This window comes from Lissotriton helveticus, chromosome 2_1 (genome assembly GCF_964261635.1).
Source record: "Lissotriton helveticus chromosome 2_1, aLisHel1.1, whole genome shotgun sequence".
Lineage (NCBI taxonomy): Eukaryota > Metazoa > Chordata > Amphibia > Caudata > Salamandridae > Lissotriton > Lissotriton helveticus.
Genome location: NC_136059.1, coordinates 655,779,801 through 656,356,516, shown reverse-complemented (window position 1 = coordinate 656,356,516; position 576,716 = coordinate 655,779,801).

Below are 576,716 nucleotides of genomic sequence, written 5' to 3'. Positions count from 1 at the left end.
TACTGGTACGAACTCTTCACAAATCCTTCGACAATATTCAGTTTTACTTAGCTCAATTGCCGCTATGATCTCTGCTCAAGGAACTCAAGGCGTTGATCTCCTCACTCGGACTACGGTGACTTAGTACTTCAAACTCTTCAGCTTCCTCAAGCGTTTCGCCGTAACTCGCACAGAAGATTGAAAAACTCAGCGAGGACGTTGGAAATAGCACCCAATAACTCTCCGGTACTCTTGTCTAGGGAATTAGTGCACTACGAAAGGGAATTGGGAACTCTGAAGGACTGCGCTGAAACTACGACTTAACTGTTCAAGAAACTCGGTGAAGTGCGTCGGCGGAGAGGCGCTGGCGCCGCTCACCTACTTCCCTGCAGCTGCGGCCTTGCAGACTAGACCGCTAACCTCTGGTTCCATCTGGGCGGCCATATTGGGTGCCATCTTATGTCGTCTGGAGCGGTCCCGTTCTGCCCATGTAGTTAGGTTCGAGAACTCCTGTTCCCTGGTTGAAGAGTACAGTCCACAAATACGTGCACCAAGTTTAGCGGTTCTGACAGTACCCCCCCAACAAGGTAGCTCCTTTCCTTCTTGGCTTTGTGTGGTACCGTTGATGGAAAGATTTAATTAATCTAGGAGCATGGATGTTCTTCTAGCTCACATGATCGCTCCTCTGGACCATAACCTTTCCAGTCGATCAAATAATACAGTTTCCCTTTAGACCTCTTGGAGGCTAGGATTTCTTTTACCTCAAACTCAACTCCTGTCTCTAACTGAATTGGTTTCGGAGGGGTCTTGGCTCTAAGATCTTTGGAGACTTTCTTCAGTAGGGATATGTGAAAAACTGGATGAACCTTTAGTTTAGATGGCAATTTAATTTGGTAGGTGACCTGATTAATCTTTTCTTCCACCATATAGGGGCCAATGAACCTAGGCTGCAACTTCCGATTACCCTTTAGTCTCAAGTTTTTTGTACTTAACCAGACTAAATCCCCTATTTTCAGAATTGGCCCTTCTCTCCTCCTTCTATCCGCCTAGTCCTTATATTTCTCTTTGGCTCTTGTAAGATTGTCTATTGCCCTTAACTGTGTTTGGTGCAAATGTGCTACAGCTTCCCTAACTGCTGGTCCTGAGATATCAGTTTGCCTAATCGTTGCATGTGGGTGCCTGCCATAATTTAGAAAGAAGGGGGAATAACCTGTCGAGCAGTTTTTTGCATTATTGTGGGCAAATTCTGCCGTCCACAAATAATCCGACCCATCTCCTTCCTCTTTTAAAAGGTATAGTCGCAGATACTGTTCTAATTCCTGATTGACCCTGTCGGTCTGCCCATCAGTCTCTAGGTGATAACTAGTGGAGAATCTAATCTCAGTTCCCAACCCTTCCATAAAGGCTCTCCAGAAATGAGACACAAACTGAGGGCCCCTGTCTGAGATCACTACCTTTGGTATTCCATGCATCTTCACAATCTGTGAGCTGAAATGGGCGGCTAGCTGTTTGGCAGAAGGTAACCCCTTTAGAGCAGTGAAACGGGCCATCTTGGAAAAGGCATCTACCACCACTAAGATTGTGTCAAACCCTTGACTCTTGGGTAAGTCAGTAATCAGATCTAACGTGACGGTGTGCCATGGGTACGGAGGGGTGGGTAAAGGCTGTAAAAGGCCCTTTGGGGCCTGCCGTTCAGACTTTCCTTTAGTGCAGATCTCACAGGACTTAACATATTTCTCAATATCTGAGGCCATCCTGGGCCACCAATAGTGTCTCTTTATTAACTCTTCGGTTTTAGCTTCTCCTTTGTGATCAGCTAATTTATCATCGTGGCATTCTCGCATAATTTGTTGTTGCAACTCGGCTGTGGGGATGTACAGGGCCTTTCGATAGTAGGGTAATTGCCGGATAATTTCTCTTTCTGGATCTTCTTTTGCCCAATCCAACATCATCTCTGGACTCATGACCTTCGCGACATCTTCTTCTAGACCGATAGAGGTGATCGTTCCAAGGATCCTTGCCCTTGGTATAATTGGTTGATTCTCAGTAAGGGTTTTCTGTGTCTCCGTACCAATTCTGGACAGGGCGTCTGCTTTTCCATTCTGGGCTCCAGGACGATATGTGATCACGAAATCGTAGTTAGCAAAATACAAAGACCACCTCAACTGTCTTGGGGTAATGGTTCTGTCAGACTTTAAGAAATTTAGATTACGATGATCTGTGAACACTGTCACTTGGTGCTGAGCCCCCATCAAGTAATGCCGCCACTCTTTAAAGGCATATTTAATGGCCAGTAACTCCTTCTCTGTGATGGTGTAGTTGATTTCAGCTGAAGTTAATTTCCTAGAGCGGTAAGCAACTGGGTGTAACTGCCCTGTGGTTTTGTGTCGTTGAGACAGTACTCCACCCACTGCTTGATCCGACGCATCTGTCTCCACGTAGAAAGGTTCAGCTGGATCAGCATGCAACAGGACTGGAGCTGTGGTGAAATCCGTCTTTAACGATTGAAAGGCTTCCTCAGCTTCTTGAGTCCATTCGAATTTGATTCCTTTTCTCAGTAATTTGGTAAGCGGAAGAATTTTCCTGGAGAATTCTCCAATAAATCTTCGGTAGAAATTAGCAAATCCAATAAAACTTTGGACTTCTTTGACACTCGCAGGAGACTCCCAATTCTTCACTGCTTCCACCTTTTTCTGGTCCATCAATATTCCAGAAGGCGAAAGGACAAACCCTAAGAACTCAACTTGTGACACATCAAAGGCGCACTTTTCCAATTTCACGAATAACTTATGTTCTTGTAATCTTCTCAAGACTCCTTTCACTTGCTCATGGTGTCTTGACACATCAGATGAATAAATCAAGATGTCATCTATGTACACAATTGCACATTGGTCTATAAATTCCTTCAGGATGTCATTGATGAAGTGCTGGAAGGCAGCCGGGGCATTGCACAATCCATAGGGCATCACTTGGTATTCAAAAAGCCCAAATCTTGTCCGGAATGCCGTTTTCCACTCATCACCTTCGCGCATTCGGACTAAGTGATAGGCGCCCCTCAGGTCTAATTTTGTGTAAATTTGGGCTCCTTTAACTTGATCTAAAAGTACGGAGATCAATGGCAAGGGGTAGCGATTTTTCTTAGTAATTTTATTGATGGCTCTGTAATCGATACACATCTTCAAGTCTCCCTCCTTCTTCGGAACGAAAAATAATGGAGACGAGACTGGCGACTGGGAGGGTCGGATAAACCCATTTGCTAAGTACTTATCCAAGTACCCCTTCAGGTGATGGTTTTCCTTTTCCGTCAGCGCGTAGACATGACTGCATGGCAAGTTTGAACCCGGTTCCAGGTCTATCTTGCATAGACTCGATGTGGTGATAACTGCTATGCCTCCGCTTCACTAAACACCTCTTGGAACTCTCTATATTCCTCTGGAACATCTGTAGTATTTATTACGCACATGGAATGTCCGATGGCACAGAGAGATAGGGCTGGGTTACCTTCAAAAGATCTTTCCTCGGCACCAAAACAATTCTCATGGCAATACTTTGAGTTCATCACAATCGTCCTTGAACTCCAGTCGATTGTTGGGTTGTGTTCAGTAAGCCACGGAAGACCAAGAATCAATTGAAATTGTGGCGCATCTATTAAATTAAACTGGATTCTTTCCCGATGTCCATCACCTGAAATCAACTGAATTGTCTCCGTGTGACTCACAATTGGTCCTGACGAAAGATTGGTTCCGTCCACCGCTCGAACAGGCTCACTTCTATCCTTCTTAATTGCTTGAATGCCCACTTTGGCTGCAAATCTCAAGTCGCAAAAATTTCCTGTGGCTCCGGAGTCGATCATCACCGACACTTCTGTTAAAATGGTTTCTCGGAATCTTACTTCCATGGACTGGTTCAAATGTGGGGCCGCTGATTGTAGTGTGTTTGCCACCCGATGTTCTTTTGGAGTTTTCTCTTGATTTGCATCCACCTGTTCAACTCCTCCCACAGGTGGTGCCGCTAGTTTTCCTTCGGCTTGTAGAAGCTCTTGGGCTTTTTAGGACAATTTCTAACGAAATGCCCCCCGGATCCACAGTACATACACAAGTTTCCTACTCTTCTCTTGTCCTTCTCTTCTTTAGTTAAGGGGCCTCTGATTGTTCCAATCTGCATTGGTTCAGCTCCTTGTTGGTTCTCGGTGCTTCTGGTGCTCTCTGATCGAGCTCTGTCAAATCTTGGGGTAATTGTTCTGATATCTTTCTTCTTTTCTCCTCTCCTTTCTCCTTGACGAAAATCGATTTCCAAGATTAATCTATTAGTGCGAAATCTCAGTGGGGCGATTTGGAATCTGAGCCAGCGTATCTTTTAAGTCATCTTTCAACCCACGATAAAACACCGCGGCTCTCTTGCTCTCAGGCCAATCCGTCTCGACCACCAGCTTGATGATTTGAGCCAGGTACGCAATCAGGTCTCGATTCCCCTGTCGTAAGTCGAGTAGTTCGTTATCCACCACCTGGGATATCCGTCGTCTGTCAAAAATCCGAAGGAATTCTTTTTTGAATTCTTCAAAGTTTCTAAGTAGAGGGTCCTCCCGGGAGACCAGAGGCATAGACCACGAAGCTGCATCTCCACTCAGATATGAGAGTTTGAAAGCTACCTTGGACTGCGCATCAGGGAATATCGAAGGGCGACACATAAAATGCAAAGAGCATTGTGACAGAAATATTTGTGCCTTCTGGGGATCCCCATTAAATCTTTCGGGAGCCGCCAATGGAATGACTGGGGATAGGGAATGAATTACTTGGGTGGTTGATCTATTAGTGGCTTCTAATACTGGGTTCATTGCTTCTCTCTCCAAACTACTGGATGACCTAAGCCTTTGTGCTAATTCCGCAGTATCTCTCCTGGCACTGACTACTTCTTGCCTAAGATTCCGATTTTCCTCCCTTACCGCTCCTAGCTCTTTCTGTATTGCATCCAGGATTGTTCCTAGGGATTGTACGTCTATTCCCTCCGCCATCTCTGTTCAGGTGCGAAGGCAACGTGGGCAATTCACTCTGTCAGAACTTACTTTGCTCAATACGGCTTCCAAGGTCTTGCACGGGAACAGAGATGCTGAACTCCCAAATCCCACCTGGCAATGCCAGTAGGTCTTGTTCAGAACCTTCTGACCATTACCTTGAGGGAAGGGGGAAATTGGATAAATTAACAAACAAAGAAGAGACTGGTCCGGAATGGTTCCTTCAGTCAGCTATCCGCAGACATCGTCTTAGCTTTCAGTGGAACCTGAAAATTAATATATCATTACTACCATACTACCTATACTTCCTATCTACTTGGTAATTTTTCTACTAGAGTATCTCACCCTTTATCTCCGGGACCTCGCTTCTCTCCTATTAATATTGTAATTCGGTCTTCCTCAACAGTTAGTTGTCACTATTGAAAGAAACAAACATTAGTTTCGTCTGCCTATTTATCCTTGTGACCCTTATTAAAGATTAGTAAGTGCACTTACTTCACTATCTGTAGAGTAGCCTTTTAAATTGGGGTTCTGTATTTCTCTCTGTCTTCTAACACTGTTGACCTTCTTCCTACGTGTCCCTTCAATGAAATCTGTTTTCTTTTTTCTCACAGGGTTTCCTGACTATGGAGTATTGTTCAGGTAAGTGTTCATCTTACATTCAAAATTGTATAGCATATAAGTCACTCTAGAAATAACTATTTTCTTTTCTTTCTTTTGTAGGTTTCCTATTCTTGGTTTGACTTCTCTCCTGTCTCTCTTGTCAGGTATTTACAATATTTACATGTAACGTAAAAGTTCATTCAGACTCTCTTGGCTCTCATAGAACAAATATTCTGACTTGTCTTTTCAGTCTTTTAAAACAAACTCGAGCTGTACTGGTACGAACTCTTCACAAATCCTTCGACAATATTCTGTTTTACTTAGCTCAATTGCCGCTATGATCTCTGCTCAAGGAACTCAAGGCGTTGATCTCCTCACTCGGACTACGGTGACTTAGTACTTCAAACTCTTCAGCTTCCTCAAGCGTTTCGCCGTAACTCGCACAGAAGATTGAAAAACTCAGCCAGGACGTTGGAAATAGCACCCAATAACTCTCCGGTACTCTTGTCTAGGGAGTTAGTGCACTACGAAAGGGAATTGGGAACTCTGAAGGACTGCGCTGAAACTACGACTTAACTGTTCAAGAAACTCGGTGAAGTGCGTTGACGGAGAGGCGCTCGCGCCGCTCACCTACTTCCCTGCAGCTGCGGCCTTGCAGACTAGACCGCTAACCTCTGGTTCCATCTGGGCGGCCATATCGGGTGCCATCTTATGTCGTCTGGAGCGGACCCGTTCTGCCCATGTAGTTAGGTTCGAGAACTCCTGTTCCCTGGTTGAAGAGTACAGTCCACAAATACGTGCACCAAGCTTAGCGGTTCTGACACGGTGGCACGACCTCAAGGCAAGGGTGAAAGGCATCAGGTCCAAGAACCACCTGTGGGCACACGACTCTGACGGTGGAGGTCCCGCGGAGCAAATACCATATGCCGAATGGGAGGAGAAGGTGCTAGGCATACTGCACCTTGAGAGTCTTGAAGGAGTAGAAGAGGGAGTTGAGGCTAGTAAGTACAAACCAATGACCACTATCACACTGTCATGTTCTGCCTTGCACAACTGCTAAGACACATCTCCCAGGCTCCAATCCATGCATGTGGACCACACAGTCACCCAAATGTGAAGGCCAGGGCTCAAATGCACCCACCATGATCAACCACAAATGTAGCCTCCTACGTTCCCAGGCTTGCATGTGGTCAAGCAGCTATGTTATGTTATGTTATGTTAATGGTTTTTATACCGCGCACAGCTGCCCCAGCAAAGGGGCGTCCTGGCGCCAAGAAAGGTAAACACAACATCACAAAATGCGGCAGAGTCAGTTAGTTTTATAGAAAAGAAAAGTTTTGATGACACGTCTGAACCTGGTTAAATCTTCCAAAGCACGGATATCATTAGGGAGAGCGTTCCAAAGCTTAGCGGCTACTACTCGGAAGGAGCGGCCTCCAATCCTGCTCAGCAAAAAGCGAGGAACAACAGCCAAATTCTGGCCCATCGATCTCAAAGAGCGAGAGGGGACATATGGGGTCAGAAGGTTCATGAGAATAGGTGGAGCCATGCCTTTCAAAATTTTAAAGGCCAGGCAGAGCACCTTAAACTCAATCCGCCGAGCAACAGGCAACCAATGTAGTGTTTGCAATGCTCTGGACACTGAGCAACGTTTGGGCAGCCCAAATATCGCTCTTGCGGCGGCATTCTGCACTCGTTGTAGTGTGGTAAATAAATAAATAATACCTCTATTTTTGACTGGATATATAATAACAGATAGCTCAATAAATAAGAGTCAAGATTCGAGGTAGCTGGAGTTGGCAGGTTTAATACAGCATAAAGGACAGGAACAGGACAACCTGCACGGGAATAGGATGGCAGCGCTGCACGGGGCAGGGACAAAGGAATGGTAACTTTTAATAACAGGACACAAGTATATATATACTTAAACAAAATACATGAGGTTCAATACAATAGGCGTAACAGTGGGCAGGGCCTGTAGCAGTCGCGAAAGATAAGGCAGAAAGTAGGTGTAACAAGAGGCGTGAACAGGGCGTATACATAGACATGTGATGTAAACGTAACAGAATATGTCATAAACGGGGCGGAAACATGGAGGGGGCTACCTAAGGAGCCGGGACCTCTAACCTAGTGGTGCGCGCAGGCTGGCAATGACGTGTTACTAGGGAGAAGCTGGGGGCTATGACTTCTGAGCTAGAAGGAGAGACTAAAGTCTGGAGAGTCAGAGCGACATGTACCTAAACACTATCTGGTATCTGATGTTTAGAGAACATGTTGATAGAATCCAAAAGTTATCAGGGCAAAAGCTAACAGACACTAAGACTGGTGCATGCATTATTCTACATGTAGTGTGTGTTGAGGAATATTAAATGACCATAAATACAGTATTTCTCTTACATGGAGACGTAAAGGCTAGACGATGACTGAAACTATTGATGCGATTCAGTAGCTTAGGAATGCAGAGAAGGAGAGCTGGACTGATAACTAGAATCATAACATACTCTTGGCAGACTGGCAGGCAGAGCCAGGCCGAGCCGGGCACTGTGAGGCAGGAAGTAAGTGAAGGGTCAGGGATACAGGTGGGGGCTGTATCGCTCCTCAGCGAGGGTTCAGGAGACAGGAGCTGAATCTAAGTCCGGGCCCATTTGAGGCCTAGAAACGGGGACTTTTACTGAATTAACGTGCACACTGTGAAACGTGGCAACATAGCTTTACATAGGCCTAATACTCGTAGCTTTCACGAGAACTGGAAACTGGCATACTAGAGTTGGACATAACTATAATTGCGTCTTTAATCGATCATAAGGGATATATATGCATATTAATCATGCACATATAACATAGGATGGGGAACACGTAGGGACACAGAACATGGCAAAATTTACTTTTCCACATTCCCTCCTTGTCACTACGTTTCCATCAGGAAACATCAATATTCATGATACCATCTATCATTTCATACAGTATCATTTGTTCGTCTCGAATTGTCTTGGAACGAGACTTAGAACGGGACTTGGGACTAGGAATACAAGAGGTAGCACAAATGCCGCAAATCGCAGGGCCACATTGTATACAGAGGCAGCAACTGAATAGGATCGCTACTGCAATACCTAGAAATGACAATACTTTCCATCCCCAGGCAGAAATTATACTCCAAAACCAACCGGACCATGTCCAGGTGCCTGGATTCTGGTGTAACTGATGGGCAATTTTATGAAGTCTGGTTATAGCTGAATAAACAGACGGCGCGTTATTAGGAATGAAAATGCAGCAACTAGATCCGATGACTCTACATGCTCCTCCTCTATCGGCCAGTATGACGTCAAGAAAGAGACAATTTTGGAGCACGACAAATCTCATAGCAGATTGCTCTTCGGTTAAGTTACCTAGGGCAGAGGCAGTCTCATTCACTACTGCTTCAAGGGTTCTGGTCAATCTACGTATTAACTTACTATTCTGGATAGGTCCTATAAAGAAGAAGAAACCTTTATTGAAATCTGTATACTGTTCTAGAGTAGTTTCAGTTTGATCGACAATTGGGGACTCAATCTCCCTTCTATGTCTGGCGTGTACTAGATGTGTGTTTCTATGATAATCAGATGGGGCTAGGAAAACTGGTGGCAGTAGGAAGGCAATGTAACAGGTTCCATCCCAATCGAGGGGCAGACGGACATATGCGGTCTGACCACAAACAAAATAAGAATGACGTGAGGCTTTGAAAATAGATTTCCCACTGTCACTATACTTGACAATAGTAGTACAATCACTATGTCCTACATGTGCGGAACCATTATTTCTGACACATAATTCGCCTTTGACTGGTAGTACTGAAATAGTAGGTAAATCTGGAGTAGTATCAGACTGAACATTCAGGACCATAAAATTCGAAGAATAATTACCTAAATTATAAACTTCATTTTCTAGGTCTAACCCGGTTCTATGGGTGAGACCTTGCTTGTCTGGAAAACATGTACTATTCAGAAGGGACATATCAGTTGAGGATGACGTTAACATGGACCATGCTCCACACGAACCATTATGTGAAAACGGATAAGGAAACAGTGGCAGAACTCCCTTCGGTGTCTGGAAAGGGGGGAGTCGACCACACACCCAACAATTAGTGGCATTGCTGGTCTGGTGTGAATAGTGTAACATACGGATAAAGGTATTGTTGCGCATAGCAAGACGATAGGATAGTTCGTGAGGAGGCAGATCACTAAACGTGTGCTCTACTGTAGCATTAGAAAACTTATTTACATGAGAAATTGGAAAACATAAATGAAATGCATAACTCGTGCAGGTAATCATCAGGCTGAGAAACAATATAAAACTTAGAAAAACGATACATCGGATTGAGTTTTGAATAACTCTCTCACTATGGGGGTCTATTTCATACATGTCAGATACCTGTCTAACCGTTTCACCTAGGGGAGGACTTAGACAATTAAACTGGCTGACTTATTTTACTAGACCGTAGCTTACTTTTATACTCCTGCTGCGGAGTTTCCTCTAACAGGGGAGGCTTGGTATCAATGTCATTTGCGGGACAGTCCTTAAGAATAGTATTTTGGCAGTCTTTAGGTAAAATGCAATCCTTGGCAAAGTTCTTGGAAACAGTTTGTAGTCGGGATCCGTGAAATTTCTTAACATGAGACAAATGGACCCACCCCTTCCTGCCTTCCAACTTGACGGCAGTACGGGTGGTTAGAAGGACCAACTTCGGCTCCTTCCAGCGAGGCTCCAGCGGACTTGAACGATCAAAATTCCGGACAAACACTAGACTTCCTGGAACGATTTCATGCGGTTTCACCTCGGTATTGTCTGGAAATGCGGCGGCAACCTGTGAACGACAAGAGTGTAGGGCAGACATCAAGGAAGCTAGGTAATCTGTCAGCATATTACTGGAAACATCTGTAATACTTCGGGGTCTGGGTGTACCCCATACATTCGGGGGGCGGCCGAATACGACCTCATAAGGGGACAGACCTGATCTGGAATGTGCGACCATGCGCATATAGAACAGAGCGACTGGCAAGGCAACTAACCAGTCTACACCTTTTTCTTGACAGATTTTGGCAATACGGATTTTCAAGGTTTGATTATGTCTCTCTACGAGACCGGCTGCTTCTGGATGGCGTACACAATGGAACTTCCACTGGTACCCTAACAACAGGGAAACGTGCTTCATTAATTCAGATGAGAAGGGCTGGCCGTTATCAGAATATACGACCCTAGGGAGTCCATAACGGGGGAAATATTCACGAACCAGCTGCTTGGCAGTGGTCGCGGCTGTGTAATCTGGGACTGGATATGCTTCTGTCCACCTGGACAAAGCGCATACAACTACAAGGACATACTTGAAACCTCGACATCGCTCCATCTGAATATAATCCATCTGGAGGACTTCAAAAGGGTGGTCAGGGGGTTGGAACCCACCTTGTTCCACCGGGACACTTTTACCTGGATTGAACTGGCAACATATCATACAGGTACGGACTTTCTGCTTGGCTGCAGCTCGTAAATGCTTGTTAAACCAAATGTTCTGGATACTGTCTAACATGGCTTTTTCTCCTAAGTGTGCTGGACTATGTGCGGTATTGATAATGACTTGAACCATTGAGTCGGGGAGAAACCATGTGGCTTTTCCCTTCGTCAACCATCCCTGATCTGTCTGGGCCCCTCCTTGTTCGGACCATTTCTTGATTTCTTCGGGAGTAGCATGTAACTGGATATCTATGACATCTTGTGTAGGGTCCTTAACTGTCATACAAGTAGTCTGTTCTAGAGTGGATGTCGGTGTCTTGTTAACTGGTATGTCTGGTTTCTGTGCTGTAAGCTTGGCTGTTCGATCAGCTAGATCATTACCTTGGGAAATAATGTCAGTAACTTTCGTATGTGCTTTGCACTTCATGATAGCGATAGATGTCGGTAAATGTATGGCATCTAACAGAGCTTGAATAAGGAAACCATGCTGAATCTTGGTTCCATGAGAAGTCATGAAACCTCTCTCCTGCCAGAGCACTCCAAAGTCGTGTACAACTCCGAATGCGTAGCGTGAATCTGTGTAAATATTAACTTTCAGGTTCTTAGCGTGTATGCAGGCTTGTGTAAGAGCAACTAGCTCTGCTGCTTGAGCAGACAGGGTGTCAATACGATGTGTTTCAATAACTTCAGTGTCAGTAGTCACTGCATACGCGGCTACTAGTTCTCCTGTACTCGTTCTCATACATGAACCATCCACATAAAGTGTCAGGTCGGGGTCTGGTAATGGAATATCTGTCAGGTCTTGTCTTGGTTTAGTCATAGTGTTAACAACTTCCACACAGTCATGTGTGGCAGGATTTGAAGTAACTGACGGTAACAGTGTAGCAGGATTTAGAACGTTGCAGCGTCTGATTTCTATGTGTGGCTGGAACAGTGTCAGTTCATAACCTGTCAAACGTGCAATTGTCAAGTGCTGGGTCTGTGTTCGGTTTAAAAGAACTTCCACGGAGTGTGGAACTTGTACTGTCAAGGAATGTCCTAATACTATGGAATCACTTTGTCGGATAGCTAGTGCTGTGGCTGCAACTGACTTGAGGCACGCAGGCAGAGCCTGGGCTACTGGATCTAGTGTGCTCGAAAAATAAGCACAGGGCTTGTATTGTCCGGCTTGATCTTGTGTGAGAACAGATAATGCTGTACCACCACGTTCTGTGACAAAAAGTGTAAAAGGCTTACTGTAGTTCGGTGTAGCTAGAACAGGAGCTTGGCATAACGCTTTCTTTAATTCATTGAAACTAAGTGTATGTTCAGATGTCCAAGGGAGGACAGATGATACGGCTGCCTCCTGTGTCGTTAACTGTATCAGTGGCTTGGCTAGAAATGCATACTGAGGAATCCATTGTCTGCAATAAGAAGTAAGGCAGATAAAAGCTCGTACCTCCTTCTGTGTCTTGGGCTGAGGAAGACTCGCTATTAACTGGATACGATCGGGTGTCAACTGCCTACCCCACTTGGACAGTAAGTGGCCTAAGTAGATCACTTGCTGGACACAGAATTGAAGCTTTGAAGGAGACACCTTGTGCCCCATCTCGGCTAGGAAATACAGAACTGTAAGTGATGCTCGCTCGCAAGCACGTTCAGAACGGGCTGTGATCAGTAGATCATCGACATACTGGAGCAGGGCAGCGTCAGTTGGCATGTGAATGTTGTCTAGTTGTCTCTTAAGTGCTTGACTGTAAATACTAGGACTTTCTGAGAAACCTTGAGGAGCTCGTGTGAATTTATAGCTCCTTCCATTTAAACAGAAACCGAAAAGGTACTGGCTGTCTGGATGAATGGGGACACTGAAAAATGCGTTTTTGAGGTCTATGACTGTGAAAAATGTAGCCTCAGAATCAATGGCTGTCAATAGGGATGAGATATCTGGAACAACTGGATACTGGGGAATGATACATTTATTAAGTTCTCGAAGGTCAATCACTAATCGATATACTGGGGGTGCATTTGGATCAGTACGTTTCATGACTGGAATGATAGGAGAATTACATACATTGGAGTCAGTTTCTACAACTACTCCTTGAGCAATGAGCTCGTCAATAATTTTGGATAAGGCTGCTACAGCCTCAGGTGGCAATCTGTACTGTCTGATTCGTGGTAGCACTACACCTTGCTTGAGAGTCACACGATGGGGTGTGATTTGCATAAAACCAACATCAGTTGGACCTTGCGCCCATAGATGCTGCGGAACATTAGACAATCTTGGATCAAAATCTCGTAGAACATAGTGACCCTTAAAGTCACGTAAAAACAAACGTATCCCCTCTGGGGAACAGCAAATAACTGCACCTAATTCTTTCAGTGTCTTAATACCTAACACATTTTCTGGACATGACTTCGTAAGCAATAGATCAGTAGTTCGGGACAATGGACCTACTTCTAGAGTAACTGGTTTGGAAATCTCGTTAACAATTGGCTTTCCTGAAAATCCAAGGGAAACATTTCTAGAGCCTGAGAGCGGAGCCCCTGGAACCTCGTCGTGACTAATGGTAGTCCTACTTGCCCCTGTATCAATCAGAAACTTTCTGTCTTTCCCTAATACTTGACTGTGAACATAGGGACCTTCTTGATCTACAGGAATCTCGATGAGAGGCAAGCCTACCTCCCTCTCTAGGCTGTTTCATGAATACGCTTGATACTCTGGATACTCTGCCTGTGCATACTGGTACATCTGCTGTGTAACATGCTGTGTTGCAGCGATAGGCTGCGGTGCTGGAACTGTCTGTTGTGCATTCTGTGGCTGAGAAGTCTGTGAAACTTGTTCTTGTCTAGGCGGACGTGGTCTTTCTTTAGTCTTACCAGTGGCTATATTGTGTTTCAGAACTGCACACTCGTTTATAAAATGACCTGGCTGTTTACAATAATTGCATGTCCCTTTAACGGGAGCTGCAGGATGACTGGCTTGATTCGGACCCCTCTTCTGACTGTCTTGAGGAACAGATTGTGCAATTAGTACTTTCATTTTCGTGTCTTTCATACGTCTTCTCTCGTGTTCTTGCTCTTCTCTGATTCTATTCTGGTGATACTGGAGCATCTGTAACATCTGGGACGGAGTACTAGCTTGCCAAGTACTTTCGACTTTCAAAACTCGATTTTTAACTTGTGGACTTGAATTCTCGACTAATTTAGTAACAAAAAGATGAGGGTATGACTCGCTACTCGTCTTCAAACCACTGTTTATGATAAAACATTTCTCAAATCTAGAATAAAAATCACTAGTATCTTCGTCTTGTTTCTGTTTACAGGCTGAGATTGCATCCCAGTCTTCCTTTTTAGTGGCTAATAATCTAGGTAAAACTTGTATTAATAATTCTGGTAATTCTTTACATTTGTCTCCAAGACCGGTACCTGGTACTCGTATCTTATCTTCAGCTTCTAGAGCTGTCCAATCGATCTTTTTCTCTCCCACCTCCCAATCTTTTTCCTTGAGTTTTTCGTATACCCCTGCGGGCAACAGGACTTTTAACATTTTAATAATATCTGGATACGTGTATTCTCCCATACGGAGCATGTCTTTTAATTCTCGGTGGAACCCTGCTGGATCTTTGTCGTGACAGGGAATTAATTTCTTCATCTCTAAGAGTTCCATCTTTGTAACTGGGGTGTAAACAAATACTCGTTGCATTTCACCATCTGGTGTCCTAACTGGGTGTACTTCTCGTAATGGATGCTGCCTGTCTATGTAAAACGGTTTACTTTCTGGAGGTGAGACATGAACAAAATGCGGGTTCAAAAACGTTCTATATTTGTGGCGCTGTTCTAGAATGACACTAATTAAATCGGTACCTAAACCTTTCCATCTATACTGGAGTAACTCGTTCAGGACATCATGTAACGGACCTGGATCAGAATGTTGATCCTCATACAGTGTAATGAGGTGTTGGATCATATACATACCCACCAGTCGTTGCTCGGCTGGGGGCAGTTTCAGAAACATTTGTGCCACTATTTCGTCTGGAAAAGTGGTAGAATCAGTAATCCATCGGACTGCTGATCGGGCTAGTTCTTGTTCATGCATAGTACTTAATTCACTATAACCGATTCGTGATTTCAGAATTTGATCGGTAGCTTGAAATACTTGTTCTAGAGAACCTTGTTCTGGTGCTGGAAGATGAAAGACTTTCTTGTGTTCTAGGCGTAAATGTCGGTCTGGAAATCTAGATTTACCCACATACGCTATTCTGGCGGGATTCTCGTCGTCTACCTCTTCAGTAGAAGAGTCATTTTCTTTCTCGCTTACTTGTGCTTCTTTGCGTTGTTCGTGTAACCTTATTATTTCTTTACGAATTTTCTTGTACATATGCTCTATACTATTGAGTGTCTTGTGCTTACCCTCGGCTATATTATCACTCCACTTTGTCAGAATTCTCATTTCGGTCGGATCTTTAGTCGGGGAATCTTGTTCCCTAATTAAACAATTGATCAGAAACTTTAATAGCATGAACTGGATCTCAGATTTCCTGAGAGACATGACTTCAGCAATACTTTCTGGATCTTGTCCTGTATGAATGAAACGATACATTCTGTCTAGATCTTCTTTCATATTCGGTAGGGTGACCAAATACTCGGACACCTGCCTTATACGTACGGAATATATAACCATACTATCCTCGCCTGGGACTGGATCATAACAGCATTCAGTAAGAAGTCGCCTGATTTCTGCAATGGACTTATATTTAGGCGTACGCTGTAACGCACGTTCATGTAACTCGACTGCTCCTAAACGTCTACTTGGCGGCGGGGTACCAGGAGGACCTCCTCCCGCAGCCCCTATACTGGAATCGTCGACTGATACTCTTCGTGCTGGCAGAGTGACTGACGTGGCGGGAATTTGTACTATGGGCTGGACCGGGGGTACCGTAACAGGTGTTGTAACAGGTGCCCCGGTGGCTGGAGGACCATGAATTACATTATTTACAGGAGCTGGTGGAACAGGATTTGCATATTCTGGGACTGTGTCGTCCAAATAGGACGAGAGAAAAATCTCAGCTGCGGTCGGTTTGTGACGCAGATTGGTCGGAACTAAAGGTGGTGGAAAATTACTGGATGCTTCCGGGGTTGCTTTTGGCAAGCCCTCGGCAAGAAGAGGATACATACCCTTAATGAGGGCATTCCTCTGTCTGTCTGACTGTTCGGTTTTAACTCGTTCACCTATTTCGATTAGTTCCCTTTCTTGGGCTCTTTCTAAGGATTCTCTACTTAATTCTGACTTTCTGATTTCTTTTTCGGTTCTTCTATGAGATTCTTTGCGCCATAACTCGATGGCATCTTTCTGTGACTGTCGGGCTTTCTTTTTCCATAATACTTCTTCTACTCGCATGATGCACTCGGCATCCCATGTACCCGATACGGGCCATCTATACTTTTCTTCTAACTGTTTGGTGTACTCCACCCACAAATCTAGATACAATATGGCACTTATGCCATGCTTTTGATACATAAAATGACCTGGACTGTCCCTAGGCGGGACAGGAACTGCTTCTTCTAACAGACCTTTTCTAGTTTTTAACTGACGTAACTTGGAAAACAATGGCATGACTGGGCTGGAGTCTAGACACAATACAATACACAATGAACACGATGATTACTAAACAACACATTCATACCACGACATTGAAATACATGAATGACATTTAGGATAACAGTTCAGACAAAACACTACCTGGAATACTGAAAACAGAATACATGAATTTCTCGAGAACAGAACGGACTAGAACAGAAACTAGATGCACTGCTAAAACAGTACGAAACTTACCGGTCTCATAAAGAGACACGTCAGGACCCGCATCCACCTAAGTGGACACTTCGTGTTGGATCTGCGTACCCAAACCCACGGACCAGAGACAATGCAATTGACCCTGTCTAGATACTACCCCAGCAACGGTACTCACCGGGCAGCAAGAACGGAAGGCCTCGGACTGGACTGGACTGCAACGACGACGGACGGACGAACTTCGGACTTCTGTTACGGGTGGGCCTCCGGATACCTCGGACCTTGGACTCTCGGCTTGGGCTCTGGTCGGGACTCGCCGCGTTCCTCCACCGCCTCGTCTGGATGCTGGACCGCAACCTCCGTCTCCTCCGTGGGCCTGAGGGATACTTGAAGCAGAAATATCTGCACGTGCACGGTATGGTTCCGTCACGGCTGCAGAGGATCAGGGGGCTTGCGTGGCTTCACCGGCGCGTGGGGAAAGGGCAAGTCCCTATTCGGGCGCCATTATGTGGTAAATAAATAAATAATACCTCTATTTTTGACTGGATATATAATAACAGATAGCTCAATAAATAAGAGTCAAGATTCGAGGTAGCTGGAGTTGGCAGGTTTAATACAGCATAAAGGACAGGAACAGGACAACCTGCACGGGAATAGGATGGCAGCGCTGCACGGGGCAGGGACAAAGGAATGGTAACTTTTAATAACAGGACACAAGTATATATATACTTAAACAAAATACATGAGGTTCAATACAATAGGCGTAGCAGTGGGCAGGGCCTGTAGCAGTCACGAAAGATAAGGCAGAAAGTAGGTGTAACAAGAGGCGTGAACAGGGCGTATACATAGACATGTGATGTAAACGTAACAGAATATGTCATAAACGGGGCGGAAACATGGAGGGGGCTACCTAAGGAGCCGGGACCTCTAACCTAGTGGTGCGCGCAGGCTGGCAATGACGTGTTACTAGGGAGAAGCTGGGGGCTATGACTTCTGAGCTAGAAGGAGAGACTAAAGTCTGGAGAGTCAGAGCGACATGTACCTAAACACTATCTGGTATCTGATGTTTAGAGAACATGTTGATAGAATCCAAAAGTTATCAGGGCAAAGGCTAACAGACACTAAGACTGGTGCATGCATTATTCTACATGTAGTGTGTGTTGAGGAATATTAAATGACCATAAATACAGTATTTCTCTTACATGGAGACGTAAAGGCTAGACGATGACTGAAACTATTGATGCGATTCAGTAGCTTAGGAATGCAGAGAAGGAGAGCTGGACTGATAACTAGAATCATAACATACTCTTGGCAGACTGGCAGGCAGAGCCAGGCCGAGCCGGGCACTGTGAGGCAGGAAGTAAGTGAAGGGTCAGGGATACAGGTGGGGGCTGTATCGCTCCTCAGCGAGGGTTCAGGAGACAGGAGCTGAATCTAAGTCCGGGCCCATTTGAGGCCTAGAAACGGGGACTTTTACTGAATTAACGTGCACACTGTGAAACGTGGCAACATAGCTTTACATAGGCCTAATACTCGTAGCTTTCACGAGAACTGGAAACTGGCATACTAGAGTTGGACATAACTATAATTGCGTCTTTAATCGATCATAAGGGATATATATGCATATTAATCATGCACATATAACATAGGATGGGGAACACGTAGGGACACAGAACATGGCAAAATTTACTTTTCCACATTAGCCGCAGAAGTTCAGCCTTGTTCGTGCCTGCTAGCAGAGCACTGGCATAATCTATCCTGGATAGTACCGAGGCCTGGACCACAAGCTGTCTAGTGGGGGCATCGAAGAATTTAAGCACCGGCCTGATGCCCCTAATAATGCCAAAACAAGAGGCAGCCACCCTCTTAGTCTGGCAAGTGAAGCTAAGTGAAGGATCCAGCCAGACCCCGAGGTTTTTTAACTCCATAGCAGGAGAGGGGATCATTCCTAACTCGGGGGGCCACCAGTTGTCATTCCAGCATCCAGGTTGCTTCCCAAACACCATCACCTCTGTCTTCTTTGTGTTCAATTGGAGACAATTCTGGTTCATCCAATTGGCCACCGAACGTAGCCCCTCACAGAAGTTGAGGGCGTCCATGGCTGAGTCCCCACTTAGTGTGACCGCCAGCTGCGTATCATCCGCATAGGACACCGCAGCCAGCGGCCTCACATAAAGATTGAAGAGAGTGGGGCTCAGAGATGATCCCTGTGGGACCCCCAAGGTGAGTGGGTGAGAGGTGGATTTACCGGGTGGTATCGCAACCTGAAAAGATCTATTGGAAAGGAAGGAGCGGAACCAGCCTAGTGCCAGCCCCCTAACCCCAGCTTCCTCTAACCGCCGCAACAGGATTTCGTGGGACACCGTATCAAAAGCGGCACTCAGATCTAACAACAGGAGTGCCGCTGTTTGTCCGGTGTCCAGCACGGAGCGCATATGTTCAACCATGTATAACAAGGCAGTCTCCGTGCTGTGGCCTGTACGAAAGCCATTTTGCGTGGGATCCAAGATGTTAGCTTTGGCAAGATGGTCGGCCAGGATCCCATTCACGTGGGCTTCGGTGACTTTAGCAGCCCACGGCAGCAGAGAGATGGGGCGATAGTTCTCAGGTTTTATAGGATCTAGGGTAGGCTTTTTTAGGATGGGGGTGACTACCGCTTGCTTCCACTTGGTGGGTACAATCCCTGAACCCAGTGACATATTAATAAGGGCAAGCAAGGGTGCGCGACATGTGGCCTGCATGTTTTTAAATAGGGCCGGTTTGAGGGGGTCTGCAGGGGAGCCAGATTTAATTTTTTGGCTCAATAAATCAAAACCCTCCTCAGATAGGGGGGCCAAAAAATCCAGAATCCTATCATTGATCTTAGGACAATCAGATGAATCCGAGCGGTGCACAATAGTTGGAAAGGTGTGGTAGATTACTTGCACCTTTTGAACAAAGAACAAGGCCAGACTCTCGCAGTGAGAATCAGTGCAGATTTCTGCCGCGGAGGCCCTCTTAGTTGTAAGGTCCTTTAGGACCTTGAAGATTAGTTTGGAGGGATTAGGGCTGTTCCGGAACTCCTGCGCATAAAATGCGGCACGTGTTCGACAAACCGCTCTGTGATATGCCTTGGATAGAGTAAGGTAGCAGGTTTTGAGCGCGGGGTCATAGGCTTTCCTCCATCGCCTTTCTGCTTGCCTACACTCTCTCTTGAGAGACGACAAGGTCTCATCATACCACGGGCTATGGGCCTTGGTCCGGCACTTGGAACGTACAAGGGGAATAAGAGAGTCCAAGGCCGTGCCAATCCAAGTACAGAATGAATCATACCCACAATCAGCATCGGAGAGAAGAGGTAGGGGTGTTTTTCCTAATAAAAGGTAGAAGTCTTCAAGTTTTAATTTACTCCACTGGCGGGAGAGAGAGGTTTTATTCTGTGCCACAAAAAGAGAATCTACCACAGGGATAACTGCCTTCACCAGCATATGGTCTGTCCATAACAACTGGACAGGTTGGCATAAAGTAATGTCCTCTAAGGAGGTGAAGAACGGGTCCAGTATGTGCCCACCAGAGTGGGTGGGGGACAGCACTCTCTGTAGGAGCTGCAAGGCTTCTAGATCTGCTAAGCAGCTCTTAATGGAGGGTTGGGATGGACAGTCAAAGTGCAGGTTGAGGTCACCTACCACATTGAAATTCGCACAACCAAGAGCTTCTATGCTAATGACGTCCGGGAGAGCGGCCCTAAATGCAGCATCGCAGCCCGGAGGCCGATAAATTAGAAGACCTGAAAAGCTATAGCAATGGGACAGAGAGATTCTAAAGCGAGCACATTCGCAACCTGGAAGTTTTAGTTCTTTCCATTCACAAGGAAAGCGGCGTTTCACCGCCATTGCAATTCCACCACCTCTCGAACCGCGGTTGAGAGTTGCCACGGTGTAGTCAGGGGGGAAGGCAAGGTTTAAAATCGCAGTGTCAGCATCTTGTAGCCATGTCTCGGTCATAAAAAACACATCAGGGGAGTCATTGGTGACAATATCAAAGATCTCCGCCTGGTGTTTGACCAGAGATCTGACATTTAGGCTATATATACTGGCAGTATTCACCCCCGACACGTTAATCTGCCGGGATGAAATATGCAAGGAGCGGACGCGAGAAGGGGGAGGCAGGCGCCAACAGCAACAGGTGCACCGATAAGGGCCCCTTAGCGGTGCTACAGACGGAAGTGGACAAATAGTAAATTGTTCACGTAAGGCCAATAAGTCTGCTCTACCATACCTGAGGATGTTATGTTATGTTATATATGGGTCTTGTATAGCGCAACGGCTACTCCAAAGGAGTGTCCCGGCGCTTTTATGCTCCAGACCCAGAAAAAAAAGCTAAAAAACGTAACAACAGACAAGAAGCACAGAGGAAGGAGACAGAAGAAATCTAGTTCGAGAATAACCAAGTCTTAAGATCCTTCCTAAAGGCCAACAGATTGGACGTGGACCGCAACGACAAGGGAAGGGAGTTCCACAACTGAGGGGCCAAGTATCTAAAAGATCGCCCTCCCAGGCGTGCCCTCTTTATACGCGGGATCGCCGCCAGGGCCAAAGACTCCGATCTTAAAGATCGCGTCGGCCGGTAAAACGCCAACCTTTTCTGTAGGTATTTAGCACCCGTGGCATGCAGTGCCTTGTGAGCTAATGTCAGGGCCTTGAACTTTATCCTCTTCCGTATGGGAAGCCAATGGAGGGATTGCAGCAGGTTTGAGGCACTAGCTCGACGATGCAATCCAAAAATTGCTCGTGCTGCCGCGTTCTGGGTCACCTGTAGGCGCTGTAGAAGGTATTCTGGGAGGCCCAAATACAGAATGTTGGCGTAATCCAATCTGGATCCGATGAGGGCCTGTACAATTATTCTCCGGTGTTCCTGGGACAAAAGAGGAAAAAACTTTCGAAGCATCCAGAGGATGCCGAAACAGGTTCCAGTCAGGGTGGCCACCTGGGAATTAAGCGTTAGCCCATTGTCAATTTTAATTCCCAGGTTCTTAGCCCAAATGGACGCCTGAGCCGGAGGGAACATGTCAACAGGCCACCAGTCATGCCAGTTCGGTTCCAGAGGACATCCAAAGAAAAGTATCTCACATTTATCCGAGTTACACTTGAGGCTGTTCAGATGGAACCAGTTAAAAACAGCCCCAAGGCACTCACGGATACTTTCCCCATCGAAATCGAAAAATGGAAGCAGCCATAATGATGATGAAAAGGTCTGCCGCACCCCGCACTTCCTTAGCGCTGACGGGCGCAGACGGGCAGACTCTGGCTTGACTCAGGCGAGAGTCAGGTGCTACCGCTGCGCGTCACCGCTGCGCGGCCCGAGTGAGCATTAAATACCGTCTCACCTGGAGTCCTGGCAAGCGCTAGAGCGCTCGAGCAGATGGCACAGTTCACAAAACACCACCCCCAAGATGGCGGCCAAGCGCCTCGCGAAGGAGCACAAGGGCTTCCAGCAAGGACAACAGACTCCGCAAAATGCGGTGAGGGCACAATTTATAGTGCAAGAATGTGGGCGATATTATTAAAATATTAAGACCAAAAAACGATTTACAGCATAGAGATGAAAAACGCTATCTAAAAATAGGAATTGTAAGCGCTCCACGCTTAACTAGCTAGCAGCACATAGCGCAAGCATGCACCTTTCTTCAAGAACGAGCAAACAGAGTGCTCGTCTTAAATACCGGCTCACCTGGAGTCCTGGCAAGCGCTAGAGCGCTCGAGCAGATGGCACAGTTAACAAAACACCACCCCCAAGATGGCGGCCAAGCGCCACGCGAAGGAGCACAAGGGCTTCCAGCAAGGACAACAGACTCCGCAAAATGCGGTGAGGGCACAATTTATAGTGCAAGAATGTGGGCGATATTATTAAAATATTAAGACCAAAAAAACGATTTACAGCATAGAGATGAAAAACGCTATCTAAAAATAGGAATTGTAAGCGCTCCACGCTTAACTAGCTAGCAGCACATAGCGCAAGCATGCACCTTTCTTCAAGAACGAGCAAACAGAGTGCTCGTCTTAAATACCGGCTCACCTGGAGTCCTGGCAAGCGCTAGAGCGCTCGAGCAGATGGCACAGTTAACAAAACACCACCCCCAAGATGGCGGCCAAGCGCCACGCAAAGGAGCACAAGGGCTTCCAGCAAGGACAACAGACTCCGCAAAATGCGGTGAGGGCACAATTTATAGTGCAAGAATGTGGGCGATATTATTAAAATATTAAGACCAAAAAAACGATTTACAGCATAGAGATGAAAAACGCTATCTAAAAATAGGAATTGTAAGCGCTCCACGCTTAACTAGCTAGCAGCACATAGCTCAAGCATGCACCTTTCTTCAAGAACGAGCACACAGAGTGCTCGTCTTAAATACCGGCTCACCTGGAGTCCTGGCAAGCGCTAGAGCGCTCGAGCAGATGGCACAGTTAACAAAACACCACCCCCAAGATGGCGGCCAAGCGCCACGCGAAGGAGCACAAGGGCTTCCAGCAAGGACAACAGACTCCGCAAAATGCGGTGAGGGCACAATTTATAGTGCAAGAATGTGGGCGATATTATTAAAATATTAAGACCAAAAAAACGATTTACAGCATAGAGATGAAAAACGCTATCTAAAAATAGGAATTGTAAGCGCTCCACGCTTAACTAGCTAGCAGCACATAGCGCAAGCATGCACCTTTCTTCAAGCTAACACCACAACTCCCAACAGGCCCCCATGTCTACAGAGAGGGTGGGGGTGGTTCCAGCACTACTACTCCCAACAGGCCCCCATGTCTACAGGGAGGGTGGGGGTGGGTCCAGCACCACAACTCCCAACAGGCCCCCATGTCTACAGGGAGGGTGGGAGTGGGGGTGGGTCCAGCACTACAACTCCCAACAGGCCCCCATGTCTACAGGGAGGGTGGGGGTGGGTCCAGCACCACAACTCCTAACAGGCCCCCATGTCTATAGGGAGGGTGGGGGTGAGGGTGGGTCCAGCACTACAACTCCCAACAGGCCCCCATGTCTACAGTGTGGGTGGGGGTGGGGGTGGGTCCAGCACTACAACTCCCAACAGGCCCCCATGTCTACAGGGAGGATGAGGGTGGGTCCATCACCACAACTCCTAACAGGCCCCCATGTCTACAGGGAGGGTGAGGGTGGGGTCCATCACCACAACTCCCAACAGGCCCCCATGTCTACAGGGAGGGTGGGGGTGGGTCCAGCACCACAACTCCCAACAGGCCCCCATGTCTACCGGGAGGGTGGGGTGGGGGTGGGTCCAGCACTACAACTCCCAACAGGCCCCCATGTCTACAGGGAGGGTAAGGGTGGGGGTGGGGGTGGGTGAATCACCACAACTCCCAACAGGCTCCCATGTCTACAGGGAGGGTGGGGGTGGGGGTGGGTCCAGCACTACAACTCCCAACAGGCCCTCATGTCTACAGGGAGGGTGGGGGTGGGTCCAGCACTAAAACTCCCAACAGGCCCCCATGTTTACAGGGAGAGTTGGGTGGGAGTGGGGGTGGGTCCATCACCACAACTCCCAACTGGCCCCCATGTGTATAGGGAGGGTGGGGGTGGGGTGGGTCCAGCACCACAACTCCCAACAGGCCCCCATGTCCCATCCCAGAGCAAGATGGACTCCGCCTACCATGTGCTGACCACTGCATCTCCCTCTTCAAAGTTACATGTAGGTAGCCATCTTCACAGTGGCACCATCCAATAGCAGGACAGGACCACACATATCCAAGTATTGTCTCCCTACCTCCACACCACCATAATGCCCAGTACTGTGTACCACACCAATTTGATGACACCAGCAACCATGTCCGGATTCCCTAGAAAATTGAAATGTAACAACAACAAACCTCTCATGTCCACAGCATTGATTCTTAAATTCTTGTCCTTCAGGTGACCGAGACTTGACAGGAGAAAACACCAGCCGCCAGCACCAGTCCACCCCCTCACAGCCGGGACTCTCCGATGATGATTCCCAGGACAACTCGGATGCGGAGGACGATGCCGGTCCAACTACACTCCCAGGGCCATCAGGCTCCCCGGACATCCCTACCTCCACCACCTTGGCCAGTGGAACAACAGCAACTACTGCCATTGTGACCTGTGCAGCTACCACCACCACCACCACCACCACCACCCCCACTCCTGCCAGTGCCATCCTGCCTGACCCGTCGGACGATGATGGAACACCAACATCACAGGCTAGCAGGGAGAGTGGACGGGGGAGGACACAGGTGAGGCCACAGCTCACGAACACGAGGGCAGGTGCAAGGCAAGGTCGGGGACAAGACCCACACAATCCTGGGACCGAGACCCTGGATGCCATTGCAAGAGTGCAAGCGTCGTTCGAGCAGTCGCAGGCACAGGCGGATCGGGCGTGCCAAGACTCACATGACACCTGCCAGCTGTTGCGGTCCATGGACAACTGTATGGGCCAATGGTGGACCTCATGGGGCAGCAAACAACTCTTTGGAGGGAGTGGTTATCCCGCGCCACTCCACCTCCCCCTCCCCCAAGTGGCCAGCGGGACAGGACACCACCACCACCGCCAACATCACCTGAGGCCACTGACAGGGAGGTGTCCACCGAACAACCTGCCCCCACAGCTGGCTCCACTCAGGCTCCAGGACGGAGGGGCCGTCCGAGGCTGGATCCAGGACAGAAAACAGTAATTTAATCCATATAGTTGATAGGCAAAATAAGGTGAGCAAATATACAGTGGGATACAATCCTGTATCAAGTACATATAACACATAAAGAAAAAACCAAAAGGTGTTTGGACATACAGGGGGAATTGAGCAGGCAATTCTAGGGTTGGGTGGGTGCTGGTATTTAAATAAAGGTTGGTTCAAGCTGACCACATGTAGCAAACACTGTTGGGTAACACAATGGAAAACTACATAAATGTCGACGGCGTTTCGATCCTACATACAATAAAGGATCATCATCAGGACTAAAATCCCATTGCCTGATTATAAAACATAACCCTGTTAGGATATCAAGGGGAGACAAAAAACAACAACAATAGTCAGACTACGAACCTGCAACGTATATATACATAGTAGCAGTCTGAGTCAAGCTTTATTGTGGCGACCTTCCATCCATGCGTGAATGTCGTAACGTGTCACTCAATCAACTACCCAATTAACCAAGGTGAAGCGAGAGTGACAGTTGATCCGGGTGCTAGGGCTAAGTGAGGTGATTTGGCCAAGTGATAATTGTGAAGTGATAGGCACGTAAGGGAGTGATGGAAGGGAGAGATATCTCACCTTCATGTGGCGAGTCGAGGGAGGGGTAGAACAGCGCACCGGTCGATGGTCCGGGGGTGTTTGGGGTTGATCCTATAATGAAGGAATAGGGTTAGTAATTGCAGAGTCGAGGAACAGTGGTTAACCATGGTGTTAGCCGGAGCTGTATTACCTGTGGGGAACAGTTATGGTAGTAGCGCCATGATAGAGGGGTGCCAGCGTCTTGCTCGATCCTCGAGAGAGACCGAGGTATCGTTCTAATGGGATTCTTCCATCCGGCGATTCCCGGAAGTAGAGCGGAGGAACCCAGGACCTAATTAGTCTGGTTAAAAGAGGGAGAATGGTCAGGAACAGGGAGAGAGCCCGGAGGTCAGATGCCATGCCCAATTACGAGTTGCTTACCGGGGTATTGCCTCGCGGTGGGTCCGATTTCGGGTTAACCACTTGCAGCGCTGATGCAGCTGGGCAATGGTGTGAGGGGATCCTAAGGAAGGGAAACCTATTAGGCTTGCAACCAAAAGGATTTGGAAGCCAACACAGGGCAGGGAAAAAACACACATGCGCTTACCTTGAAGGAGTTCCCCAGGATTGTTTGATTCCGCTACCGCGATCGGGCACAATGGCTCGTATCCACGAAGTGAGCCTGGGCGTGCATTCAGTTAAGTGCGATTACGGGGAGAGGCCATATTGGTTGGGGAGTGCGTGAACGTGGTGGACCATTACGGCGGCCATCTTAGTTTACCCCGAGGACATAGTAACTTGATAGGCTCGCGACAGGGCGGTGATCCTTCTAGGGTGTCAATAACTTAGAGGCATGTGATAACGTTGGAGGATTATAGGTGCGCGGAGTGCCATGCATTAAAAATTAGGGATATACAATTTAAAACATCCCTAATTTTAAATGTCCTCCCTTGCCCAGCTGCATCAGCGCTGCAAGTGGTTAACCCGAAATCGGACCCACCGTGAGGAAATACCCCGGTAAGCAACTCGTAATTGGGCATGGCATCTGACCTCCGGGCTCTCTCCCCGTTCCTGACCATTCTCCCTCTTTTAACCAGACTAATTAGGCCCTGGGTTCCTCCGCTCCACTTCCGGGAATCGCCGGATGGAAGAATCCCATTAGAACGATACCTCGGTCTCTCGCGAGTATTGAGCAAGACGCTGGCGCCCCTCTATCATGGCGCTACTACCATAACTGTTCCCCACAGGTAATACAGCTCCGGCTAACACCGTGGTTAACCACTGTTCCTCGACTCTGCAATTACTAACCCTATTCCTTCATTATAGGATCAACCCCAAACACCCCCGGACCATCGACCACTGCACTGTTCTACCCCTCCCTCGACTCGCCACACGAAGTTGAGATATCTCTCCCTTCCATCACTCCCTTACGTGCCTATCACTTCACAATAATCACTTGGCCAAATCACCTCACTTAGCCCTAGCACCCGGATCAACTGTCACTCTCGCTTCACCTTGGTCAATTGGGTAGTTGATTGAGTTACACGTTATGACATTCACGCACGGATGGAAGGTCGCCACAATTAAGCTTGACTCAGACTGCTACTATGTATACGTTGCAGGTTCGTACTCTGACTATTATTGTTGTTTTTTGTCTCCCCTTGTCTCCCCTTGAATTCCTAACAGGGTTATGTTTTATAATCAGGCAATGGGATTTTAGTCCTGATGATGATCCTTTATTGTATGTAGGATCGAAACGCCGTCGACATTTATGTAGTTTCACACTAAGTTTTCCATTGTGTTACCCAACAGTGTTTGCTACATGTGGTCAGCTTGAACCAACCTTTATTTAAATACTAGCGCCCACCCAACCCTAGCATTGCCTGCTCAATTCCCCCTGTATGTCCAAACAACTTTTGGTTTTTTCTTTATGTGTTATATGTACTTGATACAGGATTGTATCCCACTGTATATTTGCTCACCTTATTTTGCCTATCAACTATATGGATTAAATTACCTTACGGCTGGACACGTTTTCTCATAACACATTGTTGTCTATAAAGTCATTTATTGCCCTGAATGTAATTTTTTTTAGTTAAGGACCTTTGCTGTTTAGTATAACTGTTACCCCAGGCCCTTGATTACCTAGTGGGTCCCCTTGTTGATTTAAAAAGGATCCAGGACAGAGCAGTGGCAAAGCACCATACTGTGGTAAATAAATAAATAATACCCTATTTTTGACTAGACATATATCATAACAGATAGCTCAATAAATAAGAGTCAAGATTCGAGGTAGTGGGAGTTTTGCAGGTTTAATACAGCATAAGGACAGGAACAGGACAACCTGCATAGGAATAGGATGACAGGGCCCAGCAGCTGCTGGGGCTGGGTCTGGGATGAGCGCGCTAACTTTTAATAACAATACACGAGCATATATACATAGCGCAAACACATAGCATTACATTGCAGTAGGCGTAGCAGTGGGTGGAGCAGAAGGCGTGACGCGTAGCAGTCGCGAAAGATAAGAGTAAAAAGAGGTGTAACTGGGCGTATACATAGACATGTGGTGCAGACGTAACAGGATATGTCATGAATGGGCGGAAACATAGGAGGGGGCTACCTAAGGAGCCGGGACCTCTAACCTGGTGGTGCCCGCAAACTGGTAATGACGTGTTACGAGGAGAAGCTGGGGGCTATGAACTCTGTGCTAGGAGCAGAGACTAAAGTCTGGAGGGTCGGAGCGACATGTACCTAAACCCTATCTAGTATCTGATGTTTAGGGAACATGTTGATATAAACTAGAAGTCATGAGGGGAAAAGCTAATTGACTCTAAGACTAGAGCATGCATTTATTCTACATGTAGTGCGTGATGAAGAATATTAAATGACCATTAAATACAGTATTTCTCTTACATGGAGCCGAATAGGCTAGACAATGACGGAAACTATTGATGCAGTTCAGTAGCTTAGGAATGCAGAGAAGGAGGACTAAACTGATAGCTGGAATCATAACATATTCTTGGCAGACTCAGAGGCAGAGCCAGGCTGCACCGGGCACTGCGAGGCAGGAAGTAAGTGAAAGGTCGAGGATACAGGTGGGGGCTGGATCGCTCCTCAGCGAGGCTCAGGAGACAGGAGCTGAATCTGATGTCCGGGCCCTGTTGAGGCCTGGAAACGGGGACTTTATAATGAAATAACGTGCACACTGAGAAACGTGGCAACGTAGTTTTACATAGGCCTGATATTCGTAGTATTCACGAGGACTGGAAACTGGCATACTAGAGGAGGACACAACTATAATTGCGTCATTAATCGGACATGGGGAATAACATATGCATATTGGTCATGCACACATAACATATGATGGATGACACGTAGGGACACAGAACATGACAAAATTTACTTTTCCACATTCCCTCCTTGTCACTACGTTTCCATCAGGAAACATCAATATTCATGATACCATCTATCATTTCATATAGTACCATTTGTTCATCTCGAATTGTCTTGGAACGGGATTTAGAACGGGGCTTGGGACTAGGAATACAAGAGGTAGCACACAGGCCGCAAATCGCAGGGCCACATTGTATACAGAGACAGCAGCTGAATGTGATCGCTACTGCGATACCTAGAAAGGACAGGACTTTCCATCCCCAGGCGGAAATTATATTCCAGAACCAACCGGACCATGTCCAGGTGCCTGGATCCTGGTGTAATAGATGGGCTATTTTATGGAGTCTGGTTATAGCTGAATAAACAGACGGCGCGTTATTTGGAATGAAAATGCAGCAACTGGATCCGAGGACTCTACAGGCCCCGCCCCTATCGGCCAGTATGACGTCAAGGACGAGACGATTCTGGAGCACAACAATTCTCATAAAGGATTGCTCTTCGGTTAAGTTACCTAGAGCGGAGGCAGTCTCATCTACTACTGCTTCAAGGGTTCTTGTTAACCTACGGATTAGCTTACTGTTTACAACTGTACCTAAATAAGGGAAAACACCTTTATCAATATCAATGAATTGCTCTGCAGCAGTCTCAGTATAATCGACAATCGGGAGGTTTCTCTTGTGTCTAGTATGTACTAGGAAGGAATTCCTATGGTAGTCAGGTAGGGCTAGGAAAACAGGTGGCAGTAGGAAGGCAATGTAACAGGTTCCCTCCCAATCGAGGGGCAGACGAACATATGCGGTCTGACCACAAACAAAATAAGAATGACGTGAAGCTTTGAAAATAGATTTCCCACCGTCACTATACTTGATAATAGTGGTACAATCACTATGTCCTACGTGTACAGAACCATAATTTCGGACACATAATTCGCCTTTGACTGGTAACACTGAAATAGCAGGTGAGTCTGGAGCAGTATCAGACTGAACATTCAGGACCATGAAATTCGAAGAATAATTACCTAAATTATACACTTCATTTTCTAGATCTAAACCTGTTCTGTGGGGGAAACCTTGCTTGTCTGGGAAACATGTGCTGTTAAGAAAGGACATATCTGTCGAGGATGACGTTAACGTGGACCATGCTCCACACGAACCGTTATGTGAAAAAGGATAAGGAAACAGTGGCAGAACTCCCTTCGACGTCTGGAAAGGGGGGAGTCGACCACACACCCAACAATTAGTGGCATTGCTGGTCTGGTGTGAATAATGTAACATGCGGATAAATGAGTTATTACGCATAGCGAGGCGGTAGGACAGTTCATGAGGGGCCAGATCACTAAACGTGTGCTCTACTGTAACATTAGAAGGCTTATTTACATGAGGAACTGGAAAACACAGGAAAAATGCGTAACTAGTGCAGGAAATCATTATGCTGATGAATAATATGAAACTCAGAAAAACGATACATCGGTTTGAGTTTTGACTAACTCTCTCACTATGGGGGTCTATTTTATACATGTCAGAAACAGTCTAACCGTTTCACCTAGGGGAGGACTTATACAATCAAACTGACTGACTTATTTTACTAGACCGGAGCTTTTGCTTATGCTCCTGCTGCGGAGTTTTCTCTACCAAGGGAGGGGTTGTATCAATGTCATTTGCGGGACAGTCCTTGAGAGCAATATTCCGGCAATCCTTCGAATCCTGGGAAATGTTCTTAAAGACGGGTTTCAGTCCTTTAAAAAGTTTAACATGAGAAAGGTGCACCCAGCCCTTGCGTCCTTCCAACTTCACGGCTGTACGGGTGGTGAGGAGGACCTGTCGGGGCTCTTTCCAACGAGGCTCCAGCGGACTTGATCTGTCGAAGTTCCGGACGAGCACCATCGAACCTGGAACGATTTCATGCGGTGCCACCTCGGTATTGTCTGGAAATGCGGCGGCAACCTGTGAACGACATGAGTTGAGGGCAGACATCAAGGAAGCTAGGTAATCTGTCAGCATATTACATGAAACATCAGTAATACTTCGGGGTCTAGGAGTACCCCACATGTTAGGGGGGCGGCCGAAAACGACCTCATACGGGGACAGACCTGATCTGGAATGTGCGACCATGCGCATATAAAACAAAGCAACTGGCAGAGCTACTAACCAGTCCACACCCTTGTCTTTACATATTTTGGCAATTCGAATTTTCAGAGTCTGATTATGTCTCTCGACTAGACCGGCTGCTTCAGGATGGCGTACACAATGAAACTTCCACTGGTACCCTAACAACAGGGAAACGTGCTTCATCAACTCAGATGAGAATGGCTGACCGTTATCAGAATATACGACTCTAGGGAGTCCATAACGAGGGAAGAATTCACGAACCAACTGCTTGGCAGTGGTCGCGGCTGTGTAATCTGGGACTGGATATGCTTCTGTCCATCTGGACAAAGCGCATACAACTACAAGGACATACTTGAAACCTCGACATCGCTCCATCTGAATATAATCCATCTGGAGGACCTCAAAAGGGTGGTCAGGAGGCTGGAAACCACCTTGTTCCACCGGGACACTTTTACCTGGATTAAACTGACAACATATCATACAGGTACGGACTTTCTGCTTGGCTGCAGCTCGTAAATGCTTGTTGAACCAAATGTTCTGGATACTGTCTAACATTGCTTTTTCTCCTAAATGTGCTGGACTATGTGCGGTATTAATAATGACTTGAACCATAGAGTCGGGGAGAAACCATGCGGCTCTACCCTTTGTTAACCATCCTTGATCTGTCTGGACCCCTCCTTGTTCGGACCATTTCTTGATTTCATCGGGAGTAGCATGTAACTGGATATCTATGACATCTTGAGTAGGGTCCTTAACTGTCATACATGTAGTCAGATCTGGAGTATGTGTCTGTGTCGGATTAACTTGAATGGCTGGAGTCTGTGCTGTAAGCTTGGCTGTGCGATCTGCTAGATCATTACCTTGAGAAATAATGTCAGTAACTTTCGTATGTGCTTTGCATTTCATGATAGCGATAGATGTCGGTAAGTGTATGGCATCTAACAGAGCTTGAATAAGGAAACCATGCTGAATCTTGGTTCCATGAGAAGTCATGAAACCTCTCTCCTGCCAGAGCACTCCAAAGTCGTGTACAACTCCAAATGCGTAACGTGAATCTGTGTAAACATTAACTTTCAGGTTCTTGGCGTGTATACAGGCTTGTGTCAGAGCAACTAGCTCTGCTGCTTGAGCGGACAGGGTATCAATACGGTGTGTTTCAATAACTTCGGTGTCAGTAGTCACTGCATACGCGGCGACTAGTTCTCCTGTACTAGTTCTCATACATGAACCATCCACATAAAGTGTCAGGTCAGGGTCTGGTAACGGAATATCTGTCAGATCTTGTCTTGGCTTTGTCGTAATGTTAACTACTTCCACGCAATCATGTGTGGCTGGATTTGAATTAACTGATGGTAACAGTGTAGCAGGATTCAGGATGTTGCAGCGTCTAATTTCTATGTGTGGCTGAAACAGTGTCAATTCATAACCTGTTAAACGTGCAATTGTCAAGTGCTGAGTTTGTGTTCGGTTTAAAAGAACTTCCACGGAGTGTGGGACTTGTACTGTCAAGGTATGTCCTAAAACTATGGAATCACTTTGTCTGATAGCTAGTGCTGTGGCTGCAACTGACTTGAGGCACGCAGGCAACGCCTGGGCAACTGGATCTAGTGTGCTAGAAAAATAAGCACAGGGCTTGTATTGTCCTGCTTGATCTTGTGTGAGAACAGATAATGCTGTACCTTCACGTTCTGTGACGAAAAGTGTAAAAGGCTTACTGTAGTTCGGTGTAGCTAGAACTGGAGCTTGGCATAAAGCTTTCTTTAACTCGTTGAAACTAAGTGTATGTTCAGATGTCCAAGGGAGAACAGTCGATACGGCTGCCTCCTGTGTCGTTAACTGTATCAGTGGCTTGGCTAGAAATGCATACTGAGGAATCCATTGTCTGCAATAAGAAGTAAGGCCGATAAAAGCACGTACCTCCTTCTGGGTTTTGGGCTGAGGAAGACTCGCTATTAGCTGTATACGGTCTGGTGTCAACTGCCTACCCCTCTTGGACAGCAAGTGTCCTAAGTAGACCACTTGCTGGACACAGAATTGAAGCTTCGAAGGTGACACCTTGTGTCCCATCTCGGCTAGGAAATACAGAACCGTCAGTGACGCTCGCTCGCAAGCACGTTCAGAACGGGCTGTGATCAGTAGATCATCGACATATTGGAGCAGGGCAGTGTCAGTTGGCATGTGAATATTGTCTAGTTGTCTCTTGAGTGCTTGACTGTAAATACTAGGGCTTTCTGTGAAACCTTGAGGAGCGCGTGTGAACATATAGCTCCTTCCTTTTAAACAAAATCCGAAAAGAAACTGGCTGTCTGGATGGATGGGAACACTAAAAAATGCGTTCTTGAGGTCTATGACAGTGAAGAACGTGGCTTCGGAATCAATGGCTGTCAATAGGGAAGAGATATCTGGGACAACTGGGTACTGAGGAATAATACATTTGTTAAGTTCCCGTAAATCAATCACTAATCGATATACTGGGGGTGCATTTGGATCAGTACGTTTCATGACTGGAATGATCGGAGAGTTACATACGTTGGAGTCAGTTTCTACAACTACTCCTTGAGCCATGAGCTCGTCAATAATTTTGGATAAGGCTGCTACAGCCTCAGGTGGCAATCTATACTGCCTGATTCGTGGTAACACTACACCTGGTTTCAGGGTCACACGATGGGGTGTGATTTGCATGTAACCTACATCAGTTGGACCTTGCGCCCATAAATGCTGCGGAACATTGGACAGTCTGGAATCAAAATCTCGTAATACATAGTGACCCTTAAAGTCACGTAGGAACAGACGTATTCCCTCTGGGGAACAGCATATAACGGCACCTAACTCTTTCAGTGTCTTAATGCCTAATAGGTTTTCCGGACATGACTTAGTAAGTAACAGATCAGTAGTGCGGGACAATGGACCTACTTCTAGAGTGACTGGCTTTGAAATCTCATTAACGATAGGCTTTCCTGAAAATCCAAGGGAAACATTTCTTGAGCCTGAGAGCGGAGCCCCTGGAACTTCGGCATGACTAATTGTGGTCCTACTTGCCCCTGTATCAATCAAAAACTTTCTGTCTTTCCCTAATACTTGACTGTGAACATAGGGACCTTCTTGATCTACAGGTATCTCGATGAGAGGCAAGCCTACCTCCCTCTCTAGGCTGTTTCATGAATATGGCTGGTACTCTGGATACTCAGACTGTGCATACTGGTACATCTGCGATGTAACATGCTGTGTTGCAGCGATAGGCTGCGGTGCTGTAACTGTCTGTGGTGCATTCTGTGACTGAGGAGTCTGTGAAACTTGTTCTTGTCTAGGCGGACGTGGTCTTTCTTTAGTCTTACCAGTAGCTATGTTATGTTTCAGAACTGCACACTCATTTATAAAATGACCTGGCTGTTTACAATAATTGCAGTTCCCTTTAACGGGAGCTGCAGGATGACTGGCTTGATTCGGACCCCTCTTCTGACTGTCTTGAGGAACAGATTGTGCAACTAGTACTTTCATTTTCGTGTCTTTCATACGTTTTCTCTCGTGTTCTTGCTCTTCCCTGATTCTATTCTGGTGGTACTGGAGCATCTGGAGCATCTGGGACGGAGTATTTGCTTGCCAGGTGCTTTCGACTTTCAAAACTCGGTTTTTAACTTGTGGGCTTGAATTCTCGACTAATTTAGTAACGAAAAGGTGAGGGTATGACTCACTACTTGTCTTGAGGCCACTGTTGATACTAAAGCACTTTTCAAACCTAGAATAAAAATCACTAATATCTTCATCTTGTTTCTGTTTACAGGCTGAGATTGCATCCCAGTCTTCTTTTCTCGTTGTTAATAATCTGGGTAAAACTTGAATCAATAATTCTGGTAATTCTTTACATTTCTCTCCAAGACCAGTACCTGGTACACGTATCTTATCTTCTGCTTCTAGGACTGCCCAATCGATCTTTTTCTCTCCCACCTCCCATTCTTTTTCCTTTAGCTTTTCATACACCCCTGCGGGTAGCAGAACCTTTAACATTTTAATGATATCTGGGTAAGTGTATTCTCCCATACGGAGCATGTCTTTTAATTCTCTATGGAACCCTGCTGGATCTTTATCATGACAGGGAATTAATTTCTTCATTTCGAGGAGTTCCATCTTTGTGATCGGAGTGTATACAAACACTCGTTGCATTTCGCCACCCGTTCCTCTGACTGGGTGGACTTCTCGTAACGGATTCTGTCTGTCTATGTAGAATGATTTACTTTCTGGGGGTGAGACATGGACAAAATGCGGGTTCAAGAATGTTCTATATTTGTGACGCTGTTCTAGAATGACACTAATTAAATCGGTACCTAGACCTCTCCATCTGTACTGGAGTAACTCGTTCAGGATATCATGTAACGGGCCTGGATCAGAATGTTGACCCTCATACAGAGTAATGAGGTGCTGAATCATATACATACCCACCAGTCGCTGCTCGGCTGGGGGCATTTTCAGGAACATTTGTGCCACTATTTCGTCTGGAAAAATGGTAGAATCAGTAATCCATCTGACTGCTGATCGGACTAGTTCCTGTTCATGCATAGTACTTAACTCACTGTAACCGATTCGTGATTTCAGAATGTGATCGGTAGCTTGAAATACTTGTTCTAGGGAACCTTGTTCTGGTGCTGGATGATGGAAAGTAGACTTGGGTTCTAGACGTAAATGGCGATCTGGAAATCTAGGTTTTCCTACATACGCTATTCTGGCAGTATTCTCGTCGTCTTCCTCTTCAGGATCAGAGGTACTTTCTTTCTCGCTTACTTGTGCTGCTTTACGCTGTTCGTGTATCTTTATTATTTCTCTACGGATTTTCTTGCACATACTTTCCATGGCACCAATGGTATTGTGCTTTCCTTCGGCTATATTATCACTCCACTTTGTTAGAGTTTTCATTTCTTCCGGGTCTTTAGACGGATAATCCTGTTCCCTTATTAGACAATTAATTAAGAACTTTAATATCATGCGCTGAATCTCGGCTTTCCTTTGAGACATGGCATCACTAATACTTTGTGGGTCATCCCCTGTACGGATGAAACGATATATCCTGTCTAGATCTTCTTTCATATTCGGCAGGGTGACTAGATACTCGGTCACTCTCCTTACGCGTACGGAATATAAAACCATATTAAACTCGCCTGGAACTGGGTCATAGACACATTCGCCAAGGGTTTGCCTGATTTCTGCAACAGACTTATTACTCCTGGGAGTACGCTGTGATGCTTGAGCATGTAATTCGAGTGCTGATAAACGTTTGTATGGCGGCGGAGTTTGAGGAAGACCTCCTCCTGCGGCCCCTAAACTAGAATCATCAACTGATGCTTTTCGTCCTGGCAGGGTCGGTAATTGTAACGTGGGCTGGACTTGTATGGCGGGCTGACCCAGGGGGGCTGTTAAGGGCACCCCGGTATCTGGAGGAGCAGGAATTACCTGATTTACAGGGACTGGCGGAGTGCGGACAGGATTTGCATATTCTGGGACTGTGTCGTCCAGATAGGACGAAATAAAAATATCAGCTGCGGTCGGTTTGTGACGTAGCTTGGTCGGAACTAACGGTGGCGGGAAATTACTGGATGCCTCCGGGGTCGCTTTTGGCAAGCCTTTGGCAAGAAGAGGATACATACCCTTAATGAGGGCATTCCTCTGTCTGTCTGATTGCTCAGTTCTAACTCGTTCACCTATCTCGATTAATTCTCTTTCTTGGGCTCGTTCTTGGGATTCTCTACTTAGTTCTGACTTTCTGATTTCTTTTTCGGTTCTTTTATGAGCTTCTTTGCGCCATAACTCGATGGCATCTTTCTGCGACTGTCTGGCTTTCTTTTTCCATAATGCCTCCTCTACTCGCATGATGCATTCAGCATCCCATGTACCCGATACGGGCCATCTATACTTTTCTTCTAACTGTTTGGTATATTCTACCCATAAATCTAGATACAATATGGCGCTTATGCCATGTTTCTGATACATAAAGTGACCTGGACTGTCCCTGGGCGGGACGGGAACTGCTGCTTCCAGCAGACCCTTTCTAGTTTTTAACTGACGTAATTTTGAGAAGAGCGGCATGACTGGACTATAATCTGGACATAATACAATACACAATAAACACGAAATCACGTCGCACTCATACCACAACATTAAAATACATGACGGACATTTAAAATAACATTTCGAACAGAATACTACCTGGAAATACTGAGAACAGAACACATGAATTTTCTCGAGAACAGAACTGACTAGAACAGAAACGAGATGCACTGCTGAAACAGTACGAAACTTACCGGTCTCTTTAAAGAGACACGTCAGGACCCGCATCCACCGAAGTGGACACTTCGTTTGTGGGACTGTGTACCACCAACCCACAGACCAGAGTCAATTAAATTGACCCTGTCTAGATACCACCCCAGTAACGGTACTCACCGGGCAGCAAGAACGGAAGGCCTCGGACTGGACTGGACTGCTACGACGACGAACTTCGGACTTCAGTTACAGGTGGACCTCCGGATACCTCGGACCTTGAACTCTTGGCTTGGGCTCTGGTCGGGACTCGCCGCGTTCCTCCACCGTCTCGTCTGGATGCTGGACCGCCTCCTCCGTCTCCTCCGTGGGCCTGAGGGATACTTGAGCAGAAATATCTGCCACTGCGCAGAAGAGTTCCGTCACGACTGCAGAGGGTCAGGGGGTCGGCGTGGCTTCACCGACGCGTGGGGAAAGGGCAAGTCCCTATTCGGGCGCCATTATGTGGTAAATAAATAAATAATACCCTATTTTTGACTAGACATATATCATAACAGATAGCTCAATAAATAAGAGTCAAGATTCGAGGTAGTGGGAGTTTTGCAGGTTTAATACAGCATAAGGACAGGAACAGGACAACCTGCATAGGAATAGGATGACAGGGCCCAGCAGCTGCTGGGGCTGGGTCTGGGATGAGCGCGCTAACTTTTAATAACAATACACGAGCATATATACATAGCGCAAACACATAGCATTACATTGCAGTAGGCGTAGCAGTGGGTGGAGCAGAAGGCGTGACGCGTAGCAGTCGCGAAAGATAAGAGTAAAAAGAGGTGTAACTGGGCGTATACATAGACATGTGGTGCAGACGTAACAGGATATGTCATGAATGGGCGGAAACATAGGAGGGGGCTACCTAAGGAGCCGGGACCTCTAACCTGGTGGTGCGCGCAAACTGGTAATGACGTGTTACGAGGAGAAGCTGGGGGCTATGAACTCTGTGCTAGGAGCAGAGACTAAAGTCTGGAGGGTCGGAGCGACATGTACCTAAACCCTATCTAGTATCTGATGTTTAGGGAACATGTTGATATAAACTAGAAGTCATGAGGGGAAAAGCTAATTGACTCTAAGACTAGAGCATGCATTTATTCTACATGTAGTGCGTGATGAAGAATATTAAATGACCATTAAATACAGTATTTCTCTTACATGGAGCCGAATAGGCTAGACAATGACGGAAACTATTGATGCAGTTCAGTAGCTTAGGAATGCAGAGAAGGAGGACTAAACTGATAGCTGGAATCATAACATATTCTTGGCAGACTCAGAGGCAGAGCCAGGCTGCACCGGGCACTGCGAGGCAGGAAGTAAGTGAAAGGTCGAGGATACAGGTGGGGGCTGGATCGCTCCTCAGCGAGGCTCAGGAGACAGGAGCTGAATCTGATGTCCGGGCCCTGTTGAGGCCTGGAAACGGGGACTTTATAATGAAATAACGTGCACACTGAGAAACGTGGCAACGTAGTTTTACATAGGCCTGATATTCGTAGTATTCACGAGGACTGGAAACTGGCATACTAGAGGAGGACACAACTATAATTGCGTCATTAATCGGACATGGGGAATAACATATGCATATTGGTCATGCACACATAACATATGATGGATGACACGTAGGGACACAGAACATGACAAAATTTACTTTTCCACAAGACACCCGCACGAAGAGGGGCCGGCACTGACTATACCCTTCCTTGAGCCTGGCATTGACTCTGTGCACTATCTTGCCCCACATTGCAAAGCATTGGCACACGTCTGTTGGACTAGGTGTACATCACACAATGTGGTGTCCCCACGGTGGTGTCATCTGACATGACCTTCAACACTTTCCCTCCACCACACATTTGTAAATATCTACTAACACAAATCCACACCCTGTAAATAAAACTCATGGAAACACTCAAGGCTGTGTGATCTCCATTTTTAAACACAGGTTTGTCTTAGTTTTTGTCATCAGCAGGTGCAGGGATCAATGTTGTTTGGAATCATGGCTCTGTGTGAGTGACCTAGGGACAATCAGAGAACAGCAAGCACTGGTCAGGAAACTGAATCACACCCATCACACAACAACGTACTGCAACATCCCACAAACCACAATTATCACAAAGGATGCGGATCACAGGACACACATCAGGGAGAATTGCTCGTACACCATGTCCCACACACATGTGCAAACAGAACATAACAGAACAGGCAGCATTCACACACCACATCAACTCTTCACCAGCAGGCATACATCACGCATTGAACAGCAGCACAAAAGATAGTTACTCACAATCAAGGAAAGTACCGATCAATGAGCTGACGCCTCTGGTCCACACCTTCTTCCTCCCCACTTTCCTCATCACTGGACATGGTTGCGATGGGAGGTGGAGCAACCTGTTGGTCATCAGGGTCCATGATCAGTTCAATATCCTTGCGCAAGGCCAGGTTGTGGAGCATGCAGCAGGCAACCACGATTTTGCATACTTTGCCGGTTGAGTATGGCAGGGCCCCTCCGGTTTTATCCAGGCAGCGAACCCTGAACTTCAGCACTCTAAAAGTACGTTCCACCACCCTACGTGTCTTCCCATGGGCCTCATTATAGCGCATTTCACCTGGTGTAGTAGGATTCCGTAGGGGGCTTAGCAGCCACAGGCGGTTTGGGTACGCAGAGTCACCTAGGTGGGGGGATGACAGACACACACATCATTACCAGGACTGGTGTGAACAGCATGGCACACATACAACACAGTAGTCATCACAGCACACTCACCTACAAGCCACGCACATTCTTGACGCAGATTGGCCATCAGTTGGGGGATAATGCTGCTCCGCAGGATGTGTGAGTCATGTGCGGACCCGGGAAATCTGGAACACACATGTGAGATGATGTTGTGAGCCAGGCACACCACTTGCACATTGATTGAATGGTAGTGCTTCCGATTGCGATAGATGGGTTCACATGCCTGTGGTGGAACCAGACCAATATGTGTGCCATCGATGGAACCCACTACGTGTGGAATCTGGCCCAGGGCATAGAAGGCCCCTTTCACTGCAGCCAACTCTGCCGGATGTGGGAAATGGATGTAATCATCCTTGTAACGTATCATGGCTTCCAGCACATCCCGCAGTACCATGCTGAACATGGGTTGGGACATCCCCCCGGCATGACCAACTGTGTACTGGAATGTGCCTGTCGCAAAGAAGTGAAGTGCCACCATCACCTTAGCTGTGGGTATAATTGCTCCAGGATATGGCCTGCGTGGCTGCAGATGAGGTGCCAATTTAGCTACAAGCTCCTGCAATGTCGGTCGATCAAGCCGGAATTTGCGGATCACCTCCTCTTCAACCATGTCCTCCAGCACAGTGTTTGGTCGATGCACATTTGGAGCCCTCCTGTGTGGGAGTAGATGGTAGCAGATGTCAATCGTCCAACACCGCACAGCTGTGCCACACTATCACATCTTGACCAACACAATTTAAATATTACATGTTGCAGACACTGATTGTATGTGTGAGGTGACAGAAATATAAGGCACTACAGATAACTACACACACACTGTTCACTCACAAACAACATCCTGTGTGCAAACATGTCCAATGCTACGTGCACACATGTTGAAAGAACAGCCAACACCACATGACTGAGGGCCCATGTGTGGACAAGCATCCCCACAGACACACATGGATGTGCACTCACAACACGACCATGGAACACACCCTCCTTGTCTTCATGCACGCATGACCCCTCCATCCTCACATAACAGGCATGGACATACAACAAACGACACCCAGACGCATACACAGAAAGCATGTATACCTCCATCATTGCTACTTGCACACACAAAACACACACTCACGACTGCTTCAAAATGTTGGTACACAGCCTTAATGGACTGTGTAGATGTGTACAATTACAAACGTGTAACCTCAATAACAATATGTAACCACATTGCCATGCACATCTGACACAACTTGGGCTCACATTACTGTGCTTTGTAAAGCACTGGCAAGGTCATTATCATGATCACACATGCAACAAATGGACATTAATGTGACAGGTGGACAGGGGCCATTTACATGACATAACGGGTATTGTAGTTTTCCGGACATGGCCTGACACAATTGTACACCTACAATCATTACATGTGTGCGGATACATGCAGTGTGTATACACACGGCATCCGGGTACGCCTTCCGCCATCACAGAACATGATCCTTGATACTGCAAATCTGCATACCATTGTCAGCATGGTCAAGGTCCATCATGGTCACACACTGCCAACCGAATGTGTGCGCTACCGCGATGGTGCATCATTTGAAATTCATCACTCACTGGCGTCGCAATGGCGGAGCAAACATTCCGCGGGGGCAGGGCAGGCTAACACATACATTTGAATGAGCAAGTGGAAATGGCAGTTGGTACCCCACCTTTCAGTCACATTGCAGCACCCACCGCAGACCGCCGGGAGTGGTCGGTCACCCACCGCCGGGTGTGGGCGGTCGCGATAAAGGACTGGATGAGTACCAACAAACTCCAACTGAATTGTAGCAAGACTGAAATAATGCTGTTTGGTAAGGCCAAGCAGATATGGACACAAGACTGGTGGCCGCAAAATATGGGACCTTGTCCAGAGCCCAAAGAAGTGGTACGTGACCTGGGAATCATGATTGAACCCACTCTTTCTATGAAGTCCCACGTCAATCTGGTGTCTCGGACCTGTTTTGGTATTTTGCGTCTCCATCTGTCATCCTTATCCAACCACCTGGCTTTTCAGAGAGGTCTCCAGGCTCAGCAAGAATGTGGCGGAGATGACACTGGGGCTGATTCCAAGATCATCCCGGCTTGCACAACGTACCATGACACCTCTAATGCTCCGTATCATAGCTGTGACACATCCTGACCTGTCTGCCCGGTTGAGAGGGGAGCAGCAGCAAACTAGCAGTAAGCACACTGAATGGGTTTATGACTTGTGAGTGCATGCATGTATTGCTGCTCGGACACAGTAGTGACATCCGTGGTGTATCTGTTATGCTGCAATTGCATGTTGGTGCCATTAGCAGAGTGAGCGTTGGCATCCATGTCAGCCAGGTGGACATACCAGTTGCATTGTAGTGCAGGGTCCACGGACATGCGATTGAGGTCTGGGGTCCCATGGCATCACATGTGTGGTGGTCTGCATGCACTTGCCCTGTTTGTTTGATGTACATGTTTCACAGGCACCCCCGGTTCTTTGACATGAGGATGTCTGGTAAGAGTGGTTTGTGTGCAGGATGGGTGCTACATGTTGGTCAGCAGTCAAGGAAGTTTGGCTTTTTGAATTTGCAGTTCGTGAGTGTGGCACTTGGGTATACCTCTTTTCTCTCTTTTTCAGCTTTGGATGAGGGCACAGACCCACAAATGATGGAGCTTAGTGGTGGCAATGCATCCGGATCTGAGATCACACACACGCAGACTGAGACTGAAGAGAGCAGCCCCGGAGAGGGCGATAGAACAGTCCCTGAGGACCCACATGTGGAGATCCCATCGTCCTCATCTTCAGACAGTGGTGGTGAGTCTGCACTGTTGGTGGAGACAGGGAGTGTACAATCTACACCTTCAGTAGGTACACAGCACACTGGGCCCACACTGCCACCAACTGCAATAAGTACTGCTCGTGCTCGCCAGAGTAGGGGGAGCAGAGTGGCCTTCGGTGCGGCCACCGCTGCTCCTGCCCATGTGACACAAACTGCCCTTAGTGCTGAGGCGGTTGATCTGCTGCGACAGCTGTGTGTAGGGCAGACAAACATGATTAATGCCTTCCTGGACCACGATAGGAAGTTGGGTCAGGTGGTGGCATTCATGGAGGGGATGCATGGCGATGTTGCAGGTCTCTACAAAACAGTACAGTCATTATCCAACACAGTGTCTGCAGCCATTCAACAGTCGCATAGACAAGGTTCTACTTCAGTTCCCCCATCCACACCACTTAATGTCTCAGGGGAGAGTGACATTTCAGAACAGGCCTAATTTTCTGGGTATTGCACTAGAAGTAGGCACAGGCAGCAAGGCAGGGCACGGAGGCCACAGACACCATCCCCTGGAACAGGGAAATATTTCACAGAACACAACACCAGCTACCCTGGAGTTGACACAGGGCACCTCCCAAGGACAGGGCACCTCCCAAGGACAGGGACACTCCCAAGAACAGGGCACCTCCCAAGGACAGGGCACCTCCCAAGGAAAGGGACACTCCCAAGGACAGGGCACCTCCCAAGGACAGGGCACCTCCCAAGGACAGTGACACTCCCAAGGACAGGGCACCTCCCAAGGACAGGGACACTCCCAAGGACAGGGCACCTCCCAAGGACAGGGTCACTCCCAAGGACAGGGCACCTCCCAAGGACAGGGACACTCCCAAGGATAGGGCACCTCCCAAGGACAGGGACACTCCCAAGGACAGGGCACCTCCCAAGGACAGGGCACCTCCCAAGGACAGGGACACTCCCAAGGACAGGGACACTCCCAAGGACAGGGCACCTCCCCAGGACAGGGACACTCCCAAGGACAGGGACACTCCCAAGGACAGGGCACCTCCCAAGGACAGGGACACTCCCAGGGACAGAGCACCGCCCACGGATAAGGCACATTCCAGAGACAGGACACCTCCTATGGCCAAGGCGTCTCCCACGGCCAAGGCACCTCCCAGGGAGCAGGCACCTCCCAGGGCCAAGGATTCTCCCATGGACACGACCTCCACCAAGGACAGGCATACATCACCCCTGCATCCCCTGAGGCTGTGTTGGTGATGGAACATAAAACACATGTGTCAGCGGTGGAGTCCCCCCATTCCTCTACTCCCATCCACACCCCGCTGAAGCAGAGGAAGGAGTACACTGTTGTTGCACTTAGCCCCTCTCATATGCTGCCTCAGATGTACCTGTTCTGTGCCATGGACTGTTGATGCACTTAGCCCCTCTCATGTGCTGCCTCAGATGTACCTGTTCTGTACCATGGACTGTTGATGCTCGTTGCCCTACTCATGTGCTGCCTCAGATGTACCTGTTCTGTACCACCTAGTCACACCTACCTTTCTGTGTGGCTCTCTAGAGGCATTCCTCAAAGTCCAGGTGTTACCTACGCAGATGTGTATTGGAGACAGGCTGCAAGAAAGCAGGATTAAGAGCAGAAAATGACATCTTTATAAAAGTGCCATTTTTAAAAGGGTAATGAGAAATTTGACTTTACCAATAAAGAGGATTTATCATTACCATTCTTTTGAAATGGGCAACAACTTTAACCCCCAACCCATATCGCTCAGTGTCGGCAACCTCATCCAGCCAGAGAACCCCTGTTCAGCAATAACAAGCTGGTCTTCACTGGACATCCAGACCACCATGACCATCAGGGCCACCATCCACTCGAGGGCATCCACTGACCCCTGACCCCACCGATCCCACCGACCCCTGTCACCACCATCTCGTCAACTTCAGACCGAACGTAATCAGCTCTGAACTGACCAACCTCCTCAACGCTTCCATCTCTGCAGAATCCTTCCCAGACCTATGGAAGCACACAGAAATCGGACCCCTGCTAAGGAAGCCCTCAGCCGACCCAAGGGACCTCAAGAACTACCCCAAATATCCTAAATGTAATACTGCTGTAGTGCAGTTTTAAACTGCCATGTTGACCTGGGAAAATAAACCTTTTGCCAGGCCTAAACATCCCTGTTTAATACAAAAAGTCACCCCAAAGATAGGCCCTAAAGGCTCATAGTGCATGGTGCCTTTCATTTAAAAGTAGAACATGTCAGTTTAAGTTTTACATGACCCGGTAGGTAAAAACTCCTAAAGTTCTTTTTCAAATTTGCAAGGCCTATCTCTAATGTAGGATAACATTGGGCTACCTATTACTGCTAATAAGTGATAATTTAAGTTTGGGAGCAAATAGGATAATGATGTTAAAACTAAAATTAATTGTAAATCAAAATCCTCAATAATGGTAAAGTCAGATGTTAAGTCAAAATTCTGATTATGAGACTTTTAGAAGTTGGTATTTTCTTGCCTCTATTTGTTGCCTGATGCATGTGTCATAAGTTACATGACCATGAATCGTTGGCAGTTGGCCATAGTGAATTCCTCCCAGACAGAGGTGTTGACTGGATAAACCAACCTGCGAAGATGGCTGGGGCAGAGCTGTTCCCTGCCCTACTTGCATTTCAAATGGCTGCCTTCAGCACACACACAAAGGAACTTGGCAGCAGCCTTTTGTCAGTACAGTCTACATGGATATTTCACAGGGGAAGGGAGAAACTTTCCAGAACCAAATGTGGTCGTAGGGTATTGAATCCCCTACTTCAAAAGCTTGTACCAGGGAAAAATATGGGACCGCTTGAACCACTCATCAGATTACTTACGGACCAGTGGAAGTTTCAGAAGGACTGTCCTGCTGTTGGAAGGAGGGCTGTTCTGATGCCTGCTGTCAGAAAAGGGAAGCCCGAACCTGCTCCTTTAACCCAGGACCACCAAAGTGACTCTAAAGGCTAGTTGGCTGGCCTCATGGACTGAGATACAGGGAAACAACAAGCTACAGGGTCCTCCCTGCAATTGCCCAGCAGAGCTGTTGCAACTGGATCTGCCTGGACCTGCAACTGGAACTGCCTGATACCTGCTGGCATCTACTAGAGTGAGTCCCCAATCCCCAAATGGTGCCTCTCTATCCTGAACCCTTGGCTGGCATCAGAGTGCACTCCTATGCCAAGAAAGGTGCAATTCTGAAGTTTTGGATTCTTTGCAACTGCAAACAGCCCATTCAAAAAGACAATCTGCCACCTGTGACGACCACCAATGTGAAGCTCTGGTGAACCAGACTTTACATTACAGCAAGAACTAGCATGGACTAGCAAAGTGAGATCTGGACAGCAGCAACAGTTTGCATTGACTACCAATGTGAAACTCCAGCAATAACCGTTTGCGACACCTGACTGGATCATCATACTACAGCAGTGACTCGCCAGGCATGCTCTTTGCACTACAGTGACAACCATGCGTGATGCTCTCCTTGTGGTCTCCACCACCATGAATAGAACTCTTCATGCCGGACTGCAAGAAGGCAATTTTTCATCTGGAATAACCTGGTCCATGTATCCAGCCCTTGCTCCATCGAAGTCAGCCTGAACTTGTGACTGTCTCACAGTCTGGCACAACCTGACAACAGCCAGTGGTGCTTTGTGATTTTAGACGTTATACTTACTAAAAACTTTGAAATTGCATATATACCATTCTACTGATTGGATTTCTGTAATTCTGATATCATTTATTTATTAAAATTTGCTCTATTTTTCAAAATTGGTTTGGGATATTTCTTGCTTTGTGTTTGCACTTTATTACTGTGTGTGGGCTGCATAAATACTTTATACAGTCCTCTGGCAGCACAGCCATCCTTCTTCTGTAGTATTAACAAGTCCAGGAGTGTACTAAAGAACTGGTCTCAGGTGCCAATATTTATACCTGGTGCCTGCATTGAAGTGGAGGAAACTTCTAGTCTTCCCCCCACATCTGCTTCTGATATTTTCTCCATCTCTGCCATGGTCCCAGGATGTCTGGAATCACAAAAGTTTTGTTTGAAGTTCTTTGTGTGTGCTGAGGCAACTCCTTTGAAGTGCAAGTGTGATAGGTGATAGCTCTTCGCCTCCCATCAGGCCAGGATAGGACATCCTGCTAAAACTGCTAAAACTCAGTCCCTCTTTGTGATATGATCTCGGCGGAAAATGTCAACTTTCTAATAGTATCTGCAAAGAAAATAGAAGAGGGACTCTGCCCATTTCCCCCCACGTAACCTGGGCAATACCACTGAAACACTTGGGCTGTGACAACCGTAGGGACAAATTTGTATACGGTAAAATGGATCAACAAGAAAACAAATAATTTTCACTGGGTAATGAATTTAATTCAGCCAAAATCAATTTGTTAACATCCTGCATCTGTCTATACAAACATTTACATTCTGTGTTGTTATTTTTAAGTCTCCTATACTGAAACAGCAATGTAAAAATATAAATACCAACATTTATATGCACACGATTACTTACAGGAACATTATAAAATGTACACATATATTACTCAATTGAATGTATAGTCCCTTTATTCCTCATTACTTTATGAATGCTTTCATACCACCTCACTTTCTTATTATTCTGAAAGTGGTGGTTACATAGAAAACTCCACGTTATTCCTCCAAGATGTAGCTGCAGAGTCTATGAAGTCCTGGGGCATAAGCACCTTGTCTTAACTCCTTGTGATTGTGCTAGTGATCTAATAATATCTTTTTTGGGGCTCCTCCTAAGGAAATGTTTCGGTCTTTTTTTAACAGAAATTTGCTTATATCAGGACAATGGTCAGGAATGGTTGGCTGTTCAAGTATCGTCCACGTGAAATCATTGGGGCCATGTCCCACTTCAAGGAAGTGGGCTGTAAGGCGCGTCGCTTGTTTGCGGCAACGAACTGTACTTATGTGTTCACAAATGCGAGTTCGTGTTTTCCTAGTGGTCATGCCCATGTTATGGGAGGCTAAGATCAAACTTAGTAATTCACTACGTCAGTCTCTTATGATCAACTTTGAGGGTCAGTATCACTGTCTGAATATTATTACTACATTTTTACTTAAAGGACTGCAAAAACCGTTTTATATAACTTAGGCAAAAACGGTTTTATATAACTTAGGCACACTCATCCAGGTGCACACTTATATTCCAACATAGCCTAGGTCTAAAAGAGAGTCTTTTCGTTAAGATCTACGCTTCATGTACTACAATATCCATCAGCCCTTGCGCTATCACGTGAGCGCATGGAGGACATGAGTCATCAAATAGCCGCCGCCTCTTCCGTTCGGTGCCTCCCCGAGTCCAGCGCAGAGGAACGCCTGGAGACACCGACGGAGAGGTGAGGGTTTCTTGCTTTGCACTCTCACGCGTGCGGGTTAACACTAAGATTCGCCATACTGGAATGAAGGCAGAGTGCCTCATTTTTGAACATATGTGGGTGACTCCCAGCATATCACCGAGTTCAGTAGCGTTATTTCCTCTGAGCCACTTTGTTTAGCGGAGTTACGTACACTGAGTCCCGCACTGGCGACAATCTGGTGGGCGTGTACTATTCATCTAACGACCCACAAATGCGGTTTTCGCAAAATCATTGGCTCTGCCGTGGGGTCTAGGGGCCAGATGTAGGTAGAAAAGATTTACCTATTCTTAATTACAGAATTTTACCGATTCGGTAATTAAGAATCGGTAAATCTGAGGGGTGGATATGTAGGTATTCCAGATGTGCAGTAATATCGAATCGGAGGAATTCGGTATTTACCGATTCTGTAAATACCGAATCGGTAATGCCCATTCATTCCTATGGGCTTTGAAGCCCATAGGAATGAATGGGCATTACCGATTCGGTATTTACCAAATCGGTAAATACCGAATTTCACAAGGGTGCAGGAGGTGTCACTTTGACACCCTCTGGCCCCCCCAAAACAGGCTCGGTGCCATGTGTCAGGCATACATGCCCCAAGGGCAGGTCTGCCTGTCATATGGCAGAGGTGTGCATTCACACATGTGCATGCACACCGGAATCGGTATTTTACCATCAAATTGGATTTGATGGTAAAATACCGATTCAGTAAGGCTTGTGGGACTCAGAAGAGTCCCACCTACATCTCAAATTTACCGAATCGGTAAAAATACCGATTCGGTATTTTACAGAATCGGTAAATTTACCGATCGGTAAATTTACAAATTCTGTAAAAATATGCCCCCTACATCTCAAAATCCATTTACCGGTCGGTAACGGCCGAATTCGGCCGTTACCGACCGGTAAAAGCCTACCTACATCTGGCCCCAGATGTAAAGATCGTGTGTAACATGAAGCTGGGTACTTTGTATAGTGTTACTACCGATACAAACATGCGGCACAACTACTGATTACCATCAATGTGCGCATGTAATACAGATATTATTTTTAAATTGAAACAAGGGTCAGTGAATGGTGTGTCCTGAGTCGTTTATACTATCATACGGCATAAGAGGATACTCTGTATTTTCATAGCGTTTATAATACTGGCCAGTGTTGTCATTTTCGGCACTTTACGGGATTACCAGTGAATTCATATGTGTATATGTGTTTTTTCTAAACAGAGCGGTGCTCCTCATTTACCTGAGCTGCAGCCAGGTGAGGTGAGGCGCGATCCCCACACTAATTGGGTGAGTGCGAATATGTCAGGAAAAGATGTTTTGACAAGTCTCTTCAATAACAATACCTATGAGTGTATTGTTTAATAATGTGTATAAAACTATGTGTTTCTCTTCACTCCCCCCCTCCTGTTGATGTGATTTTATTTTGTAGATGGTGGAGCATCTGTACCTGACAATCAGGTGATATGATTCCTTTTATTTTTTGTCACTAATTTTACAGCAGTAGCACAAACTAGGTCCTGATGAATGCATGGGCACTACCCTGTATGCAGAAACATGTTGACCACTCGCTGAGCAGATATTCTGTTAAATCTGTTTTTCACACTTTTTTAGACTTAGGGAGCTGAGAGAAAACATTAAAAATCTTCCTTCTACTCAGTCTCACCTAATTTTATATTCTCACTTAAACACTCACTTGCACTGCTTTTTCAGTTGTCCTATTACACTGTTTCCGCTCACCAGACAAGAACGGTGGGTCTTCTCACTCTCACAGTCTTCTTTTTCGTGTTGTGTGACTGTGACTGCATTGACTCCTGGGTAAGGAGAACCCAAATGATGCAAATGTGGCGGTACAGTTAGACAACTGATGGGAAAATTCTCACCTTGAGTATGTGCTTCACGTGAATGTGGTGTCCTTATATCACGTGGTGCAATTGGTTAACATAGCTGCCACCCCTCTCTTAGTTGTCACATCAACAGTTGTTTGTTTGTGATTAGATTTCACTTTTAGACTCCTAGATATTCCTTTGTGTAGAATCAGTTAGTTAGGAGCATGTATCTAGTATGAGTCGGTAAACTAGCCCTTAGACCCCCTTCTATGTAGTTTGTGTATTCAGTTTAAAACTGTATACAGGCTGCAATGACAGGCCTGAGACATGTTTCAAGGGGCTACTTAAGTGGCTGGCACAATAACTCCTGCACACCCACGAGTACAATTTGAATTACAGGCCTGTGGAAACAGATAGTACCAGTTTTAGTAGTTTTACAGGAGAGACGTCAAGCACTTTGGAACTAGTTAGCAGTGGTAAAGTGCACTGAGTCCTAAATATGCAGAAACAGGAGGGAAAAAAGCAAAACTTTTGGGGGTGGCCCTGCGAAGAGGGCCAAGTCAAACTTAACACCACAGATTGATGATGCAGAGTAAAGGACTTAAGCAATCAGGTATTAATTACATAAAGCAGTTTGAAAGCAATATATCACTATTTTTTTTTAATTTGTATTCTCAATTTTGCTGGTTCTAGATTACACCAATCAACAATTCCATTCTCCAAAAAGATATGGCCAAATTACATAAAAATCCTGTTTTTATCAAGTGGCTTTCCAGCTATGATGGATACCAAGTTAGCTAGTCTATCACGGGTTTAGGGTATTCATTCCCACTTTGTATGTGAATACCTAAAAAGTTATATTTAAGGCCAAATGTAAAATGCTCAGGGTCAAGACGGCCTCTCAGGCTTGATTTTTTTTAAAAGTCGGGTCTATGGGGAAAGTGTTGGTTCCATTACTTTAAAGTTGCTATCAATCAGGTTGCAAAGTTAGGACCTGGAACGGTGGAATAGTCCTACCTCGTTTTAAAAAGAGCTGCTATGTATGTCCGCGAAATGACAAATATCGTTGCTAGACGCTGTTATTTACTGACTCCCTGTTAAAAGTCTTCGGAGTCACGCAGCAGAAAATAGTACCTCTGGAGCCAGAGGGATGTCTAGCCTATTATATGGCTTGGATACCGTTGCTGTTATTCAAATAATATGTTTTAAGAAAAAGGCAGCCAGTTTATCAGGGGCGGCTCTAGGCTCATGGCGGCTCTGGGTAGGGGGCCCCCAGAGGAACGCAGGAGCGGAGGCCAGTGAAGAGGGGGGGTCAGGGTGTTTGGAAGTGGAACAGAGCCGGGGGCCACCAAATCCCTGCCAGGGGCCGCCATGCAAATATTTATCCATCCTCAGAGGATTATTATATTAAGGATATATATTGACGTAGCGGCCCCTGGGGTTTTGCGGCCCTGTGCAGGTGCACAGCTTGCACATGCCTAAGGCCGCCCCTGAGTTTATGCTACCTTTATCAGCTTTTCTACTGGGTTCGATCAGATTGACAGGACATTATTATGGAGTAGACTAGTTGCCTAATATAATCATGAGAGATTATTAAAGACTCTAATTGCCCTCTGTAGAAAAACCAGGGTTAAACCACTCCTGGGCCCAGTTAATGGGTTATCACTTGAAATAAAACCAATAAATGGACTGAGGTCAGGATCCATTTTGTCGTGAATGCTCTTCTGGGTTTAAATGTGCGGTAAGGCTGGCAGTGGCAGTGTCGGCCGACCCCGCTTGACGCAAGGTAAAGCGGAATGTACTGCTGATGTGGTGATTGAAACGCTAAGCCAGAATCTACATTTTTAAACATTATTGAATTTTGATGATTTTAAACTGACTGAAAGTTTAATTCTATTTTACTTGTGCTATAGTTGATGTACTAATTATAATACATTTTACCTGGGCTCAGACGCTTTCCCTAGGCGTTAGGCGCTGTCAGGGGCTCAAAAATCTTAAACAAACACACATTGCTCTGTGATATCGCCTGCCCGCCCCGGTCCGACTCGGTATCCAATACCGTAGAGCGGAGGGCGGGACAGGTACGAGCCTGTGTAGTACACTTCCTGTTCCCGCTGTAGTAGCGAGCGGTTAGCGCTCTAGCCTTGCAGCACCTGGGGCTATTAAGCCACTCGTCGGGTCTAAGCGCGCAGCGATTGCGCGCAGGGGGCGCCTCAGACACGCCAAAGACCAGCCAAAGACATGCCCGTCTGCGCCCGTCCGCGCCAGAACGGGCCAGGGGCCATGGCTGATCCTGGTTTATTATTACATAATCTTCCAAGACATATAACATACTCCCCCAAGACGCTGCGCTGCCTAAAGAACCTACGACCATTAGGCGCTGCCTGCATGTGTCAGATACAGGTAGAAGGTCCATTTTCATGTCGGATTTGTCAATCCCAATTTACTACTGAAGGGACTAGGCCTATCAATATGTATAACCCTTGTATCAGGGCAACTATGCCCATGCCAGTTATTAATACCCCTTCGCCAGGGAGGAAAAATATCCTGTGTAATGTCAGATCCCTTTCTAAGCATACCACTGAAGTTTGGGATATGATATCTTCTTACCAACCGGAAGTGTGTTATCTGACAGAAACGTGGCTTAAACCACATTGCACCCCGGATATAACTCTCGCTATCCCTTGCAGCTATAAAATACTGAGACTGGACCGCCCGATCAAAATTGGTGGTGGAATCGCGGTGGTTTACAAAGAAGATCTGAGAGTCACTATCTTAGAGGAACTTAGTTCCGCGGAAATCGAAATAATGATTTTTAAAATTCAGGTATCTCCTAAAGGACACTATAGAGGCGCCTTAGTTTATAGGCCCCCAGGTCCTTACAGGAATTTTACTAATATTTTACTCGAACTATTGGCTCCTTACATCATTAATGACGGAGAGTTCATTTTAGTTGGTGATTTTAACGTTCACGCTGAAATTCCAGATTGTAATGAGGCGCAAACACTTTTAACAGATCTATCCTCTCTGGGTCTAATATTGAGAAATAGTGGACCTACTCATCGAGCAGGCCACACTTTGGATTTAGTGTTCGCTAATGTCCAGCTTGCATCATGCCCATCCGCTACTCAGGTGACTTGGACTGACCACTTCATCGTGGAATTTACCACTCCTCTTCAGGCACCCAATCTGTCCCACTCTAACACCCTGCCCGGTACCCGGAGACAGTGGCATAAAGTCACCCCTTCTACTTTTAGAGAGAAATTCATCCCTCCTAGTTTTCTACCTTCGGACAATATTGATACTGCCCTTGCTAAATTCGAAGGAGAAACTAGGAAAGTTATCGACAAAATTGCTCCTGTAAAGACTTTTAAATCTAGGCCTGGGAAAAAACATGAAGTTTGGTTTTCCGATCACTTGAGAACCTTGAAACAAGGGGCTAGAAAATTGGAAAAGAGATGGAGAACCTCGCATCTTGTGGAGGATAAGGAAAAATATTGGTGTGCTCTATCTTCATATCACAAAGAAATCCGTGGTGCTAGGAAATCTTACATTGCATCCCAAATACAAGAGGCCGGAAACTCTCCAAGAGTTCTCTTTCAGATCTTACAGACTTTTGTCAAGCCTCAAGCTTGTGAAGCCCCTGATATGACTTCTCAACAACTGTGTGAAGACACTTCATGTTTCTTCACTAATAAGATCAACACAATTTATGAAAAAATTATCTTGACCAACCAAGCCTCATTGACCACTACAGAATCTTCCCTTGATCCTGTAGAATGCATACCTGCTACACATTCCCTGGATGTCTTTCCCCCGATATCCTTGAAAGGAACATCGGATCTTTTAAAACAAATTAAAAGCGGCAGTCCTGAGGATACTATACCTGCCAAACTAATGCCCACACTTAATGAACTTCTATGTCCAACGATCTGTGAACTGGTAAATATTTCACTCATCTCAGGTGCTGTCCCCAAAAATTGGAAAAGGGCGCTTGTCAGACCCATAAGGAAGAATACTGCCCTATTGTGGTCTGACCTGGCTAATCTTAGGCCCATTTCCCTGCTACCTTTTGTCGGAAAAATTATAGAGAAACATGTTAACCACCACCTATCAGCACATGTGGAACTGGTAAAAGCCCTGGATGAATCCCAATCGGGTTTCCGCCCCAAGTACAGTACAGAATCCACTCTCTTGTCTGTTACTGATGATCTCCATGCCTACCAGGACAAGGGCCTTTCAGTCATCCTGGTGCTACTAGACCTATCAGCAGCGTTCGACACCGTGTCTCATACCATCCTGACGCAACGGTTGTCGAACGCTGGCATCCAGAACAAGGCTCTTGACTGGCTAAAGAGTTTTCTGACTGGCCGCACCCAGAGAGTCACCATGGGTGCATACCGCTCAGTGGAAACAGAGATATCTAAAGGGGTGCCACAGGGCTCATGCTTGAGCCCTACTCTCTTTAATATCTATGTGGCACCCCTGGCAGGAGTTTTGCGTAGATATGGCTTTATTCCCATATCTTACGCTGATGACACACAGCTCCTGTTCCCCTTTAAAACTCTTACCACTGAGGTCAGAAACTCCTTTTTGACAGGCATGAAAGAGGTGGCAAAATGGATGGCTACCAACTACCTCCAATGCAATGTCACCAAGACTGAGATCATGTTATTTGGAGACGCGAAAATACTCTGGACTCCCGAATGGTGGCCGTCGGAGCTTGGAGCAGTCCCTGAACCTAAACAGGTTGTGAAGAATCTGGGAGTCAGACTCGATCATGACCTGTCATTTAAACAGCACACCAATTACATATCAGGGATCTGCTTCCACACCATTGGACTTCTCCGTAAGGTCTTCCCGCTTTTACCCGACGCAGTAAGGAAAACGCTTGTTCAAGCGCTGATCCTCAGCCGGATTGACTACTGTAACGGTTTACTATTATCAGCCAATGAGGGTGTGTTGGATAAGCTGCAGGTGATCCAGAACACGGCGGCTCGCCTAGTTCTGAATGCCCCTCCGAGGACTGCTTCTAAACCTCTCCTGAACCGCCTACACTGGCTTCCAATACGACAGAGGGTCAAATTTAAAATATGTTGTTTGATCCACAAATGTCTAAACTCAGAGGGACCTATCTATCTGGAACGGAAATTTATTCCTTATGCTCCAGTACGGTCTCTTAGATCTAGTAGTAATCTCCTTCTGGTGGTCCCCCACATAAAAAAAGTAAGACATGGAGGCAGAGCCTTGTCTGTTACTGGCCCTAAGTTGTGGAACAAGTTACCTTTGGCCTTAAGACAATGTAAAGAACATCTGACTTTCCGCAAACTTTTAAAAACAGTTCTTTTTAAAAATGAAGTCTAACTCATCCCCTCACTGTTAATATGCTGCTGATCCCTGGTCAAAAGCGCAGAGATACTCCTGTAGGAGTGATTCTAGCGCTATACAAACCTATAAATAAATAAATAAATAAAATGTATGATTCCCCTAAAATTTTGTATTTAACCCAGACGTTTTCTTCAAATCAGCCCTGATGATTTAATAATGACCCTGATAGCCTTGGTTTAACATATGGTTTAATCGTTGGACATAACTATGCCAATTAACAATTTTGGGAGGTAAATAGTTTAGTAGGTATCAAATGGAATCCAATCATGTCTGGCGCTTTTGGAATGCGATATATGAGAAAAATCAAACAGTACAGATATTTGGGAGGTGTTTTATCTAAAAATGCGAGTCTGTTAAGCATAATGTGCAGTTAAAGATTAAAGGCTGTCTCAAGCCCCTAGCAATGAACCAGCATCTGCTTCTGCTTCTGGTGTATAATGAGAGGGCTTCCTCGCGCCATTCCTTTAAATATCATTATCACATCTAGTTAAATGGATATAACTAAAGGCATTTTTGGGTGCAAGGACGATTTTACAGTTGTAGGGCCCCAGCCCTACAACTGAATTAGTTTAAGACATATAATATATAAAGTAATTATTATTATTATTATTATTATTATGCGTTCTTATATAGCGCTCGATTACCCATAGGCATCTCGGCGCTTGCCTTGGGAACCCGTCCTGGCTTTTTCCCTGTGAGATACCCGTACTGGGCATCCCCAAGGTGAAAGCCAGGCATCACGCCGCGGGGGGGCCGTAGTGGAGATTAAGCAAGCTAATGCCCAGAGCTGCAGAGTGTGAACCCGTGATTCGAGTAGGCACCGAAACGAGAATTATCGAGTCCGTGGATATTTGGGCTCAAGACCCTGCCGCGTCGGGAATTGAACCCTGGTCCCGGGTCTGACCTCTGCTTCAGGGTCTGCCTCCTCTAACCAGTGAGCCACACTAATGGGTGCCATATTAAATTGAGATCATAAAAATTATTCTGCACAGGAACGTACACTCATTGCTGTAACGAGTAGCAGTAATTTAGCACAGATTAAGGAGCAGGTTTATTATTTAGATGTGTCGCTATGAGGCGCAATGGTGACGCAACAACTAAACCAGATTTATCAAGCCATTTGAGCTCTGCATGCTTTGATAAGTCTAGAGTAACACAACACAGTGCAAATCTCTCTGTTGCGTTACTCTGCCCCAAGGAGGCGTTCCATGGGTGGAGCATGGGTGTTCCCATGTATCCACTCACGAATATTGACCCATTCCCATATTTACTATTACAGGTAGACCTGGGAATGCGTCAAATTACTGCACTTCCCCAGGTGAGACGTAACAAGGAGAAATATCTTTATTTCTCCTTGTTTTTGTCCTCTTTCTACATGTGCTGCATTCAGAGGCATACATAGAAAGAGGAAAATGTCTCACAGGATTGCTGTTGTGTAGGAAGGTGTTCCTTCCTGCACAAAAATAAATCCTGTTTGCAACACAGGCGCCAGGGTGCCTATATTGGCCCTAGGCAACACATTGTGTGGCATGTAAAGTATGGTGCATTCCTACTCACACAGCAAGAAGGCTTGCTGAGCTGCATGAAGTATTGATAAATCTGGCTCTAAAGGATTATTCAAACAGAAATAGCAATCAGTAATTAGAATGATGACATGAATTATTGTTATAACACAGTCCAGGAAGATGTTGTGTCCATTTGAAACAGTCTTATATGTTGTTGTTAAGGAACCAAAATAGCTTTCAGTGGTGTAGCTAGCCACTTTGATGCCCGTGGTGGTCCCTGCTATTGCCACCATGCGGCAAGTGCATGTAAGAGCTGGGGTAGGCCACCGCCCCCAAAACTCATGCCACTTGGGTCGGACCACCCCCCTTGCTACTCCACTGCTATCTGTATGTTCTTTTTTAATCTAACAATCTCAATCTTTCCTTATGATGGCAATGTGTTTGTCAAGAATACAAGATTTAATACATGTTTGTAAGAAATTAGGCTACTGGTTGGGGGGTGAAACCATACTCAGGAGGAACTACAATCCTTGTCAGGGTGAAGTCACAAGCAAACCATAAATTAACCTGTGCTCAACCCTTGGGTAGCATGGTACAGAGCAGTCAGGTTAAACTTAGGGGCAATGTGTAAAGTATTTGTGCAATACAATAAAGAATAACACAGAGAAGACACACCACCAAATGATCCCACACCAATTTAGAACAGTAGAATAATTTGTAATACATAAAACAAGACCAAAGCACAAAACATTTAATCCGTGGAACCGGAGATATGCAGGTTTAAAGATTTCAGTGAAAAGAGTGGCAAAAACGCTCAAAGCGTCAAATGTGGATATCTGATCATACCGGCCCAGGACCAAGTCTCAAGTTCAGGCTGACTACGATGGAGCATGAGACAGCCACAGTGACCTACTTAGGTCTGCTGCTCAAAGAATCTTAAATCCTGGTTTGCAGAGCGTTGTGAGGATCCACATCAAAGATGTGTCATATAGCCGAGGCAATGCGCCGGTTCTGAGGTGCGGCAAGGCTGCGACGTGAGGACTTGCGTTGTTGTGGAGGATCCTGTCAGTAAGGGCTTTCGATATAAAGTCTGGCGTCAAGGATGTGTTGCGCCATCAAGGAGATGTGTCAGTACTACTGGGTGCACAGAGGCTGGCAGAGCGCCTTAGCCTCACTTCCATGCATTCAAGACTGGGGCGGCACGAATTAGCAGGGTAGACTCACATATGGCAGAATCCAGGTGCTGGGTTTCCAGTTTTTGGAGCCTTCTGTCCCTGAGTCTCATACCTTGAGACCTGCCAACTAGCCCATTGTGGGGTCCTGGGTTCAACAGATGAAGGTCCAGTCTTTCTTATCCAGGCAAGAGGGCAGCAGGCAGCAGGTCAGAACAGAAAGGCAGTAGTCCAGTAGTCCAGGCAGAGTGGCAGTCTATTCCGCAGCACATCAACCCTTCTTCCTGGCAGAGTTTCCACAGGTCCAGAAGTGTACTGAATAGGTGGTGTCTAAGGTCCAATAGTCATACTTTCATCTGGAAGGTGGAGAGAAGTTTATAGAGGTTTCCTTTTGAAGTCCCCATGTATCCTGCCTTCCCTATCTTGGCCTCAGACTCACTACAGGGAGTATGCAGCCCTTTGTGTGGTGTTATGACATAGCCTATTCAAGTATAAGTAGTGCTGGGTCCAGCTCCACTCACCGTCCTACCAGTGCTGGCCCATCCGGCACACCTAAGCTTTATATTGTGTGTGGCTGTCTAGGAGGAGTACACAAAGCCCAGTTGTCAGCAACACCCAGTCATGTGACCAAGGGACATGTTGCAGGCACTACATGGCAAATGCAGGGAAATGATAACTTTCTAAAAGTTACATTTTCAAAATTGCAATTTAAAATTTGACTTTACTATGAAGGAGGATTTTTCATTACAATTCTAAAGATAACAAACATGAACTGGTTACCTACTCCCATATGGAAATTATAGCTTATTAACAGTAACAAGAGAACTCCAATGTTATCCTACAGGTAAGATAAGCCTTGCAGTAGCGAAAAACAAACTAAAGGGATTTTCACAACCAGGACATGTCCAACTTTTTAAATGCAATGCACCCTACCCTCTGGGCTGCCCAGACTATACCCTAGGGGTGACATATGTATTAAAAAGGAAGGTCTGGGTCTGGTTTTGCCAGGTAGAAATGGCAGTTTAAACCTGCCCTCATAGCCCTCATAGGCTGCAATGGCAGGCCTGAGACATGTCTAAAGGGGCTACTTAAGTGGGTGGCACAATCAGTGCTGCATGCCCACTAGTAGCATTTAAATAATAGGTCCTGGGCACATGTGGTGCCACGATACTAGGGACTTATTAGTAAATTTATTATGCCAATTGCAGATAAGCCAATGTTACAATGTTTTAAAGAGTGAGCACATGCACTTTAGCCTTAGTTAGCAGTGGTAAAGTGTGCAGAGTATAGGGCCAGAATAAATTAGATTAGCAAAAAAAGTGGAGGGTAAATTCATAGCTTTTGGGGGACAACTACCCTAAAGCTAACAGGTCTAACAGTGTACTATTTATTTGTCTCATATTGCAATTAGTTTTTTGTTGGTTTCGTCCTAATAATTTTATAAAAAAAGAACTGTAAAGCAATTTGTGGCATTCCTTTATAATTTCTTGCTGTAACTGATATGCAGGGAATTTTTATGTTTTTAAATGTTTGATAGAATTTTAGAATGTGTTCCTTACTTCTGTTCAACTTTAAATGAGGCCCATATCTAAGATCAATTGGAGTCATAGGACCCCCTTTCCAGTGTTTGCCAAACAACACCCAGCCAGGGCCGGACTGGCCGTAGCGGGCACCGGGCATTTCCCCATTCCAGCCCTGGCCAAGGAATTCTGCATGGGTCAAGGAAGGATATTACAGTGCTTCCATGCATTCTGAAGAAAGTTCACGATGAAAGAAATAACATTTGCTGCTCATCATAAATATCTGTGAAGGACAATGTGAGAGGTGGTGGCAGTATCTGGGTGGTACAGTAGAGAATAGATAGGGAGATAGAGCGAGATCAAGAACAGAGCTTTGAAGAAATCCATTCCGAAGTGGGAAGAAGACTGTCGAGCCCAGGATATAGACTATGAGTGATCTGAAGAGAGTGATGGGTATAGTAAGAGAAGTTTGCATAGAAAGGTAATTTGGCCGATTGGCTGAGTTGAACGATGTCAATAGATTGCGGATATGTATACAAGAGGAAAGGTTAGATTGATGAATGGAGAGTGAGAATGACAGAACCCAAATTGAAGGTAAGGATGTTATCCCAGATGATCTGAATGTTCTATTAGACAGCGGTGTGAAAAACACTAGCATGATATAATCGGCCAATTGAAACATACAGCATGTAATTGCATGTTTAAAAGAGTTATGCAAAGCTCCTTAAGAGGGGATGTGATGTGGCATTAGGGAGAGAGCTGCCGACTTTGGAACTGGCGAACCAGGTTTGTGACTCTGCATTGCCCAACATCCTGTGATGCTCGGCAAATCACTTAATCTCCCCTCACCTAAAAAAAATAATATGACCTTGTGTAATGTAACTGGTGCTCATGTAAAGGACTTCAATACCTTCCTGTAAAGTTTCTGCTATATAACACTGCAAAAAAGAGGATATAGGAAATGTACAGAACTCAGAAACAGGAAGCAAAAACTGACTAACTTAAGTAAAAAGGGAGGCATAAATTTAGTGGAGGGCAGGAGTGGGATTAGAGCTCACAAAATTGCGGAGTACTGCAGGTTCAAGGAGTAGACAGAATGCATGCAATGCTGAGCATTTCCCCTAAATATCAACACTGAAATATTGCCAGATCATGATATCGTAGTCAGAACATAATGGCTATATAAATATCATGGACAAAATATTAAAGCTAAGTATATATTTTTTAACTGATTTACTATAAAATTTAAGTTTAAACTATAATTTAGTATTATATTGCTTTCATTGTGTTATTTTAATGTATTGCATTATTTTAATTTAATCGTTTCTGTTTTTTTAGGACTCGCGCCTAGAGTTGCAGTGCGCAGCACAGCCCCCGCAGCGCAAGATATTTAGTAGCTGAAAAACGGTGTTTCAACACTGACCTAGGAATCGCACACGCTTGTGCGTGTGCTTTTCCTTTTGTGCGACGAGATTGGCATTTGCGTACATCTTTTTATAAAAGACTGCACGCAATAGGTCAAAGGCGGGCGGACTGCTCTGCCACGGGCCTATTGGTGTCTATTACGCACACCAAGAGCCATGTGATGTTAATTATCGTGCCCAGACACAGGCGCGATAATTGAAAGCACATGTCTCGCTGTGGCGCACGCGCGCGCACCACTCGCGGGATTTTTCATTATTGGATCCATTTCTCAGCGAAGCAACTAATTGAAAGAACCGCTGACATCTTGTTTGAGAGGTGACTGCTTCTATCTATGTTCCGGTACAAAAGGGGGTGGTGGTGGACCGAGCATCTGAACCAATCAAACACTCACACCCAGTCAAAAGATCTGGGTTTGATCCATCACCATTCTTTAGCCCACTCTGCCAACCCAGTTCAGACATGGCTATATGCAAATCAGTCTGACCCTGTGCCTCATGGGAACAGTCCAGCCCGAACTGCCAAGCCATGCCTTCCCTGGACCGGAAACGAGGACTAGTTTCTGGCATTACAGCCGTCTTCAGCCCGGCTTGCTTGAATCCAGTGGCAGAGTGAGCAAGGGACTCACGTCTGAGCATACCCTGCCACACTTATGGCGGCCAAAGTGGTACAAAAGGGGGTGGTGATGGACGGAGCATCTGAACCAATCAAACACTCACACCCAGTCAAAAGATCTGGGTTTGATCCATCACCATTCTTTAGCCCACTCTGCCAACCCAGTTCAGACATGGCTATATGCAAATCAGTCTGACCCTGTGCCTCATGGGAACAGTCCAGCCCGAACTGCCAAGCCATTGCCTTCCCTGGACCAGAAGCTTCTGAGGACTGGTTTCTGGCATTACAGCCGTCTTCAGCCCGGCTTGCTTGAATCCAGTGGCAAAGTGAGCAAGGGACTCACGTCTGAGCATACCCTGCCACACTTATGGAGGCCAAAGCGGTACAAAAGGGGGTGGTGATGGACGGAGCATCTGAACCAATCAAACACTCACACCCAGTCAAAAGATCTGGGTTTGATCCATCGCCATTCTTTAGCCCACTCTGCCAACCCAGTTCAGACATGGCTTTATGCAAATCAGTCTGGCCCTGTGCCTCATGGGAACAGTCCAGCCCGAACTGCCAAGCCATGCCTTCCCTGGACCGGAAACAAGCTTCCGGGGACCTTTGGTTTTTCTCTATCTATGTTCAAGCTTTCTGGCGCTTATGTCTGTTTGAAGCAGCAGCTGTAATTCTGCTAAGCCATAGGACCTGTAATCTATCTGGTGGCCACTGCACTTCACAACTGAAATCTAATACTGCATTAGAATAGCATGCAGTGAGTGATTCAGGTATTGTAAGGAGCAGTAAGTGAGGTCAGAAGCCGAAGCCTCACGATTGAGGTATAGGTGTGGAAATTGTCTGACACCAGATGATGCTGTAGCACAGAGTGAGAAAGAGGCGGATATTTGAAAAAAAATGTTTCACGGAGAACGATGGAAACTGTGAAAACTGTTTGCTTCATTATGGCAGACGCGTTTGAATCAGCTTCCAAGGCACGTAACATTGCAATGTCACTGGAAGGCACATTAGAGGGGACAGAGACTTAGTTATAAGTAAGTCCCCTGTCATTACCAAATCAAGCACTGGCAACATAGGGCTTTATTTACGAAGATATGATATTTGTGAGATATGTGACTGCAACCTCTGACTGGCTGCTTAAACAAATTCTCTCTGAAAGTCGAGCAAGACAGAGAACTGTTGATGAGGACATTCTTAGCCTAACATCCAAGAAGAGCATTTTAAATAAGTTTCCGAATCGCAGTCAACACTACGGGGTGGAGCTGCGGGGTGCTTGTGGCAGGCACTCTGGTTCAAGTCAGTGGCTGAGGGAGCCAACCCCTCTCTCGGTTTGGCTGCCGGAGGCTGGCATGGGTGGCAACCCCTCGCCCGGTTTGCCCGTGCCCTTCTGTCCCCGCAAGCTTGAAGGATGGAAGCTGCCGGTGCCTGACTGCATGCTGCTCGCCTCTCCGGCTGAGTAATGAGTGATGCTGCTGCGAGGCTGGGGGGGGGGGGGTGTGTGCAGGCAGGAGAGTGTATGACAGGGGCTGAAGTACACTTTCTGTTCTGCCCCCTCCTTCCGCAGCTCCACCCGGACATGGTCTGTCAGAGCTCCAGTGCCTACTGGGCAGGAGGCTGCCAGACCTGCTGCTTTTCTTCCTGGTAACCCAGAAGCTGCCGGAGAGCCCTCCCTGGAAACATGCCTGGCCGCCCGACCTGGGCAGGATGACCCACAGCGCCTGAGGGTCAGGGCCGGACTGGCTACCGGGCGTTTTTGTGTGCTACACAGCTGGGGGCTATTTTCTCTGCTGTGGGGGCTGATTTCGTTGATGGGGACCTGCTTGCCCTTTGAAATAAAAAAAGCAAAACAAACTTTGTTCAGCACACTCAGGTCCCGATCAACGAAGTAAGCGCCCAGCTCTGCAGCACACCAAAATGCCCGGTAGCCAGTCAGGCCCTGCTGAGGGTCTGCGGGAAGCCTCCCATCACCGCGACCTCAGAGCAATATGTCCACCAAGGGCAGCGGTCGGAGCTGGGGCTGGGAGCCAGCGCTGACAGCAGGAGCTGGGCGGCCAGGAACGGGGGACTGCGGACCTCGCCGGCGTCGGCCAGAGACGGGGTGCTGATTCATGGGGAGCCCTGCAGCCTCTATTTGCCATGAGTCCCCTGGGGTGAAGGGGCACTCCGGTCTGGGGATACCCTTGAGTGTCTGGATGTGGGATAGGATGGGGACAGGTGAGGAGGAGGCACTGATCAGCACACTGACGTGTCTGAGGATGGGGGCACATGGATATATTCTCCAGGCACTTGGTGGCAAGGGCGTGGGTTAGGTAGAGAGGGGACTTGGGGTACATCCTGTCAGTATCTGCTGATGAAGAACTAGAATGCTCTTTCAGTGGCTGCTGATTGGTACTGGACGTCTGTCTCACTGGGTCTGGAGTTATGGTACTAAAATGCCTCCCTGCCGTTAACTCTTTATGAAGCACAAGCATGCCCCCTGCGGGGATGTGGTCAGTTTCTGATGACGGGACGCTGGGCTTCCGTCGGTCTGTATCTGGCGATGGTGCACTAGAGTTCTGTCGGCCTGTGTCTCCTAGTGAGGCTCCAGCCTTCTGACGGTCTGTATCTAGGGGTGGGACAGTTGCGTTCTGTCAGCCGGTGTCTCCAAGTGGGGCACTAGTATTTTCTTTGGTCTGTATCTAGTATTCTGTCACCACAAGCTCTCTGTTGGTCTGTATCTGGAAGTGGGACACTAGCATTTCGCTGGTCTGTATCTACTAGCATTCTATTTGTCTGTATCTGTTGGTGGCGCACTAGCAACCTGTTGGTCTGTATCTGGCGGCAGGGCACTAGCATTTTGTTGGTATGTATCTGGTGTTGGGGCACTAGTATTCTGTTGGTCTGTATCTGGTGGTGGGACACTAGCATTCTATTTGTCTGTATCTGGTGGTGGTACACTAGCATTCCGTTGGTCTGTATCTGGTGGTGGGACGCTAGCATTCTATTGGTCTGTATCTGGTGGTGGGGCACTAGCATTCTATTTGTCTGTATCTGGTGGTGGGACACTAGCATTCTGTTGGTCTGTATCTGGTCGTGGGGCACTAGTATTCTATTGGTCTGTATCTGGTGGTGGGACACTAGCATTCTGTTTTACTGTATCTGGTGTTGAAGCACCAGCATTCTGTTGGTCTGTATCTAGTGGTGGGGCACTATTATTCGATTGGTATGTATCTGGTAGTGGGACACTAGCATTCTGTTGGTCTGTAGCTGGTGGTGGGGCACTAGCATTCAATTGGTCTGTATCTGGTGGTGGGACACTAGCACTCTACTCAACACCACTGCACTCTTCGCCTCTGTATTCTACACCACTCCAGTCTAGTCCACTTCAATCCACTCTGCTCAACTCCTCACCACGCCACTGCACTCTATGCCAATAAACTCTATGCCAGTGCACTTTTACTCTGTAACCTTCAACTATAGGCCAATCCGCTGTATGCCACTCTAATCTACTCTTTGGCACTGCACTCTACACCACTTTACGCCATTATACTCTATGCCACTCTACTCTGCACCACTCCACTCTATGCCACTTCACTCTACTCTGAAATAATCTACTCTACACCACTGCACTCTACTCAACTGCACTCCATGCCACTCTACTATATGCCACTCTATTCTATGCCACTGCATTCCACCACGATGCACTGTATGCTGCTGGATTCTATGCAGCTGTGCTCTGTCACTTTTCTCTGCAACACTCTGTGCCACTCTACGCTACGTCAATGCGATCTTTCCTCCTTCAAACAAGGTTTAAAAACTTATCTTTTCCCTAGGACAGTGTAATTGCCACGACAGCATAACATCACGGTGTTCTAAGTGTCAAGCGCCAGGATACCCTTTGGGTGACAGCACGCGCGGTACAAATAGGCGATACATACATACATACATACATCTACCCTGCAGCACTGCACGCCCCTACACTGCACTACTGCATTCTATGGCAATTTACTGTATACCACTCCAAACCACTCTAACCTGCATCTCCGCCCTTACTGTGCAACACTCTAATTTATGCCACTACATTCTAGGATGCTGCATTGTAAGATGCTTAATTCCATGCTGTTGCACTCTTCGCCACTGCACTCTACACAAATCCACTCCACTGCATGCCACTGCAATACATGGCACTAGATGAAACAACATCTAATCATATGAAAAGGATCACTTGTCCAGCATAACATCGGGTATGCAGTATTTGTTCTTTCTAGTCCCAATAAAAAACCCTCATGCACGTGTTTTTTGGTGGTAATGTCAAGCGGTATATCTTGGTTCTCCGCTAGCCCTCGCACGTGTCTGCATAATCATAGGGTTTAGTTTTTATGCAGCCTCCACCAGGAGGTAATACCCTTTGTTAGGATCAGTAGTGATCAGAAATAGTGATTGTGATAGGGTGTAGTGAAGGTGATTAAAAGTCTCTCTTTGCCAGAAATGTGTTTTAATAGTTCTGGTTCTAGGAGGCAATAAAAACAAAGTAGGTACCTAAGTTTTGCTCAGCGAAGGAAACCATACGGAAGCTTCACTGGCTCCCAATGGCCCAAAGGATACAGTTCAAGACATTGTGCCTATCCTTTAAAATCATTAAACAGTCCACTCCCAAAATCCTGGAGAATCTACTGATCCCTTATGCCCCTTCACGCTCCTTGAGGTCCAAAGGTCAAGGTCTGGTCACGGTCCCACGCTTTAAACGCTGCAGAGCCGGAGGGCGCTCCCTCCGCTACTTGGCGGCGAAGCTCTGGAACTCTTTACCAGTCCATATCCGCGCTATTGACGACCTTCTTCTGTTCAGAAGGGCGCTTAAGACGCACCTTTTTCCACCTAGGATTTAATATTTGCCCTAAATCTCTGCTCTGTACCTGCCACTACTACCCTCCACTCCATCTGGTAGCTGGCTTATTGGTGTCTTAGCGCCGGGATGCCCCTTTGCTGGGGCAGCTGCGCGCGGTATAAATTATATTAACATAACATAACATAACTGCCTTGGGTTTCCAGACCAGCCTTGGTCAGCCCTGTTACAATATCTTTCTTATTCAGCAGGAGGAAAGATCAAACAAGAAGCAGAGTCCAACTCTGATAGGTGCTTAATAAATGGGGAGAACCGTGCATTAGATAATTTTTTTCCGTGTAGTGCTTGTTCCAATAATTGACAGAATGTTGAAAGGGGTTGTAAGCGGTGGCCCACTCTTTTAAAAGTGAGTTTATTAAGGCACCCATTTCAGCTATTTCATATACCAGCATTAGGACTTGGTCCACTCTGGCCGGCGGGTCTAGACAATTGTGATATTGAAGAGTCCAATGGAAGGAGTGAGTGAAAAATCTGGGGTGAAAGATGCCTTTCTGTGAGGGGATGAAAAAACAACAATTGATGGACAGAATGAAGAATAATGTCTTACATTCACCGCAGTACAGAGATCTGGGCCTAAATCCATTGTTTTTTTGCTCACCATGCCATTCCAGTTTGGAACAAGACATATGCAAATCAGTCTTGACCCTGCGCCCAATGGGAACAGTCCAGCCAGAACTGCTAGGCCAGGTCCTCCCTGGACTGGGAACAAGCATCCTAGGACCGGTTTTGGGGTTTCGCCCCTCTTCAGCCAGGATAGCTTGAGTCCAGTGGCATGGAGAGCACGGGACCCAAGTCTGGGCATACCCGTCCCACTTGGGGTGACAAATGCCAATACGATTGGTGGACAGAATGCAGAACAATGTCATACATTCACCCCAGTAGAGAGATGTGGACCTAAATCCATTGTGTTTTTGCTCACTATGCCATTCCAGTTTCAAACCAGCCATATGCAAATCAGTCTTGACCCTGCACCCAATGGCAACTGGACTGTAAACAAGCATCCTAGGACCGGTTTGGGGGTTTTACCCCCCTTCAGCCAGGATAGCTTGAGTCCAGTGGCATGGAGAGCACGGGACCCACGTCTGGGCATACCCGTCCCACTTGGGGTGACAAATGTAAAAACGATTGATGGACAGAATGTAGAACAATGTCATACATTCTCGCAGTACAGAGATCTTGGCCTAAATCCATTGTTTTTTTGCTCACCATGCCATTCCAGTTTGGAACCAGCCATGTGCAAATCAGTCTTGACCCTGTGGCCAATGGGAACAGTCCAGCCAGAACTGTCAGGCCAGGTCCTCCCTGGACTGGAAACAAGCATCCTAGGACCAGTTTCGGGGTTTCACCCCTCTTCAGCCAGGATAGTTTGAGTCCAGTGGTATGGAGAGCACAGGACCCACGTCTGGGCATACCCGTCCCACTTGGGGTGACAAATGCAAAAACGATTGATGGACAGAATGCAGAACAATGTCATACATTCACCCCAGTACAGAGATCTGGGCCTAAATCCATCGTTTTTTGCTCACCATGCCATTCCAGTTTGGAACCTGCCATATGGAAATCAGTCTTGACCCTGCACCCCATTGGGAACAGTCCAGCCAGAACTGCCAGGCCAGGTCCTCCCTGGAGTGGAAAAAAGAATCCTAGGACCTGTTTTGGGGTTTCACCCCTCTTCGGCCAGGCTAGCTTGAGTCCAGTGGCATGGAGAGCACAGGACCCACGTCTGGGCATACCCGTCCCACTTGGGGTGACAAGTGCAAAAACGATTGATGGACAGAATGCAGAACAATGTCATACATTCACCCCAGTACAGAGATCTGGGCCTAAATCCATGGTTTTTTGCTCACCATGCCATTCCAGTTTGGAAACTGCCATATGGAAATCAGTCTTGACCCTGCACCCCATTGGGAACAGTCCAGCCCAAACTGCCAGTCCAGGTCCTACCCGGACTGAAAACAAGCATCCTAGGACCGGTTTCGGGGTTTCACCCATCTTCAGCCAGGATAGTTTGAGTCCAGTGGTATGGAGAGCACAGGACCCACGTCTGGGCATACCCGTCCCACTTGGGGTGACAAATGCAAAAACGATTGATGGACAGAATGCAGAACAATGTCATACATTCACCCCAGTACAGAGATCTGGGCCTAAATCCATCGTTTTTTGCTCACCATGCCATTCCAGTTTGGAACCTGCCATATGGAAATCAGTCTTGACCCTGCACCCCATTGGGAACAGTCCAGCCAGAACTGCCAGGCCAGGTCCTCCCTGGAGTGGAAAAAAGAATCCTAGGACCTGTTTTGGGGTTTCACCCCTCTTCGGCCAGGCTAGCTTGAGTCCAGTGGCATGGAGAGCACAGGACCCACGTCTGGGCATACCCGTCCCACTTGGGGTGACAAGTGCAAAAACGATTGATGGACAGAATGCAGAACAATGTCATACATTCACCCCAGTACAGAGATCTGGGCCTAAATCCATGGTTTTTTGCTCACCATGCCATTCCAGTTTGGAAACTGCCATATGGAAATCAGTCTTGACCCTGCACCCCATTGGGAACAGTCCAGCCCAAACTGCCAGTCCAGGTCCTACCCGGACTGAAAACAAGCATCCTAGGACCGGTTTCGGGGTTTCACCCATCTTCAGCCAGGATAGCTTGAGTCCAGTGACATGGAGAGCACGAGACCAACATCTGGGCATACCCATCCCACTTGGGGTGACAAATTCAAAAACAAAAATTGATAGACAGAATGCAGAACAATGTCATACATTCACCCCAGTCGAGAGATGTGGGCCAAAATACATCGTTTTTTTGCTCACCATACCGTTCCAGTTTGGAACCAGCCATATGCAAATCAGTCTTGACTCTGCGCCCAATGGGAACAGTCCAGCCCTTACTGTCAGGTGGCTAGTCTCAAACTTTCACCATGGCTGCACTGAAGCACTGACTTCCAGGTGTTAAGGCCAGGAGCAAAGCTGCAGTGACAGTTTGGCAGTACATTCCTGAGCAAGACATAAATCTCTTGTTCAAAGACTGGTTCTCTCCAAAATCGACTACTGCGGCCCTCTTTCAACAGGGCTACCCAAGACCCACCTCACTCTTCTGAAATCAGTCTTACATTCAGCTGTACACTTTTTTGGGGGGCAAAAAGAAATTTCCATTATTTCACCAATACTTGGCACTGTTCGCTGGTTCCTCACAGAAGCCAGGTCGATATATAAGACAGCCTGAATCACTCAGAAGGCCTTGCATACTGTCACTCAGGGATTCAACTAGACTCAGAGTTAGCCTCCTTAGCATTAGGACACACTCCGCCACTTCTGAAACGCAAGGCTGCACCATATTTACAAGAATGTGGTGAAGCCTTGCGTTTCCCCCTGCAATAGCGCTACGTTTAGCAACTTAGAGCCAACACAGGCACCCTTGAACCAGACTTTCAAGGGTGTCTGTGTGCAGGGGAGGATTATTTATGCATAGGAAGGTGTCCCTTCCTGCACATAAACAATCCTAAAATGGCATTCTATCACTTTCATGTGTGCTGCTTCATACAGCACACATGAAAGTGACTAAATGGCATTTTTTTAAAGGTTTGTTTATGTACAGGAAGGGACACCTTCCTATACATAAACAAACCATAAACAAACCATGGCATTTTGCTTTTTCCATGTGTGCTGCACAAGGCAGCACACATGGAAAAAGCAAAAACGAGGAGAAATAATTTCTTCTCATTTAGCCAATTTAAGACCAGGGGTTTCCGTGCCTTAATTTTGGTGCTGCCTCCTATGTATGCCACCCTTAAACATAGGGGTGTTGAGGTGGAACACCCACCACAACACCCACTGCACGCCCCTTTCATGCTAACCATAGCGTGAAAGGGAGCCTTATGTACAAGGCAGGGTTAAGCCACATTAAGTGCCGTAATGCTACCTTGTAAATTAGGTGCAGCACCTATCGCCATCACAATGTCGTTAAAAGTGACGTTGTGGTGACGATATGGGCTTGTACATATGCCCCAGGCTTCGCAGGTGGCTACCACTTTGATCAATGGCAGCATAGCCATTTTCAGAATCTGGGTCACGACAAGTTGAGGCTCCCATTGCTGTTATGGTATACTACATAATCTGGACAGTTCTATAGCACAGAATGTTGAAGCTGCAGTCAATGGTACTACAAGGTAACCCTGAGTACCAGCTTTCATCGTGCATTCATGCTTTTGATATGCTTGGCAAGTACCATAGCCTGAAAGCAACTCATATTTGTAAAGATCTTGGTGCTAACAGCACAGGAAATGAATATAAAGTATGATTATCCATGTTGTATCTTTTTTTTTTTTATTTAAAATTTATTTTTATTGCAAACAAGTCAGATTAACAACATAAAAAGTACATACAAGTTACCTTTTTTTTTTTTGCTATGAGGCATTTGTGATGCCCAAAATTTACCATATAGGTCAGAACCATTTGTAACATAATTCCAGAGTCAAACAAAAAGAAAAAAAAAAAAGAGAAAAACAGAGAACAAAACCAAAGTAGGACCACTTTTACATTAGAAGAAATAACATTTGCATAAAACAAAAAGAATAGTGTCTTAACTTTATCCATTTGTTTCTCCTTGGGTCCATTGTTGAATAAGCGCCCAAATTTTAATCCCCATTTGGTTTTTTTTCCGTCCTTTTGTTGCATAGATAGCAAGTTCAAAATTGAATTTAGCCAACAAGCGAGATCTCCACATAGAAAAGGAAGGTGGGTCTGCACTGATCCATTCTTGTGTAATACATGCCCGAAATACAGACATCATGATAAAGATCAACGACTGATGTTCTTTTCCTATAGTATCTGATGAGAGTCCAAACAATAACAGTTCCGGAGTTAGATTTAATGTATAACCTAAAGTAATCTGGATAAATTTCTGCATTTCTGAAAGTAAAATAGTGAGTTTGGGGCAAAGAGCAAACATATGTATATTGTCTGCTCCAATCAAGGTACACCGATTACAGCAGATACCGGCTGTGGCACCCCATTTCATTACCTTAGCTGGGGTGTAGTACAAATCGAACAATATCATATAATGTTATGTGCGTGATCTACCGGTAAATAAAATAGAATTAGCTAACTCAATTTATTCTTCTAGCAACACATTGTTCCCCAACTTCACTAGCCATTTTTGTTGAGTCATGGATAAATCATCCGGAAGGAACTTCATGAATACTTCATAAAAATAACCTATCTTTCTTTTAGAAAAGAGACTCTCAATCAGAGGGATCTTTTGGAGATCTTGTCGATCTCTATATAATGTTGACTTCAAGAAACTATAAATCTGAATAAATGTAAAAATTTTATATCTATTAGAACAGTGCCACTTGAATTTCCGCTAGACTTTTTTAAACAAGCAGAAAAAATGATAGGGAGATTTTTATGGGGCTATAAGGGTAATCGAAGAGCCTACAAAAAATGATCTTACCAAAGATAAGAGGAGGATGGGCCACCCCACATCTTTTGTTTTATTACTTGGCGGCTGCACTACATTACATATCCCCATTAATTATTGGTAATAAAGCCCCGATATCATTCGCACACACCCCATCGATCTATGAATTTGCACTAGGAATTAAAGCTTGAGGGCATCTTCTAAAAATAATAGAACCTAGTTACTATAAAAAGACAAAATTTAAGATTGTATCTGCAGCATATAAAATATGGAAAATCATCAGAAAACTTGCTGGGATCCCAAAAGTATTGAGGTATACTCCCTTAAGTTCATCACAATGTTTTCCTCCCATATTTAGAGATTCTACCATGAATAGATGGTGCAATTATGGTATTATTTATCTGGGTGATTTATGGACAGAGAATCGCATATCTTCATTCTCTGAACTTCAAACTAAATTTAATCCATGTTGTATCTAATGCACGAAAATTAGGGTTATCCAGCTGTATCAGCTGCTACGGCTGTCAGGACATTTGCTAACTATGGCAGTGTCTCTGGTATTTCTGCTTTTGAGGTTCATCAAGGAAGTTGCTGGATGAGAAACTAAACATAGCTCTAAAGGTCCTACACTGAGCAATCAAGAGGAGGGCTGAGAGGCTCAGGGTGGGTCAAATGATGAACCATGTATTGCCATTCATGGTCAAAGGGTATTTAACGTCCGGTCAATTTTGGTACTTTCGTTGTTTGAAGTCCATGTTTGCACAGACCCAACACCCAAGCATGCATCCCATATCTGAACATTAGTAGCAGGAGTGTAATAAATATGAATCCTTTCTAAAGATAGTAACAGGGAAGAAAAGGAAATTTTACAACCTTAAATCTGTGGAATTCCTACACAATGTTTTTAAATTTGTGTGGTGTCTATATTAAATTGAAAACCCAGTGTAGGAGAAAAAGTATTTTGAAATATTATTTATTTATTTATTTATTTATTTGTATTCTTGTATAGCGCTGGACGTCAAACCTCGGAAGGGTATCTCCGCGCTTACGCTTTACCAAGAAGCTAAGACCTGGTACTAGATGGTAGAGTGGAGGGGGAGAATCCTAACTGGAGACGAATAAGAAAGTTTTCAAAGACCTCTTGAAGGATTAAAAATTGGCAGTATTTTTGAGAGCCGGGGGCAATGAGTTCCATAGGATAGGGCCTTTGTAAGACAGGGCCCGCCCTCCCTGCCTAGCTTTTTTTATCCTTGGAACCTGAAGTTGTTGCAGACTGCTGGAGCGCAAGGAACGACTGGGTTTGTAGGGCTTAAATATTTCTTTTACATATCTAGGTCCATTGGCAAACAGACATCTGTGAATAGTGCAGCAGATTTTAAATTTTACACGCTGTCTAATTGCCAGCCAGTGGAGTTTTGTCAAAAGGGGGAGTGAGGCAGACCTTGGCTGGGCGTTGAGAACTAGTCTTGCAGCAGTGTTCTGGACCACCTGTAGTCTCTGCAGTTGTTCCTCATTGGCAGAGATCAGCAGGCCATTACAGTAATCCAGTCTACTTATGACCAAGGCCTGGACGAGAGTCTTCCTATAGGAATCTGATAGGAATGGGAAGACACGTCGCAGCAGTCCAATGGCCCGGAAGCAGGAACCTGCTACTTGATTTGTGTTCTCTTTGAACAGAAGTGTTTTGTCTAGACGCACACCAAGATTTTTAACAGTTTGTTTGGGGCTTGGTGTTGGTCCTAAATCCGGGGGCCACCAATCCGGGGACCATAAAAGTGTGGCTTCCCCAAACAGCATTACTTCAGTCTTGCCTACATTACACTGGAGGCGATTAGTGGCCATCCAGTTCGATATTGCTCTCATTCCGTCCGCAAAAGATTTTTGTATTGCGGGCGTTAGGGCTTTAAAAGGGAACAAAAGCTGAGTGTCGTCAGCGTACGACACAGGGGTGAACCCATGAGATCTTACTATATCCGCCACGGGGGCCACATACACGTTGAAAAGTGTGGGGCTTAGGCATGAGCCCTGTGGCACTCCCTTGGTGAGCTCCCTTGAGATAGAATGATGGCAGCCCAATCTGACCTCTTGCTGACGATCCGAAAGAAAGCTTTCCAACCAGGAGAAAGCCACACCCTCTATTCCCCTCTCCCTCAGACGACCGAGAAGTATCTCATGAGACACAGTGTCGAAGACAGCGGATAGATCTAACAGCACTAGAATCATTGAATCTCCTCCATCCAGTGACATCTTGATGTTATCTGTCACTGAGAGGAGGGCAGATTCTGTGCTGTGATTGGGCCTAAATCCAGATTGAGAAAAATCTAGGCCCCCCGTTGCCTCGATATATTTGGACAAGTGAGTGTTAACGTGTCTCTCGGTCAACTTGCTGAGGAAGGGTAAGAGGGAAATAGGTCGGAGGTTGGAGAGGTCGGTCCATGGAATTGCTGCGTTCTTTCGGATTGGGTTCACTACTGCTTTTTTCCATTCTGTAGGCACAGATCCTTCCCTAAGTGAATGGTTGATCAGTGTTTGAATATGGGGCCTAAGCAGAATTTGTAGGGACGCAGTAATTTTAGCTGATAGAAAATCATCTGGGGAACCAGATTTTATATGGCTCATGAGGGAAGTGAGGTCTTAGGCATTTACTGCTGGGAATATCGCAATTGTAGTTTTACTCCAGGTAGACAGGATGGGAGGAGGGGGAGAATTATTACTGTTTTGGTTGGAAACCTGTAAAATGTTGTCGTAAATCAAGTTGATTTTATTTTCGAAGAACAAGGAGATTTCGTCGCATAATTGTTGGGAAAAGTCATCAGGGCTTACACATGCGGTAGGTTTTACAAACTCTTAAAGAATTTTAAATAATTCCTTGGATCGATTACCCGCTTCAGAAAAGTTGACGAGAGAGGCTATTCTTCCGGGCATGTTTGATGTTTTTATAATATTTAGTCTGGGCCTCATGATGTGCTTTCTTGTTCCCTTCGGTTCGCGTTTTTCTCCACTTCTTTTCTATCCTCCTACATTTTTGTTTTTCTGTTCTAAGCTCCTCAGTATACCATATTTCCTGTTTGGTGGCAGGATATTGTTTGTGAAGCTTTAGAGGTGCTATTTTGTCAATTGCTTCTTTCAGAGAGTTGTTAAGTTTGGTCAAAGCGGTCTCTATACTATCTGTCTCTGTGGGAATGGGCTGCTTCCATTCCTTTTGCAATTCCTCTACTGTGACTTTATGCCACTGTCGACGCCAGACAGGTGGAAGGGAATTCTTATGAGAGGGCTTATCCACTTTAGATATTGAAAATTCCATGATGAAGTGGTCGGACCAGATTATTTGCACCGGAGAAAAACATTGTACTCCGGGGAAATTGGTGAATAACAGGTCAAGAAGATGATTTCCTATATGGGTGGGTTCATGGTTTTGCAGAGACAGACCGAGGGAGGATAATTCAGAAACCAGGGAGATTGGTTCCGGGAGTGCGGGATTATCGACGTGAACATTAAAATCGCCAAGAAGGAGAAAATCTTCCTTTGCTTTAAAATGTGGGGCCAAGAGTTCCAGTAGTGCAAGGGAGAAGCCTGTAGAGGGCCCTGGGGGGCGATAGACTAAGGCTCCTTTCCAGAATCTATTTGTAGCATAATGCATTTTAAAAATTATTATCTCACGAGAGGACTGTGCTTCTGTTCTAATATTGTGATCTTCAGATGGTCTTTATGCATGATGGCTAGGCCACCACCTGTTTTCTCTGGGCGGTCAAAATGGACAAACTTATAGCCAAGAGGAACCCCCACGGCAATAGCAGGGACCGTATGAGGTTTCAACCAAATTTCCGTTAGGAAACATAGGTCAGGTTGTGTGGTATGTATTAGGTCCCATACTTCTAACTGATGTCTAGGTAGGGAGCGAACATTTAAGAGAAGGCACTTTATCGCCTTTGTCCCTTCAGATGGAGTTAGTTTCCTTTTATTGAGCATCTCGGTGTTGGGTTTTGTATAAGAGGCTTGAAACTTGCAATAAATGCAAGAGAAAGGGCCCTCGGGACACGGCCAAGAATCTCTGGAGCATTCTGTGAGAAGAGTTGGTCTAAGGTGTAATAGAGTTTGCGCCGAGTACCTGATGTGGGGGGCCTTTGCAGAAGTGATGGGCATGAATATCGGGCCCATAGCCCCTGGTCCTGTCCTGTCGCGGACGGGCGCCGACGGGCAGGACTCTGGCACGACTCCGGTGCAGGTCCGGCGCGTCCGCAGTGCGCGTCCGCTACGCGGAGTCATGGCCGTTCTTTTTAAAGCGCTGCTAGAGCGCGTCACCTGCCTGGCCCACACCCAATATGGCCGCCACAAACCGGGAGCCCAGCCCTCGGCGTCGATACTCGGCCGAGGGCGGTCCGGTGAGAGGGGAGGGGGGAAGGAATTACTTTTTGCAGTATTGCTAAGTGAAAGCATAGACATGTACTTCTAGAAACAAGGGTAGTCTGGCTTCTTACAACAGTGATGTGGTTAAATCAAAAATATTGGGAAAAAGTTTTCAGATAAACAGGAGAAATATGCACGGTCCCTCTTGTGAACCTAACCTGCTTACTCCTATCTTTTAAACAGCTATTAAAGACATAGAACTCCAAAACTAATGGTCTCTGTCCTCCCAGGGCAGATCTTCTTCCAACACTTATTCAACAGTGGGAACACGGTGAACTGTAACTAATAGTAGGAGTCTCATGAGAGGTTGGTCTGTACATATTATTATGCAGCTGGACAGTTCCTGCCACAGTGGGACTCTATCAGACCTACCTTAGTATCTCTGTAAGATTTACAAATCCCTGTCAGCATCTGATTCTTCGTACTGTCACCCCATAAATATCCTTCACTGATCCCTAATGCCACTCATTGTTTCTAATTTTGTGTACTGCATAGATGTTGGTCAGATCCTTGATGTGGGTTACCCAAAAAGCACTGCTTCATGTCTGGTGAGAGACCTATGTCTTAGAGGACACCCACTCCATATACTAGGCTCATTGCTCTCTCACCTTATTTTCTCTCAATCATTCCCTCTGTGCTTCGAGGAGATTACATAATAGTTCGAAAAGCTATACAGAAAAGCAACATATCATCTTAAGGCAATCAGAGGCAAATAAGCAAAATAACATCTTGCAGCAACCAGAGTCAAAAAATAAAGTCCCTTTGTGTTAACATTCTAAGTTAACATGTTTGGTTTACTTTTGAAGCACCTTTCCCTCTCTCTCTCTCTCTCTCTCTCTCTGGGTATCTTTCCTGTTGTCTTAACACTATCTCTAGGGTTGTGCCGCTCTCCTTGGATCTCTGTCTCTAGGATTTTTTCAGTCTCTCTCTCCCTCATCCTTCTCCTCTGAGTTCCTCCCCTAATCCTGCATCCTGCAACCATGTAACACTTCATTTTCCTCTCCCTTTTTCCATATCCCCTTATACTTTGTCCTACTAAGTCTTCCTTCATTAGATCCACCAAGGAGTCTTTCCTCCTCCACCTCTTAATAGCCATTCTCATCCCATAACGAATTGCACCCTTACCAAAGTCATCACTTTTCCTTCCTCCTTCTCAGTTCCGTGTACCCATCTCCCCTTTTACTTTTCTGCACTCTTCTTCCCCACATCCAAATAATTTTGCTCTCTTCAACGATTTCTCCCTTAGACCTCCACCACGGCCTACTTACCTGTTTCAAAATAACCTGGGAATAGGTTTCTCTCAGGTGAGCTGCAAGTGCTGTTTGCATTGAACATACATCCCACAAAGGCAGAATTTTAGACAACCCAGCTCAAGTGGATATATTGTTGTGTAGGAATCTAGGACCCTAGTGTAATTTTCCAGATTCAATCCCATCTATAGGTATAAATTACCCAATCATTATATAGGCATAGAAATCATTGCCATATTTAGACTGAGCCTATGCAGCCCAAATACGGCATGGCTACTTCCACTAAGTTCCGAGAATCAACAACGATTTCTTAGAAAAACCCGCCTTCGGCAGCTAGGGACTTCCCCTTGCCTGAATAGTAGTTTATCTAGGAAATCATGGAGTTTTCAAAGAACTGAGTCTTTGATGACGTTAATATGTCCAATCATACGTCAAACTCGGCACCTTCAAGGTATAAATATGCCTACATTTGCCCAGACAAACACACAGTGGTTTGGAGCAGATCGACTAACTACTTGCCCGACGCCCTGCAGCAGAAACTGCCGAAGGAAGCTGACCCTCCAGCTGATGCACTGAGAGAAGCTGTCTTTTCTCCTGCCGAAAAATTCAGCTCCAGTGTTTCCAGGCTACCCTCGCGGATTGCTGGGAAATCGAGTCCTGAGAGAGAGATACAAGACCTCCTTCATTCTAAAACCAAGGTACAGAGCTGATTAGACCCTTAAAGAGAATTCTTGGAATAGATTCTTGGCAAAGAATACTAAACTTAAGCTACACCTCACTTACTTCTTCCCTTGTACTAGACTTCGGTTAGTTACATCGGGGTAGGCGTATTTTAGAAGCACCAGTTGAGTACATTTAGTCATTATTTTATCACTGTATGTATTTTATGCATTTTAGGTATTTTATGGCTTAGAAATCATATCATGCTTTTACAGTACTACTTTATAATACTTATCGTATTATATGCCTTGTACTTTATAACCAGTATTACTATTGTAGCAGTACATTTCTTATGCTTGAGAAAGAAGACTGTTCAATAAATACATTTTATTGAAAACGCCCGTCTCTCTATTTTCTCAGCATTGCTGGTGAAACGAAGCATGCACGATTGACTGAGTGAAATAGCTGTCTATTGTTTCCGCAACTCTAGAGATTGATTTCTTATTCTTGGGAAACAAAGTTGTCATGTTTATGCGGTTGTCAGAAAATAATCCCTTCTTGTGAATTCGAGAATGTTTCTAGTGACCTCTGAACTAGCTGGCACTCACAATTAAGTCTAATAGATTCGGTAGAGACCTAGTCGACCTCAGTCCTACGTCTAAACTACAGGATATAGTATTCCAATGCGCAGAGCCTATTGGGAATATAGGAACTACACTACAATATGTCACCAGGTGGTCATCATACCCCCAGCCACAAAAATGATCTGAAACAAAACGTAGTAGCACAACCGTTATTGCATGTGGTATGTTACCCATTCTACCCTCTAAACATGGAATGCTACTTCAAAGTTAGTGACAGCATTGCAGCTTCCAAAAACACACGAAAGCGGCACAGCAAAGCAAGTACCGTTCATGCATGTTTTTCTTCCACACAAAACATGTACATCATTGGCAACAGCAATAGATACTTATCTCACAAACAGAACAGGTACAGCATGAGCAGCAGAACGATGAGCCAAGGAGCTCCTGACACCAATATTGTGGGAAGGCTATTTAGAGGGCAGGGTTTTGCTATTGGAATCATCCCTGAATAAAAGTCTGTGTTTGAAGATAGAGTAAGTACAGAAGCCTACTTTGAGCTCCCCAGCAATATGTGCAGAAGGGGAGCAGAGGTAGATGACGGCTCAAAGTGTTGGGCCAGTGGACTCCTGCTGACATCTCTGCCATCCCCCAGATCTCCCCTGTCTTCCCTCAATGCTTATCTTCAAACCATTCAAACTTTTAGACTTTTTTATTCTGGTCCCCAGGACACCATCAGCTATCTGGGAGGGGAGGTGTGGTTGTAAATCCCATCACATGAAAAGAGAGGAAGAATGTCAGATGGCAAATAGTCAAGGTGGTAAAGCAGTCAGAGTGTGAAGGTTACGAGGCCCAGAGAAAGCAACAGGGTAAGAGCTAAAACTCACAGCCCATATCAGGTGGTAAATACTCAACAATTATCAGACATTTGGAGTGGAACAGAGGCAAGAACATGTAAAAGGCCAGAATGTCGCACTAGTCCCACATGCACCAGGAAGGCCAGGATACAAACTCCAGTATAATTCATTGAACCTTTGTATGTCATTTAACAATTATATAATCTTGTTTTCTACATAGTGATTGCTACAGCAGATTTTAGAAAGGTATGTGTGGAATCTTTGAATTAATCTCAACCAGTGGTTACTACTCAGGACCACATTTCGGGTGCATGAGTCTTAGCCCACCTTACCACCCCCGGACAGAAAAAGAGCAGATCAGCCTTGCCTCTTTTCCAACAGGAATAATTCAGCTCAGATTGAAAGGCCAGGACCCCTTTAAAGAAAAGCACAAGCAACACTAAACCGGTATTGGCCTGGCCAATCGGGTACCTGAATCCTATAATATAGTGAGCACAAGACCCAGGTCTGGGCTCTTAGAGCTTGGTGTCAGTGGTGTGGTATTGCACTTGTGTTTCTACAAGTTTCTCTATGTTTCACAATTTTTTATATTTGTCGTTGGTGCAAAGGTCGGTACCCTACTGAGCAATTAGGGTATATATGATCAAATGTAGCATGTGTGCTCTGCATGCCCAGGACCCACTCCTTCCTTGCACGCCTTTCACTTTCATTCAATATTTACTCCATATGTTTAAATGCTTGTTTGTAAATTTTATTTTCATTTCCAAACGTCATTCTGTAGCGAGTTTTTCAATTCATATAATTCATTTCAATTCATATAGTTCATATTTCATTATAATTTTTGCGTGATTGTATTTATTCCCAATGCATTTCAAGCATTACGCTCTTCATCAGGGGATTGGTAATCTGAAAGTATAATACATGAAGTTGAGTACTAAGGTCTGTTCTAATACAGCATTCTACCTTAAGTTAGAACTTTTGTATTCTCATAAATGCATATTATATTCACAATACGGTGTCACAACACATGCATAATCTCCAATAGTCAATGAATCGTGCACTTATTGCACCTTATAACCCCAGGTCACCTATTGACATGATTTACACTGACCTTGACTTTTTTCACGTAAGGTTTCAACACTGTAAACCAAAAGGGGAGAAAAACAGGGTTTCTTAGTTCTTCTTATACTGTGCATTACGCGCTAGGATGCTCCATGTTACAGAGCCGTACTCTTACCCGGTATCCGATCATACTCGTCTTCCCTCGCTATCTTGTCGTGCGTCGCTCTATCCCTGCATTGGATTACGACTCTATATTCTTCTTCCGATCACGTGACTATTCTAATCTTTTGGAAACCAAAGTGTGTCTATACAAATTCTTAAGATCTTTGAGACTAAGGCATTTTTTCGACAATGTGATTGAACCCACCACTACTCCTATTAAAGAAAACACATTATTAGGTTTGAGAAGCAAAAGCAGATACATGGCTCCAGTGAGCCATAAAGTGCTAGATGCATTTGAAAAGGTTGTAAGTAAAGAAATTGAAGAAACGTTCAAATCACCGAAGACTAAACAATCAAACATGACTATCCAAGAAAAAAACATTTTGCAAAAACTAGCGAACAACTCACAAATCACAATAAGGCAAGCAGGCAAGGGTGGAGCTTTAGTTATCATGGATACCAGCTATTACCTTAAGAAAGTTGAAGAACACGTCCAAGACTCAAATACCTATACTATTATGACAACGGATCCAACCAAAGAATTCATGAAAATTTTGAAGACAATAATTGATAATGCAATCAGCAAAGGAACCATCGGACAAAAAGAAAAAGATTATCTTATCAAAGACAACCCTACGGTCCCATATATATATATGACACCGAAAATACACAAAGACATGTATCACCCTCCACTAAGGCCAATTGTATCCACCATTGGTTCAATACATGAACCCATTGGTAAGTACATCGATAAACACTTGCAGAACATAGTGAAGGACTGGACTTTTTAACAGTACCAGCGGTGCCAGGGAACAACACCTATAACCTTCATGGGATACCTGTTTCGGCGCACAAACTACAGAGACACGGGACACTTCCTTCGGCGTCAAAGATTCAAGGTTTATTTACTGCAGGGAACACAGAAGTCACAACAAGTACAACCCGTGCAACTTGGGGAGACTGCTTCAAATTGGTTCTGTGGAGCGCTCCTTTTATACAGAATTTACTCATAGGACAACATGGTACACAAAAGTTTACAACCTGGTTCCCATAATTATCCCCCAGAGGGGTCGCTTTGGTCACTTTGGTACACATAAGGTCCGGAACATAAGTGCGGAAACATTTGGCGGTTCCCAACTGTAAAAACCCATCTTCCCAACATTAGTGAATTCCAATCGGCAGTAAAACAGATCGAAAGAGGGACAAAGACAGGTGCAGAGGAAGATGGAGACAGTGGGAGATTGAAAAGGGTGAAAAAGGGGAGGTATCGGGAAACACGAGATACAGGCATCAAAGGGACGTGCCTAATGAGATGCACGGCTGAGACAATAAACCGGCACGGCAGAAGCGGGGCCATCTGCCTTACAGTATCATCCCCCTCATCGTAAGAGATACTTACAAAGAACATGTGTCTTCCACAAATATCTTGAAAGTCCCAGGGTAACGAAGCGGACAGTGTCCGTTCGCTGGCTACTTGAGGGCAAGAGACAAAATGGATGCCGTATCTAAGATGGAACCCGTGGGTACAGATGAAAAAACCCACATATCAAACGAACGGTTTAAGTTAGCACAGCGAAACTGCGCATACTTACTAAACTCGTCATTTGCGGTTCTTAGATACCAGACTTGACCATATTCGTGCGAGTCGAAAACATCACTTACAATTGTCACGGAACCTCAGACGCTCCTTTTGCCCTCATGTAGGCAAGCACTAGTCGGAATCATATTCGATATTCATCAGACCCTCGAGATGTTGCTGTAGCATAGCTCTGTCCAACCGAGACCCTTTGGTAACAGGTGGCTGTCTCATACACGTTGTAGCACAGAGGCCACATAAGGCAGGACCGCACTGCACGCAAAGGCAACACGTGAACAGGAACGCTACAACAACTCCAATGATCATCAGAATCTTCCAACCCCAAGTCGACATCAGGCCCCAAAACCATCCAAGTAGCGTCCAATCCCCTACATCCACGTGTATGGATTCGGAGATCTTATGCAACTTCGAGATGGCTTGATAGACAGTCGGAGCGTTATCAGGAATGAAAATACAGCAGCTCGAATGGATCACCTTACATACCCCACCTCGATCTGCTAAGATCACGTCTAAAACCATACGGTTTTGTAACGTCATAAGTCTATCCGCCTGAAGTTCTGTGGTGATATTACCAAGGGCACTGGCAGTAATATTAGCTGTCGATTCTACCACTCGAGTCAACTGTCTCAGGTTCCTACTATTAACCATAGGTCCCCAAAATGGGAGGAAACCCTTGAAAAAGTCTCCTGCCTCTTGACCGGCAGTATCCTCTTCGCTAATTACGCCTCTCACAACTCTAGTTTTGTGATAATCTGCATCTACAGTAAACGTCGGAGGCAACAAGTTTGCGATAAAACATGAGCCCATGAAGTCAGAGGGCAACCATGCATACGCACGATCATGACAAATAAAGTATGTACCCTTGGCAGCCAAAAACACAGGGGACGAGACCATTGGCAAAATATAATTTTCAGTGCAAGCACTCTCTCCAAGTCGGGCTTTCGATCTACGGCCGCGACCTATTAAACAAAAATTACCAATGTGGGGTACGACCCATATCGGAGGCGAGCTTTTAGGCTGTTTTTCACCAGTGAACACACTATATTCGCCTCTACTTAGGACCCTATAGGCTTGTACCTCTTCTTCAGGGATAAGCGAGGGATCATAGATATCGCTATCTAAATCCTCTATTGCTATAGACAAAGATTTTTGGTACGAGGTAGGACCAGAGTAGGGGGAACGTGGTTCTCGAATGGGGTGGAAACCCAGTGCGCTTTGAAACATTGTTTGAAATGCTCGAGCAGACCCTTGGGAGCTATACGGTAACACCAGATATGGAATTCCCTTATCCGTAGTATGCGGCATCAACCCACACACCCAACAATTAGTAGTGTTAACCACTAACTGATGCTGATGAAGGAGCTGAATAAAGGAATTGTTGCGGAATTCTGCTCGTCTAGCCTGCTCGTGTTCAGGTAAGATGTGAAAAGAATGAGGAGAAACAGTGGAGGTGAGTTTAAGGTCAGGGGTAGGAGTAGGTATGGTAGAAGGCAAGAAGTAAGACATCGTGTAATATACTCCACCCGCCAATAACGCAGAAACAGTCACAAACAGTACAAATATTTGGAACACAAAACATTTGGTACGACTGAGTTGCTGCAGCTTGAATCTTTGTGCTTGAGCTCTTTCCAAGTCCATCAGCTTTGAAAATGCCATTCCCTATGACCGTCCGCAACGTTTCTTGACGCACTTCGTTCTGTGTAGCAATAGTCAATTCCTAGGAGTTCCCAGGAACCGACGGTCTTTAACCTAGCGTCAAGACCTACTAACCAGGAGGAAGTACGCGCGCGGCCCTACGGCCTTCATTTCACAAATATATATATATGTGAAAACAATGTCTCTCAGCTGTGGAAACAAAAAGTGTAAGGAACGAAGCTCAATGAATATGTACAAAATAATTACAATAGTATGAGTGTTCAAACTGATCATGGAAAACGGGATAATGCACTTGTCAAGGGACAGAACGGTTTTTTATTAGTCTTTAGTGCTGGATCGCAAAAAATATCGGGTTTTCCCAGGACGTGTCTGTTCGTTAAACAAAAGATCCGTCGAAGGGACAACGCCCTGTTGATCAGCTGAATGTTCTGGTCTTGAGTCTTCTGATGACAAGTGTTCAACAATGCCTTTTTGCTGCACTGAGGATTCTCCGACAGGTTGTGCGTCGCTGAAAGGTACAAACGCCGGCAATCCTTCGGTTTCAGTTGATGCACTGCCTTTCCTCACCCACGAGTCTGCTGGCAACGGGATGGGGACTTTCTTGGTATGGGTGGCATGCACCCAATTCTTCCGCCCCTCGAGACGAACTGCAGTTCTCGTGGCAAGGAGGACCTGATAGGGTCCAGTGAACCTGGGATCCAAATTGTTCTTGCGCGAAAAGTTTCGTGTTACCACCCAATCTCCGGGCTGGAGCGGGTGGCCTGGACCCTCCGTCTGCGTCGGCAATGCTTCGTGAACCTGTTGGTGAATTAACCTCAGTTTAGCAGTCAAGTCATAAAGATAATCGATCAACATTGGATACTCAAGATCACAAAAGGCACCCGGTCTAGGGACCCCCCAAACATTGGCAGGACGACCGAACACTATTTCATAGGGGCTGAGCCCTACTCGGGAGTGTACAGTTGCCCTTGTTGACAGCAATGCTAAGGGTAAAGCGTCAGGCCATGAAAGACCTGTCGTAGCCTGAATCTTTGCTAGTTTTAGTTTAAGGGTGCCATTGTACCCTTCAACCAAACCAGCTGACTGAGGATGATTGGCACTATGGAATTTCTGATTAATTCCAAGGCCCTTGCACTCACTCTTCATCACACTCCCCACAAACTCACTTCCGTTGTCTGACCACACAATTCTAGGCATTCCATACCGAGGAAAGTATTCCTTCAGTAGGATTTTCGCAGTGGATAAAGCAGTATTGTCTTTGAGAGGATAGGCCTCAATCCATCGGGAGAATGCGCAAACAACAACTAAAACGTATTTCAAGTTATTGCATCGCTCCATATGGATGAAGTCCAATTGGATCACCTCAAAGGGACATGAAGGGGGAGCAAAACTACCAGGAGGAGTTGGGGTTCCCTTACCAGGATTGTACAACATACATACCATACAATTCTTAACCAAGCGTTCAGCACATTTCGTAATACCATCATTCTTCCACACAGGAAACAGCAATTTACAGATACCTTTCGCGCTAATATGTGCTAACCCATGTGCCATAGTCACAACAGCCAGCACATACGCATCAGGCAACATCCATCTTTTCTGTTCCGATAAGTCAATCCAACAACCATTCGCATCCAACTTTCCCGTACTTTCTTTCCACTTCGCCTTTTCAGTCTCGGTGGCCTCATTCTGAATTGCTTTCACACTCTCGATAGTGTTTTCACACATACTTGATTCTGCAGGCCACCTAACCGAACTCGTCACATACATTCGAGTGCTAAGGTTCCGGGCAGTCTCCTTAGCAGTCTCATCCGCAAACGCATTACCACGACCAACATCATCCGTCACCTTACGATGCGCACTACATTTAACAATCGCCACTTGCTTAGGCAACGTAAGTGCATCCAAAAGATCATTTACAAGCTGGCCACGTTGAATCTTCGTACCATGTGACGTAAGGAATCCTCTCTCTCTCCACAGTCGTCCAAAACTATGTGCCACACCAAACGCGTATTGACTATCTGTAAACACATTCACCCGTTTATCTTTAGACAACACACACGCTCTCGTCAAAGCAATTAACTCAGCAGCCTGAGCCGAATTCTGACTTAACCTTGCGTTTTCCACAATCGTTCTCAATGTAACTACAGCATACGCAGTTGTCACATCACCGTTCGGCAACTTGAAACAAGAACCATCCACATATAAAGTACCATCGGGATCTGTCAATGGAGTATCTCTTAGGTCAATGCGACCCTTGGTTTCCTCTTCAGTTCTGAGATAGCAGTCATGTACTGCTTCATCACTTGATTCTGTGTCGATCGGCAGCAATGTTGCTGGATTCAACACATTACATCGTCTTATCCGTATATGACTGGCCAGCAACGTCAATTCATAACCAGACAATCTTGCACTTGTCAGATGTTGAGTTTTCGTTCGGTTCAATAGAGTGTCGACTGCATGCGGAACCATTACCGTGAGCATATTATCCATGACTAGACCTGCGGACTGTCGAATGGATGCCGCAGCTGCCGCTGTTGCCCTTAAGCAACTTGGCAAGGCTCTTGCTACTGGGTCTAAAGTCGAAGAAAAGTAGGCACATGGGCGTTGCTTACCACCAAAAGGTTGTGTCAGAACACTCAACGCGCAACCATCCCTCTCGTGAACGTATAGTGTAAACGGCTTACTGTAGTCAGGAGTGCCCAACACAGGAGCCGAACACAACGCATTACGCAATTCAGAAAAACTTTTCTGACATTCTTCAGACCAAGGTACTGGGGATGAAACATCTTTGCATGTAAGGGCTATCAATGGTTTCGCCAACAATGAAAAATTTGGAATCCATTGTCTGCAGTAGGACGTAATACCTAAAAAGGCGCGAACATCTCTCTGGGTTTTTGGCACAGTCATTCGGGAAATCGCTGCAATTCTCTCTGGGGTCAACCTTCTCCCTTCTTTTGACAATAAGTGACCTAAATAGGTAACTTCTTGACAACAATACTGTAGCTTTGAAGGCGATACCTTGTGGTGCAAGTCATGTAGATAGTGTAACAATGATACTGTAGCCGTTTTGCAAATAGCTTCTGTATCAGCTGCCACTAAAAGATCGTCAACGTATTGAATCAAAGCTGCACCTTTAGGTAATACAAAGGCATCAAGCTGTCCTTTAAGTGCTTGGCTGTAGATTGACGGACTCTCACAGTAGCCCTGTGGAGCGCGTTTTAGCCTAAAACTGCGACCTCCTAATGAAAATCCGAATAGATCTCTGCTTTCCTCTGCAATTGGGATGCTAAAGAAAGCATTCTTTAGATCGATCACTGTGAACCAGGAGGCAGTTGCCGGAATCATTGTTAGTAAAGCCGTAATGTCAGGGACCACGGGAAATTGTGGAACCACTATTTTATTTACCTCTCTCAAATCTATAACGAAACGATACACAGGAGGTTTAGTTGGGTCAGTTCGTTTCAGAATTGGCAATACAGGGCTATTACATACATTTCCACGAGTTTCTTCAACAACACCCTTTCCAATGAGATCATAAACAATTGCTAACAGCGCTCGTTCGCCCTCAAGAGAAATACGATATTGAGGTAAACGCGGTAATCGCGCATTTGGTTTCAATTGAATCACATAGGGTGGAATGTCTAACAGGCCCACGTCATTGGGACCTGTGGCCCATAAAGACGCAGGGAGGGAACTCAATTCCGGTGGGAATTTATCAACCGATAAATACATGGGAGAGATCACTCTCCGTCCCAATGTAAGTTCCACTCCTTCGGGGGAACAATACAATGTTGCATATAATCGTTTCAACAAATCCAGGCCCAAAAGATTTTCACCACAACCTGTAGAGAGAATCAGTGGAGCGGTTAGCTCACGAGGTCCAATCATAAGAGGCAAAGGGTTAGAGACTGGGTTACTAACAGGGGCGCCAGAGAATCCGACGGAAACATTTGTTAAGCCAGACAAAGGTGCACCAGGGAGTTTTGAATGCATGATGGAACTTTTCGTCGCACCAGTGTCTAACAGAAAAGGCTCAACTACACCTGATGTAGCCACTGCAACGTAAGGCCCACTCTGATCGACCGGAACTGACACTACTCCCTCTCTTTGTCGTTGGCTGTCCTAGTAATGGTCATTTACAACAGTTTCATGGTCTGCATAATAATCATCAACATTATACTGTGCAGATCGAACTGACCCCGCATTTCGCTGGTCAAAACAATTATTTGTGTCTGATTGATTTTGATAACGATCACTCTGATTGTGGAATGAACCACGACCTCTACCACGAGGTGCCTGTTGAGGACCACCACCACGGTTTCCACGTGTCGACACACCATTCAGACGGTCCCGTAAGGCAAGACAATCATATTTTAGGTGTCCCTCTTTCCTACAATATGCGCACTGATTATACCCAAGTGAAGATCTATAATCAAAGTTGTCAGAGCGCGGCTGTGTCCTATCGGGCTGTGCTCGTGGTCGATACTGCTGTTGCGAATCATTTTGGTTTGATCGTGGAGGGTATGCTTGCTGCAACAAAACCTTCGTTTTGAGCTCCTTAGTTTTCTTTTCTACACGATCACTTTCTTCCTTTTCCCTATTCTCATAATACTGAGCGGTTGCTAGTATTTGCGCAGGGGTTGAAACTGCCCACGCACTTTCTGAATTCTTTAATTTGTTGCTTAGTTCAGGCAACAAATTCGACACGAATTTGTCAACGAATAACCGCTGGCCTCCCTCAGCGCCCATGTCCTGGCCGCTGTGGTCGACAAACGCTTCCTCAAACCTTGTAAAGAAATCTGAGACACTCTCGTCTTTCTTTTGCTTGCAAGCTGATAACTTATCCCAGTTCACCTTCATCGCTGGCATGAGAGTTTTCATGAGCGTAATGATTTTCTGAGGCAAATCCAAAATTAGCTGTTCAGGCTTGGCCCCACCAACTTGTAATGCATCAGCTGCTAGCAGTGCAGCCCAATCACCCCCTAATTCAACTGCATGATTGGCTTGACGAATTTTAGCCCAAACTGGTTGCGGTACCACATTGCCAAACAACATGTCGATATCGGCAATATTCATAATAGTAGCTTCTACCAGTTGTGATAACTCCTTATAATAACCAGCCGGATTTTTACGCGGATCGGGTAAGGATTGCTTCACTTGCAAAACTTCTGATCGTTTCCATGGAAGATGTATCCACACCCTTCGAAAATGCGGTAGCACCACAGGGTTTGCATTAGGATCACCAGGCACCCACAGTGGGTGAACCTCTCTCATAGGATACTGACCAGGAACCGCTTTCCAGTTCTCAGTGGTATCATCTAATGATATCCGAGAATGTGCTGTGGGTCTGAATGCTAATAAGCGTTCCACGGCACGTCGTACATCGTCTCCTATAATCATACCGTTTGAAAAGTGACTCTGAAGTTCGATTATGTCGGACGGTACATTATCTACATCATCATTATACCATTCTTCCCTCAAAAAGTTACACATCTCCTCAAATACGAATCTCTGCGTAGGCTCATTAAACTGGGAAAACGTATCAAAGACTACACGTGGAGTGTAATTAGCAGGATGTCTTATCCACCTATGTGCCATTGTTACTAACGTCTCTTTCTCCCTACCACTAGGGATCTGACTCCGTCTCTGAGGAGTTTCAGATGAATCAGACGAAAATAACGGACCAGAAAGAGGTGAATAAAGAGTAGCAACAGAGTTAGGAACACGCTTACGAACAGAAGGAGAAAGAAAAACAGGGGCAACAACACTGGAGGTGAAAGAAGGCATAGTAGGTACGGACAAGATAGTTGGAGTAGCAGAAACAACAGTCTGCGAAGGTACAGGTACAGGAGCAGTAGGAACAAGAACAGGTGGTGAAACAAACGTAGGGTTAACAGCGGGCTGGCCCGCAGCCGCTGGAGCAACAAAAGGAACAACAGGAGGTACTACAGGAGCAACTACAGGAGCAGTAGCACCCTGTACATAAGGAGGTGGTGATTTCATCAAGTATGACAGCAAGGAATCCTCCTTCAAATCTTCTCTTTTCTTTTCTAGATTATTCGGTAAAACTGGGTAACATTTATCTATTTTCATGTGATGCAATCTAGTAGCGATTTCCATGTCTTTTTCTTCTTTGTCTTGTCTACATTCTTTTATAGCTTGCATTACAGGAACGAACTCTTGTTTTTGATCCTTTTTAAGTTGTTTGATTTCTTTCTGCTTGGCCTCTTTACGCCATATCCGAAAGGAATCAAACATAGCTGGCCTAGCTTTCTTTAAAAATAATTTAGCCTCAAGATTATCTAAAATCGAAAGTTCAAAAGTTCCATGTTGTGGCCATCTAAGATCACCGTCTTTCTTTGTATAGCGGACCCAGTAATCATTATATATTATAGGACCCACCCCATGTCGACTATAAAGATCATGTATCGGAGTTCCAACTGGAGGTATCGGACACGAGTCCTCCAACCGGGAATCCATTGCGCAACATTTGAAAATACGAAACAAATCACTATGGCTAGGCATCGTGCACACTAACCTAGTATCAAACTTCAAGGATTACCGAAGCAATAAAACCTCGTGTAAGTCAAAACCCTCGGTTTTTGGCAATTGCAACTGTCAAATAATACTAAGGACCAATACTAAGAACCACAAATGCAATGGAACCATGCAATACAACAAAGCCTTAAGGCTATCACAAAGCTCGGAGAGCTAACCACAAAGCCTGAGGAGGCTATTACAAAGCTCAGTGAGCTATTACCACAAAGCCTTAAAGGCTAACCACAAAGCTTTCAAAAGCTAGAACAACCACTAAGGACTGGGAGCGACCCACAAATACTTAACTCAGAACTTCAATGGCGTCACCAGGAAGGCCCGTCTATCGTCTCGCTTGTACATAAGGTCTACGCCGGGCGTCGAAGACAGGTCGACAGTCAGGGCATCGGTCCGTCGCAGCCGTCAGGAGGCGGGAATCTTCGCAGGGAAAAACTTCGGGCCACTTATTTCGACAACAGGATCGATGAAGCGGGGTGCACCTTCCCTCGGAGATTTCACACGAAGTTCCTCACGATCATCAGGCTTTGGACCGGTACCGCTGAAGTCGCCCCACGTGGGGCGCCAACTGAAGGACTGGACTTTTTAACAGTACCAGCGGTGCCAGGGAACAACACCTATAACCTTCATGGGATACCTGTTTCGGCGCACAAACTACAGAGACACGGGACACTTCCTTCGGCGTCAAAGATTCAAGGTTTATTTACTGCAGGGAACACAGAAGTCACAACAAGTACAACCCGTGCAACTTGGGGAGACTGCTTCAAATTGGTTCTGTGGAGCGCTCCTTTTATACAGAATTTACTCATAGGACAACATGGTACACAAAAGTTTACAACCTGGTTCCCATAATTATCCCCCAGAGGGGTCGCTTTGGTCACTTTGGTACACATAAGGTCCGGAACATAAGTGCGGAAACATTTGGCGGTTCCCAACTGTAAAAACCCATCTTCCCAACATTAGTGAATTCCAATCGCCAGTAAAACAGATCGAAAGAGGGACAAAGACAGGTGCAGAGGAAGATGGAGACAGTGGGAGATTGAAAAGGGTGAAAAAGGGGAGGTATCGGGAAACACGAGATACAGGCATCAAAGGGACGTGCCTAATGAGATGCACGGCTGAGACAATAAACCGGCACGGCAGAAGCGGGGCCATCTGCCTTACAGTATCATCCCCCTCATCGTAAGAGATACTTACAAAGAACATGTGTCTTCCACAAATATCTTGAAAGTCCCAGGGTAACGAAGCGGACAGTGTCCGTTCGCTGGCTACTTGAGGGCAAGAGACAAAATGGATGCCGTATCTAAGATGGAACCCGTGGGTACAGATGAAAAAACCCACATATCAAACGAACGGTTTAAGTTAGCACAGCGAAACTGCGCATACTTACTAAACTCGTCATTTGCGGTTCTTAGATACCAGACTTGACCATATTCGTGCGAGTCGAAAACATCACTTACAATTGTCACGGAACCTCAATAGTCCAAAAAACAAGCCCTTATTTGAAGGATACTACGCACTTTTTAAACATTTTGGAAGAAGAGAAGGACAATTTCACAAAAGAAATGATCATGGCAAGCATAGACGTAAAGTCATTATATACGTCAATCCCTCACGACCTAGGTATATCTGCAGTGGAGGGTTCGCTAATACAAGAAGACAAAACAGAAGATCTAAAAATATTCATAATGGAGTTGTTACACTTTACGCTGTACCACAGCTACTTCAAGTGGGAAGAAAAATTTTACATACAAGCCTCCGGGACCTCCATGGGCAATTGTGCCGCACCGACCTATGCGAATATTTTTATGCATACATTTGAGGTGGAACATATATTGGAAAATGGCACATGGAAAGACAACATAATTGTATATAAAAGATATATCGACGATATCTTTGTTCTTTGGAGAGGAAATGAAACCATGTTGAAAGAAGCCATACATGAATTAAACACAATTGATGAGAGAATACAATTTACGAGTACAATGAGCAACAAAGAACTGTCATTTTTGGACGTGCTGTTAACCAACACAGATGGTAAAATCACAACAAGTGTATACACCAAAAACACGGATAGAAATAACTTGTTACACTACCATAGCTTTCATCAAACGTCACTAAAACACCATCTGTCATTTTCGCAAATTCTTAGAATCAAACGAATAGCATCTACGGATGACTTATACATGAAACATAAACAGGAGACATTACAGAAATTCAAAAAGAGGGGATATCCTGATCCCATCTTGGAATCAGCAGCAAATAGAGCAGATAAACTACAACGTCAACATCTATTAAAACCTGCAACAAAATCAGAAGAAAAGAGAAGTGTATTTGTGTCAAAATTTTCCACCAAAAGCTCCAAGATTAAAAAGATAATCAGAAAACATTGGCCATTACTTGCATTGGAGGAAGACTTCAAAGGAATTTTCTCTAAACCTCCAATTTTTGCATATGAAAGAACACGAAACCTTAAAGAGCTGTTAAAACAACCCAAAACGCAAGAACCAACCAATTACAGAGGAACACTACCTTGCTACAATTGTGGCAATTGCTCAGCCATCATCAAGGGAAATGTCATTAACCACCCCACGAAAGGTACCCCCATCACCTTGAAGGTATCTGGTACATGTAATACAGAGAATGTGGTATACATGTTACGATGTCCATGCGGATTATCGTATGTGAGCAAAACACAAAGGAAAATAAAAACTCGCATAATAGAGCACAAGAGCAATATTTGACTGAAGAACCAAAAATCCACAGTAGCGGTTCACTTCAATCAAGCCAACCACAACACAAGTCAGCTAAAGTTTTGTATATTGGAAAAAGTGATAAATATTCCAGGAAGAGACAACAACAATCACTTACTAAAAAGAGAAGTCTTTTGGATTAATTTTTTATGCACCATACAGCCAAAAGGTCTCAATGAACGAATGGACTTTAATTGTTTTCTATAAAGACAATGGAACTTTTAGATCCGCTATTTTTGATATGTATAAATGTAAACTTTCAACATGCATAAATGCACATCTTTGATAAGCAAGCAATGTGAGCACATGTAGAAATTACGGTAGGAATTATAGAGTACTAGAGTTTAAAGCAGAAGTCACCCCAACCTTATTCACATGTTAGATTGTATGCACGTTTATGGACACTTTCGTTTAGGAGTATGTTGCTTTAAAGCCCATAGTAAACATGGACCCGAACGTAGTCACGTGATCAGAAGAAGAATATAGAGTCGTAATCCAATGCAGGGATAGAGCGACGCACGCCAAGGTAGAGAGGGAAGACGAGTATGATCGGATACCGGGTAAGAGTACGGCTCTGTAACATGGAGCGTCCTAGCGCGTAATGCACAGTATAAGAAGAAGCCCTGTTTTTCTCCCCTTTTGGTTTACAGTGTTGAAACCTTACGTGAAAAACGTCAAGGTCAGTGTAAATCATGTCAATAGGTGACCTGGGGTTATAAGGTGCAATAAGTGCACGATTCATTGACTATTGGAGATTATGCATGTGTTGTGACACCGTATTGTGAATATAATATGCATTTATGAGAATACAAAAGTTCTAACTTAAGGTAGAATGCTGTATTAGAACAGACCTTAGTACTCAACTTCATGTATTATACTTTCAGATTACCAATCCCCCGATGAAGAGCGTAATGCTTGAAATGCATTGGGAATAAATACAATCACGCAAAAATTATAATGAAATATGAACTATATGAATTGAAATGAATTATATGAATTGAAAAACTCGCTACAGAATGACGTTTGGAAATGAAAATAAAATTTACAAACAAGCATTTAAACATATGGAGTAAATATTGAATGAAAGTGAAAGGAGTGCAAGGAAGGAGTGGGTCCTGTGCATGCAGAGCACACATGCTACATTTACTCTTAGAGCTTGGCACAGAAGCAAGCACACACGCGATTGGTGGAAAGCTTGAATTAGTGACTGCCACTGATAACTGCCTGAGCCTGTATTCCAGTCCATCATCTTGTGGCCCTCATGCCACCTCCGACTGTAACCAGCATAAGCAAATCAGCCTTGGTCCTTCTGCAAATTTTGCATCACTGTAAACAACATGTTCTATCCTTAACTCAGTGATATCCATTTTATCAGCCTCGGAAAGATGAACGGTTGGATACCCCTGCTTGAATTCGAAATCTCTTCAGGTTGCACATAGATGTCTGTAGACAACACAAAAAGGGCACATATAACTAGTTCCATACACCCAGCTGCATGTAATGTGCAGAAAGCAGTTTTATAGATGGAAGGCTCTTTTGTTTTATTTCATGTGAAAATGTAACAAATCTTTTGTGCATTTTACGTATAAATAGTGCTACACAATATAACTGCCTTCACAGTAATAGAGCGAGGGCTCACCTGCCCAAGATTTTACCATACTCACCTGGGCCCATAAAGCATACACACATTGAACAGGTAAACCTCCCTTAACCAGTGATCAATTTTAACCTTTTAGGATCTATACCTTGAGTTACCAATCCTTGTCACCGGTACCTAGAGTCCTACGGGATCAAGGGAGTTAGCAAGAAAATAGGTAGTAAATAAACATTTGCACTCATAAATAACCACAGACTCAGGAAAGATTTAAACGCTTTATCTAAATATTTTCTTAAATGTTAGAGTCCATACTAAATCAATCAGAGCTTGATCAATTTGAAAGAATAGAATCAAAGTAAATTGATGCAGAAATATTATGAGACTTTCTTTAAGCATTGAAATATAGGAAGGATATGAAGAGGGAAACAACACAATGACATACCCATGCAGCTTTATATTTACCTAGAATGGTGTGAAGACCAACCCTGGCCCAGGGCTGGGATAAAGGACAGGACCCCCGATAGTGCAGGTGCCCACAGGATAGAACAGGTGCAGACCAGAATCAGGATAAGTACGGACCAAATTGGATCAGGACAAGATCACCGCAGGTCAGGACATGCACCCACAGCTAAAATGCAATGCCAGCGTCACACCCCTCTCTGCAGCTAACAGTCGGACCCCAATTGGGTTAGAGAATCTTCTCCCTCAGGAACCCCGATTGGGTTATCAAACTCCTTCCCAGAACCCCGATTGAGTTATCGAATCTTCTGACAGAGTGCTCTCCCAGCACCTATGCTTCCGAATCTTCGGACAGAGTGCTCCGCCAGCACCTCTGCTCTCGATAGCCTATTGAGTGCGTTGGGTCAGTGACAGGTCAGCTATTCGGACAAGTCGGACAATCTAACTAGCTAAGCCTACCTTAGTTATACCATTTTCAAGGGCAGTGTACCACCCCCAATGTTGCAAATCCCTCAATTTGATTGAGAAGTCATCACACCATACTAGTTATGAGGTCATGCTCTTCAATATTCAGATCAATGTTCCCGCCCAATATTTTATTTTCCCATGCACTTTCATTCCACCCAGCAGTGAATGTATCATTAACAAATACATTGTATGTAAAAATGTTCAATTCAGCTTCCTCACGAGAGGTCGAAGTGTGAGTTTCCCAGGCGCATCTTCAGGTAAGACAGTCACTGGCACAGGTTCAATGCCATGACTTGTGGACTCTTGAGCTCTTCAGCGCGGTCGCAGGATTGCAAGATGGAGTGCAGCATGATTACATCAGGCCCAAATACGAGCTAATGGCAAAGTCAAAGAGAAACAGTTTTAGAACAAAGAATACATGAATCCACTGTATACCACTTATCTCTTATCTATTCCCATTACTTTATTTTAACTATAGCATTAGGGATTATGCAGAACGAATAACTTAGTAAAAGCAGCAATGCAAGCATTAGTGCATGAGAACATAGAGCAGCCATCTTTAGTTCTAGTGCGCCACCCGCGTAGCTAGGAGGGTGCGGGGGGGGGGCGGGGCGGTCCGCCCCAGGCGGCACAATTTTGAGGGCGGCCGCGCAGCACTGGTGGCTCGTTGCGGCCGCGGCGGCCCTCATAATTTATTTGGGCCCTGGCTTTTGAAAGTGTGCGCTGCGCGCTGCACGCACATAACCTGGGCCTGGCTGCTTTTATTCCCAGCTCAACTATTCGTCCGTCCCAGCCTTCAGGGCCGTCAATCAATCTTGTAGTGCACAAGCGCTACCAATGACGGCCCTGGCTGCTGGGCGGCATTACATGCTTTATTTTGGCCGGGCCAGCCCTGCCCCGGCGATGAGAACTGCTACGCTCCCCCAGCCCGGCCGGCCTCCCTTGTGCATAGACCCATGAGAAGGCAGTGACGCACGTCACAGGATCATTCCCAGCCAGGCCACCACCGTCTATCTCCCAGCCGGAGAAGCCCCCACCGCTCCCCAGACACCATGGAGCTGGGGGTCTTCCTCAGAAGCGTCCTGGTTTGCTGCATCGTCGTGTTCAGATCAGGTAAGAAAACTGCTTTTAACGTGGCATATATGGGAACTTATGAACAGGCACGTGCTTTGTCGTGTGAGCGTATGTGTGGGCGTGCCGGGTGCCAAGACAGTTTCACAAAGTTTGAGGAATGCGATATCGGTACACACAGAGGGGAGGCGCAGAGAGGCTGCGGACAGCTGTGTGCCCTGCTGATGTGGCTATGCTCACTGCTGGTGTGTGCCCTGCTTCCTGCTGGTGTGTACCCTGCTCCCTAATGTTTTGCGCCCAGCTTCTTGCTGGGGTGTGCCCTGCTGCTCCCTGCTGGTTTGGGCCCAGCTCCCTGATCATGTGTGTGCCCTGCTTCCTGCCTTGAGTGCCCTGCTCCCTACCTTGTGTGCCCTGCTCCCTGCTTGTTTGGGCCCTGCTCCCATATCATGTGTGTGCCCTGCTCCCTGCCTTGTGTGCCCTGCTACCTACCTTGTGTGCCCTGCTCCCTGCTTGTTTGGGCCCTGCTCCCTGCTTGTTTGGGCCCTGCTCCCTGATCATGTGTGTGCCCTGCTCCCTGCTCGTTTGGGCCCTGCTCCCTGATCATGTGTGTGCCGAGCTCCCTGCCTTGTGTGCCCTGCTCCCTGCCTTGTGTGCCCTGCTCCCTGCTGGTTTGGGCCCTGCTCCCTGATCATGTGTGTGCCCTGTCCCTGCCTTGTGTGCCCTGCTCCCTGCTTTATGTGTCCTGCTCCCTGCTGGTTTGTGCCCTGGTCACATGTGTGCCCTGCTCCCTACTGGTTTGGGCCCTGCTCCCTAATCACATGTGTGCCCTGCTCCCTGCTGGTTGGTGCCCTGCTCCCTGATCACATGTGTGCCCTGCTCCCTACTGGTTTGGGCCCCGCTCCCCAATGTTCGTCCGTCCCAGCCAGCCTTCAGGGCCATCAATCAATCTTGTAGCGCACGAGCGCTACCAATGACGGCCCTGGCCTGCTGGGCGACATTAAATGCTTTATTTTGGCCGGGCCAGCCCTGCCCCTGCGATGAGAACGACATAGCAGTGACGCGTCACACGCGTCACCGCTACGCTCTCTTGCGCTCATTCTGGCATGTTGCTGTTGGGGCAGTCAGTGGCAGTGCTGCTCTCTGGGGATTGGTCTGGCTGCTGAAACAACCACCCATACCTGCCACAGAGACCCTGGAGCGAGTCACGACGAGTGAGGTAAGACTGTCACTGGAGAGTTTTCAGAGGGGATATTTAGAGAGTGGCAGCATAGCTGTCAACAGGGCTTTAAGTGGGATGAAAAAACTGGGGGTCTCTCAAAGGGGGGTGGCCGATTGAATTAAGGGCGTGGCTTTAAAAAAGTATGCTAAAAATCTGTGTTTAGCGTAGTGTGCCACCTTTGTATTTTGCTGTTTCTGTCATTGCATCCAGAAATGTGATACAACAAGTAACATCATACCTACAACCAGGTGCGGTTCTACCACATATACATTTTAAAGTTCTGAGTGGGGACGTGTGGGTGGGAGAGCAAAGGAGAGAGAGAGCGAGAGAGAGAAAGAGAGGGGAGAGAAAGAGAGGGGGAGAGAAAGAGAGCAAGAGAGATGGAAAGAGAGAGAAAGGGAGAGGGAGAAGAAAGAGAGAGAGGGGGCAAGAAAGAGAGGGAGAGGGAGTGAGAGAGCTAGAGAGAGAAAGAGGGGGAGATAGAGAGCGAGAGAGAGAGAGAGAAAGAGAGTGAAAGAGAACAAGAGAGAGAGTGAATGTTGTACTGCAAGGCTGAGAGTAAGTTTAATATTGACTGGACATTAAAAGATGAGTGGGGAAAGAGAGAGTGTCAAACAAGGATTTAAGTGGCTCGGGTCTTAGCACCGGCTTAAATTAGAAAGAGCAACTGGAACGGGTTCTTTTTCAGGCTCTATATGCAGTGGCGTAGCTACGGCGGCAGCACTATTTTGTGGGCGGCGGCCGCGCAGCACTAGTGGCCTGTTGCAGAGGCCTTTATAATTTATTTGGGGACACTCACTGTCTGACACTTTACAGTAGTGTCATTCAGTGTCCACAGTCCCCAAAATAATTTATAAAGGCCGCCGCAATGGGCCTCCAGTCAATCAGAGTACAGCCCCGGCCTGACGTCACCAGATCGAGACATGAGTGACACCTGCTGGGCGGTGCCTGCTCTCAGTGGGCCTGCCACCCCACCCACTCCCTATTATGCCTCTGACAAACAGGATTTGCATAGCGCTACTTATCACCTGTGAGGGTATCTAGGCGCTGAGGGGTGGGGGCGGTGCTGCTGATGAGGGACGTTAATCAAATAACCATGTTTTTAGGCCCTTCCTGAAATCCTGCAGGGTGGCAGTCTGTGTGTTCTCCTTTGTACTGCCGGCCACCGGTGTATTCACAACAGTGCAGCCCTGGACTGTGTCATGTATGTGCATGTAACTTGAATGATCGAGGTAACTATTAGCGGCGGTACTACCCCCGTCCCCCTCTCACCTCCCCCCCCCCCCGGGCAGCACTCTGAGGGATAGCCCCGGGCGCCACAAGCTCTAGCTACGCCCCTGGCCTGTAGTGCGCAGAAGCAAAGTTTTCCCACCAAGCAGTAAGTACGTCATGTCACCTGAGTATGACAGACGCATGGGTAGAAAAGTTCCCGCATTGCGGAGGCCATTTTAGGTTAATCGAGTTACAGTTAGTAAAAGCACATATGAGAGCTTCCCCAGTTTACTATGAATGTCGTGTTTTGCAATGTTAATAAGACAAAACATGTTTATTAGTGTATTACAGTTTATTTCTAGAGGGCTGATTACAAGCAAGTCTCTTTACAAGTGAAATCTTGCTCCATCATCAGCATCAAGAAATACACAAAACTCCATTACGATGCATTCTATAAATCAAAACACTGGGCAAATTTGATAGGCTTTTTCTTTGTAAGGCAAAATTCTTCTGGCATAGCATTGCCTTTTAAACGTCATGTGATAAGTATTTATTGTGGCTCACATGTTGAAGTTGAAGTGTTGCTGGATACCACTGCCTTTTAGCTGGTGGTGGTTGTGCGGTGTGATAATGGCGTGTTTAACCCCCTGCCAGTGTCCACCTGTCCACATTTAATAGGGCATGTCACTGTTTTTTGTTATAGAATGAAAATGATCATATTATATAATACGAGATAGGAAGGCAGCAGGGATTATGGAAAGCGATAAAAACACCCAGTGCCTTGTCAGGGCTTTAACCCCCATTGCAGGGAATACTTTTAAATGTGGCTGAAGGTCAAGCCAGTAGCCTCACTCAGCCCTGCCATTCCGTGCCAGGGTACATGACGGGGAAGAGAGGGTAAAACCCTCTCAGCCCAAAGGTCACTGCGCGCCTGCTGTCACTCCTTGCTACCTAGAGAACTGAAGCTCCCGGGCGGCACCAGACATTCAGGAAATGCGTAAACTCTGCTGTTCAGATTCCGGCCTTCAAAAAGGAATGCCTCCTGGCACAATCCATCGTGGGTAGTGTAACTAGAATGTGGACTTCTTATCAACGAAACTACATACCACAACTGCATTTCAGATCTTCAAAACTGAGCTGAAAGCCTTTCTGTTCTCCTACAAAGACATTCAGGCCACCTGTCGACTTAACCTACCTCCAGGACAATATACCTTCCAAGACTGTGTCCTACTACACTACTCCTGCCTCACCTTACCTAACCTTCTGCTACTACCTGCACCACCCGCCTGCCCTGCTATCTGTATATAATGCATGCCTTTGTAACGACCGCAACGAGCAAATGTAGCTATGTTTCGATCCGCCACTTTATGCCTTTGTAATAATTTTAAATAGCAATTGTTTGTAACTTAATAAAGCAGGGACATCTGTGGAAGACATGCAGTTCTACGTCTTTTCTCACCCTGGGCGTAGTACTATGCTACGCTTGTGATGCGTCCGTAGTTTCTGCTACTACTCACTACGCGAATTGCACGTTGCACAGTGCAAAAACATGTAGCGTAGCATAGCGGGCATTTTTTGCTTGCTTGCGGTCCACAGCGTCAAGTTGGCGACCGCAAGCGAGCAAAATCAACATCCCGGCAAGACTTTTTCCTTGTTCGCAATCAGCAACATCAATTTGCTGATCGCGAGCGTGGAAAATAAACCTCCCGGCGACATTCTCAAAGCAGGGAGGTCAGGTTTCTCATTGCCAGTGGTCAAGTATCCTCATGACCGCTCGCGATGAGAAACTACCAGTCCGCGTTGAGAAAGCTGCCGCTCGAGTACAAATCTACTCGAACGGCAGAAAACGACCGCTTGCACTGTGCAAGATGTCGTTTGCGATGATTGCACAGTGTGAAAATGCATCCGGCACTGTGCAATCAGTGCAAACAGCATTTACCTACCGCACTACGCAGTTCGCGTAGCTACGCATAGCGTGCGTAGTGCAAAGTGCACTTCGCGTAGTTACGCGTAGCGATACTACGCAAACTATGCCCAGGGTTAGTCTTTTCTCTGTGACGCCTGCCAATGCACCACTGTAATGCTCCTCCTGGTCTCTCATGATGCCTTGGTCCAGAAGCCAGACGTAAGCGAGTCAGTAGAGAGTGGAAAGCGGGCCCCTCCATCATCCACAAACACTGGGTGAAGGCCTTGCCACGTCATCATTAACTGCCATTGGTAAAAAGAAAGGCTCCATGTATCTTGAAGTCAGCTATAAACGTTGTATTTTCATTATATCTCGAGTCATTTAAGTTGTTACCACAACGTTGTAGGCCTCTCTTTGGCACTGTCAAGTTCTGAGAATTAGTCAAACAGTAAATTAAACAAACATTGGCAAAGCCAATGTGTGTAACCTTTGAATAGGCCATTGCATCTGGCACCATACCTGGAGATACGGGCGTGTACGTGAACAGGCAAATAAAAAAGCATTAACAGAGACAATAACTGTCTTTTCTATAGTGCATGCACAAGGAGAAAACACTGCAGAAAGTAAGCGCGCCCAGAGAACCTTTAGACAGGAAACACAAGCAACACAAAGTGACTCACAGGAATACAGATGACAGGCATGCACGCACTTATGTTACGTGTGCATGTGCGGGTGTGTCTGAAGTGTTGTTGCTTCGCGAATGTACTGTAGGAAACGCATACTGTTTATTTTGACAAAGTGCTTTGAATGAGACATTTCCCACCTTGCAGTTAATTTCCAAGTACTTCATTCTTTCCGCTGTAGAAACTTTTTTTTCAAAACATACTGTTGTCTGGCACTCATCATCGTACAACTAATGTATAAAGACAGTTGCAAACTGAAGGGACACTTTTTAGAATGCTGGAGAAGAAAAAAAAGGCACTGAAGGGAAATGAAAAGCGGAAGAGAAAAAAAAGCAGAACCCACGTTTATTTTCCACTCTTTTTATGACGTTCTTCGGCAAATAAAAAAAGAAACGTCTGACGCCACTGGGTGCTGTCCTGTGACCGTGAGACAACTGCTGTGTTCTGAGAAGCAGGTTCCATGCGTGCCAACAGGTGCAGCAGTGCCCGCGGCCAGTGCATTTTTGAAGGAAGCAGTTGCCTAATCTGTTGATAACCTGATACACTCAGATAGAGCCGAAGATTTAAAGCAGCACGTAACAGATTCTGAAGTGACTGATCCAGTAATCTCCATGGCTCCACCGTGAAGAGACAAGACCTGCGCCACAGAATGTGTGAGAAGCGGGAGACATACCACTGGAGAAACACGGAGAAATGCAGAATGTTATTGTAGCTTCTATTCCATAGGCACATTCTCCACTTCAACGAAGGAGTTCCTTTGATATTATTTTCTACCTCAATAAAAATTCATTATAAAAGTGAACATAACTTTGTATCACACTTTTGGGAGCTACACTAATCCCTAAATACCAACTCACCGAGATTTAGTCCCGACCAGGCATGGCTTAATGAATGATACAGAAAGACTAAAGTGCTTGTCCGATATGCCAACCTTTGAGGATAGGTTATTCTGAATTTTTCTAAATTGTTGGAGGCTGTGTAGTGTATCGGCTAGAGCTGCCGAGATTGGAACTGGGGAACCAGGTTGAATCCTGCCCTCGACTCAACAGCGTCTGATTCTAGGCAAATCTCTTAACCTCCCAGTGCTTGACAATGTGCAAAGTCTGGTTAACATGTAAAAGCTCTCGAATTCCCTGGGTCCAAGTTGCACTATATAAAAACTGCACAAATGTCAAAAGATGAAAATGAGGTCATATACCAGGAATAATGCATTCTCTGTCTGGCATTGTTTTCAATAGACCTCCAATATTTCAATGTTCCAATAAAGATTATATGAAATTAAAACTGCTCCTTTTTATCCAAAATATGTGACTTTATGGGTTGCCTGTTATCTAATCCTGAAGAATGTGTGCCTTTCTCTGAAGTAATCTTTGTTTATATGCAATCCAATGGGATGAAACCTCAATGGAATATCAAAAATCTGAAAATCAGTAGAAGGTCCTGTATCGTAGTTAAATGTGGACATTTCAAGTTTATCCTTTTCAGTTTTTGAAGAGGTCGTTTTGTGGTTTAACTTAAAAAAAAGTATGGAAACTTAGCTACGTCAGATATGACGCCATGCCTTGTGTCTTTGCTGGCACGTGGACAGAAGATGTAGACCCTGATACGTGTGCTACAGCTACTCTGTTATCAATACCTTCTCTACGGCAGTTATTTCCTCACTATCGGATACATGTCTCCACCAGTGCTGTCTCTGTGCTATCCCTTGCAGGAACTTCCTGTCCAGGTCCTGGGGCAGGAAGTGATGAGCAATGACCCCAGCCGGCTGTTGACCTGGGGCACTGAACTGTAGGGTCCAATATCCTCCAGCCTTTGATTTTGCAAAGAGAAAAACGGATTTAGTATTAATAGATTATCTTAAATTGAAGAGGGAAATAAACAGCACATTTAACTGAACTGAGGAGTATTCACCAGGCAGCAGTTGCTTGGTATAATAGCAAAAAGATTGTCCAGGAAGATTACCAATAATTATAACACGAAACAGAATGTTCTGTGATGGCTAATCGGCTTGTAAAGATTTTTGTTTCCCACCTCTGCTGCTAATCAACTAAGTGTTCTCACAACAGATCCAGTATGGTTGGACATCAAAAAAATGAGGTATCCAAATTTATGGAAAGGTCTATTACTGTAAAGCATTCACAAGGATAATTTCCATCTGAATGTAGCATCAAGAGCTGAGAGAGCCATAAAATGAGCGCTATTCTTGTCAGTGCTCTTGAAAAGCAGGTCTGGACAATGAACGAGGCCAGTCATGACCACGTACACACCCTTGCATGGGCAAAGTAACAGTGGAGCTAGACAGGACGACACAGTTTGCATTCAGAAACAACTAGAGGAAGTTGTTTTGTATCACCTTTTTCATTGGATACAATGAATGTAACTTCAATGCCTCTAGTAATCTTTACAAGACTCAATATAGTTGAATAGGAGGGCAGTCCATAGCTAGAGAAGTTGTGTCTTTCTTCAATGTAATTATGGCTCTTGTTTGTCCAATAATAATAATAATCCACATTTGTATAGCGCACAATCACCCGTTAGGGTCTTTAGGCGCTGGGGGGCCGTCGGGAAGATTAAGCAAGATATTGCCCAGAGTCGCATGGTGCTGGGCTAACCTGCCGCCGGTGCCGGGGATCGAACCGTGATCCCCAGATTCCTGCGTCAGTCGCCCTGGCCGCGGAGCCACACCTCTCCCACTCATGTAAGATACATATTACTCGGGTTGAGGAAACTGTAATTAACCCAAATATTGTCGTCAAGATCAAATCATAGAAAATCTCAATAACAATAAATGATGCTGCTTTTGAAACAATGAAATTAGAGAAAACCACGAAAATGAATATTTACAATTTAGCACTCCTTGTGTGCACAAATGTGCCCCACCCATGGAAGAAATACTGACACGAAATCCAAAGAAAAAGATGCAGAGAAAAGTGGAAAGAGTAATGATAAGTGACCTAAATGAGAAGAAAATAGATTATGTTATTGAAAATAAACTGATTAAGCCGGTACATTAATTGAATAGGAGATTGGTTTGCCACGGAATGGATAGAATGGTTAACTACTCTTCCTGGTTGAAATGAGTGGGAACCAGACAGATTATGGTTCTGTCAGTTCATCCTGAGCTGTAACCAGAATATGGGCCAGCCCCAAGGAATCTTCTTAATTTTGTTCAGATGGTGAACACATTCAGGGTGATCATACAGATTTAGTTTCCCTCACTGTGGATAGTTGCAATTTACGTGGAAGTGAAAGCTCGTTTCTTCCCTTCAACCACAGGGCATTAGGCAATGGCTCACTCTGCATGTAATTCCCAATTTCTTTTGCCCGAGTTGAGTGTCCTACTGAGAGTAGCTATGAGTAAAACAGAGAACAGCTGAAACATTGCTTTGAGATTAATCAATAGATGTGCACTGGGATACTACTACACACGTGTTAGACCTCACATTCTAGGCTCAGTATGTACCCAAACGTATTGCCCTTACTCCTCCTGTTTGCTGAATTAATTTTTGTTGGCGTTACGACTTCACACTTTACCACTGCTAACCAGTGCTAAAGGGTTTAAGTTCGCTCCCTAAAACATAGCAAATTTGACTCACACCTAAGTGGCACATTTAATTTACTTCTAAGCCCCTAGTAAATGGTACTACATATACTCGTGGCATACAAATACTATCAGTGGGCCTGCAGCACTCATTGTGCCACCCACTGAAGAAGTCTCTTAAAAACATTCCCAGACCTGCCACTGCAACCTGATGTGTAATTTTAAACTGCCATTTCGACCTGGCAAAATTAACCTTCTAACAGGCCTAAAACATCCTTCTAAATACATATGCCACCCTTGGGGTAGGCCCTAAAGTCCCATAGTGGAGGGTCATTGTATTTTAAAAGTAGGAAATGTGGGTTCAAGTTTTAGAAGGCCTGGAAGTGAAAAACTTCTAAAGTCGTTTTTCAATACTGTAAGGCCTATCTCTCCCCTTGTCTACATGGGGTTTTGTTAATACATTTAATCCATTATAATGTTTGATTGGTAGCAGATAGAGCCCTGCTGTTTAGATTCAATATGTTTTAATTAACATCCTCTTTAATGGTAAAGTCAGATTTTAAGCCACAATTTTGAAAATGCTGCTTTTAGAAATTTAGGATTTTCTTGTCTTACTATATAACCAAGAAAGAGGGAGTGAGAAGTGTTGAAGGGGTCCCTCAACTCCCAAAACATATAACCATACAAAAACAACAAGAGGGAGCCCCTTCTAAGCTTAGCCTATCTCTCCATACCAGCCCGAAGGCTGAACCCTATGGTACTACAAGGACTCTCACCCATAGGGATTCAAAGTGTCATGCTTCATCAATGAGTCCTCATCCAGATACCTAGTGTATCTGGATGGGTTCAACCTTGGTAGCCAATGGAGCTCTTATGATATTAGGTGGGATCCTAGAAATAAAATAGTCTACGGTGTCCTGAGGGTTAATTTTCTTTTCAAAGAGCAGCCATATGGAGTTAAACACAGGTGGAGATACACAAAAAATGAGTATCCTCTGAATCCCATACTCTCTTGTCGTAGTTCTTCTTTACTTCCTATCTCAGGTCCTTAACTGAATGTCCTGCTGTCAAAAAGTGCTGAGACATTTTTGTTGTATTGCGGTCACAACTTAGATTACAGAGGTTTTCGTAAATCTGGGTCTTTATCTTTCTCATCATCATGCTTAAGTACCTAAGGTTGCATGGGCAAGGGATCAGGTAAATGACTTGTATGGAAAAGCAATTGGTAAGTTTTCTTAAAAACATCCAATTTCTTTAAGCTTAGATCAATCATCTTGGTTTTTGTTGTCAAACTACAGATATTGCAATGTCCGCATGGTAGTGTCCGACTGCCCTGGGCGGTTTCAGGTTAAGGATGCAGTCCCATGCTTCCCATGTCAGTTTGTGTGATCTTGTATGCACTAAGAGGTCCCTCAAGTTGGTACCTTGTCTGTGTGAGTAGAGAGGGTTTTCTAATCTAAGATTGCCTGAGTTCAAAATTCTCCAATTCTTGTTGATGATCTTTGTTAAACTTGGCATATTTTGGCGTGTTTCCCCTGAGTTTTCACTTTCTGACCTCCCGGTTTTGACTCTGTTTTTGCTGGCGTAACGTTTCTGGACACTTTTCACACTGCTGATCAGTGGTAAAGTGCAGGCGCTCTCTGTGTCAATTGTGTTATGGATTGGTGTTTCCAGGATTGGATATTTTGATTTACTTGTTAGTCCCTAGTAAAGTGCAATGAGTGTGCCAGGGCCTGTGAATCAAATGCTACTCTTGGTCCTGCAGCACTGATTGTGCCACCCAATTGAGTAGCCCTGAAAAGGGATTGGTGTCACTACAACGCGGTTTATAACAACGCATTCCGTTACATCGGAATTTTTACAACGCAGGATCCATTACATCGGATGCCATTACAACGCATGGCATTACATAGCAGATGCTATTACAACGCATGGCATTACATCGTAAGTATAGGTAAGTATACCTTTTTAATAAAAATGTAATTAAGTTAATTTAATTAATTTAATTAAAATACATTTTAAAATAGTAATTAATTTTATTTAATAAATTTAAATCTATTTATTTAAATTAATTTTAATAAAAATTGTAATTAATTTTATTTAATTAATATAATGAAATTAATTTAATTTAAATATTTTTTACATTTTAATTAAATTAAATTATTTAAAATAATGTATTTAATTTAATTATTTAAATTAAGAAATGTAATTAATATAATATAATTAATTTAATTTAACCTAAAAACACCCCTGTACCCCAAAACCCAAACCCTGCCCTGAAACGTAAAAACACCCCTGTACCCCAAAACCCAAACCCTACCCTGAAACCTAGAAACACCCCTGTACCCCAAAACCCAAACCCTACCCTGAAACCTAAAAACACCCCTGTACCCCAAAACCCAAACCCTATCCTGAAACCTAAAAACACCCCTGTACCCCAAAACCCAAACCCTACCCTGAAACCTAAAAACACCCTTGTACCCCAAAACCCAAACCCTACCCTGAAACCTAAAAACACCCCTGTACCCCAAACCCTACCCTGAAACCTAAAAACACCCCTGTACCCCAAAACCCAAACCCTACCCTGAAACCTAAAAACACCCCTGTACCCCAAAACCCAAACCCTACCCTGAAACCTAAAAACACCCCTGTACCCCAAAACCCAAACCCTACCCTGAAACCTAAAAACACCCTTGTACCCCAAAACCCAAACCCTACCCTGAAACCTAAAAACACCCCTGTACACCTGTACTTATTTTAAAAATTATTTTAATTAATATAATAAATTAATAATATTAAAAAACATAAATAAATATATCTAATTATAATTAATATTAATAAAATTAAAAAAAATTAAATACTTACCTATACTTACGATGTAATGCCATGCGTTGTAATAGCATCTGCTATGTAATGCCATGCGTTGTAATGGCATCCGATGTAATGGATCCTGCGTTGTAAAAATTCCGTTGTAAAAGCCTCCCGTTGTAAAAGTTGCGATGTAACGGTGCATCACCCTGAAAAGGTACCTCAGACCTGCCATTGCACCATTGCAGAGTCTGCATGCAGTTTGTAACTGCCATGTCGACTTGGCCAATGCACCCACTTGCCAGTCCCTAACCTTCCCTTTTCTTACATGTCAGGCACCCCTAAGGTAGGCCCAACGTACCCCTGTGGGCAGGGTGCAGTGTATGTGAAAGGTAGGACATGCCCTGGTGTGTGTGGCATGTCCTGATAGTGAATTACAGCCCATTTCGTTTTTCACTATTGCAAGGCTACCTGTTTCAATAGGCCTGAATGGGCAGTTTGATTATAACATCTTATAGTCCTAAACTGACCCAGGGAACAAGGTAGAAATTTGAGTTTAGTATGCCTAAACTCAGAATGTTAAAACACATCTTTTAGTGAAGGCGATTTTTACATTCTGTGTTTGAAAACACCACTTTTAGAAAGTAGGTATTTTCTTGCTCAGTCATCCCATGTGCCTCTGATGGAATGTGGATTGTCTGTCTGGGTTTCAGATGACAGAAGGCTGGGGAGCAGGAGGGCTCCAGATAGTCCAGGAAGGGTCAGGAAAGAGCTGAAAAGACATGGGCTGCAATGGGGAAAGGGGGAGGAGATTTCCTTGCACCTCAAAGGGCCTGGTCTGCCTCTGACAATGCTGTCTCCACCTCCTGCCAGGAATTCACACCAGAGAAGGCAGAACTGATTCTGGCTGGGCACAGACACCCTCTGCCTAGAGGATCAAAGGATGTTTGGATACAAATACTGAGGCCCAGACCCCTGAACTTTGGAACTCATCTGGATCAATAAGACTGCCAAGAAGAAGAGCTGGAGAAGCTGTGAGGAGGAACTACCACTTAGCTGTGTGCTTTGCTGGGCTGACTTGCAATTGCTGCTTCTGTCGTGGGCAGTGAAAGGCCTTGCAGAAGAGCTTGCCCCCTGTTCACAAAGTCTCAGGAACAACAAAGACGTCAAGCCCTTCTGCCCTCAGCACCGGAGACTGTGTGTTTTGTGCTATATCAGAGGGAAAGCAACTCGACGACGTCTACGACGCCGCTGCTGACTCTGTGTCCTGAAGGCACTGCTGCAACGCAGCCTGTCGACGCTGCCACCAAGCCACTGCTTGCACCACAACCTGTGGGCACTGCACTCCGCACCACCTGGCTTCCCAGCGAAGCCTTGGCACTGCAGAGAGCACCGCCCCAGTGCCGCACCGCGACCTTGGTCTCACCGACGACGCCTGTTGATGCCACCACCTGTTGATGCCACCACTGAGCCGCTGCTCGGACCGTGACCTGTAGGCACCGCACTCCGCACCACCTTGCTTCACGAGGACACCTTGGCCTCACTGCCACTGCCGCTCCATGCTGAAATCAAAGCCGTTGCTTGCACCGTGGTTCGAGGGCACCTCTCAGATGTCACACGAAGCACCGCCCTCATTCCGCACCGCAGCCTTGGCCCACCGATGCCGGCACCATCGCCCCCCACTCGTCAGCTGACGACAGAACTTCAGAAACGACGATGCAGCTGCTTGCACCATGACCTGCTAGCACCATGACGAGCACCACCTTTATTTGGTCTCACCAACGGCACCATCCGATTCCGCCACTGATCCGCTGCTCGCATCACGACCGGGGGACACCGCACAGCTGCATTTTGCACCGCGGCACCCGACGCCTGCCGACTCCAGTGCTCCGGATTCCATCAGAGAGGAGCTTGACCTGCAACATGCGTGACTTCAAGGGCCTCATCGCCCTGCACTTCTCACAGGTACTGTTTGCGGGTCTTACCGACACCATAGCTGGCCAGCAAACCTGGGACCACCCAGAACTGTTGCATTTGTTGTTCACGATGCCGTGGTAGCCCCGGACAGAGCAATCAACATCGAGGAACTTTGTTTGAAACTTAGTTTGATAACTACAGACTTTTTTTTTTACATTTAGTATTGTGGAACAAATTATGATGATCTGTGATTTATATACTGTGCAGCTACTCCTAAGAGTGATCCGGCGCTAAGCTAACAGGTAATGGCAAATTTACCTTTAACAAATAGAACATCTGTGGAGAGGTGTTTCTACTAAACTCAACCCTCTAAAGGATGGCGAAATACCACATGCCTTCACTGAGAATGGGCGCAGAGAACACACGTCCCTAAATAAATTCAGAAAATACATTTCCAGAAAAAGGATAGAGATTGCCACATCTGGTGCAGTATTTGTACAAAAATATATATTTAAAATTTTATTTTAATTATATTTCCAATAATATTATTTTTGTATACCTTACACACAATATATTTTACAATTCTGCATTATTATTTCTTGGAAAAATGATAGTAATTAATGCAAAAATGATACAACCCCAAAAAAGTTCATCATAAATCCTTAAAAAAACATCCACAACATAGACTAAAACAGTGTCACAATCCAACACTATATCATCCACGGTTCAGTTATACACATTCAGCCAGTATACTTAAAAATACAGCAAGATTAAAAATCATGGAAAAGGACAGGAACACCCACAAGAGTTGAGAATGGAGACCCTGAACAAATACATTTAAACATCAACTTTTCATATACAATAGAAAACAGATGTTTTAAGTTAACATGAGAACATTCCATTGCATTCGTATTGCAATATTTAGATACATATTCTCAATATACAAAAATACTTGTTATCCAAGCAGAGATATATTTTCCTTCTTTTTGTATTTTTTTCTACATGTCAGACATATCCCACTATGTTTAAAAATATATATTTTTTATTTTATTTTAATCTGGTACAACACTTGGTAGTCCCTGCCCAAGGTGTGCTGACGCGCGTTTCGGTGCAGGCTTCTGTGCAGGTAGGACCTTCTTCAGGGCACAGGTATTTAGATGATAACAAGTTAACCACAATAAGTGTAAAGGGGTAATGGAGCCGCAGACTGAAGTTCCAACTCAAAAGTCTGGAAGAGAAGTGGTGTTTCTCCAAATAGTTTGCAGAGTTAATGCTCAAGTTTCAAGTTTAGTTTATTAAGTCGGATTTTATGCCGATATGACAAAATAAACATTAGTTGATGCATCAGTTCCAAGGCACTGAGGAGCTGCAATGCATGGTCCTGAGTCGTCATCAACTATCTCATTGATGATAGCTTGTGATGGAAAGGCCAGCGTAGATGAGTTGCGCAGTTGAGACGATTCATCATTTTCAAAAAGCTGAGAAGATGCAATGCGTGAACCTGCATCATCATCAAGGCATCCATCGATGAGAGATTTGTGATGTGAGGGTTTGCATAAGGAAAGCTTCGTACAGGCCACGATTCTGATGCAGGAGACTGTAATGTCAATGCTGAGTCAGTTTAGTTCAGTAAATCTTTTTTCGATGATTAAAAACCATCATAAAAATACATTTTACAAAAATCCATTTACAATTCTGAACTTGATAAGAAATAAAATGTATACAATTATAAAAACATGGTATTGAACACATGATTGCGAACACATGATTGCTTAGCCTCTTGGATTTCTTAGTCTTACTGCGACTTTAGGAAATTCATTACAGAACATAAAGCGCGCATATCGTTTGCTCTTTGTAAAAAGAGTAGTGCAGTTTTAGCATGAACAACTTTTGCCTCTTTTAAAATGTCTACCAGAAATCTGCGTCGGGGAGTTCGATAAAATGAACACAAAAGTACAAAATGAAGGGTGTCCTGTGGAGTCCTATTGTCGCAGCCGCAGGCACCCTTCTCCTCAATTGTTACAGTAAAACCAGACGGGTAAGATAAAATATGGGGTAACAAATTGAGCCTAAAACGACACATTAAAAACCTATCCTGCTGGTCGTGCATCAGGAATAGATAGGGTTCCATGCCCTCCCCATTAGTTACTAGACGGTAAGCCGCTACTGATCTCGTTGGTGAAACACAGCCTAATCTGTTAGATGTAAATTTTTCTAGCAACAGTTTTTTGATTCGAGATGTACCCGAGAGGGAAATTGCGGTCGGGTCGCTGAAGAGGTTGTGCTGATCTATGCTCTCTTGCGTGCCCTTAACATAGTTTAGCCAAGGGATTTGCACCCCCTTATTCCTCTGCAGGCAATCCCCAATAATTACCCTGCTTAATTCTGCCTCAGGGTTTACCCAGATTCTAAACCATCCCATAATGGGCGGTCGGGTCGCTGAAGAGGTTGTGCTGATCTATGCTCTCTTGCGTGCCCTTAACATAGTTACCTCGAAACCGGGCCGGTCCTCGGATGCTTGTTTCCGTTCTGGGAAGGACATGGCTTTTGTAGTTCGGACTGGACTGTTCCCATGGGGCACAGGGTCAGCGCTGATTTGCATATCGCCATTGTCTAACCCAGGGTGGTGTGGAGTGGAAAAACGATGGATTTGGGCCCAGATCTTTGGACTGGGGTGAATGTGTGACATTGATCCACATTCTGTTCATCACTGTTGTGTTTGCAATTTCCGTTGTAAGTGTACTGGGGATGCTCAGACGTGAGTCCCAGGCACTCCACACCACTGGAATCAAGCTAGCCGGGCTGATGAGAGGTGTTACCTCGAAACCGGGCCGGTCCTCGGATGCTTGTTTCCGTTCTGGGAAGGACATGGCTTTTGTAGTTCGGACTGGACTGTTCCCATGGGGCACAGGGTCAGCGCTGATTTGCATATCGCCATTGTCTAACCCAGGGTGGTGTGGAGTGGAAAAACGATGGATTTGGGCCCAGATCTTTGGACTGGGGTGAATGTGTGACATTGATCCACATTCTGTCCATCACTGTTGTGTTTGCAATTACCGCTGTAAGTGTACTGGGGATGCTCAGACGTGAGTCCCAGGCACTCCACGCCACTGGAATCAAGCTAGCCGGGCTGATGAGAGGTGTTACCTCGAAACCGGGCCGGTCCTCGGATGCTTGTTTCCGTTCTGGGAAGGACATGGCTTTTGTAGTTCGGACTGGACTGTTCCCATGGGGCACAGGGTCAGCGCTGATTTGCATATCGCCATTGTCTAACCCAGGGTGGTGTGGAGTGGAAAAACGATGGCTTTGGGCCCAGATCTTTGGACTGGGGTGAATGTGTGACATTGATCCACATTCTGTCCATCACTGTTGTGTTTGCACTTAACATAGTTTAGCCAAGGGATTTGCACCCCCTTATCCCTTTGCAGGCAATCCCCAATAATTACCCTGCTTAATTCTGCATCAGGGTTTACCCAGATTCTAAACCATCCCATAATGGGCCTCAATTTCACTTGATCTATAATGTATGGGGTCCCAAGTTCGGTGTGTGCAATTTCTGCTGGTGTGCTCTGTGGGATCTTTAGAATTCTGCGAAGGAATTTATCTTCCTCCTGCTGTAAGTGGGTTGCATCCCTGAAACCCCACACCTCTGCTCCATACAGGGCCTTTGCAGTACTTCTGCAGCCGTACAGGCTCATCACTTGTTCTGGTGACCAGCGGCCCAGCCTGCGAGCAAAGTTTAGTATCGCACCGTTTGAGGAAACTAACTTTGTACAGCGTTCCTCAATCAGGGAGCCACACTTCATTTCCCCGTCAAATAAGAGGCCCAGATAAGGGAAAGTGGTTACAGTTTCTAATATATGGGTCCCTATTTTAAACACAAATTTCCTGGATGGCCTTTTACCTGCCACCATCACAAAGGACTTGCTCAAGTTCACGGACAGATCTAAATTGTCCATGAACTTTAAAAATCCGTCAACCAGATATTGTAGGCGTCGTGCTGTTCGTGCAAGCAGAACCACGTCATCCGCGTACAGCAGTACCGGAATCTGATGCGTTCCTGCTTTAGGGCAGTCTACATTCAGGGCAATAAGATTTTTCTCCAGGTCATTAATGTACAGGGAAAATAAAAAGGGAGCATGGATACACCCTTGCCTCACTCCACAGGTGCACGGAAAGGAATCAGTACTCCCCCGCTCCGTGCTAAAGCGGACCCTGGCAGTGGTGTTCCAGTGTAATTATCTGAGGATATTTATAAGTCCTGGGTCAATTCCCAAGTTGTTCATAATAGCCCACAGTTTGTTCCTATTTACATTGTCAAAAGCCGCAGCCAGATCCATAAATCCCATATGAATAGTTCCATTACTGGCTTTAGTATACTTGGCAACTAATAGATATAAATTTAGACACTGATCGCTAGTTGATTTACCCGCTCTAAAGCCATACTGAGTGTCTGCTATGGTGTGGCCCTCTTCCGTCCAAGCCATAAGACGATTCAGTACCACCCTGCCCAGAATTTTGGCGAGACGTCAATCAGTGATATTGGTCTATAGCATTGAGGATTGTCCCTTCTCCCCTTTTTGAAGATAGGGACAATTAATGCAGTAGACCAAGATCGAGGAAGCCCTGATTTAATGGCAGCATTTAAAACTCTCATCAGAATAGGTGCCCATAGGTCTATGTTACTTAAGTAAAGATCTGGCAGAGTGCCATCGGGCCCTGGGGCTTTATTTCGAGACAATCCTTGAATAGCCTTGATTGTCTCTGTGAGAGTGAAATCTATTTCCATGCTCCGTGTCCCATCCCAGCCCTCATGCGGCTTTGTGTCATGGATATGGTTGTAGAGGCCCTCAAAGTGAGTAACCCATTGTTCAGGAAGTGTGTTGGTGCTAATCACCGGGGCACTGTTATCCTGGAAACAAGGCCTTTTTATTATTCTCCAGAATTCCGTGAAATCCCTGTTCTCCCCAGCCTCCCTGAGATCGACCCAAACTTCCGCTTGCAGTGTGGCCTTTCTTTGTTTTATCATAGTTTTATATTTCTGTCTGCAAAGGGCCACTTTTAGTTTGTCCCTGGGATTAGCTTTGAGGCTCAGTTTTAAATCTCTTAGTGCTCGGGAGCAATTGGTGTCAAACCATCTTGGTTGTGAAACGTTCCTTCTGGAGACATTTGTCTTCAACAATTTGTCCACCATTTTGGTTAGCTGCCCAAACACTGTGACCAACTCACATCCTCCTACAGTAGGTTCTAGGCAATCTTCAATCTGCTTTTTGCCTTTTACTATTAGGGATTTGTAGAATTCCGGGGCATTGACTTTCGACCACCTAAGTCGCCTCCCCTGATCAATTGACCTCATTTCGGTATCGGATTGTTTGCACCTTATGGGGTTGCCGCTATGTATTAGCTCCAAAACTAAAGGATTATGGTCACTAAACGTGCTCCATTCAATTCTAGCCTCCATAATCCACTGTTTTGCGAAGGTGGATATCACTATATAATCTATGATTGTGGAACAGCCTTTTCCTTTAAATGTAGGAGTAAGGTTATCCTCTATGTCTGGAACAGCCAGATCGATTGTATGCGTTAGGGCGTTAGTGTCTAGAATTTTGGATAGAACTAATCCCTCCTTATTGTGTTCGAAATGTGGCCCGCTCTTAATAGGACAGGAGGACCAATCTGCAGTTACTGGGAGCAGATTTGGGCATAGATGTCAGGTTAGATCGCCCATTACCACAACAATTGGTTCTGCCCCTCTATTCCTTTGTTCAGCCTCTTGGTTGAGTCTGCAGTCTAATTCCTGAAGTGCCACGTTATATCCATTAACAGGCCCTGAATTATAAATGTTAAATAACAGTAGCCTCAGCCCTTTCCCTTGAAATGTCACCGCCTGGAGAGTATGTGATGTCCAGGGGGGTAGTGTCCACGTTCCTTCAATACTAAGGTCAACATATAGTGCTAATCCTCCCTTTGCCCTTCCCGATGTACTTTCTTGGGCTGGAACTGAGAAGCATTTGTAGCCCTCAATTTGATAAGGGGAGCAGTCAACCGCCCAGGTCTCCTGGAAAGCAATTATGTGAAACCCACGTAGATAATTTCTCCAGTCTGTATTTTCTAGTTTTCCGGCAAGACCTGCTATATTCCAGGCCATTATAATCATCCCTCCCATATGTCCTTTACCAACATTCGTGCCCTGTATATGTGACATGGGATCGACCCTCTTCATTTGCGTGCCCCCTTGTTCTTCCCCATCTTGTTTTGGTGGGAGTTCTGCGAACCCCTTCACCTGGGAATTAACCCGATCTGTCTGGGCAAAAGGTTCGTGGCCCACTTTTCTAGCCATCATCTCTTGAGATTTCCCCGAGTTGGATAGTCAGTCATTTTGGTCCAGGGACAGTAGGGGACTGAATCTATTTGTCCACTGTGGGAGACCCTGGTTTAATGTGAGCGGGCCTGCCTGTTCATAGTTCCTTGCCCAGTGCATGTCTGGTACCCTACCCTTTCTGCCATACGTGTGACTTGCGATGTGTGTGACATGTTTTCTTGGGTAAAAATACCCTAGTGGTAATGATGTTATAGTACTAGTATCATTCCTGTTTCGGTTGCCTAGAATGTATTCCACTAAATTGGTATCCCTAAATTTCGCAATAATGCAGTTACCTGCAATATCTTTCCTCCTGTTACCAATCCAATTTACCCTCCTCACATGGAGGATCTCCCCGCCTTCCTCATACTGCAGGGGCCTATGTATGTTCACCCAATTGGTTATCTTATTTTTTAATTCCGTGTGTGACTCTTTCTGCCCCACCCTGAGTTCTGGTACCCCAGCAAAAACAACAACGTAGGGGCATGCTTCAGGGGGTAAATTTATATTTGGTAGGGGGTAGTTTGATCTGTCGTTTGGCTCCTGTCCTACCTGGTGTGTTTCTGCCACTCTACCAGTTAAGGGGTTTCCTTCTTGTGTTGGCTGGCTATTTGTCTGCTGTTTTTCTAGATTCTTATTCCCACCCTTTTGTATGTTTATCACCCCCACCTGGCCTGTAGGTTTGGGGGTACATTGACTTGTGCAATAGTACATTGTTCATTTCTAACACAGTTATTAGTAATAGGAGTTTTCTGCGCAGAAAGATTCGCTGATGGGGTATGGTTTGCTGCTAGGTGGGTGGTTGTGGGAACCTTAGTCTTGCCCTGGTTGTTCAGTTCAGTAATGATTTTATCTAGTCTGCTAACTAGCGGCTTTATTTGGCTCACAATGAAGGCTTCTTGATATTTTTGGAGGTCTGCTATTACATCGTCCATCCATCCTGGTGGGCCTGAGTGCCGTGGTGGTTCTACTACCAACACCTCATTCCCTATCTCTTTTGACCTGTGTGCAACTGTGCTTGGTTTCACTTTCTTCGGTTGGGTCTTCCTAGTCCCCCCTCTTTTAATATTTTTGCCTACTGACCCAATTTCCGCCCTAGTTGTAATTACCACTGCATCTTCTATCAGCTGGGCACAAGAAATGCTTTCACTCGAGATTTCTAGGTTGTCAATTTGGGAAGCCTCCAATGTAATAGTTTCCGTGGCTTGTGTAGGTGTTGATGGGGTGATCATTGGTGTTGTGGACATTCGTCTCTCTGTGCGCTCAATCTCCCCAATGACCGCCCCAATGACTTTCCTCAGCATTGAATCAATCGCAGTCGGTGGCGCTTTGTGTGATAATATGGGGGTAGACTCAGACCCTGATGTACTTGATATGAGGGGTGTGTGTACTTTTCCCTTCGCAGAGCGCGTTTTCACTGTACTGGCCACAGTAGTAGCCTTGAGGCGTGCAGGGGGGTTTTGCTCTTAGTATATCCTGCCCCTTACTAGACTGGACTCCAGATTTCGTAGTTGGGGCCTCCCGCCTCTGCCAAGTGTTACACAAGATTTACCCCTTCCCACCGTCACACAGATTTATAATCAGCTAGTCCGTAACCCCTCTTCCGAATCTGGAACAATTATAACTGTTAGGGTATCAGGTTCAATAAAGTCTGCCACATGCAAAGTACCTGTTAGTTGGACCAAGGGGGGTGGCCCAGCCCGGCCCCCTCTGGCCCCTGATGGCCACAGATGGTCCTGCCCTTGTCCCGGGCTTAGACCGGCGCCGCCCGCGCGTGTCCCGCGACGTGGAGGAAGTGGCGTTGGTTTTAGCGCCTCCGGGCGTGGGATTGGGCGTAGGTGGGCGAGGCTATGGTCTCCAGGGATTCTCGGTATTGAAGTCCCCCCACTCGGCAACCGCTTTGCGATGGAGTTCAGCGGCGGCGAGATGGACCTAGAACCAGGCACACAGGACGCTCTCAGCGCCGGGTCAAGAAAATGCTCCCAGTGGCTCAAAACGGCTTTGCGTGAGCCTTTTGAGCTTCCTTGCTCCGGCAGAGTCTCCTGATTCATTTCGGAAGCGGCGTTGGTTTTAGCGCCTCCGGGCGCGGGATTGGGCGTAGGTGGGCAGGGCTATGGTCTCCAGGGATTCTGGGTATTGAAGTCCCCCCACTTGGCGACTGCTTTGCGATGGAGTTCAGCGGCGGAGACGGGGACCTAGAACCAGGCACACAACGCGCTCTCAGCGCTGGGTCAAGAAAAAGCTCCCAGTGGCTCCAAACGGCTTTGCGTGAGTCTTTTTAGCTTCCTCGCTCCGGCAGAGTCTCCCGATTCACTTTGGAAGCGGCGTTGGTTTTAGCGCCTCCGGGTGCGGGATTGGGCGTAGATGGGCGGGGCTATGGTCTCCAGGGATTCTGGGTATTGAAGTCCCCCCACTCGGCGACCGCTTTGCGATGGAGTTCAGCGGCGGCGAAGGGGACCTAGAATCAGGCACACAGCGCACTGTCAGCACCGGGTCAAGAAAATGCTCCCAATGGCTCCAAACGGCTTTGCATGAGTCTTTTTAGCTTCCTCGGTCCGGCAGAGTCTCCCGATTCACTTCGGAAGTGGCGTTGGTTTTAGCGCCTCCGGGCGCGGGATTGGGCGTAGGTGGGCGGGGCTATGGTCTCCAGGGATTCTGGGTATTGAAGTCCCCCCACTCGGCGACCGCTTTGCAATGGAGTGCAGCGGCGGCGAGGGGGATCTAGAACCAGGCACGCAGCGCGCTCTCAGCATCGGGTCAAGAAAATGCTCCCAGAGGCTCCAAACGGCTTTGCGTGAGTTTTTTTAGCTTCCTCGCTCTGGCAGAGTCTCCCAATTCACTTCGGAAGCGGCATTGGTTTTAGCGCCTCCGGGCGCGGGATTGGGCATAGGTGGGCGGGGCTATGGTCTCCAGGGATTCTGGGTATTGAAGTCCCCCCACTCGACGACCACTTTGCGATGGAGTTCAGCGGCAGCAAGGGGGACCTAGAACCAGGCACACAGCGCGCTCTCAGCGCCGGGTCAAGAAAATGCTCCCAGTGGCTCCAAACGGCTTTGCGTGAGTCTTTTTCGCTTCCTCGCTCCGGCAGAGTCTGACCTCTGCTGAGTCCTTTCATCAAGAGACCCCATATAGTAGGAGCGATGTGTCGGTTCTACTCAGGGTTGCACTGCAGAGGAGAGAAGATGTGTCTGTTCTGCTGGATCCTCATATGGTCCGGCAAAGCACCTTCAGGCCCACTTCCAGGGTCTTGGACTGGGGTGGCACCAGAGGCAGGGTTAGACTCACAGTTGGCAGAGTCTAGGTGCTGAGTTCAGGATTGTTGGAACCTTCTGTCCCGAGGTTCTAGTCAGGAGGATAGCCAACTAGCCCTTGGAGTCACTGTCGGGTAAATAGGTGCAGGTCCAGTCAATCTCACCAGGCAACAGGGAAGTATGAAGTAGGTCAGCACAACAGGACAGAGATCCTTCAGCCCAGCAGTCCAGCACCGTGGCAGTACGTTCAGCATCACAGCAGTCTTTCTTCATGGCAGAGTATCCACAGATCCTGAAGTGTACTGAAGATTTGGGGGGCATGGCCTGATGCTGATGGACTGGGACTTGCATTGCGGAGCTCCCGGTGAGGGTCTCCCATCCCGCCCCACCCTGATAATTTCTAGTGCCCCTGACACATGTAGGGTTTTGGCAGTGACTGGCACCCCTGAGTACCAAAGAAGTGGGTGTTGCACAACCTGGCATCTGGGATGGGTCCATGTTGCTGGCTGCACACAAAATGGCAGCGCTCAGTCTTGGCAATCAGTGAAGTGGGGCCAGCAACACCGGATCTTACTGTGGAGAGCCCAACTAGCTGCATTGTCCTTGTCGAAGTGATGTGGGATGGCCCGACCTTCACTAGTGCAGCAGAGCCCTGGGGTGCACTGGACAGGACCCGCAGTGGCCAATTAGTGGATGAGAAGTGGGGGGCCTGGCTGGAGCAGGAGAGTTTTGCCGTGATCCCCTGGTGCTCCTGCTGGCAATTGCATGAGCTAGCTGACTGTAGGCATCACCTGGTGCTTGTTTTGGACCGCATGCTGTGGCAGTGAAAACTGTGTGGCAGATAACCAAGGACAGTAGGGTCATTACCAGCATCCTGGATGTGATGCAATGTCCTGCAAATAGAGTGGTGGACACTGAGGGGAAGCCCATACTGGTTGTGAGCCCAAAGATTCCCCACTGGAGGCCTTCTGTGCAGTTCGGAGCTGCTGAATGAGGGCAGCGGCCAGACCTGGGGGTGTTGCAGACTTGACATTCCTGAGCGGCTGGTGGAGGATGCAATACCTGCCTGGAGTTAGTGACTGAGATGGGTAGCTTCTTGTGAATGCTTCAAGGCTGCAACTTTGTTTGTGGTCGCTGGACCTACTTATGAACTTGGAGAAGGGCTTCAGTCTGCTCTATGTGAGGACTTAAGGGGGTACCAGGGGGTGCCAGATGTTGGGACCACGATCACTCTACTTCTGCAGCTGTCTACTACTGTTTTGGTTTTTGGGGCCTGTAGACTCTCCTGTGCTGCACTGGTGAAAGATTCTGGTGCGGCTTGTGCCTGCTCCTCTTCGAGGAGCAGTGATCGCGACTAGGGAGAATCGCCTGTGGAGCTTTGCTATACTGTGCCTGCCCACCTGATTTTGCGAGTCAGGGCTTGGTGTGCCTCCTTGGTATAAAGCCACTGTGGCCATGAGGTGACAGAACCACTGGACAGAAGTAATCACCAGGGCCAGTGGCAGAGAACACGCACGTGAGTGAGAGAGAAGTGGGCCTGTCTCAGGGTGCACTGGCAGTTGTACAGGACAAACTGGATTGCATACTCCTGGCCACCAGGGATACAGAGGAGACACTGGAGCATACGATGGATACTGTGGTGGCAGATCTGGGCCTTCTCCATGACGGCAAATGTAAGCTGACTGAGCAGCTCATGACTAAGGAGCTCACACTGCACGAGATCATGCTAGTGACTAGAGACTTAAAGGCTCAGCTGGCGTTAGTGATGGACCGGGTCCGGGTCTGTGTCCTCAAAATCCAGGAATAGGACTCGTGCCTGCAAGAAACATATCAGAGTTGTGGGAATACCCAAGAAAGCAGTGGAGACAAGCATGGTGGCATTCCTAAAGAACTGGCTCATACAAGGGGTGGTCCCAATGGGCCTGTCTCCTTTCTTTGCCCTGGTGCAGGCGCATAGGATACTGCCCAGCCAGTTTCCCCCAGACGGAATACCTCGACTCCATTTATGAGTTCTTGAAATGTTCCAGGTAGATTGGCGAGTTGAGTATTGAGAGCAACAAAGATATGATTTTTGCTGACTTTACCCTGACAGTTCAATGACAGAGAGCTTCGTTTACGAAGACCACGCATAAACTCTGTGACTTAGGCATCAAATATGCCATGTTTTACCCTGTAAAGTTGAGGCAGTTGAAGGGAGGCGTGCGATGTCCCTGGACTTACCCCAGTGTGAAACGCTTGAAAGGCAGCACACCTACAGTGGCTCATGTACATTGTGAACTCCAAAAGAAAGTGGAAGTGGCTGCCAAGCTTATGGCCTTGAGAGGATGCCATTCCAGTCGAGGAATGCTGTGAATGAGATGGACTCAGGCCAGACTCGGACTCCATCTTGGACAGTCACCAATCTTGGGAGCAGGATTACTCCTACCTCTCCGACTTACACACGCTACATATTTGCACAGGAGGGAGATGAGAGGCAATATGATTTGAAGGCAGGTATAACGATGCAATGTATACGGGCTGTGGTTCGGTTGAGCATGACCACCGTCAAGCATTCCCATGATGCCTTAGATACTTTGAAATATGTGTGGTCTTTAAATTGTGGACATATCTGCTATTAAGTCTAGCACAGTTTCCGATGGCTATTCTTTGCATTTAATTGCGCACAGTTATTAATTCTAATGCTATCTACGAGGTTCGCCTACTCCTCCCTACCGTTCCCTTAGACTTTCATATTACATTGAAGACACCTTGGCATTTTACTCCACTATGTGGCCTGGGATCTTCCAACTAAGGCCATACAGAAGGTCACTTGGACCTATGGTATGTTTATTTACACACTTTGCATTTGGTCTACCACTGGCATTCTAGTTGCAACCACCATTACTATTATACTTCAACGGACGCACCACACTGACCACGCTCTATCGATGCTTATTACCTTGGCAAGACCACATTCAACATTACTACTGGTAAGCTGGCTGACTATGAGATTTTTAGAATATCTTCTCACACACAGGCACTTGGGTTCAAACCATAGCTTTGAAACCAATGGTTCGGATACTTTCGATTCCCTCCTCCTCTCCTTTCTCTCACTTCCCTTTGCGCTTTCTCTTTTTTTACCACATACTCACTGAACGGGTTTTTCTTTGCGCTCCTTCTTCCCCTGGACTATGACTGCCAATTCCTGACCTTCTTCCGTCTTTCTATTTCTGTTTTCTCTCTCACTCTCTCTCTCCATTCACACACTAAAAACTGTTGTCTTTGCCCCACTGATGTCTAAAATATTTGTACGTTGTATGCATATTGCAGCTCTGAAGAAGCCCATTTCTGGGCAAAACTCGTTGGCTGTTTCCAAAGATGCAAACCAAACGCATCTGAAATAAAGACAAACAAATACTTCAACAAATGACTATTGATTGTTTCTCAACCTAAATACATTGCCTCGTTTTACCTGCCTCCAATTCATATTGCCTCGCTTCTCCCTCCTGTGCATGTTTCTATTTGTGGTCAAGAGGCATCTGACAATTTGAGGAGGGCAATATCCATATATCACGTGACTGACCTAGGTAGTGCAGTTTTCTATAACGAGGCTGCTTTCTCTTTTGTTAACAGTAGATATTTGCCTGGACACTCTTTTGTGCTCACCCGAAATGCTGGGTGAGCACACAGTGTTGCGTACTTGACAAGAACTATCTCTGATCATAACCCCCTTCTCTTTTGCATGCAATGGCATAAGAAGGAAGATTACTGATATCCCGAGTTAGGAGCTGAGGCAGACAGTTTAGAGGATTCTGAGTTCTAGGAGAGCATTGGGGGTGCCCAACATTATTGTGCTAAAAATGATGAATCGTGTCTTCGGTGCTAATTGAATAGGAGGTCTTTAAGACCGACATCCGGGGCCAATATTTGCTCAGAGTCGGCTGGAGTCCACCAGATCCTGCCAACCTAGAATACTGCACATGAGCAGTTGCTCTTGGAGCTAGAGTGTTGGGAATTAGGCAGGATTCTGTCCTTTCTGCTCTTTGTCCTCTCTCTATGCACATGCAGTTGGCCCCGCCCCTTCCCCTCACCTCCTCCTTTCCTTCCCAGTACGTTAAATACGGGCTGGAGCCGTTGCTCCTTGCTTGGTTTCTAATCTGGTTACTTTGCTTTTAGTACTAGTGTTTTTGGGTCCCCGTTTTTGGGAATATTTCTGACAGTAGCTGAGTCTCCTCCTTGGTGTCTACACGGATCAGTAAGCAGAGCGAGGCTTCGTTTTTGCAAGTTTAAACAAAAAAGGATTCACGGACTACTTACATTGAACTCGCTTTCTTCCTGGATTGTTTAAAGGAGGATTTGGGATTTTGTCACGGTGTTTTGTCCAACTTGGTTACCGGCTGTGCGCGGCTGCGTGCAGGCTCGGGACGGGATTACAGGAAAGAAGCATTTCCGGGTATTGTGCTAACCATCATCCTCGTTGTTTGAAGTTCGGATGCTTTCACGAAGGTGAAGAATTCCGCGTCTTTGGGAGTTGTGTTTTTTCGTGTTTCTTTTTCTTTCTTTTTTGTGGCCACACTCGGTTGGGTAGCACCATACTGAGAATAAGTATTGGTGCGTTTATTAGGGGTGTTTTGGTCTAATGACATTTTTCCCCTTTTGTGGATAAAGAAGGAAACCAACCTGAATAAATCTGGACTAAGAATCATAACAGTGCAATTAAGCCAGCATCCCCCTCTGTGACTACTGAAAGACACATCTTTGGTACAGCGCTGGTAAGCAGGGGAGGGGGTTGGTTGTTGCCAGAAATGTATGAGTGTATGTGCAAAGAGAAATGACATTGGGGGCTGAACTTATGGTCTCTTGTGTTTTCTTTCTTTCTTTCTTTCTTTCTACAGCTTATCAAGCTTTAGCAGTAGCAACTCCAGAGGGACGACGAGGTCGGACTGGGTCCATTGGTCTTTCCTTCTCCTTTATTTTTTCCCACCTTCTCCCTGTGCTCGGGCAGTGGTTTTCGCTGTGTAACATTTGGCGAGCTACGGTCTGAGTGGGGGTAGCGGATTGGGGATATCCTTGCTTCTGCAGTGTGGGTTAAGTCGGGTGCAATTCTAACATAGAGTTGCTACGAGACCTCCAACAGGCTTTGTTAGAGACCAAGGAGAGGGTAGGAGAGAATGCGGAGCGTCTCCACTTTTTTGACTGCAGGGAATGTATGATTTGCACGCAGGCTAAGAGGGATAAGAATGGTTCATTGTTGCCGTGGCTAGCTAACCCCACCAGGTGCAGGGCTACCACCCTAGAGTTGGTCATGGCAGTAAAAGATTGGCTCAATGGGCAAGATGAGATTAATCATGCCTCATGCCAATTACGATACCAGATTCCAATTACTATGAGCTGTCTAGCAAACCTCATGATCCACCAGCTTACACCGGTGGATGCCAAAGACCTGGGAAGGGAGCTATTGGTAGAGGAGATTGGAGCATTGATACAACGGATGGCCTGGGTAAAGGTTCCAGGTAAAGATTTGCTACCAGTACAGTTGTATATGCTGCGTGCCCCCTCTGAGCTACCTTATTTCAGGAGGCACTGGTGGTTCAAACCTTTCCCCCCTCCTTGAGAGCATAGCCCCCCTGCTTAAGCCTGGGAAGCCAACCACTGATGTGACGGCAGGCCGGCGTTGGCAGTCTGTCCGGCATCGTAATGAGTTCTTCAGAGAGGTTACCATTCACTGTCACTGAAATGCCTTCTGCGGATTGTATAGTCAATTGATTCCTTAATCTGCTGATTTTTATATTTTATTTCCATCACTGTTTAGAAACCGTCAAGTAGGCAGATATGAAGCATTAGGGGAAGGGTGTGTACCTGAATAGTGGCAATTACTGTTCAAATTCTGTTGTTGGAATAGGGATACTGAAGTTTTTCTCAGTGACTCAGGCTCCAAGAATGTTTTAAGTGTTTTTTTAGTGTGCAAGGAGATTTCACGGGGCATGTAATGCTTCTCTAGCAAACTTATCTTGCTACTTGAAGGGTTCCCAAGTGGCCATGATTTACCCAGCTTTTAGATTGCTCTCGAGTTATTTGATATTAAGCGATCAAGGTTGCTGTGGAATGAGATATGGCACAGCTTATCTTGTCACAGTTTCTTCCACTCTGACTTGTTGTAATCAAGTACTGTTTCCACCTGTCCATCCAGTGTGGGAGGCAACATTATGGCCTTCGATAAAACTTTCAAACATGTACTTTGATGCCTTGAGTAGATTGAAAGCCTTACTGTTTAAGAAAGATGTGCTCCTAAAATCTGCAAAGGAGACATTTGATCTTCAAGCTGCAAGATACTCTTCGGAGATCCAGTTGCTAACCTGCAATGATTTCCTATAACATTTTGGAGACTTATAACATGTTCTATACCACGGGGGTAGTACACTTTTTCAAGGGTCTGGGCTCTGGTTTGGTTAGCACCTTCCAGACAGTGTTCTGAGTTATTCCATTATTCATTCAATCTGTGCTTGCAAGTGTCTTTGGAGGTCTTCCATTGGTTCTGTTCCTGACTTTCCGGACTGTGAATTTAACTTTTCTGCTCAACAATTTATGTCCCATTTTGAGATTGAATGGAACTGCCACTACTACATGTGCTCCTGTTCTTTAAATGCATGGTACAATACTTCGGCACATTTTGCTTCAAGAACTGAAGGAGCATTGGTTCCAGTCCTTTCGGCCTGTATGGCTTCACTTCGTACAGCCTGTAGTCTGTTGTCTGCAGTGGCGTAACAAAACTTAAGGGCCCCCCCTGCAAAGTGCTTGGATTGGCCCCCTTCCAGACTTACTCCGGAGCTCTCAGGCCATGGTACTGTAATGAGCCCCCCCGCACTATGGGGGCTGCAGAGGCCTTTGTTACGCCACTGGTTCTTTTCTGTGCACTTTTGAGTTAGCCTTGGATTGTGCCTAGGGACACAATTGGTTAAGCCTTCAGATATCAGTATACTGGTGGACCCCTTACAGGGCCATTTGTATCATTTTCCACTAGGTATACCTTTGCTTCTGAACGCATAATGCAAGCCTCCCTCTGATGCCTCTACTCCTGGTGAATAGGATCATAGCTCTGGTTCTGCGTACCTTCCACTGGCTATGGTCACTCCCCCATTGGCGCTTTTGCATCTGCTGTGGTTGGGAACAGACATATTTAATCTACCTCTCTGGGCATATTACCAATTGGCTATTGGGGAAACTATTTATTTGGCCTGTTTTAACATCCTAAATTGTTTTCAAATTTGATTACTTAAGCTGCTTTTATAATTTTAAGTGGCTTTTTGTATGCTATGGTTTTCAAAATGTTTTCTGGCTTTTAAAAAAAAAGAGAAACTTTAATAGCATTTTTGCATACATTGGCTGTAGCATTGTTATGCATAGCTTTCCTATAATTAGATAGCTTTCATTTGACTTATGTCCAAGGAGTGGTTGTCACATGGCTCAGTTAGGCCCAGTGAGAAACACTGCCATTTTAACATGCACACATTTCTTAATTTGCCTTCTCTTTCACACAATTACTTTTGACACACATTTGCTTACATGGTAGTTCTGGATTAGTTTCTCTGAAACCACTTTGCTTATAAAACCACTGCACCTTGAACAATTCGTACAATGCCCGACATACATTGTGCAAATGATGTTATTTGTTATATTATTCATGAGGCAACATTGCTATCAAAGAGACAATAAACAATGTCATCTCAGCTGAAGCATCAACATGGAAGCATGGATGCCATTGTTATAAATACACATGTATTCGGTGCTCGATAGAGGAGCACTTGCTCTCACTTGTGAGGTCATCGCCATGTTGGCATTTCAGCTTACCTGTTTCCCTCCTCTCCGAGGAGGGCTACCTAACCTGTGACCAAGACCGGGACCCACACACTTTGCCTCCAGGTAAAGGGGAGTTAGAAAACCCTATAGGGGATTCTTTGCAGAACACACAGACCACTCGGTTAGGAAAGATATAACAGGAGTACACTATGCTCAGTACTTATAAGCCAGCATGTATACACTGTTTTAGCATGATGGCGGAATTGTTTATTCTCTTCACCATCCTTATACTTTTAATCACTTCTATCTGCTTCCGTCTATTGATCTGTGCAGGGCATATATTTTATACAAGAATGAAAATGGATCAATAAATATTGAAAATGCCTCTTTGTGTCCCTCTAGTATATCTCTCTGAGAGTGATTGAGTGATTGAGTGAAAAGGTGCTTGATCTGTTACTACGATTCCTGGGAGGTATTAGGGTTGGCATGTTCTGAGGTTGCCTAAACCATTCACCACCTGTCTAGGTTATGAGGGCTCATGAGGGCACTGTGAGCTAGTTGCCCCCTGGGACAATATATCCTAAGGGGGTGCATAAAATCAGTCTGGCGCCAATCCCAATGTTTTTGTTGGCCAACAAACGCACAGTTCCTACTGGAAAAGTGAAAAACGTATGCTACTTAGTGTGAAGTTAGAGACATGTAGAGTTGCACATATGTATTGGTATTTGTGTAGAGCTAATATAAATAGTAAGCAACAATGGACATTAATTGGCAGAATCTACAGAACTGTCCACAGCAAGTAGGGATAACACAAATCCATTTCTCGTTTTTAGGCACATGGAGTTTAATGTTGAGTCCAGCATGGAGACTGACCTCGCACTATGGTTTCCAGGTTCCGAATTCAGCAGCTCTAGTCACTAGGCCCCATTTCCTACCAGCATAGGATTTCTGTAATCTATCTGGGCACAAATCTTTCCCCTCCAGCATCTTCTTTGTGGACCCAGCCTTCTTTAGAACCATCTTCTGATGATATCTAGAGAGACGTTTGAAATCCATTATTGTTACAAATGTTATTTGTATGCTGATTGCACAATAATATTATGGGGACCACATTTATAAACATTCCATATGTTTATATTGTGATTTACTCAGGTTTATATCATTTTTATTAAGAGAAAATAAGTTACTAGTTTAAAACTCTTCGACTGATAACACAGCTATGCTTATCTTGAGATGCCACTGTACCACTGAGCAAGCTTTTTAGTTTTGAAGGAAATGTTTATAGTTTTAGTTTAAATATATTGTTGATTATTTAAAATTATCACAATATTTGATCCCAGGGTATCACTGACATATTGATGCACAGAATATCGAAATACTAAAAATAGTTCACAAGAATACCGCCTTCCTATCGTTAACTATTAGAACCATAAATATTGAGAACACGAATACCATTGTTAAAAATATAGATTTTTACTTATATTGAAAACAAAAATATTTTACCCAAAAATATTGTTACATTTAAATAAACATTAAGGGGCCGATTATGATGGCGGACGGACCTGAGTCCGTCCGCCACCATAGAGTAGGAGGGAACCTCCGCATTGCCTGCGGAGTTCCCTCCTGTGCAATTAGGATGTGACCACCACCCTGGTGGTCACATCCTCAATCTTTAACATTGCGGCGGGTGCAGCTTCAAGCTGCACCCGCCGCAATGTTAAAAATGCATGCACGGCATTTAGGTGCACAAAGCAACAGGCACCGTGCGGTGCCTGCCGCTTTGTCCACGCAAATGCAGGGGGGTACCATAGGTACCCCCCATGTGCACCCCCCATTCCCCCTTCACCCAGGGGGCCCGCAACGGGCCCCCGAAGTGAAGGTCCGTATGCTTTTCCACAGCGGAAAAGCCGCTGTGGAAAAGCATACTTTCTACTCGATCATAATATGGCTGGCGGTGTCTGATAGACACATCCAGCCATGTTATTGCTTTTCCGCCGCGGTCGGAAGGCGACCGCGGCAGAAAAGCTGCGGACTGAAAAACGATCCCCCAGCCATCCTAATCTGGCGGGAGGGTCTTTTTCAGTCCACAGCGGTTTTCCCGCATCCTCTGGGCCGGCGGTGGCTTCCGCCGGCCCGGAGGATGCGGGAAAACCGCCATCCTAATGTGCCCCATAATTTGAAAGAAATATCACCTCACACAGTATCAGCTACAATAATAGTGCCAAAATAATTACATTATCATTAATGAAGATAAAATAACTACTTTTTACGTCAACCAAATAATTACAATAAACACTAAACAATATGTATGCATGTTTGAACAAACAAAATTATAGAACACTACCAAAATAATAATAAATCACCCCCAAAAAATATAACTCAATGCATAACAATATGAACAAAAATAACTAATAAACATCTAACCACAAGTATAATTATAATTGAATAGATACATAAAAATATTGATCATCAGTATTGAAATACATATTTAACATTATAAATAAATCCATAAATCAGCATTTACCATAGAAGAACATAACTGATAAAAAAAGTAAATTAACCAATAAAATCAAACTATATACAAACTTAACAAAAGAAATCACACAAACAAATAAATCAACATTATAAAAGGCCCACACATTGCAAGAGAAGAAAACTGTGCTTTATTCTCTGAGGAAACCCTAGAAAAAGAAACATATACATCTTGACAACTATCTTGCAAAGTTAATAAAACATATATTTGAACTAAAAGGTACATGTAATTAAAATTAAAATAGTGCAATGACATTTAATAAACAAAACACTCTCTAACTTCTATCCATTAACATGTATTTACTAAATGAAAATCCTATAACTTTGAGAAAGTGATAACTTGCCAACAAACATCACCAATTACAAACCAGAAAAAAGATAAAAAAAGTTAGTATAAGTAAATTATTTTAAAATATAAACTCACCCTAAAATTGAATAAAATAAAAATTAACAACCTCAACCTCTACAAACGACCAACAAATAACCATTTAAATTGAAATTGATGATGACAAAAGCACCTGCTCCACATTACAACACCTCCAACAGAAAAGTTGGAAACATTTTTGAAACATCAGAGAAGAACATAAAAGAAAGTGTCAACAAAAAAAGTATTTGCTAAATGTATATTTAAATTGCAAACATATAAACATTTTTACATGGTAATTCTTCATGCAATTACACTGTCACCAGAAATAATGACAGAAAGAACAAGAAACAGGATACATAACATCTCAGAAATCAAAGCAATCATTAATGCACATGGGCTACATAGACAACCTAGAAAGTGCATCAATGGAAAATGTGAATTAGAAATGCACTAAATATTATTCTAAATCATGCTATGGGAGGGCAACTATAAAAGATGACTGAAATAGAATTAAGGGAGGTATTTTAGGATATAAGAGAGTCAAGCACAACCTCCCAAGAGCCCACAATAACAATTCTAAAAGATATACTCCCCGACACATTACAGGCCAACTAACACATATATTCAATTTAAAACATTTAATTGCACAAAGTAAAAAAGCCACCAGAGATACCACTCCTGCCCCAGAAGATAACAAAATATTGAAATACCTTAACTCTTATAAATGACACATAATGAGGATCCCTTCCTGTTATGTGACAACTTAAACAGTGATAAAGAAATACTGATATTTTCTACATCATATAATTTACTAAAACTAAGCCATTGTCAAACCTGAATGATTGATAGAGCCTTCAAAATGTGTACCAAACCATTCACTCAGATATACATGAGTATTCCCTTTATTTACGTCCTTATTACAAAATAAACAAAGTAGCACTTTCTAAGAACTATTAAACCACAATAAACATAAAACCAATAACTACAACCCAAAATAAATAATCATAGACTTGGAAGAAGCCATGATTTGTACCATTTTAAAAGTTTACCCATGCATAGCCATGGAAGGCTGTTACTACCATGTCAATCAAATCATTTGGAGCCTTATAATGAGTACAGCTGTCCCAAGAGTGCTGCACCCATGGTGTCGGTCTGACCACCTGATTACGAGACGGCTGGGTGGATCACTACAGAACCACCACAACTGCCAGGATCTAGGATCCCGCAGCAGTAGGGGAAGCTGTCCACAATGGTGGTAGTGTCAATGCCAGCATGCCATACATATTACCAGTTGCCTTTTGGACTGCCTTTTTATGGCATGCATCCAGCCATTAAAAGGTTGGCAGAAAGGCAAGCATGGGGCCCCAAACAGGGCCCCATGCACTGTGCCCATTGGGAATTGTGGCTGGCTGCAAATGTGTGTGCCCCCCTATCCCTGCACTGTCATTTGTGCACTGTGTGCCATGCATGACATGTGCATCTTAACAGTGCGGGCATGACAGTGAAGGCACTGCAGTGTGGCGGCATTGCCTTCAGGCTCACTCTGTGAGCTGAAGCATGCTAACACCACAAGACCACCCCAGCCCAATGGTCAACCAGCTTGGCGGCATTGTCACGACTGCCACAACGGCAGTCCGGCAGTCAAACCGACAAAGTTGCAATCGGGACCTAAATGTTTAATATGCTACAGTCAATTTGCATTTGAAAGAAAATGATAGCCCTTGCCCATATCCCTGACCACTACAAGTTATTAATAGTACACCCTTTCTACCAACGAAATTAAAATAAACTAAGCCCACTATTGGATTATTTCAAAAATACTTGGGTTGGCAGGCTACATCGCTCTGGACACAGGTGCTAACCGAAATTGCAAATGCCATAGAGGAATGTCTATGACAGCATGTAGGCACTGGAAGCTAAAACAAACAAAGCAGAGAAAGGATGGCACAATACCTTCCAATCCACACTAGGCAGCCAAGAATTAATGCATTTATAGAAGAGTTACAAAGCTACCAACAACTATGAATGGAGCTATTTGTAACCCAAATTGCACCTAAGCTTACTAAACAAACTAAAAGAATGCACAATTTAAGTTAAAACTCTTCATAAACAAGAAAGGAATAGATTTCTTAGCAATAATAGCCAAAAGCATATGATAAAATAAATACTAAAGTACAAAACTCCTAAAAAATGTATAACATTATCTGAACCATCATCCCAAACCATTTTTACATTAAATAATAATAATAATAATCCACATTTGTAAAGCGCGAACAATCACCCGTAAGGGTCTCTAGGCGCTGGGGGCCGTCGGGAAGATTAAGCAAGCTATTGCCCAGAGTCACATGGTGCTGGGCTACTCTGCCGCTGGCACCGGGGATTGAACTGTGATGCCCCAGATTCCAGAGTCAGTCGCCCAAGCCGCGGCGCCACACCTCTTCCACCAATAACAAACATAATATTTCATTACATCAGTCAAAACATTAACTAAATGTCTAATTTTAAATCAGACTGATACAATGAAAAAATATATGTTATTTGCACAAAAACTAAACTTCCCCAACCAAAAAGCTCAAAGAACAAACTCAATCCATTACACAATATAATTACAACACATAAAATACATACTTCCAAATAACAATCACATAACACTTATATAAATAATAAAAATGTGCATTTACTATTCCCCAAAAAATAAAAACCATATATGACTGTTCTGTGGCTGTAGATCATCCACTAAATCCATGTGGTCAAAAGTATAATCAAACAAAAATGGATAAACATTTTCCAACAAGCCCCCCAAAAATGCAAAAATAAAGAGATCCGTCAAGGAAATCCAAAGTATCTAGGAACCATAAAAAAACTGTAAAAGTGTCTAAAAAATAAAACGCTCATTAAAACCCAAGAAAAGGAAATCAATGTAAAAACAATATTGGTTTATTATAAACCAAAAGAGATTTATAAAAAAAAAAAGATGAATCTAAATGCACAAAGGACACGATCATCGAGAACAAACCTGCAAATTGAAACAGCACACCAACCTACTAAAAAAATAACATTCCCAAAAGTACATATCCATTCAACTTAATCATCAAAATGCAAGTAACATAACACAATATCACATATCATAACAGTGGGCTGAACTCACGGACTTTCGCTCTTTGGAATTCTGTGGCGTTACATGAAAAAGCAAGTTTGGACTGAGTTTGGCGAATGGATGAAAATCGGCACGTCGTGCTGCTCTCACTGATTTGCAATGCCGGAAGGTTGTTCTGCATTCAAAAATCATTGCAAACTGCACTACAAAGCACGCCGGAGGCGGCTGCGCTTTGAGCTGGTTTTGCTGTCGCTGGAGTCGATTTCTACTTGAACTGCAGCTTTCTCATAGCAAATGCTCACAACCACCCACAACAGCCTACATTGGGAAAATCTCTCTGGATGCCCTCCTAATGCCCAAAATCGTGCTAGGCCAATTCTCACACATGCTCGCCAACTTTCTCTTGTCACGCTGTGTGGGAGAAAAACCTCTGGTAAGCAGTGGTTGCCGGAATTTGACTAGAACTCCTCATTACATGTGCAATATAGCAGTGCCAAAAGTCTGCAAACTCCGCCGGTGGAGCAGAATTTACCTCTCACCCCTAAGCATTACTAAAACACTGTATGATAATGTAAAGCAACACACTAGTCAAAGATTTAAATGTACAAAAACCTCACAAACAACACTATACCTAACCTCTAAACCTCTCCTCCTACATCCAACATACCCTCAAAACCCTAAAAAAAATCCTTTGAAAGGACTTACCTGTTCCGACAAATAGCAGCACCTTACAGCAACCTGGATCCAAGAATAAAGACAAAAAATAAGACAAACAATCTACAAAATAGAAGGTAACAGTAACAAATCAAAATGCCTGCTAAATGAAACAAAATAAGGACTCTCTCTCTATAGAAATGAATGGGAAAATACATTAAAAATGTATGATAATATTTTTAAATATTGTTTTAAAAAAAGTTTACACATAAAAAAGTATCAAAACATATTGTTATATAATAAATAGTATAAAAGTATACAATTAATTAACATACACTGTAAAAAGTTATGTTAAAATTATGTTAAGAAAATGTATACTAAAAACAATTTAAAAAATGTTAGAGAAATGTTAAACAATGGGAAAATATGGAACAAATTAAATATGATTAACCTTGTTCATTTGATTTTAAAAGAAGTTACAATTATTTTATTTATCAATGTACATAAACTAGAAATGAATATATTTAAAACAAACTTAAATAAAAATAGATAAATGTGTTACATATTTTTATTCTGTGAAAATATGTAAATAATTATATATTACAAATATACAACTAACGACTTAGAGTGTCTTCCTAAATGCCAATAATACTAATTAAATGGCATAAACTGCTAATACTATATAGAAATACAATTTAACAAAATAATATCAATCTAGCATGGTTAAATTAAATATTTTGACTCCAACGTTAACCATTTTGAAGAAAGAGTTGGAGAATGAATGAGTGACATTTACTATTCCTGCTACAATCTAAAAATGTTTGGTCATGGTGTTAGACACTAGATGGGTAATATTTACTATTTCCACTCCAATCTTAACCAATATAGAGAAGGTGATGGATACTAAAGAGGTGACATTTATTATTCCCACTCTGATGTAAAGCAAGTTGGGGAATACGCTGGACGCTAAAGGGGTTACATTTACTATTTCCAGTAAAATCTAAAGCAGTTTAGCATCCTGTTGGGCAATAAAGAATTCATGAAGACACAATAAACCAAACAAAAACCTATATATTTAAAATAAAATGTTACTGTATAAAATAATATGTTAAGCACTATTGATAATTAATATATTTGTAATAATATACACTATTATTCCTAAATTTTGAAACATAATATGTAAAATCACAATTTGAAATTGAAAATCATAAAACTAAACAATAAAACTAATGAAACTAAGGGGCCACATTATAATGGGCCGGTCAGTTTACTTTCCGACCGCCTCATTATGATGGAGGCGGTTGGAAAGTAAATCGCCTGGTCATTCCGGCTGGCTTCTGCCAATTGGAATCTGACCTGTAATCTCAAAGGTGGGACTTTCTGCCCTTGAGATTCCTATGCACGGTTTCCAACATGGTTTCTATGGCGGCCTGTCCGACATGGAAACCGTGTCAGAAAGTGTGTTTCGAGGCCCACAGCAGGGCCCCCTTTGGTGCTCAGCCTCCTGTTGTAGGCGGAGGGGGCACCTATGGCCCCACCCTTTTGATTCCAGTCCTAACACGAGCTCCCATTGAGGAAAGGGACCATGCAACTGAACTGTGTACGGTCACATTGAAATCAGTGGGTCAGGCCACCGACCGGGTGTTGGTCAGTCCCATGACCGAGTTTTTGTCTGGTGGAAGTGATTTTGCCCAACACCATAATAAGGCCCTAAATATGTAAATATATATAAAAATTATTTTAATTACATTCAAATTAATATATTTTAAAATATTCCCAACAACATGACTTATTCCAATAATAATGATAATAAAATGCCAATAATATAATTCTATTTACTTTTTTTTATTCTATTCCAATAATTTAATTATAGAAAATTTGAAACTGCTCTATCAATAAAAGGAAGGAGTGGGAGGCATAGACTTGTATTTATTAGTTTTAAGCTGTGAAGCTGTGTAAGTTCTCTATGTTAACTTCTAAACTGTGGAGGGTCTCTTAGATAAAAAGTAAAAGCATTGGTATTACTCAGCCACTTTTCATCTCTTGTAGCCATTTAATCTCTACTTACCATAAAGTCCCATGACGTTTGAATCTTACCAATCAGTTTTTTTCCTATCATTGTTACCAGTATATTATTAATCCATTGGAATATTTAGATCACTTGTAGCTTTAACTGAATTTCACTGCCTTTCTATTATTAAAGATCTGTTTGCAAATTAATATTGTAATTAGTATTATTTCACTTGGATGAGTCATGTGCATAATGCCCTGAACTCATTCTACTGCATTGATTTATTTTATTAAGTGTTTACTATTTATTTGTCAAAGATAATGTTTGTTTGTTTGCTTGTAGTAACACCCCCATTCTACTGTTAAACTTTCTAAGCTACGATCTGTGAACTTATAGAGGGTCTCCCACTTTAAAGGTGCCTGCATAGGTATACTGTGCCCTGGAATCAAAAAGCCTCTATTCCTCAGGTCCCACTTTACACTTAACTATGAATTTGAAGGCGTCACTGTGGTCTGTTTCAAGATAATTATTAGTGGTGGGCAGAACTGGCAGAGTTAAACTCCATGGAAGACAGAAGAACTCAGCAAGATTCTGCAGAATTCAGCCAGTGGGTGGAAAAAATACAACTCATGCTGCAATTTAGTGCCGGTAGCGTGAGTTGCGGTGAACAAAAAGGCTAATGGCAACATGCATTGCGATAGACATGCAGCCATTCGAGTTGATTTCTACTCAACCGGTAGCAAATCTACTTAAACAGTGACCCTCTAATCATGACCGATCGCTAACGCAGGAGACCGCCCACATTAAAAAATTGCTCTAGGGGAGGCCAAATCTCATCAGACTCACCAGCTCAAACATTGTGGGGCCTCACTGAAGAAAAATTCTGCCACACAGTGATTGGCAGAATTTGGCCAGAACTCCTTGTTAAAGAGAAATATGGAGTGGCCACAATTCCATCAATTCTGCAAGAGGAATGGAACACTCCACACACCCCTACTAACTACATTCAAGAACCCTCCCTAACTGCCCTTCTTGAGCTGACCTAGGTCATAGACCAGCATTTCCTTCTTAAAGACCTAAGTCATTGTCTCTGCTCTAGGAGCAGTTTTGACACATCATTAAGGGGAAAGTACTGATGGGACACCTGCAGGTAGGCTAATGCAAATTAGCTTACTGTTGCTTCAGGCAGGAAAAGTCTGCGTTTTTAAAATGTACTTATCCTTATATTTCAAAAATCCAACTTCACTATTAAATTTGATTATAATCAATATTAAAAACAGGGGTTGAATCCTATTGGTAGCTTATACCAAACACAATTTTGCAAATATAGGATTTTAATTGCGCTTTAGTTGTTCTCATAGGATCAGCTACAACCCTTCAATGTAGAAACTGCTTTTGAGGGTGAGTCACATTTGATTCTGTAAAGTTCCTTTCTTTCCCTGCCCAGGCTCCAAGCAATCTAAGTTGACAAAAGGCTAGGTCACGTTCCTTTGTGAGTGTGCTGAAGGAAGCCATTTGAAATGTAAGTGGGGCAGAGAACAGCTTCCCACCTCCCACCAGTCAGTATGGCCGATTCTTCCATACCTAACCCCTTTTGTCTCAATGACTGGAAGTAATAAATAAAGGCCAACTGCCAAAATTTTACAATCATGTGACCCAGGGCACAGGCTCCAGGCACCAAAGGATTAGGACAAAAAAATTGGCAACTTTCTAAAAGTAGCATTTTCAGAATTGCGACTTAAAATCTGTCTTTACTATTAAAGAGGCTTTCAAATGACAATTCTTTTGAGACCAAAAATGAAATTTTTTCCTATTCCCAATCAAAAATGAGCACTTATAAAACATAATAGGGTAATCCATCATTATCCCTCCAGCGAGGTAGACCACACACCATTGAAAAACAAACTTGGGAGTTAAACGTAAAACGTAAAAACACGTCTTGCTTCTTAAATACAATGAACCATGTTCTATGGGCTGTTTTGGGACAACCATAGGGGTTAATTATACTTTTAAAATTGCAGTTTAGGCCTAGCCAAAGGTTTATGTTGCCAGGTCAAAAGGCAGTTTGAAACTGCAAACAGGTTGCAATAGCAGGCCTGAGACATGTTTTGAAGGACTAATTTGGTGGGTGGCACAATAAGTGCTGAGGCGTACTAGTAGCATTTAATTTACAGTCCCTGGGTACACGTTGTACCACTTTACTAGGGACTTATAGGTAAATTAAATGTGCCAATTGGATGTAAGCCAATTTTACCAAGATTAAAGGAGACAGCACAAGCACTTTATCACTGATTAGCAATAGTAAAGTACACAGAGTCCTAAGTCCTATAAAACCGAATTTCATCAAAAAGGGGGGAGAAGCCAAAATGTTTAGGGGAAGACCACACCTAAGGCTGTCAGGTCTAATATATACCACATTTGACCTCAGTCTTTGAAGCACAGCAATTGTGATAAGATAAATACACAATTTAAAGGCATCTTTATTGATTACTTGAACTTTTACGACCCACAAAAAAACTGATTCGAACACCGCCACAGTTTGGGAAACAAAGTTAGGGCCCGATTCCAATTGCGGTGAATCCGCATCCTCCGGGCCGGCGGAAGCCACCTCCGGCCCGGAGGATGCGGATTCACCGCTGCGGTCAGAGAAATGACCCCCCACCGAATTAGGATGGCGGGGGGGTCATCTGCGGCGGAAAAGCTCTAATATGGTGGCGATGTCTATCAGCCATATTAGGATTTGCAATTTGATATGCCTCTCCGCGGCGGCAATACCGCCACGAAAAGGCATACGGTCTTTTCTTTGGGGGCCCGTTGTGGGCCTCCAGGGTGAAGGGGGCGTGGGGGTGCACATGGGGGGTACCTATGGTACCCCCCTGCATTTGAATGCACGAATTGGCAGGCACCGCGCGGTGCCTGCCGCTTTGTGCATGCAAATGCACTGCTTGCATTTTTAACATTGCGGCGGGTGCTGCTTCAAGCAGCACCCGCCGCAATGTTAAACATACAGGATGTGACCGCCAGGGTGGCGGTCACATCCTAATTTGCAAGGAGGGACCGCCGCTGCCCCTGCGGACGGTCCCTCCACTTCTGGGGTGGCGGACGGACGCAGGTCCGTACACCATCCTAATAGGGCCCTTTGTGTTTTCTTTAATTAGAAATATATATGTTTAATAATATGAGTAATTTGCAATGAAAACGAAAATGTAATGATTTGTAAAACTGTTTTATGGACTAATGCTTACTAGTCTTCAACTCCATTTTCTAAAATATTGCTGCAGTTTCATAGTATTCATTGTGTGTTTATATTTTCTCATTGACACCACGATCATGTGCACGGTTTATTATGTAGCTCATGTTTCTCTGGAAGACTCAGGAAGAAACCTTTAAATGCTTCACCAGGTTCTTCCTGCTAGCAACCTGTACTGCATTCATTCAAGAGCTCTTTTATTGTTTATATTACTAGTTTAGCCTGACACCTCTGACTGACATTAGATCAGAAGAGGTGAATCAACATTCATGTAGTGGGATACTTTTTAAAATGGTAGGGTATAATGACGTTTTATAATGCTGAAATGTGATTTGCCAAAAAGAGTTATGCTTCTTCTCACACCATTCTGATATTGCAGTTTCTATCATTGTTTATGGTGAAATTGGCTATATCCACCCTCATATTTGGGGGTTAGGCAGAGGGTCTTTCACATTTCTACTAGGGATGCTCTCTGATTCTCCATTGATTTGCTGCACATTTGAGGCTTAGTCTGTTTTCAGATTTTGCTTAATGCTATATTTACTTCAACTTTGAAAGCCTTCACGTCATTTGACTGATTAATTGAAAATGCTGCTGCATTTTTCATTTTTTGCATTTCACACTAATTATTAAATAAACATTCATGGTTTTTAATATCATTGATCTTGAATGCTCGCTTTGAGTCATTCTTTTCTAATTACTGTATTTTGAAATGCTACTTGAATCTTACCTTTAGTAACATTTTACCTCATCTATTCTTTTATTTATTTATTTATTGAGAGTTTTATATAGTGAGAACAAGACCATTTCAGGTAACAGGGTGCTTTAAAAGAATAGCAATAGAAGGTAAGTTACAAAATAGTATGGAATTTAACAAAGTGCTATATAAGTTACATAAGCAAGTGGTGAAAAAACAAAACAGACATCAGCAGATACTGCGAAGGAAAGAGTATTTCCAGTGATAGAACAGTGTGTAGATTTGTGGGCAAGTACAGGAGAAATGACTCGAACAGTGTTGCATGAGCAAGGGTGTGGGAAAAGCAGCAAAGTACGAGCAGAAAAGGGAGGATTGTCCTCAATGAGAAGACTCCATTCACAAATAGAGTTTTAACTTATTTCCTGAAGATGAATGTGGAAGATTTGCATCTGATCTCGGGCACAAGAGAGTTGGAGATGTTTTGGGGCCATTCCTGAGAAGGATGTTGCGGGTTTTCTTATGTTTCATTTTTGTGGTTTGAGTAGAAGGGAGCTTGTACTACTGAAATGTCTGTTTTCACCTGAAAGGGTTAGTTCCTGGGCCACATATGAGGACGTATTGTGATGCAGTGCTTTATGGGTCATACATGCAAGTTTGAGATGTATCCTGGATTCGTGAGGTAGCGATTACAATAAATGGAGGGTGGGTTTATATGATCACTTTTGTTTTTGCCAGTGATGAGATTGGCCGCAGCATTCAAAGTGGCCTTAAGCAGTGCAAGTGTGCTTTTTGGAAGGCCCATAATGGTGGCACTGCCATAATCGAATTTTGATGGAACAAGAACTTGAAGTGCCATTTTGAGGTCTGCAAGGAGGAGGTAAGGTTTACATTTTCTTAGGGCCTGAAGTTGAAAGTTAGCTCATCTATTGGCAGCTCTAATATGCTTTTGCATGGAGAGGTAATTCTCCAGGGTAATCTCTAAGGACTTTGCATAGTCAATAAGGTGTGGGATGCATTTCAAGGCAGTGAGATGAAGGAGACAGTCTTTGATACTAGGTGCGATGGTCGGAATTAAAATCATTAGTAATTCTGTGTTGAGGGCATTGAGTTTCAGGTGGTTAAGAGTTAACCAATGTTGCACCTTTATCAGGATGTTTTTGAGGGTATTGACATTATAGGGGGAGGCAATTTTCATATAAAGCTGGGTGTCATCCACATATATGTGGTATGAGATATGAGAACATTTGAAGATTTCTGTTAGGGGCTCCATGTACAGATTGAACAATTTTGGGACACTAGTGCGTGGTTAGAAATTGATTGGTTGATTAAGATACGGTGAGATCTATTGTGAAGGGAAGAGGGGCACCATTTTAGCACTGTGTCAGAGAGGCTCATCTTGCGTTCTAAAAGGTTCTTCAGAGTATAATGAATGACTGTATCGAACACCACTGACAAGTCAAGTAGCATTAGTAGACAGGTTTCGTCCTTGTTAAGTGAGCATAGTGCACCATCCACAATGTCAACCAGGGCCATTTCCGTGCTATGACCCAGTGGGAAGCTAGATTGATATTGGTGGAGGAGTTGTAAGTGCACATATTTTTCTAAGAGTCTGGCTAAGGTTGGCATGTTAGAGATGGAGGCTGCAGTTATTAGAGTTGGACTGGTCTGCATTGGGTCTTTTAGACTAGGAGTATCCTGGCCACTTTGGAGGCAGTCAGGTATGGAACCTTGGGTGAGTGAGGCATTGATGATTTTTGTCCATAAAAGGAGTTGGAAGTGAATGGACTCGTTGAGCAGTTTGGAGGAAAAGGGGTCACTGGTTTGGTTGGAGCATTTCAAAGAGGTCAGAAGTTTTAAGCTGTAATTTTCCTCGAAAGTTTTTAAAGGAGAACCAGGAGGTACTTTTTTTGGGTGTGCTGGAGGGTTTCTTGAGTTTTCGCTGGGTTGCTTGGGGTGGTGAGATGAGAGGAGCCACATGAGAAGTGTTTCGTAGCATTTTGGATATTGGAGGTAATGAGTATGTTTCTTCTCAGCAAAGAAGGAGTCAAAGGTATCAGAGTTAGGAAGTGTTTTGTTGTCTGAGGATGGGAGATGCACTTTGCAGGCTGGCTGGCTTTTGGTGATTTCAAACAGTTGTTTTTGTCAGTTACTTGATGATTCACGTTTTTTGGGGAAGAATGTTGTATGGTTTTCCTGATGTGCCTAATATAGGTGCTCCATTTTTGTTGAAGAAGTCTAAGATTAAACAGAGGTGGTATGTCGTCATGCTCTTTCAGTACTTCTGAGGTGTCTGTAGTCATTGTTAAAGTTAGAATTGAACCAGGAGTTGGATCTTTTAGAGGGACTTCTCTTAAGTTGCAGTGGGGCAATGGTATCCATAATTTTTGACGTGGAAAGGATATGCTGTTCAGTGAGGTCACGTGTCTCATACATGGAGGGGGGTTGTTGGAGGATATCTTTGCAAAAAGTCAACATTGTGAGTGGTTTAATATTGTGTGTGTATCTTGCCCAGTTTTTGGTTTTACAGGTTGACCCTTGGTGGTTTTTGCCTTTTCAAATAGGTTGAAGATGATGCAGTGATGGTGTATGAAGTTCGCTTCTGCGATGAATACATCTAAAGTGGCTCCTTTTTATGAGTCAGGTTATTGCATGCTTGGATAAGGTTGAGGTCCTGGAGTAACATTTTAAAGCTGTTTTTGAGAGAATTGCTAGAGTTGCTCTAGTGAATGTTGAAGTCACCTAGAAAGATTTGATAGTTATGATTATCATAGTTAGTGGAGATAATCTCCATGATCTGCTTTATGAGCTTATGGCTGTCACCAAGAGGGTGGTAGAACATGTGAAAACAGCAGGTTGAATTGTTAGTGGTGATGATATTGATTTTAAGGTATTTACAACTGAGCAATGACGGATCTGGGAATTGTTTGTAAAGTATGTTTCTATAGATGCAGGCTAGATGGGAGTAGTCTTATGGTGTGGAGAGTTAGTCGCATCAGGGTGGTTAAAGGAGCCATTTTCATTAGGGTCCACAAACATTCCAATGATAACGGTTAGATGGTCTGCAATCACAGTCTTGATAGGTAGCAAGGGTTGTGTGTGTAATGATCCAGTTGATAAGCCTGTGGGAGCATGGGTCTATTGGAGAGTAGGAATAGACAGTGACAGAGTGTAATAGTCGAGGAGAGCCAGAATAGTCATTGACGGAGGGAGTGTGTTGCATTGTGGTGGAGTTTGTGGAATAATTATTATTCGCATGGGGAGAGAGATGGGGGCTGAGGCAAGGGGAGGAGGGGGAGAAGAAGTTGTCAATTGTGGAGGAGGCAGAGTGAGATTGCGAGGGAGTCGGCAAGGGGACAACAGTGTCTAATTTGTTCCTAAGGTTGGAAAAAATATCGACAAAGAGTTCAAGATTGAGATCTGAGGAATGGATGAGCACAGTGCCATTATTGTAGATAGAAATGGTACCGACTGCATTGTACAACACAGATTGTGCCATAGTGAGTTTATGGCCGTGTGAGAATGTCTTAATGTTGGTAGTGTTGAGTGAATATGATAGTACTTTCCTACATTGAGCACATCAGTTGGTTGTGAAGATGAGATCATTCAGCAGGGTGCCCTTGTTATAGCAGGAGTAGGGGTCAGAGATAAGTGTTTCTTCATTAAGATGGAGGATTTTATGTTTGAGATTTCTCAAGCCATTTTTGGTTAAGTTGGGAGTAGTTTATTAGGTAAGAGTTATTTCCTACATGAGATATTATGGGGTTTAGCTTGTTAACAAGGAGAGGATCCATGATGGATAGTGTTGGTTGGAGGTAGCCAGGTAGATTAGATGGGAGACTCTTCAGGATGGATGCCAATATTGGAATATGAATGAGCACTAATGAATAGAGATGTAGGGAGGATCCTTTACTGTGAAATAAAATATATTTCATGATTACCTGATTACCTCAGACTTCTAAATGGGCATGACATTCCAGTTCTGTGTCTAGAACCAGAAAATGTACTAAGACAAAAGGACAAATGATAATGGTTGTTTAGGTGCAGGGGTGAAAATCATAGTGGCATAGTATAGAAATATAAAAAAGTGCAGATAGAAATACTCAGAAAATAAACTATGTAACACTTATTAAGGTTTCTAAGAGGGAAACATTAGGTTGAGTGGAACTCACATATGTATAGTAGAGGGAGAGGGGAGCGTGGGTGGGGACAAGTAGGGGGCTACATAACAAGATGAATCATGTTGCAGGTAGAGGAGAAATGTCAGAGCTCCCTTAATCTTGAGGGCTCCGAATCTCAGTGCTATCAGTGCTATGGCTCTGTATTGATTGTGAGTGGGCTGTTAATCCTGGCGGGCCCTGTACCTGGAGTAACCAGCCAATCAGAATTATAAATTGTGGTGTTTCACTGGGAGTTTAAAGCTGCTGAAAGCATGTGGAACCTCGGTGTGAAACACTGGGTGACAATATGTGGACATCACAGTGGAAAAACAGATTTTTAATTTATTTCCAAAAGAATGTGCAATCCCTGCTATTTCCTAATCCCAGAACTACTAAGACGCTCAACCATTTTGAATTCCAGGGAAGTAATGGGTTAACTTGAGAACTCCTATTCTAGCCCAGAGTACAGCCTGCATAATTCTACAACTTCTTCCATCACTTCCAAAGTTGGGCCTGCTAAGATCGTATTTAAGATAAATGCGTGATCAATATCAAAATCAAAGAATTGTAATGAAATGCTCTTTTAACTGCATTTGTACTGTTCTTGTTTGATTTTGTGGCTTATTATATATCTTGAACAAACATTGAATATGAGTGATCACTTTTTCAAATAATAATAGTGAATAACATATCTACCAATTTGTACTGAATGTTTGTTAACATTGGACAAATCTAGTAAGATGCTCAATGGTAACATAAGCGAGTGAACCAATAATTGCATGTCTCTGCAAGAGCTTAAAGCAACAGGGAAGTGTTTCAAATAAGGCAAGCAAATACATTTCCAAACAGAAGTAAAATGAATGAGGCTTCAACTTCAGTATATAGGTCTGTCCTGTTAAAAGTAAGCCTGGTCAGTGAACTGAGTACCGCTTGCGGACTTTGCAGAGTTTTCCACACTCCACATTACTCGGAGCTCGCAAAGTTCCCAAAAACTCCGCTCTGCTTAGCCGAGCGAAAGTCTTTTCCTTGCTCGCGCTCATCAACATCAAGTTGGCGAGCACAAGTGAGGAAAATCCACCTTCGAGTGAGATTTTTCCTCATTCGTGCTCATCATCGTCAAGTTGGCGAACGAGGGAAATCAACCTCCCAGCGAGATTTCTCAACACGGGCTGTGGGATTTCTCAATGCGAGTTGACACGTGAACTTGGGACCGCTTATGTTGAGAAACCGTCCGTTCACGTCGAGTAGAAAATGTACTCCAGCCGCAGAAAGGAAGCAGCATCCACTTGCACCCGCTTGTGCTGTCCATGGTGTTGATCGCGATAATTTCACACGACGGCTCAGAACTCCGAGGTCTCCACACAGGCTTCATTAAAAGGCCATTATAAACACAAATGAACAAAAGGGAGCTCATGCTTTTCCTCCTTCTCAGGACAAAACTCAGTTTTAGATATAAGGTTTTGGTGTAAGGGTATGACGATCAATTTTTTATTTTAGGAGACCAATTCCATTCCACCTCTGGCAAAAAGTTGCAAACTGCAATTCTGATTTTTTAAATTTTCTTTTGTGGCTTTTCAGCCCTATTTGCAATCCTTGGTCAAGCTAATAATGTTAGCATTAAATTAGAGAAGGTGCATTCTGTCTTGTTAACCTATTGGATCACATTAAACATGATCAAGTACAATATTGTTACACCTTGTAAGTAACATGTTTGAAAACTCTTACAACTATTGTTGATGAAAGTGAACGGGATATAAATATTTGGCAAGTGATTACCTGGTATTCTGCAATATTCTTCATTTACAGTGGCCTGTAGCAAATTGCTTGGAGTGGTTGGTTGACTATCTTGTTGGTGTTTCAAGACCTGAATTACTGAGTCTGTAAATACTGCATGTACACCTAAGGAAACCACTGCAGGGATGACCAGGCACTGTGAACAGAAACAGAGCCTTGACTCATCCCAATCCTTAGTATGCCTCTGGGAGAGCACACCATGCTACACTCAACTGAGCAAGGCCTTCCCTGGTCCCCAAACCCCTCACACACCCAAGCAGCAAGGCAAGGTGCAAGTATAGATACAGACACAATCTGAGCCATGGGCAAAGGTTTCTGACCTGAAACTTTCACCTGCATGAGGGACCAGAATACAATCTCCATAAGCAGACCAAGCATCCCCTGTTGCAGGTGCCTGTCTACCACCTACACTTCCTCTGGCACACAACAGGTGTGATTCCATGAGGAAAACGAGGTCTCTGGCAGAGCATGAGACAGAAGGTTGTTGCTGTTGTTGCGAGTTACCTCTGTTGTTGCCGCCTTCCTGCCGCCACGCTACGGAGAGATGCAACCAGTGTCGGATGGGACCGCCCACCGAGCCGCGGATGGACAGACAGCCGCGCCGTGCCACAAATCAGTTTTAATTAAAGACTCAGTGGACCCTAAGAAAACATCGGGTCCCGGCGTGAATAAAGTGAAGCTTCCGCGACATAGCGGGGAAAAGTGCCGCGGAAGTCGTGCTGACCGCGGAAGCTGCAAGGAGAGGCTTCCGATGGAAAGATGTCCCCTCTACATTCAATAAAACTATAACGAGCATCTGCTCTGCTCTGCATTGTGTGAAGGAGAAGGCGGATAAAGGGAGCACACTCAGCCTGGAGCTGGAAGGAAGGAGAAGGTGGTGAAGGCTGTAGGTAAAGTGCCCGAGTGGCCCAGAGGAGACAGATTGAAGTACCGGAGGCGCATTGCTGGAGTACTCCCTCGCAGAAGTGAGGAAGCATATGAAAGCTTGCAGGATGCCAAATTAGTACAGGCACAGAACTTTGAAGTTCAAGTACTTTAATGTAATTAGGCGGGCGTGGCAGAACAAAGGCAGGACAAAGGCACAACGGAGGTAAGTGGATGAATGATTGCATGATCGTTTGCAAAACCCCAATGCCTTCCTAAGTATCCACTAATTTAAATTTGGTTGATTAGGGGGCTAGTAAAGGCGGAGATAAAGCAAACAACACAATAGGGGTACATCAACAGGACGAGAACTATGGTGCCAAAAAAGGAGCAGAAAACTCGCAAGGAGCCTATGGAGTAATGCCCTGGGAGGAGAGAGCTTTCCTGGGAGATTAGGACATTGGAAGAGCACCAGGTGAGCCAGGCGAGCCCCAGAGAAAGGATTAAAGGAGTACCCCAAAAGAGAAAAAATAAAAGAACTGGTAAAGAGTCCTTGCAAGAAAAAAATGGAAGTATGTTAGCCTCTAAATCCATAAAGGACTTTGTGGGTAAACATTACAAATTATCTGGTCTATCAATGAAGCCCATGGAAGCAGAACTAGCGCAACAGAACAGTAATGGGATAGTAGATCTTTCTGAAGAAATACTGTAGGCATCATTCCTGATAAACCATTCCCTCCTAAGTCAAGAGAACTTAACAACAGCACCGCGACTGTCCTTATCCACCAAACTATTCTTGTTGCAAGAGCAGGAACCAGAGAACTCAGGTCAGATGGAAGATAATAGTCAAGGACTGAGAATTGACCAGGGGGGACGTACTAAATACCTTGTTATCAAGGGCAAAAGCGAGTAGAAAACAAATGCAGCTGGAAATATAGAGACTGGAAGGAACAAATTATCACGAGAGAATCAGCCTACAAGTCCTATTTCTGCTACCCCTACCGCCTCAATGATGGATTTATTGCTGATACTTCAGAAAACCTTGCAGGGGATGCTAGAAGTTACTATGCTAAATACTGGGGTCCTGAAAACGCAAAAGTCCTATTTAAAAAATATTGAGGAGGAGTTGCAAGGAATTAGAGGGTCAAATGCCACAAATGATGAGACCAGTAGTAGACCCACAACCTACAGAGGAGAGAAGGAGTATAGAAACTGCAGAAACCCCACTTAATGTATATATTTCTAAATGCCCAATGTTGGTAAAAAGAAGAGGTGAAAACTTTAGATATAGCCTCATGAACATTAGGGATCATTCAAAAAGAGGGATATGTAGAAAGAGGAAAACTAAAACAGAAACAATGGAAAGAAAAAGGAGTAAGAAGGATGAGACAATCTTAAAACTCTCAGCACCAACATCATTATGTGTAAAGTTCCTTAGAGCTGAGGGTGAGAAGAAGGACCCCAAATATCAAACTAAGAAACAAAATAGTATGGGACCAAGTAAGGAGCAACTAAAAACAAAACCCGTACTAAAAACTAATAATGCAAGATATAATATAGATCTTCAGAAGAATCATAACCAAGAAAAAGCGGACCCTCATCGAGTTATGACAGAAGTGAAAAGTAATCTAGGGAATGTTACGTGGAAGAACGCCAGGCAGCCAGGTATAGAAGCCCCAAAGATAGGGACAGAGATAGGAAGTAATAAATGGCTGTATTTTGAACCCTATCAACCAGAAAAAGGGGGAAAGAAAATAAGGAAGATCCATCCCTTTAATAGATCCCAAATCCTATTTTCATTTTCAAAATGTATAAGTTTGAGGGGGAATAGGAACAAAAGACCTAAGACAGGTGGGCTTCATAGAAAACTCAAGTGGAAAGGAAATCACAAGAGTCTACTCAGATCTGGTAAAATTGGCAATTTGAAAAGCAGGGAGGGAGATACACCAGGAAGGGATATGGTTAATCCCAGAGAGAGAATTTAGAGGGAAATGTCCATTTTGATAGTGACTTTCTAAAATATCATGCAGGTCTCGGAAAGCGACAGGCGAGGTTACTGGAGGAAAAAGAAGAGCGGAGAAGTACTCTGAATGTAGTAATTAATACTTCTTTAATTAATCATTCTTGGGGTAACTGGGGTCACAGTAGCAGTTTTTCTGTTCCCTCCCAGCAGTATAAGGAGGATATGTTTGAAGAAGGAGGGTTAAGTGAGATGGAATAGGATGTAGGGGTGACGCATAGCCTTAATTTCCTATTGTGGCAAGTAAATGGTCTTGGAGATATAACAAAACAAGAATGCCTAAAAATGCAAGTAAAGTATGTGGAAATCATCTGTTTGCAAGAGACATGGCTACGCGACGTAACCCCAACTTTTTATGGTTTCATCCAGCTCCACCGTCGGGCCAAGAAAAAACGGTTCGGACGACCGGCAGGGGGGATTATGACCCTATTGTCTACAAAAGTAGCTAAGAATGTGACTTCGATAAATGTCAAATGCAAATGACTCTTGGTATGTAGACTATCTTTGCTGACTTTAGTTAAAAAATATGAAAATGTAATCATTATAAACGTGTATATGCAATGGGAGAATGCTATGGAGTACAGAATTGAGCTGGCACATTTTAAAGATGATATAGACACTTTATGTGAAAGGTATGGTATGGATATATTTTATTTGTTAAGGGATTTTAATCATAAATTGAACCCAAAGAAGGTAGATCTCTGGACTATATATTGGATGCATATGAAATAAAACAAGCAACCTTCCCAACCTGTGAACCCTCAAGACAGGATGAAGATCTGGGAAACTATCTAGGGACGAAGGGCTTATTCTGTCTGAATGGCAGATTTGGATCAGACTGCCCAGCAGAAAAAACATTTAAAATTGGCACACAAAACTGTCCAATAGATTATGTCTTTATGTTTGCCTGGAATTTTTCTCTTATAAGGGATTTTAAGATACTTCGGAAAGAAGATAGTGATCATAACCACCTGCAGCTGAAGATTCAAGGGGGAAATCCGATACACCGAGAAAAAGTAATTCCACAACAGGTTGAATTTCCCAAAAGTGTGACTACCAGACTAACGGAAGAGTACATAGTAAAACTAGGAAAACTCCAACAGAAAGTAGACTTGGGAGATATAGGGGGCCAGAACGTTGAATAGTATGAGGGAAAAATACCTCAAGTGGTGCAATGTCTTCTATTGAATTAAAAAAGATCAAATAAGTCAAGAGATACATCCAGTTAGATTACCTAAATGGTTCTCAGTAAACTGCCTAAAGAAAAAAATAGAGATACGGAAATTAACAAGAAGTATTAGTAAAAAACACGATCTGAAGAGACAAAACTATCTTAAAAAGTTAAAAAGAGAATTAAAAAAGTTAATTACAAATGCAAAAATAGCCTACAAAGATAAATGTTGGGAACACTTACTGGAATCTATCGAATCGAAGAATATTAGACAACTCTGGAAGCTGGTAAAAGCAGCAGCCGATCACCCAGTGGGTGCAATGAACTGTGTAGTAGATCAGGCAGCATGGGAGAAATACCTGCAGGAATTGTATGGCCCTCGTAGAGATCTAGAAGTAGAAGTGCCCCAGCCCTGGCAAGAAATAATGGAAGAACTAAAACTGGATTTCACAGAACAGAATGTAGAAAATACAATAATTAAATTAAAATTAACACAAGCAGCAGGACCAGACAACCACCCAGCAATAATAATAAAGTCACAGATGAAGTGGTGGGTGAAATTTTTTCCCCATATGTTTACGGTAATCTTAGATACAGGGAAAATACCTATAAATTGTAATGGGGCGGTAATAAGGCCTGTTCATAAAAAAGCTAATATGAACGCACCACAAAATTACAGGCTAATCAACTTGCTAGACATAGGGGAAAAAGTCTTTGCAAAAATAATTCTGAATAGACTAAAGAACTGGGTGGAGGAGTTCTCAATTGTACCAATCAAGCAGGGGGGCTTTAAAGAAGGCCACTCTACGGTTGACCATTGCTTTTCCTTGTAGGCAGTGGCACGTAAGTAGATTGACCAAAATGGTAAGCTGTGCTGCTGTATTGTGGACTTTCGAGACGCATTTGATTCAGTTGACCGGAAGTGCCTCTGGGAAACCCTTGTAAAGAAAAATATCCCTGAAGGTCTGCTAGCTATAATAAAGAAGCTACATAGCGTAAACTGGGCACAAGTAATCAGAGACACAGAAGGGTCACTGACGACACCAACAATAGCAATCGAGAATGGCCTTAGACAGGGCTGTGTGTTGGCTCCTATACTTTTTGCCATCTTTTTAGCTGATTTACCTGCAACCCTTGAGGTTAAAAGAAGCGCAAGCCCGAGAATTGATGGAAAGATAGTGTCCTGCCTATTGTATGCAGATGATCTGGTGATCTTAGATCAAACTAAAATTGGCCTCCAAAGAAAATTAAATGTTTTTAGAGAATACTGTGATGACAAATTTCGTCAATGATCCAAGCAATAAGAACCGAGATAGGCACAACTGCCTGGAGTATACAGGCACAAATGGCCTTAATTAGATTTTGGAAACGTCTGGATATAGAGACAGGTCAGAAGGTATCAAAATGGTGCAGAAAAGAGATCCAATCAAGCCGCTTAAACTGGGTTACGGGCACAAGGAAGAAAATACTATCGGTATGTGAGAATATAAATGTGAAAATTTGCCAAAAATCCCTGTATGTAGAATTCAATAAGAAGGATCTAGGAAATCATAGCCAAGAAGTCTCCAAACGAGCAGATATGAAATATCTGGCTACGAAAAAATATGTTCAATTAATGAGGGACTCATGGCAAAAGGAAAATTGGTTTCCTTATTTGGATATTTTATTAAACTACTGGTATAGACAGGAGATCTTAAGGACGAGAATTGGTATGAACCCCTGGATGGCAAATGATGAATTAAAAATGAAAATGTTGCATCAGGATGGTTATTGTAAGTGCATATTAGGAACTAAAGGTGACATATTGCACATTTTGTTAGATTGTGTAACAGTATTAGAGCAGCACAAACGATATCTCCACCCATTATTTCTAAAATATGATATAAGGCTACGAACACAGGCAGTAGATCTACTAACAGAAATGCCTAACCTTGAGATCGCTGTCGCATTGGGGCACTATATTAAAGTAATTAAAAATTCCCTTATAGAGAACTAGCCTTATTTTAGAGATTTTAAATTGTTTTAACGGTTAATAAAACAATTTTAAATAGATAAATTGCAGTATAGTGAAGTGTTTTATGCCATATGTAATTCTTATAATAAGCCGTGTGGTCTTGCTCAGAAAAGTGAATATCGGTACTACATCTTTGAGATCTCATCAATTCTAATGCTGAGAGTGTATACATTGTGTTGTTTTTATCTTTTATTGTAATTAGTTTTATAATTGTTTAAAGACTAAGGTCTAAATAAACATTGTTTTTTGACTGACTGATGAGACAGAAAGCTGCAATATGTCCCATACCCAGAACATGAACAGCCCTGGGCCAAATGCAGAGGCTAGGGGCGGAGCACACCCTCACTCGCCCAAAGCACACCATAGGGAGAGCAAACAATGCTATTTGGACAGACATTAACTTGCGCTGGCCTGTCCTGACCCCCGCAGACCCATAACAACTGACCCCCTCTGGAATTCCTGTTCATATATTACACTTGCTCTGTGCAGATGGGAAATGCCTGTGGATTTGTGTCTGGAATTGGGAAAAACTGCTGGCAAAGGATTCAATAATCCAGAGTCCATGTTGTAATTCCCTATTTGTAGACACATACAGTAAAAAATTATGATTCTGGCCCTAGGTGCCTCTACACACAATAGCCAATAAAAATATAATGAGGGCCAGTGTGTTAACAAAGTTTTAGTTAAGCTTCAAAGATCCCTACCTTTGACTAAGAAATGTACTGTAAAGCTCTAATATTGTATCAGCAAGAAAAAGAATCAATGAAATATTATGCTGTCCCAGAGCTTTCACCGTTATGCTTCTCTTGTAAGGATATTTTTACTCGCTGGAGGACTGACAGTCCTCCCATTTACGTAATTTGGATCTAGTCAGGGGTGACAGCGTGCTTCCTGCTACTCCTGGCAGTTCCTCTGCGACCCCTGGCCTCAGAGGAGTCTGCCCCCTCTGAGGCCAGGGGTCGCAAAGGAGGTGCCAGGAGTAGCAGGGAGCAAGCTAGAGGTCACAGCTGCCACTCCTGACTACCTCCAAATGACACCCATGAGCTGCGAGCTGACATGGTAACATTTGCGGAAACATGCAGCAATTAGGTGTGATTTTCTGAATCATGGCAAAGCCATTTCGCCATTCTATCCTTCTAATGTCGGAAAATGAGTACCATTAATGTGGATAATGACTAGTCTTATCTGTGCAAACAGATTACAAAACTGTGACAGGAAGTGACATAAAATTTTGGTATATAGAAATATGTTTTTTATATTACGGCAGGTCGAAATGTATTGCAACAAAGTATCTAAAAACAAACAAATGCCAGTGTAATAAATGTTATTTCCATTGCATTCTAACCAAGAATTGATCTTTCTTATCTTACTATTTCGTTGTTATATAATGTACTTCTTAAATTGTTACAGATCCCAAAGTGGGACGATAGAACTGTCAGCATCCATAGCATACCAATGGAATATTGCAAACATGATCCACGAAGCCAAGAGCGCTGTTGTGAATGCACTAACTACGGTTACTGTCACTGTCTTTAAGTACAGGTCATGAAAGCTTATTGTTATTTGAGAATGTGTGGCCTAGAAGCTAACAGTTATAATGACATATAACCCACACTTATAGCTGTATTCCCAATTGGCCAGTAAATAAACATGAAGTTACCTGGGCCGAGATTACGATTCCAGCTGCTATCTCTCCTCCAATTACTGGCTCAGAACTGGGAATAACACGAGGGACTCAGAATTACCGAGTCCAATTCCACATGTTTTTCTTGTTTCTGGACCCGTTTCCGCGCATATTTTCGGGAGGAATATACCAGCAGACACACCACATTTGGTTATTCAGGGAGCCGTATCATGATGGGCCAAGTGCCTGTCTTTTTTGCGTGCAAGGTGTCCAAGCATCAAACATAGAATTCGGAATGTTTCTGAGCTAATGCATTATCTTTAGACAGAATAGGTCGGAAACAGAGAGAGTAAATCATCCCTGCTCACTCTTTCCGAATTGTTCTGCTTAAAAATCATGCCTTAACTCAGAGACTTTTCGAGTTCTATGTGTGAACTTTAGACACCTCCAACGCAGAAAGCAGGCCCAGTAAAATTTGGACTAAGGTGGATTGTATTCTCCAGGTACACCTCTCCCCAGCTGGTAATGGGAGCGAAGGTAGCCACACAAAGGCAGTGAAAATACAGCAAATGGTACTTGTAACACAAGCTTCTTTCTCTTTTTCATTTTCTTCATAGCTTTATGCTGTTTTTGAATTTCAGTGCATGTAGTAAACATAGTTTATGCCCCCTTTCATGTCTTTGTGCTCCTCAAGCTCATATGTAGGCCTTTGACACCTTTATATGAATACTCTTCAGTGTGAGAAAAAGATGATAAGCGCTAAAATAACTTCTGCATACTTACACATTAGGTGGTATGTGTGGCCAGCCAGTGTGCTTATCTGCTTATCTGTGCTTATCTGTAACTGTGTGTTGCCAGGTGTCAAGAATGGGGCTGTGTATGTTATCTATTTTATGAACTTGTGAAAGTGTAGCTTCATGTGTTATAGTTTGTGCATATCCGTCTGGTGTGTTTGGTGCCTATCTGTTCCCACATCTGTGACTGTAAGTATGGTTTCTGTGAGTGTTGGAGTGCCTTTACTGTTGGTTGGCTATGCATGGATGCATGGCGTGCAAGAAAACTAGGTCCTTTGTCTTCTTCAGGGCTTCCTTGTTCAATAAAATCCTTAGGAGTTGCACACTATAGTGCAATGCCAAGTGATGTGCAAGCCTACATTTTCAAAACGTTTTGCACAGTTCATGATTATTTTGTCAATAGTGGATTGCACCAAAATATATTATTCACAGGTTCTCATTTGTAATTGTACTCTTTTATTATGTGGGCTAAACCTGAAATGATTAAACTTCCAAGACCTTAGATATCAGGCTATCAGCATCACCACAGAGCGAGTATGCCAGTTGTGATAATATCTAACCAGTGACATTCCGCTGCATGAAGGCGTAGAGTGGATCTTCTAACTGCAAATGTTAAGCAAGATCCATTGCACCTGAAACATTAAGCCTATGTATGACTGAACCCACCAGTGGTTGCAAAATGCAAGCTTGTATTGAGCCATATTTAACAAGTATATTTTAATTGGGTGGCCTCTGTGCTTTCTATTGGAGAGTACAGTTGTAGGTTGAGCTTACAAGTAGCTTTGGTAATTTCACAGGCCTCATGTAATGAAAATGCATGAGCATAAAGTTTGAAGTAACATTATAGCTAGGTGTTGAACTGAAATAAAAAAGCAATGTTTAAAAAAATACTGAAATTCAAAAGTTATATTTTACTGAGCTAAATATAATGTGCGTCTCCAGCATTCACTGCTAATACCCTCATATATTGCATCACTCATGATGTGTTAAATTACATCATTGATGCCAACACTGATGGCATCTTAAGTGACATCATCATCCAGTGATTTACTGATGACATCATCCAGGGCTTGTGAATTTGCATAATTAAACGTGGTACACCAGGGGGCAATTTTCTATCACCAATTATGTGATAATGGCCACATACTTTTTGACCATATGATTGACGCTAACAGCCAGATTCATGAAGCAGAAATCTGCGAATCTGGCCCTTTGCGAGCGCTATTTTAGCATTTGGGATTCATCATCCCAAATGCAAAAATCACAGATTTTAAAATGCGAGGAATTGCATTTAAGGAATCTCTACTTGAGATTCCTTAAATGCAATTCATGAACCAATTTAGAATTGCGAATTCGCAATTTTGGGCCGCTATTTACCGCGAAGTCTGACTTCGTGGTAAATAGCGAAAACTTAGAAAAATGCACTTTAGTGCATTTTTCTAAGTTGTATGTTACACACACACATGTCCTTTGGACATGTGTGTGCGCAACACCAGTGTAAATCACCATTTCAAGGGGGCTACAGGGTGTCCTTTGGACACCCTGGCACCCTTGAAATCGCTTCCTTATTTGCGATTCGCTAATTGCTAATCTCAAATAAGGAATGGCCCATAGGAATGAATGGGGAGTCATTCCTTATTTGCGATTAGCAATTAGCGAATCGCAAATAAGGAAGATGTAGAAATCGCTATTAATTTTGAGATTTCTACATGCATCCCGTTTTGCGAGTCCTTAATAATGGCTATTAAGGACTCGCAAAAGAGGAGCATGATGAATCTGGGGGATAATGAATCAGTCAAGTCAATAACATTTGGTGGATTTTACCCTCTTTCTGCCCTCTTAATAAACAAAAGCATCAAAATTATTAGCAAAACCAAAAGTGCTTTTCCGATGGAAACTTTGACCTAACTATAACGACAAAGGTCCCAATTCACAAAGAGACTTTTGACTTGTAAAGTCGCGAGTGCTGTATCCCCACACTTGTGGCAGAATTTCTACACTCAGGGCTGAATCTCTGCACTACAGTGCTCAATGCTGAAAATCTGCCCAAAGTCTGGAGGTTCCACCATGAGTGTGGAGACTTTGCACTCCTAACTTTATGCGTCGTAAGTCCTTTTTGTGAAGGTACAACTTTATATATATATATATATATATATATATATATATATATATATATATATATATATATATTCACTGAAAAAACCATAGGTTATAGACCATATATAGTTAGGAATTAGCATTTAAAAAACCTTATTTTACTCACACAAAACCATTGAAATTCCATATATAGTTAGTTGCACTAACTATATATCGCGCACCCGCAATCCACTGCTGATGATGTCACATATTACATCATTCATGACATGGTCAGTGACATCACTGATGACATCACTGATGACATCACTGATGACATCTCATTTGACATCAATGACCACATCACTGATGATATCATTCATGTGACAATACAATGCATCTCCTCACATTTTAATATAACCTCTGTTACACCCAGTGTTAAATACAGAGTATAATTTTTGAAACCATTGACACACCAATACTAGTTACTACATACACACTCACTGATTCCTACGTCTACACACACATTCACTCATTCACCCATACAATCATTCATACATACAATCACTCATCTTTACAACACTATCATATGCACTCATACACCTATACAGACACTCACACTCTGCCACTCATCCATGGAGTTACTCAAACACCTAGTCAGTCCTGTAAAGAATCAATCACACTTCCATTTTCTAATCTATACAGTTAAACATAGAGCACCTTACATTTTCAAACATATACTAACACATACTTACTCTCTTATACAATCATTGATACAAGTACACATTGATCTGCACAGAGTCACACACCTCCCAGCCAGCCACACACACACTCAGTCTCCCATACAAATACTTGGGCAATCAATCAATAACCCATATAGTTACTCATATAGCTACTGATCAACACACGCAGCAGTTTACAGAACAACAGACATAATGATGCACAAATTAAGACAGTTTAGTCACTAACCCATGCACTCAGTGAGACACATTTAATCATTCACTCATACATTCAGTCATGCACCTACTAAATCCTTCGTCCAGACACTTATACATCCACTCATTCTTCAATATGTAAGACATATTTTAACTTTACAGAAACATACAGTCACTGGATGTTGTCATCAGTGATGTCATCAGTGATGTCATCTGAGATGTCATCAGTGATGTAATCAGTGATGTCACTGACCATGTCATGAATGATGTAATATGTGACATCATCAGCAGTGGATTGCGGGTGCGCGATATATAGTTAGTGCAACTAACTATATATGGAATTTCAATGGTTTTGTGTGAGTAAAATAAGGTTTTTTAAATGCTAATTCCTAACTATATATGGTCTATAACCTATGGTTTTTTCAGTGAATATATATATATATATATATATATATATATATATATATATATATATATAAATATTTTCTTAGTTTGTAACATCATTCATCATTTCATTAACACCTTGGCCGCGGCTGGAATTCCGCGCTGGTGCTGGACATTCCGATTGGGCGTGGTCATGACGGCTACCGGCCGTCATCAGCACAAACCCACAGCAGGTAACACGATTCTGCATGCGACAAGTCATCATCCGCACCATCTTATCCGGAGCATCCCCTACGGGGAGATGCTATGTATAAGACGGATATGCAGTTCGGAGGCTGAATGTGCGGCTGCGCAGGAAGCCAGTAGACTGAGATTTTTGGCCCGGGGATATTCTAATGCAGTCATTGAGTCCGCGATTATTCAGACTCAACAGATGCCCCGGAATTTAACTCTAACCCTGAAGTCTCAGGATAATCTTGATGCCACACAAGATGGGGACATACAGTCTCGCATGATTTTATCCTATAGTAGGCAACACTCTGACATTAGAAAAATCATGTACCGGAATTGGAATCTCATTAAAGGGGATCCGGTAATTGGTCAGAGGGTTAAAGACAAACCGTTGCTTACCTTTAGGAAATGCCCGTCTATGGCCAAGACATTGGTCAATAATACTCTGGAGCCCCAGATTTCCAGCACATGGATGGCCCTCAGTAAGGGTTTTAAGAAGTGTACTCAGTGCAAGGCCTGTAAATATGGCTGTAACAAAACCAGTTACACAAGCCCTTTTAAACAACATCCGCAGGAAATCTCTAAAAGGCTCACCTGTAAGACAGATTTCGCGGTTTATGTGCTGGAGTGTCCGTGTGAGTTGAGGTATGTGGGAAGCACTAGGCTTCCCGCCCATAAGCGGATACTCCAGCACATAAGGACAATAACAGGCAAAGATCAGACCTATCCGGTGGCAAGACACTGAGTGAACTCACGAGGCTAATCCAGTCCATCTCCAGTACTATGTAATTGATACAGTCGGGCCTCTGAAACGAGGGGGTGACCGAGAGGCGAGGCTTCGCCTTTTAGAAACCCGATACATACTAGAACTGGACAGCAAAAATCTCAATGGACTGAATGCCAGTGAGGATTTTTACACTTGTCTTTGAAGGGTCTATTTGATGTGGGACCACTATTGATTAATCATGGATTTTACTCAGGGGCCTCTATATATAACTGTGTATGAAGATGATTTTTTGTACTATTTTTAAAAAAATTGCAGAAGACTAGTTTTTTTTCTGACTCAGATTGTTTTTATGGTGGGGGTTATTCTGGAGAATTAATAATTTTTAATTGTTATATATCTGCACTTGCACTAGCACTTTATAGACTCATTTTGCACATTTTTGACCCCCAGGGACCAGTAGAAAGAGAAATGGCTTTTTGAGACAGGGTTGTGAGAATGTCAGAATTAATCTATGCCCACTTTGGGCAATATTACCAAACAGAATTGATGTATATTTTTTCTGAAAGTTGTATTCAAGTAGTTACAGTTGAACAGTGTATCATGTATTATGCAGTGACTATACTCTGTTCAGGGCAACAATATTGGAACAAAACGACATACATGTGGGTCAGCTTTAGCTACAAGAAAGTATTTCTTCAATGTTTATTTCTGTTTGAACTCTGCCTCATTTGCACTAGCACTTTAAATACTGGTCTCTGCCTAACGCAACTTGCCATGTGATCAAGCTTCAGTGGAAGCGAAACGCGTTATGGCGGCTGGCTGGCTGAAAATAAATCACTTTGATTAAGCACTGATCTGGGTCTGCTCTTCGTCATTCTTTAAGGCAGGAGCCTTCTTCGTGGCGACGACTTACTTGCATATATATATATATATATATATGTATATATGTATATATATATATATTCACTGAAAAAACCATAGGTTATAAACCATATATAGTTAGGAATTAGCATTTACAAAACCTTGAAAATTCACTGAAAAAAACCATAGGTTATAGACCATATATAGTTAGGAATTAGCATTTAAAAAACCTTATTTTACTCACACAAAACCAATGAAATTCCATATATAGTTAGTTGTACTAACTATATATCACGCACCCGCAATCCACTGCTGATGATGTCACATATTACATCATTTATGACATGGTCAGTGACATCACTGATGACATCACTGATGACATCTCAAATGACATCACTGATGACATCACTGATGACATCTCAAATGACATCACTGATGACATCATTGATGACATCATACAGTGACTGTATTTTTCTGTAAAGTTAAAATATGTCTTACATATTTAAGAATGAGTGGATGTATAAGTGTCTGGATGAAGGATTTAGTAGGTGCATGACTGACTGTATGAGTGAGTGGTTAAATGTGTCTCACTGAGTGCATGGGTTAGTGACTAAACTGTCTTAATTTGTGCATCATTATGTCTGTTGTTCTGTAAACTGCTGCATGTGTTGATCAGTAGCTATATGAGTAACTATATGGGTTATTGATTGGTTGCCCAAGCATTTGTATGGGAGACTGAGTGTGTGTGTGGGTGGCTGGGAGGTGTATGACTCTGTGCATAGATGTATGGGTTCAAAAGTGCATGTGGAAACAGCTGTATGAACGGTTGACTGTGTGCATGACTGTATTGGTGAGTGAATGGATATCTCAGTGCTACATGTCAAAGTAAGTACATATGTAAAATACAGTACATGTGAGAGTTGATATATATAAATAACTGTGCATAAGAGCCAGTGAATGTGTGAGTGGCTGTATGGATCATTGTGCTCTTGTATCCAGGATTGTATAAGTGAGTAAATATGTTTTAGTATATGTTTGAATAAGTAAGGTGTGTATAACTGTATAGTTGTGAAAATGGAGGTGTGATTGATTCTTTGCATGACTGACTAGGTGTGTAAGTAACTCCATGGATGAGTGACAGTCTGTGAGTGTCTGTTTACACTGAGTGTATCTAAGGTTATATTAGAGTCTGAAGAGGTTCATCGTATTATCACATGAATGATGTCATCAGTGATGTGATCAGTAATGTCGAATGAGATGTCATCAGTGATGTCATCAGTGATGTCATTTGAGATGTCATCAGTGATGTCATCAGTGATGTCATTTGAGATGTCATCAGTGATGTCATCAGTGATGTCATTTGAGATGTCATCAGTGATGTCATCAGTGATGTCATTTGAGATGTCATCAGTGATGTCATCAGTGATGTCACTGACCATGTCATGAATGATGTAATATGTGACATCATCAGCAGTGGATTGCGGGTGCGTGATATATAGTTAGTACAACTAACTATATATGGAATTTCATTGGTTTTGTGTGAGTAAAATAAGGTTTTTTAAATGCTAATTCCTAACTATATATGGTCTATAACCTATGGTTTTTTCAGTGAATTTTCAAGGTTTTGTAAATGCTAATTCCTAACTATATATGGTTTATAACCTATGGTTTTTTCAGTGAATTTCAATGGTTTTTTAATAGCAAATATCTATAGCTGTAAAATGTATTCTTATTTAAATCCAAAAATATATTTTATATGTTTATTAATAATTTTTTTTAAATATTTTTTTTGTTTCGCTCCCGGTCCGCGAACCGGGAAGCTTCCCGTTAGCTCAATTTGATGCCACGACCCGGTCCGCGAACCGGTAAAAAATCAACTTAGTGACGGTATCGCGTTGCCGCGTAATGCGTCTTATGACGTACTGCGTTAGCGCACCCGGAAGTGCCCCGGGGCGCGGACCGAGGCGCGAAGCTCAGCGACCCGGAAGCTAACCGGGGCGCGTCGCGAAAGCGCGACGTATCGCGTTGCCGCGTAATGCGTCTTGTGACGTACCGCGTTAGCGCACCCGGAAGTGTCCCGGGGCGCGGACCGAGGCGCGAAGCTCAGCGACCCGGAAGCTAACCGGGGCACGTTCCGCAGCGCGTAACATGAGCGTGAGAGGTCATGTGACTTGTTAATAAAACTTTTCATTGGTTCATTTCACTTTTGGTTTCATAATGATGTAAGGCTAGGTCAGGTGACCTAAAAATAACACTTTTCATTGGTTGAGAATTATTGTTTTTCCCAAATGATGAAAACCCCTCCTTCTTTCCTCACTCTGACTTTCATCATTGTGAGAGGAAGACCTATTTTGCTTGTTGGAAAATGGCTTCATTGGTAGCTTCAGCTGGTGGACCCCCACCACCACCACCACCTCCTCATGGGAAGAGAGGACCACTCCCCAGGTCCTGACCAACACTGAGGAGGAAGAGGAAGAAATGGATGAGGAGGGAGAAGAACCACAGTTCTTAGAAGAGGTGCCCTGTGTTTCCAGAAAGAAAGCCAGTTTCATCTGGCAGTTTTATTCGATCCCTCGTGGCCAAAAAAAAGTCAATGCGAGGTATGTCACCTGCCGCATATGCAAAGAACAATTGTCCAGAGGGACGGACAAGAAATATAGCTACGGAAATCACACAATGCACAGGCACATGACAAGGAAGCATCCGCTCAATTACAGCCGCGCGGAAATAAGGGATATGCAGGACAATCCAAGACCAACTCCTGTGGCCAGACCAAGATTACCAATTGCATTAACATCAGAAGAGGCATGGGAAACTGTGCCAAATATTCAAGAAAATTTTGGGCACATGATTCACTCTTGTATGCACTGTCGTGCATTGTTAGCTTGTGGCAACATGAGCATCAATGCTATAAACCTGGCGTATGAACACCATGATTGCCCTAACCGCCCCCAGTAATTTTTTTTTTGCTCCTGTTGAGCCCTTTTCAACGCCTGTTTTTTGTTGTTTCCCCCCCCCAAAAAAAACCAAAAAAAATATAAAATCGTTCAAAAAATACAAAAAAAACTAAAAATGTTAAAAAAATAAAAAAAAAATATAAAACAACAAAAATATTTAAAAAAAAGTTCTTTTCAGAACTACCTTCCCTTTCAAAAAAAATTGCTAGAATGTTTAGCACTCTGGCAAGCTCTATTTCTTTTGGTTCGCTCCCGGGTTAGCTTCCCGGTACGCGGACCGGGAGCTAACCCAAAAATTAAAAAAAAAAAAAAAATGAGTAAGTATAAGGAAAGTAAACAGAGAGTGATGTTAAAAGAAAGACAGCTATAGGGAGTAAAGAAGAGATACTGTTTAATAGATCTATTTACCGAAGAAAAGACGGAAGAGGGTATAATTGTGAAAAACAAAATAGATAACGAAGTGAAAGAAAAAAAAAGAGAGTATAACATTAACAAAGAAGAGTTTCTTGGAGAATGTGAGTGAATGTTCAAAATAAGATTAAAACATGAGGAATAACAGAGAGAAAAAATAGAAAACAGAAAACAAAAAATAACAGAAAAAGATTAATTGAAACAGCAAAGAAATGTAAGTAACATAGAGCCATATCATCAACATAGGCAATAAAAGTTTTGCAGCTTTTATTGGCAGAAATGTGTCGCTAAAGCTGCTTTTAGCGGCAGAAAACTGCAGCTAAAACCACTTTTGCACCAGTTTTCTGCCAATAAAAAGAGCAATCATTTTATTGGCTGTATTCATAATATGCCCCTTAGTGTGCTTCAACTACACAGAGAAAGCATTATGAACAAGTAGTGATAGAGTGATCAGTCAAAGACACTAAGAGTAATAGAGACGGAGTGAGTGAACAAGAGTGAGGAACTATGAGAAGAGAGGGACTGAGAAAAAGAGTGGAAGGAGTTGAGTAAGTAGGTAATAGAGAAAGGAATGAGGGAAGTAGCAAAGGCAGGAAACTGAGGGTTAAAGAAATGAAGCAGTGGAACTAATAGTAGGTGAATGTGATAGAAATGTAACGAAAAGAGTACAAAGCATTTACCTTATAATTGTCGTTAAATTACTCACTTTTTGTTTTTATACTTTCAATCTGTGAAAGAGAGAACAAACATTTCAAAAATATTAAAACATGTATTTAAAAATTACAAAAGACAAGGGAAAAGATTGAAGGACAAACAGTTTTTCAACAACTTTGACACTTACAGAAGCTTCTGCTTCTCCAGGCCCCCTACACAGTCCTAAAGATATACATTTTAAACTAACAGTATCTTGATGCAGATGAAGTGAAGCCTATCTTAAAACATGGTGCATCTTTTGCATTGCTGTTGTCTCAGAAAAGTGTCGCAAGACACTAAAATTTTAAATAATTGCTTCAGGATGCCAATAAGATGTGTCCTATCCAGAGGTTTGTTTCAGGTGAGGCCTACTCAGGGTTGCAGATGAAATTTCGAGTTGTTGAAGAGAATAGAGGACATAATACATGTGAAGGTCTACCAATGAAGTGAGTCATGTCCACTGCACTCTTGAACAAAGTCCAAACCTCCTATGTTTCCCTGGACAGACCTAAACTTGATCTGCACAATGTGATTCGTAATGATAGGAAGGACAGGTGATGTAATTGAAATACGTGCAATTTATTTTGCTCATTTCACAATCACATCACTTGTGTTTCCTTTGCTTAGGTATCTCATTGTGCAGATGTAGTCTGGCATATGAAAGAATACGCAGAAGTGCAGCACTGCATGCAACAACTTTGACACTTACAGAAGCCTCACCTTCTCCATGCCTCCTACACAGTTCTACATATACATCATAAATGCAAACAGTACAGAATTAATTATACATGTTAAATGGTTTATTTTTGCTGTTCTCAGAATGTATCAAAATTCACTAAAAACAGTGACTTGAAGGTATTCATCATATAACAGCGGGGAAAAAAAAACACAATCAAAATGATTGTGTTTAAAAAACCCATACAACATAAGAAATCAGAATTCAGAACTCCTTAAAGTTAACTTACTTTCCATGACGTCAAAGGATGTCCTATGAACAGCTTACACTCTTTTGTGCTGTTATTACTTTCAGCCCGCCACTTTCTGAAAGAAAATCTCCATCGTTTTTAAAAACATGTTACATGCAATAAATGACTTCTTGCTCTCTACCACAAGTTTCCACAAGGCCAAATCTTGTCAGACCCATTTATAACTCTTGGATTTCTTGTAAGCCAATCCCGTCATTTGGCATTTCCGCAACTTTCATAATTAAAATGTTGAAGATCATTTTCACAATCCTGGAATAGTAATATCTTCCCCTTCTTGCTCAGTCATGTTCTACATTTCCTATGACACTGATACTGCTTACTATGAAGCAGACTTACACTAACTCTATGACTACTACAATTATTTAATTCTCTACATCACTTTCAATCACAAAGCAATGTAAAACAGTAGACAGCGTTGCAGACTTACATTCCCTCTACTTTATGTTATGATTGGCTGCTTCAATTAGCTTATAAAAAGAAATAGTTTTTCTGAACTCATTCAAATTGCACTTATTTCTCCATCATGTCCAGTCTTATGGTTAGAAGTTATGTCTCTGAACTACACTTATCCTCAAGGCCAAATTGTGTAGGAGCCATTAGAACTTCTTGAAATTCCACAGAGCACATCCCGAGATTATTTCCCTAAAATTTTGGTTTTAAAAACACCAGGTAAGAGTTTTTAAGGTCATACGGCAATTTTTTTTTGAAAATTAAAACAGAATCGTTGCAGAATGACCAGCCATTTCTAGACTTTAAATAAGCTGTGTAATGTCCTGATGTTATTGAAGGACCGTCATGATATATAATTGCTGCAGTTACAAAAGTCCTTCCTGATATTGACAACTGCGAAGCTACAAAATTTTTAATTAAAGTTGTCAATTTTGTTCCATCAGGCCTACATCGTTGGAACATTAAAATTACATACTGGCCATATGTTCGTATAAATAATGTGGACATCATTTCAGATTTACATTGGCTACACTCCATGTTGTGATCAGCTGCTTTTACTAGCTTATTAAAGGAGACTGATTTACTGTCTGGCAAAGTTAAATATATAAATCTTTCTGAGTCTACACTAGTAGTACTTGATGCCATACAGTTCTCGCAGTCATGCTGCCATTGATAAGAAAGGCCAAACAGCTGATCTACATCTACACCTTCAGCATGCAATACATCAAGCATATACATTAAAAACTCCTGACAATCTTGCTGAATATTTTGAGAGAATTGTGTTTGGCCTGAACATCTGTCTAACAGATTTCGAATTTCAGACACACTTTCTATGTTTGTTCTATCAGTGCTACATTTCTCTAACACAGAATTTAACAAACTGCAAAATGTTTGATCAGAATTGACCACAATCTCTTCTTTTACATTTTCTAGAGAAAACAAAACATTAACCACTACATTAGCATAGCAGTTGACACCAGAACTGTTTTCAAACTGAAAACCAACAACATCTTCAACAGAATCCTTTTTGTTTCTGCTTGTAATTTTAGGTTCATCTACTTTTTGTCTTTTTGCTACAACCTCCCCAGTATTGGTCACATTTCTTCGTTTCCGGCCTACCACACGTTTCTCAAACAAAGGATACTGAGGCAAATGTGGCGCATACTCTCTTCTTAACCTATTGTATTCCTTAACACAATCTAGATCCGCACAAATGTTTGTGACATCACACTCAATCAAGTACAATCCCGATAAAGTTCTAACTCGTGACAATGCCACATATGCCATACCCTCCTTGAACACAGAACTGCCAATATTCACCAATGCACTGTCTACACTTAAACCTTGCGATTTATGGATTGTCACCGCATATGCCAAGCAAACAGGAAACTGCTTACGGCGAACATATAAGTCTTTTACAAGCAAAAATCTAGCAGAGCAACGACCAATTAGCTGTACTTCCTCAATGCCATCAAATTTAATTTTTAAAAATTCAATTCCATCTCTATTTCTGTATTTTACAAAATCAACAACATTACCCATTGATCCATTTACCAGACCTCTTTCAACATGTAAATTCCTTCTTAAAATTATACGGCAGTTCAAGCACACATTCAGAGTCTTTTCAAAACCTGCAGTTTTAGATATACTCTTCTCTAATTAATCCAATTTTGTTTTCAGATTCTCAGACAAAATAATTGTTGATCCCATATGCTCTACTCTGTCAATAGCTTCCAGTTTCACAATCTCTTGCTTTTCTAAATGCAACATTTTGTTGTTGAATTTGGCACATTCTGCAAGAGTTGGCATCAAACATATTCCAGATTTCTTCTCAGTAATTTTCTGAAAAATATTCTCAGGCACAACATCTTGTTCTGGATATAAATTTGACAGTAATCGTGCATGTAAAGCTTCTTTCCCATGCTCGGTCACTTTTCCAATTCTAACATCTTGTAGAATAGTCTTGTAAACTTCATCCTTCGCCTGACGCATATTTTCATGCAGTTCAGCATAATTGAAGTTTAACCATATATTGACGTTGCCAATGCTGCCTAGGCACTTCCTGGTATCTTCATGCGTGAGCATTTTGAACACAGGTTGCCCTTTCACTGGTGTCAGCTGCAGAAGATCTCCGAAAACAATGATGTGTTTGCCACCAAATAACACATCATACTCTGTTTTGAGAACTTCTTGCATTCTCAAATGCACAAAGGCAAGCATGACATTGGAAACCATGCTTACTTCGTCAATGATAAGAAGTTTCATTTTCCTCAAGATTCTTGAAACTTCAAAACAAGCATCTCCAGATAGCTTGTGATATTGTAATTTGTTGTCATGCTCCACTGGCAGCATCAGTAAACGATGTAAAGTAATCCCTTTAATGTTATGTGCTGCCAGTCCAGTTGGAGCGGTGACAACACAAGACAGCGATGACTCTGTCCTTTCCTGCAAATAGCATGAAATTGCTTTAATGAGGAAACTTTTTCCAGTTCCCGCTTCTCCACTCACGTACAGTCGGACAGGCTTCAACGACGTACATGAGCACTCTTTCTTGTCATGACTTAATCCATGATCAATTTGCATGGTAACTTCGTCATATATTTTCCTCTGCTCAACGTTGAGTTGTCTTTCCAACTCTTCTAAGTTAACCGCATCCTCCTGAGCATGTGCCATGGCTCTTTCCACTTCATTCATGGCAGTGGCAGCTTCATTTTCGATAACAGGTCCTCCTAGTGGATCCTGACTCAATGAAGCAGAACTCTGACTGTCCTGAGAACTGTCTCTGGCAATCTCGGCTGCAATCGTTGCTTCCTGCTCAATTTCCGCATTCAACATTTCTACATATTTGGGAAAAGCAGGACATTCTATGGTCTCCTTGGCGGCATTGAAAGAGTCTTCGTAACAGAGGAAATCTCCAAGCAGTTCCTCTTCTGCACGCCAAGGCTTGAAAAGTTGCAAAAGTGCTAAATAGAAAAACTCCTTTTTTTCAGGAGATTCGCCACTCAATTTTCGATGGTTTACCAAGTGGCATTTTCTTTGCTTGACCAGACATCCCTCACTTCCTATTACAGCATACACTCCTTTCTCAGTATCTTCTTTGATGTTCCTCTTGAATATGTAATTTTGAAGAACCTCATACAGACAAACATTGTCGAGGTGACTGCTTCTATTTGGATAATATGTATCCAACATGTTGGTCTTCAAAATGTCGGTACTGTTTGGCTCCTTTTCCGCCAAATACTCAATTTCCCGCACAGGTTTCAGAACTCGATTACGCGTTGCAGCAAGACCAAGACTCGCCCAAACGATACTCCTGGACTTGGCATAGAGACTTGCTGAAGACAACCGGTCAGAGCATTCGTAAGCTCCAATTTCTCGATGCAACAACATCTTCAGACTGAAACTGTACAACTTCTTGCTGAGGCTCTTTTCATGGGAAATGTCCTCCCACATATCCTTCAATTCTGTCTTCTCTTTTTTGGTGATGTAAGACGTCACATAACGAGCCACAGCCATACAGTTATCAGCCACAAACTGTATATCCATGTTAGCATTCCACATGGACAAAATCACCGGGTTGTAGTCGTTGATGTACTTGGACTCTTCGTTCCTCTTCAAATTGTATGTGTTTTTAGGTGATTTCTTCATGACATTGTGTCGCAGCGAAGACATCAAACTGTTTACTCTTCCTTTAGAAATCACCGGTCGTGGAAAGCCGAAACGACATTTGGTGTAGAACTTGTCCTTGTTTCGGAATTTACGACGGCAGTACTTTCCACATCGATGGCTTTGGAAACGCACAACTTTTTCTCTTAGGCTTTTCTTCTCCTTTGCGTTTGGAACAGCACACGTAGAATACTGTTGGATGAAACTCATCACTGAGTCTTCTGGATCCGTTCCAAATGTAGGTGCATCCTTAATCCACAGCAACATATGTATATGAGGAGCACCTCTTGCTTGGTACTCCTTTCTCCAGAAGAAATCCAACACCTCTCCAAGAGGTGGATTCTTCTTATTCATGATGAAAGACATCATAGCTTCAAATCTATGATTGAAGTACCTACATACATTGACTGGATCCAAAGAGCACAGTTCTCCGGGTGTCTTGAATTCGATGTTATCTACGTTAGCATTTGCCTCTCGTAGAAATTCAAGTAAGTCTTCCCAGCCATACTCGGCACAGCTCAGAGTGAGGAACCATGTGGGAGTACCTAAGTTCCTCAGCATACATTTTAAATCACCATGACGACGGTACCAGTACTCATTAGTACCACGCTGACACGCCATGAGATTAATCAGGTGAGAATCCAAAATACTGTCTTGGACATTGACTTTATCCATAAAGTCACTTGCCGAGATGTTTTGCTTGTGTATACCACTTTTCAAGATGTGGTTCACTGCATATGACAGTCCAGACAGATCGCTTTCAAACAGGAGATGAAACAAATAGGGAATGCATTGTCGAAACCTAGCATCTCCTGCATACAATCGCAAAGTCCGGTATTCAGAAGCAGGAATTTGATGAGGTCGCTCATCATATCTTCCTCCCTGACCTGTTGGAAAAAGCTGTGGGAAACACCGAGCTTCCAAACTTTCCTCCCAAACACTAATGGGACTCCCTTTGGCTTGTTTCATTTGAAACAACTCAATAGCATTCCCCATGACTTCCTTGGAATGCAAAGGATGAACACTATAATGTTCATATATTTCTTCACTAGTAGAGGGTTCTACTTTCTCAATTTGACCAGCACACAAATCGCTATCCTCTTCCTCACTTACTTCCTCTTCTGCAACATATACATTCTTATAGTATTTATTATTTTTTTTCAAATACAATGTTGCCTTTTTAACTTTCCTAACATCTACTAAATCTTGCCATATTTTCTTATTCTTTGTCGGAACCCCATTAACTAAGATAACCAGAGGTTCCTCGTCCACTTTTTCTACTCCGATTGTGTTAATGTTTTTCTTCAAATCTAGAGGCAAATAAACAACTCTTCCCTTTAATCCTCTCTGTAAATCTGATGGAGGCAATTTCCCTGTCTTTGGCTCCATTCTTACAATAGCCTGAAAGGGATGGATACTTTGAATCAAAATAGATTCATAAGTATTTAAATCCTTCAATTCAGAAGGAATCTCAACCAATTCCAGATTATTATGAACTGCTCTAGCAGGCATCTGGTTTTGATTTAATTTGCAACAACAATAAGTACACACACGTTGATCGAATCCCAAATCAAAACAATTTTCTACCATCAAGTATGTTGCAAAATCCTTCCATTCACTATTATTTTCCCTTTCACTTTTTGCATATAAATCCACTAACTTAGTCTGATTCTTATAATAAGTGCGTCGACAACACACACAAGTGAAATTAGGCCTCTCACTTGATTTCACCTGAAACGTCGCAATTTCCCTCTGGAAATTATCTGTACTGGAAACCTGTACACTATCTTCCACATTACCCTCTTCTTCTGGGTCAATTTCAACATTCTCCTCTTTACTTCCAAAGTAACAAAACTCAATTTCTTCACATATGTTCTTCACATCTATTTCAGAACCATGCAAAAGAGCAGCGCATAATTGTTTAAGCATAATTGCTGGACTCTTAGCATAATACAACATTCTAACTAATTTCCTCACTTTATTATGATGCACTGCTAGCATCCTGAAATGATGAAAAACACTCTGGCATACTCTCCTGGAAAGACAAGCCAGTGAATGACCATGCAAACCTGTCACTTCTCTCACTCTGCAAGGATCTAATTCTTGCAACAACTTCACTTTCTGCTTCAAACTTTTCTTATTAAATGACCGTACAAAATCACAAAGCAAATTGATGGAATCCTGTCGCACACTGCAAATACTACTACACTTCCAGGTGTACACAGGACCCTTAGCACATCTTCCTAAAACCTCATTACCTAACACCTCTTCTGCCTCTGTTGTCACAAGTTTTTCTTTTTCAACTGGACAACCATCTTTCACTTCATAAGCACGACCACTGGTGTCAACTGCATGCACCAAATCATTATCCTGGAAATAACTCTCCTCATTAAAAAATGCCTCACAGCTTGAACTATGCATCCATTCTCCAGAAAAAACTTCACAAAAATTACTACGATTAACTATTCTCTTCCATCTACTATTTCTTTTGAAATCATAAATTGCCTTGTTTAGCTTCCTAATTCTATTGATTATCAAAATAAATAACTTACGTTTAATTTCAAATGCCTGATCAATAACTTTCTCAACTTTTTTTTTTCTCTTATAAAAAACCAGTTTCTGTTGACCTTTCTTAATATTTTTTAACAAATTGCCAATTATCCTGTTGCGGAACATTCGTTTACGAATGTCCCTAAACTGTTGTTTCCTTCTACTATCATGCACAGAGTTATCTCTTGCTCTAGCAGTAACATTTTTGATTGGCCTTTCCTTTCCATTTGATTTGCTTATCTTTTTATGGACTGAAACATTTTCTGTAGTAATATTTTTTTTACTACACATATTTCTTATGAAATATTTTGTGCTCTTACCCGGTGCTTTCTTCGTGACTTGACAAATCTTTTTGTTAGAGGACTGCTGCTTATTTTGTTTCACCTGCTGTCTTTGACGTTTTGCAGCCTTTCTCTGTCTTTCTATTGTTGGCATGGTGAAATCTTGAAATGATCTGCAGTTGAATCTGTGGTAAAATATAATAAAAAATGTTATTAACCATTATTACCAAACAGTAAATCAATAACAATGATCAAAAACTTAACACACTACTTGACATTTTAAATAGAAGATTTTTTAGTCCTTGGCAAATTTACAATACAGAAATAGCAGAAAAGAAATGACATTTATATTTATGTTACCTGTGCTATTTTATATGTGAATCTGATCTAATTTTATGAGCATATTTTAATATTTTATTGAAGACACTACACATAACCTGTTTTTGAAGGTGTCTTTATTTTTAAATTAAACGGTTTACATTTTTACTTTTTATTAATTATACATTTTAAAAATAAATGTTTATATTTCCATAGGCTCAAGCAGGTCAGTTTCCCACCCTATGTCATATAATTCGGACAAATCTGCATCCTCATCACGCTCTTCTTCATCCTCAGGATTTAAATCATCCAATGGATCAACATCCACTGATGTTTCAATTACAAGTTCAATGATGAGGTCAAAATCAACTGATTGCAGATTGTCACTCATGTTGATGTTGTCTTTATCTTTAAAGAAAGATAACAACAATGAGATGTTGCAGAGTAAGAGACAAATCTCAGAGATTATAATAGTAAAATTGTTTAACAAGAGTAATATTTTGCAGCTATTATTTAGACATGTCCAGCAATGCTGATCAGGTGAAGACTATGTCAAATTTTTCAGTGAACAGGACTCATCTCTTCTTAACCTTGGATAAGCCTCACCGACTCTGTGTGTCCTGCACATACTTAAATGTAAAGGGGCAGATTTATGTTAAATGGCACATCCCCAGGCATGCACCAGTTAACGTGCACCGCTGCTCTGCCACCCATGGTGTGCCGTATTTACAATCAGATAGGAGAAAACTGCGTCAAAACCCTGCGCCTGCTTTAAGCAGGCATAGGTCTTGACGCAACATTGTGGAGATGGGGCACCCCTGAGCCTTGCTTGAGCTGCATCGCACTTGCGATACAACTCCAGCAATCACTACCTTTACATCACAGATACATCACGCATCTGTGCCATTTTTGCCCCATGATGCCCCGCATTGTAAATGCAGCACACCATGGGTGGCGGAACAGCGGCACAGGATGACTGACACATCCCTGGTGATGCACCAGTCATCATAAATCTATCCCTAATCTTCTTATCTTGTTACAGATGAACCGCCATATGTACCATCAAACTATTTTGCATTTCCTAAATAGCGAATTTTAAGGAATAAATAGCAATTCTTTACCATTCCTAATTTGCAATGAGCAAATTGCTAATTGCAAGTTACCCATTCATTTCCATGGGCTAGGAGGCTCATAGGAATGAAGGTATAATTTGCGATTAGCAATTTGCTCATCACAAATTAGGAATTTTTCCAAGGGTGCAGGGGTGTCTCAAGAACACCCTGCTGCACCCCTGAAAAAGAAATTTGGGGGCATATGGCACACATACATGCCCTAAGGGCATGTGTTGGCGTCATATGGGACCTTTTGTTTTTTTGAAAAAAAGCTTTTTGAAAAGAATTCACAAATTACCACCAATTTACCACAATAGTTTCCAAATCCTTAATGTCATTTTTTACATATTTTTTGTTTGATACATTGCATTTAAGTAATCGCAAAATTTGCAAATCCTTCAGTGCAATCGCAAAATAAGGAATAGCAAATTGTGCTATTCCTTATTTTGCATCAAACTTGTTTGATACATACCATTTGTCTAATTAGCATTCGCAAAGGCCGAAATTCGCAGAATTTTGATCTTTGCGAATGCTAATTAGCTTGATACATATGGCCCCAAGTGAGGCCTGTCTTGCAACATGGTGCATCTTTTGCATCACTGCTGCATCGGTTTCATGTGGTACGTTTTTTTTACACCATGACATGTCTGCCTAAAAGCATCAATTTGTAATTTTGTCGCCTCATAGCAAATCTTTTGCACCGCCGCTGCATCATAAAAGTGACGCACAGTGGCGCAAAAGAGGCATACACCTATCATAAATCTGTCCCTAGCATTTTAAATGATTAATCCAGGATGACGATAAGGTGTGGCCTATCCAGAGGTTTGTTTAAGGTGAGGCCTACTCAGGATTGCAGATTAAAGTTACGCTTGATGAAGAATACAGAAGAGATAATACATGTAAAGGCCTACCAATGAAGTAAGTGATTTGCACTTTATTTCGCCAGTCATCATAAATGTATCCCTAAGCTTCTTATCTTGTTAGACATCAACCGCCATATGTATCATATAACTATTTTGCATTTCCAAAATAGCGAATTTTAAGGAATAAATAGCGATTCTTTACCATTCCAAATTTGCAATGAGCAAATTGCTAATTGCAAATTACCCATTCATTTCCATGCGCCAGGATGCCCATATGAAAGAAGGTGCAATTTGCAATTAGCAATTAGCTCATCGCAAATTAGGAATTTTTCCAAAGGTGTAGGGGTGTCTCAATAACACCCTGCTGCACCCCTGAAAAAGAAATTTGGGGGCATATGGCGCACATAAATTTTAACAACATTCCTTTACCTCAAAAACGATTTTCAATTCATAATTTGAAAACACTGCCCACAGGGAAATTACTTAAAATGTCCTTAAGACACATGGAAGTGTTTTTTTATTGCCTTTCCAGCATGGTTGGGTCACTTTTAACATGGCTATGTAACACAAACATTTAAAATCTAAATTTGCCATGCACAGGTGGGAGCATATTTACAAGCAATTTGCGCCACAGAGAAAGGTCTTACATTAAAATGGGAAAAATAACATCAGGGACAGTCAATTGCCTTATAAAGAAGCATACACCATTATGTCCTTGTCATAAATTTAAAAACAATTCCTTTTCCCCAAAAACGATTTTCAAATCATAATTTCAAAACACTGCACATGGGAAAATTACTTAAAATGTCCTTAAGACACATAAAAGCGTTTTTTAATTGCCTTTGCAGCATGTTTGTATCACTTTTAACATGGCTATGTAACACAAACATTAAAAATCTAAATTTTCCTTGCACAGGTGGGAGCATATTTACAAGCAATTTGCGCCACATAATTCATAATTTTCTCCTTAAAGCACACTATTCTCTATCTAAATTAAAGAAAAATTTTCCCACCTTAGCAAATACTTTGAGTTTGAAAACAGTCTCAGAAACACACCAATTTGTCTTCAGCAGAGCAAAAGGTATGCACTCCAGAGTCTGCAGCTATCAAAAGCACAGAAATGCTGTAATTCTTCACACATATCTCTCATGTCACCCAATCAAAACTCTTCCCTCACTTTTTTTCAAATGAAAACCTTCCCCCCTCTGCCCTTTCTGCCTTTTCTGCATGGCAACCACCTCTTGGAAGACTTCTGGTGTTTGCAAGTTCACACAACAATGTTGCAATTGAACTCTGAACTCTCAGTGCACCTGCATATCCAGTGCATTCTTTCATTTAATGATTTTTTATTGACCATTCAAAATACATCTTTCAAATAACTCATCCGTGCACCCTAACTTTCTGTTTTCAGCAATCAAAATCCACCAATCACTGTTACTGCTTCATGAACACAGAAACTCCACAGTTTTTTTCATTTTAAACTCTCATTTTTTCAACTGCCATTTCATTGCCACACTTCATCTGACTGCAGGAGAACCTTCTCTCACCATGTTTTCTGTCTGGATTGTTGGACATAGTTATATTCACTGGGCTCAAAGGTACACTGAGAACAGGAATTTACCTAACCTCAATTTACAAGATGTGGAAATTAAGTGGTTTGGCCACAGAGGATTAAAATGTCACCAATTGATACCATTGGTGAAAACCTTTATGCATTTGCCCAAACCTGACCTGTTAATTGTGCACTGTGGAGGTAATGACTTGGGCACTTTGACTGGTGTAGGTCTGGAAATGCTTTTAAAGGACACCTTTGAGCAATTGATGGCACTTTTTCCTCAGACTGCCTTGGTATATTCAAATATATGCCAAAGACAGAAATGGAGGTGGTCAAACCAATTTTGTCCACAAATTGAGAAGTCGAGGAAGCATGTAAACAAATCTGTTTCAGCTTACATGAGAGACCATGGAATGGGCTCCCTGTACAACAATAACTTGCGTTACTACATGCAAGATATCTACAGAGGAGATGGAGTTCACTTCTCAGATGAGGGCAACAGAATTTTCACTCTGAATTTAAGAATGTGCATTGGTACCTACTTATAAGTACCTAAATGTACCATAAACCCAAAAGCTCTTCTCAGAGCTACCCTACATCTGATCACTCACAATTATTATTTTACTCTAACATTTTTCACTAATTTTCAACAAAGTACGCTCCCTGGGGCGCTACCCGGTACGCGAACCGGGAGCTAACCTCGCGAAATTTTTAAAAAAAATGATTTTTTTTTCGCACATATGGGCCTCCTCAGCCACCCTCACAAAACCTAGGGGGTCAAGATAAGTCTACCGTGCCCCCTTCTACCCATTCTAAACATTATTTGCCCTCCATCTTGTATCTTAATTCGACCGAAACACAAAATGGTGGACTCCCGTTACGCTTAAGGTTCGCGAACCGGGGCGCTCAATGGTTCGCGTACCGGGTCGCTCCCTGGGAAGCGCACCATCAAAAAAGGTGGGAAAGTAGTTCACAGAAAAGCCACTGGAGACAATTTCACCAAATATAGACTAGCTCATACTACATACCAATCCCTACCATTTTCACAAATTTGATTGGAATTCCATTTAGCCATTTAGCCTGTAGACCTCTCTAAATACCGTGAGGTAAATTACTTCACAAAACACATCTGAAGTGTTGGAATTGACAACCAATTAAAATGTTACTTTCATTTTCTACTTTTTTTACCTGACATTTGATTGGTTATATACCTGAATATATATAAAGGAAGAGAAGAAAACACAGCCATTTTGACTACTACTTCTTGCTGTACATTTCAATAGGATTTTCACTAATTCCTTCAACTTCTATCTAAAGGTAAGTTTTTATTTTTAAAACTGAAGTATATTGTGCACTATAAATTAATATGGTAAACTTTTTCTGATAGTTATATACTATCCCTCTGTAGTAGTTATAGATTTAGATAGACTTCTCTGTTATAGTTATGGATGGAGTTAGGCTTCTCTTGTATAATTATGAATTTACTTACGTTAAATCACATACACTTTTTTATATTCCTACTTCCACTCTGATACTATACACTGCCCAAAATTAATCCCAACAGTGCCCTATCTCTACTAATATATATTTTTTTAATCTAAATTTCAGGCAAAATGGAAGGCGAACAGAAAGTTGAATTTCAAATTGTCCTGCAAGAGAGCAGCCAAGAAATCAATGATAAAAATGATATTGAATTTTTCGATGAAACTTTAGACAAAGAACTACTTCAATGTGTACAAGCAGTAGATAACCTCCTTGAAAATGAGGACATTTTACACCCTCAGAGACTACAATGTATATTCAATGATAATTATGAAATTTCTGACAATGAAATGTTAGAAAGTTTAATAAATTATGAAACACAATCACAATAAAAAAAATGCATAAAAAATAAAGAAAATAAAAAATAATCAACAAAACCAACAATCAATTAACATACAGCATTTGAAAAGTCTATCATTCATTTTTCATTGCAGTACGCTGCCCAGAACGCTTCCCGGTTCGCGGACCAGGCGCTCTCCACGCAAAAAAAAAAAAAAAATTGTTTGTTTTTTTTGCCCCGCGGGGCCCTTTTAAAACCTCCACATTAAACCTAGGGGGTCAGGGAGGATCTAGTATGCCCCCTTATGGTCATTTCCCCCTTTGTTTTGGCCTCCTCTTGTCTCTCAATCCTACTGAGAGACAAGATGGCGGCCGCTCCGGACTGTTTAGAATGTTGACAGACACCGGAGAGCCAATCAGCTTAGCTACGCGAAGTTCCGGTACGCTTAAGGTCCGCGGACCGGAGCGCTGCCCAGAGCGCGCTTACAGATATATATCTTTTTTTAAACGTTAATTTCTCAAAATCCACTGGAGCACATATATTGAGACCTAGAAAAGGCACATCGGGCTACCAGTCCCTAAAATTTTGCCAAGTTTCATGCAAATCCATTCAGCCGTTCGGGCTAAAAGTGAGGCCAACCGCCCTATGGAAAACTCAATGTTAAAAACACGTTTTGGGACCCCCCTTTTTTCTCGGCCCCCCCTTGACGAACCCCCCCCAAATTTCCAGGGGCTGCTCAGAAACAAAATGTTCCATTTTCCAGAAAATTTCAGCCAATTCCGTCCACAAACGCCAAAGTTATTAGACATAGAATTTTCAAAAATCCCATAGGGAAAAAATCCTAACTATATATACCTACTGGCGACCGCCAGTAGGTAATATACATATATATATATATATATATATATATATATATATATATATATATATATATATATATATAAAGTTGTATATATGTCATCAGTGATGTCATCAGTGATGTCACTGACCATGTCATGAATGATGTAATATGTGACATCATCAGCAGTGGATTGCGGGTGCGCGATATATAGTTAGTGCAACTAACTATATATGGAATTTCAATGGTTTTGTGTGAGTAAAATAAGGTTTTTTAAATGCTAATTCCTAACGATATATGGTCTATAACCTATGGTTTTTTCAGTGAATTTTCAAGGTTTTGTAAATGCTAATTCCTAACTATATATGGTCTATAACCTATGGTTTTTTCAGTGAATTTTCAAGGTTTTGTAAATGCTAATTCCTAACTATATATGGTCTATAACCTATGGTTTTTTCAGTGAATTTCAATGGTTTTTAATAGCAAATATCATAAGCTGTCGAATGTCAAGTACGTGGTAAGTAAAAACATTTTCGTGTTTATGCACACTGATCTGCTTTGAATGCTGCCCCCCACCCCTCATATCTATTAGGAGTACTCTCTCTTTGCAGATAGTGAAGGGTAGTTAACGCAGGCCTTTGCCCCCGTTGTAATCCGTCGTGCCTGCTTCTCTCTCCATTTGATTGATTGTTCTCTTTGGTTCATTCTCTATTTACAAACAAGCACAGAGTCGCAATACTCTGTTTAGTCTTTGCAGATAGCGAAAAATCGTGTAAAAAAACAAAAGGAATCGAGCAAAATCAGTAGGCCACTAATGGGATCTCTTTTTGACCTCGCTAAAATAGAAACATTAGGAACAACCTGTTGAAAATAGCAATGTGTATGTACATAAGCGGCGTTCATTTGTGTTCACAGTACCCCTTGTTGATTGTTTGAATCGAGCATTGAATTGTTCGAAGTTGGTTCTCTTAAGGATCTTCTCTGCCTGCAAACGAGGAAGAATAGGAATATTCTCTCTCCCTTTGCAGATAGTGAAGGGTAGGTAACGCAAGCCTTTAACACGTCGTACCTATTTCATTCCTCATTGATTGATTGATTGTCCGAACATTGACTGTTTGGGAATTAGTTCTTTTTTGAGGTATTCCCTGTTTGCAAATAAACGTAGGAAAATCTTTGCAAGTAGTGAAAGGGTACGTAATGCGGACCTTTCTCCCCCGTTGTAATCTGTCATGCCTATCTACTCCCCACTGATTGATGCACCTGTTTCACCCGGACCATTTACTAGAGATAGGTCATCTGGCCCGACCAGAGAGCACCCCTAGTGAAAAGGACATATGCAATAATAACGAAGTGATCACTGTATCCTGTTAACAGAAACTTTAGCATGAAACAACCTGGAAAGAAAAGAATAGGAAAACGAAAATCAGTAGGCCACTGATGAACTTTTTATTAAATAACAAATAAAGAAACGATAACAATACGTAATGATAAAACCTATTATTGTCCTAGAAACAAGAAACGTTAGAAGTAAGCCCGTAATAAGAAACCTGAAAACATCGCCCCTCACTGCCCCAAAACGTGTCTGTCCCACCGCCTGCCACGGCCAAATAACGGCAAACTGGGAAAGATAGAAGTCAGCAGACATCCGCCCCATTCTAGAAACTTCCAAAGGGCAACAGGTTTTCGGCTACGCCCAGCCGGAAGCAACACATATAAGGCGGGTCCTGCTGCCACGCCTCGGCCAGGAGATCATCACGTAGGGTGTAGCTGGAGGAGAGGCCGAGGCCAGCGGGACCCGGCCAGGGGGATTGACAACACTGGAGAGGTTCAGGGGGGGGAATGTCCGTGTCCTCGACCCTCCCCTCTCTCTCCCAGTCCGGCCGCGGTGGCCCTTGAGAGTTGCAGGTTGTCCCTCCACACTCTCTCCCGGTCCGGCCACCAACGGCCGGGGGCTGGGGCCGACGGGATCCGGCTGCAGCCGATGAGCCAAGGAACCCGTTCATGGGGCCAGAGCAAAGGGCGTCCGGCCCCCGTCCACCGGAGGTCCGGCCCAAAGACGGATGGGACATTTCTTCTTTCTTGAATAATTGCTGCAACAACCCGGGGGGGGGGATGTCTTGCACATGCCTCCGACCCCCCCCCCCTCTCGTCCTCATCGCCTGGTCCGGCCATAACAAATCTCAAGCGAGACGCCGTGGGGTGCACTGGGAGGGAGAGACGGTGCGATTAGGCCTCTCCCGCCTCCCCAGGTGGAGGCTTCCCAGCTGCACCCTCAGCGCTCCAGGCACCCGGAAAAGGGTTCTTCCACTGTGGCGATGCTGCAACGTCTCGCCCGGCAGGGTGGAGCCCGTCCGCTCATTTGACCCCGCGATCGCCAGTAGCTACCGAACTCTCAAAATGGCGGTCGACCTGGCAAGAGCAGGCCCAGCATAAAGAAATGGCCCGGTCACTGGTTGACTCCACCACCGTAGTCCTCCACGACCTTGAAGATTCTAGAGGAGCCGCGGGAGACCCCGACCCCCGCAGACACCCCCGATGGGGAATGACTGCCATGATCGCCCGTGGAGTGACGAAACTGTAGCCGCGGGACGTCGGCGCTCCCATGCTGGGGCCAGCCTCAGTTTGAATGACTAGAATCCTGCAGACCTCAGTTCCGGTGAAAGCACAGTGTGACCCGGTAGGAAAAATTGTTGCACCCCCTCCCCTTTTTGACTGATGGTTCAAACCACCGATCCTTTCCTTTGCCCTTTTAACGGAACTTTGGACTGCCTCCCCCCCCCCCGCGGCGCCCCACGCCGTTATTTGCTGGGCGGCAACTTACTAGACATCACCTTCGTGACATCCAGATTTCAGCGCGTTCTGCTGCCTTGGAACTATTCGCACAACAGACCGCTACTGACAACCCACCCCCCCCGGGACGCCCCACGCCGGATACCCAAATCAGTGCGGCACCCAGGCAACATTTTCTGAATTTTCATAATTTGAAAGAACTAGTAACATGTCCTCATCAGGAATTTCCTCTTCAATCATCTCATCAGGAATTTCCTCATGAAAAGTCTGCAATGATGATTCTTGTAACTCTATGGTCTCCAAACATTCGATAAATTCGCCATCAAGACATTGATCAAAAGAATCATTCAAGTCATCTCCTCCTTGTGAGAATATTTCATTATTGGTGCTGTCAATTTCAATAAATGTAGTGGATAATTCAAAAGAAATTGCCACGGTCTCTTCGTTGTTTAAATGTTTTTACTGTTTTTGTTTTGTTGTATATATTTATAAGTTATTAAAGTTTTATATTCCTACTACTTTGTTGGAGTGCTATATATTTTTAATGTGACACATAATTGTAAAAACTTTGATGTACAAAGAGTCATCCCTGGAATCTTCCGCTTCAGGCTCGGTCCCCTCCCCAATCACAATACAGGATGGTTTTCAGATAGTATGAACACGTGTGGTGTGACGGATCTCATCGGGTGTGGGCCTTGATCTACTATAACTCCTTTGAAGAGGGGTGATTCTTTACAGCTGGGGCCATAAACTACATCTGCAGGGCTAGCTGATAGTCTAGTACCGGCCTGGACAATCGGACACAGAGGAAGAGGAGTGTCAGAGGGTGCGGTAGTGAATAGGGCGAAAGGGAGGTGTCGGGCGGGCACAGAGTGTGATTCTCAGGGAAGAGCAGCGCAGATGGGGGGAGGTTTATTGCCCATGCATAAGACAGAGAGCGGGGGTGAGCAGTGCCTGGGGAAGATGCTTGCGAGGGTGGGGAGCCATGCTACGAATCGACAGCGTGCAGAGAGTGGGTCTGGTCAAGGCATCTAAAATGGCTGCCGTGCACAACAAAAGTGTGGCATTTCAAAAAAGGCAAGATGGCGCAGACAATGTTTTTCAACACTTCCTCATTTCCTTCGATTCGAACGTTAACAGACGTTGGTGCATATTGCCAAAGTTAAGCGATATTTATCGCTAACGATACTTAGCAACAAATTTTTTACCGCTAAGCATCGTCAGAAATTATCGAAGATAAACCTTGCTATTATCAAGGTTTATCGCAAATGCGATAAAAAACGGCCGCAATGCATGAATATCGCTAAAAAGTCAGCGATATTCATGCATTACCGAGCTAATGCTCTTAGCCATGTTATCCACCTCCCATTGGATAACATGGCTAAGAACTGCTCAGGGCAGGTGTTAGTTTTTGGAGATATTCGCGCTTAGCGCGAATATCTCCAAAAGTTGGTAATAGGAGATAGATATCTTGCATGTTGTAATGCAAGTTATTGTGGTATATGGAACTCATACCATAATCTCTCAGGAAAGCAGAAACTGATCCTTTTGGGACCGCCTGAGAAGGCCTAGGGGGTGAGGGGTACTCTACTTTGCCCCCTTTTCACGTTCCGAACTATTTTATTTTACTCTCTTCTGTAATTACACAAAATGGCAGCGATAAGATGCATCAGAGACAGACAGTGAGAGAAAGGAGGCCGGAGATGAAGAAGAGATGTCAAATACACATTAGAGATAATATAGTGGGAGAAGGGAAGTAAATATGAGTAAACTTACCATGTAACATAAAAATGTTCCACTCTATACTATAAGTCTCATTTTATACTACAATCACTTCGCTACAACCTCATAAATTAAAAATAAAAATGAATAATGTCTCAAACAATTTTTGTATTTCTAAATATAAATTTATTCTTCTGAATTTTCAAAATTTGAAAGAACTAGTAACATGTCCTCATCAGGAATTTCCTCTTCAATCATCTCATCTGGAATCTCCTCATGAAAAGTCTGCAATGATGATTCTTGTAACTCTATGGTCTCCAAACATTCGATAAATTCGCCATCAAGAGATTGATCCAAAAAATCATTCAAGTCATCTCCTCCTTGTGAGAATACTTCATTATTGGTGCTGTCAATTTCAATAAATGTAGTGGATAATTCAAAAGAAATTGCCACGGTCTCTTCATTGTGAGCCATTTTATTTTGAAATTGCTTGCTGTAAATTGAAGAAAAAAATAATCACTTTCATTTATCGTTTTTAGTATTTAGTATAACAGAAGGACTGTAAATAAATAACAGAAAACATTTTTCAAATTATCTTAAAGTGTACAACATAGTTCCCCTTACAAATTAACAACTCACATTTTTAAAAGTAGGAGAAGTGTTAGTACTGTGTAAACCAAACACCAGAAATTGAGCACCAAAAATTCCTCACAAATGTACCTCAGACAGTAGTATCACAAAATGGCTGTGGTTTCCTCTCATTTTAGATATATACATAACCAATTAACTTTCATCACACACAAATACAAAACCAAAGTAACATTTTAATTGGTTCTAAATTTCAACACTTTCAAATGTGTTTTCCCCATGCAATTTTCCATAGGACATTTAGATACGTCTACAGCCTGAATGGCTGAACGGAATTACACCAAACTTGGCAAAATGGTACATCAAACCTAAGAGGTCAGGGAGGATCTACTATGCCCCCTTATGGTCATTTGCCCCTTCGCTTTGGCCTCCTCTTGTCTCTCGATCCTACCGAGAGACAAGATGGCGGCCGCTACGGACTGTTTGGAATGTTTACAGACGCCGGAGAACCAATCACCTTCGCAAAGCTCCGTAACGCGAAAAGTACGCGAAGCGGAGCGCTGTTACAGATATATATCTTTTTTTGAACGTTAATTTCTCAAAGTCCACTGGAGCACATATATTGAAACCTAGCAAAGGCCCATCGGGCTACCAGTCCCTAATATTTTGCCAAGTTTCGTACAAATCCATTCAGCCGTTCGATTATTATTATTATTTATTTTTTTTGCCCCGCGGGGCCCTTTTAAAACCTCCACATCAAACCTAGGGGGTCAGCGAGGATCTACTATGCCCCCTTATGGTCATTTGCCCCTTCGCTTTGGCCTCCTCTTGTCTCTCGATCCTACCGAGAGACAAGATGGCGGCCGCTACGGACTGTTTGGAATGTTTACAGACGCCGGAGAACCAATCAGCTTCGCTTCACAAAGCTCCGTAACGCGAAAAGTACGCGAACTGGAGCGCTGCCCGGTCCGCTGTTACAGATATATATCTTTTTTTGAACGTTAATTTTTCAAAATCCACTGGAGCACATATATTGAGACCTAGCAAAGGCACATCGGGCTACCAGTCCCTACAATTTTGCCAAGTTTCGTGCAAATCCATTCAGCCGTTCGGGCTAAAAGTGAGGCCAACCGCCCTATGGAAAACTCAATGTTAAAAACATGTTTTGGGACCCCCCTTTTTTCTTGGCCCCCCCTTGACGAAACCCCCCCAAATTTTCAGGGGCTGCTCAGAAACAAAATGTTCCATTTTCCTGAAAATTTCAGCCAATTCCGTCCACAAACGGCAAAGTTATTAGACATAGAATTTTCAAAAATCCCATAGAGAAAAAATCCTAACTATATATACCTACTGGCGACCGCCAGTAGGTAATATATATATATATATATATCTATATATATATATATATATATATATATATAGATATATATATATATATATATGAGCGGAACTCCTCCAAACAAATGAAGAATAGAGGCCACTGCCGGGGAAAACAGTGGAGGCACCTTTATTCAGCAGCAACACACCCATTGCGAATGCATTTCGGCATCTGTGACGCCTTCTTCAGCGCCGGGGGTATGTAACAGGATGTCCATCTGGGGATAAATGCACTGCCCCATCCTGTTAAATAATGCACAGGTCCGCCCCCAAGGTAAGTAGTCCAAGCATACACTTCCTGTAGTAACCTGCTGTCTGGTTACTATAAGTCCCAGAATGCCTATATATAGGTAGGTAGTTATAGTTAGGACCTAGTTTCCATAGAAAAAGCATTTTTTGATTTGCCAATATGTTTGGCATCGTTTGACGAATCTTTGTGAAATTTTCAAAAACTGATGGAGTGGTCAGGTAAGCTGCTGTGTGGAAAGTTTCATGGTGATTTGTCAAGCGGGGGCTGAGAAAACACGTTTTCTCCATGTTGATTTCCGTAGAAAACTTTAAACACGGCTAGAGCCCGAACTGCTGAACAGAAATACACCAAATTTGGCAACAAAGTAGCTCTTGGTTCAGAGCCATGTGTGCTGCACAAGGCAGCACACATGGAAAAAGCAAAAATGAGGAGAAATAATTAATCTCTCCCTGTTTTGCCAACTTAAGACCAGGATTTTCCTGGTCCTAATTTTGATGCTGCCTCCTATGTATGCCATCCTTGTACATAGGGGGCAGAGTCAAATACAATGGGTGTTGCGGTGGAACGCCCACCACAACACCCACTGCAGGTCCCTTTTACGCTAAGTTAGCGGGAAAAGGTTCCTTATGTACAAGGCATAGCCCCTGTCACCACTGGAACGTCACAAAAAGTGACGTTCCTGTGGTGATAGGGGCTTGTACATATGCCCCTAACACGTTTATTCGTTGATGAGGTGAGCATGCTGACAAACTTAATGCTTGCATTTGTACACTTGAAAGTGCAACAGATTTTAAAAATAGATTATGTTGTTCTTTTTGGAGGAAAACATGTAATTGTTTTTGGAGACCTGCTACAACTTTCTCCTGTTAAAGGTCAACCTTTTTTTGAAACACTTCTCCATGATGACCAAAGGAAATCTTTGGGAAGTATTGGGAATGTAAATATTTGGTTAAACTTTGAATATAAAGAACTTTTGAAGAATATGCAACAAGCAGGTGATGAGGATTATTGAAATATTCTTAAAGACACAATTATTGGTATGTAGACAGAACATGGTAAACAAACTTTAGAAAGTCAGCTACTAAGGACCTTGTTTACATCTGCAACAAAAGCTGCAGAAGTAATATCCTATAGGCTTGTAGAAAAGAAATCTTTAGTTTTCCTAATTACTACACTGCAAGAATGTTCTATATTTAATGAACAACTTCTCAAACTGGAAAAACAACACAGTCTCGAAATTAAAGCTATTGACAAAATTGAACACCAGCTAGTAACTATTCTTCTTACTTAGAAACTACAGGCTAAATTGGATTTTTGGGAAAAGTCCTTACTAAACTGCAGGATTAGAATAGAGTTTACATGTTTGTAAAAAGTTTTGAGTAATTGTGCGGCATTATTTGAATGTAGAAGAAGGATTAGTAAATAGACTACTAGGAAAAGTTGTTGTTTTTGTTAATTTTCAAAATAGAGGTGGAATAGAATTTTTGATTATAAAATTTGATCAGATTAAAGACGTAAAATAGATTGGATGTTGTGTTGTACATTTTTTGCTAGTAAAAGACTTGTATGTTTGTAGACAACAGTTTCGTCTATGTCTAGCACATGCAGTAACTATTCATAATTCTCAAGGTTTAAGTATAGACCGAGCTTCTGTAAATATTGGAAGTATGGTGTTCAAAGAGTGAATGGCATAAGTTCCATTGTCGTGAGTAAGAACATTGTCTGGTTTGTATTTGATGGATTTTGAAGAGAAAAAGCTAAGTGCTGATGCAAATTGTGTAAGAGAGTACATGTGTTTGAGAAGACTTAATGCTCCTTATTTTGGGGAATATCCAATATATGAGAAATGGATAGTGTATCCAAAATGGAAATATATCAAACATGCAACTGAGGTTGATAATAAGAAAATAATTGAAGAGAAAGTTGAAGGCATAAAGAAAATAAAAGTGGAATGTGATGATGACATTGTAGGATATCAGTTGGTAAATAGTTCAGGTATCAGCTTTTATGTTAATGGGATTCTGAATCTTGTGTTTTATTTACCACAATATCAGCATGAAATCATGACAAATCATGGAAATGATTCTGTCCTGCACTACATCATTTATTTGAACAGTTGGTAAGTGGCAGAATGAAATACATACTGCTGTTGGCATTCAACATCTTTTAGATATATGTACTGGTTCATCGATATTTACTCTTAACATAGAACACGATACCCAGGAATTTCTAATTCTCATGCTTAGAGTAGTAGAACACAAAGGAATACACAGTGAAAACGTATTTGGACTAAGTTACAAATGGGACCATAATGGTGAAGAGTGTTCATTCACTTCTACCACTTAAATACAAACAGAATAATTCCTAAACTTAACCATACCTTTTAACAAATTGATTAAAACCGCAAATCAGGATATGACATGTTCACATTGTAGATCATAAATGTTGTCTACATTACATATAGAAAGTTTTGTAAAATATGCCATTTTAATTTTACAATGTTGTAGATCAAATGGAAGAACATTGGAAACAAAAATTACACATTTTAAAGGAAGTCAAATATCTATTTCAGGAAGAACGTACACAACAGTGATTATTATTATCCATGATGGACCTACTATATCATCTGGACACTCTATTGTTTATTTAAAGTGTAACAAAGGATGAACATACTGCAATTATGCCCACCTGGAATTCAAACCTAGATTGCCTTTTCAATTACTAAATTCTTAGATGTTATTGCTCCAGCCAAAGTTTTGAGAACATCGTTTGGCCTACTGGGAAAGATGTCAATAGAAAATAGAAAGCACTGCAAACTATTAGTGTTTATAATTAGTGTTTTCATTATTATTTTGCCTAATAAATATGATATTTTGTAAATTATGTTTAAAAGCAAATAGTTTATATATTTCTTGTGAATATTGTACCAGATGTCAATGACAGTTAATGCAGATGACAAAGTGCAGATCAGAAAATGCATAGTTATACATGTTGATAATGAGGTACCATGCTGATTTGTTTTTTTTTTGTACAATTTGATTCTTTTTTCCCCACTGTTCAATGATGATGCTACATTCAAATCACTGTGAATGGTGAAGTTATGTGCAATCTGAGAACAGCAAGAAAGGGAAACTGACAATTTTATCTAATTATAAATTATTGGTATGTTCTCAAAAGTATAATATCATACTTTTTCTAATATATCATCATTAAATACATGTTTTTCTTTTTCTTCTTTATAGTAGGTACTGTACAACATTGAAAACAGTTTTACTGTTGTTAAGGATAATACTACTCTAAAGCAGATTTACTAAATGATGTATCTAAATTACTTGAAAAGTAAGAATACATAATAAAATATTCATGATAAACTAAAGAAATGTTTAAAATATATTTATATGTTATTGTTTTCTAATATAAATAAGTTACAACTTTTAGACTATTTGAAAAGTATGAAGAGCAGTCTCACAATCACTTTTTGCAAAAGCGCATACACCAATAAAAGTGCTATAATAATAGTTGGCATTTTATTTTGAGTTACAGTTTCTATAACAAACTGCTTCTACTTGTAACAAGCTAGTATTCGTATGTGACTTTTAAAACATGTTCAAAACTGTATTTATCTCTATTGTAACTTATATTATTATTTACAAACGTATAGTTCAAGTAGTATATATGTATATATATATATATATATATATATATATATATATATATATATATATATATATATATATATATATATATATATATATATATATATAACGATCCAGCCTCTCACCAATGTGCTTACCGCACGGAAAGGCACGCAGACACCAAAATGAGCACTCCAAGGCAAGGTGGTAAAAAGTTGCTGTATTTTATTCTACGACAACATGTGGGTAAAAGAATGCCATCAGACGCGTTTCGGGCACGTCCGTGCCCTTGCTCACTGATAATCGACATACGCTGCACATTCATTTTAAATTACATTCTGGCGCCAAGATTCACTGATAGTGAACATAGTGGAAGGAATCTCTGAGTACATAGGCTCCTATGGGAATCACAATATGGGCGCCATTTTGTAACGGTACTTATACATCAACCAACACACCATTAAACTGCAAGTGGCAGAAAGTCCTTGTGACCATCAACATACAATACACAATTATAACGTTATATAATGTAAAGTTTGCAAAAATATGTATGTACTACCTTGTACAATTGTTAACTTAAGCTCAAATGCCTAAATTGTGCGTATGCTTTATGTCCAAAATAGGCCAAACCAGATACTACCCTCGTGTGAACTATATAAGTGCTGTGCCGATATTGTCCAAAAAAGGATGCCTGTACTCCTAAGACTGTGTTTCTGTATTCACTATGAGCATTGACCCTCTACACAAAAATTGATTGTTAAAATCCATGCCTCAAAAAAACTTTTTTTTATAAATGTCGCTGTACAAATACATTAACAAGCAACGAACACTCATAATCATTTGCATCAAAAAGATATATACACATGTAGATACGCTTCTATGCGTCCTGCTTGCAAGTACGTCTGCGGGTTAAAGATCATACTTAGTTATTTCTCTCTCCCCTTAGCGCAATCCATTTCAAATTCATTTTTTAGGATTTACTCTACATATGTGCGAAATGCATTAAATGCGTCCTGCGCATTTAGGTACATAGTCATATAAGTCACTTGCAGGCAAAGACCTCGAAATACTGTTGTGGTGCCCATTAGTTGATTGATCAGAAACAGACTATAATACCTTGTGCCATCTCTCCACCCTCTTCTCTTAGCATATCTAAAGTCTTGGCTATATATGAAAATTACAGAATAGAATATGCGTCGCCATACTGGGTGCTCTAAAGGTGAATTTAGTGCTAATAAGGAAAAAGAAAAATATATATATATATATATATATACTAACATCTTTGCTTGAAACTGAAAGTGCTTTTTATTATATTTGAATATTTGACAGTTTTGATGTATCTTCTCATTTGGACAAGTGTTTTAATATATATCATAGAGCTAATAGGCCTAAGTTTTAAACAATGCTATCAACTCATGCATTCATCCACTCTACCTGTAAAATTCTGAATCACATAGTGACTAGTTTTGCACTCATCCATTGACTCAAGAACTATCCATGCAGTCACACATTCAACCAAGGACTACCTTTGTTCACATCCCAACAATCATATACTAATTCTTGCACTTTTCAATTTGTTCATGTACTAACCATACACTGATTCATTCACTTACATACTACCTATCACTCATCCAATTACCCTGGCAATATCCATGCACTTATCCATTCACTCATGTACTTGCCATGCACTCAGCTAACCACCCAGGCATTACCCTTGGACTCATCCATTCACACAGGTGCAACTCTTGTACTTATCAGGTCACTCAGACACAACCAATTTACTAATCCAATCACACAGATACTATCCAAGCATTCACTCAGGCAGTACCCATGCAGTCATCCAATCAACCAGACACTATCAATGCACTCGTCCAATAACTCAGGCACTACCCTTTTACTCAACCATTCACTCAGGCTCTATGCTTTCACTCATCTGTTCTCTCAGGCACTACCCACGCACTCACACAAAGACCCAGGCACTACCCTTGCACTCATCCAGTCACCCAGGCACTACCCTTGTACTCATCCAATCACCCAGGCACTACCCATGCACTCATCCAATCACTTAGGCACTACCTTTGCACTCAACCATTCACTCAGGCACTACAATACACTCATCCATTCTCTCCAGCACCACCCATGCACTCATCCAATCACTCAGGCAGTATCCTTGCACTCAGCCATTCACTCAGGCACTATGCATACACTCAACCATTCACTCAGGCACTAGGCATACACTCTTCCATTATCTCAGGCACTACCAATGCACTCATCCAATGACCCCGGCACTACCAATGTACTCATCCAATCACTCAGGCACTACCCTTGCACTCATTCATTCAGTCTGGCACTACCCATGCACTCTTCTAATCACCCAGGCACTACCCATGCACTCATCCAATCACCCAGGCACTACCCATGTACTCATCCTATCACCCAGGCATTGTCCATGTACTCACCCACTCACCCAGGCACTACCCTTGCACTCATCCATTCACTAAGGCACTACCCGTGCACTCATCCAATCAACCAGACACTACCCATGCACTCATCCAATCACCTAGGCACTACCCATGCATTCATCCAATCACCCAGGCACTACCCATGCACTCATTCAATCACCCAGGCACTTCCCTTGCACTCATCAATTCACTAATGCACTTCAGTCATTGATTCACCTAGGTACTACCCATGCACACATTCAATCGCCAGACACTACCCTTGCACTCATCTATTCACCCAGGCACTACCCATGCTCTCATCTATTCACCCAGGCTCTACCCACAAACTCATCCAATCACCCAACCATTATCAATGCACTCATCCACTCACTCAAGCACTACCCTTGCACTCATCCATTCATACACTCACTACCCATGCACTCATCCAGCGACCCAGGCACTACCGTTGCATACATCCATTCACTCATGCAGTACCCATGCACTCATCCATTCACTCAGGCACTACCCACACACTCATCAAATCACCCAGGCATTACCCATGCACTCATCCAATCACCCAGGCACTATCCACGCACTCATCCAATCACCCAGGCACTACCCACACCCATCCAATCACCCAGGCGCTACCCACACGCTCATCCAATCACCCAGGTACAACCCACACTCATCCAATCACCCAGGCACTACCCATGTACTCATCCAATCACCCAGGCACTATGAATGCACTCACCCAATCAGCCATGCTGTATCCTTGCACCCACCCAATTAACTAGCCACTACCCATGTACTAATCCAATGATTCAGGCACTACTTTAGGCACTCATAGATTCACTCAGGCACCATTGCTGTACTCCTCATAAGATCCAAGCACCAAATTATGCACTTATTCAATCATCCATACACCAATCATACACTAGTTCCAACATATATACACACTTTATCTTTGTTTAACTGTAAAAGGCAGTTCCAACAGGAATCTTTTTTGTTTTTAATTTTTTTTAGGGCTTTTGTAAAGTTTTTTTTATTGTCTTTTTAATGATTTTTATAATAACATAAATGCCAACTGGAACAGGAAGAATTCAAAAATGTGCAAATAATATAAAACGGGAACAAAATTAGCATGTATTATGTTTTTCAGCATTGTGAATAGCTGCAACATACTGCTCACCAGCACGTACAACAATGCTACAATCCATGCAGCATGTGGCCATTCTTTAAAACTCTGGAGCCATATCTGTTGTAGTACTCTGCACCTCTGAAGGGACTTTCTGGCGGGGATTGTTGCTGCTGCCACTGATGTAGATGGTCCTCCGGCTTCCCTCTGCTTGATCGCCAGTTGGAGTCATTTTCTATGATAGGTTTTAAGATGATATAACATGGACGTCATCCTACCTGAATATTTTTTGTTCATCCATTTTGAGAGGGTCTTGTTACAGATTTTGCATTCTACTAGTTTTACAGCAGTTTTACATTCCCTGGGATTTTGAAAAAAATGCCATGCTACACTGTCTCCCTTTTGTGGAGGCTCCTCTTCTTCTAAATCTTTATTCTCCACCTCCTCCATATGCTGGTCCTGTTGTTGTTGCTGCTGAACCCATCTCCGTCCTGTGTTGACATTTTTGATTTTTAAAAAGGGCATAAACTCTCCACAGCAAGATCGAGCCACCTGCTCAGAATAAATTTCTATGAAAGAATATTCAAGAGGAGAAGTGGGTGTGTACTTCCTATTGATTTTTCAGAAAAGTATATTATCCATTGATATTCCTTGCTTTTCCGGTCACGTGATATTCACGGTGACTGACATATTCGCAGTTACCCCGCAGAAGTGGAAATTTAAAATCCAAGTTTAAAGTATTTTTTTTTTTTAATGGAAAGAAACAGAATTTCCAATGCTATATTAGTGAACAGCTATACCGAAACTTGTTCATAACACCTCTATATATATATGTTTCTGAGCTGCTGAGAAACACGCGGTATCCATGATTACTGACGTCAACACGACTTTAGCTGTCTTTGCGGAAATGGAAAATAGTGTTTGAAAACTATTTTTCTGGAAACACTCTACAAAAATATGAGTTCGAAAAGTACACTAGAATATGTCTATATATATATATATATTTGTTTCCAAAATTCGCTCAGAAATTAGGAACGCACTCCAAAAGCAGGTAGGTTACAAACCAATATTTAATGAGGAAAGCATCATTTCACCCCGTTTTTTCTCATCCCTTTGCCTGACATGTTTCGAAGTTTCTTTCTTCTTCTTCAGAGGCAAACACGAGCAGACAGGAAATAGCTTGCAAAAACCCTTTGCGCATTCCTTGCTTTTAGGGCCTCCAGTGTGCCCTTCCTGATGACTGTCTTTTACTGTGCACGCTGGGACTTGTGGTTTTCAATAATGCAAATTTTTCCCTCCGGTGGGTCTGCCTGCAAACGTGTTGAATCCAGGACACAATTCCAGCCCTCCAGTGGGCCACAGGGTAAAATTATGGTCGCCCAAATTGTTTTGCTGCAATGCCACACATGAGAAGGAACATTACCAACTCCTGCGGAACCGCCATTACTTCACGGGCGGTGCGATTCCCCACAGCCGGAGCCGCCGTGATTTAATTGTTTCCAAAGTTCGCTCAGAAATTAGGAACGCACTCCAAAAGCAGGTAGGTTACAAACCAATATTTAATGAGGAAAGCATCATTTCACCCCGTTTTTTCTCATCCCTTTGCCTGACATGTTTCGAAGTTTCTTTCTTCTTCTTCAGAGGCAAACACGAGCAGACAGGAAATAGCTTGCAAAAACCCAGTCCTTTGCGCATTCCTTGCTTTTAAGGCCTCCAGTGTGCCCTTCCTGATGACTGTCTTTTACTGTGCACGCTGGGACTTGTGGTTTTCAATAATGCAAATTTTTCCCTCCGTTGGGTCTGCCTGCAAACGTGTTGAATCCAGGACACAATTCCAGCCCTCCAGTGGGCCATAGGGTAAAATTATGCTCGCCCAAATTGTTTTGCTGCAATGCCACACATGAGAAGGATTTGCATTATTGAAAACCACAAGTCCCAGCGTGCACAGTAAAAGACAGTCATCAGGAAGGGCACACTGGAGGCCTTAAAAGCAAGGAATGCGCAAAGGACTGGGTTTTTGCAAGCTATTTCCTGTCTGCTCGTGTTTGCCTCTGAAGAAGAAGAAAGAAACTTCGAAACATGTCAGGCAAAGGGATGAGAAAAAACGGGGTGAAATGATGCTTTCCTCATTAAATATTGGTTTGTAACCTACCTGCTTTTGGAGTGCGTTCCTAATTTCTGAGCGAACTTTGGAAACAAATATATATATATATATATATATATGTTTTACACTTTGTACCAAATATTCACTCTTCACTACTACCGATGTCAGCGCTACAACGCCGGTAGTTGCGAATATGAAATTCTTTTGTAAAGGTGGTTTTCTCCTAAATTGATCACATAAAGAAAAGTTAAAACAATATTTTTACTAAATATTTGTAGTTAAACTTTATTTTAAAAATGTATAAGTTTATTTTTCAGCATGTGAAATACATTTGCTATTCAGAGATTCTCCACAGTATATGCTACAATGTTGTGTCGACTAAAAAAATTGTTGAACTGAAATCCAGTTATCAATGTACTTTCCGAAAGAAACAAACAGCAAATCAAAAAGTGAGTGGTAATATAAATATAATAAACAATATCCAATACTAGAAAGAAAATACAAAAATCAAAAGAGGCTCACTTTAAAAAAATGAATGTTGCATTTAAGAAATAGAATTTAAAATTACCTTCAAAATTAACTGAAAAACCAAAGGTTACAGGGACGTTATAGTTAGGTATTAGCTTTTAAACACTATAGAAATTCACTGAAAATTACAAAGGTTACAGGGCTGTTATAGTTAAATGTAAATGTAAATGTCCAGTATTTGTAAAGCGTGAACAAGTACCCAAAGGTATCAAGGCGCTGGGAGCCCTTGGGAAGATTAAGCAAGCTATTGCCCAAAGTCACATGGTGCTGGGCTGATCTGCCGCCAGCACGGGGGATTGAACTGTGAGCCCCCGTGTTCCGGCGTCACTTGCCCTGGCTGCTGCGCCACACCTCTTCCACAAGGAAAACAAAAGTACAAAAACTTTAGAAATTCACTGAAAAATACAAAGGTTACAGGGAAGTTATGATTAGGCTCAGATTTGACAGACACAAAACCAGAGAAATTCAGCAGTTATAGTTAGCTGGGCTAACTATAATTTTTGCCCCACAATACACTGCTTATGACCTCACATATTACATCAGTCATGACATGGTCAGTGGCATCACTGATGACACCACTGATGAAATATCAAAATTACATCATTGATGACATCATGTACAGAATCTTTTACACACCTACTCACACCCCAAAATAACCTTTCATACACCTACTCCAACTTCCTTACTAGCATTCTTAAAATCATTGACACACCCATTCAGTACTTACACATCCAATTACTGATTCATAGGTCTACACACACATCTATTTAGTTAGCCATACAGCCACTCATATACCAACTCACTCACTAATACAGGCACTGATATATCTACAAAAACACCCATACAGCCACTTGCACACCTACTCAGTCACATATAGTCAACCATACAGCCACAAACTCACCAATACAGTTATTACACACAACTCACTTATTCATGCAGATACTAACACATACTTACTCACCCGTACCGTCACTCACACAATCACACACTCACCCATACAGCGACTATCACAATCCCTCACTCACATATACACTCCTTCATATATTCCAATACTGCCTTTCACATATACCATTACTCACCCATATAGCACTGACACATCGATTCACTCACCTCCAGATCCATATACACACACTCATTTATACATCACTTTACTTGTGCATTCACTAATCCACACAGCCAATGTCTCACCCACTCACTCATCCATACAGGCAGTCACTCACCCTCTCACCCAACCACACAGACACTCATACAGGTTCTCAGACAACCCAAAAAGCCTCTCACATACCCACTCACCAACCTATACAGCTACTTAGATACCTACTGATAGATTGATACAGACATTCGCACAATCTAGTCACTCACCCATACATTCACTGAGACACCTACTCACTCACTTATACAGTCAGTCACACACCCACTGAATCATCCATACATGCACTGATTCACCAATACACCTTGGTATATATATTTAACACACGTGAACTTTTTAAAAACACTTAGAGTCACTGGATGATGTCATGAGGGGGAACAGCCTTTACGACGCAGCTGTTACACTGCGTGCCGTTACAACGCGGTTTTTAAAACGCAAGTCGTTACCACGACTTGCGCTGGAGGGCACTGCAGGACAAGGAATTTTTTAATTTACTATCCAACACCTTCCCTACTGTACGTAGGCTGGTGTTGGAATAGTAAATTAAAAAATTCCTAAGTCCGCACCCCTCCAACGCAAGTCGTAGTAACGACTTGCGTTGATAAAACCACGTTGTAACGGCACGCGGTGTAAAAGCACGCATTGAAAAGCCGTACAACCGTCATGAGTGATGCCATTTGAGATGTCATCAGAGATGTCATCAGTGATGTCACTGATCATGTCATGAGTGAGGTAATATGTGAGGTCATAAACAGTGTGTTGCGGGGGGCAAATTATAGTTAGCTCAGCTAAATATAACTGCTGAATTTCTCTGCTTTTGTCTGTGTAAAATCTGAGCCTAAAAATAACATCCCTGTAACCTTTGTTTTTTTCAGTGAACATATATAAATATATTCGCAGAAAAAAACAAAGGTTACAGGGACGTTATAGTTAGGCTCAGATTTCACTCATACAAAACCAGTGAATTTCATCAGTTATAGTTACCTGAGTTATTCATAAACTATGCCCCCACGATCCACTGCTTATAAGCTAACATGTTACATCACTCATGATATGGCCAGTGACATCACTGATTATATCATCCATAGAACCACTTACACACCCACTCATATCCCCATACAAGTCCTCATATACCCACTCCCACACAACCACTCTCCTACCCATTCAGAAACCCATACTACAAATACTGATCTACCCACTCACTCATGCATATAGTCACACACCCACTCATTCAGACAGACACTCACACAACCAGTCACTCACACCTACAGATACTTGCATACCCATTCCCTTACTCATACAGATACTAGCACATGTAATCAGTCCCTTAAACAGTCACTGAGAACACCACATACTCTCCCATAGAGCCTCACTCACACTCCCTCACTCCCTCATACAGCCAGTCATACACCCACTCATTCACCCATGCAGCCACTCACACACCCACTTACTCAACCATACAGTCATTCATGTATCCTCACAATCACCTATGCAGGCACTCATGCACCTGTTTACTCAATCACACAATTACTTCATACCCATTTATACATCCATGCAACGACTAACACACCCACTCACTCTTACACCAAGTCACATACACATTCACTCTCCAATACAGGTACTCACACCCACTCACTTACCAATGCCTGCACTCAAACAATTACTTAGTAATCCATGCAACTACTCACATGGCCACTGACTTATCTATAGAATCACATACCCACCCACTATCCAATACAATCAATCACACAGCCACTCACTCACCCATAGAGCTACTCCCAGACCCACGAAGACATCCATACAGCCAGTCACATACCCATACAGCTATTCACATACTCACTAACACATTTATACAGCCACTCACACACCCATAAAAATACTAAAATATCTACTCACACACCTATACAGCCACTGAGACAGCCACTCACAGGCAGATTCAAACAGTCTCACAATCATGCAGATAACATATATTAGAAATAGTAACACCCTTATACTTACTGGATTATGTCATCAGTGATGCCATCAGTGATGTCATTTAAGATGTCATTTCAAATGTCATCAGTGATGTCACTGACCATGTCATGAGTGATTTAATATGAGAGGTCATAAACAGCACATTGTGGGGGGGTAAGTTATTATTAGGTCAGGTAAGGATAGCAGCTGAATTTCACTGGCTCTGTATGAATTAAATCTGGGCCGAACTATAATGTCCCTGTAGCCTTTGTTTTTTTAAGTGAATTTCTAATGTTTTTTAAAATTATTTTTCTAACTATAATGTCCCTGTAACCTTTGTTTTTTTTCCGGGGAATTTCTTATGTTGTGTAATTTTAATTCCTAACTGTAACCTCTAACCTTTGAGAGTGTGAGTGTGTGAGTGAGTGTCTCAATGTGTGTGTGTGAGTGGGTGTGTGCCTGAGTAGCCTTGAGAGTGGCTCCTCAAGAGTCTCACTTGGTGTGTAAATGGGTGAATAAGTGCCTGTGTGGGTTTGTGAGTGGGTGCATATGTGTATGAGTGAGTGTCTCAGTAGGTGCATGAGTATCTGAGTGGGTCTGAGTGAGTGTGAGAATGTCTGAGTGGGTTTGCAAGTGCCCACACGTGTGTGAGTCAGTCTGTGAGTGAGTGTGGGTACATGCATCTCTGAGTAGGTGTTTGAGTGGGTGCATGAGTGTCCAAGTAAGTGTCTCAGTGAGCCTGTGAGTAGGTATGAGAGTGTCTGAGTGAGTTTGCAGGTGCCTCCATGAGTGTGTGTGTCAGTCTGTGAGTATGTGCATGAGCATCTGAGTGGGTCTCTGAATGAGTGCATGAGTATCTGAGTGGGTATGTGAGTGAGTGCATGAGTCTCTGAGTGGGTCTGTGAGTGGTTGTTTTAGTGGATGAGTAGGTCTTTGAGTGAGTGGTTGAGTGTCTGTGTGAGTTGGTAAGTTGGTATGTGTGTGGGTGCATGAGTTGCCAGGCCACATTTCAAGGGGGTGGGTGCTGCATGGCCCCCTCTCTAGGCCTATTTTGGCCCCAGGGACCCCACCCCCTGGGGCCCACTACAGTTCAAAGGGGGCCATACAGCCGCACTCCCCAGGGCAACTTTGGCCACAGAAACACCATCCCCCAGAGCACAGCCATAATTGAATGGGGAGGGAGTACACACGGCCCTCCTCCCCGGGCCTATTTTGGCCTTGGGGACCCCATTCCCCAGGGACCAGCCTTAATAAAGAAATGTTATGTTTGGAGGAGGGGGGTCGCGTGGCCCCCTTCCCCAGGACGACTTCTGTCCCAGGGACCCCATCCCTGAAACAAAAGATAGATAGATAGATAGATAGATAGATAGATAGATAGATAGATAGATAGATAGATAGATAGATAGATAGATAGATAGATAGATAGGTAGGTAGATAGATAGATAGATAGATAGATAGATAGATAGATAGATAGATAGATAGATAGATAGATAGATAGATAGATAGATAGATAGATAGATAGATAGATAGATAGATAGATAGATAGATAGATAGATAGATAGATTTATAGATAGATAGATAGATAGATAGATAGATAGATAGATAGATAGATAGATAGATAGATAGATAGATAGATAGATAGATAGATAGATAGATAGATATTAGCTCCCAAGTTTTAGGTGGAGAGAAGCTCATTTGTATGGAACACTCCTCAGCACCACTGACATACCAGATTTACTCACCTCAAATGTCTGTTCTTTTTTAGAAAAGAAATGAAGCACAGTATTGGTACAGCGTCATCCACGCTGAGCTAGAAATTGGCAAAGCCTTTTGCCTTTTTTGCAACAAACTCTTTAAGTAAAAGATTTGCAAGTGCTATCCACTCTGAGCTGAAAAACATCAAATGTTTTTGTTTACCATTCCAGGGACTAGTATTACAGGCTTGGATTGGTATAATACCATTCAAACCAATGTGAGATTAATGAAAGTAACCCTTGGCAAGTGTTTTACTCCTATAACACTTATGGCTTTGTCCATGCGCAAGTGAGAAACTGATATAAGTCAAGACAATGCCTGTTCAAGCTTAGATACCGAAATGAATTATTCCTAAAAGGAAGCAGAGAGCCCTGGGTTGTTCCCAAGTTTTATGTGGAGAGCAGCTCCTTTATGTGAAAAATGTTTCAATACTACCAACCTGGTGAGCATATCTGGAGAGTACGCAGGGCTGAAAAAATAATACTCTTGAATTAAAAAAATGCTATTCACAAACTATGTGTAGAGATCTCTGTCTCCATTTCTGCTTCTCTTTTCTTTTCTGTATAGAGAGCTCTGACCATGTATGACCACATTTTAATGATGAATGAGGGAGGCTGTGTGGTTAGTGATTGTAAAACTGGGAATATTTTCAGACAATGGAAGGGAATTCAGAGGAGAGAGTAGAGATTTAAGGGAGGGCTTGGGAAGCTTTTAGGGAGGGACCTTCACCCACCCACAAAAGAGTAAGCCCAATGGTATCCACAAACTATAGATACTACAGCTAAAAATGACCCAAAACAGCAGTAAATGTACTCCAGCTCAGACCTGGAAAACGTCAAGCACCACATATTGCCACTCACAGGTACTGTGACATCCTCCCACAGAGAATAATGGATGTTGGGGTGGAAAATAAAACCCCATAGGAAATAACAGCAAAGTTACTAATGTATTTGACTTTTTAAAAATAAATATTTTTATGTGAAAACAATTAAATATAAATTATAAACATTCATTATTTTGTTATTAAATAATATATTAACTTTTTTACTTTAAAAAATGGCTGACTTCAAGGGTAAGCTACGCCGGCCGAGCTGACCTGAGCTCCGCTGAGGCGTACCTGCAATCCTTTGTCAGTGGGTGGCGGCCGGGCTTTGCTCCGCCGAGCGGTGAGGAGGACATCAACCCACTTTCTGACTGGCCGGGCTTGGCTCCGCCGGTCAGGACATCAACCCCCAGCAGCCTTGGACCTGGGACGCCGCCCCCCCGTCATCAGCTAGTGCTAGGAGGCGCATAAATCAACGAGTGCGTCCAAGGACCGTCGAGGACGCGTGCGGGACGCGCCGCGCGAAGCCCGGGCAAAGGGCGGGCCCTCTAAGGCCCTCAGAGGGCATCAGAGGTCGGGCGGGCCACCTCTCTAAGACGTGTTATAATAGGTGAGACTGGGAAAAGTTACCATGGGGAAACGTAACACCAATTCCTCAATGCTTGCTTCTGTAGACTCTTCTGCCCCGCACCCCTCCTTTGATAGCCTATTGGAGAACGCCCTTAACATGGTCTCCAATTAAATTGCTAATACCAAAAGGAGGATGTCATTGGGCAGTAGTACCAGCCACCTGCAGTCATCACAAGTAATCCCTATTAATACTCTGCCGCTTTCACCAGCAATTACCATCTTGAAGCCCACCACGGAGGCTACCCCGCTGGAAGTGTTATCTGGGGGCAGCAGCCCAGTTATAATCATTGACTCCCAGCCTGACCCCATTACACAGACTGTTATCGCCTCTCCTTCCCCAAGCAACAAGACTGTTGACGGAAAAAGGAAAAGGGGCCCCTCGAAATCTACAGCAAACAAGAGGAAGCAACCTGCCCATAGCAAGAATCAACAAACCCCCCAGAGTATGTGGACTAGAGGGAAGCAGCAACAATCTGGGGGTGATACAGCTAATACAGAAAGCTTGCAACTTACGGAGGTGGCCGCTCCCCCAACCACCTCTACCGAAGACCATAACTCAGTGGGTATACAAACTGAGTTTTTAACTGAAAGTATCATTCAATCTAAGCCCAATGGGAACCTTATTGAGACAATTGTTGATACTATTTTTAAACAATTGGAAAGTCAACTGATCAAACAATGTAATACTGTTTTTAAAAGACTTGATAAATTAGAAAATCTTGTAAAAAAGGAAGATGCAAAAAGGAAAGGGGTGATCAGTCTTGATCAAATGAGGGGTGATTGTTTTTTGAAAGATCTAGAGTCTGTTAGTAAGGCTATCTCGTGTGGTGGGCCTACCATCAGCCGCAGCTTAACATCTAAGGGTGGGCCTAAAACTACCAGTAGCACACCTACACCCAACATTACATCTAGTTGTGACACTGTAGAGCAAATTCAATCTGCCCCAAAAGCCAAGCCCACTTCACCCGTAGCTGCTGGCCCTTCCCATACAACTACTATTGTTAGTAATATACGGAAGGAGGGCCCCACCACCACCGTTACTACAGTGAAACCGGTGGCCTCTAGTAGCAGCAATGGTGGCAAGGGACAGCCGGCTGTCAGCAGACCCATAAAACATCAGGTACCTGCCCTCCATCTACCTCCTGACACCTGCCCATATGTTTTAGTATTGGCAGGCGTCCCACCACTCAGGGATGGACAAGGCGAGCCCTGAGTCCAGTTGCACAATAAGTGCATTGACTGGTTGACAAAACACAAGGGGGTAGGCCATGACATCTCAAATGAAATTTTGTCTGCCCGCCGAGTGAGCTGGGTTGGTCCCCTATGTAAAAACTTCGATGGGGATTGTATTGTTGCTAATTTTAGATACCCTGGTACCGCTAAATTTATACTCAACAATAACAATACTTACCCGGGCCCATCTACTGTTGTTACTCCACTACCCCTGAGCTACTTCTATAGGCCCCCACCAAGATCATTCCGCCCAACCCCACCGCCTTTTTTACTCTATAATAGATTTACTGCATTAGCTGAAACAGGTAGCCTGGACTGACCATCAGTCATTTCAACTGACACTGCAGTCAGCGATCACATCCATATGCATGTTACTGCAGGGAATTCGTCAATTTGTCCTATCGTACCTGTCCCCAATTCACCCAGTCTGCCCCGTATGACATTTGACTCTCCAATAGGTGCACGGGGTCACATCTCCCCCATATTGTCTGACGAACTTTCTATTTTAAGTTGGAATATTGCAGGTCTCAACGCGAAAATGAAAATTAAGGCCTGGACTGATTGGGTATCCAGTTTTGATGTCCTATTGATGCAGGAAACCTGGTGTACGAGTTCCCTGCTTCACGAATGATACAGTTGTCATAACTTAATTTTACCTTCCCCGCCTATGGGTCGCCCCAGCGGGGGCCTATCTATTTGGGTTAAAATCAGTGCTGCAGCCAAAACCGAATTACTGCAGACAAACAACAACAATTTCATGGCGTTGAGATACACTGGTAGGATAAAGGTATGTTTTATTAACTTCTACAATAACAATTTCATAACTCATCCTAACACCAACTTCCTAAGATTGTTTGAATTCATTGACAAAGTTGTGGATGGACAAAAATATGGCAGGTTCGATGGCATTTGCATAGGAGGTGATTTTAATGCGCATATCCACCCCAGAACCCCACCCTGTAAAAGAGGAGATGAATTATTAAATTTGCTAGCTACACGTGATCTAGCTAATGTAATGGAGAACATAGCCACTGGCGTGGATAATGTACCTGCTCCTACCTATATTGGCCGTGGGAGCTCAACCACCATTGACTATGTATTCATTTCTTCTCTCCTCTGAGATCTTTTGTTAAAATCAGAGGTCGTTAAAACCATATATAGTGACCATTACTCAATTTTAATTTGTTTCAAATCTATTAAAAAACATGGGAAGATAGGGGAAATTGGGGCAAAAAATCTAACGGCATCGACAGACAGGCTAAGGGTGGCTTGGAAGGGGATAGACAACCAGGGCGTTTTAGCTCGTGTTATTAAAAAACACCCTACATTAGTCCCGGTTTGCCTCTCAACTGACAGCCCTCGGTCTGAAATTGTTAAATCATTTTGTGAACTCTGTAAGGCCATAAAAAAGGAAATTTCTAAACCTGTCCTAGCCCATAATAATAGCAACCCAAGGTGGTTCGACACCTCATGCTCCAAAGCCAATCTGGAACTTAGGGCCGCTCTCTCAGCTGAACCACGTGATTTGGCCCTGGTAAGGACTCTGAGATCTACATATAAACACACCTTAAGAATCAGATCTGAAGAGCTACTAAAAGATCACTGGGACTCCCTTGTTCGCACAGCAGCTTTAAGAGATGTAGCCGGGTTCTGGAGGGCGGTTAAAGATTTGAGATCATTGGGCTCTAACATCACCCCTATAAATTGCAACATAACAGTGGATGTGTGGGTTGACCATTTTTCAAAGATCTATGACGCCTCTGGTTACCCCCCAGAAACAGTTTTTTCAGTTAGGCCCTTGAACATCACGCTGTTGGAGGTGGAGGATGCTATTACTGAAAGTGCTGGGAACAAAGCCCCCGGACCCGATGGTTTATCCATCGACCAAATTAAATCTGAACCTGATTTCTGGGCACCTTTGCTTTGCAACGTTTTTAATAACTTATCTCACACCTCTGTTCCGGTAACATGGTCTAGCAGCACCATTGTGCCAATTTTTAAAAAAGGTGAGAGACTCGATCCTGGGTGTTACCGCCCCATATCTTTAATTGACAATACGTTAAAGGTTCTAGGCAGGGTCCTTTTTAATAGAATTATAACCTGGGCGGAAGAAAACACGATTTTACACTCGTGCCAGTTAGGTTTCAGAAGTAAAGTGGGCACGGTGGAGCAATGTTTAAACCTAAACCTGCTTATGGCCAAATACACAATTGCCAAAAAATCCCCTTTATATTTTGGGTTTATGGATTTGAGTTCTGCTTTTGATTTTGTAAATCGTTCCCGTTTATGGTCAGTGCTGTTGAATTATGGTTTATATGAATCTTTAGTTTACTTTTTGGCCCACCTTCATAGCAATTTGAAAGCCCGCGTTTGCATTAACAATGATGGCGAAGTTTCTAATGACATTTTAATCGGCAGGGGGGTCAGACAGGGTTGTGTTCTGGCCCCCCTGCTTTTTATTTTGTATATAAATGAATTGAGTAATTCTTTGCGCAACCTTACTAAAGATGTCCCACAAGTAAATGGCAAACCTATTCCCGCACTTCTCTACGCGGATGATGCGGTCCTTATGGGCCGAACACCTATGCATTGCGTATTTTAATTTCTGGCTTTGTCACATATATGGCAGATTTGGGCCTATGTACTAATTTTAAGAAATCATTTATAATGACATGTGGCCCAAAAAGCTATAAAATATCACAGATTCTGTCAGGGGACAATATTTTAAAAAGCACTTGCACTTTTCCCTACCTTGGCTTGTTATTCTCCAATACCGGATCTTGGCAGCCTCATGTTGCCCAGGGAAGGAACAAATTGAATAAAGCCATAAAATCTTTAATTTCCCTCCGCCAACCCACCCAGGCAGACGTAATCACATCATTGTTAAAAATGTATAGGACACAATGTTTACCCGTAGGAACCTATGGTGCTGAGGTGTGGGGCTATTCGAATTTTACTCAATTACAGATCGAAGGAAATAGATTCTGTCGGAAGGTTTTGGGGGGGGTTATAACAGCCCCAACTTATGTGTGTCATAGGGAATTAAACCTCCATTATATAGAGGACTTTATAAGATCCAGACCTGCCCTTTTCTGGATAAAAATTTGGAGGAATTCCGCTGCCTCTCTGTCCCGTGACATCATCTCGACCTGCTTAAAATGTGAGAGGGCTAATCTAATACCATGGCTTAAGGCTGTGGAAAAAAGCCTATTAGTGTGGGGCAGGGGCATCTTTTTACCTCCCCCCAACTAATCGATTGCTCGCATAAGAATCTAATAAAAAGGCTTTGTATGATTCTTATTGCAAAGAGAGGGAAAGGGGTGATTTAGCAAAGCCATCTACAATAAGGTACACTTCCTTATTGAGCCATGTGACAAGCTGCATGCCATGCCTCAGGGCTACCTCCGCATAAAGCTAGGTAGGAGGAATAGGAGCTTGCTATTTCGGTTCAGGGATGGAAGCATTATAAATCTACTTTGCTTCCCGTTAGGCTTCAATAAACATGTGGAAAACCTAAGCTGTCCCTGTAACCTTGGTGGAAAACAAAGCTTGCTCCATTTTACCTTTTTCTGTGGTTTTTATGAAATGCACACTAAGCACTTTTTAATACCGTACTGTAGAAAAAATGCTCTGATGGATTTTAAATTAGCTTTTAAAGATTTATTGAGGCTAAAGACGGACGAAGCAACTTTTAGAGTGAGTTGCTTTCTGAAAGCTGCTGTCCGGTCCTGTACTTCTCTGTTAATTGACTGAGAAAATTCGCTCTATGCACTTTTTTGCACATTGTATATTTGCACTAGCAGTTCCGTTTTTGCACATGATAAAGCGATCTACTGCTATGAAATTGTAACTTTACAGGCTGGTATTTGTCTATATTCCCTTTTATAACTGTGGTATCAACTTTTTGACTGAGTAACTTGCATCATGCTCTTTGCACATTGTACATTTTGCACTAGTGGTCGCCTCTTGCACATAGAAAAGCTATTTTATTGCTATGAATTTGCAATTCTGCAGGATGTTAATTGTCTATATTTTATCTTTTATGACTGTGTTATTGTCTTTGTTGTGTTTGACATGTACTTTTATGGATGTTCTACAATCCGAATAAAGATCTTTTGACTTTAAAAAATAATGTAACCCTATTTTGAAAAAAAAATTACATAAATCCAAATTATTTCTACTTATAACTGTTATTATCTTTCAAAGCACCCTAAATAAATATAAATACTTTACTGTAGGTTTTTTTCTTGGTAAATAATGTTTTTAATTATTTTAGTTGAATTTAATATACTTGAACTGATGCTTTAATTCAAAATTAAGTTAATAGTGCTGTAGCATTAAAAAAAAACATTTCTACATTAAAAGAAATATATAAAATAATTACACCAACATTTAACATGAACACAAGTTTGTCTCTATTTTTTTTTTGTTTTGCTTATAGTGAACTATTATGAATGTTCTCAAACTTTACTATAGGGAGATCTTCCCCAGATTGCGGAGGTCTCCGCCAAGGCTGCACAAGTTAAATACCATTGTAGTAATGTTACAGCTGTATATACAGTTTGTACTGACTCCAAACCCTGTTTGAGGGTGGCAGACATGAAAATGTACTCTTTTGTAGTAACTTTATTCTCAAAAGCTGTGAACAGCCTAAAAAATTAAAGTTGCTACAAAGTAAACAAAGGGTAGGATTAACTTTACACGTGTAGATTTACTCATGTGTAAAGTGCCCTTCGTGAATCAACCCCTTTGTCTTTAAGTTACAGTAATTTAAAACTAATAATACACATTCGTTGCAAAAATATGAATCATATATTCTGGTGATGTATATTAAAACTAAAAAGGTATTCCATATAAGTTCAAAGTACACTTTCCTGCTATGATGCATCCATAAAAGTATAATATATTTACATGCAGTGGTTAATATTTTATAACGAAAAATGTTTTTGTTTCAAATTAAATTGCTGTCAGGTTTAGAAAGTGACATGTTAGCTTTTTTTCTTCTTTTCACTCTTACGGCATATGGTTGCAATAAAGAATAAAAAATATCCAGCTCACCAGCTTGCCAATGTCACACCTACTGTCAATTCTAATTCTTGTTAAAACTTGCATGAGATATGCCCTTTCATACTATTGTTCTTTCAGTGTTTTTTTAAAGTCTGAGGTCTTTTATTTTTTATGCGAAGTATAATGTTACCACAATCCAGAGTCATAAATTACAATGGGAAATAAATGCTACACAAGTGTGGGGATGTGACTGAATGAGAAAGCTAAAAAGAAGCACAAGCTGAAAGGAGAAATAAAGAAGTCAACATTAAATATAGCTAGTCATGACCAGAATGAACATCCAACAAGCATTCCCCTCAATGTATCCCATATCTTCCTGAGCCTAGTTTGTTGCTCGTCATTGTGGATAATCAAACTCTCAAGAGGGCCAGTACTGATGAATTCATGCCACAGGAACATGGGATTCAGAATCTGAGCCAATAAGCCTTACATTGGCTTCCTGTCAGGCAGAGAGACAACTGTAAGTCTCTCTGTCTAGTACAAAAGGCCCTATATGGAGGAATCTCTGGGGAGATACAGAAATTATTCTCTAGGTACTCCCTAGTCAGAACACTTAAATCCTCTATGAAGGGCCTTGTCTGTATCCCAAAAATGTGCAAGGCAAGATGGGGGAGCCGCCCACTGTCATACTGTGTGGCCAAACTCTGGAATCAGATGCCGCCTACTCTACGACTTCAACCAAATCGGTTGAGGTTTAGGAAGGCGCTGAAAACTTGGTTGTTCTCCAAAATCGAACAACCAGAGTCAGGATAACTTTAATATCTATGTATCACAGTTAGCGCCAAGACGCCTCGGCATTCATGCGCTCAATAAGTAACAATTCAAATCAAATCAAATGGCAGACCAAGATCAACAAAGCCAGTACAATAACAAAAGAATAAATTCCCACTAAATGACCAGGAATATGAAGTGAGTGACCGAAAAACATTTAGTTTTGGGTCTCATATCAAGGTAGTCAAGCAAAACCGATTAAGCTTCCCAAAAACTGTCTGCCAATAGTAAAACAAAGAAGGGCAAGTGGCAAAAATATTAACTGAATCCACCTGACATCATGCACATCGAAAACACTTAGGGCCAGATTGCCAGACAGGCACGCAATGCAGCTATGCCTGCAAAGAGGCTGTGCTGCGTTGCGTGACAGGGAGGGAGCAGGATAATGCTAGATCTACAGAGATATGGCTCTCTCCTCCCCCTTTCCCTAGTGCCAGCGCAGATTTCAGGTGCTGTGCGCCAGTCACACACCTTAGCACCATATCGCTAACATGCATGCCAGAGTCTAGCATAGGTTTTGCACAGAACAGGTACCCTTCCTGTACAAAATACTATGCCTAGACAAGTTCAAGCACTTTTCCAATTTTGTAGTGTGCTGCACAGTGCAGCATGCATGCAAAGTAGGAAAAGCAAGGAGAAATGAAAATATTTCTCCTCTTAATGTCTCCTTTCAGATGGTGTTAACTTTTGGCACTAAACAGTCTACAATTGTGTGTAGATAGTGTTTTTTTTTAAAAGACATGGGTGGTTGCATGGAAACACACAGGTACCACCTATGTAACTCTCCCTTGGCGCAAAGTAACGCAAAGCAATGCTTCATGCTGCTTTGTGTTACTTGTACTGTACTTTCCAATGCAAAACAAGTTTTGCGCTGGAAAGTAAATTGGTAAAAAAACATATTGTGCTGGTGCTAACCCAGCGCAAAATGTTTGAAAATATACCTGGCCTCCACCTTGGGGATGCCTAGGAGTGGACACCTCACAGGGAAAGCCAGGATGGGTTCCACAGCGGTATTCGTACAAGCGCCTTGAGACCCTTGCGGGTGAGTAGTGCGCTATACAAGTATCAATTTACATTTACCCTATAGAATCCTGCCTGAAATTCATAATAAGAAAATGGCAGTTGCATAACGAGCTGTTGTGCCACCCGTGGGGGTCACTGGGTTTGCCGACCGGCAGCCGCATGAAGACGGGGGATGACGGCAAGTCTTAGATAAGAGTGCTGCCAAACTCGTGCCACCCGGGTTGGACCACCCTCCCCTTCTACGCCACTGAAAAACAGTGAGGTGTGTAATAAAAATCATTAATACATTTAATTTTAACTCGAGATACAGTAAAGCTGTATGTGAAAAAAACGTTTGTGTGCGCCTTATCACGTCAGATGTCGACTCCACTTGTCAGCCATGTGTTGTAAGGGTTCATTTTATAGGCCAGAATGATGCCATTCTTTGGTGGATCACGCTGCAGGTATTCCAGAAAGGCTTTCTAAGAACAACCATGATCATCCATCTTCAGACCCCAGGGAAAATGCCGAAGCTGAAGATAACGAAACACTCAAGAACAAGGACGAGAGAATCTCTCAGATAATATCTCAAATGAGAGATATAACCCAAGGTAAAAAGGCGGGATGCCTGCCAGCAACCAATAGAACTCTCGTGCCCTGTCCATATTTCGTGGTCATTCTCTGTAACACTTTACTGAACTGCATATATCTACAATGTTGGTGTGTTTTGAATGTCCGCGCGCAGATTCTCGCAAATTGCTTCATTTTCACTCCACGGATCCCGTATTTAAGCAGGCTCGGGCGCATGGCGAGTTGTGTCGCTAACAGAATTAGTCTCAGTGAGAAGTAGCGGCACTGAGCCGGAGCCCACTGGTAAGACGGATGAGGAGAAGCCGCTTTTGTAAACTAGCAGGCAAATTATATTGTGTCACAATGGTGCAAGCATTTTCAAAGAGTTACAACCTCCAGGGTCACAGGCTTGGAGCAGTGCTTTGTGCCACCGAGTCTAAAAATGGGACGTAATGACTGAGAACAGCAGCTGACTGAAATGCGGAGCCATATAAAAGAGCTTTCAAGGGGTTTTTATGAAAAGAAAGGCCATCGTGGTCCCTCGGCCTGCATTTTATGCTCAGTTGGTTGTGATTTGTACTTTAAGCGACGTTCTTATTTTCTGTTCAACAAGGACAGAGGCTAAGAGACTTCCGCCGTCTCCACACAAGGTAGCTTTCTTGTGCCGTGCTTAGTATTTGTTTTCATCAGAAAGTAGATGGAAAGTGCAGTCTGCGGCATTTAAGATAACTTTGTGTACAGGGCACTTTGGAGCCCTTTTCAAAGGTGACGTTATACAAACAATGGAAGGGTATGTGTACTCGGCTACAAACAGTCTTTGTTACTGTACAGCTTTGAAGGTTTCTTTCTCAATTAAACCATCAATTTCTGGGAAAATCCTGACTTTGCTGAACTACCCTTAGAGTGGAATAGGGCAGCGCATGACATCATTGATGCTGCTTCTTCTGTCTCTTCTGAAGTTATCTATGCTCTTGAATTCCTTACACATTGAGGTGACTTTTGGCTTCTCTGCACTTCCTTCTAACATTTTTTTGTGTTTTTTCCTGTTACGTTGTAATATCGCACGGTATATTTAAATGTTTGTTAATGTTAGGTTAAAATATGTTTAGGGGGATTTTTTGTTGCTAACTTTTGGCACTGGGGTGGTCTTATGCTGTTGTTCCTCTGTTCATTAAAATTGCAAGAAATGAAAGTTTGACTCCCGTGAAGGATGCAAAGATGATCGAAGCTCCAGTCAATATACATTTTTGCTGCAGGTGTACTCTCTATCCTTCAATAACAAGCATTGGCAAAAACCAATAGTTCATGCCCATGAATCCCTTGCTTCACACAAATAGAAGCTGTTAGATGTGGGGCTTCTGGTTGGCTATGGTATGCACCTAAGCCAGGCAGGACATACCACTCTAATCTGGGCAAGTAAGTTACACACCATATAGAACCTAGGCTCAGCCTCTTGTAGCTTGGCGCAGAGCAGTCAGAATTATCCTCAGAGGCAATGTGTAAAGTGTATGAGCAACACACTCACACAGAAACACAAAGAATACACCACAAAAGAGACTCCACATAAGATGATATTATATCTTAAAATATAGTGCATTATACATAACATAGACCAAAGAGACATGAATCGTAAATACTGTGCATATTATGAAAATACTGAGATAGTACTCCTTATCCTGGACAAATGAGGAATTTGACTGATATGCAACTTTTAACACCCCGGCGACGCCAAGTACTAGAGGCAGAAACAAGGGCGGCCTATGTACTTACATCTCAAATACGTCTGGCATTAAAATCATTTGATCGATTGCAGCTGAAGTTTTCTAAGTATTACTGATTAGCTGGCCGGGAGTAAAAAAGCTTGCTATAATTAATTTTTATAATAATGCCCATTTTACATCGTGGGAGAGTATTTTTTCCAGTCTCAGGAAGCACTTAGGGGACCTAGAAAAAATTGGAACAGGAGATTTGGCACTCCTCTGGATAGAGGATTTTAATTGCTCTACCTGTACTGGCAATGATTCGGGCATTTGTCCCTTAAAGGGAGACTGCATAGAAGAATCAAGCCATTTTGTCCCCTCTGGTATAGGAGACCAATTAAATGCAATAATCTTCGAGTTTGATCTGGGCTTTTTAAATGAAATCTGTTTTGCAAGGAAGGCCTTTGAACCAACATTCAATGAAAGGGGTGTAAATTCGATAATAGATTTCGCTCTCCTATCTCTCAGATACCGATGGCTAGCCCTGTCTTTTGAAACACTAAAACTCGCTTTTGGGGACCATTACCCCATCTCCTTTGAATTGCAAATAATAGGAAAGCCCCTAAGTACAAAGAGGAGTATTTAACACCAATAGCTATGGGGAGTAGAAATGGATATACCATCAAATGGGAGAGGGTAGAGCCCGAAAGATTCTAAAATAATTTAGTTTCTAGAGTTTCAGACGACTTGTCTATCTGTCTGTCTGAGCCTGATGATCAACAACAAATCTTAGCCTCCTTTACTGTAATTACTAGAGAGATAAAGAATTTATTATTAAGACCATATAAAAATATTCTCGTAAAGGTAAGGGCTGGTTTAATAAAGAATGTTCTAGAACACATGCCAACTTAATATCCGCCCTGCACGATACCCCAAGATCTTTGGATTGGGTTAGAGAGGCGCGGAAGCTCTACCGAATCGCCCTAGTAGCTAGGAGGCGAGAATTGAAGCGAGATCTTTGGGATAGTCTACACGTAGCCTGCCTGAAAAATGATAATATCGCCTTTTGGAAGGCAGTCAATGCCCCTTTCTTTCAGGACAGAGATACCGATATAATAGACATAGCAATACCAGGAGACACATGGGTGGAACATTTCTCAAATCTTTATAATAAACATAATGTGGGGGAGGGTACTGAGTCTAACACACTTCAGGAGCCTTCTGACCGGTTTCCGTTGGGTATTTATTTTGATCACAAAGAGGTACTAAGGGCCATCAATGATAGTGCATCAGGGAAGGCACCTGGACCTGATGGTGTTCCCATTATACAGTTTATCAAGGAGCTATACCGAAATGCGGGGGCGAGAGTCAGGTATGGGAGCGATGGGGTATGTTCAGATAGGTTCAGTATTAATAGGAGAATTAGACAAGGGTGCCTCCTTGCACCCTTTCTTTTCATATTATATATAAATAGTGTGGCGGAGCACCTGAGTAATTTTCAATATGTTTACCCAGCAGTGGGAGGGTTTGCCACCCCAATGCTCCTGTATGCAGATGATGCTGCGATATTATCTCGCACTTCTATCGGCATGCAGAGGGCCCTGGTGGAATTCTCAGAAAACATGAATACACGTGGACTTACCATCAATGTCTCAAAGACATATTCCATGAGATGTGGTGCCACCCGGAAATCCTGTAAGGCAATTTTTCTGATTCAGAAAAAGATAGAAAACACAAACAACTTCTGTTATCTGGGAGAAAACTTTGACAATAAGGGAAACTGGGTAAAGGCGGCCCATGCAAGAAATCTGGCATTCACCAGAGCCAGTGGAGCATTGAAAAATTTTTCAAGAAAATTAGGGGGCCGCCCCGTAAAGGAACTTATACAATTATATAGGGCAAAATGCGTCTCCACCGGCACCGACGGTGCAGGGATTTGGGGTTTTATCAAAACTGACCAACTACAATTGACTGAAAACAACTTCATACGCTATCTCCTCGCCACACCCAAATCCCTGTCTATCTTTTTCAGCCACAGAGAACTGGGGATCCCCTATATAGAGGACACGATTAAATCAAGCCCCCTTCATCTATGGCATAAGATTTGGACAACCCCGGAAAAATTACTTAATAGAGAGGTGATTTTAGATTGCCTGAAGCTAGATGGGGCACAAAACATTAATTGGCTACGTCACGTTAGAAAGATGGCCATTGACATCGGTCACGAAGAATATTTTGAAAATCCCTTATGTCTGGAATCCATCTCAAAGCGCACTCTTAAGAAGACTATATTAGAATATTTGGACAATAAAAGGTGGATGGTTGAAAAAGAGAAATTCACTTATAGGACAAACGAGGCGCTTCTTCTGTATAGTGGCATAAAACCATACTTAATCTTTGAGTGTAGTCCCTTTGCTAAACTGTTATTGACTCAATTTCGGGCTGATATATTTTTTCGTTTGATAACGTTCCCTAACTGTAACAATTGGTCCAAACAGCTGGTAAAATGTCCCTGTGACGGGACTTCGGACCAATCAAATATCCACTCTATTCTTTTTTGCAGATTTTACTTGGCACCAAGGAAACAGTTTTTAAAGCCAATATTTATTAAATCGGGTATCAGGGAATGTACAGCCACCTACTGCAAGTTGAAACTCCTGGAGACTGTTTTTGAGAATAAAGCAGTGGCATCATATTTGAAGACCCTGATAACCTTGAGAAAGACCATTTAAATTGTAATATATGCTTTAACATATTATCTTTTGTCCTGAAGTACCGCAATTCGTACAACATTTTTAACCACTGTGATAATGAAAGACTTCTTTTTAAAATGATATCAAATGTACTGTTATGTAACTTGTGCTTTTATGATTTTGTCCAAAATCGAATAAAGCTATATTTTAAAGTTTTAAATACTGATATGCACCATAACGTTAGTGCATGTCATGCCAGTTTGGTTAGAGGAAAGGCACAAAAATCACCATAGGTCAACATCAGTGCCTATGTTAATATGGAAAACAAGGCATATATTGATTGAAATGAAATATCGTCTTTATTAACAGATTTGCCCGTTGTGAACTCTACATCAACCTCGACTTGCAAATTTGTAGTTCGGCATGCCCTGAGACCTAGGTCCAGGAAATGCTGATTGGTATGTCACTGGTGGGAGGGTGCATAGCTGGCAGGCAAACATGGGTAGGAAACTCTTGCTCAATCCCACAGATAGGTTCAGCGACATTACAATGGTCAGGGGAGATTTGCCCCAATAAAGCACACATGACCGGACGGGGTATGTGTGCTCCTAAAAAAAAAAAAGTCAGATGCCACATGAGTTAGGAACACAGAGCCAATCAGGACCAAGCACACGACGGACATCTTGACACATTCACCACTGGACACACTGTATCCACGCGAGGTCAAGACCCACTTGCAGTAACCATTGACCAATAAGTTAAAACGCCAAAGACAGCAACCAGCATTCCCCACCATATATGGTACACCAGAAACATTTTATAACTTGTTGTATTTTGTTTATAAGGTTACAAACCAAATGTAAACTGAGACAGTCCTCAGACCAAGTGCCTGTAACTGTTGTACGGGCTGAACTGTTTAATTAAACAAACTGTTTCTGTTTTGCCAAACGCCTCTTGTCTTCTGTTTTTCTAAGGAATTATAACTCAAGCAACATTTTGGAGAGCCAAATAGTAGAATTGGGACCTTGTATCTGGCTGCAGCCGAAGGAAGATGGCCACGCATGCATAGATTCACGTTTGCACAATGTGAAAGGTAGGCAAACACCCGCAATTGATTGGAAGTTCTGCTGAATCCGTCCTGAAGCAGCCGGCATAGAGGGTAAGGACTACATCTGAACATAAAACATAATCTAAAGCATTTATCGTATGGTAAACTAGGAAGAAGCATGAACGGATAACCCGAGCGCCCTGCCACTGACAGGGTCTGGCATATTACCTCTTTTATATTTCCTAACTGTTTCAGTTGTAAAGCTGTTAATATTGAAAACATTGATTTTAATGCTTATAATGATACATTCATATGTAAGAACGAAATCGTATCTCTATTATCAAATTCACCGTCATGAACTCTCCACCAACCCCGACTCAGAAATATGTGGTCAGGCAGGTGCTGATACCTAGGCCTGAAGTTAATGAGTGACAGGTGAGGTGACACGTAGCCGGCAGATAAATAGGTGAACAGGGAACTTACGTCAATCCCTTAGATCAGGGGTACTCATAGTACAAGTACGGCCCGCGGGCCATTGGCAGCCCGCCTGGCCTTCACTGGCGGCTCACGGACCTCTTTGCCATACGAGTCATATGTGTAGGAGTTCCTACCTGTAAACAGAGGAGATAGCCGGACGGAGGAGCATACGTAGTAAATACGTATTCAATACCTATTCACACCGTTTGCTCCTGCGACCATCTTCTTTGTTTATGCTTGCCTCTGATTGGCCTGAGCTTCAGAGACGTCACACACGACGCACGGCGCAAAGCACAGACCCTTTAAAAGTCAGCTGTAACTAGCGCTGTTACAGCTGACTTTTAAAGGACCTTTTAAGAACCCTGTGTCCGTGGTGACGAAGTCGACGTCCTCGCTGCCCCGGAGAATCTTGAAAATCTTCAGCTTCACTTTAGTTGCAGGTACGTGAACCGCGGACAGTACTATGGGTTATAACTGAATTGTAAATGTATTTTGCTGAAACATCCCATTTCCGGCTTGGAGGGAAGGAATGCCCGCTTCTGATATCTAAAGGTCATACTGTCGAGGGCACTGAAATACAACCATGTGGCGGATGTATCATGGAAGGTTATATCTGTAAGTAAAAAGCAAGCCCTCCTTTGCCAGATGGCTGCGCCTCACCTCGCTGGCCTCTGACCCCTCACTAAGCGTGTTCAAGTTGTTCTCCGAGCACAGGAGATAACCTGCACTGTGTTAATGCAAAGCCTTGTGGTGAGAGGCACCCGCCGCGTGCCGCCGTCCACGAGCGGCCACAAATTGTATGTGCAGTTAGTTCCAGAAGTACCGGGCGTTTGTAATGTAAAATATTTAATGTCGGCGGGAGAAGAATGGCTGCATTTTCACGCGATCCCTAGGTGAATTGAAACTCAATTTCAGAATTCAGCACACTTTTGATTTCCTCCCGCAGGCGGGGGAGGGGTGGTGGTTTGTTGACGACCCCTTTGCGTTTTCATTTCTATTTCTTTCTAGTCACAACACGAAACCAGCGCAGCAGATATGGAGCTGTTTTAAACTCTACTACACACAGTGCTTTATGAATCCTGTCCCCAGCCGCTGCTAAACCCATCCCAGCCTGCCAGAGCACGACACACACACAGTGTTTGCACGCGATAGAGATCTATAGAAACAATTGTCCTGGCCATCTGGGCGCAGCTGAGCGATGACACCAAATATTAATTCAAGCAACAATCAATCAGGCCTTATTACTTCACAGAACCAATGCCGCGGCAGCTTCAGAGATTTTTCCTGGGTCTTGTTGTCTGGTACACTCCAAAATGCCATGAAGAAACATATGCATTTAATATATTCCAGCGGTTGTAGAATCTATGTTTTGCTGATAGATTGCATCGAAATTATATCACTGTAAATCTGCTTCATTGTATGTTCAGAAGAAGACGGATGAAGAAGAGAGGAGGGGAGGAGCAAAGTGAGATTGGAAGAGCAAATGAGGGAATTGAAACTAGGAAATTGGGGAATAAAAGAGGGAACTCAAAGGGATGGCAAGAACAGGAGACACAAAATGAGGGAAAAGAAAGGAAGCAAAGAGAATAGAGAAGAGGCAAGGGGGAAGAGAAAACAGCTCGAGGTGGAAGGGGGAAACAGAGAGTAAAAATGAGGGAACAGCAAAGGTAATTGGGGAATAGGAGAGAAAGGGAGGGAACATGAGAGAGAAGAAAGGAATAAGGGAGAGAAGAAGGGATTAGGAGAGCAAGGGAGGGAATGTGAAAGAGGTGATTAGTCGAGAGAAAAGGGAACAGGAGAGAATAAGAGAGGTGGATAAAGATGAAGAAGAGGGAAGAAGAGAGAACAGTGGAAAGGCAGTAAATAGAGATCCCTCAGTTGCTTGCCAGCTAGTTTTGCACTAAATATAAATTTCAAGCCACACATACCTTCGTTATCCTCAATGTGCACTGGCTCTGCTGTTTGAGGGGCATATGTTTGTTTGTGTTTCTATGCCCGCCAATTGCCAAATGATTTGCCGACTGATATGTCCTCAAATGGCAGACAGCATTAAGAATAGGAGCATATTATATTGTTCAATGTCTGCAGTGATGAAAATTCTAATGCACCTGCCATAAGCAGCTGAATATTAGATTAACTTCTACTCTTTTTCATGTTGAAATGTTGAAATCATCGTTGAGGACAGATATGGCGTTTTTAGCGGTTAATACTCCTTTCCTCATTCCTAACATGAAAAGGACATTGACGCATTACCCTTGTTTCCCTGCAAATGCATTTTGAAAACCCTGCTACATTGCAAAACAATTGCTTTAGCTCTGCTGATGTAGAAGACGGTTATCTGAAAAGGTTTGTATTTCTGTGACTGATGTTCTGTCCCTGAAAAACAGCAGGTTTTTACCAAAATGCAAGAAGTGACTGCAAATGTTGCAGAGTGAAAATGTCTGTTGTCATGAGCCATCCAGAACTGTCTGTGGCATGATCTTTTCTAGAACAACAAACTGCATTCTTACACCTGTGTTTGCCAGAGGACCTGTTTGTTAGCATTAATGTGGGCAAGCATAGGTGATGTGTGGTGAATATTGTTTACTTGGAAGTCGTGCGTGTTGTGTCTTGTACTCTCAAGTTCAGGGCTTTAAGGGGGATGAAAAAAACACAAAGGGGCCTCTAAAAGGGGCGTGTCCTATGTCTTTCCATCCCTGTCTCTGCAGCATAACAGAATGCAAAATTGCCTGCTTTAATGCTTCTTCTCGTCCACCGCAGCGTCTACTCGCCCCAAAGACTCTTCTCTGCCTGAGTCTTCGCCACTTGGATTTGGCTAACAGCAGCTCTATCACCACATCTGCCTCCATCTCCACGACCAGCTTGATTTCCATCACCCTGCAACATCAGCTCCACCCACAGGTTGATCTTCTCACCCGGAGAGGTAAGCACAGGATACTATTTCAGTAGGCAATGTGATGGTCTCATCTGTTTATCCAATTGTCTCTTCCTTACTTTCCCTGACTATCACCCTGCACCTTTTCTCAAGACTCTCATCATCTCTTTCTCCGCACCTGTCTAATATATGATAAATGGGAGTGGTGTCACAGACATTACTTGCAGTAATATTAGTGAGCTGCTGCTGTGTTACAATATTGAAAACACTGTTACTAGCCATGACTATAAAATGTAATCACATTTAGAATGTAGCACTTTCAGTGACTGGGCCAAAGTCGGCAGCAAGCTCTCAATTCATTGCAATCTTTTCTTTGTGAAGTGAATTGCCCTTGATTGATGGGTGCATTTTGGTTGATCCTGTTTTAAGGTAGCTTTGTGCGTGACCTTGAATGTTTAATGGATTAAAGTCCTGGCAGCTTTGCCTTGCATCCTTGTTTTTACTTTCTGCTAGCTGGAGATATTTAAGAATGCAGCAAATCAGCTGGAATGGAGGGCAAAGTTGAGCTACAATGTTTTGATAAAATTGTCAGATTAAGCAGCAGATGATGTATTATGTGTCAAATATGGAAGGGCCATATTATTGTGGAAAAAGGGATGAGAAGTACTGATGACAGAAACTGCATGTGACGGATACAAATGGCTTGTGAATCCACTTTTAAGCGTAATTGGAACATTTCGGTGATTGGGAACATATTCAACTTTGTTAATGTATTTAAATGTCAAGAACTAATATCAAACCGTAAATATACTTGTGTAGCCATTGGTTGAAATACATAATGTAATGAGCAGCAACTGGGCAATGAAATGTGAAACAAATACTAAAAATTGGGATATTTTGCTCTTTCTGGCCACACCTGACTCTGCCCACTGGCCCAATCTTCTGGTTATTCCCGCCCTTTGATTGTCCGCCCACTCTACTAACCCCACCCGAAACCTCCCCTCCATTCATCCATCCCCACTCTACAAGCCTGACCATTGTATCTGAGCCGTTCAGATTCCTTTAGTTTGACAGCTGCTCCAAACCAAATAGCGCTGTCCAGATTAGCTCCTTCCATATGTGTTTCTACTCTGTATCCTTGTACTGTGTGCGTGCCATTTATTTCAAATCCCTATTGAATGAATTTCCTGCATAAACCACTGGCTTCAGGAAAGCCTCCTGTTTTTCATGTACAGGTTTACCCATTAGTTTGTATGTTTAAACAAAACATTACTTTGGTGTTGTTCACAGATCTGTGCGAGAAGTGGTGTTGGTCTATCGGTCATGAAGTGGTGTCTGTCCAGCGGTCCTGACGCAGTGTCGGTCCATCAGTCGTGGGGCGTGTCGGTCCATCGGTCTTGTCGGTCCATCAGTCATGGGGCGGTGTCGGTCAATTGGTCGTCCAGTGGAAAATCAGATTCCTGGTCCTTGTTAGTTGTTGCAAAGTAACGAACTAGCTGGAGAGCTCCGGAATGGCCTACAGTCCAGTTTCCAAGCCTTGAAAACGATCCAGAGCGATACAGAGCGAACACAGGACCTTCCAGGAAGCATGGGAAGAAGAGTACTTGTTTGTAGAATGTCCAAAAGAAAAAGCCACCTGTTTGCTCTGCAAAGAGAAAGTAAATGTTCTTAAGAGGTATAACCTGGAACGGCACTACAAAACACGGCACTCTGGATACACTGTGAACTTCCCACTGAACTCTAAACTGCGTTCTGCAAAAGTGGCATCGTTGAAGCAAGCTCTTCTTTCCCAGCAGAAGATCTACCTTTGCCAGATGAAGGAATCTGAGGCTGTAACAGAAGCATCTTTCAAAATATGCTACTTGCTAGCTAAACATAAAAAAAACATTCTCAGATGCAGAGCTGGTGAAGCAATGTTTCCTTTCAGCAGCCGAAATTGTATTTGACAACTACACTAATAAAGCCAGCATTTTAAAGGAAATTGGTGCATTGCAGCTATCGGATACCACGTGTGCACGCAGAATAGAGGCAATGGGACAAAACGTCAAGGAGCAGGTGATCCAAGCAGTGAGAGAGATACCGTTCTACTGCATTGCCATGGATGAGTCCACAGACATAGGCGATGTGGCCAAGTTATTAGTTTGGGTGAGGTATCTGGACCAATCGCTTCATCCCAAAGAAGAGGTCCTGTGCCTTCTACCACTGCAAGGGCACACAAGAGGAGAAGATATACTGGACAGCATGTGCAACTACTTTGATACCACTGAACACTCTGGTCAGCATAACACGGATGGGGCTCCTGCCATGGTAGGCCATGACAGAGGCTTCGTATCTATGCTTAAAAAGAAGCTCATAGGACAGACTGTGCTGGACTACCACTGCATTATTCACCAGGAAGTACTGTGTGCAAGATTAAAGTATGGAGAACTGAATAATGTCCTAAAAGGTGCAGTGAAAATTGTTAATTTTATCCGTGCTAAAGCTCTGAACCATAGACTTTTTAAAGCAATGCTGCAGGAATCTGAAGCGGAACATACCGACGTCTTGATGCACACTGAAGTGCGTTGGCTAAGCAAAGGGAAGGTTCTGGAGCGGTTCATCACATTGCTTCCTGAAATTGAACTCTTTGTGAACAGTAGGGGCAATCATTCCCAGAACTAACAGATGTGAAATGGCTTATTATGCTCCATTTTCTTTCAGACATTTTCACACATTTTAATGTTCTCAATTTGACCCTGCAAGGTAAACATCAGCTTGTGTGCTCCCTCATGAATGGTATTTATGCTTTTGAAAGTAAGCTTGTGCTATTTAAAGAACAACTGGGTGATAGTGACTTCACCCACTTCCCAAAACTGTTGGCTGTGATGCAGAGGTTTCCAGATGCACAAGGCATTCTGTCAAACCTAGACCTTGGTGCATGTCTTGAGGACATTTCTGGGGAGATCAAACGATGATTTGCTCAATTCAGAGCCCTCACCCCTCTTTTCAGGGTGGTTGAAAACCCCTGGATGGTGAGTGCATGGAATCTTGATGTTGTTGCCCTTATTGGCATGGAAAGGGCTCAAGCAGAAATAGAGCTCATTGACATGCAGCACAATTCAGCCCTCAAAGCATCTTTTTTGCGGCAATCACCAGAAGAATTCTGGAAATTTGTGCCCTCTGACAAGTTTCCTCTTCTTTTTACAGTGGCCCAGAAGGTAATTTGTATGTTTGGGTGAACATATGCTTGTGAATGTTCATTTTCCACAATGGGGCTGTTGAAAAGCAAACTCAGAAATAAGCTAACAGACATACATCTGGAGCAGCTCTTAAGGCTTGCTGTTTCCAACTTGGTACCAGATTACAGAAAACTCATTGGTGACATGAAATGTAAAATAAGTTCGTAGTGTTTGTCTTTAACATGCCTGTTTTTGGGACTCTGAAATCTGTACTGAATTTCCGGTTTCTGCAAATTGCCATGCAATCCCACTTAAGATTGCTATTGTCTGCTAATAAAAACATGTTATAAACATGTGCTCCATGTAGTTACAACTGCTTTGGAAATACAGCATTGTCTAGTAATGTTTTGAAACGGCTGTGATTTTTTCCCCCCTCTAGCCCTGCCCCCACTGACCCCACCGGTGCGGCCCTCGGCCACAAACCACACTTTCAATTTGGCCCCCGAGAGAAAGTTTGTGAGTACCCATGCCTTAGATAAATGCAGCTACACCACAATGGTCCAGAGAGATTGGCCCCAATAAAGCACATTTGGCCGGAGTGGTGCGTGCATTCCCAAAAACACCATAGTGTCAGATGCAACATGAAGGTAAGAACACAGCCAATCAGGACACAGAACATACACTACATACAGTGATCATGCATCCCCCATGCCAGACATCTAGACACTTTACTCACTAGCCCCCATTGTGTCAACCAAGGTCAAGGCTCACCTGCAATTGTTGTCAGGTGCCTTATTTATGACTCCAAAGACAAGGCCTGCATTCTTTTACTGAAAAAGCATTGAAGGAAACACTTTACAATACTTTAGGAAATGTACAAACTCTTGTTCAGATTGATTGTACTTTAAGGCAGTCCTCAGACCCGCTTCTGTAACTGTGCTCCCCGATGAAGGGTTTTATTAAACCAACTGTTCCTGTTTTGCCAAATTCCTCTTGTCTTTTGTTTTTTCAAGGTAAATTCATATTCGAGCAGCATTTTGGTGAGCCAGCCAGGAGAGATTGGTACCTCAGACCCGACTGCAGTCGAAGGAAGGGGATCTAGCCCGGGCAGATTCACATTTGGGCGTCAAGGAAGGTGAGCTGACACCACGATCGATTGGAAGTTCTGCTTTATCCCTGGGTCAGATGTCGGTCCTGAAGTAGGCGTCAATGAGTAAGAGGCTACACCTGATCCTTAATCCCCCCCATTTGGCATATGGCAAACAGGTAAGAAGCACAAAAATGTTACCTGAAACCCCTGCCACTGACAGAAATCTGGCATCTTACCTATTTTATGTGTCCGAACTGAGAAGTAGCCAGCGGCCTCTGAGATGTCCCAACGGATGTCACAGTTTTCTGTTAGTCTGCACACTAGGAAAGGTGACTTTGGTTGTCGCTTGAACCACTGGGCATAACACAGATGGTACACTTGTCCACTGGGTGTCATGCAGGATTAAGGTTTCACCTCTTGGACCACTGGGCATGACCACATGGTACGTTGGGGTGCTGGGTGTGATACAGGGCTGGAACCCGAATCACATTTTTTTAGTTTAAAAGGGTTTTCTCAGTGCTACTGGAATCTTAACACTATTGGTACCTAAAAGAAGTGAAAGGTGTTGTTTGCTTGGACTGCTGGGCATAACACAGATGTAACTCTTGGCCCCTAGGTGTGATACAAGGTGCAATTCGATCATTAGGGAAAAAGATTTGTATCTGGGAATCCAGGTGCAGCTTGGGTCTGGCCATGAGGGGCAAGTGGTTCTTCAAGTTAGTCCTTTTCCCCATAAAAAAAGAAATCATTTTCTTTGTCCCAGAGCAGATATTGACTATCAGGCTCACTTAGTCCCGGGAACTGCACAGGGGATCCCCTGGTCATAGGATAGCATGCACCCGGAGCGGGCAGTTTTTCTTTGTTATAAGTATTTAAATTGATGCAAGGTATATATGATGTTGTGGTACAGGTAATCAGTACAACTGTCTTTTGTCCTAAGTGTTGTATTTGGTCAATGTTTCAATGTGCTATATGGAGGTGCTGTTAGTTCTCGATTCATTATTTTATGCCAAATTTCGCATCATTTTTGTTTAAGAATTGTACCTTCTTGTAGTTTGTGGCCCTTCATATGCATTGTTGTTTGTGTTTGAGAAATGTCCATGTTGATGCATTCATTGATAGTACTGATTTCAATATAAATAGTTAGAGCCAGTAAACCCTGTGTGTGTGTGTATATATATATATATATATATATATATATATATATATATATATATATATATACATAGGTCAATGTATGCTTCGCTATGACCTCTGCCTTCTCAATGGTGGCGGGCTACCGGCAAGGTCGCGAACCTCCAAAATCCAGCAAACAATTCTCTCAGACATAAAGAGAATGCACCGAGCCCCAATTCGTTGTTTTCAGCGCGTATTTATTTCAAACAGAATGCGGCAAACAACACCCGACGCGTTTCGAAACCCGTAGGTTTCTTGGTCACGGGTCAGATTGGGGTTTACCATGGTCACATGATAAATACAAATCACATTTCAACATAATCAAGAAAGGACTACAGCTGCTATACTTTCTTTAGGTAGAGTGACCACCATTTTGAAACGGGTTAATAACTTAGGAAAGGCAAGGACATCTGATATCAACATTGCTAAATAATAACTCAACATGAAAGGTAATAACCACGGAAATGATTCATCCCTTTCATTAATCATGAAATGAGTTAAAATCAATGCCAAATACATGTGTAATAAAATTCAAAGTTTGTAGGAAAACCTACAAGGCACAAACATATATTGTGATTCAATTCCGCCCAAGTGGGCAATATCGGCATCGATAAAACAAAACAAAACAAACTTCGCCCAAGTGGGCAAATCATATGATTTCATTCTGGCCTCCAAGTCCATATATCACCCCTGGAGGTGGTCTCTATCTGCATAATGTTCAACATAAAGCAAGAACACCGTCTCCTAAAAATAAATCAAATAAGTGTATCAATATAAAATTCTTAAAACCATGTCATAAACACAAACTTCTCGAGAGGCAACATAATCAGTCATAAGAGTATTTACAAAATTACAACATTCAGCAATTCAGGTAATGATTATACATCTCAGCCGAGATGGACTGATAACTCCTCATCCTTATTGAGACCCCCTGGCTGTACCGTTTCATATTTGATAATAAAACGTGATTCAAGCCTACGTAGTTCTCGGAGTCTATTCCCTCCTCGTTCAGAGTTTGGGATTCTTTCAAGGGCACAAAATTTGAGGAGAGTGACATCTTTATTGTGATAATCCTTAAAATGTCTCGCGACCGGGTACTGTTTGTCTTCGTTAGCTATAGCTCGCATATGTTCTAATACACGTAGCTTTACCTGCTTGATGGTGCTCCCAATATAGGTAAGTTCGCATGGGCAGGTTAATGCATAAATGACAAAGTCAGATTTACAGTTAAGATGTTTAGTGATGAGAAAAGGTTTACTAGATTTGGACAACGTTATCTGTTTGCGGTTAATGATATACTTGCAAGCTTTGCAAGAAGCACATCGATAAAAGCCCTGAACATTGCTTTTAGATTCCTTGTCGTCAGTTACATTACTACTGCACAAAACATCTTTTGTGCCACCTTCACATGTACTATTGATGAAAATTCTATTGAATTTCTGGACACCATAATTGAAGTTGACAAAAATCAGTTAAAAAGTAAACTATTCCGCAAAAAAACTGCAGGTAATAGTATCTTACATGCGTCCAATTGTCACCCAGTAAATTTGATCAACAGCATTCCATATGGAGAGCTGTTACGCGCTCCACGCAACTGTAGTACAGAAGCTTCTTTCACAAGCGAAATGAACACTATGAGACAAAGATTCAGGGAGAGAGGTTACTCTCAAAAAGTTATTGAAACGGCATGTAACAAGGTTAAACACATTAAAAGGACTGATCTATTTGCATAAAAGGAGGTGACTGTAAACGAGTCAGTGCCTTTAAGGTTCATTACTACATTTAGTAATCAAGCCCAAAAGGTCAGGATGTGTCTCAATAAGTTTTGGAATGTTCTCAGGATAGATGAGGCATTCGAGAAGGATATTGAAGACTACCCGAGTGTCACCTTCAGAAGATGTCCTGCGCTTAAAGATGTTTTGTGCAGTAGTAATGTAACTGACGACAAGGAATCTAAAAGCAATGTTCAGGGCTTTTATCGATGTGCTTCTTGCAAAGCTTGCAAGTATAGCATTAACCGCAAACAGATAACGTTTTCCAAATCTAGTAAACCTTTTCTCATCACTAAACATCTTAACTGTAAATCTGACTTTGTCATTTATGCATTAACCTGCCCATGCAAACTTACCTATATTGGGAGCACCATCAAGCAGGTAAAGCTACGTGTATTAGAACATATGCGAGCTATAGCTAACGAAGACAAACAGTACCCGGTCGCGAGACATTTTAAGGATTATCACAATAAAGATGTCACTCTCCTCAAATTTTGTGCCCTTGAAAGAATCCCAAACTCTGAACGAGGAGGGAATAGACTCCAAGAACTACATAGGCTTGAATCACGTTTTATTATCAAATATGAAACGGTACAGCCAGGGGGTCTCAATAAGGATGAGGAGTTATCAGTCCATCTCGGCTGAGATGTATAATCATTACCTGAATTGCTGAATGTTGTAATTTTTAAATGCTCTTATGACTGATTATGTTGCCTCTCGAGAAGTTTGTGTTTATGACATGGTTTTAAGAATTTTATATTGATACACTTATTTGATTTATTTTTAGGAGACGGCGTTCTTGCTATATGGTGAACATTATGCAGATAGAGACCACCTCCAGGGGTGATATATGGACTTGGAGGCCAGAATGAAATCATATGATTTGCCCACTTGAGCGAAGTTTGTTTTGTTTTGTTTTATCGATGCCGATATTGCCCACTTGGGCGGAATTGAATCACAATATATGTTTGTGCCTTGTAGGTTTTCCTACAAACTTTGAATTTCATTACACATATATTTGGCATTGATTTTAACTCATTTCATGATTAATGAAAGGGATGAATCATTTCCGTGGTTATTACCTTTCATGTTGAGTTATTATTTAGCAATGTTGATATCAGATGTCATTGCTTTTCCTAAGTTATTAACCTGTTTCAAAATGGTGGTCACTCTACCTAAAGAAAGTATAGCAGCTGTAGTCCTTTCTTGATTATGTTGAAATGTGATTTGTATTTATCATGTGACCATGGTAAACCCCAATCTGACCCGTGACCAAGAAACCTACGGGTTTTGAAACGCGTCGGGTGTTGTTTGCCGCATTCTGTTTGAAATAAATACGCGCTGAAAACAACGAATTGGGGCTCGGTGCATTCTCTTTATGTCTGAGAGAATTGTTTACTGGATATATATATACATATATATATTCACTGAAAAAAACATAGGTTTCACACATGTTATAATTAGTCGGACATTTCACTCATACAAAACCATTGGAATTCCCCCGTTATAGTTAGTTCAGCTAACTGTAACTCGCGCGCCCGCAATGCATTGCAGATGATGTCACATATTACATCACTCATGACATGGTCAGTGACATCACTCATGACATCACTGATGACATCTCAAATGACATCACTTTTGACATCACTGATGACATCACCCAGTGAATGTGTGTCTTTCTAAAAAATAAATAATTTTTATATATGTATAGCTAAGGTCGATGGAAGAATAAATGGGTAAATAAGTGTCCAAATGGATGTTTTTTTGTAAAATTGATTGTAAAACTGACTTATTAAGTGTATCTTAGTGAATACATGTATTAACAAGTAATGTTTAAATATTGAAATATCTGTATCAGTGTCTCACTTTGTGTATAAGTGGCTGCATGGGTTGGTGAGTAGCTACATGAGTGTGTATATGGGTTATTAGTTTGTTTTTTGAGTATCAGTATGAGTGTCTGTATGGTTCGGTGGGAGATATTACTTAGCGTATAGATGCATGAATGAGTGACTCACTATTTGTATGTGTTTGAAGACAGCATGTGTGCAGGACTCTATGGGTGGATGAGTGTGTGTATGGGTGTGTTAGTGAGTGAATGACTGTCTCAATAGTGTCTTTATGAGTAACTACATATGTTTTAAATTAGTATATGTGAGTTTAGATGTATATAAGTCAGTATATGTGAGAGTGAGAGTTTAGAAGAGTTTCTGTATAAATAAGAAGGTGTTTCTATAAGTGATTGTTTAAGAGAGTAAGTATGTGTACGTTTCCTTAGAAGTAAGGTGGTAGTGTGTGTATATCTGTATATGCAAATAAATGGATGTTCAATAGTTTATTTGCATGTGTGAGTATGTGTGTGAGTAACTTTTGGATGACTGTCGGTGTGTAACAGGATGTATAGGTGTATCACTACATATGATGAGTGAGTATATGTATGAGTGACTATATAAAACTGTTTGTGAATGAGTGGATGTGTATACAGATGGTGGAATTATTTAATTGGTTGTTGTAACTGATATGGGTATCTCCATTTTTTTGAAAATGTTAGTTTCTATTTTTGAATATGTGTTTCAAGGGTTACATTACAGTGAAAGGAGGTCTGTCACTCTGTCACAAGGATGGTGTCATCAGTGATGTCATGAGTGATGTCACTGACCATGTCATGAGTGATGTAATATGTGACGTCATCAGCAGTGCATTGCACGCGCAAGTTATAGTGAGTCCAACTAACTATAACGTGGGAATTTCAATGGTTTTATGCGAGTAAAATGTTCAGCTAACTATAACTGGTGTGAAACCTATGTTTTTTTCAGTGAATTTAATAGGTTTTTTAAATGCTAATTCCTAACTATAACTGGTGTGAAACCTATGTTTTTTTCAGTGAATTTCAATGGTTTTTTAATAGCAAATCTTTATAGGTATAAAAAATAATAAATTTTAAAGCGAATTTTATATTGTATAATTATGTCAATTATTATTTACTTTTTTTCACCCCGGGGCGCGTACCGGTAAACGCACGGGTAAGCGCAATGTTATGGCGCGCCCTGGGGCGCGTACTGGTGAGCGTCCCGATAGCGCTATTGCCGCAAACGAAAACAACATCGTGACGTATCGCGTAGCCACCACGCCTTGCGTCATAAGACACGTATCGCGTAGCCGCGAGATGCGTCTTATGACGCATCGCGTAAGCGCACCCGGAAGCGCATACGATCGCGCAACGTAAGCGCCCCGACGCGCTTACGCTACGCGCCCCGGGACGCGCCCCAGGGCGCGTAGCGTAAGCGCATCAAGCCATGTGACTTCAAAATAACACTTTTCATTGGTTCAGAACTTTTTTTAAAAAACATTTTGAGAAACCCACCCATTTCTCTCACTATTGCTTTGTACTTGGAGAGAGCAAGAGCTGTTCTGTGTATTGTCTTCTTTTCCTAATTTTCCTGATCTACAGCAATGGCTGCAAGGGAGTCATCCAGCAGTGATTCAGATGAATTTTTGGATGAGGACCCCACTCACCAGAAACAAAAGAACCACTTCATATGGAAATTTTATGACATCCCTGAAGGACAAAAAAAAGTTAATGCTGCAAAAGTAACCTGCAAAATATGTCGCAGTATTTTATCCAGAGGCAATCCTCTAAAAAAATATAGCTTTGTAAATGCCAATTTAATTAGGCATGTCAAGAAAAGACACCCAATCAACTTTGCCAGGGAGAGTGTCAGGGAGCTGGCACAGAATTTACCAACAGATGGCGGCAGCACCTCCACTGGTGGAGCAACACCTTCGGGAGCACCACGTGGAAGAATGGTATCTAACATACAGCCGGTGTTTGCAGGCATCAAATTTCTGTGCACGCAGTGTGACGAACTCCTCTGCTAAGGGGAGCAGAGTGTTGAACTCATTGCTATAAAGAAACAGGATCACCGCTGCCCTCCCTGTCCCTAAATTTTCACATTTTTTTGCTCCTGTTGAGCAGTTTTTGAATCCCTGTTTTTGTTTTGCCCCTGAAAAAAATTCAAAAAAAATATAAAATCATTTTAAAAAGTATAAAAAAATATAAAACAACAAAAACAAAAAAAAAGTCCTTTTCAGAACTACCTCCAATTTATAAAAAAATGCTATTTTAAAAAAAAAAGTCTGTCATTCTTTTATCTCCATGGTACGCTCCCTGGTACGCTCCCCGGTGCGCATACCGGGCGTTCCCCCCGCGAAAATAAAAAAAAAAAATTTTTTTTTTCGCCCCGCGGGTCCCTTTTATGGCCCCCACATCAAAACTAGGGGCTCAGGGGGGATGTACCCTGCCCCCTTTTGCTCATTTCCCCCTTTGATTTTTGCCACCTCTTGTGTCTCGATCCTACCGAGACACAAGATGGCGGCCGCTGCGGACTGTTTCGAATGTTTACAGACACCTGAGAGCCAATCAGCTTGCCGTGCGCAAGTTGCGTGGCGCACCCGGAGCGCTCCCCGGTACGCGTACCGGGGCGCGACACTAGATATATACATTTTTTTTAACCTAAATTAATCCAAATCCTCGGGAGCACATATCTTGAGACATAGCAAAGGCACATCGGGCTACCATTCCCTACAATTTTGCCAAGTTTGGTGAAAATCCATTCAGCCGTTCGAGCTAAAAGTGCGACAGACCCCCTATGGAAATTAACATGGGGAAAACACGTTTTGGGACCCCCCTTTTATATCGGCCCCCGCTTGACGAATCCCCCCCAAACTTTCAGGGAAGGAGCGGAGCACCGCGAGGCAAAGTTGCTGAAAAATTCAGGCCGAATTCTCAACCGGCGCCAAAGTTTTTCCAAATAGAATGTTGCGATTTCCCTATGGAAATCAATCCTAACTATAACTACCTAATATATATATATATATATATATATATATATATATATATATATATATATTACCTACTGGCGGTCGCCAGTAGGTATATATAGTTAGGATTTTTTCCCTATGGGATTTTTGAAAATTCTATGTCTAATAACTTTGGCGTTTGTGGACGGAATTGGCTGAAATCTTCTGGAAAATGGAACATTTTGTTTCTGAGCAGCCCCTGGAAATTTGGGGGGGGTTCGTCAAGGGGGGGCTGAGAAAAATGGGGGGTCCCAAAACGTGTTTTTAACATTGAGTTTTCCATAGGGCGGTTGGCCTCACTTTTAGGCCGAACGGCTGAATGGATTTGCACGAAACTTGGCAAAATTGTAGGGACTGGTAGCCCGATGTGCCTTTTGTAGGTCTCAATATATGTGCTCCAGTGGATTTTGAGAAATTAACGTTTAAAAAAAGATATATATCTGTAAGCGCGCTCCGGGCAGCGCCCCGGTTCGCGGACCGGGGCGCGTACCAGAACTTCGCGTAGCGAAGCTGATTGGCTCTCCGGTGTCTGTCAACATTCTAAACAGTCCGGAGCGGCCGCCATCTTGTCTCTCGGTAGGATCGAGAGACAAGAGGAGGCCAAAGCGAAGGGGCAAATGACCATAAGGGGGCATAGTAGATCCTCCCTGACCCCCTAGGTTTAATGTGGAGGCTTTAAAAGGGCCCCGCGGGGCAAAAAAAAAAAAATTTTTTTTGTTTTTTTGCGTGGGGAGCGCCCGGTCCGCGAACCGGGAAGCGTTCTGGGCAGCGTACTGCAATGAAAAATGAATGATAGACTTTTCAAATGCTGTATGTTAATTGATTGTTGGTTTTGTTTATTATTTTTTATTTTTTTTATTTTTTAAGCATTTTTTTTATTGTGATTGTGTTTCATAATTTATTAAACTTTCTAACATTTCATTGTCAGAAATTTCATAATTATCATGGAATATACATTGTAGTCTCTGAGGGTGTAAAATGTCCTCATTTGCAAGGAGGTTATCTACTGCTTGTACACATTGCAGTAGTTCATTGTCCCAAGTTTCATCGAAAAATTCAATGTCAATTTGATCAATTGTATCAATCAATTCTTGGCTGCTCTCTTGCAGGTCCATTTCAAAAGAAACTTGGTTTTCGCCTTCCATTTTGCCTGAAATTTGGATTAAAAAAATATATATTAGTAGAGATAGGGCAATGTTGGGAATAATTTTAGATAGGCATTTTTTATCAGTGAATTTATCTTTGGGCAGGGTATAGTATCAGAGTGGAAGTAGGAATATAAAAAAGTGTATGTGATTTAACGTAAGTAAATTCATAATTATACAAGAGAAGCCTAACTCCATCCATAACTATAACAGAGAAGTCTATCTAAATCTATAACTACTACAGAGGGATAGTATATAACTATCAGAAAAAGTTTACCATATTAACTTATAGTGCACAATATACTTCAGTTTTAAAAATAAAAACTTACCTTTAGATAGAAGTTGAAGGAATTAGTGAAAATCCTATTGAAATGTACACCAAGAAGTAGTAGTCAAAATGGCTGTGTTTTCTTCTCTTCCTTTATATATATTCAGGTATATAACCAATCAAATGTCAGGTAAAAAAAGTAGAAAATGAAAGTAACATTTTCATTGGTTGTCAATTCCAACACTTCAGATGTGTTTTGCGAAGTAATTTACCTCACGGTATTTAGAGAGGTCTACAGGCTAAATGGCTAAATGGAATTCCAATCAAATTTGTGAAAATGGTAGGGATTGGTATGTAGTAAGAGCTAGTCTATATTTGGTGAAATTGTCTCCAGTGGCTTTTCTGTGAACTACTTTCCCACCTTTTTTGATGGTGCGCTTCCCAGGGAGCGACCCGGTACGCGAACCGTTGAGCGCCCCGGTTCGCGAACCTTAAGCGTAACGGGAGTCCACCATTTTGTGTTTCGGTCGAATTAAGATACAAGATGGAGGGCAAATAATGTTCAGAATGGGTAGAAGGGGGCACAGTAGACTTATCTTGACCCCCTAGGTTTTGTGAGGGTGGCTGAGGAGGCCCATATGTGCGGAAAAAAAACATTTTTTTTTAAAATTTCGCGAGGTTAGCTCCCGGTTCGCGTACCGGGTAGCGCCCCAGGGAGCGTATTTTGTTGAAAATTAGTGAAAAATGTTAGAGTAAAATAATAATTGTGAGTGATCAGATGTAGGGTAGCTCTGAGAAGAGCTTTTGGGTTTATGGTACATTTAGGTACTTATAAGTAGGTACCAATGCACATTCTTAAATTCAGAGTGAAAATTCTGTTGCCCTCATCTGAGAAGTGAACTCCATCTCCTCTGTAGATATCTTGCATGTAGTAACGCAAGTTATTGTTGTACAGGGAGCCCATTCCATGGTCTCTCATGTAAGCTGAAACAGATTTGTTTACATGCTTCCTCGACTTCTCAATTTGTGGACAAAATTGGTTTGACCACCTCCATTTCTGTCTTTGGCATATATTTGAATATACCAAGGCAGTCTGAGGAAAAAGTGCCATTAATTGCTCAAAGGTGCTCAAGCATTTCCAGACCTACACCAGTCAAAGTGCCCAAGTCATTACCTCCACAGTGCACAATTAACAGGTCAGGTTTGGGCAAATGCATAAAGGTTTTCACCAATGGTACCAATTGGTGACATTTTAATCCTCTGTGGCCAAACCACTTAATTTCCACATCTTGTAAATTGAGGTTAGGTAATTTCCTGTTTTCAACGTACCTTTGAGCCCAGTGAATATAACTATGTCCAACAATCCAGACAGAAAACATGGTGAGAGAAGGTTCTCCTGCAGTCAGATGAAGTGTGGCAATGAAATGGCAGTTGAAAAAATGAGAGTTTAAAATGAAAAAAACTGTGGAGTTTCTGTGTTCATGAAGCAGTAACAGTGATTGGTGGATTTTGATTGCTGAAAACAGAAAGTTAGGGTGCACGGATGTGTTCTTTGAAAGATGTATTTTGAATGGTCAATAAAAAATCATTAAATGAAAGAATGCACTGGATATGCAGGTGCACTGAGAGTTCAGAGTTCAATTGCAACAAAGTTGTGTGAACTTGCAAACACCAGAAGTCTTCCAAGAGGTGGTTGCCATGCAGAAAAGGCATGAAATGGCAGAGGGGGGAAGGGTTTTCATTTGAAAAAAAGTGAGGGAAGAGTTTTGATTGGGTGACATGAGAGATATGTGTGAAGAATTACAGCATTTCTGTGCTTTTGATAGCTGCAGACTCTGGAGTGCATACCTTTTGCTCTGCTGAAGACAAATTGGTGTGTTTCTGAGACTGTTTTCAAACTCAAAGTATTTGCTAAGGTGAGAAAATATTTCTTTAATTTAGATAGAGAATAGTGTGCTTTAAGGAGAAAATTATGAATTATGTGGCGCAAATTGCTTGTAAATATGATCCCACATGTGCATGGAAAATTTAGATTTTGAATGTTTGTGTTACATAGCCATGTTAAAAGTGATACAAACATGCTGCAAAGGCAATCAAAAAACGCTTTTATGTGTCTTAAGGACATTTTAAGTAATTTTCCCATGTGCAGTGTTTTGAAATTATGATTTGAAAATCGTTTTTGGGGAAAAGGAATTGTTTTTAAATTTATGACAAGGACATAATGGTGTATGCTTCTTTATACGGCAATTGACTGTCCCTGATGTTATTTTTCCCATTTTAATGTAAGACCTTTCTCTGTGGCGCAAGTTGCTTGTAAATATGCTCCGACCTGTGCATGGGAAATTTAGATTTTAAATGTTTGTGTTACATAGCCATGTTAAAAGTGACCCAACCATGCTGGAAAGGCAATAAAAAAACACTTTCATGTGTCTTAAGGACATTTTAAGTAATTTCCCTGTGGGCAGTGTTTTCAAATTATGAATTGAAAATCGTTTTTGAGGTAAAGGAATGTTGTTAAAATTTATGTGCGCCATATGCCCACAAATTTCGTTTTCAGGGGTGCAGCAGGGTGTTCTTGAGACACCCCTGCACCTTTGGAAAAATTCCTAATTTGCGATGAGCTAATTGCTAATCGCAAATTGCACCTTCATTCCTATGGGCCTCCTGCTCCATGGAAATGAATGGGTAATTTGCAATTAGCAATTTGCTCATCGCAAATTAGGAATGGTAAAGAATCGCTATTTATTCCTAAAAATTCGCTATTTTGGAAATGCAAAATAGTTATATGATACATATGGCGGTTGATGTCTAACAAGATAAGAAGCTTAGGGATACATTTATGATGACTGGCGCAATGAAGTGGACATCACTTACTTCATTGGTAGAGCTTTACATGTATTATGTCCTCTGTATTCTTCATCAAGCGTAACTTTAATCTGCAATCCTGAGTAGGCCTCACCTTAAACAAACCTCTGGATAGGCCACACCTTATCGTCATCCTGAATTAATCATTTAAAATGCTAGGGACAGATTTATGATAGGTGTATGCCTCTTTTGCGCCACTTACAAAACACTGTCCACGGGGAAATGACTTAAAATGTCCTTAAGACACATGAATGTGTTTTTTTAAAGCGTTTGCAATTTTTTGGGGTGACTTTTAACATGGCTATGTGACTCAAACAGTCAAAATCTAAATTCACCATGCACAAGTGGGAGCATATTTACAAGGAATGTGCTCTATGGGGAAAGGTCTTATCATGTAATATGGGAAAAATGACATCAGAGACACTGAAATGCCTTATAGAGAAGCATACACCATTATGTCCTTGTCATAAATTTGCAAACCATTACTTTTCCCCAAAAACGATTTTCAAATCATAATTTGAAAACACTGCACATGTGGAAATTACTTAAAATGTCCTTAATTCTTAAATTTGCTATTCCTTATTTTGCGATTGCACTGAAGGATTTGCAAATTTTGCGATTCCTTAAATGCAATGTATCAAACAAAAAATATGTAAAAAATGATATTAAGGATTTGGAAACTACCACCAACTTCTTGTTTGTGGTAATTTGCGAATTCTTTTCAAAAAGCATTTTTTTTCCAAAAAACAAAAGGTGCCATATGACGCCTATACATGTCCTTAGTGCATGTATGTGTGCCATATGCCCCCAAATTTCTTTTTCAGGGGTGTAGCAGGGTGTTCTTGAGATACCCCTGCACGCTTGAAAAAATTCCTATTTTGTGATGAGCTAATTGCTAATCGCAAATTGCAACCTTCATTCCTATGAGCCTCCTAGCCCATGGAAGTGAATGGGTAACTTGCAATTAGCAATTTGCTCATTGCAAATTAGAAATGGTAAAGAATTGCTATTTATTCCTTAAAATTTGCTATTTAGGAAATGCAAAATAGTTTGATGGTACATATGGTGGTTCATCTGTAACAAGATAAGAAGCTTAGGGATACATTTATGATGACTGGCGCAATAAAGTGCACATTACTTACTTCATTGGTAGGCCTTTACATGTATTATCTCCTCTGTATTCTTCATCAAGCGTAACTTTAATCTGCAATCCTGAGTAGGCCTCACCTTAAACAAACCTTTGGATAGGCCACACCTTATTGTCATCCTGGATTAATCATTTAAAATGCTAGGGACAGATTTATGATAGGTGTATGCCTCTTTTGTGCCACTGTGCGTCACTTTTATGATGCAGCGGCGGTGCTAATTTGCAATTAGCAATTTGCTCATTGCAAATTAGGAATGGTAAAGAATTGCTATTTATTCCTTAAAATTTGCTATTTAGGAAATGCAAAATAGTTTGATGGTACATATGGTGGTTCATCTGTAACAAGATAAGAAGCTTAGGGATACATTTATGATGACTGGCGCAATAAAGTGCACATTACTTACTTCATTGGTAGGCCTTTACATGTATTATCTCCTCTGTATTCTTCATCAAGCGTAACTTTAATCTGCAATCCTGAGTAGGCCTCACCTTAAACAAACCTCTGGATAGGCCACACCTTATCGTCATCCTGGATTAATCATTTAAAATGCTAGGGACAGATTTATGATAGGTGTATGCCTCTTTTGTGCCACTGTGCGTCACTTTTATGATGCAGCGGCGGTGCAAAAGATTTGCTATGAGGCGACAACATTACAAATTGATGCATTTAGGCAGATATGTCATGGTGTAAAAAAAACGTACCACATGAAACCGATGCAGCAGTGATGCAAAAGATGCACCATGTCGCAAGACAGGCCTCACTTGGGGCCATATGTATCAAGCTAATTAGCATTCGCAAAGATCAAAATTCTACGAATTTCGGCCTTTGCGAATGTTAATTAGACAAATGGTATGTATCAAACAAGTTTGATGCAAAATAAGGAGTAGCAAAATTTGCTATTCCTTATTTTGCAATTGCACTGAAGGATTTGCAAATTTTGTGACTACTTAAATGCAATGTATCAAACAAAAAATATGTAAAAAATGACATTAAGGATTTGGAAACTATTGTGGTAAATTGGTGGTAATTTGTGAATTCTTTTCAAAAAGCTTTTTTTCAAAAAAACAAAAGGTGCCATATGACGCCAACACATGCCCTTAGGGCATGTATGTGTGCCATATGCCCCCAAATTTCTTTTTCAGGGGTGCAGCAGGGTGTTCTTGAGACACCCCTGCACCCTTGGAAAAATTCCTAATTTGTGATGAGCAAATTGCTGATCGCAAATTAAACCTTCATTCCTATGAGCCTCCTAGCCCATGGAAATGAATGGGTAACTTGCAATTAGCAATTTGCTCATCGCAAATTAGGAATGGTAAAGAATTGCTATTTATTCCTTAAAATTCGCTATTTAGGAAATGCAAAATAGTTTCATGCTACATATGGCGGTTCATCTGTAACAAGATAAGAAGCTTAGGGATAGATTTATGATGACTGGTGCATCACCAGGGATATGTCAGTCATCCTGCGCCGCTGTTCCGCCACCCATGGTGTGCTGCATTTAGAATGCGGGGCATCATGGGGCAAAAATGGCACAGATGCGTGACGTATCTGTGCTGTAAAGGTAGTGATTGCTGGAGTTGTATCGCAAGTGCGATGCAGCTCAAGCAAGGCTCAGGGGTGCCCCATCTCCACAATGTTGCGTCAAGACCTATGCCTGCTTAAAGCAGGCGAAGGGTTTTGACGAAGCTTTCTCCTATCTGATTGTAAATACGGCACACCATGGGTGGCAGAGTAGTGGTGCACGTTAACTGGTGCATGCCTGGGGATGTGCCATTTAACATAAATCTGCCCCTTTACATTTAAGTATGTGCAGGACACACAGAGTCGGTGAGGCTTATCCAAGGTTAAGAAGAGATGAGTCCTGTTCACTGAAAATTTAGACATAGTCTTCACCTGCTCAGCATTGCTGGACATGGCTAAATAATAGCTGCAAAATATTACTCTTGTTAAACAATTTTACTATTATAATCTCTGAGATTTGTCTCTTACTCTGCAACATCTCATTGTTGTTATCTTTCTTTAAAGATAAAGACAACCTCAACATGAGCGACAATCTGCAATCAGTTGATTTTGACCTCATCATTGAACTTGTAATTGAAACATCAGTGGATGTTGATCCCTTGGATGATTTAAATCCTGAGGATGAAGAAGAGCGTGATGAGGATGCAGATTTGTCCGAATTATATGACATAGGATGGGAAGCTGACCTGCTTGAGCCTATGGAAATATAAACATTTATTTTTAAAATTTATAATTAATAAAAAGTAAAAAGGTAAACCGTTTAATTTAAAAATAAAGACACCTTCAAAAGCAGGTTATGTGTAGTGTCTTCAATAAAATATTAAAATATGCTCATAAAATTAGATCAGATTCACATATAAAATAGCACAGGTAACATAAATATAAATGTCATTTCTTTTCTGCTATTTCTGTATTGTAAATTTGCAAGGACTAAAAAATCTTCTATTTAAAATGTCAAGTAGTGTGTTAAGTTTTTGATCACTGTTATTGTTTTACTGTTTGGTAATAATGGTTAATAACATTTTTTATTATATTTTACCACAGATTCAACTGCAGATCATTTCAAGATTTCACCATGCCAACAATAGAAAGACAGAGAAAGGCTGCAAAACGTCAAAGACAGCAGGTGAAAGAAAATAAGCAGCAGTCCTCTAACAAAAAGATTTGTCAAGTCACGAAGAAAGCACCGGGTAAGAGCACAAAATATTTCATAAGAAATATGTGTAGTAAAAAAAATATTACTATAGAAAATGTTTCCGTCCATAAAACGAGAAGGAATTCAAATGGAAAGGAAAGGCCAATCAAAAATGTTACTGCTAGAGCAAGAGATAACTCTGTGCATGATAGTAGAAGGAAACAACAGTTTAGGGAGATTCGTAAACGAATGTTCCGCAACAGGATAATTGGCAATTTGTTAAAAAATATTAAGAAAGGTCAACAGAAACTGGTTTTTTATAAGACAAAAAAAAAGTTGAGAAAGTTATTGATCAGGCATTTGAAATTAAACGTAAGTTATTTATTTTGATAATCAATAGAATTAGGAAGCTAAACAAGGCAATTTATGATTTCAAAAGAAATAGTAGATGGAAGAGAATAGTTAATCGTAGTAATTTTTGTGAAGTTTTTTCTGGAGAATGGATGCATAGTTCAAGCTGTGAGGCATTTTTTAATGAGGAGAGTTATTTCCAGGATAATGATTTGGTGCATGCAGTTGACACCAGTGGTCGTGCTTATGAAGTGAAAGATGGTTGTCCAGTTGAAAAAGAAAAACTTGTGACAACAGAGGCAGAAGAGGTGTTAGGTAATGAGGTTTTAGGAAGACGTGCTAAGGGTCCTGTGTACACCTGGAAGTGTAGTAGTATTTGCAGTGTGCGACAGGATTCCATCAATTTGCTTTGTGATTTTGTACGGTCATTTAATAAGAAAAGTTTGAAGCAGAAAATAAGGTTGTTGCAAGAATTAGATCCTTGCAGAGTAAGAGAAGTGACAGGTTTGCATGGTCATTCACTGGCTTGTCTTTCCAGGAGAGTATGCCAGAGTGTTTTTCATCATTTCAGGATGCTAGCAGTGCATCATAATAAAGTGAGGAAATTAGTTAGAATGTTGTATTATGCTAAGAGTCCAGCAATTATGCTTAAACAATTATGCGCTGCTCTTTTGCATGGTTCTGAAATAGATGTGAAGAATATATGTGAAGAAATTGAGTTTTGTTACTTTGGAAGTAAAGAGGAGAATGTTGAAATTGAGCAAGAAGAAGAGGGTCATGTGGAAGATAGTGTACAGGTTTCCAGTACAGATAATTTCCAGAGGGAAATTGCGACGTTTGAGGTGAAATCAAGTGAGAGGCCTAATTTCACTTGTGTGTGTTGTCGACGCACTTATTATAAGAATCAGACTAAGTTAGTGGATTTATATGCAAAAAGTGAAACGGAAAATAATAGTGAATGTAAGGATTTCGCAACATACTTGATGGTAGAAAATTGTTTTGATTTGGGATTTGATCAACGTGTGTGTAGTTATTGTTGTTGCAAATTAAATCAAAACCAGATGCCTGCTAGAGCAGTTCATAATAATCTGGAATTGGTTGAGATTCCTTCTGAATTGAAGGATTTAAATACTTATGAATCTATTTTGATTCAAAGTATCCATCCCTTTCAGGCTATTGTAAGAATGGAGCCAAAGACAGGGAAATTGCCTCCATCAGATTTACAGAGAGGATTAAAGGGAAGAGTTGTTTATTTGCCTCTAGATTTGAAGAAAAACATTAACACAATTGGAGTAGAAAAAGTGGAAGAGGAACCTCTGGTTATCTTAGTTAATGGGGTTCCGACAAAGAATAAGAAAATATGGCAAGATTTAGTAGATGTTAGGAAAGTTAAAAAGGCAACATTGTATTTGAAAAAAAATAATAAATACTATAAGAATGTATATGTTGCAGAAGAGGAAGTAAGTGAGGAAGAGGATAGCTGGTCAAATTGAGAAAGTAGAACCCTCTACTAGTGAAGAAATATATGAACATTATAGTGTTCATCCTTTGCATTCCAAGGAAGTCATGGGGAATGCTATTGAGTTGTTTCAAATGAAACAAGCCAAAGGGAGTCCCATTAGTGTTTGGGAGGAAAGTTTGGAAGCTCGGTGTTTCCCACAGCTTTTTCCAACAGGTCAGGGAGGAAGATATGATGAGCGACCTCATCAAATTCCTGCTTCTGAATACCGGACTTTGCGATTGTATGCAGGAGATGCTAGGTTTCGACAATGCATTCCTTATTTGTTTCATCTCCTGTTTGAAAGCGATCTGTCTAGACTGTCATATGCAGTGAACCACATCTTGAAAAGTGGTATACACATGCAAAACATATCGGCAAGTGACTTTATGGATAAAGTCAATGTCCAAGACAGTATTTTGGATTCTCACCTGATTAATCTCATGGCGTGTCAGCGTGGTACTAATGAGTACTGGTACCGTCGTCATGGTGATTTAAAATGTATGCTGAGGAACTTAGGTACTCCCACATGGTTCCTCACTCTGAGCTGTGCCGAGTATGGCTGGGAAGACTTACTTGAATTTCTACGAGAGGCAAATGCTAACGTAGATAACATCGAATTCAAGACACCCGGAGAACTGTGCTCTTTGGATCCAGTCAATGTATGTAGGTACTTCAATCATAGATTTGAAGCTATGATGTCTTTCATCATGAATAAGAAGAATCCACCTCTTGGAGAGGTGTTGGATTTCTTCTGGAGAAAGGAGTACCAAGCAAGAGGGGCTCCTCATATACATATGTTGCTGTGGATCAAGGATGCACCTAAATTTGGAACGGATCCAGAAGACTCAGTGATGAGTTTCATCCAACAGTATTCTACGTGTGCTGTTCCAAACGCAAAGGAGAAGAAAAGCCTAAGAGAAAAAGTTCTGCGTTTCCAAAGCCATCGATGTGGAAAGTACTGCCGTCGTAAATTCCGAAACAAGGACAAGTTCTACACTAAATGTCGTTTCGGCTTTCCACGACCGGTGATTTCTAAAGGAAGAGTAAACAGTTTGATGTCTTCGCTGCGACACAATGTCATGAAGAAATCACCTAAAAACACTTACAATTTGAAGAGGAACGAAGAGTCCAAGTACATCAACGACTACAACCCGGTGATTTTGTCCATGTGGAATGCTAACATGGATATACAGTTTGTGGCTGATAACTGTATGGCTGTGGCTCGGTATGTGACGTCTTACATCACCAAAAAAGAGAAGACAGAATTGAAGGATATGTGGGAGGACATTTCCCATGAAAAGAGCCTCAGCAAGAAGTTGTACAGTTTCAGTCTGAAGATGTTGTCGCATCGAGAAATCGGAGCGTACGAATGTTCTGACCGGTTGTCTTCAGCAAGTCTCTATGCCAAGTCCAGGAGTATCGTTTGGGCGAGTCTTGGTCTTGCTGCAACGCGTAATCGAGTTCTCAAACCTGTGCGGGAAATTGAGTATTTGGCGGAAAAGGAGCCAAACAGTACCGACATTTTGAAGACCAACATGTTGGATACATATTATCCAAATCGAAGCATTCACCTCGAGAATGTTTGTCTGTATGAGGTTCTTCAAAATTACATATTCAAGAGGAACATCAAAGAAGATACTGAGAAAGGAGTGTATGCTGTAATAGGAAGTGAGGGATGTCTGGTCAAGCAAAGAAAATGCCACTTGGTAAACCATCGAAAATTGAGTGGCGAATCTCCTGAAAAAAAGGAGTTTTTCTATTTAGCACTTTTGCAACTTTTCAAGCCTTGGCGTGCAGAAGAGGAACTGCTTGGAGATTTCCTCTGTTACAAAGACTCTTTCAATGCCGCCAAGGAGACCATAGAATGTCCTGCTTTTCCCAAATATGTAGAAATGTTAAATGCGGAAATTGAGCAGGAAGCAACGATTGCAGCCGAGATTGCCAGAGACAGTTCTCAGGACAGTCAGAGTTCTGCTTCATTGAGTCAGGATCCACTAGGAGGACCTGTTATTGAAAATGAAGCTGCCACTGCTATGAATGAAGTGGAAAGAGCCATGGCACATGCTCAAGAGGATGCGGTTAACTTAGAAGAGTTGGAAAGACAACTCAACGTTGAGCAGAGGAAAATATATGACGAAGTTACCATGCAAATTGATCATGGATTAAGTCATGATAAGAAAGAGTGCTCATGTACGTCGTTGAAGCCTGTCCGACTGTACGTGAGTGGAGAAGCGGGAACTGGAAAAAGTTTCCTCATTAAAGCAATTTCATGCTATTTGCAGGAAAGGACAGAGTCATCGCTGTCTTGTGTTGTCACCGCTCCAACTGGACTGGCAGCACATAATATTAAAGGGATTACTTTACATCGTTTACTGATGCTGCCAGTGGAGCATGACAACAAATTACAATATCACAAGCTATCTGGAGATGCTTGTTTTGAAGTTTCAAGAATCTTGAGGAAAATGAAACTTCTTATCATTGACGAAGTAAGCATGGTTTCCAATGTCATGCTTGCCTTTGTGCATTTGAGGATGCAAGAAGTTCTCAAAACAGAGTATGATGTGTTATTTGGTGGCAAACACATCATTGTTTTCGGAGATCTTCTGCAGCTGACACCAGTGAAAGGGCAACCTGTGTTCAAAATGCTCACGCATGAAGATACCAGGAAGTGCCTAGGCAGCATTGGCAACGTCAATATATGGTTAAACTTCAATTATGCTGAACTGCATGAAAATATGCGTCAGGCGAAGGATGAAGTTTACAAGACTATTCTACAAGATGTTAGAATTGGAAAAGTGACCGAGCATGGGAAAGAAGCTTTACATGCACGATTACTGTCAAATTTATATCCAGAACAAGATGTTGTGCCTGAGAATATTTTTCAGAAAATTACTGAGAAGAAATCTGGAATATGTTTGATGCCAACTCTTGCAGAATGTGCCAAATTTAACAACAAAATGTTGCATTTAGAAAAGCAAGAGATTGTGAAACTGGAAGCTATTGATAGAGTAGAGCATATGGGATCAACAATTATTTTGTCTGAGAATCTGAAAACAAAATTGGATTCATTAGAGAAGAGTATATCTAAAACTGCAGGTTTTGAAAAGACTCTGAATGTGTGCTTGAACTGCCGTATAATTTTAAGAAGGAATTTACATGTTGAAAGAGGTCTGGTAAATGGATCAATGGGTAATGTTGTTGATTTTGTGAAATACAGAAATAGAGATGGAATTGAATTTTTAAAAATTAAATTTGATGGCATTGAGGAAGTACAGCTAATTGGACGTTGTTCTGCTAGATTTTTGCTTGTAAAAGACTTATATGTTCGCCGTAAGCAGTTTCCTGTTTGCTTGGCATATGCGGTGACAATTCATAAATCGCAAGGTTTAAGTGTAGACAGTGCATTGGTGAATATTGGCAGTTCTGTGTTCAAGGAGGGTATGGCATATGTGGCATTGTCACGAGTTAGAACTTTATCGGGATTGTACTTGATTGAGTGTGATGTCACAAACATTTGTGCTGATCTAGATTGTGTTAAGGAATACAATAGGTTAAGAAGAGAGTATGCGCCACATTTGCCTCAGTATCCTTTGTTTGAGAAACGTGTGGTAGGCCGGAAACGAAGAAATGTGACCAATACTGGGGAGGTTGTAGCAAAAAGACGAAAAGTCGATGAACCTAAAATTACAAGCAGAAACAAAAAGGATTCTGTTGAAGATGTTGTTGGTTTTCAGTTTGAAAACAGTTCTGGTGTCAACTGCTATGCTAATGTAGTGGTTAATGTTTTGTTTTCTCTAGAAAATATAAAAGAAGAGATTGTGGTCAATTCTGATCAAAGATTTTGCAGTTTGTTAAATTCTGTGTTAGAGAAATGTAGCACTGATAGAAGAAACATAGAAAGTGTGTCTGAAATTCGAAATCTGTTAGACAGATGTTCAGGCCAAACACAATTCTCTCAAAATATTCAGCAAGATTGTCAGGAGTTTTTAATGTATATGCTTGATGTATTACATGCTGAAGGTGTAGATGTAGATCAGCTGTTTGGGCTTTCTTATCAATGGCAGCATGACTGCGAGAACTGTATGGTATCAAGTACTACTAGTGTAGACTCAGAAAGATTTATATATTTAACTTTGCCAGACAGTAAATCAGTCTCTTTTAATAAGCTAGTAAAAGCAGCTGATCACAACATGGAGTGTAGCCAATGTAAATCTGAAATGATGTCCACATTATTTATACGAACATATGGCCAGTATGTCATTTTAATGTTCCAACGATGTAGGCCTGATGGAACAAAATTGACAACTTTAATTAAAAATTTTGTAGCTTCGCAGTTGTCAATATCAGGAAGGACTTTTGTAACTGAAGCAATTATATATCATGACGGCCCTTCAATAACATCAGGACATTACACAGCTTATTTAAAGTCTAGAAATGGCTGGTCATTCTGCAATGATTCTGTTTTAATTTTCAAAAAAAAATTGCCGTATGACCTTAAAAACTCTTACCTGGTGTTTTTAAAACCAAAATTTTAGGGAAATAATCTCCGGATGTGCTCTGTGGAATTTCAAGAAGTTCTAATGGCTCCTACACAATTTGGCCTTGAGGATAAGTGTAGTTCAGAGACATAACTATTAACCATAGGACTGGACGTCATGGAGAAATACGTGCACTTTGAATGAGTTCAGAAAAACTGTTTCTTTTTATAAGCTAATTGAAGCAGCCAATCAAAACATGGAGTAGAGGGAATGTAAGTCTGCAATGCTGTCTACTGTTTTACATTGCTTTGTGATTAAAAGTGATGTAGAGAATTAAATAATTGTAGTAGTCATAGAGGTAGTGTAAGTCTGCTTCATAGTAAGCAGTATCAGTGTCATAGGAAATGTAGAACATGACTGAGCAAGAAGGGGAAGATATTACTATTCCAGGATTGTGAAAATGATCTTCAACATTTTAATTCTGAAAGTTGCGGAAATGCCAAATGACGGGATTGGCTTACAAGAAATCCAAGAGTTATAAATGGCTCTGACCAGATTTGGCCTTGTGGAAACTTGTGGTAGAGAGCAAGAAGTCATTTATTGCATGTAACGTGTTTTTAAAAACGATGGAGATTTTCTTTCAGAAAGTGGCGGGCTGAAAGTAATAACAGCACAAAAGAGTGTAAGCTGTTCATAGGACATCCTTGGACGTCATGGAAAGTAAGTTAACTTTAAGGAGTTCTGAATTTTGATTTCTTATGTTGTATGGGTTTTTTAAACACAATCATTTTGATTGTGTTTTTTTTTCCCCGCTGTTATATGATGAATACCTTCAAGTCACTGTTTTTAGTGAATTTTGATACATTCTGAGAACAGCAAAAATAAACCATTTAACATGTATAATTAATTCTGTACTGTTTGCATTTATGATGTATATGTAGAACTGTGTAGGAGGCATGGAGAAGGTGAGGCTTCTGTAAGTGTCAAAGTTGTTGCATGCAGTGCTGCACTTCTGCGTATTCTTTCATATGCTAGACTACATCTGCACAATGAGATACCTAAGCAAAGGAAACACAAGTGATGTGATTGTGAAATGAGCAAAATAAATTGCACGTATTTCAATTACATCACCTGTGTTTCCTATCATTACGAATCACATTGTGCAGATCAAGTTTAGGTCTGTCCAGGGAAACATAGGAGGTTTGGACTTTGTTGAAGAGTGCAGTGGACATGACTCACTTCATTGGTAGACCTTCACATGTATTATCTCCTCTGTACTCTTCAACAAGTGTAAATCTCATCTGCAACCCTGAGTAGGCCTCACCTCAAACAAACCTCTGGATAGTAGACATCTTATTGGCATCCTGAAGCAATTATTTAAAATTTTAGTGTCTTGCGACACTTTTCTGAAACAACAGCAATGCAAAAGATGCACCATGTTTTAAGATAGGCCTCACTTCATCTGCATCAAGATACTGTTAGTTTAAAATGTATATCTTTAGGACTGTGTAGGGGGCCTGGAGAAGCAGAAGCTTCTGTAAGTGTCAAAGTTGTTGAAAAACTGTTTGTCCTTCAATCTTTTCCCTTGTCTTTTCTAATTTTTAAATACATGTTTTAATATTTTTCAAATGTTTGTTCTTTCTTTCACAGATTGAAAGTATAAAAACAAAAAGTGAGTAATTTAACGACAATTATAAGGTAAATATTTTGTACTCTTTTCGTTACATTTCTATCACATTTAACTACTATTAGTTCCACTGCTTCATTTCTTTAACCCTCAGTTTCCTGCCTTTGCTACTTCCCTCATTCCTTTCTCTATTACCTACTTACTCAACTCCTTCCACTCTTTTTCTCAGTCCCTCTCTTCTCATAGTTCCTCACTCTTGTTCACTCACTCCGTCTCTATTACTCTTAGTGTCTTTGACTGATCACTCTATCACTACTTGTTCATTATGCTTTCTCTGTGTAGTGTAGTGTAGGGGCATATTATGAACACAGCCAATAAAATTATTGCTCTTTTTATTGGCAGAAAACTGGTGCAAAAGTGGTTTTAGCGGCAGTTTTCTGCCGCTAAAAGCAGCTTTAGCGACACATTTCTGCCAATAAAAGCTGCAAAACTTTTATTGCCTATGTTGATGATATGGCTCTATGTTACTTACATTTCTTTGCTGTTTCAATTAATCTTTTTCTGTTATTTTTTGTTTTCTGTTTTCTATTTTTTCTCTCTGTTATTCCTCATGTTTTAATCTTATTTTGAACATTCACTCACATTCTCCAAGAAACTCTTCTTTGTTAATGTTATACTCTCTTTTTTTTTCTTTCACTTCGTTATCTATTTTGTTTTTCACAATTATACCCTCTTCCGTCTTTTCTTCGGTAAATAGATCTATTAAACAGTATCTCTTCTTTACTCCCTATAGCTGTCTTTCTTTTAACATCACTCTCTGTTTACTTTCCTTATACATACTCTTTTTTTTTTTTTTTTGTTTTTTTTGGGTTAGCTCCCGGTCCGCGTACCGGGAAGCTAACCCGGGAGCGAACCAAAAGAAATAGAGCTTGCCAGAGTGCTAAACATTCTAGCAATTTTTTTTAAAAGGGAAGGTAGTTCTGAAAAGAACTTTTTTTTTTATATTTTTGTTGTTTTATATTTTTTTTTTATTTTTTGAACATTTTTTGTTTTTTTTGTATTTTTTGAACAATTTTATATTTTTTTTGGTTTTTTTTGGGGGGGGGGAAACAACAAAAAACAGGCGTTGAAAAGGGCTCAACAGGAGCAAAAAAAAAATTACTGGGGGCGGTTAGGGCAATCATGGTGTTCATACGCCAGGTTTATAGCATTGATGCTCATGTTGCCACAAGCTAATAATGCACGACAGTGCATACATAAGTGAATCATGTGCCCAAAATTTTCTTGAATATTTGGCACAGTTTCCCGTGCCTCTTCTGGTGTTAGAGAAATCGGTATTGTTGGTCTGGCCACAGGAGTTGGTCTTGGATTGTCCTGCATATCCCTTATTTCCGCCCGGCTGTAATTTAGTGGATGCTTCCTTGTCATGTGCCTGTGCATTGTGTGATTTCCATAGCTGTATTTTTTGTCCGTCCCTCTGGACAATTGTTCTTTGCATATGCGGCAGGTGACATACCTCGCATTGACTTTTTTTGGCCAGGAGGGATCGAATAAAACTGCCAGATGAAACTGGCTTTCTTTCTGGAAACCCGGGGCAACTCTTCTAAGAACTGTGGTTCTTCTCCCTCCTCATCCATTTCTTCATCTTCCTCCTCAGTGTTGGTAATGACCTGGGGAGGTGGTCCTCTCTTCCCATGAGGAGGTGGAGGTGGTGGTGGGGGTGCACCAGCTGAAGCAACCAATGAAGCCATTTTCCAACAAGCAAAATAGGTCTTCCTCTCACAATGATGAAAGTCAGAGTGAGGAAAGAAGGAGGGGTTTTCATCATTTGGGAAAAACAATAATTCTCAACCAATGAAAAGTGTTATTTTTAGGTCACCTGACCTAGCCTTACATCATTATGAAACCAAAAGTGAAATGAACCAATGAAAAGTTTTATTAACAAGTCACATGACCTCTCACGCTCATGTTACGCGCTGCGGAACGCGCCCCGGTTAGCTTCCGGGTCGCTGAGCTTCGCGCCTCGGTCCGCGCCCCGGGACACTTCCGGGTGCGCTAACGCGGTACGTCACAAGACGCATTATGCGGCAACGCGATACGTCGCGCTTTCGCGACGCGCCCCGGTTAGCTTCCGGTTCGCTGAGCTTCGCGCCTCGGTCCGCGCCCCGGGGCACTTCCGGGTGCGCTAACGCAGTACGTCATAAGACGCATTACGCGGCAACGTGATACCGTCACTAAGTTGATTTTTTACCGGTTCGCGGACCGGGTCGCGGCATCAAATTGAGCTAACGGGAAGCTTCCCGGTTCGCGGACCGGGAGCGAAACAAAAAAAATATAAAAAAAAAATTATTAATAAACATATAAAATATATTTTTGGATTTAAATAAGAATACATTTTATAGCTATAGATATTTGCTATTAAAAAACCATTGAAATTCACTGAAAAAACCATAGGTTATAAACCATATATAGTTAGGAATTAGCATTTACAAAACCTTGAAAATTCACTGAAAAAAACATAGGTTATAGACCATATATAGTTAGGAATTAGCATTTAAAAAACCTTATTTTACTCACACAAAACCAATGAAATTCCATATATAGTTAGTTGTACTAACTATATATCACGCACCCGCAATCCACTGCTGATGATGTCACATATTACATCATTCATGACATGGTCAGTGACATCACTGATGACATCACTGATGACATCTCAAATGACATCACTGATGACATCACTGATGACATCTCAAATGACATCACTGATGACATCACTGATGACATCTCAAATGAAATCACTGATGACATCACTGATGACATCTCATTTGACATTACTGATCACATCACTGATGACATAATTCATGTGATAATACGATGAACCTCTTCAGACTCTAATATAACCTTAGATACACTCAGTGTAAACAGACACTCACAGACTGTCACTCATCCATGGAGTTACTTACACACCTAGTCAGTCATGCAAAGAATCAATCACACCTCCATTTTCACAACTATACAGTTATACACATCTTACTTATTCAAACATATACTAAAACATATTTACTCACTTATACAATCCTGGATACAAGAGCACAATGATCCATACAGCCACTCACACATTCACTGGCTCTTATGCACAGTTATTTATATATGTCAACTCTCACATGTACTGTATTTTACATATGTACTTACTTTGACATGTAGCACTGAGATATCCATTCACTCACCAATACAGTCATGCACACAGTCAACCGCCCATACAGCTGTTTCCACATGCACTTTTGAACCCATACATCTATGCACAGAGTCATACACCTCCCAGCCACCCACACACACACTCAGTCTCCCATACAAATGCTTGGGCAACCAATCAATAACCCATATAGTTACTCATATAGCTACTGATCAACACATGCAGCAGTTTACAGAACAACAGACATAATGATGCACAAATTAAGACAGTTTAGTCACTAACCCATGCACTCAGTGAGACACATTTAACCACTCACTCATACATTCAGTCATGCACCTACTAAATCCTTCGTCCAGACACTTATACATCCACTCATTCTTCAATATGTAAGACATATTTTAACTTTACAGAAAAATACAGTCACTGTATGATGTCATCAATGATGTCATCAGTGATGTCATTTGAGATGTCATCAGTGATGTCATCAGTGATGTCATTTGAGATGTCATCAGTGATGTCATCAGTGATGTCACTGACCATGTCATGAATGATGTAATATGTGACATCATCAGCAGTGGATTGCGGGAGCGTGATATATAGTTAGTACAACTAACTATATATGGAATTTCATTGGTTTTGTGTGAGTAAAATAAGGTTTTTTAAATGCTAATTCCTAACTATATATGGTCTATAACCTATGGTTTTTTCAGTGAATATATATATATGTATATATATATATATATATATATATATATATATATATATATATATTACCTACTGGCGGACGCCAGTAAGTAGTTATAGTTAGGACCTAGTTTCTATAGGAAATCCACAACATTCTATTTGGAATAACTTTGGCGCCGGTGGACGAATCTTGGCGAATTTCTCCAAGAAAATGGCCTGCTCTGCTCCTTCCCTGAAAGTTTGGGGGTAATTCGTCAAGTGGGGGCCGAGGAAAAAGGGGGGTCCCAAAACGTGTTTTCCCCATGCAATTTTCCAAGGGAACTTTAGCCAGGGCTACAGCCCGAACGGCTGTACGGAATTACACCAAATTTGGCAAAAAGGTAGAGTTCCGTTCGCAGATTGTGCTTTTTGTTAAATGGTGTAAATCCCTTCAGTAGTTCCTGAGAAAATCAAAAGTAAAATCATAGTTATGTCTAGAGATGAAGTACCGTACACATACAGTAAGTGTACAAAAAAACGTACAATTATGAGCACGAGCTGCATGCTGATTGGCTGTGAACTGTTTGTCAACACTGCAAACCAGGAAGAGTTAGCAGCCATCTTGTGCCTCGGTGGAACCAAGTCACAAGAAAGCAGTGAAAGAATTGTAAAAAATACGCAAAGAGGGCTGGGTAGAAACATCCTGACCCCCTACGCCTGCTCAGGGGGTCGTAATGGATTGTTAGACACTAAAAAAATGTTAAAAAGTTGGTGGCGTACGCGGATGGTACGTGTTTTGGGTGGAAAAAAACCCCCAAAGCCCGCTTTATTGTTAACTTGCTCTCTCTTTCAAGTAGGAAAGCAGATTGCTTTTCGTCAGAGAGAGCAGCATGTAAGCTGCTCTCTCTGACGAAAAGCAATGCCGGGTCTCGAAGTACGTGGGCAGCCGGCTGGGACCGTGGGGGCTATGGGGCTAAAAAAAAAAAAACAGTTCTTTTCAGAACTAACTTTACTGGTCAAAAAAAAGAGCTATATTTTATATGATAGTATGTAAGACTTTCTGTTTTCTGCACCAGTTGTACTCTCTTCGCATGCGGAGCCTCGTTTCCAAGCTCATGCTTCTTTCTTTTTCTTCAAGTTTGCCAAGTAAACGTTTCCTCATTTCAGGTATTAAAATTGCCGCTTTCTTCTCACGGGCCGTGTGCCTCATCCGCTGCTACAGTTTTGTAATATATTAATAATCATATTCTATCTATATTTTGTTGTTGTTTCGGAAACAAAATTCTTTGCTCACCAAGTGCCATTGATTCAAAGAGGGTGCTCTATGTGTCGAAGAAGCCTTCACTGTAACCAAGAGAGTTCACCACTTCAACTCAGATAAGGTTCTATACAGAAGACTGGAGATAGCAGCATCCAAAACTTAAAAAACGAAAGAGAAACAATGTGAGATAGTAAGAAAGAGAAAGAGAGAAAAAAGGACATTAAAACGTGGGAGAGACACACACGACAGGGGGGGGATGCCTGAAGCCAGAGGCGCAACCACACTCCAAAATATCGGGGGGGCTCGCAAAAAATTTCAGGGGGGGCTTAACTTCAAGCAAAAGGAAGAGTGGAGCTGCAGGGGCTGTAAGCGGGGGGAAACATCAAAGCCTCATTAACAAGCAAAATGTCTTTAAAAGAACTGTGAAGTACTCTGGTGCGACTGTGTGTGGGCCCGGGAAGCTATCTCATCCTAGCTGAAGCCCCGCTAGCCCAATGTGTGTTTTGTGCGCCTGCTGCATACTACACGTTCTCTCCTTTCACAGGTATCTTGTCGTTCTTTCAGATACAAGCTTCTTTGCTCACCTTGTGCCATTGCCGTCATTCAAACAGGGAGCACTACGTGTCGAAGCACGCTTTCTCAGTCCTTGTTACAATGGCCACGCATCATCGCAGATTACACGAACGTAGAGCTTTGTAAGTTTCTTTTGGGGGGGTGTCGTCAATTTGTAAAACACAACCTGTAAGATAAAAAGGAAGTTAACATTATGTGTCATTTTTTATGAAACGAGAGAGGAAATAAGAGAGTGATTGAAAACAATACTCGCAGCTCCCCTTTTTGTCACCAGTGTTTTTCACCACGTGCCGGACATAAGCCATCCTGAAGCTCTTCATCTAAAAGATAATAAAAGAAAGATGTTATGATTGGTAATTGTTACTATATTAATTTGGAGTTAGATAATAATGCGCTTTTATACACGTTCCTTATCACATTTCTACAAACTGTTTGTATTGGTAATATTCCGGACATTTCAGCGATTATAAAAACGTTCCTGCTATTGGGAATAAAATGTATACATGTAAATTAATACACTATATAGGAGTGCAATCGTCTAAAATACTAAGTCGCGTTTTTGTATCTAGTCTGCTACAACCCTGACTCCCTCCGATGCGTACTCAAGCCTCACGTGGAAAAGACACCTTCTGCATGATGTAGTCCCGATCTCCAACAAAGAAGTCTCATATATCGTGCCGAGTCTTGATATCTCTATGGCTAACGACATACTCGTGCTCCCATCATCATCATCGCAGGTTCTTCACCCACTCAGTGCTACAGGCATCACTACCTCAGTGACCAAAGAGGCCACGCATGTAGTAGTGTGCCCCTTGTTCGGCAATTTGGGAGCAACTCTAAAATGGCGTGCAACACATGCTTTTCGTCTCTTTTATACGTAGGGTCACGTGTGTAGTGACAAATGCGCTGGATGGGTGTGGTGTGGTTATATACGAGCCATGATGGAGTGTGTGTGCCCATCTGACAACTAGACCTGGAACTAAGAAATCACTACAATGGAAATCTGGGCCTTATACTGTTGTGTTTTCCTGGTAGCGTAAGAGTGGCCTTTACTAAGGTATTCAGTCTCGATTATTTACCACCTCACCCCGGGGCTTTTAAATGTTGGGAGAGGGGTTAATAATTGTGTTGACTTTTCTCCTTTAGCGTGCAGTACTATATTGTTTTATAAAATGTATAACTCTTCAAACCATCTTTAAAAGAAAAATACTCATATTTTTAAAATATTTTTATTGAGTCTTTTATATTCATCATATGGGTGAAGCGCAGAAATGGTTTTACATTCATTGGTATCACGCGTTCCACCACATTCATTTTATTTTATCATAAGCACACATTCCTTATGTTTACATTATATAAGTATTGGCAGACATCTTGTGCCTCTGTAAAACCGAGTCACAAGAAAGCAGTGAAAGAACTGCAAAAAACACGCGAAGGGGGCAGGGTAGAAACATACTGATCCCGTAGTCCTGCTCAGGGGATCCCACATGGATCGTTAGGCTCAAAAATTATTACTTTTTTTTTTTTTTTTTAAATCGCGGGGTACGCGTTTTGGGCGAAAAAGAAAAAAAAACAGACGCCCGCTTTATTGTTAATTAGCCTCCGGGAGGTCCGGGGCTCCGGAGGGTCCAGAGGGTCCACCGTATGTGGGAATCGCTCCCCCCCCGGGGCTTTAACTATATGTATGCGGGGGGGCTCATGGCCCCCCAGAGTTCTGGGGACTGCCCCCCACCCCTCCGGGGCCTCTTTTGATTACAAAAAACTGTGTGGGGGGCTCAAGCCCCTCACACTCCCCGGGGACCACCATCTCCTCGGGGGGGTCTAATATAGAAAATAGGGGGTTTCTGACGGACACCCCAGTGCCGGGGACCACCAACCCCCGAGATTTTTGAATGTTGTGAGGGGGGCCGCGCGAGCAAATTAGATATCTTTGCATGTACACGCAGGGAGGGGTAACTATTAAAGATGATTTGCTTTCACAAAATCCCGAAAGGCTTCTTCCAGAATAAGTACGCACTTCACTGCCAGACCCCATTTAATGATTATCCAGGCTCTCAAGCCTAAACACGTCAGAACTTATCTCTCATCGCTTTCTCTTCTTTTTAGTATATTGTGTGTGGCAGACTGCGTGACCCTGTGCCCAGAGCCCTCGAAGGCCCTGGAGACTGCCACACCCCAAGACCAGCTCCTGCAGTGTCCCTGTGCCGCGTGGCATCATTTAAAAGCCCCTGGGGAGGTGGTAAATTAATCTAGACTGAATACGTTAGTCCAGCCTACTGTGCTTACGCTACCAGAAAAACACAACAACAGTACAAGGCCCAGATTTCTATAGTAGTGATTTCTTAGTTGCAGGTCTAGTTGTCAGATCGGCACACACACTCCCTAATGGCTGGTATACACCCACACCACAGCCATCCAGTACATACGTCACTACACACGTGACCCTATCTACAAAAAAGACGGAGCGTACAATACCCCCACAGTCCTGCCGACTCCTCGTGATCGTCATGGTCGAATAAAGCATGCACAAATGAAATGAAAAACATTAGGGGTACTCAGACTGATGGTGAGCGTGGTGGGGCGTATTGCGCGCATGCGCACCATTAATACACATGCGCTGAGTGAAAGGGGTACACAGCTCGATGGGGTCCACTCCTCTATAGAACACTGGCATTGCTTTTACACATGGGGAGATGCTAAGTTGCATGTGGAAATGCAATCTTGTTTGGATTTTGAAAGTGAGAACAGATTTCAGTGTTGTGTGTTTCAAAGTTCAAACTAAGTCTTCTATGGGAGGGCAGGAGCCACAAGACTTCCGCCTTCTCATAGCAAACAGCAGTATCCTAGGGGCACCCTGGGACACTGCAGGAACCGGCTCTGGGCATGGCGGTCTTCAGGGCTCTCGAGGGCACCAGGCGGAGGGCCACCGAGCCCGTGTCACACAATGCAGAAATCTCCGGGGGGTGGTTGTTCCCGGGGTTTGAAGTGGAACAAGGGGGTTGTAAATGTGATGCAGTGTTTTGTTTTACTTTGCTTTCCTTTCTGTCTTGTAGAGGATCCAGGGTAAATATAACGGTTTTTGTACAGCCAGTACCTTTTTGCCTGTTACCATAGTAACAGTTTATGGAACACTTGCGTGAGCACAGAGGTTAGAAGTTCACCACAATATGTTGCTAATTGAAATAGTTACTGTGCTGGAGATTTATATTTTTTTCATAGGAGCCGTTAGTCGTAAAAGAAGTCAGTGGAAAAGTTTTGTTAGGGATTCCTTCCTGTTCGGGGAGTATTAGGGTAACGTGCTTCATGCGGGACTTTACAAAGCTTAATGTTCCTTGGCTGTTAAGTATTAAAAGTAGAAGGTTTGGCAGTCATTCCTTGCTCGTCTGTGGAACAACATGGACATTTTATTGGCTTAAGCGTTCCAAGCACAATTTTGCTCATTATTGGGTGGGAACGGTTCACTGTTGTCAGTGATATTGTGATGAATTTTCCAAAGGAGTATGGAGAAAGAAAGTAGTAGAGGGCAGGTTAGGAACACTATTACCTCTGTACTGTGCCCAAAAGGTGGTGGAGAGGGATTATGAGGGAAACAATGTTTTTATATGTTTCAAGGGCCATTTATATAATTGCCGTGTGGTGTATAAATCACGGAGGAAAAATGACAGTGTCTTGCGCTTTTTTTCTAATCAAGTTTGTAGGTGACATACTTCTTAGGAGTACTATTTACTTATAATGTGGTGTTTACTTTCCTGATGGGGAGGTGTGGTTGCGCAGCAAAAAATTCAGTCTAGGTTTGAAACAGTTTTTATTAAGCAAATACAAATAAACTTTCTTCAGAAACTGTCGCTGTATATATGAAAGGGGTGACAATTAAAAATGGAATTTCATAAAATACCAGTTAAGCGTGGCTATATACTTCTTTTTGTGCTACAGTTTGTAAAAGTGTTGCCCCACATTCTTGATGATGTAAGAGGGCATCAGTTACTTAAAGTAGAATAGAAGTGCTACAACAAACACTCCCGCACTTCATTATCTCACATCAAGAGAACAAGGAAAAAACTGTTAAATACAAATGATTTCATATTACATAGAAATGCATGCATTATTATTTTTCAAGTTTGTAATCTGTATAATTCAGGAACGTGCTGTCGTAGTGCTTAGAGGTTGCAGACTATTCCGCCAATAAATCACATACTCATTAAAGAATATTTAGGATGGTACTCTTATAATATAAAGTACAGGTCCTATATATTCTTTAGGGGGAAGGTGAATAGGAACCGCAAATAAGAATAGAAATTAGAAAATAACATTCAGAAATGTAGGGTTTATTAAATATTTAAAGTAAGAAGGGATGCATGTTAGCTATATTTGTTTGTTCTGCTGTTTCGTAAAATATGTTTCTTGAAAAAAATATCTGATCAAGTACTTTTTAATATTTGAAAGTTATATTATAGAAGGCGCAGAAAAATCTCCCATTCCTCTTCTGTAGCAATAGGAAAATCTATTATAATATAACGATTGATACCATTGTTACAGTAAAAAGAAAAGGAAAATAAAGTTATGTATTTAACAGAACATCCATAATGAAATACTTTTGAGCGGTAATTATTTACTGAACTTCTTTTCTCCGGGAGGTGAAAAAGTTTGATCTTCGTGGTGACGGGTCATAATCTCCTCTGAGATCATGACGGTGAGAATAATAATATGTATATATTTTCACAGCACATGATCACAACGGGAAAATAGACTGAAAATCGCAAGCCGGTATCATTGCTTACTTATCGTTACTCTTTGTAACAACGGATCGTGAACTCCACTAATATCACCAAGACTGTTAGTGTTATAATATACATATTAACAGTATGTGATCTCTAGAGGAAAACACAATAACAAGTGGAAGATGGTGATGTTGATTGTAAATGTTTAGGGTTTGCGTCGACGGGTCACCAACACCTCTCAAGCTAAGTACAGTGTCAATATTATAATATAAAAAGTCACTATGAATAAGGTGAAAGGAGCCAGAAAAGGAGCAATGTTTGTTATAATCTATCTGTTTCTAAAAATAAGCTGCTGACGTTACAGAGAAAAAGCAAAAAACATGAAATAACATTTTTGGCTAGATATAAATGTTTAAATGTTGATAAATGGCCACAAATTATAACTAAGTACTATGCCTATGCCATATTGAAACAACATACAACTCGGGAATATGTTTGTTGAGGCAAAAAGAGAATCCAAGGTAGAAAATGGAACCTGCAACATAGATTGGCAAATCAAAAATAACTTGCGAAAACGGAACTAATTGCACAGTAGGTGTGGTTTATATAGTTTTGGTTGTTTAGTAGTCTACGGAAGGAATCTGTGGGTCCGCCTACTTAGATGGCACGTTTTGCAGTTTACACGTGCTCACTTTTTAACAGTTTTTCTTCTGCACGTGTTCAGAAAAGTTACAAACTGTGAAGCTGTAAAGGTTTCGATTTCGATCGTAACACGTATAAGGTATTATTATCTACATACGTTGGAGAGTTTAAAAAGTGTTACTCGGTAAACTGTGTTCTTTGCATTTTCATGTTTAAAAACTTCCAAATAGAAGACATAAAAAAAAAATATCGTTATCATTAGAAGAAAAAAAAGGGTTAATAATTGTCATTATTATGCTTCTTAATTTAAAAAATGCTAGCATTTGTAAATCATAGACCTACCCTCGGAAAGGTGTGCTGGCGCTTGGGGCGTTGGGAAGATTAATAAATAATAAATGCCCTTTTCTATGCACCTGCAAACGGCTTTTAAACTTTCAATTGCCCAGTCTATACCTTTACACTTCCTCCAAACATTCTGCTACTGCTATTTTAGTATTGTAGTTAGCCATTCAGCAGTATGTGTTTATCTATACACTGTAGTAAAAGTGAAGCAGTTATACATTCAGCTCGACACTCTCCTTGGACAACTGTAATCATTCAGCCGCTACCCAAGTAGTCATGAAGCAAAGTAGGCTTAAGGGCATGGACTGCTTCAAACACCTATAGATATTAAATGCACTTTTCTATGTATCTGTAAACTTGACTTTTAAACTTCCAATTGCCCAGTCTGTATCTTTACACTTCCCCCAAACATTCTGCTACTGCTATTTTAGTATTGTAGTGAGCCATACAGCAGTATGTGTTTATCTATACACTGTAGTAAAAGTGAAGCAGTTATACATTCAGCCAGACACACTCCTTGCAGAACTGTAATTATTTAGTCAGTACCCAAGTAATCATGAGCAAAGTAGACCTTAGGGCATGGACTGCTTCAAACCCCTATACACTATGCATGCACTCTTCTATGCATCTGAAAACTTGTCTTTTAAACCTTCAATTTCCCTATTTATATTGTTACACTTTCACCAAAAACTCTCACACTAATGTTTCAGTATTGTAGTGAACAATACAGTAGTATGTGCTTATCTATACACTGTGAAGCAGTTACACATTCATCTTGACACTGCTTGCAGAACTCTTATCATCCAGTCAGTACCAAAATATTCATGTAGTAAAGTAGGCCTTAGTAAATGGACTGCTTCAAACTCCTATTTAGTATGCATGTACTCTTCTATGCACCTGAAAACTTGTCTTTTAAACATTTAATTACCCAGTCTCTATCCTTATACTCCCTCCAAACACTTTGCCACTACTGTTTCAATATTGTAGTGAGCCATATAGCAAGTTGTACATGCAGCTCTACACTCTCCTTGGAGAAGTGTAATCATTCTGCCACTACTGAAGTAGTCATGCAGCAAAGTAGGCCTAATGGCATGGACTGCTTCAAACACCTATAAATGCACTTTTCTAAACATCTGCAAACTTGGCTTTTAAACTTTGAATTGCCCAGTCTGTATCCTGACACTTCCTCCAAACATTTTGCTACTGCTATTTTAGTATTGTAGTGAGTTATACATCAGTATGTTCTTTTGTATGCACTGTTCCAAAAGTGAAGGTGCTACATATTCAGCTAGACAATCTCTTTGTAGAAGTGTAAGCATTTAGTCGTTTTTCAAATAGTCATACGCTAAAGTAGGCCTTAGGGTATGGACTGCTTCAAATTCCTATAGACTATGCTTTCACTGTTCTATACACCAGTAAACCTTCAATTGCCCAGTTCGTTACACTTTTACCAAACACTCTCACACTACTGTTTCAGTATTGTAGTGAACCATACAGCAGTATGTGCTTATCTATACACTGTTGTAAAAGTAAAGCTAGCTGCTATACATTCAGCCACACACTCTCCTTGGAGAATTGTAATCATTCAGCCAGTATTCAAGTACTCATGGTGCAAAGTGGGCCTTAGGGCATGGACGGCTTTAAACTCCTATACACTGTGCATGCACTGCTCTATGCACCTGCAGAATTACCTATTATATGTTCAATTCCCCAGTCTCTATTCTTACACTTCCACCAAACACTCTGTCATTCCTGTTATAGTTTTGTAGTGACTCATTGATCAGTGTGTAGTTATCCATTCACTACATTCAAACAGTAATCAGCAGATGTACAATAAGTGGTACATCCCCAGAGATATGCCAGTTATTGTGCACTGTGACATCACCACAATGTATTCACCGTATTTACAATGTGGTGTATTATGGGGCAAAAACGGCACAGATACGTGATGTATTTGTGTTGTGAAGGTTGTGCATTGCTTGACCTGCGTTGCAAGCACAATGCAGCTCCAACAATGCTCTTGGGGCCCTATGCTTACAATGCTGTGTCAATCCTTACACCTGTCTCAAGCAGATGCAGGGTTTTGACGCAGCATAAGTGCAAAAGTGACTGACTGAAATTTTATAGATTTCACTCAGTCACTTTTCGGAGGCGTTCAAGCGCCAGAAAACCCCTCCTCCCCCCCCTGTGCAGAAAACATCCTTCTGGCGCAGGGCTTTACAATGTGATGCATCTTCTATATGCATCACTTTGTAAATACTGCACACAATGGCACATCTTTTGCACCACCGCTGCGCAATGGCTGTGTAAAAGAGGCACAAGGGGGTTGTAACTCCGCCCCTAACACATAAAAATGTACCCAGGCAGTTTCACTAGCTGTGCAAATTGAAGCATGGACTTGTAAGATATTTATGTGCATATGTTACATTCAAGTGCTTCGGAGGTACTACAATATACTATAGGTAAACACCTTATAGATTTATGCTGTAGCACTTCCTTATAGTTCTGCACTTTCACATTCACCATAACTACTAATGTATTCATTCATTCATTTATGCACTACACATTCATTAAGACAAAGTTTTACATACTATCATAGAAATGTAGCTCTTTCTTTGACCAGTGGAGGTAGTTCTGACAAGAACAATTTTTTTTGTCTTTTTAGTTTTGTATTATTTTTGTATTTTTTTAACAAGTTTTTTTAACAAGTTTTTTTTTTTACTTAAAAAAATGGAACTCGAACCCAAAAAAGTGCCAACAGGGATAAAATGGAATGTGAAAAAAAAAATAATGACGAGGACAGCGATGCTCCCGCTTCCTGCGTCGATAGACTTGTTGCCCATAACATAAAAGTTCATCACAATAAATGCAAAGGAATTTAAGTTCACCAAAATCAGGTTCAATCTGTGGGTGTGGACTGCTTCCCACACGTGGTGGTGGTGCAGTTGATGTATTTGCTACAGCAGCAGGTGGATCCTCTTGCAACCTCCGTGTTGCAGCTCTCGCAAAATTGTTGGGGTGCAAGTTCTTCACGTGCCGCACCATACTCGCAGTGCCAAATGAGTATTTTTTTGCAGGATTGCCCCTGGAAAGTGTTGTTTGGCAAATTTTACAGGTCACAAGTGGAGCATTAACCTTTTTTTCCCCTTCAGGGAAAGTAAAAAACTTCCATATAAGTGCCTCTTTTTTCTTCCTCCAAGGTGCTTCTGCAATGAATTCTCCATCAGAAGAATGGCTGGAAGACAAGTCCATAGGTGTTGTCATGTTTGTCTTCCTTCTAATTTGACAGGCTTCAGAAAAGAGATGCTTCTTCTTAGAAAGTCAAAGTAGAATGATTCAAATAGGAGGGGGTGTTCAACAGTTAGAATAGGAAGTGTTATGAACCAAACAAATCTCTTCTTTTTAAGTCACCTGGCTTTGCGTACACTTACGGTTCTCTTACGCTGCGGGTACGAATGACGTACCTCTGGGATTTGCGTACTTGCTTTTAAAAGTAATATACGCCTATTAAAAGTTTACAAAAACTATTTTCATGATTATCCCAGATAATGTCTTCCCTTTATATGTACATTAAATACATAAATATATGTTTTTGAACAATTAGAAACTTCCGCGCCGTACGCGTACGGGGCGCCGTACCTGACATCACGTGGAAGCGTTGATGCGATGAGCAACGTCAAAGCGTATCTGTAGCGTGTGCACGGGTACGCCCAGAGGACGATTTCCTGTGCAAAGTATAGTGCAATCACCGTACGCGTACGGTGCGATTACCCCCCCAAAAAAAATTAAGGAATTATATAGAATTTAATTTTAATACATTGGAAAAATGTAATTAATTTACAAAAAAATGAATTTAGTTTTGTTATTATTTTTCATTAAGAATATGAAATATAATTAAAAAAATATATATAAATATTTATAATAAAAATGTAAGAAATTAGTATAAAAAGAAAGAAATATAATAATGAATACATTTAAAAATTATCATTTACAAAACCTTTGAAATTCACTGAAAAAACCATAGGTTTCAGCCACGTTATAGTTAGGAATTAGCATTTAAAAACCTTTGAAATTCACTGAAAAAACCATAGGTTTCACACACGTTATAGTTAGGAATTAGCATTTAAAAAACCTTTGAAATTCACTGAAAAAACCATAGGTTTCACACACGTTATAGTTAGGAATTAGCATTTAAAAAACCTTAGAAATTCACTGAAAAAACCATAGGTTTTACACATGTTATAGTTAGCTGGACATTTCACTCATACAAAACCATTGAAATTCCCCCGTTATAGTTAGTTGAGCTAACTATAACTTGCGCGCCCGCAATGCACTGCTGATGACGTCACATATTACATGACTCATGACATGGTCAGTGACATCACTCAAGACATCACTGATGACATCTCAAATGTCATATATATATATACAGTATATATATTCCACCAATGTTTTGTCGGCTATTCGCAGAGCACCAGACCAAGAGGCATGTCAGTCTTCAAGCATCAACTGCTTGACACATACTCCACCAGTCCCCCTTCTGCTACAAACAGGCTGACACATGCTCAGGTGCGGTAGAGAAAAGCTTTATTTTCACCATCCGGGCACATCTTGCTTTGATGACAATTCACCACTGCTGTAACACCTGGCAGACCCGTTTCGGCTTGTTTGCCTTCCTCAATGCCAGCTCTGTGTGACAGTGAAATGCGGACAGGGATTTTAAAGTTCACGCATCAACTCCCATTGGAGGAACCACATAGCCATAAACAGAGGACTGCGGGTTGCAGATAGTACTCACTCCGCCTGTTGTTTTATGTCCCCTTCAATTCAAGCCATGTAAAATCACTGTGTATCACAGAATGTTGGCCAATACTTACCGCAACTGAGGAAAACACAGTCCAAATTTGGAGACATAGTTCAGTGACTGCGTACCCAGCACCAAATAATGCTCTGACTCCGTCAGCTGTCAGGCTGCATTCTCCCCACTGGGGTCAACAGACGGTGATTTGGCTTTCTTCCAATCGTCCTTTCAGCAGGCAATCTGCTGCTCTTTCCCCAGTGTACCAACACAAGTGCTGCTCCTGGGGGGCGCTGCGATGCGTACCCTCATACTCTCATTCCAATGTTTTGTTGGCTATACGCAGAGTGCCAGACCAAGAGGCAGTTTTCAAGCACCGACTGCTTGACACATACTCCACCAGTCCCCCTTCTGCTACAAACGGGCTGACACATGCTCAGGTACGGTAGAGAAAAGCTTTATTTTCACCATCCGGGCACATCTTGCTTTGATGACAATTCATCACTGCTGTGACACCTGGCAGACGCGTTTCGGCTTGTTTGCCTTCCTCAATGCCAGCTCTGTGTGACAGTGAAATGCGGACAGGGATTTTAAAGTTCACGCATCAACTCCCATTGGAGGAACCACATAGCCATAAACAGAGGACTGCGGGTTGCAGATAGTACTCACTCCGCCTGTTGATTTATGTCCCCTTCAAATCACGCCATGTAAAATCACTGTGTATCACAGGATGTTGGCCAATACATACCGCAACTGAGGAAAACACAGTCCAAAGTCGTGGACATAGTTCAGTGACTGCGTACCCAGCACAAAATAATGCTCTGACTCCGTCAGCTGTCAGGCTGCATTCTCCCCACTGGGGTCAACAGACGGTGATTTGGCTTTCCTCCAATCGTCCTTTCAGCAGGCAATCTGCTGCTCTTTTCCCAGTGTACCAACACAAGTGCTGCTGCTGGGGGGGCGCTGCGATGCGTACCCTCATACGCTCATTCCAATGTTTTGTCGCTATTCGCAGACCACTAGACCAAGAGGCGTGTCAGTCTTCAAGCACCGACTGCTTGACACATACTCCACCAGTCCCCCTTCTGCTACAAACGGGCTGACACATACTCAGGTACGGTAGAGAAAAGCTTTATTTTCACCATCCGGGCACATCTTGCTTTGATGTCAATTCGCCACTGGTGTAACAGCTGGCAGACGCGTTTCGGCTTGTTTGCCTTCCTCAATGCCAGCTCTGTGTGACAGTGAAACGCGGACAGGGATTTTAAAGTTCACGCATCAACTCCCATTGGAGGAACCACATAGCCATAAACAGAGGGCTGCGGGTTGCAGATAGTACTCACTCCGCCTGTTGTTTTATGTCCCCTTCAATTCACGCCATGTAAAATCACTGTGTATCACAGGATGTTGGCCAATACATACCGCAACTGAGGAAAACACAGTCCAACTTCGGGGACATAGTTCAGTGACTGCATACCCAGCACAAAATAATGCTCTGACTCCATCAGCTGTCAGGCTGCATTCTCCCCACTGGGGTCAACAGACCTCCTTAAAATTTTTTTTTAAAATATGGCCATGCCCCGTGGGATGATGTCCCCGGGGACTGGAATTAGCCACGGGAGGGGGGCCACGAGACCCTTTTCCCGTTAAAAAAATAAAGAATAAATATTTGGGGGTCAGGCCCTGGGGGATGCGGTCCCCAGTGCCCAAAAAAAGAAAAAGGGCTACACAGCCCCCCTTCTTAAAAAAAAAAAAAAATTTAAAACGGGATCGGGGAGGAGGCCACGCCCCCTCCCTGCACCACTGTGAAAATGCGCTCCCTGGCGCGTATGCAGAGGGGGAAATAATTCCCCTTTAATACTGGGGGTCCCTGGGGGCCAATAGCCCACCAGGATCCTCCAGTATGCGCCAGGGGGCTGCGTTGCAGAGAGGTGTAATGAGGCCACGCCCCTTTTTACACCTCTCTGCAATGCAGCCCCCTGGCACATACTGGAAGTTCCTGGTGGGCTAGTTGGCCCCCAGGGACCCCCAGTATTCAAGGGGATTTAGTTCCTCCTCTGCAAATGCGCCAGGGGGCTGCGTTGCAGAGAGGTGTAATGAGGCCTTGCTCCTTTTTACACCTCCCTGCAACGCAGCCCCATGGCTCATACTGGAGGTTCCTGATGGGCTAGTTGGCCCCCAGGGACCCCCAGTATTCATGGGGATTTAGTTCCCACTCTGGAAACGCGCCAGGGGGCTGAGTTGCAGAGAGGAGTAATGAGGCCACGCCCCTTTTTACACCTCTCTGCAACGCAGCCCCCTGGCTCATACTGGTGGTTCCTGGTGGTCTAGTGGGCCCCCAGGGACCCCCAGTATGCAAGGGGACTTGATCTCCCAACTTAGAATGCGCCACGGGGCACGTTTGCACAGTGGTGAAGGGAGGGGGCAGGGTTTGGGGTGATGTGAGTGCAAACATGCCCTGTGGTGTTTTTTAAGTTGGGGAATTAATTCCTCTTCAATCCAGAGGTACCCTATGGGCCAATTAGCCCACCAGGTACCTCCAGTAAGCGCCACGGAGCTGCGTTGCAGAGTGTTGTAAATAGGGGGCGTGGCTCCGAACACCTCTCTGGATTGCAATGCAGCTCCCTGGCGCATACTGGAGGTAGCTGGTGGGCTAGTTGGCCCACAAGGGAACCTCAGGATTGAAGAGGAATTAATTCCCCAACTTAAAACACGGCACAGGGTGTGTTTGCACACATGTCACCTCAGGCCCCGCCCCCTTCCTTCACTATTGAGCAAAATATTCCTCTAAAATCAGCCGAACTACGAATTCCGATTTACTCATCTATTATCAGGAGAGACCTCATTGCTGCATCTTTCAGCCTACCACTGATCCTGTAAAGTAAATCTAACCATACTTCCAGTAACTTGAATGTCCTTCCATTGGCTAACATTGACTGGTTTCACTTGGAAATTCTTCTAAGTGTGAAGTTTTGGAGCTTTAAAAAATTACTCTAAAATCAGCCGAACTACAAATTCCAATGTACTCACCTGTTATCAGGAGGGACCTCGGTGCTGCATCTTTCAGCCCACTACTGATCCTGAAAAGTATTTCTAACCATACTTTTAGTAACTTGAATTTCCTTCCATAGGATATCATTGCCTGCTATATAAAATATATATAAATTAAAAAAACTAATATTACAATTTCAATATTTTTAAAAATATATTTTTTTCAATTTATATTAAAAATATGTAATGTAAATTAAAAAATAAAATATCTAAACATAAATATAGTTTAAAAAAATGTAGTAAATCAGTATAAAAAAATGACAATTAATACATTTAAAAATGATCATTTACAAAAAATTTGAAATTCACTGAAAAAAAACCATAGGTTTCAGCCACGTTATAGTTAGGAATTAGCATTTAAAGAACCTTAGAAATTCACTGAAAAAACCATAGGTTTCAGCCACGTTATAGTTCGGAATTAGCATTTAAAAAACCTTAGAAACTCACAGAAAAAAACATAGGTTTCACACATGTTATAGTTAGCTGGACATTTCACTCATACGAAACCATTGAAATTCCCCCGTTATAGCTAGTTCAGCTAACTATAACTCGCGCTCCCGAAATGCACTGTTGATGACATCACATATTACATCACCCATGACATGGTCAGTGACATCACTCATGTCATCACTGATGACATCTCAAATGACATCACTGATGACATCATCCTTGTCAAAGAGAGGCAAAACTCCTCTCACCATAATATAACCTTTGACACACATTCAAAAATAGAAACTAAAATTTTCAAAAAAATGGAGTTACCAATACCAGTTACAAAAACCCTTTTCAGTAATTCCAACATCTACATACACACACACTCATTCACCAACAGTTCTATATAGTCACTCATACATGTACTCACTCATCATATGTACTCATACACCTAAGCATCCTGTTATACACCGACACAAATGCAAATAACTATCAAATATCCATTTACTTGCATATACAACTATACACACACCACTACACTTACTTACACATACTTACTCTCTTAAACAATCACTTATAGAAACACATACTTGTTTATACAGGAACTCTTCCAATCTCTCACTCTCACATATATTCATTTATAAACATCAATACCCACATATACTAGTTTAAAACATATGTAGTTACTCATAAAGATACTATTGCAACAGTCATTCATTCACTAACACACCCATACACACACTAATCCACCCATACAGTCCTGCACATATTCTGTCTTCAAAACACATACAAACAGTGAGTCACTCATTCATGCATCTATGTGGTAAGTAATACCCCCCACCAAATCATACAGACACTCATACTGATACTCAAAAAAAACTAATAACCCATATAGACACTCATGTAGCTACTCACCAACCCATGCAGCCACTTATAGACAAAGTGAGTCACTGATACAGATATTTACATATTTGAACATTACTCAGTAATACATGTAGTCACTAAGATACACTTAATAAGTCAGTTATGCAATCATTTTTATAAAAAAAACATCCATTTAGATACTTATTTACCCATTTATTCTTCTATCGACCTTTAGATATACATATATAAAAATATTTATTTTTCAGAAAGACACACAGTTACTGGATGATGTAATCATTGATGTCATCAGTGATGTAATTTGAGATGTCATCAGTGATGTCATGAGTGATGTCACTGACCATGTCATGAGTGATGTAATATGTAACGTCATCAGCAGTGCATTGCGAGCACACGAGTTATAGTGAGCTGAACTAACTATAACGGGGGAATTTCAATGTTTTTGTATGAGTGAAATGTCCAGTTAACTATAACATGTGTGAAACCTATGGTTTTTTCTGTGAATTTCTAAGGTTTTTTAAATGCTAATTTCTAACTATAACGTGGCTGAAACGTATGGATTTTCAGTGAAAATATATATATATATATATATATATATATATATATATATATATATATATATATATATTACCTACTGGCGGTCGCCAGTAGGTATATATAGTTAGGATTTTTTCTCTATGGGATTTTTGAAAATTCTATGTCTAATAACTTTGGCGTTTGTGGACGGAATTGGCTGAAATTTTCAGGAAAATGGAACATTTTGTTTCTGAACAGCCCCTGAAAATTTGGGGGGGGTTCGTCAAGGGGGGGCCGAGAAAAAAGGGGGGTCCCAAAACGCGTTTTTCCCATGTTAATTTCCATAGGGCGGTTGGCCTCACTTTTAGCCCGAACGGCTGAATGGATTTGCACGAAACTTGGCAAAATTGTAGGGACTGTTAGCCCGATGTGCCTTTGCTAGGTCTCAATATATGTGCTCCAGTGGATTTTGAGAAATTAACGTTCAAAAAAAGATATATATCTGTAACAGCGCTCCGGGCAGCGATCCGGTTCGCGTACTTTTCGCGTTACGGAGCTTTGCGAAACGAAGCTGATTGGCTCTCCGGTGTCTGTAAACATTCCAAACAGTCCGTAGCGGCCGCCATCTTGTCTCTCGGTAGGATCGAGAGACAAGAGGAGGCCAAAGCGAAGGGGCAAATGACCATAAGGGGGCATAGTAGATCCTCCCTGACCCCCTAGGTTTGATGTGGAGGCTTTAAAAGGGCCCCGCGGGGCAAAAAAAAATAAATCGTTTTTTATCATGGGGTGCGCCCGGTACGCGTAACGGAAAGCGGACTGGGGAGCGTACTACAAGGAAACAAGAATGATTGACTTTTAACTTATTGTATGTTTATAGACTTTTTTTTTTTTTTTTTTGCTGAGTGACGTCTCGGCCTATCTCCACGGGATGCAGTCCCTACCATCTCGGCGTTTAAGCCCAGGGGGACCGGTAGTGTGGGAGAGATAACGTCTGTTAACGTTCAATTCGAAGGAAATCAGGAAGTGTTGATAAACATTGTCTGCGCCATCTTGCCTTTTTTCAAATGCCACACTTTTGTCGTGCACGGCAGCCATTTTAGATGCCTTGACCAGACCCACTCTCTGCACGCTGTCGATCCTTAGCATGGGTCCCCACCCTCGCAAGCATCTCCCCCAGGCACTGGTCACCCCCGCTCTCTGTCTTATGTATGGGCAATAAACCTCCCCCCATCTGCGCTGCTCTTCCTTGAGAATCACACCCTGTGCCCGCCCGACACCTCCCTTTCGCCCTATTCACTACCGCACCCTCTGACACTCCTCTTCCTCTGTGTCCGATTGTCCAGGCCGGTCCCAGGCTATCACCTAGCCATGCAGATGTAGTTTATGGCCCCAGCTGTAAAGAATCACCCCTCTTCAAAGGAGTTACAGTAGATCAAGGCCCCCACCCGATGAGATCCGTCACACCACACGCGTTCCTACTATCTGAAAACCATCCTGTATTGTGATTGGGGAGGGGACCGAGCCTGAAGCGGAAGATTCCAGGGATGCCTCTTTGTACATCAAAGTTTTTACAATTATGTGTCACATTAAAAATATATAGCACTCCAACAAAGTAGTAGGATTATAAAACTTTAATAACTTATAAATATATACAACGCAACAAAAACAGTAAATACATTTAAACATTTTTTTTTAAAAAGAAGCAACAATGGTCAGTAGCTGTGTTTTGTGCGAATAGTCCCAAGGCAGCACAACGTGCTGAGTTCTGGACGGCACCCAGGTGATGTTACCTGGGTGCCGCACTGGTTTTTGGTATCCTCCGAAAAACTGCGTGGGGCGTCCCGGGGGGTGCGGGGGGAGGCCTCGTCAGTAGCGGTCTGTTGTGCGAATAGTCCCAAGGCAGCAGAACGCGCTGAGATGTGGATGGCACCCAGGTGATGTCCAGTAAGTTGCCGCACTGGTTTTGGTATCCTACAATGCTGCTCCGAATAACGGCGTGGGGCGCCCCGGGGGGGGGGGTGAGGCGGCATGAACGGGCCTCCCCAGGTGGAGGCTCGTCTGCTGTAGTGGGGCGCCCCTTTACCGTTTCAGTTGCCATTCCGTGGGGCGTCCCGCGGGGTGCGGGGGAGGCCTCGTCAGTAGCGGTCTGTTGTGCGAATAGTCCCAAGGCAGCAGAACGCGCTGAGATGTGGATGGCACCCAGGTGATGTCCAGTAAGTTGCCGCACTGGTTTTGGTATCCTACAATGCTGCTCCGAATAACGGCGTGGGGCGCCCCGGGGGGGGGGGTGAGGCGGCGTGAACGGGCCTCCCCAGGTGGAGGCTCGTCTGCTGTAGTGGGGCGCCCCTTTACCGTTTCAGTTGCCATTCCGCCCGCTTTTGGTACACTGTGCCAAAATCCGCCATTCAGCTGAGTTGCGCCCACTCTTGCGTTGCAGCGATAGGCGGCTGCCACAGGACTCTCAAAATGGCGGCAGGCTCTTTCCTTTTTGGGCCTGGTCCACTGAAATGGCCCTGGGACACTTTGGAACTCGGACGCTTGTCTACTAGGTCTTGGACCCCATTCTCGAAAGCGTCCCCTCAGCCTTGAAGATTCTACAAAAGTCATTGGGGCCACCGACTCCTGCAGGCTTCCGGTGGGGAGCGGCTGCCATGATTGCTCGCGGAATGACCACGACGGAGCCACGAGATGGTGGTGCTTTCATGCTGACGCCAGCTTCAGTCTGAAACATCCAGAAACAAGGTGGGGCTTTCATCGTTTGGGAAAAAACATTTTTTTAATCCAATGAAAAGTGTATTTTTAGGTCATATGATCAAGCCTTCCATCATTAGGAAACCAAAAGTAAAATGAACCAATGAAAAGTTTTATAAACAAGTCACATGACCTGTTATGCGGCATAGGGCTATAAAAAGCGTAGAAAATCCGTTGGCACGTGAGGCGGCGTCAGTAGCGGACCGATGTGCGAATAGGCCGAAGGCAGCACAACGCGCCAAGATCCGGATGGCACCGAGGTGGTGTCCAGCAAGTTGCCGCACTGGTGTGGCCATCCTACAATGCTGCGTCGAAAGTCGGCGTGGGGCGCCCCGTTGGCCTGTGAGTTCGCGTCAGTCAGTGGGGGCTGTTTGAGGATCTGACTGCATTGGAAAGCAATGTGATGCTGTGCGTCGCCCCCAAGATAAGGCGGCGTCAGTAGCGGACCGATGTGCGAATAGGCCGAAGGCAGCACAACGCGCCAAGATCCGGATGGCACCGAGGTGGTGTCCAGCAAGTTGCCGCACTGGTGTGGCCATCCTACAATGCAGCGCCGAAAGTCGGCGTGGGTCGCCCCGTTGGCCTGTGAGTTTGCGTCAGTCAGTGGGGGCTGTTTGAGGATCTGACTGCATTGGAAAGCAATGTGATGCTGTGCGTCACCCCCAAGATGAGGCGGCGTCAGTAGCGGACCGATGTGCGAATAGGCCGAAGGCAGCACAACGCGCCAAGATCCGGATGGCACCGAGGTGGTGTCCAGCAAGTTGCCGCACTGGTGTGGCCATCCTACAATGCTGCGCCGAAAGTCGGCGTGGGGCGCCCCGTTGGCCTGTGAGGTGGCGTCAGTAGCGGACCGATGTGTGAATAGGCCGGAACCAGCACAAGGCGCCAAGATCCGGATGGCACCGAGGTGGTGTCATAGTTCAGAGTTCTGAGAAGCGGGGGGGAGGCGGCGCAAACGAGTCTCTCCCTCCATGTGGAGGCACTTCATCTGCAGTGGGGCGCCGAGATCAGGATGGCACCGAGGTGGTGTCTAGCAAGTTGCCGCACTGGTGTGTGTTGAAAATATGAAAGATCCTCAGCAAGTCTATGTTACTTCAATGGAGCGCCGTCTAGCTGAGTTTAGCCCGCTCTTGCTGCTACAGCGACAGGCGGCTACAACAGGACTCTCAAAATGGCGGCCTGTTCTTTGGATTTGGGCCTGGTCCACTAAAATGGCCCTGGGACACCTTAGAACTCGGACGCTCGATTTTTTTTTCCTTTCCTCTACATGCAAAAAAGGTAAATGCCCGGTACGTTACCTGCCTCATCTGCCACGATGTACTCTCCAGAGGAACCGAAAAAAATATAGTTATGGTAATTGTGGCAAATAAATTTCATGTGGACAGATGAGTGTTACTCTAATAAATACAGCATATGAACATCATCATAGTCGATGGTTGGTGGAGACATTTTGACTATATCCTGGACCTGCCCGTCCTCGCCCAAAATGGCGCCGGAATAAATGGGACTCGTAACTCCTTGTTGTGTACTGGTTGCACAACCTTGATATCACGAGATACGTATGCAGTTTTGAAGCACATGGCGGGCGGGGACGAGAATTGATTGAATATTTCGACATCCCTATTGATATTAAGTTCTGATGTGTTATTGATTACTGTACTATTGAAAGTTCGAATTAACGTCACCCATGGTACTTGCCCGCAAATGTATATCTAGATAATTTTATTGTAACTGGCCCTGTCGTTTTTTAATTATAAAATGTACGTCCACCGATTCCGCAACTGTTAGACACCTTAGTTCTTGCAACCTAATGGCCCGCCCGTTACGTTCCTTCACAGTGTAAATGTCTCCTCATCATATACGACTACAGTTTGCTCCGTGGCCGGCCCACGTGGTTATAGGCCCGTATTTGTATACTGACATTTTCACAATGAAGGTTTTTAAAAGAAAACATGGTAGTAGTATTTACATTGGTAAAGTTTTTAATAATAGTCACTGTTTTCGAATCAGTAAAAGGCAAGTGAAATAAAGCAGTCCAATTACATGAAGGGTAAAAGGTATAATACGCAGGTACGCAGTAAAGATAAATGGTCAAGGGCTGTTGTGTTTTCTACTCCTGCAACATAAAGTGATCGATAAGAATCTGATATTCAGGCGTATCGGCGACTAAGACAGCAGGCCGAGCCTCTTTTGCTCAACGGCTCCGTCATGGGACGAAGAAACGCCCTTTTTCTCGAAAAAGGAATATATTTTACTTGCAGGACAGTTGTAAATTTTCCGGGAAAGTACATTAGCCTGGAACATTATAACATATATGTTTAAGAAAAAATAATGTTCGAAAGTAATAAAGAGTGTAATTTTTAGGTCATATGACCAAGCCTTTCATCATTAGAATAAGAAAAGTAAAATGAACCAATGAAAAGTTTTATTAACAAGTCACATGACCTGTTAGGCTTACGTTACGCGCTGCGCTGCGCGCCCCGGATCGCTTCCGGGAAGCTGCGCTTCGCGCATCGGAGCACTTCCGGATGCGCTAACGCGGCGCGTCATATGACGCATTACGCGACAACGCAGGTCCAGAATATAGTCAAAATGTCTCCACCAACCAGCGGTCGGAACACAACCCCTTTCAGCAGGCTAAATAGTTCTGTTAAATGACAACAGAAGGGACAGGCAACAAGAACCATCAGTCAAAGAGGGGAGGGCAAGTTCTTCTCTACCGGGTCACGTTGGGGCGCTACCGGAACTGATCGAATTGGTAGTCTACAGTGTTTCTGGATGTTTCAGACTGAAGCTGGCGTCAGCATGAGAGCACCACCATCTCGTAGCTCCGTCGTGGCCATTCCACGAGCAATCATGGCAGCCGCTCCCCACCAGAAGCCTGTGGGAGTCGGGGGCCTCCAAGACTTTTGTAGAATTTTCAAGGCTGAGGGGACGCTTTCGAGAATGGAGCCCAAGCCCTAGCAGACAAGCGTCCGAGTTCCAAGGTGTCGCAGGGCCATTTTAGTGGACCACGCCCAAATCTGAAGAGCCGGCCGCCATTTTGAGAGTCCTGTGGCAGCCGCCTATCGCTGCACCGCAAGAGCGGGAGCAACTCAACTACATGGTGAGCGAAACACTGTAGTCGCAAGAGCGGGCGGTAAACAGCTGAATAGCGGAAGAGGCACAGTGTAGCAAAAGCGGGCGGAATGGCAACTGAAACGGTAAAGGGGCGCCCCACTACAGCGTGTCTTCAGGTCAAACGGATTGTGGGACAAGGTCCAGAATGGAAGAGTCACCAAAAGGCAAAAAGTTCCGCTTAACCCCGGGAGCCGGCCACCTATGTCGGGGGCGATCTCAGGCCACACCAGGGCAACACGACTTGGGGAGGCGGCCAGAGCCAAGCGCCCCCTCCGAGTCCGCGCCATCACACCGTCCCTCGGGGGCCTCCGTCAAGCGTTTCAGGGAGGCACCGCATCACATTGTTTTCAAATGCAGTCACGTCCTCAAACAGCCTCCACTTACATTGAGAATAGTGAAGCTGTAGCAGGTGCAAATAAGCTTCAGACAGTCTAACAAGCACTCCTCAAAACTTTGAACTATCAGAGTGCATGAGTTTCATGCTCGATCGATTGAGCTAGCCGGATCGGGCAACAAAAAGTATAAAATAGTTATGTAAATAGTTATTTAATAAAATGTTTTACCCTGTTACTTTGCTGGTGTGTTGTATATATTTGTAATATTTGCATAGAGTTTATCGTTATTTTGGGCGGGGTGGGTGGCGGAGCCGAGCTGTCTTGCAGCCATCATGGTGTGGAGTTCAGTTCATCTCACTAGTTTCGTATTTCTCATGAGGGGTTGTTCCTAATGTTTCTATTTTAGAGAGGTCAAAAAGAGATCCCATTAGTGGCCTACTGATTTTGCTCGATCCCTTTTGTTTTTTTACACGATTTTTCACTATCTGCAAAGACTAAACAGAGTATTGCGACTCTGTGCTTGTTTGTAAATAGAGAATGAACCAAAGAGAACCAATTCTAAAACAGTAAATGCTTGGATAACAATCAACCAAATGGAGAGAGAAGCAGGCACGACGGATTACAACGGGGGCAAAGGCCTGCGTTAACTACCCTTCACTATCTGCAAAGAGAGAGTACTCCTAATAGAAATGAGGGGGGGCAGCATTCAAAGCAGATCAGTGTGCATAAACACGAAAATGTTTTTACTTACCACGTACTTGACATTCGACAGCTTATGATATTTGCTATTAAAAAACCATTGAAATTCACTGAAAAAACCATAGGTTAGAGACCATATATAGTTAGGAATTAGCATTTGAAAAACCTTGAAAATTCACTGAAAAAACCATAGGTTATAGACCATATATAGTTAGGAATTAGCATTTAAAAAACCTTATTTTACTCACACAAAACCATTGAAATTCCATATATAGTTAGTTGCACTAACTATATATCGCGCACCCGCAATCCACTGCTGATGATGTCACATATTACATCATTCATGACGTGGTCAGTGACATCACTGATGACATCACTGATGACATCTCAAATGACATCACTGATGACATCACTGATGACATCTCATTTGACATTACTGATCACATCACTGATGACATCATTCATGTGATGATACGATGAACCTCTTCAGACTCTAATATAACCTTAGATACACTCAGTGTAAACAGACATTCACAGACTGTCACTCATCCATGGAGTTACTCACACACCTAGTCAGTCTTGCAAAGAATCAATCACACCTCCATTTCCTCAACTATATAGTTATACACACCTTACTTATTAAAACATATACTAACACATATTTACTCTGTTATACAATCCCTGATACAAGTTCACAATGATCCATACAGCCACTCACACATTCACTGGCTCTTATGCACAGTTATTTATATATGTCCACTCTCACATGTACTGTGTTTTACATATGTACTTACTTTGACATGTAGCACTGAGATATCCATTCACTCACCAATACACTCATGCACACAGTCAACCGCCCATACAGCTGTTTCCACATGCACTTTTGAACCCATACATCTAGTGAATCAACTGCTCACACATCTATGCACAGAGTCATACACCTCCCAGACACCCACACACACACTCAGTCTCCCATACAAATACTTGGGCAAGCAATCAATAACCCATAGAGTTAGTCATATAGCTAATGATCAACACATGCATCAGATTACAGAACAACAGACACAATGATGCACAATTTAAAACAGTTTAGTCACTAACCCATGCACTCAGTGAGACACATTTAATCACTCACTTATACAGTCAGTCATGCACCTACTAAATCCTTCATCCAGACACTTATACATCCACTCATTCTTCAATATGTAAGACATATTTTAACTTTACAGAAACATACAGTCACTGGATGTTGTCATCAGTGATGTCATTTGAGATGTCATCAGTGATGTCACTGACCATGTCATGAATGATGTAAAATGTGACATCATCAGCAGTGGATTGCGGGTATTTGGAATTTATATATGGAATTTCAATGGTTTTGTGTGAGTAAAATAAGGTTTTTTTAAATGCTAATTCCTAACTATATATGGTCTATATACCTATGGTTTTTTCAGTGAATATATATATATATATATATATATATATATATATATATTTATATATGTATATATATATATATATATATATATATATATATTACCTACTGGCGGTCGCCAGTAGGTAGTTATAGTTAGGATTGTTTTCCATAGAAAATCCGCAACATTCTATTGGGAATAATAACTTTGGCGCCGGTGGACGAATCTTCGCGAATTTCTCAAAGAAGATGGCCCGCTCTGCTCTGCTCTTTCCCTGAAAGTTTGGGGGGATTTGTCAAGCGGGCCGAGATAAAAGGGGGGTCCCAAAACGTGTTTTCCCATGTTAATTTCCATAGGGCGGTTGGACTCACTTTTAGCCCGAACGGCATTATGGATTTCCACCAAATTTGGCAAAATTGTAGGGACTAGTAGCCCGATGTGCCTTTGCTATGTCTCAAGATATGTTCTCCAGTGGATTTTAAGTAATTTAGGTTAAAAAAAATATATATATCTATATGCGCGCCCCGGTACGCGCACCGGGGCGCGCACCAGCGCGCTACGCGACTTCGCGAGCGGAAAGCTGGTTGGCTCTCGGATGTCTGTCAACATTCCAAACAGTCCGGAGCGGCTGCCATCTTGTGTCTCGGTAGGATCGAGACACAAGAGGTGGCAAAAACAAAGGGGGAAATGACCAAAAGGGGGCAGAGTAGACACCCCCTGACCCGCTAGGTTTTCTGAGGTGGGCCTAGAAGGATTCTTAAGGGCAAAAAAAGTTTTTGTTTTTTTTTAATTTTCACGGGGTGCGCGCTGGGTGCACTCACAGGTGCGCGCTCCGGTACGCGTACACTGAGCGCACCACGGGGAAAAACTGTAAAAAATGAGAGTGAAAATACAGCTCTTTTTTGAGAATTGGAGGTAGTTCTGAAAATAACTTTTTTTTTTGTTTTTTTAAATATTTTTTTTATACTTTTTTATAACGATTTTATATATTTTTATTATTTTTTTCAGGGGAAAAACAAAAACAGGGATTCCAAAACTGCTCAACAGGAGCAAATAATTGTGAAAAATTAGGGACGGGGAGGGCAGCGGTGTTCCTGTCTCTTCATAGCAATGAGTTCAACGCTCTGCTCCCCATAACAGAGCAGTTCATCACAGTCCACGCATAGAAATGTTATGCCTGCAAAGACCGGCTGCACGTTAGGGACCATTCTTCCACGTGGTGTTCCTGAAGGTGTTGCTCCACCAGTGGAGGTGCTGCCGCCATCTCTTGGTAAATTCCGTGCCAGGTCCCTGACACTCTCCCTGGCATAGTTATTTGGATGTAATCTCTGGACATGCCTAATAAAAGTGGCATTTCCAAAGCTATATTTCCTATTAGGATTGCCTCTGGATAAAATAGAGCCACATATTTTGCAGGTTACCTTAGCAGCATTAACCTTTTTTTTTTCTTCAGGGATGTCAAAAAATTTCCAAATGAAGTGGTCCTTTGTTTTGTGGTGAGGAGGGTCCTCAGGCAAAAAAACATCAGAATCATTGCTGGATGACTCCCTTTCAGTCATTGCTGTAGATCAGGAAACTTTGAGAAGCAGATAATGCACACCTATTGCTCTCTCCAAGTACAAAGCAATAGTGAGAGAAATGGGTGGGTTTCTCAATCTTTGGAAAAAAAAATGTTCTGAACCAATGAAAAGTGTTATTTTAAAGTGACATGGCTTGACGCGCTTACGCTACGCGCTCCGGAGCGCTTCCGGGGGTGCTTACGTGGCGCAAACGTAGGCGGTTCCGGGGGCGCTTACGCTGCGCGATCGTATGCGCTCGGGCGCTTCCGGGTGCGCTTACGCCGTGCGTCATAAGACGCATCACGGGGCTACGCGATACGTCACGATGATGTTTTCGTTCGCGGCAATAGCGCTAACGGGACGCTCACCGGTACGCGCACCGGGGCGCGCCGCAAGACTGCGCTTACCAGTGCGCTCACCGGTACGCGCACCAGGAGCGCTCCAGGGCAAATTTTTTTTTTTTAAACATGAACAATATACATAAAAAAATAGTATTACATAAATATACAATATAGGATTCATTATAAAAAATATTATATTTCATAGCTATAGAATTTTGCTATTAAAAAACCTTTGAAATTCACTGAAAAAAACATAGGTTTGAGGCCCTATATATAGTTAGGAATTAGCATTTAAAAAACCTATGAAATTCACTGAAAAAACCTTAGGTTTCACACCAGTTATAGTTAGGAATTAGCATTTAAAAAACCTCTTAAATTCACTGACAAAACCATAGGTTTCACACCAGTTATAGTTAGCTGGAAATTTCACTCGCATAAAACCATTGAAATTCCCACGTTATAGTTAGTTGGACTCACTATAACTTGTGCGTGCAATGCACTGCTGATGAGGTCACATATTACATCACCCATGACATGGTCAGTGACATCACTCATCCATCATCCATTTATTCTACTGACGACCTTTAGATATACATATATAAAAAATATAAATTTTTCAGAAATACACACATTCACTGGATGATGTCATCAGTGATGTCATCAGTAATGTCATTTGAGATGTCATCAGTGATGTCATGAGTGACGTCACTGACCATGTCATGAGTGATGTAATATGTGACGTCATCAGCAGTGCATTGCGGGCACGCGAGTTATAGTTAATTATAATGGGGGAATTTCAATGGTTTTGTATGAGTGAAATGTCCAGCTAACTATAACATGTGTAAAACTTATGTTTTTTTCAGTGAATTTCTAAGGTGTTTTAAATGCTAATTTTGAACTATAACGTGGGTGAAACCTATGGTTTTTTCAGTGAATTTCGAAGGTTTTTTAAATGCTAATTTTGTACTATAACGTGTGTGAAACCTATGGTTTTTTCAGTGAATTTCAAAGGTTTTTTAAATGCTAACTTTTTACTATAACGTGTGTGAAACCTATGGTTTTTTCAGTGAATTTCAAAGGTATTTTAAATGCTAATTTTTAACTATAACGTGGGTGAAACCTATGGTTTTTTCAGTGAATTTCAAAGGTTTTGTAAATTAAAATTTTTATATGTATTAATTGTTATTTTTTTTATACTGATTTACTACATTATTTTAAATTATTTATTTTTAGATATTTTATTTTTTTAATTACATTACATATTTTTTATATAAATTAAAAAAAATGTTTTGAAAATTTTTGAAATTGCAATATTTTTTTTAAAAACATTTTTTTATTTTATATATATTTTATATAGCTGGCAATGATATCCTATGGAAGGAAATTCAAGTTACTGTAAATACGATTAGAATGACTTTTCAGGATCAGTAGTGGGCTGAAAGATGCAGCACTGAGGTCTCTCCTGATAACAGGTGAGTAAATCGGAATTCAAAGTTCAGATGATTTTTAAGGAATTTTTTCCAAAACTCCACACTGAAAAAATTCCAAGTGAAACCAGTCAATGTTAGCCTATAGAAGGAAATTCAAGTTACTGTAAGTATGGTTACAATTACTTTTCAGGGTCAGTAGTGGGCTGAATGATGCAGCACTGAGGTCTCTCCTGATAACAGGTGAGTAAATCGGAATTCGTAGTTCAGCTGATTTTTGAGGAATTTTTTAAAGTTCAAAAACTTCACACTTAGAAAAATTTCCATGTGAAACCAGTCAATGTTAGCCTATGGAAAGAAATTCAAATTACTGTAACTACGATTAGAATTACTTTTCAGGATCAGTAGTGGGCTAAAAAATCCAGCAATGAAGTCTCTCCTGATAACAGGTGAGTAAATTGGAATTCGTACTTCGGCTGATTTTAGAGGAATTTTTTAAAGTTCCAAAACTCCACACTTAAGAATTTCCAAGTAAAACATGTCAATGTTAGCTTATGGATGGAAATTCAAGTTACTGTAAGTATGGTTACATTTACTTTTCAGGATCCGTCCTGGGCTCAAAGATGCAGAACTGACGTCTCTTGTGATAACAGGTGAGTAAATCGGAATTCGTAGTTCGGCTGATTTTACAGGAATTATTTTAACTTCTTAAACTTGACTGCGGAAGAAAATTCAAGTTACTGTAAGTATGGTTACATTTACTTTTCAGGGTCGGTCATAGGCTCAAAGATGCAGCACTGACGTCTCTCGTGATAACAGGTGAGTAAATCGGAATTCGTACTTTGGCTGATTTTAGAGGAATATTTCGCTCAATTGTCAAGGAAGGAGGCGGGGCCTGAGGATATATGTGTGCAAACACGCCCTGTGGCGCGTTTTAGGTTGGAGAATATATTCCTCTTCAATCCTGAGCTCACCTGTGAGCCAACTAGCCCATAAGGTACCTCCAGTTTGCACCAGGGAGCTGCATTGTAGAGAGGTGTTCAGAGAGCACGCCCCCTTTTTACAACACTCTGCAACGCAGCTCCGTGGCACTTACTAGAGGTACCTGTTGGACTAGTTGGCCCCTAGGGGACCTCTGGATTGAGGAGGAATATATTCCCCAACCTAAAACGCACCACAGGGCATGTTTGCACACTTGTCACCTCAAGCCCCGCCCCCTACCTTCACCACTGTGCAATCATGCCCCGTCACACGTCCTAAGTTAGAGGATTAAGTCCCCTTGCATACTGGGGTTCCCTTGGGGCCAACTAGCCCCCCAGGGAACCCCAATATGTGAGGGGAATTACTTCCCCCTCTGAAAAAGCGCCAGGGGGCTGCGTTGCAGAAAGGTGTAAAAAGGGGCGTGGCCTTCTTGCACCTCTCTGCACCGCAGCCCCCTGGCGCTTTTTCAGAGGGGGAACTAATTCCCCTTATATACTGGGGGTCCCTGGGGGCCAACTAGCCCACCAGTAACCTCCAGTATGCGCCAGGGGGCTGCGTTGCTGAGAGGTGTAATGAGGCCACGCCCCTTTTTACATCTCTATGCAACTCAGCCCTCCTGGTGGGCTAGTTGGGCCCCAGGGACCTCCAGTATGCGAGGGGAATTACTTCCCCCTCTGCAAACGCGCCAGGGGGCGCGTATGCAGAGATGTGCAGGGAGGAGGCGTGGCCTCCTCCCGATCCCGTTTAAAAAAAAAAAACTTTTAAGAAGGGGGCTGTGAAGCCCCCCTTCTTTTTCTTTTTTTGTGGCCCTGGGGATCCCATCCCCCAGGGCCTGCTCCCAATTTTTTAAATTATTTTATTTAAATCGGAAGGGGGCCGCGTGGCCCCCCTCCTATGCCCCCCTTAAGGGGAGCATAGGAGGGGGGCCTCCCTTATTTTGGGAGGGGGGCCACGTGGCCCCCCTCCCAGGCCACTCCTGGCCCCAGGGACCCCATCCCCCGGGGCCTGGCCTTCCTCATTGGGGGCCGTGGCGGGTCCCCAAGCCCCCCACGGTCCCTGCCGGCTCCCCGCATCCTGCGGAAACCGGCATTGCTTTTCTGTATGGGGAGCAGCTAACATGCTGCTCCCCATACAGAAAAGCAATCGGCTTTGATTATTGAAAGAGAGAGCAGGTTTCCTGCTCTCTCTTTCAAAAATTCAAAGCAGTTTGCTGTGGTAGGGTGGGAGCCGCGTTGCTTCAGACCTACCACAGCAAACAGCAGTGTCCCGCGGGTGGGCACCCCGGGACACTGCAGGAGCCGGCCCTGGGGGGTGGCAGTCCCCAGGGCCATCAAGGGCTCCAGGAGGGGGGACGTGCGGCCCCCCTCCCAACATGTAGCAAGCCCAGGGTGCGGTGGTCCCCGGGGCTGGGGGGTCCATCACGGATCCCCCTGTTTGCATATTAGTGCCCCAGGGAGGTGGCAGTCCACGGGGTGTGTAAGGGGTCTTGAGCCCCCCCCCACACAGGATTATTTTATTAAAAATGAAGCCCCGGGGGTGGCGGTCCCTGGGGCTGCGGGGGGGCCATGAGCCCCCCGCATACTTTCAAACGAAGCCCCGCGTGTGGCGGTCCCCGGGGCTTGGGGGGCCTTAGAGGCCCCCCATTATTACAGACTTTGCCCCAGGGGGTGGCGGTCCCCGGGGCTGCGGGGGGCCGTGAGCCCCTGCATACTTTCAAACGAAGCCCCGGGGGTGGCACTCACCGGGGCTTGGGGGGCCTTAGAGGCCCCCCATCATTACAGTCTTTGCCCCGGGGGTGGCGGTCCACGGGGCTGCGGGGGGCTGTGAGCCCCCCGCATACTTTCAAACGAAGCCACATGGTTGGCGGTTCCCGGGGCTTGGGGGGCCTTAGAGGCCCCCCATTATTACAGTCTTTGCCCTCAGGGGTGGCTGTCCCCGGGGCTGCGGGGGGCCATGAGCCCCCCCGCTAGCACAGTAACTTTGCCCCGGGGGGTGGCAGTCCCCGGGGCAGTGTGGGGGAGGATTTGGCCCCCCCCCCCACATTTTTTTTAATAAAATATGCCCCCTGGATTTGGTCCCTCCGGGGGCTAATATTAATAAATAAAACACTGGGATTTTCTTTTTTTCACGGAGTTCGCGCACCGTGCTCGACCCCCCCGATTTTTTTTTTTTAAACATTTTTTTTTTGCCCTTGGGGGTCCTTGTGGGACCCCCTGAGCAGGCCTAGGGGGTCAGGGTGTGTCTACCCTGCCCCCTTTGCGTGTTTTATGCATTAGATTTCAGCTTTCTTGTGCCTCGCTTCTACCGAGGCACAAGATGGCTGCCAACACTTCCTGGTTTGGAGTGTTGACAGTAACCCTGGGCGTAGTGGGCGTAGTGGGGCTCCGCGGAGCTACGCGGATTGGGCGAGAAGCTACACCCACTCCCGCACTCCGCGTAGCCCCACTACGCACCTCCCTTCCGCTCTCCCCTACATACATTATTTAAGCAACTACCCTGAATAAAACAATTTTAAAGCACTTACCTTGTCCGGGGCTCGTCCGGGGCTCCCTCTTTGAATAGCGTCCTTTCCTGGATACCAATGCGCATGCGCGGGCGGCCGCGCATGCGCATTTCTCCCGAGAAATGCGCACGCGCGGGCGGCCGCGCATGCGCATTGGTTTCCAGGAAAGGACGCTATTCAAAGAGGGAGCCCCGGACGAGCCCCGGACAAGGTAAGTGCTTTAAAATTGTTTTATTCAGGGTAGTTGCTTAAATAATGTATCTAGGGGAGGGCGGGAGGGAGGCGGGTGGCGGCCGACTCGGCTACGCACACGGAGTGGGCGTAGTGTTGCCGGCTACGCTGTCTACGCAAAATGCGTAGAAGGCAACACTACGCCTACTCCGTGGGCGTAGCCGAATCGGACGCCCAGGGTTAGTTGACAGACACTTGACATCCAATTAGCATGCAGATCGTGCTCGGGAAGGTGCACGGACAGTGCGTGCACCGTAACACCTCCAATATATAGTCATGATTTTACTTTTGATTTTCTCAGGAACTACTGAACGGATTACACCATTCAACAAAAGGGCCCATCTACGAAAAGAACTTTACCTTTTTGCCAAATTTGGTGTAATTCCGTTCAGCCGTTCGGGCTGTAGCCCCGGCTAAAGGTCCTATGGAAAATTGCATGGGGAAAACACGTTTTGGGACCCCCTTTTTTCTCAGCCCCCTCTTGATGAATCACCCCCAAACTTTCAGAGAAGGAGCGGAGCAAAGCAGGCAATTTTCTTGGAGAAATTCGCGAAGATTCGTTCACCGGCGCCAAAGGTTTTCCCAATAGAATGTTGCGGATTTCCTATGGAAACTAGGTTTTAACTATAACTACCTACTGGCGACCGCCAGTAGTATATATATATAAAAAAGGATTACTGAGTTAAATGACCTGTTCTCTGGGGCTATGCCCGGCAGATCACGCACGGAGAGGGGTCAGATTCCGGCACCTTTAAATGCGAAGAAAGACAAACTCAGGTATTGGGAAAGACTATCTAAATGTGAAATTAACAAGTGGTGGGAGTTAATTACACTGCAGAAATACATCGAAGTTAAAAGGACTCCGAGGGGGCTCAGACTCACCCTCATGCCAAGTCATCAAGAGACAAGCACAGAACTGCTCCAAGAGTGGGGTGAACATCTACTGGACTCCTCAATGGGAATAATGGTCATACTGATCAAACACATTGACAAATCCCTAAAAGAAATTAAAAGTGAGTTGAAAAATGTGGAAGAGGAAATAAATTTCCTAACCTTAAATGAAGACCTACAAAGAATCAAATCGGAAATAATTAAAAACCTGGATAAACATGAAGATAGGGTAAAACATAGAAAACAGTTTAAGTTTCTCCGTGACAAAGCCGATTTCGAAGAAGGCAGAATTTTTACATTTGGCAAACAACACCCACAAAGAAAAGGGAAACGTCAAACGACGAAACCAGGAGAAGAAACTTCTAGTTTTGACTCACTGTCGAGCCTTGAGGGCAGCGAAACGGAGGGGGCTTCAGCCCTAACAGCACCAGGAGGAAAAAAACAACTTTTTATTGGAAATGAGAGCAGCTCTGGAACTACAGCAGCAAAGAAACAAACAACCAAAGAGGGGCAGAGGTCGAGGAGGCCAAGGACGGGGAAGAGAAGAAAAACCAGAAGAGGCCAGAGGGGACAACTCAGACCAAAGGGACGATATGCGGTCAAAGAATCGCCTGAGGCAACCACAGAAGTAATAAACAGAGAATCGCAAGAACTTAATATCTTAAATTTATCAACAAAACCATTAACATCTATGGAGACAACAATCCTCAAAAAGGGCCTCAACTATTGCCCAACATCACACATAAATACCACGGAAGTAAGAGTGCATGTATACATATATACCAGAAAGCTTAAACTGGCTAAAATCTATGCAGACAAAACTAAAAAAGAACAAACAGCAAAAGTTGTTACCACCATGAACCAACTACAAGTGGCAGACCTAGCTGGATTAATAACTTTAGTCACAATGGGGACAACGACACCTTCCCAAGAAGAGCAAGCCTTGACAGAAATGGAAGAAATTCCACTAAATGAGGGAGCCAGTGAGAGTGGACTAAAACCTAAATCAAGATATACTCCTCATCTACCACGAGGCAATAAAATTGACTTATTCCAGGAACAGGTAGTAGAAGACCTATACAAATTAATTCCAAACAAGACCAAGCCAAATCTAACCAAGCATCAAATAGAAGCTTTAAAGACATTGGAGCCTGATAGGACGATAGAAATTAAACACGCCGACAAAGGCGGAAACATCGCCATTATGAATAAAGTGGACTATGTTGCTGAGGCCAAACGCCAGCTATCGGATACAAACTGTTATAAATTACTGAAGGAAGATCCAACAAAAGAACTTGAAAAAACATTAAAAAAGAAACTACAAGACTGACATGAACAAGGCCTCCTGGACGACCAAGAATTGAAATACTTACACAACAAAAATCCAACACTGCCAACCTTTTATCACCTGCCCAAGGTCCAAAAAAGAAAACAAAAACCCCCTGGCAGACCCATAGTTTCTGCAAAAAACTCTCTAATGGAACCCATATCAAACTACATCGATCAGTTTTTGGCACCCTTAGTAAAAGAGCTTCCTTCAAACCTCAAGGATACAACAGACTTACTAATAAAAGTTGGAAACTGTGAAATGGGCACCAAATTACAAACTGATTACGATGGACGTTGTGTCGTTGTACACAAATATAGAACATGAAGTGGGTACGGAAGCCTGCAGACACTATTTGGGCAAACGGAGCATGAAATACCGGGACCACAATAAGATGCTAAATCAAATGATAGGTCTGTGTCTTAACCACAACATCTTCTTGTTTGATAAAAAACATCTATCAACAAACAAGGGGGTGTGCCATGGGTTTTTCATTTTCACCAAATTACGCCAACTTGACTATGGGGTGGTTTGAACAGAATTTTGCTTGGCACACCACAAATTACCAATGGTGTCAAAAAAGTGTTTTAAGGCTGAGGTTTATAGACGATTTACTAGTGATCTGGGATGGCACGAGTGAAGAATTCTCAGAAAACTTTGAGATACTAAACAACACAAAAACAAATTTAAAATTCACATGGGAGATCAGCTCGGAAAGAGTGGCTTTCTTGGACACTGAAATCTATATTGCAAATGGAGCTTTACAAACTACATTTCACCGCAAACAAACAGCAACCAATGCATTCCTACACGGGGGTAGCTTCCACAATAAAAAACTTCTTTGGAGCATCCCGTATGGGGAATTTTTGCAGCTGAGACGTAATTGCTCAGACAATAATGAGTTTGTTCAACACAGCACAAATGCAAAGAGAAGATTTCTTTCAAGAGGTTATCCAAGAAAGGTAGTGGAACAAAGTCTGGATAGAGTGCTTGGACAAGATCGCAAAGAAATCCTCCTTAATAAAAAGGAAAAAGAAGATGAAATGAACACAGGAACAATCAGATTGATAACCGAACACAGAGCAGAAAACAATAATCTAACAAAAATTATTCAAAAGCACTGGCCGATCTTAAAAGCTGATCCCACACTAACAAAAATCATAGGTGACCATCCCAATATTACGTACAGAAGAGCAAGGAATTTGGGTGACCAATTGGTCCATAGTCACTACAAGGAGACACCAAAAACCAACTGGATGCAGCGGGAAGGGTTTTTCCCCTGTAGACACTGCAAAGTGTGCAAAATCGCCATAGCAACCAAGGAAATCGAAGTCAGAAAAGGAACAAAATGGAGAATATACCAACATCTGACTTGTCAAAGCTCATATGTAGTGGACCTCATTGAGTGTCCGTGCCACAAGAAGTATATAGGCAGCACAACATTTGAAGCTAAAAAGAGAATCCTGGAGCACACAAGAGTGACGACTAACATAGACCGCTCCTACGCAGTAGCCAAACATATGGAACAATTTCATAACAGCAAGTGGGAATCACTCAAATACTGCGCCATAGAACAAGTGCCATTAACAGAAAGAGGAGGGGACAGACTCAAGATCCTGAGAAGAAAAGAATCCAAGCACTTTATTAACTTCAGAACCCTTGAACCTAGAGGACTGAATTTAACGGAAGAACTATATATGCACCTTTAAGGGAACAAGAACTATAAGGAATCTAAACCACTGAACCAAGTAACCCCAAACCCACCAGAGGGAGACAAACAATAAACAGAAAACAATATAAAAACAAGAAGATATCAGAAGGGGCAATGCGGAATATGTCGGGAAGCTCATTCCAAGCACCAATGAGCCACAAGACATTGGATTTATTTGAGAATTTAGTTAAACAAGATCTTAATAAACTCAAACACATCAAACCAAAATCCAGAAATATTACACAAAAAGACCTTGATACTTTGAAAAAACTTGCAGAGAATGATCAAATCATCTGCACTAAAGCAGACAAGGGGGGAGCAATCGTTATTATGAACACTAACATGTATGATGCCAAAGTAATGGAACACGTCAGCGATCTGAATACTTACAGCAAACTAATTTGTAACCCCACCATGGAATATTCAACTACCTTGAGGAACATCATTGAACGAGCATCGCGACATGGTACAATCACAGAAAGAACTAAAAACTTTCTCACGACCGTCAACCCCAAAAGTCCATCCTTAAGAATGCTACCCAAGATACACAAGGATTTGAAAAACCCACCCATGAGACCCATAGTCTCTACTATAGGCAGCTTGCATCAACCCATAGGACAACTGATTGATAAATACTTACAACCCTCAGTACAAAAAATGCAAACATATATCAAGGACACAACCGACTTTTTACTCAAATTACGTAAATTACCAGTGGATCCAACTGAGAAGTTGATATTATGTACGGCAGACGTCTGCAGTCTGTATACCAGCATCCCACACGACATGGGGATTGAAGCAATAGAAGCAGCTCTTTTGAAGACCGATCTAGATCAAGACTTTCAACTGTTCCTTATGGAACTGATGTACTTCACCTTGTACCACAGCTATTTTAGAGTGAAAGATGAATGGTACCAACAACTTACAGGGATGGCAATGGGCAATTCAGCAGCCCCTGTGTATGCGAATATTTTTATGCAATGGTATGAAACACAACACATTCTCAATAATAGTGATTGGACTAAACACCTCAAAATGATAACTCGATACATCGATGATTATTTCATCGTCTGGACTGACACTGAAGAGTCGCTAAGAATGCAACTTAACAAATTCAATACCATTGATCAACGACTTCAATTAACCTGGGAGATCTCAGATACCTCGGTTAACTTTCTTGATGTGAAAGTTAGTGCAACTCCACAAGGCTTCGTCACTGATCTGTACGTGAAGCCCACAGACAGGAATAATATGTTATTACATTCCAGCTTCCATGAACCTAACCTGATACGGAACTTACCGTACTCTCAGATGGCGAGAGTTAAAAGAATTTCGTCAGATTCAACTACCTTGACAGTGAGACTTAATGAAATGTCCAAAAAGTTCACCAACAGAGGTTATCCCAAATCTTTAATAGAAGATACGAAAAAGAGGATTGTGGAGACTGATAGAGACAAGTTATTAACACCAACCAACAAACCTGAACAAACACGGACGGTGGTAGTCTCTAAATACTCGACTTCTAGCAGGAAATTCAAACAAAGTATTATGAAACACTGGTCAATCCTGAACTTAGAACCTGACTTTGGGAACTCTTTTAACCAATCACCAATATTTGCCTATACCAGGGCCAGAAATTTAGGTGAAATGGTACAACTTAAACCTAAAGAGAGCATTTCATTCCATGGAACTAGACCCTGTTTAAATTGCGGCAATTGCAATAATATTATTAAAGGTAATTCAATCCAACATCCGAGATATGGCAACTCCATCAAACTACATGTTAATGCCACCTGTGACTCCAGTAACTTAATATACGGAATCAAATGCCCATGTGGGAAGTTATACGTTGGGAAAACCGAGCGCCGCATGAAGGTTCGACTCACGGAACATAAGTCCAATATCAGACTCAAAAATTCCAAGTCAGCTCTATCATCGCATTTCGTTGAAGCTCAACATAATGTATCTCAAATCAAGTTTATCATTCTTGAGACAGTCACAAAACAAGAAGGAAGAGACAATAACAAATTTCTGCTCCGGAGAGAGAACTATTGGATCCACAAATTATCGACCCAGAAGCCTATGGGTCTCAACGAAAGAATTGAATTTTCCTGTTACTTATGATTTAATTGCTCTAAATACCTGTTTGTGATGTTATTGTGTGTATTCCCGTTCATTAGCATGTTGACACTGCCTAAAAACAGCATATCTTAACACCGTTTAACGTAGCCATCTGGTTAGTTGTTTGCGCTTACATCCTCACAGACCTGGGTTCGATCCCATGCTGGGTTTAGATTTACATGGCCCAAATTTCTTTTATTACTTTTTTAACTTTTTTTGAAACTCACATTACATTTCGTTAGCATTTTATACACTACATTACCATGTTTTTTTGGTAATGTTAAACACAATGGTTTGAAGCTTCTAACCGAAAACCCCGATACGAACAGCTTAAACTGTTAAGTTTAGTCTGTTTACTCTGTTCATGAGACCGCGAGCACACCTGTGATACTCCCCCATTTGAATTTAAGAAGCGCGGCAAACGAAGGTTTCCCGCCGGCGTTTTGCAGGAAACAAACATCGGACCTAAGCACATTGACGTATCCGCTCAGGTTAGTTTTCACCATCTCAATACACTGCACCCAGTAGAATGTGGTTTTTCATACCACGGAGTGTAACACCGTTTCATGTACTTTTCCTTTAGATTTTTCACATAACTGCTTACAAGAAGCACGTAAGTGAGACGTCGTTTTCCAAACCTCTATGTATATAGGTAGCCATTAGAATGTTTTTGGACACGTAATGTTATAAGATGGTTTATCGTTCGTTTGCTTTATCTTCTCCTTTAATCACTTACCAATATGTTTTGTAAAAAGTTTGATTTTACATGATGCTTGACATATCATTTACTACGATTCTAATACATATGTATATTGTTGTTTTTAGTGTCAATTCCCTGATGAAGGGCATAGCAAAAATGCCCGAAATGCATTGGACACGCCTTGAAAGACAGTGCTTAAAAGATTAACGCTGCAAATGATTGTTTAAAACCATCAATGAGTTTTGAAAAAAAACAAAAAGAGAACTTTAATATGGAATAAATATGAACTATAATGAACATTGAATGGAAGTCACTTTCTTGTTTTCAAGGAGGGACAACAGTTTGTGTGCCAACTAAGGGATGAGACCAGAGATTCTCTGGCCTCACGTTTCAGTATCTAGCCTGACGTCGTTGGGCCCTCGACGCCACCTTGGTGAGCACCTATAAAACTACAAGAGACTTTTGATCCTCATTTCAACTTTTTCAATTAAATAGCTGTGCATCTATCCGCTAAACAGTGAATATGTCGGGAAGCCACAGAGAACAGATAACCAACAAAGTCTCACTAGAGAGACAAAATGTGAAAACAACTCACTAAAGAGTCACATTGAACATACAATAATCCATGGAAACAATCCCTTTTCCTTGGTTTTTAAAAAATTTTATTCCTCGGGCGGCCCGGTGAAGAGAATATAGTGGCTACTACATTAACCAGACTGCACCGGGGCGATACACAGGAAGTTCCCTGTGTGATATTGTTAAAAGAGGGACTGATTTACCTGCTCGACATCCCGTGAGCAAGCCTTGTGTGAGGTGAAACGCGTTGGGCTAAGGTTGGAGTAAAGCGCCTGTAAAGGTTACAAAAAGAACGAGTGTGTGTCATCCTTTCCCTTCTGGGAACAATTAATGAATATATATATATTCATTATATATATTCCAAAAAATACTGCCTTTTCCCAATGCTGTCCACTGGAAACAGTATGACACGAACTCAAACTTGCATCCAAAGCAGTCTTTTATTTTGCAAAATCCATAGGCAAATCCACTCGACCGTTTCGGGAAAGATTCCCTTGGTCACGAGTACCATTAGTGGATTGAATTTGGTTTAAGTAAACATGTGGTGTAACAAATAATAAAAAATGAAAACAGACTTTTGCTGTTGTGATATAACAAAAAAGAAGAAAGTGCTTCATTTTGCGGACAGACATATACGTGGTTCATGTAATGCCTATTACGATCTTTAATATTTACACAGGCACAATACAAAACAATTGTTTATTATTCGAATATGCCCATCTTTCTCTACATTACCATAAAAATCATTGTCCTGTAAACAACAGATTCGGCCATCTGAGTTTTACGCTGCGCGCGCAATATTCTCCCTCATTCAAATGTTTTTAACTTTATTGGCCAAACTGTGTTGCTATAGAAAATTCAATTCAGCCACAGTGGGCATAAGAATTCCTTATGCAAAATCTATGGTTCATGACTCTTTAACAGGTAGGTATGCCGGCAAGAAATGTTGTTTTGAAAATCACGAGGCTTGTTGTTTATTGTTAAGTAGATTCATCTGACCCATCCATGATTGAACCGGGGGAGGAGAAAGTGAGGAGGAGAGGAGGAGGAATTCAGTTTTAGAGGGATTCATAATCAGTTGATGAGTTAACATCCAGTTTTGAATGGAGTCGAGAGTAGAGGTTAGGAGGGAGAGATCGTGAGTGGAGGCCACCTTAATGTAGATTTGAGTGTCGTCCGCATAAAGATGATAGTGGATCCCGGATTTACTTAGGAAATTTCCCAATGGTTGTAAATAGAGATTAAACAGTGTGGGTGCAAACATAGAGCCTTGAGGAACACCTTGACCTACAGCCAAAGAAGATGAAAGACTTTTCGCTATTTTGATCATTTGGGATCTATCAGAGAGGAAGCAAGCAAACCATTTAAGCACAGTGCCCTCCATGCCGTTCTCTGTTGAAGAGTGTTGAGGAGAGTGTTGTGATTGACAGTGTCAAAGGCTGCAGAAAGGTCGAGGAGAATAAGAAGACAAGACTCCCCCGAATCGAGTATCTGCAGCGCGTCATCAATCACTTGTAGCAGGGGGGCGTGGCCGAACCAGCCATGATGGCTGACATCTTTCCGTGAGGCTCCGGCTGCCGGCCGGCGCCAATGGCTCCTACTTAGCCCATCGGTGTCCACACATGCCACAGTGATCAGTACCTGAGGCCGGAGGCAACGGGGATCGCTCCGGTGGGTCCAAAATTCCATTGGGAAGTGCGGTGATGCCGGGAGCGCTCTGCCAGAGGCCTTCGTGGCCGATCCCCAAAATGGTGGACCCACGGCAGCCGGCCACGAACCTCTGGAGGCTGACGTGAACCAGCGGTGCTCAGGCGGGTGATGGATTCCGGAGGTCAGGCGGAGTCAGCGAGCCTCAGACGGGAGGTGATGGTCTTGACCGGACGACCGAGCTTCAAGAGGGGGCCCGCGGCGCCGAACCGAGATGCTGCTGTGGTGGAGGAGCCCCATCCCCCCTTCCCGCTTGGCTGATTTGAGGAAGGCCTTGGGCAGTGGGGAGAGTGACTGCGGAGGCACGATCCGAGCCTTGGAGCAGTGGTGAGCCGAGACGAGCATTGCAGCGACGCATAGCAACCCCTGCGCGGGACAGGCCCGCGTAGGCAGCGATATCTGCTTCGACATTGTGCGGCCCGGTGAACGGTTGGTGCCGGAGAGGACGCAGGACCCATAATCCTCAGGTGAGGTGGCGGCGGCGGCGCTAGCTCGGTGGCCCAGGGACAGCGGACACTTGGCAGGCCGCGGGGTGGGTCCCTGTCGTGCCGGGACAAGAGACTGCCTTCCGTGCCTCGGCGGAGCCCGGACGGGGGCGGGAACGACTGAGTCACTGAAGGTGCCGCGCTGCGAGATGTGGAATGAAGGGAGAGTCTGTGGCGCTGCTGAGCTGTGACGCTCTAGCGTCGGTGGCGAGAGTACCTGGGCCTTGCCTGCATTGCTCTAAGTGGAGACCGGGAGAGTAGCTCAAAAACGGCAGGGCGCACAACAAGATGTGGGGGAGCGGCGAATCGCCAACGGCGTCAGCATAGTGCGGCGGAGACATCGGGCGGCGGGACCTGCTGCCGTAATCCAAGGGCCCCACGAATTGTCAATACCACAGGAACAGTAGAGAGACTCTAGAAAAACACAGCTGAGACAGTGCGGCGCTCTGCATGCACGACGCACGGCCGGGCAGGGTCCTGCCTTGTGGACTTCGGGGGGGCGCGGAGAAGGCACAACTAACGAGCACACCTCTAGAGTCAATTGGTGGGCATAGAAAGAGGGCCCAGACGGATAGTGGTACCCCGCTCCCCCCGCTGTGGCTTGCAAGGTGACAGTGAACAACAGTACAGGAAGCGGCGACTGGTGAGGGTGCACGCAGAAACAGAGAGCCACCCAAGGGCCCCCCATGGGACGGTGAACGAAGGTCATCGCAACAACTTCTTTGATGGGCAGGTGGTAGAAGCTGCGAGGGACAGCCCCAAGATACCATCGTGGGGAGTACCGCCGCCCTACTGAAAATTCGAGCCCCACACAGGCCGGGCACGTCTTTGTTCACCACGGCTAGCTGGACCCGCGGTCAGGATACGGGAGGAACACGACATCACGGATGATCTTCCTAATGACTAAACCGAAGTGGGCCGCCATCAGCCACCGTCCTCCTCAGCATGGGTCGCCCACAGAAGACACCTTCTCAGACACCCGTGGTGACGAGATCGCGAAAAGAACCCACCAGTGACGACACTATGTCCAGAAAACTGGACCAAGTTTTTTGCAGCCATAGATCACTCCAGAGTGACGATGAAGCACAAGTTTGACACCCTGGCCACTGACCTAAATATCTTACGAGACGACCACAGGAAGCTCACAGACAAAGTGAACCAGAGCGCAGTGGCAATGCAAACAATGGAACCGCAGGTGCATCAACACCACCAAGCCCTAAAAGATCTACAATCCCGGATCAAGGCTCTAGAACATAAAATGGACGACTTGGAGGGGCGCTCCCGAAGGAGCAACATTCACGTTATGAACCTGCCGGAGGGTGTGGAAGGGGCCGACCCGATCAAATATATCACAGACTGGATCGCAACATTCACGCCCGCCAAGGATCTGACTCCCCACTTCTCCATTGAGCGGGCGCACTGAGTCCCGGCGTGGAGACCCAGGCCAGGCCTGCCACCTAGGCCATTTCTGATGAAACTACTACATTTTCGGGACCGGGATTCTATTCTTCGCGCCGCCAGAGCGCATGGCCATCAGCAAATGGAGGACAAACAGGTGATGCTGTTCCCAGACTATTCTCAAGCGGTGCAGTGACAAAGGGCCACCTTCCAGGCAATTAAATGTACCCTGCGCCAACAGAATGTACAATATGCTCTTCTGTACCCGGCCCGACTCAGGGTCGTCCACGACGGGAACACGCACTTCTTTACGGACCCAAAAGAGGCGGACACCTGGATAGAACAACACCTGCAGCGCCGCCCTAATGCCACACCCACACAAAACAGTCAAACCACGAAAAGGACGGGACGGCAGCCCCGAAAAATCACCCTGACGCAGCTTGAGGTCGACGCAGCCCATCTGGGACGGGCTCCCCGGACCTAACAAAAATTATTGCTGAATGTCAGAAGGCATTGCGGGTGGTGGCCGCATTGGACTCCACGAGTAGAGGTTCAGACATGGAGGAGGGCCTCCACCTGTTCAGCTCCGAGGACGAAGGCAGCGAGGTACCTGCATCCCGAGAAGGCTCTATGACACCTTACATATTTACTCCCCAGACAGCTGACACCTTGATATAATAGACTGTCGAAAGTTCGGGACACACAGCGAGAACAATGTGGTCCGAGACCGGACCGTGAGCCGACACGGAGCCATCCCGCTCATCGGGATATGTAGTTTGAAGACCACCAGACTGTACTACAGCGATCATAACAATTGGAGACATTTCAACCCAGTCAAACCAATGAAGGACGGAGTCAATACCATAGGACACATCCCTGAAGCTCCTACTAGCCATGTGGCTGTGCCGGCGGAGGTCGGAGAGATGTCCATCCACAACCCCACGATAACGAGCTAAAGTAGATCTATGCAAACTAGTTTGGACGTATTGCTCCGTGCAATAGGTCCCCTATGTGGGGAATGTTCCCCAGAGTTGCAGTTTTTTATCCCTCTTTATATCCTACATTTTACAGATATCACCAGGCGGGCGGGGGGAGTACATAGTGAACAGCATAGACTTCCTGACAGCGGTGGGAGGTGGGAGGCGGGTGGGGTGAGTCGGGCAGGAGGGAGGGCACACCCAGGGATGGGAATACAGACCGTACAGGTGACACATGACACATACAATGTCAAACACAGATTACAAGTTCATCACATTGAATGTCAGGGGTATGCACACAGCCAATAAACGATATTCGATCTACGACTATATTAAACGGCAACAGGCCCAAGTGGCCCTCCTGCAGGAGACACATCTGAGGATGCAGGAAGTGGATCGCCTGCGTAAAAGGGTACACAGACAAAATATCGATTTTTAAATATCGATATGCAAAAATATCGAAGTTTAAATATCGATATACAAAAATATCGAAGGTAAGTAATATCGACAGTCTAAATATCGATATTGGCATGATATCAGTAATATCGAAGTTGTAAATATCGATGTTAATAATATCGAAATTAATAACTTTGATGTTACTAATATCAATTTTTAAATAAATTTAGTGTATATTATATTGTATTTATTATGTTTTATTATTTATTTTTAATGTTATTTTATTAAATATTGTCTTTTACTACTGTAGCGGGTTGTGGGTTTATAGGGGAATAGGGTGGGAAGTAATTTAATTATGTTAAATTAATTATTAATTAGTAGGAATTATTAATTAATTAATTGAGAATTAATTTTTAATTATTTTTAATTAATTTATTAATAGATAAATATGTTCTGTAGCGGGTTATGGGTTTATAGGGGAATAGGGTGGGAAGTAATTTAATAATAATTAATTAATTGATATATGTTTGTACATATTTTAATTAATAATTAATTGGTAATTAATTTCTATTCATTAGTTAATTAAATATTATAATTTTTTACATATTTATAATTATTAATTAGTTGGTAATTAATTATTATTAATTATTTAATTACATTAATTATAGTAATTTTTTTATATATAATTTATTGTTATTCTTAATTAATTAATTGTGCAAAATAATATTAATTATTAAATTAAATTAATTACAGCAAATGTGCTAATATATTTACGTTATTGTTATTGTTAATTAATAATTAATTGGTAATTAAATAATATTAATTAATTTTGGGTACAGGGGTATTTTTAGGGTTCAGGGTCAGTTTTCAGTTCATGGGTACAGGGGTATTTTTAGGGTTCAGGGTCAGTTTTCAGTTCATGGGTAAAGGGGTATTTTTAGGGTTCAGGGTCAGTTTTCAGTTTTTGGGTAAAGGGGTATTTTTAGGGTTCAGGGTAGGTTTTCAGTTTTTGGGTAAAGGGGTATTTTTAGGGTTCAGGGTCAGTTTTCAGTTCATGGGTAAAGGGGTATTTTTAGGGTTCAGGGTCAGTTTTCAGTTTTTGGGTAAAGGGGTATTTTTAGGGTTCAGGGTCAGTTTTCAGTTTTTGGGTAAAGGGGTATTTTTAGGGTTCTGGGTCAGTTTTCAGTTCATGGGTAAAGGGGTATTTTTAGGGTTCAGGGTCAGTTTTCAGTTTTTGGGTAAAGGTGTATTTTTAGGGTTTAGGGTCAGTTTTCAGTTTTTGGGTAAAGGGGTATTTTTAGGGTTCAGGGTCAGTTTTCAGTTTTTGGGTAAAGGGGTATTTTTAGGGTTATGGGTCAGTTTTCAGTTCATGGGTAAAGGGGTATTTTTAGGGTTCAGGGTCAGTTTTCAGTTTTTGGGTAAAGGGGTATTTTTAGGGTTCAGGGTCAGTTTTCAGTTCATGGGTGAAGGGGTATTTTTAGGGTTCAGGGTCAGTTTTGGGTTTTTGGGTAAAGGGGTATTTTTAGGGTTCAGGGTCAGTTTTGGGGTTTTGGGGTACAGTCGTACAGGGTAAAAATAAAATAAATTTAAATTAAATCAATTAAATGAAATTAAAAAATATAAAATTACATTAAATTATTACGTTTTTAATTTATTTTAAATGTATATGTATTAGTTTTAATTTTTTAATTATGTTTTAATATTTTTATTTAATATTTGTAACATTATATGTATTTTATAATTATTTTTACATTATTATTAATACATTTAAAAAAAAGATATTTTTAATTTCGATATTTTTGTACTACGATATTATTTTTTCGATATTTTTGTACTTACCTTGTTAGGGATAGGATTCCTATATTTTTGACTTCGATATTTTTGTTCCGATATTTTTGTATTTCGATATTTTTGATTTCGATATTTTGTCAGACATTCGCGTAAAAGATGCCTTCGCCAGGGGTACGCTTATATGGATCAGGCTGGGAGTGCCATTTAAGGAACACACTAGACTTATAGATAGAGAAGGACGATATGTAATTTTGACAGGCCTATTGGAGGATCAGCCGATACTTGTTGGATGTGTGTACGCCCCCAATGTAGACCAAGACCAATACTGGAATAAACTTACCATTGTATTGGCCTATCACGCAGAGATACCATGGCTCCTGGGGGGGGACTACAATTGTATTTTGGATTTGCACCTAGACAGATCACATCCCCCACCAATTATTCGCCGGCACACAAACAAACTGAGCGTTTCTGCCGTTAGCTAGATCACTGGTCACTAGTGGACGCATGGAGGGCGCAAAACCCAAAGGATAGGCTACACTCCTTCCATTCCATCCCACATGACCTGCGAGTTAGGCTGGATAGGTTCCTGTGCTCCACAGACTTGCTGCCTAAGGTACAGTATGCTAACGATATGGGGCAAGTACTATCAGATCATGACGCGCACATAGTGGTCCTTAGATGGAGACTGCCCCACCCCCTGGTCCCGAAATGGAAACTACCACAGGACTGCCTTACTGATCAAGCCTTCTGCCAAATTCACTGGGATTATATTTGGGAATATTTTTTACGGAATGCTGGCTCAGCCTCTTCTAGAGCAATAGAGTGAGACGCATATAAAGTTAGTGCCAGGGGTCATTGCATCCAACAGGTGGTGTGGGTGTGACGCACATTAGAATAGGCACTGAACGGAGCGGAGAAAATGCTAGCGGATCTCTCTCGGGCATGGATCAGGGGAGAGCCACACTTGCACAACTCTCGGCGGCAGAGCTTTCACACGCGGAGGCTATGAGAGACCTGCACAAATACAACTTCCGCGCCTACGCTGCTCGAGCACACAGAGAGGGCAATAGAACAGGCGCATTGCTAGCCTGGGTGGTTAAACAAAACACGATGTTCCATCCCATCACGGAGCTCGTAGACACACAGGGGCATCTCAAACACTCCCAACTAGACATCTTGCACATATTCCACAACTATTACATTGAGGTGTATCGCAACCCAGTACCGGCGACACGGTGCGAGCTGACTCAATTTCTGAGTCCGCCACACATGCCTACAATTTCTCAGATGGATAGGAAAGACTTGGACTGCAATATCACACCCTCCGACATAAAACACGCCATAAGTGCGCTAGCAAGGAAAAAAGCGCCAGGTATGGATGGGTTCCCCCTAGAGTACTACAGAACCTTCATGGCTGAGATAACGCCCCACTTGACATCCACATATGAGGACTCCCTGAGCAGGGGTATACTACCAGAATTGTTCTGTGAATCGTTGGTAGTAACGTTTCCGAAACCACATAGAGACCCCACACTCCTGGCCTCTTATAGACTGATTACACTACTGAACGCGGATTGCAAAATTCTGGGGAAGTTACTGGCTGACCGATATAGCCAAATCCTCCCAGCCCTGGTACATCCCGACCAGTGCGGCTTTGCACCTCGGCGCAACACATCTCATAATTTGCATAGGCTGTTTCATATACAAAACAAAATAACGGGCAGATTCCCACGAGCGGCTTGCCTGATCCTTGATCTCGGAAAGGTGTTCGATACCCTGGCCTGGCCCCACCTCTTTGCAGTCCTGCGGGAAATACAGATCAGCCCCACACTGAACTCCTATACAGGGGTCTCACCTCCAGGGTGAGAGTCGGGAAACTTATCTCAGCCCCGTTTCCGGTGGAGAGGGGTACCAGGCAGGGGTGTCCCCTCTCCCCTCTCCTATTCGTACTGGCGGTGGAACCCCTGGCCATTCGGTTGCGACGAGAGGGGGAGGGATGGAGAATCCCAATTGCGGACACGTTTCATTGCATTTCCTTATATGCAGACGATTTGCTTGTTTATGTTTGGGACGTAACGGGAGACCTTACCTCAATTTGGCAAACTTTGCAAGAGTTTGGAGACGCTTCAGGTGTCAAGGTTAATTAGGGGAAGTCGACAGTCTACCCACTCAGTCCTGACCTTGCACCCCATGACATGCAGATATGCACGCAGACCTTGAAATGGAGTGAGGTGGCCCCCAGATATCTGGGAGTGCGATTATACCATTCCCCTGAGGACCTTTATGAAGGAAACAATCGCAGAGTGTTGGCGGGCCTTCGCTCCGCAGTAGGCTTCTGGAAGACACTTCCCCTAGCACCCAGTGGGCGGGTGGCCATAGCTAAAATGATAATGGTACCCAGACTGCTGTATCATTTTACAAATCTTCCAGTGATCCCACCTCGGTCCTTCTTCCGGGAGTTGGATGTGCTTCTCACAACGTTCATATGGGGGGACGGACGGCATAGAATAGCCCTACGCACACTACAGTTGCCCACCACGGGTGGAGGTCTCGGTGCCCCATCATCTAAATCATATTTCTTAGCCGCGCAGCTTCAGTGGCTGTCTCACTGGACGGCCGAAAGTCACATGGGAGAGACGATTACTGAAAACGGAGGGCTACCTCTTCCGGCCATTAGAAGAATGCTTATGCCAGGCACCAAGCCAGTCTGCACGCACCCAATACAGGTCACCATAGCCCGTAAATGCATGATGCAAATCCACAGACTGTCGAAAGGGCAACCGTTATACTCTCCATTGCTCCCTTTGGTGGGCTTCCCCCGGAAGGGGGAATCTTACACCGAAAGGGACCTGCGGGCGGTACCGACAGCGGGGGGACAGAGATGGAAGCCCTGTTCCACGAGGGGCAACTGAAAACGTATGAACAGCTAGTCGAATGGTACGACCTTCCACAGGGACAATTTTTAACACACAGGCAACTGGTAGACAGCGGTCGGGCATGTTGGGACTTGCGGAATGGAGAACCCCCAACGCACCCAGTACTGCACCTGCTGCTGCGGATGGGGGCGGGTAGGCACCTACTGACATGGCACTAAAAGGCAATCCGGGAATTAACTAAGGTTCCCCTGGACAGACTGCAACAATCCTTGGAGGACGATGTGAGCCGAGTCTTTCATGACAAAGAGTGGACCCAAGCACTAGAATACCCTAAAAAAGTCTCCCGAAACGCCCGTTTCAAAAACATACAGTTTAATGTTTTACATCACGCTTATCTTACACCCGATAAGCTGCAGAGGTACTACCCAGACACAGAATTCAAATGTCCCCGGTGCCAGACACTGAATGCGACCTTCAAACATATGTTCTGGGACTGCCCGTCCTTGCAGGCATACTGGACCAAAGTACACCACACACTACAAGCATTAGTACACCTGCAATACATTACCACATGGGAGGCGTGCACCCTGGGAATCTACAGAAAAAAGAAGTCTGAGAAACTGCAGTGGCGGTTTGCATCCCTAGCTATCCTCTTGGCCAAAAGAAACATAGCCATGCATTGGAGGGCCCCTACAGGACCACCAGAAGCGACTTGGATAGGAGCAGTGAAAAAGTAGGGGGCAGCGGAGGAAGAGACCCTGAGGAAGGAAGAAGTAAAAGGCAAACGCAAACACCCAATCTCTATGGAATGGGCTCATCTCTTAATACAATTCAAGCACGAGACAACCGCAGAGGACGCCCCAGAGCCAAAACAACCCCCCGCCCTGCAACCCCACTGGACACCCCAGCCCACAGGCCCCACCACTTAGTGAGTAGCACCCCTGGTGGGAGGCTGGCTTGGAATGGGTAGTCAGCCCTGCTGATTCGATCACCTACAAATGCTGCAGATCCCCCTCCATCCCCTGAGACACGTATTGCCAGGCCCCACCGGCCGATAGCTGGCCCGCACGCCGATCACACTTACGGCTCGCCCACGCCCGCCAGCTGCGCTTCTCCCCCTCCTTTTTTCTCTTTTCAGGAGGTATTCCCTGCTAGGGTTACCAGTTCAGTTCAAGTCGGCGGTTCGGAATCCGACTCATTTACACAAAAGTTGATGCTTGCACACATCATGCAGGGTAGTATACTGACGGAGGGGAAGCATTTCTACCCGACCCCATCATCATATCACCCAAGGGATCAGGCACACTCAGACACGGCATCATGCGACGAGATAGCCCAGTGGCAGATTCAGGGGACATGATGTACAACTGTCTTATTCGGATGAATGGAGCCAGTCTGTTGATATTGAACCATGGTTGTACTTGTTGAGTAACATTTACGTATATACGGATTGATCGTTGACCTGTCTAATGTCCCACATGGGAATTTCGAAAATGTAAAACCCTAATAAAAAGATTTAAACAAAAAAAAATCAATCACTTTTAGCAGGGTTGTTTCAGTGCTGCAGTTTTGAATGAAGCCGGACTGGAAATTGACAAGGAGATCATTGTCCTTGATATGACAAGAGAGTTGTTTCGCTACACATCTCTCTGTGATTTTTGCAAGAAAAGGTAGGTTAGTGATGGGGCGGAAGTTGTTGAGGTCGTTCGCATCATCAGTGGGTTTTTTAAGCAGAGGGGTGACCTGCCCAGTTTTGAAAGAAACCGGAAAGGAGCCTTGACAGAGGGAGAGGTTAACCTGAGTAGCCCAATAGGAAAGAGAATGGGTATGGAAGTCAATGCCAATGGCACTAGGGATGGGGTCAAGAGAATGGTTGGAGGGCTTTGTATCGAGGATGCATTTGAGGAGGGCACCTTCAGAGATGGGGTAAAAGTTCTATCAAATGGCTAAGGATTTGCGCTCCTCTGGAGGGGTAGGATGAATGACCTGATCCACAAGTGATTTCACTTTTTCCCCCATTTTGGTGAATGTTTGTGCTCCTTGGAGCTTTGAGCTGATGAGCTCGGGACCCCGCACCTGCGCGCCTTTGTGTGGTACTATACCGGGTAATATTTGGCAGCACGCAGCAACCCCAGAAGATAAGAAGATGGCCTAATCCCTGCTGATGAGGGGTAAATACCCCGAAACACGTGTACAGGGATGGCGAAGATTTGAAGATACGCGAGAATTCGAGAGAAGATGCATCGCAGAGAACAGTACTACAGTTACCATGGTCCTTAGGGGCGATCCCGCTGGTGTATTAGCAGTGTGCGACCCCATTTTGGTGAATGATTTCACTTTCTTGTCAAAGAATATTGATCTTGCTGAACGAAGCGCGACCAAATTATCGCTGGAGGGTGCTTGTCTCCATTATTTCTCTAGGGATCTTAGGTACTTCCTTTCTTCATAGAGGTATTTGTTGAACCAAGGTGCTGAGGGAGTAGGCCTTTTCTTTTTGCTTTGGAGAGGAGCAACGTTATTGATTTCGACAGCAAGGACTGTGAGGCATTGGGAGGTGAGTTCGTTAACATCTAGGTTCGGGTCTAGCCTAGGAAGTGATAGCAAAGCTGATTCACAGAGGGTACTGAGGTCAATATTTTTAGTGTCACGGAACCAGGAGGTAGCCCTCTTAGTTTGGCCGAGAGTTATAGAGTGTGATAGGTGAAGAAAGAATGGGATGAGGAGGTGGTCAGACCAGTCTACACAAATAGGTGTAGCAATAGTAATCATGCCTGCTTTCGAAATAGCAAGGTCCAGGATTGAGCCCTTAGAGTGTGTTGTTTCTGTGCAGTGTTGGATAAGATCGTTTGCAGAGAGGAAGGTGGCCAGCAAATTTGCAGAAGAGTCTTGAGACGAGCCCCAGTGGAGATTGAAGTCACCCACGAAGATCTTATTGTCACTTTGCGAGTATTGTTTGCTAATGAAGTCAGTGAGTTCCTCCATAAACGAGGGCCCTCTACAAGGCGGGCGGTAAATGGCATGGAATCTGAGGGGTGAGCGGTGGTGCAATTGAAGCTTAAGTGATAGGCATTCAAAAGTGTGGAAGGAGCTGTTAGGAAAAGCTTTAAGTTGAAGGGAGTTTCTAAAGATGACTGCAACACCTCCCCCAACTTTGCCAATTCTGTAATTTCTCAATATAGAATAGCTTGTGGGTATTAGGAGATCAAACATAGAGTGAGAGGTATTGTTGAACCAGGTCTCTGTGAGGAAGAGCATGTCAATATTGTGAAGGATGATGGTGTCGGAGATTTCAAGTGTGTGTTTTATTGCAGATCTGCAGTTGTGGAGCAGACAGCGCAGCTCTGTTGAGACTGTTTTGGAGACGGGGGCACTTGGGCTATGAGAGGTGATAGGGATATTGTACTTATACGAGGGTGCTCGGGAGGGTTTAGGTGGATGAATGGTTCTGACAGAGGAGATGGTCGGAATAGTGTAGATAGTAGGGTTACATGGAGCTGAAAGTGAAAGAAGGGTGGCGTTCGAGGGCTTGTGTGAGTTTGCGATGTTTGCAGACGTCAGGTTGTGCTTGGCTATTATGGGGGTAGGGGAGAGGTGCATCTCGTGGGAAGGTGGGTGTTTTTCAAAGCAATTGAGGTATAGGGAAGTGTGGAAATCTTGGAGCTTAAAAGTGAAATGGTAGCTTCAATTTGGGGGATGGAGCTGATAAGAGAGCCTAGCTTATTTTCCAGAGAGAGTTGGGCAGAGCACGGCATGTTGAGTGGCTCGATGGAAACAGGGGGGGGGGGTGCAATTGGTGGTGGAAGGCAGGGAGAGGTCGGGGACGGGAGGGGAGTTGGGACATGGGGTTCAGAGGTGGGGAAAGGTGGAGGTTGAGAGCGGGCATTGGGGCATCAGAGGTGAAATGAGAGTTGTCTGTTTGGTGTTGCAAGAAGGATAGGAATTAAGGACATAATTCAGGGGAGGTAGGTGAGGAGCGAGGCGGTGGTGCGGAAGGCGAGGGAAGGAATGTGTGAAGTCATAGAAATGAAGGAGGTTTGGGGGAAAAGAGGGGAGAGGGTTGGAGGGGTCCTGTCAGCTAGGTGAGGTGGTTGTGAAGAAACCAGAATCTGGCAGAGTGAGGGGAGTTGGGAGATAGGGAAGTTGAAGAAAGGAAGAGGTTTTGCTAGACCCGAGGGAGGGAACGGGAAAGGGTTACCAAGGGGGAAGGGGATAGCACAATATTGGGGGAAGGAGAGAGATGCAATGGGTTTGTGGAGAAATCGGGGTACAGAGCGAGGGGAGGAGGTGGGAATAAGGAGAACGTAAGGAAGGTTAACAAGGGGAGACCGTTGGAAGAGAGGTAGACTAGAAAGGGGGTGGCAGGTAGAGATGGGGAGGAGATGAGATTGGATGGTGCAGATTGGACGAGGAGCGTATTAGCTAGAGGTAAGGCTGAAGTGATAAAGGGGGGCATACTGTGAGGGGGAAGAATGGGAGAGGAGGGCACAGGAGAGGGGGAGGGAAGAGGGTTGACCTGTGCCTCCCAAGGGTGCAGCCTATTGGAGTGTAGGGGGTCAGGGGAGGAGAAAGGGAGTAATGGGTGGAGCTAGATGAGGAGGCAAGGGACAACACAGTCGCAGGGAAGGGGAGTAGGGAAGGGAAGAGGTGGTCAAAGAGCGAGAGACAGGTGTTTTTGGCTTGGATAATGACAGTACCGTTGTTATAGAGTGAGATAGTGAGGGAGCCGTTGAAACACGCAGAGGGGGTACATTTTAGCAGTAGAGGAGGAGGTGACTTGTATAAGCTGGTGGACCAAGAGGGGATGTCGTAAGTGAAAAAAATTAAATCATTTTTGAGCCTCCCATAACGACCATTGTAAAATTTTCCAACAAAAAGGGAATCAGGGACACATACTATAGTGTTATGCTTGAATCGTTTTGATGAAGCTTTAGTCAGGTAAGGAGGATAAATGATTTTGTAGCAATTAATTCCAGACTTAACTCGAGTGGTGGCCATGTTGGGAAAATGAGGAGGATGATGGGGATATGAGAAGGGTGTTACTAGGAAAGCGGTGGTGAGGAGAAGTATAAAGACAAAGAGGGGGCACATACTCCAGACGTCGGGTGAAGATATCTGAATAATGTGCAGTCCGGGGAGTAAGGCGATTAGGAACAGGTTGTTGCTTCAGAGCAGGAGAAGATGGGGGCACAGATTCCAGTAGTTGAGAAAGCTTTACTGCTTGGGAGTCTCTATGATTTCGCTAGTATTTGATGGGCCCTTTACCACATAATATACATGGTACCACCTGGCACTAGATAGTATTTACAAGGGAATTGATTACACATGGCAGGGCCACCTGGACCACTCTCAGAACCATCACAAATCGAACTTAGTAAAAGTAAAACAGATCATAAACGTACAAGCAGTATCCACTGGTAATACTGTACCTAGCATCAGCCTGTAACAGAAACCACATTATGCAAAGTATCCCATTAGGCGCCAAACGCATTGTATGCCCATAATCTCAACAGTCTAACATTAGACCTTAACCTCCTAAGTATTACTAACATTAGGGGCATTAAGCAAAGGGTGGAAAATAATCTCACTAGCATAAACCATAATATGCAAGACAATCTCATAATCATAGAAACCACATTTAGAGGTAACCAGGACAGGATGCGTAAATCATACTACATGTAATACATTTCCTAGCACCACATAATTACATTAGGGCCTGGCGCCCAACAAACCTCCCAGTCCCCCTGGCCAACTGGCCATCTCAAAGGGTCTCTGTGGATGGTCACTGCCTGTTGAACTTCGCTGGGGGGAGGGGGAAGCAAAGGAGACAGTGTCAATGGGAGAGAGTGGAGGATTCTCACAGGTGATCCCATCGCCTGCTCATCCACTCCCATTTGGGCCACCTGCGCCGAGAAGTAATCTGGGCTACTGCGGACTCCTGCTCAGGGCTTCCCTCGCATGTCGCGCCATGTCTCACCAGCAGGGGCCTGTCTGAGCGGGTGAACGGGGAGAGCTGTTGACCTTCGCTGAGGGGGTCTGGTATGACCAGGGTGAACAGGAGAGGCCAGTTGCAACACACCTCTCCTCTGCCCGTGGTGTCCGCTATTCTTCAGTCCCCTGCTGAGTCAGGTATGAACCGGGGGATCCCGGATGCGCGTTAGTTGTGTGGGCAAGGAAGCTGCACGATTCTGAGCTGGGTGCTCAAGCCACCACGGCTGACATGTCATCCATCCGGCACTGTTGATGGTGCCCTTTCCTCCCTTCTGTGGCAGCAGTCTTTGAAGAGCTAGGCAGCCTACCTCCGTGGAGTGGGCAAAGACGTCGGGATCCAAGGCCACCCCCTTCCTTTCGGCCCGAGACAGATGCGGAGTCCGTCAGGTGCCATTTTGAGGTCAGGCAGCTCCGACGGATGATTGGCGCCAGGAATTGCTGCAGGATCGTGGAATTAGGAAAGCCCTCAGCCCACCAACTTCAGGTAGGGACAAGCGTATCACTCCCCTCTTCGATGGCTGTATTCAGCGCGACTCAGCACCTCCCTCCTTGTTGAAAGTCACTTTGTCAGGAGGACCGAGCAGTTCCCTGCTGTTGGTCTGGCTCCAAACGTCCCTTGCAGATTTCCACCTGTGCCGGCATGCGAGATGTCCTCTGGTTGCCTCACGAGGGCTAGCGCTTCGCTCAGTAGGCTAGTGGCGAGGATGTCTCGGTCGGTCGCAGGCTCATCTCATCGGGGAGTGCACGGCCGCCATCTTGTGCCCAAGGCCGATATTGATGCCAAACAATGTCATTTTACCCCAGAATCTCGCTGTGTTCCAGGGTTCAGCCTCCACAATCTGGCGTCCTTCACATTCACGCAGCAGGGTGTTGAGGTTCATCTCCATGTATTTTCGTGTGTGTGTCTTGGGGCGCTTTCCTGGTCTGTGAGTGGTTGAATGAGGGGGTAATGTCCGGAGACAGTTTTAGTGGTGGTTCTGGGTGGAGCATGTCTCTCCCACCTCAGGCAGCTGGCGGGTCTGGGCTGCGAGTGTCGTCTCCGCTTGCTCCATCTGTCGGGGCTGCTCTCCCTGCCATAAGGCATCCCAAGGTGAATAGCCTTCCTCCTGCACATCGCCCTGTGGTGTGCCTCCTTACCAATAAATGTACCCCGTCTTAGCTACCAGGCCGCAAGGGAGGTATCCGTGTGCCTGCGGCTCCACCATCCTCTTTGTCGCTTCCCCTTTCCTCTTGTTCTTTTTTTTTATAGGTGCCGCCTGCCAGGCTGTCCATTGCTTGGCCCAGAAACTTTCTTCCTTCTTCTTCAATAAGATGCACCCCAACCTGGGCGTAAGTCTCCAGGCACCCTGGGTTGATCAGACAGTGCAACCTATACTGCTTTGGATGGAGTAAAGGATGTCCCTTCTTCTGAGCTGCATGAGATTGCTGCCTTGAGGTGCCATGCGTAAGCTACCTGTAATCCCTGGAAGGTTGCTGAACAGCTGGTTCCACTTCTTTCAGTTGTGTGCGGGCACAGTCGGATCCTATTCAGCCCCCAGGGTGTCATCTCCACTCGTAGATGTCATAATGAAAAAAAGAGACAGTGATACAAGAATCCTTTTTTTTTTTGCAAGAGTGATGTTGCCCTCTGTGCCAGCAAACTCCTTTGCTTGACTAATGTCACTAACTGGCTTTGTTAGCCACCTATACCATGGACTACTGGCAACAGGACTTAGGAGGACCCATTTAATTCCTCACGTTAAGAAATTACCCTTGTAGCTGGGCACTGAGGCACATGAAAAAACACCCAGCAATGACCACTTAACCTTGAGGGGTAGGGTTTCAGTTAGCACGGTGACCACTGTTGTTCATACATTCCAAACCCTCTTACATCCATTTCAGTGGTCCTGCTGAGTAATGAATGGTCACTATTGCCATGTTTCTTCTGGTCTACCGCCCAGCACTTAGGCCCAAGCTCTGCTTCGTGCCCTCCGGGCTGAACCCCCATGTAACAGCTGCCCAAGTAAATGCCCTTAGATCCACCTGGAGTTCCCCATTAACACTGTGTAATATGTGGTCTAACCATTGTAGCTGGGCGTACGGGCACTTTGAAACACCCAGAAATTAACAAGCATTTAGGGGTACAGTATGCATGGAAGCACTTTGTTCCTAACCTCCTGACCTTTTCCCGACATGGTAGCTCTGCGCTTTGGTGGAAGGAAAGCCCGCTGGGTAATAAGTGGCCATTATTACATGATTCCTTTGGACACCTGCCCAGAATGAGGTCCTAGCCAGGCATCACGACCCCCCGGGCAGTACACTACTGTTACTGTTGTCTAATTTAGTGTCCTTAGATCTACACACCCAGCGTGCGCCATTATAATTAACAAGTGTCTTGACCCATCGCAGCATGAGCTGGGGTTGGCTGTACCCATTAAGGATGAATTTTCTTTTTTTTTGCCCCAACTCGCCTGTCTTAGAACCTTATGAGACTTAGGTACTGGTTTAGGAAAAATTCCAACCTATACCTCAAATTCTTGCATACACCCTTTTATACTGCCTACCTTACCATACTATGGGTAGCACTTAGACATCAAGTGGGGGGTACCCGTCGCGTTGACAGAAGTTACTCACCAACTATGAAGGAAAAGGTATTAACTAACTTGAGCGCTTGATTACCAGTCTTAGCTGTGCCTCTGGGAGGGTAATGTATGGTGGGCTCCAATGTTAATCTTCCCCCAAACACCTTGGTGTGCTCCACTCCATCTTTGTAGTTACATAGTGGCACGTTTGGGGCCTATTCAACCTCCTAGATCCCCTTCCCCACTCACATGATGTTTTAATGAAAGCAAAATTGGGGGAGACAGTCAGATACCTATTTTTGGAGGAATAGTGCAGCACACAGTCACAAATAAAAAAAACTCTACTTAACCAACGCCCCTGGCGGGCTCACTCAGGTAAGTACAAATGTCTGTTCCAGGTTAACTTCTTTTGAGTGACTTCAGAGCGACTCTTTATATTACAGTCTCATTCTTCTTAACTTGCCAGCACAGTGCACACCACTTATCTTACCCCAAAGATAGTAATTTTGAAACACAGGATGCCCGGGTATGACCTGCTTCCTGGGCTCCTGTCAATCCCCCAGAGAAGCCCAAATTATTAAAAAGGCGAGACCCTTGAGACGCAGTTAAACCCACATTATCAGCTTGCTTCGTCACTGCCACCTAACCTCAGTCACTGTTATGCCCTTGAAGTGTTCCTGCACGCTTAGTAAATGGACTGCTTCATGCAAATGCTCCTTATATCATGCTCACCTGGACCTTCAGCAAGTGGCTCATGAGATCTTGTAGCTCATCAGCTGCTTGTAAAGTGCCATCCTAATGTGCTCCCCAAGACTACTAAACAGGAACCTTTTCTTTGGTCGCTTTAATGTATGGGTTGGACACATTGGAAGAGAGGCATTATTACTAATATCATTATTTTCACAACAGGGGCATTGCAGCTATCACTGCTTTGATTTACCCATGTGAGAGTATTCCAAATTGAACAAAGCCTCCCTTTTTTTATTTTATTTTTGCCGCTGACAACTCTCTCTGGTGCGCTAAGGTGCTTACTGCTAGGAAGTTTACAAATGGTGGCCAATGGCTTAAACCTGTCTGATATGATCACTGTTACAACAATATAACTATTAATAACCCTGATGAATGCCTTGAGATGCCCTGTCAACCCAGCATTGTAAGGGGAACTGTCCTGTTGCAACCAGGACTACTGTTAAAGCGATTTTGTCTACGCAGCACCCCACATTCCACAAACGAGTGATTCTTAGGCCCCACTGCCCTGTTGGCTTAATCTCTTTCCTTTTTGCCTTATATGCAGGACTCATCTTGTATTAGCTTCTTGACACATTTCATTCATCAGCCTTCTTACTTTTCATTTCAGTCTGTCCTCTCTGCATTCACCTAGACCTAGTTTGAACACCTCTGAGGTCTCTGACTACCACGCTGCCTGTTTTTAGATTCTTCACTTCCATGCCTTCTTGGGCTGTGCTTGTGGTTTCAAAATGCTGTTGGGCAATACAGCCGTCACCGGTCTGTGATGCAGTAGTGCCATAATCCCCTCCCCTGCAGTCTTCCGATACTCTCCATTGAGACCACCCTCAGAATAGTCAATGTATAGTAAGCACTTGTGAAGGGGGACGATAGCAAAACTTTGCCTTTACGTGGCCTGCTCGATCTGGCCATCTCTGTCCTGGTGGCCATGCGACTCCAACCAAGCACTTAGCTTTGCCACTGGGAGGCCATTGCAATGCTGCCTTTTAATTGTTGGTGTACAGATTGCTTAAAAGTACCCGGATGGTAGACACCAAAGGCGATGTACACTGTTAGCTTTGCTGTGCCGAGATACTGTGCCATAAACCAGCTTAACTACTTTCACTTCAGAACACTGCTTTCACTTCAGCTGTACGTGTAAACCACACTGTACTTGGACTTGTTTTAAGAGACATGCTCCCCCCTTAGTGATTGTAGATTTATATGGGCCTAGACACTGTAATGTGAATGATGTAAAATCTCAAAAGTGGCCCTCAAGCTAGCACCCAGCGCATGATAAGCACTTCTGATCACATTTTGCCAGCAACAGATCTTCTAATGCCTAGAGTACTCTGCTCACAGTTAATGGCTTCATGTCCAAACCACGAAAATCTCCATTCACACTTTTTACAGATTTTATATAGCATGGACTCAGGCCGTAGGTATCCAAGCGCTTTACATGACCACCAGCCAGGTTACACCATGACCTATTAATTCCTGTTAAGCATGAGGAGATTAAGAGGCACATGCATCAAGCAAAATACTGGTCGCAAATTTACCGATTTGCATAATCGGCCCCTCTGCGAGCGGTATTTTGCCATTTGGGATGCATCAACCTAAAAGACATTCACAAAATAGGTAATCGCCAATTTGCGATTACCTATTTTGCAAATGCATTTAGGAAATCACAATTTGCTATTCTTTAAATGCAATGCAAGAAGCAATCTGAGATTGCGACTTTGCATTAAGGAATAGCAAATTACCATCAAGTTCAAGTTCAAGTTCATGAACACATACATGAATATGAAATACATTTATAAAATAAAGTGTGTACTCCTAAGATGCCTGTCTAGATGTACCTAAGTGTACCTAGCATGTAAGTAGGTGTGAAAGAGCCTAAGTCTAAGAGCCTAAGAGCCAGGAATCCCACTAGGCTTTAGTGGAACCCCCACACCTGAATAGCGAGCGTGTGGGACTTCTTCCTGAACTTGAGCTGGACACCCCGCAAGGATCGTCAGACCACTGTCAGCTGGAGTGATGGCATGCCCGAGCAGCAACGTCTCTGGTCAGTGTGTCAGCCTTGAAGTCTCAGTTCCCTCATGCTTACTGATAGCAAGAGGTGCTGTATTTATACAGCCTATGTGTGTATGTTCCCCATTGTTCAGTTTGGGGATGACGTTGGGGATTAAACCTTGTGCATCGATGGGAGAGGTGAATTGGACCTCCTGTAGAGTGTACTCATAAATTATTCATATGTGCTAAGGATGACGTCTTAGCAATATCGATTGGGAAAAACCCACCCTTGGCATTGAACTAGGTGAAAGGTTTAGTCCATAAAAGGCTACCGTCCTTATAAGGTGCTATGTCCATGCAAGGCAGTCAGTCCTTATTTGGAGTTATGTCCTTATAAGGCTCGTTCATATGAAATGTCGGGGAGATGATGTGGGGATTGTGTACGATGTTCCCTAGACCTATATCAGGGTACCGATATTAAATATAACAGGAGAGTAACCGTGCACACTGCATGCCAGGGACTAGAGGGGTACAAATGTGACCTCAGGGCACGTTGCAACCAACAGTGCTCAAACAGTGACACACACCCTCATTACACATTATCCCGCACACGTGTAGGTCAAAAAACACTGCCTACACCAATAAGACTTTTTTTTTATAACAAAGGAGGGAGGGAGAGAAAAGTGGATTCAGTCTCCACGGGTATATTTCATAAACAAAGTGGAATCCACTTGGATAGTGATAGTGATCCCTACTGTGGTGGGGAGCACTTAGTGTTGTTTAAATACCCCTCACACACCAACAGGCCCCTTGGTGTCATGCTTCATCATCGGGGTCTTCGCACCCCTCTACGGGATGCGGCGTGCTATGACCGACGACTACGTGGGAGCACTGATTTTGGACTATGTGTGGTGTGTGTGAGGCAATGATTGTACGTGAGTAGTGGGGTTCAGTAGTGATAAGTGATAGTAAAAAAATACCTGGCTCGTGGGGTGAAAACATTTTATTTAGCCCCCGGGCTGGTATCATTAAAAGGGGTGCGGTGAGAGGTTGTTAGTGTATAATTATGTACATCAACCTCATATGTGCGCCAACATGAACATGTTTCGGAGTTGGAAACTCCTTCTTCAGGACAGGATTATGGACAAAAATCCCCACCTTACTCACATGAATGTAAAAGTGTATTATACAAAAAAAGGGTGAACTATAAGGTGTATGTACCTAAATCATAGTTCAAAATGGTCTGTAGTCTCTTTTCGCCCAATTGGCGTATTATAAAGACCTAGAAGGAGAAAAAAGAATTGTAAATACTGATCTCACAAATATATAGGTATCTTCCAGGTTGCAGTGACCTTAGAAAAAAGTGAAGGGTTGCCGATGTCTAAACATATTGGTCATGCTACAAATTATCGTGTACCCTGTAAAGGAAAAACAAGGACTGGACAGAACACACATAATACATAAAACACATGTATTTGAATTCTGCTCATTCCCTAAATTCCTGTAGTGTAGAAAGGAAAATAGAAACGTTGGTATCTTTCTTAGTAATATTCATTAATATGCCTCATGAGCCTTCTCACGTATATTGGGGGTTCCCATCATGGCAAGTTTAGCGACCTGTGAATGTGAGCGAAAATTTATTTCAGTTTGTCTGCTTACTAGTTCCTTCTGTTACCCTCCTCCTTCAGGGTATAAATAACTCACGGTTACTCCGGATGCAGTCAAACAGCTTCCCCTCATCGCGTCTCCACTGGTAATGCCGCTGTGGGAAATGAGGGCCCTTATATACTAGCGCTGTTTCTCTAAATTGCCAATTACGGGGTAAATTAAGGGCGGATATGTGCCCAAACAAGGGCTGACCGGGTTTTTTTTGTGAGAAACGACCCAGGCTCTATGGTGGCAGACTGGGATGAACTTACCAACCTGAGAAAAACTCAGATAAGGGCAGCATTGCATGGACTCTTGATGACAGAATACTTGAGGAACAAAATAGCCCCTCAGGGACTCATTGTGAAGAATGAGCCCTTTATTTTGCAAAATGATCTCATATTCAAAAAAGCGTGGTCCTTGATGTCTTGGCACTGCACGAGGGATTGGCTCGCGTTGATTGTCCAAACAGCCACCAGGATAGCACAAGATCTTAAGGTGGATATTCAGAAGATTGAGGTCCAGTTAAAAGCATTGAACCAACAAATGTCTGATTTTGAGATAACTCTGAAACAGAGTAAGTTTAACAAACTTAAGAAAGACAAAGATCGGTTCACAGCTGAGAGGGCATATCCCTATACTAAAGCTGACTATGTAGCTAAAAACAACATAAGTGACACAGACAGTGTGGGCTCAGTTGGCAGTTCCTCAGGATCTAACTCAAGTGGTTACCAGCAGAATAGATATCAGAGAGGAGGGTACAGACATCCAAGACACCAATACCCACGCCAAAGGGGATGGAGAGGTTATCAAGCCCCCCCACAATACAACCATTTTCAGGGCCAACCTCAATATCCGCAATATCAGTGTGGTCCACCACCAATGGGCCCAATGTATCAGCAATGGCCACCCGACTTCTCAGGAGGAGCCCAAAACCAACAGCCTTTTTTAGGGTGGTGTTCTGGACCCCGACAGGGCAGGAACAAGAAAGGGAACAATGTAAACTGGCAACCAGAAGAGGAAACAGACCCCAGAATGTACACCAGGAGCATGACAGGGGCCCTGACAAACCAAGCGTCCACGAGCAAGAGGGGAACCTAGTAATTAACATTACACCATGGCCACTCACTGAGATACAGAACCAAGTACTGAACAAAGGACTTGGGTACGTACCTACGAACAGATTAGACACTTTCAAGTTACATACGGAAGTACAAAATTTCATTAGAAGTATTAAATTAAAAGCATACTTCTATAACCGAGATACACCACCTGACAGTTCAGACACAGGTTTAAAACCTAAGTCAACGTTCACACCACCAGATACTGCACTTCCAGTGGAAGTACTATCATTTTAAAAGGCTCTGATGCATGAACACAGTGAGCTAGACACCACCAATCACAATAACTTTCACAACATGAGCAAAAAGGAGAGTGAAGCAATAAAAGAACTGTCCCATAACAAGGAACTGACAATCAAGCCAGCAGACAAAGGTGGGGCAGTGATGATCCAAACCACAGTAGCGTATGATCAGGAGTGCAGAAAACTCTTATCAGACAAAAGAAATTGCCAGATCTTAACGAACGACCCCACCAAATCTTTGCGCATCAGGATAGGGGAGATGGTAGAGGAGGCCGTAGATCAACTGTGGGGCCAGTGGGCCACTGGTCCCATCCTTATGTGCACACTATTATTCCTCCCTACAGATGGAGGATTCACTCACAATTTTGAATGTTCAAATCATAAATGTTTTTATTCTAGAAATATTTTATGTAAGTTCATCAAATCATATGTTTGGTCAAAATTTGATCCATATTCAACATATCACAATCCTTTATATAGATCCAATGCATTTCGGGCCCGTGATTCGGCCCTTCATCAGGGAAAGGACACTGTGTGAAATATAAACAAAACAACCTGTCAATAATAGTTATATGTGGGGATGTATACTCTGGGGTATGTGCAGATGGTAATAAAAGGGTTCGTGATGTCACTGTGTGTAAAGTTAGTTTGTCACCTTAAAAAATCTTTATACCCGTGTGGCAGTCAAAATAAATTAGAATAAATTAAATTAAGTTAGACGAGTCTTACGTGTCATGTTATTCCGTTTTAACGTAGTTCAGCTCTGAAAATTAAAGGTAGAAAAAGTATATTGTAATGATGGCACGCGATATGTGGACCTTGGGACACTACGTAACTAATGCTTTACTCGAAAAGTGGTCCGTGAACTAACCTGTGGATTCCTACTTCGAATCGGTTCAGTCGTCCTTCTGTTAACGTACGCCGGTCAATGCGGAAATGCCGATGACCGCGTTTGATGCTGTTAATAAGTGCCGATCACGTGGTTAGTAAAAAGTGAAAATAGACTGAAAGGTTTCCACAAATGGGGTGAATAAAGTGTGTTAAAGAAACGAAGAATAAGGCATATAAATGTTAATCAGTGATCAGAGTAGCATACAGAGTAGGCTAATCACGGTAAAATAATTACTAAATGGCGGTAGCACGGGTGAAGTTAGGTGATGTCCTAAAAATCTAAAAGAATCTAACGGGATGCGAACCCTGTAGGGTGAGGATGGTAAACTAAAGGCTCTAATGTGTTTGCTATTGAAACTATGAGTGGGGGTGATCCAATATAGTCGACAGGTATGTGGAAAACATATACAAAATTAAATCGTGCAAAGTAATAAAAAATGAATCACAATGAAATCTCACAGGTATTACTACAACGATACCAGAGCAATTTTACAGGTAACAAGAAAGTTCAATTCTGTCATTTAAACCAAATGGCTTCTGCGTCGAGAGTTTTTGTATCCAGGTGTTTTCTCTTTGTAGCAGAAATTTGGTATTGTCCCTCCCTTTAATTTTTGGGACAGTTTCCAATATGGTGAACTTGATTTGGGAAATGTTATGTTTTTCTTCAACAAAATGGGTTGCCACTGATGATTTCATATTTTTCAGGCGAATATTTGATTTGTGTTCAATAAGTCTGGTTTTAATTTTGCGTTCTGTTTTGCCAATGTACAATTTGCCACATGGGCATTTTAAAGCATAGATGACATTGCTTGAGTCGCATGTGGTGTTAACCTTGAGTTTGATCTCGTAACCTTTCATGGGGTGGTTGATTTTGTTTCCTTGAATGATACTGTTGCAGTTTCCGCAATTAAAGCATGGTTTGGTGCCTGTATAAGTGGTGGTTATTGTCGGTTAGTGTTGTACCAGTTCTCCTAGGTTACGAGCCCTGGTAAATGCAAACAATGGTGGTTCCAAGAATATCTGATTGAAATCAGGTTCCAAGTTCAATAGTGACCAATGTTGGTGTATGCTCCTCTTAAATTTTGTACTTGAAGTGGAATATTTCGAGACTACCACTGTGCGGGTCTGTTGTTTTTTTAAGCTGGATTGAAGCAGTTTTTTTCTATCCATATTAGAAATCTTCTGTTTGGATTCCTCAATGATATTTTCTGGATATCCTCTATTGCGAACTTTTGTTGCAATTTCATAAATTCTTTGTTCCATTTTGGTCGAGTCTGATGTTATTCTTTTGGCTCGTGCCATCTGCGAAAAAGGAAGATGTTTTTTCAAGTTGGGTTCATGGAAGCTCGTAAAGTGGAGCATGTTATTTCTGTCTGTGGGTTTCGTAAAAAGATCAGTTTCAAAACCATGTTTGTTGATTGAAACTTTAACATCAAGGAAGTTGACAGATTTGTCTGATATTTCCCAAGTTAATTGAATCCATTCATCAATTTGGTTAAATTCCACGAGAGCCCTTAGTAGTTCGTCCTTAGTGTTTTTCCATACGATGAAAATGTCATCGATATAGCGTATTAGAAGTTTCAAATTGTCTGTCCATCTTTGATTGGCGAAGATGTGGGTCTCCTCATAGTATTGCATAAAGATGTTTGCATATACAGGCGCCGCTGAATTGCCCATGGCCATTCCGATGAGTTGTAGATACCATGTATCTTGATGTTTAAAATAACTGTGATACAGTGTGAAAAGCATGAGTTCCATCAAAAATGTTTGAAAAGGTGTATCCAAGTGAGTGTTTAGTAAGGCTTGTTCGACTGCTTCTATACCCAGGGAATGGGGTATAGAGGTGTAGAGTGAACGCACATCCGCAGTGCAGAGTATCAATTTGTCGTCTGTATCAAACGGTAGATCTTGTAGTATGGAAAATAAAGTGAGTTGTGTCTTTGGTGTATGTTCTCATTGCTTGCACAGTGGGCTGGAGATATTTATCAAGGAGTTGTCCAATCGGTTCGTGAAGGCTACCACATGTAGAGACTATGGGTCTCAGAGGAGGATCCAACGTATTTTTATGTATTTTGGGTACCATTCTTAGAGTTGGACTCTTGGGATTGAGTCTTGTGAGGAAGTTCTTGGTTTTTTGGTTAATTATGCCTGTTTCATATGCTTTGTCAAGAATGTTTTGAAGAGTCTTCATAAATTCAACTGTGGGGTTGTTCTCCATTTTCATGTAAGTGGTAGTATCAGAGATGTGTTCCATCACTTTAGAGTCATACATGCTTCTGTTCATAGTAACTAGGGCTCCCCCTTTGTCAGCTTTTGTGCAAATGATTTGTTTGTTGGTTGATATTCTTTTGACAGTATCCAAATCCTTTTGTGTGATGTTTTTGATTTTTCTATTTGAGTGTTTAATACTGAGAAGATCTTGTTTGACTCTGTTCTCAAATAAGTCAAGTGTCTTATGGCTGACTGGAGATTGAAAGGTACTAGATGATCTTAAACTTAATAGTTGATCAGGTTCATCACTCATTTGTTGAGGTAATACATTCTCGAAAAAGTGGCGTAATCGAAGTTTACGCATAAGCTTGAAAAAGCTTACTTCCAATTCAAGATTGTTTGTGGTAGTGGTTGGTACAAATGATGTGCCTTTTTGCAATAGTTTAGTTTCATGGTTGGCCAAATGGTGGTCACTGATGTTAATAACCAATTGTTCTATGTTAAGGTTTTCTTCCCTTTCTTGTCCTTGATGGTCCCCGTTGCACTTCTCGTGGTGGGTGGTTCTGTCTCTTTTTCCTTTTCTTTTGTTTTGTCCTCTCCGGGGTCTCCTTTTTGTGATTGACCCTGTTCTAAAAAAGGATTTGACTCTGTTTGTAGACTAGTTGTTGGTTGTTGTGCTTGAGTGGTATCCGACATTTTAGATACTAGTTGAGTTCTCCGTGTTCTTTGGGTGGTGTCACTGTCTGATGAGGAGGTTTCCGTTTGAGAGGTATAGGGTTTGTTCCTTCTTTTTTGAGCATACACTTCGGCCCATGTGTAGACCTCTCCGAGTCTATAGTCAAGAGTATCTCTCTTGTATTTGCGGATCTTCCGTTCGTTGATATCATTAGTGTGTTTATCCATTTGTGATTTTATATCATCAAGTATGGTCTTAAGTTCCTCTTCAGACAACATTTTGGATAATTCCGTTGATACTTCAGAAATCTCCATAGTTAGCTCTTCAAGTATTCCAGATAGCTCTTCAATGATTAAAAGAATCAAATCCAGAGAACATTTATTAAGGATTTCGTACCATCTTTCCTGGAATTTTGGGGAATTTTTGCAGAGGGATGGTTTCAATGAAATTCTTAGGCCCCTGGGTATGCGTTGGTTACGATGATATTTGACAAGTGTACTCGCATGGAGTTGTTGGTTAATTCATCTCTTGGTAAGGTAAATTAGTTGTCTTATGTGTTGCTCTTTAGAACGAGTAGTAGTTTCCTGTGAGTTTTCTTCCCTGATAAGCGCATATATGCGGTCTGCTTCATCTGGTTTAAACGCAAAAGTCGAGGCTCTGGCCTCCGTACTTCTTGAAATTTCCTCAAAGTTACTCATCTTGTTTAGTTGCGTGCTATCCGTCCTGTTGAGGACACAAAAAGGTAAAACTATGATATTGGTAGGTCAGATGCACAGCTGTATTCACTGATAGTTTTTAGTTTCTCAACCTTTGAGGTGCTCCATAAGTAACGTCAAGTGTCCCACGACGTCAATTACACTGTACATCAATTGTGGGGCCAGTGGGCCACTGGTCCCATCCTTATGTGCACACTATTATTCCTCCCTACAGATGGAGGATTCACTCACAATTTTGAATGTTCAAATCATAAATGTTTTTATTCTAGAAATATTTTATGTAAGTTCATCAAATCATATGTTTGGTCAATCACAAAAAGGAGACCCCGGAGAGGACAAAACAAAAGAAAAGGAAAAAGAAACAGAACCACCCACCACGAGAAGTGCAACGGGGACCATCAAGGACAAGAAAGGGAAGAAAACCTTAACATAGAACAATTGGTTATTAACATCAGTGACCACCATTTGACCAACCATGAAACCAAACTATTGCAAAAAGGCACATCATTTGTACCAACCACTACCACAAACAATCTTGTATTGGAAGTACGCTTTTTCAAGCTTATGCGTAAACTTCGATTACGCCACTTTTTCGAGAATGTATTACCTCAACAAATGAGTGATGAACCTGATCAACTATTAGGTTTAAGATCATCTAGTACCTTTCAATCTCCAGTCAGCCATAAGACACTTGACTTATTTGAGAACAGAGTCAAACAAGATCTTCTCAGTATTAAACACTCAAATAGAAAAATCAAAAATATCACACAAAAGGATTTGGATACTCTCAAAAGAATATCAACCAACAAACAAATCATTTGCACAAAAGCTGACAAAGGGGGAGCCCTAGTTATTATGAACAGAAGCATGTATGACTCTAAAGTGATGGAACACATCTCTGATACTACCACTTACATGAAAATGGAGAACAACCCCACAGTTGAATTTATGAAGACTATTCAAAACATTCTTGACAAAGCATATGAAACAGGCATAATTAACCAAAAAACCAAGAACTTCCTCACAAGACTAAATCCCAAGAGTCCAACTCTAAGAATGGTACCCAAAATACATAAAAATACGTTGGATCCTCCTCTGAGACCCATAGTCTCTACATGTGGTAGCCTTCACGAACCGATTGGACAACTCCTTGATAAATATCTCCAGCCCACTGTGCAAGCAATGAGAACATACACCAAAGACACAACTCACTTTATTTCCATACTACAAGATCTACCATTTGATACAGATGACAAATTGATACTCTGCACTGCGGATGTGCGTTCACTCTACACCTCTATACCCCATTCCCTGGGTATAGAAGCAGTCGAACAAGCCTTACTAAACACTCACTTGGATACACCTTTTCAAACATTTTTGATGGAACTCATGCTTTTCACACTGTATCACAGTTATTTTAAACATCAAGATACATGGTATCTACAACTCATCGGAATGGCCATGGGCAATTCAGCGGCGCCTGTATATGCAAACATCTTTATGCAATACTATGAGGAGACCCACATCTTCGCCAATCAAAGATGGACAGACAATTTGAAACTTCTAATACGCTATATCGATGACATTTTCATCGTATGGAAAAACACTAAGGACGAACTACTAAGGGCTCTCGTGGAATTTAACCAAATTGATGAACGGATTCAATTAACTTGGGAAATATCAGACAAATCTGTCAACTTCCTTGATGTTAAAGTTTCAATCAACAAACATGGTTTTGAAACTGATCTTTTTACGAAACCCACAGACAGAAATAACATGCTCCACTTTACGAGCTTCCATGAACCCAACTTGAAAAAACATCTTCCTTTTTCGCAGATGGCACGAGCCAAAAGAATAACATCAGACTCAACCAAAATGGAACAAAGAATTGATGAAATTGCAACAAAATTTCGCAATAGAGGATATCCAGAAAATTACATTGAGGAATCCAAACAGAAGATTTCTAATATAGATAGAAAAAAACTGCTTCAATCCAGCTTAAAAAAACAACAGACCCGCACAGTGGTAGTCTCGAAATATTCCACTTCAAGTACAAAATTTAAGAGGATCATACACCAACATTGGTCACTATTGAACTTGGAACCTGATTTCAATCAGATATTCTTGGAACCACCATTGTTTGCATTTACCAGGGCTCGTAACCTAGGAGAACTGGTACAACACAAACCGACAATAACCACCACTTATACAGGCACCAAACCATGCTTTAATTGCGGAAACTGCAACAGTATCATTCAGGAAACAAAATCAACCACCCCATGAAAGGTTACGAGATCAAACTCAAGGTTAACGCCACATGCGACTCAAGCAATGTCATCTATGCTTTAAAATGCCCATGTGGCAAATTGTACATTGGCAAAACAGAACGCAAAATTAAAACCAGACTTATTGAACACAAATCAAATATTCGCCTGAAAAATATGAAATCATCAGTGGCAACCCATTTTGTTGAAGAAAAACATAACATTTCCCAAATCAAGTTCACCATATTGGAAACTGTCCCAAAAATTGAAGGGAGAGACAATACCAAATTTCTGCTCCAAAGAGAAAACACCTGGATACAAAAACTCTCGACGCAGAAGCCATTTGGTTTAAATGACAGAATTGAACTTTCTTGTTACCTGTAAAATTGCTCTGGTATCGTTGTAGTAATACCTGTGAGATTTCATTGTGATTCATTTTTTATTACTTTGCACTATTGAATTTTGTATATGTTTTCCACATACCTGTCGACTATATTGGATCACCCCCACTCATAGTTTCAATAGCACACACATTAGAGCCTTTAGTTTACCATCCTCACCCTACAGGGTTCGCATCCCGTTAGATTCTTTTAGATTTTTAGGACATCACCTAACTTCACCCGTGCTACCGCCATTTAGTAATTATTTTACCGTGATTAGCCTACTCTGTATGCTACTCTGATCACTGATTAACATTTGTATGCCTTATTCTTCGTTTCTTTAACACACTTTATTCTCCCCATTTGTGGAAACCTTTCAGTCTATTTTCACTTTATACTAACCACGTGATCGGCACTTATTAACAGCATCAAACGCGGTCATCGGCATTTCCGCATTGACCGGCGTACGTTAACAGAAGGACGACTGAACCGATTCGAAGTAGGAATCCACAGGTTAGTTCACTGACCACTTTTCGAGTAAAGCATTAGTTACGTAGTGTCCCAAGGTCCACATATCGCGCGCCATCATTACAATATACTTTTTCTACCTTTCATTTTCAGAGCTGAACTACGTTAAAACGGAATAACATGACACGTAAGACTCGTCTAACTTAATTTAATTTATTCTAATTCATTTTGACTGCCAAACCGGTAATAAAGATTTACTAATATCTCTTTATGGAATTCTAGGTGTGATTTGACAATAATTATATAATTATATGAAATGAAAATTATCATCAGCTAGGTCGTTTCCTAACAACAAACCATAGTTCATGACATATTTAGGACAGATCGTTCATTAAGTTGCTCATCACAGAACTGCCTCTGCACGAATAATAACTGTATTTCTTAACACACTACTGGCAGACAGGGCAGTCAGCTTATCAATTGGAAGAACAGCTTCATTTCCACTGATGCTAGGGCACCCGTGAGAATCACCGCACATGCGCTCCAGCAAACAAAGAAAAATCTCCTCGCGCATGCGCCAAGCAATACCTTGCCTTTGAGAATGCGTGGAACAGAAGGAACAAGCACTCGCACATTACTCACAAAAAACCCCGGTCAGCCCTTGTTTGGGCACATATCCGCCCTTAATTTACCCCGTAATTGGCAATTTAGAGAAACAGCGCTAGTATATAAGGGCCCTCATTTCCCACAGCGGCATTACCAGTGGAGCCGCGTTGAGGGGAAGCTGTTTGACTGCATCCGGAGTAACAGTGAGTTATTTATACCCTGAAGGAGGAGGGTAACAGAAGGAACTAGTAAGCAGACAAACTGAAATAAATGTTCGCTCACATTCACAGGTCGCTAAACTTGGCATGATGGGAACCCCCAATATACGTGAGAAGGCTCATGAGGCATATTAATGAACATTACTAAGTAAGATACCAAAGTTTCTATTTTCCTTTCTACACTACAGGAATTTAGGGAATGAGCAGAATTCAAATACGTGTGTTTTATGTTTTATGTGTGTTCTGTCCAGTCCTTGTTTTTCCTTTACAGGGTGCACGATCATTTGTAGCATGACCAATATGTTTAGACATCGGCAACCCTTCACTTTTTTCTAAGGTCACTGCAACCTGGAAGATACCTATATATTTGTGAGATCAGTATTTACAATGCATTTTTCTCCTTCTAGGTCTTTATAATACGCCAATTGGGCGAAAAGAGACTACAGACCATTTTGAACTATGATTTAGGTACATACACCTTATAGTTCACCCTTTTTTTGTATAATACAGTTTTACATTCATGTGAGTAAGGTGGGGATTTTTGTGCATAATGCCGTCCTGAAGAAGGAGTTTCCAACTCCGAAACATGTTCATGTAGACGCACATATGAGGTTGATGTACATAATTATACACTAACAACCTCTCACCGCACCCCTTTTAATGATACCAGCCCGGGGGCTAAATAAAAGTTTTTCACCCCACGAGCAAGGTATTTTTTAACTATCACTTATCACTACTGAACCCCACTACTCACGTACAATCATTACCTCACACACCACACATAGTCCAAAATCAGTGCTCCCACGTAGTCGTCGGTCGTAGCACGCCGCATCTCGTAGAGGGGTGCGAAGACCCCGATGATGAAGCATGACACCAAGGGGCCTGTTGGTGTGTGAGGGGTATTTAAACAACACTAAGTGCTCCCCACCACAGTAGGGATCACTATCACTATCCAAGTGGATTCCACTTTGTTTATGAAATACACCAATAAGACTCCCATGCAAACTCAGAGAGAAGTGCTTGCTACTGCCTTGGAGCCCAAGCTAAAATTGATACCATCCTAATATTCATGAGCTCACCGTTGTGAAAATCCTTCACCAGTCTAACTGGCCACAATGGAGGAAGGGTGTGTGCAAAGATTAGTGCATCCTGTATGGAGAGGGAGGAGGCCTAACAACATTGAAAATACCAATGTGTTTCCACTCTTCAACATAACCCTTCAAAAATAGAGACCCCAAGTGGGGTTATCTTACAGTGCCTGCCTAAAATTGCGAAACTGAAGTGTGGAGAACACACCCTTGAAGGAAAGCCCAGGAACTCCAAAGGAAAAAGATAGACAATGGCACATGCAGTGATGCAATGTTTTCTGAGCTAACCAATGAACTTAGCTCTCACCAACAGGTCAGCAATCAAACATCCAAGTGCACCACCTTTTCTGCAGCCACACTAGCACCCTCACAAAATCTACAGTGTGCAAATTGAGAAACTACAAACTGTACCGTGAACTTTTTGCTTCAAACCTTTTAAGCCAATAAGTCTTCAATCATTAGAGGACTACAAACACCTCCTGTGGCTACAGCCCAAGACCTGCAATGTTCAATAAGTTATGTATTGATGCACTTACAAGTACCTTCTGTTTACCATGGGTGTTGCCACATCCATTCATCACTAAAGAACTTCCTCAATTGGAGTCCACCTCAAAGCGATTACTGTGCTTGCTTAGGAACCTGTCCCATGTCACTCATAATTACACCGGACCCAAGTCTTGCATCCCACATGCACTAGACAACACCTGGTACCAGCACATGACCGCTGTTGGTTCCAAGACATCAGCCAGGTCATGTTACTTCTGTTCGCTGATACCACATGCAGTAGGCACAGACAGGATTTACTTGTCGCAAGAGGTGGACCCAGAGAAAGCAAAATGCCTTCTCCACCTATACCTATATAGGATTAGGGCCACAATACAACCTAACAAGGTAGAACCCCACACAGAAGTAGAGAATCTGACTTAATATGAGACCAATCCAAAAACACTATACCGAGCCTAGCAACATTCAAACTGATCTTGATAGGATGCAAAGGAGGTGCACCATAGGGGAGGATATTGTTTGGCTCTGGGATTTTCCATAAAAGAAATTCTTAGAGGTAGAAAAACCACAAAAACAGTGCACTGACAAGTCTGCTCCTGCTTCCATTTGCAGTCCCAGGGTGTCCCTTAGCATATCTGTGTCAGTCCTCTTTAATACCAAATGAACTCCAAACATGGAATTCCAGTGTAGGGCCATCCATCTCGTTCATACAAAGGTAAATGAGTCTCGTAAGTGGGGCTGAACAACAGCTTAGATACCTCATGCCAGGAAATTTGGGATACTGAGATGGGTCGATATATATGGTTAGAAGCAAAGGGAAAATCCTTAATAGTACGGAAACTTACACTGTATTCCTTGTATTTCAGAGATAAAGGAACAATTCAACTGGCCATGAATAAAAACTGTGGCATAGTCCTGTGCATTCTGGGATTGCAATGGGGCACCTCCACACTGATGGATACCTATTGGCAGTGCAGTTAACGTGCCTACACTTAGCTTTGACTGAATGGTGTGGCCTCTTCTCCCTCATCACCAAACACACCCCGGCCCTGGTCATTCTGGGAAGAGGACCTGTCGTATTTGTACCAACACCCGCTAAGGAAGAAGACATCTCTGTTGCAACAGACTCAGGAAAAAAGAACTGCTGATTAGTTTGTCTGGGTTTGATACAGGACATTCTGGGAGAATTCAGACTTTTCCTGATGCACAAGTATCCGAGGGAGGGTCCCTACCCTTCACCTTGCAAACAAATGTGAACGCCCACTGGTTTCAGAATACCAAAGGGAAAATGCTCAAAATGATGATCACCACTGAGCAGGGCCTTAATTATATCAAGGAAGAACTGAGAGCCATCCGCCTCCTTGTGATGCAACATTGATATGTGTTGAACCTAATGGCCACAATGGAGGGAGGGTGTGTGCAAAGATTAGTGCATCCTGCTACACGGTTATTCTAGGGACCGACATGGACAACAGGACTGTACTCTTGCATCCAAGCACTGCCCTGCTTACAAAGAGATGTGTGTAAAGGGAGGTACCTCTGAGCAGACATGGTTTTCAAACTGGTTTTCCTGGAGACACCAATGGCTGTCCAGACTGTGTACGCCATTGCTGCCCATTTTCTTATTGATATTGGTTTTATGTGGTTTCCACCAATTGGGGGTTTCCTGGTGTAAATATGCAATCCTCAAATTGGGTAGATTTAAAGTATGAAACAATAATAGTCAAAGCTGAAGAACATCAAGTCCCCAATAATGTGACTTCTATGAAGTATGGGTCAGATAATGAAGTTGAAAAGTCAACTAGAGGGGGAATGTAAATATAGAAAAATCAATGCCAATGCTAATAGTGATACATTCATATGTAAGAACGAAATTGCATCTCTATTATCAAATTCATGTGTGATGTACTCTTTATCAACCCCGACTTAGAAATACGTGGTCAGGCAGGCGCTGAGACCTAGGCATGAGTCACAAGTGGAGTAGAACATAACTGGCAGACAATCATGTGAACAGGAAACTCAGGTCAATCCCTGAGTTAAGTATAGCAACACCACAATGGTCCATTGAGATTAGCCCCAATAAAGCACATATTGCCGGAAAGGTGAGCGCATTCCCAAAAACATCATAAAGTCAGATGCCACTTGCAGTAAAGAACACACAGCCAATCAGGACACAACACATACAGTGCATGTAGTGATCATGTCCCCCATGCCAGACATCTGGACACTTTTCCCACTGGCCACCAATGTGTCCACGTAACGGTCAAGGCCCACCTGAATTTGTTATCAGGGGCCTTATTTATCACTCCAAAGAAAAGGCTGGCAATCTTTTACCAAAAAAGGAACAATGTAAACACTTTACCATACCCAAAGAAATGTATAAAACTTTGTTCAGATTGATTGTACTTTGAGACATTCCTCAGACCCACTTCCATAACTGTGCTCCCGGCCGAAGTGTTTAACTAAACCAAATGTTCCAATTTTGCCAAACACCTTGTGTGTTTTATTTTTATAAGTTGCATTTATATTTAAGCAACAAACCATCCTCAGAGGTGTTCCCGTGGAAGTCGCCTTTGTTCACTAGCTGACTGCTAGCTAAGGAGAATGTAGTGTATGTTGTGTATAGCCCTTGATAACCCTCAGGACACTGATTTTTGTTACTTATCTGCGATGGGGTCCCCTGCAGGTAAGCGCATGGGAGAGTGCGGCGGTGGGGGATAGAAGTGACAAACAATGGAACAGGGAAAATAAAATAAATAAATGAATAAAATCACTTACCTTGCTCTTGCCGCATCGCTGAGTCGGCGATGCGGCGAGTCAAGGTAAGTGGTTTTATTTATTTATTTTCGCTATTCCGTTGTTTGTCATTTACAGCCCCCCAAGGCTAGAACCACTCCACTGTGCATACCTGCATGAGCCACCACTGCATAGCTGACCTTATTGGGTGGAGTGAACACCTCAGGCTCATAGTTTTTTAGTTCATCAGTTTCCCAGTGCTACAGAGGTTTGAAAACACCCGGAGTATCTGGAAGGAGTGTTTGAGGTGCATTTAGCTTAACCCTGTGTGTCACAGGGCTCAATTTGGATAGGGAAAACTTGGACCCAGGAAACTGGGCATACCTCGTGTGTGGCCAAGAGGGTTCGATGATTCCAGAATTATTACTACATTTTTTCTATGATTATCACATGTGTCTAGGAGTGAATAGTGGCATACTACCCAGTACATTTAGGAATGTATTCTACGCTTATCACTTGTCTAGGAGTGAATAGTGGCATACTATCCAGTACACTTAGGAACGTATTTCACGCTAGTCTTCTCTTGCTAGAGGATAATGTGTGATGAACGTACTCATTTTGTTGACAAAGTAACTTTTTTCTGTCACCCATTATTGAAATGTATTATTGTATATGGTGATATTGCATTGATTGTCCTTAAAAACTGTATTCTGTGAAAAATTGAGATTGTACAGATGCTATTCTAACACATTGCATATTCGCCCTGTGTTGTAATACTATATATGCAGTCTTACCTTGTTTTATTAAAATGCTTGTTCATACTGTTGTAAGCGCTGAGCTCATAGTATGCAATTTGTAATAGTGCACAATGTACAAATGACCCCTATAAGCAAGCAAACAAAAGTAGCATTTGAATTGTATTATCCAAACTACTGAAATTGCCAGGTATTCCTCACTAAAGAATATGGAGACACAAGTTCCCCAAACAGATGAAAAGACTAAATAAGTTTTATCAAGAGTGGTATTTACACACAAAGGCACACACATTTCCCTGGCCTAATTTGTCACAAATATAATTGAGCACATTAAAACACATATAAAAACCAGATATACAGGACAGAAAAGAGACAAGAGAGAATCAGTGTAAGAATTGTGGGCTATCTTTGAAGATGTTCAATTCGATAACCCCAGGATACTGAAAACAAGCAAGGCTTCAGCACTTCCCCTATCATATGCAGGGGTGGATGTACGACGAGAACCCCATCGAAAGAAAGTCAGTCAAGTCTAAGCCTGAGAAATCTAAAAGCAAGCATGCCCAGATGCCTCTGGCATAGCCCAAGTTCCTAGGGAAGGTTCCCAAAAGCTCAACTCCCCATCCACCACACTTGACACATGACAACTCAAAGGTGGGTCAAATATACATTCCCACTGTGCCAGGGTGAGCGTAAACATGTGTCAGGGAAGGTTGTGGCAGTTATTGATAGCAACTCAGCGTGCTCGGGAGTTGAAGGGAGCTCTAGTCCACTGGGAACTGATGACAAGGGTGGGTGTGACAAAGAGGAAACTGAAATGCAGGAAAGTACCAAAGTCTTCTTTATTCCAGCCTTACACCAACACGAGGTCCAGTCAGCTTGAGTCAGCTGTGGAATGTTGGCAAGCAAAGGCATGGCACATGCCACACATGGCGTAGGGAGAGGGTGAAGAGGAATGTACCAAATTACACAGGTTATAACACACCTCCTAAACATAGGGTTGAAAAAAGAGGAGGCAAGAGGAACAGGAAGGGGAGAGGAAAGGGAAAAGCATAAGGAGGGATAGGGGAAGTTTGAAGTACAGAAATAACCCATAGTGATGGCAAAACAAAAGTCAAAAACAAACTATGAAAGCAGTGCTCATGTTAAGCTGTAGTCCTTAACCCATACAGGTGAAGATTTGGTCCTCTGAGATCTCCTAGAAGTGTAGGAATGATTGTACCCCTTCACGCCTTCCTGTTCCAGACACACCTCAGCGCCATCCCCCTGTCTCTGTGGAATAATTTTGTCCATGCTCCAGGTTTGACCATTTTCTAAAAAAAACACATTCCTGCCCACCCTGGCTATCCTGACAGGTTCAGAAAATCTGGAGGCTTGCTTCCTCTGTGGTCTGGGAAGGCCATCCCTGACCCACTCTCCTTTTTGAAACACTGTGGATTTGACATATCTGATCCGATCATATCTATTCTTGTACTTGACCTGATGGTCATACACTCTCCTGGAAATTTCATTCCAGTCCACTAAACACACTCCCTTATTCCTCAACAAGTAATTGGAGGAAATATCCTGGTCTTTGGAGATCTGCCTTTTAAGGATGTGAAAGAGGAAATACCTGTAATGCTGTTGGGAAAAGTACAATATGCCCAAATGGTGTCCTGCAAAGCAGACATAGAGGGAGTACTTAGTATTTCTACTCTTTGGAGTCACTCCTTGAACATGCGGTTCATCCGCTCCACTAGCCCATTGGCACGGGGACAGTGTAATGGAGTTTTTGTGATGGGTAACACCAAACTCATATAAGAAGCGGAGGTTTTTGCCTTTTCTGTCTGAGGAGCATAGGAGGCTGACTGTGCAGGCTCTGATAGGCTCCAGGTTGGATTATGCCAACATTCTTTACCTGGGCCTACCAGAGTACTTGCTACAGCGGCTTCAAGTTGCGCAGAATGCGGCGGCCAGGGCCATCTTCGGTCTAAATAGACATAGCAGCGTCTCTGGGCTACTGCTGATGCTGCACTGGCTACCCATCCGCAAACGGATTGCCTTTAAGGCTATGACTTTGGCCTATAAGGCGCTCCATGCGGTGGGGGCGAAGTATCTCCAAAAGAGACTGGCCTTTTACCATCCGGCCCGTTCGTTGAGGTCTGAGTCTCTTCTCTTGGCGGCGGTACCTCGTGTTAAGAGGGCCCGCCTGGGTGGCCGTTCCTTTAGTCTATTGGCCCCACAGATGTGGAATTCATTGCCGCTCCCACTTCGGGGGACCACTACTCTTCTTGAGTTTAGGAAAGGGCTCAAAACCTGGCTGTTCTCCCAGTAGGCTTTTAGGTAGTTTTTCCTTTATTCTTTGGGTGTTGTTCATTTCTTTTAAACTGTGTTATGTTACTCTGCATTACTTCCCCTTTCCAAAAGCGCCGGGACACTCTTTTTGAGTAACCGTTGCGCTATACAAAACAACAAATAACATAACATAACATAACATAACATCATGTTTTCTGACGTGAATTGTACTCCATTGTCGGTCACTAAGATATCAGGAATGCCTACTTCAAACAACGTCCTTTTTAAATACCCGAATTATGGCCTCCATGTTGATTTGCTGCACACTATTAAACACAACCCAACAAGTGTGATATTCTACCAATACTAGGATAACATTTTCATTCAATTTTTTGAGGTTTAGAGGGCTAATAATGTCGAGTGCTACCTTGGGCGAAGGGCTACTGGGAACCTCTATGGTGGACAGTGGGGACTTCCGGCTTTGGTAAATTTTGTCACTCCTACTGCACTCCAAACAATCTCTCACAACGTTCTCCATCATGACATTCAGGCCTGGCCACCAATAATCCATACGTACTTTGTTCTTGGTGAAGCTGTGCCCTAAATGACATATGTGGGCCAATTCAACATTTTTCTCCCTAAGCTTCTCTGGTGGGACAATCTTCTCTCCCCTGCACACAGCTCCCTCTTGTATATTTAACTCTAACCTCTCTTCCCAGTATTTACACAACGACTCTGGGAGGTCACTGTTGGCAGCATGCCAACCATTCCTTATGTATTCTTTGAGGAAACTCATCTTCTGATCTGCTTCCACACAAACCTCCCACTCTTCCTTATTCAAGCTTGTTAGTTTAAGTATAACCTCTTCACACTCGCCAACATCCAGGTTATCCTCCAACTTATGAGGAAAGCAGGATACAAAATCTGCCACAACATTTTGAATTCCTGGCATGTATTTTACCCTAAAGTTGTACCATTCAAGTCCCAAAATCCTTCTTGCTATACTGCGAGTGGTCCTAATTTTTTTTAAATTAAGGATTTAAAAGGTTTTATATAGCGCTGGCTAGACCCAAGGGTATCGGAGCACTTTACAAGGGTTGGGAGATGAAAAATTGTAATATAACATTTGTACAAAAAGGTAAAATGCAAGTCAATTAGAACAATATACAAAAGGCTGTAACTTCAAGAGAACTAGAAAGGGGGAGGGTGGAAGTAAAAGCATGAATGAGAAGATGGGGGAGGTTAGTCTGGTATGAAGTAGAGGGAACCTGGTACAGTCAGGTGCAGTTTGTGATCCGTGTTAGGAGACAAGGATTAAGGGCCCCGGTATTTGTTGAGTAGATGCAGCTTGAGGTCTTTTTTGACGATGAGGTAGGAGGGGTTGCAACGTAGATCTTTTGGGAGTGAATTCCAGATGGTAGGCGCATTTCCGGAGAAAGAGAATGATTTTGTAGATTTCTTGTTTAACAAGGGACTAGAATGAGAGCATTGGTGCTCCTTATTTCTCTAGAGCAGCCCACTTTATGGAGTTTATCTGAGAGATACAATGGGGTGTGTTGATGAAGGGATTTATGCGTAATGCAGGTGGTCTTATAGGTGGATCTGCTTTCGATTGGAAGCCAATTGAGACCTTTGAGGGTGGTGGAGATATGGTTGAACCGCTTACAATCGGTAATGAGTCTTGCCGCGAGGTTTAGGACTGATTTGATTGGGGCTAAGTGGACTTTCGGTGTTCCAGAGAGAATGGCATTACCGTAGTCCAATCTAGTCAGTACCAGTGATTGAACAACTAATTTAAAGTCATCAGCAGGAATGAAGGGTTTAATTTTCTTGAAGAGATGGAGAGTGAAGAGAGCTCCTTTGGCCACATTTTTTATGTGGGGAGTAAGACTGAGGTTTAGGTCAATGCTTATTCTGAGGGATTCAACTCAATTAGAAGTGGAGATAGAGCAGATAAGAGCTGTAAGGTCAGAGATACAGTGTTGAATGGGGAGCCAGTTGTTTTTAGGAGCGAAGAGAATTATTTCTGATTTTTTAGGGTTGAGTTTAAGGTGATTATGATGGAACCAGTGTTGGATCTTCGTCAGGGCATCATTGAGGTGTAGAATGTCAGCATGTGATTTAATCGTACAGTAAAGTTGGGTATCATCAGCATAGAGGTGGAAATTGATTCCTGCTTGCTTGAGAATGGGGGAGATGGGTTCCACGAAGAGGTTGAATAAGGAGGAAGAATGAATAGAACTCTGTGGAACACCTAAAGTGACAGGCATAGGTTTAGAGAGGCAATCATTGATTTTGATTAGTTGGGTTCTGTGCTGGAAGAAGGAGGGGAACCATTTGAGGAGAGGACCATTGAAGCCTAAACGATCTTTGAGAGTGTTGAGTAAGGCGGAGTGGTTAACAGTATCGAAAGTAGCAGAGAGGTCAAGGAGAAGGAAAAGGGAGGCCTCCCCCTTGTCAAGGGAGTGATGGATGTCATCAATAATGTTGAGCGTGACAGTTTCTGAACTGCAGCCCTTTCTAAAGCCTGACTGTAATGTATCCAAAAGGTTGAGAGAGTCAATTGGCTTGTACAGCTGGAGCTGGGTGCATTTTTCAAGGGCCTTAGATAGAAGGGGAAGATTAGGGATAGGTCGTAGATTGTTGAGGTCATTGGGGTCGGCTGTAGTGTTTTTGAGGGTGGGAGTGATTTGTCCTGTTGGAGGGAAACGGGGACACAGCCAGTATCCAAGGAGGAGTTGATGATGCTGGTCCAATGTGGTGAAATGATGTGTTTCAAATCTTGAACAAGGTTAGCAGGGAAAGGGTCCCTGGTATGAGAGGAAGGTTTAAGTTTGGTGAGGATCTTGAGGACTTCATGCTCAGTACCTGGGCTGAAGTTATGCCAGAATGCCTTATTTTTTAGCTGGGGGTTGGTGAAGTAGAGTTCCGGAGGGGCGACCGCGAGAGGGAGATGAACAGAGTCAGAAGGAGTAGATGTGAAAGTAGACCAGGGGGGGTCATAGAGAGGTGATGAGCGATGTGGTGGGGGGGTTTAGGGCAAAGTATTGCTCAATCTTGGAGATTTTTTCAGAAAAAAAGTTCGCAATTTCTTCACATCTTTCAATAGAGGCCAACAATTTGGGGGAGGGGGAGCTGTTTGATTTTTGACAATGCTAAATAGTTCCCTATGTCTATTTTTAGCCCGGTCGAGTTGAGCGCGGAAGAAAGAAGCCTTTTCATTGAGGATGTGTTATTTGTAATTAGCCCTTGCGGCTAATTACAAAAATCCTTTCGACCAATCCTTTCGTGGTGAAGGCATACATTAGGGGCTTTTGGTCGGTCTTTACATTAAATCAGTCTAATATGGAGCTCTACCATAGCAGTACAAAGCCTGGGTCATTGCGTCTGTGTGTTGACCAACTTGTTGGAAATACTGATTTAATCAGTTTCATCTGACTAACAGCGGCTTGATACGGCTGCATTATCTGCATAGCATAGTCACATCCAACTACAAATGAGTCCTCACTTGTGTGCACCTCAATAAAGTTTGTCAAAATCCATCGTCCTGTAGGTGCACATATGGGTCATATTAGTTTTATCTGGACAAGCTATTGCATTTATTAACACATATTACACTATTTAATAATATGAAAAGACATATAGGCTAGCCTCTCTTTTCTTCAGCGTAGCAAAGAAGATACAAATGGAATTATTCCCAATAAAGCATTTTGAGAGCATTGTTCTCGCTGTAGATTTACAGCAATGGGGGGTGGGGGAGGCACATAAGATCTGTGTCAAAAAGGGGGCTGTGCTCAGTATTAGAGATGCTGACTGGCAGAGATTTTGTGTAAAGTCTTGCATCCTAAAACTCTTTAAACGACGATAGAATGAAGGCAGGGTGCTAAAGGTTACTGTAATTACATTTGCTTGCATTGTCTTCCCATTAGCACCATTTTTAACATTCTAAATTATGCAGTGTAGCTCTGATCCATTTTTACATGGCTGAAAGAGTAATAAGACGTCTGAAAGGCATTAATTTTGGACTACCGATCTGAACTGTGACTATTTCATTTCAGAACATTGGCTTTAGATAATTAATGCAAGTGTAGATTTGGAGCTCGGGGAATGTGCAAAAAAGTTGGAAATTGGAAACGAAATATCTGGCACATGGTTGATGAATTCCCTCCAGTAATAACTATGTATCCCATAGATAGTTTGTCAACTTAAAAAAACATAATACTCAATACTATAGTTGTTCATATATCCAAACGTTACTACATTTACCATAATTGGGTGAGCTTGGGATGGTTCTTTAGAAATACACAAGCTCTTCAGTATCCATCATTCATGTGGGACTCAGAATATTGTAATCTAGTATATTGACAGGTTAACGGCACCTGCTCAAATATTTTATTGAAATAAACGAAAACAAAATAACTATCAATAAAATATGTGCAATTTCTATAATATTTGTGTTTCTCTATATGTTTCTCTCTGAGTAATTTTTACTGGCATATCCAAACATCTGTCCATCAATATGTGGGTCCGTATGAGTACATCATTTGTGAAAATGTGTGATATGCCTCATTATGTTGGTCAGTATATATAAACATGTGTTTACCTATATTAGTTTGTGTGTATTGTGTTTATCGAATGTCTATCTTTCTAAAAGCAAAGCTACTCTAACACATCTCAAGAACACTTCTCAGGTGGGTCTCACAGGATGGGCTGTGAAGCTCTTTTACAAAACACCTATGTGCCCATCCACCAGCGTACTTATGGGAATTTATGTAAGTGCTCCTGCTTACCTATATTTATTTCTACAGATTGTCTCCAAGTGGCTCGACCTGCTCCCACTTGTGCCAAGTACCAGAGTAGATTCCAAGGGTGTGAGAACCCAGGGCTTTTTGAAGTGTCCCCCCAATTGTTGCCCCCATTTTGACTATTAAAGGCTTGCTTTCTGATTTTGATTCTGCCCTGTGCTCTGGTAACCAGACCCAAAGTTGGTGCTCTATGTTAAAGGTGCATGGGAATTAGGTAGAAATGCAATTGGTACTGACAAACTACCTGTAAATCTATAGTATATGGGAGAGCATATAGGTTGAGAGGCCCAGTAAATGTAATGCACTCAAGTGTGCACTGTTGTGAGGTGTTGCCTGATGTCATTTTAAAAGCTAGGTGCCCCAATGGGAAGGGTGCTATGTTAAAATAAGCAGGGGCATTATAAAGGATTTGTATAAGCCCTGGTGAGGGAAAAACATCCAATCTGTATTTCCCCATTGCAGTGCATTAGCTTCATAGGCTTACATGACAAGGCTTTATTCAACTTTAATAAAGTTTACCTATTAACAGGAGTGAGCTCAAATAATACTTGAAAGGCTGAAAATTATAGTTGAACTAAATCTAGCAACTTGCCAAAGTTGGATTTAATATAACGATAACAGAAAATAAGTTATAGAACTTGCTTTTCTGATGTGCCTGAATCCAGCTCTAGAGCAGCTTCTTCTGATTGGCCAGCCTTTGACAGGCTGAGCCAAGCACTCTTGATTAGGTGTGAAGTGGCATAGGCTGGGACAAAGGAGATATCTGGTGGAACGAGATTTACTGCTGCAGAGCCAAAGGCAGGAAGGGGGCTAGGTAGCCAAACTGGTCTTCAAAGGTAGAAATACAGAGAGGAAAAGAACCCAGTACACCCCCACTTGCTGCACCCCCAACCAGATGGCATCCCCTGTTAGTGAATTAGCAACGGGGCTAGAAGAGGAGTGTTAGGGAAAGTTAGCCCCACCTGTAGGTTGGGTTAGCCAAACCTGAAGCTCCATGAGAGATTTTCTCCATTTTGGTTTTGAAGGGGCAGTGCTTTCTGGGACATGAATAAGCCACACTTCAGGGAAAGTGGTCACCATTTTGTTTAGCAGTTTTATATTGGTACGAAAGGGGGTGGTGATGGACGGAGTATTTGAACCAATCAAACACTCACACCCAGTCAAAAGATCTGGGTTTAATCCATCACCGTTCTTTAGCCCACTCTGCCACCCCAGTTCAGGCATGGCCATATGCAAATCAGTCTGACCCTGTGCCTCATGGGAACAGTCCAGCCTGAACTGCCAAGCCATGCCTTCCCTGGACCGTAAAACAAGCTTCCTAGGACCTGTTTCTTGCATTTCAGCCGTATTCTGCCAGGCTTGATTGAATCCAGTGGCAAAGTGAGCAAGGGGCTCACGTCTGAGCATACCCTGCCAACCTATGACGAACAAAGCGGTACAAAAGGGGCTTGAACCAATCAAACACTCACACCCAGTCAAAAGATCTGGGTTTAATCCATCACCGTTCTTTAGCCCACTCTGCCACCCCAGTTCAGGCATGGCCATATTCAAATCAGTCTGACCCTGTGCCGCAGGATGCTTGTTTCCGGTCCAGGGAAGGCAAGGCTTGGCAGTTCGGGCTGGACTGTTCCCATGAGGCATAGGGTTAGACTGATTTGCATATGGCCATGTCTGAACTGGGGTGGCAGAGTGAGCTAAAGAATGGTGATGGATCAAACCCTGATCAGTTGACTAGGGGTGAGTGTTTGATTTGCTCAAACGCTCCGTCCATCATCCCCTTTTGTATCGCTTTAGCAGTTTTATACAGCACAAACTCAACCTGAATGTATCATAGCGCTTTAAATGAGCACCATTTGCATTACAGACGGACACATTCATTTTTTAGGCACGGGGAGATTAAGTGATTTGCCCAGAATTACAGGATATTTGAGCCTTCCACCAGACTCGAACATGGTTCCACAGCTTCAAAGTCAGTCACTAGGGCGTTAAGCCATGTCCACTCCCTACTGAGGGTGGAACCTCAACCCTATTGGTTAGGGGCCCCCCGTTTGCTAGCCCAGAAACCTGGAGAAATATGGGAGAGCTGCCCAGCAACTCAGATCCCTGCCTGGAAGAAACAAGAAGGAAAAGGACTGTCCTGCTGAAGCTCTGCCCTGCACCAAAAGGACCGCTCTCTAAAATATGGCACCTGCTGCACACTTTGGGCTTCAGCAAAATAAGGACTTTGCCTGACTCTAAAGGTTGGAGGGGTAGACTCCCTGAAAGCAACAGGTCAAAAGAGCTCCATCTGCATCATCTCCACCAAGAAGAACCCAGCTTCAGAGCGTTCAGTGGACTTTTAAGGATTAGGCCAGGTGAGTTGTTGGTCTTGTAAACCCAACTTCCCAAGGAACAAGTTCAGAGATTCTGGCACATTGGATTAGTGTTGTGGACCCTCAAAGACCCTAACAAAATGTCTGAAGAAGGACTGCACTGCTGGTACCTTGGAGTGCAGAAAAGACGACTGCACTCATAAATACTGAACCTGCTGCACTCACAAGGCTTCACAACAAAAGGCTGTTACTTGTCTTAAAGGATGAGGAGTGGATTCCCTAATCAGCAACAGGTAGAAAAGTGATGAAGGGGCCACCTGCAACATTAACAATGAGGATAAATGCAGCTAACAAGCTTCACCTGGATTGTTCTTGGATTGACCAGGTGCATTGTGGAAGTTGAAGTCCCAGACCCCAAGAGGCAAACCAGAGCTTCCGGACCCTTGGCTGGTGCGTTGGACCACATTCCTGCTTCAAGAAACACTTCTGGAAGTAAGTGTAATAGTGTTACATTCTGGGTGGCCTGAACTCTTGACTTTGTCTCGGTCCAGAACAAACATTTTTAACCCTTTGTGCGCTATTTGCTTCTAAGCGCCCGTTTTATTCATTAAAAAATCCTATTTTAATAAATTGATTTTGGATTTTTATAGTGTGCTGGGTCTTACTTATTTAATGTATTGGTGTTTTAAAATGCTTTAGACTCCTGTCTCTTAAGTTAAGCCTGACTGCTCACAGCCAGCTATAAGGGTTTGAGCATGGGAATCATTTATTGAAACCTTGACTAGGTCTTACATTGTGAATGTGTCCATATTACTATTGGTAGGTACACACCTACACCTACTAATAAACCACCTTCCAACATTTGGCGATCAACGGATAAGAATGTACTAGTGTTTAACCACACCATACAGCATTTAAGTGAAGATCTTTAAAAATCCTCTAAATTGACCTAGAGCAAAAATTGATTTCTGAACTTTTGAATTTTGGACACATTTTTTAATTGCTTAATTTTAATTTTTCTAAATTGTCCTTGTGCTCAATTGGTGCCAAAGTTTTCTTTGTGACCCAAAACTAGGGATACTATGGATCTTGATCTGACTAACCTGACTAACCTCACAGTAGCTGAGCTTACGGTGCAGGGTAGGGCCAAGGGGCTTCTGGCTGCTAATACGATTAGAAAATCAGAAATGATTAGGTCCCTTAAGATGGGCAGTGACAGCTCCAGGGAATGAAGGGGAGGGGGATGATGACCCCCTCCAACAACCTTCAGGAGGAGGATGATGACAACTTGTCCACTGCTTCGAGCATGAGTTCTAAACATTCAGCTGATGGTGGGAAGGGAGGTTCCCGCACAGGGGCCCCAGAGGTGTCCCTCAGAGAAAGAGCTGGTGGCTCAGCTAGCTTCCATAGCTCTAGAAGAGAAGTTGGACATAGTAAGAGACAAGTGGGCAGAGGCAAAAGCAAGAAAGAAGAGTGGCAGGAGAGAAGAGGAAGATGAAGAGATGTCCAGGGGGTGTAGGCTTGATCACAGGCTTCTCCAGAGGACAATTCCCAAGTCAAGTACCAGGAGGGGATGATATTGACAGATGGCTGACAACATTTTAAAGGACCCTTAAGATGAGAAGAGTCCACTCCAAATAGTGGGGTTCATTCCTGTGGAAGTTGATCCCAGTAGCTGGGAGGGATAGGCTCCTGACCCTAGAGGGGGAAGCAGCAGAATCTTACTCCAACTTGAAGCAGTGTCTGATGAGGAAATTTGGTCTCACCCCAGAGCAGTACATGATAAAGTTCAGAGACAATCAGAAAGTCAGCATCCAATGCAGGATGGACTTTGTGGCATCTCAGTAAAGGCACTAGAGCGCAGCAGACAGGAAAAAAAGGTAAGTACCTAGGATGGTCTCCATATTTTGTTCATGAAACAGTATAATTTGACCAATTGTATCTCAGTTATGCCAGTATCTAGTTGAAACTAAGTTTTCTGGTCCAAGGCATCTGGGGGAGACAGCTGATAGGTGGGTGCATAGTGTCAGGTGCCCCACAAGTCTTACCTTTGCTTGTGAAGCAATTCCGTAGAGACGACAAGAGCGCCCGCCCCTGTACCCACCTGACCCTCGAGGAGTGAATGACCCAGCAGGGATGAGATGGACGCAGGGAAGGGAGCCTGGATGCAGAGGCTTGATAAGGGTGTGGAGCTTGCGGGTGTCTCGGTGCCAGCAGTGATTCTGTAGTTTGTGGTTTTCAGACATCAATCAGCTTCTAACGAGGATAACCAAGTTGAGGCGCTCCAGCGCGAGACAACCAAGCAAAATGAAAAAGGAAGGCGCTCCTGCGCGAGTAACGTAAATCAGGTCTCAGTCTCTAGTTCGGTGCATCCCTAGTAAGCAACAATATCCTATGTACAAGGCTCAGTCCAGCAGAGCTATTTCTCCCAGCAGCGCTCCTGCGCGATGGAGAAACCAATGTTTGAAAATAACAAAAAGAAAACCCAAAACGAAAAGCACTCCTGTGCTATTTCCCTTAGCCAAAAACAGCGCTCCTGCGCGACTAGGGTACTGGAGGCAGACACGTGTGGCCCAGTATCCCGCTCTAGCGCGGTGACTCACACGGTAAACAAGGCAAGCGCTCCTGCGCGTAGGAAACAAAACAAAAAAAACAAGCGTTCTAGCGCGGCGTTTACCAGCTGTGGAAAAGTGCACAGCGCGGTGACAACAGCCGGCGAACAGAGCTCCAGCGTGGTGCAGACGGCTCGAGGAAACGCGCTTCTTCTCCAAAGCCGTGTTGCAGGAATACTCAGGGAAGAATTCGAAGCCCTGAGCCAGCGGGAAACGCGATGGTTATGCGTTTCCCCCGGAAGTGCTTCAGGATCCTCAGGCCAGCTGTCCAGGACTAGACCGGGTCGGACCTCCGCCCGGAAGTGAGTATTCTGGTGCCTCTGTGCGTACATGCGGGGATGGCAGGGAGCGGTCAGCGCCGCGAACCATGACAGCACCCCCCCCCCTAGAACAGAACCCCCCAACACCCCCGGTACCCAGAAAGGAGAGGCAGGGCGAGGGCTCAGAGGGTGACTCAGATGAAAAGCACAGACCAGAACAGGAGCATGGTGCACATGGGACAAGGGTTCCCAGGACCGCTCATCGGGACCGTACCCCCTCCAGTCCACCAGGTAGAACAGCTTACCCCTGGTACGACGAGACCCCAAGATAGCCCTGACCTCATACTCAACATGGTCCTCCACCACCACCGGAGAAGGAGGAGAGGGAACAGAGCTGCCAGAACGGACAGCATGCAGAAGGGAGACGTGGAAGACTGGGTGGATCTTCATGTGCGGAGGAAGTGATAGCTTCATGGCCACAGGGTTGACCACCTTCTCGATGACAAAGGGACCCACATAACGAGGCAACAGTGTCTTGGGGCCATGGACATTGAGGTGCAGGATGGAAAGCCATACCTTGTCACCCGAGCGGTATGCGGGTTCTTTCTGTCTATGGGCGCCAGCGTGTTCCTCGTAGGTGTCCTTCGCCTTGGCCAGTTCGAACCGCGCTTGCTGCCAGAGTCTGCGCAGCGAATCATGATAAGACCGCACTGAGGGTAGCTGGCTGTCCCGGGGTTCCTCCCAGGCAGTGGTGCGAGGGGGACGTCCGTGGAGGCAAAAGAAAGGAGACATGCCAATGGCCGAGTGCTTGCTGTTGTTGTACGCGTATTCCGCCATCCAGATTACCTCAGACCATTCCTTCTCAACCGTAAGCAGTAAACAGCGGAGGTACTGCTCCATGGTGTGGTTAGTTCTTTCGGCCTGACCATCGGTCTGGGGGTGGTACGCTGAGGACAGGCGTACGTCCATCTCGAGTATCCTGCATACCTCTTTCCAGAAGCGGGACACGAACTGCGGTCCCCGATCCGTTATGACCACCGATGGAATGCCATGGAGGCGAGCCACCTCATGCACGAATATCAAGGCCAGTTCCACTGCGGAGGGCAGTTTCACCAAGGGTACGAAATGTGCCATCTTGGAGAGGTGGTCCACTATGGTGAGAACCATGGTGTGCCCCTCTTGGTGAGCGGGAGTTCGACTACGAAATCCATGGAGATGGTGTGCCACGGATACGGTATGACAGGAATGGAACGCAGAAAGCCAACAGAGGGCTCTGATCTGTTCTTGCCTAGCAGACAAACGGCACAGTTCGTTACATGGTTTCTCGTGTCGGTCACCATTGTTGGCCACCAGAACCGTCTCCGTACGAGATCGAGTGTTTTGTGGTAGCCAGGATGGCCGGCGAGGACATGATCATGGCACAGGCCAAGTGCCTTTTTCTGTTCAGGCTCTTCTGGAAGGTACAACTGTTCTCCCCTGTAATGTGACCCGTTCACACGTGTCAAGCCTTCGTTGCCTTCATCCAGGGCCCTATTGTCGGCCTGCTTCATGCCTGGTTTCGTGGATGAGACTATGCCCTGGAAGTGTTTTTCCGGTATTACGGGGACCGGCTCGAGGTTTTCGTCATCTTCGTCACAATTCTCAAGACGCGAAAGACCATCCGCTTTGGCGTTGTCCTTCCCTGGCCGGAACGTGATCATAAAGTTGCACTCATTGAAGAACAGGGTCCATCGAAGCTGTCGGGCTGTGACGGCACGTGCTGATCGTAGAAACTGGAGGTTTCTGTGATCTGTGTAGATGGTCACTGTGTGTTTGGCGTCTTTCAGGAAGTGGCGCCACTCCTCGAACGCTGTCTTTATGGCCAGGAGCTCCCGGTCAGACACGGTGTAGTTGCGTTCAGCGGGTAGGAGCTTCTTGGAGTAAAAGGCCACCGGATGCAGTAGTCCTGTACTGGTGCTTCTTTGCGATAGCACTCCACCTATGGTGTCCTTCGAGGCGTCTGCCTCCACTATGAAGGGTCGTTCGGTGTCGGGGTGTACCAGGACCGGGGCTATGGTAAAACGCCTCTTCAATTCCTGGAAGGCGTTGTCTGCTTTTGGATCCCAACAAAACCGTACCCCTTTGCGCAACAAGCGTGTGATGGGGGCCACCATCTCGGAGAATCCTGTGATAAATCGACAGTAATAGTTGGAAAAACCAAGGAACCTTTGGACCCCTTTCACGGACTCCGGGGTAGGCCAAGACAGGATGGCTTCTACTTTTTTGTTGTCCATTTGGATGCCTGCCGGAGTGATGATGTGCCCCAGGAACTCAACAGATGTGACGTGAAACACGCTTTTCTCCAGCTTCACGTACAGATGGTGTTTTTCCAACTGTTGTAGGACAGAACGCACGTGTTGAACGTGCTCTCCGGGGGTCTACGAGTAAATCAAGATGTCGTCTATGTAGACGATACAAAAGACGTCGATGAAGTCCCTCAACACTTCATCGATGAAGAACTGGAACGCGGCGGGGGCGTTGCAGAGTCCGAAAGGCATGACCTGGTATTCGAACAGGCCGAACTTCGTCTGGAAGGCGGTCTTCCATTCGTCTCCCTTCCAGACTCTGACAAGATGGTAAGCACCCTGTAGGTCCTGTTTCGTTTAGATGGAGGAGTTTTTGACCTGGTCCAAGAGATTGGAGATCAACGGTAGCGGGTATCGGTTTTTCACGGTGATGGTGTTCATCGTGCGGAAGTCTATGCAGGTCCTCAGATCCCCTTCCTTCTTCGACACGAAGAAAAGAGGAGAGGAAACCAGAGATCTGGAGTGACGTATAAACCCATTGTCTAGGTATTCGTCCAGATAGGAGCGGAGGTGGATGTTCTCCTTTTCCGTGAGCGAGTAAATCCTGCTGCATGGCAACGTGGAGCCGGGGATTAGGTCAATACGGCAGTCGAATGACCGATGGGGTGGCAGAGTGTTGGTTCCCTTCTTGTCGAACACCTCTGCTAGGTCCAGATATTCCTTCGGTATGGTTCCTTGGGAAACCATTCCCATACCTACTACAGACAACGAGTGTGCTTGTATGAAACGAGGGCCTGGCAGGTCGTCCTTTGAGTAACAGGTGCTGCAGCAGTGTTCCGACTCAAGGTGGATGGTTCTGGTCACCCAATCGATACGGGGATTGTGCTTCACCAACCACGGCAAACCTAAAATCACCTTAAACTGGGGGGCGTCGATGACGTCGAAACAAATGGACTCGGTGTGGTTGTTTGAGAAGGACATCGTCATGTTCTCTGTTCAGTGTCTGATAGGGCCGGAAGTCAGGTCCGTTCCATCAACGGCCTTGACGGGTTCTGGTTGGGACTTCGTCACTATGTCAATGCCCAAGGCACGGGAAAACGCTGTATCAATAAAGCAGCCTTTCGCCCCGGAATCCAACATGGCAGTTGCCACCCATGTTCTGCCCGCCGGATTCCGTAAGGACACGTCCATGCCGACGTGATGACTACCGTCGTATACTGCAGGGATCGCTGATGTACAAGACGAAGAACCCAGAGGACGGATCCCCTTGTCTACTGGGTTGTCTCGTTTCCCGTCTTGTCACCCTTGCTGATGGGCAACGCATACGGCCTTCTGCCTCGCGGTTTTGATGGTTTCGCAGGGCATTCCCTCACGAAGTGTCCGCTTTTGCCGCAATATAGGCACTGGTTCTGCTTCCTTCTTTTTTCCCTTTCTTGACTGGTCAAGGGTCCTCTTATGCCGCCGATCTGCATGGGTTCGGACGCTTCACCCTGGGGAGTAGGTTCCTCTTTGGCTTTCTCGACGCCCTTGTCCCCAAAGGGCAAGAGACGGTTGTCGCTGCCTTTTGCCCTGTCGGTCTTTCTTTCTTGTAGTCGGAAGTTCATTTTCACCACCATGTCTATGTAAGGCCCTATAGCGTCTGGCGGATCGGGATACTGCGAGATAAGGTCCTTCAGGTCATCCCGTAACCCCCGATAGAACACCGATACTTTGTTATCCTCTGGCCAGTGGGCCTCAATGACAAGCCTGCTGAACATGGTGATGTAATGGAGCAAGTCCTGGTTGCCTTGTCTGAGGCCGAGCAACTCGTCTGCGGCTTGCACGAAGGTATGGCGAGCGAACATACGCCGCATGGCTTCCTTAAACGTTGGCAGGTGGTTAAGCATGGGATCGTCGTTCTCTACCAAGGAAATGGACCACTGGGCGGCATCCCCGCCCATGTAAGACAGTATGTAGGCGACCTTGGAAGCATCATCAGGAAAGGCCGCAATCCTAGCCATGAAATGCAGTTGACATTGATGGATGAATATCCCGTACTTAGTGCTATCACCGTAGAAGCGTTCGGGTGGTGCCAACTGCACAGGATGGGGAGTGACGACCTGGATGGCAGTGTCTTGGTTGGTGGCAGCGGAGGGCCCAACCAAAGGTAAACGTAGGCTGTCTCAACAGGCCGTCTTGTCTGACTCTAGGGCTGGGAGTAGTACCCCAAGGACTGGTGACCCCGGCTGCCATTTGGCCCTGTAGGGCCGTTATATCATGGCGCAAGGCAAGGTTCTCGGTCTGCATGGCTGCCAGCAAGACAGCTATGTCTTGCAAGGTGACCTCCGGGTCGCCCATGTCGCCTGGGCGGAATAGTTAACGTGGGCTTTGAATTCTGTCAGGTGCCCCACAAGTCTTACCTTTGCTTGTGAAGCAATGCCGCAGAGACGACAAGAGCGCCCGCCCCTGTACCCACCTGACCCTCGTGGAGTGAATGACCCAGCAGGGATGAGATGGACGCAGGGAAGGGAGCCTGGATGCAGAGGCTTGATAAGGGTGTGGAGCTTGCGGGTGTCTCGGTGCCAGCAGTGATTCTGTAGTTTGTGGTTTTCAGACATCAATCAGCTTCTAACGAGGATAACCAAGTCGAGGCGCTCCAGCGCGAGACAACCAAGCAAAATGAAAAAGGAAGGCACTCCTGCGCGAGTAACGTAAATCAGGTCTCAGTCTCTAGTACGGTGGCATCCCTAGTAAGCAACAATATCCTATGTACAAGGCTCAGTCCAGCAGAGCTATTTCTCCCAGCAGCACTCCTGCGCGATGGAGAAACCAATGATTGAAAATAACAAAAAGAAAACCCAAAACGAAAAGCACTCCTGTGCTATTTCCCTTAGACAAAAACAGCGCTCCTGCGCGACTAGGGTACTGGAGGCAGACACGTGTGGCCCAGTATCGCGCTCTAGCGCGGTGACCCACACGGTAAACAAGGCAAGCGCTCCTGCGCGTAGAAAACAAAACAAAAAAAACAAGCGTTCTAGCGCGGCGTTTACCAGTTGTGGAAAAGCGCACAGCGCGGTGACAACAGCCGGTGAACAGAGCTCCAGCGTGGTGCAGACGGCTCGAGGAAACGGCGCTTCTTCTCCAAAGCCGTGTTGCAGGAATACTCAGGGAAGAATTCGAAGCCCTGAGCCGGCGGGAAACGCGATGGTTATGCGTTTCCCCCGGAAGTGCTTCAGGATCCTCAGGCCAGCAGTCCAGGACTAGACCGGGTCGGACCTCCGCCCGGAAGTGAGTATTCTGGTGCCTCTGTGCGTACATGCGGGGATGGCAGGGAGCGGTCAGCGCCGCGAACCATGACACATAGAAGAATATCTTAGAAGTCCCAAGGGGAATACTCCAACAAGGGCGTTTAGGCCCACAAAAACCTAAGGAGGAAGATGATAAGTCCACCGCACAGACTCCCTCCGTACCCCAGAAACTCTAACAAGAAGGAGAGTAGATCCTACTCCAACTCTGTTAAGCAGAGGCAGGAGAACCCAGTGCTTAAAATTACTTGGATAACGAGATATGTTTTGACTGTCAACAGCCAGGTCACTTCAGAGATGACCCATCCTGTTCCAAGACGAAGGTTAGCACTGAGTTGACCAGGATAGCCTTATGAGGCCCTCATAGCATTTTGCTGTGAGACAAGTCCAGATGGTAAGCTGGTGATCCCTGAGGGTGGGTGTCGGCACATCCACCCCATTCAGGTGAATGGGATTCCTTCTACTGGCCTTAGAGACATCTGTGCCAGTGACAGGTTGGTAGTTTTTGATCAGTATGTGCCAGGAGAGAAAAAAAGTCAGGTTAGAAATAGGTGAGGTCACAAGAGTACCTTTGACTGGTATGAGGTGGTTTTCTGCTCGGACCTCCGATTAGATTTCATCCTGGGCAAAGACCACCCAGAGGGTGGTCTGGTCCCAAGTGGGGTGGTCGCCCAGGGTGCCCTCAACTCAATGTTCAGGGGGAAATTGTCCCGACAGTTAGGAGACTGGGGTCTCAAAAGAAAGGGAAATAGAAGAGGAAAGGTAATCCACTCTTAATGGGAATCACAGTGAAACAAAGGTTTTCTGTCTCAGAGAAACCCAATGTTGGCACTGGTGAGGCTTCACCTGACTGCAAGGAAGCCCTGGGCAGTCAGGCAGCTGTCAAAAAGGAGGTTTTCCCCCTGTCCTGGCAGAAAGGAGAGTGGAAGAAGGGGGTTTGCCACAGGATATGGTAGCCCTCCCCTCTCAAAAGCAAAAGAGGTTCCTAGAACCCACAGTTGCCGCTAAAGCAGCTTAGCCACCTGTCAGTGGAGAGCTTATGGTACGGTTCTGGATTCTGACATCTGACGAAGGCCTGCCCTTGATGGGTGCTGGCCTTCATGACAGCCCTGTACTAGGTGTGGGAGGCAGATCCAATTGGGAAAAGTATGTTAGCCCCACCAGACTCTGTTGGTCATGGTGGGGTTACGTAAGTGTTGAGTAACCTCTGTGGGCAAGCTAGGTGTTGCACTAGCACAGTTAGGGATAGAGAATGTGGGCCCCTCACTACCCAAACTAAAAAGGGAGGAAGAAAATTAAACAGCTGCAATGAAGTTACAATTTAATATGGGTCTTGTCACTGTGGAAATGGTTCAGCTTCCAAGAAGAAGTGGCCTTAGCAGAAGGATATAAGGCAGAGTAGGCTCTGTGTTATATCCGAAGTAATGACTCCAAATAGTGGGTATATTGTAGTTTATTTGAAGACAGCACAATACCAGCCTGATAGCCAGGCAGTTCAAACTATTATGTTAACAAATCCAGAATTAAACTCTCATGAACACAACGCTGGCATGAGACCAGAATTAAGTACAAACACAATTTATTTAAAGAAAAATACACAGAATATAACACACCTATGCCTTTAACAAACAATAAAAACCTGCATAAAATAAAGAGGAAGAGATAAAATAAAAGGAAAGGGGATATACAGAGCATTACATATAAACAACAAGTTTCCAAGGAACCCACCTGGAATGAGCCACTTTTTTGACTCTTGATGCCACAGTCTCATCCTGACCTTCCTCCCCATGATGGCCATGTGATTATGCTTTATTCATCCATTAACATTTGGCCACTCTCCTGACATTCCACACTTTCTCATCATGAGTGACTACACTGTTCTAATTTACTGTGACTATTGTTACAGCTTTATCAAGCCTGGTCCAAAACTGCAGGTATGGGAATTCTTACCCAATCATCCATTTCAGGTTCTGGATTTTTGACATTCCATCTGGAATCATATGTACATTTAATCATTTCCTGTTTCTCTTTCACTCTGAATGTCATGTCCTCACTACCTTTGTCCTCATATTTTCTTCCTTGCTTTTTTTTAAACCACCATGGACATAATTTTGAAACAGGATCTCTCCCTTAAAGCAGTCTCAAATGACTAACCTCATGATGGTGTGCAGAGTTAAACGTTTTCCAACTGACCATTATCTTGAGGCTCGTACAATGCAGTGGTGACATGATGGATATTACAGTATCTAAGAAAACTCCCCATCTCAATGGTCTTCAATTCCACCCCATTATCCATGATAAGGACTTCACAAAACCCGTATCTCGAACACAATAGCAGTGGTGACATGAGGCACAAAGTTGACCACAGGCCATTTTGAATAGCAGTCAACCAGAACCATGGCAAACCGACAAACCTGAGGGAAAAATCGAAAGGTCCTGCGATATCAAACCCAACCTTCTGCCATGGAAACCCCAGCCAGTCAACTGGACTCAACGGTGCAGGGGACACTTTTAACATTTGCTCACTATGTGCACAAACATCACACTCCTTAGCAACTCTGTCCACCATTCTATCAAGACCAGGCAAACAAAACACTCTCTTCATGGATGGCATACCTAAATGTCCTTCATGGGCCACAGATAATATATGATCCCTCAAAGTGACAGAAGGGATACACTTTCCTTCTTTGAACATCATATGTCCTGTAACCTCCAAATCTCCAAAAATCTTCCAATATGGGAAAAATTCAGCTGAAATCCCTTTTCTTACTGGCCATCCTTCTTTACCATGTTCCATAACTTTTTTTAACAATAAAACCTCATCCAGGGCAACCTTCGCATCTCTTTAGATAAACCCTCAACCTTTGACATTTCACATCAGCTGTGTTAGCTATTACTTCAGTCTCATCTGCTTCATTAGCATCTTCATTCACGGCACAAGTTAGTCCGGACAGTCTGCTGTTCTATTTTTTCTCTCCAGGAACATATTCAATCTTGAAGTTGTCCTTATGGAGTCTGGACATTAAAGGTGTGATGCATGCTGTGACATTACTCCCCCTCCAGGAGACAAAATTCATATAAGAGCCTTGTGATCAGTTCTCAAAGTGAAACGAGATCCTCACACATAGTTACAAAAGTGCTCCACTGGCCACACACAAGCTAATAATTCCTTCTATATCACAGCACTAAGTATCACTAAGCACATGCTACATTCCACTCCTCTTTACCACTATGCTGTGATAAAACACTTCCTACACCGCAGAGGTTTGCATCCACTGTACTAATGCAATCTTTGTTTACATGGAAAGGTTTCAAAGTAGGTGCTCCCACCATCTTCTGGCAAGCTCCCTCAAAGGCTCCATTTGGTGGCAAAATCTCAGATGAACTTACTATAGTATTCGCACAGCCCAGCAAGCAAAAGTAACTTCTCATTTATGTCTGGTGCTGCTGCCTTGATAGTACATCAATCAGACATTTTTTGGCACAACTCCTTCTTTTGACAATGTATGACCCAAATATTCTACAGTTTCACTGAACAATTCTTTTCAAGATTAAGCCCTGTTTTTTAACACACTACAAACTTTCTTCAAGTGCTCAAAATATTAATTCACACTCTTGGTAAAAATGAGAATATCATCCTGGAAACATCTAACAAACGCTTCCATGTCTTTGAAGAAACATGGAGGCTGCCGACGCAAGGCCAAACGTCATCTTTTGAATTGGAACAACACTTGCGGGTTATAAATGCCTTCCAACTCTTGGAATCCTTAGTTAATTCAATTTGATGATATGCGGACCTTAAATCGAGTGTGGAAAACATACTAGCACCTTTCAACATGATTATAACCTCATTTATATTCGGTAGTGGATGGAAATCAACAGCAACATTAGCATTGAGTGCTCTACAGTCAATACATAGTTTCAAAGTTGTATCCGCTTTTCATCCCAAAACTATGGGAGACACCCATTCAGAGGATTCAACCTCTTCATTGATACCCACACTCAAGGTTTCATCCAATACACTCTTGAGTTTCACACATTTATAGACACATTCCTTAATTTTTGTTTGACTGGTTGTGCCCTTTGCTTGAGCTTATTGCAGTAAGAATACCATTGCAGTCTCCCTAATTTCTAAGTGAACACATCTGGGACCTAAAACACAATCCACACTAGATTATCTTGTTCTCCAATCACCACTACATGTTCCTTGATGCAAGGATTAAGTACAAAGCCCAACTTTCACTGGTCTCTTTATCCTAACACATTGACACTTTTCTGCTCCATACATTTTGATTTGTTCTTCACTTTGTTTGAAGGTATTTTAACAACAAGTCAGTCTCTGAAATGTCAAATCTAACTCGCTTAACTCATTTCGATTTACAACATCACAACATTTGTTCTTCAAAATATTCCTTAGTGATTATGGTCCATGAATCAGCTATGAGCTCCAATTCTTTGCCAGGTATCTGAACCTTACACCTGGGCAATTTCCTGACCTCTGTTCCCTCATGTGCAGGAATATTCACAGGCAGATAGAACTATCCCTTTCTCTCTCTCACTGCTGGTCTTGCCACCACAGACACACACTTCACACACAAAACTTGCCAGACGATAGCAGTTCTAACTTTGAACAAATAAACCCCCATATTTTTATCATCCTTACATACTCAGGCAAAATGTCCCACTCGGCCATATTTGCTACACTCCTTTCCAATGGCAGGACGCTGTGGAAATGAAGCCAAATGATGAAAACGTCTACACTTATAACAAGTTGTAGTTTTATCCTACTGCCTTGCTAGTTGAGTCCCTTTATGAACACTATTGTTCACTGCGCATACCTCCTCCATAGCACTCACACTTTTAGCTTTAGCATCTTGCACTGACTTCATCCAATTTTCAAACTGCTCAAATGGTTATACTATAGTGATTACATTCTGAAGGTTCTCATTACACATAACTTCTCTTGAATTTTCTTACCCCTTACTTTCACAATTATGTGGTCTCTGATCATCTTGTCACACATCACACCAAAATAGCAGTTAATGGAAAGTGCTCTCAACCCCGTAAGAAAATCATTAAGAAATTCTCCATCCTGCTGAGCCCTAGCATACAATTTAAATCTATTCAAAGCTATGCTGGAAGTGGGATTAAGTCTGACCTCCATATTGTGTTTTGTGTCTTACTTTTTTACTGTATTAGTGTTATAAAAATGCTTTACACACCTGTCTCCTAAGTTAAGCCTGCATGCTCAAAGCCAGCTACCAAAGGTTGAGCATGGGAGTCATTTATTGAGACCTTGACTGTGCCTTATATTGTGCTTTTAGCCTTATTACTAGTGGCAGGCACCTACCTACACCTACTAATAAACCACCTTCCAACAAAGGGCTAGTTGGCTTGTCTCTAATTAAGCTCCAAAAAGACAAAAGTTAATGAAGACCTGCATCTGTAAATGTCCAGCTGACCAGTTACAATTTGACATTCAGTGGACCTTGCTGGTGCATTCTGGGAGATCGAGTCCCAGCACCCAAGAGGTTCCCCCTGGGTCATGAACCCTTGGCCGATGGGACATTGTACTCATTACCCTAGAAAAACCACAACTTGTGAGTCGAGAGCTCAAAGATAATGAATTTTAGTAAAAAAAAAAACAGACGCTACCACTCTACTGCTACGCACCTCCCCTTGGTCATAGAAGCCTCCCTGGGCAACCAACTTTAAAATGCACCTGCTGAAAAGTTTTGCTGGTGTGCGGCTAGCTAACTTTCATTGTGAGCTGAGGCTCTCACCAGACCCCTGGACTTCACCTGTCTGCTGATGTTGAGCCCAATGTGGGAACCAACCTGCAGAGAACTCTGCTGATGAACCTCATCAAGGAGGAAAGGAAGCAGAAAAGTTTCTATGTTCGAAGGGAAAAGTTTGATTGGGACCCTGCTGATGAACCTCATCGAGGAAGGAAAGATGCAGAAAAGTTTCTATTTTCGAAGGAAAAAGTTAGATCGGGACCAACAGGTTCCTGTATGTAACAGGCTCTCCATCACAGTCGGCCTTAATTTTAGCTTTGGCTTGGATCCCTGAGTTCAAGGCTCATATACTGCCATTAATAGTTAACAGCAGTGATTTCTGAAACTTTCTGAGTGAAAAGTAATGATTTATGAACATCTTTGGAAGATCATGACTCCGATTCCTTTTGTTAGATTTATGTCACTTTAGTGTCTATTTAAACATAAAAATGCATCCTAGTTTTATAAATTGGAGTGTTTTTTTTTGTGTCATATCTACTATGTTTAGATTGCTTTGATACTGGCAAATGCTTTACACTTGTTTTCCTTTGAGTTAAGGCTGGTTGCTCTGTGCCACAGCAACCAGGACTGAGCTAACATTTAAATAAAGAAACCTAACTGGACCTGATAAAGAATAGTGACAGTATTACCCGAGGAGGTCGTACAAACACCTCAATGAATAATCTACATTCTCACAAATTCTTTTTTTAATTTTCCTTATCAGGCAGCTATTCTTTACTGTTGATGAAAACCTTCCTTAGACAGCTATTGTGAATATGAGGGTGTTGTACGAAATTGGGATTTGATTGAGGGGGATGAAGACTCCTGTCAAGCAACAACTGCAATCTCTGTCAGGATGACGACAAAAGTCACTAAATTAACCAGTGGTTAACCCTTTGTTAGCTTGGCACAAAAGCATTCTGGCTTTACTTAGAGGCAGCAATGTGTTGAGAATTTATGCTGCACTCAAACAGTAATAAAGTGGAAACACAATACAAGAAAAATCCCACACCAATTAAGAAAAATACAATACAATTTATTGAGACCAAAATAACAAAATACAATCAGTAGAATCAGAAATATGCAATTTTAAATATTTAGATGTGTATAGCAACTAAAAGAACAAAGCACTACTCACGGTCATTTGATTGTGCTAGACTGTACAAAAGTCAAATGTTCAAGCCACCACGAAGGAGCATGGGCCAGATATAGGGGCTATGTTAGTCCTGCTGAAAAGTTACCTTCTCAAAGTCCAGGGCAATGAGTCAAGATTATGGTGGAGACTGCCACGAGGAACATAGAGAGCATCACAAATGTTTGTTGCTGGAGTCCGAAGACCAGGCCAGGCATTGCAGATGGTTGTCTCTGTAGCGTGAAGATCCTTTTGGGTGTTGAGGCTGGAGCTTCGCATTGGCAGTAACCGCAGGCTGTTGTCACTGTACTACAAAGTGCAGATCTCATGTTGCTGGGCATCACTAGAAGCCACTGTAGCACAAACAGTCCTCACAGGTGGCAGGCTCTCAGTGTTAAAAGACAAGCCAAAAACTTCAGGATTTCTCCATTTCTTCACAATTGATGCCAGCCAAGGTTTAAGGACCGGGGAGGCACCTCCTGGGGGTCATGAACTCAGGTACAGAAGCCAGCAGGGCTCAGGCAGGTCCAGTTGCTGTTCCAGTGCAACATGTCACCAGGGCAGTTGAAGGGAATCCTTTGGAGCTTGTTCTGTCCCTGTAGCTTGGAACATGTGGTTAGCCCACTAACCCTTGAATTCACTCAGATCTTCCTAGAACAAAGGCATAATCCTCTCTCATTCAAGCACCAAGGCAGGACCCAAACATCAGGGTAGACCTCTGAAGAGCAAAGTAGGACCTCAAACAGCAGGACAGTCCTCTGGTGGCAGCAGGGCAGTCTTTTGAGAAACACAGCAGTCCTCAAGCTGCAGGGCAGCCCTCCTAATACAAGGAAGTCCTGAATTCTTTCACAGGTCCAGGAGTGCATCGAAGAGTTGGTCTGAGGGTCCAGTATTTGTATCTGCTGTGGCCAGCCTTTGAAGTGTAAGAAACTTCTACACTTAACTCACATCTGGTACTGGAAATGTCCTTCCTCCTCTGCCCAGGCTCCAAGAGGTCTAGAGTGATAATGGCTGTTGTGAAGTTCTTTGTGAGTGTGCTGAGACGGTCCCTATGAAAGGCAAATGGGGCAGGGAACAGCTCTGCCCCTCCCATCCTGGCAGGATAGACCATCCTGCCAACACCTAGCCCCCCTTTATCTTACTATCTTAGATGAATATATATGGGCTACTGCCAACTATGCTCAGTCAGTCATGAGACCCAGGACACAGTCTGCAGGCACCAAATGGGAGAAGTTAGAACCTAAAAAAGCCAACTTTCTAAAAGTAAACTTTTCAGAATTTTTACTTAAATCTGAATTTACTTTAGACAGAAGTTTTAAATTAGAAATGCATTTGAGTGTAAACATGGCATTCCTACATGTGCCCAATCAAACTGTATCACTTATTAAATGTAATAAAGTAACCCAATGTCATTCAGTGCCAAAAGTAGGGTTGTGTAGTAAAAAACTAACATAAGAGTTTTTCACTACCAGGACATGTAAAACTTAAAAGTGCATATCCAACTTCTTAAATACACTGCTCTCTGCCCAATCGGCTGTTTAGGGCCTACTCTGGGAGTGACTTATATGTATAAATAAGGACAGTTAAGGCTTGGTAAAAGATTTATTTTGCTTAGTCAAATTGGCAGTTTAAAACTGAAATATAGGCTACAGGACTGAGACATAGTTTAAAATGCTGTAAGTATGTGGAACAATGAGTGCTGCTGCCCACCACTGGTATTTAAATTACAGGTCTGTGTAACTGTGGTAGCATATATAAGAGAGTTACAAGTAAATTAAATGTACCAAACAGGTGTAAGCCAATTCTACCATGTTTTAGGTGGAGAGCACATGCACTTTAGCACTGGTTAGCAGTTGTAACGAGCACGGAGTTCTAAAAGCCAGCAAAAAATGTTCCGAAAACAGAAGGAGCGATGGCAAAAAGTTTGGGGACAACCCTGCTTAGAGGGACAAGTCCAACAGGTTTTGAGTTATTTTTTATACCCAACTTCTACACATTCTCAGGCTGCTTTTGGTCCTAAAGTCAAATGTATAAGTTGACTGTGAAAACAATTGTTACATTTTGTGAATACCCAAAAACCTATCACTCTTTCTTTGCTCACTGTGTTGTAATGACCGCTCTACTAACACCTCCCCTGGGAACACCATGCTTAAACCTAAGTTTTATACAAGGAATGTTCCAACAGTTTGTCTCAAATTATTGTAATATATTGGCCAGGAAAATCTTTAAATCCTTTTAATCAGGTTATGACATTAATGGCCCTTATGCAATCATTATTATAATTGATGCCTGGTGGGAAAGTGGACCATCAGATAGGTTTAGCCATGCTCATTCTCTGCTTTTCTAGAATACATTATTGATAGACTAGCTTACCCGTCGCGCGTTGTTGCGATCTCCGAAGAAAGGAAATTCAAGGAAACTCGTTATGATAACATTCAATTTACATTGTGTCATTTTTATTGAAACTTGTTCATTTTAATATGGAAGACATTTCAAAGTGTCGTTTTAATTCTATTTATTTTTATTCGAGTGCTTGTGGCTATACAATTTGTTGTTTTTCCGTCTGGTGCAAACATCAGTATTCGAAAGATTATGAGGGCCCTGGGGGGTTGAGATTTTAAAAAAATGTATGCCAGAAACCTTCGCAGGAGTGTACTCAACAACTTCCCAAAGTTTCCTGGCGATTGGATGAATGCTGTTTTAATTCTATTTATTTGTTCGAGTGCTTGTGGATACATGATTTTTTGTTTTTCCGTCTTGTGCGTACATCAGTATTCGAAAGATTACGAGGGTCCTGGGGGTCCGATATTTAAATAATGTTTATGCCTGAAACCTTTGCGGGAGTGTACTCAAAAACGTTCCAAAGTTTCCTGGTGATCGAATGAATGGTGTTTTAATTCTATTTATTTATTCGAGTGCTTGTGGATACATGATTTTTTGTTTTTCCGTCTTGTGCGTACATCAGTATTCGAAAGATTATGAGGAAGCTGGGGGGCCGAGATTTAAAAAAATATATGCCAGTTACCTTCGCGGGAGTGTCCTCAACAACTTACCAAAGTTTCCTGGAAATCGGATAAATGCTGTTTTAATTCCATTTATTTAATTAAGTGCTTGTGGATACACTATTTTTTGTTTTTCCGTCTGGTGCTTACATCAGTATTCAAAAGATTATGAGGGCCCCTGGGGGGCCGATATTTTAAAAAAAATGTATGCCAGAAACCTTCGCGGGAGTGTACTCAACAACTTCCCAAAGTTTCATGGCGATCGGATGAATGGTGTTTTAATTCTATTTATTTATTCGAGTACTTGTGGATACACGATTTGTTGTTTTTCCGTCTGGTGCTTACATCAGTATTCAAAAGATTATGAGGGCCCTGGGGGGCCGATATTAAAAACAATTATGCCAGAAACCTTCGCGGAAGTGTACTCAACAACTTCCCAAAGTTTCATGGCGATCTGATGAATGGTGTAGTAATGCATAAAGGACAAACTGACAGACAGACAGACATACATTCGTTTTTATATATATAGATGCTATTTCCTTGGCATACCTGAGGAAAAAACTCCCTTTCATTACATTGAATAACATCTCAATTTAATGAATCTCCTCCCCATCCAGAGTACAAACTTTGGTTGAGCTTCCTACCCGGCTAAATGTACAGAGAGGAGAGTGTGTTTTAGTGTGAGCAGAATCTCTCTTAAGAGCTGTAACCACTTTCATGTTGAACTACAACAGGTACCACATGAGCCTTATTACCAGCACTACTCTTGCTTGATTATTGATACTCATTCTGCAATAAAAACTCAATGCTGCTGCAACTATATTGATTAGTTCAATTAATGTGAAATTCATCAGCCAGGTAGTTATAATGCTATCCATGAGTTAATTTCCACTCTTTAGGGAGCTGTTGTGAGCTTCAGAATAACTATCAAATCTTTCTTTAATTATCACTATCCATCTTGGGCGGAACATCTCACCTGTCTGGGTCCTCCATTCCTCCTGCGATTATAAATTATTTTTCAGAAGGTTTATATGCTTCCTCGCGGTATCTCAGTATTTCTTCTTCTAAAGGTACTGTGCTATGGTAACGCTTTCATTTCAACGTGATAGTCATCTCTGAGTTCAAGCTTTAGCAATATGAATCCCGTTTTATCACTTTTTCCTTAAAATAAGATGGCACTTATTTCTAGCATAATTCTTCAATATATACTGCAGTACATTGATGACTGCGAATATTCAGCACAATATATATACAAATATATCGTTAACCGAATAAAATCGAACACAATTGCCTGCCTATCTGTACGATCTCGAACATCAGAAGCCAGGTTTACTGAGGATATATTGGTGGTTAATTTGTATTAATGCACGGTAGTATGAAGGTGTGAAGTTCTCATAACCCATGTTATCATATTTTGTGAATGGAAAAAAAATTCCAGCTTCAATTAGTACCATCAAAATTCTGCCATGCCACAGATTGAGCAGCAATGCCCTACTTATTGGTGGAATATAGCGATCCTCCATATTCTGGGCCTGATTAACATACTAGTAGCAGTGCTCCACGGGCTGGCAGGTCAGTGTGTGGACTGGTTTAAGGCAGTTTTGGGGCCTGTTTTATACTTTACTGGGCCACATTTTACTGTTGGTTTGCCTGATATTAGAACAAGCATTGTCTGCATCATAAATGCAACCAGTCAATAACTTGTAAAACACTTTACAAACATGGGACACTTTCTTAGCCATCTTATTCACTAATTGGGGTCTCTTTTAACAGGGCCTATTTCCAGTGCCAGTCTGATGCTTATAGAACATTCAAAAAGTATTTAATGATTCCACAATTCTTTCCCTCTGAGTAAATCTGCTTCTGTTGGAAGGGGTACACATTCCAGAGCAGGAATACGTACACATGCGTGCGTGTTCACAAACTGCTCTTCCTGCACTTTCCACCTTTTTAAAAGTACAATGTTTACTTCCGTTGAAGGCAGTAGTAAATTCATCCTCTACGTCTGGTGCCCACTTCAAGTATATCAGAACCAGTGAGTTAAGTGCTTTGGTGAAATTATCAGCATGCACTTATTTAATCAATCAATCAATCGATCAATCAATCAGTATCTTTGCAGAGTGCCACTTTTCATCCATGACGGTATCCATGCGCCGGCAGGGTCCAATAATTAGCTGAATAGCCAGATCTTCAAAGACTTTCAGAAATCTGGAAGAGATGAGAAGGTCAGTAGATGAAAGAGTAGCTTGTTTCCATGTCTTCGCTGCTAAGTAAGAGAAGCGACCACTGCATCTGCTGCATCGATTGGAGGGGGTGATAGTTAGAGAAAAGGATGCAGAAAGGAGGTGTCTGGTGGGCTGATGGAAGTTCAGGCATTGGTTTAAGTGGGCTGTGTAGGGCTTTGCATGCATTGGTCAGGAGCTTAAACTGGCATCTTTTCTGTACAGGGAGCCACTGGAGTTCCCTGGGGTGGGGGTGATGTGGGTCCTGCAATGGAGATCCAGGACAAGTCTAGATGCAGTGTGCTTTATGGTCTGTAATCGTTGAAGGAGGAGAGATGCAATCCCTGTGTCTTGAGCATTGCCATACCCCGGTCAGCTAGAGTTGAGAGCCTGGGAGATGGTGCGTCTTGAGCTTTGGGGTAGCCATTTGGGTATTTTGTGATGCAAGCAGAGGATGAAGAAACAGGAGGAGGGCTGTTGGCCCTTAATACAGAACTCTAAATATTGGGGCCGGACTCTTTCCGACCATGAACCGCTTAAGGTAACATTCCATTGGGGTGTGCCCAGATCTGCCGTACCGACATGGATACTAAGAACGGAAGCACTAAGCCATGTACCCTATAGGGAGGCCATTGGCACACACGTCACGCAATACTTTGCGGACAATGATGGGATGGCTACCACCAGGGGGCAAGAGTGCAACGTCATGTAGGTGGTCCTGTGGGGGTACTCCATTAACACCTCTTGGGGTGTGAGGTCATTACCTGTGTGCTAAATCACAGACCTTGAGATACAGATTGTGTGACTGAATTGAGGCTGTGCCTGCTGTGGCTGTACGCCCGTGACTGGAAAATCTTTGCCACTAATATAAAGAACAGACTCGGCAATTAAGCAACATTGACTACAAAGCCATGGTGATGCACCAGCACGCGGACAGTGACAAACCAGGTCAAATGTTAGTGGCTACTGTGTTTGAAAATCCCCTGAATAGTTATAGGTGCCACTTGTAATGCTGGGGACCACATGGCGATCACACAAACGGGCATAAATGATGTATTTGCCAGTTATTATGAAAAACATCTCACCTACCAAGCCCCCTACACCTGCTAGACTTGTAGCAGCCCACACAACTTGATGAGATTCAATTGGCCATTCAGCAAATAGTGTGGGGCAAACCCCGAGCATGCATGGATTTCCCATTGAATTTTATGTGACTTATCGTGCTACAGTCGCCCCTAAACTACTAGCACTGTATCAGGAGACGCATCTGCAGGGAAGTTTACCCACTTCTCTCTGAGAGGCCCTTATAGTAGTACTGCCTAGTAGTACTGCCAAAAGAGGGCAAAGACCCACTTTTGGTGAGCTCATATCACCCTCTTTCGTCAACATTGACTATCAGTTTCTGAGCAAAGTCCCTGCCAACAGACTTCTCCCTGTGTTAGATTTTCTGATACACTCTGACCGATGTGGATTTATTCCATATAGATCAACTGTGTTTAACATACGTCGCTTATGCCTTATTATGGATGCAGTAACTGGCATGGAGTCCCCCCTGGCGGCAATTATCTTCAAAAGGTGGACTGGGGAGAGATTGCATTCCCTGGTTCTGTGATACTTTTCGCTACTTGGCTAATTAATGTATTCCATACTCATAATGATCTCCTAGATGGTAATTATAGCAAGGCCTTGACTTCAGTGTGACATTCAAGGGCCTTCTGGGGGAAGCGCCCCTTGTCTCCTGTGGGCTAAGCTGCTATAGCCAAAATGGTTATCCTCACGGTTCTTATACTTGTTTTTGATGCTCCGCGTAGTGCCTACCAGGGCATTCTTCAGGGAATCAAGCGGACTAGAATCAGATCTAATCTGGGGGCCCACGAAAACGGTCTCAGATATTACATCATCGCATGCAGAACGGGGGCCTTGACACACTATATCTGGAATTATACTGCGCATTTGCAATGGCCTATGCGCTGACTATGGAAAGACAAAATAGGTGAATTTAATTTTGTAATTAATAAATTTAGAGGTGGACATTTACTGCCCTGTCGGCGGGTAACCCGGCTGTCTAGGTTACTGTGTGTGGCCAAAATGGTATGGAACAGATATATGAAGCTCAAATGTTTGGCTCCCTCATATGCACCACAGCTTCTCCTATGGGATCTCACTGGGCTAGGCTACTCTTGGGAGGGCATGACCCTGAATCATGGCAGGAGGTAGGACCACTTAAGCTTGGTGACTTGTTTGATGATGGCTCTTTGCAGCCATTTCAACTTCAGGACACCTTCGGCCTGAGTGCGGGTTCTTTCCTCTCTTATCATGCTCTCATATGGGTTCTCAGGGGCGCGTGGTCGATGGGAGACGCAGAACCACCCCTCCGCCAGGAACGGTACTGTTTCCTTGCCCAGAGGGTGGGTCATAAAGCTGTGGCATTTCTTTATGCGGCCCTTCTGGTGCCAGGTGTGAGCTGGACGCTCAAGTGAAAGACTAAATGGGAGACGACTTGGGTGCCTACAGAAAAACAGTGGGCAATGCCGCTCGGCCATGTCAACCAGGTGTTTTGCAATGTGTGTCTTAAATTCAAACAAATTAATTTCCTCCATCAAACCTATCTCACTCCACACCACATGCATTATATGTTCCTGAAAACTCCATCTGTCTGCCACAGATGCAGACATGCTGATGCCATATTTTGGCAGATGATTTGGGAATGCCCACCTTCGGCATATACCTGGAGCCAAGTACTGGAACATACTTTGGCAGTGACCAACATACAACTCTCCTCTGATCTTCTATTTTGTTTGTTGGGATCGCTAAACTCTTATAATGCTCTAAACATTACTTACGATGGCTGATTTAGCATTAACACTGTCTAAAGGTTGATAGCCATGTCTTGGATTGCAACATTCAGTATGGCTTCGAATGACACATAAATAGGCGATGACGGAGACAGAGGCTTTATCATCTGCTTCCATTTGGCGCAGTGGAATGGGAGGCATCGCACTTTGGGACACATATGTGAAAAGCTTTTTAATAGATCACATCCTCCTCGCCCTTGATAAGTCCTTCTGCCACCCCACCCATGACTGCAGACTACATATATCACTCACAGGGGTCTCTTCCCCCCTGCTCCACAAACCCTCCCTCGAACCATAACATATTGAGTGTTGAAAGCTCTGTGGTGAGATCACCCATGCATGTAATTAGGTAGACATTCCTATGCTCCACTAGACACCATATGATAGTGTTTGTTCTATACTTTGCAACCTGTGGATCCTCCCTGCTCCAGGTCATGGGTCAGTTCGCTCCCCCTGTTTGCCAGTGTTAACGATTGTTACTGTGGTTGTTATGGTTGATCCCTTATGCTTTTACCATTCTGAAAGATGTTTGATCACATCAGCTGGCACATGAAACCCTGTCCACTATAGACCTTTTGATCCCTTGCATCGTTGCTTAATTGAATCTATCCTGGGGTTATACGAACCACTGCTACTTATTAATACGGCTCCTGGTTTTATGGTATTTACGTTTTTAACATTTTCATCTGTGTGTATCCATATTTATTTTGAAGCCATCGTATTGGTATTTATCCATATTTAATTTGAGTTTCAAGAATAAATGTAGCTAGGAAATGGTATATTTCTGCATTTATATAACACTACGATGTGCACTCAAACATGGATGCCTATCATGTTTTAGCAAACTAAGCAGCCACGTATGACAAAAGACTACACTCACAATTACATATTAGCATGCTACTACAAACATATGTAAACATATATGCCTGTATGCAAGGAAATCTCATCCTGTATTTTAACCCTTCATGCCGTCTGCCTGCTTAGCTGTTGCCTAGAATTCATGAAAGACAATGTGGAGAGTTTCTCACAAGAAGCACTATTTTCAGTATTTTTCCTCTTTAAAAAAATGAATACAGACAGGAAGCACATTGTTTTCTGTCTGTATTCATCTTTAAAAATCAGTAGAAATGGAAAACTGGGAGCCCTTTTCACTATGTATATGAATGTGCCTTGAAAATGCCAATAAAGAGATTTTAAAAATGAAGAAGCAAGAGGAGGAAACGGAGCTGACCTGAGTTGTCATGGTTAGCTTGTTGCACAGCATAATGATGCCTAGGTTCCTAGTGTGGTCATTTGGGGAAGTAGAAGGTCCAAGTTTTGAGAGCCAGCAGGATGGATCCCATGAGAGGCTGTTGTTCCGAAAATCAGTACCTCTATCTTGCTCATGTGAGCCTCAAGTAGATGTCCTTAATTCAGTTAACGATGTCTGTCATGCAGTTGTGGAAGTTGGTGTTGGTGTTGGTGGTATCTTGAAGAGAGAGAGGATGAGTTGTGTGTCGTCAGTATACAATATGATGTTGAGTCCATGGGTTTTGGTGATGATAGCCAGAGGTGTCATCTAAGTGTTAAAGAGGGTAGGACTGAGAAAGGACCCTAGAGGTACTCTACAGATGATTTCCTTGGGTTCGAAGGTGAAGGCAGACATTTTGTGTTCTTCCGGTGAGGAAAGCAGCGACCCAACTGAGAGCTGCTCCTTGGGTGCCTATTTTGTGCAGCCTTGTGATGTGTGAGTGGTGGGAGACTGTATCAAAGGCTGCCGAGAGGTCTAGGAGGACCCGAGTCACAGTCTCTCTTCGGCCGAGTAGGGCTCTTATGTCCTTGGTTGCCAGAATGAGCACTGTCTCAGTTCTGTGGTTGCTGTAGGATCCAGATTGGGAGGAGTAGAATAGGAGGTTCCATTTTATATGTGAGGAAAGTTGTTGGTTGATGGCTTTTTCTAGTACTTTGACTGGGAACAGGAGATCGATAAGTAGTTGTTGAGTTTGCTGGGGTCAGCCGATAGTTTCTTTAGTAAGGCGTTGACTTCTGGATGTTTCCAGTTCTCTGGGAAGGTGACCGAGGCAATTGAGGTGATGAACAAGGTGGTGAGTATGTGGTGTGCTGCGGAGAAAGCTGTTTCCATTCGTTTAGTCGTATGTCTGTAGTGGTAGCGGGGTCGTTGTGTTGCTTGAAGAAGTTGGTAGCCTTGGGCTGGGGTTTGAGTTTATGAAGATGTAGGCGATCTTGTCGTGGAAGAAAGTTGCAGCTGAGGGGTTGGAGAATTCCTTAATGATGTTGAAGAGTTCTTTGCTGTTATTGAAGCTTGATTCCATGCGTGAGGCTAAGGCATTTTCTTTCATTCTCTCAACTGTCTGTGGTAGAGGTTGAGGGCTGTCTTGAAGGTGGACTTGTTGGTTGTGTTTTTGTTAGTGCGCCATCTCCTTTGCAGCTGTTTACAGTGTTGTTTAGTGGTTCTCAGATCTTCAGAGTACCAACCAGACTGATTAGTTGACCTTCAGTGGGTGTTATTACAGATGGGAGTGAAACTGTTGGTTCAGTTGGTGATCCAGTTACTAAAGGTTCTGACATTCTGGTCTAGGTTGTTGTATTAGATTAGGTTGGTGGTGTTAAGGGGCGTTGAGCTAGATCTCAGTGAGGAAGAGGCCATTGGGTGTGAGGGTGGAGATTAGGTCCCAAATCTTGAGGCAGGTTTACACATTGAGCGTGTGTTGAGAAGAGTGCATGTGAGTTGTTTTTGTTTGTTCAGGTGGTGTCTGTGGTGTGTTTGGGATGGGGCTGGCCAGTGAGATGGTGTGATTGCCATGGCAAGTGAAGTGGCAGTAGATGCGGGTGAAAGGTCCTACCATGGAGTGTGGGTCGTCATGGTGGCAGTGTTTGTTGCAGCATCTGGGGTCGATGGTGTAGAGCTCGGAGATAGGGTATCTTTGGGCAGCATGAGGGCAGGGCTCATGGTGCTATGCACAGTGTAAGTGCAGATGGGCTTGCCTTTGGCCTGCTGCAGTCTGTATTAAGTAGGTCCTGGGGTGGGTGGGGCTTCTATTGGCAGAGAAACAGTTGGCAGGAAAATCCAGGTGGGAAAACCGAGACAGCAGCGGTGTCACTGGATCAGGCTGGAACAAGCAGGAACGGGATACCGCATACAGGTGGCAGGCTAGGTTTCCAGCTGCCTACTCATTATTGAATGATTGTGCACATCTACATATATGTCAAAGCCTGCTCAGTGATGGGGCACACCTGAGCATTTACTGATGTTACATGGGTAATGGTGCAAATCGGAACATGCACTAAAGGTTAATATGTATTTCTTGATAAATAGCATACACACTTGCCACACAGGTACCTTGACTAGTGTAATGCTTGCATTGCCATAATGGTAACAATTCTTGGTGATTGTATACCATCACTGTTGCTCTCTGAAGTGGCAGACTGCAAGATTGGTGTAATCTTTCTGCAGCCATTCATAAACTTTCCAATTCATACACACATCCATCTCTATGCCTCCACACTTTTTCACCCATTCATGCTTTCACTAATACATCTATCAATCCATTCATGCATTCAAGCATTCATTAATTACACATACTGCTATGGCCTGATTCTCAGAGAAAAGTCATACTTTTGCATGAGTAGAGTTGTCTTGGGCACGGGCGTAAATTTATGAATTCATAAATATTCCCAATGTTGCTCCTGCTAAACTCCTTCCCTTACACCCTCACAATATTTGAGAGAGTGATCTTCCGGAAAACTTAAAACCTGGCCCAAGGCTCAGGTGTTAGTACTTGTGGCAGAGGAGCACCATTGGGGCAGTCCAATGTTGCACAGGGCAATGGACCGGTCACAGTGTGGATTTTTTTCAGGTCTACCAGACAGCTGAAACATGAACTGGGCACAACCAAGAGCCAGCTCAGCATCACAATAGAATGTCTATCAGTTAACCATATGCTTGCTAGGGTAGCCAAAGTCCTGTGCCTCCAAATAAATGCTTTAATTCAAAGAACATCCCTTCGGCATCCTTAACAACCTCATCATATCACTAAAGCCTGACATTTTGTAGGGAAATGGGAGTTTGACAGCCAAACCATGCCTGCAGGTATGGGGTAAGGGGCTGACTCTTTTGGGAAGTGGAAGGCAGCTACCAGTGCACACATCCGCAGCTCCAACACCTTGGTCATGGATTCAGACTTTTGGACATGCAGCATGCCCTTTACTAGGCCTATGCAAGCTTGCAAGTGTCCCTGAAAGAGAACAGCCCTATGGTACAATGGTAAAATGGTATGTGCAGTCTGCAGTGTTAGTCCTCGTTCATTACTGCAGCTGGGGCACTCGCACATTAGCATCTGACCTGAGATAAACAGCCGTCTCAACTTCAGTACTAGATAGCTAACATGAAATCCTTTAGCTGCTAAAGAAGTCAAAGTTTCATTCCTCTATGTGCTTTGCTAGAAATTGAGGGAGATATGTACAATAGAAGTGGCGGAGTGAGGCATTAGCTGTCATGGCTTAACTCCTCACTCTGCCACTTCTGGAAAGCAAGGCTGCACCATATTTACAATGATATGGTGCAGCATTGCGTTTCCCCCTGCGAAGGTGCTAAACTTAGCAGTGTAGCACCAACTCAGGCTACCTTGCACCATAGTGCAGGGGTGTCTTCGTGCAGGAGAGGATTGTTTATGTGTAGGATGGTGTCCCTTCCTGCACATAAACAATCCTGAATGCCATTCTGTCACTTTCATGTGTGCTGCTTAATGCAGCACACATGAAAGTCACAGCATTTTTTTTTTAAAGATTGTTTATGTACAGGAAGGGGGACCTTCCAGTCCATTAGCAATCCATGGCATTTAGCTTTTTCCATGTGTGTTGCACAAGGCAGCACACATGAAAAAAGCAAAAACGAGGAGAAATAATGCATTTCTCCTTGTTTTGCCAACTTAAGACCAAGTTTTACCTGGTCTTAATGTTGGCACTGCCTCCTATGTATGCTGCCCTTGTACATAGGGGGCAGCGTCACAATTAATGGGTGTTGCAGTAGAACGCCCACCGCAACACCCACTGCCCAACCCCTTTCACGCTAACCATAGCGTGAAAGGGGGGCTTATTTACAAGGCAGCATTAAGCCATGTTAAGTGGCTTAACGCTGCCTTGTAAATAAGGCTAACCCCCATCGCCACCACAACGTCGATAAAAGTGACGTTGTGGTGGTAACAGGGGCTTGTACATATGCCCCTGAGTCTCTAGTTGGCAGAGGAATGCTCTTTGTCCAAGCAGGAACCACAATCCCAGTCAGGGTAAGTGATTGACACACTCTAAATTAAATTGCATCCCCTCTGGTAGCTTCTGACAGATGACTCAGGCTTAACTAAGAGACAATGTGTAAAGTATTTGTGCACACAACACACAGCAACACAGTGAAAACACAGTAAAATATCTCCACACCAGTTTAGAAAAATAGAGACTATTTGTATGAGTAAAACAAGACCATAACTATAGGAATCCATTAAGTAGAAGACAAGATAGGAACATTGTCAACTAGGGTGATCTGGTTGAGCTTGACTGCGGCAAATGCAAAAGTTCAGGCCAACCGCGATGGAGCGTGGGTCAGATACAGGGACCAACCTTGGCCCACTGAACAGTATCTTGGATACGTTGATGCTAAGGGAGATGCATGGAACAGAGGAGGCGATGCTTCGCTGTCAATCTCGCAGAAGGGGTGATGCATCGCAAAGTCAAGGATGCATCGAGAATGCATTGAGCGTCAAGATGCGATAGACATTGGAGCGATGCGTCATCGTCGAACCACATTACTGTAGGCAATGCATCCAGCACAAATCCATGCATTGGCATTGACCTCGCAAAGTTGGGGATACATCGGAAAGTGGAAAGATGTGTCTCGCTGTCTGCAATACTGTGTCCATGGTACGTACAGCAGCAGAGATGCGTCGGTGTCGAAGGAAATGCACCGCAGAACCGGTGCATTTCCTTCGACACCGACGCATCGCTGCTGCTGTACGTACCACGGACACAGTATTGCTGACAGCGAGACACATCCTTCCACTTTACGATCAGCGCAACGTCGTCCTTGAGTGGATCAGCTTAATATTGTCCATGAGTGCTGAAAACTCACTTCCAAGGGCCCAGGACTGAATTGGCACCACTTGGCAGAGCAGGACTCACAGAAGACAGTGTCCAGGTGCTGGTTGCAGTGTGAAGTCATTGATTTCCCAGAGACTTTAGAAGCCAACAAGCCCTTGGAGCTACTTAGGTTCAGGGATGTTCAGATGCAGGTCCAGTTCTTCTCACCCCCAGGCTAACACAGCAAAGCAGTTCACCAAAGCGGCAGTCCCTCCTGGCAGCACAGCATTCCTGATTCCTTGTAGCTTGTAGATTGTCCTCAGGTCCAGAAGTGCTCTAATTTGGTAGTTTCCGAGGTCCAGTACTTATACTCAGTTGGGCCTTTGAGGAAGGGAGACTTCAAAGAGATGTCTTTGAAGTGCACAAGACCCTGCCTTTCCTGCCCTGGCTCCAGACTCACTACAGGGGGGTCCTGTCCACTTGTGTGGTGACAGAACATAGCCCTTCCAGGTGTAAGTGACACCTCCTCACTCCCATTCTGCTCGGGATGACCCAACAGCATACAGATGGCCACTCAGTCACACTTATACTTCCTTTGTGTGTGGCTGTTTAGAGGGAATGCAGGAAGCCAGCTGTCACCCACCCCATACGTGAATCCCAGAGACAGACAGAAGGCCCCAAATGGTTACAATAAGAAAACACCAACTTTCTAAAAGTGGCCTTTTCAGAATTGCAATTTAAAAAACAGCTTCACCATAAGTTGTGTTTCTAAATTGTGGTTCCAGAGACACCAAAGTTTGGGTTTCCATCTTTTCAATTGTCAATTGTTGGCTTTGGGATAACGAGAAGTAATTTTAAGAGTATTTCACTACCAGGACATGTATAACTCAAGAGTACATGTCCTACTTTTTAAAAACACTGCACTCTACCTATGGGTTGTCCAGGGCCTACCTTAGGGTTGATCGATAAGTAATAAAAAGGAAGGTTTGGGCATGGAGAGTAGGTTAACTTGCCAGGTTGAGATTGCAGTTGAAAACTTCACACACAGGCTCTGCAGTGGCTATTCAAGTGGGTGGAACAATCAGTGCTGCCGGGCCACTAGTAGTGTTTGATTTATAGGCCCTGAGTACATGTAGTGCACTCTACTAGGGACCTATAAGTAAATCAAATATGTCAATGGTGGATAGACCAATATTATCATCAGTAAAGAGCACATGCACTTTTCCACTGATTAGGGTAAAGTGGCCTGATTCCGAAAGCCATCAAAAACGAAGCCAGCAAAAACAATCTAAAACAAGAGGTCTAAAGGCAAAAAAGTCAGGGGAGCCAAGGATGCCAGGTCAAGCTTGCTTCCATTAGAGAAATATCACGTTGGCATCTCTAGCAGCTACATATTTTCACTGAATTTGAGCGCTCTGCAGGAGAAGGAACAATGTGCATCAGCATGAGGGTGGCCTTCTGTAGAGGGTTGGGTCTCTAGAAGGAAAGTAGGAAATGGTGGTGCAGCAGTGAGAGACATGACTTCTTCTACAAATGCCCAAAAAATAGCACCACTTTTACACTTACACATCCACTGAATACAATGGGCTAATCTAAAATGTGACTGGCCAAAGAGTCATGGACAGCTCAGTGAGCCAGAGGGCTGACTCAAAACCTCTTCTGTATGTATGAGTTCTGTTCTGTGGTGACATGATGCCCAGTGAGACAACTAAAGGTCGCTAAAGCCAGACATGAGAATGACGAAAGGGTTTCGTTTTCATGTTTGGCCCTAGCTGAATTCCTGCTCTCAACATTCCTGTGAGGTCTCAGCAGCAGCTATGATTGGAATATGTCTACATTCTGCCAAGCCCATTCTGACAGTCCTGAGATGGAAGGTGTCAGCATGAAAAGTCTCTGAACGCCAGTATCTACGAATCAAGTAAAGATGTGTCTAGCAAGTGGGGAAGGCAAAAGAAAATGCATCTGCTTTAAAGGAAAATGGAAAGGCATTCTGTCTAAAACACTTCAAACACATTCTCAAAATTGACAAAATTCGAACATTATAAGTAGCATGCTATTTCTCCAAAAAGCCAGCCAATCAAGCGAGTACAGAAAATATACAGCTTCAGTCTTACTAAAAAACACATACACGTTCCTCATAAGCAAACTTCTTTTTTTCAAACAGATTTATATTAACATTTGAGTTTGCCATCTTCTCATGTATCAACTCATAATATTACATGTGGTATATTTTATAACATTGTTGAATTGTGCATTATTCAAACTTGTTCAGTGTACATTTCGCAATGGACTTCCCATTACTTCCTTTAATGGTCAAACTGATAATACAAACTGATGGGCGAGTTTCTGAGTTTAATCCCAGTGCTGTGCAGTGTTCCAGGACGTTTGGTGGATCAGTGCGCAGTTACTTATCTTCCAGTGTATGCAGCATGTCATGAGAAAGGGAGCTGCTTGAAAAAGGTGACCCAGAGTGTGCAACTCAGTTAAAAGAAAATAATTCAACGTAAACCAGATAACTGTGCAGGGTGGCGCGTTAGTGTGTTTTTTCATCAGGGGTATAGAAAGGGGGGAGGATCAGGCGGCCCGGGGAGTAGGGGGCTCCACTGCTCCCTGAGTGTGTATGTTGACACATCATCTGTGTCAGAAGCCAGTTGTGGCCGGAAGTATTCAGGCCGGGGTCTGTGTTACTGCGTGGGGGTGCAGGGCTCCTGAGGACTTTGACGGACTGACTACTCAAGTTGACTGCCTATGGCTGCTCTCTGGTCTAGGGCTGGATTAATCTTCAATCGTTTGGGATTGATATCTCTCAGGGTGTTCCCAAGACTCCAAGACATCATTCCAGAGGTCTGCCATGGGGTGTTGCTGGATCCCCCGCGCATCTTCCCTGGCCAGGGCTCTGCCATTGGTCCCGCCCAGTGTGTGACATCCCGGTTCCAGTCCCCTATTGTGGGTCCCCTTTCCAGGCTAAATATATCAACCTTTTGGCCAGGACCAAGTCTTAGTCTACAAACCGTGTGCCCACTTTCTGTTTGGGTGGCCAAGAGAATATTCCCAGTATGCAGGTTTCATTTGTGTTTTCAAGTGTATGCCTCACCGCTGCCCCCATCACCCCCAAAACGTCATCCCAAAATCTGTTTACTATAGTGCAGTCCCAAGTCATGTAGATAAAGTCAGCATCAGCCTGGTCCCACCTCTGGCAGTTATGTATGTCCCCCTGTAATTGACCTGGATTCTATGATCTGTCATATATGTCATATGGATGTAGTTGAACTGTATGTATTTCATCCTGGTATTGTGGAAAAACTTTTTGGGGTATGCTATGATTCTGTTCCATTGTGCATCTGAAAGTACCCTGTTCAATGTAATCTCCCATTTGCCACACAATTTTTGAAGAAGGGTACGGGACATCTCCGACAGTGAAGCTTAAAACCATTTTTCCTGGTGTTGTTCCCTACTCAGGGTAAGTATGGACTGTAAGACTACATGAGATTCGTCCTCTTCCCGTCCTTTACCCACCAGCACTTTGAAAGTTTGTATCAAGACTTCATATTGCAGGAACTGCCCCGTTTGAAGCCAGGTGCTTCGACCAGGTCCTCCAGGGGTGTCAGATTGGACTGTTGGTAACAGTTCCCTACTGTTTCTACTCCCACCTCAGTCCAAGGTGACAAATGTTCAAGAGTAAATATCTTTCTGGGGTTGCCTTCTGGCAAACCGATCGGGGCAGAGCCAGGGCTTATAGCGAATCTCTGCCCATTTCGCCTGCAGCATCTCCAAGACTGCAAGGCATTGGTCTGCAACAGGGATTGATGGGGTGTCACCGCTGTTGCGTCAAGCATTTTGGCCAACAATTAGGGTGTGCGGTCCCCAACATTCATCAAGTTCGTTCTTTCAGGGCTTAAGCTTTCTAGCCATTGTGGCAGCCACTTCAATTTATAGGCCAAGAAATAGAGTTAAAAATTCTGTACTCCCAGGCCACCCTCCACAATGGGACGCGCCAGTGTGGCCAAGGACACCCACTTCCGCCCCTTTCTATATGAGGTCTCAGAGTAGAGCGTCGAGCTGTCAGTACCATCCTGCAGGCACCCCTGTCGGGAGATTGAAATATAGCAAAGCTTGTAACATGACCATCTTGGACAATGAAATTCGGGCCATGATCGGAAGACGCAGGGAGCACCAGAATGGGACACAGTCTCTAAGAGATCTAAGTGCCCATTCGAGGTTTCCCTCCTGCATATCATCCAATGAGTGAAAGCCTTGTATCCCTAGGTATTTAAAAGAGTAGGAGGCACAATTGAGATCCAGTTGATAGGATTTGTTTCTGTTGAAAAGTAAACAGGACACCCATTCGAATTTCGCTGGTTAGTCCAGTGCTACTTCAGGACCCCATACTGCATCATTGAGATAAACCATGAGGTCATCTGCATAAAGTGTAATGGTATGGTCATGGCATCCCACGGTCAGACCTACTTTTTCACCTCCCTGGCAATACAATGCTGCCAGTGGCTCTGTCTCCAACGCAAGTAGGAGGGGCGTCAGTGGGCATCCCTGTCAGGTGCCGTGGAAGATTCAATATGGTGCTGTGACTATTTTACCTGTCTTGACCTTGGCCGTGGGGTGCTAGTAAGGTACCCTCACCCATTTTACCCAGTCCTCTCCCAGACGCTTGTGCGTTATTGTCTCAAATAAAAGTCCCATCTAACAATATCGAAGGCCTTCTTGAGATCTATTAACAGAAGGGCCACCCAAGGAGGGAGCCTCACATCAGTCTGGTTCAGTACTGAATACAGTATATGCAAGTTGTTGGAGGTGCTTCGTGTTGGAATAATGCTGTGTTGTTCCGTATGGATTACCGTGGACATATGCAGTAATAAACGAAGCGCCAGTATCTTGCTTTAGATTTTAAAATCCATGTTTGACATGGAGAGAGGTCAAAATCAGAAACCCGAGCCCCCTCCAGGGTTGTCTTGGGGAGAGGAACCACCAGTGCATCTCTGATAGATGCAGGGAGTCGCACAAGTCACAGCGACTCTGCATATATGGTCTCCAGGCAGGGAGACAGTTTTGGAGCATATACAGAATAAAATTCCACAGGTAGACCAAGTGCCAGATGGGACAGAAAAGCTCTCTGTTCTACTTGGAGGACCTGGGAGAGTGCCTTATACAGGGATTTGTACTAGTCATGAAACAGGGTGTTAATACCCTCTGGGTCATGGACCGATTGGTTCATTCCTGTCCATACATGAGTAATCAGGTAGCCCCGCGTTTGCAGTTTAATAATCCTTGCTAACAAGCGGCCAGGTCTCCGCTCTTCCTCATGTGCATGGAACCCCTTGTAATCATAACACCTCAGCTTTTCAAGGGCTTGATAGTACAGTGTTTGTGTTTCCTTCAGAAGCCCTTGCAGTGCAACGTCCTGGCTCTGTATGTTGTCCTGCTCATGTAGTTCATCTTCTTATTCCCTTGTTTCCTGAGGCAGCTGTTTTGATTGCCCCAAGTACCACTTTGAATGCTTCCCATTCCACCAGCACTGTTGAAGCTGTGTGTGTGTTGGTGGAAACAAATGCATCTATGGCAGAACTCAAGGACTTCTTAAAGCAAGGGTCTTCCAACATCTGCGTGTAAAGACACCACATTGAAACCACTGAGCGTTTCCCTACCGATTGAAAGGTCATCCGTACGGGACTGTTATCAGAAAAGGTGCGCCCCAGGTATTCAGTCTGGTTGATAGCTTGTACCAAGCAGGGGACAAATGAAATATATCTATCCTTGTGTGTAACTGGTGTATCGAGGAGTAGAATGAGTAGTCTCTGTTTTCCAAATGTTGTATCTGAAAGGCCATAAAGCAGGCTTAAGGTAAGGTTCGCGCTGGTCTGACAATTAAACATCAATACAGCCCCAGTTTGCAGACATGGACAGTTTTTCAGCTATTTGATTCGCTAATATGGGCCATTTCTATTTAGTTGCAGGGCCTGTTTTCTATTTGTTTCAGTTACCACAGGAAGGTTGTTAGCACAGGAACTAGCTGCGCTTTACCTTGCGAATATTGCAAAGCCACGATGTGTCTGTAAATTGTGAGCATTTTGTCTGTGAGTGCATACTCCTGCTAGCTCTAACCCTCCGATGACTCAAATGTTCTCTGGTAAAGGTAAGCCATATTATACTGTGTATTATTTATAATGGAGAGTCTGTGATATTAAAGCTTCTGAAAATGCTGAGTTTTAGATGAAAGCTGAACTCTTTCAGGACTCAGTGCCCTTATCAAAGGTTTTGTTGTTTTGGCTTGAAAAATGCAAAGGTTGCGAAAAAACACTTTGCACACCCTGAAGTTTTACTGCACTATTATACACAGTTCTGTCACTAGATCCATGATAGTATTGGCGTAGCAGAGTTTTAGGAGAGCATGCAATATAGCAGATGCTTTCCTGAGCTTATGAATACAAGAATCCAACATTAGTGTTATGCTTATGAGTCACATAATCTACCTGCTCTTGCATCTAACCTGCAATGTAAGTAGCAAAGGAAAAATTATAGACACATCACTAAATAATCATCAGGGATGGACCGTGCGCTTGTTTGGCTACGTCTCATGCAGCTTATGCATTTTAGCAGTGTAAGCAATCAACAAGAAGGTCGTATCCTGACCTCCCAGATGCTCCCACCCCTCCGGAACTGTGTAGCACCTCTCCTGCAACAGAACATAAACAAATCATAAAGAAGAAAATACTGGCTAATCCAAACTCCCTTTCCCCGGACCAGCCTGATGACAGCCAGCTGCCCAAACTGCAAACAGTACATCAGTCTCTTCCAAAAAAGTGGATCCACTCTGTGTGCAATTTACGTCACTTGGTTCACATAAGTTGTTAGGTTCACTCTGGACGGTAACACCTCCCTCTAAACCTGTTCCCTGTTCAACATTGTTTTCTGTATTAGGCTCATGGGCGTCAACTTCGGACCACAACCAACCATCATTAACTTCTGTAAGGTTGTTGTCACATTTCCACCAGAGGACTTTGTTGTATTTGGCCATTCTTACCAACAACCAAATTTTGTTGTCACTTAACAAAGTGGAACGGGAATAAAGCTCCTTGATTTGGAGTAGGTCGCTGAACTTCCTGTTACCTTTCTTGCACAACGTGCCTAGTTTTACTCTGACCCAATCACCCACAGCCAACGGGGTGTCCTTCACTCCATGTTTTTTGTTGTAATACTCCTTGTAGATCTTCCGAGCTTTCGTCAGGTTGATTTTTACTACTGAAGGTGACCATCTGCTTCAGAGTTAAAAATCCATCCATACTGTGTTGTCTCTGGTGAAGTGTTCTCTGCCCCGAAAAATCTTGAAGGGACTGTACCCTGCAACTGTGAGTGTTATACGATAAGCCCAAACAGTTTTGGTAACTGCGGTCTCGCAATTACTTCCTGCATTTATGCAGCTTGGATCGGACCCATAATGATCTGATTGAAACATTCTGCTGAACCGTTACCAGCAGGGTGGTAAATTGGGGTATGTCTATCTATGATCCTATTCCTGTTAAGGAAGGCTGTCCATTTGTTGGAGATGGATTGTGGACCCTTGTTGCAAATTATAGTTCTAGGGATACCCTCCCTCAAAAAGGTATTGGTTAAAAAGGATATGACAGAGGAAGAGTCGCTTTTTCACATATTTCTAACTCAGGCCATTTAGAGTATTTGTTAATTAAGACTATGATATATTTGGGTACACCCCATGAGTCTAAAATAGGACCTAGGATATCAACAGAGAGTTCTGCCCATGAATTGTCGGGGCACTTGTATTCCCCTAAGGGAGTTTTTAACATTGTTAAGGACTTGTCAGCAGCGTCGCAATACGTGTACGATCTCACTTTCTTTTCTATGTCATTAACGATACTGGGCCACCAGTAAGATGATTTCACTCTCCTTTTGGATTTTACAATACCAATGTGTCCCTCATGCATTATGTTGAGGATGCAGCTACTTATGCTTTCAGGAAGAATTACTTTGTCTTCTCTGAGTATGAATCTGGCTTCAACGCTGATGGTCAGTTCGTCTCTGAGTTCCCAAAATGTTCTATGTTCACTTGGTAACTTTCTTTTTTCTTGCCATCCCTGCATTACAAAATGTCTTAATTGCTCAAGGACCTTGAGTGAATGCAATGCTGTAATCCTCCCATTCATTGCGTAGATGCTCCACTACAGGCAAGGGAGAGCAACTTCGATAATCTGCTACTTTGTTCTTATTACCAGGCAGTTACTCAACGTCGTAGATACAGTCTAATAATTTCAGAGTCATCTTTGCAATGCGGGGGGTGGCTTTTACGTGGCCACTGGAGGATAAGGATTTTAACTAAGGGTTTATGATCCGTTCTGAGAGTGAATCTTGACCCCCACAAGTACTGTCTGAATTTGTCCATGGCCCAGACGGTGGCCAACATCTCTTTCTCAATAACTGAGAATTTCTCCTCATTAGGGGTGAGGGAACGGGATCCGAATGCTAAGGTAGTTTCTGCTCCTTCTTTGAATAATTGGGACAAAACTGCCCCAGCCCTTTCTCGCTGGCATCCATGGTTAAGATGCTCGGTGCTGACATCTCAAATCCATGGAGAGGAATGGCCTTGCAAATGTCTGATTTGATGCTTTTAAATTTTATGTTGATCTCATGGTTCCAAGCAAGGCATTCTTTTCTTTCATGAGTTGACGCATGCTATGAGTCTTGGTGCCAAACTTTTTTACAAATTTACTATAAAATTCTGCTAAGCTGAGGAATGATCTGACTTTGTATTTAGATTTAGGTACTGGAGCTGACTTGATGGCAGGAGTGATGCCTTTGTCACTTATCTCGTGCCCTAAGTAGGTTACGGAATAGAGAGCGAACTCGCATTTTCCTAACTCTGCTGTGTGGCCATTCTCAGATAGTTTCCACAAAACTTTTCTCAATTTGACATTGTGTTCCTCTCTGTTCTTGTCCATGATGAGTATGTTGTCTTGAAAGTACAAGACTCCTTTGAGATCTCTAAATAGCCTGTGCATCAGCCTCTGGAAAACAGCGACAGCTAATGCCAGGCCAAATGGTAGGCGCACAAATCTGTAACACCCAAAGGGAGTGATGAACAATGTCAATTTCCTGTAAGATGAATATAGGGAGATTTGGTGGTAGGCCGGCTTGAGATCGATCGTCGAGAACCACTGGATCCCTTTTGTTTGTGCAAGCAGTTTGTCAATTTTAGGCAGAGTGAACTTATCTACAACAATGTTTTTGTTGAGCTCCCTGAGGTCAATGCATAAGCACACCTTACTATTCTGTCTATGTGCCACAACTAGGATTGAAAGCCATTTGGCACTCTCAATAGGTTTGAGAATACCACTCTCTTCAAGTTGGTTGAGCTCAAGTTGCACAGCTTCCCTAGTATTGAATGGAATGCAGCAAAGTGTGTGGCTTACAGTTGTGGCCCCCGCCTTTAAGACAATTTTATGTAAAAATGTAGACATTTTCCCAATGGCCCCACAAAAGACATCAGGAAATTATTTTTTTAATTTGTCCTGTAGGGATACAACAGGATTACCCGTCATTAGTACCTAATCTTTACAATTAGGGTTAAGGGTGATTCATAGTGCAACTTGGTCTGCCCAGCCAAGGCCGGAGGGTCCTACATATAACTTTCCTGCTGTCTGTCTATCCTTGAACTCAAAATTGAGGCATCTAAAGCCCAACATTGGGGTTCTCTCACCAGTGAAGGTCACAGGATGGACATCAGTGGGGAATTAATTGACTTCCTAAGACCTTGACAAATTATTTTTCCCAAGTTTCTTGTTGTACTATAGTGTATGGTGAACCGGACTCCGCCAACATGGTTATCCTAAATCCTCCGATTTTCACCAGACAAGACATTTTTTTCTTAACTACCCTATCGATGCCTAATACAGTTTCTTCAATACGCAAAATGCAATCATTACTCTCAAAATCATGTTCATCGTCTTCATCAGAGTTTTCTTCATGCAATATACACTTGACTGTTGCATTGCTGGACTTCTTTCTGCATACCTTGGTGATGTGTCCAACAATGTCACAATAGGTGCACCTTGACTGTGTGGCGGGGCTATTCCTGTCACTAGCCATGTTTGCCTTACTACCACACCTAAAACAGACGGGACGCTTGTCAGTGTGTGTCCTACTCAGTGTGACTGTGCTTCTGACTACTTTACTACTCCCTTTGTTCCCAGAACTAGCTATATTCTAGTTACCAGAAACAACTTTTTTATCAGACACTTTGCAAACTGTATCATTGATTTCATTTTCTTCCTTAGCAGTCATAGCACATCTTTTGGACATTTCCGCTTTTCTCACAATAGCAATAATCTTGTTAAGGATGCATCCCCACACACCCATAACTTCTCCTGTACACTAGTGTTAACCGTATGCCTTATTATTTGATCACAAATAAATTTATAATGAAGGGTATCAAAATTGTAATTCATTGCAAGTTTTTTTTAGGGCAGCCACTTAGTACTCCACAGTTTCTGTCTTGTTTTGCTTACGCTGAAAAAAATTGTACCTGTCGATGGCTGCGCAAATAACAGGTTGGTAATAACATCCTAGATCATCTAGGGCATGCTTGAAAACATCCTCATCATCAGCATCTCTGGGTTTTTTCACCATCTCATTATATACCTTTAAGCCCTCAGGACCAAGGCTGTGCAATAGAATCTTTGTTTTCTGTTAATGGTGAATTCATCAGAATAAATGATGTTACAATGCATGCAATTACAACGCACGCTTTTACAACGCAGTCTTTACATCGCAACTACCATTACATTGCATGATTTTACAACGCATGCCATGACAATTCATTTTTAAAAACTACCATTACAACGCATTCCATTACAATGCATACCATTACAACGCATACCATTACAACACATAATACGTTCAGGGCAAAAGTAGGGTAAGTGTTGGATAGTGTAGGGGTGAAAATTACTATTCCCACTCCAGTGAGAGCAACAGTAGGGTAAGTGTTGGATAGTGTTGGGGGAAAAATTATTAAGTATTGGATAGTGTAGGGGTGAAAATTACTATTCCCACTCCAATGAGTGCAACAGTAGGGAAAGTGTTGGATAGTGTAGGGGTAAAAATTACTATTCCCATGTACCCCATACCCACTCTAATACTAAAGAAACCTCTCTTACTTACCTTATAATGCGTTGTAATGGCATTCATTGTAATGGTATGCGTTGTAATGGCATGCGTTGTAGTGACATGCATTGTAATGGCATGCATTGTAATGGCATGCAATGTAAAGGCAATTGCGTTGTAACAGTTGTGTTGTAAAGGTAGGTCGTTGTAATGACTGCATTGTAATGGATGTTTCCCATTCATCACTACCTTCTTCTTCTTTAGCGGATAAATAATTTAGAAAATAACTTTTCTAGTCCACCCATTTCATTGCTGATTCTCCTGGCTTGGGAGAAACGGAACTGGTGGTGTTAAAGAGAATGTTTGGTCACACATGTTGTAGGATGCTACACAAATTGTTACAAGGAATTGCAATGCAGAGAATACTTAAGGAGTGGTCCAAAAGGAGATATGTAATAATGTTGTTTACTTCATAAGGAGTAAGTGCAAAGGTGAGAATATCCTGTACAAGGACACGCTGTAGGAAGTGTGCATGTCACTGTCGACACACAGACGTGAAGGAAGATAGTGTGCGTGTCATTGTGAAGTAAGGCCAGGTGCGCTGTAATTAATATGTGTCTACTTTTGCCACACAAATGCAGAGAAGAATAGAAACAATACGCAGAAAGGTGTGCGCATCACTGTGTAATATGCATCCAGGAAGGTTTCCGTTGAAATGCACATTGGAGAAGAGAAGCGAGTGCATGCAAAACAGTTGTTTGCAGGGGTGGTGACACGCTGAAAGGATGTGCACATCACAGTGTAGAAATGCGCTGTGCATGTCACTGTGAAGTGAAGCCAGGTGTGCTGTACTTAGTGTGTGTGTCACTGATACCACACAAATGCAGAGGAGGAAACAAATGACGCGCAGAAAGGTGTGCGCATCACTGTTTAATGTGCTTCTAAGAAGGTTTCTGTTAAGATGCGCACCGGCGAAGAAAAGCAATTGCGAGCAAATGTTTGACGTTACAATGCGGTCTTTACAAAGCGATACGTTTACAACGCAGTCATTACAACGCAAGTCGTTACAACGACTTGCACTAGAGGCGCTGGATTCAGGAATAGTATGATTTACTATTCCAACTCCAGTGTGTGCAGCAGTAGGGAAGGTGTTGGAATAGTAAATCATACTATTCATTGGTGTAGTGCGCCATCCAGCCCAAGTCGTTGTAACAACTTGCATTCTAATGACCATGTTGTAAACGTATCGTGGTGTAAAGACCGCGTTGTAATGGATGTCTCCCTTGCGTGCAAGACGATTGCCTGAAGGGGTGGTGACACGCTGAAAGGGTGTGAGCATCACCTTGTAGAAGAGCGCTGCTGAGGAACACTCACTTTGAGGCAACATGCACTCATCAACACATGGATTCTTCAAGCAAAAAAAAATACACAAAACAATGACATGGGGGGGAATAAAGCACGCTAATAGGCAATCCATATGTCCCAGAAAATAAATATATCAGTTAACCTCACTGATATTTTGTAGTATCAATGTGGCGCGTTTTGCGTGCGTTTAGTATTCTATTAAGTCATGCAAGCACTGTATAAAAAATATGCTGACAAGCACTGTAGAATGGCGACCTAAGATATATTTTCTACTGAAGTTGTTTTCTAGAGGCAGTGCACTTCATGCGTGTTTGTAGTTCAAGTCAAGCATGCGTGATGGACCAATGAAATAATGAATCTGGCACGCATTAGGGAATGTTTACGTCACTGATGAAAGGCATTCATTTGTTGAGTGTTTGCCCTGACATCCTTGGCACGGTTTCCAATAGGTTTGTGCCTTCTGACCTCCTATTTTGCTGACTACATTTATTCTGGCTTTTGGATTCTGGGCACTTTCCTTCTGCTAACCAGTGCTAAAGTGCATACACTCTGTACTCAAAACATGCTAGCACTGGCTTATACACTTTGTCATATTTAGTAGAGGGCACTATATGTGCGCAGGGCCTGTAAATGAAATGCTACGTATGGGCCTGCAGGCCTCATTTTGCCACCCACGCAGTAGCCCTTAAGACATGGCTCAAGCCTGCCACTGCAGAGCCTTTTAGTTCCATTGACAATTGCCATTTTGACCTGGCAAGTGAACCTCCTTGCCAGGCCCAAACCTTCCCTTTTATAACATAAAACCCATCCCTAAGGTAGGCCCTATGCAGCCCTATAGACAGGGTACAATGTATTAAAAGGTAGGATGGATCACTGAAAAAATATCGAAGGTCAAAATATCATGTACCCAAAATATCGGGACATAAATATTGATGTCAAAAATATCGACATCCTATCATCATAACGGTAAGTACTAAAATATTGAAAAAAAACAATAGTTGTTAAAAAATTGAGTTAAAAATATCGTTTTATTTAAATGTATAAAAACAATGTTAAATAAATTAAATAATAGATATACCTTTAAACAAATGTAGGATTATTAGAAAATGTTAACAATTATAAGTAAAAAATGTAAAGTAGAAGTCAATTAAACATACACATGTCAAATGTAATATATATTGACTTAATAATAATTAATACATAATTATTTTAAAAAAATTGTAAAATGTTACAAATATATTAAATATTATAAACCCACATACATATGCATACACCTGTAACATAAAAAATAAATATATATATATTACAAATTAAATTATTAAAACTACATTTTACACTACATTAAGGGCAACAGTAGGCAAAGTGTTGGATAGCGGAGGTGAATAAATTACTACCTTCACTCCAGTGAGTGCAACAGTAGGGAAAATGTTGAATAGCGGAGGGGAATAATTTACTATTCCCACTCCAATGAGTGCAACAGTAGGGAAAGTGATAGTGAAGGGGAAACAATTACTATTCCCACTCCAGCAAGTGCAACAGTAGGTAAAGTGTTGGATAGCATAGACATAAAAGTTACTATTCCCACTCCAGGAAGAGCGACAGTAGGGAAAGTGTTGGATAGCGTAGGGGCAAAATGTACTATTCCCACTCCAGCAAGTTGAACAGTAGAGAAAATGTTGGATAGCGGAGAGATAAAAATTACTATTCCCACTCCAACGAGTGCAAAAGTAGGGAAAGTGTTGGATAGAGTAGCTGTAAAAATTACTATTTCTGCTCCAATTAATGCAACACTAGGGTAAGTGTTGGATAGCAGGGGGGAATCATTTACTATTCCCACTGCAATGAGTGCACAGTAGGGAAAGTATTGGATAGCAAAGGGGAAAAAATTACTATTCCCACTCCAGCAAGTTCAACAGTAGAGAAAGTTTTGGATAGCGGAGACATAAAAATTACTATTCCCACTCCAGGGTGTGCAACAGTAGGGAAAGTGTTGGCTAGCGTAGGGATTAAAAATACTATTCTCACTCCAGTGAGTGCAACGGTAGGGAAAGTGATGGATAGCGTAGGGGTACAAACTACTATTTCCACTCTAACAAGTGCAACTGAAGGGAAAGTGTAAGACAGTGGAGGGGAATAATTTACTATTCCCACACCAGCAAGTACAACAGGAGGGGAAGTTTTGAACAGCAGAGAGGAATAATTTACTATTCCCACTCCAGCAAGTGCAACAGTAAGTAACGTGTTGGATAGAGGAGAGATAAAAATTACTATTCCCACTCCAACGAGTGCAAAAGTAGGGAAAGTGTTGGATAGAGTAGCTGTAAAAATTACTATTTCCGCTCCAATTAATGCAACACTAGGGACAGTGTTGGATAGCAGGGGGGGAATCATTTACTATTCCCACTGCAATGAGTGCAACAGTAGGGAAAATATTGGATAGCAAAGGAGAAAAAATTACTATTCCCACTCCAGCAAGTTCAACAGTAGAGAAAGTTTTGGATAGCGGAGACATAAAAATTACTATTCCCACTCCAGGGTGCGCAACAGTAGGGAAAGTGTTGGCTAGCGTAGGGATTAAAAATTACTATTCTCACTCCAGTGAGTGCAACGGTAGGGAAAGTGATGGATAGTGTAGGGGTACAAATTACTATTTCCACTCTAACAAGTGCAACTGAAGGGAAAGTGTAAGACAGTGGAGGGGAATAATTTACTATTCCCATACCAGCAAGTATAACAGGAGGGGAAGTTTTGAATAGCAGAGAGGAATAATTTACTATTCCCACTCCAGAAAGTGCAACAGTAAGTAAAGTGTTGGATAGAGGAGGGAGAAAAATTACTATTCCCACTCCAGGGAGTGCAACAGTAGGGAAAGTGTTGGATAGTGTAGGGGTTAAAAATTAGTATTCCCACTCCAGCGAGTGCAACAGTAGGGAACGTGTTGGCTAGCGAAGGGGTACAATTTACTCCTATGAGTGAATCAGTAGGGAAAATGTTGGATAGCGGAGGGGATAAAACCAAAGATTACATATATTAAACCTAAATACCCAAACTAAATACAAACAAAACAATTACCAAAAATGGTTATCAATTAATAATAAATATTAATGATCAACTAATGATTAATTTTTTTAACTAAATTAGTTTCCACCCCATACCCCAATAAACACCAAAACACATACACATTTTTTACACAATTTCCATTACTAATTTTACATTAATAGATTAAGAACATTTAACAGCAAATCATAAATTAATTAAAAATAAATTCTCAAAATTTACAACTATAGACCCCACAACTCCCACATCTAAAGTATTCCACAATTAGCATATTTAATTGTCATTAATTAATTAGCATTAATTTACAAATAATTAAGTAATTATAAATAATTTACCTCACACCGTATTCCCCTATAAATGGCACTACCAAAGTTATAAAACATGACACAATTAACATAATTAATTAACAATTAATTAATTAATTAATTAATTAATCACAATTAACAAGCAAAATAAAACCATTAACAATAAATTAATTAACAGAATTAACACTATAAAATAACATAATTAAACTGTATGTTAAAAATATTTTAAAAAAGTATTAAAATTAAATTACTTACCACCCTACTCCCCTATGAACCCACAACCCCCTCGTAATAAGATGACACAATTAACATAATTACCAATTCATTAACAACCAATGAATACATAATTAATATTAAATTAATGAACGCAATTAACAATAAAAATAGTAAATACATAAATATTAATTAATACATAATTATTGATTTTAATAAATTACTTCCCACCCAATTCCCCATAAAAACCCACAACCCGCTACGGAACTAAAACGCACATTTTTGTTAAAATAAAATAAAAAATTCTAAAAATTATTAATAAATGTATTATAATTAGATTACTTCCCACCCTATTCCCCTATAAACCAACAACCCGCTACAGAACTAAAACGCAGAATTCACTGAAAATAAAATTAATAACTTCAAAAAATATAATACATATATTAAAAAACAAATGTAATACTTAGGCAAAAAATAGAACACATACATTTAAAATACATACTAAAATACATAACACTAACTAAAATAACTATATTGTTAACAACTATATTTTTAGCAAACTATATTAATGACTTCGATATTGTTAAAAACAATATTACTTACCGTAGGCTTCACATTGTTTACCACGATATTCTGACAGTCGATATTTTTATATCCCAATAGTTTGCACTCAATATTAGTGCAGTTTAAACAAAAAACTTGATAGTCTGTCTGTTTACCAGATAGGATGTACTTTTGAGTTTTACATGCTCTGGAAGTGATAAATTGCTAAATTCGTGTTCACTACTGCAAGGCCTATAGGAAACATAGATTAACAATGGTATAAGTGTAATTTCCAATTGGAAAAATATAAAGAATTGGAGTTTGGTGTCTCTGGACTCAAAATTTAAAATCACAACGTATGCTGAAGTTGGATTTTGAATTGTAAGTCTGAACGTGCCACCTTTGGAAAGTTGGTACAAAAGAGGTGGTGATGGACGGAGCATATGAACCAATCAAACACTCACACCCAGCCAAAAGATCTGGGTTTGATCCATTACCGTTCTTTAGCCCACTCTGCCACCCCAGTTCAGACATGGCTATATGCAAATCAGTCTGACCCTGTGCCTCATGGGAACAGTCCAGCCCGAACTGCCAAGCCATGCCTTCCCTGGACCGGAAACAAGCTTCCAAGGACCGGTTTCTGGCATTACAGCCGTCTTCAGCCCGGCTTGCTTGAATCCAGTGGCAAAGTGAGCAAGGGACTCACATCTGAGCATACCCTGCCACAGCTTCCGAGGACCGGTTACTGGCATTACAGCCGTCTTCAGCCCGGCTTGCTTGAAACCCAGATCTTTTGACTGGGTGTGAGTGTTTGATTGGTTCAGATGCTTCGTCCATCACCACCCCCTTTTGTACAACTTTGGAAAGTTGCCATTTTCTTACTTTAACCATTCTGTGCCTCTGCCTGTTTCTGAATACAAGTCTGAGCTGGGTGACAGCTGGACTTTGTGCATTCCCTCTTGTCAGACACACAAAGGGAGAAGGGTTGTGACATTTGCATCCTGATAGCCCATCATTAGTCTGAGGAGCTTTCCTGAGGTAGATTGGGAGGGAGGAGCTGGCACTTGAACCTGAATTGGCTGTGATTGTCCCCACACAAAGAGCTGCATACCACCCTGTACCTTTAGTGTGTCTAGCCAGAGCAGGAAATGCAGGGACCTTGTCATCTTAAAAGGCCTTTTTGATGTCTCCACCACTTCAAAGGCACATTTGAGTATAAGTACTGGGCCCCTGACACCATCAAATCAGAACTTAGGGGCCCATTAGGATGGCGGGCGGTAACCACTGCTGGCCCGGCAGGGGCAATCAGCCCGCCATCCGTCCATGATTCACCCCCAGCAACATTAGGATGCCTGGGGGGTCTGCGGCGGACGGGGAGACTGTCCGCCACTTTTCCGCTGGTCGACACGTTGACCGAGCAGAAAACTGCCACAATATGGTGGCGGTGTCTGTAAGACACCGCCATCCATATTATGATGAGGGGGGAGATGAGCCTTTCCATGGTGGCGTTGCCACCATGGAAAGGCATGCGGTTTACGCTGTTGGGGGCCTGTAGCCGGCCCCCAGGATGGGGGCATCGAGGGTGCACATGGGAGGTACCTATGGTACCCCCCTGCAGTGTCATGGACAAGGTGGCAGGCACTGCGCGGTGCCTGTCACCTTGTGCATGCCAATGCACAACATGCATTCTCAGCATTGTGGCGGGCGGTGCTGTGAGCACCGGCCACCACAATGCGTGGAATGGGGGATGCCACTGCCACAGTGGCATCTTAATTGCAGGTGCGAGACCGTCACACCATTGGCAGACGGTCCCGCATTCCATTACGGTGGCGGATGGACAAAGTCTTCCCGCCATCGTAATGGACCCCTTAGCTGGAACCAAGGATATTCTGCCAGGAAGAAGATCTGCTGTGCTGCAGGAGGGCTGCCACTTGGCTAACTGCTTTGTTGTGTTGGCCTGGTGCCTGGTGATTGCTGCGCTGTCGGGGGGACTGTCACTTAGCTACCTGATCTGCTGAGTTGGCATGCTGATTCTTGCCTGGGAGTAAGAGTGACTGGACCTGCTCTCTACATCCTTAAACCCAAGTTTCGTCTATAGCTTGATGACTTGCCTCCTGTTCTCTGAAGTCTCAGGGTCACAAAAGACTTCTTGCTACTCTGCTGCTGGACTCTGCCATCGGTGAGTCCCACCTTTGTCAGAGGTGCCCCCTCCAGACCTGGGCTTCTGAAGTAGGTTTTGCAGCTGTTTTCAGCAAACATCTATGCAGTGGACCCTTTGCGCTGATTGGAACTGACTCAGTGCCCTTCAACACTGACACAGTGCTGATTCAACTACGATGTAGGTCCTGATTGCGAGATTTAAAGAAGTAGCAGTATCGAATGAAAGATGCCACTGCGAGGCATGACTTTGGCGCTGATCCTTCAAAATCAACTGCGAGACTCGACCTCAACGCATCGACCCGACTGCTTGAATCGCTCTGCTTGCTCCCTACAAGGGGCTTTTCTAGCTGGCCTTGCATGAGTCTTGTGTCCGGCCTGCACTCCATTGTGGTCAACATGAACTTTGGATATACCCTGGTCTAGCGTGACCTCAAGAAATCTTTTAGCGCTATTGACTTCTAAGCACTGTTTTTGGATTGTTTTCACAGTGTTACTGTAATTAAAGTGTACACAAATACTTCACACATTGGCTCTTGAGTTAATCCTGACAGCTCTCTGCCAAATTACTAGAGGGTGAGTACAGGTATATGTTTTTGTTTTGTTTTTTAAATCCACAGTATCACAAAATCAAAGAAAACAAGCGATTTCATCCCCAAATACAAGACAAAATGGGAAAACTATGTATATAAATATATAAACAAAGATCCTTACTACAATTATCTACATATGTAGTACATAAGACTTTCATATGATCAAAGAATGCCCCCCAAATATAGATACCCATTTTCCGTTTTCTTGAGCCTTTAAGTGAGTATAGGCTGAATTCTAAATTATATATATTATACATCTGGGCTCTCCACATTTAAAAAACGGGGGCTTCGGGCTGCAACCATGAGGCCGCAACACAAATACGAACCATAGCCATAAACAATAAATAACGATGCTTTTACATAGGTCTTCCAGGCTCTAAATCTTAACCAACACCTAATAACATCATGGATGCAGAAGTTTTAATAGGCACACCAGTAACATCTGACAAAAACTTTTCGATATGACTAATATAGCGAGCCAGTTTTCCACAAGAATAGAAAATATGTAATCTATAAGCATTGTCGGTCCCACAGCGAAAGCATTTACCATCATTCCTCCCCCCCATTTCAGCAACTTTGCTGGTGTAAAATACAGGTTAAACACAGTTTTAAAAAATTGGACTTTAAGATTCACAGATAAGAGGGCTTCACCGGCTATTGCAAAAGCCGTCTCCAGGGAATGTAAATGTAAATGTAAATGTAGTTGAGCTTATATAACCTCCTGTTCTCCTGGAACATTGGCCCATTTAACACTATGCTTCTCCAAATCATCTACCCTAGAGGTTAAAAGGATTTTATAGAAAATTAACTATTTTCTCCTGATGCCTAATGGCCTCAATAAGTTTGTGCGGTGTTGGCGGTCAATTTTGTCTGCCCAAAAAATACAAAATCTGGAGAAATTTAAAAAACTGCATCCTAGGTAAATTATATTTCATTGCAAAAGCTAAAAAGGAAGGATAAAGCCCTCCAGATTCATAAAAATCTCCGATTTGTAAAACACCCATTACTTCTCCAAGTTATTGCCACAAAATCCCAAAAGATCGCTGGAAGTATCCTTAAAGCATTCGTAGATGTGTAATATGTTATCCCCTCAAAACAAAAAAAATTCTGAATAACTTTGCACACCTTAAAAACACCCTCTATTACTTTAAAACACGTTCATTTATAGTAGCGGCCATCAAATTCTTTAAACAGGCAGTTTTTAACCTCTATTCCTAAAAGCATCTGGTAGATTGACAGAGCTTCTGAGGCATTACTAACCTCCTCTCCGGTCAATAATACCCGCATATTGGATAAGAAACAAGCATAATAATAAAATGTAAAATCAGGGATCGACCAACCACCCCTCTCTCTTGGGAGAGTCATAAATCGTGCGGCTCATTTGGGTTTGCCTGGAGCTCAGAGAAATTTAGCACAAAGTGCCTGCAAATGTTGAAGTTGAACCCACGGAACTTCTAAGGGAACTGATCTAAAAAAGTATAAGACACTGGGGAGAATATTCATTTCTAAGATGTTACCTCTGCCCACCAATATGAGGTGAAGATACCCCCACCTTTCTAAAGATTCTTTTACACTACCCATTATAGCCACACAGTTAGCTTCCACCAACTCCTTCTTAGACACTTGAATTTTTATCCCTAGATATGTCACTTTCCTGACCACTCTTGGATCATCGGGCATGCTATTGTTTGTGCAAAGAATTAGCGTTTTTGTTGTATTCAACTTATAGCCTGATATCTCACCAAACCCTTGAGCTAAGCGTTCCACCTCCGATATAGCCGTAACCGGATCTGAAGTAGTAATGGCTATATCGTCCGCATACGCAAAGATAGAATACTGATTCCCCTGAGCGATAAACGGTTTCACAAGACACTTTTTTCCAACATACTTACAAATGGGTTGGTATAGAGGGCAAACAACAGGGGTGAACAAGGACACCGGATCCGGTACCATACCCATTGAACATATCCTAGCGACAGGTGACTGATATAGTATTTGTATACCCTGAATAAACCCTTGTCCAAAACCTATCCATTACAGGATGTTCCATAAGTAGTCCCAGGCAATGCAAACAAATGCTTTCTCAGCGTCAAGCAATATTCGCCCTAAATCCCTACCTTCCACCTGGGCAATATCAAATAAAGTCACCACTTTATTAACATGAGATACCACCCCTCGGCCAGGAATGGAGCTGCATTGGTGTAGGGAAACCAGTGGTGAAATAACCTTTGCCAACCAGTTTGCAAATATTTTGGCATAGATTTTCCCGTCACAGTTAACAAGTGAAATCGGTCGGTAAGACCCCGGAAGCTCTGGGGGTTTTCCCTACTTCTTTTATTACCACAATACTGGCTTCATCCCAAGACCTCGGTGCTTGCCCATTTTGGGTTGCTCAAAGAGCTGCCAACATATAATTTTTAATATCCTGGAGAAAAAAAAACAATACACCTCCACTGGGAGCTTATCTAGGCCTGCAGCCTTACCAGTCGCCAAATTATTATTAGCCATCTCTAACTCCTCCTTCGTAATAGGACTGTCTAATATCTCTGCCTCCTCATGATCTACCTGCATCAAATCCTCTTGTATACCGGAATTACTAGCTGAATCCTGTGGCTTCTGTTCAGTATATAAGTCTGTACAAAACATATGAAAAATCGCAAGGATCTCTCGAGGGTCATGACACATAATTCCTAAGTTGTTTCTAAGAACCGCAATTTTCAACGGGAGGCTTCCTTTGACCGTAGCCGTAAAGCTAAACACCGACCTACCGCCTCACCATACTCATGACACTCCTTTTTATAGATTAAATATTTCTGAACATTTTCCATATTCCATAGAATATTAATATTTGCCCGACATCTTGCCGCACTGGTTTGAAGATCCGCAATGTCATCCTGCTGCGAAATTCCTTGAGTGAATTTTTCCTCCGCTAATCTCAATTTAGAGTATAATTCCTGTAATTCTAATTTCGCTTACTTTTGATAGTATACCCAAAACTCAATACTTCCCCTCTAAAACAAGCTTTAAAAGTATCGCAAAGAACCGCTACAGTGACAGAGTGTCTATTATTATCCAAAAAATCTTTAATCCATATCTGCATATGCTCTCTAAAACACTATCAAGCAAAAGCTTCCTATCAAATGAGAAGGTTTTTGGGGTTCTGACTACAGAAAGAGTGCGGATTTCCACGTCTATTGGTGCATGATCAGAGGTAACTCTAGGAAATATATGCATCTGTACCCCTGTGAGTAATGCAGGGGATATAAAAAAGTAATCGAGACGTACTAATTTCTGATGGGGAAAAGAATAAAATGTGAACCCAGGCGCTGGCGCTCAAAGAGAATCCTAAGCATCCAGTAATCCATGATCCTTTAACAAATTGTACAGTGCCTTAAACACCCTTGGTTTCCTCCCCATATACCCTTGTATCCCAGCCTGTAGTTCCTTATTAACCAAATTTATATTAAAGTCTCCGCATAATACCAAAGGCAACGGCCACGATGCAAGCTCCAAATTAAATTCTTCCAAAATGAAAGATTCGTCCAGATTAGACCCATAAATAGGGTATAATGTACATTTTGAGCCCCCAGGCAGCATTCTACAATTCCCCACCTCCCAATGTATCTGCTAAAAAATGACCCAAGGTCCTTATGGCAGGTTTGGCAAGTTTTGCTACCCCCCGCATCAATGAAGCTTGCTGTGAAGCAGAAGCCAAAAGTACAAAACCTAAATCTGCCAACATTTGACGTTTCGCCCAAGGTACATGCGTTTCTTGAATACAAAGGAAATTCAGTTGGATCACACGAAGTTCAGCAGCAACCCTTTGCCCCTTTTTATAATTATTAAGGCTGCATACATTTAAAGAACATATTCTAACCCCCATGCTAGCCATTAGGAAAATGGAAAAGAAAGGAGCAAGCTCTTACTGAATTTTTAAACAATACATCAAGTCTTCGACAATCAAAATTTTTTCCTCACTGATACCGTGGAGTATTTTACTGATTTTACCCCACTTAACCCGCCCCTGTATTTTCCTACCCAACAACCATGCCTACCCAATCCCCCACGCACACCCCCAACCCACCCAACAAGATCTACCCCCCAACTTTGCTTTAAGACCCATGGTGCTTGTGATGACACACTCCCAATTACCCAGTGCTGTTGCCCGTAAACCCTATCCCAGCCCATGTGGAGAAAGATAAAAAACGTAATCCACGATCTATATTACATATAACACATCTTTGCTAAATATCCATTTAATGTCACTAATACCAGAAGAACAAATTCCCACATGGGTTGGGAAACAGAGAAAACAAAAAAAGAGAAAAAACAGCACTACACAGGGGAAGGGATACACCATTCTAAGCCAAGAAGAAGAGCCTTTATCTGAAATTACCCCAAGATCAGAGCCCCCTGCAGAATTAGCCATTGCCATTGCCGATCTTACAACAGAACTCAAGTCGGGGGTAGCACAAGCAGCCATATCTGCCATATCTGCATTGGGGGTCCCCGCTATAGCAGCAGAAGCGGAGAGAGATATCCTTCAATAGAGAGTGCTAATCCTTACTTCCCCGGCTATCAAGAATACCGTTATTATTTCCAATCATAGCATTGTTGATAAAGCAGCAGCTGCTTTATCAACAATACTATGATTGGAAAATAAAAAAAAACTCATGGATCTGATTGAAGAGTGTGACTGGATCCCTTCTTTAGATTGACAATTTGGAATCCTGAACTACAGCATTGAAAGAACTCATGTATCTGTAGACCTATCAATGTGTGTTACAATAGGTGGATTATAGATATAGTGATTGGGTGTGCTCTGATATAGATTTGAAATTGATAGATCAGAATTCTTTGAATCTCTGACTTAAGCAATATCTCAGTAGGTAGATGTTGTAGATCGTAGTTAGCACCCCGTATTGATCGCATGTATAACTAAGAAACTGTTCCTCTTCATGACAAGCGAGTAGATGTGCGGATTAATTAAGGCAAACCCACCCCTTTGTCTGCATAATAACCTTAACATACTCTTCTTCTATAGTTGTAAGTCTCTCTAATAGTTTCAGTTCAACCTTCCTGTCTTCGTTCCTTAGTTTTGTCGAATAACTAATAGTTTCTCCTCTCAGAGCCGCTTTAAAGGAGTCCCATACTATATTACGGGAGGAGCTATATCTATTAGCAGAGAAAAAGTCATTGGCAGCTCTTGATGTGGGCGATAAATCTGACATCCTCCAGTAGTCTCCTCTCAAAAGACCATGGGGGTCTAGCTCTTCTTCTATAGCTCCTCTGATAAGTAATTACTAAGGGATTGTGATCCGAAAGCACCCTCGGTAGTTTAGATATAGCTACTCTATTAATCCCTGAAGAGGAAATAAACAAATAATCCAACTTAGAATACTTCTGAGCTGGGTTTGAGAAGTATGTAAAGCCAGAATTAAGGGGCTCCTTAGTCCCCCAAATATCCACTAAGTCTATTGATTCCATCAAAGCTTTGATTGCCCTATAAACCCGTGGCTTCCGACCCATATAGTTTACGTTCTCCCCCAGCTGGCTGAGATATTCAAGTCTCCACAAACTATTACGGGTGCCAACCAGCCCACCAATTTGATCTCTAGAAAATCAAAAATCTCTGGGTCATCGCCATTCGAACCATAGATTACGCAGATGGTAAAGCCCATTTCAAGCTCTGCAATCACCCATCTACCGCAATTATCTGCTTTCATCTTTTTAACCCCTCCCGGAGACTTCCTTACTAGAATGGCAACCCGTCTAATCATTGAAGTTTGTAGTGAGCAGGGTATTCCCCATTGAACTGGAAGTTTCTTATGCAAATGTTTTGTTGGGTGGATGTTGGTGTGGGTGGGGGGGGGCTTGTAGTCCTGACAGGTTGGGGTTGTTCAGGTGGGTGGAGGGGGGCTCCTCTGATACTGAAGTGCGATGGGCACATGGGACTGTGGTTTGTCATCATACTGTTTGCTGCTTTGCTTCCAATCTGCCTGCCTTTTTGGACCAGGGATTTGACGTTCTTGAGGCCGTACAGGACTTCGCATGTGCTGATATGCTGTGGAACTGTCCTATGCCTGCTGCTCGACCCTGGCGTTGCCACAAGGGGGGCGATATCGGGGGTCTTTTGGCGGGATTGCTGTACCTGTTAGCCGGATGGTCTATATTGGGCTTGCACTGTTGCTAGTTCTGACCGTGTGCTCAGTACATGCTAACTACTGGTTGGAGTTGGGTGGGGTTTGTCGAGTTCAGGGGGAGGGGGATGACGGGGGTGATTGTGGTGTGGATCTGATACGGATGAGGATGCATACTGGTATTCTACTATGCTGTTCTTCGCCTGAGAGGCGACGCTGTCATGTGGTGCTGTCTGTGATAATGGTCTCTTCGCACGGATGATGACTGACGGTGCGCTAGATAAGATATCGATTATGTCCTGGAATGTGCGAGGGCTTAATGATGCCAGAAAGTGTAGGAATGTGCTGCAATATTTAGATAGACATCTAATACAGATTGCTTTCCTGCAGGAGACGCATTTGCGCCCAACTGTTGATCCTAAATTTGGTAAGCAGTGGGCCACAGTTAGGAAATTTTCATCATACTCGTCCTATGCACGTGGGACTGTTGTGCTAATTAAGAAAACGCTTCCTTTTCAGGAGTTAGGGGTGAGAGTGGATCCTGATGGGCGGTATGTGATTCTGTGGGGGAGACTTGGGTTGGACACTGTGGTATTTGTGAACTGCTATGCGCCAAATGTGGATACACCTGCCTTTTTTCTTGCACTATGGGGTCATGTCATAGCTGTGGAGGCCACGCATGTTGTGTGGGGCAGGGATTTTAACTTAGCACTGAGAGCTGTGGAGGATAGATCTGACGGGAGCCATCAATACAACGCTCAAGCTAGGGATGTGTTACGGGGCGTTCTAGAGGAGGCAGGACTGGTAGATAGCTGGAGGTACGCTCATCCAGACGGTAGAGAGGGCACACACTTCACGGCACATGCTCGCATATGGGCGCGGTTGGATTATGTCTTTTTGTCACGGGGGCTTGTCGTGGGGATACACAGAGTGGAACATCTTCCCAGAACATACTCGGATCACTGCCCGGTTCGGGTTACACTATCGATTCCGGGTCTTCATAAGCCGCGACCCCCCTGGAGGCTATTTCCTTCAGCACTGTTGGATCCCATATTTAAGGCAGAGCTTGGGGAGGAAATAGAGGCGTTTTTTCCCAGAAATAAGGGGACGGTGAACAGTGTGGAAACGATCTGGGAAGCGTTCAAAGTGACGATCCGGGGAGTTACGATCTCCAAGAGCTGTGGGGTGCTAAAGACTATTGTTCAAACCATCAAGAAACTGGAGGTTGAATTAAAAGATCTAGAAACTAAAATGCTTACCAGCACTGACCCAGAACTCAGACATCAGTTTCGGGACAAACTTTCGGACTTTGAGGAGGAGGCGGCCAGGGAGGTGAAGCACAGGGGGAAGTACTGGACCGCGAGGCAATATTGTGAGGGTGAGAGACCGGGGAAGGTACTTGCTGCACTCACAAGACACCCGCGATTTAGTACGGGGGTGTTGGAATTGGTCTTGAGGGATGGCACCCGATGTCAGAGTGCGAAGGAGATTCAGGAGGCCTTTGTGCACCACTACACACAGCTATACACTACACAACAGGTGGGGGAGGTCAGATATGGGGGGTTCCTTGACGATCTTGCTTTATGCTGGCTGTCCGATGATCACAAGGCATTTCTTGGTAGGCCCCTTGAGGTGGAGGAAATCAGAGAGGCCATTATGTCTCTGAATAATGGCAAGGCGACAGGGTTGGACGGACTCCCTGCCGAGTTTTACAAATGCTATGTTGATATAATGGCTCCGGTACTCAGGGAGGTCTTTGAGGAGTCCCTGGAGATAGGGATTCTGCCGGGATCCATGAGGGAGGTGGCGATTACCTCTCTACTTAAGCCTGGCAAGGATCCCCTAGACACGGATTCATACCGACCTCTATCGCTGCTTAATTGCGATGCAAAAATACTGGCGAAAGTTCTGGCAACGCAACTCTCGTTGCTTATGCTCACTATCGTACTGCCGGATCAGTCCGGTTTTGTACCGGGTCGCGCGACCTCTAATAATCTTCGCACTCTATTTTCTCTGATCCCGACGATAGCTCCGGACCTCCCTGTTGCCGCAGTTTTTTTGGATGCTACGAAAGCGTTCGACTCTGTGGAGTGGAATTATCTTATTGACATTCTATGTAGAATGGGCTTCCCTAGGATATTTATTTCGTGGGTGAAACTGCTGTACACCCGACCTGTTGCCAGAGTGATTGTGAATGGTGTGCTCTCTCCTCAACTGCCAATAACGAGAGGGACTAAACAGGGCTGTCCTCTTTCCCCACTTTTATTTGCTATCGCCATAGAGCCGCTGGCTTGTCGAATCCGGCAATTGCATAAACACAGTGCGTTTAACTGTTTTCAGCGCCAAATAGGGATCTCACTGTATGCGGATGACGTCACGATATATGTGAAGGATCCGCAGGCGAATCTCAACTCGATACTGCGAGAGCTCGTTGCTTTTGGAGGTATTTCTGGCATACATATCAATTGGAGGAAGTCTCAATTCTTCCCGCTCACTGCAGCGGTTGGGAGGTTTCCGCTGGACTACCCCCTAGAGTGGTGTGACTCGGACCTTCGTTATTTGGGCATTGTGGTGTCACTTGATAGGGAGGAAACAATTAGGCTTAATTATGGTGTCGCTATTACCAAACTGGCGGACAATGTTACGAGATGGATGTCCTTGCCCCTGTCTATGGCGGGTAGAGCCTCGTTAATGAAAATGGTGATACTCCCGCGCTTTCTATATCTGTTCCAAAATATTCCCTATCACCCTGGCGTGTATTTCTTTAAACGTCTTCGGACGGAACTGCTTAGACTGTTTTGGGGGGCAAACAACCGCGATTAGCATGGTCTACGTTAATCTTGCCTTATGACAAAGGAGGGTTTGATATCCCGGATTTCGAGGTATATTATGTGAGTGCTCAAGCGCAATATGCCTATCATTGGATGCGTCCCACGCCATTTATGCCTCAGATAGCAGCTGAGGAATGGATTGCACATCCCCTCCCGCTGGATGGTATGGTACTGGGGAGAGTCGGTGATGTGGATACACAGCCTACCACGGTGACCTGCACGGTGGATGCCTGGGCGCGGGTTACGAAGACATTGGGCCTAACAGTACTTTACTCTCTGGCGCTGCCTCTTGTTTATCACCCTGCACTGTCACTGCTACAGGAAACGGGGTTTCGGAATATGTGTAAACGACATAAGGTACTTACATGGGGGGATCTGTTCCTTGAGGGCGTTTTCCGTGCAAGTGACCAATTCTTCCGTGGGGAGGCTCCGTCTCCCTTAGATGTGTTTTATTATGTGCGACTTCGGCAGGGCCTCCGTACCTTGCTGCCTCAGTTCCCGAGTGAACCTGGAGTGGCTCTACCACTTCACGCTATGTTGGTGTCTGATGGTCGTCATCTGGTCTCAAAATTGTACAGCACCATTAGGGCGCAACGTGAGACACCAGCTAGTCGAGCGCGAGAACAGTGGACACTTGAACTTGGAATCGGTATCTCTGACGAGCAATGGGCCTATTGTTGTGGCGTGACTGCCAATATCTCCTCTAGCTGCCGACTGAAGATAATTCACTAGAAGATTGTGCAGAGGTTCTACTATACCCCGGCTAAGAAGCTCAGATTCCGCTTGGCGGAAGATGATAGATGTGCTCGTTGTAGGGCGGAGGGAGCTGACTTTCTTCACTTGGCATGGGAGTGCAGTGCAATACATGATTACTGGGCGCAGGTCCACGACGCCCTGCAGGTCATGACTGAAGAGGCGGTCACGTTTGATCCTTTGGTGATGCTGCTGGGGTACACGAAGGAAGTGCCGGCGCCTTATCGTAGATTTGCAGATGTGGCTCTACTGCTCGCGAAACGAAGGATAGCCTGTAGATGGGGAAGAGGCAGGGCGCCGAAATTTAAGGAGTGGGTGGACGATATGACATATTGTCAAGATCAATACAATGTATATGCTGAAATGATGCCTGTACGATGCAGACCTAAGGATTTCTGGAGTCCGCTTCAGGTTTACTTGCTGACCAGAGCTGTGCAAGATACTGACTCAGAATGTGAGAGGCGTGTTGGTGTGGGGTAGAAGTGTACCGCCTGACAGGCATTGTGGGTTTTTTATTTTTTATTTTTCTTTTTTTTTCTTTCTTCAAATTACATGCAAAGGCGCAATGTGCGATTGATAATTGAACCCAAGAAAACCAGAAAACGGATAATGAAAACAAAAATTAAACAACAACAATCTAAGCATTAGCGCACATAAGGACTCTGTCCGTTAAGCCAAAGGAGAACAGATACTATATATGTCTATTTATCAAGGCTGTCCAGATACTCCTTGGCCTTAATTTCAGATGAGAAATATATTGTTTTCCCTTCATTAATGATTTTTAGCTGGGCTGGGTTTATTAGATACGCTTGGAGTTTCCTATCTTGAAAGGGCTTTATCAGCCCCCTTAAGCGCCAGCGCCTTTCTACTGTCACATGACAGAAGTCCGGGCGAACAAAAAAGGATACCCCATCACAGTTCTTCTTGGCATCAGGTCTAGCCCTTTCCGCGATTGCTTGGCGAAGTATGAAATTGCCCAGAAATATCAACACCGCCCTAGGTTTATCCCCCTCTTTAGCATTTCTTCTTAGTCTAAAAGGGGTGCGATGCACTCTTTGTATCTCCTTTGACCAGTCCCAGCCGGGCAGTTCGGGGAAAGCCTGCTGGAAGAGTTTGATAGTTTAGGCTCGGATATCTGTCCCTTCTGTTCCCTCGGGAATACCTAGGACTCTCAGGTTGATTCTCCGGAGCCTATTCTCCATCTCCTCCAGTTTCCACTGCATATCTATCACTTGGGAGCTCTGAGCATCTACCTTGGATGTGGCCGCTGCCATCTCAGTCTCTGTTGCAACCACCCTCTCTTCTGAATTTGACACTCTGTCCCCGGTGGTAGCACATGCCTTTGAAAGTTTCCGTACTACTCCCTGCATTTTCCTCATTGCAGCCTGTGATTTCCGGCTGTCTTGGCGTGTTTCTTCGCGATGTGCCAATATCTCCTGATGTATTGTCTCAAGTAGTGACATTTGCGCCTGTTCTATTAAGGGGCTACCTAATAGGGGCTGAGCAGACGAATGATCCCAACTTAGTTCCTGTTGCTCCATCTCTTGACCCCAAACAGCTTTCTTTGCCTTCATGGTGGTGGCCGGCGCATTATCCTCCAAGTCAGTGTCAGTCTCAACACAAGAACTATGCTCCTCATCTTCTTCGGACCACTCACCCCCATCGAAGACAGAGAAGAAGGCTTCGCTTGGATCATTTTCTTTATCCCCTCCAATCCCTCCTGTTGCCCCGTTTGATATTAGTTCCTCTTTAGCTACAAGGAGATTTAAAGAGACAATTGCCTCCCCTTCAGCATTAATAATATCCTCCCTTGTATTTTTAGCCTGAGGGTGCAGGGTATATTTTTGTTGCTCAAGAGCTGGTGGAGTATCAGTAGCCACCAAGTTTTCATTTTCTAATGGTAGACGTGCTGGATTTGCCGCCTCTGCCTCTGCTTTATTTTCAGAGTCTGTCAAAATTATTTCTTCTGGAATTTGGAACGGGGGGGGATACAGGGGGCACCAGCTCGTGAGCTACAACTGGAGCATTGCTCTCTCCCATGTCTTTAACCCCCTTCTCCTTACCCGCTTTCACCAACAATTCCAAAACAGATGCTGTCGCCAGCCGGGTTTTAGGTGCCCCTTGTTGCCTTTTTTTTTTGTTGCTCAGGCAGAGAGATTTCATCACCGCAAGTAACGTCCAGGGCGGCATTCCCTGCTTCCTCCCTCTGCATTTTTTTCCTGCTGCTGGCGGATTTTGTGCCCTGATTCAGTTTCGGTGCCATTCTGTGCTGGGCTCTTTGCAGGTGATCCCTCTCTTGTAAACCTGGATGACTATGAGCGCCGTTAACCACTCCGTGCCGCTTCTCCACACACCTGCGGTTCCACTCTGAACTCCGCGTTCGGCTCCGCGGCTGACTCCGCCTTCTTCCAGAAGCGTAGCGGGCAAGAATGAGGGACTTCAATACCTGCCGGACCGCCCTCAGCAACAGCCTCGATACTCCGAGGTGGGTGATAACAAACATCCCTTCCAAACCAGTCTTGTTCACTATTTCGGGCGCATGAAGGGAAAAAAAAAACGTACTGTCCGTGTGCGCTAGCTTGGGTCCGGTTTCTGGGCTACATAGCAGACCGCGTCCTCATCACTGCTCTGCACCGGCCACTCAAGCGGCCGCCATCTTGCCTTCGCTTCTGCCTCTATTCCAATGCAAATCTAATCCCTACTTTGTACTGATTGGTATAACCAGTTTTCTAAACTCTTGGTAGTATGACACTATCACACATGCAAATATGAAGCGTGCACGTTAATACAGACTATTCTGGACTTTTTTCTCCTTATTATCTAAAATTAGAGAAGAGATAATTTATCACTTAACTTCACAATGGTAACTTGATCTTGCCCCTTTCATAGTACAACATTATGCTTTGTGTGTGCGTCAGGGCATGCACACACATGAGATCACTCAACTTTCACACGTGTAGTTTGTCACTACGCTTAAACAGCACACATAGGGGCCGATTACGATGACGGGCGGACTTGAGTCCACCCTCCATCATAGTGGGAACTGGCACCGCCTGCTTATAAGGCAGCGGTCCAGCAACCCCTACCACAATGCAAATAGGAGGCACCTGCATATCCATGCAATACGTGGCAGGCACCATGCGATGCCTGCCACATAGTGCAGGTATATGCAGGGGCCAGTGCACTTGTCTGAGGTGTGAGGGTGAAGGGGGTCCACTAAGGGCCCCTGAATCTGTTTCAGCCTTTCTTTTTGGGGCAGGTTGCTGGCCATGAAAAGAACGTCAGAAAGGGATATCGTAATCCCTACGGCGGTACCTGCAAGTCACTGCCGCAATGTCAACTTATAGTTTAGTTCCACAGGGCGGGCGAGAAAGTACCGCCTTGCGGAACAGTGGCAGTTGGTATTTGCGACCGCCACTCTGCCACATCAATTCCCCCTGCCATCATAACATAAAACAGCAGTACGATGGCAGAAGGCCCGCCACCGACCGGCTGTCAGTGGCGGGTCTTCTGCCATTGTAATGAGCCCCACAGTAAGGAAAAGAAAAGTGGTATCATACACACACACGTGCCTCAAAAAGGCCTTCCCTATGACTGACACGTAGCATAGATTATGTTTAGCTCTAGAAGGCACTGATGGAGGACGATCCCTGTAGTAACACTCTAAGTAAAAAAGTATTGTAGTGGTCAAAATGATGGTTCTTTGGTTGGCTGTTTCATCCATTACCGCCCCTCTCCGCAAATATCCCCCGAGACTTACTTCACCAGGAGAAGTGGTCCTGCGATGCACCTATTTGGATTCTCCAAGCCTTGCATCTATCTGGCCCCGAAATGTGGCAGCTTTTAAGTACTATTTAGATTGCTGTTGAGGTCTTGACACAATTTTCTGCATTGAGACTTTGGCGTGTCCAGTGTATTCTGACGTGCTCTCTCAGTGTGCACTGCTGGGTGTGCTTTTTGCAGGGACAATCGTGAGATGTGGTCCATAGCCAAGGTGGCTTAAACCGAACTTTGCTTTACTGTCAATAGGGTCTCAGTGCATTTCCCTGCATCAGGACCACTGAATTTAATCATGGTCTCTCGGAGGGTATGGCTTTTGCCTGGCAGCCTCGGTAGTGTGGTCCTAGCCTGCTTACGCTACTATTCATTATATCAGGAGTGCAAATATTTGTACGGGGTGATTAGCACATTCATCTATTTATTTACAGTATTTTGTTGGGGAGTTGTTACTGTTCATGAGCTATATTAAAATATTGCCACTGAGTGTACTGTAAAAACAGGCTGAAGTGTGCACTTCTCTGCTGTTCACATATTGTGTACTTTTGTGTAAGTCATGTTCAAATGATGCCACTGAGTGCGCTGTCAAAAAAGCTGAACTGTGCACCAATAAGCTCATTGTAATAAGATGCCTTACACGTAGTATGTATTCTTTACCACGGATAATGTGGCTGGCATTATTATAAAAATCATGAGTAAGGAGGAGGATTATTACAGAATACAAGATTTATACTACAGTATGTTCCACTATGGAATTGCATTATTTAACCTATGTTTGTGTATGGAAAATGAATATATTTACTGTTCTTCTTTCAAAGAGAATTTTATCAGCATGTCTGTTCTCTTGTTCCAAAATAACTCATTTAAGTTCTTGTAGAGAGTGTGTTTTGGTGAAGCATTTAGTCATTTTGTAGTATTGTATTTGCAACAGATATTGCTTCTGTTTTCATGTATCCTAGTCGTGACCTTCCTGCTTATGATACCTACATATTTGTGGTTACATGGTGTTAGGAATGGGAGTCTAGTTGGCAATGGTTTGCGCCTTGTCCAAGTAGGAACCCTTCCTTCTAGTCAGGATAAGGGAGTTACACTCCTAAAATAACCCTGGCTCACCCCCTTGGTAGCTTGGCACGAGCAGTCAGGTTTATCTTAGAGGCGTTGTGTAAAGCATTTTCACATATGCAACAGTAACACAGTGTAAGCACTACAAAAGGACACCACACCAGTTTAGAAAAATATCCAATATTTATATATACTTAAGACAAGACCAAAAATGATAAAAATCCACAATACAGTTCTTAGAAATCTTCAGTTATCACAAATGACCTTGAAAAACAGTTCCTTAACGGTGATAGCTCGATCTGGGTCTATCTTCGTGTCGTGAACAACAAAATCTAAACAGTTCTGGCTGACCGCGGTGTCGTGGGCCAGGTACGTTGGGGATACCTACAAAACAGTACCTTTGGAAATGTAGGGCATCGGCGACCTCTTGCTGGTCTCCGAAAGCATGTCATCTGTTGGTGTAGGTGCTGGATGTCAGTGCAAGAGTCCCCGTGCCCTTGAAGTCACACGCATTGCAGATCAAGCTCCTGGTGGTTGAAGTCGGGAGTGCCGGAGTGGGCAGGCATCTGGTGCTGCGGTGTGAAGTGCGGCTTGCTGTGCTTGTCACTGTGCTGGCAGGTGCAAGGTGCAAGCAGTGTTGTTGTCGTTGCTGAAGCGCTGTTGTTGGCTGACGAACTGGAGTCAATGGCACTGACATCGGCAGGCCAACGCTGCGGTGCTAGATGATGATGGTGCGTCAGGTAACTTTACGAGCGGTGCCCTCTAACCACGGTGCAAGCAGCGGTGTTGATGTCAGTGTGAAGCGGCTTCATCAGGGATACCAAGGCTACTATGTGACACGAGGCGGTGCAGAGTGCGGTGCCCACAGGTCATGGTGCAAGCAGCTTCTCAGTGGCAGCGTCAGCAGGCGTTGTCGGTGAGACCAGGGTTGCGGTCGGTTTTGCGGCAGTGCCCTCTGCAGTGCCTTCAGGACAAGGAGTCAGCAGCAGCGATGTAGACGTCGTTGGGTTGCTTTTTCTTCTGTTGCAGAACAAAACACACACTCCTCACTGCTGAGGGCAGAAGAACTTGAAGTCTTTGCTGTTCCTGAGACTTCTTGAACAGGGGGCAAGCTCTACCTCAAGACCTTGGAGAAACTCACAAAAAGAGATTGCAGAAAGTTCAAGTCCAGTCCTTTCACTGCCCAAGACAGAAGCAGCCACTGCAGGCCAACACAGCAAAGTGGTAGTTCCTCCTCACAGCTTCTCCCGCTTGTCTTCTTGGCAGTCTTTTTGGTCCAAAAGAGTTCTAAAGCTCTGGGGTCTAGGCCCCAATATTTATACCACCAAATCATTTGTTCTCTGAAGGCATGAGTGTCTCACCCAGCCAAAACCAGTTCTGTCCTCACTGGTGCAGCTTCCTGGCAGGAGGTGGAGAGGGCATTGTGCAAGACAGACCAGGCCCATTCAGGTGCAAGGAAATCAACTCCCACTATTCTAAATGTAACCCAGGTCAATTCAACTCAGCCCTGGCGCATAAGACTTCTGGAGCTGCTGCCCCTCTCCAGCCCCTGTCATCCAAAAGCCAGACATGCAAAACACAAACCTATCAGAAGCACACTGGATGGTTAGGCATGAAAATACCTACTTTCTAAAAGTGTTTTTTTTAAACACAGAATGTAAAAATCACCCTCACTAAAAGATGCATTTTAACATTCTGAGCTCAGGCATACTAAACTTTATTTTCCTACCTTTTTCCCAGGGCCAGGTATGTTTATAAGATATTATAAACAAAGTCCCCATTCTGTCCTAAGGGGACAGGCAGCCTTGCAATGGTGAAAAACAAAATACACTGTAATTCACCACCAGGACATGTCACACACAGCAGTACATGTCTTACCTCTAACATACACATCACCCTGCCCACAATGGTACATTGAGCCTACCTTAGAGGTGACTGACATGTAGAGAAAGGGAAGATGGGGGCCTGGCAAGTGGGTGCACTTGCCAGGTCGACATGGCAGTTCAAACTGCGCACAGACCCTGCGTTGGCAGGTCTGAGTTATCTTTTTCAGGGCTACTTCTGTGGGTGGCACAATCAATGCTGCAAACACACTAGTAGCATTTGATTTACCAGCCCTAGCACTTTCAGTGCATTTTACTAGGGCCTCACCAGTAAATCAAATATGCCAATTATGGAAATACCAATTCATAACATGATTTACAACAGGACCACTTGCACTTTCACACTGAACAGCAGTGAGAAAGTGCACAGAGACACTAAACCAGCAAAAATAGAGTCAATACCAGGAGGCCAGAAAGCAAAAAGACAGGGGAAACCCGCCAAAAGAGGCCATGTCTAACACATTGGCAGGTAACCATGTATAGGACCTGCTTTGTGTTACAGTAGGTGTCTCCTTAGTTGCCAGGGAAATTGTAAATCCAGGTCTAATAACCTTGTTGATGTTGTCAAGAGTCAGACACTACACTAACCACAAGGGTAGAGTCCCACTACTCCTGAGAGACCGAGTGCACTGTGTATGGTCACTCTTGTAGTCTGTTTAGGTCTTGTGTGCAAGAGGGTGACCCTCAAGTTTTTTTAACTTTTTTATGTGAAAACTGGGGGTAGTCCCAGTGTTTGGGTCGTGTGTTCAGGATATGCAAATTCCTTAACACAGTCAGAGGCGATGTTGTATGTGGTTACACATACTACGGGAGGTTTCCAGCTTTCTTGCACTGGTGTTTCATGTAATCTCTGTTTTGGTTTCTGGCCCTTTTCTTTGTCTTTTGGATGATTCATTTAGGATAATTCCGAGTTCCCAGTTTTTCAGTGAAGTTGTCTGCCTGTCTTCTGAAATCCCTTCAAAGAGTATTAAAATGAACATGATTCAAGAAAGTGCCATGCACATCCAATGGGGGAAGTCTCAAAATGGTTGCTCTAGTGAAGAAATGCAATGTCATACATGCGCCATGTTCATCACTTACTGGGGATTCGCGGTCGCTCATTCTGGAACAATGCCCACATTGTAAAGTTGGAGTGGCTTTGAAAGCAGGATACTAACTGGCCAGAGCCCGCTTAGCACTTTTGCTAGATTTTTCTTTTATCTATGTGCTTTCTCCCAAGGGGTGATTACAAAAGTATTTGCTTTGTTCGCTAAGTTGGCAGGGTATGCCCAGACGTGGGTCCCTTGCTCACTTTGCTACTGGATTCAAGCTAGCCTGGCTGATGAAGGGTGTTACCCGGAACCAGTCCCAGGATGCTTGTTTCCGGTTCAGGGAACACCTGGCTTGGCAGTTCGGGCTGGACTGTTACTATGAGGCACAGGGTCAAGACTGATTTGCATATGGCTGGGTCTGAACTGAGGTGGCAAAGTGAGCTAAAGAATAATGAGGAGTCAACGCAGGTCTGTGACTGGGGGTGAGTGTCTGAAAAGTTTCAGCGCTCCGTTCATCAATTCCTTGTGTCTCGATGTGTTTGTTGGGTGATTACAAAAGAATGTCTCAAAAGGACAAGTCTCTATTGCGCCCTTGAGTTGGATTCAGAATCCTGCTTATCCAGTTGGCTTACTTGAGGCAGTTTGTGAAAGCAGCATCTCAACTGACTGCTCCAAGAGCCATAATATTCCAAACCAAGTTTGTAAACAAGCAAAAGAGCAAGGGTACTGCTACTGCTGCACTTGTAATAGCTCTTTGAATGGTCCCAATAAATCAGCCGTATCATCCAATTGAATTGTGCAAATATATTTTCTCAAACAACATCATAACTTCATTCTTTTTCTTGGCAAATTGCACAACATCTTAAGTGCAAAGCTTTTATATAGTGGCATCATGTTTGAAATTTGTGAACCCAGTGCACCTGTGAAATAAGCGATGCAAAGCAAATGAAATGTAAAGGAACACCTGGTCTTCATTTGGGCCGACCAGCCTAGGTGCTGAGAAGATCACCAAACTATAAGGGGTTGAAACGTGTTGACAATGTTTATAACAGGGTAACAGGAGTTAAGGAATAGACTAAGCCTGGGCGGTGAGTTGCGCTCTGCTAACTGAGTTTGTGGAGTTTCCCGCACTCCACATTATGTGGAGCTCGCGGAGTTCCGGAAAACTCTGCTCTGCTGAGCGGAGTTTTTTGCCTTGCTCTAGATCGTCAACGTCAAGTTGGTGACCGCAAGCTAGGAAAATGAACTTCCCAGCGAGATTCCTCAAACCGGGGTGGTCCGGTTTGTCATTGCGAATGGTCACGTATGCTCGTGACCGGTCACAATGAGAAACTGCTTGTTCACATTGAGGAAGCTGCTGCTCGAGTAAAAATCTACTCGAGTAGCAGACAAGGGAAAGAAGGGACCGCTTGCGCTGTGCAATGTGCCGTTCGCGATGATTGCATAGTGCGGACAAGCATCCACACAGTGCGATCACCACAAACTGCATTTTTCTATGGAACTCCGCCGCTTGCGGAGCTCCGCGTAGTTTTTTTGCCACTTTGCGGAGTTCCGCTTAGCGCATCTCCGCAAACTCCGCCAAGGGTTAGAATAGAGAGAGGCACCAGGGTTTCCCAAAATTCTATGTAGCATTATAAATCAGACCTTTTTTCTGCCTGTTGCTTTGACCATATGATGTGGGACTGATAACTCTGAAAGACATATACCGACAGGGAACCGAGAAGTAGTGGACTTGTATATACTTCGGGCAGTTTTGTAAGTTTATTTTGTTTTTTGTATTATTTGTTTTTCACTCGTAGGGTGACTATGTATCTTACACAAGTATGGTGATTCATAATTGAATTTGCACCACCTATTTTACTTGGGCCCTAGGGTCATGAATTTCACATATGATGTCAGTCTATGAAAAACTTTCAGTTTAAATTGTTGTGTAATGTCCCAAGAAAAACAATCATGTAACGATCTTGTTTGAGTAAAAGTATTTGCACAATTTAGTTGGATTATATGTTTCAATTTTTGGAACCCTATATAGAGCAACTGAAAGTGCAGCAGAAGAAGTACTCCCTCAAGCTTATTGAAGGGCCCAACTCCTACCTTGTGTTACTAGGGCCCAACCCCACTTTTGTTTAATGATTGAAAACAAGGCCGACGGAGTATCACTGTTGCTGCAGCCCAAGCTCTTCTGGTTCCCTTGTGTCTGTTCTTTCTTTTCAGCACCCCTCACTTTACTGCTTTAAAATGCCACTGCCCAAAAGGCCAACCACGTTTCAGTGTAAATATAAACAATCATTCAATGCTTAGCAAAAAAAATCCCAAACTGTAGTTACATCCTCACTAACATATCACTTCAGGGAGTTTGAAGATTTGTCCAGAGTAGACACTCTAAGCCTCATTTAGTTTGTTTTGAAGGAAATAAAAACCTCCCAATTAAGGCTGTAAACTCTAAATACAGAGTTGAGTCCACTACCTCCATAATATTATGTCCGTGGTGGAGGAGATTCAGCTGGTGGTTTTCATTTCCCTCCAATGGTTAAATGGTCCCTTTGTTCATGTAGGAAGAGGTAGGAGTTCAGTGCTGAATTGAAAGCATACTAACAACAACGAGGAGTGGGGGGGTCTAAGGGAGTTTTAAGACCAAGCCCAGGCTATTATCCCCTAATAATCAATTGTAAAACACAAAGAAGCCTGGGGGTCTAAGGTAGGAGTCAAAAGCGTACTCTAAACTAATAAGACTGGAGGCCACAAATGTGTGCCAAATAACCGAACAGTCTTCTACCAAGTAGGTAACTCAGCGCATCAGACCACTTGCAAAAGTAGGTGAAACCCAAGGTCCAGAGATGGATTCCCATCAAAGTCTTGTAGGTGATCAAATGTTATCATCTGGTCATCCAATGGTTGGGCTAGTGTGTCTCTTGATCACTGAGACTGCCTCTAGACCCACCATGTAGGACTGGGATCAAAGCCCCCGATTGCTTGTAGACCATGCGTGTGATCACCAATTGAAAGCAACAAGGGGAGAGGGGTTGGCCTAACGGCTAAGGCGCTCGAGTACGGACCTGGGGATCTGGGTTCGAGTCTCGGTAACGATGCCAAAAAACCTCCTGTGATTCTGGGCAAATCACTTAATCTCCCCGTGCCTAAAAAAAAAAAAAAAGAAAGTGTGTCCTCATGTAACGTAACTGGTGCTATGTAAAGCGCTCTGATACCTAATTCGGTTCGGGTCTAGTTCGCGCTATATAAAACTCTGCAAAAAAAAACAGTATTTAACCCTTCTGAGCTATACTACTGGAAGGTTCCAGGGCTCCACCTGCTAAGATTGCATATCCTGACAGCTTTGATGTAAGGAGCCAGTTGTAGTATCTGATATAGTAGCACTATTATTGTTGAAATGTTGTTGAGCATTCTATTGTGTTGTCCTTTCCTTTTTTCCACCACATCAGCAACCGTGTGCAACCTTGCACTAGTGGTGGATTGTTGACAGTGGTTTTGATGGTTGGGGAACCATTAGAGTAATTCTGTGGAGGCCACATATGAAGAGGAATGAACCTGTGCCCTCCCATCCTGTGTTCTGTTGTTACTACACAAGAATTTTGGCGAGGAAGGTGGCGAAATCTCAATAGCATGATCAGGCACACTATTAATCAGTAAGTTTGCGTACGCTACACTTACCATTTGTTCTATGTCTCCAGCAAACTGCGCAGCAAAGCTGCTTCTCTTCAAGACCATCCTTCTCCCAATCTGTAGCGGAGATTTGTTATTGCTCAGGAAAACGCTTTGTGCAAGACGTTTGCATCACATCTTGGTATTTCACCACAGAGGTACGGGTCCTTCATTATTTAACCTTTTCTATATACATTACCTTCACCACAAATTGGAAAACTGTGGTGTGCGGTAAGAATCCTACTTTAGATAAAGTTATTAGTACCATTAAGAGTTATGAACGTTCTGCAAAGGGAATCAAAATGTTACCGAGGCTTGATGCTGTGTCTAGTGAAATCAATCGAGTATGAACGCCTAGGGGAGACAAAGAATATAATATATGAATAAGACGCAAAGCACAATCACTTAGGCAAAAACAAAATGAACGCACAAAAACAGAATATTACTGTTGTGGACCTAATGAACACAGGCATCACATAAGAATTCATCGGTGCTGACGGGAGAGGCTGTACTGCTCTCCTCCCGTTGAGTTGAAAAAGCGTTTGTTTCTGGTTCTATGGGTGGGTGCAAAGCTATGTTCCCTGCCCAGAAAAGTGAGGGCAGGGAATTAGGGTGCTGTTCCATGATTGCAATTTTATTGGCAGAGAACAGGACAATGCCCCGGAGCATGGAGTCACTGGAACACTGGCTCACTTCGAGCCCCAGAGTTGAATTCCACAGTGCCATTTCATGGATCAGGGCGGGGAGCCCTACCCTATCCCAAAATAACAAATCGGGCCCTGAGGGATGGAGTCCCAGGTGTAAGGACATGGCTCAGGGATGAGGGACACACGCCATCCTTCCATTAATTATTTTCATAAAGCGGCTCAGGCCCGGGTGATGGGCCAGGATTATCATTATCACTTGCCCATGTGCCCCGCATCTACTGAAGCAGAGGTGAAGGACTCACCTTCTCCCACATCACAGCAAAGACATGCAACAGGCTCTCCATGTAACTTTAGACCATCACCTCACTTTCGGACTTCGGAAGGGCCCTCAGGACCTGGCTGTTCAAATGAGTCTCCAGGATCTGCAGACGCCTGGATACCCTATCCGGTGATTAGATGTGCTATATCAATCCTGAGTGACTGAATGAAGAAATGGCTCAGGGAGGAGGGCCACACGTTTTCCTCCCCATAATTAATTTTATAAATTGGCTCAAGCCTCAGTGGATGGGTTATCCGGGACCATTCACTGGCTTAAGAAGGGGAGACGCATGTCCTGTCCCCTTAAAAAACATGCACACCTACCCTTAGACATTAGCTCACTCGGGGGAATTCAAAAGGAAACAAGCATTGGAAATGCAATAGGTCTCGCATTAGAAAAGTTGGAGTTATTGGTCTTGTAAATGACATATTTTATTTATTTGTTGGTTTTTAAAATTGCTAAATTGATGGCTTTGTCATTTACAATGCCAATAGTTAAAACTTTCGCGAATGTGACACCTATAGCATTTGGAATGCAACATGTTTTGTATTTACGTCACTTAGATGGCAGCTCTGGTCGTTAGGCCACATCTCTAGAGAGCAGGAGAGTGCAGCAGGGGAGAGAAGCACAGCAATGCAATAGGTCTCGCATTAGGAAAGTTTGAGCTATTGGTATTGTAAAGGACACATTTTTTATTTATGTGCTTGTTTTGAAAATAGCGAAATTAATAGCTTTGTTATTTACAATGCCAATAGTTTTATCTTTCGCAAATGTGACACCTATTGTAACACAATATGTGTTGTGAGGGTGAGTGAGGGTGAGGGTGAGGGGTTGAGGGTGAGTGAGGGTGAGGGGTTGAGGGTGAGTGAGGGTGAGGGTGAGTGAGGGTGAGGGGTTGAGGGTGAGGGGTTGAGGGTGAGTGAGGGTGAGGGTGAGTGAGGGTGAGGGTGAGGGGTTGAGGGTGAGTGAGGGTGAGTGAGGGTGAGGGGTTGAGGGTGAGTGAGGGTGAGGGTGAGGGTGAGTGAGGGTGAGGGGTTGAGGGTGAGTGAGGGTGAGGGTGAGTGAGGGTGAGGGGTTGAGGGTGAGTGAGGGTGAGGGTGAGTGAGGGTGAGGGGTTGAGGGTGAGTGAGGGTGAGGGTGAGTGAGGGTGAGGGTGAGTGAGGGTGAGGGGTTGAGGGTGAGGGGTTGAGGGTGAGTGAGGGTGAGGGTGAGTGAGGGTGTGGGTGAGTGAGGGTGAGGGGTTGAGGGTGAGTGAGGGTGAGTGAGAGTGAGGGTGAGTGAGGGGTTGAGGGTGAGGGGTTGAGGGTGAGTGAGGGTGAGGGGTTGAGGGTGAGTGAGGGTGAGGGGTTGAGGGTGAGTGAGGGTGAGTGAGGGTGAGGGTGAGTGAGGGTGAGGGTGAGTGAGGGTGAGGGTGAGTGAGGGTGAGTGAGGGTGAGTGAGGGTGAGGGTGGGTGAGGGTGAGGGTGAGTGAGGGTGAGTGAGGGGTTGAGGGTGAGTGAGGGTGAGTGAGGGTGAGGGTGAGTGAGGGTGAGGGGTTGAGGGTGAGTGAGGGTGAGTGAGGGTGAGGGTGAGTGAGGGTGAGGGTGAGGGTGAGTGAGGGTGAGGGGTTGAGGGTGAGGGGTTGAAGGTGAGTGAGGGTGAGGGTGAGTGAGGGTGAGGGTGAGGGGTTGAGGGTGAGGGGTTGAGGTGAGTGAGGGTGAGGGTGAGGGGTTGAGGGTGAGTGAGGGTGAGGGTGAGTGAGGGTGAGGGGTTGAGGGTGAGTGAGGGTGAGGGTGAGTGAGGGTGAGGGTGAGGGTGAGTGAGGGTGAGGGTGAGGGGTTGAGGGTGAGTGAGGGTGAGGGGTTGAGGGTGAGTGAGGGTGAGGGTGAGTGAGGGTGAGGGGTTGAGGGTGAGTGAGGGTGAGTGAGGGTGAGGGTGAGGGGTTGAGGGTGAGTGAGGGTGAGTGAGGGTGATGTGGAAAAGTAAATTTTGCCATGTTATATGTGCCTACGTGTTCCCCATATTATGCTATATGTGCATGATCGATATGCATGTATTCCCCTATGATCGATTAAAGACGCAATTATAGTTGTGTCCATCTCTAGTACGCCAGTTTCCAGTTCTCGTGAAAGCAACGAGTATTAGACCTAAGTTGCCACCTTATACAGTGTGCACGTTAATTCATTGAATTGTTCCCGTTTCTAGGCCTCAAAAGGACCCGGACATCAGATTCAGCTCCAGTCTCCTGAACCCTCTCCGAGGAGCGATACAGCCCCCACCTGCATCCCTGACCCTTCACTTACTTCCTGCCTCACAGTGCCCGGCCCGGCCTGGCTCTGCCTTCCAGTCTGCCAAGAGTATGTTATGCTTCTAGTTATCAGTCCAGCCCTCCTTCTCTGCATTCCTAAGCTACTGAATCGTATCAATAGTTTCAGCCATGGTCTAGCCTTCCTGTCTCCATGTAAGAGAAATACTGTATTAATATTCATAGGATATTCCTAGCACATGCAATACATGTAGAATTATGCACGCACCAGTCTTAGTGTCAAGTAGCCTTTGCCCTGATAACTTTTGGATTCTATCAACATGTGCTCCAAACACCAGATACTAGATATGATATAGGTACAAGTCGTTCTGACACTGCAGACTTTAGTCTCCTCTTCTAGCGCAGAAGTCATAGCCCCCAGTTCCTCCTGGTAACACGTCATTGCCCGTTTGCGCGCACCACTAGGTTAAAGGTCCCAGCTGCTCAGGTAGCCCCTCCATGTTTCCGTCCCATTTATGACATTTCCATGACGTTTACATCACATGTCTATGTATACGCCCTGTACACGCCTTCTTGTTACACCCATTTTACTCTTATCTTCCGCGACTGCTACGAGTTACGCCTACTGCTACGCCTACTGTATTGAATGTAATGTAATTGTTTAAGTATATATATACTGTGTACTGTTACTGAAAGTCGCGAATCCCCCAATTCCCATTCCCTGGCAGCTGCCATGCCCTCATTCTATTCCCGTGCAGGCTACCCTGTTCCTGTCCCTTCCCTTATGCCTGATTAAAGCCTGTCAGACTCAAGATACCTCGAATCCTGTTTCTTATTTATTGAGCTATCTGTTTTATTCACTGTATTCAAAAATAGTACCGGTAATTAATTATTTATTTACCACATAATGGCACCCGAATAGGGACCTGCCCTTTCCCCACGCGCCGGTGAAGCCACGCAGGCCCCCTGATCCTCTGCAGCCGTGGCGGAACCATACCGTGCACGTGCAGATATTTCTGCTTCAAGTATCCCTCAGGCCCACGGAGGAGACGGAGGTTGCGGTCCAGCATCCAGACGAGGCGGTGAGGAACGCGGCGAGTCCCGACCAGAGCCCAAGCCGAGAATACAAGGTCCGAGGTATCCGGAGGCCCACCCGTAACTGAAGTCCGAAGTTCGTAGTCCGACGTCGTAGCAGTCCAGTCCAGTCCGAGGCCTTCCGTTCTTGCTGCCCGGTGAGTACCGTTGCTGGGGTAGTATCTAGACAGGGTCAATTAATTTGTCTCTGGTCCGGGGGTTTGGGTACGCAGATCCAGTCCGAAGCGTTCACCTAGGTGGATGCGGGTCCTGACGTGTCTCTTTATGGGACCGGTATGTTTCGTACTGTTTAGCAGTACATCTAGTCATTCTAGTAAGTTCTGTTCTCGAGAAATTCATGTGTTCTGTCCAAACTGTTATTCTAAATGTTATTCCATGTGTTTTCAATGTCGTGGTATGAGTGATTTGTTTTTCCAGTTATTATTGTGTTTATCGTGTATTGTATTGTGTCCAGATTCCAGCCTAGACAATGCCTCTATTCTCGAAATTACGTCAGTTAAAAACCAGAAAAGGGTTATTAGAGGAAGCAGTTCCTGTCCCGCCTAGGGACAGTCCAGGTCATTTTATGTATCATAAGCATGGCTTAAGTGCCATATTATATCTAGACTTATGGGTGGATTACACCAAGGAATTAGACGAGAAATATAGATGGCCCATATCGGGTACATGGGATGCCGAGTGCATCATGCGAGTAGAAGAAGCATTATGGAAAAAGAAAGCCAGACAGTCCCAGAAAGATGCCATCGAGTTATGGCGCAAAGAATCTCATAGAAGAACCGAAAAAGAGATCAGAAAAACAGAATTAAGTAGGGAATCCTCAGAAAGAGCCCAAGAAAGGGAATTGATCGAAGTAGGTGAACAAGTTAAAGCAGAACAGTCAGACCGACAGAGAAATGCCCTTATTAAGGGTATGTATCCTCTTCTTGCCGAGGGCTTGCCAAAAGCAACCCCGGAAGCACCATGTAATTTTCCGCCGCCATTGGTTCCGATTAAGCTACGTCACAAACCGACCGCAGCTGATATTTTTCTCTCGTCCTATTTGGACGATACAGTCCCAGAATATGCAAATCCTGTTCCGTCTGCTCCTGTAAATAATGTAATTCCTGTTCCTCCGGCCACCGGGGCCGTGGGTACAGTTCACGTTACCGCACCCGTTGCAGCATCTGTTACGGCACCCCCGGTCCAGCCCACAGTACATGTACCCGCTACATCAGTCACTCTCCCAGCACGTACAATACCCATCGACGATTCTAGTTTAGGAGCCGCGGGGGGAAGTCCTCCTGGAACCCCGCCTCAACACAGACGTATGACGCTACATGAACTAGCGTTACAGCGTACGCCAAAAATTCAAACATTTACAGATATCAAGCGAGCACTTACCGAATGTCGTTATGATCCAGTTCCAGGCGATGGTACTATGGTCATATATTCATTACGTTTAAGACGGGTGACCGACTATTTGGACACCCTGCCCGATATGAGAGAATATCTAGACAGAATATATTGTTTTATCCGTACAGGAGTGGATCCAGGAAGTGTTCGCGACGCCATGATTCAAAGAAAAGTCGAGACTCAGCTCATGCTTTTAAAGTTTTTAATTAATTGTTTAATAAGAGAACAAGATTATCCGGATAAAGATGAAGAAGAAATGAAAGTCCTGACCAGGTGGAGTGACCATATAGCCGAGGGAAGACACAAGACACAGAACTGTATAGAGAGTATGTACAAGAAAATTCGTAGGGAAATAATAAAGTTACACGAGAAACGAGAAGCAACACAAGCAACCGAGAAAGAAGACGACTCCCCTACCGAAGAGGTAGACGACGAGAATCCCTCCAGAATAGCGTATGTAGGTAAAATTAGACTTCCCGACCGACATTCACGCCTAGATCACAAGAAAGTTTTCCCTCTTCCAGCACCAGAACAGGGCTCCCTTGAGCAAGTATTCCTGGCTACCGATCATATTCTGAAATCACGAATAGGCTATAGTGAGCTCAGTACAATGCATGAACAAGAACTAGCCCGATCAGCAGTCCGGTGGACTACTGATTCTACCAATTTTCCAGATGAAATAGTGGCACAAATGTTTTTGAAACTGCCCCCAGCCGAGCAGCGACTGGTGGGTATGTATATGATCCAGTACCTCATTACACTGTATGAGGGACAGCATTCTGATCCAGGTCCGCTACATGATGTATTGAACGAGTTACTCCAGTACAGATGGAGAGGTCTAGGTACTGATTTAATTAGTATCATTCTAGAACAGCGCCACAAATATCGAAAGTTTTTAAATCCTCATTTTGTTCATGTCTCACCTCCAGAAAGTAAATCATTTTACATAGATAGACAGAATCCGTTACGAGAAGTACACCCAGTTAGGACAGCGGGTGGAGACCTAGAACGAGTATTTGTTTACACCCCCATCACAAAAATGGAACTCTTAGAGATGAAAAAGTTAATCCCCTGTCACGACAAAGACCCAGCAGGGTTCCATCGAGAATTAAAAGACATGCTCCGTATGGGAGAATACACTTATCCTGATATCATTAAAATGATAAAGGTCCTGTTGCCTGCAGGCATATATGAAAAACTCAAGGAAAAAGAATGGGAGGTGGGAGAGAAAAAGATCGATTGGACAGCTTTAGAAGCTGAAGATAATACACGAGTACCAGGTACCGGTCTCGGGGAAAAAGCTAAAGGTTTGCCCGAGTTATTGATACAAGTTTTGCCAAGATTACTAGCCACGAAAAAGGAAGATTGGGATGCCATTTCAGCTTGTAAACAGAAACAAGACGAAGATACTAGTGATTTTTATTCTAGATTTGAAAAATGTTTTATTATTAACAGTGGTCTGAAGACAAGTAGTGAATCATACCCTCATCTTTTTGTTACCAAACTAGTCGAGAATTCAAGTCCACAAGTTAAAAATAGAGTATTGAAAGTCGAAAGTACCTGGCAAGCTAATACTCCGTCACAGATGTTACAAATGCTCCAGTATCACCAGAACAGAATCAGGGAAGAGCAGGAACACGAAAGAAGACGTATGAAAGACACGAAAATGAAAGTATTAGTTGCACAATCTGTTCCACAAGACAGTCAGAAGAGGGGTCCGAATCAAGCCAGTCATCCTGCAGCTCCCGTTAAAGGGACCTGCAATTACTGTAAACAGCCAGGTCATTTTATAAACGAGTGTGCAGTTCTGAAACACAACATAGCTACTGGTAAAACCAAAGAAAGACCACGTCCGCCTAGACAAGAACAAGTTTCACAGACTTCTCAGCCACCACAGAATGCACAACAGACAGTTCCAGCACCGCAGCCTATCGCTGCAACACCGCATGTTACACAGCAGATGTACCAGTATGCACAGACAGAGTATCCAGATTATCAGCCGTATTCATGAAACAGCCTAGAGAGGGAGGTAGGCTTGCCTCTCATCGAGGTACCTGTAGATCAAGAGGGTCCCTATGTACATAGTCAAGTATTAGGGAAAGACAGAAAGTTTCTGATTGATACAGGGGCAAGTAGGACTACCATCAGTCATGACGAGGTTCCAGGGGCTCCGCTCTCAGGCTCAAGAAATGTTTCCCTTGGACTTTCAGGAAAGCCTATTGTTAATGAAATATCGAAACCAGTTACTCTAGAAGTCGGTCCATTGTCCCGAACTACTGATTTGTTACTCACGAAATCTTGTCCAGAAAATTTGTTAGGCATTAAAACATTGAAAGAATTAGGAGCAGTCATATGTTGTTCCCCAGAGGGGGTCCGACTGTTTTTGAGAGATTTCAAAGGTCATTATGTATTACGTGATTTTGATCCAAGATTATTGAATGTACCACAGCAGTTATGGGCGCAAGGTCCAACTGATGTAGGTTGTATGCATATCACACCCCATCGTGTGACTCTAAAGCAAGGTGTTGTTTTGCCACGAATCAGACAGTACAAATTGCCACCTGAGGCTGTAGCAGCCTTATCCAAAATTATTGACGAGCTTATTGCTCAAGGAGTGGTTGTAGAAACTGACTCCACGTATGTAATTCTCCTATCATTCCAGTCCTGAAACGTACTGATCCAAATGCACCTCCAGTATATCGATTAGTGATTGATCTTCGAGAACTCAATAAATGTATCATACCCCAGTATCCAGTAGTTCCAGATATTTCATCCCTCTTGACAACCATTGATTCTGAAGCTACGTTCTTCACAGTTATCGATCTCAAGAACGCATTCTTCAGTGTCCCCATTCATCCAGACAGCCAGTACCTTTTCGGTTTTTGTTTAAATGGAAGAAGCTATAAATTCACACGAGCTCCTCAAGGCTTCACAGAAAGCCCTAGTATTTACAGTCAAGCACTCAAGAGACAACTAGACCATATTCACATGCCAACTGACACTGCCCTGCTCCAGTATGTCGATGATCTACTGATCACAGCCCGTTCTGAACGTGGCTGCGAGCGAGCGTCACTTACAGTTCTGTATTTTCTGGCTGAGATGGGGCACAAGGTGTCCCCTTCCAAATTACAATTCTGTGTCCAGCAAGTGGTATACTTGGGACACTTACTGTCCAAGTGGGGTAGGCAGTTGACACCTGACCGTATCCAGTTAATAGCACGTCTTCCACAGCCAAAGACACAGAAGGAGGTACGAGCTTTTATCGGCCTCACTTCTTACTGCAGACAATGGATTCCTCAGTATGCATTTCTAGTCAAGCCACTGATACAGTTAACGACACAGGAGGCAGCCGTATCGACTGTCCTCCCTTGGACCCAGGAACATACACTTGTTTTTAATGAGTTAAAGAAAGCCTTATGCCAAGCACCTGTTCTAGCAATACCGAACTACAGTAAGCCTTTTACACTTTTTGTCACAGAACGTGATGGTACTGCATTATCTGTTCTCACACAAGATCAAGCAGGACAATACAAGCCCTGTGCGTATTTTTCGAGCACATTAGATCCAGTGGCCCAGGCTCTGCCTGCGTGCCTCAAGTCAGTTGCAGCCACAGCTCTAGCTATCAGACAAAGTGATTCCATAGTGTTAGGACACTCTCTGACAGTACAAGTTCCACACTCTGTGGAAGTTCTTTTAAACAGAACCCAGACTCAGCACTTGACAATTGCACGTTTAACAGGTTATGAATTGACACTGTTTCAGCCACACATAGAAATCCGACGCTGCAACATTCTAAATCCAGCTACACTGTTACCGTCAGTTACTTCAAATACCGCCACACATGACTGTGTGGAAGTTGTTAACACTATGACAAAGCCAAGACAAGACTTGACAGACATTGCATTACCTGATCCCGACCTGACACTTTATGTGGATGGTTCATGTATGAGAACAAGTACAGGAGAACTAGTAGCCGCGTATGCAGTGACTACTGACACCGAAGTTATAGAAACACATCGTATAGACACCCTGTCCGCCCAAGCAGCAGAGCTTGTCGCTCTGACCCGAGCCTGCATACGTGCCAAGAATCAGAAAGTAAATATATACACAGATTCACGCTATGCATTCGGAGTCGTACACGACTTTGGAGTGCTCTGGAAAGAACGAGGTTTTATGACTTCTCATGGAACCAAGATTCAGCATGGTCTCCTCATTCAAGCCCTGTTAGATGCAATACATTTGCCGACAGCTATCGCTATCATGAAGTGCAAGGCACATACGAAAGTCACTGACATCATTTCCCAAGGTAACGATCTAGCAGATCGAACAGCCAAGCTCACAGCTCAGACTCCAGACATTCCAGTTAACACGACACAGACACTCACTCCAGATCAGACTACTTGTATGACAGTTAAGGACCCTAGACAAGATGTCATAGACATACAGTTACATGCTACTCCCGAAGAAATCAAGAAATGGTCCGAACAAGGAGGGGTCCAGACAGATCAAGGATGGTTGACGAAGGGAAAAGCCACTTGGTTCCTCCCCGACTCTATGGTTCAAGTCATTATTAATACCGCACATAGTCCAGCACATCTAGGAGAAAAAGCTATGTTAGACAGTATTCAGAACATTTGGTTCAACAAGCATTTACGAGCAGCAGCCAAGCAGAAAGTACGTACCTGTATGATATGTTGTCAGTTCAATCCAGGTAAAAGTGTCCCGGTGGAACAAGGTGGATTCCAACCTCCTGACCACCCTTTTGAAGTCCTCCAGATGGATTATATTCAGATGGAGCGATGTCGAGGTTTTAAGTATGTCCTAGTAGTTGTATGCGCTTTGTCCAGGTGGACAGAAGCATATCCAGTTCCAGATTACACAGCTGCGACCACTGCCAGGCAGTTGTTTCGTGAGTTCTTTCCCCGCTTTGGATTGCCTAGGGTCGTGTATTCAGATAACGGCCAGCCATTCTCATCCGAGCTCATGAAACAAGTTTCCCTTCTGTTAGGGTACCAGTGGAAGTTCCATTGTGTACGCCATCCTGAAGCAGCCGGTCTCGTAGAGAGACATAACCAGACTTTGAAAATCCGCATTGCTAAAGTGTGTACAGAAAAAGGTGTAGATTGGTTAGTAGCCCTGCCAGTTGCTCTTTTTTATATGAGAATGGTTGCACATTCCAGATCAGGTCTGTCCCCGTATGAGGTCGTATTCGGCCGCCCTCCAAACATGTGGGGTACACCTAGACCCCGCAGTATTACAGATGTTTCCAGTAATATGCTGACAGATTACCTAGCTTCCTTGATGTCTGCCCTACACTCTTGTCGTTCACAGGTTGCCGCTGCATTTCCAGACAACACTGAGGTGAAACCGCATGAAGTCATTCCGGGAGAATATGTCCTGGTGCGCAATTTCGATCGTTCAAGTCCGCTGGAGCCCCGTTGGAAGGAGCCCCAAATGGTGTTATTAACAACAAGGACCGCTGTCAAGCTAGAAGGCCGGAAGGGATGGGTCCACATCAGTCATATCAAGAAATTCCATGGATTACGACAAAAGACATTAATTAAAGACTGCCTTATTCCTAAGGACTGCCCAAAGACAGACTCTGATTTCAAAATTCCCCTGTTAGAGAAAACTCCGCAGCAGGAGTATAAAGCAAAGTTGAGGTCTAGTAAAATAAGTCAGCCAGTTTAATTGTCTAAGTCCCTCTCGGGTGAAACGGTTAGACAGGTTCCTGACATGTATGAGACAGACCCACACAGTGAGAGAGTTAGTCAAAACTCTAAAAGATGTATTATCGTTCTATTCTTCTTGTTATTTTTGAGTCTTATGGTTACATGCATAAGTTATGCTTTACATTTATGTTTTCCAATTTCACATGTACATATGTTTTCTAATGCTACAGTAGAGCACACTTTTAGTGATCTACCTCCTCATGAGCTATCCTATCGTCTTGCTATGCGTAACAACACATTCATCCGAATGTTGCACTATTCACACCAGACCAGCAATGCCACTAATTGTTGGGTGTGTGGTCGACTCCCCCCTTTCCAGACCCCGAAGGGAGTTCTGCCCCTTTTTCCTTACCCGTTTTCACATAATGGTTCGTGTGGAGCATGGTCCACGTTAACGTCATCCTCAACTGATATGTCTCTTCTGAATCGAATATGTTTCCCAGACAAGCAAGGTCTTCCCCATAGAACAGGGTTAGATCTAGAAAATGAAGTATATGATCTAGGTAATTATTCCTCGAATTTCATGGTCCTGAATGTTCAGTCCGATACTACTCCAGATTTGCCTGCTATTTCAGTACTACCAGTCAAAGGCGAATTATGTGTCAGAAAACATGGTTCCGCACATGTAGGACATAGTGATTGTACTACTATTGTCAAGTATAGTGACAGTGGGAAATCTATTTTCAAAGCCTCACGTCATTCTTATTTTGTTTGTGGTCAGACCGCATATGTTCGTCTGCCCCCCGATTGGGATGGAACATGTTACATTGCCTTCCTACTGCCACCAGTTTTTCTAGCCCCATCCGATTATCACAGAAACACACATCTAGTACACATCAGACCTAGAAGGGAGATTGAGTCCCCAATTGTCGATCAAACTGAAACTGCTCTAGAACAATATCAAGACTTCAATAAAGGTTTCTTTTTCTTTATAGGCCCTGTCCAGAATAGTAAGTTAATACGTAGGTTAACCAGAACCCTTGAAGCAGTAGTGAATGAGACTACTTCCGCTCTAGGTAACTTAACCGAAGAGCAATCTGCTATGAGATTTGTCGTGCTCCAAAATCGTCTCGTTCTTGACGTCATACTGGCCGATAGAGGAGGAGCTTGTAGAGTCATCGGATCTAGTTGCTGTATTTTCATTCCTAATAACGCGCCGTCTGTTTATTCAGCTATAACCAGACTTCATAAAATTGCCCATCAGTTACACCAGAATCCAGGCACCTGGACATGGTCCGGTTGGCTCTGGAGTATTATATCTGCCTGGGGATGGAAAGTATTGTCATTCCTAGGTATAGCAGTAATGATCGTATTCAGTTGCTGCCTCTGTATACAATGTGGCCCTGCGATTTGCGGCATGTGTGCTACCTCTTGTATTCCTAGTCCTAAGTCCCGTTCCAAGACAATTCGAGACGAGCAAATGATGCTATATGAACAGATAGATGATATCATGAATATTGATGTTTCCTGATGGAAACGTAGGGCACAAGGAGGGAATGTGGAAAAGTAAATTTTGCCATGTTATATGTGCCTACGTGTTCCCCATATTATGCTATATGTGCATGATCGATATGCATGTATTCCCCTATGATCGATTAAAGACGCAATTATAGTTGTGTCCATCTCTAGTACGCCAGTTTCCAGTTCTCGTGAAAGCAACGAGTATTAGACCTAAGTTGCCACCTTATACAGTGTGCACGTGAATTGTTCCCGTTTCTAGGCCTCAAAAGGGCCCGGACATCAGATTCAGCTCCAGTCTCCTGAACCCTCTCCGAGGAGCGATACAGCCCCCACCTGCATCCCTGACCCTTCACTTACTTCCTGCCTCACAGTGCCCGGCCCGGCCTGGCTCTGCCTTCCAGTCTGCCAAGAGTATGTTATGCTTCTAGTTATCAGTCCAGCCCTCCTTCTCTGCATTCCTAAGCTACTGAATCGTATCAATAGTTTCAGCCATGGTCTAGCCTTCCTGTCTCCATGTAAGAGAAATACTGTATTAATATTCATAGGATATTCCTAGCACATGCAATACATGTAGAATTATGCACGCACCAGTCTTAGTGTCAAGTAGCCTTTGCCCTGATAACTTTTGGATTCTATCAACATGTGCTCCAAACACCAGATACTAGATATGATATAGGTACAAGTCGTTCTGACACTGCAGACTTTAGTCTCCTCTTCTAGCACAGAAGTCATAGCCCCCAGTTCCTCCTGGTAACACGTCATTGCCCGTTTGCGCGCACCACTAGGTTAAAGGTCCCAGCTGCTCAGGTAGCCCCCTCCATGTTTCCGTCCCATTTATGACATTTCCATGACGTTTACATCACATGTCTATGTATGCACCCTGTACACGCCTTCTTGTTACACCCATTTTACTCTTATCTTCCGCGACTGCTACGAGTTACGCCTACTGCTACGCCTACTGTATTGAATGTAATGTAATTGTTTAAGTATATATATACTGTGTACTGTTACTGAAAGTCGCGAATCCCCCAATTCCCATTCCCTGGCAGCTGCCATGCCCTCATTCTATTCCCGTGCAGGCTACCCTGTTCCTGTCCCTTTCCTTATGCCTGATTAAAGCCTGTCAGACTCAAGATACCTCGAATCCTGTTTCTTATTTATTGAGCTATCTGTTTTATTCACTGTATTCAAAAATAGTACCGGTAATTAATTATTTATTTACCACAGTGAGGGGTTGAGGGTGAGTGAGGGTGAGTGAGGGTGAGGGGTTGAGGGTGAGTGAGGGTGAGGGTGAGTGAGGGTGAGGGTGAGTGAGGGTGAGGGGTTGAGGGTGAGTGAGGGTGAGTGAGAGTGAGGGTGAGTGAGGGGTTGAGGGTGAGGGGTTGAGGGTGAGTGAGGGTGAGGGTGAGGCGTTGAGGGTGAGTGAGGGTGAGGGGTTGAGGGTGAGTGAGGGTGAGTGAGGGTGAGGGTGAGGGGTTGAGGGTGAGTGAGGGTGAGGGTGAGTGAGGGTGAGGGTGAGTGAGGGTGAGGGTGAGTGAGGGTGAGTGAGGGTGAGGGTGAGTGAGGGTGAGGGTGGGTGAGGGTGGGTGAGGATGAGGGTGAGTGAGGGTGAGTGAGGGGTTGAGGGTGAGTGAGGGTGAGGGTGAGTGAGGGTGAGTGAGGGTGAGGGGTTGAGGGTGAGTGAGGGTGAGGGTGAGTGAGGGTGAGGGTGAGTGAGGGTGAGGGGTTGAGGGTGAGGGGTTGAGGGTGAGGGGTTGAGGGTGAGTGAGGGTGAGGGTGAGTGAGGGTGACGGTGAGGGGTTGAGGGTGAGTGAGGGTGAGGGTGAGTGAGGGTGAGGGTGAGTGAGGGTGACGGTGAGGGGTTGAGGGTGAGTGAGGGTGAGGGTGAGGGTGAGGGGTTGAGGGTGAGTGAGGGTGAGGGTGAGTGAGGGTGAGGGTGAGTGAGGGTAAGGGTGAGGGGTTGAGGGTGAGTGAGGGTGAGTGAGAGTGAGGGTGAGTGAGGGGTTGAGGGTGAGGGGTTGAGGGTGAGTGAGGGTGAGGGGTTGAGGGTGAGTGAGGGTGTGGGGTTGAGGGCGAGTGAGGGTGAGGGTGGGTGAGGGTGAGTGAGGGTGAGGGGTTGAGGGTGAGTGAGGGTGAGTGAGGGTGAGGGTGAGTGAGGGTGAGGGAGGGTGAGGGAGGGTGAGGGAGGGTGAGGGTGAGGGAGGGTGAGGGGTTGAGGGTGAGTGAGGGTGAGGGGTTGAGGGTGAGTGAGGGTGAGGGTGAGTGAGGGTGAGGGGTTGAGGGTGAGTGAGGGTGAGGGTGAGTGAGGGTGAGTGAGGGTGAGGGTGAGGGGTTGAGGGTGAGTGAGGGTGAGTGAGAGTGAGGGTGAGTGAGGGGTTGAGGGTGAGGGGTTGAGGGTGAGTGAGGGTGGGGGTTGAGGGTGAGTGAGGGTGAGGGGTTGAGGGTGAGTGAGGGTGAGGGTGAGCGAGGGTGAGTGAGGGTGAGGGGTTGAGGGTGAGTGAGGGTGAGGGTGAGTGAGGGTGAGGGTGCGTGAGGGTGAGTGAGGGTGAGGGTGAGGGTGAGTGAGGGTGAGGGTGGGTGAGTGAGGGTGAGGGTGAGTGAGGGTGAGTGAGGGTGAGGGTGAGTGTGAGTGAGGGTGAGGGTGAGTGAGGGTGAGGGTGAGTGAGGGTGAGTGAGGGTGAGGAGTTGAGGGTGAGTGAGGGTGAGGGTGAGTGAGGGTGAGGGTGAGTGAGGGTGAGGGGTTGAGGGTGAGTGAGGGTGAGGGGTTGAGGGTGAGTGAGGGTGAGGGGTTGAGGGTGAGGGGTTGAGGGTGAGGGGTTGAGGGTGAGGGGTTGAGGGTGAGTGAGGGTGAGGGTGAGTGAGGGTGAGGGGTTGAGGGTGAGTGAGGGTGAGGGGTTGAGGGTGAGTGAGGTTGAGGGTGAGGGGTTGAGGGTGAGTGAGGGTGAGTGAGGGTGAGGGGTTGAGGGTGAGTGAGGGTGAGGGTGAGTGAGGGTGAGGGGTTGAGGGTGAGTGAGAGTGAGGGAGAGTGAGGGGTTGAGGGTGAGGGATTGAGGGTGAGTGAGGGTGAGGGTGAGGGGTTGAGGGTGAGTGAGGGTGAGGGGTTGAGGGTGAGTGAGGGTGAGGGTGGGTGAGGGTGAGTGAGGGTGAGGGGTTGAGGGTGAGTGAGGGGTTGAGGGTGAGTGAGGGTGAGGGTGAGGGTGGGTGAGTGAGGGTGAGGGTGAGTGAGGGTGAGGGTGAGTGAGGGTGAGGGTGGGTGAGTGAGGGTGAGGGTGAGTGAGGGTAAGGGTGAGTGAGGGTGAGGGTGAGTGAGGGTGAGGGTGAGTGATGGTGAGTGAGGGTGAGGGTGAGTGAGGGTGAGTGAGGGTGAGGGTGAGTGAGGGTGAGTGAGGGTGAGTGAGGGTGAGGGGTTGAGGGTGAGTGAGGGTAAGGGGTTGAGGGTGAGTGAGGGTGAGGGGTTGAGGGTGAGTGAGGGTGAGGGGTTGAGGGTGAGTGAGGGTGAGGGTGGGTGAGGGTGAGGGGTTGAGGGTGAGTGAGGGTGAGGGTGAGTGAGGGTGAGGGGTTGAGGGTGAGTGAGGGTGAGGGTGAGTGAGGGTGAGGGTGAGTGAGGGTGAGGGTGAGGGGTTGAGGGTGAGTGGGGGTGAGGGGTTGAGGGTGAGTGAGGGTGAGTGAGGGTGAGGGGGTGAGGGTGAGTGAGGGTGAGGGTGAGTGAGGGTGAGTGAGGGAGGGTGAGGGTGAGTGAGGGTGAGGGTGAGTGAGGGTGAGTGAGGGTGAGGGTGAGTGAGGGTGAGTGAGGGTGAGGGTGAGGGTGAGTGAGGGTGAGTGAGGGTGAGTGAGGGTGAGGGGTTGAGGGTGAGTGAGGGTGAGGGGTTGAGGGAGGGTGAGGGTGAGGGGTTGAGGGTGAGTGAGGGTGAGGGTGAGGGTGAGTGAGGGTGAGGGTGAGGGGTTGAGGGTGAGTGAGGGTGAGGGTGAGTGAGGGTGAGGGTGAGTGAGGGTGAGGGGTTGAGGGTGAGTGAGGGTGAGTGAGAGTGAGGGTGAGTGAGGGTTTGAGGGTGAGGGGTTGAGGGTGAGTGAGGGTGAGGGGTTGAGGGTGAGTGAGGGTGAGGGGTTGACGGTGAGTGAGGGTGAGGGTGAGTGAGGGTAAGGGTGAGTGAGGGTGAGGGGTTGAGGGTGAGTGAGGGTGAGGGTGAGTGAGGGTGAGTGAGAGTGAGGGTGAGGGTGAGTGAGGGTGAGGGTGAGTGAGGGTGAGGGTGAGTGAGGGTGAGGGTGAGTGAGGGTGAGTGGTTGAGGGTGAGTGAGGGTGAGTGAGGGTGAGTGAGGGTGAGGGGTTGAGGGTGAGTGAGGGTGAGGGTGAGGGTGAGTGAGGGTGAGGGGTTGAGGGTGAGGGGTTGAGGGTGAGTGAGGGTGAGTGAGGGTGAGGGTGAGGGGTTGAGGGTGAGTGAGGGTGAGGGGTTGAGGGTGAGTGAGGTAACCTGGCATGGTAACCTGAAAAAAATGTGGGTGTGAGCCATGTGAAGGGGTCTGCGGTGAGTGTGAGACCCGAAAAGGCAGAAGTCGGGAAGGAGAGGCTGCGGGTAAGGGTGTGCACGAAAGTGAATGTGCACAAATGGGGCCATGCGGTGGGCGACCAAAGCAGAAGCGGCTGGCAGAATAAGCGGGCCAAGGCCGAGAGTCCACTGGGTGCACGCGTCCTACCCGGAAATGACTGGGGGATAGGTGGGGAATGGCATGGTAACCTGAAAAAAAGGTGGGTGTGAGCCATGTGAAGGGGTCTGCGGTGAGCGCGAGACCCGAAAAGGCAGAAGTGGGGAAGGAGAGGCTGTATGTAAGGGTGTGCACGAAAGTAAAATGTGCACAAATAGGGCCATGCGGTGGGCGAACAAAGCAGAAGCGTCTGGCAGGATGGTGGTGCCGGAATAAGCTGTGCACATGTCAGGCCATGCTTCGAGTAACTTATAGAGATGCGGCTGACAGGATAGTAGGGTTGAGAGCAAAAGCGCCGAAGGGGCGCCTGTGTATATGCTGATAATAATTAAAAAATGCATATGAGAACTGTATTATCGCAAATGATGGAAAAGATATCTCACCTGAAAGAAAAACAAGAAAGGAAACAAGACGGAGGGCATTGCTGTGGGGAGGGGGGGGAGGAGAAATGCACATGGTGGGCAGGGGAGGGGGCGGAGCGGGGAGAGCGGCATGAGGGTGTGAAGCAGCCGGGGCCTTTGAAGTGAAGCTTCACTTCACTTCAAAGGTGTGGGAGGAGTGCGGCTAAGGGAACAGACGGCGATTTGGTGATGTGCACGCGCATTTTAGGTCAATGCGCTTGCGCATTGACCTAAAAGCCACGGGCACAGCACCAAATCGCCACAGTTAGGTAAACTTTGTTTAAAGCCCTATAGTCTCGCTTCTCTCAATGCGCATGCGCATTGATAGGTCACGAGACCTAAAAGGACAGGAGCCTTTTTAAAAAACATCTGTTTTTGGCCACCGGACAGGGTCCCTTTAGGACCCCCTCACAAGACCTAAGGGATCAGGGTATCCCTATACTGCTTCCTACAGGGTTTTTTTAGGACAATGTGATTAAATCCTGAGTCCTAAAATGGATACCAAACACCTTTGCTGATGTGAGGCAGCCAATCAGATCAAATCTTTTGATCTGCGAGTCCCATGGTACTACTAATATTTATGCATTTTGGACTTTAAAAAACTACGGAACAGATTTACACCAAATCACAAAAAAACATAATTTTTGGGTAAAGATGTAACTTTTTGCCAAATTTGGTGTAATTCGGATTCAGCCAATTCAACTTTAGCGCTAGTTAACTTTCCTATGGGGTATTGCATGGGGCAAACATGTTTTGAGACCACACCATTTTTGACGGATCACCCTGAAACTTTTCAAGGAGGAGTTGAGGTTAGTGAGCCTATGTGTGAAAAAGTTTTTGAAGATTCGTCAAACAATGCCAAAGTTATTACCATACTAAACATTCTATTTCTTATGGAAAACTGATCCGAACTATTCACAGATCTAAAAATAACTGATATACGCCAGTTATGGTTAGCAATAGAATACACAGCTTGCACAACAGCTCTGAAAACCATAAATCGCACAACAAATGCAATGTGAATTAACTCACCCTTGATGTTAAAGATGGAATCGTAAATGGCATAAATGGTGTTACAGGTGAGATTACGAGTGGGATTAAGACTATCAATAATACAAATCTAAATATAGTAATTTTTATTGGCTTATGTAATGTTCTTTGGAAATGTGCTTTTAGGTGCTATTTCTTATTAGTATACATTTTGGGAGGTTATAATCATTGCATTCAGTGTTTAAGTAGTGATGTGCAATGCTATCGTGTGATCTACAGATTGTGGAGCCAGCCATATCAAGCTTGTTCCAGTGTTTTTTTATATTTTGTTTTGAAAACACAACCTTACTTTAACAGTCACTTTTGAATTCAATTTCTGAGTTTTTCCGAACATATGCTAAGATTTTATAACCAATTCCAACTATAACTTCAGTTTAACTTTAAAATGCTACATCCAATTTCTAATACATTAACCAGGCCCTCCATCCAACCCATAACTAATGGCAAAATCTAAATGCACACAGCCTTAATTTTTTTATTAAGTATCAATATTTTAACAATATTTTTGGGTGAGGGCTGCAGATCCTTAGAAAATCTTGGCACATTGTTGGATCACTTCTCTTGTTTATGGAAACAGTTAAAGGCCAACAAACTGAAGAGGAGAACCAAGAACCCATGCTGTGGGGTTCACTGACCCAACTCGGATTTGTAGACCTCTGATCTTAGGCTGGGGTCGATGAACCCTGCCTTGGGCCCCATAAATCCCAGTAAAAGCTGCATTTTTGTCTATTTAGCAACCTTTGTCTGCCTGGTGTAGATCACTATGCCTTAAAATGAGCCAACGCCACGTTGACCCCATGAGGGTACTCTGAATTTGCTGAGTGGCTATCTTGTTTCATGCAAACATTTAGCAAACTTTGTTGCATTTCAAAAATAAACCCTGAACATGGAAGCCTGTTTTTGGAAAACAAAATAATCTCCCTGATACCATAACAGTTTTCCCAACAAAGTGTGGGTGATCATTTGTTTCTGTTTGGCTCTACCAGACTTCTCCTGGGGGTCCTGACCAGGGAAAAAGTACTTGAGAATGTGTGCCCTAAATATGCTTGAGGTACTTGGACCAAAAGCTCAATGACCATGGGGCAGTTGGTTTAGAGTTTTCACCTGGGGAGGCTGTAGATTCTCTTTAGGTAAAAACAAGACAGTTGTCCAACTCTAAAAAGAGTGGGTGGATCAAGAGTTTGGTGGACAGGGTATTATGTCATGTCTGCGGTGAAGTGACCTGTCTTTTAAATACTGAATATTCACCTAAGTTTCCAGATATCTCTCATTTTTACTTTTGGAAATATACCCAACACATGTTTGTAACACTTATTAAAAAAACAATACTGAATATATGTACACCAAAGGCGCTTCCTAGAATAAATTGAGTAAAGTTTATTCTATACCAAGTTTGGAAAAATTCCACCAAGCCATTTTCTCTGTAGGGGAGAGGGGAGCATAGAATCCTATTGGACTTAAATGGGGGATGTTACATGTTGCCCTGTCCTAATCCCCCTTGGTGAAACTATACAACATCTACATTACAACACCACAGTTATTAAGGTAATTGAATAAAATGGCTTTTCAAAATCACAGCTATGTTTTGATTGTTCTATCTATCTATCTATCTATCTATCTATCTATCTATCTATCTATCTATCTATCTATCTATCTATCTATCTATCTATCTATCTATCTATCTATCTATCTATCTATCTATCTATCTATCTTTTGATCTATCTATCTATCTATCTATCTATCTATCTATCTATCTACTTATCTATCTATCTATCTATCTATCTATCAATCAATCATCATTGGGTCTTGAACTAACATAGCATTGTGTCTTAAACCGATAGGCTTTGTGACTTGATGCCAAGCCGCTACCAAAATCGGATTACGACAAATTAGTAATACGTGAGAGAGATCTTGTGATCCGCCATTGCATAAGTCACATTTACCTGGAGAGTTTTCAGGGGCAACCCATCTGGCGGAATATGTTTTTAAATGGAGAATTCCCAGGATGTTGGAGATGGGGATCGTCTTGTAAATTATACGAAAAAAGCCGGGCCCAAGTATACATATTCTTTCACTATCTCAATCGGTTTGCCCCCCAACGACCACGTGAAAGGCAAAGATTGGACATCAACCCATATTCTATCTTTTTGTTCTTGTTTTTCTTTCTCTTTTTCCCTTGGCAGAGTTTTTTCAGCTTTTTTATTTCTCCTTGTCTTGCAGTGCAGAACAATTACAATTGCATTCTGGTCAAGTTATTTAGATGTCGAGACAGATGACCTATTTGTTTTTTTATTTGATGGTTTAACAATTTTCTCATCTTGTTGTATTTTCCTGAAGTGAAACGACTATAGAATATATTGTATCTTTGTTTCTGGATATGGGGTCACCTTCTCCTTTTATAGAGGCTAGCAGAGAGAAAGAAATTGCAGTGTTCATTTTATTAATTGCTTTGGCGTTCCAGTGAATCCTGCCGGTTTTTTGGTTTATATCTGCCCGAACATCTTAAATACGTAAAGACCAAGGGGATGTGAACTGTGTAAAGATATCGATTCCCATGATCAAATATGCATGATCGCTTTTGTGTGTGTACTGAATGGATAATGATCGAGTGAATGCAGCCTGGATGTCTCCATCTGCCCTCCCGTTTAAGACGACACCATTGATTACTGTGATGATGACAGAAGATCAATCTGGGCACCAAGTAGGACAATGTTTTCTTGCTGCAACAACAGGCCTTGCACTTGCCGCAGGAAAAGAAACCTTGTAGCTCCTTCCCCAAACTAGTCTTCATTGTCTCAGCAACGTGACTTTTTACCAAGTTGTCTTTTATTGACCTTGCTTTTTTAAATGTTAACCAAGGCTTTGATGGTACATCTTTGCCTATTACTGAATCAGTTTTCAAAGTGCGCCAGTTTTTTTGTAAGATCCTTCTCAAGTCATCAGCATTCTCAGAGAAAGTTGTGACTGTTCTGAATTGCCCTGCATCTTTTTAGTCTCTTGGTTTATCTTGCAGTAAATCCGCTATAGACAAAGAGTTTACAATATGTAGGGCATTTTGCAGTGTTCGTTTATCATAACCTTGTATCCTGAACCTGTTCATGCTCTCATTGGCCGCTTGCTGAACATCTACATTTCCAGTTTTGTTTCTCTTTATCTGCAGTAATTCCCCATGCTGCTGAAAAGTCTCCATGGATGGTTGCTGGAGGCATTTAATATTGACACAAATACCATAAAATCTAGGCAATTTACTGAGGTTGAACTACCTCTCCAGTAAATAACAGATTGACCTGTTTAGGACATCTCTATATGCCTTGGCTGATTCCAAGGACCCCTCCAGATGAGGAAGAGGTCATCTATAGACCAGTGCCAGGCTACCACCCTTGCTGCCCATGTGTTATTCGGTACAAAAGGGGGTGGTGATAGACGGAGCATCTGAATCAATCAAACACTCACACCCAGTCAAAAGATCTGGGTTTAATCCATCACCATTCTTTAGCCCACTCTGCCACCCCAGTTCAGACATGGCTATATGCAAATCAGTCTGACCCTGTGCCTCATGGAAACAGTCCAGCCCGAACTGCCAAGCCATGTCTTCCCTGGACCGGAAACAAGCTTCCGAGGACCGGTTTCTGGCATTCCAGCCGTCCTCAGCCCGGCTTGCTTGAATCCAGTGGCGTACGCATACAAAGACCCTCGAATATGACAAATTGAAAGATCATAAGAACTAAATTGGAAAAGAAATCCAAATCAAGATTACAACAAGAATATATAGATTGTTTCACGATTTAAGACAGACTGAAACTACACTACGAGGAGTCTTGTATTGGACATTAATAATATATCACCACAAAGTTTGCAATCATTTATGTATTTTGTCACTGTTGTTTGCATGTGAGTAAGTGTGAGTATGTATGATGGGATGAATGCTCATATCTGCACATAATAGAAAAATGAGGGGTTCTATTTAGAACAACAACTTCAGTTAATATGTTGCACCTCAACAAAACGCACGTTAATTGGTATTTAGTTGTATTTATTATGTTTTTTATGTAAAAGATAACTGCAGAAAATTCAAAAAAGTATATATTTTTGTATAATGATGAATACATTGACAAAAAATAACAAATATAATGATGAATAAATTGATAAAAAATAACAAATATGTGGTAAGTCTATTGTGTCATGAGATGCATCCCATGTATAAATAACTGACTTAACTGCCAAAAATGTTGTATGATATTTAGGTCACAATAAGAGGTTATTCCCTGTGTTTTTGTATCATTTGGTAACTGAGGCATTACGAGCAAGAGCCTGCTGCTTATTGGCTGTGAACCGTTGCAACTAGGAAGTGTTGGCAGCCATTTTGTGATTCCGTTGAAGCGAAGAAGGGGAAAAAAGGGCAAAAAAAGTAGGAAACAGGAGGGTAGGAGCGCTTTGAGCTCTGTGGGGTGGTTAGGGGGTGCTATACAGGGAGTGTGAAGCAAAGTATTTACACCTACCTGTGTGAAAAGTGCTGTTTTGCCCAGAGTGAGATGGTGCTGAGGTGAGGTGCCGGTACACTCGGGGATGAAAGCGTGCACCCAAACCATGAGCTGAGTGCTGTAAACTAATGTCCTCTGGGCGCTGTAGCATTCTGGCCGAAGCTAAGTATTTACCCCTACCGGTGTGAAAGTGCTGTTTTGACCACAGTGAGATGGTGGTGAGGTGAGGTGCTGCTACACTCGGGGATGAAAGTGTGCACCAAAACCGTGAGCTGGGTGATTTAAACTGATGTACTCTGGGCGCTGTAGCATACTGGGTGCTGTAGCATAGCTGTGCAAGTGGTGTTAGTATGCGTTTAGAGTATAGCGGGAGTGAGAAGTAAACTACTCACTGGTACCGGTCTGAAAACTCGGGGATGAAACTGTGAGCCTAAGCCATGAGCTGATTGCTGTAAAGTGGAGTGCTGTGTGCACTATAGGATACTGGCTGCTGTAGCATACCTGTATAAGTAGTGTTAGTATGCGTTTATACTATACAGGGAGTGGGAAGCAAACTACTCACCTCTATTGGTCTGAAGACTCGAATGCCGTGTTGTATCAAGCAGAAATAAAGAAATAATCATGAAGAATATAATGCAGAATGTTGCAATGCCACAGAAGATAAATGGTGAAATCAGGTGTGTCTAAGAAAGTGGCTGTCTGTAATAAAGCGATGGAGTTTGAAAGTTATATAAAAAGTGTCTTTATTTAAGTGCCATAAATGGACCCACTGGTGCAAGAGCTAAGGCGTCCAGCTGAGGCAAACTCCAACAGCTTTTGCTGTATTCAAACGTAAGCTCCTGCATCAGTTAATTCCACATTTTACAGTTCCATGTTACATAAACAATACCTCTCTGACTTGATTGACTCTGAATTCTATAATGAAAATAAGGATGTATGACATTACAACGCATGCTTTTACCACGCATGCCTTTACAGCGCAGTTTTTACAGCGCATGGCTTTACAACGCATAGCGCTGAGGGGTGCTGGATAGTGAATAGTTTAATTTACTATTCCAACTCTAGTCCCCGTGGATAGTAGGGAAAGTGTTGGATAGTAAATTAAATCTATTCCCTATCCTAGAGCGCCCCCCAGCGCTATGCGTTGTAATGACATGCGTTGTAATAGTTGCGTCGTAAAGGCACTGCGTGGTAAAAGTTGCGTTGTAAAGGATGTTTCCCTGAAAATAAAGGCAGCATACGATTAACACATGTTTCCTTTAAGAAAAAAAAATGTGCAAAATGTAATCATCAAACTTCTTAGGTACCCTGGTACCCCTTTTTTGTAACACAAAGTTATCAACAGTAGAACAGTCAGCAATCTCTTGTACAGTAGATTCAATCTGGTGCGTGTCAGAATTGGTAATAGTTCTACTCATATTGGAACTTTGAGGAGGAACACAAACATTGCGCTTCTGAGAAGCACATTCGGTACCCTTCTGGTCAAACCATACGTTATTATCCTCAGCTGTTTCAAAAAAAACATTCTTCTGCAAGAAGCTAAGGCATTGAGCTGAGGCAAACTCCAACCGCTTCTGCTGTATTCAAACCGAAGCTCCTGCATCAGTGAATTCCACATTACATGTTACAGTTCCATGTGACATAAACAATAGCTATTAGACATGAATGACTAAATTCTATAATTAAAATAAAGGTAGGATATGATTACCACACTGTGCCAACCAGTTCCTAAACAATGTTGTGTATTTTTATCTTGATCGTGGATAATAGGTAGGCAGAGAGACGTGTGCACAAAGAATAGACATGGTTTCAAAATGGATGTTGGGTTTGGGCTAATTTAGCAAGTAAATAGCATAGAAAACAGAGTTTAAATGTCTGAGCATACTTAGAAAGTTATTATATGAAAGTAGTTCAATTGAAGTGTATTAAAAAAATTTAAAGGAAAAAGTCAAAAAAGTTGGAAAAAATCAATCCAAGAATAATGTGAATTTCTTACAAGTCTTGGAGATTGAAGTCCGGAAGTTCTTCAGCATCTTGAGATGAGTAATGTTCCAAGATGTCATTGTTGCCATCGTGTGAGAAAAGCAAAGCTGAGAAAAGCGAAGCGATCCAATTCATATCCTGGAAGGGACAGTAATGTTCCTCGAATGTTGGAGCGGCAATTTGAATTGGCAGGCAATCTGCGATGTTGTCAAAGGTCGCATGTTGCAGGAGATCTTTCGCGGCTGCGCAGAAATCCCATTCCGCCATAATACCTTTTTGCGTTGCATCCGCCATTGCTCCACTTCCTGAACAATCAAGTTCCTGGTTTTTAAGATAGTCCATTAACTGCTGTATATTGGGATCGATTGTTGGGATGTTGGCAAGGCATACCTCATTCGCCAGATGAATGAGCAAGTTTTGCAATAAAAAGATGGTTGCACACAGATTACATATGTGTAAATAAATGTCATGTTGTAACTGGGTCCAACGGATAGAAGCAGGCAGCCGAAAAGTTGTTCCATTTTTTCACAGTATTGATGTAGCTTTGCGTAGAGGCGTATTCTGTCAGACATGGTTGTTACCACAGGGAGCGCAGCCATTTTTTATAACCAAAAATAGTAGTAGGACGGCCCCAAAGAGAACGAGAATTATGGGCACTGTTCCTGTTATTCCAGAGATGATTGAATGAATGAAGTCTGGTATTAAACCAAAAAACAGTTTGAAAGCCTTTGACAAGGCCGGAAGAGACCGTGTTAAACAAGTGTGCCAGACCATGAGTGTTTGATGTGTTGAAAAATTGTGTAACAATCTACTAAGTGTAATGGGAGGTTAGTATTTAAAAGGGACTGTATTTTACTTGAAGTTCATGCTATCTGCAGTAGATAAATGTATTTTGCAGAAGTGAGGTACACTTCTGTTCTGAACAAAAGCGCTTTCAGTTTGGTTAGTTTAATGAAATCTGTTTTCAAAGTAGGAATTGACGGCCAAGTTGAAGTTTGGGAGTTACTTTGTGTGGGTGGCAATAGACATTGCCACAGGAAGGTACTCGGTTTGAAACAGTAAGGACATACAGTATGCCAGTTCACATTCCGTAGGAGAGGATGTTATTGAGAAGCAGATAACTGCCATTAGAAAGCTGTGTGAATGTTGGTCTGATTGTAGGAGTTGGCCTTCTTTTTAAGAAAACACGCAAGATTGGGGGCTGTAACCTTAGAAGCGTTCTGCAGTTGGAAATTCTTTGATAGTAATGAATGACTGCCAGTATGGTCGCATTTTTCACTTGTGAGAAAAACTTCTGTATCCTCTTTAAGACAGCGATATGTAAATGGGAAAAACCACTGCTCATAAATAAACGTGCTACCTGGTATAATCACATACAACATGACAAACAACATGTACAGCTAACGGACACAACAACACTACGCACTGTGGGAACCATGACAAGCCATGTACACAAACCAAACATGGCGTGGCACCTTTGTCACACAATGCAGAATGCGGGGAGAGATGGGAGCAAAGTATGTGCGAAGGTGGAAAGTGACTCTCGATTATAAAAGTATACAATGCAAAGTGTTGAGGGAATGTGCTGGACACACTTGAGTATGCAGAGCATAGACATGGACATGTCAACATACACTGATAGTCCATTGAGTGAAGTAGACAGTGGACGCAACCATGATAGGACAGTCAGTAGGGAAGATTACAGAAACATAGCGCCTACGTGCCCCCTCCCCCCATATCTTTAGCATAGTGGGCGGGATCGGTATACACAAGGCTAGTGTAGGGGTATGAATAAAATGCGTGTTTCTCTGGGTGTGGTTTTATTCTGGAATGGTGAACGTGTCTGCCAGTTCTGCGCAGCTTACACCGCCACGAGGTTAACCCCGTGAGTGAAGGTGGCTGTTGAATGATGCTCTCAGCCTGCTGGTACTCAGAAACCGTCATGGCTGCTGCGACGCATATCTGCCACACAGTTCACCTTTAGACACCGCCATATGTGAAAGAGGGCACACCACATGCAGGTGGAAGCTCCTGGGACGAGGTCTGCAAGCTCAGAAGGCTCCTGAGATCATTGCTGGCTACCAGGACACAGGCGCACAGCGCCCAGCCTGAGGCCCAGCACCGTGGAGTGCTCTGTATACTCCTAACACAGCAGTCGAACAGGTACCAACAGTGGAACGGTGTTTTGATCCCACAATGGACGATGTTAGAACTGCATCTGAGAGTGGAGATGAACGTACTCCCTTCGACCAGGTGCAACCAACTCTAGGTCCCAACAGTTGAACGGTGTATTGATCCCACAACGATGTCCGATATTACTTGCCACTTGGTTTTACACAACTCCCTCCGTTGAGGTGCATCAGACTCTCTGCTTCCGTAGATAACTGCTGCACATGATTATTGGGCTTGATTGACTGTAGTCGAAGGACTATACCGCGGTACAGCAGGTCCGAACAGTGAAACGGGGTCTTGATTCTATGACTGAGGATGTCAGAAGTTAAAGTCTGGGATGATTTCTGTATACCCCCTCTGACTAGGTGCAACCAACTCTAGGTCCCAACAGTGTAACGGTGTCTTGATCCCACAATGGACGATGTTATAACTGCATCTAAGAGTGGAGATGAAGGTACTCCCTTCTGTAGTAGTGGGCCTCAGCCAGGCCTACCAGTGCTAGGGGTTCTCCCTTCTCTGCACAGAGTCCTCAGACCATAGAATAGAAGTTGGCACAGAAACTGGAATAGAAAACAAAGTATTTATTAAACCTCATGAGGCGGAACTACATTTACACAACACCCTTCGGTAATGCATGAAGTAGCACACTGACTGGAAAGAACTGGGTCCTTTTATACCTACACAGGGGCTCAAAAGAAGGCGGTACAAGTACAAGCTGCTGTTCTTAGGCACATACAAGGTCATACAGAAAATGCACAGTCAGAAGTGGGAGGAGCTAACAGTTAGCTAGTTGAAGTAAACACATCCTGACAGTTGCATGCTAGGGACAGCTGCAAGCTCAACTGAGCATTCGTGGAGTGGCAGAAGTTAATATAATGTGTCTCTAAGCAGAATTCATGAACAGTTAACAGAAAGGTAGGACAGAGCACAAGGCAAGTACATGGCAAACAAAATGGCCGATGGAAATACAAAATGGATTCCACAAAACGGACAAGATAATCTCTAAATACAAGATGTCTTCTGCTAATGCTTAATCTAATCTCTGCTGAATTACAACAGACGACCCTTTCAGCATTAGCTGAAGACATTTGTTTATCTGGGGTAATCTAGATATGCATCCTGTACATTGATGTTCATCATCTCAGTAATTTCCTTATCCAATATTTTCTGTGTTTTTATATCTGCTACATTTCTTTCAACAGGTATACAGGCAGTGATGCACATGGAGCAAAGCATAGGACCACATTGTATACAAGTACTGCATGTAAATAGCATCACCAGTAGTATACATAGAATAGTCAGTAGCTTCCAGCCCAAAGTAGCAAAGAGTGTCCATATGCAGTTTGAAAATGTCCATGTACCAGTCTCTGTGTGAATTTCTGCAGCAATCTTATGCAGTTTTGATATTGCGTAGTATACTGAGGGTGAGTGATCCGGTATGAACACACAACAACTGCTACCGATGATGCAACATGCGCCACCTCGATCTGCTAAAATCAAGTCTAGCACATCCTATTTTGGAGGGCTACAATCCTTGCAATTTGTAGTTCTTCTGTAATGTTCCCAAGTGCCATGGCTGTCTGATTGGTGACAGCTTCCACAACTCTAGTCAATCGTCTTATTTTCCTACTGTTTAATGCAGCACCCACAAAGAAGAACAAACCTAAATTAAAATCGATATATTGTTGCAGAGTAGTGTCAGTTTGGTCTACTTCATCAGCACTTATTGTTCTTTTGTATCTGTTCTTGGAGATATCATTATATAGTTTCAAGTCCTTGTGATACGATGGAGGGTCCATGAACACAGGGGGTAACAAGAATGATACATAACATACCCCAGACCATCCAATGGGGAGTTGATAATATCCCTTATTACCGTATACAATGTAAGTATTATGCAAGGCTGTAAAAGTGCTGTTGTTGGCACCTTCGATAGTTAGAACTACAGTACATTCACTCCTTCCTACTAAAATTCTTCCAACACTACTAATACAGTAATCTGCTTTAGCTCTAGTAAGAGAAATCACAAATTGTTCATTGTTTGCAAAAGTTCTTATATTTGTGAAAACATATAGTGTTGAAATATTGTCCAGTTGATACTCTTCCCTCTCCCATTTGGTCCCTTTGGCTTGAGGATAACCATCGTTATCTTGGTAGCATACTTTATTAAGGCGAAAAAGAAGCCTGCCTACTGTACGTCTTCCAGATGCAAACAAAAGCGCATACCAAGCTTGACATGAACCATTATGGGAAAACGGCAGAGGAATAAAAGGTGTTCCTCCTTTCTTTTGATGTGAAGGTATCATCCCACACACCCAACAGTTGGTAGTATTTGTGGCATTGTGAGTATGGTGCAACATCTGGATAAAGGTATTATTTAAGTAGGATTGTTGATGCTTCTGCTCATGGTAGGGAAGTGTAAAATAGTTGTGTTCCACTGGAACTGGCGTAGTGCCAACAAAAAGCAGTCGAGCAGGAGCCACTTTCTCAACAAACCAGGTGATTATCACCATAACCACCAGGGCAACAGCAAACCCTACAGCACAAATGATTCGCTTGTTGAGCATTTTAGCAACAGTGATAATTTAATCTTTCTGCAAACTCGTTGAAACAATCGTTGGAGCTCTTATCCCTTGGGCAGCCGCTGATTTCTTCACTGAAGATCAAGACGGGTGTCACTACACTACGCAGGGCTAACCCCCACCTTGTCATATCGGCATTCCGTTTCCACAAATCTAGGGCGATAGCCCAACCAGTCTTTTTCAAAACTGCAGATTCTTTCCTCTGTCTCAAGTGGTATCGCGATGCTCCAGGAATCGTGTGGTCTGGGAAGACTTCCTCTCGATGGTCGGTCAACTCAGCAGGTTCCACCAAGGTAGGCGACACACGTCGGCAGTGTGTGCCGTGGACCCAGTTCTTTCTATTCCTCACTCGAACTGCTGTCCTCCTTGCTAGGAGGACTTGCTCTGGTCCTCGCCACCTCAGCTCCAAGCTGTTCGATCGGTTGAAGACCTTGACCATCACGTGGTCTCCAGTCCGGAGATCATGAGCATCACCTGCAGATGTGTCAGGAAGAGCTTCTCGAACCTGTTGATGAATGGAAATTAAACTGTTGGTTAATTGTGCCAAATATTCATTCATCAGAACACAAGGTACATCATGTATGGGGCGTGGCTTAGGAACTCCCCAAATATTCATCGGTCTTCCAAATACCACCTCGTAAGGTGTGAGCCCAGATCGTGAGTGTGGCACCGATCTTATGGACAACAATGCCAGAGGTAACGCATCTGGCCACTTTAAGGATGTGGAAGCCAGAATTTTCGCTAACTTTAGTTTCAGAGTAGCGGTGTACCTCTCCACTAATCCTGCTGATTATGGGTGGAAGACTACATGGAACTTCTGTTTGATCCCTAATCCTTTCAGGACATGCTCAACAACTTGCCCAATAAAATGAGGTCCGTTGTCACTCCACAAATGTTTACAAACACCGTATCTTGGGAAAAACTCTTTTAAAAGCACCCTGGTTGTAGTGAGCGCTGTATTATCCTTCGTAGGGTATGCCTCTATCCATTTACTAAAGGCACATACCACCACAAGGACATACTTTAGATTGTTACAGCGTTCGAGTTGAATGTAATCTAAATGCAAAACTTCAAAAGGTGCAGTCGGTGTAGCAAACCCTCCTGTAGGAGTTTGTGTCCCTTTACCAGGATTATACTGCCAACAGATCAAACAGGACTGTACTACTCTCTTAGCTGTGCTGGCAATCTCAGGATGCTCCCAAACTCATGTAAGTAGTTTCGTTATCGCTAGAGCTCTAACATGTGCCAGCCCATGTGCCATTTGAACTATAGGTTGTAAATAGGCTGCAGGTCATTTCCACTTATCCATATCTTTGTTGTGCCAACAACTCTCATCGTCCAATATTCCTTCTTTGGACCATTGCTCAAGTTCTGCCACAGAGGCAGATCTCTGTACATCTAGTACTTCCTCTCTAACATCATGCAATCGCTCAGCTTGAGATTTTACCACGTACATGGAAGTAGTGCTTCGTTGCATTGCAGTTTCACGACCTACGCAATCAGCAAAAGCATTGCCTTGCCCTATCTTATCAGTCACTTTCTTGTGTGCGCTACACTTCACAATCGCTATCTTTTTTGGATATGTCAGTGCAGTCAAAAGGTTATGTACTAGTTCTCCATGCATTATCTGCATCCTGTGGGATGTAATATAGCCTCTTTCCTTCCAGAGTAGGCCAAAATCATGGGCCACTCCAAAAGCATAGCAGCTGTTAATGTAAATGTTCACACACAAGTCAGTGCTAAGTTCACACGCTCGTGTCAAAGCTATTAGTTCAGCTTCTTGAGCCGACTTCTGAGGTATGCGAGCTGTTTCCACCACTGTCTCAAGCGTGGTGATTGCATATGTGGCTGAGGTCGTTACATCTGATAACTTCAAACAAGACCCATCAACCCACAGTTCCCCATCTACATCTGGAAGGGGCGAATCTTGCAAATCGATGCGCCCTTTGTCTGTTCCTCAGTAAGGAATATACAATCATGAGGCTCCTTTGATTGAGACTGAGTCGCAGGATATGGCAACAAAGTGGCTGGGTTTAGTGTGGCGCATCTCTTCAGGGTAATATGGGGTGCTAACAGTGTCAATTCATATCCTGTCAGGCGAGCACTAGTCAGGTGTTGCGTTCTGGTCTGATACAAAAGGGCATCTACTGCATGGGGTACTAGCACCAACAGTTTGTGTGACAAAACTATCCCTTCACTCTGACGTATAGACATGTCTGTTGCTGCAACTGAACAAAAACATTCAGGCAACACACGAGCAACAGGATCAAGAACTGCAGAAAAATATGCACAGAGACGCTGCTTGTCACCGTGTGTCTGTACTAAAACTGACAATGCACATCCATCTTTCTCGTGTACATAGAGTGTAAAAGCTTTTGTGTAGTCTGGTGTGCCTTACACTAGTGCAGAGTAAAGAGCTTGTCTTAACTGCCGAAAAGCATTTTGGCATTCTTCTGTCCATGGAAGGGGGATCGGAGTGTTTTTAGTCAAAAGCGCTAGCATGGGTTTAACAATGTGTGAAAACCCTAATATCCACTGCCTACAAAATGAAGTCAAACCAATGACTGCACGGACATCTTTCTGCGTGGAAGGTACTGGTGTGTCTAAAATTGCTTGAATGCGATCTGATGTCAGTGCACGGCCCTCCTTAGACAGAAGGTGTCCTAAATACGTCACATTCGGTCTACAATATTGCAATTTCTTCCGTGATACTTTATGATTGTGTGTAGCAAGGAAAGAAAGTAAAGACAAAGTACATTTTTCACACTGCTCAGGCGTATCGGCTGCCAACAATATGTCATCGACATAACGTATGAGAGCCACTCCTTCAGACAAAGTAAACGAATCAAGTTGTCATTTTAAGGCTTGACTATAAATACTAGGACTCTCAGTATAGCCTTGAGGCACTCTACAAAATCTGTACGATCGATTATTCAAAGTGAAACCAAACAAATATCGGCTATCAGGATGAATAGGGATCAAAAAGAAAGCATTCTTCAAGTCTATCACAGAGAATGTAGTCCCTGTTGGAGGAACCAAAGTAAGTAGTGTCGTTATGTCAGAAACCACAGGGTACTGCGGTACTACAATCTTGTTGACTTCTCTCAAATCTATGATAAACCTATAAATCCTAGTGTCTGTATCTTTTTTTAAATGGGAAGAATCAGACTATTGCAAACATTGTGAGGAACTTCTTCCACAACCCCCTCTTTATTCAAATCATGAACAATGCGTGTAAGTGCTTCTTCTCCTAAATGAGAAATTTTATACTGAGGCAGTCTTGGCAATGAAGCACCCTCCTTGACACTAATATGCACTGGAGGAATACCCATTTGCCCTACATCAGTGTCTGAAGTAGCCCACAAAGTACTAGGGAGTGAGGCTAGTGCAATGTCCTCTTTAACAATACAAGATCTCTCAATCACAGGGTAGTTGTCATTCAAAATAACCCATACTCCTTCCGGAGAACATCGTATCGTAGCCCTGAAATATTTGAGCATATCAAGGCCCAAAATATTGTCTGGTGTGTTTGGAGAAAGCAAAAATGGACATGGAGCAGTAAACTTATCAACATGGATGCAAGTGGTTGTGACAATGGGCTAAGGGAAGGTGTTCCATCGAAACCTAGCGAAGTAATGGTTAAGCCAGGCAGGGGAGCCCTTGGAACCAATTGTTTATATAAGGCGCTACGAGTAGCTCCTGTATCAACCAGAAACTGATCAGTAGATCCCAAAACATGTGCTGTAACATAGGGACCCTTCTTATCTACTGGAACTTCAACTGATTCCTTACCCCATCCTAGGCAATCCTATGCATAAGCAGAATCTTGAAACTCAGATGGCACATAATCAGACATTTAGTATTGGTTCTTTCAATCAAAAGTGTTAAACCCATCCTGTCCACGTATATTAGCCTCAAACCTAGCACGATCATTTGGGCTTCCTCTAGGCCCTGAATATCCCAAACGATTCCTCATTTGTCCCCGACCACGTGAACCCTGCTGAACACACAGTACTGGACAGTCAGAAAATCAATGTCCAAACTGCCTGCAGTATGCACACTGGTCAATAGACAAATTTGAACGATCATTAGACGAAGTATAAGATCCACGTCTACCTCTGTCATTACCTCTGTCATTTCCTTTAAAAAGCGGACCATAGCCTGAGCCAACATAACCTTTATTTTTAAATCTTTTGTCTTTTTATCCTCATTACCCTGTGCTTCTAGCTCCTGGCGTTCGTAGTATTGAGCCATAGTCAAAAGAGAAACCGGAGAAGAAGTTGTCCATGAGTTCTCACTGGCCTTTAGGCGACTAGCTATTCCTGGCAAGAAGTTGGCGACATATTTATCTACGAACAGATGTCTGCCTGTGTCATCCATTAATGACTGGCCACTAAAATCGTGGAATGTTTCCTCAAAGCGCGTGAAGATATCTGACACTGACTCATCTGCCTTTTGCTTGCACGACGCTAACACGGTCCAATCTATCTTTTTAGGGGGAATAATCGTCTTTAATTTAACTAATATAGCAGCAGGGAGATCTAATATTAATTTAAACGGTTTCTGTGCAGTCTCCCGTTCTACATCCATTTGTTCTAACGTTGTCCATAACGCCCCAAAAGGTGCACGATCATCAACTTTACGCACAGTTCTCCACATATCAGGGGGTAATATCAATCCGAAAAACAAATCAATATCTGGCAAAGTCATAGTACAAGAGCTAATGGCGCCTTCAACTTCCTCATAAAAAGCTGCTGGATTTTTTCGTGGATCAGGCAATGCATTTTTAAGGGCCATGACATCTGCTCTATTCCAAGGAGTGTAAACCCAATTGTAAATAAAGTACCCTTTTGCGTCGACAGAAGTCTTATCATCACTTTTACCTGTTCCTTTAGGAGGAACATATAAAGACGCGGCTTCCTGCATAGGTTTCACATTTACAACATTCTTATCTGTTTCGAGCATCGGAGCTCGTGCCATGCTGATTCGAGATGTTTGTGCAGCTGAATCTGCTGCCTTTTTCTCCTCCCGCAAATGGACTGCTTCATCGTGTCAGTCACCTGGGAGAAGACAAAAGAACCTTCACGTAATTGCTTACAATCAGCTGCTATATCATCTTGCTCTACTTCCACCGAATATTTCCTAAATCGTTCAACAACCTCTGTGGCAAATGTATCGGTAAAATATATTTGCGCCCTTTCCTGCCAATCCTGTATGCTATCTAAAAGTTCAGAAGCAGTGGCAGTACCACGAACGGCTTTACGCGCAGCAGATCTAATCTGAGACGCACGTTCTGCAGATAACATTGAGCGAGTTTCTCGAGCTATGTCCTGGTCTGAAGAAGCGTCTTCATCTGACTCATGAGGAGCGGAAGGGAAAATATACGGAGGTGGAGAACGATCTAATAACAAGAAATCATCTTGAGGTTTATTAAGGATAGGATAAAAGGGTTGCCTAATAGCTTATTGGCCAGTTAACTGTAAATGGTGCTCCCTTTCCTCTCTTACTTTTAATTATTTAGTTTCCTTACTTTTTAACTCTAACGCTTTCGTATAAACAGTCTTGCGTTGGTTTTTTTCAATCAAGGCTTGCTCATGCTTCATTCGCTCATGCGCTTCTATTTCCCACACTCGCATACAATCAAACATATCTTGCCTAGCCTTTCGCTTAAACATTCGTTGCTCCACATACTGAATCTTTCGTAAATTAAATGACCCATGCATAGGCCAACACAACTCAGGATCCTTCCTAGTATATCTATTCCATAAAGTGCTGTACATTATAGAAGAAATACCATACTTAATATACATGTCCCTATTAGGCGTCCCCTCTGGGGGGCCGGTTGTGCTTCATCGAGTTTCAAACTGGTAGCACTACAAAAGCAACACATCCTTTGGAGTGCGTTAAAAACAGGCATGACAAAAATAGTGCAAAATATGCAGTATTATAAACAAAGTAGCGCTTAAAGTACTCTGCGTACGTTGCGCTGTTCAACTAATCAAAGTAGAGAAAAATCTCCTCATTACTTGCCTATATGAATTGCAGTGCATATATGTACTAAGACATCAATCATCAAAAGTTGGCCAACACATACTTAGATACTAAGCCACAGTAAGCATTACTAAACTACCTTACCAGTCCAAGGCATTAACATAACCCAACAGCAAGTGTTGCATCAAACAACTCTTACCAATCCTTTGGGTCCAGATTCCAACTGCCAAGTTCTCAAATCGACCAAGTGGTCACTGCATGGCGAATCAACAGAAGAGATGTTCAGTCGAGGACCGGCACCACCTGGATGGTCAAATCAGAAAGAAAGGAAAAATGCAGTGGATGCCAAGACGCGGGTCTCCTCCGGCAGTGATCACGTCCAAAGCGAGATTCCAATCCTTCGTTTCGACCAGTCCTTCGGGCATCCCATTCGCCAATGAGCCCCGCGTTGGAGCTCCAATTTGTAGTAGTGGGCCTCAGCCAGGCCTACCAGTGCTAGAGGTTCTCCCTTCTCTGCACAGAGTCCTCAGACTATAGAATAGAAGTTGGCACAGAAACTGGAATAGAAAACAAAGTCTTTATTAAACCTCATGAGGTGGAACTACATTTACACAACAACCTTAGTTAATGCATGAAGTAGCACACTGACTGGAAAAAACTGGGTCCTTTTATACCCACACAGGGGCTCAAAATAAGGCGGTACAAGTACAAGCTGCGGTTCTTAGGCACATACAAGGTCATACAGAAAAGGCACAGTCGACAAGAGGGAGGAGCTAACAGTTAGCTAGTTGGAGTAAACACATCCTGACAGTTACATGCTAGGGACAGCTGCAAGCTCAACTGAGCATGCGTGGAGTGGCAGAAGCTAAATATAATCTGTCTCTAAGCAGAATTCATGAGCAGTTAACAAAAAGGTAGAACAGAGCACAAGGCGAGCACATGGCAAACAAAATGGCCGATGGAAATACAAAATGGATTCCACAAAATGGACAAGATAATCTCTAAATACAAGAGGTCTTCTGCTAATGCTCAATCTAATCGCTGCTGAATTACAACACTTCGACCAGGTGCAACCTACTCTAGGTCCCAACAGTGGAACGGTGTCTTGATCCCACAATGGATGATGTCCGATATTACCTGCTGCTTGGTTTTCACACAACACCTTTCGTTGAGGTGCATCAGACTCTGTGCTTCCGTAGCTGACTGCTGCACATGATTAGATGATTGTGCTTGGTTGACACCAGTCAGTGGAGTACACCGCGGTACAGCAGGTCCAAACAGTCAAACGGGGTCTTCATTCTGTGATTGAGTATGTCAGAAGTAGCTTCAAAAGGACCATGATCCACCACCACCAGCAACAGGTTGCACGCAGAAGCTGGAACAAGATCACAGCCGACCAGCTCGCAACTTCCCTGAACAAGAACCCACCCACCAGCGCATCGAACCCCAGCCAAGCGGCCACCAACCTCACGAAGTGGATCAGCGACTGTGCAGACGACCTCGCCCCTCTGAGGACCCCGCCTAGCAGACCCGGCAGCAAGAAAGCCCCATGGTTCACCGACGAACTCAAGAACTCGAAGAAGAACTGCAGAGCCCTCGAGAAAGCCTGGCGCAGAGACCCAACACCGGACAACATGACTGCCCTCAAGCTCGCCACCCGAAACACCACCAACTGATCCACGCCACTAAGAAAACTGCTTTCAAGGAACGACTGGACAACAACGCAGACAACAGCAAGGAACTCTTCAACATCGTTAAAGAGCTCTCCAACCCCAACGCCGGAAACAACGACATCACCCCTTTGCAAGACCTCTGCAACTCCCTCGCCTCCTACTTCCACAACAAGATCGCGGACATACACAACAGCTTCAGCACTCAACCGACGCATGCCACGACCGAACCACTGCCCCCCACCACCACCCTCCGCGCCTGGACCCCGATCAGCACCGAAGACACCATCCGCACGATGAACACCATCCACTCCGGATCTCCGACCAACCCTTGCCCTCACCACGTCTTCAACAAGGCCGACGCTGTCATCGCACCCCACCTGCGGGACATCATCAACTCCTCCTTCGACACCGCCACCTTCCCGGAGAACTGGAAGCACGCCGAACTCAGCGCCCTACTAAAGAAGCCATCAGCCGACCCCTCCGACCTCAAGAACTACCGACCCATCTCGCTGCTCCCGTTCCCCGCTAAAGTCATCGAGAAGACCGTCAACAAGCAGCTGGCCGCCTTCCTGGAGACGAACGGATCCCTCGACCTCTCGCAGTCTGGCTTCAGGGCCAACCACAGCACCGAGACCGCCCTGATCGCAGCCACCGATGACATCCGAGCTCTGCTCGACAACGGAGAAACAGCGGCCCTCATCCTCCTAGACTTCTACCCGGCCTTCGACACCGTCTGCCACCGTACCCTAGTACAGCGCCTCAGCAACGTCGGAATCCGGGAGAAGGCGCTGCAGTGGACCATCTCCTTCCTCGCCGGAAGGACACAGAGAGTCCGCCTCCCCCCGTTCAGATCCGAAGCCACCGAAGTCATCTGCGGCGTTCCTCAAGGCTCCTCGCTCAGCTCAACCCTCTTCAACGTCTACATGAGTCCCCTCGCAGCCATCGCACGACAGCACAACCTCAACATCATTTCCTACGTCGACGACACCCAGCTGATCCTCTCCCTCACCAACGACCCCGCCACCGCCAGAGCCAACCTACACGAAGGGATGAAGGAGGTAGCCGATTGGATGAAGAACAGCCGCCTGAAACTGAACTCGGACAAGACGGAAGTCCTCATCCTGGGATCCTCACCCTCCGCCTGGGACGACTCCTGGTGGCCTCCCGCCCTCGGCAGCGCACCCAAACCAACAGACCACGCACGCAACCTGGGCTTCATCCTGGACTCATCCCTCTCCATGACCAGTCAAGTCAACGCCATCTCCTCGTCGTGCTTCAACATCCTACGCATGCTACGCAAGATCTTCCAGTGGATCCCCACCGAGACCAGGAAGACGGTCACCCAGGCCCTCTTCACCAGCCGACTGGACTACGGCAACTCCCTCTACGCCGGAATCACCGCCAAACTCCAGAAGAGACTCCAGCGGATCCAGAACGCCTCAGCAAGACTCATCCTGGACATCCCCCGTCGCAACCACATCTCCGGACACCTGCGGGACCTGCACTGGCTCCCGGTCAACAAGAGAATCACCTTCCGTCTCCTCACCCACGCACACAAAGCCCTGCACAACCAAGGACCAGGATACCTCAACAGCTGCCTCAATTTCTACGCTCCCAAACGCCAGCTGCGATCGACCGGCCACGCCCTCGCCGCCATCCCCCGCATCCGAAGAGCTACCACAGTGGGGAGGTCCTTCTCCTACCTCGCCGCCAAGACCTGGAACTCCCTCCCGACCCACCTCCGCCTGACCCAGGACCACCTCGCCTTCAGGAAACAGCTCAAGACCTGGCTGTTCGAGCAGTAGCGGACCCCCGCTCCCCAAGCGCCTTGAGACCCTCTGGGTGAGTAGCGCGCTATACAAATGCTTTGATTGATTGATTGATTGAGAAGTTAAAGTCTGTGATTATTTCCGTGTACTCCCTCCGATCAGGTGCAACCAACTCTGTGCTTTTGAATCCAACGGCATGTGGCTGTGAGGCGTTAATGACCACTGCCTCTGGCCTACACTGCGGTCAGCAGGACTCACAATTCAGATTAAGTGGTGAGTGTTTAATTACAGAATCCAGTATTCAAGTAACTACAACGTCTTTCGAAATATACACAATATCCGTTTAGTAAACTTGCTTGAAGAACTTTTTTTAGATGAGTTATAGGTTTAGTACAATGACCAAACTCTTCTTGGTAGTGGAAAAGAACACTGAATAACAATCTACACTGTGGACAGCAGAGATCGCAATTCAAATTGTTTTGATTTATTTCTTGGAGAGTTTTCTGTAATTTATGTTGTTGCATTTTGTGAAGAAGAAGTGAGAAAAAGTATTCATGGAGGTCTGTGTGACTACTGTCTTCAATTTACATTGCAGACTGCAGTGTTCACAATTCAGATCGAGTCACTATTGTAGATAACGCAGTCTTGTAGGCAAAAGACATTGCTCCAGTGCGCTCTGTCTGCACCACGCATACGCATCATTGCAGGCTCCGCACACGCTTTCTGTTGCTCCGTGTATGACAAACTGGGCAGGTCAAGTCAACACCACATGGCTGTGGGCCCTTGCTGAGTGCTCTCTCTTGCCTACGCTGCAGACAGCAGTGTTCACAATTCAGTTTGAGTCGCTATTGGAGATGATGCAGTGTTGATGGCAACGGACATTGCTCCTAGTATGGCCCGCCCGCAGCACGCATCATCGCTGGCTGTGCACATGCTGAATGCTTTTTATGTGGCTGTCTGAGTGCACTAGAACTGATGGACCCTTCATGATACAATCTTTTTGTGTATTATTTCAGATCTATTGCTTGTGTCTCACTATACCACAAGTTGTGGTTCTTTTACGATACAATATTTTCTATATTATTTCACATCTACTGTCCCTACCTTATTGCAGCACAAACTATTGACTCTTTTATTATTGAATCTCTGTGTGTGATCCAATGATTACTGTTGTAGTTGATGCTAGCAGCAACCATTCCCTGAGGGCTGGTTTACACTCACCCTAGACGCATCCAGCAGAGACGTCACTGGATATGTGACCCTGGTAATGAAAAGGTGTCGAGCGCACATGCCTGTACCCACTTCCACTATCTGTCTGTGTGTTCATTATCTATGCATGATACTGCCCCCGGGCCATACCACATTACATTGTGCTGAGGACAGCGTATGCAACCATGTTACCTCTGGTAGTGGGGAAAACTTTGGTTATGTAACTTTTAGGTGCATGGCTATCACAGGTGGAAGGCTACTTTATAGAGGCAACAGAAGTGCAGAAAGAAGACAGAGGATTGCACAAAGTCACAAGAGAGGTGAAGAAAGAGGAAGAAAGGTACAGAAAGAAGCAAGAGAAACGCAGAAAGAGGCAAAAGAAATGCAGAAAGAGGAAGAAAGATGAATAAATAAGCAAGATGTTGTACTGGAAAAATATCGAGACAGGCCAAACTTACCAATGAGCCAATGACATTACCAAATAACCAGTCAGTTGGCAGTGAAGAAATAGCAATCGTTTATTAACAAAGAAACTGCACAGAGGAGCCCCTTCGTCCACACCAAAATCAGTGCGCCGAGAAGACTGACGATTTACACATGAGACAAGTCATTTATACCTTAGTTACATTGCATAGAATAACCATATTAGGCAACCTCCCAATAGGTACGGGATCTTAAGGAAGAACCATATATGGCACAAAAAACCTGCTCAGAAGTCTGTTTCTGCTATTATGGGGAAGGTCAGAAAGGGTAACTCCCTTTCGTCTTGGTACATGGGAGTAACAGCCCGGCGCCGGCAAGAATGTGCTTATCACCTCTGAAGCCAGATGCGACCTTCGGTCTTAGAGCAGAGAAAAACACTGCGAATTCAGCTGTCCTGTAACTCAACTAAATGGGACTCGCTCGGAAACATGAAAAACAACACGTGATCACTACCCAGGCCCGAGTCGAAAAATACAAAATGGCGTTAGTGTGGTTTCTCTAAATAAAGTGTAACTTGAACTATAATAAGAACCAAAAGCTACTCTTCGTTATTAACACTAAATGGTACATAACTATGAATACATGTGCATGCAGCTACATCAGGCTAACAATGTCATATTAATAATGACAGAAACGGAATTTCGGTACCACAGGACCGCCATTTTAAGCGTGATGTAGCTAAATTAATCTTCAAAGATACCCTCATCTATCTGCATCAAATCTTGAATTTCTTGTTGCATCATCTGAGATTTTTCCTTCTTCGAGGGAGGCGGTACCAAAGCAGAGGTCACTTTCCTGACACAATAGGAACAACAGGTAGGCCCACAATGTATGCATAAACAACATGTGAACAGAACACTCACTATACCTACTAATACCAATAATATCTTCTTTCCCCGGGCCGACATTAGGCCCCAAAACCAGCCACAGAGGGACCAATTCCCTGTATCAGTATGCATTTCTGCTGCTAAACGGCGTAATTTCTGAATGGCCAAATGGACAGAGGTGGCGGAGTCAGGAATGTATATACAACAAGATCTGCCGATGACCCGACAAGCTCCTCCTCGAGATGCTAAGATAACATCTAGCACCATCCGATTCTGAAGAGAAATGAGTCTCGTAGCCTGAAGCTCTACAGTCAAATTAGTTAATATACCAGCAGTGGTATTAATAACTCTTTCCACTACTCTAGATAACCGCCTCACCTCCTTGCTTTTCTTTATGGGTCTCCAAATGGGAAACACTCCCTTTACTATATCCATGAAATGCTGCTCTGGGGTATCAGTTTGATCTACTTCTGACATATCCGATTCTCTTTTATCTCGTCTTATTAGTGATCCTTGTCCATCTAACCGATGGTCCTTATGATAATTTGAGGTAGCTATATATACAGGGGGATACAGGAAGGATAGATAGCAGCGGCCCATCCAACCAAGGAAGCCAAGTATAAGCATTCTCTCCACAAACAAAATAAACATTCGGGGTGTTATCAATGGTGGACTACTAAAGATACGTAATCGATAGGTGTAATTGCACCGACTATCCCCTACCGGGATATGTCCTGTTCCTTGTACACAAAAGGGTGAGGTGCTATTTAATATGGGCACGGGGATTGGTTTGTCATCTGTAACATTTCGATCCTGGAAATGTTGAAAATACTGCGTAAAATTAAATTCAGCAAAATCCAATATCTCAGTTTTTAACCATGTAACATTCTCATATTCGGTATACATATTCATGCAAGCCTTGGGGTCCAAGGACCCGTCCCCATGTTTTTCCTGTGGGTCAAAACCTTGGTGTACTTCTATATAAGTCAAAATCATCTCGTAGTCTTTTTCGGTATATCGAGAAGTATCTAAAGTGTAATGCAAATACATCATGCTCAACAATTTAAACCAGGCTTCACAACTTCCCAAGTAGGATAATGGTAATGAGATAAAGAGATCGTATTGATGCATTTCATATGGTAGCAGACCGCAAACCCACCATTTGGCCGTATTGGTAGCACTGTGAGTTTGATGCAACATTTCTACGAACACATTCTTAGCATAAGTCTGATGATATCTTTCTTTATGAGGAGCTAACGTGAAGAAATGATGCTCCATTGGCGGGGTGGGAGTCCCTATCACTGTATGCATGGGGTGATGAAATTCTAAATATAGAAGCACACTCATTATTAAAATAAACAACATTGCAACTGTTATTACGAAAGCAACCTTCACTCTGGTTGTGCATGATGAAAACATAGGTACATAAATGGGTATATATCGGGGAGCAAGGGGGCGCTCCTCCTCAGGAATAAATCGACCAAAAGGGTACATTCTAACTAGAGCCAAAACTATTCTAAAAAATGCAGTCCATCCTGCCAGAGGGTACTTCTTTCCTGTGTCCGTCTAGAGCCTCACAGGCAGGCTCCTATCGTTCATAAAGGGAAACAAACTCTTTGTCGATTATTTTCTCCCACTACAACCTGGGCCCCTTTTTCCTTTATTTCTCAGTCTTTCTTTCTGAACATAGCAATACAAAGTTCCAGCTCTCAACGTGTTCATTCCAGTGTCTTGCTCAGTACCCTCAAAATTCTCTTTCAAGTCCCTACCACTAAAGTCTTTCCCTATCTCCTACAATTATTGGGGGTACCGTGTCGGTTTCTGGGCCGCATGTTGTATCAAGCCTGACCTGGCAATTCTTGATCACTGAACAAAACAGATGGGGAAGCATCCAAGGTGCCAGGTTTTCCATGAACCTTTCGTGCAACAACTGGAGCAACAGATTCAGAGGCCAATTCAGCACTTGTTGATGCAGCCTCTCTCGTGCCTTCTGCTCCCCTTTCTTGCCCTTCAATTTCCTGGGCGTCAGAAAAAGGAACCACACAAGGAACACTTTCACCTTCCTGGGTCAATATTCCTTCTGGATTCAGACGATCAAAAGGAAGGGAAAGTGGCACTTTTTTAACATGAGCAACATGGATCCATTGCTTCCGTCCAGTCACCTTCACTGCTGTTCGGGTGGCCAGCAAAACTTGCACCGGTACCGTCCACCTAGGTTCAAGGCTTGATTTTCGCTGATAGTTTTTCACCATTACCCACTAGCCGGGCTCCAAACGATGTCCTAAACCCTCTGGCAGGGGCTGCAATACATCAGATACCTGTTGGTACATAGAACGGAGGTCTTTAGTGAAAGCATACAGATAATCTGACATCATTGGATAATCTATTTCTCTAAAACTTCTTGGACGAGGAACACCCCATACATTAGCTGGTCGTCCAAAAATAACCTTGTACAGGGACAAACCTGAACAGTAATGGGGGTCATGCGCAAAGGCATCAAAGCCAAACGCAACGAGTCTGGCCATCGCTATCCAGTACTTTCCTGAATTTTAGCCATTTTCATCTTCAAGATCCCGTTTCTGTTTTATATGTAATCCATTACAGATATGTCTGATAAGATCAGTATTGAAATGGGTCCCGTTATCCGACCATATGTCCCAAGGGACCCCATATCTTGGGAAATATTCCTTTATTAGGGCTTTAGCAGTTGCTAGTGCAGTATTTTCCTTGGTAGGGTAAGCTTCTACCCACTTACTAAATGCACAAACCACTACCAGGACATACTTCAGATTATTCACTCTCTCCAATTGGATATAGTCCATTTGGAGCACCTCGAAAGGTAAAGAGGGTAGTGCAAAATTTCCACTAAGACCAGGTTCTCCTCCTTCAGGATTGTATCGTAAGCAAACCATGCAATGTTGGACCAGATGAGTGGCAGTTTTCAAAATATTGGGATTATTCCAAACTGGGTCCAATAGACAACAAATTCCCTTTGGCCCTATATGTACATTCCCATTTGCCATAGTTACTACTGCATTAACAAAAGCATTGAGAAGCATCCATCGTTGCTTCTCACATAAATCAACCCAACAGCCAGTATTATCCAATCTTCCTACTTCATTCTCCCACCGGGCCAATTCAGCGGGAGTAGCTTCCTTCTGTATCTCTCGGACACTTTCCGTGGTATTATCGAACATATCAGACTACTCCACCCACCTGGCTGAATTTACATACATTGGGGACATTTTAGAATTGGCAGTGTCTTTTGCAGTTTGGTCAGCGAAAGCATTTCCTTCTCCCACAGTATCCACTATGGCTTTATGAGCACTACATTTAACAATTGCTACCTTCTAGGGCAGGGTCAACGCAGTTAACAATCTTAATATCAAAGGGCCATGCTGTTTCCGTTGGCCATGAGAAGTAAAGAATCCCCTTTCCGCCCACAGCTTCCCAAAACTATGGGCCACACCAAAGGCATACTGGCTATCTGTATAAATGTTTACCTCTAGTCCCTCACTTAACTCACAGGCCCGTAACAGGGCTATTAGTTCAGCTACCTGTGCAGAGTGATAGGGAACTCGAGACGTTTCAACTACAGTACGCAGGGTGGTGATTGCGTATGCATCTATCATTGTGCCATCTGGTAATTTAAAAGAAGAACCATCCCCATATAACTCCCCTTGGGGGTCAGATAGGGGTGTATCTGTGAGGTCCACCCGTCCCTTCGTTTCTTCTTCTGTCCGAAATATACAATCATGTATGTCATTGTTTGGGTCATCCGAAGGGAGGGGTAGTAACGTGGCTGGATTCAGATTGGCACACCTTTTTATAGTAATATGACGGGCAAACAAAGTCAGTAAGATGTGCACTCGTAAGGTGCTGTGTTTTCGTTTTATTCAAAAGTGTGTCCACAGCGTGCGGTACCATCACTGTGAGGTCAGAATTTAGTGCGAGTCCTTCCGACTGTCTAATGGCCACCGCCACTGCGGCAGTAACCCTCAAACAGCTAGGAAGTGCTCTAGCGACATGATCCAATACGGCTGAAAAATAAGCACAAGGTCTTTGCTTACCTCCAAATCCTTACGCTAACACTAAAAGCGAACAACCGTCCACCTCGTGCACTTAAAGTACAAAAGGTTTTCGGTAATCAGGAGTTCCTAAAACAGGTGCAAAACAAAGAGCAATTTTCAAAGAATCAAAAGCTTTCTGACACTCATCCGTCCAGGGTAAGGGTTCATGCACTTCTTTCGTAATCAGATATAACAGTGGATTAGTAAGAAGAGAAAAACTAGGAATCCACTGGCGACAGTAAGAAGTTATGCCACGAAATGCACGAACGTCTCGTTGAGTACGAGGAACAGGCATGTTAAAAATAGTAGACACACGTTCAGGAGTCAACTTCCTCCCCTCTTTCGACAGTAAATGACCAAGGTAGGTCACTTCCTGTTGACAATATTGAAATTTAGAAAGAGATACCTTATTTCCATGGGCTGCTAAATGGAACAGTAATTTAACCGTAGATTCTTTGCAACCCTCCTCCATATCAGACGCCACCAATAGGTCATCTACATACTGGAGAAGGACATTTCCTGGGGGTAAAATCAATTCATCCAAAATTACCTTCAAAGCCTGGCTATAAATACTAGGGTTTTCTGTATAGCCTTGAGGAGCACGGCAAAATCTAAAACTACGGCCTGATGATGAGAAGCCGAATATATGTCTTCTCTCAGGGTGTATAGGAATGCTGAAGAAAGCATTCTTTAAATCAATGACTGAGAAAAATTTAGCAGTGGGGGGAATCCAAGTAAGTATGGTTGTGATATCCGAGACGACTGGATATTGTGGTACTACCACCTTATTAACCTCCCAGAGGTCAATTACAAAGCGGTACATATCAGCATAATCAGGACTGCTCCCTATAGGAGCCTTCTTCAAAATCGGTAATATGGGGTTGTTACATATGTTAGAAGCGGTCTCTTCCACCACGCCTTTGTCGATCAAGTCCTGAATTATCGACATTAATGCGTTTTCTCCTGATGGGGAGATTTTATACTGTGGAATACGAGGCAACCGAGCATTGGGTTTTAACGTGATAGAAACCAGTGGAATATTCAATAAGCCTACATCAGTATAACCAGTTGCCCACAACGTACGAGGAATGGCCACCAGCTCCGGAGGGAGCTGGTCGTTTTTCATGACGTTCTGTTTGGTATATTGTTTTGGTGACTGTACTGTCAAATATACTCCGTCCGGAGAACAATAAATCTTAGCGTGCATCTTTTTTAACAAATCCAATCCCAATAAATTTTCCCAGCATTGCGATGTCAACAAAAATGAGGAATCTACTGTGACTGTGCCTATCATGAATGAGAGTGGCTTTGAAATGGGGCTTATTACTGGAATACCAAATCAAACTGAAACATTATTATGCCCAGACAGAGCAGCCCCTGGGACCAATGAATGGGCAATCGAACTATTCATTGCACCCGAGTCCACTAAAAAAATTTCAGACATTCCCATTATTTGTCCTTTAACGTAAGGCCCCTTTTGGTCCACGGGTACTGGCACTTGGCCCCTACTCTGTCAGTGGCTGTCCTATGCATACAAATATCCATCTGATTCATCCATTCCATAATTTTCATTGTGATACTGCCTCCCACTGGTATTATCAAAGTAATTCCCTCTGGACTCACCTTGCATCACTTCCCCTCTTTTCAGGTCACCTCGATCAACACCACCCCATCCTCTTCCTCTGCCTCTGCCTCTCACAGCTCCATTCTGTGCTAAAAGGAAAGGACATTGAGCTCGCCAGTGCCCTTCCTGTTTACAATAAACACACTGATTCTGGCCCAAAGCAACAGCTGGACCTCCTCCTCGTCCTGTCCCAGCCCCTCTTGGAACAAACCCCCTTCATCCTCCTTCATTTCTGCCAAGTCCCCGAGCCACCTGTTGTAATAATACACGAGTTTTAAGATCCTTAGTCTTTTTATCAGACTTATCTTTACTCTCATTTCCCCTATGCTCATAATATTGAGCCATACTCAATATAACTGAGGGAGTAGAGGTCGTCCAAGTACTTTCGGCAGCCTGGAGCCGTGCTGATATTTCCGGTAATAAATTAGTCACAAATCAATTAACAAACAATCTTACTCCCACTTCTACCGATAAATCCTTTCCACTGAAATCAATAAACACGCCATCAAATCGAGTAAAGAAATCTCATACACTTTCATCCTTTTTCTGTCTACATGCAGTCAGTTTATCCCAGTCCACTTTCCGAGGTGGAATTAGAGTTGTGCATAAATATAATATTTCGACCAGGCAAAGCCAAAATTTCGGCTCTAAGTTTATCTCCGGGTTTTCGTTCCCCATCCCAAGCCTTAAGTTGCTCCCACGTCCCCCCTAACTCATTAGCGTGGGGTTGGTCGTGTACCTGTTGCCACACATCAACTGGAACCAATAATCCAAAAAATAACTCTATATCAGCTAAAGTCATTACAGCTGAAGAAGCTGCTTCAGTAAGCTCTTTATAATAAGCAGTGGGATTCTTACGTGGATCGGGTAAATGGGATATTAGAGATAGGACTTTGCTTCGTTTCCAAGGAGTAAACACCCTCTGTTCTTGAAAACGTGCTTCAACTCGGGCCTGAATAACCTGATTGGCATTATCCTTAAACTCCGGAATTTCAGGATGATAAATTGGATGGACTTCTCACATGGGATGCTGGGAATCCCACGTGGGACATTTTGTAAATAATCTCTGCCGATATCGCATAATGGTAACCAAATTTCCATATACATGCTCCGGTCCTAGTTCAAACTTATGAGCCCTGGCCACAATATCGTATAGGACCTGCAGGGCTCTCCCGTCCTCAAAACATTGTTCCCATAAGGAAATCAATCGATTAGCCATGGTTTCTAAGGTATATTGCTGCATAATCGGTTCATAATCCTTCATGGTTCTCCAAATATCCTCAATATTATAGATAGCGTTCCGCACCCACTGGGACGCCTGATCTATCACCATCTGTTTTTCCTGGCATCCTACAACAGCACGTGTATATAATCGTCAAACGCCCCCCATTCTGGGACCATGGGAAGGGGTTGAATCCAACTTAGCAGGGGTCGAAGTGGCTGACTGGGAAGGCCAAGCCACCGAGGACGAAGGAGAGATCAATGTCATTGGGGACATGACAGGGGTCAACGAATCGCTCGTCAATAAAGTAGCCATCGCAGGGGGCGTAGGGGAAGGAGTAGGAATGGTTCCCGTTGACATAGTCGTGGCAGAAGTCAAAGGGGCCGTGGCTAACACAACGGGTGCACCGGAGGCGCTTGCCAAGGGTATCGCAGGATGCACTCGTTGCGGAGCATAAGGGGGTGGAGGACGCGTATCTAATAAATCCTCTATTTCATCCTCCACCTCAGGTCGAGCTGTATAACTTTTATCTGCCTGCAGTCGAAACTGTCTATCTAAACCTTCTATCTTTTTCTTAGTTTGTTCTTTATCATATGCCAGGGCCTTTTGAGTTATAGTCTGGCCATTCTGTATTTTTTACAACTTCTCTTCTCTAATGACTTATGACGCCCCCAGAGCGACCGCGCAGCGGACGCGCGCAGCGGACGCGCGCAGCGGGAGCACCGATTGAGCGCCGAAGGTGCGCCAAAGGTAAGCCCGTCTGCGCCCGTCCGAGCCTGGCCCGCGCCCAGCGTCAGAACCCCTGGCCCTCCCCGCCGAGGCAAGACGACCCGACTGACCTACGACGCCGCCACTCTCAACGCACTCAATGCCGGCCGGACCCACGCCTGCTGCCGAGCCACCCCAAGACGCACCCACGGACCCTTCACCTGCTGCACCTGCAAGTTCACCTGCCTCCGAACCTGCCCCACACCCGCCAAGACAAACACCAGCAGCAACCACCTCAAGTGCATCCTGATCAACACCCGCTCCATCCACAGACACGCCGTGGAACTCTGGAACCTCCTCGACGCTACATCACCGGACGTCGCCTTCCTCACAGAAACCTGGATGAACGCCTCCTCTGCACCCGACATCGCCATCGCCATCCGGACGGGTACAAGATCATCAGGAGGGACCGCATCAACCAGACCGGAGGTGGCATTGCCATCGTCCACAGGAACACCATCCGCTTCACGACCGACGCCAACGACTCCTTCGCCGAACATCTCCACTTCCAGATTCACACCGACCCTAAGACGACCCTCAGAGGCACCATCGTCTACAGACCCCCGGGACCACGCACACAATTCAGTGAAGACATCACAGACTTCATCAGCCCGCACGCCCTCCCCTCCACCGACTACATCCTCCTCGGGGACCTCAACTTCCACCTGGAGAACAACAAGGACCACAACACCACCGCCCTGCTGGAAAACCTCGCCAACCTCGGACTCAAGCAACTGGTCAACACCCCCACCCACTACGCCGGCCACACGCTTGATCCCGTCTTCTCTTCCAGCAAGTACATCACCTTCAGCCATGCCACCGGACTCCACTGGACCGACCACAGCTGCGTCCACTTCAGCTTCAAAAGATCCACGACTCACCACCACCCGCAACAGGTACCTCACAGGAATTGGAGCAAGATTACCGCAGACCAGCTCACCACCTCCCTCAGCCAGAGCCCACCCGCCAACACAACGGACCCCAACGAAGCAGCCCGCAACTTCACACAGTGGCTGACCGCCTGCGCCGACGACTTCGCACCACTAAAGAACCCTCCCAGCAGACCCAGAAGCAAGAAGGCATCCTGGTTCACCGACGACCTCAAGGACTCCAAGAAGACCTGCCGCACCCTCGAGAAAGCCTGGCTCCTCGACCGGACCACCGACAACATGACCGCCCTCAAACACGCTACCCGCAAGCACCACCAGCTCATCCGCACCACCAAGAAGAAATCCCTGAAGGAACGACTGGACAACAACGCCCACGACAGCAAAGAGCTCTTCACTATCGTCAAGGAGTTCTCCAACCCCAGCACCGGCACCAACGACATCACTCCGTCACAAGACCTCTGCGACTCCCTCGCCTCGTTCTTCCACCGCAAGATCGCCGACATCCACAACAGCTTCGGCGCCCCACCCACGCACCCAACCGTCGAACCAACGCCCCCCACCGCCACCCTTCGCACCTGGACCACGGTGACCACCGAAGACACAGCCCGCACGATGAACACCATCCACTCCGGATCACCGACTGACCCCTGCCCACACCACGTCTTCAACAAGGCCGACTCCACCATCGCACCCCAACTCCGGAACATCATCAACGCCTCCTTCAACACCGCCACCTTCCCGGAGAGCTGGAAGCACGCCGAGATCAGCGCCCTCCTGAAGAAACCTACAGCGGACCCCACCGATCTCAAAAACTTCCGCCCCATCTCGTTCCTCCCTTTTCCTGCAAAAGTCATCGAGAAGATCGTCAACAGACAGCTGACCGCCTTCCTCGAGACGAACAGATCCCTCGACCCCTCGCAGTCCGGCTTCAGAGCCAACCACAGCACCGAGACCGCCCTCATCGCAGCCACCGACGACATCCGGACCCTGCTCGACAAGGGGGAAACAGTGGCCCTCATCCTCCTGGACCTCTCCGCTGCGTTCGACACGGTCTGCCACCGCACCCTAGTCCAGCGCCTCAGCAACATCGGTATCCAAGAGAAGGCACTGGAGTGGATCATCTTGTTCCTCGCCGGAAGAACACAAAGAGTCCGCCTCCCCCCGTTTCGCTCCGAGGCCACCGAAGTCATCTGCGGCGTCCCGCAAGGATCTTCACTCAGCCCCACCCTCTTCAACATCTACATGAAACCTCTCGCAGCCATCGCATGCCAGCACAACCTCAACATCATCTCTTACGCCGACGACACCCAGCTGATCCTCTCCCTCACCAGAGACCCCGACACCGCCAGAACCTGCCTACACGAAGGGATGAAAGACGTCACCAAGTGGATGAAGGACAGCCGCCTGAAACTGAACTCGGACAAGACGGAAGTCCTCATCCTGGGATCTTCGCCCTCCGCCTGGGACAACTCCTGGTGGCCCCCAGCCCTGGGTACTGCACCCAAGCCAACCGACCACGCACGCAACCTGGGCTTCATCCTGGACCCCTCCCTCTCGATGACCAGACAAGTCAACGCCGTCTCCTCATCGTGCTTCAACACCCTGCGTATGCTTCGCAAGATCTTCCGCTGGATCCCGACCGAGACCAGGAAGACTGTCACCCAGGCACTCGTCACCAGCCGACTGGACTACGGAAACGCCCTCTACGCCGGAACCACAGCCAAGCTGCAGAAAAGACTCCAGCGCATCCAGAACGCCTCCGCCCGACTCATCCTGGATGTCCCCCGAAGCAGCCACATCTCCAGCCACCTGAGGAACCTGCACTGGCTCCCCGTCGACAAGAGGATCACGTTCCGGCTCCTCACCCACGCACACAAGTCTCTCCACGACCTGGGCCCCAAGTACCTCAATGACCGCCTGACCTTCTACATGCCCACCCGCCAGCTACGGTCCACCAGCCTCGCCCTCGCAGCCGTACCACGCATCCAAAGAGCCACCGCCGGAGGAAGATCCTTCTCTTACCTGGCTGCCAAGACTTGGAACTCCCTCCCCATCCACCTTCGGCTGACCCAGGACCATCTCGCCATCAGGAAACAACTCAAGACCTGGCTGTTCGAGCAGTAGCATACCCCTCCCCCCAAGCGCCTTGAGACCCTCCCGGGTGAGTAGTGTGCTATACAAATGGCATGATTGATTGATTGATTGATTAATTTGACGACGTTTTGCCTCTTTTTGCCATAATCTTGAAGAATTGAACATTCCCTGATGACTTCTTTTAGCAAACAAACAATCCTGTAAATACTGTATCTTTTTCTCACTGAAAGACCCAGTTACAGGCCACTGTAAAGCTTCATTATCCTTGGTGTATTTATTCCAGAGATTGCTGAATAAAATGGACGTAAGACCATGCTTTGCATACATATCAAAATTTGGACTGCCTTCTGGTGGGGCAGTCTGACTTTCATCTAATCGTGTATTTTTCTGCCGACAACAGCATCCAAACATATTTTACTAAAGCACGACATTTTTATGTGATCACCCTTCACACTTCGTCACACACGATCAAAACATGGCCATGTTTCACTCACGCTCAACCTTTGTCAGTTCCACACCCACCATTCTAAACAATCTTTATCAATTCCACACCCACAATTCTAAACATACAACCTTTCATATCAAAAGGCAAACCTTTTTCTTTTCAATTTTCGATCGATATAACACCGCCAAGGAACGGAGCCCGTCGACTCTCGTTCATAGAGAAGTTGTGAACCTCCAGCCACTGCACCAAACAGAAACAAAGAAAATCAAGCAGTCCAGAGACTACCAAGAGGTCATCAGACAGGAATTAACCATAAACCGGCCTACAGACCATCCTTCAGTCTCTCCTGGTTCACCTTCACGACCATTCTGACTGAGCCCGCTACCTTAGTGCCACTTCAGATGTGTTGAGAAGTCACCCAGGCAAAACCACGAGCTTTTACGAGGACAGTCCGGCCGGGTGCGCACTCTAAAATGCCACACTGAGGCGTCTGAGTGTAACCTTTATTATTCACTAAACAAGTCCATGGAGCATCTGACGTGCAGCCTCGATGCTGCCCCGTCAGGTCTCCAAAACTCCTCGTGGTACGCCTACCACCAGACCATCAAAATCAGTTAACTGTTTGCTCAAACATTTCTGAATAGCACAATCCATAAACAACACACTAATACACTCACCTGGTGTGCTCAAGTAGGATTGCGAATTCTCCACTGCCCACTCCTCAAGATCAACTTGGATCAGTTTCTGGGTTACTCCCATAGGACTGCGGCGTGGGATCACTAGCAGCTGGGGCTCTCTGATCTCGAGAGCGGAGTTCAACCAAAATCATATATCCATCCACCCCCTCGACCAGAGCAATCCCTCTAATGTCCTTATTTTACCCCGCATTACGGGAGGACGGCCCCAAACGCGGAGTCCCGGCGGAGTCGCCAACTGTTGTACTGGAAAACTATCGAGACAGGCCACACTTACCAATGAGCCAATAACATTACCAAATAACCAGTCAGTTGGCAGTGAAGAAATAGCAATCATTTATTAACAAAGAAACTCTGCGCAGAGGAGCCCCCTCGTCCACACCAAAATCAGTGCGCCGAGAAGACTGAAGATTTACACATGAGACAAGTCATTTATACCTTAGTTACATTGCATATAATAACCATATTTGGCAACCTCCCAATAGGTACGGGATCTTAAGGAAGAACCATATATGGCACACAAAGCCTGCTCAGAAGTCTGGTTCTGCTATTATGGGGAAGGTCAGAAAGGGTAACTCCCTTTCGTCTTGGTATATGGGAGTAACAGCCTGGCGCCGACAAGAATGTGCTTATCACCTTGGGTCTTAGAGCAGAGAAAAACATTGTGAATTCAGCTGTCCTGTAACTCAACTAATTGGGACTCGCTTGGTAACATGAAAAACAAGACGTGATCACTACCCAGAGAAATACAAAATGGCGTTAGTGTGGTTTCTCTAAATAAAGTGTAACTTGAACTATAATAAGAACCAAAAGCTACTCTTCGTTATTAACACTAAATGGTACATAACTATGAATACATGTGCATGCAGCTACATCAGGCTAACAATGTCATATTAATAATGACAGAAACGGAATTTCGGTACCACAAATAGAGAAGCAGAAAGAGGCAAAAGAAATGCAGAAAGTGTAAAAAATGTGCAGAAAGAACCAAGTGAAGTGCAACAAAGCAAGAGAAGTGCAGAAAGAAAAAAAAGTGATGCAAGAGACAAGGCAGTTGCAGTAAGAAACAAGAGAGGTGCAGAAAAAAGCAACAGAGGTGCAGAAAGAGGCAGGTGAGGTGCAGAAAGAGGCATTACAGGTGCAGAAACAGGCAAGAGAAGTGCAGAACGAGGCAAGAGGTACAGAAACAGGCAACAAAGGTGCACAAAGAGACAAGAAGGTTGCAAAAAGAAGCAAGAGATGTGCGGAAAGAAGCAGGAGAAGTGTAGAAAGAAGAAAGAGAAATGGAGAAAGAAGCAACAGATGTCCAGAAAGAGGCAAGTGAACTACAGAAAGAGGCAAGAAAGGAGCAGAAAAAGGCAAGAGAGCTACAGAAAGAGGGAAGATGGGTACTGAAAGAGGCAAGCCGGGTGCAGAAAAGGCAGGACAGGTGCCAAAAGAAGCAATAGAGGTGTAGAAAAAAGAAACAGAGCTACAGAAAGAGGCAACAGAAGTGCAGAAATGGAATAGAGAAGTGCACAAAGACACAAGAGAGGTGTAGAAAGAGGAAGAATGTTACAGAAGCAAGATAAGTATAGGAAGAGGTAATAGAAGTACAGGAAGAGGAAGACAGAGGATGAAACAAGCAAGAGAAAGGGAGAAAGAAGCAAAAGAAATGCAGAAAGAGTCAAAAAGGTGCAAACAAATCCAAGAGAAATGCAGAGAGAAGCAAGTGGGGTGCAGAAGGAAACAGGAAATGTGAATAAAGAGACAAGAGAGTTGCAGAAAGAGGAAGAAAGTTGCAGAAAGAAGTAAGAGAAGCACAGAAAGAGTCAATAGAAGTACGGAAAAAGGAAGAAGGTTGATAAAACAAGCAGGAGAAAGAGGCAAAAGACATGCAGGAACAGTCAAAAAGGTGCCAAAAGAACCAAGAGAAATGCAGAGAGAAGCAAGAGAGGTGCAGAAGGAAACAAGAAATGTGATTAAAGAGACAAGAGAGTTGCAGAAAGAAATAAGGGAGGTACAGAAAAAAGCAGGAGAGCTGCAGAAAGAGGCAAGTTAGGTGTAAAAAGAGGCAAGAGAGATGCATAAAGATTCACAAGAGGTGCAGAAAAAGGCAAGAGCAGTGCAGAAAGAAGCAACAGAGATGAAGAAAGAGGCAAGAGAAGTGCAGAAAGAGGCAAGAGAGCTGCAAAAAGAGGCAGAAGAGGTACATAAAGAGGGAAGAGGGGTACAGAAAGAGGCAAGATGGTGCAGAAAAGACAAGAAGGGTGCTGAAAGTAGCAAGAGAGGTACAGAAAGAGGCAAAAGAAATGCAGAAAGTGTAAGGAATGTGCAGAAAGAACCAAGAGAAGTGCAAAAAAGTAAGAGAGGTACAGAAAGAAGCATGAAAAGCGATGAAAGGGACAAGAGAGTTATAGGAAAAAGCAAGAGAGGTACGGAAAGAGGCAAGAGAAGTGCAAAAAGAGGGAAGAGAGCAGCAGAAAGAGGAATGAGGGATACAGAAAGAGGGAAAAGGGGTACAGAATGAAGCAAGACGGGTGCAGAAAAGGAAAGACGGGTGCCGAAAGAAGCAAGAGAGGTGCAAAAAGAAGCAAGAGAATGGCAGAAAAAAGCAACAGAGGTACAGAACAAGGCATTAGAAGTCCAGAAGGAGGCGAAAGAGGTGTAAAATGACACAAGAGAGGTGCAGAAAGAGGAAGCGTGGTGCAGAAAGAAGCAAGAGAAGTAAAGAAAGAATCAATAGAAGTGCAGAAAGAAGAGGAAAGATTAAGTAACAAACAAGTAAAAAGCACAAAGACGCAAACGAAATGCAGAAAGAGTAAGAAAGGTGCAGAAAGAACCAAGAGAAGTGCAAAAAGAAGCAAGAGAGGTACAGAAAAAAGCAAGAAAAGTGATGAAAGAGACAAGAGAGTTGCAGAAAAAAGCAAGAGAGGTGCAGAAAGAGGCAACTGAGGTACAGAAGGAGCCACGAGAGGTGCAGAAACAGGCAAGAGAAGTGCAGAATGAGGCAAGAAGGATACAGAAACAGGCAATATAGGTGCAGAAAGAGGGAAGAGAGGTGCCAAAACAGGCAAGCGAGATACAGAAAGAAGCTAGAGGAGTGCAGAAAGAAGCAACAGAGGTATAAAGAAGGCAGTAAGAAGGGTACAAAAAAAGCAAAAGCAAGAAAGTTGACGAAAAAAGCAAGAGAAGTGCAAAAAGAAACAAGTAAAAGAAATGCAGAAAGAAGCTAGAGATTTGAAGAAAGAGGCATGTGAACTGCAGAAAGAGGCTTGAGAGGTACAGAAAAAGGCAAGAGATCTACAGAAAGACGCAAATGGGTTGGTGCAGATACGGGGAGGAGGGGTGCAGAAAGAGGAAAGAGGGATGCATAAAGAAACTAGATAGGCACTGAAAGAAGAAAGAGAAGTACAGAAAGAAGCAACAGAGGTACAGAAAGAGGCAAGAGAAGTGCAAAAAGAGACAAGAGAAGAGAAGAAAGAGGCAAGAGAACTCCAGAAAGAGGAAAGAAGGGTGCAAAAAGACTGAAGAGGTGTGGAGAAAGAGTCAAGATGGGTGCTGAAAGTAGCAAGACAGGTGCAAAAAGTGACAAGAGATGTGCAGAAAAAAGCAACAAAGGTACAGAACGAGGCAACATAAGTACAGAAAGAGACAAAAGAGGTGCAGAAAGAGGACGAAAGATGAAGAAACAAGCAAGAGAAAAGCAGAAAGAGGCAAGCAAAATGCAGAAAGAGTAAGAAAAGTGCAGAAAGAACCAAGTGAAGTGCAAAAAGAAGCAAGATAGGTGCAGAAAGAAGTAAGAAAAGGGATGAAAGAGACAAGAGAGTTGCAGAAAGAGGCACGAGAGGCACAGAAACAGGTAAGAGAAGTACCAGAGGAGGCAAGAGAGGTAGAAAGACAGACAAGAGAGATGCAGAAAGAAGAAAGAGGGGTGTAGAAACAGGCAAAAGGGGTGTAGAAACAAACTAGAGCGGCACAGAAAGAAGCAAGAGAAGGGCAGAAAGAATCAACAGGGGTGCAGAAAGAAGCTAGAAGGGTACAGAAAGAAGCAACAGAGGAGCAGAAAGAAGCAATAGAAGTGAAGAAAGAAGCAAAAGAAATGCAGAAAGAAGCCACAGATGTGCAGGAAGAGGCAAGTAACCTGCAGAAAGAGGCAAGAGAGGTGCAGAAAAAGGCAAGAGAGCTACAGAAAGAGGCAAGTGAGGTGCAGTAATAGGGAATAGGGGTACAGAAATAAGCAAGAAGGGTGCATAAAGAAGCTAGAGAGGTACTGAACGAGGGAAGAGAGGTACAGAAACAAGCAAGACGGGCGCAGAGAGGCAATAGAAGTACAGAAAGAGGCAAGAGAGCTACAGAAAGAGGAAAGAGGGGTACAGAAATAGGGAAAAGAAGTACCAAAATAAGCAAGAAAGGTGCAGAAAAGGCAAGACTGGTGCCGAAAGAAGCAAGATAGGTACAAAAAGAAGCAAGAGTATTGCAGAAAGAAGCAAGAGAGGTATAGACCGAGGCAACAGAAGTGCAGAAAGAGGCAAAAGAGGTATACAACGACAAAAGAGCGGTACAAAAAGAGGAAGAAAGTTGCAGAAAGAAGCAAGAGAAGCACAGAAAGAGGCAATAGAAGTACAGGAAGAGGAAGAAAAATTAAGAGAAAAGCAGAGAGGCAAAATAAATACAGAAAGAGTAAGAAAGGTAACGAAAGAACCAAGAGAAGTGCATGAAGAAGCAAGAGAGGTACAGAAAGAAGCAAGAAATGTGATAAAAGAGATAAAAGAGTTGCAGAAAGAAACTAGAGAGGTGCAGAAAAAAGCAAGAGAGGGCAAGAAAGAGGCAAGTGAGGTGCAGAAAGAGGCACAAGGGGTGCAGAACCAGGCAAGAGAAGTGCAGAATGAGGCAAGAGAGGTATAGAAACAGGCAACAGAGGTTTCAAAAAGAGGGAAAAGAGGTATAGAAACAAAGAAGAAGGGTGCAGAAACAAGCAAGAGAGGTATAGAGAGAAGCAAGAGAAGCGCAGAAAGAAGCAACAGAGGTGCAGAAAGCGGCAAGAAGGGTGCAGAACGAAGCACAAGAGGTACAGAAATAAGCAAGAGATGTGCAGAAAGAAGCAAGAGAAATGCAGAAAGAAGCAAAAGATGGGCAGAACAAGGAAGTGAACTGCAGAAAGAGGTGCAGGTACAGGAACAGGGAGGAGGGGTGCAGACAGAGGCAAGAGGGGTACAGAAAGAGACAAAAGAAAGAGGGAAGAGTGGTACTGAAAGTGGCAAGGCAGGTACAGAAAAGGCAAAACGGGTGCCAAAAGAAGCAAGAGAGGTGCAAAAACAAGCAAGAGAGGCACAGGAAAAAGCAAGACATGATGAAAGAAACAAGACTGTTGCAGAAACAAACAAGAGATGTGTAGAAAAAGCAAGAGAGGTGCAAAAAGAGACAAGAGAAGTGCAGAAAGTGGCAAGAGAGCTGCAGAAAGAGGAAAGAGGGGTACAGAAAGAGGAAAGAGTGGTACAGAAAGAAGCAAGACGGGTGCAGAAAAGGCAAGACGGGTGCTGAAAGAAGCAATAGAGGTGCAAAAAGAAGCAAGAGGATTGCAGAAAGGAGCAACAGAGGTACAGAATGAGGCAACAGAAGTGTAGAAAGAGGCAAAAGAACTGCAAAAAAAGAAAAGAAGATAGAAGAAAGAAGCAGGAGGGGTACAGAAAGAGGAAAGAGAAGGGCAGAAAGAGGCAAGAGAGGTGCAGAAAGAGGCAAGAGATGTACAGAAAGAAGTAAAAGCGGTACAGAAAGAGGCAACAGAAGTGCAGAAAGAGGCAAGAGAGCTACAGAGAGAGGCAAGTGATGTGCAGGAACAGGGAGGAGGGGAGCAAAAAGAGGCAAGAGGGGTACATAAAGAAGCAAAGCAAGAGAGGTACCAAACAAAGAAAGAGAAGTACAGAAAGAAGCAACAGAGGTACAGAAAAAGGTAAGAGAAGTGCAGAAAGAGTCAACAGAGAGAGGGAAAAGTGGTACAGAAAGAGGCGGTGCAGAAAAAGCAAGATGGGTGCCAAAAGAAGCAGGAGAGGTGTGAAAGGAGCAAGAGGAGTGCAGAAAGAAGCAACAGAGGGATGTATGACGTTACAACGCATACTTTTACAACGCCTACCTTTACATCGCAACTTTTACAACGCATACCATTACAACGCATAATGCTTTTAGGCGCTGGATAGTGAATAGTTTAATTTACTATTCCAACTCCAGTCCCCGTGGATAGTAGGGAAGGTTATTGGATAGTAAATTAACCTATTCCCTATCCTAGAGCGCCCCCCAGAGCAATGCGTTGTAATAGTTTGCGTTGTAAAAGTTGCGTTGTAATGGTAGTTCGTTGTAAAAGTTTCGTTGTAAAGGTTGTTTCCCGCAACAGAGGTACAGAAAGAGGCAACAGAAATGCAGGAAGAGGCAAGAGGGGTGCACAAAGACACAAGAGAGGTGCAGAAAGAGGAAGAAAGGAACAGAAAGAAGCAAGAGAAACATAGAAAGAGGCAACAGAAGTACAGAAAGAGGGAGAAAGATGAAGAAACAAGCAAGAAAAAAGCAAAAGAGGCAGAAGAAATTAAGAAAGAATCAGAAAGGTATTTTAAAGAACCAAGAGAAGTACAGAAAGTGGCAAGAGAGGTACAGAAAGAAGCAAGAAGCATGATGAAAGAGACAAGAGAGTTGCAGAAAGAAACAAGAGAGGTGCAGAAAAAAGCAAGAGAAGTACAGAAAGAAGCAACAGAGGTGCAGAAAGCGGCAAGAAGGATGCAGAAAGAAGCGAAAGAGGTGCAGGAAGAAGTGGTAGAAGTGCAGAGAGAAGCAAGAGAAATGCAGAAAGTAGCAACAGATGTGCAGAAAGAAGCAAGTGAACTGCAGAACGAGGCAAGAGAGGTACAGAAAAAGGCAAGAGAGCTACAGAAAGAGGCAAATAAGGTACAGGAACAGGGAGGAGGGGTGCAGAAAGAGGTAAGAGGGGAGCATAAAGAACCTGGAAAGCCACTGCAAGAAGAGAGAGAACGACAGATAGAAGCAACAGAGATGCAGAAAAAAAGCAAGAGAAGTACAGAAAGAGACAAGAGAGCTGCAGAAAGAGGAAAGAGATGTGCAGAAAGAGGGAAGAGGGATACAGAAAGAGGGAAGAGGGGTACAGGAAGATGAAAAAAGGGGCAGAAAAGGCTAGACAGGAGCCGAAAGTAAGAGAGTTGCAAAAAGAAGCAAGAGAAGTGCAGAAAGAAGCAACAGAGGTACAGAACGAGGCAACAGAAGTACAGGAAGAGGCAAGTGAAGTGCACAGAGACACAAGAGAGGTGCAGAAAGAAGAAGAAAGTTACAGAAAGAAGCAAAAAAAGCACAGAAAGAGGCAATAGAAGTGCAGAAAGAGGAAGAAAATGAAGAAACAAGCAAGAGAAAAGCAGAAAGAGGCAAAGGAAATGAAGACAAAGTAAGAAAGGTGCAGCAAGAACCATGAGAAGTGCAGAAAAAAGCAAGAGATGTACAGAAAGGGGCAAGTGAGGTGCAGGAAGAGACATGAGAGGTGCAGAACCAGGCAAGAGAAGTGCATAATGAGGCAACAGAGGTGCAGAAACAGGCAACATAGGTTGCAGAAAGAGGGAAGAGGGGTCCAGAAACAGGCATGAGAGGTGTAGAAACAGGCAACAGAGGTACAGAAAGAAGGAAGAGGGGCGTAGAAACAGTAAATAGGGGTGCAGAAACAAGCAAGAGAGGAACAGAGAGAAGCAAGAGAAATGCAAAAAGAAGCAAGAGAAATGCAGAAAGAAGCAAAAGAGGTGCAGAAAGAGTCACGTGAACAGCAGAAAGAGATGCAGAAATAGGCAAGAGGGCTCCAGAAAGAGGCAAATGAGGTGCAGGGACAGGGAAGAGGGGTGCATAAAGAAGCGAGAGAGGTACCAAAAGAAGAAAGAGAAGTACAGAAAGAAGCAACAGGGTTGCAGAAAGAGGCAATAGAGCTGCAGAAAGAGGGAAGAGTGGTACAGAAAGAGGCACGGCGGGTACAGAAAAGGCAAGACGGGTACCAAACCAAGCAAGAGTAGTGCAAAAAGAAGCAAGAGAGGTGCAGAAAGAAGCAACAGAGGTGCAGAAAGAGGCAAGAAGGTTTCAGATATAAGCAAGAGAGGTGCAGAAAGAAGCTAGAGAAGTGCAGAAAGAAGCTAGATAAATACTCAGAGAAGCTAAGGATATGCAGAAAGAGGAAAGTGAACTGCAGAAGGAGGCAAGAGAGTTGCAAGAAAAGGCAAGAGGCTACAGAAAGAAGCAAGTGGGGTACAGGAACAGGGAAGAGGGGGTGCAGAAAGAGGCAAAATGGGTGCATAAAGAAGCAGTAGAGGTATCAAAAGAAGGAGGAGAAGTACAGAAAGAAGCAGCAGAGGTGTAGAAAGGGGCAATAGAGCTGCAGAAAGAGACAAGAGAGGTGCAGAAAGAGGCAGATGAGGTGTAGAAAGTGTAAATAGGGGTACACAAACAGGCAAGAGGGGTGCAGAAAAAAGCAAGGGAGGTGCAGGAAGAAGCAACAGATGTGTAGAAAGAAGCAAGATGGTTACAGAAAGAAACAGTAGGGATACAGAAAGACTCAAGAGAAGGGCAGAAAGAGGCAAGAGAGGTGAAGAAAGAGGCAAGAGATATACAGAAAGAAGTAAAAGCGGTACAGAAAGAGGCAGCAAAAGTGCAGAAAGAGACAAGAGGGGTGAAGAAAGAGGCAAGAGAGGTGCATAAACAGGGAAATGTATGCAGAAAGAGGCAAGAGGGATACAGAAAGAAGCAAGAGAGGTACAGAAATAATCAAAAGAAGTGCAGAAAGAAGCAACATAGGTACAGAAAGAGGCAAGAAGGTTGCAGATGTATGCAAGAGAGGTGCAGAAAGAAGCTAGAAAAGTGCAGAAAGAAGCTAGATAAATGCTTAAAGAAGCTAAGGGTGTGCAGAAAAAGGCAAGTGAACTCCAGAAGGAGGCAAGAGAGTTGCAAAATAAGACAAGAGGCTACAGTGTGCAGAAAGAGGCAAAAGGGGTGCATAAAGAAGCTAGAGAGTTATCAAAAGAAGAAGGAGAAATACAGAAAGACGCAACAGAGGTGTAGAAAGGGGCTAGAAGAGTGCAGAAAGAGGCAAGAGAGCTGCAGAAAGAGGCAAGAAAGGTGCAAAAGGAGGCAGATGAGGTGTAGAAAGTGTGAAGAGGGGTGCAAAAACAGGCAAGAGGGGTGCAGAAAGAAGCAAGAGAGGTGCAGGAAAAAGCAACAGATGTGTAGAAAGAGGCAAGATGGTTACAGAAAGAAGCAGGAGGGGTACGGAAAGAATCAAGAGAAGGGCAGAAAGAGGCAAGAGAGGTGCAGAAAGAGGTAAGAGATCTACAGGAAGAAGTAAAAGTGGTACAGAAAGAGGCACCAGAAGTCCAGAAAGAGGCAAGAGGGGCACAGAAAGAAGCAATAGAGGTACAGAAAGAAGCAAGAGAAGTGCAAAAAGAAGCAACCGAGGTACACAAAGAGGCAAGATGGTTACAGAAAGAAGCAGGAGGGGTACAGAAAGAATCAAGAGAAGGGCAGAAAGAGGCAAGAGAGATGCAGAAAGAGGCAAGAGATATACAGAAAGAAGTAAAAGTGGTACAGAAAGAGGCAACGGAAGTGCAGAAAGAGGCAAGAGGGGTGCAGAAAGAGGCAAGAGAGGTGCAGAGACAGGGAAATGAGTGCAGAAAGAGGCAAGAGGGGTACAGAAAGAAGCAAGAGAGGTATAGAAAGAAGCAAGAGAAGTACATAAAGAAGCAACAAAGGTACAGAAAGAGGCAAGACGGTTGCAGATTTAAGCAAGAGAGGTACAGAAAGAAGCTAGAAAAGTACAGAAAGAAGCTAGATAAATTCTTAAAGAAGCTAAGGATGTGCAGAAAAAGGCAAGTGAACTGCAGAAGGAGGCAAGAGAGTTGCACAACAAGTCAAGAGGCTACAGGATGCAGAAAGAGGCAAAGGGGGTGCATAAAGAAGCTAGAGAGGTATCAAAAGAAGAAGGAGAAATGCAGAAAGAAGCACCAGAGGTGTAGAAAGGGACTAGAAGAGTGCAGAAAGAGGCAAGAGAGCTGCATAAAGAGGCAAGAGAGGTGCAGAAAGAGGCAGATGAGGTATAGAAAGTGTGAAGAGGGGTGCAAACACAGGTAAGAGGGGTACATCAAAAAACGAGAGAGGAGCAGGAAGAAGCAACAGATGTGTAGAAAGAGGCCAGATGGTTACAGAAAGAAGCAGGAGGGGTACGGAAAGAATCAAGAGAAGGGCAGAAAAAGGCAAGAGAGGTGCAGAAAGAGGCAAGAGATCTACATAAAGAAGTTAAAGGGGTACAGAAAGAGGCAACAGAAGTGCAGAAAGAGGCAAGAGGGGTGCAGAAAGAGGCAAGGGAGGTGCAGAAACAGGGAAATGTGTGCAGAAAGAGGCAAAAGGGGTACAGGAAGAAGCAAGAGAGGTGCAGAAAGAGACAAGAGGGGTGCAGAAAGAAGCAAGAGAACAGCAGAAAGAAGCAACAGAGATGCAGAAAGATGCAAGAGAAGTACAGAAAGAAGCAAGAGTGGTGCAGAATGAGGCCAGAGAGGTGCAGAAGGAAGAAACTGAGGTGCAGAAAGAGGAAAGAGAGGTACAGAATGAGTGAAGAGAGGTACAGAAAAAGTGAGCGAGGTGCAAAAAGAGCCCCCTCTATTAAAATGTGAAGAAAGAAATGAGGTCAGGCCCTGGAGGATTGGTTCCCCGGGGCCAAACTGGGCCCAGAGAAGAGGGGCCACTTGGCTAACTATAACTCGCGCCCCCACAATGCACTGCTGATGATGTCATCAGTGATGTCAATTGAGATGTCATCAATGATGTCATCAGTTATGTCACTGACCATGTCATGTGTGATGTAATATGTGACATCATCAGCAGTGCATTACGGATGCGTGAGTTTAGTTAGCTCAACTAACTATAACAGGTGAATATCTCTGGATTTATGTGAGTCAAATGTACAACTAACTATAACGTCCCTGAAACCTATATTTTTTGGGGAATTTCAAAGGTTTTTTAAATGCTAATTCCATATTTTAATGTTTATAAAACCTATATTTTTCTACTATATTTTTTAATATTTTGGAACTCTATTATACTTCTTTTTTTAACTTTAATAATTATGGAATGTTTTATATCTTCCCCCAAAAATATGTATTTTTGGGGGGGGGAGAAAACTGCACTCCCATACCAGCAGCGTACCAAGCACCATCACCACACCAATCCTATCCGCCTTATCGCTAAACTCGTAAATAATATGCATTTCGTATCAAACGGGATCGTCACACCGCGTCCCGTGTAACATCATATACGCATGAAGTCACCCCATGTGCTACTTCGGTATCCAATGGGTACGCACTACCAAGCCACACGTTACGTCATGTACATATGGGTTAGCGCCCGCTGCGCTTTGCATATTCGATGGGTACACGCTGCCAGGCCCTGTGTTACATCACAGACGTATAGTATCGCGCCGGGCATGCCATTCCCTTTTTTTTGTCTCAAAAGTATATCTAAATAACTTTAAACAGTATATGAGAGCACGCGAAATCTAAATTATTTTAAACATTTATATATTTCTAACTGTAATAAACTCATATTATGATAAATATATTTTGTCAAAATTGCGTCGGGTGCGGCCTCCTTGCGTGCTTGGTGCCCGATTTCCATGTGACCTTAAAAAAAGCATTTGATTGGTTCATAACATTTCCCATTGTAACAGTTGGACGACCCCACCCCGTTTACTCATTCTCTCTACAATGTTTGATGAGAGACACCTCTTCTGCTTAGAAAGCTTTTTAGAAAAGTATTTTCCTGTACACACATACCTTATACTACACACAACATGCAACGATCATCTTGATCAATATTCATGCTCAGTACATTAGCCTTCCATGTGTGATTGCCATGCATCTCAAACGTTCCATCAAAAAACAAATATGTGTTACACGATGCCCCTAGTGTGTGTGTGTGTGCACATTATTGTGCTGCCTTTCGGCCTGGATATTGGTGGCTCTAAGGAGTATCATCAGCCAAGGGCAGACTGCACATCCTAGATCACATGCCATCTCATTAACGATAGTTTCCGCCCTCCCAACACATGCTACACTAATCTAAATTGCACACTATGCGAGGTCAAAACTACAAAAGAAACACACATAAGTACAATTCCTGGCCAGACAGGAACTGAATAACACCCAGGTCCCCGGAATAATTATTCACACCACTGCGCTGGCCTGGTGTACGCAAGCTCAGCACACTTTGCGTACGTATAAATTGGATAACCACGATGCCACACGTTCCTCTTTTTCCACACTACCTCAAATGATATGCCGCATCCACCTCGCATATCACAATACGCAATAAAAAAAGAAAAGGATCCATGAGGTGAACACCATCCTTACAATCAACACAGGCTCTAAATTGTGAGCTCTACTGCCGTCGTCTACGAAGGGGATCCATGAGGTGTACTCTCTTCTGCAATCAATACTCCATCTCAATTGTGAGCACTGCTGCCTGTAGTGTTTGCTCACACAACAATGACAGCAGGTAAGCAGAGCGGCCTGGGTGCACAGGGACTTCAATTGAGCGCGGTGTGGCTGAAGGTGTATGGTGCTTCAGCCTGGTTGTGCAGGTGCGAACAAACGATATTGCCGTGCGTAATGATGTGATCTCTGACCTCATTCAGTCTCATCTCTGTCTCATTTTAAATACCTGCTGGACCATATTGTAGGCCTGAGCCAGCGGGCAGCGCTGCCCTACAGACACCTCTTGAGCACGGTGCTGTGGGAGGGGTGGAATGCATTACCTTGAGTGCGCACGTGTGAAAAAGCGATGTTGCTGTGCCTAATGATGTGATCTCTGACCTCATTCAGTCACATCGGTCTAATTTTAAGAACCTGCTGGACCGTACTGTAGGTCTGAGCCAGTGGGCACCGCTGCCCTACAGACACTTGGCGTTGGCTTTTAGGACACTGTACTGAGCTCCTTACTAAGTGTACATGCACACAGGCTCCCACCACTGCATTACACAAGCACATTGTACTTCTAGCATGCGCTCTGTTCCTTTGTATGGGAACTTTGGTATAACATATTATTATTTGACCTTGTGTATTCCCGTGCACTCCAACTCCTCTTTGAACCACGATTACCACTAACAGTTGGTAGATCCCACTTCAAAAACAGAGGATGCACTCAACTCCTATTTTCTATCAAGCTTGAAATAAACCTTCATTTACCTCCAGACGTTTCCACCATTAAATTATTTCTCCCTTTTCAGATATTCCATTGATTGCCACAGAAGGGCAGAGCGAGAGCTGACCCTGCAATGATGCCCTGGCATTCTGACACCTTCCATCATGGTATTAAGACACCGTCCCTGACCAGAGACCTGGTCTACCGTAGAAACGTACCCCGAACTAGGAGCTTGCACCAACACGTAATGTGACACACCAGTGGTGGCAGGTGAGCAGTGAAGCCTCTGTGTGCAAGACCTACAATTGAGCATAGTGCAGGTTGGGGTGCAGCACCCTGGGAGCACAGGTGCATGCAAGCGATTTTCCCGTAGCTAATAATGTAGGACTATATTATCAAAGAACGGCGATATCATTATCACCACTTTAGTAGCAGGAAACTGCCACTAAAGCTGCGATAAGGGGTTGATAATATGCCCTTGTGAATTCCCATTGAAGCCCAGGTTCACACCAGAACCTGGGCTTCCAAGGGAATTGACAAGGGCATATTATCAACCCCTTATTGCCCTTCCTTGCATATATGGCCCATAATCTCTGGTCTCATGTATTTAATTTTAAGGACTTGCTGAACCACACTCTTTTTCGCGGACCCCAGCATCCTAGACAAATGGGTGCCGGGAGGGTAAACATTAAGGGCTGGGTGCAATAGGCTGATGCTCTGTCTCCTCCTCCTTCTCTTCTTTTGACTCTCCTTCCCCTTCTCCCTTCCATTCTCACTATGTTCCTTTTATTCGGACTATCTTTCTTTACCTCTTCCACATAGCACACATACTCATGTTTCATTTTTGTCTTGCAGGTTTCCTACGCTGCTTCCACTGGAGTCCAACCCACGTTTTTTATGATACTGTTTCTTCAATTAAAGTTACATTTCTATTTATTTGTGTTTTAATAAAGGTTACTTTTTTTTAAATAAATAACTGAGTGTATATGTCTTCTTTTTCTAGCAACACTTGTCTAATATTTATTGTGAAACTCATCTGTTTATAGGACATTTTAAGGACAACGTTATTTAATATTAGAGTGCACCTACCAAACATAATCTAACTGACTATTAGACAACCGAAGCCTAGGTAATTGTACAACTGCAAGAGTTGTATGAGTGTATCACTATATAACACCATAAGTACTGCCCTTGTGATTACAGAACAAATAAGGCGCTGCCTAGGACCACCGAGGCTTCAGGGACTGCCGAGGCCCACCCTGCCTATTTAAATAAAGACCCGGAGTGTGGCGATCCCCGGACTTCAGTTGGCCTCGAACCCCCCGAACAATTAGTAGACAATACCAGGGAAGGTGGCGCTTCCCTAGGCTGCAAAACGTCTCTGTGCCCTTCCGCGCCTAATTTACATGTGATGTTTAGATCCCCAGTCCTACAGAGACCGCTCAATGTAATATTTGGATTGGCCATGGAACATTACCAACCAGAGGCCTCATTTAAAAGAACGGGTGAGACCCGACGTTTGATTTTTTTTTTGTTCTTTTCTCTCTATTTTCACCATCTGCATCCCCTCTATTACAGCGATAGAAGGTTTTCCTCCTCTCGCTTCAAGTAGTCGAACAAGTATTTGCTGCCACAGGGTGGAAGCCATGCACCACCCTCTAATAGCAAACACAAATGTCCCGCGAATGCACACCTTGGGACATTGTTTGAGCTGCGCCTGACAAGTCGCCCTCCCTAGGACCATGATGCATTTGTTAGTATAAACGCATACTAACACTACTTACACACGTGTAGTACAGTGACCAGAATGAAGTGAAGAAGCAGAGGAAGCACAAAATCTAAAAATATAAATCCTACCAGAAGTCGGATGACATAGTTCAATGAGCCGACGACCCTGGCATGAGTAGAAACAGCTACAGGAAGAAAACGGGTCTTCATCACAACACAAACAATTTTGAAATATTGGTGAGTGGTGCCTTCTTTTTGCCTTTTCCCGCTTGTTGCCAAATTTATGTAGTGAAGAGATAGACAGCAGTGGATCCAACAAGTAGATTTATTACAAAAAAACAAGACACCTGAAACAACCACCAACAGGTGCAGACAGCAAAGCAACTGTCTAATTCAGCACCATGTACAAACTCTGCAAGGTTTCCCTCATGACAGCCCTACATTCTAATATTACATACTTAGATTCTAGTAGAATTACATACTTACATTCTACTATGACTTACATTGGAATACTACACAGAGCACATGAGTCATGGTTTCATCCACGAGTCTTGAGACTGGTAGGGGTAAATCTTTTGCTTCCCACTCCCTATATTGTATAAATGTAAACTAACACTTCTTCCACAGGTAAGCTACAGCGCCCAGAGCACATCACTTTACAGCAATGAGCTCACAATTTAGGCTCACGGTTTAATCCACGAGTCTTCACACCAGTAGGGGTGAGTAGTTCGCTTCCCACTCCCTATATACTATAAACGTATACTAACACTACTTAATCACATACTACAGTGGCTAGTATCCTACAGCGCCCAGATCCCACCACTTTACAGCAATCAGCTCGGTTTCATCCCCAAGTCTTCACACCGGTAGGCGTAACTACTTCGCTTCCCGCCCGGTATACTATCAACACACACTCCCTGTATGGTATAAATGTCTACTAACACTACTTGCACACGTATGCTACAAACACCAGACCACATCACTTTACAGCCATGACCTCACAGTTTAGACTCTGGGTTTCATACCCGAGTGTAGCACCATATCATATCAGCACCATGCCACTCTGAGTAACACCGCACTTTCAGACTGTTAACACTGATAACTACCTACTGGCGACCGCCAGTAGGTAATCAAGAACAAATTACAATAGTTCCTTTGATTCTTTTAGCTTTCAAACCTTCTCTCTATTACTGTCTTTCTACTTTTCCATATAAACCGTTTTCTTAATATTCAAGTACACTTCGAAGTCAGAAATGCAACGTATTCTATCAACACACTTTCTAGAACATTCTACAACACGTGGAGGTTAAAAGTTCATCCATTTTTGTAAACCTAACTATATTTTTTTGCAACATTTTCTCGAACATTTAACGGCACGTGTAGGTTAAAAGTTCACGATTGTTTTAAGTTCGAACAGTGCCTTCCAAATGCAAGTAGCAGGTGTGGTTGAGTTGAGCAAATTTTATCCTATAATATGTACTCCATGTGCAAACTTCTTTTTCTTAACCAATCACAAAGATACTTTTTCACAAAACGAATGTGCACCCCTACTTTTAAAAAACAATGCTTTTCATCTCCCAATCAGGTACCGTTTTATATGTGAAAAGAAACTAGTTCCCCATCTTTAAACATATCTCTTATTCTACGAAGGAACTGCATGAGCTACAGACATCTTTCCAAACCTTCCAGCCATACCTTCAAAATGCTAGTGTGGATCGTAGGACATATCTATGTTTTCTGGTGCAAGAGGTGTGCAGAACAGAGACGTATTGACTTGAGGTACAGCGTTAATTTGGGTTTGCTAATGTATTCAGGCGAGATAAACAAAATGTCCCACGTTTGCAAATCATAGTTTTTGTGGAAATAGTGGGGAAGGGGGCGGGGGTAGGAGATGTATGTGTTATTAAGTTAAAAGCGATAAAACCAAACACAGAAATGTTATGTGGACAGGTTGTGGTCTCATTTTTGATAATGAGAGGTAAATTTGAATATAAGTCGAGGTAGGTTGTTATACTGTGAGGCCGTCTACAGTGTTTGGAGATTACATGGAGAGGAGATGGAGATAGTAAAAGTGATACATTCCTTTTATATGTACGCATAGTTTGAATCATTTGATCATAAGTTGAGATTTAATATGAACATGGTTTCTTGTTTGCATTTGGGTATAGTTCATAGTTTTAGTAGTTTCTGACTAGTGAATTATAAAAGATAGATATACTAAAATACTTAAGCGCTGAGCACAAGCGCCGACCTCAGAATCACTTTGCTCTCCTGAGGCACAGCCGGGAGCAGCGCTCTACGCTTTTTAAAAAAATTGGTTTATTTGTGTTTTTTTAAAACTGTTTCACTCTACTTACCCCTGGGTTATCACCACCTTTTGGCACTGACACCCCCCGCACAGCGGAGCTATCGCTGCAGCGGGCGAGGTGTTTGAATCCTTATTGCCGCCATTCGTCGCGAGCATTAAGCCATGCCCACTCACGCAGGCCACGCCCCCTTTGCCAGGATCATTCTTAAGCGCTGAGCACAAGCGCCGACCTCAGAATCACTTTGCTCTCCTGAGGCACAGCCAGGAGCAGCGCTCTACGCTTTTTAAAAAAAATTGGTTTATTTGTGTTTTTTTAAAACTGTTTCACTCTACTTACCCCTGGGCTATCACCACCTTTTGGCACTGACACCCCCCGCACAGCGGAGCTATTGCTGCAGCGGGCGAGGTGTTTGAATCCTTATTGCCGCCATTCGTCGCGAGCATTAAGCCACTCCCACTCGCGCAGGCCACGCCCCCTTTGCCAGGATCATTCTTAAGCGCTGAGCACAAGCGCCGACCTCAGAATCACTTTGCTCTCCTGAGGCACAGCCGGGAGCAGCGCTCTACGCTTTTTTAAAAAAAATTGGTTTATTTGTGTTTTTTTAAAACTGTTTCACTCTACTTACCCCTGGGCTATCACCACCTTTTGGCACTGACACCCCCCGCACAGCGGAGCTATCGCTGCAGCGGGCGAGGTGTTTGAATCCTTATTGCCGCCATTCGTCGCGAGCATTAAGCCACGCCCACACGCGCAGGCCACGCCCCTTTCCACCCCTCTCTATCACTGGTATTTAACATGTGTCATCACCGGAAGCGCAGCGGGCACGACGAATGCGCGCCGAAGGCGCGCCTAAGGTAAGCCCGTCTGCGCCCGTCCGCGGCCGGCTGGGGCCCGGGGCCCGTCATTCTGCCCAAATTACATCCTATGCCCCTAGGGACCTGATCGCATTACACTCCCTCTGGCCGTTGGAATCCACCAGCTACTCGAAATTACGCCTATTTGGTGTTTTCAACGCCCGTAGTGTTTTCCCAGAGCTCAGGGCCCTCCCATCCTCCTCCACCTCCGAGCACACTGCTTCCTTCCCACCTCCCATAATCCGGCCTGCCCAGTCACCGGCTAACATGGAACTAGCTATCACATACCTTAACACCCGGTCGATAGTCAGTCACCAACATGACATTTGCCACCTCTTGGACTCAGATCGACCTGATATCCTACTCCTAACTGAGACCTGGCTGAACGAGGACTCCTCCCCTGATATCTTGGCAGCCATTCCTCCGGGGTATTACATTCTCCAAGCCAACCGACCAGCTGGTAAATCCGGAGGTGGCGTAGCCGCTATTATCAAACTCTCCATCAGATTCACCTCTTTCTCTCTACTCACCATCCCCCAGGCTGATTGCCTGGTTATTAGACTCGAATCCTCGGTGTCCCCTCTTATTTGCGTTTTGGTATACCGCCCCCCTCAACCCATGCCCAATTTCCCCTCCCTCTTTTGAGATCTACTATCTCAGCTCATAATTAATAACTCTAAACTCCTGGTTTTAGGAGACTTTAATTACTGGCCGTCGGACCCATATGAAAGCTCCCATTCCTTGGCTTTCACTGATCTATTAAGTGGGCTCAATGGCCTTCAACATGTCCACACAGCCACTCATTCCAAAGGCCACACTTTAGATCAGGTGTGGACCTACAACCTCGAAATCAAATCACTCACGATCCTTCCCTGCCATTGGTCGGACCATTTCCTAATCTCTTTTCTTCTCCTGGTTCCCCCGTCGCCCCTTCGCAGACAAGGCCCTAGCCTTCTGGCCCGCAATTGGAATAAAGTAGACCTCGACCTTTTTCTTTCCTCTCTAACATCTTCGGTTCTGTCCGGCCCAGGTTCTCTAGATTCCCAGGAAGCCGCACTCACCAAATGGCTGGAGTCCGCCAGCGACAAGATCGCCCCTCTTAAGTCAATTAGAACTAAGCGCCCTCATGACGCACATCGCTGGTTTTCAGATAGCCTTAAAACCTTAAAGCTGGGACTTCGCCAAGCCGAGCTTCGCTGGCGTAGAAACTACGACCCTTCAGAAAAATCTCACTTCCTAAAATTATCCGGAGAATATAAACAGGCAATTTCAGCTGCCAAAACTGCCTACTTCTCCACAAAAATTCTCAACTCCGCGCAAAAATCTAAGGACATTTTTGCTATTGTGGAGGAGCTCTCACACCCGGACAGGGTGACCATCAAACCCCTCCCATCTCAGGTACTTTGCGACTCCTTTAACTGTTTTTTTATAGACAAAATCAGCCAAATCAAAAACAGTATCTCCTCTGGTCCCCCGGCGTTGTCCCTGCCGGGGGCTGCCCCCTTTCTTAATTCCCTCTCCTTGACCCAGCTCCCTTCTATACCCGAAGAAGACTTCCTCTCCCTTCTAAATAAAGTCTCATCTGGTTCCCCCACAGACTGCTGCCCCCCGGCGATTCTCCGGGTCGCTTTTTCGGCCTGCCCTGCCCCTCCACTAGCCCTCTTGAACAATTCTCTCCTGCTTGGTGTGGTCCCCAGCCAGGTCAAAAATGCCTAAGTGGTTCCCATATTAAAAAAAAACAACGCCGACCCCTCGGTATTGGGCAACTTCCAACCCATCTCCCTTCTTCCTTACCTGAGTAAGGTACTTGAGACACATGTGACCAGCGTCCTCAGCTCCTTCATTGAGGACTCCAACTTTCTAGACTCCCAGCAAGCCGGGTTTAGACCTGCCCATTCGACAGAGGCGGTTATTCTCTCTGTCATGGAGGAACTCCGTAGAGGCGCTGACTCTAACACCAGTCAAGCCTTGGTGCTCTTAGATCTGTCGGCGGCCTTTGACACGGTCGACCACACCATCTTAGTCGACCGTGTCAAAGAGGCGGGCATCAGTGGGACGGCCCTTAACTGGGTTCGTTCCTTCCTGGCGGACCGCCACCAATCGGTCCGTCTTTCCCAGTTTACGGCAGGTAGGACGAGGGTCACCTGTGGCGTTCCACAGGGTTCGTCCCTGTCACCCCTTCTTTTTAACCTGTACCTCACCCCCTTGATCCGCTCCCTCCGCGGCAGGAATGTCACTGCATTAATTATGCAGATGACATTCAGCTCGTCTTCAATCTCGACTCCTCGGATGAAGCGGCTCAAGATTTCCAGTCCACCCTCTGCCATATCAGTAATTGGATGGGCGTTCATCATCTCAAACTTAATCCCGACAAGACGGAGCGCGTTCTTGTCGGAGGCCCATCCAATCCCTGGAACTCCACTTTCTGGCCCCTTTCCCTCGGTCCCCCCCCCCTCCCTGCTGACAAAGTGAAAAGCCTGGGGGTTTTCATCTCCCAGGACCTCTCAATGAATTACCAGGTCAGTGCCACTGTGTCCTCCTGCTTTTTCCAGCTTAGGAAGATTCGGAAAATAGCCCACTTCCTGACCACTGAAGCCCTCACCTTAGCACTGTTGGCATTAGTCATCTCTCGGATCGACTACGCCAACGCTCTGTACGCTGGCATCCCACAATACCAAATTAATAGATTACAACTGATACAGAATCAGGCAGCTCGCCTGATTTATCACCAACCAAAACACCACCACGTCCGTCCCCTCCTTAAAGCCCTCCACTGGCTTCCAGTTTCAGAGCGCTGTAAGTTCAAACTGGGCTGCTTGACTCATAAATCTTTAGCCGGCATTGGTCCCTCCTTTATCTCCTCTCTCTTGCATCCTTATGCTCCCTCCTGGCACCTCCGTTCCTATCATCTTGCGCTCCTTCAGACTCCCCGTTTCAGACGCAAAAAATACGGAGGTCTCAGATTCTCCTTTTTGGCACCTTCATTCTGGAACTCTCTCCCGCTGGAACTGAGACTCTCTCCCTCCTACCTTCACTTTAGGTCTCTCCTAAAAACTCACCTCTTCCGTAGCATCTACACATAAGCCTTCCTCTCCCCGTCCTCTGCCTCTCACCAAACAAAGTGACCAGCGCCAAGAAACCGTCCGGTGAATGCCGCGCTTTATAAGTAATTTTTACATTACATAAAATATATGGTGGTAAATGCATTAATGATTGTTCTTATGAAATAGAAGTTGTTGGGGAGGGTTTCTTCAGAAGAGATGTTTTATAAATGTGTGAGAGATAAAAAAGAAATGAAAATGTTCGGTATATTTTCTGTATGACTTTCTTGACATTGGTAGATTTAATGTGATTATAAGTGATACTAATTGTCAGGCTGTGTCCCTGAGCTGAATACACGTAGGTGTTTAAGTGGTCCGGGTTTTACCGGTGCTCAGATTGACTATCCCTTTTGAGACACTCGTCAATTTTTTCATTCCATTTAATGTCCTTAATATACATACAGTAAAAGGACGGTACATCAAAAGTTTGGGAATTACAACTTTGTTTACTCTCCCCATTCCCTGCTTTACACTCTACAGAGTTTTTAAACAACTTTAATAACATACAGATGTCTAGCTAGTAAAGGTGGTGTAGTGCCACTGGGCCCATTTATAAACCGTGCTATGGTTTATGTTTTACCCGCCAATTTACATGTTTGAATACTTTTTGCTGATTAGCGTTCCAGCAGAAACCTGTTAAAATTAACCCCATGTATAGCTATAGTGTCGCTACTAGGAATGGTGGGGGTGTCTGTTTGATTTCGTACGGTTAAGGAAGGGGGGGTGGGTGTGGGGGAGGTGGTTATGTTGGTGATTAAAACACAGACTTTAGTAACGTGCAGATGTCTAGCTACTAAAGGTGATGTAGTACCATTGGGACCATTTATATAGCGCCGTATGGCATTGTATATGTTTTACCTGCAAATTTGCATGTTTTAATACGTTTGGCTGATGAGCTTTTCAGGAGACATCTGTTGAATTAAACCTCTGTATGGCTATAGTGGCGCTTCCAGGTTTGCTGGGGCTCGTTGTTTTATTGCGTAAAGTTAAGCAAGGGCAGGTGTGGAGGTGGTATAGTGGTACTGGGACTATTTATAAACCGCCTTATGGTATGGTTTATGTTTTACTTGCAAAATTGCAGGTTTTAATACCTTTTGCTGATGAGCGTTCCGGCAGACACCTGTTGAAATTAGGTCTATGTGTGGCTATAGTGGCGCTAACGGGAGTGAAGGGGCTCTATGTTTGATTTCGTAAGGTTAAGCAAGGGCAGGGGTGGGGGTGGCCGAGGTGGGTATGTTGCTGATTATAACACGGACATTTGTAACGTGCACATGTGTAGCTAGTAAAGGTGATGTAGTGCCACCGTGTATGTTTTTTCCAGAAATGTGCATGTTTTAATACCTTTTGTTGCTGAGCGTTCTGGCAGACACTTGTTGAAATGAAGTCCCTGTATTGCTATAGTGGCTCTACCAGGTTTGCTGGGGCTCTTTCTTTGATTGAAGGTTAAGCAAAGATAGGGATGAGGGTGGTGTAGTGGCAGTGGGCCCATTTATCAACCGCGTGATGGTATGGTATATGATTTACTCGCAAATTTGCATGCTGTAACACCTTTTGGTGATGAGTGTTCCAGCAGACAGCTACGCAAATCACACAACATTTCTGTGGATAACAAATCTTCATGCTGATAGACACTCTTGCACTGTGGTAGAAGGCTGCCAGCGTTGATGGCAAATTATGAAACTTGGTGCCATTGTAGATTTAAATGGAAGTTGGGACCATTTCTTTATTACTATGGTGCAGTCAGGGCTTTAAGTGGGGAAAAAACTGGGGGTGCTCTAAAAGGGGCAGGGCAAACCTCTTAAAGGGGTGTGGGCTATCCAAGTAGGGGCGTGGTCTAAATCAAGATAACTAGCATTGTGTGCTTAAGAAAATCTCTTCCAATTATCCCACCTTTGGAAAACGCACTCTTTAAAGGATATCCCTTCCTCCTAAAACGTGGCTCACCTAGCATGATGTCTCCACTTCTCAGTAGTGAACAAAATGAGCATGCGCACATCGATGTGCATGTTCTCACTGCAGTCCAATAAAAAAAAAGAAAACTGACCACCTTTGCGAGGGCTGAAAATAGAGCCCGATAGAGACCCGTTTCGAGGCCCCGTGAAAATAACTGCCGGTAGTCAGACCGGCCCACTTAAAGCTCTGTATCCATCCATCCTAAGCACTGCGCCATCCAACCATCTTTCAATTCATACATACAATCCTACCTACATGGATACAGACATCTGTGCCTACACTTATCCTAAGCATCTATCAGCCCACTCGCCTATGGTAAGCACTGTGCCATCTATCCAGCCATGGTCCATATATTAAGTATGGGCCAAAAACCTGTTACGCTCGCGAAATTTGCCGATTTTTTGCAAGTTCTCGATCTGCGAATCTCGCGAAATTGCCAAAAATTCGCAAATTCACGAGCGGGCGGATTTTTAAATTTTCTTTTATGGCCCGCTCACTCAAGGGACCCCTGCGCCCTTCGGTGCGATGGCATAGTAAGTGGTAACACACACATGGTCACTGGAGACAACTCTTCTTGCACTTTACGCAGCTGTAGTATAGGAAAAGCACTATACATTAACCCAATGAGGTAGCACTTACTGATTAGCCACTGTAGACAGTGGTAAACAGTCTTTTTGGGCAAATCCGCGAGTTCGCGAATTTTTGCGCGAACTCGTGGATTTTTTTGCCGATTTCACGCGAAATTGCGGATCGCAGATCCGCAAAATTCGCCCATACTTACCATACATCCATACATACATCTGTCCCAGAACAAATCCTAAGCAACTATCAGCCCACCCATCTATCCTAAGTACTGGTCCATGCATCCATTTATCCTTCCATCCATCCATACATCCATAGATCCATCAATCTAGCTATCCATTCATCCATCTGGCCGATCCGAAACACCGCGTATTATACTCATCCACCCAGCCTCTTAAGGGGCCGAAAAGGCTGGCGATAAGCATTGACAGGCTGATGTTTCTGATAAAGAACAAGAAAGCTTTGAGTTGCTCTTTGTGAACCATAGTTCACCACCCTTCTCTGGTGGCGTATTAAACAAAGGTTGATCCAGCAAACGAAATGTAAAGCAGCTTTTCAGTGTAAGACGTTAATTTAGAAACATAATGTTTTGTCCATTTCTATATTGGAACACTGCTTCAAACTGGTGGTGCCTGACACATACTGAATACCTGTAGTTCTTACATTTGAGAAAGTATACCAGAAAGCTAATTTGGGGTAGTGAGAACCTCCACTTGTATATTTCCATGTGTAGCACAGTATAGGAAAATAAAGGTAATTCCAAAGCTACTATCTTCATATTAAAGAGGGGGTGTGAGAACTAAGTGAGCTAGGCAAAGCGTGTGTTTTGGTAGCACTAAAACAAGACACTGTGAAAGGTCAGAGCAGTATCGTGCTGGAGTTGGCTGCCTGTGTTCGTCTCCAGAGGCACAGCCAGTGCAAACTTTCGGGGAGCCTAATTCTTTCAGCAATAGGCAGAGTGGGGATGTAGGGGCTCTAAAAAGGGGTGGAAAAGAACAGAGCCTAATTTACAAGCAAATGGTCTTTTGAAGACCTATGAAGTACTCGGGTGCGGCTCTGTGTGTGCACCCGAGAAGCTGTCTCAGGGAGTCTGGGCCAATGGGCATTGCACGTCTGGTGGTCTCTCTGCTAATCACCCCACGATGATGTTGCTCCTGCACTGCAAAAAAGAATTCCAATGAATGAATTCCAATCGAAGCCCATGTTAGATGTGAAGACATCTAACATGGGCTTCAATTGAAATTCATAGAGCATATTATCAAGCCCATTATCGCTGCTTTATCGGCAGTTTCCTGCCGATAAAAGCGGTGATAATGTAACGCCCTTACTTGATAATATGCCCCACGTTCCATCTGTTTTCTTACTTGTACATATATTTCTTTCTGTTCAACATTTACTTGTTCTTCTAAGTTTTCCAATGTAATATTCTCCTTGTGTGCTTGTTGCATTGCAATTTCGACTTCATGCATAGCAATCGCTGCTTCATTTTCCAGTATTGGTTGTCCAAGAGGATCTTGACTACATGGACCACTACTTTGACTATCTTGAGAACTTTCATTAGCTATTTCAGCTGTAATAGTCTTTTCCTGTTCAACTTCATCATTCAACATTTTTAAATATGTAGGGAAAATTGTACATGCAATGCTATCTTTACATGCGTTAAAAGAATCTTTGTAGCACTCAAAGTCTCCAAGTAATTCACTTTCGCTACGCCATGGTTTAAAGAGTTGAAGAAGTACTAAATAGAAAAATTCTGCCTTACCTGGAGTTTCATAGCTGAGTTTTTTGTGGTTTATAAGATTACCATTTGCATGTTTTACTAAACAACCATGACATCCAACTACTGCATATTTTCCTTCGTTTAAATTCTGTTTAACATTTCTTTTGAAGCTGTAATGTTGAAGTACTTCATACAGACATAGCTGTTTCAGATGTCGACTCCTTTTTGGATAGCATGTGTCCAACATATTAGTTTTAAGTATGTCTGTACTGACTGGTTCATTTGCTGCTAATTCTTCAATTTCTTCAAATGATTTCAACACTCTATTTAGTTTGCAGGCAAGACCTAAACTTACCCAAATGATTCCTTGTGACTTTGAATATAAACTTGAAGAGCACAAGCGGTCTGAACATTCATAGGATCCGATTTCTCGGTGGGAAAGCCTTTTCAAAGTAGAGCTATACAATTTTTTGCTAAGGCTTTTCTCTTGTGCAATTTCTTTCCACATTTGTTTCATCTCTGTTTTGTCTGATTTTGTTATGTACAATGTAACATAACGTGCAACAGCAATTGAGTTATCTGCAATATACTGGATATCCATGTTCGCATTCCACATTTTTAAAATGACTGGATTGCAGTCATTGATATACTTCGACAATTCTGTTCTTTTTAAGTTGTAGGTATTGTTTGGAGATTTCCAAGTTATTGTGTGCCTTACAGAAGAAAAAAAAGAAGTTACTCTTCCTTTACAAATGACTGGACGTGGAAAACTAAACCGACATTTGGTGTAAAATGTTCCTTTAGACTTGTATTTTCTTCTGCAGTACTTTCCACACTGATGAGTTTGGAAACGTAAAACTTGCTGTCTCAAGCTTCTATCTCCTTCTTCTCTTGGAATCTCACATGACACATACTGTTCGATGAAAGACAATACTGTTTCTTAAGAATCAGTTCCAAATTTACGTGCATCTTTGATCCATAGTAGCATATGTATATGAAGTGCACCTCTTGCTCGGTACTCTTTTCTCCAAAAGAAATCGGTAACTTTTCCAAGAGGTGGATTCTTTTTATTGCAAATAAAACACATCAGAGCTTGAAACCTATGATTAAAATATCTGCGCAAATTTACAGGATCCGATGAACACAGTTCACCAGGAATCTTAATTTCAACATTTTTTATATTGGAATTTGTTTCTCCTAGAAACTCAAGCAAATCTTCCCATGCATACTCCGCACAGCTAAGTGTGACAAACCATGTTGGTGTACCTAAGTTCTGTAACATACACTTGACTTCTCCATGACGATGATACTAATACTCATTTGTTCCACGTTGACATGCCATCAAATTGATTAACTGTGCTTCAAAATTTTCATCTGTTTCTTGAACTTTCTCCACAAATTCTTTCACAGAAAGAAGTGATTGATGAACTCCAGTTTTGAGTATGTGGTTCACTGCATACAACAGAGAAGACAGATCACTTTCAAACAAAAGGTGAAATATGTATGGAATGCACTGTCGAAATCCAGGATCTTCAGAATATAATCTTGTTGACCAGTATTCTCAAGTTGGAATCCGTACATATCGGTCATCATATCATCCACCTTCTCCAGTAGGACACAGCTGTGATAAACAATGAGCTTCCAAGCTTTTCTCCCATACACTCATTGGAGTTCCCTGTGCTTTTTTCATTTGAAATAACTCAATGTGCTTCCTATTACTTCTTTTGAATGTAAAGGACATATTGTGTAATGTTCATAAATCTCTTCAGTCCTTGACTTGTCCACTTTCTCTATTTGACCACTTGAAATTTCAGATTCATCTTCTAAACTTATTACCTGTTCATCCACATTTAGTTTTGTAATAAATATAGTTCTTTATAAGATATAAGGTAGCCTTTTCAACTTTATCAACATCCAAAAATTCTTCCCATATTTTCCGACTCTTTGTTGGTACACCATTTACTAGAATGACTACTGCCTCATTTTCATTGCGACGGAGGCGCGAAGCTGACCCTTCCCGGGGGAAACTAACCCGGCGGCCCATTAATGCTGCTGCTGCTGCTGGGGACCCCAATTGTGTACATCACTGGCAGACCGAAGAGGAAGGGCACAACACCCTGAGTAGACGAGGGAGCCATTATATGGGTGTGCCAGCCACACTGATATGTTTTTTCCTGTGGAGGACCAGGCACTTACTAATGATATCCTTTGGCTCTTGGGGCCACGGGATCTCCCCCTATTTGCGACAGCACACTGCATGGGCACGGGACTTTGCAGACTGCCCTGAGCTTGGCCTTTGCCTAATCATCCTTACAGGCACTGGGTGGCTCCCCCTGGGCCCTTTTGTCCTACATTGCACACTGCCCCCAACAGATAAGGGGAAGCCGGATGGGTTCCAGCCCAAACTGAACTTTGATGCGCGGAAAGCCACCCGCTCGCAGATTGAGCAAGAGGAGGAACAAGCGGGGCCCCCACCCCCCTCCACAGCGGACCTAAATGAACTTTTATTAATCATGCAGTCCAGCCTGACCTCCATCGAATCAAAAATGGACTCTATGAATACTAGGCTTGATGGCGTCATGCATAGAGTGGACAAGCACAATGACCGACTGACAGAAGCAGAATGCCGCATTTCGGATTTGGAAAACACTACCACTGCTACTACATCCCCCATGCTGAAAATGGAGAAGGTTCTCAAGGTTATAGTGGCCAAGAATGAAGACTTAGAATCCCGCTCTCAGCAAAATAACCTCAGAATCCTAGGCGTGCCGGAATCAACAGCTACAGGAAGGATGAGCGCCTCCTCATAACGCTGTTCGGTAGAGAGGCCTTCTCACCAGTCCTGGTGGTGGAGTGGGCCCATCGATCACTGATGGCCCGCCCTGTTCCAGGCGCCACGCCCTGGCCATTCATTAACCAGGATACCAAACTACTGGGACCGCGACACAGCTTTTCATCTCGCTAGAGAACATGGCCAACTCCGCTTTGAGGGGATGGACATTTCCTCTATCCTGATTTCACCATGGCGGTTCAAGAACAAAGGCGGAAATTCCTCCCCATCAAGAAGAGACTACAACAACTAAATCTGCCCTACGCCATGCTTTTTCCTGCCCATGGAAAAATCACGCACCTAGGGAAGCAACATTTCTTCAACACCCCGAAGCAAGCTCAGGACTTCCTCAAGACTCTACCGAAACAACCTGCGGACCGGACGTCTCTGCTCCACCATCCGGACGGAGGAGGCGGCACCTCGGATATTGAATGAACTAGTACCACACCACTACTGCACTAATCATTACCCCACGGAAGTGAAATCAACGTTACCTATTTTGGGGACTTTCAGATCGCCCTGAATGTAATTTGCAGCCACGGGGAGCAAGGGTGCCCTCTTTGGTTGGATTGACCTGTTGTCGACCCCCGATGCCTGGAACCCCCCGACCCCTGCTGACTGTGGAACTGAGTTCCTGGCAAGCATTAGCTGCCAGTAGCTTCCGTCCTATGCCTGTGGCCTACACGCCGCTAACAACTTCATCCTGTTTTCTCTATTACCCCATTATGATCACCAACCAAGCCATAGGACTAAACTAATAACTGGACTGAGATGATCCTTCATGAAATTGCCCGAATACCCTTGCTAATGTGAGGTGACTCTGGATGCCCTGTGGACTCTACCCGCCAGGTGAACCCTTACTATTGTTGTTGTGTCTCACTTGGGGTTGTTAGTTTTTTTCTTTCGTATTAAACTGTTTTTCTAGGCAGTTATGTTGTCATCCGGGCCACGGGGTAGGGGGGACGAGAGTAGGGGGGAGGGCCGAGGACCACATTAGGATTGGACTGCTGATGTGGGAGGGGGTACCTCACATACCCACCTGAGAGGCGTAAGGCCTCCTAACACGTACCACGCCACTGTTCGATTAATTCGACTGTACACGCAGGGTTTGACACCTACTTGAGTCATATCCAAGGTTAAGAACACGCAACCCAAGCTACCACCATGACTGACCCGGGGCCTGGGAGAACCCCGCAAATGCCGACACATATTATCTTACCTAGACCGCCATATTATACATTGTGAGATGCTACAGGAGACACACTTCAACCCTGACACCTCCTCCACGTTCACCTCTCGTTGGGCCAGCTATGACTGCTTCTCCTCCTTCTCATCATATGCCTGGGGCACGTGTATTTTTGTAAAGAAATCTCTTCCATACACCCCCATAGGTTCCATCCCTTGGGGCAGGCTAGCCACTCAATCCTTTACGTTTGGATCTTGCTATGATCCTAACACTGATGACCCAGAATTTTTCCGGGTTCTCTGGGGCAAGATCCTAGAAATTGGATCCACACACCTGATTTGTGGAGGCGATTTTAATGTCACAGTTAATCCCATGCTGCACCGCTCACACCCACAACCACACCACTATTCCAACTCACAATCCACTTTGAAACTGATTATCGCTGATCATGAGTTGATAGACGCTTGGCATCATATGCAACCATTGCGGCGAGATGGTACCTGTTTCACAACGCCCCGTTCTTCCTGGTCCAGAATAGATGCCTGGCTCGTCACTAAAGGCCTCATCCCATGGTTTACACATGCTTCCCTTCTTCCCGGCCCGTACTCCGATCACTCTGCAGTACTCATCACTCTCACCCCCACATGAGAACTCACCCTTTTTGGCCTGGCGCCTTAACCCATAATCGTTGCTCGACCCGGTATTCAAACAGGAACTTGAACAGGAGATTACTGACTTTTTCCCTCGGAATGATGAATCAGTAACACAATATTCCACGGTGTGGGAAGCATTCAAAGTCACTATTCGTGGTTTGTGCATCGCTACGAGTGGGGAATTTTGAGGGACATTCAATCCACATTGCGTCGATTAGAGTCAGACCTCAAACACATAGAGGCCGAGTGGAAAATTGCCCCAACACCTGAGTTACAGGCTCGGTTATTGAATGTACTCAATTAATATCAAGAGACCGCTGAGAGTGAGTGTAGGTTCAGAGGGAAGTATCATCGAGCATGCCAAACCTAGGGGTGAGGTAGGACGACAACCTCTCTTTCTCCTCCCACATTCAACAAGTAACTGCTGGCTGCGTTAATAAACTGAGAAATTTACGTAAATTCCTGGACTTACTACCCGAAGGCTGCCGCAAACTTGTGGTGCATGCCACAGTAACATCTAGGCTGGACTATGCCAATGGCCTGTACTTGGGCTTGCCAAAGTATGCTATCCAGCTATTGCAACTGGTGAAAAATGCGGTGGCAAGGCTGATCAAATACATACCGTTCAAACAACATATCTCACCACATCTGTGGGTGCTGCACTGGCTACCAGTGGCAAGCAGAATTGAGTTTAAGGCTCTGACACTTGCCTACCGTGCTTTGCAGGGCAAGTGCCCACACTATCTCAAACTAAAACTCCCCCGCTACAAACAGGCATGCCCCCTGCGTTTAAATGCGCAAAATTTGCTCCTGGCCCACGCGTCTCAAGAGCTCGGCTTGGAGGGAGGACGTTCTCAGCTGCAACAGCCAGATTGTGGAATGCCCTACCACTCGACTTGCGCAATGCGAGCTCAGAAGTGTGCTTCAGGAAACAGTTAAAAATCGGGCTTTTTAATCACTAAACTTCTTCTGTGGCGCTGGATACACGGCCCCCCGCCCCCCTTGCTCACTAAGCGCCGGGATACCTCAGTGGGAGGTAGCTGTTGCATTATATAAACTTCAGTATTATTATTAATATTATTAATATGGAGAAGAGGACAGGCCGGGAAAAGCGCTTGCGTGCTTAATCCGTCCTCTGCAATTCTCAAACATTAGTCCTCGAAATTGAAGATAAGGGGGGCCAATTGCATAGAAATACGTCTGATATTGTGGAGACGTTCTGCAGGTTTTACAAATGCCTCTATAAAACTCATAGAACTCATCCAGCGGACTTTGCCCCTTTCTTTGAGGACACAGTGATTGTATGGCTGGGAGATGTCCAGAGGAAATTTCTTCTGGAACATCATGAGGATGAAGAGATTGTCTCAGCCATAACGCAACTGCAATCTGGAAAAGCGCCGGGCCAGACAGCCTCCTGGCCGAATTCTAAAAAACTTTCCATCACCTACTCATCCCGGTGTTAAGGCACGTCTTTGAAGAAGCCAGAGTAACTGGCATTCTTCCCCCCTCTATGCGTGAGGCGCACATCATCTCCCTACACAAACCAGGTAAATCACCCACATACTGCGATTCGTATAGGCCTATTTCTTTAATAAACGTTGACGCAAAAATCCTAGCAAAATTTATTGCCAACCGCATTAGTCCCCTAAAGACTGCTCTTGAGTTCCCTGACCAGTCGGGCTTCGTGCCCACCAGAGGCACTTCTCACAATCTGCACACATTGTTTGCGCTGCTCCAGGATGTCGACCCTGACATGAATGCTGCAGCTTTATTTCTGGATGCCACTAAGGCGTTAGATTCCCTGGAGTGGGACTATCTCGCCTTTGTTCTGCAACAAATGGGATTCCCTGCCCCCTTCCTGGCCTGGATCAACCTACTATACTCGGGATTACAAGATAGAGTCCTGATCAACGGTGTTCGATCATCCCCCTTCACGATCACAAGAGGTACCCGTCAGGGGTGCCTCCTCTCACCCCTCCTTTTCGTTATAGCAATCAAGCCCTTTGAGGCCAAATTCAGACAACATTACCAGGAATATGCATTGATCTATCCAGAGAGACAGATTCTAATCTCTTTGTATGCAGACAACCTGACATTGTATTTGCGTGATCCAGACGTCAGCCTCAACCCAATTCTCTGTTTACTCATCCTATTTGGCCGACTTTCAGGGGTTAACGTGAACTGGGGGAAGTCCCAGATATTCCCTCTGACAGATTCCCCCCCACGGTTTGAGCCTGGCTACCCTCTTGCATGGTGCGCAGACATGATCACATATCTGGGCATCAGTGTTTCCCGCTGCCCAGCGGAGCTGATGCGGGCCATCTATGGACACACACTTGACCAACTGACAGATAAGATAACCAGATGGATTGCGCTGCCCCTGTCCATGGCTGTAAAGAGTGTCTCTGATCAAAATGGTTATACTACCCAAATTGCTCTACCTGTTCACCAATATTCCTCATGCTCCAAGCTTTCATTTTTTAAAAAGTATTAAAACCCAGCTGATCCATCTGGTGTAGGGCGGAAAGCAGCCCAGACTGACATGGGAGGTCCTTACGTGTCCCTTTGACGCCGGACGATTCGAGGTCCCTGATCTGGAACTCTACTTCATCTGTGCTCAGGCTCACTTCACAGCCTACTGGATGCACCCGCCTTACATGCCTTATCTGGTGATAGAGGATGGATACATGGCTCCCACACCTTGCAGAGCTTACCTAAGTACCCCCGCAGTCCCCAGACACCTAGCCTCCACCACTCTACAATGCACCACCAGTACCTGGCGTGATCTGGCGCATAGACTCCAATGCCCCGTACTCTACTCGCCGCTAGCACTGTTACAGGGGAGACACGACCTGCCGGTCAGACGAGAGGGAGGTTGCCGCTGCATGCTGTGCAAACTATCCTGCCTTACCTGGGGTCAACTATACAAACATGGGAAGTTCTGCACCAGTGAGGAATTCTTCTGTGCCACATTCTCTACTCCCTTGGAACGATTCTATTATGTGAGACTCAGACAAGACATGAGAACCCTCACACAATGCTTACCGCTTGAACCGCTGTCATGCCCCCTTTCACACTCTCTTACAGCAGACCTCCCCTGAACATGTAGTGTCACTGCTTTTTCACACAACTCAAAAAGGATTGAGAAAGAGACCCCGTCCCGGCTAGGGGCAAGTGAGAAGAGGAACTGGGACATCCCCTCACTGACAAGCAGTGGTACTTGTGCAGCAGCCACCAGACTGGCAAACTCTCCGGTAATAGCAGACTACACCTCATACATTACATATACTTACATCGATTATACTATACGCCGGCTCGCTTACACCGCATGCATTTGTGAGATAATGACCGCTGTGATAGATGCGGAGGGGGGCGTGAAGCTCAGACACTTGGCCTGGGACTGTCTGCCTGTCTGGGAATACTGGAGGGAAGTCCTTAGTGCTGTAGACAAATGACGGGTACACATGTGCCTGATGACCCCCTCACCGCTCTCCAATGTTACACAGAACAGCTCCCCGCCAGGATACGGAGATATGCCTCGCTGGCTCTCCTCTTGGTGAAACGACGTATAGCCTGCCAATGGGGAAGAGGCCAGGCTCCCAAATTTAAGGACTGGATGAACGACCTTATATATTGCCAGGAACATCTACACACCTATGCTGAACATATGCCACCCTCCTCGCACCCACGAGACATTTAGGCTCCTCTTCAAACATGCCTCTTGAAACACACCAATGCCGGCGACATGGTCCCTGATCCCCGCTCAGAAGAGGACGATACACGAGATGGGGAGGGACATTGCGGGATAGAGGGTTCCCTAGGGATTGGAGGGAACTGACTGTCTTGATTTGCTGTGGGTTGTTAACTTGCACAAGATGGGGAAAGATGGTTGGGAGGCGGATAATGACCGAAAACGGATTTGACAATAGACGATTGATGGCGTGATTAATGTGGCTATTTGATTTCACAGTTTAGTTGTACCTGTTTGAGGCCTGAGTTGCTAGCTGATCATAATGCATGCCCACCAGACGCGGCCGGCCCGATGGGGTTGTAGGCGGCTTGCTGTGTTACTTCCCTCAACCCCTTCAGCAAAGAATGAATAGATTTGCAATGCCAGCCCGCTGGGATGTAGGCACCTTGCTGTCAGTTCTGAACAAAGACAATAAAGGTCTTTTTGAAGAAAAAAAAAGGTAGCCTTTTCAACTTTATCAACATCCACAAATTCTTGCCATATTTTCTGACTCTTTGTTTGTGCACCATTTACTAGAATGACTACTGCCTCATTTTCCTCTTTCTCTCCAGCAATAGTTTCAATATTTTTCTTAAAATCCAAAGGTAAGTACACCACTATTCCTTTCAGCCCTCTTTGCAAGTCTGTTGGTGGCAGTTTACCTGTTTTAGGCTCCATCCAAATTATAGTTTGAAAAGGATGAACAGATTGAATTAGAACCGACTCATATGTATTCAATTCTGCCAGTTCCTCCGGAATACCTACTTATTCTAAGGTATTATGTACTGCTCTAGCAGGCATTTTGTTCTCTTCTAATTTGTTGTAACAATATTTACATAAACATCGATCACTACCTAACTCAAATCGACCTTCCACCAACAAGTAAGATGTAAATTCTTCCCACTTACCATTGTTCTCCTTTTTTACTTTTCAAATACAAATCAACATTCCTAGTTTGACTTTTATAATGAGTGAGTACGTCGACAACAAACACAAACATAATTTGGTATTTTAGAGCACACTACATTAAACTTTCCAATTTCTTCTTCAAACTGATCAGTGCTAATCATTTTCCCATCTCCTTCAACATCTGTAATTGTAAAACTTTCACTTTCCATGGACTGCTCTTCTGAACCAAAATATCACATTTCAATATCATCACACTTTCTTTGAACATCTGATAAAGAACCATGTAAAAGACCTGTATTCAGTTCACTTAAATATAATGCAGGACTTTTTACATAGTACAGTTTCCTTACCAACTTCCGCATTTCTGAATGGTGTACTGCTAACATCCTCAAGTGATGAAAAACACTTTTACACACTTTTCTTGAATGACAAGCCAATGAATGCCCATGCTTCTCAGTATATTTGCTTACATTACATGGATCTTGTCCTTGTAACAACTTAATCTTCTGTTAAATACTTTTCTGTGTATATTCTCGTTGCAAAGTTTGCATTATATCAATAGATTCCTGTTGAATACTACAAATACTGCTACATCCCCACTTATACACAGGAGCTTATATACGTTTCCCTTGCACGTCTTCAGCTATTAACTCTTCTGCACTTTTACCAACCATTTCCTCATTAGGGGACTCAAACTCAAAAAACACTTTACAGGTTTGCCAAACGTCAACAACAGTACCGTTTACATTTACAATACCAATCCCTTAGATTTACAGAGCATCAATGATATTAAGACCACACACCTATTACTTTCCATTACTGATACAGATGATCCACCACTCAGTTTAGATCATCTCCTTCAAGATCTAGAGATTGATACTAACTCCACCATCTCTAGAGGCATGAAAACCATATCCAAATGGATGCCCACACTACCTGAGGACAATTCAATCGATGTTTTCCACAACCTTGTGTTAGAAGACATAGATAGATATGAAATTAGAACTCGCACAGTGAAACACAGAACTAAGGACAATCTGACTGAAGGTCAACGACTGGCCCTCAAAACATTGAGCACTGAGCAGGACATTATCATAAGAGATGCGGACAAGGGGGGGCAACGTGATAATTATAAACAGCACAGACTATCACAATGAGATATTGACCCAATTGCAAGCCAGTTCATGTTATGAACTCCTGAGCAGCAATCCCACAGGCCCTTTGTCTTTTCTGATTAACAATAATCTTTCCAACTGGCATACCCAAGGTCTCATTGATGAAGATGAAGCATTGTACATGAAAGTTGTGAGATTGACTTTCCCTTGGATGTACACACTTCCCAAAATACATAAACAGGCCTCCTTTCCACCAGGGAGACCCATAATATCTGGTGTATGGGGTCCTACAGAGAAACTAGCACAGTATGTAGACCTGTTTCTTAGCCCAATGGTCAAGAATTTACCTTCCTAGAGTCAAGTCACTATACACATCCTGTGTGTTTTAGCAGTTGTTCAATGGCAACCTGGCATTGTCATGGCCACACTAGACATGGTATCACTCTACACCTCCATCAAACCTGATCAGTGCTAATCATTTTCCCATCTCCTTCAGACATCTGTAACTGTCATACTTTCACTTTCCATGGACTGCTCTTCTGAACCAAAATATCGCATTTCAATATCATCACACTTTTTTTGAACATCTGATAAAGAACCATGTAAAAGACCTCATTTCAGTTCACTGAAACATAATGCAGGACTTTTTACATAGTACAGTTTCCTTACCAACTTCCGCATTTCTGAATGGTGTACTGCTAACATCCTCAAGTGATGAAAAACACTTTTACACACTTTTCTTGAAAGACAAGCCAATGAATGCCCTTGCTTCTCAGTATATTTTCTTACATTACATGGATCTAGTCCTTGTAACAACTTAATCTTCTGTTTAATACTTTTCTGTGTATATTCTCGTAGCAAATTTTGCATTATATCAATAGATTCCTGTTGAATACTACAAATACTGCTACATGCCCACTTATACACAGGAGCTTATATACGTTTCCCTTGCACTTCTTCAGCTATTAACTCTTCTGCACTTTTACCAACCATTTCCTCATTAGGGGACTCAAACTCAAATAAAACTTTACAGGTGTCTGGTGTAGGGGGTCCTACAGAGAAACTAGCACAGTATGTAGACCTGTTTCTTAAGACAATGGTCAAGAATTTACCTTCCTTCATTCAAGACACTATACACATCCTGGGTGTTTTAGAAGTTGTTCAATGGAAACCTGACATTATCATGGCCACACTAGACATGGTATCACTCTACACCTCCATCAAACCTGACTTAGGTCTTAAAGTAGTCACTAATTTTCTACATAACAGGCCCGCTACTCTTTGGCAACACACCAATATGATTGTATCCATGATGGAGATCATACTCAACAATAATTGCTTCATGTACAACCGGCAATGGTACAGAAAAATCACGGGTGTAGCCAAGGGCTCAAGGTTCTCACCCTCTTTTGCTAACCTATTCATGGGCTCTCTTGAATCTAAATGGATATGGGGGAAGAAGGGAGCATAATGGACAGATTGCATCATTTACTGGGGACGGTACATTGATGATTGCCTCCTACTTTGGTCTGGATCACAAGAGAAACTCGAGTCGTTCTATGAACACATGAATTCAAATGACCTGGACATGAGGTTCACATGTCACTCCAGCCCTACCAGTATAACCTTCCTGGATTTTGAACTGTACATAAAAGAGAACACACTCCAGAGCAGACTCTACCATAAGGAGACCTCTTGCAACTCCATCCTGCATGCTGAAAGTTTTTCATCCCTTACACCAGATACAGGCCATCCCTGATGGGGAATTCACAAGAGCCAGGAGGAATTGTAACGAAGACAATGAATTCGAGAAATGCTTAACCAACATGAAAAACAGATTTGCCAAAAGGGGCTACAAACAACTAACCATAAACAAAGCGGCAAAAAGAATTAGGAAGATTGAAAGAAACACGACTCTCCAAGCCAAGAAGAACATCATTTCTCCTAAACAACCAGTGAGACCTAGTTCTAGGACACCCCCGCGCCGCACGGCCACCAGCTGCTGAGGGTGCCTACCCTGCCTGACTGCCTCGCTACCGCTGCGTGACCACGCCCCCTGCCTTCGAGCGGCGTGGTCCGTGCTCGCCTGACCGGCCCCTGTTGTCTTTGGTGTTTTGATTAGTATTTTGTCTTTCCATTGTGCCTGTTTTCCAGTTATTGTATTTTCCTTTTTGTATTGCCTGGGGTTTAGCCGCCCTTTGTCCTCCCTCCCCGCTTCCCGCCACCGCCGCTAACCCCGCCCCTTTTGCCTTCTGTACCCACCCCGCTCCCGCCTCCCAGCTGCTCCGCCCCCCGCGCACTTGGCCATATATGGCGACCGTGCGAACGAGCAGCGTTGACGCGCAGCGGGCGCGCCGATTGTGCGCCGAAGGCACGCCAAAGGTAAGCCCGTCTGCGCCCGTCCGCGCCTGAACCGCGCCCAGTGCCAGGACCCCTGGCCCCCGCCGATGCAAGACGACCCGACGGACCTACAACGCCGCCGACCTCTTTGCACTCAACACCGGCGGCATCCCGGGATGTCACCGAGCCACCCCGAAGCACACCCACGGACCCTTCAGCTGCCACGCCTGCAAGTTCACCTGCATCCGGACCTACCCTACACCTGCACCCGCCAAGCCGAACACCAGCAGCAACCACCTCAAGTGCATCCTGCTCAACACCCGCTCCGTCCACAGACACGCCGTCGAACTCTGGAACCTCCTCGACACCACAGCCCCTGACATCGCCTTCCTCACGGAGACCTGGATGAACGCCTCCTCAGCACCCGACATCGCCATCGCCATCCCAGAAGGCTACAAGATCACCCGGAGGGACCGCACCGCCAACCAGATGGGAGGAGGCATCGCCATCATCCACCGGGACACCATCCGCATCACGACCAACACCGACGACACCCTAACCACCGCCGAACACCTGCACTTCCAGATCCACACCGACCCGAAGACCACCCTCAGAGGCACCCTGATCTACCGACCCCCGGGACCACGCACACGATTCAGCGAGGACATCGCCGACTTCGTCAGCCCGCATGCCCTCCCCTCCGCCGACTACATCCTCCTGGGGGACCTCAACTTCCACCTGGAGAACAACAGCGACCGAAACACCATCACCCTGCTCGACAACCTCGCAAACCTCGGACTCAAGCAGCTGGTGTCCACCCCCACCCACCTCGCCGGACACACACTCGACGCCGTCTTCTCATCCAGCAAAGACATCGCCTTCAGCCACGCCACAGGACTCCACTGGACGGACTTCACCTTCACAAGAACGACGATCCACCACCACCAGCAACAGGTTGCCCGAAGAAGCTGGAACAAGATCACAGCCGACCAGCTCACCGCTTCCCTGAGCCAACACCCTCCTGCCGGCTCAGCGAACCCCAGCCAGGCCGCCGACAACCTCACGAAGTGGATCAGCAACTGCGCGGACGAACTCGCCCCTCTGAGGACCCCGCCCAGCAGGCCCAGCAGCAGAAAAGCCCCATGGTTCACAGACGAACTCAAGAGCTCCAAGAAGAACTGCCGAGCCCTCGAGAATGTATGGAGAAGGGAACCAACAAGGGACAACATGACCACCCTCAAGCTCGCCACCCGGAAACACCACCAACTGATACGCGCCACCAAGAAAAATGCATACAAGGACCGGCTGGACAACAACGCACACAACTGCAAGGAACTCTTCAACATCGTGAAAGAGCTCTCCAACCCCAACGCCGGAAACAACGACATCACCCCATCACAAGACCTCTGCAACTCCCTCGCCTCCTACTTCCACAACAAGATCGCGGACATACACAACAGCTTCAGCATCCAACCGACGCACGCCAAGACCGCAGCAACACAACCCACCACCACCCTCCGCGCCTGGACTCCGATCAGCACCGAAGACACCGTCCGCACAATGAACTCCGTCCACTCCGGATCTCTGACCGACCCCTGCCCTCACCACGTCTTCAACAAGGCCGACGCTGTCATCGCACCCCACCTGCGGGACGTTATCAACACCTCCTTCGACACCGCCACCTTCCCTGAGAGCTGGAAGCACGCCGAACTCAGCGCTCTACTCAAGAAACCTACAGCGGACCCCACCGAACTCAAGAATTACCGTCCCATCTCGCTCCTCCCGTTCCCGGCCAAAGTCATCGAGAAGACCGTCAACAAACAGCTGGCCGCCTTCCTCGAGACGAATGGAGCCCTCGACCCCTCACAGTCTGGCTTCCGAGCCAACCACAGCACTGAGACCGCCCTCATCGCTGCCACCGATGACATCCGAGCCCTGATGGACAACGGAGAAACAGCGGCCCTCATCCTCCTAGACCTCTCCGCGGCATTCGACACTGTCTGCCACCGCACCCTAGTGCAGCGCCTCGGCAACGTCGGAATCCAGGAGAAGGCACTGGAATGGATCACCTCCTTCCTCGACGGAAGGACACAGAGAGTCCGCCTACCACCGTACAAGTCAGAGGCCACCGAAGTCATCTGCGGCGTCCCTCAAGGATCCTCGCTGAGTCCCACCCTCTTCAACGTCTACATGAGCCCCCTCGCGGCCATCGCACGCCAACACAACCTCAACATAATCTCCTACGCCGACGACACCCAGCTGATCCTCTCCCTGACCAACGACCCCGCCGCCGCCAGAGCCAACCTGCACGAAGGGATGAAAGATGTAGCCGAGTGGATGACGACCAGCCGCCTGAAACTGAACTCAGACAAGACGGAGGTCCTCATCCTGGGCTCCTCGCCCTCCGCCTGGGACGACTCCTGGTGGCCCCCCGCCCTGTGCACCGCACCCAAACCGACGGACCACGCACGCAACCTGGGCTTCATCCTGGACTCCTCCCTCTCCATGACCAGACAAGTCAACGCCGTCTCCTCGTCATGCTTCAACATCCTGCGCATGCTACGGAAGATCTTCTGGTGGATCCCCACCGAGACCAGGAAGACTGTCACCCAGGCCCTCGTCACCAGCCGACTGGACTACGGCAACGCCCTCTACGCCGGAACCACCGCCAAGCTCCAGAAGAGACTCCAGCGGATCCAGAACGCCTCAGCCAGACTCATCCTCGACATCCCACGGAACAGCCACATCTCCGGACATCTGAGAGACCTGCACTGGCTCCCCGTCAACAAAAGAATAACCTTCCGTCTCCTCACCCACGCACACAAAGCCCTACACGATCAAGGCCCGAGCTACCTCAACAACCGAATCAACTTCTACGCTCCCAAGCGCCACCTCCGATCAACCAGCCACGCCCTCGCCGCCGTACCCCGCATCCGAAGAGCGACAACAGGAGGAAGGTCCTTCTCCTACCTGGCCGCCAAGACCTGGAACTCCCTCCCGACCGACCTACGCCTGACCCAAGACCACCTCTCCTTCAGGAAGAAGCTCAAGACCTGGCTGTTCGAGCAGTAACGGCCCCCCCCCCCCCCCCAGCGCCTTGAGACCCTATGGGTGAGTAGCGCGCTCTATAAATGTCTTTGATTGATTGATTGATTGATTGATCACTGATTACAACGATGTGAGCGTGGTAATAAGAAACAGTTTCAATAAACACGGGGAAACCTTACTAGCTGATAAAACACTAGGAGTATTCATAACGACAAGACCCCAGATCACATTTAGATGTGGTAGAACATTAAGAAACAGACTGAGTCTTACTGTTCCACGTACGGCTGCCATCTCTTCCTGGCTCACTCCACACATGAAAGGTTTGTTCAAATGCGGCTGCTGTGGAGTTTGCTAATGGGCTGTAAATGGCACCAAGGATTTCTCAGGGTTCAACAAACACAAATACAACATTAATTGCAACATCAACTGCAACACCAAATATGTTGTATACATTCTTGAATGCACATGCAGGAACCAGTACATTGGGAGCACCATAAGGCCCTTGAAAGAACGAATTATGGAACATATCAGGGCGAAGCACAATGGAGATTCCAGATACCCGATGGCTTTGCATGTAGCATCCTGTGCAACGCAAGGACCTCACAAAAGACTGACATTCTTTGGCATAGAAGTAACAGAACCAAGCATTTGGGGTGACAATCGCGAACTGAGATTGTAACGGCTTGAGGCAATTTGGATAATGCATCTTCATACAGTCAAACACGGTCTGAACATCGACCATAAACTTCAATATTTTCTGGGTTCCTGATACCGCCTGTCCACTGACTGGATTCTGCTTAGATGTGTGAGATGGCACATTCTGAATTAAATTTTGTTCCTGTGCCTAATATTCACCACTTATAGAGCTCACTTTTATATTTTTATATTTCTCTTTTCTAGTTCTGTACCCTCATGCTTTACAGTTTTCATTGATTTAGATTTGTTAATCATTACCCTTTTGACTCTTAACAGTGTTTTCCATCTGGATGATTAGAAATATATAAAAAAAATTTAATCATGCAAGTCTCTTCTAAACCCAGCATTTAACATGCTAGGGGTTTGTTAATTGGTGCTTCTTTCTTGTGAAAAAGCGCTTGGATAACAATTTTGAAATGTAAATTGTACATTATATTCGCAAATCCCAATGAATTAATTGGTGCCTTTTTCTTGTGAAAAACGCTTTGATAATAATTTTGAAATGTAGATTGTATATTATATTCACTCTGATTGAAATATGCTTTCTCTCCATATTGTTATCAACTGTTATATTCTGTCAACCTTTCTGTCTGCTGATCTCTATTTTCATTTACCTTTTTTTAGGCTTCTCACTTATTTAGCCCTATGTCATATTCCATTAGCACCCGCACTTGAAATGCGATTTTGACCGGTTTTGAACTAAATTATTAGTCCCAGGACATTCTGTCTAACCCGTCTTTAATTTAGCCCCAGCACTTAGAATGCATTTTACCGGTTTTTGAACTATAGTATTAATGCCAGGACAATCTGTTAACCAGTCTTTTAATCTTGCCCACCAGGTACCTCCATAATGCACCAGAGAGCTGTGTTGCAGAGAGGTGTTCAGAGGTCACACGCCTTTTTACAACACTCTGCAACGCAACTCCGTGGCGCTTACTGGAGGTACCTGGGGGGCTAGTTGGCCCCCAGGGACCCTCAGGATTGAAGAGGAATTAATTTAATTCCCCAACTTAAACCGCGCCCCTGGTGCGTTTGCAGAGTGCTGCAAGGAGGGGGCGGGGCCTCCGGCACGATGCCGGGCTTTTTAAAAAAAAATGTTTTCAAGAACGGGGGCTGTGTGGCCCCCCTTCTTTTCCTAATTTTTTGGCCCTGGGGACCCCATCCCCTAGGGCCTGCCCCCTAATTTTTTAGGTCGAGCCTTCGCAGCACGCATGCGCTGCAAAGGAAAATGACCTTTTCCAAGCGCTTAGGCTTTTCAAAAAAGGACGTGCACTCGTTCCATTGCCTTCAATGGCAACGCGTGCACGATAGGAGATTCATTCGCAGAAGCGCAAGGCCCATCAGGTCGCAATTATCGTTCCTGCGCTTTTTTTCCTGTTACACTTATTAACGTGTCTGATAGCCGAAATAATTTTGGCAATTCATACTACGCTTACTCATCATAAAGAGTGCCCGCTTAAGAAACTGATATGCTTTCGCTGTCTAGCATGGAGCATTTTTGGTTGAATCAAATGAAATTGTATTATTCGTTATTCACCCCAGTAATTAAAATCAAGTTTCATGAAAATATAGCTGCATGCCAAAGGTGCATAACATGACTACGCCAATATAAATCAATTGCGCTTTATTATCGTTAAGTATGGGTTCAACACGTGTGACCTTTGATGCTCAAGTGTTCCACTTGTTTTCTAATATCAAACGTAAAGCTCGTAAAAAACAACTCCACATCGTTCCAATATGGCGGCTGGCAGCAGTAGTGACGTACTGGGCATGAACCCTTTCACATTACTTGCAATTGTGACGTAATCTTTGTGCGTTCTAGTAAGAACTCTTGTGGTTAGAGATATTGGAAGTCAAGTTATTGCTGTAGTTGCGAGGCTCCCTGGTGTCCGAGATGGAGCACTGCACGTTTGTTTCTGAGGATGGTGAGGAAGGTAAGTTCACAGGAGAGAATCGGATATGGAGTGGTACCCCTTCGTTTCACATAGAAAGTTGACATTTAACTCACAGGGAGATATGTAATTGATATCTACACCTTTTAATCCCTCACTATTTTGGCTTGACACAAAATGAGGGGGCTGTGCCTTCCCTCAGGCCAGACACAAGTCGAAAGAGGGCTGGCTGCCCCTTCACTGGGACAAAGAACGGAAGGACCCAACTCTTGTGAGATAAATTAATATTTTCCATCATGTTTATTCGGTGTTTCCCCGATGTTGCAGGCCAAAATCCACAAATATCGTGAAATTAGATGGACCGCGTGACCTTAAAGCAATGTTGTTGAGACACGTGTTATATACTTGTCTGGCTTTGCCAGTATCATTTTCTGGTTCTGGTACTTACTTGAATTCTGACAATGTTCCATTTACACTTACCTGGTAAGACTTTCACATACAGGTGATTAATAGTGATATACTTTAAGACGTTACTCTATTATTGTCGTCGCTTGATTTGCATGTTGAGGTGAAAGTTATCTTTCGGTTCAAATTACACCTGAATTAACATCAAGTACATTTTTTACAGTGTATACCTGATTAGAAATGCACCAAGAATGAGAGCTTCCTTTTTTAGTACATACACAGTCACATTACTCCAGAGTTCCTAAAATTGGGAGTGGCATATTCCCAGTTGACGAGCCTGCTTATTGACTGCCAATGCCCTCTTCCTTTAATTAGTATGCCTGAAGCTTAGCTGGTGGTCGTGAAAGAGGATGTGAGTTTCAGCGTGTTCCTGACTGTATTTGTGTCTTTACTTTCCATAACTGCTCATATGCAGCCGGCTATGAGATGGGGAAGTAAACATTAAGCGTCAGTTTCTCCAATTCACTGTTATCCGCTGAGTCCCCAAAGTACGCTGCATGCCTTTCCCACTCCTCCACTATGCAGCAGCAGCACACTGTTTGAGGATAATGTCAGGTAAAAAGTTGAGCATATGCAAGCCATCTCAACAATAAGGCAACATTGCAAATGGCTGGCTCACAACTCTGGCTATGACTAATTGATCTATGTAGGTTAAAGGGGGAAAAGTGCACGACTGTGATAGTCGTACTTCACGATTTTCATTAAATCCTCCGCATTTTCAGAGGCTAGCTAAAAACAAATTTTCCCAAATCTAATCTGTAGCGTACAAATCTTGTGTGGTCATTGTAACATGCAAAACATATAAGACTGTCCTTTGAACGTTTTATGGTTCCATAGTTCAGGTATGCAGGTGGTGAAACAAAGAATGGCAGCACATGGTATTTACCTCTTCATACCTTCCTTCAGATAGCACAGCTGCAGATGACACTTCAGTTGTGGCAGAAATGTCATCTCAGAGTGAGGCCATCAAGACGGAAGAGTCTATGGAAGGGGATGTTCCCACGGACGAGTCCGCACAGATAGTTGGAGTTAATGTACATCTGCCTTTTGTTTTATTCCCACTAACATAAACTATCCTGTAGTCTGACTTTTACTGAAGAGTAAAACTTGTCCAATTTGACAAAAGCCCAGAAATCTCTGCTTGTGTTGCAGGACATGAAGTAGCCCATAGGTTACCAGGCAAGGAGTCCAGGAGCAGGTTCATACAGCTTTCTTGATCTGTGAATGTGTTCCTTTTATATGGTGACAATATAATTATTTTTTTTTAAATACTCTGTTGTGTTTAAGAAAACTTAACCAATAGCTCTTTAATGAAAATACCGCTGTAAATCACACCACAGTGGTGGTTATACCTCTTTTCAGTTGTTAGTTTGTATTCAGTTCAGATGAATTAAGAATCGTGTAATATTTCCAGTATGTTTTGTTTTTTTTAGCTTTTTTGTCTGTCTTGTTCTCCACAATTCTGCTCTATGGTGTTTACAATGAGACATGTGTGGTTGCAGTTATTTTATTCAGGTGCCAATTATTATGTCCTCGATTGGTAATATTTCATGTCAGTTGTGAGTTTATCATCTAATCCTGTCTTTTCCTTCACTCTCTGTTACTCCGTCTCCTGCTTTTTAGGTCTCGGCCTGATCCAGCGCATGCGCTAGCCTGACCGAGACTTTCATAGGTGCTCTGAGAAATGCTTCTTTCGTGACGATCAGCTCACTGTCACACGCACAAGCGCGCGCGTGATGTGCACAGCTGCCTCGGGTGCTGTCACTTTTGCTGCACAAGCGCGCGCTGTTGCTGAGCCCTTGATCGCGATCACTTTCACTTTCGCTGCCGCGCGGCCGTGTCCCTTTCACGGGCGCACGACAAATGCTTGTTTTACTTGCCAGCATTATGCACAAAAAAACACACTTTGCTCAAAGACGGAGATTCTATCCCAAGACCAAATGAGGCATGCTTGGGTCTCATCTCAGTTACAAAAAACCCAAAATCCACAATATTTACACTTATGCTCTTTCTTTGCTGCTGCTGTAACTTGTTTTAAATGGTATCCTAAAAGCTGCCACAGAATATTGCTGGGTGGTGGATCTACAGTCACCGAGGGAAGTAAGTTAAGACACGACCACAGTTAGGCGCCTTGCATTATCTAGGTACTTGAAGTAAGAACCAGAGGTGGGCGATAAATTAAGAAGTATATTGGTCCTAATACATTGTGTTTTGTGGACCGTCTTTGTAAAATGTTGGCCATTCCAGAGTAATTCTTGGATAATTTCACTTGCATACTGATGGCAATTCTTGACATATCGTATTCAGTGTTAGCACACCTGGGCGTTGTTTTCACTGGTCCAATAGTGGTCATTTTCACTGTGGGCATTCATGTCAAAATGGTGCCCAGCCCTTGGATAAAGCTTCAAATGGATAAATATGGGTATTCTGGGCATTTTTATAGAACTCACTATTGCTCTCAGAGGCTATTTGAAGTCTGAGACTGCTGCAATAACCTTTCTCCGTCCATCCATGCAGGCCCTTGCCTACTCCATGTAAGCGTTCATTTATTCTCCCCTTCATCCACGCATGTACTCAGTCTTTCATTTATTCACCTATACATTCAATCATCCATTGAGTGGTTTCCACATTCACTTAACAAACCACACTGCCAAACTTAACAATCAACAAATAAACACTTTCATTCCTAAAGTAGCCAACTCTAGCTCTCTCACTGCTTTTCTTAATTGTTACATATTTAAAAGTAACCGGACTAAATAACTTCTTAAAATACGTATACAGTCAACACATAGGTCTATTTGAGGATTTGAACGCACACCTGTTTCAATAAGATGGTTTGCATGTGCTTTTGTGAAAAGGTTAAATTGACCTTTTCTGCTTTGACAATATGTAGAAGAGTTTCAATATTATCTTTCTATTAAGACGGAATACAGCCCCATAACTGGGCGTCACCTGTGTTATATGCAGCTTAATCATTTGAGGGCATATCATTGACTTGCTATAATTCGTGGTACATAATTATGAAAGCAATGTACTTCAGTACTGTCTGATGATTTAGCCCGAATTCTGTTTCTGTTATCAGTTTTTGTCTGTATATTTAAAAATGCTATTAATATCTGTACTAAAGATACTCCGTCTTCATGAAACTAGAATTTAGAATATCCTGCCGTTACTGGTGGCTTCAAAACAAATCTATCGGTCAATATGAGAAGCCTGAGAAAAGCTCTACAAGGTCACAATGGCACACACCTCGTTAGTGTATGGCAAGCCGAAGAGAACACAGGCAACCTATTGGAGCAGATCATCAGGCATCCTTACCGTAGTCATGGTTTCTTGCCCTGTAGCATGCGTGGTTGCCTAGTGCCTCTACTGTAACACGTGTGGTTGCCTAGTGCCTCCGCTGTAACACGTGTGGTTGCCTAGTGGCTCCACTGTAACACGTATGGTTGCCTTGTGGCTCCGCTATAACACGTGTGGTTGCCTACTGGCTCCACTGTAACACGCGTGGTTGCCTTGTGGCTCCACTGTAACACGCGTGGTTGCCTAGTGGCTCCATGCGTTATATGACACCGTCAGCCAGACCTGGTTTGATTTTTAAGTCAACAGCACTATAATGTAATGGTGTTGGAATTCTTACATCCCATACCTACAATGCAAAAACAACAAGCATTGGCATAGCTAATAGGTCGCGCCTTTGGTACCTTATAAGTGTTTAGCCAAGCAACAGTTGTTGTTGCACCAAGGATATTGTGCTGCATACTTAAATACTTATAAGGTCCCAAAAGCGAGACCTATTGACTATGCCAATGCTTGTTTTAAATTTGGAAGGGGGCCAAGTGGCCCCCATCCCGAGGTCTTAATCAGCCCCAGGGACCCCATCTCCCGGGGCATGGCCTTTTTAAAAAAAAATTGTTTTGGAGGGGGGCTGTGTCCCCCCCTCCTCAGGCCACTTACGGCCCTGGGGACCCCATCACCCGGGCCGGCCTTTTTAAAAAAAAAGATTTGAGGAGGGGGGCCACGTGGCACAGCCACTTCCAGCCCCGGGGACCCCATACCCTGGGGCTGGCTCTCTCCGGTGGGGACTGTGGGGGGTCCCCAATCCCCCGCGGTCCTTCGGGAGTCGGCATTGCTTTTACACATGGGGAGCTGCTAAGATGCACCTTCCCATGTGGAAAAGCAATCGTCTTTGGTTTTTGGAAGAGAGAGCTTTTATAAAAGCCATTGGGGGGACTTGGCCCCCCCGGGGAATAATTAGTAACGAAGCACGGGACCCCCTAAGCAGGCCTAAGGGGTCAGGGTGTTTCTACCCTGCCCCCTTTTGCGTTTTGCGCATTTCTTTTACTGATTTCTTGTGCCTCGGTTCTACCGAGGCACAAGATGGCTGTCAATATTTCCTGGTTTGGAGTGTTGACAGCCAATTAGCATACAGCTCGTGATCTGGAGGGTGCACGGATCCTGCGTGGCCATACATATATAACGTTTTTTACTTTTGAATTTCTCTGCAACTACTGAACGGATTAAAATGACAAATAACAATCCCAGGCAAAACAAATTCAACAATGCAATGAGGACCAGCAAATAAAAATAACACTTTACTGCAAAGAATGTTTGTATAAAAACAGTCAAAATTTGTAATAAAAAACAAGTGGAATATATATTTTTTCCTTTTTTGATAACAGTTTACATCATTGTCAAAATACAATTTAAAAAGATGGTTACGGTGAGATAGTGACGGTTTCTTCAACGCGTTTCGACACGAAGTGTCTTCGTCAGGAAAGTACCATCCATAGCTAATCTTGCAAGGAAAGCGTAATTGTAACGATTGACAGATGTGTCGCCTCTTGCTGTCTAAAAAGATTTGTGGCGCACTGGCTGATTACTTCGTTTTAAGCCAAATCTTGAACATGTGCCAATTATGCTCCAGCACCGTCAAAGTTATCTAGAGGTGTTGATACGAAGAGACCCGCTATTAAAGGGGCTGATCAAACATAAAATAAATGCAGCTCTCAGGCCGTCGTTTTGTGGGGCTCAGTTACATACCGGCACTGAACAGATATTAGGAGCTTGCAGGAGGCCACAGCTGCCCCTTGAAGATACGCGCTGAATCTGCCAACACTGTGGCCACACGCGATCTACTTTTCCACAGCTTCATCGTCATCCAGTCAAAATATACTAAACTTGAAGGTCAACCTGGTCTACTCTAGAACTGAGCCCCACATTGTTGAATTTGTTTTACCTGGAATTGTTATTTGTCATTTTACTTTTTGCCTTGATCCAGGAAATTGATCCACATTCAGGGGGTCCTTGATATTTACAACTACTGAACGGATCTACACCATTTAACAAAAAGGGATCTTTCTGAACCAAGAGCTACCTTTTTGCCAAATTTGGTGTAATTCCGTTCAGCAGTTCGGGCTGTAGCCGTGTCTAAAGTTTCCTATGGGAAATTGCACGGGAAAACACGTTTTGGGACCCCCCTTTTTTCTCGGCACCCGCTTGCCGAATCACCCTGAAACTTTCAGGATAGGAGCGGACCGGAGCGAGCCATAAGTTTTGAAACTTTCTCGCAGATTCGACAATCGGCGTCAAAGTTATTGCAAATGTAATGTTGTGAATTTCCTATGGAAAATAGGTCATAACTATAACTATCTACTATGTGTATGTGTGTGTGTGTGGGTGTGTGTGTGTGTGCCTGTGTGTGTGTGTGTATGTGTGTGCGTGTATAAAAACAGTGGCAATTGTCACTGAGTAGTTAGGTGGTTAAAGTCAGGTTCATGCTTCCGTAGGAAATGCCTTTTTTGTGTTGATTATAATTTTATTACAGTTTGAGGAATCTCCACAAATCTTTTCCAAAAAGTACTAAGTTTAAATTAGCTTCCACTTGGAAAGTTTTGGGGGTGATCCATCAAGTGGGGGCGAGAAAAAAGGGGGGTCCTAAAATGTGTTTTCCCCTTTCGTTTTTCCAGAGGAACTTTAGACATAGACACAGCCCAAATGGCTGAATGTATTTGCACAATATTTAGCAGAAAGCTAGAGCTTGGTCCAGATAGAGTACTTTTTGTGAGTGAATTGGTGTAAATCTGTTCAGCAGTTTTTGAGCAATTAATGCCCATAAAAATGCTATATCTGGGGACGTGAAGCCTCCGTGGATTGGACAGATCTCCTTATGAGATCTGATAGGCTAAACCAGATCAACAAGGAAGTGATGGCAGCCATCTTAGGACAAGGCCTGAAACTGTTGCTTTGGCCCTAGGGGACTGAGTCCCTGGGGCCTGCATAAGGCTAAGGGGGCAATGTCAGGATAGGGAGCTGTGTGTGCCTCCCCCCTTAAAAACAAATGCAGCCATGGGGAATGAAGTCCCATCGTCCTGTAAAAAGCTAGGAGGGGGTGTGCACCCCTCTCCTCCTTAAAATGGATGCAGCCCCGGGAATGGAGGCTCTGGGACCTGTGGAAGGTTTGTGGGGTGGATCACATCACAGAAAAGGGGCTGCACACCACCCTCATCTTAAAAGTAAATTATGTTCTGGGAATGGGATCCCTGGGGCCTGTGAAAGGCTCGAAGAGAACTGTGCAAACCCTCCCTTAAAAAAAGAAGCGAGCCCAGGAGAATGGGATCCCAGGGGTCTAGAAAAGGCACTGGAAGGGGGGGCATTACCCATACCTCCTCCAAAAATATGCAACAAAACACTCCCAGGCCCTAACTCACCCCCGGTGTTTATTTTTGATTGTACTGCAGATTTTCAAATTCACTGCGAATTCTTGGTAAAAACCAATTTAAATAGTTTTGCCCTAACAGGGATCCCTCTGGATCCCTACCCTGCCAACTATATGTACTTTTTTAACTTATATTCTGGACAGGGGACTGAACCCCTGATGCCTAAAATGGCTGTTGCCACATCTTTGTTAATGTAGTGGTAGTCAACATGATTGTATCTTAAGATATGTTGGCTCCACGGATTCTCTGTGGTGTGAAATACACAATGATTTGAGCCTCGATTTCTCAGAAACTACTGAACATATGCACACAAAATAACAAAAAGCACACTTTCAGGACTACAATCTAGCTTTCTGCCAAATTTGATGTAATTCCGTTAAGCAGTTTTTGCAGTATCGCTGTTCAATTTTCCTATGGAAAAATGTATGGGAATAAAACTTGTTATGGGACACCCCCTTTCTTTCACATCCCGCTTGATGTATCACCCCCAAAACATAGTGAAGGTATCAACCTAGGCAGTAGAAGGAAACTTGCCCACGTAATAGTGGTAGGACAGGGACAAACCACTTCCAACTAAAGGCACTTTTTATTAAACATAAATCAACAAAACATAATTACAAATATGAAGTTAAAAAACATGTAATCATACAAATCAGATACAGAAATAAACCAATTGGTGGTCGTTAGATAAATATGGAACAAATTACTTTATAAAGTAAAATACATAAAAAAACAATAATTCATAAAAGACACATATGTACTCTCTATAAAAAACATATAATGAGTATTTTGTCGACGCGCGTTTCGGCGACCAGCGCCTTCTTCAAGACAGAAACTCAAAATACCTAAAATTGAAATCACAATTAGTGACACAAATTAAAGTTAAAAAGATTTTTTGCTTTTTCAAAGAAACAACAGCAATCAATGCATAATCCTCAAACAAGTATGTACAGTCATAAATTCATGAATACAATGCACATTAATAGGAAGTGGGGGTAGTCCTATATATTGAACAAGCGATTCCCAAGTTACGGGAAATACAAAGCGAATCCTCAGTGCTCATAGTAAATAGAAATCACAACATGGGGATAAATTACCTAAAGGCACGGTCAGTAATCATTTGTCCCTCTCAACTAATATCCCATGTTTATATGTTGGACTGACCTATCTGTTAAAATAAATACTCATCTAATGAAAATGAAATTTAGAGAACTTTGTAGCTTGGAAGTAAGTACAGCACCGTTTATTCCCTTTATTTATATTTTTTCAGGCTTTACATCCAAATTTAGACCTTAAAGAAGTTTCAACACGGCTCATGGCCTGTACTCCAATTCTCTAAACATGCAAGCAAGATGGAGTATTTATTTTAACAGATAGGTCAGTCCAACATATAAACATGGGATATTAGTTGAGACTTTCCCTGTTCCTATCCGTTTCTCTTTTAAATCTGTCCTTCATGTCTTTATCAGTCTAGGGACAAATGATTACTGACCGTGCCTTTGGGTAATTTATCCCCATGTTGTGATTTTTATTTACTATGAGCACTGAGGATTCGCTTTGTATTTCCCGTAACTTGGGAATCGCTTGTTCAATATATAGGACTACCCCCACTTCCTATTAATGTGCATTGTATTCATGAATTTATGACTGTACATACTTGTTTGAGGATTATGCATTGATTTATGTTGTTTCTTTGAAAAAGCAAAAAATCTTTTTAACTTTAATTTGTGTCACTAATTGTGATTTCAATTTTAGGTATTTTGAGTTTCTGTCTTGAAGAAGGCGCTGGTCGCCGAAACGCGCGTCGACAAAATACTCATTATATGTTTTTTATAGAGAGTACATATGTGTCTTTTATGAATTATTGTTTTTTTATGTATTTTACTTTATAAAGTAATTTGTTCCATATTTATCTAACGACCACCAATTGGTTTATTTCTGTATCTGATTTGTATGATTACATGTTTTTTAACTTCATATTTGTAATTATGTTTTGTTGATTTATGTTTAATAAAAAGTGCCTTTAGTTGGAAATGGTTTGTCCCTGTCCTACCACTATTACGTGGGCAAGTTTCCTTCTACTGCCTAGGTTGATACCTTCACTGTGTTACTCCCTGACCTAGGGGTTGTGTTCTTATCCATTCCTTCAGGGAACCCTTGTTTTTTACAAGTTCACCCCCGAAACATACCAGGAAAGAGCTGAGGAGGATAAGACTTACTTTTCTAAAGCTTTGTGAAGATTTCACAAACAGCGTCCAAGTTCTGAGCAATAAAATAAATTATTTTCTTATGGAATATAGGTATATTTTCATGGTACACCTATGTGGAGTTCAGTATATTAAGCTTCTATTTACCTATTGGACTTACATTCATGATATTTTGTTTGATATATGGGCACGATATTTGTTCTAAAATGATTCCCACATGGCATCTGACACCTGTAAAATATATATGTGTTGCCACTAAAATGCCACCCATGACACCAGGAATGTTGTTCCATTTGTCCTGCCTCTTTGTTCCCAGTTTACATACCTGGGCTATGTAGATAATATGCTATTCCAGCATAGGTTACTGGAGCACCACACCTTCCACCACAGCACCAACAACAGTTGACACTACAGCAGTAACCACAGCTGCAGCAATAGCAGTAACCATGGCTGTTACCATGGGAGGGGACAACAACAACATCTGACTAGATACTGAGCAAAAACAGAAGTGACCACACTTGTACCTACTGTACATATAAAAGCAATACCAGCTACTGAAAAAATGATAGCAACTGACACCACTGCAGGTATCACAGCACCATTAAGATGTTATGGTGTCAAGGACACTGGAGAGATGGACACCATGCCAGAGACCGGAGCAGTAAACACAGCTGTTACCATGGAAGGGACCACAGCAACAACAGCTACCAGACTATCAATTCAACCACAATGTTGCCAAATAACTTGGCAGCTTTCAACCTGCGACGATCTTAGATACCATTGCGGAGCTGCCTTTCTTGTGAAATGTCAGTCTAACATATTGTACAATGCTGTGATATAATCAAATGCAGCACATACTGTGGAAAGAAAACCCTCTACGCCCGATGTCTTCTTCTAATTTAACTAACATCACAGCCAGTGTAACTCCTCGACTTTGGGGGTCCTCAAACTTATTTGGCCTTTTGTCAATATTTTAGATCTGCGAGGCCACATTTTAGGATACTATACACTCGACACTACATACTAAACTTGGATGCCGAAAATGTATTGTGCTTTTCCCTAGCTTGCTTTAAAGTAGAAGACATGAATCTCCTATGACAACCCCACACCCTTAGCCGCAGCCCTTCATCTAGAGATGTTTGCATACGATCATGTCACCAGCAGAAGTTGCAGGCTTGTGGCTCGTCAGCGGTTAACGCAAATATTAATCAAGATGCTTTTGCTAGGAGTCGAAGTAAAAAAAGACACGCTTCCATATTGTACATTCTACAGGGGCAATCCGGTTTAAAAGTATGCATACTAACGTAACAAATGAAAAACATTTCTGGCCGAGTGCGGGGTAACACGTACATGGCAGCTTCACAGTGGGCCACAGGCACTCTGACACGGTTTCCTGTTGTTCCCTCATGCAGAGACGCATCACCTGGCGGCATGTCAGTCACTCGGGCTTGTTTTGTTAATCGACATAGGTGGCGCCAATTAGTGTGATGTCGTGCATGTAATGCAGCTCAGCACCTGACAGACTGAAGTCTCGGCTGAAGAAAGCATGCCTCGCAGGGCAGCACTTCTCCGAGGGGCTCGCAGAGCCCCCTGTTCAGCCTGCAATGTAATTTCAGTGCGATGTTTCCGAGCTGCATCTCAGTAATTGCAGAACAGGATAAAAAGGGAAGTGGGGGTGAACAAGCAGGAAATCCTCTTTGCTATTAAATCATCAAGCTCAAGCAGTGCCAACGCAAATTTTGCTTGTTTTTTCATTGTAAGCTTAAGGAAAATCATGTCTTTTATAAAACTGAGGAAATGAAAGCTAAAAAAAATGTCAAGCACGTCATCATATAAAGCTCCAGAAATTTGAAACCCTTGACAGCTTTCATCAAGAAGATGCCCCCTTTATTCAGTTCTGCCAGGGTTGCTGCATATGCACAGATGTAATGCAGCAATGTTATCGACGAAAGGAGTATTTGCTCGAAGTGGGCACTGGAATCTCCCAGAGCTTCACAGAAGAACAATTACCCTTCAACATCAATGTTAGACCCAGCGGTGTCTGGCTGGATGGGATGCATCGAAGCCAGGCAGAATCTACCTTCCCAGATAGGATGCGTATGATACCCTTGTCCGATAACCAGCGCTCACCCTTGGGTAACTTGACACAGAGCAAGCTTTTCCTCAGGGTCAAATTATGAAGTGCTGGCACCATCCCCACTCCCCGCAATGCAATGTGTACACTACAAATCATTTCCACACCGTATGTATAAAAACACTGGTCTTTGTATTACACACACATTGAAATCAAAACGACATACACATTGGATATATACTTTAAAGTTTTACGGAATTGTCAAACTCTTCCATTACTTGCATGAACATATATGTACTTGTCCTAGGTACTCACTTGCCCCGGTATTCGCTCAGCCTTGTAAGCAACAGAAACCCATGTACATACTACTACAAGGTATTCATAATCTAAGCAATCCCTCCCACATCAAAAGCGACAGAAACATATATGCAGGCCGTTCAGAGGTATTCCACTTTGCCGCTAGCACATTAGCATAAACCATCCAGCAGGGAGGCTGCTATGCAAGGTCTTACATCATTGTTGAGGATGCCATTGATTATGGGCTTGCATTGGGAATGTGTCATGCAGTGGCGGTTCTGAGGGAACAGTGATGCAAAATCCTGCATCGGGATGCATTGCGCGGCAGAAATTCTGAAGTGGAGCTGCGAGGAGAGGCATTACATTGTGTTTGTTCTGTCCACAGGATCACTGCTGAGTTGGCAGATCACCTTCAGGCCCACTTCAATGCGTGCAGGACTAGGGTGGTACCACTTGGGCATAGGATGTCCAGCACACAGTATCCAGGTGCTGGGTTCCTAGTGGTGGAAGTCTTTGTGGTTCCTGAGGCTCTGATCAGGAGGCCAGCCCCTTGACTTTGGAGTCCCTCTGATAGTTCTGGGTTCAAGATGTAGGTTCAGTCTTTCACTCAGGAAGTAGGACAGCAGGGCAGCAGGGCAACAAGGCAGCAGGGCAATAGAGTAGGGGTCCTCATTGTAGAACAGTACAAAAAGTCCTTCTGAGACTTCCACACGCCCAGAGGTGCTCTTAAGAGTGGGGATGAGATTCCCCTTTTAAAATGAGGTGACTTCTTTGAAGTAGGGGATGTTTCTAGAACATTCCCATTGAAGTGTTTGAAGTTCCCTGAGTCCCATTCTCTGGATCCAAGCTTGCTGCAGGAAATATGCAGTGGTGCCAAGTACATTCTGTGAAGGTAGAGCACAGCTTGATAAGTTGCAAGTGGGTCTGTGCACAGCCTGTCAGTTGATGTCCCATTCAGGCACATCTAATCCCTCTAGTATGTGGCTGTCTGAAGGAAAAGTCCAACTGCCAGCAACACTTATTCATGTTACCTAGGCCAAGAAGCAGGCACCAAACTATAAGGACAGGAAAATGCCAACTTTCTAAAATTCAACTGCATAAAGGTAATGGATGAAATGAAGCGACAAATCAATCACTGCCATTAGCAATCACTTGGGACCGCATCCCCATCTATTGTTTCTCACCCTCCATGCCACGTAAGTTTTGACCCAGCCAAATGCAAATCAACCTTGACCCTTCTGCTCATGGGAACAATCCAGCCCGAACTGCCAAGCCAGTTCTTCTCATACCATAATACAAGAAACCTAGGACCGCTTTCACTCTGATAAGGGCTCATCAGTCAGGTAGAGTTTGATTTCAGTGGCAAAGTGAGCACAGATCCCACATCTGGGCATACCAGCTGCACTTAGGGCGTCATCTCCAACAACCAACAGGTGATGGATGGAGTTCTTGAATTAATCTCAGCCATTAGCAATCCTTCTGGGCTGCATCCCAATCCAACAGTTTTCATTCATCATGCCACCTCAGTTTGAACCCAGCCATATGCAAATCCACCTTATCCTTGCTCCATATGGGGACAGCCCAACCCGAGGTGCCAAGCCAGGTTCTCCCTGAACGATAATACAAACTACTTAGGACTGGTTTCACTCTGATAAGGGCACATCAGCCAGGTACACCGTGATTCCAGTGGCACAGTGCACATAGGACCAATGTCTGGGTATACCCGTCGCACTGAGGGCATCAATTGCAACAATAACAAGGGAATGGATGAATGTTTAAATTAATCTTAGCCACTGACAATCACTCAGGACTGCATTCCAATCAATTGTTTTTTTCTCGCCATGCCAACTCAGTTTGGACCCAGTCCAATGAAAATCAGTCTTGACCCTGCTCCTCATAGGAACAGTCCAGCCAGAACTTCCAAGTCAAGTCCTCCCAGAACCAGAAAATAAGCAATCTAGGACTGGTTTCACTCTGATAAGGGCTCCTAAAGCACGTACATCTTGATTTCAGTGGCACAGGGAGCTTGGGATCCACATATGGGCGTACACGTCACACTTAGGGCATCAATTGCAACAACAACAAGGTAATGGATGGAATGCTTGAATTATTCTCAGCCACTGGCAATCGGTCAGACCATATCCCAAACCATCACATTTGTCCACTCTGCCACCTCAATTTGGTCCCAGCCATATACAAATCTGCCTTAACCCTTCGCCTCATGGGAACAGTCCATCCTAAACTGCCAACTAAGTCCTCCCTGAACCAGCATAAAAGCAACCTAGGACCAGTTTCCCCCTAATAAAGGCTCATCAGAGAGGTACATCTTGATTCCACTGTTACAGTGAGCCCAGGACACACATATAAGCAATCCGTCTCACTTAGGGCATCAACCGCAACAACAAGGTGATGGTTGGAATGCTTTAATTAATCTTAGTCCCTGGAAATTGCTCGAGCCTGCATCCCAAACTATCAGTTTAGTTCCACCCATATGCAAATCAGCCTTGACCCTGCTACTGATGGGAATGGTCCAGCCTGAACTGCTAAACCAGGTCCACCCTGAACCAGAATATAAGCAACCTAGGACCAGCATCAGGCAGGAACAGCTTGATTCCATTGGCACAGTGAGCACAGGGCCCAAGACTGGAATACCTGTTGCACTTAGGGCATCAAATGCAACAAAAACATGGTAATGGATGGAATGCTTGAATTAATCTCAGCTACTGGCAATTGCTCGGGCCGCATTTCAATCAATAATTTTTCATCCACCATGCCACGTCAGTTTGGACTAAGTCACAGGCAAATCAGCCTTAACCCTGTTCCTCATCGGAACAGTCCAGCCCGAACTGCCAAGGCAGGTCCTCCCTGAACTGGAATGCAAACAACATAGTATCAATTTCATCAGCCAAATACAGCTTGATTCCAGTGGCACAGTGAGTACGGAACCCACATCTGGGCATTCCCATCACACTTAGTGCATCATCAAGGGTGAAACTGGCCCTGCTTTGCTTGTGTTCTGGCTCAGGGAGGTCGTGGCTGAGTAGATTTGGATGGACTGTTCCCAGTGGAGCAGGGCCAAAAGTGATTTGCTTATAGCTGGGTCCAAACTGAGGTGACGAGGTCTGCAAAATAACGATGGACTGGGATGCCAGCCCGAGTTGTAACCAGAGGCTGATATTAATTCAAGCATTCCATTCATCACTTTTTGTATACTTTAGTATGTCATCCTAGGTGAGACAGATATGGGTCCTGTGCACACTGTGTCACTGAAACCAAGCTATACCTGGCTGATAAGCCCATAACACGTGCAAGACCAATCCTAGGTTACTTGTCTTGTGGTTCAGTAAGGAGCTAACTTGGCAGTTTGGGCTTGACTGTTCTAATTGGCACAGGGTTAAGACTGATTTGCATTTGCCTGAGGTGGAATGGTGTACAAACTAACAATGGACAAGAATGTGGTCCCAAGTTGTTACCATTGGCTTAGATTAATTCAAGCATTCTAGCCACTACTTTTTGCATACTCTAACCTTTCTAACAGTGGCATTTTCAAAACTGTAATTTAAAATCAGACTTTACCATGAAAGAGGATTTTAAATTACAATTTGACAACCACCAAAATGCCTATCTGCTCCCAATCAAAAGTTAGCAACCCTGTGTTATCCTATGGGACAAGTAGGCCTCACAGTGGGGAAAATGCATCCAGGAGTTTTCTCTAACAAGACATGTAAAACTTACAAGTACATGTCCAACCGTTTAATTAAAATGCACCTTACCCTATGGGCTACCTAGGTTCTACCTTAGCGGTGACTTATATGCAATGAAAGGTGGGTTTAAGGCTGGGCATAAAGGTTATATTGCCAATTAAAACTGGCAGTTTAAACTGCACACAGGTTCTAATGGCAGGCCTGGGGCATGCTTTAGGGGGATATTTGAGTGGGTGGCACAATAAGTGCTGCAGGTCCACCAGTAAGTAGCATTTAATTTTCAAGTCCTGGGTTTTTGGTATACCACTTTTCAAGGGAGTTACAATTAAACATTTAAAAAATTGTAAAACTATTATTTAGATAAATATTGATGTAACATTATTTAAAACATTTATTTTAATTGTAGAACAAAATAAAAAAGTACAGCAATATTGATATTTAATTAATGATTTAATTATTTTGGGTAGAATAGACTGAATGCATTTTTCTTAATATTTAAATAAATAATAAAATCCCTCCTAAAGTATCCATTCAAATGTATTTTGTAGTAAAAATTATGAAAAGTAAAAATTTTAATTTGTTAAATCTTTTATTTAATTCTGTAATTTACATATGGTATTATAAACTAATAATTATGTTTTATTTATGTGTATCTTTTAATATTAAATCAAATTTATTCACATAAATTAATTTGATTTAACGTTTGTTCCTATATGCTCCTATTTTTACGTTTCTAGCTCCATTATTTTCTGTGGAATGGTGGCGCAATACCAGTGATTGGCTACGCGGGGAGTTGGAATTACTCAAACTTTGAGCATGAGTACATTTATGACTGTTTGGGCCCTTTATGGTTGTAATAAATACATAAGTGCAGTTTGTGACTACCAATAGGTGTAACTCTTTTGTGGATGGGTGCATGCCCCTTACTAAACCCCTCCTTAATCCTAAATCCCTCAATCCCTTCTTACTCCTCTTTTAAATTGTCCTCTGTATTAATAAGTATTCACCATTTTACAGCCACTCCTCCCTGTGCCTCCCACATTTCCTACTAAAATGTATGTCTGTGTTTGCGGTCTCTGCAGTTGGAACGGAGGTCTCTGCAAGTAAAATAAAGGAGAGGCAAAGGCACTGACCTCCACATGTAAGTTTGTGAATGTCATTTTATAGTACATATTACAAAATGCAGCTTGTTAATAGCCCCCTAACAGTCTAGCATTCCATATTGACACAGAATGGCCAAGGTCATTGCTCCTCTCTTCAGAAAGCAGCTGATGATGCTCCTTTTCAATGTATAGGTTGTCAGCAAATACCAATATCCACTGCATTTATCTCGTTGACAGAACAGAAAATGAATGTGCCCTTTTACCTGACAGCAAGCGTTATTTCCACTGATACTCCTATATGTCACCCATTCATTGTATGGGTATCATTTACTCTTCTCTGTACCAGGGTATCCAACATAGATCCAGGAGAGTTGGACCCATGCCAGATTAACAAACATACCACTAAACAATTGAGCTTCATTTATACTCACTGTATGCAAATGTATCCTATATAGATATTGGGAAAATATGGCATAGATCCAGCCCTTCCGGACCTTCGTTGAATATTGACAGATTTCAACACGCAATATATGTGTAGAATGTGTATGGAAAACGTTAAACCTTCAAAGGGTCTTTTTGTTTATGGCATATTTCCTTTAAATTTGCAAAACTATTCACTGTGAGGTTTGTTTCACAAGTAAACTAGCTGAACTCAAGAACTGCATGTTGCTCTGCCATTTCTTGCTAATCAAATTCACTGAATCAAGAGAAAACAGGGGTGCTAGTCCCATAGAGCCATATGATCCTCTACCATGTTGGAGAGACATTTGGATTTTTGAAAATACAACCTTGCACTTATTAACCTCTACTGGTTAGAATGATGCTTATCACTCCTATCCAGGTATGGACCACATAAGGTAAGTAGTAGCAGGGTTTACTTCGTAGAATATGTCACTAATTTGCTGCTTGTAGCTCGCAAGAAAAGTTTATAAATCTTTACTCCCCATATGCTACCATGCCACCAATAACCAATTCACATATGACCAAATAATAGACACTTCGTTAGGGCAAAATCGTAAATTATCAATATTCAATGTTCACTGTGCATTTGTGCACATTCCTTTGTTGACCTCAAACAGAGATTCATTTGGGCATTCGTCCTTCCAATATGTGAATGTGTGCGTGTCTTTGCTCTGCCACTGATGAACAGCCTCTTTGCATCCCACCTATTCCTAAATGACGATTCAAAATATTAATTCCTTCCAATGATAAATAGTTGTCAGCTCCAGGTACATTATTCTATGTAGGTAGAATTGACCTTTTGCACATATAAGGCCTCAGTTTTGCCTGGCAGAAGGTCCGCCAGTGGTCGGGGGGAAGCGGAGATCATGGCCTGCTCCACCCTGGTAGAGGACCATCCACCCTATTTAGAAATCTGAGATCCTGTCTTCCTGGGGGGGGGGGAGGGGAGGGGGACTCTGTGACTCCATCCGCAGCACTGAAGGTTTGCAGAGTGAGCACCATTTTTAAAGGACACACTCTTCAAAGTTTTATGTTTTAGAGAAAATACAAACCTCAAAATTGGCAGGTCATTTTCTCTGAACAATAAAATAAATGGCCTTCTGTGCAGAGGTTTTCTATGGTGAGTATTCTTAATATTGAGTACAGGATATTGTGGCAAACTCATAGTTTATACAAAATATAGAGTAACAAAATTTCGAACAATAAGTACATGTGGATTTTCTGAACCAAACTCCACTGATATGTACCTTGAGCTTGAGGATATATATATAGGTCCACGGATGTGAAGTTAAGAATAGTAAATCTATACTTCTCTATATGCACGTACCTTTCAATATTTTGACCTCTGATATTTTGTTTACGTTATTAAGTTCCCACAATATTCATGTACTCGATATTCCAGAGTACAATTGTTTTCTATGTGTGTCTGTGTGGGCCATGTTCCCTTCCCACTTACACTATGCCTTGGCATCTGCAGGGAAAATGAGCGATAGTTGCCTAGCCCCCCACAGGGTTGAACAACCCTCATTTTGTGACTTGAAGTCCCCTTGGTGGATGGCCATTCAGGTGGGAGTTTTTTGCACGGGGGTGCTTCTCTCCAGCTCTAAATCAAGACGAAGTACTGTCACTTTCACAGTACTTCCACCTGGCCAAACTCTAAATGCAGCCCATAGTAGATAGACACCGAGTAGATGTAAATCATTATTTTGTTTTGATAAAAGGGTGATATGTTATAGAAGACAGGAGACACCCTTCGGGTACTATGAGGTCCAAACAAGGTGAAGACATAAAAAGATGATGCTTCATCAGAAGCCCTGTCATGAAACCCTCATAACTTTTTCAAGGTCAGTCACACAAAAGTTGCCCACATCCAAACCTCGTCCTACAAATACTACTACTACTAGTACAAAAAAATAATAATAACACATGGAACCATTAGTGGCTTTTGTTTAGATAAAGGGAGAAGTGAATTCACCCATAGAGCTGTTCCAGATATTTCTGTGAAAACTATGCATCGTTTTTGATAATCAAAGAAGTAAAAACCGATGGGTGTACTGCTAAAAATAAGCTTAGCTTTTAAATTAATCTCAATCACTGGTAACTTTTCGAGGCCCTACAGTCCATTGGTTGTTTGGTTGAGTATATTCTCTACTTATTACAACATTAAAAAATACAAGATGGGACATTTGAAATGTTTTTCCTGAGAATACATATACTGATTATCATGGGAAAATATTTATGTGGGATACTGGGGAATTTCATTTTTCCAAATTTTACGTTAGGTGCTTTAAAATAGTAGTATGAAAGGACATCAATGAGTCCTAATAATAACTTGAAAGAGTGTCAATGTGAAGTAATTATTCTACAAGAGTTTAAAATAGTGTATTACCTCACATAAAATATGATGACCCTAAAGAAATTAATAACTGCCTGGAATCAAAATGGCAGCCAGAGTGGACTTTGTTTAGGTGAGTGACGCCATGGTGGAGCATGGTCAGCTAGCTATCTGACTGGAAGCTCCAATCGTAGTGAAGTTGAGGGTCTTTTAAAATTAGCTGAAAACACATTTTTTATATATATAAATATATACACACGTGGTGTACAGGACGGCAGGACCAAGCGACTGTTGTTGGTGAGTGTCTACAAAAGGGGTGTCATGGAACACTGAGTAAGAGAAACAGATACTAAATCAAGATTTTATTTTATGCTCCCAGAGGCGGCAGAGTTTATAGCAAAAAGGTGAATGCTGTTAGCCGGCCACCCCCATGCAAATGTTTCATCCAAACGCTTTTAGAATATACTCTACTGAAAGATTATTTTTACACATGCATTGTAGGATTAACTGGTCACCCGAAAGATATAAGAGGTGTTACCTTGGTGGTGAGATAGATTTCTGGGTAATTAGAGGCTAAGTAATGTGAGCCCCATCATGTAAATTAATTGAGGATGGATTTTTTTTTGTAATGAAGACTTATTTGATATTTACAGCAGATGGTGAGTCTGTGGTGAAAGGAATCTGCAGTTATTGATTTGATCCAAGGTTTTCAATCAGCCATGGATAAATAGGCACAAGATTGTATGAAGAATCCAATATGAATGAGAGTGAGTGCTCTTATGGTAGGAGGGGCTTCACAGGGTCATGTCTAATATAAAATGGTAGTCCTTCCTAAATAGTCATATCACTGCCATATGCTTTAAAAAGTGAGAAGAATGTAGATATACAAATAATGTTTGTACCCCAATTTATATAATGTATGAACAATTTAATATTTGTTATTTTGGAACATAAAATGCTTGTGAGGTGATGTATACTAGGGGTAGGTGTTAAATTCCGCTCTACTGGCGGAGTTCACAGTGTTTTGCCCATTCCACGTTAGTCTTGTAATGCGGAGGTCCAAGCAAAACACTGCCAACTGCTGTGTGGCAGAGTTTTTTACTCCGGCACAGATCATCAACGTTAACTTGGCAAGCGAATGTTGGCATCCCCTATCATGATTTTTGGGCACTAGGACGGCACCTGATGAGATTTCCTGAACATGGGCGGCTGAGGGCAGTTGTGACCGTTCAGGGTGAGAAGGCTACCGCTCGAATAGAAAATCAACATAAGCAGCAGCAAATGAGCAGCACCGTCTAGAATACCACGGGGTGTTGTTTTTGCTGTTTTTGCAGTGCAGAACTATCTCTCAGCACTAAAAAATCAGCAAGACCTGCCGTTTCTACCTGCTCACAGAACTCTGCAAAAACTTACTGAGTTTTTATGTAACTTTGTGGAATTGCGAGGAGTGAAACTCCATGCCTTCTGCCCATCCCTAATATGTACATTTATGGGTGGGATAGGAAAGAGGATTTAATATTCTGTTTGAATCTTATATTATGTTCTTGTCTTCTTACATACTGTATACCACAATATAAAATACTAGCAGCCCGTCCCGACGTTGTCCGGGTATGAAATAGAATGTGTGTAATGTGTGTATTTGGCAAGGGCAATTTATTTTAAAATCTCGCGGTAGACAACATTTTTTGTTTCATTAGAATAGGGACGGAGAAGGCCCAGCTGCAGCCCTGGTTGATGTTAGCAGGCATGTGTAATTGGTGTAGCGATCCGAAACCTGAGCCCGGCTACAGCCCTGGTTGATGTTAGCAGGCACGTGTAATGTCGTTAAATGAGAGAGTTATCAGCTGCGGGTAAATCCAATTAATGAGAGAGTTGAGTGACAGCAAATAGGAGAGGCTGCAGTAATTGTCCCCGCAGACACGCTCATTTGCATGTTTCCCCGCTTGAGGCCCAGATGCAGGCCTGTTTGATGTTAGCAGGCGCGTGTTCCCCGACTTGAGGCCCAGCTGCAGCCCTGGTTGATGTTATCAGGCGCGTGTAATTAGTGTACTGATCCGCCGCCTGAGCCCTGCTAGAGCCCTGGTTGATGGTAGCAGGCGCGTGTAATTTCGTTGAATGAGAGAGTTCAGTAGCAGCGCGCAGGAGAGGCTGCAGTAATGTTATTTACCAGGCCTCCAAGTGAAAGCGTTTGTCACGCCTCCAGCACACGGCCACAGCAGACGATCTTCTGATTAACGTACGACCCACATGGCAGGAAGGGCGGAACGTAGCACAACCCCCCCAGCGTTTCTCACACCCCCAGCATGCCCCTTCATGCGGCGCAATTGCGTTCACATGGCATGAAGGCCGGACACACGCCCCCAGCATTTCTCACGCCCCCAGCGTGCCCCTTGATGCTGCGCAGCAACGTAATTGGCGCTTGTATGTACGACTCACATAGCATGAAGGGCGGACACATGCCCCCAGCGTTTGTCACGCCCCCAGCGTTTGTCACGCCCCAGCACACGCCCACAGCCCACGATGTGATGGCCGTACCACACGCCCCCAGCGTTAGTCACGCCCCCAGCCCACGCCCACAGCACAACGCAGACACACCCACCAGGGACTACTTTGCTGGCACGGTTCTTTTACCTTTTAAATATTTGGAGGAGTCGGCCTAACGGCTAAGGCGCTCCACCTCGGACCTGGGGATCTGGGTTCGAGTCTTGGTAACGACGCCAAACATCCTGTCATTCTGGGTAAATCACTTAATCTCCCCGTGCCTAACACAAATGAATGTGTGTCCTCATGTAACGTAACTGGTGCTATGTAAAGCGCCCCGATACCTGATTCAGTTCGGGTCAAGTTCGCGCTATGTAAAACTCTGCAAAAAAAATAAAAAAAAATATGGTGGCCGTCTGCATAGCCTATGTCCTTCTGCTGCAACTGCCCTTTCCAACACTGTATTGGGTATTGTGATTGGTGCTGTGGTTACTGAGATTACCCGCCTCAAAGGTTTTGGCTCTCTCTTTATAATATTAGTATGGATGTTTCTGCTTTTATTACAATTTTGTTATATATTTTATTTTTTTAATTAGCAATATGTATGTCCTGATGAAGGTGGGGTGAGCCCAGAACCTACCAAAACTCTGCATCAACAGTCTTGACATTTTTTGTGGACAACTTTTTATTCTCTTGAAACTCTTTTTATGATCAATTTTGTATGGACAGTCTCAAACCATTTTACGAACCATTTAGGATAACCTTTTAATTCTTTCTATGATCAGTTTTGTACGAATTATTTGTTAAGGATGAAATGAGCAATGGAATGTGCAATATCGAGATTATTTATATGTTCTGAGTATTAAATATGTTATTAATTATTTTATGAGTGTATTATACAAGTTGTTTTTTTCAATGTTTGTTGAAATAAATAAGACACAATATTTTGATATATAAAATTTCTAAGTGGACTTCATATGTTGGTGTGGTACACAGGAATGGTCAATGTGGAATGAAATTATTGAGGATTTAGTCTACCAGTACATAAGTGATAGTGGATCACAAAGGGGAGACTTTAGGTCAGTTTCATGGTCTAAGGACCAGCCATACGCAAGTAATGCTTGATTCTGCTGCACTGGAATAAGTCTAACCTGAGCTAGCAGGAGGGTCCCCTCTTGGGCATTGGACATCATACTACTATATATCTCTGCAAAGTATAATATCATTAACTATGAAGTTTTGCTGATTGATAGGTTGGAAAAGGTCACCTGGGATATATATTTCTTGCAATCATTAGATCAATATTTTAGATTTAGAGACATTTTATTCGTTACCACTGCTCCTACAATCACTTTAGAGTCACTCAAGGATCAGCTCACTGACCAGAGCAGTAGTGAAGGGAGGGACCCAAGGAGACTGGGTCACCTTATGTTTTTGTTTGACTTCCCAAAAATGTGTTCATCTGACAAGTCTGGCAAGTCTAGAGACTGTGCACTGAAAATAAAATATTCAGCTGCTTGGTAATTGTATTTCACCTTTAAAAAAGTACAGCAGCCCTAGGCTAAAGTGCAAGTCCAGCACAGCACCCATAAAACAAATATTTATTACACGGAAACATTATTTTTCCCGTCAGTAAATAAAAAAGGTCAATAGAACTTCTTTTCTCAGTCACCTACCAAATTAGTAGCGAGACAGAAATCAGAAGTCGGTAATATAATAGAAATTCTGCATAATGTATGCATGCTGCATAGTTGCAAACAAGTTTCAGCAGCGTGTCAGAGACAAGAGCACTATAAAGATGCAATTACAATGCAATTCTTTCTTTGTGAGCATAGGACTTGTACATTCATTGAACAGAATTAAGGGGAATTGGATATCTTTGTTTTTGTTGGAACACAGATACTTTTGCTAAAATACTGACTTATGTACACCAATTCAGGGATGGTGATAGTACCTTGGAGGCACTGAAATGGCAACATTAGCACGACCACAATCCTTTTCAGGGTGAACCACATAAAACACTGAATTAACCTGTGCTTTATCCCCATAGTAGCTTGGCACAAAGCAGTCAGGCTCCATTTAGATGCAGTGTGCGTAGTATTTATGCGGCACACAAAGTTATAAAGGGAAAACACAGCACAAACACAACCAAACCAATTTAGAAAACTAGAGTAGATTTTAAATAATGAAATGGTACCAGAAAGACAAAATCAAATAGGTAGAACCAAACATATGCAATAGGGGAGGGCTGGCAAACTAATTATTAGGATAAATTATTAGCCTGCGAACCACCAATTTTTAATCAGGTGTTTGTGTTAATTTTCAATTTCAAAAATAAATTTTAACGTTTTTAGGTTGCTCCCGGGGTGACGTTCCCGTCCTGTGAACGTCCAGTGAATCAGTACTATTGATTGCTTCCAATCACTTGGTTGCAGGTCCCCTATTTGGGGCACTCCTATGGTGATCAAATAGAGCTTCAAATGTTTGCGTTAACATGAATTTTATTCATTCATTATCATTATTTCATTTATTGTCATTGTTTCATTCGATTGTATTATTCTTCTTCAAATTATCATATATTTCTCCATTTCATATGTACAATGAGTTTTCAAATCACATCATATTGTTTTCCAATGAATTTCGAGCGTTTTACACTCTTCGTCAGGGAATATGATCTGAGAAAAATAATGGAACATTATTTTGACACAGAACTACGACCAGCTTATTCTTTCAAAAAACATGGTTAGGTAGTGTATGCATGCATCTTGTGATTTTATAGTTATGTGCTCTGTAACATAGGTGACTTTATGCCATGTTGTGTGAATAATGTAAAGTACTCACGTTCGGAAGTCAGGGTATGAACTATAGATCAAGTCAGAGATCTACATGAAAGAAAATAAAGTCAGATCAATCCGTGGTGTCCAGCCGAGATGTACCGTTGTAAATCACGTATAGTCAATAATATTAGTAATGGTTATCTTGGTCAGTTACCATGAAACCCCTCCACCCGGTTAAACTAAAACATGTAATGCGTTCAGATTACGAGCTGAGAGCTTCCCAAAATATATCGTCCTCCGCATATCCCTATTCTTACCGAGATTAGTAACAAGATCTTCTTCCTGTGTGTAAAACGGTTCCCTCATCGCTTCCGAATTGCTACCGTGTGTAAATGCAGCGCGTACTGTGTCTTAAGTAGAGTGTGCGCCTTCCACAAACATGGAAGACGGACTACGGGGTGTATATCTGTGTGTAACGTCGGTGGCCATGTTGAATGAGGATTAGTGTGGCAATAAAAAACAGTGTTTGTGAAATAAACATGAGCATATTAAGTGAAATTCACGATTAAATAAAAAAATGTACATACACATAAAGTGATGCAAAGTTTAGATGTTTCATTATTTCTGTTTTTGACAATACCTAACAAGGTTGCATCGATTGCAGACTTCTTAGAGCAAAAATATGGCCCACAATGGGTTTCATAAATAACAGGCAAATTCAGTCCATTCATTGAGGCCATGTGGCTTCATTGCTTGTAGATGATAAATCCAACAGTTTTCCCTGCGCAGTAGTTGTTTATTATTGTCTATTCCTTCATGCTTGTCAATGACTTCCAGAATTAAAAATCTCAATTGCGCAATGTTATGTTTAAGTTCTTCAAAATGTGTGGCCACAGTGGATTTTGAATTTTTGGTTCTTATGTTGGATTTGTGTTCATTCATACGTAAACGGATTTTGTGCTCTGTTTTGCCCACGTATATTTTGCCACAAGGGCACTTAAGCATATAAATAACATTAGTGGTTTCACAAGTGGCTGATACATGTGTTTTAATTTCATGACCCTTCATGGGGTGGTAGAGAGTGGTTCCACGGACGATATTGTGGCAGTTTTGACAGTTCAAACAGGGCATCATTCCTGTGTATGTTTGCTTGTGTGAGTCCTTTTTTTTCAAAATCTCTCCTATGTTTCTGTTTCTGGTATATGCAAACAGTGGGGGTTTCATGAACAAATTCTTGAAATCGGGTTCCATAGTTAACAATGGCCAATCTTTATTTATTATCTTCTTGAAGGTATTGCTTGATGTTGTGAATTTTGTAACCACCACCATTCTGGTGTTCACTTTCTTAGTGCTAGTGGTTAAGGCTACTTGACGTGTGAGGAGTTTGCTTCCTGCTACTGCCTTTGATACAATGGGTGGTGGATATCCTCTCTCTTTAACCCTCTGTGCCATCTCCTCAGTTCTTTGATCAGCTTTTTGGTCATCTGAAACTATTCTTCGTATCCTTAACATTTGTGATGTAGGCAAATGGGTTTTTAATGATTGTTGATGATGGCTCGTAAAATGTAAGATATTGTTTCTATCTGTTGACTTTCTGAAGATATCAGTTTCCAGACCTATCTCCATTTTCGATATCAAAACATCTAGAAATGTGATTTGTGTTTCAGAAATTTCGTTAGTCAATTGAATATGTTCATTAAATGAATTCCAAGTCTGAATGGCCAACCTTGCGCTCTCTTTGTTTCCTTTCCACAATACAAAAATGTCGTCTATGTACCGCTGGTACAATATTATGTGAGATTTCCACTCCTGGTTTGATAAAATGTGCTCCTCCTCGAATCTCTCCATTACAAGATTCGCGTAGGACGGTGCTATATAATTTCCCATGGATGTACCGCTTAACTGGAGGAACCACTGCTCCTTCCATTTGAAATAACTGTGGTAAAGCGAAAAATGGACCAGTTCCATGATGAATATTTGCATTGTGTGTTCAATATCACTGTTTAATAGTGTGTGTTCTATTGCCTCCAATCCCATTTGGTGGGGAATTGATGTATATAAGGACTGTACATCAGCTGTACACAATGTAATCTCTTCACCTTCTGTCCATGTTATATTCTGAAGTTTCAAGATGAAATCCGTGGTGTCCTTTGTATAAGACTTCATTTTTCTAACACTCGGCTGTAAGTATTTGTCAATAAATTGACCAGTGTGTTCATGAATACCTCTTTGAGAACTTGGTCAAGAGTGAGTTGAACTCAATAAAGTTTAGAACAAGCAATAAAAAAACATCACACGTAAAGATTGGGATACTCTAAAAAAAACTTGCAAATAATCCACAAATAGTATTCCAAAAAGGTGACAAAGGAGGAGCGCTGGTTGTACTAAACACAACCCATTATGAAAACAAAGTAAAGGAATACATTATGGATCATAATGTATACTTGAAATTGGATAATAACCCCACTAGAGAATTTGCTATGATCCTAAAGGAAATAGTGGATAAGGCTGTTGAGATGAAAATAATTAAGGATAAAACCAGATTATTTTAACTGACAACACATCCCAGAAGTCCATCATTGTATATGGTACCGAAAGTCCACAAGAACATCATGGACCCACCTTTCAGGCCAATAGTGTCAACCTGTGGAAGTATTCATGAACACACTGGTCAATTTATAGATAAATATCTGCAGCCGAGTGTAAAGAGGATGAAATCTTATACAAAGGACACCACTGATTTTATTCTGATACATCAGAATATAGAATGGCCAAAAGGTGAAAATATTACGCGGTGTACAGCTGACGTGAAGTCGCTATATACATCAATTCCCCACCAAATGGGATTGGAGGCAATAGAACACACACTATTAAACAGTGATATTGAACACACAATGCAAATTTTCATCATGGAACTGGTTCATTTTTCACTCTATCACAGTTATTTCTAATGTAAGGAGGAGTGGTTCCTCCAGTTAAGCGGTGCATCCATGGGAAATTGTATTGCACCGTCCTACGCGAATCTTGTAATGGAGAGATTCGAGGAGGAGCACATTTTTTCAAACCAGGAGTGGTTTATATGCTTAAGTGCCCTTGTGGCAAAATATACGTGGGCAAAACAGAGCACAAAATCCGTTTACGTATGAATGAACACAAATCCAACATAAGAACCAAAAATTCAAAATCCACTGTGGCCACACATTTTGAAGAACTTAAACATAACATTGCGCAATTGAGATTTTTAATTCTGGAAGTCATTGACAAGCATGAAGGAATAGACAATAATAAACAACTACTGCGCAGGGAAAACTTTAGGATTTATTATCTACAAGCAATGAAGCCACATGGCCTCAATGAACGGACTGAATTTGCCTGTTATTTATGAAACCCATTGTGGGCCATATTTTTGCTCTAAGAAGTCTGCAATCGATGCAACCTTGTAAGGTATTGTCAAAAACAGAAATAATGAAACATCTCAACTTTGCATCACTTTATGTGTACGTACATTTTTTTTTTTTAATCGTGAATTTCACTTAATATGCTCATGTTTATTTCACAAACACTGTTTTTTATTGCCACACTAATCCTCATTCAACATGGCCACCGACGTTACACACAGATATACACCCCGTAGTCCGTCTTCTATGTTTGTGGAAGGCGCACACTCTACGTAAGACGCAGTACGCGCTGCATTTACACACGGTAGCAATTCGGAAGCGATGAGGGAACCGTTTTACACACTGGAAGAAGATCTTGTTACTAATCTCGGTAAGAATAGGGATATGCGGAGGACGATATATTTTGGGAAGCTCTCAGCTCGTAATCTGAGCTCATTACATGTTTTAGTTTAACCGGGTGGAGGGGTTACATGGTAACCGACCAAGGTAATCATTACTAATATTATTGACTATACGTGATTTACAATGGTACATCTAGGGTGGACACCACGGATTGATTTGACTTTATTTTCTTTCAAATAGATCTCTGACTTGATCTATAGTTCATACCCTGACTTCCGAACGTGAGTACTTTACATTATTCACACAACATGGCATGAAGTCACCTATGTCACAGAGCACATAACTATAAAATCACAAGATGCATGCATACACTACCTAACAATGTTTTTTGAAAGAATAAGCTGGTTGTAGTTCTGTGTCAAAATAATGTTACATTATTTTTCTCAGATCATATTCCCTGACGAAGAGTGTAAAACGCTCGAAATGCATTGGAATACAATATGATGTGATTTGAAAACTCATTGTACATATGAAATGGAGAAATATATGATAATTTAAGAAGAATAATACAATCGAATGAAACAATGACAATAAATGAAATAATGATAATGAATGAATAAAATTCATGTCAAAGCAAACATTTGAAGCTCTATTTGATCACCATAGGAGTGCCCCAAATAGGGGACCTGCAACCAAGTGATTGGAAGCACTCAATAAAACCAATTAATAGCACAGCGCGATGAAGTAGACATACTGTGACATATTAGTGACTTATGTGCATGGTTTCCAATTTCTCAAAAAGTCGACCATTTCAAAATATACAGAATATAAACCACGTCTCTATGCAATGATAAGCGCTGATTAATGGTTCGCTTTAGTTATTTGTCAACGACGTGTCGACCCTTTGTGCAATGTAGGTTCTCCTCAGGGCCTAGCAATGTAGGGATATCTAAAAAGAGAAGGAGACAAAAAGTATGTGGCCATGGTGATAGTGATAGTGCTTAAATAGGAGCACGAATAGGTCACTTGGTACCTGAGAGAGTGTCTGCGCAGCCGGGTGATGGATAGGTGCCACACGCAAGTGAAAAAAAAAGGGCGGAAAGAGACTCACAAGGGACCCAGGCTGGTGCTGCACATGTAAGAAGAGAAATGTAGTACATTAGAGAGGAAACGGTAATAGAGTCAGTATCAGCAATGTAACGATAGTGCGTAATATGCTAATACGTGAGAGCTTACCCCATTGTGAGGGTAGGGGAGGGCTGGCAAACCAATTAATAGCACAGCGCAATGAAGCAGAGGTATCATGGTGGAACTCAATCTAGGGCACACAACACAAGATCATTTATTGCCTCTCTTCTCTACTGCTTATATACCGGATGCCATGCAATATTTCTCACAGACATCCCCTTTTTCCTATAGAGATCAAAACAGGATCGCACACATTGTTGTGCGCCCTAGATTGAGTTCCATCACAATTGTTTTAGGTTCCATTCTCACTGGGGACACCACATACTATTATTTTATTACATCCTGTATATATTTGATTAACTTTTCAAAAACATAAAAATCAATAGTGAAAACAGAAACAAAGGTGTATGTGGTCTTTTCTCCTTCTGCCATCATCATAACCCTTTCCATTGCGATTGTGCATACCCATATATAAGTATAGATTCAGTTCAGTTTAGTTCATAGATCTTTATTCGAATTCCAAGAATTCATAAAAGCACAATCAAACAAATTTACATTGATATTATAAAATCCTTATAAAAAAACTATTAGACAGTTCATTTGATACACCATAATAAAACATCAAACGATTTGGCATGGTTTCCATACAGATGTTAAAAAGTCAGGGATTATTCATCATCTTACGGGCTTGGGTGGCGATTCTCAAAAAAGTGCAAGTGCGGAAGACTATTTCTTCATTTTCTAAAGAAAGCAGCATCTGGTAAGATTTTCCCAAACAATAGAGGCCCTCATCACGTCCCACCTGGACTACGCCAATAGCCTATACGCTGGCGCTCCTCAGTATCTGATCGATCGGCTCCAGATCGTCCAGAACGCGGTGGCTAGACTGATCGGAAATATCCCATACCGTCAGTCAGTCACCGCCTATCGCAAAGAGCTCCACTGGCTTCCCATTGCTAGCCGCATTCAGTTCAAGATCCTTACGCTCGCTTTCCGAGCTATCAACGACCTTGAACCCAACTACCTGAAAAAGCGAGTGTCTATATCTCATTCCATTAGATCCCTGAGATCTAACAACCTACGCCTCCTGATTTCTCCTCGCTTTCGACGCGCCAGAATGGGCGGCAGAGGGTTTAGCGTTATCTCTGCTAAACTGTGGAACCGTCTCCCAATCGATCTTAGGTTCTGTCCTTCTGAACCCATCTTCCGTGCTAGATTAAAAACCTGGCTGTTCTCCGGACTCTGATCCCTTTCATGCTGCTATCCTTTCCTTCCCTTTTGCCTTGAGGCTCTGGTTCTAGCGCCGGGACACCCCTTCGGGGGTAGCTGCGCGCTGTATAAACTACAAAATAAATAAATAAAAAAAGGTCTCTGTTTTTTAAAAAATGGGGTTAAAAGCCATTTCACATATTTTAAATAATACTTACAGAAGAAGAAAAAATGTAAATCAGTTTGTACGCTCACCCCATCACAGGGGCATGGTATATTTATGAGGTTTGGCCAATAGCTAAGAGGGAAACATAACAAAAATGTAACAGTTCCTGCTCGCAACCGGAATAAGAGGCCCCTTTCCCGATTAGTAATTGGCAAGTTAAGTAAATTGGTAGAGGGTACCTATACAATTCTTTGCTCATATTACTTAATACTGAGGATTTCTTAGATTCCATACTGGTCCTTTCTGAGTTATAAAGTGTATAAAGTGCATTTTTCAACTCATTCTTGTGGGGTGAGTTGGCTCTACTTGGGTCTAGAAAGAGACTGCCTTTATCAATGCTACATAGACTCTGATAGACCCCCGAGAGCCAGTGAATATCCATTCCTCTCTCACATTTAAGGCAATCACTAATAATTTCTTGCGTTAAGGATGCAGATTTGTTCCTCCAAACTGAGAACCAGAATAGAGCAGGACGAGCACTAATAAAATCGCAAATAAAATTTAGGTTAAGTTCCCTATGGCAGATATACTGGGAAGTAGAGATTGGAACACCCAGCAGCTTTCTACAAAACCGATTTTCTTCCTGCTGGATGCAGTGACTCTTCGCCAACCCCCATATCTCAGCCCCATACGTAGCTACTGGAACACATTGCAATTTAAATTTTTTAGAAATAGCTGAAATAGCACCTGTTTTCTTCAGGCGGGGGAGACTTAAAATAGGATTGATGGCCTTTGAGAACTTGCTAGTGGAGTGGGCCAAATGCCCAGTCCACGAGCCGTTCGCAGCAAAGACCATCCCTAGATAGGGAAAGGTGCCAGTGGACATTAGTCTATCATTCCCTACCAATATAGAATTAAGCTGGGGTTTCCCTGGACCACATGACATGATGAAGGATTTTTTTAAATAAACACATAGGTCCAGACCGTCCATGTACTCAACAAAGGTCTTAACCAAAGTATGCAGAAAGTTTGGCGTGCGGCCTATAAGGACCGCATCATCTGCGTATAGGAGTACCGGTGACAGTTTGCCATTAATTATCGGGACGTCCCGGGTAGACAATTTCAGAGAATTGCTAATATAAATAAAAAAAAGCAGGGGTGCCTAAACGCACCCCTGACAGACTCCCCTGCCCACACTGATGGCTCCCGAAACCTCACCACCCATATCAATCCTGACTTGGGCCTTAAGATCTGCGTGAAGGTATGCCAAAAAATGTACCAAGGTCTCATCCAAACCATAATCCAACAAAATAGACCAGAGCTTAGACCTATTAACTAAATCGAAAGCAGATGATAAATCCATAAAGGCCAAAAAAACTGGGGAAGATCGGGCAATAGTATATTTACTGATAACCAAATTAAGATTTAAACACTGTTCGGTTGTTCCAACCTTACTTCGAAAACCCAGTTGACATGGCTCTAATATACCGCTTTCCTCTGTCCATTTTAAGACCCTATTATAAATAACTCTGCCCAAAATCTTTAGTGTATTGTCGAGCAAAGAAATAGGTCTATAGTTAATAGGTTCCGATCTATCCAACCTTTTTGTAAATTGGGACGATGATGCTCGTGGCCCAGGTACTAGGCATTGGGGCTTGGGGTAAATTGTTAAAAACATTCAAGAGGAGTGGGGCCCAGAAATCTGGTTTCCATTTGATTAGATCTATAGGAAACCCATCTGGGCCAGGAGCCTTATTACCAAGGCTCTGTGCAATTGAGTCCTCTATCTCTAGCAAAGTGATTTGCAGGCAGCATAGATGGCCCTGCACATAATGATCTGAACCATGTGGCAGAGTGGCATACATTTTGGAGAAGTGGCTCTCCCATGACTCGCTGGAGATAGTACAGCTGGCTGGTGTTAATTGCTGACCCATATTATGCAAGTCCCTAACTGCGGACCAAAATATGATACCCTTCTTTCCACCAACTGACTCTGATAATGCTTCCCAGCGTTCGCTAATGAGAACGCCCTTCCGCTCACTTATAACAGTGTTATACTTCTTCCTAGCTATTCTTACATCTGCGGGGCACCTTGGTTTAGAGGTTAAAGCCTTGCGTAGGTTCCTATTGGCCTCTGAACAAGCGTGATCAAACCACCTCGGTTCTTTTTCGGCCTGAGAAGTTGATACTGACAGGAGGGATTTAATCACTGAACAAAGTTTGGTAAAATCTTCAATTACCCTTAAATGTAATCCTTCAGTTGATAAACATGAGGTGATTAGATGCGTGTGCCCCTCTACCAAAGTCTGCAGTATTTTGTCGCTGTCAACCCCCCTCCATTTCAATCTTAGTTTACCTGCTGAGGGTGTTTAGTCCCTTGCCCCACAATGAGTGATGTACACAGGGCGGGATGCTAATCTTAATACCACTTTAAGGGGATTATGATCCCCAAAGTCTGTTGCATAAACCTTAGCGGCCAATATATGATCTGCAAGGCAGGGGGAAACAAAAATAAAATCAATGGTTGAGAAACAATCCCTTCCTCTGAATGTAGGTACCTGCTGGTTTATGGAAGAGTGAATAGGTTCAATGCCAGCAGTATCCATTACATTAGTAAGGATGTGCTGACTCAGAAAAGTATCTAATTCCAAGCCCCTTCGTACAGCGGGATCCACGTGTAGTGTGCTCAAACCATGTGGTTTAGTCGGAAATTTGGCATTAAAATCCATGCCTAGGAGGATCACAATAGACTCATCTAAACCTTGCTGTCTGTCTAAGTTGGAGATATTACTAAAAAGCTGAATAAAGTTCCTATTTGGAATAGAATAAAAATCGTTGTTGTAAAAGTTAATTAAATAAAAAGGGACTCTTCTTTTATATTTCAATATTTGAATATTGGGACTGTTGGTGGGTATGACCTTAATACTCCCTCCAGATGCTATAGGTTCAAAAGGTTCAAAATAAGCTTTATTCGATATTCCAAAAGAAGTATCATATAAGCATACATAGCAATAGTTTAAAAACAAGAAATGTCAATAATTAAAAAATAATCACAAAAAGAAAAAAAGATTATCAAATTAAAAACAAATAAAAGACTTCAATGCCGCCTAGTTCATTATAACAATTTTCTAAGTTTAAGCAGCAATTTTAAAAAATGTTCCATGATACATATCACATCCCTGTCTTCTAGCTCTTGTAGGCGTTCAAAAGCGTCTTTACAGGCCCTTACGCCCCATCTCTTGAGTAGGGGTCTCAATAGCGATTTCCTAGGAGTCTCGTAATATCTGCAGAATAAAATAATATGAATATTTGATTGTGCTGAGATATCATCGCATGGACAAGGAGAGAGATTCCGGGACCAGTCATTACTTTTAGGGAATGTAACAAGACGAAAGAAGGAGCCCAGTCTAAATCTGGTGAGCATCATTCTAGTATAACAGGAAAAATCGATTGAGAGGTATAATTGTAGCCCCTTGTGCGGTGTCACCCTTTGATATGCCTGGTTTGTTTTATTTAGTTTTTGCTTATTCCATCTTTTAGTTTCCAGGTAATCCATTAGAGACTTTCTCAGATTTTTCCTCGAGATATGTTCCAGTAGCAATGGATCTGTAAACAGCTCTGGACGGCCAATATCATCCAAGAAGGTTTTGACATAAGTCAACCATTTTGAGTATTTCTGATGTTTTACCCCTCCTTGTTTAAGATATCTAATATTACTTCCCTGTTTAAACCAGTCTCAGGGGTAGTCCAGATTTTATGCCAGAGAAGCGGAGGCTCCACTTTAATTAGATCTGATATAAACGGTAGATCCAGTTCAATGTGCATCATATATACAGAGGTTGCTTTGGATGTAGCCAGGAGGTACCTTAAAAAATTGTTTTCCACTTTTTGTATCAAGGAGATATTATTATCGATACCCCAAAGACCTGCTCCATAAATGGCTGTTGAAATACATTTTGCTTTATATATTGTAATGAGCTGTTTTACCGGCCTCCCCCCTATTTTTCCGGCAAAGTCTCGAAGTCCGCCAGTTGTTCTGACAAAGGCGAGTTTCCTCTTTTCAACTGCCGACTGCCAGGACATTTTCCGGTGCAGACATATACCTAGATATGTAAAGTTCTCCACTGTCTCCAGTCTTTTGTCCTCAATAAATATGGGGCATGGGATTCTTTTGTTCTTCTTGCTGCATAGCATTGCATAAGTTTTCCCTATGTTCACTTTGAGGCCCCTGTCGTTCATGAAGGCAGTAAATGCCGTAACCGCTTTTTGTAGCCCCACTCTTGTTTGGGAGAGGATAGCCGCATCATCTGCGTATAGCAGGATCGGGATGGATTTACCTCCAACTTTTGGGTAATCGCATTCGATGTTTTTCAGATGCTCGCCTATAGCATTTATATAGAGCGAGAAAAGCAGAGGAGCTAAGATGCACCCCTGCCTGACTCCCCTGTTGATGGTAAATCTGGGTGAGCACTCTCCCTTTGGGCCAAATCTGACTCTGGCTCCAGCATCTCTGTACAAAGACTTAATGATGAGGAGGATTGATGGATCTATCCCCAGGTGTTCAAGAATATCCCATAGTTGTTGATAGAGGACACAGTCAAATGCTGAAGTTAAATCTATGTACGTTACGTACAGGCTTCCCTTCTTAATGTCCACATATTTGGACATAATAAGATGCAGGTTCAGGGTTTGTTCTACTGTGCCTCTTCCAGATCTGAAACCATATTGGAGGTTTGATAGTATTTCCTCTTCTTCGGTCCACTGAACTAAGCGTTTCAAAATGATACGGCCAGCGATCTTCATTAAAGTGTCAAGCAGGGAGATAGGCCTATAACACGATGGAGAATGCCTGTCTCCCTTTTTGTATATGGGTATTACAATAGCCTCGGCCCAGGATGGAATATGACCAGAGGCATTTACAGAGTTCAGGGCAGAAGTCAGTAAAGGGGCCCAAAAGGCTATCTCTGCTTTATAAACATCTGCAGGGATGGCATCCGGGCCCGGTGCCTTTCCAGTAGGGCTCTCTCTTATGGCCAGCTCAACCTCCTCACAAGAAAAAACGATGTTGGAATAACTATCGCAAAGAGGTCTTATGATTGATGGTGGGATTCGCTCTGATGTAAGGTTTTTTATAGATGTGGGTTTGCTATAGAGCTGTTGGAAGTGAGCAGCCCAAGTCTCACCATCAATCGCAAGGTCCAGAGTTATCTCAGGCATTTGTACCCAGGGAAGCGGGGTATTAATACATTTCCAAAAGGCTGAAAGGTCCCGGTTTTCGGACGTTGCCACCAATTTCTGCCATGCTTCCACCTTCAATGCTTTTTTCCTATTTTTGATAGCCAGGCGATATCGGAGTCTGGCCTGGCGTATTTCCGTGAGTGGTTTTGGTATCATGTGCAACAGGTTCTTCAGTGACTTTAAGGCCCTGGAACAGTTTTTATCAAACCACCCTTTGACGGCCATAGGTCTTGTTTTAAACTGTTGTGTTAATAATTTTTTCAAACTGGCCTGTATTTTCAAAAAAGCTTCACGGATGGCATGGGGCTGTTCTGTCGTGGACAGACAGATATGTACCTCCTCCCCCCTCATCTTCAATAAGTTCTTCAGGAGGCTGGTAGGATTGATTTTATCCCATTTGATGGTATAACCGTTAATAGCCCCCACTTTGATGGGTTGTTCGTACTTAGTTGTAAAGTTATTTTGTTTAATAGTTGGAGAGGGTAACACAAGAGATAGGGACAAAGGATAGTGGTCGCCATATATGTGGTCAAGAGTGTCCCAAGAGAGTATTAGCGGAGCATGCATCTTTGTGAAAAGTATAAAATCTATGATAGAGTTTGTTTCTCTACCATGAAAAGTTGGTTTAAAAGTTCTTGGGGTGAAGAGTAAATCATTTGCAAAATGTAAATTAAAAAAGGCCATGAAATTATTTAGTGACTCCCCTAGTTTTGAGTGTTGGAAATGGCTAGATGTAGCTTCATCACGGTCGAACTCCTGTGTATGGAAGATATCACACATACCCTTTGGTGCATTAGGGCAGATATGACAATTGAAATCGCCCGTGAATGCTATCGCGCACTCGCTCCCCGATGTTTCTTTAATAGTTATCAGAGTATGGTGTAGGTCATCCAGAACTTTCTCCAGCTGCTCTACAGGCATATTGTTGTAGAAATTAATAATTAGTAACAGCAGGGATGGGCCAATATCCATAACAATTATTTGGTATGAAGCCCTGAGTACCGTTTTTATGACCCTATGCCCAACTGCAACGCTAATATATGTACAAAGCCCTCCCTTATGTCTACCCTGCTTGCTCACTATCGCCGGTGAGTGGAAGGTCTGGTAACCAAGCAGGTGAATAGGAGAAGTCACCCAAGTTTCCTGGAAGCACAGGACTGAGTAGTGGTTTATCACGTCTAACCAGTCCTGTTGTATAGCTTTCGAGGAAAGTCCTGCTAGGTTCCAGGTGAGGATCTGAAGGTTGGCTATAATTTTCCTGTTTTCCACCTGGGTAGGAGTTGTAGTTATGATGGATTGTGGCTCCAATAAGGGCGTTGTATTCATAATATTCGTTCTATCAGTTTTTTCCGCCCCGTTTTCTAGGCCTTTTTTGGTAGGCCTATTATCAGAGTTGCCCTGTATTGGGGATGCCTTGGTGATTATACCAGGTGGTTTCTCACTACCCCGGTGGTCTACTTTCTTTTGAGAGAGTCATTCTACGTCATCTAGGCCGTAGAGTGGCTCATAATAATTGTGACTGGGGTAGTTCCAATGAGGAATTAAAGGTGGAAGGCGATAACCATAACCCACAGGGTCATATCTATAGGTCGAAAGATATCTACTTTACTGCATATATTTGCTATTTTGGTATCTGTTATATGGAGGAGGTGTATAGTCATTTGCTACATCCCCTGAGGGATACTTATTTTGGGTGGGTCTTCTAAGCTGTTGGAAATGGGGCTTATCAATATAGGGTTTTAGTTGATATGGCTTCGAAGGCATTAAGGCTTCGGGATAAAAATAAGAGAGTGGTTTAGGTATTATAGGTCCACTATTTAGGACTGAAAACCAATCAGTTATATGTGTGATAACTCTAGGGTCTTTGAATGTGACAATTATTACATCGCCCTCTATGTCTTTAGGGCGAATACCAACCCAATTTGTTCTTCTCACCATAGTTATTTCGCCATTTATATGGGGAGGTAGAGGCCTATTATTTTTAAACCAGAAAATCGCCTTGTTTTTAAGACTGGTATGGTTTTCATAACCCCCTGTGGCTGATAGTGGTGGTACCCCCGTTAAAACAATGACGTTTTGTGATGCAGCTGGGGGTAAATCCACATTTCTTTCACGTGGCCGTCGTTCAGATATAGGAACAGTTTTGATCATATCTGTTTTTGTTTTTGTATTGCCCATTCTTGCAGAGGCCATAAGAGAGTTTATTTGTGGGGAGTGTACCCGTGTTTTGAGAGGTGCTTTAGGTGGAGGAACTGGGGCTTTGTTTGATGGCCTCGACGTAGTTGTACATACTTGTTGAATTGAACTCCTCGAGTCCTTCATAGTTTTTGGGTCCATAGTTGTTTTTCCTATATTTGGCATTTTCTCTCCAGCTTTAGAGCTAGGTGCGGTAGCTGAGTCTTTTTTATTAAAATGGATTTGGGTAGAGCATCCTATAAGGGTATCCAACTGACTTCCTATTTTCCTCATTCTCTCAACTATTGGTATTAGTAGTGCTTTCATAAGGTGTTCCATCGCATCTGTAAACTCTTTAATAGAGGGAGGGACACAGGAGGTCAGTGTATCTCTAGGTAAAAAGGATGACCCTTCTGGTATTTGTGACATTTCTTTGGTAGGTAAGTCCTTAGAGGGTGTTTGTACTAAGAAATTTACCTTGACCGGGCCTCTTCTTCTACGCTTTTTTGGAGGTGATCGAATAATGACCTGTTTCTTTTTAGATTGATTTTTGTTGTTCACGGGTTTGTCTACTGGTTTATCTACTATTTGTGAAGAGGGCACTAGAAGGGAAAGTGTTTGCTGATCAGCCCCCACTAACGGTGGTAGATCTAAAATATCTGAAATAGCATCCTCAGCAGCCTTAGGTGAATTGGGAGTGAGCAAATCAATAAGATCAATACTTATGGTATTAGTATTGATAGGAAAATCCAAATGAGGCGGACCAGTTTTATCGTTTTTTGGAGACGAATAAGATTGAAAAAGTAAAGGAATATTGTCCGTGTTTAATGGATCATCGTCTGTGATATCCTGGGTAGGGTTTAAAGAATTATCCTCAGGCGTTACTTTGAGGCAAGGGTCGCGTATAGTGTTTTTAAGGTGCTCAATGGATAATCGCCGAGCAATGCGGCGCTCGGTCAATGCCAAGTCTCTATCTATTTCCGCAGTAGCTTTAAAGAAGAATTTATCCAGCGGACCCAGAATAGAGCCTCCATCTGATGGAGTTTGAACATCTGTAGCACGCTTAGCCATGAGCAAGAGTGATCAAAATTGGTAATTAATCGTGGCTGATGCGATTGTAGTGCAGTACTCACGTTGGGGGGATTGGCCAAGCCGAGCCTTGTCTGGCCTTGGAGGGCCGTAGAGGGCCCGCCCATTGCCCGGGCTTCGCCCCGGGCTGCGACCCGCGCGCGTCCCGCGTCGCGGTTGCAATGCTGTTGTTAATAAACTTGTCGGCGGTGGGCGTGTCCGTGGGCGTGGCCGCCGGGGGAAGAGGAACCAGCTGAGGAAGGTGGAGGATGCTGGTCCTCGCAGTCCCCCGGCTAGCTGCTGGTAGTTCGCCCAAGCCTCTACCCTCAGGTCTCAAGCCGGGAGCGCTAGGCTAGCTCTGCCGATTGCAGAGCTCGCTCCCACCAGCGAGTCCTCGGCAGGGGAGGCAGCAATCCACGATTCAAGGGAGTTTGTCAAGTGGACCTTCAAAGCGTCCTGAGCACAGCAGGCAACACCGTTCTGTTTGGCAAATGAGTGGCACCCGCGAAGCGGGTGTCACAAAAGGTTTTGAGGGCGGTCGGCGTGTCCGTGGGCGTGGCCGCCGGGGGAAGAGGAACCAGCTGAGGAAGGTGGAGGATGCTGGTCCTCGCAGTCCCCCGGCTAGCTGCTGGTAGTTCGCCCAAGCCTCTACCCTCAGGTCTCAAGCCGGGAGCACTAGGCTAGCTCTGCCGATTGCAGGGCTCGCTCCCACCAGCGAGTCCTCGGCAGGGGAGGCAGCAATCCGCGATTCAAGGGAGTTTGTCAAGTGGACCTTCAAAGCGTCCTGAGCACAGCAGGCAACACCGTTCTGTTTGGCAAATGAGTGGCACCCGCGAAGCGGGTGTCACGAAAGGTTTTGAGGGCGGTCGGCGGTGGGCGTGTCCGTGGGCGTGGCCGCCAGGGGAAGAGGAACCAGCTGAGGAAGGTGAAGGATGCTGGTCCTCGCAGTCCCCCGGCTAGCTGCTGGTAGTTCGCCCAAGCCTCTACCCTCAGGTCTCAAGCCGGGAGCGCTAGGCTAGCTCTGCCGATTGCAGAGCTCGCTCCCACCAGCGAGTCCTCAGCAGGGGAGGCAGCAATCCGCGATTCAAGGGAGTTTGTCAAGTGGACCTTCAAAGCGTCCTGAGCACAGCAGGCAACACCGTTCTGTTTGGCAAATGAGTGGCACTCCAGATGCTATACTAATCCCTATAAACAAACCCCCGGATGCACGGCCAAAGTCGGGCTTAGGTGCAGTTAAAGTAAAGCAATGAAACCTTTCTATATGTAGATCATATGTGGCCCAGGTTTCTTGGAGCATTATAACATCTTGGTCAGTTATCATACGCAACCAATTCATGTCACCTAGCCTTGGTTCAAGACCTGCAACGTTCCAGCTCAAGACATTAAGGTCGGAGTCAGTTTTACTCCTCTTGGGGTTTTGGACAATATTAAATATGTCAGTGCGGGCAGTTGGTGCGGGTCCTATATCATCCTCTACCTGCGGTTGATGGTCAACTGATGCTGGGACCTGCGTATTTATTGATTCCGGAGCGTCTAACTGCTCCATTGGGGTAGGTGATCGAGAGCCTGATATATCCTCTCGAGTATTTCCCAAACATTCAATGACATCAACCAGCCTATGTGATTGTCAATCCTGTGCATCCAAATTTGAGAGGGCCTGAAAACTGTTACTGCCATGCAAGAAAGGATGTCAATTGGTAATGTGGGGGTGTTGAGGTTTATTAAAAAAAAACAGCAGTAATGTACTAATGCTAGTATTCAGTGATACAATTTGCTCTTGAATACCTAGTATTCATCAAACCATTTGTGGTTTGCGAAAGTTGATTACAATGCAATCACCGCCGATGTTCTTGGGTGAGAGACCAACCCACCCCACTCGTCTCACCATAAGGATTTCATTCATGTCTGAAGCATGGAATCTTTTATGTTTAACCAACCAGTCAACAGATTTATTGCGTAACACTGCCCAAGACTCCCTCTGATCCCTAGTAAGATGTGGGACACCAGCTAATACCAGCACATATGGGCAAGAACTCGGGGGTAAATTCAAAATGTCTTCATTTGATCATGTATGATTATCTCCCATATGGCTAGCAACAATTGTCTTAGGACCAGCAATTGTACAAGGTAACTGGCATATAGGATGGCTGTCATTACCTAGATTTATATGGTTGGTATCAATGATTCTGGGTATATTTTGTGCCACACTTAACTCAGGGTGAGACTGAGGAAGATGGGGATTAATGTGATCCCCGCATGAACTACAAAGATTGGTTGCTGTGACATCCTTATGCACCAAAGGTAGATATATCATGTCCGGCCTACAATTCATAGAATTTGGTGCTGTCAAACTCCCCCTCACCCCATTATCAGTAAAACAATGCACTTTGGAACCACTAAAATTGTCCATATTAGAGTTAGTTCCATTAAATCTTCGCCAGAGTAATTCAAAACTCTTGTTAATCGCCTTTTTAAGTTGAGATAAGGCAGAATCTAACATTTTCTCCAGTGCACTCACTAACAGGGTTTACACATTAGGATTGATGTCACATCCAGCCACATGTTGACTTAGGGTTGCATCAGTCTGTGTGCCCCTAGAGTCCAAGTCCAAATCCAAATTGGCATCATCATTAGAGGTAATAACTGTGGAACTTGCTAGGTTGTTAGGAGCGGGGCGCTTAGCTTTTGAAGTTTCCCGGGTGCGCTCTATTCTCTTCCTTTTGCTGACTGATACTTTTGTCTTAGTACTCCCACTACTTTTAGCCACCTGTGCCCTAGTGTTAATACGGGACACTCCTATTACTGCAGTGGCAGAGGGAACAACCTCCAGGACTTCCAAGGGACTGGCAACGGCGTTCCCCTGGGATACCTGGGGTGTACATGCAGAGTTCGGATCATACAATGGCAAACAGGGCTGCAACAGGGCTGGATCCAAAGACAAGCGGTGTTCAGTGATCTGAATTTCATGGGTTAACAAAGATTCTGCCCTTAGAAGAAAGGCATCCAAAGTACCCACAACTCCTTTTTTCTTACTCATGTTAGGAAAATGGATAGATGTGCCAGCCCAGCCAATCCAAGAAAGATGGAATTTAATGACTGACGAATTGCCAATAAGTAAATAGACCCTTCACAGTACCTTAATATTTCCCTTCGGATGAAGGAAAATGTCAGGGGGGTGGTCCAACCCGGCCTCGTCCGGTCTCTGACGGGCACGGGACGGGCCCGCCCTTGGCCCGGACTTCACCCAGCCAGCGCCCGGGCACGCCCGCACGCGTCCCGCGCCTCGGGAGCCCGACTGTCCTTTTAGGCACCTCCTGGTGCTGTCAGCCACTGTCAGCGGCACGCGCACCTCAAAGGACGCTGGGAGGTGTAGTTCGCCTCCCCTCCGGCATCCTGACCTCAAGGAAATGGCCTTGATGACTCTCGGCGGTGGCGGATCTTGTAACTGTGATGCCCCCAGCAGGTAAGTTCAGCCCAAAGTGACTCTTGGAGTGGCGGCAAATCCTGAATGAGCTCCCGCTCAGTATAGATTATCATATTAATCTACAGGACCCATTGTTTCTGCTAATAACTTGACTACCCTGGTTACTCGTGAGTAGGCTCTCCCTTTCTCTTTTGTTCTCAACTTTCTAAAAGGGACATTTACAGAATGGTAATCTAAAATCCGACTTTACCACTAAAGAGGATTTTAAATTCCAAATAATTTGAGTCTCATTAACATATTTCTACCTGCTCCTAATCAAATGTTATCATTTGTTAAATGTAATAAAGTAACCCCATGTTAGTCAATGTGAGAGATGGGCCTTTCCGTAGTGAAAAATGGCTTTAGGTGTTTTTTTCAGTACCGGGACATTTAAAACTTAAACCCACATGTCCTACGTTTTAAACCATAATGTACCCTAGCCTATGAGCCTTTAGGGCCTACCTTAGAGCTGGCCTACATGTATCAAAACGAAACTTTAGGCCTGGCAAAAGATTTTATTTTGCTAGTTTAGAATGGCAGATTAAAACTGCACAACAATCAGGAGCGGCTCGTGCAGGTTAAGAGCGTTGGGGTTGTGGGGTGGTCGGGAGGTGTGGGGGGACTCGACAGATGACAAAGAGGGAAAGTCAATCATTTATTTAATTTTCCCTCGTCATCGTCTACCGAGTCCCTCCCCAATCCCACCTCACCGCTCTTACCTGCATGAGCCTGACAACAGGCTGCAGTGAATGACACAATTAGTGCGACAGGCCCACTAGTAGCATTTAATTTCCAGGCCCTGTATACACGTAGTACCATTTACTAGGGGCTTACATGTAAATTTAATGTGCCAATTCGGTGTAAGCCAACTTTACCATGTTTTAGGGATAGAGCTCAAGCACTTTATCACTGGTTAGCAGTGATAAAGTACATTGAGACGTAATGCCAATTAAAATGGGATCAGCAATAGAAGGCACAACTCTGGGGATAACAGATGGGCTGTTGTTCCACCTGCTGGGAGCATAGATGGAGAGGGCTTTTGTAGTGTTCGCTCTTTCCTCGTGGGCAAACTTGCGACCAGGTTTCCCTCTAGGAAAGTGTAGAACCATTGATTATAGGTATTCCAATGATTACCTTCAACTAGTAACGTTTCTTGATGACGGTTGAAGGGGAGCTGTTACGGTGAATGCTGGAGCTGTCATCGTCTGGCCGAGAAATTTAATAAAATACTTAAAATACTTTCATCTATTCGTGTAATTCACTACACAATTACTGGCGATGAGAATTTGCTTTCAATAAACTAATCTTAATTCCCTGTTTGGTGCTCTCAGGCTTAATCAGTTGTATTTTGTGCTGATGTATGTATGTTGAAGTGCATTTGCTGGTGCTTTATAGGTAATTTAACTGGTTTTGAAGATGATGTGGCCTTGGTGTTAGAACCAGTGTAGTTCCTTCAAAGTGTCGGTAATATGGTCAAACTTCGTCATGTCTCTGATCAAATGTGCTTTTGAATGTATGATGCCTCTTAAGACTGCAGAGGTGGAATTGTTAAGGCAGTTGAATAGATCACTGCCTACATCCAGGCTGGAGAGGGCCAAGGCTTGTATTGTTGTCCAAAAGTCAGATTCAGGTGGGAAGTTATTTACTGTTTTCCTGTAGCAAGAACTGGCTCCTGGCTGTTTTGACTTTATTGACAACTAGCAGCCCGTCCCGACGTTTTCCGGGTATGAAATAGAATGTGTGTAATGTGTGTATTTGGCAAGGGCAATGTATTTTAAAATCTCGCGGTAGACAACATTTTTTGTTTCATTAGAATAGGACGGAGAAGGCCCAGCTGCAGCCCTGGTTGATGTTAGCAGGCGCGTGTAATTGGTTTAGTGATCCGCCGCCTGAGCCTGGCTACAGCCCTGGTTGATGTTAGCAGGCGCGTGTAATGTCGTTGAATGAGAGAGTTATCAGCCACGGGTAAATCCGTTTAATGAGAGAGTTGAGTGACAGCGAGTAGGAGAGGCTGCAGTAATTGTCCCCGCAGACACGCTCATTTGCGTGTTCCCCGCTTGAGGCCCAGATGCAGGCCTGTTTGATGTTATCAGGCGCGTGTTCCCCCGCTTGAGGCCCAGCTACAGCCCTGGTTGGTGTTATCAGGCGTGTGTAATTAGTGTACTGATCCGCCGCCTGAGCCCGGCTAGAGCCCTGGTTGATAGTAGAAGGCGCGTGTAATTTCGTTGAATGAGAGAGTTCAGTAACAGCGCGCAGGAGAGGCTGCAGTAACGTTACTTACCAGGCCTCCAGGTGAACGCGTTTGTCATGCCCCCAAAACACGGCCACACCAGACGATCTTCTGATTAATGTACGACCCACATGGCATGAAGGGTGGAACGTAGCACACGCCCCCAGCATTTCTCACGCCCTCAGCGTGCCCCTTGATGCGGCCAATTGCGTTCACATGGCATGAAGGCCTGACATATGCCCCCAGTGTTTCTCACGCCCCCAGCGTGTCACGCCCCCGTCGTGGCCCTTGATGCTGCGCAGCAACATAATTGGCGCTTGTGTGTACGACTCACATGGCATGAAGGGCGGACACACGCCCCCAGCATTTGTCACGCCCCCCAGCGTTTGTCACGCCCCAGCACACGCCCACAGCCCAGGATGTGATGGCGGTACTACACGGCCCCAGCATTAGTCACGCCCCCAGCCCACGCCCACAGCACAACGCAGACACTCCCACAAGGGACTACTTTGCTGGCACGGTTCATTAGAATAGGGACGGAGAAGGATTTTACCTTTTACCTTTTAAATGTATAGAGGAGTTGGCCTAACGGCTAAGGCCCTCGACCTCGGACCTGGGGATCTGGGTTCAAGTCTTGGTAACGACGCCAAACATCCTGTGATTCTGGGCAAATCACTTAATCTCCCCGTGCCTAACAAAAATGAATATGTGTCCTCATCTAACGTAACTGGTGCTATGTAAGCGCTCTGATACCTGATTCAGTTTGGGTCAAGTTTGCGCTATATGGAACTCTGCAAAAAAATATATATATATATATGGTGGCCGTCTGCATAGCCTATGTCCTTCTGCTGCAACTGCCCTTTCCAACGCTGTATTGGGTGTTGTGATTGGTGCTGTGGTTATTGAGATTACCCGCCTCAAAGGTTTGGGCTCTCTCTTTAAAATATTAGTATGGATGTACTTTGAAAAGGTCTGTGTCCAGGGATTTTGCAGTTGCAGTTAGATATGGTGTTAAGCCTTTTCACTTCCTGACAGATAACCAGGCTTCATTCTGATAATGCATGGTGCGATTAACGAACAGAAGGAATTCTGACTTAATTTTGCTTAATTTGAGATAGTTGCTTGGCGTCGAATTCTAGATTAGTACTAGGCATGTTTCAAGTTAGGAACATCTTGAGCTGAAGATATTCTTAGGAAGAGCAGAGTACCACTGGCATATTGATGGATAGATGATTATGAGGGAGACAATGCTTCCCTGAAGTACTCTGCAGGAAACAGGGAGTTTCTTAGTTTTCAGAGGTCCCACCTGGAAAATATGTTTTTGTTAGTGAGCAAAAACAAGAAACATTAGCATACCATTTTAGAGAAATACATATCTGTTTCCAGAATAGAGAGCAGGTCTTAGTGGTGAACGGTGTCTAAACCTGTCAGCAGTTGAGCAGAGGCAGATGACAGGCATTTTTTTCTTTAATTATGGAATGGACCTCCTCCACTACGTGACACTGAATGAAATGTGTGCTACAGTATTGTCTAAAGCCCGGTTGATAGCCTTGAGGAAGGTTATTCTTGTTTAGTTGATTCTTTTGTTGTGTGGAGCCTGCTTTCATGATGATATTTCTGATGAAGGGTAGCTGACTGATGGGCCAACGTTGGTGCAATTATCGGGATCCAGTGTAGGTTTGTTTGAGCAGCATCTATTCTGTTTTCGGGGCATTTTCTAAACATCCTTGGATGATGAGGAGGGGTGTAGAGCTTTGCTATGTAGATATTTTATTGTTGTTTTCATTAGAATGTTGTATTTGTTGACCTTGGTTATATTGACGAACTCAGAATGCAAGATAAGGTCAAGTGGGACTGGAGTCAGGCTGAATTTAATTTTGAATTTTCCAATTTGGGATCCAATTTTGTTTATCTTCTAGAAGAAGAAATAGTTTCTGGCGTTGCATGTGACTATTAATAATCGGGATGGGCTGGAAACTGTTTACCACAGTTCCTGACAGCTTTGAAGAGTGCTTTTTCTGCTGGCTGCTTTGGTGATGGTAATCTTGTAGAAGGATGCCTTAGGGACGATGATAAGTGATCCACATGCCATGCAGAGAGCTTTGAGTCGGGTCAGGTTCAGAATGGCATTGGTAAATGGATACATTTGGTTTTGCTGATGTTTGTTTTGTTTAGTCAAAGGATGTGCTAAACATTATTTTTGGGTCATCACTCAATACAAAATGACTTAAAGCAAAAATGTTTTTAGTAATCTCAAAAGCACAAATTGAGGTAGGAGTCCCTGGCACTTAAGATTACTACTCTGTGTGTTGATGTGATCCTGTGAAGGGCCAGAGTGCCACTACTCATAGTGAACTTAGTCAAAGTCTGAAGTGGGCTGACCTATTGCTCCTATATGCTGTATTGGGTGGAAGTAAAATATGAATGGCACGATAACAGACCAATGGATAAAAAGGTTTGGCTGAAAACCCCTATAATTACATTATACATAGAGGGAGGGACTCCACCAAAATTAGTCTTAAATTTGGGCAATGGTGGGATTATGAGACCATACTGAAGAAATAGACTATTGTCTGGCTTGCATGAGAATCATGGCTATGTAATAGTTTTATGAATTCAGAAGGGGGCACTTCATTTGTCTATGTTTATTTCTGATTCTGGCTATTCACCCATTTGTGTGTAAAATTCCTATAAAAATATATTTTTTAAAGTATATTAGACACATAATTTTAGTAAAATTAAAATATCTTAGCTAACACCAGACCTAAATCCAAGGCTCTGATTTACTAAGGGCTTGTGTTGCTGTTGCACTATGCATGGTGTTGCAAGCTCTTAAGTCAGAATTACTTGACCATGCAAATTCACCTCACGTGACTCTGCGTGGCATCGTAAATCTAGAGTAACGCAAAAAAGTGCAAGTTGCTGGATTATGTTACTCTGTGCTGGAAAGGAGTTCAATGGGTGGAGTGTGGGTGTTCCCAACAGCCACCCATGGTTTTTGGTGCACACCCAGATTTTCTAACACGACAATGGAATACGTCAAAATGCTATGCCTTCCCAGGTAAGGCATAACGAGGAGAAATATATTTACTTCTCCTTGTTTTTTTGCTCTCTTGTGCTGCATTGTGCAGCACAAATAGGAAGAGGAAAGTGTCTCAGAGGGTTGTTTAGGTGAAGGATGGTGCCCCTTCCTGCACAAAAACAAACAAACCTGTAATTCAGGCACACTTGCACCAAGACAGAAGGGTGCCTGTGGTGGCGCAGGGCAGCCCCCAGTGCACCAGCACTGAGAGAGAGCAGGAATGCTCCATATATAAATAAATATGGCTCATTCCTGTCCTCTGCATTTGGTGCTGCAAGTTGTCTTGGGGGGTTGCGTTGTTTTGTGCCAAAACTAAGTACATTTGCCCCTCAATTTGTCTTTACAATCATGGCCAACTTGTTTAGTGAGGGCACCTCATTCCAAAACAAGCCATGATCTGTTTGTTGACTCTCTCCGCACTAACGACAGGTGATACATTATACTACAATACTTTATGCTGCAGTACTTGTAAGAAGTAAGGATGGTTTCAGGAATTTGAAATGTTTTCTGTTACATGAAAGCAACCACAAAGATTTTTGTTTAATACATCAGTTAAGACTGATATCAGTCATGTAACAACTGCGAATCTATGGAATATAAACCTAAGTGATTAGCGCAAAATGGTGATTTAGTGGTCCAATCGTTTGTTTTTTTCTATCTCAGAGTACGTTTTTCTTTCCCTCAAGCTGTATTTTGACTTTGGTCAATCTTTAGCACTCTTACAAGAGCGGTGAGAAGAAGACAGTATACCAGTCAGTCTTGGTTCTGCACCCAGCGTGTAGCTGCATGTGTTTATGGCCTACAACGTGGCAGAGTTTGTGTCATTGCGCTCACCTAGGCTTTGCTATTTGTATGAAGAGATAAAGCAGAAGACAGAACCCTTCATTGAAGGAAAGATGTCAAACTTGGGTTTCTTCTTTGTGTTCTTAGTCGACAACATTTGTTGGAAGAACAGGATGTGACCAAGACTTATGAAATGCCCTTTTCAGAGTGTAATTTGTCCAGAAAATACTGCCTGATGTTCACAATTATATATGAAGTTTAGGTTTTTCCAGTGATGTCAATTCCTTTTTGGACTTTACATATAGGATGCATTAACAAGTGATGGATTAATAACTATGCATTAGTTTCTTTTCAGAAAATGTTGTCACCCACTTGCTACTATTTTGTTACTGATTTTAGCTCCTTGTATCCAGGTTTCCCTTTGGATTTTATTCTGAAAGATCTGAAATATATTGCTTGGCTTGGCTCTCTTCTGTGATGTTCGTGAAAGATTGGTACCAGGCTTATCTTTACTTACATAAATTTTTATATAAAATCAAAAGCTACAACATTGGCAAAGAGATCTTTTGTACTTTTTTCGTTCTTACATGGACCCTCTGCACCGACGCTTCCTGTGTACTCTTAAGCGCAGGATGGCACAGTGGTTACTGTGAGGAGCCGCTACTTTATCAGGCAATCAAGAATGAAGCTTGACAGACTTTCACTGCATCCAGTCTATGGCAAACTATGTGTTTTAGTAGAAACTTTCATCTGTCATATGGTTTCTGCAAAAGAATGAAAGGATATCACAATACGAAACTATCCAGATGTATGCATGACTACAGTTACATGAAGCATAATAGCAAACTTGCTTAAGTAGTACGCTTTTCATGTTAATTGGATACCATCGTAAAAATTGGATACCTATTTTCTCTGTTGTAGCCTGACACAATTTCATTTTAAAGGACTGTGATCATAGGTTTTCTAATATGCAAAGACTCAAATATTTGCTCTAAATGCATTGCTACTATCTATATTTGCACCTTGAGATAGAGGTTTTGTCTTTTTTAACTTTACCCCTTGCTGAAAGTGTCAGGATACACTCGTTCCTCTTTGAAAATGCTCAGACCCTGTGCCTCATGGGAACAGTCCAGCCCGATCTGCCAAGCCATGTCTTCCCTGACCGGAAACAAGCATCCTGGGACCGGTTTCGGATTCATAATCCTCATCAGCCAGGCTATCTTGAATCCAGTGGCCAAGTGAGCAAGGGACTCACGTCTGAGCATACCCTGCCAACTTAGGGAGAACAAAGCGAAACAAAAGGGGATGATGGACGGAGCGTTTGAGCAAATCAAACACTCACCCCCAGTCAACTGATCCGGGTTTAATCCATCACCATTCTTTAGCTCACTCAGCCACCCCAGTTCAGACATGGCCATATGCAAATCAGTCTGACCCTGTGCCTCATGGGAACAGTCCAGCCCGAACTGCCAAGCCATGTCTTCCCTGGACCGGAAACAAGCATCCTGGGACCGGTTTCGGATTCATAATCCTCATCAGCCAGGCTATCTTGAATCCAGTGGCCAAGTGAGCAAGGGACTCACGTCTGAGCATACCCTGCCAACTTAGGGCGAACAAAGCGAAACAAAAGATAAATATATGCCAATGTTAGCGGAACATAAATATGTTCTTGACGTGAAAAAATTGAATATCTGCTGATATCGAAGTAGTTGAAAAGTAAAGCGCTCTGACACCCAACTCAGGGTCTGGTTCGCGCTATGGAAAACACTGAATGAGTAAATAAATAGATAAATAAAAAATGTCTTGCTAGTGGGGCTAGTCCAGTGCCTAACACCAAATAGTTTTCAGTAATTGAGACAAACTGAATAGCTAACAATACGTTGCTATCAGTTATTCAGTCAGTCATATTGTGAAAGTACAAAAAATAATCCAAAGCGGAAGCTGTGTTGAAAATTGAGCATTTTTTGTAGCAGAACGGCCACATGTTGTCATATCTGGGTCACCATTTTAGGTTTAGGCATATTGTTCCTAATAATATGCTATGGATGGGCTATCAAATCAGTGTGTGGCAGCATGTCTCTCAGAAAACCCACAGTTTGTCATTAATCAGTCATCACATTGGTGTGAGGCGTATTGTCCTCAAAAATGTTCTGAAAATTCCCAACATTTTTCATAGAAGAGCCATCATATTATAGTTAGTCAACATGTCCCAAGACCGTTAACACTTTGCCAGGGATGTGTATTCATATTAGTGCTATATCCAGCATGCTATCAAGAATGGCCATCACAGTAGCGCAAAGAAGAATGTGCTGAAGTTGCCCCCAGCTATTCATGCATGGGCCATAAAATAAGGGGTAAGCAGAATGCAGCCAAGTATGTCTACAATCGGTCAGGGAGGCATTCCATGTTGTTTAGCTTAGCCCCACTACCCCCGACCACACGCATAATTAGCGAGGGAAAATCATGAGTCCAAGTGCTACTTGAGTGGGACTGAGGGTGTCAGGTCTGCCTAAAATACCTGTTTACCTATTTAACAGTCCACTCAAAATGACGGTTGTGTGTCTGTGCACCCACTATGTGGCCACTACGGGGTGTCCTTGAAATATCAGTAAACACTGACATTGAATACAATATAGGGTGCAAACGCAATTTGCGGTTAATTTCAGATTCGCACTTGTGTGAAATGACCATACTTGGATTTCTTCCCAACACAAATTCCACCAGACGCAACCAGGAATATCAGGTCGAAATGATGGAAAATCTACAGAACTTCCAGGTAGCGAAAGCAATTCTCACTTTATCCTTCAGTTCTGTTTAGAATACTTAAAAACGTGAGGGAAATTCACCCCGGGATAAACCCGTAAAATGCAGCAACTTATTTTGTGTGTTGAGCTGCATATACCTCAGCAACAAATAGAGTACGGGTGTGAATGTTGTATTTTGTTCCGCGAACGGCTCAGCTGTTTCATTTTCCGCATTATTTTAACCTTTATACGACGTTGGAACTTGCCATAGCAAAAGACCGCGAAGCAGCTTCAGCCATACCAAGAAAGGACATACCTGTCTGGCACACATGGCCCAGTCAGCACATACTTCCCTGCTACATAATACATGCAGGCAATTACACAGCATCGTAATGTTTATATATAGAGGTCAATGACGTGTCCCATGCACATGCCACTGGTTCATAGCGAGGCCTGGCTCACTGCAGGCGTCTGCACGCAACGCCCCGCCAACCTGCGCTAGTCCAGATTAGCTCTTTTAGTCAAAATGCGAAAACACACATTTTGCCTTTTCCCGGTATTCAGACTCTACAATGAAGCACCGAAGCCACCGGTGTTTACAGATTCCACCAGCTGGCCAATGAGGTAAACATTGCTTTTTAAATGGCACAGTTAGCCATGTGTTCTGCTCCCTGCTGTCTCCAAAGTTCGGGAAGAAATAAATGGTTAATGTTGCCGGCGATGAAAGAAAAAGCACCAGAAAGAAATGACACACTTGAATGAACTATGAGGAACTAAAGTGCACAATGTGTGATAATGCCATGCCTTCGAGCTCTTGCACTGCTCGGGGCTGGAAAGATATGGCTTGATGGGTAATTTGTCATGCTGCGCCATGGAGAACAACAGTGCAGAGACTTCAGACGGAAGAAAATTACACAAATAGCAGGGTTGAAAGGTATAATTGAAGATGGCAAAGGACTGAATGAGAGACATTTAAAATTACTGCACTGAGCCTGACCTACTAAATGTACTTGGGTGTGCGATCTTGGCCTCACAAGAAGCTGCATTAAATGACTGGAGGCTGCGACGCAAGTGGCGGATGATGCCAATCTACTGACATTCGGAGGGGGAGGGGACGAGGGAGGGGGGCTCTGCACGGAGGAAACTGAGCGGATTTCTTCCTGCTACCTGACAAGAATCAGGGGGTACTTTTTATTGTGAATTCGGCAGAGCAGTGGTGGCCACCCTCATAAAAACGTCAGTTTTATAAATTCTATTTTATTTCAGGTATTATTCAGGAGGAGACCACATTTTGGAAGCCACATTAGAGCTGTGCATATCTATCTATCTGTCTGTCTATCTATCTATCTATCTATCTATCTATCTATCTATCTATCTATCTATCTATCTATCTATCTATCTATCTATCTATCTATCTATCTATCTATCTATCTATCTATCTATCTATCTATCTATCTATCTATCTATCTGTCTGTCTGTCTGTCTGTCTGTCTGTCTGTCTGTCTGTCTGTCTGTCTGTCTGTCTGTCTTTCTGTCTGTCTGAGATAGGTAGAGCCCTTTGACAGCAATATCTATCTATCTATCTATCTATCTATCTATCTATCTATCTATCTATCTATCTATCTATCTATCTATCTATCTATCTATCTATCTATCTATCTATCTATCTATCTATCTATCTATCTATCTATCTATCTATCTATCTATCTATTTATCTGTCTGTCTGTCTGTCTGTCTGTCTGTCTTTCTGTCTGTCTGAGATAGGTAGAGCCCTTTGACAGCAATATCTATCTATCTATCTATCTATCTATCTATCTATCTATCTATCTATCTATCTATCTAATCTATCTATCTATCTATCTATCTATCTATCTATCTATCTATCTATCTATCTATCTATCTATCTATCTATCTATCTATCTATCTATCTATCTATCTGTCTATCTAGCTATCTATCTATCTATCTATCTACTTACCTACCTATCTCAGACAGACAGAAAGACAGACAGACTGACAGACAAACAGACAGACAGACAGACGGACAGACAGATAGATAGATAGATAGATAGATAGACAGATAGATAGATAGATAAATAGATATATAGATAGATAGATAGATAGATAGATAGACAGACAGACAGACAGACAGACAGACAGACAGATAGATAGATAGATAGATAGATAGATAGATAGATAGATAGATAGATAGATAGATAGATAGATAGATAGATAGATAGATAGATAGATAGATAGATAGATAGATAGATAGATATTGCTGTCAAAGGGCTCTAGTGATGTCCTAAAGTATGAACCTAATGGCTGAGAGTAGTTTGTAAATGTTTTCAGAACCCAAAGATAGCAATTATGAAACATATTTAGGGCTCACAGTTTCATGGTATATATCTTTTTTGCAAATTTCAGTATCAACCTTGTGCATATCTACAAATGTTAAAGCTTCTTTACTAAAATTGCTTTAGTAAACCCCCTTATCTATCAATCCACAGATCTGTTGGCATGGCAGTCAGCATTTAGAATTACTCCCAAAAAAAAAAAAGAAATCCGTTTTTATCCACATTTAAAAATAAATACAGACAAGAAAATCAATGTTTTCTGTCTGCATTTATCTGTAATAATCAGTAAGAACGGAAAACAGTGAGCCTTAAGCATATCATACAAGTGATCATTAATTATTTTTGATTTTAAGGTATTTGAGAGCAAAATAACATGACAATAAGGTTTTATATTAAGGTTAGCTGAAAATTGTATGTGAGATACTGGGTGTTAGAAATGGGGGTCTCTAGTTGGTAGTGGTCTGCACCCTGTCCAAGAAAGGACCCTCACTCTGTTCAGGGTAACGGAGTCACACATCTAAGGTATTCCTTGCTCAACCTCTTGGCATGAGCAATCAGGCTTATCTCAGAGGCAATGTGTAAACCATTTCTAGAAGTAAATTACAGTCCTTTTATTCCCTGGACAGAATCAGCAAGCAGCAAACCAGCACAAAAAAGCAACAAGCAGAGTGTAAGTCCCTCCCACAGCATCCAGTTATCTTCCTGGCAAAATTTCCTTTAGTCCAGAAGTGTTCTGATTTGAGAGTGTCAGAGGTCCAATATTTATACCGCCTTCTGCCTTTAAAGTAGGCAAACTTCAAAGGAATGTCTTTGTAGTGCACAAAACCCTGCCTTTCCATGACCTGATTTCAGGCATACTACAGGGAGTGGAGACAGCTTTGTGTGAGGACAGGCACAGCCCTGTTCAGGTGTCAGTGAAAAGTCCTCCCACCACTATAACTCAGATGGCCCATCAGGATATCCAAGGCACACCTCAACCCCCTTTGTGTGACTGTTTAGCGTGAATGGACAAGAGCCCATCTGTCATCCTAACCCAGATGGGGATTATACACACAGGCAGAGGCACAGAATGGTAAAGCAAGAAAATGGCTACTTTCTAAAAGTGGCATTTTCAGACATGCAATTTAAAAACCAACTCCACCAAAAGATGTACCTTTAAAATGTAAGTTTAGAGACCACAAACTCCAAATTTCTATCAGCTCCCAGTGGGAAATTACGCCTAAAGGATATTTCAAGGCAAGTCCAATGTTACCCTATGGTAGAGGAGGTCCTAGCAATAGTGAAAAACTAAATTACATGTCCTACCTATTAAATACACTGCACCCTGCCCATTGGGCTGGCTTGGGCCTAACTTAGGTGTCGCTTACATGTAGTAAAAGGGAATTTGGGGGCTTGGAATTGGGTGCACTTGCCAGGTGGAAACGGCACTTTAAAACTGCCCACACAGACCCTACAGTGGCAGGTCTGAGACATGTTTGCAGGGCCACTCGTGGGTGGCACAATTAGTGCTGCAGGCCCACTAGTAGCATTTGATTTACAGACATTGGGCACACCCGGTGCCATTTACTAGGGACTTACTAGTAAATCAAATATACCAATCATGGATAAATGAGTCACCAATACAATTAAGACAGAGAGCATATGCACTTTAGCACTGGTTAGCAGTGGTAAAGGGCCCAGAGTCCTAAAGCACACAAAAGCATATCAGAAAAAATAGGAGGAAGAAGGCAACATTTTGGGGATAACCCTGCAAAAAGGGCAAGGCCCAACACTGGGCTATACTGCTTGTACTAAAAAGATGAGAAACATATATAATTGTATTTAAGAACACATGGTTTCAGATAAAACAGAGTGATTTCTTAAAAAGTACATTCTGGCTACAAAAAATTTAGATTTTAGAAGCTACTACCAGCAAGTCAGAGTCACCAACAATCAGTAATTGCAAACAGAATCGTCAACTTTCATAAATAAACTGCTAATTAAACAATAGGCAGTGGTTATACTCAGAGATTTGTGATGCTACTTCTTCAATGTTTAGTTAATAAAGGAACCTGATGGCAATTAAAATTTCAGGTTTTGTTTACCCTGCATAAATAGACTGCACTCGCCACCGGAAAAGGGGGCTCTTCCCAGGCAAGACTGCACTCGCCACCATTCCCGCCGTGAGGGTAACGGCTTTGCTTCATCTCGCCCACCAGCTCACCTGCACAGCGCCATGAGGGCAACGGCCGGACCGACACCGCAGCTCTCCCCACACAGCAAAAGACTTCAGTCCCCAGGTGCCCCAGGGACTAGCGGAGCACCCGGGACGTCACTGGCTGCGCCCGGAGGCACTATTAAACACCGGAGCGCCGAGCGCTCTGTGGGGGGCTCTTGCAAGGCAAGACTGCACTCGCCACCATTCCCGCCGTGAGGGCAACGGCTTTGCTTCATCTCGCCCACCAGCTCACCTGCACAGCGCCGTGAGGGCAACGGCCGGACCGACACCGCAGCTCTCCCCACACAGCAAAGGACTTCAGTCCCCAGGTGCCCCAGGGACTAGCGGCGCACCCGGGACGTCACTGGCTGCGCCCGGAGGCACTATTAAACACCGGAGCGCCGAGCGCTCTGTGGGGGGCTCTTCCCAGGCAAGACTGCACTCGCCACCATTCCCGCCGTGAGGGCAACGGCTTTGCTTCATCTCGCCCACCAGCTCACCTGCACAGCGCCGTGAGGGCTACGGCCGGACCGACACCGCAGCTCTCCCCACACAGCAAAGGACTTCAGTCCCCAGGTGCCCCAGGGACTAGCGGCGCACCCGGGACGTCACTGGCTGCGCCCGGAGGCGCTAATAAACACCGGAGCGCCGCACGTCCCGTTGGACGTGCGCGGGCGGCGCCGGGCTAAGCCCGGGCAAAGGGCGGGCCCTCTGTGGCCCTCAGAGGCCAGAGGAGGTCAGGTCGGGTCACTTCTCTTGGCTGGTCTCTTGGGACTAAAGACATGAACTAAGGTATGCCTAACTAGAGACCAACCATTTAGAGCCTACCAACGAATGTTCCTGTTTATTTTATTTTCCGCAGCCCCTTAGTCTTCCTTAGTCTCTGTAGATATCCATTGGCCTCACACAAGGTGTGCGCAGCTGGGTCATTAGCTTGTCGCATCATGAGCTCTAAAGGATCAGCCAAACAATCTGCCTCGCAAGGAGGGTTACTTAAGGGGACACTTGACCTTTATTTAACTAGGGTAACATCGGCTTTTGAGTCAATAGAACATAGCCTCCATAAAGACACCATAGGTAGCAAACGATCCCCTCCAATCCTAATTGACTCGCCAAACTCTTTATTACGGAAGGAATTAAACGCTATTTGCAAAACCAGGTATATCCCCATTAAACAGGGAATTGAACAATCCAGTCTCACAACATGCCCCATGGGTATTGGAAGCCCTCAGATTAGGAATTCGCACCAACCTAATAAAAGTCCACTGGAAATCCCAGTTGTAACAACAGATAAAATTACCACTCAGGGGTTAGTACATCCTTATGTTCCCACCAGGGCATAAAATGAAAGGTACGAAATATAAGGGGAAACCATTGAAATACCGAAAAACAACCTTAAACCCCTCTTTGGTTACTGCCACCGCCACCACCACCCCCGAGACACCTAAAGTGGGTCAAATACTGGAAACCCCTATATCCCTTTTACCATCTATTTTGTTGGCCCACTTTGAAGATTTGGTAAAAATCCTATTATCCCCGCTTATCGAAAGGTTAGAGAGAATTGGGGAAAAGCTCTCAACAATAGACAACAATACCAAGCCAACTAAGTCAAACAAGCAATCTCAGAGAATTGCTGCCTCAAAAATCTCTGACACGACTGCACACAGCAAAACTGCCCAGAATAACCCCTTTGATCCTGTACTATCAGTTATTAAAAATAAGGAGGTAGCCAATGAACTGACAATGGCACATAGTTCTGTTCCCAGAGCTGGGCGGTCGAAAGTAGGTAAATGTTCTATTGGGCTTGCCGGGAGTAATAGATCCATAAATTTACCACCAGAGGCAGCACCCTACGTATCTGTCTTCTCGGGAGTGCCCATGCTTGCCGCCGGGAAGATTGAAGGTCACCAGGATCTCAAAAACAAAGTCCAGTTTTGGCTGACAAAAAATAGACCACTTCCATCCAACATCAACGGGGCAATCCTAAATGTCAGAAGGGTGGGGTGGATAGGCTCCCGTCCTAAGAACATAGCGGGAGACCTGGTCATTGTCAACTTCCGGGACAACCGGGTTGTCCCTTATCTGCAAAGCTGGGAGCCACAAATAGGAGACGGGCCTATATCAACACTTGAACTGTGCGATTTCTACCCAAGAACTGCATACTCGCCAAGCACTATGTGGAGCGTAGAGGGATACCACCGGCAGGGTAGGAGGGGTCCTGAACCAACTAGATATCAGCAGTTACCCCCCTATAACTACTAGAACCTACCCCTTGGCCCAGATATGTTACTCTGATAGAACTAGGGTATTACTCCTATCAACTTTGTATTGTTTGATTGTAAGGAAATTTGATGTATTTTTATCTAAACATTTTATTGTTATTTTAATGTAAATGAATTTTGTATTTTGTATGCTTTTATGGTTAATAATCTTAACCGAATAAAGTACTTACTGACTGACTGCTAAAAACTATAAGCACTGGCTAAGTATGAAGTTTCTGAATCTACTTTAGTGAAGAGGTTACTAAATAAATAAATAATGGGCAATAGTGGAGCTATGTAAGAGACTATTATGATGAGCTAATGTTGATGAAATACGGGGAAATTCATTTTAATTTAAGAAACAAATCTAACTTTCATGATACCCCTTATCTTCTCTGAGGATGGGTAATGCTCCTGGAGCTCTGTTATTATCTTGCATTGTTTTTCTGCAAAACGGATCCAGAAGTAACCCTCAATTCATTGTGTCACATGCTGGTGGGTGTAACAACAACTTTCAGTCAAACCAAGTCAGTGAGATTTCTCAGATCCATAGATCACTGCTAGAGGTACAGATATTGAAATAGCCAGCATGAAAATATGCTCCCTTAAACAATCAAATATTTGTATTTATAACAAAAAACTCATTATTTGACTTGAAAGCCTTAGGGTGGTCTTACCCCAAACCTTTTGCCTCCTCACCTCCATTTTTACTGAATTTGTTGTTGGCCTCCAGAATTTACCACTGCTAACCAGTGCTAAAGTGCTCTCTCCTCTAAGCATGATTTGATTGGATTATCCACAATTGGCATATTGCCATTAGAAGCTTACACTGGCTGCCCATTAGAAATAGGATCAAGTTCAAAACCCTTTGTATTGTGTACAAGGCTCTGCACAATCAAGGACCTTCATTTCTTGCACAACACCTGATTCCTTACTGTCCACCCAGATCTTTACGTTCCTCCACTCTAAATGACCTAATGGTTCCCCGCACCAAAACGGTTTCCTGGGGGGATAGAAGGTTCCTGGTATCGGCCCCGAAACTATGGAACACCTTGCCCCAGTCAATAAAAACAAGCCCCTCACTCTGGTCATTTCGCAAGCAGTTAAAGACCTGGCTGTTTAATCAGTAAACTTAGATCTCCTCATCCATCAGGAGTATGTATATGCAGATATTCTAGCGCCGAGACGCCCATGGGCATTTGTTCGCGCTCAATAAATGTTATTAATAATAATAATAATTTACCTGTAAGTCCCTAATACAAGTGCCCAGGGCCTGCAAATTAAATGATTGTAGCCTGTAAATTAAATGATTGTAGCCTGTAAATTAAATGATTGTAGACTGTAAATTAAATGATTTGTAGCCCTTTAAACATTTCTTAGGTCTGGCCCTGCAGAGCCTGTGTATGCAGTTAACACTGCCATGTCAACTTGGCATTTAAAACCCTTGCTAAGCCTTAAGCTCCCCTTTTATTACATATAAGTCAACCTAAAGTGGCAAAGGGCAGGGTGCTGTACAAGTAAACATTTACGTTTTACATGTCCTGGTAGTGAAAAACTCTCAAATTTGTTTTTCACTAGTGTTAGTCCTACCCATTTCATAGGTTAATGTTAGGGATTCCTAATTACATGGAAGAAACTATAATTCCTAATTAAGGAGCTGTAGGTTTGTCATATTTAGTACCAATGAAATTGTAATGACACATTCTCTTTAATGGTAAGGTAAAATTTATCATTACAGTTTTGAAAATGCCACGTTCAAAAAGTTGGCATTTGCCTGCTCTTAGCCCTGTGTGCCTGCAGTATGTCTCCACTACTTGTCTGGGGAGAGGGACAGCTGGGCTTTGTGTATTCCCTCTAGACTGCCACACACAATGGGAACTTAGGTGTGATTTGATGGGCCATCTTGAGAGGATGGAAGGGAGGAGCTGGAAACAGCCTCATACTTACATCTGAATAGGCTGTGTCCTGTCACCACTTAAATGGCTCCATACCACCCTGTAGTGAGTCTGGAGCCATGGCCAGAAGGGATGGCCTCTGTGCAATTCAAAGACCATTCTTTGAAGTCTACCCCACTTCAAAGTCACCACTGGGTACATGAACCGGAATTCAGATCCTACTAAATCAGTACACTTCTGGACCTGTGAATACTCTGCCAGGAAGAAGGACTTCTGTGCTGCTGAAGGCCTGCCACTCTGCTGGAATGCTGATCTGGAAGAGCTGCTTTCTTGCTGTGCTTGCTGCTGGCGTTAAGGCCGGCTTGAAAAGGACTGGTCCTACATCATTTGAACCCAAAGTGAAGTCAAAGGGACATAAAATACTTTCAGCTATCCTATTCCTTAGATACCTGGACTCAGCCATCTGTGAGTCTGCTCAGCTAAAGAGGTGCCTTCTCAATCTTGGGCCCTTGGAAGTGACCCTAAGGTGCTTTTTCAACACATCATCGCTGTGGAGACGGAACTGGCACAAGGTAGCTTTTGTGTGGTCGGCAACAATGCATCCTTACCATTACATGGATCAGAACCGGCTGGTCGCCCATTTGCATGGACCTGAACTGACGCATCACTGCATCTATGTGGCTCAGAGCCTCCGTTCCGCCTTTGGAACCACCTCTGCACGACACTCCTCAAACACAGTGTTCGCATCTACCTTGATGACTGCAACAGCTTCAAAGCCAAAACTCCGCATCGCATAAGAGGCGACGCATTGTCCCTGTTGAAGCAATCGCAATGGACCGCACACCGCTAGCCCCTCCTCCGGATCGCCCCTAGGGACTCTGGTACATGGAGTTCTCGGGTGGTTCACCCCAGTGGGTGCAAGTAGGTACTTGTTGAACTGATGATCTCTAGACCCGATACATGTCCTGGGTTTTTGGATATCGCCCGAGACATGGCTCGGGTTTCGGGATAACTTCCCTTATCAGTAGAGAAAATAGGTAGGGTTGGAAGAGAAGGCCGCCAAACAACCCTCAAAGGCCTCTATGCCAGAACCGGCACGCAGGTGCGTCGTCCAGGAGCCCGTCGGCTCAAAGCTCAAGGGAGCCAATTTGTAGAACCAATCGCAATGGACCGCACACCGCTAGCCCCTCCTCCGGATCTCCCCTAGGGACTCTGGTACATGGAGTTCTCGAGTGGTTCACCCCACAGGGTGCAAGTAGGTACTTGTTGAACTGATGATCTCTAGACCCGATACATGTCCCGGGTTTTTGGATATCGCCCGAGGCATGGCTCGGGTTTCGGGATAACTTCCCTCATCAGTAGAGAAAATAGTTAGGGGGGAAGAGAAGGCCGCCAAACAACCGTCAAAGGCCTCGATGCCAGAACCGGCACACATGTGCGTCGTCCAGGAGCCCGTCGGCTCAAAGCTCAAGGGAGCCAATTTGTAGAAGCAATCATCCCTGTTGCATCACCAGGATCACGGCATTGCTGCCAAATGAATAGATCAACCTTTGACAAATCGCCCTCTTGCTAAGAAGCTCCTTTGCTGATCGGAACTGCGACAAAGCCCGGACGAAGGCATTTTTGATCAGCGGGCCCAATTTAGTCTCTGTAGCTGGCTTGCGCTACATTGTGGTCAGCATGAGGTTTCGACTTTGTCCTGGTCCAACTAGTCTAGATGTCCCTTTTTGGCTCTTAGTGCTTTGCAGGGCTATTTTCACCTATTCCTTTAAAAATCAATATCTCTGGTCCTACTAATTATATTTTTTTCATTTTGGTCTTGTTTTACTTATTAAATTAAGCTCTATTCTTCTACCCAGGTGTGGTATCTTTTTGTGTAGTGTTTTCACTGGTTTACTGTTTGAACTGTACAAATACTTTACACATTGCCTCTTATGTTAGGCCTGACTGCTCTGTACCAAGCTACCAGTGGGTGAGTACAGGCTAATTTAGGGTGAGTGTGTGATTTACCCTGACTAGGACTGTGGTTCCTGCTTGGAAAGAGTGTGTACCTCTTCCAAGCAGAAACACGATTTCTACACTGCTGATTCTCCATGGATCCATATTTGCACAAAAATATTGAAAAGTTGTATGGATCCAACCCCACTCAACACAATTGTGTACCTAAAGTTTCTTGAAAACTAGTGAATAGATTTACACCAAACCACAAAGGGATTATTGTGAATTAAACTCTATCTTCCTTCTATGTTTTGCATAACGCCATTCAGCAGTCTTTGCTGCAGCAGAGCAAAATAATGTATAAGGAAGGTAATGTTGGGTGTGATTGGACGGTGAAATAGCTTCTGATCACAAGTACAACAAAGAACAACTTCAGACAGTCTAAAACAGTACTGTTTTTTCTCACAGTATATGCGAATCCTCTCACAAAACGGCACATACAATGGCTGCCATTGTGAGATAGCTGTGAATTATACTAATGGTACCAGACTATCCTAACCAAAATATCATCTGACGTAAAACATTGCATCCTACATATTGCAAGCATATTGCCTAAATCCTAAATCTGTAAATCAATCAGTTTCAAAACCTTCTCTTTGACAACCGTCAATATAAAAAGTCATTTGTAAACTTGTGTGAAACAAATCAATATGATTTACAAGTACGCTGCAAGTGTCCATGCTTTAACTCTGAAATGGGGCTCTAGTGAATACAAAATCCCTGGCTACAAATATGCCCTCTTCCTGATCATCTGCAATCCGAAATCTATTAATGCAAAAGTTATAGGCCATCGCGAGTATGTGATGAATAATGTTATTTACGGATTTAGCTCCAGTTCATTTGGTCATTTGTATAGTACACCGCTATAAAAGATGGCCGGGTTGATATTTGGACCAGTATACAGGTTGCTTCAGGTTTAATGACTATCAAATACGCAGGCCTGAGAAGTCATGAGGTACTCCCTCACTGACGAAACACGTGTTGGCAGGCTATAAAGACAAGAAAAGAGGCCAACGGTACACAAATAAAAAGAAATATAAGAAAATCGAAAGAAAAATATTATTTCCATTTTATATTGCCAGACTGACTATTGAGTACACAAATGTATTCAAATTGTGCTAGAGTTGTATAAACAAAAATATACAGGGCTGCCCAAGTAAGGCTATGAAACCTGGGTTTACGATTATAAACAAAATAATTGTTCCCTAAGGGATAGATAAAGATATACAGCATTTGATTAACACAATAGTGATGGTATCATTATTAGTGAGAAAATACAAATTATATACGTGAAATCCTCTGGTATATTTCCCATTCTCCTCACATAACCACCAAGCCTGCTATGAAAACTGTATAATTGTTTTGTCATAATGCCTTTTTCTTATTTCAGCAACTGTTGCTCATCCTGTTCTAAAGTAAAAATACAAGATGCATGAGTGTAGAAACAACACCAAGGGGGTCATTAGGATGGCGGGCAGACTTTATCTGCCCGCCACCCTATTGGGAAACGGGAACGCTTGCCATAAGGGTGGGGGTCCCTTGGGGGCAATTAGGATAAACCCGCCACAGTGGCGGGTGCATCCTGCATTCCTGCCAGGAAGGCATATTGTGCACTTCCATACACAACATGGCAGTCACCGCGCGGTGCCTGCCATGTTGTGCATGAAACTGCAGGGGGGTACCATAGGTACCCCCCATGTACACCCCCCCACCCCTGGAGTACCTGGGGGCCCGCAACAGGCCCCTGCAGTCTATTTCCGCATGCCTTTGCCGCCACGGAAAGGCATCTTTCCACACCCATGCTAATATGGCTGGCGTTGTCTAACAGACACCGCCACCATAATAAACCCTTGTCCGCCCAGTCAACTCGTTGACAGGGCGGAAAAGCGGCGGACGGTCTTTCCGTCCGCCGCAGTCCCCCCTGCCATAGTAATATGGCGGGGGGGAAATGGGTGGGGGCGGGGTCGGATCACGGGCGGATCGCCACCGCTATGCGGGCGGTGGCGATCCTCCCGTGATCCTAATGGGCCCCCAAGTGTAGCACAGTCCATTGTAAACATTTCAAGGTGTGGGTGGAAGCACAGATTTGCAGTGTCCATTACTCCACCCTGAGGTAGTCTTTGTAAAAGACAGTTCATCCAAACCTTTTTCTATGGCCCGATGTCTGTGCAGGAGCATTAATCCATGTGTGTCTTAGTGTTTCCAAAATGTACTCCTCACTCCATGGAGTGCTGAAACATTTAGGCCTATCATTTAGGTCTCATCAGGACAAAGTATACATAGGATCATGCAGGAGCTCCCATCCCAAAAGTTTTAGAAATATTCCTTCAGATAAAATTCGCAAAAGCCTTGCTGCATTCCGCTCATTATATAATGGGTAAAGCTTCCAGTGACTCCCCCAATTAATGGGTCAGTTTTGTAGAAAGGCACATGCCCCCAGGATGCACCACGTGGTGCGAAGGCGTATAGACGCACAGGTAAGACAAGTCATACAGCATGTTCTGGGGGAACAGAAGACATGCGACTGCGCTCTGCTCCCTATGTGCTGAACCCACCTATCATGAGAAAAGGCCAAGCGCAGTGAGTTCTGGGTGAAGTGAGGCTGAGCATTGCCAAAGGTCACTCTCTGCACCAATAGTCTTCCGTGCATATCTAAAGGCAGAGGTTTCTAGGAACAATGAGACCTGATTCTACACGTTCTTACTGTGAGCAGGGCCTAAAATATATCAGTAGAAAACACTGAAAATGTCACAGAAAAAATATAACAAAATTACAGGCCGTGAATACTGTAATATCTTTCACACTGGTCTGCAAAAGAAACTCATTGATAGGTTGCAAAGGCTATAGAGTTCAGCAGGTCAAATGCTGACATTTATGGAGGATGGATTAAAACAAAGCATTTTTAAAGAACTTCAGTGGCTACCGATGGATGCATGTCTCTCCTAAAGTGTGCACAGAGCTCGCAAGAGCAAGAACCCAGCTTACCAACTGAAATACACACTTCACTAGTGTTGGCCTTGAAAGCCTTAACATCATCTTCTCTCCAACTTTTTACCTTCCTCCTCCACTTTTTCTGACCTCGTTTTTGCTGGCCTTAGGACTCTGAGCGCTTTACCACTGCTAAAGTGCATGTACTCTCTCCCTAAAATGGAAACATTGTCTTATACCCAATTGGAAAACGTAATTTGCATAGAAGACCCTGGTAAAGTGCACTGCATGTGCCCAGGGTCTGTGAATTAAATGCTACTAGTGGGTCTGCAGCACTTATTGCGCCACTCACTTATGCAGCCCTGCAACCATGGCTCAGGCCTGTCATTGCAGAGTGTGTGTATGCTATGCAGTTTACACTGCCACTTTGACCTGGCAAGATATATCTCTTGCCAGACCCAAACCTTCCCTTTTATATACATAAATCACACCAGGACAACCCATAGGTCAGGGTGCAATGTATATAAAAGACAGGACATGTACCTGTATGTTTTACATGTCCTAGTAGTGAAAAACTCTCACATTCATTTTTATGCTATGCAAAGCCTATCTCTCTCATAGGATAACCCTGGGATTACCGTATTACATTGTATAAGTGTAATTCTCAGTCGTGAAAATATATACTTGTCAGGTTTTGTGTCTCTGGAATCACAATTTAAAATCTAAACTCATGATGAAGTCAGATTTTAAATTGCAATTCTGAAAAGGCAAATTTTAGAAGCTTGGCATTTTCCTACTTTTGCCATGTGGTGTCTTCTACTGGCTCTGATCACATGACTGGGGTGGGTGACAGTTTGGGTTTTGGGTACACACACAATGGGAGCTCAGGTGTGACTTGATGTCCATCCTGGCAGGATGGGAGGGAGGAGCTGGAGCCAGCCCCATTTACACCTGAATAGGCTGTATCATGTCCCCACACAAAGGGCCGCTTACCCACCTGTAGTGAGTCTGGAGTCAGGGAAGGAAGGACCTCTGTGCACTTCAAAGGCATTTCTTTGAAATCTTCCGGGTATAAGTACTGGACTTCAGACACCACCACTTCAGCACACCTCTTGACCTATAAAGACTCTGCCAGGAAGAAGGACTGCTGTGCTGCTGAAGGAGTGCCCCTCTCTTGGACTACTGCTTTGCTGGACTCCTGCCTTGCTGTGCTGCCCAGCTGCCTGCTGTTCCCCTGCCTGGATGAGGAGGACAGGACCTGCACTTTTGGCACAGAGTGACTTCAAGGGCTAGCAGGCTGGCTCCCTGAAGTCTCAGGGATATAAAAGGTTTCAACCACCCTTCGTCTGCACCTGGACTCTGCCATCTGTCAGGCGGCCCTGCAAAGTGGTGCAGCCCTAGTCCTGGGCCCTCAGAAGTAGCCCTAAGTTGTTTGCTCCAGGGGAATCCATGCATCTTCTGTCAAAACGGTGCATTGCCACTGTTGCGTGGATCGGAAACAGCACATTGCCTTTGCTGTGTGGATGAGCACCGATACATCGCCACCGTTCTGTGGACCAGAACTGGTGCATCGCTTCTGCTGCGTGGATCAGACCCAACACATCGCCTTCTGAACCACCACTGCATGACACTCTCCCTGATGCAAGGTCTACTCATGCCTGTCGACGGCTTCCTCAATTACGAAACTCTGCATCTCTTATCACTACACATTGGAGCCAATGCATCGCTGCTGCTGCATGAATCAGGAATGGTGCAACACTGCTCTGTGGATCAGCATTGACGCATCACCTCAGCTGCACCCCGCATCTTCGAAGTACACACAACCGGGATTTGTTCAGCGGGCCTCACCGGGTCCCTGCATCTGGCTCACACTTCATCGTCCTCGGCCTGAACTTTGACTTTGTTCCAGTCCGGCATGACCAGATATTCCAAATAGGTCCTTATTTCTTCTAAGGTCTACTTTCCAGTTTATTTTGAGAAATTCTGATCTCAAGTTCTACTTATTGGAATTCTGTTATTTTGGTCTTGTTTTAGTAATTAAATTAAAATCTTTTTTCTAACTTGTTGTGCAACACTTTTTGTGTTGCATTTTCACAGTTTTACTGTTTAAAGTGTTGCACAAATGCTTTATACGTTGCCTCTAAAGTTAAGCCTGATTGCTCTGTGCCAAGAAACCAAAGGGTGAGTGAGCACAGGTTAATTCGGGGTTTGCTTGTGCTCACCCTGACAAGGACTGTGGCAGCTGCTTGACTAGGGCTCAGATACCAATCAAACTGCAACCCAAATAAATGATGCTATGTTACACTATTTTGCATCTGCATAGAACCAATCACCATTGTGAAGGTATTGCAGTTTATTCATTACCTTGGAAGCCTTTATTACTGATCTTTATTACTGATCTAGAAAGGCCATCCATTGACCATCTAGAGTCATAGTTTCATAGTTGATATTTCTTACTGAAAAAGAAACGAACAATGGACCTGATACTCAGGGTTTTCTCTCCCTATTGCAAGAGTGCCAATGTTTGCTCTTCCTGCATTTGTCCACCATGCTTCACACAGCAGACCCAGGCAGAAAAAATATGTATTGGTGCAATGCACTAAATAGGCATGCTTCCCCAATCCATAAAAGGCGACCCAATGTTGGATTGCAGAAATTGATTTCATCATTGAATATACCTACAAATAAGTTGCGAGAACCTGCCAAGTTCCAAATGATTTCCTAAGACTACGTGTCCCAGAATGACAGGGAGGCTCACAAGTCAAAGGCAGGTAAAGTGTTTGTGTGAAATGTTCATAGCACACTCTAAATTCTGAGTTTCTTATAATACCACTGTTACTAGCCCTATTAGGATGAATGAGGCACTTACAATGAGATATTAAAGTGCCTCAATCTATCTACTTCCAAGTATCACCATCCACACAGATGACTGCCGATAATGTTGTTCACATTTGTAACTATCTTTAATTCTGTAGTCCTTGAGGTTAAACATTTTGGATTAGTGCATCTGCATGCTTTGTATCTTTGGGAGGCATGGTTATCACTTGTTGACAGTTCAATGAATTTGCATATTCTGTTCAGAAAATAACCACAAGCAGCTGCCCAGATGCCCCTCTTAAGAACCACTCTTCAGTGTCAGCCAACGTCTAGAACACATAAGCAGACACAATATAATCCAGTTCTTTGTTTATGCTGCAGTTATACTTTCTCTGTCATCTCTATCCCCCATGCAGTTTCAGGAATTAATGAATGAATGAATGGCATTTTTATACCGTGCAAAAAACGTAGCCCCAAGGGGCATCAAGGCGCAATACATACGGACATAAAAAGTCCAGACTCCAGGTAACTAGACCAAAAGGCCATTGGGAGAGCAAGAATCTAATATGCTTGAGAAAAAAGCCAGGTCTTAAGAAGTTTTTTAAATATTGCTAAGGAGGATTGACTGGTAAGCTCACGGGGGAGGGAGTTCCACAGTTTGGTGGCCAAGGTGGAAAAGGCTCTACCTCCCCATCTAACCGTGGCAAACCTAGGGACCACAAGCCTATTCTTCGAAGATGAACGAAGTGTTCTAGTGGGGGTGTAAGCACACAAAAGAGATCTAATGCCTTCAGATCCTGAGCCATGGATAGCACCATGGGCCAGACAAAGAATTTTAAAAGAGAGCCTAGATGGAATCGGAAGCCAGTGAAGGTCCCTTCTGGCCACTGTTGCAGACGCTCTCCTAGGAAGGCCTAGAACCATTCTGGCAGCCACATTTTGCACCATTTGGAGGCGATGGATAGAGCCTTTGTTGATGCCACCATAAAGGGCATTACAGCAGTCAAGCCTCGATAGTACTAGGCCAGCTGTTGCTTGTTTCCGGGCTGCCAAGGACAGGTAAGGGGCAATTTTCTTTAAGATTCTAATGGTGCCACAACAAGTTGACACAGTCCTATTTACCTGGGGGTCAAAAGAAAGGGCAGGGTCAATTTGTACTCCAAGGTTCTTAGCAATAGGAGTGGGGGTCGGACAATCTCCCAGGGGCGGAGGCCACCAATCCTTTGACCAGAGATCTTGGCTCCCTCCGAAGACCATAACTTCGTTTTTTTCGCAGTTCAATTTAAACAAATTACACGTCATCCATTTGGAGACTGCCTCCATGCAAGCTCTAAACTTGGAAGCGATCTCACAGACTGGCTGGGTGATGGATACCAAGATCTGTGTGTCATCAGCATATGATAGCACGTCCAGGCCAAAGGATCTTACCACTTGTGCAAGTGGGGTGACATAGATGTTAAACAGTAGAGGGCTCAACGAGGAGCCCTGAGGAACCCCACACTGCACCTTTTGGGGATCGGAGAGAAAGCTGCCCATTTTTACTCTCTGCTCCCTGTGATGGAGAAAGGAGGAGAGCAAACTGAGGGCCGAGCCTCCTAATCCGATGTCCTTGAGCCTGGAGATCAGTATTGACGGGGACAAGGTGTCAAAAGCTGCTGTGAGATCTAATAACACAAGCAGCGAAGGGTGTCCCTTGTCAACCTCAGATCGAATTTTATTTGTCACAACAGTGAGAGCAGACTCAGTGCTGTGAACTGATCGAAAGCCGTGCTGGGAGCTGTCAAGCATGTTGGAATTTTCAATAAAAGTAGACAGATTTTGATTTATATAAGATTCCAGAATCTTGGCTGGGGCCGGGAGTAAGGAGATGGGACGGTAGTTCTTCAGGATCCCTGGGTCTAAGGAGGATTTTTTAAGCAGAGGCCTAACAATGGCGGTTTTCCAGGAAGAGGGAAAGATACCCTCTCGGATAGCCAAGTTCATGACTTCCAATAAAGGGGGAAGCACCGACCCTCTGCAAGATTTTAAGATTTTTAATGGGCAGGGGTAAAGAGGCGAACAGGACTTTGTGGCATCAAGTAAAAGATTAAGATCTTCTAGAGACAGGGAAGGAAAACATGTGAGTGATGGTTTCGGCAAAACATCGGTCTTTTCATTTCTTTCAAGGATTGAAAAGGAAGATCCTAGTGCCTTAGCGTTTAGCTCTTGATTTCTAATTTCAAGCGCACTACAGATCTCAGCAATCTTATCATGGAAAAAACCCGCTAAGTTATTGCAAAGTTCCTGGATTTCGATGGTAGGATCAGCCGGTCTGGGTCCCGAGAGAGTGTCAATAATGTTAAAAAGGTCTCTAGGGGATTTTAAGGATGTAGTCAGATTAGTAAAATAATGCCTTTTTTCTTCCATTATTGCTTTCTTATAATCTCTGAGAAGGGATTTATGCAGGGCTTTCCCCCCTGGATCAGGATGAGCAGTCCAAGATCTTTCTTGTTGCCGACATTTTTGACGCGTGGTTTTTAAGCGGTCCGAAAACCAAGGTTGAGAAGGGCTCTTTCGGGCTGAGTAATGTCATTTGGC